The sequence below is a fragment of the Triturus cristatus genome, chromosome 2_2 (assembly GCF_964204655.1).
Source record: "Triturus cristatus chromosome 2_2, aTriCri1.1, whole genome shotgun sequence".
In the NCBI taxonomy this organism is placed as follows: Eukaryota; Metazoa; Chordata; class Amphibia; order Caudata; family Salamandridae; genus Triturus; species Triturus cristatus.
In genome coordinates this window covers 446,157,492-446,734,207 of record NC_140582.1, presented here as the reverse complement: position 1 = coordinate 446,734,207, position 576,716 = coordinate 446,157,492, and the positions used below count along the sequence as shown (strand labels likewise).

The 576,716-nt window shown below is 43.4% G+C and overlaps 1 protein-coding gene across 1 annotated transcript; it reads left to right on the top strand.

Moving 5' to 3' along the window:
- The first annotated feature begins 138,713 nt into the window (after positions 1-138,713).
- Positions 138,714-479,251, top strand: FAT4 (FAT atypical cadherin 4). Its single transcript, XM_085641543.1, has 17 exons — positions 138,714-144,819; positions 295,583-295,714; positions 304,280-304,541; positions 307,296-307,646; positions 317,587-318,509; positions 324,643-324,817; positions 407,306-407,486; positions 410,545-410,795; positions 420,534-424,883; positions 435,560-435,664; positions 444,338-444,645; positions 449,319-449,404; positions 454,371-454,550; positions 455,745-455,869; positions 458,578-458,795; positions 468,673-468,934; positions 476,181-479,251. The coding sequence occupies exons 1-17, from the start codon at positions 139,618-139,620 to the stop codon at positions 478,049-478,051; spliced, it is 14,982 nt and encodes a 4,993-aa protein (XP_085497669.1). The 5' UTR covers positions 138,714-139,617; the 3' UTR covers positions 478,052-479,251.
- The last annotated feature ends 97,465 nt before the right edge of the window (positions 479,252-576,716 follow it).

Here is a 576,716-nt window from a genome sequence, read left to right as displayed (position 1 = left end):
AGAAGAGGTCAAGAAAGGGAAGAAGTAGTAACATATCAAAGGTATATGATACAGATGTTGTTAAAAGGGAGACACTAGTGCACAGTGTGTGCTCAGGTGCCTAGTGCATGAAAAAGGACAACAACCAAAGTAGTGTCATTGTGTTCATGCGGGGTTTTCAAACAAGATGCTAGGATTCTGCCCAGCGCGGCTGAGAAACATAAACGTGGTCGTAACTCACTGGAAACCAATATTTCTTGAGTGCAGGTGGGAGTGTCATGGAGGACACAAGATTAACAGGTATCGTCGATTGTGCCCACTATGAGGGGTGGCGCGGTTCTGAATCCCTGTGCGGTGCCATGGCAACGTGAGGACCGATGGTATACAGTCATAATAGTGCAACCAGGGGGTCGAGAAAAGGCCTAGTATAATTACCATACCTCGTCTAAATGTAGTGGGGTGAGTAACTAGACAATGCCTGGGCGGTGCGTGGACCGATAGTCTGTCCTGACTTAGGCGTGACCGTGGGTAGGAGAGCTGCCACGGTATCATAATCGTGCTTTGTTCAAGTGTGGTGAAGCAGGCAGATAGGTTTGGTCTGGCAATAAATACAAAACAAGAAAAAAAAAACACAAATAACGAGATCACATGCCTACCCTCTCCTCATAGATGATGGGCTCCGTCAGCAAGTGCCGCGGAGTAAGGCTGTGAAAAAACAAAGTGAGAAAGAGGGCTACGATAAAAGATACCTGTTTCGAGGTCGAAGCTCGTGGGTCCCGAGCCGATGGAGAAGGTACTTACTTCACAAGTCGCCTTACGTCGCGGGGAAACCTACCCGTGCGGTTGCACTGCCGGTAACATTGATAATGAAACACCGGTCTGGTTATGTAGTGCTGCCGGGAAAGAAGCGGGCCCCGTGCAATGACGTCCTATCAAAGCGCCCGAAGGACGGGGCGTGAGGCAGTGGGCTGGGCTAATGGCTATCGCGGCCATCTTAGAGTGGTGTGCGGGCCACGTAGCACTATCGGGAAGGGGGCAGAAGGTAATATAACGGGAGGTCCACAAGGGGTATGGTGAGAGGTTAGACTTCATACCCTCTGAATCCTGATAATCAAGTGGAGTATATTTATAAAATAAAACCAACATTACAAAATAATGGTCATAGTTAATATATACTCCCTTTTAATAAAATACGGTGTGATTAAAAAGAGAGCAAACGATGTGAGTGTGTCTGGGTCCGAGGTTGAACTTGTTGTCCGGACACCGTCCCGAACTCTAATATATTAGAATACCCTTGCAGGGGATCTGTCCAATGTGTCATCAGCCTAGGGTCACCAGTTACGTGATGTTACAATAGCAATGTAGTAGGTGCTGAACCTGTAATTGCACATGTTTGATCAATGCTGAAATCACAGCATTTAAATCAAGGGAGACGAAGAGATGGTGATGCCGACTACCAAAGGTGGGCAAGTTGGTTTGGTGGTAATACGGACAACTTGGTACAGGGGGGGTTAGTATAGAGTTAAACACCTAGCTTATTATACAGGGGACTGCAAAAAAACTGCTAGTGAATATAACTTTTGTCTGAGGGTGCCTAGATAACTAGACCTCCCCTGGACCTGACGGTTCATATAGCTCATGACTCAGGTCTAGAGGTGGTTCTGGTGACTAGTGTCCCTGATACACAAGTGGTGATATATGCAGTTGACTGGTGGCGCTTGGTGAATGTAACTAGGGTGCTTGGTCCAAAGGTGGTTGCGCTCAGTGTGGAATGCTACTATCAAGCGATCTCGTGATATGCAGTTATCGGGATAATTCAACCCAGGGAATATCTTCATTGAGTCCCCCTTTATTGCTTCTCAATTTGAACACCCGTCGTTGTTCCTGCCTGAACAGTGTGGATGGTGACCAATGTGGATTAGATTTGATGATAGTCCATCGTAAGCTTTCGGGGGAATGATTCATTTCCAAGAAATGACTTTGTAATCTTGTTGCTGTGCGTTTGGACCGGATCGTGCTCTTATGTTCCCCAATTCGAGTTTTGACTGGTCTCATAGCCATGCCAATGTATCGTGACCCACAGGGGCAGGTGATCATGTAAACGCAATTTTTTGTGTTTCAGTTGGTGTGATGTAATTTCTTCCAGGGTCTTGAGAGTCCTAGATCAAGTTCCTTGGTAGTGCTTGTCAGTGGGCATACTGTGTACGAACCACATGGGTAATGACCAATTACCGGGGGAAGATTACATAGTGTTGGTTGCGTTTTAATAATGTCCTTGGGGCCTGTGTGCACTAACATGTCTCTTAGATTTTGTGTTCTCTTGAAGGCGAAGAGAGGTTTTGGTCCTGGTTGGAAGTCCCCCATCTCAAGGATCTTCCAGTGTTTCTTGATTATTCTCTGGATTTTATTCGAGTTCGGGGTGAAGGATGTCACACATGTTAGTATATCTGAGGTGTTTTTTTCTTTGATTTCTAGTAGAGCTCCTCTGTGATTATTCCTGGCTCTTTTGCGTGCCTGCTTCACGATTCTTTTTGGATACTCTCTCCTTATCAAGTTCTCTGTTAAGGTGTCTGCCTCTTTTTCGAATTCCATGATGGTATTGCAGTTACGGCGTAGGTGGAGGAATTGGCCAACCGGTAAGTTGTTTCTTAAAGACTTTGGGTGGTGACTTTGGAATAGGAGAAGACTGTTCCTATCTGTGGGCTTCTTGTAGTTGGTGGTCATCAGGCACCCTTCTTTTAGGAATATCAGAAGGTCAAGGAATGGTATTGATTCAGATGACAATGTGCCCACAAATTGTAGGTATGGATTTAAGGTATTAATCCACGTGAAGAATGTGCGGCATGTTTCTTCATCCCCTTTCCAGAAGATGAATATGTCATCGATGTACCTACGCCATAATAAGATGTTCTTGGTATACGGGTTGGTCTCTGTTAGGATGTACTCTTCTTCAAAGTTTGCCATGTATAGGCAGGCCAGACTCGGCGCAAAGGCGCTCCCCATGCTCGTGCCCTGTATTTGATGATAAAGGTTGCTCTCAAAGGCGAAATAGTTTTCTTTTAATGCTATCGTCGCACAATCACAGATGAAGGTGATTGGAGTAGCTGACGGCCATGGATCGATGTTGCGCAGGGCCTTGTCAAGGACCGCCAGTGTGGCATCTTGGGGAATGTTAGTATATAATGATTCCACGTCTAAGGTGACCAACAGAGTAATAGAATCAGGTGTGTCAAATCGTTCAATGAGGTTCAGCACCTCTGTGGTATCTCTCAGGTACATCTGAGTCTTCATCACTAGGGGGCGTAGGAACACATCACAGAATTTACTCAGGGGTTCTAAAAGGGAATCAATCCCGGACACAATGGGTCTGCCTGGTGGGGGGGTGATTCCCTTATGAATTTTTGGGAGGCAGTAGAAGTACGGTGTACGTGGCTTCTTGTTCAGAAGGAACAGGGCCTCTTCCTTGGTGATCCATCCCTCCGCCTCTGCTTCCGATGTCAGGTGTTGTATCATGGTAGAGAGGCGTGCGGTAGGGTCTTCATCAATGGGTTCGTAATACCTGATGTTGGATAGTTGTCGTGTACATTCGTCATCATAGACATTCTTATCTTCGATGGCAATAGCCCCTCCTTTGTCCGCGGGTTTTAGTATGATGGTTCCATCCTCTGTCAAATGTCTGAGGAGTGACCTTTCCTCTTTAGAAAGATTGTCAAACGGGAGGTCAGTGGTGATGTTGTTTACCTCCTTCAAGACGGCTTGTTCAAATGTCAGTACCTCGTTTAAGGTCATGGCTGAGGTGGGAGTGAATTTTGATTTGTTCTTAAGGCCTGACCCGCTAGGTGGGGCCTGAGGTTTGTCTTGGAAGAAAGCTCTTAGGCGTATTTTCCGGAAAAATTGATGGAGTTCTTGGTGCAAGATGAAGTCATCTCCCTTAGGTGTAGGAACAAATCCTAGACCTTTTTCCAACAGTCTGTTCTCACCTTCAGTTAAGGGCCTGGAGGATAGGTTAACCACTAAGGTCTTGTTATCTTGCAGCGTAGGATCATTGGTTCTGGGTCCTGCCAGTGGACGGTCTTGGTTGTTCCTCTTCTTTTGCCTCTTCCTCTGCCCCTCCCTCTGTTGAAAAAACATAAGCCATTAGCCCAGCCCACTGCCTCACGCCCCGTCCTTCGGGCGCTTTGATAGGACGTCATTGCACGGGGCCCGCTTCCTTCCCGGCAGCACTACATAACCAGACCGGTGTTTCATTATCAATGTTACGGCAGTGCAACCGCACGGGTAGGTTTCCCCGCGACGTAAGGCGACTTGTGAAGTAAGTACCTTCTCCATCGGCTCGGGACCCACGATCTTCGACCTCGAAACAGGTATCTTTTATCGTAGCCCTCTTTCTCACTTTGTTTTTTCACAGCCTTACTCCGCGGCACTTGCTGACGGAGCCCATCATCTATGAGGAGAGGGTAGGCATGTGATCTCGTTATTTGTGTTTTTTGTTTCTTGTTTTGTATTTATTGCCAGACCAACCCTATCTGCCTGCTTCACCACACTTAAACAAAGCACGATTATGATACCGTGGCAGCTCTCCTACCCACGGTCACGCCTAAGTCAGGACAGACTATCGGTCCACGCACCGCCCAGGCATTGTCTAGTTACTCACTGTGAGAAGTTGGCCTGGTATATGCTGTTCACTAGTTCTAGTGACCACCTTGTACCATGCCAAGCAACCCTTATGGTGTGGTTGTAAGTCAACCTTTTCGGACTAGCTGCCCTAGTGGTAGCGTAGGCTAAGCAGTCTTTGAGGCTAAACTCGTGAAGCGTGTTAAGCAAGCTGTTTTACCAATAGTAACCCCCTTTTATACCAATGAAAGGACACCACACAGATATATATTCAAAATATATATGTATTTATTTCTCAAAGTAACCCCTAGTCTCTTTATGAGCACAGGAGCACAAATCGTCAAACAAGATTATCACAGAATACACAGAAGTTGCACTTTATATGGATAGGCCCTGGTGGCCACTCGAACCATATACTAAAATAGTGGTATAAGTACCACGAACAGAAAAGGGAAAAGGCCTAGGGCCTCTAGAATCGCTGGGCCTACAAGGAGCTAACGTCAGTTAGTGACCAGGAGGTCCACGGGTGGCGTGTGCAGAGCAAATAGTCACACGCGGGCTCCCATAGGTTTCAATGGGTGCGTAAAAAGTACAAAGTTACTGCAAAAGGAATCTTCCGGATGACCTAGGAACTTAAGATTTGGAACACAGGCACTAGAGAGGTATTACTACACTTGGGCACAGGTGTGCCAGCTTTACCTCACCCACAGGAAGCGGGTGCATAGGACTCAAAGTGCGTCGGGTTTCTTCTATCTGTTCCGTTGAGCCTGGGACAAAGATGCTGCAGGCGGTCGGTCGGGAAGAGATGCAGTGGATCCAAGAGTGGATCGGAGATGTTGAAGACCTGTAAGCAGAGGGGACAGTGTTCACAGTCACTAGCCAGTGACCAGCGTGGCACCAGGTGGGTACCAGGCGATGTCGGGTGCAAACAGGTGATGAGGGGTAGCTTGTCTCCGCAGCCACGTGGTCCCTGAAGGTCGACGACGTCCAGGAGTCGGCTCACGAGCTGTCCCACGCAGGCTCTCGCTGTCGGCGGTGTCGGCGACTTGATCGAAGCAACCAAGCCTTGGCAAAAGCAATTGCAGGAGGATTCGGAAATCAGCTGTTGGTTCTGACCAGCAAGGTCAGAGGGATTGCTCCTTTGGTGTGGAGCAAGGGCCAGTCTGGAGCAACCAGACCAGCGGTGTTTGTCGTCGATTTCGTCGCCAAGATGGCCACTAGCCAGCGGGCCAGCAACCGGTTAGGCGCGTCGAGTGGCAAAATGCAGAAGGGCCCCACGCAGATCGTGGAGATGCTGGAGGGCTCACCTTTGGTGCAGATGCTGCTCGAGGGTTGGGCTTCTCAGGACCCAAAGCACAACTTGGAGGGAGCCTCGGTTGTTGCACTGGTCAGCTTGTCGTAGTCGTTCCAAGATGGCTGGCTCCACGTGTCTCGGTGCCTCCACGGGTCTCCTCTTTTCAGGGACTGTGGATCGGGCGGTGAGAGGTCTGGAGGTCCAGGTCTTGTCGGTCTCTGGGCTCGGGCTCCGGCGGGAGGCGGCGGCAAAGCAGACGTTGATTCGCTGGATGGTGCTTGCGTTAGCAAGGTGGTCACTCCCTGACCACAGGGGAGATTTTCTTCAGTCTTCTGTGCAGCAGAATGTCGAAGTTCCCGTCTTCTTCTTAGTTTCAAGTTGATTCCAGGATGTCTGAAGTCTTAGGACACAGCTCCTACCTTTATTCGGATTCTAGGGGCCGGACTACCTGCTAGGTCCCTCCCTATGGGTGGGACCAGGAAGGGGGGTGGTTACACCCCCAATCCTTTGTCCAGCTCGCCCCAGGCCCGGGACTGGTGTGCCCCAGGACCGGTTTGAACTGGCATATGCACCGAGGCTCCTTGTGAGCCACAGGCATGTCTGGTTTCTTTCAAGCCCTACCTGACCAATACACAAAATCCTGTCTGGGGTGGTGCATGCACCTCCCCTGGCAGGAAACCCTTTGTCCACACCTCCCAAGCTGGAAGGACTCCCAGCAGCAGGAGGGCAGACTTGTGTCTGTGGTGGCAGCATCCATTTTGTGGAGCTGAGGCTATGTCTGATTTTACCCGGGTTTCAGGCACTGTACATGTCGTGTCCCTCTAGAAGGGTGGAATGCTAACCCCGTCGCCAGAATTGGCGAGGGGTTAGTATTCCAATTCGTATGACACCTTACTCGACATGTTTTGATAAAGCCAAACCAAAGATAGCATTTAACCGCGAGGTTCATAATGCACTTAAGAGTATATGGTATGACGATATCTGGAAACAGTAGAAGGAAGTTGTTCCGACCACTGCAGACAGGCTCAGCTCATGCCAGAGCACCATCTCACATGGAACCAAGCACTCTGCCTTCAGGATTGTTAAGGCCTGCCATAGGAGTGACTTATAGGTTACCAGGTGTCCCATTTAAGGTTAGGTATAGGTATACTACACCTAAGTAAGAGGTGATTACACCAACTTACCCCAGCTGAGTGATCAGCCAGTTGTGTCAGATTGTTAGGCCAAGCCTGGGGTGGCATAATACATGCTGCAGCCCTTGGCAGGCCTTGGGTACACCAATGCCCTGGGTACCTAGTGTACACTGGTACAGGGGCTGACAGGGTGATCCAACCAATTGGGTATGTACCTAGGGTACATGGAGTCCATTTTACAGAGAGAGCAGATAGCCTGAGAGCCTGAATGGCAGGATCTCAGGCCTACTAAGTCGAAAAACCAGCTAGACACTAGGCAAAAATTTGGGGGTAACCATAGTCAGATATCCACCTTCCTACACAACCCCCCCCCAAACGAAGGGAGATAAGGCTGACCTTGACCAGGTAAGCCTATATTGCCCAAGTGGCCATATAAGGAGGAACCAGCACTGGCATGGTTACCCCCTGTCTCATGGTCCACTAAGCAATCCCTCACCCTAAGGGTATCAGAGGGTCTCCACCATAGGGAATCTCTACCTGTGGTGTGTCTTGGCAAAGTAAAAGGCTGGTGTTGAGATGGAGTACTGAAGTGAGTGTCCTCAAAGTGAGGCCTCAGCTTCCTCCAATCATCCTCCACCATGGATGCCTTTCTTTCTTTAACTGAGTTGCACTGTGCTCTCGGGGTCAGCCTCTGGCTACCTAAAGCTGGAGGCTGGGTCCCTTTTGTGGGCTTACTGGAGGGACGGGTCAGGTTTGGGGCCCTAAGGTCCCATGTTTGCCTGTGCCCAACAGAATCCCCCTGGGGGAGGTCCCTAACTACCTGTAAAGGAGATCCCTCAGGAATGTTTTTACCCATCACCTGACTAGGGCTACTAGCCAGGCAATCCTCATTCTTTTGATGGGGGGGTTCTTGTGGACAGGGGCCCTCTGGGGGTCCACTGGCCTCCCTGACCTCTGCAGCCCTGGGCTGACTGAGGCAGGGTAGAGAGAGGCAGGCTACCTGCACCAGACTGGATCCCACCTTGGAAGGGGCCACTGACATCAGAGGCTCTGCCAGGCCAGGCCTGGCTACCTCTGGGGCAGTTCCTTCACAAGGGGTGAGGTCAGATCCCTGAGGAGGCTGACCTTTTCCTAATGTCTGGGGAGAGGGAGACTTTTCTTCCTCCCCACTACTCTCAGTTTGTGTGGAGTGATCCATTGTTTCAGGCTTCACTACACCTATGTCAGTCTGAGTATAGGCTGAGACCATTACAGCCTTGCCAACCTTTTCAGGGGGGCACTCAGTTTGTGTTTGAGCTGTGACTGTCACAGCTCTGCCAGTCCCTACAGGGAAGTCTGTCTGTGCCTGGGCTGTGGCTACCACTGCCCTTCCAACCTTTTCAGGGAGGAAATCTATTTGGACAGGGGTTGTGAATGGCACAACCCCCCTACCCTTTTGTGAAAGGCCTACCATTTTAGAATGGGTGTCTTGTTCAACTCCAGCCCAAGCTGAGAGTTCTAAGTCATTCCCCAGTAAGCAGTCTACAGGCAAGGTTGGGGACACTGCTACCCTTTTAGGGCCAGTGACCCCTCCCCAGCTGAGACATACCTCTGCCATGGGATGACTGTTCTGTTTGCCATCAATGTTAGTCACCTGGTAGGAGAAACCGGGCAAAAGCTGCTCAGAGGGAACTAGCCAATGGGCCACCATTGTGATGCTAGCCCCAGTGTCTCTGTAGGCCTCAGCTTTTGTACCATTGATGTAGGGCTCCTGTCTGTACCTACCCAAAGTGTTGGGACAGGCAGTGAAGTTGGCAAACCCCATGCCACCATCACAGACAAGAGTGGTTGCTGTAGGGGAATTGGCTAAGCCAGGGTCCCCCTGTGTTCCCCAAGTAAACCCACCCAGATTTCTGGGGGCACTCCCACCACCTGGGGGATTACTGCTGACAGTAATAGGTGGTGTGACAGGAGTAATTGGAGGAACAGTTTTGTTTTTAGCCCTTGGGCAACCGCTGTCAGTTTTCCAATGCCCAGGAGTTTTACACTCATGGCAGTAGGGCTTTTTAGCTGTGGTAGAGGAGGGAGCTTGGGACCCACCACCCTGTGTGGAGTTTTGGGGCCCTGAGGAAGGTTTCTCTTTTTCTTTATCCCCACCCTTCTCTTGAGGCTTGGTGGTATCTTTCTTTTGGTCACCACCCTGGTTTTTAGGCCTGATCCTGGTCCTGACCCATTTATCTGCCCTCTTTCCCAATTCTTGGGGAGAGGTCAAATCTGAGTCTACCAGGTGTTGATGGAGAAGCTGGTTTTGACAATTACTTAAAATCTGCTCTCTCATCATCAAATTGTACAATCCTGTATAATCAGACACCTTACTTCCCAGCAACCAACCCTCCAAAGCCTTAGTGGCACATTCCACATATTCAGACCAGTCCTGAGTCTGTGTCTTCTGGGTGTCTCTGAACATTAACCTGTACTGTTCAGTGGTTAAGCCTAACCCATCAACTAGGACACTCTTCAGGACTCTGTAATTTCTGACATCCTCTTCTCTAACAGTGAGGAGTCTATCTCTGCCTCTCCCCTCAAAGGAGAGCCATAAGATTGCTGCCCACTGGTCTTCAGGAACCTGCTGCACTTTGCAGGCTCTCTCAAGAGCAGTCATCCATTTGTGGATGTCATCCCCACTTTTGTAGGGGGGCACAATCTTGGACAGGTTCCTATTGTCAAAGACCCTATCTTTGTCCCTAGGGACATTGCTGCCACCAGTGGGTATAGACCCACTCTCTCTATGCTGCCTAGCCTTGCTCAGTTTTTCTTCCATCAGGGCTACTTCTAGCTCCTGCTTCCTGATCCTCAGCTGGGCTTCCTGCATTCTGGCCTCATGTTCCCTCCTCTGAGGGGTGGTCAGTCTCCTTCTGGAGTGACCTTGAGAGCCTCTAGAGCCATGGGAAGCATTGGAGTCACCTGAGCGATTCCTTTGCCTTCCAAGCCCTGTGTTAAGTCCACTGGGGAGATCCAATGGGGTGAACCCACTGTCAGTCCCCAATAGCCTTAGTTTAGCTGGGCCAAGTATAACACTTGGCACTGGGCTAGTTCTCCCTTCATCCCCACTCACATCTGTATCCCCATCACTTTCTTCCTCTGTGGTAGGCATCCCATCTAAGGGGTGACTATTGAAAGGGGGTACCTCTGTGGCATCTTCAGAAGGGGGGCCTCCTGTTCCTGACCCTAAGGGGGCTAACTGGGAAGCTTTCCTGAGTTCTCTCTGATTCTCATCATTTTGTAAGAGTTCTCTGAGCTCAGCAGAGGTAGGGTTCTTGGGCTGTTTAAGGCCTCTAAGAGTTGCCAAATGCCTGAGCTCATTCTGGTTAAGGGTAGCAAAGCTGGATGTTGCCCTCTGGGGGTCACTCTCAACAGAGATGGGTACAGTGGACCCCTCTGCCCCGGCCATTGCTCTTAAGTGTGGGTGGATGTGTTGCAATCTACCTACACTTGTGTTTACCTACTAAACCTATCTAGTAGTTGTAGTCAGGGTGTGCTACTCCCTTTGCTCTACAACAACTAAGTTCAGTAGAACTTATGTATATCTAATCTTGTTTTATATGTACCTACAGGTAACTATGTGATCTTTCAATTGGTAACCAAGAGATTACAATGGTAAAACACAGCAAGCTCAAATCCCACCGCTGCCACCAATGTGAGAAGTTGGCCTGGTATATGCTGTTCACTAGTTCTAGTGACCACCTTGTACCATGCCAAGCAACCCTTATGGTGTGGTTGTAAGTCAACCTTTTCGGACTAGCTGCCCTAGTGGTAGCGTAGGCTAAGCAGTCTTTGAGGCTAAACTCGTGAAGCGTGTTAAGCAAGCTGTTTTACCAATAGTAACCCCCTTTTATACCAATGAAAGGACACCACACAGATATATATTCAAAATATATATGTATTTATTTCTCAAAGTAACCCCTAGTCTCTTTATGAGCACAGGAGCACAAATCGTCAAACAAGATTATCACAGAATACACAGAAGTTGCACTTTATATGGATAGGCCCTGGTGGCCACTCGAACCATATACTAAAATAGTGGTATAAGTACCACGAACAGAAAAGGGAAAAGGCCTAGGGCCTCTAGAATCGCTGGGCCTACAAGGAGCTAACGTCAGTTAGTGACCAGGAGGTCCACGGGTGGCGTGTGCAGAGCAAATAGTCACACGCGGGCTCCCATAGGTTTCAATGGGTGCGTAAAAAGTACAAAGTTACTGCAAAAGGAATCTTCCGGATGACCTAGGAACTTAAGATTTGGAACACAGGCACTAGAGATGTATTACTACACTTGGGCACAGGTGTGCCAGCTTTACCTCACCCACAGGAAGCGGGTGCATAGGACTCAAAGTGCGTCGGGTTTCTTCTATCTGTTCCGTTGAGCCTGGGACAAAGATGCTGCAGGCGGTCGGTCGGGAAGAGATGCAGTGGATCCAAGAGTGGATCGGAGATGTTGAAGACCTGTAAGCAGAGGGGACAGTGTTCACAGTCACTAGCCAGTGACCAGCGTGGCACCAGGTGGGTACCAGGCGATGTCGGGTGCAAACAGGTGATGAGGGGTAGCTTGTCTCCGCAGCCACGTGGTCCCTGAAGGTCGACGACGTCCAGGAGTCGGCTCACGAGCTGTCCCACGCAGGCTCTCGCTGTCGGCGGTGTCGGCGACTTGATCGAAGCAACCAAGCCTTGGCAAAAGCAATTGCAGGAGGATTCGGAAATCAGCTGTTGGTTCTGACCAGCAAGGTCAGAGGGATTGCTCCTTTGGTGTGGAGCAAGGGCCAGTCTGGAGCAACCAGACCAGCGGTGTTTGTCGTCGATTTCGTCGCCAAGATGGCCACTAGCCAGCGGGCCAGCAACCGGTTAGGCGCGTCGAGTGGCAAAATGCAGAAGGGCCCCACGCAGATCGTGGAGATGCTGGAGGGCTCACCTTTGGTGCAGATGCTGCTCGAGGGTTGGGCTTCTCAGGACCCAAAGCACAACTTGGAGGGAGCCTCGGTTGTTGCACTGGTCAGCTTGTCGTAGTCGTTCCAAGATGGCTGGCTCCACGTGTCTCGGTGCCTCCACGGGTCTCCTCTTTTCAGGGACTGTGGATCGGGCGGTGAGAGGTCTGGAGGTCCAGGTCTTGTTGGTCTCTGGGCTCGGGCTCCGGCGGGAGGCGGCGGCAAAGCAGACGTTGATTCGCTGGATGGTGCTTGCGTTAGCAAGGTGGTCACTCCCTGACCACAGGGGAGATTTTCTTCAGTCTTCTGTGCAGCAGAATGTCGAAGTTCCCGTCTTCTTCTTAGTTTCAAGTTGATTCCAGGATGTCTGAAGTCTTAGGACACAGCTCCTACCTTTATTCGGATTCTAGGGGCCGGACTACCTGCTAGGTCCCTCCCTATGGGTGGGACCAGGAAGGGGGGTGGTTACACCCCCAATCCTTTGTCCAGCTCGCCCCAGGCCCGGGACTGGTGTGCCCCAGGACCGGTTTGAACTGGCATATGCACCGAGGCTCCTTGTGAGCCACAGGCATGTCTGGTTTCTTTCAAGCCCTACCTGACCAATACACAAAATCCTGTCTGGGGTGGTGCATGCACCTCCCCTGGCAGGAAACCCTTTGTCCACACCTCCCAAGCTGGAAGGACTCCCAGCAGCAGGAGGGCAGACTTGTGTCTGTGGTGGCAGCATCCATTTTGTGGAGCTGAGGCTATGTCTGATTTTACCCGGGTTTCAGGCACTGTACATGTCGTGTCCCTCTAGAAGGGTGGAATGCTAACCCCGTCGCCAGAATTGGCGAGGGGTTAGTATTCCAATTCGTATGACACCTTACTCGACATGTTTTGATAAAGCCAAACCAAAGATAGCATTTAACCGCGAGGTTCATAATGCACTTAAGAGTATATGGTATGACGATATCTGGAAACAGTAGAAGGAAGTTGTTCCGACCACTGCAGACAGGCTCAGCTCATGCCAGAGCACCATCTCACATGGAACCAAGCACTCTGCCTTCAGGATTGTTAAGGCCTGCCATAGGAGTGACTTATAGGTTACCAGGTGTCCCATTTAAGGTTAGGTATAGGTATACTACACCTAAGTAAGAGGTGATTACACCAACTTACCCCAGCTGAGTGATCAGCCAGTTGTGTCAGATTGTTAGGCCAAGCCTGGGGTGGCATAATACATGCTGCAGCCCTTGGCAGGCCTTGGGTACACCAATGCCCTGGGTACCTAGTGTACACTGGTACAGGGGCTGACAGGGTGATCCAACCAATTGGGTATGTACCTAGGGTACATGGAGTCCATTTTACAGAGAGAGCAGATAGCCTGAGAGCCTGAATGGCAGGATCTCAGGCCTACTAAGTCGAAAAACCAGCTAGACACTAGGCAAAAATTTGGGGGTAACCATAGTCAGATATCCACCTTCCTACACTCACCCCACTACATTTAGACGAGGTATGGTAATTATACTAGGCCTTTTCTCGACCCCCTGGTTGCACTATTATGACTGTATACCATCGGTCCTCACGTTGCCATGGCACCGCACAGGGATTCAGAACCGCGCCACCCCTCATAGTGGGCACAATCGACGATACCTGTTAATCTTGTGTCCTCCATGACACTCCCACCTGCACTAAAGAAATATTGGTTTCCAGTGAGTTACGACCACGTTTATGTTTCTCAGTCGCGCTGGGCAGAATCCTAGCATCTTGTTTGAAAACCCCGCATGAACACAATGACACTACCTTGGTTGTTGTCCTTTTTCATGCACTAGGCACCTGAGCACACACTGTGCACTAGTGTCTCCCTTTTAACGACATCTGTATCATATACCTTTGATATGTTACTACTTCTTCCCTTTCTTGACCTCTTCTTCCCCCCTTCTCCCCCCCCTCTTCCCCCTTCCCCCCCAACCTTCCTTTCTCTCTCCCTGTTTCATGTCTCCTTTTAGGCTGTGAACAGGATTTACGTATAAGAACGGATTCTGGACACTAATTGTCAAGCATACCAGACCTAGGTAACAAATGGGATTACGGGCTGTCTTTTCCCGAACCCCATCTTCCAGCATTTACTTTTTGGTCCTGACGAAGCGCTCCCGGATCCAATAGGGACCGTCTTACAGCACGAAACATGTTGACCTTCCTTTAAATCACTTTTGTAAATACACTACACAGGTTGAGAGAAGTGGGACTTTTATTTGGTCTTGTTTCCCCTCGCAAAGCAGCACTACCGTGCATCTCCATACCCGAGAATTTTTTAGCTTGGACCAGGGACCTCTTGATTAAAATCTTTAAGGTCCCTGTTTCATTTTTAAAACCTGCACTCACTAGCACACACCTACCCACACGCCCTCACTCACAAATGCGGCAACTCCTTAAAAGAACTCCACCAGAGAGCCCCTAACCAAGGGCCCGTGAGGGACTGCAGCGCCACCCCCACGAGGAGCAACCTTGCCCAATGATGATGCTATACATCCGCGAGGGTGTCTGAGGGCACTTAGTACCACCACAAGGAGTACTCTCTCCTCACTCTGCACACTCACTCTACCCTTGGAGACATTCCCTACTATTTACAGCTCACCTGCTGGCTGTAACTCCCCTCTCATATTATAGGAACTGCAACCATCCGTTGGAACAATGTATGACTTTTAGGGGCATTGGTTCAGGACCTTTTTCTAACTGCTCCTAGTCCCTCCTCTTATTGATATTGTCATCTTGATGTAATCAAAACTGTAATACCTAGAGCATTTCCTTTAGAAATTACATATATGAGAGGGTCTTATTTGCATCAAAATTATGGTTAGAGCTCTAAAAACTAAAATGAGGACATATTTTCCGAGTTTTCAAATAGCGACAAAGAACTTTTAAAATATTTGTAATCTTTATGTTTTTTATCCAGTTGACCACTTGATTAAATGTTGCACCTAGGGGAGAGGATGTGGTGTTACTTCCAGAGCTGCAGACTTTGCAACTGGGGAACCAGGCTGGAGTTTCTGCTTCAGCTCAACATTCTGTGATTCTGGTCAAATCACTTACTCTCCCCATGTCTACAACCAAAATGAATTTGATCTTGTGTGATGTAACCAATGCTCATGTAAAGCACTCCAATACCTGACACGTCTGCACTACATAAAACTGCAAATACACAAAAAATAAGTGTTTTGCACACTTCTGTCATTGGGCTACATATGGGCTACATCTGGGTGATATTTGTGCTGCATTTGGGCTCTTTTTTCTCTGGTGGCCATCTTGGGAGATTTATTTGTTATGAAGTTTCCTAATTTCCTCATTTACTGCAGTCTCCTAAGTAGGAAATGCTTTCAGTTTTTTACTTTGAGTCAATCAAGAAGGTATTCAGATATCTCACACATTTGCCATAAATTCTGAATGTTAGCACTCTAGTTGCTCATTAGATCACTGTAGTAAAGCTACTGCTCACCACGGAAGTCTGCTGCTGGTATTAAAAGTGCATGTTTCAGTCTGCATATCAGAATTTTTTAATGAAATAGAAGAGCATTTGAGAAGTCAGTCAAAATGTGCCCTAATTTTTCTATCTTCAGCACTAATCATAATTTCAATGGCAAAAGGAACCCCCTCATTGTGTTCCTTTTTAAATTAAATGTTTTAAGTGTTACCAGTTTATTCCAATCAAGATGGCTTCAGGTGTGCCATACTTTTGTCATAAGACAGAAAGCGCTCTAGTTGTTCTTAAGAACACTCTGGGACATTCTGTCATTGGGCTATACTTGGGCTACATCTGGGTGATATTTGGGCTACATTTGGGCTATTTTGTCTGTGGTGGCCATCTTGGGAGATTTATTTGTTATGAAGTTTCCTAATTTCCTCATTTACTGCAGTCTCCTCAGTAGGAAATACTTTCCGTTTTTTATTTTGGTTCCATCAAGAAGGCATTCAGATGTGTCACACATTTGCCATAAATTCTGAATGTTAGCACTCTAGTTGCTCATTAGATCACTGTAGTAAAGCTACTGCTCACCAGGGAAGTCTGCTGCTGGTATTCAAAGTGCATGTTTCAGTCTGCATGTCAGAATTTTTTTTATGAAATAGAAGAGGATTTGAGAAGTCAAAATGTGCCATAATTTTTCTTTCTGCAGCACTAATCATAATTTCTATGGCAAAATGAACCCCCTCATTTTGTTCCTTTGTAAATTAAATGTTTTAAGTGTTACCACTTTATTCCAATCAAGATGGCTTCAGGTGTGCCATACTTTTGTCATACGTAAGACTGTTAGCGCTCTAGTTGTTCGTTAGAACACTCTGGGACATTCTGTCATTGGGCTATACTTGGGCTACATCTGGGTGATATTTGGGCTACATTTGGGCTCTTTTGTCTCTGGTGGCCATTTTGGTAGACTTATTTGTTATGAAGTTTCCTAATTTCCTCATTTACTACAGTCTCCTCAGTAGGAAATACTTTCAGTTTTTTACTTTGATTCCATCAAGAAGGCATTCAGATGTGTCACACATTTGCCATAAATTCAGAATGTTAGCACTCTAGTTGCTTATTAGATCACTGTAGTAAAGCTACTGCTCACCAGGGAAGTCTGCTGCTGGTATTGAAAGTGCATGTTTCAGTCTGCATGTCAGAATTTTTTAATGAAATAGAAGAGGATTTGAGTAGTCACTCAAAATGTGCCCTAATTTTTCTTTCTGCAGCACTAATCATACTTTCTATGGCAAAATGACCCCCTCATTTTGTTCCTTTTTTAAATTAAATGTTTTAAGAGTTACCACTTTATTTCCAATCAAGATGGCTTCAGGTGTGCAATACGTTTGTCATAAGTAGGACTGTTAGCGCTCTAGTTGTTCTTTAGAACACTCTGGGAAGCTGCAGTATATCACAGCAGAAGGCTTTTTCACATGGTAAAATCACCGTAGAACACACCACAATTCCTAAAATGAGTATGGTACCATCAACAAATGATTTATAATGTAACTAAAGTCTTAAAACCTTCTATTAACTGCGATGCTTTTAAATGAGGTGCTATCATGTATATTGGTCCCAAGATGGCTGCCAACACTTCTTGGATGAAGTACTGACAGCCAATCAGATCTCACGATGAGATGTGTGGTTAGGCTCCACCCAGATATATCTATCTTTTTAACTCTAATTTTCTGAGGAACTACTGAACTGATTTACACCATTTAAGCAAAAGGCTCGAATCTGAACTGAGGACTACCTCTTTGCCAAATTTGGTGTAATTCCGTTCAGCAGTTCGGGCTGTAGCTGCGTCAACAGGTCCTATGGGAAAATGCATTGGGAAAACGCGTTTTGGGACCCCCTTTCTTTCTCGGCCGCCACTTGACGAATCACCTTGAAATTTTCAGGATAGGAGCGGACCAGAGCTGGCCAAAAGTTTGGAAAATTTCGCGAAGATTCGTTAATCGGCGCCAACGTTATTCCAAATAGAATGTTGCGGCTTTCCTATGGAAAATAGGTCCTAACTATAACTACCTACTGGCGACTGCCAGTAGGTAATATATATATGTGTGTATATATAGATATATATATATATGTAGATACATATGTGTGTGTGTGTATATATATTTATATATATATATATGCTGAAAAAACAAATGTTACACTTCAGTTATAGTTATGAATAGTTTATTTAGATTTTGTATACAAATTCAAATTAAACTTCGCAAACATTAGAAATGCTACAGTTATAGTCGTTTCTTATTTTTATGATTTCTGCACTTATTTACTCACTTATTTCTATCTTATTTGCGTCAAACACACCTTAAACTACACAAGCATAACACATTCATAACATATAGTTATCTTTTATAATGATCATTTACGCACTGCTTTCATATTACTATGTCAAATTTGTAACTCACATTTATACTTCTGCACCAGCTTTCACTTAATATCACGTGCACTTCCGTACACGGTCTTGTCACCTCACTCGCTACACTACAATAACAGTAACTCACCCCTTCTCCATACACTACCTGTACCCTTGGATATTACCTAAGTTATATCATGTGAAATCATTACAGTAAATAAACACTTATGACATCAGAACTGATACTATTAGCCAGTACACAGTGTATGGTACTTGCACTGTGGTCTCTTTACATTTCCTGTAAAGAGACCACATCAGATCCCTATCTAGACAGCCATTTCTGAATCGCACCTCTCTTAATCCTAATTTGTAGGTCATTGATACGGTCTCGTGTCTTGTGCCTGAAGGATTGCAATCTAACCAATGTGGTTTATCTGATGTAACTCAAGGCACAAGGACTGTGGAGTCAACAGATGTGCAACACAACCTCTAGGGACAGGAAGTGGAGAGCAGGGAAGCAGCACATCCAACTAACTGTGGGAGACAAGCCCCTCAGCTGAAAAAGAAGAATATGTAATAGAGGAAGCACCAGTGTAGAGAGGCCTACTTGTGTCCTACATTCATGTCTTTAGAATTCTGTCAGAGGGTGTTTTAGCGTCCCAGGACCACGTAATTCCAGGAACCATGCATGAAGCCTACACTTCACGCGGTGGGCAGTCACCCTCATAGGTCTCAGCCCAAGAAAACAACCCACGTCTGCAAATTCACCACTGCTAAAACATAGGGGCATATTAACAAGCCAGGCGATAAAATTATCGCCGCTTTAGCGGCAGAAAACTGCAGCTAAAACGGCGATAATGGGCTTGATAATATGCTCTATGGAATTCCAATTGAAGCCCATGTTAGATGTGAAGGACATCTAACCTGGGCTTCAATTGGAATTCCATAGAGCATATTATCAAGCCCATTATCGGCGTTTTAGCGGCAGTTTTCTGCCGCTAAAGCGGCGATAATTTTATCGCCTGGCTTGATAATATGCCCCATAGTGACTCCTGCGATATGTATGGTGTACAGGTTTATAAGCACTGCGTGTATTTAGCACTGAGTTGATCGTGTCCATGTTCGACATTTTCAATAATTCATGGTTATACTGATGTAACTTAAAATAATGATGATTGATGCACAGAAACATCCCATGACGTAATTAACGTCTTGTCCAAACTGCTGCACGTGTCAACCAGCAAGTTTCAAATACAAACCTCTCCGTGAGTTCCCCGTAGGTTGCACGTCATTCCTTAATCGCTCTGCACCAGACATTCATAAAAGTGAGGGGGGAAAAGAACAGACTAGTGCCCGCTATGTTCACCTTGGGCTGATGGCGTTGTTATGATGTGAAAACAGGTCCTGCTGCTAGAATGAGCGGCCAGTTACCGGTCCATAGACTGTGCAAGTAATTTGGGTCTTCCAAAGGAAGCATGCTGAGCGGCATTAATAGGCGTCATTAATCTTCAGCCTCCTAGAATTGTTGCAATTACTTCTGAAACAAATGGAGCTTTATTGTTGGCTGTTGACTGAGGCAGTGCTTAGATAAGCTGTAAGACGAATCAAGCGAAGAGACGGACACTTCACAGGCGAGGAGAGCGGTTTCTACAAGATCACAGACATGGTTCTCTTTTTGTGACAATGTGCACGTGGTACTGATTTCACTGTCTGATGCTCTTTCATGCTTATCTATCTTAACTCCTGTTTTCATCGATTGTGCAAACCCTTTCACCGTTGTTGCAATCTGCTTCAGCCGTTTTACTCTGGAATAGTTGCTGGACAGTGAAGTAAGGACATCTCTGAACAGAACCTAACCCAAAGGGGAACTTGATGTCTTCAGCACCATCTACGGATTCATTTGCAGGATGGTTTTATTTGAGCGCATCAGGCAGGTTGTTTTTGTCCTTCAGTTGTGGAGCTCTGGAAACCCCTTTCAATGGCGGAGGGGCAGAATGGAATGCATCGGTGTGCCCAGTCTGAATGACTGATATATGACACCCAGGGTTGTCCTCGTAAATTTGAGAAGGTCTGGGGCAGGTGGTGGCCTAGGCCCCCCAAACAGACAAAGGTCATGGGAAGAATGCTTGCAATTTGTCTAAGCACTGGAAATCGCACGGGGTAGCGTTCCAGCCCATCGTTCTTTTGCCCACCATGCCACTTCATTTTGGACCCAGCCATATGCGAGTAAATCTCGACCTTGCTCCAATAGCAACAGGCCTGTCAAACTGCCAGGACAGGTACTCCCTGAACAGGAACACAAGTAACCCGAGACCGGTTTCAGTCGGGTGTTGCTTGGTTCCAGTGGCACAGTGAGCATGCGACCAATGCCTGGGCATACCCTTTCCACCACTTAGGGAGGTTTTCTAACATCTAAAATGAGTCTCTGCCTCAGAGTCTACTCACACTTGTAGCGTATTCTGATAATAGTCATTTGTGAGAGCAACTCAGCCAGTTTCAATGCCTGAATATGAGAATATATTTGAGATGACAGTTGTGTTTTTTATGCGTAGAAGACCTAAGTAAACTGAATGACTACCTGTTTTTACAGTGAAAGCTGGAACCCCGGAGCGGTGAAGTGGGAGTGTATCATTTCAAGAACTGGAGCCATCGCAATTTGAATCTATATAAGAAAAGCTAGTATGCAGATACAGGTGATTAAGACAATGGACACTGTTCAGTGTTTGGGAACAGTAAAATGTGTAAGAGACCAAAATCCTGATGCTCGTACAATTTTAGGGCGTGATTACAATTTTTGCGGTCCTGCAGCAGACAGTGCAATGTGCCGTCCGCTGTAGGACTAGTAAACCCGTAGTGGTTTCACCCACCAGATTAGGAGTTTATTCCTGTTCTGGTCTGCCAAGTAGTCTGGCGGCAGTCTTACAATGGCAATCGGGTAGGCTCTTAGAGCACCTTATACACCTTCTTGCACAGTGTGCCATACATTCCACACCATACAGGGGGCACATGATCCCCATGGGCCCTGAGGTAGCAGGGGGCCATATTGGGAACCCCTTAGTTGCCTCACCGCCACCCTTTGCATGACGGGCTTACCGTCATAAAAAGGGTGGTGGTGAGGCAACTCGAAATAAGCTTGCCGCTGCCACTCCAGCACTGCCAGCATATTTCTTCCTCTGACTGCTGTGTGAACACTGCGTGATCCTGGATCTCTGGAATTCGCAGCGGTCCTGTGGCAGTCCGACTGCCACAGTCGTAATACTGCAGGCGGTTATTACAGTGCAGCGATGGTGGGACCGCCACCACGGGTTCAGCAGTCCTATGGACCGCCAAACTCGTAATCAGGCCCTTAGTCTTAAAGCCATACAAGTGCATCAGAGACGATGTTGTTTTTGTGCACTAACCATGCCCAACATTCCATCTAATCTTGTGAAAGTCACAAGTGTTTCTGTGTGTCTCACAAAATTTGCAGGTGCGTATTGCAACAGTTGCTGGTGGTCCTTTGGGAGCTCTGTGAATTTTCCATAGGTGTATTGTGGACCTCCTGCAAATTGATAATGGAGTGAGCATAGACCTGGTGAAGGTGCGTGTGGGACATCAGATAAGCTAATGGCTGCGTCCACCTGAAGGCATGCTTCTGGGCAGCGTGACACATGTACATTTTCTGAAAGGGGACCTTGGGAACAATGATAACAAAGAAGGTTCACATATAGGTAGTTAGAGTTTGCAGAGATGTAATACAAGCATCAGTAGTTTTCTACCTTCCGAAAGAAGTGGAAGCAATGGCTTAGTTTTTACAAACCTGGGAAAAGTTGATGATGGCTTGGGTTTTACACACCGGAGAGAAATTGACTAGCAAATTTTGGATTTTGCGAATCTTTGTCCAGTTTTAAAAATCTCAAAAACAGATGAGACACTTATTTATAGAAGAAGATAGAAGACTTATTTCTGTGTTGTAGTGGTCTCATAAGCAATATATTTGTTGTGTATAGAGACTAAACTCGTGATCTGTCATGAACTTCAAAGACTTCAAATCTCTCATGTCATACACCACTTATTTTGACAGCAGATTAGTTGAGAGGTACACATATTTAGGATACATATTTGGCAGTAAATCTATTTACGCTTCGTAGGACTTTTCTGTTTTTTTAAAATGGTTCTCTTTGGCAGTTCTCTTCCCAACCTTTTGGTTTATTATCAGCTCTCTAGAGATTCACCAGACTGATCAAGCAGCCTTACTATGAGTAGGTCACACTCAGTTTATTAAAAAGATATGCTTTTCATGGCACATGACTGTGATCATTTCTGCTTTACATTTTTGGCCAACTCTAGGTTGATCAAATGGCCTATCAATTGCAGTACCTATGTTTTCTTATCAATTAGAAGAAATCAGAGGTTATAGGGCACAATTTATTTAAAATTTATGGGTGCAAAATGGTGGAATGATTTTGTGCGACATGGCTGTCATATTGAAATGTGACGTGGAAATACGTTGCATTCAGTGGTGACTGGTAATTTTAGGAAGGAGGGGGCGAATGGTACACACACACACACATACATACAAATACACACTCACTCACACCCATGCATTCAAACATGCGCGCACACACACATCGAATCACAACGCTTATTACCAAATATTCAAGCATACACGCATGCATGCACCAAACGTTCATTAAAAAGAAATCACACTTATCTGCTGCTCTGCCTCGGAGGTCCCAAGAGGGTTGAGACAACTGCCTTCCCTCATTGGCTGGCCTTAGATCAGGCAGTGAGGGAAGGCAGCATTCCCAATCCTCAGATGTCGTAGGAGGGTTGGGACTGCTGTCTTCCCTTATTGGCTGACCTAGGGTCAGACAATGAGGGAAGGCAGCATTTCCAACATTGTCACAGAGTGGGATGGGGTCAGTGAGACTGCTGACCCCACCCCACTCTGTGATGAAGTGTCACTGATTAACACTCAACTCTGGGCTCTTCAGTGCTTAAAACTGAATAACCCAGGTCCAAGCCAATGAGTGACGCTACCCCTCGTCACTGATGGTGAGGGACTCCAGGACATTTGCTGAGCTGAGGAGGGACATTGTCTGCCCAGTTCAGCTCAGGCAGCAAGGAGCCTGTGCATTTAGTGCATGTCTAGCTCCTGGCTGACTGACCTGAAAATGAAGTGTGTCTGTGAGGCTGACCTTTGTTCAGCCTGACAGACACTGTTTTTGAGGGGCACAAGGTGAGGGGCATGGTCCTCATCCCCAATCGGCCAGCAGTGGCAAGTTGCATTGGAAAATGTCAATTTGCAGGGTGTCACAGAGGAACTGATTAATTAATACAGAGAAGGCAGGTTACTATTTGTGGCCCCCTGAGATCGGCTATGAACACAGGGATGTTGGCCTGCAAAGGACAACATACCACCATCCTAGCAATTGCAGTACCAAATTGAGATTTTATTTAACAGCCTCTGTTCTTTTAAGGAACAGGGGCTGCTTTAAAAATATGTTTCTGGGAAGACATCAGGAGGTGCACTCAGCGGTCCCCTAGAACACTGCCCGCTCCCCACTCCGAGACAACCCAACACAAATCCCAAAAGTGAAGCTGTCCAGTGGGACCTGTTCCTGTTTGCAAATGATTTAACACCTCCTTTAAAGTATCTTTCTAATGTTTTACAACAGCAAATGGGGTCACAAACTTGAGATAAATCTCACTGTGATTGCAATTAGGAGAGGACGCCTCTTTTACACACCCTCTTAATTGTAATTGTGATTTGGAATGAGTTGCAAAACTCCTTTGGCGATTCTGAAAGGCTTTTCTTAAATTGCAAAAGGCATTAAATACATGGAAAACAACAATTTTGTAGGTGCAAATCATGTGATTCTGTGAATTTCAAAGTTAGTGATCACATATGGCGTCATACTTCATGCCTTACGTCTCTTATATTAAATATTAAGAGCTGGTGTCTTTGGAGGTGGAAGCACTCGTAGATATATTGTGGCTGAACTGTACACTGCAGCCTAAATCATGTAAACATTTTTTCCACTGCTCCAGATCTCATTCTGGAGTTAGATGCCAGTTTGAATGGCCGAATGAAATAATAGTCAAATTTGAATTGGTCTCTCATAGTCAGAGAAAAACATTTCATGTATATCAACAGTTTATAGCTGCTTGATTCATCCTTCACAAAAACCAAGCACAGTGCTTAGTATTGTTAAAGACAGGCAACTTGTGGGCAGTGTGTTGCATCATTTGCTTCGTGAGCATTGTCAACAGCACTGGAAAAGTTGACTACGTCTGGCATTTTTGCCCAGCTTGCCAGATTTTTGTGAGAACTTAAAAGTTCTTGGTACTCGCAAATAAGTGATTTTATATACATAATTGCTTGTTGGATAGGATTCACGTATATATTTTCCTCATTTATGATGGTTCCAAGTCGCAAAGGAAAAGTCTGTAAGGATGCGACTGCTATATTGATAGTAGTGCCTTTTTGGCCATCCCAAGCCTGGTTCCCACCATTTTGGAGATGCCAACATATCACATGGTTCACCTACATTGTATTAATTCATTCTGTTGCATTCCAGATGTTTACTCATTAACTTGCTCTTGTCGTGTTCTTGTGTCTTTGTCGAGGTAATGAGTTACTTAAGAATTCTCAGCATCAGAAACACATAAGAATGTTAGGATTTTCTATACGGATGTCTTGACTGGTGCATGGTAGGATGACTGCTCAAATTTAGCTGCTGTTTTTAATGTCTTGAATCTCCTGGCCTCTTTTGTGGATGATGATGATTGTTCCTTAAGCATATTTATTTGCTATTTCAACTGGTCATCTACCCATGGAGGTGTGTCTCATGGGTAGTCATTCTTTTTTGTTGTGAGTTTAAGAGGGGTATTAGGGTGTCACGCCGTTTTGGTCATATGTTTCTGGGTCTCTAGTACTGAAATCCACTGCTGGGAAATTTTCTGGGAGAGCACAATAATTATTTCCATTTCTTAAAAGTGTTTCTGTGTTTGGTCTCAAATCCCATGTCAGAGCATTAGCCATTGCAAGGATATTAATTTCTCCCTGGTGAATTTATATTATCTTTCTGCGAACTAAATTCTTATTCTTCATTATGCAATGTCTGAAAGAATATGAAACATAGAGTAGACCTCGAATGACTGTTTAGACTTTTACTTCCTCCAAAAAGCCATATAAGCCAGATTTGTATACCCACCTCATTCTGGTGGTTTCAAAGAGTGATGTACCATGTCTGTATTGATGCCTTTTGTCTGTGCATGAAGCTCGAGGGGCTGTTGTGTGTAAGGCACTTTGAATAGGCATGCAGAGGATGCCTTGCATGAAGCATGATGGTCAAATGACTATGGTCCTCATGGACCCTGGCCTCATTTAGATACGAGGTGTCCACAGGTTTAATGACTGTAGAGGCTCAGTTGTCTCTGTTGTATGAACCCCTTGACTTGAATCCACCACTGGGCCACTAGGTCACAGTGAAGGTCTGTCAACCAACCGTATTTAAAGTGTGGCGATAGTCATTTAGTTTCACTACCAAAGTCTGCCATTTAAAGCCATGGAAATTCAGGGAAAATAATATGGTCAGATAGAAAACCCAGGAGCATGGTTATTTTGTTTTACTGAAACACGTTACCCCAATGGGAGTCAAACAAACATGGTGCTTGCTTGGCATTCTTTGCTGCCTTCCTCTATGCCTACACTACAGATAACCAGGGCCGTTTGCCATGTAGGACTGAGACACACACATGTTTGCCATCCTTAGAGCTATGAGCATCTGCTTTGTCTTCTCCCACAATTAATCGCAGCATTTTTGTTTCCTGTGACTAGATACAAAAATGTCTCTGTTCCACTGATAGCTTGTGGTACCCAACCACTTTGTAAGTGATCAAACTGTTGGGGAACACAAATGTGATGGATAATGCTACCTTCAGCTTTTTATTTTGTGATATTAGCGCTGTAATTGCAAATCTTTCAGCAATGTTTGCTATAGTATATTGCATGTTGACTTTTAATTTGGATCCATGTGTATTTCTCGTTCACAATCTCATTTAAATTGATATTGAATATTGTTCTTAGCTACAAAACGATGTATTTATTGTTATAGCACGTTTCACTATTATATCCACCAGTGCTTTTGTCCGGGAACAATTTGGTGCATTAAATCAAACTCATATGTTCTCCGTGCTAGTAGAGAATAGGCATCCATTCCCTTATAAGTTGCTTGTGCATGGTAAATAGTTTAAAGATTCTTTAATCCATTTTATTATTGATGTGGAAACGTTTGAGTATCATGAGTGCTAATCGAACCTCTGCTTTCATTATCAAAGAAAGAGATAACATCCACTATCATTTTTGTCATATATCGAGACAGTACGTTTTTTGCAGTTTGTTTTGAAGCATTGAAAAAAGTAGTCATGACTCAGTCTAACAAATTATATTGTGGTTATCACATCTCTTATACGACATTCTCAACAAAAGAAATAAGAAATGTGGTATCTCTTTTTTTGAAAGTGTAACCATAACAATCATAGCAATCCCTTCAAATATGAAGGGGCATATTTACAAGGAGTTAACACCGCTGCAGGGTCACTTTTTGACACTGCTGCAGGTGTTTTTTTAGCGTCATATTTACACAGTGATGCTAGAACCTTTAGCGTCACTTTTCCTATGCTAATGTCTACTTTCTTCAGCACCAGTTCTGCTAACGGCATTATCTGAAACTGATATGCAACGTAGGTGTTCCCTCAAAAAAACCCTCTCAAAAATGACGTCGCCATATGTACAAGGATTTTCAGAAATGCAGCTACTATTGCAAAAATGCTGCTAAGTCCCATTAGCAGCAGTTTTTTACCGCTAAAGAAATACTGGTCTTAAAAATGATACTAGCACACTGGTAGAAAAGCAGAACAGGTCCAAAGCATATCGGAAAGCTCAACTACACCATGGATCTACTGCTATTGTAGCCAGGAGCACCAAAGAGACTACCACTGCCACCGAGGCAGTGCAGGAAAAGTGAGCGTACATGCTGAAAGAGGATAACCCTCATTGACCTTAGGGAGAAAGTAATTGGCCATTACAGGCTCAGGTGGGAGTCCGTTGTGTGCCTTCTGCACAAGAGTGCACCATGGCTGCAGCCAACTTCGCAGCACTGCACCAACATACCACTGCGAGCCAAGCAACTGGCTGTACTAAAACATGCTGGCATCTGGAACTTTTCAACCCACCACAGCCAGAGTGGCAGGAGTATCCCAGGCATCCTTCTCCAGGTTCCTCCCATTCATCCTGGATGTCATCATAAGCCACACACCTCAGTACCTCTACTTCCTCAACACAGCGCAGCAACAACAGGACAAAAAGTAAGACTTTTATGCCATTGCAGGATTCCCACATGTGTTGGGGCAATGGGTTGCACACGTGTTCAACTTGTGCCTCCTGTGGCTACACTCCATATCTACCGCAACAGGAAGCCCACCTATTCCATGAATATGCAGGCAACTATGTACCATCTGGGCCTTTTCATCAACGTCCTTGCCAAGTACCCAGGCAGTGCACATGACTCATTCACCTTCCGGCATTCTGCCATCAATGAGCGTTTTCAGAATGGCACCTATGGGAATGGCCTACTGGTTCATAAGTACATCTCAAGCATGACATGACATACCACAATGCGCTCAATCACATAGGAATACATTGGAATATAAGTCTTGGGTTGAATGAGACAGTGCATATGTAGTTGGTGTGGGCCTATATACTTGTGCCATGCTACATGGCCTATGCGCAACACAACCCTACAAGTGACACATGTTGTCATCGCCTTCGCCACTGTGGGCCACAGGTATAAGAGAACTGTGCTGATAGACTATAACTATTAATGATGCTCTGGTGGAGCAGTGTCCCAAATCACATCAATATGTCCATGCAAAGTGTCAGCATGACTTTGCATGGCCTCATTGTTATGCAGTAAAGCAAGCCATACCAAAGTGCAGCATTCATTAACTGTACATTAAGGATGTCTACCATGGGCCTAGCGGTGGCCTGTCTCATTCAACACCAATGATTTACTCACACATTTATACATAACCTAGGTTAAGGGACCCTGGGACAGTGTGCAAATAGTGTGCCTCCCAAGTGGAGATGAAATGAGGATACAGAATCACATGTCTTTTTGTCTTGTCCAATAACTATATGTCCAGCATTCCACACAAAACATAGAGGGAATAGTATCGATGGTGTGTCATTGGTGATGGAATGTGTCCCTCAAAGCATTACATCATGTGAGGACACTAAGCTCACACAAGTGCACTATGGTGCAAGGGGAGGCTGATGGTAGCACCAGTCACTGTCATGTGACGTTGCGAATGTGGACAAACTGTGGATATGTTGTTTGTCAACTGAAAGGCACAATCCCCAAAGACACTTTGGATGCCGGTTATCTCAGCCAGTTCACACCCATACATTCATACACTGATGGCTGCCCTTTACCCACTCACACTTGTAGAGTTTACTTGTCAGGCCAATGTTGTATGCTTACAGTAACCATGGGTGTACCTAGCATTCAGTTGAACATGATGCTTGCAACCTTGAATAAGCACTTGCTAATCATTACACAATTAGTGATTACAGATTATGTCACAGTCTCACAGCCTAGCATTGCCCTGCACTCCACCAAATCGTGTGTAGTTGGTGTGGTTGCCTCCCAGAATGGTCAATGGTCAACCTGGTCCTGACTCCTAGAGACACACAACACACAGGTAGTAAATATTAGAGCATTTATTTACAAGTGCAAGTGTTGAAGTTGCTCCCAGCAAAGGCTTATTAGATGACAACCCCAAAGGATGTTTAGAGCCAGTGGATGTCCAGACAGAGTCCTTGTGGGGAACATGGCATGGGACATATTGAGGAGAGGAGTGCTTCAGTCAGGAGGATGACCACAATGTCATTAGGGAAGATAGGCCACATAGACAGTCCAGAAATGGTCAAGGTGGACAGGGTGAAGTCAAAATGAGGACAGTGACAGCAGATATTCCTTGGCATGTTGATCAGCATAGGGCTAAGGTGAAACTGGCTGTGTGGCACAGATGCATGCTGCTACAGGCTTCTATGTTGGAAAGAGGTATCATCCACATCTTTCTCCTCTGATGTGTGCGGTGTCTCCCGTAAGGGTGATGTTTTGGATGTGGCAGCTGAGGGAGGCACATACAGATCAGGGGCGGAAGACCTGGTGCCCCTGCCTGTAGCAGCATTTGTGTGTGCCAACACATGAGACAGCACAGCAGCGAGGAGGATTTGCTGGTTTTGCAACGCAGCACCAACGTCACGGCAGAATGCCGCCATGGCAGCCATGTGGGAGTCCTGCTTCTGCTCCATTGTCTACAAGATTGTTCTGATTGCCTCCAACTCTTTGGCCACATCACTGGATCAACTTTGGCAAGGCAGTTGGGGATGCATCTGCCTCATGACACCAGAGATGTCAACGAGGGACTTCTGCAGGCCGCGGAAAGTAGGTGCCTCTGATGGTCTCAGTGTTGCCCCTAGTGGAACTGAGGCTCCCACGGACTCCCTCTATGGTGGCCACCAAGGTCTCCATCCCTGCCCGCACCTGATCTGCCAACTCCAGCTGGATTCCTACCACAGTCCATTGGAATGTAATCTCTGGGTCCTCGGAGTCCAGGAGTCTGGGTGGGGTAGCGGATAGTGCCTGTTGGTTGTTAGGTGGGATATGTGGAGACACATCAATTTATTTATTTGAAGGATTTCTATAGTGCGAACAAGACCCTTGCGGGTATCAGAGCGCTTTACATGTCAGAAGTAGGAAACAAGAATAGACATAGCAAATACAGTTATAGGTGATTCAGATATATGATACTCAAAAAGGTAAAAACTAGCAATTAAAATATGGAGCTCAATAACACAGAGCTAGTAATTAAAGTACAGTAATAAGTCAGTAAATTTACGGGAATTTAGCCATGAGAATCGCTTTCATTTCTTTTTTGAAGGAAGCAGTGGAAGGATTCAGTCTTGTTTCTGTGGGCAAAGCATTCCAGATCCTGGGAGCCATACCAGAGAAGGATCGGTTGTAGGTTTTTTTCTTGGCAAATCGTTGTGATTTCAGTAGAAGAGTCTTGTCAGTCATGAAGACTCTATTACCAGCAGAGAGCACCAGTTTCTGAGCTAGGTAGTGCGGAGAATTGTGGTGTAGGGCCTTGTGTGTCATGCATGTGATTTTCAGATGAATTCTAGCTTCAAACGGTAGCCAGTTGAGGGCTCTAAGGTCTGGAGAGACGTGAGAGGTTCTTTGTGAGCTCGTGATGAGTCTCACAGCTGAGGTGATAGCGGCTCTTAGTGGGGCTGTCGACGACCTTGGGAGACCGCATAGGGTTACAGCCCATATTCTACTCTTGGGATTACTAGGGCTTGAACTGTTTATTTGAAATCGTAAGCTGGCAGGAAGGGTTTTAGTTTTCGCAAGGTCTTCATGTGGAAGTTAGCTCTTTTTGTGGAAGTGCTGATATGCTTCTGCATCTTTAGGTTACTGTCCAGAGTCACACCTAACGATTTTGCTGATTCGACAATGAGAGGTTGTCCTTTGAGAGCTGTTAGGTGCTTCATCCAGTCCAGGATAGTGGACAATGCTGCTGACCCTACCCGTGTCCGGAGATGGTGTCCTAATGAAATCCAGGAGTTCTTGCAGGGGTGTCATAGTCGATGGTTGGTAGGTTCACTTATAAATAAAGGGACCCCCTCTAAAGGCGTATGAGGTATAGGAGCAAGAGGGGAAAACTGAGCAATCAATTGAAGAACAACTCCGCTTAGACCTATATTATTTTACATGAGAAAATATCTGTGCATGGATTAATAACTGCATATGATCCATACGTGATTTACACACATAAATATACCACTACATAGTTTTTTTCTTTTTTGTGTAAAATATTTTTTTATTATTATATTAATTAGTTTGCCGATAAGTACAATGATATAACTGTTATAAATCAGTCTTCATTATTTTGTAAAACAGTACAATTAATTTCATATTGTGAGAACAACATTCATTCAGAAAATTAGTTTTTTTATGCAAAAAGAATTGTTGTAATATGTACAAATAGCAACCCCCAACTCACGAAGACAAACAATACTCAAACAACATTCATAACTCTGACTCATTCACAATCACACAAAACACATATACTCAATGGGTACAAGGAGCATATAGATATAAAGACATCTCCAATGTTTGGTTCAGATGGCAGCAACCTAAATAGGTCTGGGCACACGTGGTCTACGCACGTTTCGGTGTAATGACACAACCATGGACCACCTTCATCAGGACCTCGCCCAACTAGGGTATAGTGTCTCCAAAATTATACAAGGTAGGGGTGTCTAGAGAGCAATGATAAAAATATATATATATTTTTCTTTTGTTATTCATAAATAGGGCTCCCGGTTTTATGGTATTTATTTTTTTGCCATTTCCGTCTGTATTTATCCATATTTATTTTTTGGGCATTTTTTCTGTATTTATCCATGTTTATTTTTGCCACAAGCAAAAGACGACGCTACAGCTAGTATTTTTCCACACTTATTTAAATTGACAATGCACACATGCGCTCGGTTGTTATTGGTCAACATTATACATTCATCTGAAGACTTTGCCATTTGAAGAATGTCCCAAATATACTTAAAAGTGCTATGACAAGCCATTTGTCTCAGAGCCTGGCAGTCTCTGTCATCCGCAGAGTGCCACATTTTCTTCCCCACTGAACACCATACTGCCCCACTGCGAGAAACTCACACTGCCTTCAGCTACAGCCCAATTGTGCCCCGCTATAAACACCTGGAAGCAATTCAATTCAAATTATGCACTAGACTACAGTAATATGCTGCCTGAAAAAAAAGTAACAACATACTGGAAAAAAGCAAACACTCATAGGGAATACAACTTAACGCTTTTACACTCATTATTCAGAAATCAATGAGTGTTTTTGCTTGAAAAAAACAAACAACATGAAAAGAAAAGTAGCGCTTCACTGGCAAACTCTGCATTTGCAATGCAATAGGTCTCGCATTTACGAGGGTTTCAGCTATTGACAATGCAAATTGCTAAAACGCATTCTCCTTGGGGTCGCGATGGTACAACTAATCAGGGGCAGGTACATCTGGCGTGCTCCCCCGCTCTCTCTCACTACAATTAACTTTTGTGGCCGCGGCGCTTGTGTTTCAGTGCTTGTGTTCACAAGACACTGGTGCAAGCTTAAAATGTATAGCGAGAAGCAACTCAAAATCTCTGCATGTTTCTTGTGAGAAAATGTTTACTCCTTTGTGTGAAAATTTTACATGACAGTGGGAACTCCATTTCCCACAGTTCGTGTAATTCTATGTAACCCTCTGAATCTTGCGATGCTCGGCTTGCATGTCAGAGTGCTCAGACATTTCTTATGGTTTGAGGGTGCATTTTAATTGCAGCTGCGGGCTAGAGCTGCTGCAGCAACCTAGACTACAGCCATGTCGAGATTTTAGTGCTGCAAATTAGAGGATCATGTCTCGGACAACAATCCGTTTGTAAGTCACATAATGCCTTGGCTGCCGTATATAGAAGACCTGCTCTTGATCGTGAGGGACGGAGTTGATATCTTGAAGCATATTTCTGTCATTTTAATGAACATGCATCTAAGTGAGCTAACTGTGATCTGTTTGTTGGCTGCTGGGAGCACACAGACACATAAAAGTGTTTAAGTTGGTAAACGTAAGTGAACTGCCAGCTGCAGTAATTGCTCAAACCTTTGCATAAAATAAAGATTTGAAGACAGTAAAGGGGTGAAAAACAGGTGTGTTATTTCATCGGCGCTCAGCATCTGATGTGTGCTGTAGGCTTCGCAGTCAGTGGAAGGAGGAAGGCAAGGAACGGAACTCCCTGTAGGAATACATGAATTCTAACCGAGGAGACATGAAACCGAATTGACTAACCTTTTCACGGCGCAGGTATTACATATGCATGGGGAATAATCATAAAGTATGCACTTGTGCAGAGTTACATTCACAAAGGTGCAATTTATGGATGTGTATTTGTGTGCATGCTGTACGACAAGTACAGTAGTTGTCCGACATTACTACACATTGATTTTTTTATTTTTTTTTAACACTAATAATGTTCCATTGCTGATAAATGCCAGTAACTGTACTGTCTCATAAAATATTGGTATTGGGCATCATCTAAAATCACGCAAGGTGCTCTCATATTCCTTATGTTGTTATCCGATTCTGAGGAGAAATATGCGACGGTTTCCTCCTGTTCACAGCAGGTTGAACATGTCAGTGAATGGTCTAGCGGTGGTCGGGCAATCGGCAGAGTGAAGAGGCAGGGGCTCTAAGGAGGGGCGAAAGAACAACAAAGCCTCATTAAAAAGAAAATGGTCTTTTAAAGACCTGTGAAGCACTCGGGTGCGGCTGTGTGCGCGCCGGGAAGCTGTCTCAGCCTGGGCTGACACCTCTTAACCGTCTAAGGAGGGGGAGACACCAGATGGTTGGGGGGGGGGTGATTCTATTGATGTAAATTTAGACCTCACTCGAGGGGCGGTGCGGAGCGGAGCTGGGGCATCAACAATAGAGTTTTGTGTTACTGGAGGCTGGTCTGCAGGAGCAGGTACTAGTATTTTACCGTTTTTATATATAAATACAGATAAAGGAAAACTTGTTTTCTGTCTGTATTTATATGTAAAAATCCGTTTAAACGGAAAACCGGGAGCCCTATTCATAAAACAACCCATGCATGAAGCAACAATTATTTGAACCAAAACTACAAGCGGTGTATCAGACCATCTTATAGTACGTGACTTTAGGAAAGAAAACCACCTAAAAAGTAGGCTTTGTGCAACCCAAAGCTTCCTAGAGTTTGGCCCATAATGCCAAAACGAAGAGTAGTGTTTATAGAAAAAGCTGTCCCCGAGAAAAATATCACAAAGTAAACAACTTTATTGTGCCAGAAGGACTGTGGTCATAGAGTGTAATAAGCACACAGAATTAAAATGCAGATTAGCAAAGTCACTAACTAATATGTCCTTTACTATTTGAGATTGGATAAAATATTCGTAATCTAAGTCGATCCAAATAGAACAGATTTGAGAACACTGATTCTTTTTCATCTAGGGCAAATACGAGTTCTGCAAAAGATACAACCATAGAAAGCATGTTTTATAAAAAGACTAAAATTGTCTCAATCCAATCCTTTATCACCATGAGGTACCGATAGTGATGCCTCGATAAGATCCTTTACCTATTGGCAAGGAATGAGATCTCTACAGGAGAGGGGCAATTTCTGTGCATCTATTCCATAAAAAGTCTGTAAACACATACAAAAAATGTCCAAAGTAAATAATTAGTATAGCAATCCTAAAGTAGTAATTCCTTCCCCAGCTATATTCTAAGGTATAACCAATATATGCCTACGATGGTTGGTAGGTTGTCATCATCCCCATCATCACTGATATCAGGGGCAGGATGCTGGCCAGGTGGTAAAGGTTCATCCTCTGTAATGAGATGGGGAAATTCTATTGGTTGATGCCTTCTACATGTTGAAATGGTTGAAGCAGTTGACAAACAAAGTGCATTACATTACATTTTCAGTTCCTCATTAATGCGTAGGACAGCTGATACGCAAGTGTATGGATTGCAAATAGCACTGCATATCCCTTTCAGATGACTGGATCCCTGCATTTTGACCACTACCACTGCATGCCCAATCGGAGTGGATGGGCCCTGTCATAGTAGTCAGATTCTAATCACTGCCATTCATGCAATTTCACCATAACTAGAGTTGGTCATATGCAGAAAGTCACACATCGTTTTCATCAGACCCATGCACTTGTATGTGTACATGCCCCCTCTGGCTGTTCCAAATTTTATCCTGACTGCTACACAGTGATGAGAGTCTGATCATACACTGACTCTCATGTGCCTATGACACCTACATTATGTGTGGCCATCTCCAATGAGCTGACATGGTAGGCTGTTATAGAGTGGCCTGTGTCAGGCAGCACCCCAGATGTTAGTGGTACCGGGAATGGTGATATGTACCAACCGATGGACATGTTCATATAGAAATGGCACGACACAGCATTGCAAGCACTTTAGCTGAAGCACCCTGCATCATTTAACAGACACTGGGAAACACCGTATTCACAAGGATACAATGCACCCCATGTGTTTCCCCTTCCACTGGCACCAAAATAATAACTGTCAAGCACCAAGACAGACACCCTTGTGCCATGGTGTAAGGGTACCTGCTTTAACTCATGGCTGTGCTTTATGCAGCGGCACAGGGGTGTGCAGAAGGTTGCACATATAAAAGTTCATATAGCCCATCCATGCATTGTAAAATGAAGCTGCTCCGCACTGCAAATATGTCAGCATCAACGCCCTGTGCCTTTTCACTTCAAATATGGCCATTGTTCCAGTGGTGTACATGACTTGCACTCACCCCCACACTCAGTCATATATATGTAGATGAGAGTTCAGGTGGTCCCTACCATGGCAGCTGACATATGTGTGTTCTAAGCCTGCATACCAGAAAAGCTGCGTACCATGTAGTTTGAGAGTATGGATGTGCGTCTTGAAATGCCCCTATGTGCAGGTACTACCCATGGCCCAAATATCCCCCACCCATCAGGTATGTTGACTCTCCTGTGAGATACCAATTGTATGCTAGGAATTTGGAGGTTAGGTGAATGTGCATTGGTCCCAGTGAGACAGAGGGACATCTTTCGTAGACATGTGGGGCAGTGCAGCACAAGGAACTTTATTGATGCACCAAGCTGTGTGACTATGAAAGTGCAAGCTTGCACTGTGCTTGCAAGGATACAATGCATCCCTGTGCTTTCCTTTCTGCTGGTGCACATTCTGCTGGCTCCCACCAATGCATTTACCTTTGAACCATGGTGCAGATGGGCTGCTTTCGTATATGTCTGCTGTTTGTGCACCAGCGCAGACAGTGAAAACTGTGTGGTATCTTGTAGAAACTGAACATTGCAACCCTTTCATTTTGAGATAGGTTAGCACAGCTAGAAGGCTTGCAAGGCTGTCCTACACCAACATATGATCAAAATTCCCATGAGCCTTCCATTGATGTCATTAGTAACCATAGATGAGCCGAGCACCTACTGTTTCTCCTGCAGAGAGTGTGGCAGAGAGCTGGGACATAGCTACCTGGACTGCATGACATGATGTAGTTCCCCACATTGGCTCTTTTTGAGACTTACCCTGATGCTGAAGTAGTTGGTCATAGTCAGCACTGTCCTGTCCCGCAACTCCAACCACTACTCCTCAGAGATGACTGCAAACACCTGCTCTCCTCCAAGGGATCCAGCTCCTTCTGGGGCATTGGACTACTCCCTTGGGTGTGCAATGCTGCCTATAGATTTGTTGCATTTCCTCCTCTTTCCCTGACTGGCTGGTCATCCTGGCTGGTAGTGGGGATGGTATGGTTGTTGTCCTGTAGGTGTGTTGACTTCTGACTGCTCCATAGATGCTTTCAGTTAAGTGTAACTCTCTTTTCTTCACTAGGTGGTGTTTTAGTGTGTTTTTCCAGGTAGGAGCACAAAAGTGACGCTGGGCTGGCTAGCGTGCATTTTCGCACCGCTAATTGGCCAAAAGTCACTTTTTGTACTGTAGCGTGATTTGTTCGTATGACTTGACGCTGACTTCAGAGGCAGTTTTTTCAGCTGCTAAATCTTCGTAACGCCATGTAGCATCACATTGTACATATGATGCTAACGTTGCGTTAGTAAGTGTCGTACCGCAGTGGTAAAATTGTGGGTGCTTTGCTTTGGCACCACTTTTGTAAATATACCCCTAACTTTTATGCAAACGGAGCATGACTAATTTCCTGGAAAAAATAACTATGTACATTTTAACCATAATAAATATCACATTATAAGTATTACTCTTGGGCAAATACCTCTGGAATTTGTGCCAGCATGAAGTTTACAATCAAGTTTAATTAATGAATATGAGAACTTGTGTGACAAAACCACCTTACAGAACAGCAAAAAGGTGTGGGCTGTTTGTATGATCAGCCCCACTCTTGGTGATCGGCAACTTTGGGGTGCATTCCTTATTCATCCTTATTATTATCGTCGTCTTTCAACAAGGCTGGGTCCAGGTTGGGACAATCAATAAGGTGCACATCAAAACATCCTATCACCTGACTGATGGTTTGACCCTTTCTGATACAGTCACTGTATCACTGATGGCATCACAAGACCTCAATTTTTATGTATTCCAAATTTGTACATATGTGGAAGCAAAATCGTACCCCAAAAATTAGACATATCAAAAATTGAGCAACCTGACATTTTTCCAAATGCGGTTCGCCCACAGATTGAATCGTGCATCAAGGTACCTCATCAAACATCAATTAGCAGAGTAAACGGTTCAAATATGGGGCCAAGTCAATAGTTGAGTTCTAGCTCAATGGAAAAGTTAATAGGGTTTTATTACAAAAATTCAAACTAAGCAGTACAGAGTGAATGCTTTGAAGGTTCTCAGATGCAAAGTTATACAGAGTATAGAAAACCCAATATTATTTTAAGTCTCAGATGAACAGCAAAATTAGAAGGATATTAGACAGCATCCCTAGTAGCATAGGAATGTTTTTCGGCCTCAGCCCCAAAATCGAGGGGCTCTTTTACTCAATTTTCTTGCATAACAAATTCGAAAAACTCTGAAATCATCATGGTGTTGCCAAAAGTATAATTTCTGTAGCAAATCAGAACACAAGAATAATACATATCATTACTTAACATTTAAACACCATCCCATTTCTAAAAAGCTAATTTGACTCCGTATATGTTAATGGCACCCGAGATTTTCTAACTAATATGAAACAACAAACAATAAAAACTTTCAACTAATAGTCTGGTGATCACAGCAGAAGGCTGCAGAAGAGACCTTGACAACTTTGCAAGTCATAGAGAACCGAGGCCGGATTTTTATACCGGGCATTGGGCATTTGCCCGCGAGACTGTAAGGGTATGAGGCCGATTTTGTAGCAGTTCAGCAGTTTTGAAAGCATGTGCTGCAGAGTGCCTCGTATATCCAGTAGTTTTCAGACAACAATAAGGGCCTGATTACAACTTTTGGTGGTGCGGGGGTGGGTGGTCTGCCATCCCCACGCTGCACACCACCAACAGTCACTGGCGCATGCCTGCCAGATTACAAGTAATTTTTTGGTCTGGTGGGCGAGTTGCGTGGCGGTTCCTGCGGCGGCGCCTTTTTTAAAATGCACCGTAATGAGGATGCCACACAGGCTGTTAAGTTCATGCCATGCAGGAACTGGGGAACATGCACACAGGGGCACATGTTGTGCCCCCCTGCATGCATCCCCAGGCTGAGGGGACACTAAGGGCCCCCTAGGGCCCCCTTTGTTTCAGCACTGCCAAACTTTTCATGGAAGAAAGACGTCCATGAAAACGCTGGCGGTCCTGAAACTTGTAATATGTATGATGGTGCGGCAGCGGCACCACCTGCATCTTACAATGGCCCTGGCCGCAGCGCCACCGCCAGGAAACAGGCGGTTACTTGGCAGAGTTCTGGTCCAGCCACCCAAATAGTAATAGGGCGTTTGGACCGCTGCTGTAGCAGTGGCTGGGCCACCACCACCACGAGACAGACTTGTAATAAGGCCCCAGTTGTCTCCAAAAAACTGCAGTATTGTTAAAAAGAATTCCAGTATTTGGGGCACATAATTGAGAAGGGAACGAGAAAGGTGTCACAAGAGAGAGTGGAAATGATTTTGACTATGAAGCCACCAAGAACTCAGAGAGAAGTCAGAATGTTCATGGGAATTATTGGCTGCAGTAGACAGTGGACACCAAACTTTCCCCTGGTGGTCAAGCCTTTACAGAGTCTGACACACAAAGATGTGCCTGATCTGCTACCATGAGACAATGATTGCTTGAAATCTTTCCTAGAGGTGAAATAAAGTCTCTGTCATGCCCCGGCACTAGGAATGCCAGATTACAAAAAGATGTTCACATTATTTTGCAGTGAGAGGAAGGGCTGCGCTCCCTCAGTATTACTCAGATACATGGAGATTCACAAAGACCTATGGCTTATTTTTTTACTACTCTTGGCCCTGTTGCTGCAGGATTGCCCGGCTGCCTTAAAGCGGTTTGCAGTTGTTCAATATTGAGACATGTGAGAGCATAGTGATGGGACATCCCCTTATAGTGATGGTTCCTCATTCAGTGGAGATATTACTCAACCAAACTAAAACACAGTATTTGATAAACAGTAGACTCACAAAATATGAACAGATACTTGCAGACGAGAATGTGATACTCAGGAGATGTCGCATGCTGAATCCATCTACCTTATTGCCCTCCCCTAAAAATGAAATTAATGGGGATGAAGGTGAGCAGGATTGTGTAGATGTTATGGACTTATGCATCAAGCAAGACCAGAAAAGGACGAACCTCTCGATGAACCCGATTATGTAATTTTTGTTGATGGCTCATGTTTAAGAAGCAAGGAAGAAACTCTCAGCATATGCAATTTGAACAATTGAAGAAGTGGTAGGAGCTTAATGGCTTCTAGTGTTACCTCTGCTTAAGTCCTTACGAGAGCATGTTGCCTTTCAGCACAAATGAGAGTGACTATATTTACAAGTTGCGAGTGTGGCTTTAGTGTGGTTCATGAGTTTGGACAGTTGTGGTCACAAAGAAGGTTTATCATATCTTCACGGTCCACCATTAGCCTTTGGGAATATATGAAAGAATTGCTGGAAGCTTTGTAGTTGCCCCAGGAAACTGGAGTAATAAGATGTACTGCTCACAGAACTGGCAATGATTATGATACAGTTGAAATCGATATGCACATGAAAGTTGCCCAATATTGTGCACTAGTGACTTTCACATTTAAAGGAGAATATACAAATGAATCTGATTAAGACATTGCTTTCTCTATGTTACTGTCAGTAGCTGACACTTGGGAAGAGATTAAAAGATAGCAAGAAGAGGCTTCAGAAGTAGAACAACATGGTTGGAGCATGGAATGGGCAGAACTCCGTAAACTCCACAAGCAGAGTAGAATTTTACGCCCAGGCCTACCTGAGGCTTCAGGAGTAATGAATTGGGTAAATGGAACTTTGAAGCCTCGATTAGCTAAAGTTTGTGCTTTCACTTCGTTGAAATGGCCATGTGCCTTACCACTGACAACTTTTTCAAGTACTACTGACAGGAGAATAGAATTATCACCTCATGAAATCCTCACCAGGTTGAAGCTGCCACTGCCAATCGACATCAGAAGCAGTGCCATGACCTTAGTCCCGGTGACTGGCTTTTGGTGAAGAAGCACGTGCGGAAGTCCTTTTTGGAGCCAAGGTGGAAATGCTCCTACCAAGTCATTCTGATCACAAACACTGCTGTCAAATATGGTGAGATACCTTATTGGGTGCATGTATCCCACATTCAGAGAGTATGGTGTTCACATGTTCTTTGAACCAATTTAGAGAGAACCGGTGACAGCCAATTCAGAAGAACAAGAAAGGGGTAAAGATCACCAAGTTCTCATGCTAGTGCAAGTTCCTGGAATATCTTACACTGGTATGGAAGTACACTCTAAAGAAACTGTTGGATTTTCACAAAAATAATGACCCAGATTAAGGAACGAGTGTGAGACAAGATCCGGAAATTTGAATGGCCAAGTGCATCAATTGTATGTATATTGCCTAAATCATCGAAGAAACAGTCTAGTGGTATACGGGACACAGACGAGGAGCAGCATACTTTAGGGAGATCCAAAAGAGCAAGAGTGCCTTGTTGAAGGTATTCAGCACCTGAGTGGACCTACTATACAAGAAATATGTCAAGTGGGTCAAAACAAAGCCCAGATGAATTGAGCTCCGAGTTGTTTAAGCCTCCATGATACCCCACACTGACATACAGTGTTGATTAAAACAAAAATATTTGAAGTAAATGTTGCAATTGAGAACTTGATGAACATTATTATTTGAACATGAGTCTGAAAACAGCTTCAATGGCAAATGATTAACTGTGTTAAAGTCAAAAAGTAAAAAATAATTGAAATAGTAACAAGAACTGATAAAAAAATAAATAAAAATAAATTTGAAGAATTCCCTAGGTCTTATAGGTCTTAGGTTAAAGTGGAAGAGTAGGACTAACACATTTAAAAGAAGACGGGGTAGATTTAGGGATGACTCATGAAGATTATTGTATATAATCTGAAGTAAATAACTACAAGTCAACTTTCAAAAGAAGAAAAAGTTTTGTGTTTTGCACAAGTAGGACTTGAGAAAGAAAATTGTGTCTTCTGGCAGCTATATTCTACTAAAAGGTCTGACTGTAGACAAACATGTGTTTCCTTACCAAAGCTAGATTTGGATCATTTTAGGTATCACTTTAATAGTTGTACTAATAGTTATTATAATACTTTTAGTTGGATTTGATTTTACACCAGAGATAGAGATGCCAGTGTCTACACCTGAAACTACAACATCTGTACGCACAATACACAAAACAAAATTGAAAGCTTCATTTGTAGGAACTAATGTTTATTCTAGATTAATTCAAGAACGCACCCAAGCTTTAGATGCCAAAGATTGCTACATTTACCTTCTTCTGCTGCAGATAAGGTGACGTATCACCACATCTTGCTGTCATATGCAATTACATGTAGCATACTGCTTAGCTTATTTTATAGACAGGAGTTCTTTGAATATTATTTTTCCAATTACGACATGATTCTTTCAAAAGATCAAGACACTGCATGGTATTTCTTTAGACCCTCCACTGTTATAGACACTGTTAAGGCATACAAAAACCATTTGACCTGTCTGATGAGACCATTGGAGAAAACATACATTTCAACATTAGAGTAAAAGGGAGCCCAGGTCTTTCATGGTAAAGACAAGGATGAACTTTAAAAGAATGTTTGGAAGAAGACGATGAATATAAATTGAAAATGGTATATCCAAAATTGAAATTAGACAGATAAAAAAGAGGAAAATTATGTGTTTATAAAACAAGAAATCAATTTAGAAAAAGATACAGTGGGATCAGTAGTTATGTACACTCATTTGAAAATTTGGGAGGACCTGTTAAATTTCTGACAGGGGAAAAGGCAGTTATTCCAGGAGTTTATTTTGTTCGTGGACAAGATGCTTATTTCCAGTTACCTGCTGATTGCCAGGGTATTTGCTACTTAACTTTATTGTTTCCTAAAATGTTCCCTGTAATAGTATAGATGCTTTAACCATGACACCATCTCATAGACATACACAAAATGTTTATGATGGGACACAGTTAGTAGTAGACATTTTTGGAGCAATCGTACCACCTGTAGGAGTAGTTTTAAATGATGAAATGATTAGAAAGCTGTTAAGAGTAGTGTATAAATTAACAAGTAGTGCATCTGGTGATTTGCTGGCTGTTTACACAGAATTAGTGTCTATTAGATCAATGGTTTTACAAAATTGATTAGCTTTAGACATTTTACCAGCAGAGAAAGACGTAGTTTGCAAGATGCTGAAAGCTCAGCATTGCTGTTCATACATACAAGATGGGAGTAAAAAGATAGAAGAATTTTCAAACAACATTTCTGACCTGACACCTGAACTAGAACCATTATAAACTGCTGATATAATTAGAAAAGTTTGGCAAAGGAGACTCTGTGGGTGATAACTGGTTTTCAGCAGCAGGAGGAGACATTTTTAGAGTTGTTTTTGAACGTGTACTTGAAGTTATTATAGGTGTTTGTTTGATAGTTTTAAAGGCTATATATAAATTATATACGTACTGTCTAAATTGAAGTAAAGAATAAAGAAAGACACAGAGAATTCAGGGGAGAGGATTAGAATTAGAGGAGAAAAAGAATAGGGAATACAAGAAACTGAGAGAACTTGGAAAACCTAAAACTGAAAAAGAAGGCTCAACAGAAAGTGAAAGCGTACTTTAACAACATCTTTTGCAAAGAGATTGTGATGGTTTTTCAACCATCAGATGGGGGGAACTGCTAACGCGAATTTAATTATTTACATAAAGCTTTATTAAAAGTACTATGTACAGAATTTATGTTTAAAAATGAAGCGTGTTTAATGCAAAATATTTGTGTTACGCAACCATACTTAAACCCTATAGCCTGTATCCTAGAAATATTAGAAATTCTAAAATTGACATGACTTACGAGGATGATTCATGGGAAAATGTTTTAGAAAACAAGAAAAATGTGCCGCAACATTCAAGGACACATGGTTAAAAGACGATTGTACTCTGGAGAGAAGATGAGAAGTAGACTTGTTCCCAGAAGCGTGCTGAAATCTTATTGGTTAACAAGGAGAAGAAAGAATATTAATGTTGCAACATAGAAAACAGATGTTTATGTTAGTGTGTATTCCTGGACTAGCTTCAGATTTTATTTACAGCAGATTCCTCCACTCTTTCGATACAGATCAGACCGATTAAGTTTTCACTCATCCTTTTCCTTAGACTGAGAGCAGCATCTCATCATTCTATTCTGTTATACTGACTCAGTGAGGTGAGAATCTGTACTGAGTTTTCTGGACATCTTTTAATGAGAAGTCTTAGGGCCATATTATCAAGGAACGGCGATAACATTATCGCCGCTTTAGCAGCAGGCTTTAGAGGCAGTTTCCTGCCGCTAAAGCGGCAATAATGTTATCGCCGTTCCTTGATAATATGGCCCTTAGTATTCTTTGATTTTCTATTATTTGAACTGAGGGATGATGAGGGAAGTAGGGAGGGAGTAGCTCCACTCGGTTACTAGCACACCCTGATAAGGAAGGGAGGGAGTAGCTTTGAACAGTTACTAGCCCACTCTGATGAGAGAGGGAATAGCTCTGCACAATTACTGCTACACTTGAGTGTACACATTTTCAAATATACAGCCATGAGTGAAATAAGAGATTAATCCAAAACAACACAGTCTGTCAGTATGTAGTACCCAGGACCAGTATTTCTCTGTAGTAGAGTAACTTGTCTCTACTTTTGCTCCTTCTCTTGTGTCACTCTCTCCCTCCCTGTTGTTTTTTCCACTCTCCAGAAACTTTTTCCTACACTTTTCTTCTCTTTGACTCTGCTTTTTCACAGTCAAGAAGCAGAGCACAATCATCAATTCTTCTGTTAAAAAATAAAAAGGTGTGACTTCTATACCAAACCTCTAAGCCTTACCTTCTGAAATATATTGTTCTTGTTAGTAAGCCAGAAGGAAATTTAAACTAAAAAATACAACGGAATCGCTGATACCTCAAATTTATTATAATATTGTGACCCCATTTAGAGTTTGGAGGGAACAGAACAACTTCCAGTTTCTAAACTAAATTCCATACACAGAGTAGTATCCTCCGGTTTAATTTTACCCACCATAGGGATATTATTGGGAAGGAAATAGAGCCACCTGATGAGGGAGTGAGTAGCTCCGCACAGTAACTAGCACACCCTGATGAGGGAGGGAGTAGCTCTGCACAGTAACTGGCACACCCTGATGAGGGAGGGAGGGAGGGAGTAGCCCTGCACAGTTACTAGCACACCCTGATGAGGGAGGGGGTGAGTAGCTCTGCACAGACACTAACACACCCTGATGAGGGAGGGAGTAGCTCCACTCAGTTACTAAAACACCCTTATGAGGACGGGAGAGAGTAGCTTCGAACAGTTACTAGCACACCCTAATGAGAGAGGGAATAGCTCGGCACAGTCACTGGCACACTCTGGTGAGGGAGAGAGGGATATATTCCCACAGTTACTAGCACACCCAGATAAGAGAGGGAATAGCTCTGCACGTTACTAGTACTCTCTGGTGAGGGAACGAGCGAGTAGCTCTTCACACGTAGTACAGCAGCAACTCCTCCGCTTAGGTGGAGGAGCGTCGCCCCACTGCTTAAACTGGAAGCTGAAAACAAAAAACAAATTGATGATACTGTTCTGTTATTATCATTTTGTTTTTTGTATTCAACTTGCATTTGAAGTGGCGGGGCAGGACTGGGCTCCCCGCATCACAGGGAGAGGAGTGGTGGCAGCACCTTAAGTGCGTATGATGGGTTGGCCGGCCGTCTTGGCCTGGCCAAACAGTCTTGCGCACTTTGCATGTTCTCCGCCCCGTCTGCATTCCAGCTTGGGTGGAGAACATGCACAGCCTGCCAGCCCCTGTCTGAGCACCAAACTACAGTCCTCAGACCAATCACAATGCTGCTGTAAGGCAGCGTTGTGATTGGTCAGGGGATTCTGGGAGGCTGTGTGCTTCACTTCCTGATTCCTGCTGCAGAGAGGACGGAGGAGAGGCGGCCGCCGGCGGTATTAAGGTAAGTGTTTTTTTTTAATCTATTCCCCCCTTCCTCTGCCCCACCCACCCACCACCCCTGTTGAGTAGCAGCCGCTACTGACTTAGTAGCACATCCTGATGAAGTAGGGAGGCAGGGAGTGAGTAGCTCTGCACACTTACTTGCAAAACCTGAGGGTTGGGGTCCTGATGAGGGAGAGAGAGAGGGACGGAGGGAGCAGCTCTAAATACTTAGTAGCACATCCTGATGAGGGAGGGAGGGAGGAGAAAGTAGTTCTACAGAGTTACTAGCAAATGCTGATAAGGGACGGAGGGAAGGAAGGCAGGAAGGGCAGCAACGAACAAATGAACACAATAGAATGAAAATGAAAAGCAAATGTTTAAACTGTAAATTAAATGACACGTCCTCATTTGCAATATGAGCGTCGATAGGTCTCCTACAACACTTTAGTTTCTCAGAAAAAGGTCAAAATATTAGACCAGAAAATGTGCAGATGATTTTAGAGGAGCCGGTTAGCAGATGATAGCAATAAAGGTTCTTATCCCTTCTGGTTAGGTCATTAAATGCCTTTCTCAGATCTTGTTGAGCATTGCATTTTTTATTTAGCTCTGTCTTGAGAGACGCACATATTTTATCGGATCTTTCAGTGATCCTGCCTACTTTTATGTGTTGGTCAATGGATTGATGAACTGCAGTTTCCTATCGAAAACACTGCAGGGCACACACGCTTGGATTTTGTTGGTGCCAGAGAAAACCTCGTAGGTTCAGCTTCGTTGCAAAATGATTTCCACCTCTGTTTGAACTCTGCTGAGATGACAGGAGTTTTGCAGAAGTTTTTTTGAAAATGTGATCATCAAAAACGAAGGAATGAACAACGGAACCTTTTTACAATAGCGTGGTGATAAATTAAATCTCGACGATGAAAGGTGAAATGCAGACTGACTCTCGTATAAATTCCAAATATATTTTGCTCGTTTTTGATGGCCAAGTGTCCTTTCTGACTCTGCTAGCCTGACAATGTTACTCTTATTTAGGCCCTAATTTCCAGTTTACACTGTAATACAAATTCAGGCAGAAACAAGAGTTTTCGCCATACTCAATAATGTTGTAATTGTGCATGAGTCTTTAGAGTGCGAGGTAAAATTAGTATACCGTAAAATGTACCTGTAATCATGAACCACTTGCAAGAAAATATAAAATTGGAATACCGAATTAATTTTGTACCTTTGACCTACTCATAATAACAGTATCTGGCGTTCAGGATATTACATTATTCTAAAGTAATGGCCATGTATTTACTGATATTCCTTAATGCATGCAGTAACAGGCTTCCTTTCTGTTAATACCACATTTATTTAGTGATGCCACAATTACTGTCTTAAATTTATGGACATTGATTTTAGTACTGTTGATCTTAGCACACAAAATAAACTTAAGTGCTAAAACGGTGCGGTAAAATTGGTTATAATTACGTATCACAACGAAAGGGGTGCGATCATTAAAATGTTTGCAGATTTATATAGCGCGAACTCAAACCCAAGGTATTGGAACGCTTTACATGAGCACCAGTTACGTTACAAAAGGACACATTCATTTTTGTGGGGGGGGGGGGGGGGGGGGGCAGGCACGGGGAGATTACGTGATTTGCCCAGAATCACAAGATGTCGAGTCCACCCGAGGCTCGAACCTTGGATTCTCAGCTCCAAAGTCGGCAGTCTAGCCTCAGATCACATACTCTCCTTTCTAAAAGCCTCGTCAATACCAAACAATATGTAAGCCCAAAGAGACTCAGGGTCTGAGTAGGAGTTTGTCGGATGGGTTACTCTGTCACAAACATACCTCTACCCAAACCTACCTTGTGTCAAGTGCAGTGTATCTTATGGTACTTGTAACGAGGTGGTTGGATATCTATCAAGTCTGTGATGGAATAACCCATCCGCCAATCTCTAAATCAGGCCCTCCATTAAGTAATATGCCCATAGAAATGCAGCAAGATTTCCCACAGACAAGTACAATGTATAACACATAGGGGCAGATTTACAAGCCCCTTGCGCCTCATTTACCCCGCCGTTGCGTCACTTTTGTGACGCAGCGGTGACGCAAATCCTGCGCCATGGTGCGGGGTACTTACATCGTGACGCATCTGTGATATGCGTCACGTTGTAAAGCCCTGAGCCAGAAGTAGGCGTTCCTGTGCAGGGGGGGGGCGTTCCGGCGCAGGAACGCCTCCTAAAAGTGGCTGAGTGAAATCTACAAGATTTCACTCAGTCACTTTTAGGGCCATGCTGCGTCAAAACCCTGTGCCTGCCTGAAGCAGGCGTAAGGATTGATGCAGCATTGTAAAGATAGGGCGCCCAGAGCATTGCTGGAGCTGCGTCGCGCGACGCAACTCCAGCAATGCGCCACTTTTAAGGCACAGATGCGTCACGCATCTGTGCCATTTTTGCCCCATGGTGCGCCGCATTATAAATGCGGCGCATCCATGGTGGCAGAGCTGTGGCGCCCAATAACTGGCGCATCCCTGCTGATATGCAGGGATGCGCCAGTTATTGTAAATATGCCCCTAAGATCCTAACAACGACTTTCCACCACTGGGCATGGCCTCTGCTTCAATAGCACTGGGCATGCTTTTCTGCTGCGGGAGTGACAGCAGAGTACCCAACATTAAAGACAGAGAAGTTGGAAAAGGCTACTGCATTCACCAGTGCTTTTACGGAAACCTCCTAATTCAACAAAGCTCCCAACGATGTGGGTTTGGCAGCAGAAGTAAGGAATGCATTGTATTTGAGATCCAACCCTAGCGATTCCCTCCTCCATCTCTCGCCATGTCTACCAGTGACCACATACAGAAGAATATGAGACCATTGGTGAACACAGGGAATGGGATAAGAGAGAAAACAAAGACCCTGCACACGACCTTTGTGAATCGTCACTTCCGCTGAGCACTGAGGTTTGCAAAGCATCATGCCTTGTCTAACAGCAATAAGAGATATCGTTAGTACCAGTCACAAATAGTCCTGCTTTAAATTGTAACAGTGAAAGATATATCTTAGTGATATTTCTGTGTAACTAACTCTCTTCACTTTGATGGAACGTATTATTCCTTAAACTAAATATACAAGAAATTAATATCTTCAATATCTGTTCTTCAGCAATCTCTCGACGAATTGGACAATTACCTCAAGCTTTGCCATTGTGTACTGTCCTGTGGAAGACAAGATATCGTTTCTAGTTGATGCATATGCCATCATATAGTAACTCACAATCATTATTACCCTGTAAATTCTTAACTTGGCAACTCCTAGACATATTATTAGATCTCTCAATACCTTTCACATCATTTTTAACGTATAGCATTTGGAACATAGGTATGTCAAAAAATCTTCCCTGATCTACCACACGATAACCTTTACATCAGAGTGATAACACTACAGTCTTCGAAGAGTTCAAGTTAAATGTTCAAATAGTTCAAAATTCGTTTTCGAAACGACTTGATTTTCTGAATATCTCTCTTTAGTCCCAATATCTTCAAAAACAACTCCAATAAGACGTAACAGTTCTGTACAATTGATAGAAATGCTAGATCCACACAGCAAAGTCCTGGCTCCAGCAACTTGATATCATGATTGTCTTACAAAGACGCCATAGGCCATGAGGATAATGAAACCTAGAAATCCAAGATGGACTCTGCATCGCCAAGCTATGGGGGAGAGCACGGCCTCCTGAGAAATGTAGTTCAGCATTTGAGCACTGTTACATAGTGCATTCTCCATGCATGGGAAGCCTCTTTCCAGGCAGTGCAGGCACTTTATAAGGACCACTTGATTTTCCTTCCCAGGTCTCAGAGTGAGCAGGTCTGGAGTATCATTCTTCTGCACTTGCTGACTCCTGAAATTGTCCTATACACAAGGGCCATAAGGCATCGTTGCTGATTGGCCAAGAGCAGGTAGCTCACTTGTATTGTCATTGACTTTCAAGAAGTTGGTTTCCATCCATTGAAGAATGGCCCACATGCACTCCCTTGGCTGTAGTAGACAGTGGAATCTACTGGTCCATCCTGATGATAATCTGTGTGTTAGTACTGCCATGCTGTGTTTCTTAACTTTTTTGTTGTTTTTAAGAGCTTACTCTACTGCTGCTACTATTTTTATTTTTAAGGTTGCTCACATTTCCCCCGTTGTACTCGCTGTTAAGGTTATTAATTCACTGCTGATGTTATACATTTGAAGTCATATACATTTCCATTTGCTTTAATGTACTCCTTTAGCTTTGTTTCCCTAGACTCCTCCTCTATCATACTTGACTCATTTTCTGCTATAGGCATCATCTTGGGAGTACGAGAAATAGACAGACCAGTTGTTACAGTCTTGTGCTAAGCCCCTACGTACCGTAAAACTGAATAAGCTATGCGGACGCTATTCGAATCTTTCAATTGCACTAGTGTAAAGGCTGCCATGCTGTATTTTTTAAATTTTGCCATGTTTTTGAGTGATTATGCTACTGCTACTACCATACATACCCATGCCTACAAAGCCCTAAACAACATTGGACCCAAATACCTCAACGAGAGACTCACCTTCCACGCACCCAAGAGAAACCTCCGTTCCGCCGACCTCCCACTGGCAGAGGTCCCCCGCATCCGCAGAAACAAGACCGGAGACTGGAGGAAGAGCCTTCTCATACATCGCAGCAAAGACCTGGAACGAGCTCCCGGTGAACATGAGATGCTCCCCTACCCTGCACACATTCAGGAAGGGCCTCAAGACCTGGCTCTTCAACTGAGCCGGAGCCGTCTTCTTTCCCCCCCAAGCACCTTGAGACCCTCATGGGTGAGTAGCGCGCTATATAAACCCCCTGATTGACTGATTGATTGATTGATTGATTGATATTAGTTATTTTTAAGATTGTTTGCATTGCACTTGTAATGTTATACATTTAAAATAGTTTACATTTCCATTGACTTTAACTTACCCCTTAGATTTGGTCACCAAGGTTCTTTCTCGCTCATACTCTGCTCATTTCTTGCTTTTGATGCCATTTTAGAAGTAAGAGAGGTCAGTGGACAAGTTGTTGGGGTCATGTGCGGAGCCCCTCACATCCATATCCCTGGTCCCGCTGCCATGCAGCAGGTGCGCCAAAGCCAATCCTGTCTGCACCTCCCCATGCCCTGCCACTCTGTCTGTCAGAAAAAAGAGGAACCTGTCAAAAAGAAACCCCATTCACCTGGTATGGAAAGAATTACCTATTCTTTCAATTACTCAGTCTTGGGCATCATTTTTTCAAGTTAAATGAAACCCTCACGATGCACTCACAAGCATGAGCTACATAAAAAACATCCTTTCTCTCATTGATGCCAGGTTATCGTTAATACACTCAGAGATTAACCAAACCAGAGTCTTCACCAAACAGCCCCTTTAATTTGTCTTAAAACTATGCTAATACATTTGTGGTCTGCCTTGTCACATAGATCTGTTTCTGCTCTTTGATTGAACACTGTCTGTGTTTGTCTGAGACTTGGCGCTCACCTCTCTGTATACCCTTGTTCAATTAATTGGTTTTGCCTGGTTATAACATTCTGCAATCAAATTATCTGCACAAACCAGATGGGCCATTATATTTCAAGACTTGCTACAGATGAAACCATTGCAATGTACATCTATTGAGCACTGTGACATATTAGCTGTACAATTATCCGTTTCAGGCTATCAGACAATTAGAGTTCTCACCTATCACCCACTTCAAGCTTCACAAAACTCTCTATATACAGTTTCTAACGAACTGAATGTCCTGGGCCTGATTCATACACTTTATAGTATGTTTTGTAGAACTACAAAAACATACTACAAAACGTACTACAAAATGTAAGTTGTACCTATACTTATGTATGCGGAGCTCTCTGCTTCTCCTGAGGAGACTCCAAATACATAAGCATAGATTTGAGTAGTACATGTGGGAGGGACACGGGGGGAGGGCTGAAAAAGGGGCAGAGGTACTTCTAGACGGGGGTAGAATTCAGGAAAAATAAGAGGGTTTTAGAGAGGGATGTCACTCAACCGCACAAGAGAAAGCCAATTGTTTTACTCTAGGGTGGAGACATGTAACTTACAGTTTTGGAGTAAGTTTACATTCTGTGTTTGTGAATACCAAAAGTAGAAAACTTATTGCAAAGTGTGAAGTTACTCAAAGGTGTAAGTTATCTCTGTGAATCAGATCCTATGTGTTTATTACATGAAGATGTTAGTTTCCGGGATAACTTCAATTTGTGGCTGGAGAATCCCACAGAATGTTCTTTTGCCTACATACAAAATCAAAAAATGTGTGATTTAAATCTATTGTACAAATTACCCACTTAGGAGGCAGGTCATTTATTTGACCCTATTTTTACTACTGATAGTAATGTAGCATTTAAAGACTCCATTCCTTTGTTGTGGTCTGACCATAAAGCTGTTCCTTTTTAGGTCTCGCCTACTCAACGTGCATGCGCTGCTTAGGAAAAAGACCTTTTGTAATTGACATAGCTTTGCAGGCAAAAACGTGCACGCGTTGCATTGTTTTCAATGGCAACGCGTGCACGTTTGGCGATTCCCTTGTGGGAGCGAGCTTTGGTGCCATGTTTGAGCAATTATCGCTCCTGGCACTGCTCGCTCCCGCAAGGGAAACGCTTTCACTTTGGCCGCCATTTTTTTTTTTAACTTTTCGCGCGAGGCGCGCGCTTGTGTTAAAATGCACGTGCTCATGATGGCGCTGTTGGCACTCTGCCACCGGTCTCCGGGAGCAAGATGAGTTCACAGTAGGTGTTTGTGGTCCGAGGTCAAAAGTTGCTGTTTTAGAGACTATACCAGGTGTGAGTCGCCGTTTAAAATCATCAGGGAATTAAAGATAGAAACAATGGCGACCTTGCGCTACCGTGTGCGATTTGGACCAGGGTTTGGCGTTAGGTGTTGGGCAGCCTCGTGGAGTATGCGGAATAATTAGTCTATTTTCACTGTGAGTCATGTGAAGCTGCTTTGTGTGTGCGCGTGCAGGCCACTGATGGCAATACAGCGCTTTAGACGTCAGTGTTAGCATAACCATTTGACCATTTGCACTGTCCCCTAGCAGTGCCCAGGGTGTATGCGCATTTGCGCTGTTGAATAGCATGAATGTAATGGTTGCTTAACATTACATGCCACGGTGGTTTTTGCATCCATGCCCTGCTTTCCCAATTACCAAAATAACGTGCTGGTCCTACAAGGTAAGTAGGCACACACCCTCCAATATATTTAACCTGTTAATGGAAATTTCAAAGCTGGACAGGCATGTTATCTTATGTACACCGATCTGCTCCTTCCCTGTCTCTGCCCGATGCTACAGAGAACTGTCTGGAACACTGGTCTGGATTTCAAAACGGGACTTTGTATTTGCATTTCTTCAGAGTTTATCTAAGTCTATTATTGACCCATTCTCATATGTTGAGGCTTCTCTTGCTAGAGGGCGCTGCATTGGTTAAATATGAGGCCTTGGGCGGGGCTGCTCGCTTCAGAAAACTGTCATTGTTAGTGGTACTGCATAGTGCCAATATCGGCAACAGTTGTCACAAAACACATAAGTACATAAATAAACCACACGACACTGTATTGTAAGTGGAGAAATATTGCTGCAGGTTTATTAGCATAACCAATATGCAAACATGGTGGGTTATCTTACGGGCGATCCCAGGGCAGGCCAGCCCCTATGCCGCCTGCCCGTCTGATAAGCCTAAAGTCACCATGGCAACACCGAATGGTGTATACCAAATATTGGGAGGGGCCACCCCTCCCATCCGTGGACCCCCAGTCCACTAGCTTCACACGCCTCCCCCGTGAGGGGTGGGCGGAGCATACATGGCAGCCCCTGGTTGCTCAGAGCCACAACCGCCTGTCGGCTAACGGGGCGCCGTCGTTCTTCCAGGGGACAACGCTAAAACATCCCTGGGTATCCTGGCTTCGCACCCCGCGGTGCTGCTGCATGATGTACCCCTTGGTATGTGCAGACCCTGGATCGCCCTGTAACTCCTCCTGCAACACAAAGTAACATGTTAGAAAAACCTGACCCCCCCTTTGTACCTCCGGACGCTGGGTAAGCGGAGGGGTGGGCAAGGCAAATGAGAGGGACAAGAGGGCGAGGAAGGGGCGGAGACAGTATAAATACCCCTGTCCCCTTCCTGCCCCCGCCGGAAGTAGCCATCTGCTGGGGTCTCCCCTGGCAGACCCAGGGACTAGACCTCTCACCCCAGTGCCTTCCTGTGGCACTAAGGCGGCCGCCCTTATGGGGGGGGCTGCTGCGCAACCCCCCCCCCCCGGGCAGCCTTACATAGTGCCAATATCGGCAACAGTTGTCACAAAACACATAAGTACATAAATAAACCACATGACACTGTATTGTAAGTGGAGAAATATAGCTGCAGGTTTATTAGCAAAACCAATATGTAAACATGGTGGGTTATCTAAAGGGCGATCCCAGGGCAGGCCAGCCCCTATGCCGCCTGCCCGTCTGATAAGCCTAAAGTCACCATGGCAACGCCGAATGGTGTATACCAAATATTGGGAGGGGCCACCCCTCCCATCCGTGGTCCCCCAGTCCACTAGCTTCACACGCCCCCCCGTGAGGGGTGGGCGGAGCATACATGGCAGCCCCTGGTTGCTCAGACCCACAACCGCCTGTCGGCTAACGGGGCGCCGTCGTTCTTCCAGGGGACAACGCTAAAACATCCCTGGGTATCCTGGCTTCGCACCCCGCGGTGCTGCTGCATGATGTATCCCTTGGTATGTGCAGACCCTGGATCGCCCTGTAACTCCTCCACAGCCTAGGGAGTGGCCACCGTCACTACCAGGGCCCCCCACCAAGGTAGGTCTTTTACTTACAACCTGCTGATTGTCGGGCTTCTCCCAGGTCCAGCCAAAACAGGTCTTAAACATTACAGGGCCGGAGGCCAGCATGCCCCATCAGGACAGGTGCCCCCCTCCTTTCTAAATTCCCCGTGGATTTTTGACTGAATTGACCTTAAACCTAAAATTAGGCGATGGTCCAATGTTGCCCTTGCTTGGCTGAAGAACAATACCTATGACAAGCCACTCCTGCCAGGAAGTGCCAATGCGGGTGGAGTTAACCGTTGACAAGCCCGCTCTACTTCCTCTTTCCTCAGTTATCTGAGTCTCGTACTAGTCGGAGTATGACCATCACCTTCTGACAGTCACCACCCTATGTGAAGCCTTGCCCTCCCAAACCTCTGCCAGCATACCAGGGAGCAGACAGGCCAGCGTGACCGGGGGGGGGGGGGGGAGACCAAAGCATAAATACCTCTCTATGTTGAGTACTGGGAAAGCCAATAGTTCTCCTGCTACTTTGTAGGCCAGATCTGTCTCCCAGGAGTTTCCCCCCAATCATATGGACCAAATCGCCCCCGTTGGAAGGCCACTTCCACAACCTGCATAGCTGCCAGCCAGTGCTGGAGGGCGGGAGAAGTTCCCCGGTACCGATACTCACACCAATGGTACCTGTTTCGTCTAACTCAATGACGGGCTACTAAGTGAGCAACCAGGCTCCGCCCTTGTATCCAGTGGTCAGACCCAAGCCCCTCCAAGTTCTGCTGCTTCACCTGCCTGTTAACACGAATCCCAGGGCAGACCACCGGCCTATAACATATGCTTGGCCATGCTTGAGCTAAAACACCTCTGAACAGCCTGACAACAGGCTAACCACCAGCATTGCATTCTGAATGTTCCTGACACTGCCAAGAAACCTGCGCATAACTCAAGCAACTGGCACCATGCCATAAAAGTATAAATTCAGCCTTCTATGAATGCAAAATGTGCTCTTGTGGCGATCCGTATTAGTGCTCCCTCCAAACCAGCAGTCCTAACCAGGCAACCGGCACCCTCTTGGCACTGGCACACTCCCGCCCCAGCTGCCCTAGAGTGCCTGATCGTGTGTAGCCACAACCTACGTTATATCACTGACGTTATATCGGGGTATGAAGACACTCAACTAACTCTACTGCTGAGTGCCCATTGCACCATTGCAAGTAAGTCTTTGCCTACTCAGTGTCTGGCTGCAAAGTTAGATGACATTGGCAGCCCGGTCCCGGGCGAACACAGCAGCTTTACAGTTTCTGGTGCTATAGACAGTACCCGTAGCTTGATGGAACAGAATGCAGTTCCCTTGCTCCTGTTGAGCACGAAACCCACAACAATTGCTCACCATGGTTCAAACCTTCCTGGTGCTCATCATTTCCTAGCAGAATGTTGACAAATCTATGTTCTGCAATGTGGCACTACCTCGCAGCCTGCACCATTCTGCCAGTGCCGAAAAGACCTTTGTCATGCTGCCTGGCCTAATCAATCTTGCCCTGTTCTAGAAGCGCCCGCTTCATTCCTAGAGCAAACAATTCGCCAGTAATCCCAAACTGGCCCTGATGCGAGACAAACCATGCCAAGGCACACAGGTGTGTATAATAACTAATAACAGGTCTAACAGCGTCAACAGGCATCCTCAGCTTACAATAGGAGTGACGGAGTAAGGGTTTCCAGTGAGAATAAAGATGACAGCTTTCCATCTGACCAACCGTGGTGGGAACCACTCCTGTATATTCTAGTACAAATGGTCCCGGTTCACTTGTCACTGCCTGATGTACGTGACCTAGGTACATGGTCCCCTTGCATGGCGGCATACCATTGAGACCAACATCCAATCCCCGATAAGTACCACTATCTGCCTACGCTACAATCTTGCCTGGCGTTCCTACATGCCCCGATATACCATGCGATGATTGCTCTCCTCCGTCACTTGACCCGACCACACCTAGAAGAACAAACAGAGCGAGAGGAAGCGGCCTGTGCCCTGCCCCAAGACTCTACGAAATCCTCCTACCAAATAATGTGGGAGCTCGCCACCAACCTCTGTCCAAGCCTGCCAGCCCCACAAGAATTTGGACCCCTATTGCTCCAAGAATTGGAGGGGGAGGAGGGGCAGTCCTGTCTGGAGATGTGTGAATGGAGGACATGCGTCCTAGAGTACCTATTGATTGGGTGCAAATATCAGTACCACGAGAACCTGATGTGTTTAATACAATAACCGTAGTAACAACTCAATCAGCACAGGGCTAGTTGCCCCCCGTCTTACAACCGTGTGTGACAAGCAGGGAGATTAAGGAAGGCTAACCCCAGTCAGACACAGAAAGACCCACCACGTGATTGTGCCCAAAAAACACCATCCGGCATCAAACCGACCCGCTGGAAAAACAACAAGAGCCTAACGCTCTACACCCGCGGAAGACCCAGGAAGTAACCAATCGTTTAACAATCGAGTAACTAACAACGGACATCCTTTCCGCATCTGAAGGGCTAGCCATTTCAGAAGTAACCTGGGACCCCAATGCCAGGCATCAGAGCAGGCCTCGGCACCTGTGGTGTGTGTAATCTTAGCCCACTTCCGTGTGAGCCAGGGCCCGCGATGCATACTTATTTCCTGATCGCTGAAGCACACGTAAACCACCCTAGCTGTACCTTGCCGCTAGGTCATCCTACCCTAAGGAGCCCCAATGAACGACCAGGTAACATTAACACTCACTCAACACAGGAGTAACCCTTTTTTTTAGCCTAGGTGCTGGATGCAAAGTGACACCTCCCCCTGCTCCCGACCATAGTGGTGAAGCGTCCCAGGAGTGCCCGGCTAATATAACAGACCCCGACAGACCAAGGGAGCCCTGCGCAGCTACAAGTGTTTGCCAGAGTACAACTGGTCTGCAGGGCTACCCAGCATGCTCAGGCACTGGCTATGGCATACCGACCGGCCACCAACACACCACGCATTTACTAGGTGTTCCAAGTCCACTCGGTCTCATTTGCCAATGAAACAAAGCATTGAAACCAAGCCCCTAAGACGGGTGCTGACCCAAGCTGATTAAACCTCCCGCCTCACCTGTGAGGACCGCACAGCCAATCCACTCCCGCTGTGCTGACCAGAGTACGCGGATGACAATCTCAGCAAGGCACCATGACCATTTATGTACGCACGCCCCATCACATTAATCTGGGATTGGCCGTAAATGACAGAAAAACAACACAAATATTCTAGTTGGATTCCCTGCCGACTGACAAAAAACGCACGCGGTTTGCCAGTGGACAAAGCATGCCTAAAGTAATTCCCAAACCACGAAGCATAACCGGGTGCAGGGTGTATCACCGTGGCTTTCTGTGGCAGGGGGGTGATATGTATGGTTCCCTCCCCCTGGAGTATTGACTACCCAATAGTGAAACTAATATAATATACGTCTCTGATGTTCCCTCATTGTCTTGTAAATACCTGAGACTACCCTTACGCGGATGTCATCCCATTCACCAAGCTCATTGCGAAAGGTAAACCATTTTAATGATGAGCCCACCTCTTTGCTGACACTGAACTATGTCAAAATTCCCCCAAGACGGGTGCTGACCCATGCAGATTATGCCTCTCGCCGTACCTGAGAGGACTGCACCGCCAAACTCAACCCGCTGTGCTGCCCAGAGGACACGGTTGACAATCTCTGCAATGTCACCCTGCACATTTATGAAACGCACACCCCCACGCATTAATCTGAGATAGTCCGCAAGATGACAGATATAACATCAACACCATATCTATAGTCGCGTTAAACCGCCGACTGCGAAGAGACACGCACGCGGCCGCCCGGGGGACACCACACACCTCAAATCATTCCAAAACCGCGAAACATAGCCGGGCAGGAGCATGTTGCACCCGCTACCCATGCTCATTATACGGAGAATCGGGAACACAAAATTAATGACTAGTGTTGCAAACCGAGTCGGTAACTGTGCTGAACACCCAAGGCCTCCCCCAGGGCAAAGCTGGTTCTCTTCCCAGGAAACGTGCTTTGCTTTGCAGGCCAAGGCACCTCGTGCGTGCTTGCACACCATGACCACACCCGAGTGATGCACCCGGTGTCCCCTCTTGTGTCGCTGCAACCATAAAACCTCATGTAAACCTGCCCCTGGTGACACCCTGAGTACCTGCACCCGGGTCCCCCTGTGCTTGAGGGAGCTATTCTGTGCCTAGGTGACGTGCCTCCCGACTGGTGATTTGCTGTTTCTGTCATTGCATGCCGATATATGATCCAACAAGAACATGCCCGGCACGTCAGGGTTGTAGGCTTTGTCAATGGTAGTTAGTTGCCTAAGATAATAAGCAGCAACTGAGCTAGTGAATAATATTGCAAACGTTCGCTTTAGAGCGCTGACTGTTGCTTAGGATGCAGACCCCTGCCTAATATTGCTGCACATACCAGAACATGATACCCCTAGCCATAAATTTAGCAGCCGGGCCGTTATGCCACACCCTCTCCCTGGCGGCATACCTAATTTGTATCAAGAGCAAACCTATTAAAGACAAGAGCCTTCAGAGTCCAGGGTCTATAGAATGATTGCCTCATATGCTATGGCAACTCTAACGAATTTCCCCCCAAACAGTGTGCCACCCAAGAGAAAATTACAGCACCGCCCTGCAGCACTAAACTCCTAGATATAGTTGGGCAATTACTCCCTTATCTTTAGCTTAGTAAGGCGGGGCAAATATAAATTGAAGCATGCATTAATGTGGCACCATTGTCACGTACTAGCCCTTAGACCCTAGCTTAGGCGCTGCCAACCCGTGAGCTGTGCTAATCACACAGATCGTATCCCCGTACCGGCTGGCCGTAATAACCGTATTAACCAAAGAAGGGACGACAACGGAGCACTTTAAATAATCGTGGATATTACCTAATGCCCTATCCATTCTTCAATCTCCAGCTGTACTCGTTCTCTTTCAGAGCGAAGGTCCACAGTTTCACCCTGACCTATAAACCTCACCCCATGAGACAATTGCTCGTGTTTGCAAGAGGCCCCCCACATGCCCGGGGCGGGGCTATACTTTTTTTAAAATTTTTTTATTTTAATTATATACTATATCAATCACCGCCCTTTGTCTCGAGCCCGCGCCTTTCAGGGCTATCAGCTGGGTTTGTAGGGCTGTTGCATAGTGCCGAGATGGAGCGCTAACATTTAAGTGAGGATAAGGCCCTTACCAGCTGTCTTGCGTATGTAACCTCTAGCTGGCAGATAGAAAGAGCGTATTTAACACGATGAGCACGTGCTGGCTCAGACCCAACCTACACCAGAGGTAACACAGGAGCCTTGCACCAGGTCTGTTGCTTTTGAGGTTGGTGTTTGAAGACGTCGCCATGCCTCCCGCTGCCATCTGGCCAGCTCCCCACTCCGAAAACGGCGGCTGACTTCACCGGATCGTGCTACCCCATCTCGACGTGTACTACATGACACCAAACATTCCTGCTTTATCATCAGTACTCTGTTGCTAAGCCGACGGTGGAGCCAACATTAACCCCGACTGTGCCCCCATGCCTGCCGCACCCGCCTATGGGAGCGGCCTCATAATGCCGGAAGCTCTTAATTGCATACTCACCCCTCATACGAGAGCGGCATCATTCCAGCGTGGCCCCATGACCGTATAAATGTCTGAAAACCAAAACTAACTGCCATTGCAGCGGCCCCCTATATGGGAGCGTCCTTAGTATACCTACAAGTTATATCGCTGCACCCGCCTGCAGGAGCGGCCTCATTTAGCTGGGCGCTAAACCGTTGAAATAAATCATTAACTCAAAGAAGTTGTAAGGCAAGTCAGTTTCAGAAACCCAAGGACTCGTAAGTACTCTGCCTCCCAGGGTACTTCCGCGCTGATAGCACCAACACATCAATAATCGCGACATGCCAGCATCCGTGCCGCCATTACCGCTACCCCCGCCTACAGGGGTGATGTTACCACGTGACGGTAAGCGTGCCTGACCCAATGGGGACTGAATACCATACCCCAGCGGCGAGACTTCTGTGCCGTGCGCTAAACCGTTGGAGTAATTCGTTATCTGAACGAAGTTGCAAGTGAAATCAGTTTCAACAAATAAAGTAATGCCTCCATTACAAAAGATTCGCTGTACACTGCCTCCTGCGGCACACAAGCGCCGATCGCACCCACACATCACTAGTCACTCAATGCAAGCATCAAAAGTTAGTTTGTTTCGACACCCACTCTTGTCTGCACTAAAATCGCCATAGCTTGCAATGCTACACCACATACAACACCATTGGCATCACGCTTTGCTCCCACAACGCGTCACCTTTCTCTCCGAAGCTCCTAATGAATGCGACACCCCGCACCTTTAATAACGTTAATGGCACCGACATTCCAAGTAAGACTGCCCACTGTCTTCGACCTGCACCCTCACACCTACCACGCAACCCACCGCCATTTACAACGACACGCGGCTTCAGCCTGCCGGATGGCATGCCCCAAGGGACCGAAAGGGGGTCATTTGAACTTGCGCAAACTGGCAGAGTGGCACCCATATTGCAGGGGGACTCACCGCGAAAAACCAAACAGGCACCCACAAACGCGACGATGCATGATGCACGGCGATGAATCCGACGCCAGAAAACCAAGGCGAGATGAGCCGGAGGTGAAGACACATGAGGAGATAGCAACATGAGCCAACTAAACTAAGCCAACACCGTAATTACATTACACATATAAGGACGGGGAGATTAAGTGATTTGCCCAGAATCACAGGATGTGGAGGCTCAAACCCCGGTTTCCACGAAGCAATGCCCGACTCCCAAGCTAGCACAGAGAGTTGAGAGTCTACATCGACTCTGAAGCCGGAATAACGCGGGCCGCGCGCGAGACGAAATGCCCCCAGCGCCATAGCGAGCCACCGCGCCGCCCGAGACTTTTGTGGCCCCGATAGCAGGGCATGCTCTTGCCCCCCCCTTACCAAACTCGCCCCGACAACAGAGATACTAACCCTCTCCGCGCCTGCCCCCCCCCGCCCGTGGTGCTCCGACCACAGGGCCCCGTCACCTGGTACTGCCCAGGGACAGGGCCGGGGCGAGAGGAAGGTCACCGGCAACTCACCCAGTAGAGGCACTAGCGGAGGGCGCATGACGATAACCAGTAACGACGAGACGATCGAGCAGCGACCTGCTCCAAGGCGAACGAGAGGGACAAGAGGGCGAGGAAGGGGTGGAGACAGTATAAATATCCCTGTCCCCTTCCCGCCGGAAGTAGCCATCTGCTTGGGTCTCCCCTGGCGGACCCAGGGACTAGACCTCTCACCCCTGTGCCTTCCTGTGGCACTAAGGCGGCCGCCCTTTTAGGGGGGGGGCTGCTACGCAACCCCCCCCCCCCCCCCCCGGGCAGCCTTACAGACCGCTCACTGGTTTTGTGGCAGGGAACCCTGAGTTTCGCCAGGTGTAGGAACTGTTGCTCTGCATACTGCAACCATGGCTTAATGCAAATTGACTGCTCCTAGGAGATTGTCCAGGCCGGTGACCTTTTAAATGGCTGCGAAATGACTCCCTAGATGCGGATTTTTTTTGTTTTACCAAGATGTAACGACTGACGTTGTTGGAAACGCTCAAAAAGCAATGGCTTTATCAAAGTGTAGATAAACTCGGCTTGTGCGTGATGCAGTTCTTTAGCAATTGCAATGTCTACAAACTGGGTCAACATGCAAAGAGTTCACCTTTCAAAAAGGTAGTACAGGCACCCATACTGTATCAGTGAACCACAATTTGCCTCGCACATTTTCTTTACAAAAAAAATTGAACTGTGGCTTGTAGTGCATTATACATCGGAAATGAGTCAGAACTTTTCACCACCTCGTTCCTTTCGGTGGATATGTGCGCACAGGTTGTGGGGCAAAAACGGCACTTTCACAACCATTCCACTTACACCTGACTCACCGGATGTTTTCATATTTAGGAGCTATTTATAAATATGTTTAAGTCATATCCGTGGCCTTAAGTGTAAGGATAGAACTCAAACAGGCGTTGGCAAAGCCGATGGCATGGAAAGACAGGCATTCACAAATGCAGTTTGGGTGTGTTGCAGGCACACATTTTGCTTGTTTAGCACATTAAACTAAGCTTTATTGGCTTTCCCAATGAAGTAGCAGAAATAGGATTGCTTTCTATAACGAATGCATGTATGAGATAAATAATTAAACGTCATAAACAGTATAACGATTCGTTATACTTCTCACACTTTAATTTCTCATGCATTCCAATAGAAGCTCTTTCAAATGGGCGGAATCCTACATCAAACATCCAATAGCAGGAGGTGAGAGAAATGCCCACATGGCCAAAACGCACTGTGTATTTTAAAGAATGTGTAGCAATAGGTCATGTACACCGCAGCGTTGTTAAGCCAGACCCAAAAATGAGGAGCAGCACATCCAGCACAGACGACCATTTGGCTGAGGGAAAATGACTGCTCTGAGCCACCGCACTGGAAGCCTACTTCACACCCATCTGGTGGTGACCACACCCACTCACTGCTCTGCGTTGTGCTTTCAGCATCTCGGCTCCTCTTCTTGGCTGGTGTCTATAAGGCAGGAATTGTGCCCGGTGGAGTCCATGGGGCTGCTCATCAGAGACTGTTGGGCATGCATCTGTCATCGACTGCCCTTCCAGATGCTGATTTGTATTCTCTCCAGAGCGCATTAGATTTTAGCTACCTGATGGTTCACTCACTGACCGGAGGATGTATTCATGTATGGCTTGTGTGAAACACACAAGGACAGTCCTGTAAGAATCACTTTAAGAACATACTTTAGAAATTGATTCAGTGAGCTCAATCATATTGAATAGTTTGGCATGCTGGAACTTTCCAATTAACCCCTTCAGTGCCATGCCCTTTCCCCGCCCTGTGCCGGCCGTTGCATTAGCGGGCGGGGTTCATGACGAGATAGTCTCGTCATGGGCACAGCGCAACCGCGCTCCATGACGAGACCATCTCGTCATGGGCACTGAAGCGGTTAAAGAAAAGCCCAGGGCTGCAATGGTAGTTCAATGATGTCATGCTTCCACTGCGTCTGTGAGGAGGCTTTCCAGAAAACCTACATTAAACCGCTAATGAATGATTTGCACAACCATTGGTATTGCTGATTGTGATTTGATGCTTTCGACAAACCGTTCTCATCCACTTGTACTAAGCAAAGCAAAAATTAGGCAGTTTTGAAAAGCACCACTCTAATGTTTAATGTAGATCTCCGTTTTTGGTGAACGCAGTGGAATATTTCATCACCGGAACTTGTTGCGATTAATAACCTGATGTGCAAGTTCCTTTTCTTCATATACTGCATTGGATTAGGTGTTTTATCTGAATAATTGGTGAAATGTCTGCATTGCTGCCTTTTGTGGTTTAATTGGTTGTAACAATCCCTGTTGAATGTGTGGCCAGTTGACTGAGACACGTTTATTGTTCTGCACTACTGAGGCCAATAGTTTAGAGTAAAGCTCTTTAATCTGCTTTGTTACTAACATTTGTAGAGTGCACATTCACCAAACAGTTTCTTGGCAGTAAAACTAAAGATTAGAAAAATAAAGCTTGGTGAAAAAGCCACGTTTTTAGCATAAGACTGAAATACATTAAGTTGGCTTCAACTCGGATTCCATTTAGGAGATTCCAGAACCACTGGGCTAGAACAGAGAGGCTGCCACTCCGACTCTGGCTTTAAAAAAAAATTAGGAACAGCCAACAGTTTACCAAGGGAGGATCATATGGTGCGACCGGTGATTTATCTAAGAGTTGGATGAAAGAAGGAGCTATTCCCTGAAGTTCAAGCTGAATCCTCTGGTTGCTGTGAAGCCAGTGGAAGCTTTGAGGTAGCAGACAAGCATGTGCGAATCTGGGAGTTTAAGATCACCCACGCTGCCCAATTTTGAAGCTCTTAAAGTTTCTTTAATAGAGTGGATGGTAGACAAGGTAACGAGTTGGTGCGGTCCAGTCTAGATCCAATTATCGTGGTGACAGCTGTTCTTTGTCCATCCTCTGTCACAAATGGAATCAGTTTCCTCAGGATTTTACGGTGGTAAAAAACCCACAAAGGAAGCTAGAGAGGAAATCTAAGTGGCCATGGATAGAGCACTATCAATTTTTACACCAAGGTAGATTGGCAATTTCTACTGACCAATGTGTATCAAGCAAACGGTCAGACTTTCCATTAATAATTAACTCTTCTGTTTTATCTGCGTGCACTTTGTCAATACTTTCCATTCAATTTCAAGCAAATAAAATTAACTGATTAAATGCCTAATGGGAAGGTGGTTTATTGTCTTAGTGCAATAAGATTTGTGAAGAGTCTCCATACATACACATCTTACTTGCCAGATGGTGTCAAAAAAGCTGCTGCTGGCCCTGGTCAAGATTCAGAATTGTGATATTATCTAACCGAGGCTGGCACTTCTGATGGTGTTTGGCAGGTGAAGAGTGAGGCCATCTGCTTTGCCTTGGGAGTCATTGGTCAGTATCTGTCGCTATTCTCTGTACTGGCCATACTAAACATGTCTGAGTGCACTACTGTGAGTAGAGGACTGCCAGTGTGTGGCAGTGATCAAAATGTGATGGAAGGAATGCTTGCACTAAGTCTAAACAATGCCAATCACTCTGTGGCATTTCAACACACATTTTGGTCACCATGCCACTTCAGTTTGGACCAAGACATATGCAAATCAGTCTTCACCATACTTCAGTAGGAACAGTCCAGCTTGAGCTGTCATACTAGGTCCTCCTTGTGCTAAAATCCAAGGCCAGTTTTGCCTTGATTGGGGGTTCTGTCTGGCCACAGTACACATCTGGATACAACAACCAATGCAGACATATAATCCATTTACTACTTGGGACTCTTAAGTGAGGATACACCGTTATTGGTTGTAGGCTTGGTGAAGTTCTTTGTTTAAGAGTGAAACAATTTGTCTGTTAAGATAGTCATACATTCTTTGAGCAAACGATTTAAGAAACTTAATTAAATAAAACTAATTCTTGAAGTAGTATTCTTGTATGATCAATTGGACTACTATGGACAAACTTGTAAGGAATGAGATTTCTGGTTTGTGCCTTTCCAGTTGATATTCATGTCTAGGCATACGTACCCATGGCCACTTAAGGCATTACATCAAACACAACAAGCATTGGCATAGCCAATAGGTCTCGCCTTTGGGACCTTCTAAGTGTTTAGCCATGCAACACTTGATGTTGTTGCTCCAAGGATATTGTGCTGGATAACTAAACACGTATAAGGTCCCAAAGGCGAGACCTATTGGCTTTGCAAATTCAACAGAGAATCAAACTGTTAGAAATAATGTTTCTGTTTGGCTAGGGTATGCACCTAAGCCAGACAGTACCCACCACTCTAGTCAGGGCAAGTAACTTACACACCAAAGGTAACCTGTGCTCATCCCCTTGGTAGCTTGGCACAGAGCAGTCAGGCTTATCCTAGAGGCAATGTGTAAAGGGTTTGCGCAACACATTAACTACACCACAAATGAGACTCCACACAATATTCTATAAAAATAGACTGTATTGTATATAACACAAGACCAAAATGACATAAACCAATAATTACTTTGCTAAACAGGCAATCGTCAAACATCACAATGAGTGCAATATGAGAAAACAAAGCTTATACATTGCAAGCATCATGAAAAAAACATTACTGTGTATATTATGCAGTCCCTGAAATAGTACTCGTTATCCTGCCAGTGAAAGGTGAAACAACATACATCAATATCAGAGCATGAAATGCAGTAGATTACAAGACCATAACACATGCAGTACCAGGGATCACCATAACGCATAGGCCATAGCCCATCCAAACTCATTTTATGTGTTATATGGTAAATAACCCCAAAGCGTAGGGCACAGAAAAAACTGCGCACCTATGACAGTTATTACTGTGATCTCTGGATTTCCCCATTGAGCAAGTTACTAGGGGGCCTCAGTTGAGGCCTCACCATGTACGGCCACCAAAATGGCAGTAAAGTGCACCCAAGATGTGTGTGGTCCCAAAAGGGGGGATGCCTCCAATGTAGACAGCGGTGCGGGGAGACCTCTTCCGGTGCATACTGAGATGAGGTGCAGCTGCCCACAACCAAGCGGCTGCTGAAGACAATGGCAGCCTTCTCTCAGAGCGGGAGTGATAGCTGGAACAGATGCACTTGGCGGAATCCATGGGAGAACAGCACACACACTGAGGACCCCACAGGAAGACCTCGCCTGGTCGTCAGCTCCATGCCAAAAGTATTGCTGCAGCAACCAGAAGGGTATGCAAAGTACGCTTCTGATGTTGCCGTCAGGATTGGGAATCCCACTTCGGGCTTCACACCAGTGGGCAGCTCCCCCATAAAGCAGTAAGTGAGGCATCAACTCCACTACGGTCCGGTACAGCTTTGTTGAGCCGTCAGGTGCCATCCGTGTTGTGACGTCAGCGGAGTTCTCGTGTTTCACTTGTGCCCCTCCTCTTGGGGTTTCCCTCACTGCTCTGACGGCTCTCTCTCACTGGAGAGGCATCAGAGAAAAACGGATGGCACATAGGAGGCCCCTACTTTCTGAAGGATTAGGTCCTCACGGGGCCACAGCACACACAATGCGCTTAAATCAAAAGGGCGTAAGAGTGCAGTGCTCAACACCCGCTGGCAGTAAGGATGATGTGGCCAGAGCAGGAACGGGCACTGTAGTCAAAACAGTACTGTAGTCAAAAGAGCACAGGTCCACAATTTCCATATAAACCGGTATGTTCACGGAAAGAAAGTAGACCTCTATGGAACAATACCCAGTTGGTATTAAAAGCCCTCACTCACCAACCTGGTTGGTGACATGCTTCATCACTGGGACGACCGAATGTCATCCCAGTGTGCTGCAACGCCAGGTTACTGCGGAGCGGGGTTTTTTGTGTGGGGAAAGTGAATTTAAAATCTCCAATTGAGTCAAAAAATAAAACTTTAATAATTTTGCTTAATTGGAAAAGAATAAAAGGGAGTGAGGGTCAAAAAAATAAAAGACCTGGTTCACTCCGCGGCGGTCAACATGTTTCTACCTCTATGAGTGTTAATCGGGCATTCTTCAGGACCAGAGTGGATGTGCGGAGCCCCGGTGGTGTGAACACTCTAAGGTCCACCCTACCGTGGGCTACTAATGTGAAAATCAAAAAAACTTGATAGTGAAAACTCCGCCAGTTAATGTTAATTGTTAAGGGGAGAGGAACGAGTTTACTTGAGAGGCCAATCCGTTAATTGCCTCATGGATCCCGGGAGGGGGGTGGGAGCAAATTGGCACACCGCCCTTGCTGCTCAGCACCAGTAGAAAACCTACACAGCCTCTTGCTGCCGGGTCCGGATGACCATCCCTTTTATTCTTTTCCAATTAAGCAAAATTATTAAAGTTTTATTATTTTTTGACTCAATTGGAGATTTTAAATTCACTTTCCCCACACAAAAAACCCCGCTCCGCAGTAACCTGGCGTTGCAGCACACTGGGATGACATTCGGTCGTCCCAGTGGAAGCCCAATGATGAAGCATGTCACCAACCAGGTTGGCGAGTGAGGGCTTTTAACACCAACTGGGTATTGTTCCATAGAGGTCTACTTTCTTTCCGTGAACATACCGGTTTATATGGAAATTGTGGACCTGTGCTCTTTTGACTACAGTACTGTTTTGACTACAGTGCCCTTTGTTTTGATTTACTGTACACTGGCTTTGTTGATTTTGGATAATCTACTGAGGGGACTAGCCGTGTAGATCCCTTCCTCTCTTGTTGATTTTTGACAGAGCAGGAACGGACCATCATGGCTCTTATTGTAGTTCATTCTGCTGCTGGACTCACAGAACACAAGAGACGCAAGGCAGTGGTGTGCTGATGAAACATTTGATGACCCTGAAGTTGCAACCAACAAGGGTGGCAAACCAACATGTCCTTGAAGATCATTGGGGGCACACAAGCAGGAATGCAGGAAACAGGCCAGCACACAGAACCAGGTCACAGACTGGCAGTCCCTCCTGAGGTTCTGTAGCGATCCGAACCCGTGTGTTCGGTATCGTAGTACTGACACGATTTTGGTACCAGTGAACCGTAAATGATCCATTTAGTATGTGGCAGTGTTTTCGCTGTGCTACGAGCGTGGATTCACTGAGAAATAGGGCATTCTGTTGTAAATTCATGGCATCCATTTTAGATACGGCATCCATTTTGTTTCTTGCCCTCACATAGTCAATGGACAAGCAATGACCCTGGCTGAATCACCTTGTTAAGGACACGTAAGCTTTAGTCCAAGGAAGCTGATGCTGCATGACTAGGCAGAAGCTACCTCCCTTGCCTGAGGCCAATCATGCTATACTGGTTCTTGTGTTCGTTGGCCTGATCACGATTAGGAGGCCGAAGACAGTAGCCATGCCCGTTTATGACCCACAAGCATCTCTTATCCTACTTATCTATCTTTCACACCTTGCTCTGCTCCTCTCCTTCTGGGCTTTTACTATGGGGAGGATACAATTTTTATGATGGGGTGGATCGGTCGAAGAATGGAGACTTGATCGAACACTGGAAACTTACGAATAATTATCGTTTGGTATATGTTTATTGTTTGTTTGGGATACCGGGCTGGGCATGAAAGATATTTTTGCAATGCTGCCTGAGGACACATTTGGTGTATTTAAGGAGCGACCCACTTTATACAATTTGAACAGTCTCCTAGATTCTGCCTTTGTGTGGTTCCTACGACTTCTGTGTCCCTGCAGTAAATAAACCTTGGTCTCTGACGCCACCATTGAGAAGCCCGTGTCTCTGTTTATTTGTGCACCAAGGCAGGAAGGAACTCAGGGGTCTTTTGGGTGTTGTTTCCCTGACACCTCTGGACTCTAAGAAAGTCCAGAACCTCAATTTGGCGCCCATTGTGGGGCGACGTCAACCGGTACCGGTCCAAAGCCTGAAGATTTCGAGGAGCTTCGTGTGAGATTCCGGAGGGGGGTACCCCGCTTCATCGATCCCTGTATGTCGTAAAAGTGGCCCGACGATCTCTTCCACGAGGGTTCCCGCTCCCAGACGGCTACAGAGGACCGCTGCCCTGACTGTCGCCCTGTCTTGGACCCGAGGTGCAGACCTTAGTACAGCGAGACGTAGACGGGTTCTCCTTGGTGACGTCTTCGCCATTTCAGTTAAGTATTAAGTGGGTCGCGCCCAGTTTGGTTGCTCTTAGTTGCTCTTGTAAGGATTTATCATTGGTTGCTCTTGTTCGGATAATCCTTTTTGTTCTCTGGGTATGTTTGTTGTGGATTTGTAGATTATCACTGGTTGCTCTTGTTAAGATAATCTTTGGTTTGGTATTGGTTCATTTGGTAGGCCTAAGTTCTTTGCGCATTTTGGTTAGAATTTGTCCTTAGTTTGAAATGGCTAGCCATAGTAATTGTTTCCTGTCCTGGTTAAGTTGCAACAGGGATTCCCGGTTGGAGGACTCGTGTCCGGTTCCTCCGATCGGAACTCCTACATATGAGCTCTATTGTAAACATGGTGTGAGTCCTATCACTTATAATGGAGTGTGGGTCCGTTACACCAGGAAAGATGGTGTCCTTAGTTGGCCACCACATGGTAGCTTTGAAACTAAAATTCTAGACAATCTAGAAGTGAAGTTGTTTAAAAAGAAAGCCCGGACGGCAATGTTCGATTCTTTTCGCTTTTGGCGTAAAGAAGCTAGACAGAGAGAAATTAGAAAAATGAAGAAGGAACAGAAAGAGAAAGGGTTGACTTTAATGCAGTCTGCTAGGCAGTTGCATGTCAACGAAACTGAAAAAGCAATAGAGGTAGCGAATAGAGAACATAATTTGGCGATTGACAAGTGCTACCCTGCCTTGCCATCGTGTCCTGCTAAGCCAATAGAGGACTGTGAAAAGGATCCCCTGTTGTCTTACCTATTGAGATCACCTCCACCATATGCACAGGGTATTACAGCACCACAGTTACCACCTGTTGTGCAACCGGCTGCTGGTCAGCCTGGAATAGTTGTTCCTTTTCCTTTGATTCAAGCTCCTATTCTTCCTGTGGTTAATGTTCCTCTGGCACCCCCTCTACCTGGGTTGCCTGTTCCGCCTTTGCCTGACGTTTCGCAAACTGCTTTACCTACTACTTCTACCCTTACAATTTCATCTGCTCCAGCTTCCTTGTCCCCGAACTCTGTAAACATTCTGACTCCGCTTTCTGTTCGTCGGAAAATAACTGACTCTGTAACTATTATCTTAACTCCTCTCTACAGGTCTTTAATTAAGACACCCGTTTCTGACTCTATACAGAGACGTAGTCAGCTTCCTGGTCTCCAGGAACGAGGAATATTAGATTCGACAGCTCTTAGGTGGATGTCGAAAGCTGTGAAGTATGATGCACGAAGAGTGTTGGATACATTTATGCAATGGAATAAACCAACTCAGTGTTATGTCTTTGACGTGATGTGTTCCCTTTTGCGTGAGGAATGGGATGATGATGACTTAGATTCCGTTCCCGCTGACTTGATACATATTCAGAGAAGGTTCGCTGCAGGAATGGTAATAGGTTCGGAAGTAAAGGAAGCGATAGAACTGATTTTAGCATACAGGTCTGATTCTCCTCTTCGAGCACCAAGGGACTCTGATGGTTCTCCGATTACTAGGAAGAAGCGAGGTCAGTATCCGATGAGGGAAGTTCCGCCGATATGGCGTGATGCAGTTCAAGCTGATGCGGCTAATAATATTTTAGCTGCTCCAGCACATTTCCATAGAGTGTGGATACACATCCCTTGGAAGCGGGCCGAAGTATTAGCAGTAAAACAGGCGTTGCCGGACCCGCGTAAGAATCCTGCTGGGTATTATAAAGAGTTAACCCAGACAGTTCAAGCGTGCGTCATGAATTTGGCAGACATCGAAATGCTATTTGGCAATGTAGTGCCACAGCCTATATGGGCCAAAATTCGCCATGAGAATCACCAGGTTGCCTTAGGAGGTGATTGGCCAGCTATTGTAGCGGCAGATGCACAACAAGTTGGTGATGCTAAACCTGAGCCTCTGATTGCTGCTTTGCCTGGCAGAATAATCAATTTGATGAAAACGCTGATGCCTGCGTTACGGGTCAACTGGGATAAATTATCAGCATGCAAGCAAAAGAAGGACGAAAGCGTCTCTGACTTCTTCACTAGATTTGAAGAGACCTTCGTAGACCACAGTGGGCAAGATATGAGTACCGAGGGAGGTCAGAGGTTGTTTGTCGACAAGTTTGTGTTTAATTTATTGCCTGAGCTTAGTAACAAGTTGAAGGATTCTGAGAGTGCATGGGCGGTGTCGACGACAGCACAGATACTTGCAACTGCTCAGTATTACGAAAATAGAGGAAAAGAAGAGAAGGAAAAGTCAGAAAAGAAGACAAAAGACTTGAAAACTAAAGTTCTTTTGCAACAGGTGTATCCGCCTCGCTCGAATCAGTCAGATTCGCAGCAACGACCCCAGTTTCAGCAACAGCCACAATTCCAGCAAGGGATGTCCCAAAGATTTGACTATGGTTTTCCCCGACAACAGTTAGCATGGAATCAGTGTGCCTATTGTAAAAAGGAGGGTCACTATAAGAATGAGTGTCCAGTTCTGCACTCACAAACTAGTGGTGTCCCAGCTCAGAGGGGTCGTGGTGGGTTTATGCAAGCTCTTAGAGGTAGAGGACGTGGTACTATGCCTCCACAGACTGATCGCCCATCTAATTATTTCGATCAGCGAAATGTACAATCTACACAATCAGGTAGATCTCCCCAGTACCATGTTGAGGATTATTATGAAGGTAGTGAAGAAGTTCAACAAAGTGAGTACTAGGACAGCCACAGGCAGAGAGAGGGAGTAGTATCAGTTCCAGTTGATCAGAGTGGACCTTATGTCGCAGTAGCTACATCAGGTGTGGTTGAACCATTTCTGTTGGATACTGGTGCGGCAAAAAGTTCAATTATGCACGCGAAACTCCCTGGCGCACCTTTGTCTGGCTCAACGAACATTTCAGTAGGTTTCTCAGGCGCCCCTGTTCACAACCCTGTTTCTGGTCCTTTGTCAATTACTGTTGGGCCATGTCAACTAGAAGCACCCCTTATTCTGACGACCGGTTGTAATGAGAATCTGCTTGGTCTAGATCTGTTGAAACGCCTGCATGCGACATTGTACTGTTCTCCTTCGGGAGTACAGCTCACGTTGGGTAAGAGAGTCATCTCTCCAATGTACTTGTCGATGGATAAGCTCCCACCGGAGCTGCGTTCTCTCCCTGATAATCTTTGGGCGACTGGTCCTAATGATGTAGGTCTTCTGGAAATTCCCCCTTATGTGGTGAGTCTGAAGGCAAATGTTAGATTCCCACGAATCCCACAGTATCGGATTTCAAATGAAGGTGAACGTGCGCTTTTACTGATCGTGCAATATTTGATACAGAAAGATGTGATAGAAGAAACTAGAGGAAATGTCTGCAATAGTCCTGTTCTGCCGATTTTGAAACGCACTGACCCTTCCAAACCTCCAATCTACAGATTTGTGATTGACCTCAGAGAGGTTAATAAAATAGTGGTTCCACAGTTTCCTGTGGTCTCAGAAATCACTACATTATTGACGTTGATTCCTGCCTCAGCTACATGGTTTACAGTGATCGACTTGAAGAATCCCTTTTTCAGCATTCCGATAGCCGAGGAAAGTAGGGATATTTTTGGTTTCTCCTTAGGTGGTCGTAGTTTCAGATTCAAGCGCGCTCCACAAGGTTATTGTGAAAGCCCTTCAATTTACAGCCAAGCATTTAAAAGTCAATTAGATGCTTTTGTACTTCCTCCTGGTGTTGCTCTGATCCAATATGTAGGTGATCTTTTAGTGGCTGCTGACGACAAGGAAACTTGCAAAACAGCTACAATTTCTTTGCTGCGTCATTTATCAGACTTACATCACAAGGTTTCACCTTCTAAACTACAATATTGTTGCCAAGAAGTGACCTACGTAGGTCATCTTTTGTCAAAGGAGGGAAGAAGGTTGACCCCAGAGAGAATCAAAGCAATTTCACAGATGGCTGTACCAAGCACACAGAGAGAAGTGCGTGCGTTTTTGGGTATTACGTCATGTTGCAGACAATGGATCCCAAATTTTTCTCTCATGGCAAAACCATTGGTGGCTCTGACTGGAAAAGGTGTTCCGAGTCCTTTGCCATGGTCTGATGAATGTCAACAGAGCTTCTCGGAATTGCGTGACGCGTTGTGCTCAGCTCCTGTGTTAGGTACTCCTGACTACAGTAAGCCGTTTACACTATATGTCCATGAAAGAGAGTGTTTTGACGCAACAATTTGGTGACAAACAGCGACCTTGTGCGTATTTCTCATCCACATTAGATCCGGTAGCCAGAGCGTTGCCAAGTTGTTTGAGAGCTACAGCAGCAGCTGCAGTGTCTATTCGACAGTCTGCTGGATTGGTCATGAACAACATGTTAGTAGTCATGGTTCCACATGCTGTGGATACACTCATGAATCGAACGAAAACTCAGCACCTCACCAGTGCTAGACTATCAGGCTGACACTTTTGGCAAGTCACATTCAGATCAAGCGATGCAGCATATTGAATCCAGCAACGCTGTTGCCGACTACTCAGGAGTCGAGTGATTCAGAGCCCCATGACTGTTGTTTTAGAACTGAGGAAGAGACAAAAGGTAGGATTGATTTAAAAGATACTCCGTTACTAGATCCAGATGGTACTTTGTATGTCGATGGATCGTGTTTCAAGCTACAGACTGGTGATGTGACGGCTGCGTATGCAGTTACGACTTTGAGTACGGTTGTCGAGACTGCAAGAGTGAGTTAGAATTCTGCCCAAGCTGCAGAATTAATTGCATTGACAAGAGCGTGTATTTTAGCTGAGGGAAAGAGAGTGAATGTGTTTACTGACAGCCAGTATGCCTTCGGCGTAGCACATAGTTTTGGTCGCTTGTGGAAAGAAAGAGGTTTTCTCACGTCCCATGGGACTAAGATCCAACACGGACGGATGTATGACATTACAACGCGTGTCATTACAACGCGTGCAGTTACATCGCATGCGTTACAACGCATGCGATGTTACAACGCTATGCCATTACAACGCAAGTCTTTACATCGAATTGCGCTAGATGGCGTGCTAACATTAGAAAAGTGTAATTTACTATTCCAACTCCAGTCCACTTAACAGTAGGGAAGGTGTTGGGATAGTAAACTACACTATTTGTAATGTTAGCGCGCAATCTAGCGCAAGTCGATGTAAAGACTTGCGTTGTAATGGCATTGCGTTGTAACATCGCATGCGGTGTAACGCATGCGATGTAAAAGCTGCGCGTGGTAAAAACCGCGTAGTAATGGCTGTTCCCCAACACGGACAGTTAGTCAATGACCTGTTGGAATCTCTGACCTTACCGAATGAAGTTGCGATTGTGAAATGCAGTGCACACCGGAAGATTACGGATGATGTTGGCCGTGGGAATGCGTTTGCTGATGAGGTCGCCAAAGAGACGGCCAAGGACATGATGAGCCGAATGTACGTTGCGACGTCTGCAAGATGGATTGCTGAATCAGGAATGTGTGAGAATGCGATTGAAAGTGTGAAGGCAATCCAGAATGAAGCAACTGAAAATGAGAAGAATGCATGGAAGGAGAAAACGGGTAAAATGGATTCGAGTGGATGTTGGATTGATTTGTCTGAGCATCAGCGTTGGATGCTACCTGATGCGTATGTACTTGTGGTAGTCACTATGGCGCATGGAGCGGCGCACATCAGTTCGAAAGGGATCTGTAAGATGTTAGCTCCAGTATGGAAGAACGATGGAATTACTAAGTGTGCGGAGAGAGTGGTGAAAATTGCATGGTATGCCTGATGCATAATCCTGGCAAGGGAACCCCAACCCCAGCTGGTCACTTTAGTCCCCCTTCTTGTCCCTTTGAAGTGATTCAGTTGGACTTTATCCACATGGACAGATGTAATAATCTCAAATATGTCCTAGTGGTAGTCTGTGCTTTTTCAAGATGGATTGAAGCGTATCCGTTAAAGGATAACACTGCTATGTCCACTGCCAAAATCCTCCTCAAAGAGTACTTCCCCAGGTATGGTATGCCACGGATTGTATGGTCGGACAATGGAAGTGAGTTCGTAGGGAAAGTTATGCAGAGTGTGTGTGCGGGTTTGGGAATTAAGCAAAAATTCCATAGTGCGAATCACCCACGGTCAGCAGGTTTGGTTGAGGGGTACAATGGTACCTCGAAGCTGAAACTTGCAAAAATCCAAGCTTCCACTGGTTTATCTTGGCCAGATGCACTGCCTTTGGCTTTATTGTCCACCAGAGCGACTGTACACTCTCGAGTAGGGCTTAGCCCATATGAGATTGTGTTTGGTCGCCCTGCTAATGTCTGGGGAGTCCCTAGGCCCAAGGAGTTCAAACAGATCGAACATCCAATGTTGATTGATTACCTTTTTGACCTGACTGCTAAATTGAGTCTTATTCACCAACAGGTATTTGAATCCTTGCCTAAGCTGCCAGAGAGTCCAGGTCACACATTAAAACCCGGTGATCTGGTTGTGGTGCGGAACTTTGGACGGACCCGGAACCTCCAGCCAAGATTCGTGGGTCCGTTTCCGGTGCTCCTGGCCACAAGAACTGCTGTACGCCTGGCTGGCAGGAAAAATTGGGTGCACGCTACCCATACGAAGCGTTTGCCTCTCCCACTCCCCTACGACAACTGGGTTAGACAGGGATTGGTGTATCCGAGACAGAACCTGTTCCTAGGCTTAACCCCTTCAGTGATGCAGAGTACATGACGGACAAACGATCTGAAACACAGAACTCTGATACTACACCAGGAACTGTTCCTTTGAACCCTGAACAGAGTGTTGTACAAAGTGAACATTTGCCACCTGTGGATTTGAACATTACTGCACCTGCAGATCAGCTGTTTCAAGATCAGACAAGACCCGGAAAGTACAGATATAACCTACGTTCTCATTCCATGAACCAATAACATTGCATAATCACCTTTCCATTTGAAAACTGTTTTGATCTTATCACATTGCATTCAGTCAGGAAGATTGCTCTATAATTTTTGTCCTTTTGTTTTTGTTGTTCTCTCGCCTTGCCATCTGGGTTGCCGTAGGGTCGTAACGTGTGCCTTGTTTTAACTTGCAGGGGGCCAGACACAAGGTCGGTCTCTTCTGTTTATTTTGGGAACTCCCAGGGTAAACAGAGGCAATTTTTCAACAGGTACAAACCATCCGTTGCGAACGGTTGTAGAAGATGGAGCTTCCTGAACTGCGACGAGCTAGCGTCTTAAATGCTCGTAAGACAAAACTGTATGAAATTTTGCATGGCAAATGTTTCATGATGCAATGCGCTCTGATCTTTCTGATTGTTTTAATAACTTTGGTAGGCGGAATCGTTTTTGGTATCCAATTGATTTTTGCGCCTGTCACATCTACAGTGCCTCCCCATGTTTCTGTTTCTCCGACTGTTGTTTCTCTTCATTCTTTTCACCCTTTTCCTGCACACGAGCAAGCTCGACGCTCTGAGTTTATAAATAACACTTTCATTCAGCTCTTGCACCAACACCAACTAGTAGTAAATACAACGAACTGCTGGGTGTGTGGTCTGATACCACATACCATGAACAAGGGTATCCCCTATCTGGTTCTGCCCTTTAGTTATAATGGATCATTTTGGGCATTTCAGACCATGTTCGCCTATGCTCTAGAGACCTATCCCCCGCGACCTCCGCGTTCCACTAGGTATAACTCTGCTAATAGAGCCTTGGTAAAGGGAATTACTGACATGGTTAGAGATGTCAATAACACTCCGTTTATTCCCAAGGATGAGTTACGAGTTTATATGGGTTGGAATGCTACGGAGTATGGCATTAGTTTGGGTGAGAACAAGCGTAAAAACTCGACTCCGATTTGGGTCGTACCCCACCAAGGTCAGGTCTGTTTACAAGGGAATGGGAGGAATCCGAGAGCTCGACTAGGGAAGAGTGACTGTACTGAAACGTACGTTTTTCCATCACAGTCTTCCCCTGCATTCTTAGCTGCTAAGGGTACCTATTTTGTCTGCAAAGACAGAGCATATACATGGCTGCCTGCTGACTTTTCAGGCTCATGTTATATTGCCCGACTATTACCTCCGACATACACTGCTTCACCGGATTATCACAAGACTAGAGTTGTGAGAGGTGTCTTCGACAAGGAAGATACAGCTGGCCAAGAAGCAGGAGACTTTTTCAAAGGTTTCCTCCCGTTCTGGGGGCCCATGGCCAATAGTAGGAACTTGCGTCAACTAACACGGGTAGTTGAATCCACTATTACTGAAACTGCTGGTGCGCTTAGTAACCTGACAGCTGAGCTTCAAGCGGATCGCCTCATGACGTTGCAGAACCGTATGGTCCTTGACGTATTACTTGCAGATCAAGGTGGAGTATGTAAGATGATCCAATCGAGTTGCTGTGTCTTTATCCCAAATAATGCGCCAACAGTATATGAGGCCATTTCTAAGTTACACAAGATCGCTGATTCTATTCATGTAGACAAAGGTGATTGGTCACTGATGGGATGGTTCTGGAATCTGTTATCTGCGTGGGGATGGAAGGTTCTGATAGTCATTGGTGTTGTGTTGGTATTTTTATTCTCATGCTGTCTCATCGTTCAGTGTGGTCCTGCCTTGGTGCACAAATAAACAGAGACACAGGCTTCTCGATGGTGGCGTCAGAGACCAAGGTTTATTTCCTGCAGGGACACAGAAGTCGTAGGAACCACACAAAGGCAGAATCTAGGAGACTGTTCAAATTGTATAAAGTGGGTCGCTCCTTAAATACACCAAATGTGTCCTCAGGCAGCATTGCAAAAATATCTTTCATGCCCAGCCCGGTATCCCAAACAAACAATAAACATATACCAAACGATAATTATTCATAAGTTTCCAGTGTTCGATCAAGTCTTCATGTCAGTTTTCCAATCTTCGACCGATCCTCCCCATCATAAAAATTGTATCCTCCCCATAGTAAAAGCCGAGCGTGGGGCGACGTCAACCGGTACCGGTCCAAAGCCTGAAGATTTCGAGGCCAACACAGCAAAGCAGTTAGTAAAAAGGGAGTCCTGCCTGGTAGCACAGCAGTTCCTTCTGGTAAGGTGCAGCATGTAGAGCCAGCACCGTCTAGTTATAAGTCCCATGCAGTGTCTAAAATTATGAAGTCAGCTCCCCTGTACTTATACTCAAAATGTCTTTTATCTACGGGGTACTTCACAAGAACCTTTTGGAGTGCACAACACCCCCTTTCAACTCAGCCCTGTCTCTGGATGTACAGTTAGGGGGTAAATCAGCCTTTGTGTGAGGGCAGGGCAAAGCCTATACAAATGTAAGTGTGCCCAGCCCAGGAAAACCATCAGAATGCAGATGAATACAGATGCAACCCTGTCACACTCAACCCTCCCTGTGTGATGGCTGTCTCAAAAGTGGGCACAAAGCATAGCTGTCAACCAGGCCCAGACATGGATTGGAGTCAGGCTGAGAAGCACAAGATTCATAAGCACAGAGAAATGAATACTTTCTGAAAGTGGCATTTCTAAAATCGGAATGTAAAATCCAACTACACCAAGAAGCAGGATTTATCACCACTATTTCAAACATTCCAAACATGGCAACACTACTCCTTGCTGATCAGGAATTACTACTTAAGTGCCTGTAAGGGAATTCCCAAGGCTAGCCTATGAGAGGAGTAGGCCTCACAGTAGTGAGAAACCAAATAGGCTGTTTGTCACTACCAGGACATGCCACACAATAATGGCACATATCCTATCATTTACCTACACAGCACCCTGCCCACAGGGCTATCGAGGGCTACCTCAGGGGTGACTTTATGTAGTAAATGGGGAGTTTCAGGCTTGGCAAATACAATTTTTATATTTAAATTAATTTATTGAGTGTTTTACCATGCTGTGACATATTACACTCAACTGCAATTTGTGTACAAACTCAATACAATTTTCATAAAGCATCAATAGAAAGAACAGTAAAACACAGTAATAGTACCTCAGTACATAGTATACATGTCAAATCTTAAAAGCTAGTCCCTCTAAAATGTTTAACCCAGCACGGCTGCGATGTCTATGGTCGCTGTGATTTCCACATCCACACATGCAAATATATGACACCTTTATTTCAACACATCAGGGTATTCTGCAAGATAAGCCTTCACAGGGCTCCAGATATCCTTTGGTCTAGAAGCTACAGGCAGATCTTCGGTATAAATGTTTAATTGCTCCTTACAATAAGCAATGTCCTTAAACCATGAGGCCACTGTAGGCGCAGCCTTCCCACCCCAGCATTTGTCCACCGTCCTTTTTGCCAGCAGCAAAGAAACACCAGCCAGCCTGCGATTACTTGCCTTTAGTGCTGTACAGACACCCAGCAAACAGACTTGCGGGGTACAAGCCACCGGATTCATTGGCATCTTTGTGATGTGTTGTGTAACACTGCCCCAGTATGTGACACATGGGCACACTCCCAGGCTAGGTGTCAAAAGTCTGCGCCCTCCACACCACACCTCACACACCGCGAGTCCTCCCACAACCCATAGATTTGCAACCGCGCAGGCTTATAGTACATTTGATGTAAAAATTTGAAATCGATAATCCGGACATTACAATTCGACGCCCCATCAGCGTGCAGCAAGCTGTCCAGTCCTTCCATGATAATGGTTCCTCCAGTTGCTTAACCCAATTGTCATACGCCTTAGGAGTGTCCATCTGATTCTCCACTAGAGAAACCATATATAGCCTAGTTATCAAGCCCCTTCTGTCTTTACTAGTCAGTAGAATCTGAAGGGCTTTCAACGTCTGCAGCTCATCAGGATATTCAGGATATTCAGCCCTAACTGCTGCACATAATCTCACATATGTGCTGTCTTGGCAGTAAAATCTTCTAGTTACAAAAAAGCCATCACAATACATATCCCCCAGCGTGGTTATTCCAGCGGCTCTCAAAAGATCTAACACCCTCTGCTCCTGGGTGACAGAGATGCCTGGGTGCGCATTTAAAGATAATACCGGTGCATACAGCTGTGCCCTTCCCGCTCTGCTCTGTAGCCCCATCCACGCACGAGTGGTGCAAGTCACTGTATTAATATTCACTGTAGAATTTACTGATTTAATGGCAGATCCTGATGTAACACAGCAGTGAGTGGAATTGGTTGGACATCATCCACCTCCACCACCAAGTTCAGCAAGACACTCTGGGGGAATTGCCAATAGTGGGCAAACTGAGCCTGTGCGCACAGGTAATACAACCTCAAATATGGTGCTTCAAAACCACCCCTCTCACATGGTTTCACCATGACACTCCAACTGCAACGCGGCTGCTTACCAACCCATGTCAAATCGATATGCATGACGGTAAGGCTTTAAAAATGATTTGTTTAACACAATTGGAATATTGACAAAGAAATACAAAAATTTGGGCAGAATATTCATCTTGATCACAGCGATACAATCCACCAAGGAGAGCGGCAACCGTATCCACCTGGCCACCCTTTCCATCAGTATCGCAAGTGCACAGCCATAGTTCATCTTAATCGCATCTGGGTCCCTTTGTACCCACACACCAAGATATTTAACAGCATCCTTAGCCCACTGCAAGGGAAATTCCAACTCATGCGCTATAATACTCCGTGTCAGGGGCAGTATGTCGACTTACTCCAATATATATTCAATCCCAAGAAGCCACTAAACGTAACATATTCCCTGAGCAATGGCTCAAGATGTAACTCTGGCTCTCTGGCATACAATAGCATATCATCGGCATACAATGATATAGCTAATGGTCTCTGCCTAAACCCCAGCGGTGCATACTTATGCTGCGGCCTAATTTTACACGCTAAAGGTTCGAGCACAAGGGAGAACAACATTGGTGACAGTGGGCAACCTTGCCTAGTACCCCTTTCGATCTGAATTGAATTAGACACCCAGCCAATAGCTTTGACTCTTGCCGACGGTTTGCGGTAAAGTAATCTGATCCATTGCACAAACTCAGGAGGGAGCCCTATCCTACCCAGCACCATGCAAATATATCCCCAATTAAAGTAGAAGGCTTTGGGGGCATCCAAGAATTCCGCCGCCACCTTTATCTCAGGATCCAAATAATGTAGCACAGCAAACAGCGTTTTGACATTATGCGCTGTGGATTGCTCCTGACAAAACCAAGACTGATCTGGCAACACTAAAGCTGGCACCAATGGATGGAGCCTCATCGCAATTATTTTTGCCAATATTTTAACATCAATATTCATTAAAGATAAGCTACAATACAATTCAAACTTTTTTGAGTCCTTATCGGGCTTAAACAACATCACAATCAGCACCTCACACAGAGTGGGAGGCAAGATGCCGCTATCATAAACCTCTGCATATACCTCTACCAGTACCCAGGCCAGTTGATCCATGTAAGGTTTATAAATTTCGTTGGGCAGGCCATCAGTGCCCGCCACCTTACCCGTAGGCAGTGTCTGAATACCTTCCTTAGAAAGTTGATCCTTCACCACCAGAAGGTATATCCCATATAGCACTCCTCTTAAATTTTCGTTTCGTTCAATGCACGTAGTCAGATTTGAATATTCAAGCGTAGTTATTTAATCATGTAATGTACAATTTCATGAACATTCATTGTATTCACACTTGATAGCTGGACGTATGGGTGGTTCGTGGTGTTGGGTTCACAGGGTTATTTGTCCCCAATGCATTTCGGGGCGTACCCTTCTTCAGGGGAACCTCCCTGTAAACAAAAATGCGGTCTCTTACTAACGTCAGAGCTAGAATGCGCAAACTAAAAAGTAAACGGGTCCATAGTGTGTTAAACGTGCACTGAGAAAACTAGTGCGTGTATGTGATTGTTCTCACATCAGATTCGCTAAGAAAGTAAAAGACGTGAAGTGACTAAATTTAAAGTTACATTATCAAAAACGTGAAACTTCGTTCAGTTGTTAGCACCGAAATAAAGTTCAATGAAATACACCAACGGTTTGTGCTGCCTTTCCTAATTGCGTTAGCGTGCTCAGATAACCCGAGTTAACGTGCGAGAAACCTTAAAGTAAAACTACAGTGCCAAATGATGAAAACGTCCGTAATAGATTAGTGGCCGGTTCTCAAAGTGCTCCCCAATGCGTATTTTAGCTGTGAAATGAAAGCCAAATTTTCGTCCGTGAAAAAAAATACACCCAAGTGTATAGTGCAATACTCGTTCGCGGTAGTGATCGTACTTCGTTTAGGCTATAGATAACGATTACAATGGATTTGAATGGTCTGACCTGATTACACCCGCCAAACAGCAAACTTCATCCCGCGTATCATGTTCAAACTTCGGAAGTGACGAATGTCTAACCCGGAAGTGCATAAAATAGCATTCATGTGCCCACATCATAAACATAAAAGATAGACTCTAAAGTTAAATCCTATGTTGCTGCCTACGAAATCAATGTAAATAAAGTATTGCCACCGGAAGATGGCATGATATGTAACTGCGATAAAGTTTCATTTGTTAAAAAAATGCGTGATATGTTATACACAAGAAAAACCATGAATCATTATTAACAGAAACAATATTTCATAATGTCTCTTCTGGTGTGCATGCCAGCACAGAAATACGAAGCAAAATTACTACATTAACCATGTGCTTAATTAAAGATAGCAATTAAATTCCGCACGGTCATTCAGACCTTTTGGATGTAATGAATCTAGTTTATAAATTCAAAATAGTTCTCTTTGTAGAAGGAATTTCCTGTTATCTCGCCCTTCTTGAGCTTGGACTTGCTCCAAAATTAGAAACCGGAGTTGACTGATATTGTGTTTGAGTTTGTTGAAATGTACTGCAACGGCCGATTTGGGATTATTTAGTCTTATGTTGCTCTTGTGTTCTGTCATGCGAGTCTTCATTTTTCGCTCAGTTTTTCCCACGTAGGTGAGTCCACACGGACACTTTAAGAGGTACACCACGAAGTTTGTGTCACAAGTCGCTGTAACATATAAGTTAATCGGAATACCCTGTGTCGGGTGTCTCAAGATAGTGCCTTTTATAATATTATTGCAGCTTCCGCAATTCAAACATGGAATAGTGCCCTTGTATTCATCTTTTGAAGTTTCCTTTTTTCGCTTTAACATTTGTTGTAGATTTGTGGTGCGTTGGTATGCGAATATTGGACTTTGATCAAAGATACCATTAAAGTCTGTTTCAGCTTGTAACATTGGCCAATACCTTCCTTAACATCGTCAACTGTAAGCGACTGGAGCAAATACTCCCTCTGACCTGATGATAGCCACCCCAGTGCAATATCCTCCAGATATCCAGCAAACTCGTCCGGCTCAGCCACAGGGTGTTGCCTATACAGATCCGTGTAATAATCAGCAAAGACCAACACTATCTCTGGCGTGATGTAACATGGTGTCGAATTTTGATCCAGAATTTCAATTATCTGGTCCTGCTCTTTCTGCCCGACTAACTTAGCTGCTAAGGTACGCCTTGCTCTTCCCCCTTCCCCATAGGCTCAGGCTTTCCAGCGTCGGGATCTGAAGTGCACCTCCTGATCAACTAATTCTACATATTCTGTATTAAATTCTCTTATTTTTGCTAGAAGCTCTGGCGCTGGTTTACCAGCATATTGTCGCTCAAAAGACAGCAGTTTCCCCTCAATGTTCTGCATCCTGTTACGCAGGGACCGCAAGACCCCGGCCTGTACCCTCATACATTCACCCTTATTGTGACTTTAAAAGCCTCCCATAGAGTCCCCAAATTTTCATCCGACCCAGCATGATGGCAGCACCGACAGTGGTGCGGAAAACCTGGCCAGTCAGGGCCTCAGGCTGTGAGCGCCATTGGAAAGGTGGCCTAACATATGTCGGCACAGCCAAAGCCAACGCCACCAGAGCATGATCAGATAACGTTTTCGGTAAATGCACCACACTCTCAACCCAGGAACCAACCTTGTCAGATGTCAACCAAAAGTCCAGTCTGGACCAGGAGTTGTGGACCGCAGTTGTGAAAGTACCATCTTTCATCCCTGGATTCCTCCCCCTCCAAGCGTCTATCAATCCCTCCGCATTCATGATCTCTTTAACAGTGCTCGCCGCTAGCTTGCCATGCCAGTCAGTAGCCGCCGATCTGTCCATCCCTGGGTCCAGATAGATATTAAAATCCCCCACCCCCATATAATTTGCGATAAACCCAGCGCACGCAGACACCTCCACACATCACTATAATAGGCAGGATCACCCACATTTGGCCCGTAACTATTAACCAAAGCAATCAATGACCCTCCCAGAGAGCCCTGCACGATGAGGAGCCTGCCTTGCTCATCACTCTCAGTGTGAAGTACCTTTTTTGACTAGAATCATAAATCCTCTGGAGTATGCCGAGGAGGACGAGACCACAACCGTATCCGCCCACCTTTTACACACATTTGATTCGGTGTATTTGGTCAAATGAGTCTCCTGCAACAAAGCAATTTTTATATCATGCCTATCTAGATATGCAAAACCTGCCTTATCTTCCTTGGATTGTTGAGGCCCCTTACATTCCACGTTATCATCTTGAGTACACAGCCCTTCAATGTCATACATAGCTTCGTCCTTTTACCTTAGCAGCTTAAATGCTTCTCCCAGCCGAACAGCCCAGAATTCAGACTTAAAAATAGGATGTACTGTGTTTACAACACGAACAAACCCCACCTCTCCACTCCCACCAACTTCAGCCTCCCCAACTGGCTGAAGCCATACCCTATGCAACAAACCCATATATACATTAGGGGTGAACCCAATTGGGGAGTTGCAGGCTCCAGGCACTTCCTCCCGATGATAAAGGGAAGTGGCCAAGCATGCACATAGTACCACAACCTGCACACACATTTGTGAGATTTACATCAAATCTCACCAGCATTGAAGACAGTTTGAGATCAAATCAGTTTAGTCTTAGACCTGAGTAGTTTGCCAGGTAGCCATTTGGCCCGGCATAGGCATCACACAGTCCCCATAATGCGTTTTGCTAAACGGATTACGAAGAGCCCCTACTTAACAATATAGATATATTCAAGTCAATGTTTCCAGTAATAACAGCATCCCACCACCTTTCTTACCAACCCATGCGTATGCAAAAAGTCACTCAACATCCGACATTGGAGCTTTTGAAGCCTTCCGGTTCTTTTGCCACGTTGTTATAAAGTCCATAGCACTCTTCCGGTTCATGAAAAGCTTCTTCTTGCCATCCACCGCCACTCTTAGGTGGGCCGGATATAACATTGCTTAGGGAATCATTTTGGCTTGCAGTTTCTTCTTTACTGGGAAAAATTCCCGCCTTGCTGCTTGGACTGTAGCCATGAAGTGCGGGTAGTACTCAATTGCATTTCCTTCATAGACAACTTTCTGTTTCTCTCTTGCCATGCAGAGTATCATGACCCTATTCCTATAGTTAAAAAGACAGGTGATCACAGGCCATGGCGGAGTCCCCAGAATCGGGCACGCCACTATCGATCTGTGCGCGCGCTCCACCAACATTACCTTAGAGAAGTTCTCTGGTCCAAATACCTTTGTGATCATTTTTTCAATGTAGACCTCAATTTTTCCTGTGTTGGTAGATTCAGGAAGCCCAAGAAAGCGGAGATATTACTACAAGATCTTGCTTCAAGATCTTCATTCTTTGCCTGAATTACTGCAAGAATTTCTCCATCTCTAGGCTTTTAGAGACAACTGACTGTAGAGTGTCTTCTGCTGTGGATATCTGCTGTTCCGCCTCACCTATTCATGCCCCTGCTAATCCAGCCTAGTAGCAAAATGGTTGATTCGCATGTTTAGGGCATCGATTGACTGCAAGTTGCTTTCCATTGCCCTTAATGTTGCCTTCAAAGCAGTAGGTGTTTGATCTGAGAAGTCCTGCTCCGAATCTGATGCATATATGTGTATCACTGGGTATACTGTTGCACAATGGTGATATAAGGGTTAAATTGATGTCAGAGAAAAATGAACCAAGAACACCAACTGTTTCATTAGATGCATATACGTGTATTACTCACAGAATATACAGATTTTTTACACAAAACTAAACGTAATGGTGCAAGTGTCCCAAGTGTTACATAAACCAGAAAATTAAGTGACAAAGGTGTAACAATATATACAAGGTTTCAGAGAGTTGCAGCAGCGAAAATGACCAGTTCTGAAATATTAGCAAATTTTCAGCAACTTTAAGCAATATTAAGTGCTGTATGGGTGGTTCGTTTTCATTAATGATGTCGACAACGTTAAGACCCTTTCTAGAATGCAGGGTCTCATCAGGACCTGTGATTATAGGGACATCTAGAAAAAAAAGGTGAAAAAATGTGTGATGAGCATATGGACCTTCTATCAGCACAGAGGTGGTAAAGGATATCAATGAAGTCAAAAAGAGTACCTGGATAATAAATTGCGCAGTGAGAGTAAGGGGCTGTGCCAACCGTGAGTGAAGAAGAAAGGAAGGTACTTACAGGGAGACCCAGCCGGGTTCTGATGAGGAACCAAAATGAGAGAAGAGAGGTATATGGGTTAAAAAAGGCCCAACGATCTTCTATCACACCACTGCAGTAGTCAGTGAGTGGGGACACTTACCCCTGTGAGTGGTGAACAGGCGATCACAATGGAGAGTAGTTTAACTAAGGATAAGAGAAAAAAGAACAAAGGGAAGAAAAAACAGGGATAGTCAGCGCTCACTTCTGTCAGTAAAGTCGTATTGTGATCTGCAATTGACCCATTAATGGGTGGTTAAGCTTACCGGAGCATAGGTATTGGTCCTTGTGGCAGTTGATGAGCCAGGGTGTGGTTACAAGTCCGCAGTAAGTCGGACAGTGCGACCCAATCCCTGGGGTAAAAGGATAAGCGTGGTTAGGACCAACAGAGTGGGGCCCTATCTCTGTGAAAAATGTGCGCACGTTATTGTGCTGCCTATATCTTACCTAAGGATTGTAGGGATTACGGGTGGAACGAACAAAGCGGTCCATCAGTCTGCTTATGTCTGCTGCCGATAGGAGAATGCCACAGAGTGGACGAACGCAGCGGTTGAAATAGAGAGCAGAGAGAGAAGAGAGCATGAGCCGTGCGCAGGCATTCGATCGATTGTCGCGACACGGAGTTCCGTGGAAAGCGAAGAAGGATAGAGAGCTAAGAAGTTGGCACAGTGTAGAGATATACGCGCAATTAATATTACTGGGCAGGGGTCCTCTTGACAGATATGTTTAAGGAACGTGTAACAATTAAAAAATATAAAAATACAGAAGTGGCTCTTACGATGTTTTACGTGCTATGCAAGTATGTGTTCACAGCATGTGTTGCCATTTTAAGCCACAAGATGTCAGAATAAAACCAAGGTCAGCATATGATATAGTACTATTCCATCTTTTACATAACACGGTGTTAGTTCTGCAGAGATTGGTGCAGTAGTGGATACATATACATATACATATTGTACAGAAGTCAAATATATGGGAGATAATTCTAATCTCATGTACATTTAAGCAATTGTGATCAGGAGAGGCCAAGGTGAAACAATTTGGTAGACAATTATTCCTTGACAATGTAGGCACATGGGCGTCTAAGGCAGCTATACAGAAGAATTGCGTGTAGTTAAGTACAAATGTATATGACAACTATGGCAGCTATATGCAGGAATTGCATATGTATAACAACCAAAATTACAAAGTAGGCAAGGTTGCACCTCTACTGCAGCATGGTCCAGCCAATATGGTGCCAAAGGAGAGTGTCTATGCCCAATGTGGTGATATATGAGTGCATATATGGATGGTCACAAGTAATACTGACCTAGGTCATGCCTCAAGGGGACTGATTGAGGTAGATAAAGTCAATTCAAGGTGGCAACGAAACCGCGCCATTCCTCTGCAGAATTCAGTCCTTGGTTGATAGAATCAATTTTGTTTATCCAGAGGCATTCACTTCTCTGTAGAATTTGTGTGATGTCACCACCTCTTTCAGGGATTTTTGCAGTCCAATCACTTGCCACCTGATCTCATCTGCTGTGTACTGTTTCTCAATGAAATGAGATACCAGAACCAACCGAGCGTCATATGCGACTGCGGTGCTGTCCGATGCGTGCTTTGACTGATTGTTGTGTTTGCCCAATATATGGTAGTCCGCAGGGACACCAAATGCAGTACAACACATTTTGTGTATTGCAATTAGAGAAGAACTCAAGGGCATGTGTACAGTCATTGTGTTTTAAGGTTTTGGTGTTCTCAGTGTAGGGGCAGGCTACGCAATTGACACATTTGTGATGGCCTTTAATCTCTGGTAGACCCCAGGTAGATTCAAGAGTATTCGACTATTTGGGACTCACCCCAATGGATTCTGTTTGTGCTCATCGACCTTTCTGCCAGCCCGAGTTCTGCTTTCACCACGCGCAGCCTCCTGTTTCTTTAGTGCTGAGCTGCCAAGATGTGCCGTGAGCCACCCGGCTCAGCGTCACGCATGTGCAGCCATTTTCCGATTGGAGAGTTCTTCTGCCAACCACTTTTATGCCAACCACGTAGCAGTCACGCAGTAGCTACGTTTTGCTGTTTGCTTATCGTCTTCTTAAGGAAAAGAATATCGTCGCTATCATCCACGTTTCTGTAAACTTGCCAAAAGAGTAAGCTGCCTCTGAAGTTGGACGACGGTGACTACTTTTATTAGAGGTGTTCAGTTCTGCTTTCTTTTGATGAATTAAATTATTCTTGCATTCAATTGTTATCCTCTGGTGTTGGTACATCCTTTAGTCGCGCCCATTTTTGTGTTTAACCTCTTCTTCCTACTATTGCGTAGAGAGTGTATATATGGTGTGTGTTTTGTGTGAGTTTATCCTTTTGCTCTTCTGCTTCCTGTTTCTTTTCCTCTTTGTTTCTGTTAAGGGGAAAGGTGTGTTGTATCCTGTTCTCCCCTCTTCTTTGTCCTTTCTTAGTGTCTTGTTCTCTGCTGCTCAGCCTGTCTCTGTGATGTCATCTAGAGTTCTATCTGTGTATGTTTAAGTGTACTTGTCAGTTATCTTGGAGGCTGAGCAGCAGGGGGGCTGCTCCCGGTGGGCCTTTTACTGGATTCTACTATCTTGATTATATGCTGTGTCTATTTATCCTATGACTTCATATCAACAATAAATCTACATTTGGAACACAGCAACCAAGGAGTCATCTTTATTTTATGGAATGTTACAATGATGCAACAAGCTGGTAGTCCCAACTGTTTGTATACCAGACCAGCATATCCCCATTGCCTCAGACTGGAGCAGTGGTTTTCATTTTGGGCTCACAAGGTCAAATCCATGCTATATTTTCAGGTTAACCATTGGGGATAAATGTATATCAATTAGATGGGGATTATTTAGATAGAGGTTATCTTGAAAACCTGAATGGTCCGGTCCTCATGTACCTTTGTTGGACCCACCTGGGGCCATAATAGATTCATATTTCAGGAGCATTGTCTCAGGCAGCACCCCGGCACACCCTCAATTGTGAGCGCTTGGTGAAGACCGATAAAGTATGCTCAGCTGTTGAAAAAAGATGTGCTCTCCTTTGCACAGTAGTAAACTCTGACAGGTCACCCTTGCGTTATGGGAAGCACATCAGTTAAAGGCAGAGCCATTGTTTGAAATGTGAGCTAAATCTTATCCCGCCAGTGGACCTGGCCACATTTTCATGAGGGGGCAAGGAGCAGTCTGTGCAGTGCCCACATTCAGGATAGATGCCTGGCTCCCTTATTTTTCCTTTCAAAGGCATTCCTTCATAGTGGGGCCCTTTTTGCAACAATTTGCAGTAAATATGTGGTGTAAAAGCCACCATTTGAATCCCTTTTTTGCAAAATGTTCTTGCGGTGGGATCCCCCACCCCCCTACCTTTTTCAGGTTGGGCATGCTCGCTCGTTGTACTAGGATACAATTTTTCGCATCACCACTTTCAAAATCCACCAGCCACCACTGGTAAACAGTCCACGAACTAGTTACCTCTCAAATCCCTTGCAGGCTGTTTCCTTGCCTCTGACCTTGTACAGAGCTCCGCTGTCTTTGTTTAGGTTTGCTGAACAAACACCACATACATACACATTAATATGGTATCAGAGTGCAGTAAGTAACTTCCGTCCAGAAGACATGGCCTGAGTTTCTCTTTTTTTGGCTATTATATCAATACTGATCATTTGTAGTAAGCCTTGAAAGAAGTGCTTGGTGAAGTGTACTATCACTATTTCACCCCCTTGCAGTGTGCTAATATTGTATTGATCTGTGCTAAAAATAGTTTCTACCGCTTATTGTGATGGTTATCTGAAGAAGTTGAATTAGTATGTGTTTCACCAGGATTTGTGTGGGTGTGTTTCACCACTGCTAAATTTGCACGATTGTCTCATCTGCAGTCTTTTGTAGCAGCGACGCTCTCCCTGTGATGGACTGCTGTGGCTCATGACATATATTTTTTTTGCAAGCAGGATAACATGTTGGAATTGTCTCTCATTGGCGGTCGTTAGGGGGCGCTTACATTCACATTTATTGTGGTCCGTTGTGTCGCCTGCAGACTTGGGGGCAGATTTACAATAACTGGCGCATCCCTGCATATCAGCAGGGATGCGCTAGTTATTGTGCGTCACGGCTCCGCCACCATGGATGCGCCGCATTTACAATGCGGCGCAACATGGGGCAAAAACGTCAGATGCGTGACGCATCTGTGCCCTGAATGCAGCGCATTGCTGGAGCTGCATCGCAAGCGCGACGCTGCTCCAGCGAGGCTCTGGGGTGCCCTATCTTCACAATGCTGCGTCAAGCCTTACGCCTGCTTCAAGCAGGCGCAGGGTTTTGACGCAGCATGGGCTCAAAAGTGACTGAGTGAAATCTTGTAGATTTCACTCAGCCACTTTTAGGAGGCGTTCCTGCGACGGAACGGCCCCCTTGCACAGGAAGGCCTACTTCTGGCTCAGGGCTTTACAACGTGACGAATCTCCCAGATGCGTCACGTTGTAAATACGCCGCAGCATGGCGCTGGTTTTGCGCCGCTGCTGCGTCACAAAAGTGACGCAACAGCGGCGTAAAAGAGGTGCAAGGGGCTTGTAAATCTGCCCCTTGGTTCGCATTCACCTTTTATATGTTTTGCCTCTTGGAAGTTTCCTTTACTTTCTACATATATGTATATGTTTTATTGTCTCGTTCTTTGTGTCTGCAGTTATAAATTGCATGTGGGGTATTTGTTGCTGAAGAGAATTAGTGGTATAGAGCTCAGCTGCCAGCAGTATTTCAAGTTTTGCTCGTTTTCCAATTACGTTTGTTGATCTGACCCAGGTGTTTGTGCTCGGATAGGATGTTCTTTACTCGGGTTCAATAATCGACTACAGTGGGTGGCGTGGATTCCCTAAGTCCTAGTGCCTTTTTGTGCTGGCAGTTTCTGTGTTTGTATCACAGACGGCGACAAGCATTAACATAGTTTGCTAAAACATTAACAAATGCCTTGAAAGATGGCATGGACGTGTGCGCCTCTGCCGAGGTCGTCTTTAATGCATTTTTTGAAGCATTAAAACAGTACTTTCGAAGATGTCCACAGCAGATTCACGCACATCTGTGCAGACAATCTTAGCTGGAGCTGAGCACAAGGTCTTGGCCCTAACTGCAAACAAGCATTTGCAAAGCCAATAGATTTCTCGGCCAAGACCAATTGGCTTTGCCAGTGGTTATATTTATTTGTACAATATTCTTACATTGAAAATGCATTTCTTTCATGTATATTCCAATAACATATTTACAGGATTTCAAGGCAACCTGATTCCCATCATTATGCATTTCCGTTTCAGGTTCTTTCTGCATCAGTTTTGCAGCTCTTTTAAAGGCTGCCCTCTACCCCAAGTCAGGACTTGAGGAGACGAGTCTCCCGAAGAAGGGACGTGATCCCTGCAGGGTGTTGGGCGCCGCAGAAGTGCTCCAGTGCAGACATGGCAGGGGAACCGGCCGTGTCAGCGCCTCCGGTCCCGTATTTCGGATGTGGAAGAGGCAATCTCCACTCTGAGGTCGCTGGAACTGGCAGAGACCTGCAGGCAAAGGTTGACGTTGCCAACTTGTTGTTCACAGACTATTACAACTTCCCACAATGGCTGCCTCTGATAGTCCTCGTAAGTGCGAGCCGAGTCCTGCAGGGCGCCGGGAGGGGGCAGGCTGGCTTTATGTGAGCTTTGGCAAAAGACACCGTTTGGAACTTTGTCTACTTTTGATTAAGAGGAACACTTTAATACTGTGTTTCTTCTTTCAAAACATCCCATCCAATGAGATTTACAGCTAAAGTTAACGCAATAGCTTAATGTTTAAAGTGCTCTACAAGCTTGAGAGTTAATTAATACACATTGTGCGTTTATTCTCTTTTACGTCGTTAGGGGCATATTATCAAGACAGGCGATAAAATTATCGATGCTTTAGCGGCAGAAAACTGCCGCAAAAATGGCGATAATGGGCTTGATAGTATGCTCTATGGAATTCCAATTGAAGCCCATGTTAGATGTGAAGGGCGCCAGTTTTATCTCTGCTTTTTTGGCTTTTAAAGCCAAAAAAGCAGAGATAAAGCCCTTATTGATATGCCCCATAGTTTGTGCAGACAGACATAGAAGGCAAATAGACATAAAATCTGAGGAGCAGGCATGCAGACTAACAGGCAAGCACAGTAGACAGAACTTTATGCAGATAGATGCACACAAGCACTTAGACAGGCACCTATACAGACGACTAAGCAGACATCCCTATGTATCCAGATAATTCCTAAAACCCCCTGCAGCCAAGCAAACGGCTAGCCAGCCAGACAAGCAAAGAGGGCAAGCGGGCAGAGATGCAGTCAGTTCTGCATGGTCAAAAACTTGTTGGGAGCTTGACCTTTTTTTTTGTTGGAAGCCTGAGCTAAACTGGAAATAAATATGCTTGCATGCTGTTGAATTTCAGTTGTAGACCCGTCTTGAGAATCGGCTGCAACCTCTATGCCCCGCTGAATCTATGGCTTTCCTCCCTGTTCTAGTGTTTGTTCTGCATAGGAGCATTTGGGTTTCACAGCGTTCTGATTGGATGAGTATCCTTCCACTACCGACTTTAGCCAAAAAAAATGTCCTTCAACTTTCAACATTTCATGTGTGTGCATGTATTTTATAGGTCTTCAACCCCCTGGGGCTTCAATTGGAATTCCATAGAGCATATTATCAAGCCCATTATCGCCGTTTTAGCAGCAGTTTTCTGCCGCCAGAGCGGCGATAATTTTATTGCCTGTCTTGATAATATGCCCCCCCCCGTTCTTAGTTTGGATCAGGCGAAACCTACACAGTCCCAAATGCGCATGCAGTAACAGGAAACATAGGGGCATATCAGCAAGGGCTGGAGATAATTATCGCTCAGCGCTCTTAGCGTGAGGATAATTATCGCTGGCCAACTCTGAATTTTATCGTGGACATAGCGTGCTATCAGCAACGCTTATCTCCAAAGCGATAAAATTCAGAGCGCAAGCTGCCAATTGTGAGATTATCGCTGGAAATACAGCGATAATCCCACAAGGTTTGGCGATAACTTGCTGATAGGGATAGACATACTTAGCCATGATATCCACCTTACATAGGATATCATGGCTAAGTCAGAAAAATACCAGACGTAAAAAAGCAGAGTTAACCGCGGTTAGCTCTGCTTTTTTTTATCGCTAACAGGGTTACCGATATCCTTGATAATAGGAGAAATGTCACTTAGCGACACTTCTCCTATTATTTTACTCCTTTGCATCTCATTCGAGATGCAAGGGGAAGCGTAGAGTAAAAGGGTGCTAACATACAAATTTGCGTGTTAGCACCCTGTTGCTGATAGGGCACTAGTTTTATCTCTGCTTTTTTGGCTTTTAAAGCCAAAAAAGCAGAGATAAAGCCCTTGTTGATATGCCCCATAGTATGTGCAGACAGACATACAAGGCAAATAGACATACAAACTGAGGAGCAGGCATGCAGACTAACAGGCAAGCACAGTAGACAGAACTTTATGCAGATAGATGCACACAAGCACGTAGACAGGCACCTATACAGACGACTAAGCAGACATCCCTATGTATCCAGATAATTCCTAAAACCCCCTGCAGCCAAGCAAACGGCTAGCCAGCCAGACAAGCAAAGAGGGCAAGCGGGCAGAGATGCAGTCAGTTCTGCATGGTCAAAAACTTGTTTGGAGCTTGACCTTTCTTTTTGTTGGAAGCCTGAGCTAAACTGGAAATAAATATGCTTGCATGCTGTTGAATTTCAGCTGTAGACTAGTCTTGAGAATCGGCTGCAACCTCTATGCCCCGCTGAATCTATGGCTTTCCTCCCTGTTCTAGTGTTTGTTCTGCATAGGAGCATTTCGGTCTCACAGCGTTCTGATTGGATGAGTATCCTTCCACTACCGACTTTAGGCAAAAATAATTTCCTTCAACTTTCAACATTTCATGTGTGTGCATGTATTTTATAGATCTTCAACCCCCTTCCCGTGTTTCCTACTAACATCCTAGCACTCTGCCCCCATGCACTGGCTGTCCATCATCTCCCATCCTTCCCTTTCCACTGCCCTTTTTAATGTTGTGTAATTATTTATATACTTATTGATTTTTAGGTCTCGCGAGCCAAAGGCTCGAAGAGACATTTTATATGTGGGATTTTCAAAGTGCTACCCACAGTCTTTTGGCTGGCCTAAACCTTGAGTGCACGATCATCACATGCACGTGCACAGCTGCTCCTCTGCTCACTGCATTCCCCCCTCCCTTCTCACCCAGCCCTTTGATGCTCTGCTCGATTACTTTCACTTTCACCGCTTTGACCCTTGCATTCCCCCCTCCCTTCCCACCCAGCCCTTTGATGCTCTGCTCGCATCTCCCTCCTCCCTGGGCGTGAAGGGAGACAGAGCCATCCTGCTTGATTAATGGCTTTGCATTCCCATGTGTTCCCGTAGTAAACATGTTATATTTTGATTTCCCTCTACCGTGACTCAGGGTTCTTTGGGCTCAAATGTCAGCATTTCTAGAATGTAAACCTCTTGTTGGCTGCGCTCTGGCAGCTCGGACTCTCGCACCTTTAAATTACATTACAGCGTAGCCCATGTGGAATCAGATTACGAAAGAGAGACTTGGCGCTGCCTGATGTCTGTGTAAATAGAAAGAAGAGATGAGTTTCTGTCCATTGATCATTTGCACGGAAATTAAAATACCCGTTTCTGCCGAATAGTTCAGAGTCTGCCTTGACACACCAGCTCTTCCGTCTTGTTTTTGTTATGCTCGTGCCTTTCCCCGTCCCTCGTTGCTAGTTTTAAAGATAAGAGGAATTTATATGCATCCTCGTTTGTTTTGACTGAACGAAGAGAATATATTCACCTTGAATAGAGCACTGTAACAGCAACCCGTCTGTGCTGAGGTACGACGCAACTCCCCCTTCGCAGCTACAATTCCGTTCTGCACAAAGGCTATGCAACTGCACAACCTGTGTATTTCACAGTGCTACTTCCCAGCCTGCACTGACTGCACTGAATCCGCACACGGCAGTGCAACCCCAGAGGAATGCTGAGCTCACACACACCACCAATTCGTCCCCTCCGCCTGTACTCAATGCCCATCATGGACTGTAGCGCTATATAAGGCTTTAATGCTCCTTAAGGGCCATTTCACCGCACAAAACCCGCCGAAAGGCAGTGCGGAGCTGTTCATGCCCTTAGGCGCATTTAACAATACATTAACTCTAGAGTAACGGCATATCGGGGCCTGTCAATACAGACACCAAGCGCACTGCTATAAAACACCCCATCTCAGGAGCTTCAAAACAGACACAGAGTACACAGTGAACTGCTAACAAAATACCTGTCAGGGTCTTTGCGAACCAGGATATTAACAACGTCGTCGAGAGACGGCATATCACGTCTTTCAAAACAAAACTACCCAGCAACCAACACCAAACACAGAGAAAAGACGTTGTGGACTTTCAACATCAGAGCGTCATGGCATGAATTTAAAAAAGAAAACAGACACTCGGAGCACAGTGTAAAGAAACTGCACCTTGCGAACTTAAATAAAACAGATGCCGGTGCGCAGAGTAAAGCAACAGAATGGCATCCTGTGCGAACTGCATCTCAGAGCTTTTAAAGTCTTGGGAGACACAGCACCACGAGTAAACAAATGCAGGGTAGTCTTACAACTTGTCTTCTAGTCCCACTTGGAGAATGACCATGGTTCAGGGAGACCGGGGCCTCTTTGCGTGACGTGGATTCATGGGTAATTGCACCCGCTCTTCACCCACCCTCTGCTCCCACCATCGCTTCACTTCAGCATACAGAACCTCAACCCACCTGCATGTGGTCTCACTACCCTTACCTTCAGCCTGCAGATTTACCTCAACTGTTCTCGTTTCCACCACTACCCTAACACAAGTACGGTGTACCCCAAACATCCTCGCATACAGCCCCACACCCACCGCACCCCAAACCTTCTCGCATATCCCCTTATGCACAGAACCTATCTCATCATATCCCTACACACGCACTTTATACCAAAACATCCTTGCACACTCCCACACACGCAGTGTACCCCAACCCTCCTTGCATACCCCTCACACAGAGTGCACTCCAAACCTACACTCATACCCCCACACACGCAGTGTATCCCAACCCACCTTGCATACCCCAGACACAGAGCGCACTCCTACCCTCCTTTCATACCCCCCACACTTGCAATGCAATAGGTCTCGCATTACTGAGCTATTGGTGTTGCATTATTATTAGCAATGCCAATAGCTCAAACTTTAATAATGCGAGACCTATTGCATTGCAAATGCTTGTTTATGAATGTCTGGGAGCTGCAATCTGCTTCCTAACTGCTCTCATCTTTAATTTTTAAAATTGCCGTGTACTGTTTTTTATTTGTTTTTTTCTTTTAATTTACAACTCTACAATGACCACCTGTATGCATATGTATGCCTTGATAGAATTAGACATGTGAGCCTTAGGGTGGTCTTCCCCCTATTCTTTTGCCTTCCTCCCCCATTTTTCGGATCTTGTTTTTGTTGGCCTTGGGACTCTGTTCATGTGCTTACTCCTCGAAAGATAGTAACACTATCTCATGCCCAATTGGCATATTTAATTTACTTATATGTCCCTGGCAAAATGGCACTATACGATATACCCAGGCCAGGGCCTGTAGATTAAATGCTACTTGTGGGCCTGCAGCACTAATTGTGCCACGCACTTAAGTAGTAGCCCTTTAAACATGTCTCAGGCCTGCCATTGCAGCCTGTGTCTGCAGTTTTAAATTGCCATTTTGACCTGGCAAAATAAGCCTCTTGGCATGCCCAAACCTTCCTATTTAATACATGTAGGTCACCCCTAGGGTAGGCCCTGGCCAGCACAGAGGACAGTGTACATTGTATTTAAAAAGTAATACATGTAATTTTAAATTTTTCATGTCCTGGTAGAGAAAAACTCTCACATTTGTTTTTCACTACTGCAAGGCCTACGTCTCCCATAGCATATCATTGGAGTTACCTTATTACATTCTATAAGTGTAATTACCAAATGGGAAAAAGTTCCCATTTGTGTTTGGTTTTACTCGAATAGGGATTTATATCCTAACTTATGGTGAAGTCAGATTTTCAATTGCAAGTTTGAAAATGCCACTTTTAGTGAGCTGACATTTTCCTGCTTTAGTCATTTAGTGCCTGTGGCCTGTCTCTGGTCACATGACTGGATGTAGCTGACAGTTGGGATTTGTGTATTTCTCCAAGACAGCCACACACAATAGAGAGCTTAGGTGTTCCTGGATGAATTAGATTGCATAAACTACCTGAGATATGATACCTGGTATTTGGAAAGAGTGAAGGAAAGAGTTCTACAGAACAATAATCCAAAGACATTTTGTGGTGAAAGACAGAGAGAGAAGGTTCAATACTGTGGCTCCAGATAAGAAACTGGAACACACGATCCAGAGATCACAGAAAAGCTCAAAAGGAATTGTCGGTTAGACACGTAAAAGTGAACATGTTGCTCAGCGGCAGCTAGTTTACCATGAAGTCCTTTCTATTTGCAATGTTTTCAGAAAGATGACAAATTCTAAATTAACGCACCATTGTGAAACTGTTCCTCCCCAGGAACTTGTGGGAAAGATAGGGGAATGTTTTAATAAACATGTTAACAGCCTTCTTCATTTCATGCAGCAGAAAGGAAACCCCTTTGAAATGACTGAGCCTGTGCGACTACACAACTTTGTGACCAAACAATATGTGGATAACGATATAAAGACATGTCCACTTGATGTTATCTAACAAGGATCGAAACTAAGTGCAGAACTGAAGCAGGAGAGATTTGTATTGAAAGAGGAAAAGCTGTTTGACATGATCACTAAAGCTAAATCTCCATGCTTTAAATGCCATAGTAAGAGTTTTGTCCAACCAGCCACAACAAAATAGGTTGCAAAAAAATTATTTTTGCATGCACATAGAGAGATGCACCTAACAAAAGAAAGGGTGAATTTATCAAGGACATTCTGTCGCATGATCTTCCAACAAACGCATTATTTGATGGAGATGTTGAAATCAAACCAGTGAAGCACAAACTCATACAAGAGCTCGAAAAAAAACTTTCACCTGAAGAATTTAATCTCGAAAAGGTGTTCTCATTGTAAACTGCTTTTGTTGAGGACTATATGTCACAATTGCGAATGGTCAAGATTTCATCCATGCAAATCTTCGGAGAGGTCATTCAGACTGTTCTACAGATATCAGTCAGCATGCACCTTGCAAGAACTGCACATTGTCTTTGGCAGTTATCCTGAACTATCCGTCAAAGAATGTGAGAGAATCAGACAAATGTCTACAAGTGGAACAATTGACCTTGTCTGTTTGAAAAATTTGACATTCACACCTGTTCAACTTGATAAATGATGTTTATCAACATCAAACACGATGAAATTGGAGATGTTAACTTGCCAATACATTGCTGATGCTTCAGTCAACACTGATTCTCCAATTATTGCAAGTGGAATGATTGTCAATGAGTAGTTGTTTCCTGCAGAGATATATATTCAAAAGGTACGGGCCATATTGTTCAAGAACTTAACAGCAAATTGGAGGAAGCTGACCTTCGTGTTGTGCCACATGTTGAGTGGGCTCTTTAAAATGGTTCCAATTGAATAATTGTACTGTCAAATGACACAGATGTTATTACTGTGCCACTTAGATTTGTTGCAATGTTCACAAGTCAAGGATTGTCAGAGTTATGAATATGTTATGAAACAAGCGAGAAAAGACATTTAATCAAGCTTCATATTCTGTACAAGAAACCTGATCGAGAGATGCCTAATGTTCTTATCATGACACATATTCCTAGGAGTGATGAAACTATGAGCAAAATTGGAACAAAACTTGGAGCTTTTACTTCTGAATCTGTGAAGTTTCTAAAAGGACTTGCTGAGACAGAAGAAGAATGTGACTTTAAATACATAGAAAAATACCTTGTGCATGTGTGGAAAACGAGTTCTAACTATCATTTGATGATCATCAGTACAGTGTGTTCAAGAGATCAGACCTGCTAACTGACCTTCCACTGACATCATATTCTGTGAGTGGACACATTTAAGGGCGCTCTACTTGATCAGAAGATGTGTAAATGTTTTGGATCATGCATATGTAGAGAAAATCAGTGTGAATTTGTCTGGGAAGATATTGATGGGGTTCTAAAACCTATGAAATCTCTAAAGCCTCGACCCACAGAATTTACAGGTACATGTACTTGCAAAACCTGTGCTACAAAAAGATGTCCTTGTCAATATGCTCTTCCCAAATGTTCAATACTCTGCAAAGGTACCACAAGCGATTGCCAAAACAAATAAATAAAGGGAACTATGAAAATGTGTCTAAAACAGGAGTGATGAGCATTATTTGTTTTCATATTCAGATCATAAAGATTGTTTGGTGTAAACATAAAAGAATTAAAACCTATTATTTAATTGTTTAATTTCTATATATGTTCTTCCTCTATTACAGGAGTCATTTCGGAAAATAGCAGAAGGGTTCCTCTGAGGAGATACTTTCTGTCTCTATAAGACTACTTGACCCCCAAAACCTATGTTTTGACACCAAAATGAAGTAAATAGCATTCATGGTTCCTGAAATATTACATCATCACTAAAATAAATCCCCCATTTTGAAAAACGTTGTCCAGAAAAATTTGGCCCAGATCCGCACTATCTACCCAAGCTAAATTACTTTTCTAATGATCCAAAAACCCAAATCAAAAATGGAAATCTTTGGAGAGCAATTTTTTTATGGAGGTGTATTAGGGAGCCGGGATTAATACTTGAGAAGGTAAACTTCAGTTGTTCTAACCTGGTGACCTACGCTCTATCGCAGTTGGCCTCAAAGTGTGACTTTCACCCAATCCAGCACAACCAGATATCCCGGGTTGGTGGTTTTGGCGCTATTTTCACTAAATTCTTCAAAAATTCATGTTTCCAGCTCTGCTGATTGGATTTTTGCCTTTTGGTCTTGTTGTATTAATTGCATTTTTCTCTATCTTTTCTAACTTAGTATAGGATCCGTTTTATGTGGTGTTTTTACTGTTTGAAGTGTTGCACAAATACTTTACAAATTGCCTCTAAGATAAGGCTGACTGATCTGTGCCAAGCTACCAGGGGGTAGAGCACAGGTTAATTTGGGGTTTGCTTGTGGCCTGCCCTGACAAGGATTGTGGTTGCTGTTTGTTCAGGGCACACACCCCAGTCAATTAACAACATATGGGGCATATGCATCAACATTAGCATTTGCGATTCCTTATTAGCGAAAAATAAGGAATCGCTAATAAGGAATAGCAAAAGGCTATGCATGTAGGAATCGCTATTCAAATAGCGATTCCTTAACATTCCTTATTACCGAATCGGTAATACCGAATCGGTAATAAGGAATACCTACCCATTCATTCCTATGGGCTTGGAGGCCCATAGGAATGAATGTAAAGCCATTCTGTATTAGCGATTCGGTATTACCGAATCGCTAATAGCTGGAGCACTTTCAAGGGTGCCAGGGTGTCAAAAGGACACCCTGTTGCACCCCTGAAAATGATATGTGCACATATGTTGCACACACACATGCTCTAAGGGCATGTGTGTGCGCAACATGACACTTTGAAAAATGCACAAAAGTGCATTTTTCAAAGTTTTTGCAAATTACCATGCAGTTCATCTTCATGGTAATTTGCTCCCCTTATTAGCGAAATCGCTAATTTTTTAACTTTGATGCATTGCATTTAAGGAATCTCACTTTGGGATTCCTTAAATGCAATCGCTATTTAAGGAATCGGTATTTAAGGAATCCCTATTTAAAGAATCGCTATTTAAGGATTCCTTAAATACCGATTTCTGCTTTTGGGTTGATGCATTGGGATTGGGTATTTTTTACTTAATACCGGGAGCTAATAAGGAATCGGTATTTTACCGACTGGTTTATGGCTTGATGCATAAGGGTGATAGTGTCTTACAGATGGCCTTCTCGGAATCACTTCATGAGCACGAATGTGTCTCAACTCACATGGATGTATGTTTCATGGCACATGTGTAGGCAATCATCTTGGGATGTCTCTTAAAATATTGCTTTTTGTAAAACTTGATAGGGTTTTTATTTTAAGTCCATTTATCAGCATCAGTGTCTTGCGGAACGGGCTACTAGAAATGGGTCATGACACAGTCTAACACCTCTAACTCAAGTTCAACTGTTTGTACTAGACAACGCCCTCATATAAACTTCTATATGGATGCTGATAGTATAGCTGGTCATATTGAATAAAGGATTTTTTCTTCATCAACACATTTCATTAGTTATTGGTATTATCTTTAATCATTCGCTTGCTGTGAGAAGTTGGCCTGGCATATGCTGTCCTCTAGTTATAGGGGACACCTTGTACTAGTTCAATTCGACTCTTATGGTGATAGGTTAAAGACAACCTTTAAAGAAAGCTATCCTAGTGGTAGCTGTGGAGAGCAGCCTTCAGGCTAAGTCTTAAAGGAGTGTTAAGCTTATTGTTTTACCATAGATAACCTCTGGAATAACCAAATGAAAGAGTAGTCCACACAGGTATATATATAAAATATATGTATTTATTCCTGGAATAACCCCACTAGTCTCTTTATGAGGCTAGAGGTGAAGATACAATTCAAACAAGCATTGATAGTTACAATAAATAGCACTGGAATCACAGGGCCCCAGGGGGGACCAAACCATATATCAAAAAAGTGGTATAAGAACCACAACAATTCTACAGACAATGCCTAGGGCATTTAGGGTCACTGGCCCCTTGTGAAACCACCCAAGGTAGTGTGGAAATATGGATTTTTCTGGTCAGTTATGTCCCCTATCTTGGACCCCAACGGTTCTATGTGCATGTCACAAGTACATGTATGTTCCCTCCAGTTCCAGTTATGAAGACGCAAATACATGTGCGTCCACCGTTAACATGTCCTCTGTCAGATCCGCCATGAATAGGCCGGATATTCCATTCCTAAGTATGAAAAGCCACCGGCTTTATATGGTTCACTTATGCCATTTTACAGTCCAGGCAAGTAGGCCCTGATTCTGTCATCAAGCTTTTCTTGCCTTCTGCCTCTGAAAGCTCCAGTCTGAGCCTGCATCTGTGACCATGAACTTTGTCTCATTCTCTGCGCGGCTCACGAAGCCTGACATCAGCCTATTCTCTGCCAAGAACTGTATTTCACCTTCGAGTTATCTGCTCCCCCCTCAGCCGATGCATTCCTGTCCAGTAGTTTAAGTAAACATTCTTCCAGCTACCGAGCAAAAGGCCCGGCTTCTCTGTCTTTATACAAGTAATTCATAGCCCTGTTACTATGGAAGATTCCTGCCTCCGCATTTAGTGTAGACACTTAGACGCTTGTACACGCACACACAGTCAGTATAGAATAGATTCTGTCCGAGAGTCCTTCTTTTTGGATAACATAGTTCTTTAAACATAGGATGTTAGATATGATTTGGGATTAGGTTGACTTGACCCCCCAGACTTTTCGTCTCCACATGTAGAGCTAAATGTCAAGTCCCCTTCACCCCCTAGTTGCACGTCAATCACACGTCATGCTGCTGCGCGCGCATCTATGCCAAGTATTATCTTATAGATCCACCTATATGTGACATCATAACCAATTACGTTCCTTTTTACTCCTTATTACACCCATTTTTGGTTACGCAGATAAATCGTCATTTTCCTTATCAATTGTTACGCCTACTGTATTCGCTTCATTGTAATGTATGTACTATAAAAGTCATTTCTTGTCAATAATGTATGTACTTCACTTCCTGAACCTCCGTGGTGATGGAACTTGGAGCAACCGATTATAATCGTTCATTGGAATAAAGCCCATTCAGAACCTCTAATACCACGGATTCTGCCTCTCATTTTACTGAGCTGTTTTATTATGTTTCCGTATCAAATTAAGTCCCGGTAAAGGAAAATTATTTACCACATGAATGGCGCCCGAACAGGGACACTTTCTCATCTCACGCGCCGGCGGTGAGTTGCAGGCCCGGTCTCCTGCCACAGCTGGACGGACAATAACGCGTACCAGCAGGATTTCCTGTATCTCCCTCCGGTCAAGCGGGGGCGACTGAGGCTGCGATCAACACCCAGACGAGGCGGTGAGAAGTGCGAAGTATCCCGACTAGAGCCTAGCTGAGAGAGCAAGATCCGAGGTATACAGAGGCCCACCAGTTTCCGAAGTCCCAAGTCGAGTCCAGTTTCCGACGAGTCGAGTCGAGTCCAGTCCGGTTCAAGTCCAGTTTCCGAGGCCTTCCGTTTCCGAAGCTACCCGGTGAGTACCATTGCTGGGGAGGCATTTCTGACGTGCACATAGGTTGTGCCGGTCAAGACGGATTTGGGTACACAAATCCGGTCTGCACTGTTTTAGCAGTGTATATGTACTGTTTAGCAGTATATCAAGTATTTCCGAAGTATCTAGTTATTGTCAAGAATTATGCTTGGTGATTAGTTATGCAGACGATCATCATTGTTGTTTCAGTTAAAGGTTTAATGTTTAATGTTTAATGTGTTTTAAAAACGTCCTGCATATTGTGGTATGAATGGTTGTTCATTATTGTGCTTTTGTATTAAGTGTGTTCAAGATTAAGTATCGGATCAGTTGCCAATATGCCGTTCTTTTCGAAACTAAGACAGATCACTACAAGAAAAGGGGTACTCGAAGAAGCCGTTCCTATTCCTCCTAGGGATACTCCAGGGCACTTCATGTATCATAAACATGGCTTAGATGCTATATTATTTCTTGATTTATGGGTAAACTACACCAAGGAATTACCAGAAAGTCAGAGGTGGCCCACAGCGGGAACCTGGGATGCAGAGTGCATCATGAAAGTAGAAGAAGAGTTATGGAAAAGGAAAGTCAGACAGTCACAGAAAGATGCCATTGAATTATGGCGTAAGGAATCACATAGACGAACAGAAAAAGCACGTAGACAGGAAGAGAAGAGTAAAGAGAATTCTAATAAAGTCCGAGAAAATCTATTAATTGAGGAGGGTATCCGAGTGAAATCAGAACAAGTAGATAGACAAAGGAATGCCCTTATGAATGGTATGTATCCCCTTCTGGCCGAAGGATTACCTAAGGCTACTCCAGAGATACCGAAAGACTTGCCACCCCCATTGTTCCCAATAAAGGTACATCCTAAGGGGCATCCTAGAACCGCAGAAGATGTTTTTCTTTCCTCATATTTAGATGACGCAGCTCCCGAGTATGCTAATTCCGCCCCACATAGACCGCCTATCAGGGAGGCTCAACGCCAAGATCCAGTACCCGTATCCCTACAGCAACAGATCGTGTCACAAGTTCCGGCAAGCACATCTGTTTCTACATCCGTTCCTACAGCTGCTTCTATAGCTGTGTCCACACCTATAGTTGCTGTGTCACGTTCAACAAATCCCTTCACACCCGACACCCCAGATGGGGCTACGGGAGGTGCTACCAATATTTTTTCTACGCCACCCAGAATAAATAAACTTACTTTTCAAGAGTCAGCTCATTCACGTACACCCAAACTCATAAATGCCCGTACGCTTAAGGAACTTCTGATAGATTGTAGATATGACCCTGTGCCCGGAAAAGAGGACGAAATGACCCTAGCATCATTACGTATCAGACGAGCCGCAGTGTACTTAGGGAAGTTACCAGGAATGACTGCGCATCTAGATAAAATATACCATTTTGTCCAAACAGGGCGAGATCCAGAATGTATTAACAGAGCTATGGAATACCAGAAAGTGGAGATACAGGGGGAACTGTTACGTTTCCTCATAAATTGTGTGATCAGAAATGAAGACCGACCGGGGGTAGACCCGGAAGCAATGCAAATTCTTACCAGATGGAGCCAGAATATATCAGAAGGTAGACATGATAAACAAAATTGTATAATAGCCATGTGCCGAAAGATCCGTAAAGAAATAGAACGCCTACACGAAGAAAGATTAGCGGTAGACGAGTTCGAGCAAAACGAGGAGGAAGGGTCAGGACTGCCCACAGGACAGTCAGACACTATAGCCTATGTAGGTAGAGGAAGATCTTGTAATAGTAACAGATGTCCTATTGACCCGATACGTCCGATATGTCCAGACAATAACAGGGGTTTCCCAACACCCATAGTCCATATAAGGTCTAACGAGCATTCGTTCCAAACCGCCGACAAACTACTCCGAGAACGTAGGGGTTATCATTTCCTCGATTCTATGGATGAACAAGATTTAGCTAGGGCAGCTGTCCATTGGGTGGACAGTCCCGGAAAATATAGTGATAATACAGTAGCACGCACGTTTTTGAATCTCACCCCAGATGAACAGAGGTTAGCTGGGATTTATATGATTCAACAACTCATTATACTATATCGGAGTCAACATTCAGATCCTGGTCCCTTACCTGACATATTGACTGAATTGCTTATGAATAAATGGAGAGGTTCAGGTACTAAATTAATTAAAGAAATTCTAGAATCAAGAAAGCAGTATATTCTTTTTGTATGTTCAGACCGTGTCTCATTACCCGTCAAGGAAAGAACCACGTATTACATGGATAGACAGAATCCCTTACGAGAAGTGCACCCAATAAAGGGCGAGGACAATGAGTTTAAACGCGTATTTGTATATACGCCCATATCGAAAATAGAATTGTTACAAATGAAGAAAGTGGTACCCAGTCATGACAAAGACCCAGCGGGTTTTCACCGAGAAATTAAAGACATGTTACTCATGGGAGAGTATACCTATCCCGACATTATGACAATACTGAAGGTTTTGATGCCTGCTGGCATTTATGAGAAACTCAAGGAAAAAGAGTGGGAGGTAGGAGACCAAAAGATAGAATGGTCAGTGTTAGAAGCGGAAGAAAAGGCCCGAACTGCAGGAGCAGGACTTGGGGATAAAACTAAAGCACTACCAGGTTTATTAGTACAGGTACTGCCACGTTTATTAACTACGAAAAAGGAAGATTGGGGTACAATTTCAGCCTGTAAACAGAAGCAAGATGAAGACACTAGTGATTACTATGCCCGATTTGAAAAATGTTTTGGTATAAATAGTGGCATAAAAGCAAGTAGCGAATCATACCCACATCTGTTCGTAACAAAATTAGTAGAAAATGCCCTGCCCCAAGTAAAGAATAGAGTATTAAAATTCGAGAGTACCTGGCAAGGTAACACTCCATCACAAATGTTACAAATGTTACAATACCATCACAATAGAATTAGAGAGGAACAAGAACATGAACACAGACGCATGAAAGACACGAAAATGAAAATGCTAGTTTCCCAGACAGTTCCAGCTGAAGGACATAAGAAGGGTATGACACATTCCGGTGATTCAGCAGGACCTGTGAAAGGGACATGCAATTATTGTAAAAAGCCAGGTCATTACGTACACGATTGTCCAGTTTTGAAACATAATATCAGCATAGGTAAAACACAAGAAAGACTACGGCCACCTAGACAGGATCAGAATGAACAAGGAGCTCCGCAGCATGCACAGTCCATGCCAGCCGCACAACAGCCAATACAGTTTGTGCCAGCTGCACCACCGTTGCCTGTTGCTGCCACACAGACAACAACACGACAAATGTACCAGACTGCACAGTATGAATATCCTGAGTATCAACGATACGCATGAACTAGCCTAGAGAGGGAAGTTGACTTACCCCTTATTGAAATCCCAGTAGATCAAGAAGGACCTTATATACATAGTGAATTATTAGGCCAAGACAGAAAATTTTTACTCGATACAGGGGCAAGTCGAACGACCATAAAACGTAGTGAAGTTCCAGGGGCACCCCTCTCAGGCTCACAGAATATTTCCCTTGGTTTTTCAGGAAAGCCTATTGTTAATGAAGTGTCACAGCCTCTCCCACTTACGATAGGACCTCTGACCCGAACTACCGATTTATTGCTTACTAAATCATGTCCAGAAAATCTATTAGGAATAAAAACGCTGAAAGCTCTAGGAGCCATAATATGTTGTTCTCCGGAAGGAGTAAGATTGTTTTTACGTGATTTTAAAGGTCATTATGTGTCTAGAGACATGGATCCCCGATTGCAGATTTTACCTACACATCTATGGGCACAAGGCCCTACTGATGTTGGATGCATGAATATTACACCATATCGAGTCACATTAAAGGCAGGAGTGGTACTACCACGAATGCGACAATACAAATTACCACCAGATGCTGTAGTGGCTTTACTACAAATCATTGACGAGCTCATTGCCCAAGGAGTGGTTGTGGAAACAGACTCCAATGTATGTAATTCACCGATAATTCCGATTCTTAAACGAACAGATCCAAAGGCCCCGCCAGTCTATAGATTGGTTATTGATCTGCGCGAGTTAAACAAATGCATTGTGCCACAATTCCCTGTGGTCCCAGATATCTCGTCATTACTGACAGCCATTGATTCCGAAGCGACATTCTTTACTGTAATCGATCTCAAGAATGCCTTTTTCAGCGTCCCAATAGATCCGGAAAGCCAATATTTGTTCGGATTTAGTTTAAATGGGCGTAGCTTTAAATTCTCACGCGCACCTCAAGGATTTACAGAAAGCCCCAGCATCTATAGCCAAGCACTGAAACGAGAACTTGACAGTATCCACATGCCAGTTAACACTGCTCTGCTTCAATACGTCGATGATCTGTTGATCACCGCGAGAAGTGAACCGGAATGTGAAAAAGCATCACTGACAGTTTTACAATTTCTAGCTGAAAAGGGGCACAAGGTGTCCCCTTCTAAGCTGCAATTCTGTGTCCAGCGAGTTATTTATCTTGGACACTCGCTGTCCAAGGAGGGAAGGCAGCTTACACCCGACCGCATTCAGTTAATAGCTAACATGCAAATACCCAAGACACAAAAGGAGGTGCGGGCTTTCATAGGCCTCACTTCATACTGTAGACAGTGGATCCCGCAATACGCATTTCTAGCAAAACCACTCATTCAGTTTACAACACAGGAGGCAGCCACATCGACTGTTCTCCCTTGGACCCAGGAACATACACAAGCTTTTGAAAGCCTAAAGAAAGCTTTATGTCAAGCACCCGTTTTAGCAACACCATGTTACAGAAAACAGTTTACACTCTTTGTTACAGAACGCGAAGGTACTGCCTTGTCAGTACTCACACAGGAACAAGCAGGAGCAAACAAACCATGTGCTTTTTTTTCTAGTACATTAGATCCAGTAGCTCAGGCTTTGCCTGCATGCCTAAAATCAGTGGCAGCGACAGCTTTAGCAATCAGACAAAGCGATGCCATAGTGTTAGGACATCCATTGACAGTTCAAGTACCACATGCAGTAGAGGTTCTTGTAAATAGAACGCAAACACAACACTTGACTATAGCGCGACTTACAGGGTACGATCTTACATTGTTTCAGCCACATATAGAAATCAGACGCTGTAACACATTGAATCCTGCCACACTTTTGCCAGTAACCGGAACAGACCCACTAGCCCATGACTGTATTGAAATTATCACTATCACGACGAAACCCAGACAAGACTTGACAGATGTTCCATTGTCAGATCCAGACCTGACATTGTATGTAGATGGTTCATGTATGAGAACAAATACAGGAGAATTAGTGGCTGCTTACGCAGTCACAACAGATACTGAAGTCATTGAAACTAATCGTATAAATACTTTGTCAGCTCAAGCCGCAGAGCTCATTGCTCTGACACAAGCCTGTATCCAAGCCACAAATAAAAAAGTCAACATATACACTGATTCACGTTATGCATTCGGAGTTGTACATGACTTCGGCGTGCTGTGGCGAGAGAGAGGTTATTTAACTTCCCACGGTGCCCACATTCAGCACGGACCCCTCATTCATGCCTTATTAGATGCAATACATCTACCGACTGCAATATCAATTATGAAATGTAAAGCTCATACGAAAATTACTGATATCATTTCTCAAGGCAATGATTTAGCTGACAGAACAGCTAAACAGACCGCTCAAACCCAAACATCCGACATGACAAAGACAATAGTCCCGATGCCGACACATTGTATGACAGTTAAAGATCCTACCCTTGATGTAATTGACATACAGACACATGCTACATCAGACGAAATAAGGAAATGGACTGAATTAGGAGGGATCCAAACGGACCAAGGATGGATGACGAAGGAAAAATCTGTGTGGTTCCTCCCTGATTCAATGGTCCAAGTCATTATTAACACGATCCATAGTCCAGCGCATCTAGGAGAGAAAGCTATGCTAGACAGCATTCAACATATTTGGTTCAACAAGCATTAACGAGCTGCAGCCAAACAAAAGGTCCGTACCTGTATGATCTGTTGCCAGTTCAACCCAGGAAAAAGTGTTCCCGTAGAACAAGGTGGATTTCATCCTCCTGATCACCCTTTTGAAGTGCTCCAGATGGATTATATCCAGATGGAACGATGTCGAGGATTCAAATATGTTCTCGTAGTTGTCTGCGCTCTGTCCCGTTGGACGGAGGCATACCCGGTTTCAGATTACACTGCCCCGACTACTGCCAAACAGTTGGTTCGAGAATTCTTCCCACGATACGGTTTACCACGTGTTGTCTACTCAGATAACGGCCAGCCGTTCTCATCCGAATTAATGAAACACGTTTCACTTCTGTTAGGATATCAGTGGAAATTCCACTGTGTCCGACACCCCGAGGCAGCAGGTCTCGTAGAAAGACATAATCAGATACTGAAAATCAGATTGTCCAAAATATGCAGAGAGAAAGGTGTCGACTGGATAGTAGCGTTACCAGTTGCACTCTTTTACATGAGAATGGTAGCACACTCTCGAACAGGGCTATCCCCGTATGAGGTGATCTTTGGCAGACCACCAAATATGTGGGGGACGCCTATACCACGCAAAATAACTGATGTTGACTGTAATATGCTGACAGATTACTTGGCTTCCTTGATGTCTGCACTACAATCTTGTCGTTCACAGGTAGCTGCAGCCTTTCCCGACAACACTGAGGTGAAACCCCATGACGTAGTTCCGGGTGATCTCGTATTTGTGAGAAATTTCGACCGAAAGACTCAGCTGGAGCCCAGGTGGAAGACACCCAAGTTGGTTCTGCTCACTACAAGGACAGCCGTGAAGATCGAGGGCCGCAAGGGCTGGATTCATTCAAGTCATATCAAGAAATTTCATGGACTATCCTCGGATATAGACATTGTGCCCTGCACTCCCTCACAGACTGATTCAAAACTTCCTTTGGTTGAAAAGACTAAAACCGAACTCTATAAAGTAAAATTGAAGCCTAGAACGTCAGACAATTTGATTGTTTAAGTCCTCTCCAAGGTGAAACGGTTGAATTTGTCTCTGACATGTATCCTCTAGACCTGAATCATGGACAGTCGCGGAAAATGTTGAAACGACAGGCGTATTGTAAATCACTGCGTAGCCATTGCATAGTGACATTAATAATCTTGTTTTCTTTAAGTCTTTTAATAATTACTGCAAGTATATTGTTGCACATATATTACCCTATTGCCAGAAATGTTTACAATGTTACTGCTGAACATTCTTTTAGTGACTTACCTCCGCATGAATTGTCTTATAGACTCGCGCTGCGCAATAACACTTTCATTAGTATGTTACATCATTCCCATCAGACTAGTAATGCCACCAATTGTTGGGTGTGTGGTCGGCTCCCTCCCTATCAGAATTATGAGGGAGTCTTGCCATTCTTTCCACACCCATTTACACATAATGGCTCCTGTGGAGCATGGTTTAGTTTAATCAATTCCATAGACTCAGACACAGCAGTTTACCAAGATCAGTGGGTATGGGGAAACCTGAACCTAGTTTTACTCAAGGTCTGCTACCCTGACAAGGAGGGTCGCCCCAAAAGAACAGGAACTGATCTAGAAAATGAAGTATATGGATTAGGTAATTTTACACCTAATCTCATGATTCTAAATGTCGTATCCGAAGTTGAACTAGTCTTACCCACCATGTCAGTATTCCCAGCGAAGGGTGAATTGTGTGTAAGAAAGGTTGGTTCCATACATATGGGCCATAGTAAATGCACTACTACAGTAGAATTCAGTGATCAAGGCAAATCTTCATTTAGAGCTTATCGCCACTCCTACTTTATATGTGGTCAGACTGCATATATGCGTCTACCTCTAGATTGGGATGGTACCTGCTACATTGCATTCCTTTTGCCACCTGTTTTCCTAGCTCCTCCTGATTATTATAGAAATATTCATTTAGTACACAACAGAGAGCGGAGAGATCTCCCAATTGTCGATTACACTGAAACAGCATGGGAAAAATACACAGATTTCAATAAAGGCATCTTTCCCTATATAGGTACTGTTACTAATAGTAAGCTGATACGTAGATTAACTAGAACCCTTGAAGCAGTAGTGAATGAAACTATTTCCGCCTTAGGCAATTTAACAGAAGAGCAGTCTGCTATGCGGATTGTTGTGCTTCAAAATCGTCTTGTCCTTGACGTCATCCTGGCTGATAGGGGCGGAGCTTGTAGGGTCATCGGATCAAGCTGCTGCGTATTCATACCAGAAAATTCGCCATCTGTATATAAAGCTATAACTCGCCTTCACAAGATTGTGAGCCAGATACACCAGAATCCAGGCACCTGGACTTGGTCCGGTTGGTTTTGGAGTGTGATATCAGCCTGGGGATGGAGAGTTCTATCCTTCCTAGGTATTGGCCTTCTCATACTATTCAGTTGCTGTCTATGTGTACAATGTGGACCAGCGATCTGTGGTCTGTGTGCCACATCGTGCATTCCACATCAAGATTTTCATTCAAGATCACGGAAGAAGAAAGAAGAACAAATGATGCTATATGAACAGATCAATGGATTAATGAAGATTGATATCTCTTGACGGGCAAGTAGGGGACAAGGAGGGAATGTGGAAATATGGATTTTTCTGGTCAGTTATGTCCCCTATCTTGGACCCCAACGGTTCTATGTGCATGTCACAAGTACATGTATGTTCCCTCCAGTTCCAGTTATGAAGACGCAAATACATGTGCGTCCACCGTTAACATGTCCTCTGTCAGATCCGCCATGAATAGGCCGGATATTCCATTCCTAAGTATGAAAAGCCACCGGCTTTATATGGTTCACTTATGCCATTTTACAGTCCAGGCAAGTAGGCCCTGATTCTGTCATCAAGCTTTTCTTGCCTTCTGCCTCTGAAAGCTCCAGTCTGAGCCTGCATCTGTGACCATGAACTTTGTCTCATTCTCTGCGCGGCTCACGAAGCCTGACATCAGCCTATTCTCTGCCAAGAACTGTATTTCACCTTCGAGTTATCTGCTCCCCCCTCAGCCGATGCATTCCTGTCCAGTAGTTTAAGTAAACATTCTTCCAGCTACCGAGCAAAAGGCCCGGCTTCTCTGTCTTTATACAAGTAATTCATAGCCCTGTTACTATGGAAGATTCCTGCCTCCGCATTTAGTGTAGACACTTAGACGCTTGTACACGCACACACAGTCAGTATAGAATAGATTCTGTCCGAGAGTCCTTCTTTTTGGATAACATAGTTCTTTAAACATAGGATGTTAGATATGATTTGGGATTAGGTTGACTTGACCCCCCAGACTTTTCGTCTCCACATGTAGAGCTAAATGTCAAGTCCCCTTCACCCCCTAGTTGCACGTCAATCACACGTCATGCTGCTGCGCGCGCATCTATGCCAAGTATTATCTTATAGATCCACCTATATGTGACATCATAACCAATTACGTTCCTTTTTACTCCTTATTACACCCATTTTTGGTTACGCAGATAAATCGTCATTTTCCTTATCAATTGTTACGCCTACTGTATTCGCTTCGTTGTAATGTATGTACTATAAAAGTCATTTCTTGTCAATAATGTATGTACTTCACTTCCTGAACCTCCGTGGTGATGGAACTTGGAGCAACCGATTATAATCGTTCATTGGAATAAAGCCCATTCAGAACCTCTAATACCACGGATTCTGCCTCTCATTTTACTGAGCTGTTTTATTATGTTTCCGTATCAAATTAAGTCCCGGTAAAGGAAAATTATTTACCACAGTAGTGAGGAAGGGGACCCACGGGAGACGCGAGCAGTGGCTAAAGCTACTGTCGGGATATCATTAAAGGCTATGGAGAATGTCGCGGTTGAATTTTACAAGTTTAAAAACACTTCTAGCAGGAGTTCAAGTTCAATACTTTAGAGTTAAGCTTTTGAAGGGCCCACACCCACAAGAGTACCGAGGTACCACTGTTACCTGCCCCAGGGAAGCCGGGTGCATAGGTCGTTTTCGATGTCGGGTCGCGGGCTGATTTTCAATGGCAAAACTTGAAGAACTGCTGCTAGCCAGAAGCGTCGTCTTTGTCGTGAAGAATGAAAATGTAGATCTTGTAGAGAAGGACCTGAAATCAGAGGGGACAGAATCTGGGCCATGGCACAGTGACCAGGGGGCTCAAGAGAAGGAACCCTTCAATGTTGGGTGCTTCCAGGTGGAAGAGGTATAGCTTGGATCGTCAGCGGGGTCCAGGAGGTGTCAAGGAAGGCCAGCTTCTGGAGGGCGACTGTCCCATAAAGGATGAGGGTCGCTGCTGTGTTAGTGTCTGGATTGGATCCACTAAGCCTTGGCAACCGCAACCCACACAAGAGACACAAAACTGCTTCTGGTGCAGACCCACAAGATTTGAGCGAGGTCTCCAGCAAGGAGACTGAAGAGCAGGCATGAAGCAACCAGGGGAACTCTTGGAATCAAAGATTGACCTACGCTAGGGCCCACAAGTCGAGAGACAAGGGACCGCAGGAGGCAGCAATTTGGCGTGCGTAAAGATGCACCCACGGGTCGCCGGAGCGGGCTAGGGTGTTGATCTTTGGCACAGATGATGCCGAGAGGTTGGTTCAATAATGGGCCAAAGGACAACTTCCCTACTTGTCGGGGTCGGGTGCTGTGCAAGAGGTGGCCGGTTTCCTGGGTTATTGGGGATCTCGGCACCCACGGGGTCCACGGTGCTGAGCTTTGCTGTGCACACTCACTGGCCTCTGGGATGCTTGTAAACCCACCTCAAGGTAGGAAAGAGTTGTTGATGTCCATAGGAGTAGCGAGGTTTCAACAGGGTCACTTGCAGTGTTTCAGGTGCCTGCCAAGCAGGGGGGTAACTCCTTTACCCCAAGGGGAAATTCTTCAGTCAGCTGTGCGGCAGCAAGTCGAAGTTCATGTCTGTGAAGTTCAAGAATAATCTGAGGCTCTGGGGACCCAGTATTCACCTTTATCCAAAGATTAGGGGAGTGTCCAGATCAGAGCACACCAATGAGAGGTCAGGCGGGAAAGGCTGGCTACACCCTCTCCCCTTTGTGTGTTTCCCACCAGGGCAGGGGACAGGATGCCCCTGAACTGGTTCCAGGCGGTGTATGCAGAATGTAGGCACCGGAGAAGCCTACGTGTAACTCTGAAAGGCATCCTATGGTGCACCCACCCAGTTCCAATCCACATAGTCTGTCTGGGGAGGTGGGAACACCTCCCTGCAACAGGATCCCTATAGTCCAGCTGCCGTGGCTGGAGTTCTGCCCAGCAACAGGCAGCCAGAGTTGTGTGGGTGGCGGGTAGCATCCATTTTGTACTACGTGTGCACTTTTAAATTGGTGTCTAAATTCTGCCGCTTTTCCCATATCGCCCCTCTAGCAGGGGGGAATCATGCTCTCAGTCCCATGGCTGGATTGGGGGTATGATTCCTACATGTTTGATACCAAACACGATATGGTTCTGTGTAGCCATTCTCAAGTTATCACGCTATCGCGATATACTTATAATGCGGTTAAGAGTATATGGTATGGCTACACTACAAACAACCCAGCAATGATTTTACGAAGGTTGCAGAGGGGCCCTACTCAGGTAGGGGTCCCCCCTCATACATATCTCAGCACCCTGCTTTGTAGGATTAGCAAGGCCTGCTTCAGGGGTGACCTATGAGGATATATGTGTTGTATTAAGTGGGATAAAGGATACCTATATCCCTGTAAGGAGTGCAAGCACCACCTTACCCAGACTACAGTAGTGGTCTGGTGGTGTCATTTGGTATGGCTGTCCCAGGGGTGGCACAATAAGTGCTGCAGCCCCTGGCAGGCCTCTGAGGGACCCATGCCCTAGGTACCTAGGGTACCATCTACAAGGGGCTGATAGGGTGTCCTCAGTATCCAATTGGAAGGTACCTAGGGTACTCACATCAGTTTAGAGAAGAAGCAGATAGGCTGGGGTCCTGGATAGCAGGGCCACAGCCTGGCTAGCGTCATAAAACAGTCAAAACATCAGCAAAAAGATGAGGGGCAACTATGCAGTCGATGCCACTCTCCTACACTTGCCAAAGCTCTACATGTGCAATAACATACAGCTGGGCTGGGCAAGCCAGTAAAGGTTCGACTCTGAGTAGACCTCAAATTCTGTTGTTGGCTTGGCAATTAACCACATGTAAATGTTAAACTAAACCCGCGATAAACTAAACATTTTAGACTTTTTGGTCCACTTTTATAGTCACAACAGTTGTGCACTAGACTAAAGTAAATTTTTGTCGCTAAAACAATTGTGAAAAATACTTGTAAACGTGTTTCCATTTCATGATCAAACTAAACTCCTTCCTGTTTTTAGAATGAAGAGGTTAGTATTTTTGGTGACACACCAAGGCCTAGGAGTCCTCCGGGTCCTGATTACGCACAGAGAAGTGATGCACTGTATACCTTGAAAGTGCACTAAATTACACTAACCCAATTGTAGTGTATTACAGGGCATGAGAAAAACTTCACATTATGATGTACAGAGCCTGTGAGTACAGTACACTATGTATTCAGACACAAAGAAAATAATACATTCTGAAGAAGTACAGACATTGAAAAGTAACCAAAATGTAGTTTACAGACTCTGATATTAAACTTACTTGTGGAGTAAACACAAAGATAATAGAGGATATCATGGAGGATTAGAAACCCCAGGCTTCCAAGCTTGTGGTGTGCTTATGTGAGACATTTCCAAATTTGACATATCATTATGTGTGCCATTTTCATGTCTTATGTGTGACATGTTGGGTGATAATTAATAGTAGTTACAGTGTCATAATTGCCCTTAAATTAATCTCACAATGACATAGTACAGGACTCCACTCTGGTCTCCAGATACCTCTAAATCTTTTCCATAGCAGCTTCTTCACTATGTCCATGCCCAAGACCTCTACATGGGCTCTTTAAGGTACCCTTAGTATGTGCAACCCCAAAGCCTCAGAGCAGGGCAGGACCTGGTGTGGAGTTCCCCAGGTCCTTAGATACTGTTCGACAGGTGCCCCACGCCTTGAGCCAGTCTTCTTTAGAAACAGTACTTTAAATTGACCTCAGACAGGATTCCAAGTCCCAGCATATAGCTTTTAATAGAGCCCATGTTATTTGTGGCAGGTCCAGTCAGGCTTGGCTATTTTTCTAACGATACTTGTTATGGGGCCTGTAAGTCTATTTAGCAATATCCCTATAGAGTAGAAATTTTAAATTACAGGCTGCATATTTCAAAATGCTGTTGGCTTAAATGCCATGGCTGGTTGAATATGTCTCACTTTATGGGGGTATTTGGCATCTATGCCAACACTTCCCGGTGACTCCCTTCCAAATCATAGCCCCTTTCCCATACCCGGTAACCCTGTACAGGCCGGCTTTCCTGTAATAAGCTGAGTAACTGTATCAGTGCTAATATAGAATAGATGCAGTGCTCTCATGTTTCCCAATTCTCTGCATGAGAACTGAACACAGCTTTTTGCTTTGCATTCTGGGCTTTGCCATCCTGCTTAGCCAATTAGAAAAAGAGCAACACAAATCCCACATTGTAATGAAAAATCCTGGCCTGAGAGAGACATTTGTGAGGGGACCTGGGGAGTTTGCGAGCTCTGCCACTGCTGTAAGCTCCATCGAAATCCAGTGATAGAAGAAAGAGGAGTCTGTTATGACTTACATTTTGCCGTACCTTTTCCTTAGCTCACCTTCCCTCCTGCTCAGCCAGGGTGAGTGCTGGAGTGCTTTGTGATGAGTGGAATGCTGAATGCTTGGTGTTATCCTAGAATGCATGGGTGCCTGATGATGTCTTGAGTGTCAGTTGGAGTGTGGAGGCTGAGCAGAAGGGAGGCTGCTCCTGATGGGGCTAATCTACTAAACTTCCTATCTTCCATATACTCATTTACTTACCTGAAACTTACCAACTTGACTTGTAACTAGATAATAATAAACCATCTTCTACAACCTACCATGGACTTTTTATGAATTATTACTATGACGACGATTTGAGGAATAATCTACATGTTGAGGAAGATAAACTGTGTATGAATCTACTGAAGAATCTGGAACTAAGGAATCTACTGAAGAATCTGGAACCAAGCAACCGGAAGTTTAAAGGAAAAGCAATGCCCTGGTCAGCCCCACCATTGTCCCTCAACACCTGAACTTGAGGCGTTTGACCTTCTTGATATCAATGAACTTTATGCAGTAATGCCAACCTGCCTGCTTGCCTAAGTGCCCTGATGTGCTGAAAAGATTTCTACAAGTGGTGAAGGTTGAATGCCCTGATGTGCTGAAAAGATATCTACAAGTGGAGAAGTGCTTGGAGTCTGTGCAAGTGTACTCAGAGCCTGCTTACTAAGCCACCAAGAGCAACCGGCAGCATTCATTTCTAAAGAAATGGACAGTGTCCCTGAGGATTCATCACATCACATAGGAGGTTTGGTTCTCATTCGGCGGCAGACCTACTTGCTTGGTGGAGTTGCGGGGCTCTGAAGGAAATACATAGTCACCTAGTTGACTGCTGGGAGGTTGCCAACCAGACTGCACATACTTCTACCCACTCCTTGCATTAAGGAATCAGGAAGTGGTTTTCGCAATGAGTCGGAAGCATGAGGGGGAGTAAAGCTCTGATGTTCGGCGAGCTTCATCTTTAACTGCAAGTTGACAAAATGATTGGGTAACTTTTACTCGCGATTCCCCAAAATTCATAAGGGAACATTAATGGTCTACAATACTTAGATGCTGACTCTGGAACTGGTTATGTAGAATGGTGAATATTCGTTCGGGTGAGAGGTCGCTCACCAGAGGAACTTGCAATGATTTTGTTTTAATGATGTTCTATTACGTTTTTTTGGTGGCCGTTATGCTGCAATGTTTATTTTATGCCATAAGCAGTTTCTGTTTATGTTGTTGTGTGCTAGTCTGATTATTTGGTGTGGATGTTCATTGTTTGCCCTATATGGTAGTGTATGGGGGTATGCTACTCTGTTTGGCCTGCTTACGTTTATGCTAAATGCGAGTTGAACTTACTCTTCCTCAATGATTATAGTCTTGTACTCTGGCTTGTGGACTAGTGTATTTCATAATTGTGTGTGTGTGGTGATGTCACATATTATGGCATTTAGTTGTAGGGTTGTGTGTGCCCTAGTGCAGAGTTGTAGTGTTGGGAGTACCCTAGTACAGAGTTGTAGGGCTGTGTGTACCCTAATGCAAAGTGGAGGGTTATGAGTACCCTAGTACAGAGTTGTAGGGCTGTGCACATGATTGTGCTGAGTTGTAGGGTTGTGAGTACCCTAATGATGAGTTGTAGGGTTGGACATACCCTAGTGCTGAGTTGTATGTTGTGTGTACCCTAGTGCCAAGTTGTGGGGTTGTGGGGTTGTGTGTACCCTAGTACAGAGTTGTAGGGTTATGCATACCCTAGTGCCGAGTTGTAGGGTTGGACATACCCTAGAACTGACTTGTGGGGTTGGACATACCCCAGTGATAAGTTGTAAGTTTGTGTTCTTTAGTACCATGTGTATGCTGGGAGAAGTGTGGCTCAATGGTTAGAGCGGCAGACCACGATGCAGAACACTGGTCTGGGACCAGGGTTCGATTCCCGTTGCGGCAGGGTCTCGGGCTATAAATTCCGCGGACCGGATATTCTCGCCTCAGTGCCTATTCTAATCATGGGTCCCACGCTGCAACTCTGGGCAATCGCTTGCTTAATCTCCACAACGGTCCCAACAGCGCTGGGATGCCTGGCTTCACCCTAGGGATGCCCAGGAGTGGACATTTCACAGGAAAAAAGCCAGAAAGGTTCCCTAGCGGTATGAGTACAGCGCCAGGAAACCCCGAACTGGGATAGCTGCGCGCTATATAAGTACAAGCACATTTACATTTACCCTAGTACTGAGTTGTGGGGTTGGCTGTACCCCAGTGCTGAGTTGGACTGCTTGAGTGCTGTGTTGCAGGTTTGTGTATTCAGTTACAGTGTGAAGTGCATTGCCTGAGATCCTTGTTGGGTCATAGGTTTAGTGTGTTTTATGTGGCTCCACGTTCTTTCTAGTCATGGTATGCTTGTATCTGTATGTTCCCTAAAGAAAGGAGATGGTGTGGGAGTTTAATGTATTTATTGGCTTAGGAAGTATTGCTTACTTTAGGAATATTCTATACATTCTTTTCGTGATTTTAATGCATTTATGCAATAGGAATGTTCTATCAATTGTTTGTGAATGTAATGTATTTAATAATTTAGCAATATAATTGTAGCTCTTATTTTCTTCTTTTAGGCTTATATACATATCTTCACTTTTTGCATTATTTCTGTCAATAGTTTTCCTAAAGAAAGGGGATGTGTTGTGACTTAAGTGTTTCCATGCCTTTTCCTTAGCTCACCTTCCCTACTGCTCAGCCAGGGTGGCTGCTGGAGCGCTTGATGACGATTGGAATGCTGAATGCTTGGTGTTGTCGTAGAATGCATGGGTGCCTGATGACGTGTTGAGTGTCAGTTGGAGTGTGGAAGCTGAGCAGCAGGGACGGCTGCTCCTGGGGCGGCTAATCTACTAAAATTCCTATTTTCCATATACTTATTCACTTATCTGAAACTTACCATCTTGACTTGTAACTAAATCATAATAAACCATCTCCTACAATCTACTCTACGGCTACCATGGACATTTTATACATTAGTATAGTGTCTCATTACACTAGAAGGCGGGATTTCAGGCTGACCTTTAGAAAGGGTGAAAATGTCATCTTTTGTTATACAATTAAATATTTATACTTTGAGTTGATCATCATGGCTATGAAGTTTAAGACATGTATTTTCCGAGGTGTTTTCCTATACCGTTAGTAATATAACAAAACTGGACAGTTTTAAGCAAAGATACCAAGAGGCCCCATATAATGGGCCTGATATATGAAAAGTGACGCATCACTGAGTGAAAACAGCGATGCGTTACTTTTCATTGCGCCCTCCTTGCGATACTAATGATGCGTCATATTTATAGTATGACGCATCATGTCGCAAGGAGTTACAGATACGTCCGTATTTCGGACGTATCTGTAGCCGCAAAAATGACGCATTGCTGGAGTGTGTAGGCATAAGATATTGACGCATTTGCGTCCTAGAAGTGGCACAGTGAAATCTCATAGATTTCACTGCATCACTTCTACGACCCTTCCTCGCCTCGGAACACCCCCCTGCATACATTATACCTGGCGCAGGTATAATGTGGCGCAGGGGTTTACAAAGTGATGCATCTACCTAGATGCGTCACTTTGTAAATATGGAGCAACGTCGCGCATTTTTTACAACGCTGGTGCGTCACAAAAAGTGACGCACCGGCGGCGCAAAAGGGACAAATGAGCCCATAAATAAGCCCCAATGTTTTAGGCAACTGCAATTGTAAGCTGGGACTTAGGACCTCATAAATATATGTGTTACAAATAAACTTCAACTCCCATAATACAAAGTGATGTTGACAGAAAGCTAGGTCTTTCTCCTAGTCACGTATGACATTTGACAACTTGATAGTAGTGTTACCCAAGTGAATGTGCCTTTCATTTTCTAAAAGAAAGCTAAACTACTTAAAGTGTTCCGAACTCAGGTCCCTGGCTTCCCAGCCCTAAGCAATGCAGTAAGCACACCCAGGAAGTCTGACATGGCTTTGTTTCCCGAACTGGGGTCTGTGGAGACTGCAGCAGAGAGCTTTCTCTCTTCCTCTTTTCTGTCTCTCAGTCTCTGGCTGCAGTCTCATTTTCTGTTTCTGCCCAGGGGCGTAACACAGGCCCCCCGCATCCCTCGCGGTGCGGGGGGGCCCCGAGCTGCAGGAGGCCCCCTCAGCAGAGTACTCGGACCTGAGCGCTCCGAATTAAATACGGAGCAGGGGCCCATCCATGTACATTGCAGGGGGGGCCCTTAAACTTTCGTTACGCCACTGTTTCTGCCTTGAGTGGAACTAGGCAGGCCTACTGACACGTGCTTGAGCCCACAAAGTCCTTGTCCAAGCCGCCCTGGATTGCACAGGCACATTGCATTTGTTTATCCATTTTTGGGTCTTCAATAATTCAGCCATGTTTTAATGCTCAAAAAGGAATGCTTTTTTGTAAAACCACATGTAATGGGGCTAATGGGCTTAGAGTTTTTGTAAGCAATATGGAGTTGATAAAGATATATTTCCTGTTGAGTGAAATTTAGCAGAGTTCCAGGCTTATGACAGTAAAATGTATGATACCCCGACTACATTAGCATCTTTCCAGACATGTTATGTAGTACGTTACTGTGATTAGTCTTTGCACTAAGGGCCAAGACCTACCTTGTAAAATATAGTTTGTGTTATAGAAAACACAGTGGCAAACCAAGTGCACAAAAGTAATCAGACTGGAGTAATTACATGAGAATATTTTAAGATTTAGAGAAGTTACAAAAATTAAATGCAATCTAAGTCCAAAAGAAAAGAAGCATTGACAAACCAATTACACGTACACAGAAGTAATCGGGCTGGATTAATTACATGTGAATATTTCAAGTCTTAGAGAAGTTACAAAAATGAAATGCAATCCAACTCCAAAAGAAAACATGCAATGGCAAACCAAGTACAGTTGCACAAAAGTAATCGGCTGGAATAATTAAATGGGATTATTATAAGACATTAGAGAAGTTACAAAAATGAAATTCTATCCAAGTTCAAAAGAAAACAAGCATTTGCAAAACACGTACACTTGCACAAAAGTAATCGGATTGGAGTACTTACATGGGATTATTTTAAGATTTAGGGCCTTATTATGCCTTTGGCAGTGCAGGAGTGGTACCACCCCACTCCCGCATCACCAAACCCAGGTACAAACCCCCTGCCAGATTAGACGTTTTCTCCTGTCTGGCGCGTGGTTCTTTGGCATTCCCAGGGCGGTGCGTATAAAATAGGCAAAACAATGGAAACATCAAAGGAAGTACCTGCACGGCATGGACTTGTGCAGTCCAAGCCGTGCAGTACTGGTGTGCATAAACACGGGTGGCATGTGCTGAGCCCCCCTGTGTCCATCCACATGGCAGGAGGCAGCAGGGCCCCCTTTGCTTCCTCACTGCCACACTTTTAATAGCAGTCGAACCGCCATGAAAAGTGTGGTGGGGAGGAAACTTGTAATATGCTTGGCAGAGTCGCAGCAGTCCCGCCAAGCATTTGCGACCCCCAATACCGTTGTGTCACCACCTCTGATCCTTGGCTGTTGCGGCAGTCCCAATGGCGCTCGACCACCCAGGTCGTGATGGGGTGGTCAGAAGACCGCCACCACTATGCCCCCATGAGTCTGGCAGTCCATGAACCCCCAGACTCGCAATAAAGCCCACATCAATCCACATACAAAAGAAAACAAGCATTGGCAAAGTCAGTAGGTCTAGCTTTAATGTGCTATTGTATGCAAATTATTTCTGCATTCCTGAGTTTGCATGCATTGTCACAGTAAAGTCATACCTGTAGGCTTTGATAATGCTGGTGTTTTGTTTTTGGTTATGTGGTCTGTTGTTGGTTCCATGTGATTATATCTGCAGTATTTCAGATAACAACTAAACAGGCATGCTGGTTTTTCACATTCTTTTGTAGAATGACACTTCCCTATACCTGTGTAGGCCTGTGCACAGACTCCCCCCCCCCCCACCCCAACCATAACTGGCTCCCTCCTTGGAGATTGGATGTTCTGGCAAGCAGTCATCAATCATTCGTTCGGTGTCTCCTAGTTGGAACCACTTCTAATAGTAGGCTGGGGGCCACATGTATAAAAGTGGCAATAGAAACCTAATGGTGACTGCTGGCCAGGCCTGCATCTGTCCTTATGTGCTTATCCCACACTGAAAACTATTAACCCTAACTGGATGTTCTTGTGTTTGGATGCAACATCTTGCTGTCTGTCTAAACAGCACTAATCCTGGCATGTTGGTCTCAGACACTGCGACCTGATTTGCAATCAACTGCCTTTTGTTCGCACACGCTCTTCATGTGACACATCTGATAGCTGGGTTACCCAAACTGATCCCCGGTGCTAGCTATTTTTAGTAGGAACCAACAACATTGCTATCATTAGTGCTTCTGCCAGTACTTAATTTGTAGAATGACAGTGTCTGCACAGAAGCTTGTGGCCGGCACTGGTGCACCGAATACCAAGCCTGCACAGTCTGAAATCTACCTGTTTAAACTTTATTTGACTACCAGGCACTCCCTGCTCTTTATCTCACTCTTGCAGGTTCCTGCTTTCTCTTGTTTGTGACAGTTTTCCAATCTTTCTCTTTCTCCTACTCCTTCTCCTTCATTCCCCTTTGTGTGTTTTTCCTCTTTTGGAAAAAAAAGTGCAGGTCCCCAGAAATGAGCATTGGTGGCCCCACCGGCAACTACCTGCTCCAATTAAGCACTGCTGATGACCAATATGAATCCATAAAAATGTGAGCAACGGATTTTAGTTACTGATGAAATTGCTTTTCTTTTGTGTCTGGCTTCTGACAATAATGTAAACAAAGTATGAAAGTCTGATTACCATGACCTATTTAGGAATAGATTATGCGTGTTCGACGTAGTAATTTATTTGCCTTTGTTAATTTTACTAAGCATTGCCTACAATGGACAGTAAAAAGATTAAACGTAGTTAATTTATAAATGTATCACTAAATACTTTTTGCCAATTGGCTGAGGTAAGATCATTCACCTCTCACTGCACAGTACTTACATATATATATTCACTATTACATACATTACATGTATATATATGAGTGGCAAGCTCATAGAAAAGGAGCACCCTGACCGCCAAGATGTGGTGGTGGGGTCCCAGGTTTTTAAAACATTTTTTTTAATTTTGCCATGAAATTATGGGCGGATCAGTGAATTCATGACAAAAATGGAAAAAAAGTATGGTCTCCCGGGCTTGTCTTTAATAAAGCCCCGGGTGGGCCAGGTCCTGGGGCCATGGCTGTTTAATCACATTAAAGGAGGGGGGGCATGTGGCCCCCCTCCATGAGTCACCAACTCCCTGGGGCTTATGATAAAATTATGGTCGGTACTGCATGGACCCCCGGGCCTCAGGGACCACCACCTCCTCGTGGATAAAAATAAAACTGTTTGGGGGGCGTGAGGACCCCCAAACAAAGCCCCAGAGACAACAACCTCCCCAGGGCTTATGTTAATTTAAAATGTAAAGGGGGCCTCATGGATGCCCCAGGTGGACCACCACTTCCCCAGGACTACAATTGCATGAAATAGGGGATCTGCGGACCCCTGGCCCCAGGGACTATTACCTCCCCAGGGCTACAATTAACATTAAAGAGGGGGGCCACTAGCCCCTTTTGACCTCCACTGTGCTTGGGGAGCCAATTTCCCACAGGAATACGCGCTGGGAGGAGAGACAGCAGAACGGATCCCAAGGGGGTGTGGCCATCCCTCCTGCGCTAAAAGCGCCTCTGGTATCCCACTGTGCAGGACAATACACTACCTGGACTTGGGGTCACTAGCCCCTTGCCTGGGGACACCATTTCCCACCAGGATATGTGCCAGGAGGTGCAACTGAAGAACGGCGCACAAGGGGGTGAGCCATCTATACAGCGCTAAAATCTCCTCTGCTATCCCACCTTGCGGGACAATACACTACCTGAATTTTGGATCAGTAGCTCCTTTTGACCTTGCCTGTGCCTGGGGATCCCATTTCCCACCAGGACACACGCCAGGATGTGCTACTGTAGAACGGAGCCCAAGGGGTCTGGGCCATCACCCCAGCGCTAAAAGCGCCTCTGCTATCCCACTGTGCATAATACCTTCTGTCTTCACAATAGTGCAGGTCTGCAAATGACCTGAGAGAAGCACTCCTGCAGGGGGCATCTGGGGAAGTTGATGAGAGAGGAGATGGGTGGCCTCACAAGATGGCAGGTGAAAACCAACAGGGAGGTATGTGAAGATGTCTTAAACAAACAAAGGATCCCTTGCTTCATATAGTTAAGAGATATTATTCCTTTTTAGTGGAGATTTACCTCTTTGTAGCCTTGTTTTCTTCTCTATAGGAGAATTAATATTATCACAGATTTATGGTTAAAGATGCACAAGGAACAATTACATTGCCAAAATGCACACAAGGTCACTGGAAACAGTTCCCCCTAGTCCATTACGCAGATGTGATGTAGAATACGCACTGTACATTTACCCAATGAGGTACTTCTTAGTAATTAACCAGAAGACAATACTCCAGTCAGGTAGATATTTTGTTGAAAACTATGTTCTCTTGTAGGACAAAGGGGTAGATGAGGTTCCGTTCTGTTGCAGTCACTCACACAGCTACTGACACTCCACCACAGACACTTACACACCCACTCACACACCCATTTTGCCACTCTCACATCCACTCACAGATCCATACAGCCACTAACATCCACTGACTGATCCATACACCAGTCACACACCCACTCACACACCTGCAACGCCACTTACACCCATAACACTACTCCCACACTTAATCATAGAGCAATACCACCACACACAGACCCACTAATTGCCTATACAGCCACTCACACACCTACTCTCAAAGGTCACAGGCTACAGTTAGCAGATACAATTTTAAAAACCTTAGAAATTCACTAGAAAAAACAAAGATTACAGAGCTTTATAGTTAGGATATAGAGTTTTAAAAAACCTTAAAAATTCACTGAAAAAACCAAAGGTTTCAGGGCCATTATAGTGAGGAAAAAGAATTTTAAAAATCCTTAGAAATTCTCTGACAAAAACAAAGGTTACAGGAACATTATAGTTAAGGTCAGATTCTACTCGTACAAAACCAGTGAAATTCAGCGCTTATAGTTCCTTGAACCAACTATAACTTACACCTCCACAATGCACAGCTTATGACTTCACATATTACATCACTCATGACCTAGTCAATGGCATCACTGATGATATCACTAGTGACATCTTAAATTACATCACTGATGACATCATCTACAGAACCACTCACACACCCACTCACACCCTATACAAACTCTCAAACACCCACTCACACACCCACATAACCACTCACATACCCATTCACAGACCCATATAAGTACTCACACAACCACTCACTCATCCATAGAACCACTCATACAACTATTCACTCACCCATATAGCCACTCACAATCACTCACCCATACAGCTACTTATACAACCAGTAACTCACCCATAGAGCCAGTCACATAGACACACACTTACCCATACAACTACTCAAACACTCACCTATATATGTATACAGCCATATACACCCCCATTCACTCACCTATACAGCCTCTCAACACAGTTACTCAGTCAGTCATACAAGCATTCACACACTCACTCAAACACCCACACAAGCACGTACATTCCCATTCACACAGCCATACAAGCAATTACACATTCATTCACTCACCCATATAGCCATTCACACAGACACTCACTCTCCAATACAGCCACTCACACACTAACTTACTTAACCAAACACCCACTCAAACAGCCACTCACCCATACACTCACGTACATGTCCAGTCACAGACTCATACACCCATTCAGACACCCACTCACTCATCCATAGAGCCACTCACACAGCCACTCACTCACCCTTACAGCCACTGACACACCAAGTCACTCACCAATGCAGTCACTCATACAGCCACTAAGTCTCCCACATGGAAACTCACACACCACTCACACACTCACACACTCATTAGTAGTATAGAAAGTGTACTAATTTAACTAGTGCTGTACCTTAGTATATTTATTTAGGAAGCATTCACAATGAATGATGACATCAGTATGTACTATTGTACTCTGTTATCCATGTGTCTCGCATTGGCAATGCAATTCTTAAGTCACATTGACAAAGCAACACAAGACCACCATGCATGGCCCTGCATTTCTTGGTAAATCCATAGAAATGCAAGGCTGCACAAATAACTGTCTTGTATTAATCTGCAAACCATATTATACATTCCTAACAAATTCAGGGTCTCATTTGCAAAGAATTGGCATAGGGCAGGACCCCAAGTACTTTTGCTGCGCTGCCCTATGCCAATTCGAATGGACAGGCCTACACCATATTTACAAGATACTGTGCATTCCTGTCCTTATAGCCAGTGCATGCGCACAATTTGCAGCCGAGTGCCATTGCAGGCACCCTTGCACCAAGTTGCAAGGGTGTCTGTGATGTTGGCCTGATTGCTTTTGTGCAGGATGGGGCACCTTCCTGCACAAGAACAATCACAAGAGGAGTTTTCCTCATAATATGAGTGTTTCAGGTAAACATTTCTCCTCATTATGCCTGTTCTGGGGAGGCGTCTTTTTTTGGCACTGCCCAGGGTGACGTGATGTTGTAAATCTGGGGCAGTATCAAAATCAATGGGTGTTGAGTGGGAACACCCACAGCAACACCCATGGAATGCCTCCGTGACGTAGAGTAAGGCAAGGCAGTGTTTTGTGCTGCCTTGCCTAACTCCACATCTATGAGGCAATGCCAAGCCACGCATGGTGCCTTTGCGTCACCTCATAGATATGATAGAGAAGCCTGCACCATCAGATCATCTTAAAAAGTGACGCTCTGGCGGTGCATGCCTCTTGTAATTGAGGGCATTAATATACATCTGTAACTCACTGCACTCTACACCACTCCACTGTATGCCATCCTATAGCATGCCACTTCAGGCTACGTCGCTTGACTGTATACCACTCCACTATACCCACTCTACTCTGTGCTATTCTACTCTATGCCACTCCAGTGTATGCCTGTACACCCCTCCACTCTATGCCACTACACTGTACCCTAGTCCACTCTACTTCACTCTCCTCTAAGCTGCTCCACTCTATGACTCTCCACTGTATGCCACTCCACACTATGCCATTCCACTCTATACTTTTCCACTGCATGCAACTACACTGTACAACATACCACTGTATTCTATTCCACTCTACCCACTCCACTCTACGCCACTCCACTGATGGTATTCCACTGTATGCCACTCTGCTATTCGCTACTCCACTCTACGCCACTCCACTCTATGCCACTCCACTGTAAACCACTCTACTCTGTGCTATTCTACTGTACATCACTCCACTGTATGGCACTCCACCACATGCCACTCAAATGTTCAATAATACATTGTACGCCAGTCCACTCTACACTATTTCACTGTAGGTAACTTGACTCAATGCCACTCAATGCTATGCCCTTTTACTATGCCCCACTACACGCTTTGCCACTCCAGTTCAAGCCACTTCACTGTGCGCCACTCTACTGCATGCTACTCCACTTTATGCAATTTCACTTTACGCTACTCCACTGTGTGCCAGCCCACTGTACACCACTCCACTCTAAACTGTTGTACTGCATGCCACTCCAATTTACGCTACCCCGCTCTGCGACACTCCACTGTTTGTTGTTCTACTCTAACCCACTTCCCTGTATGCCACTCCAAATCAGTCCACTCCATTATATGCCACTGCACTGCCACTTTGCTGTATGCTACTCCACTCTATGCTATTCCACTGTACACCAACATTCCACTGTTCAACATTCCACTCTGCGCTATGCCATTGTGTACCACTACATTCTATGCCATTCAACTCTATGCTATTCAACTGTATGCCATTCCACTGAATGCTACTCCAGTCTATGCCACTCCATTGTACACTATTCCACTGTATGCCACTCCACTGCACTCTGTACCACTCCACTCTATGCCACTCCACGCTACACCACTCCACTCTATGCCACCCTACTGTATATCACACCACTCTATATTGTTCTTCTCTATGCCACTTGAATCTATTCGACTTTATAGCATTCTACTCTACACCACTGCACGCTACGCTAATCCACTCTATGCCCCTCAACTGTACATCACTCTATGCCACACCACTACACTCTATTCTCCTCTATGCAACTCCACTGTACACCACTCCACTTTGTTATTCCACTTTACACCACTCCACTCTATGCCACACCAATATATGCTTCTCGACTCTATGCCACTCCAATCTATGCTATTCCACTCTAGGCTATTCTACTCTATGCCTCTTCACTTTACACCTTTCTACTGTACGCCACACCATTCTAAGCAGCCACACTGCATTCTATTCCACTCTTTTAAACTCCACTGTAGGGTATTCCACTCTACGCCAATCAATTCTTTGCTTTTCACTTTAAGCCACTCCTCTCTATGGCACTTTACTGTACGCCACTCTTCTCTATGTCACTCCACTTCTTCTTTGTCACTCCTCTCTATGCTGTTCCACTGTACACAACTCCACTCCATGCCACTCTAATGTGCATGACTCCACTCTACGCCACTTCACTGTACGCTATTCCACTCTACGCCACTTCACTTTACTCCACTCGACTCTACACCACTGCATCCCTTTGCACTCCACTCCATGCCACTCCACTCTATGCTATTCCACTCTATGCCTCTCCACTTTATATCACTTCACTCTAGGCTATTTCATTCCATTCAACTCCTCTCTATCTATTTATTTAGTTATTTATTCAGTGTTTTTATAGCATGAACATGGCCCAAATTGTGTAAGAGAGCGCTTCACAATTCAATAGCATTAAACTTACGACATACAGTTAGACAAGTCCTTTAAGCAAACTACCAAGCATATATATTTATTTTTCAGTGGAAATCATTTGTGCTTACAAATAATGCATGTTCTGATGATTACTAGAGATCAACCTGTATTACAATAGTATGTGTCCTAAATAGTACACCATGTGGCTTTTTAGAAATACATGTCCTTAGAATACCTTGAATCATTTAGTGCAGCGACTGTATGTGCCAAACAGAACTGGTTATAGAAAATAGGGCTAAATCTAGGAGAATGATCTGGGATGAGCCATCAGAAGGTTTCATTCCAATAAAATTGGAGGGTCTGTTATCCTGCATTTATCTAATCTACTGGAACAATAGATTGTGGAAGATCGAGCAATTTTCCGTTAGTCTCATATTATACCTTAGAAGTGTCCGGTCGGCTGTAGTTATGGGAGCAATTTGCTCATAAGAAAGGTCTTAGTTTCGTCTTTTAATACTGAAGTGGTCAGGATTCTTCTAATGTTTTGGGGAGCGAATTCCAAATTCTTCGTGCAGCTCTAGAGAATGTTCTATCATATATTCTCTTCTTACAGAAGAATGCGGCTTTCAGTAAAAGATTTCCGGTGCTCCAAGAGAGTCTGCTGCCTCCAGATATCGTAATTTTCTGGGCTAGGTATAATGGTGTTTATAGTGTATCGCTTTGTGTGTGATACGTACCATCTTTAGGTGGATTCTTGCTTCATATAGCAGCCAATTATGCGCTTTCAGATGTGGAGTGATGAGGTCAAATTTTCTAGATCCTGTTATGAGACTTGCGGCTTCATTGAGACAAGATTTATCGGAGCTGTTGAGCTCTTGGGCAGTCCTGATAAAGTTGTGCATCCGTACTCAATCCTCGAGATGATTAATGCCTGGACTGCCGTTTTAAGGTCTTATGTTTCGATGATCAGTTTCTGTTTTCTAAGATAGCTTAGATGGAAGCAGGCCTTTTTTGCCATCCTGTTGATGTGGGTTCACGTGTTTAGGTTTTTATCCAGAATAATACCTAGAGACTTGGTTGAGTCCACTAGAATCGGGTAACACTTTAGCGCAGTGATCATCTTGGTTCATTCCATTATTATCGTGGAGCTTTTAGGGGTGGGAAATCAGAAGGAATTCTTTTTTCTGCAAGTTTAGCTTAAGATGATTGTTAGTTAGCCAACAAACTGTTCTTATTAATGCATGGTTCATTGTGTTGATCTCTTACAGTGATGTAATCTAAATATACAACTGTGTGCCATCTGCATACATGTGGAAGGACATGTTTGCCTGCTGTAATATTTCAGTTAGTGGTTCGACATACAGATTGACTAGTGATGGGAATAGTGTTGATCCCTGTGGTACTCTAATTTGATTTGTGGGTGGTAAAGACAGTTTTTGATTCCCCAAGAACCTGTGTGATCTGCTCTCTAAGAAGGATTTCAACCATTCTAGGACTGTTCCCGATAATCCCATCCTTTTCTCAAGTCGGTCTAGAAATTTGACATGGTTTACAGTGTTGAATGCGGATGATAGGTCGAGAATACTAGAAGACAAGTTTTATTGCAGTCTAGAGCAAGTAGAGCGTCATCCACTATGTGCAGAATTGCTCTCTACTGTTTGCCACTCCACTCCATGCTATTGCACTCTACACCACTCGACAGAAAGCCGCTCTACTCCGCTCCACTCTACGGTATTCTACTCTATGGCACTCTACGTCGCTCTACTGTACGTCACTCCACTCTACACTATTCCACCCTATGCCACTCAATCTATACTATTTCACTTGATGTCACATTCTGCTCTACACTATTCCACTTTCTACCCCTCTTGACTCTAAGCTACTCAATCTATGCCACTCCACTCTATGCCACTCTACTTTACACCACTCTACTTTATGCCAAGCCAATGTACACCACCGCACTTTATACCACTCCTCTCCATGCCACTATACTGTGTGCTATTCCACTCTACACCACTCAACTGCATGTCACTCTACATCATGGCACTGCATACAATTCCACTCTATGCCACTTCACTCTATCAGTGCCATCCCACTCTATGCCACTCAACTCTACGACACTCCACTTTACGCTATTCAATCTATGCCCCTCCCTTATGCCGCTCCACTCGACGCCACTCCATACTACACTACTCCACTTTAAACAATTCCACTAACCGCCATTCACTCCATGCCCCTCCACTCTATGCTATTCCACTCTATGTTATTCCACTCTAATCCACTTCACTCTACACAACTCATCTCTATGCCATTCCACTCAACCTCACTTTATTCTATGCTATGCCACTCTGTACCTCTCCACTGTATGCCACTCCACTTTATGACATTCCACTCCACGTCACTATACTGTATGCCGCTCCAATCTGTGCTATTCTACTCTACGTCACTTCACTTTATGCCTCACTACTGTAACCCACTCTGTTCTATGCAATCCCGCTCTACACCACTCCACTCAACACAAAACAACCCTACGCCACTCTAGGAGACTCCTCTGTATGATATTTCACTCCACGCCACTCCACTGTAAGCCACTCCACACCATTCCACTCTATGCCACTCCACTGTACGTCACTCTACTATATGCTATTCCACTCTAGGCCACTTCATTCTTTTCCACCCTACTGTACGCCACTCTAAGATACTGCACTCTATGTTACTCCACTCTACTCTTGCCACTGCACTCTATGCTACTGCACTCTATGCCACCCGACTCTGCGCAACTCTACACCACTCCACTCTACGCTATTCCACTTTATATCACTCCACTTTATGCTACTCCACTCTACACCACTCAAGTCTATGCCACTAGAATCTACACCCCTCCATTTGCCACTCCACTCTACGATGTTCCACTCTATGCCCCTCCATGCTACACCATTCTACTGTATGCCACTCCACTCTACGCAACTCCACTCTATGTTATTTCACACTACGCCTGTTGACTCTATACACCCTACACCACTCTACTGTACACCACTCAACCCTATGCTGTTCCATTCTACACCACTCCACTCTACATTATTCCACTCAACACCACTCGACTCTACACTACTATACAACACTCCACTCTAAGGTATTACACTTTACACTACTCCACTCTATGCTGTTCCACTCCATGCCACTCCACTCTAACCTATTCCACTCTATGCCACTTAAATCTGCATCACTCCATTCTATGCCACTCCACTGTACATCCAGTCTATGCTGCCCAACTGTACAACACTCTACACCAGTCCACTATAAGCTATTCCACTCTATGCCACTCACCTTTGCATTATTCCACTCCACTCTACGCTGCTAAACTCTATGTCAAACCACACTACAGCACTCCACTCTATTGCACTCCACTGTATGCCACTGCACACTCCGCTACTCCACTCTATGCTACTCCACTCTATGTCACATCACTTTATGCCTCAATACTGCACGTCAATCCGCTGTATGCATTTCCACTCTACGCTACTCCACTACACACTATTCCACTCCACACAACTCTAGCAACCTCCATTGTATGATATTCCACTCTTTGTGACTCCACTGTACTCCACTCCACTCTATGCCATTCCACTCTAAGCCACTTCACTGTATGTCACTCCAATCTATGCTATTCCACTCTACACCACTTCACTCTATGCCACTCTACTGTACGCCACTCTATGTCACTCCTCTCTACAGTATTTCACTCTATGCTACACTACTCTGCTGTATGCCACTCCACTGTACGCCACTCCACTCCACTCAACTCTAAAGTACTCTGCACCACTCGTCTATGTTATGCCACTTCACACGTCTCCACATTGTGCCACTCCACTCTACACCACTTGAGTCTATGCCACTCGAATCTATGCTATTCGACTCACCACTCCATCGACACTCCACTCTACACTATTCAACTCTATGCCACCACTCAATGCCACTCCTCTCTACACCACTTGACTTTACGCCAGTCAACTCTACGCCACTCCACTGTACTGTATGTCCCTCCACTCTATGGTATTTCACTCAATGGTACTCTATTGTACACCTTTTTACTCAATGCCACTCCACTCTACGCTATTTCACTCTACGCCACTTGGCTCTACACGACTCTATGCTATTCCACTTTACACCACTCCACTCTATGCTATACTACACTATGCTATTCCGCTCTATGCCACTCCACTGTACACCACTCCACTTTACGCCACTCAAATCTGTGATATTCCACTCTACGCACTCCACTGTACACTACTCTAACTCAACTCTATGCCACTCTACTCTAAACCACTCCACTTTACACCACTCCACTCTATCCTATTCCATGTTATGCCACGTCCTTCTACGCCACTCCACTCCACGCTATTCCATTCTACCCCACTCTACTCTGTGCCACTTCACTCTGACACTACACTGTACAGTACGGCATTACACTGTACGACACTGTCCTCCACTGTTCTCTGTAACTCTCCACTAAACAACACCATACTCAACTCTACGATTTGACACACATTTTTATTGAAAAAAAACCCAATGAACTTCAATTAAATAAACATAAATAACTTTGCTTTAGTTAGAAATACTTTATTTATTCTTTCTATACAAACCAAACTTAAACTACAGAAACATTAGAAAGTCTAAAGTTATAGTTATACCATACATTTATAATGTACACACGACTTTCAACATAGTATAAATGTATTTATTCTTTCTATGCAAACCAAACTTAAACTACACAAACATTAGAAAACCTACAGTTAAATTTATACCATAAATTTATAATTTATGCACCACCGTCATTTTACTATAACTCATGCACCTCCATACAAAGTGTTGTCAACTCGCGAGCCATAGTACATATATACCCAGAGGAGGTCACCGCTGGGTATTTCTAGTTAGGACCACTTTCCATAGAAAACACATTATTTTTGTTTTCTTATAACTCTGTCGCCATTTGATGAATTTTCACAAAGCTTTACAAAAAAAAGTCTCATTCACCTGAAATCTTTCCTGGAAAGTTCAGGATGATCTGGCAAGAGGGAGCCAAGGAAAATGGTTGTCCTAAAACATGTTTTTTCCTCACATTTTTGCATAGGACAATTAGACACAACTACATCTAAAACGGCGGAATGGAATTACACCAAATTTGTCAGAAAGCACAATCTTTGCCCAGAAAGTGTGCTTTTTGTGATTTGGCATAATGCCTTTTAGTAGTTTTTGAGGAATTATTGTTAAAAAATATAATTATTTTATGCCATGGAAGATCCGCAAAGCCAACAGATCTAGAGACAAGATCTGAATGACTTCCAGCACATCAACAATGATGTGATGGCAGCCATTTTAGAACCCAGTGACTCAGTCACCTGTCCTACAAAAAAGTTTGTAAAAACATATAAGGTGGCAGGGTAGAGATACCCATTGGTAAATATTTTTTTATTTTATTTCACCGCAAATTTGCAGAGGATCTGCAGACAAATTGTAAATGTCTGTAAAAGGTGCAGACTCCTGTGCTTTATTATTTTTTTTTTTTTTAAATAACCCTCGGGGGGTGGCATGGAAGCTGCCCATAATGTTTTAATAGTTGAGGGAACATGTGGCCCCCTCCCTGAGCTTTTCCAGGCCCGATGGTTTTATCCAAAGGGCCAATTCATTTAAAAAAATGGAGGAAGGCACGCAGCCTCCCTCCCTCCCCCCATGGGACATTCCCAGGCTCCAGGGATTCAATCACTGGGGCTGAGTTAAAAATGAAAGGGAGGTGGCGTGTGGTCACACTCCCCGAGCTTCCTTGAAGCCTGTGGGACCCCAGCCACCAGGGCTGATAACCTTAATAGGTGAATGGGTATGTGTGTCTCTTTCCCCAAGCCATACTATGGACCTGGGGATCTCTTCCCTCGGTATACTGTGTTTTCCTTGCCTGCATGAGTACAGGCAGGTAAGTCTTCCATGCTCCTACCTGTGAGAGCAGAAAGCTGCTGCTGTCCGGTGGGAGCATAAAAACTTCTCCCTGCCCACACTCTTGCGGGCAGGGAAACAGATTTGCTCCCACCAGGTAGAAGCATAAAGTAATGCTGCTCCTGCCGGGTGGAGCAATGGCAGCTTCTGAAGCACCTAGGACTGCTGGGTCTTTGGGGCTCCCCCTGCAGCCCCAAATTTAAAAAATGCTGCAGGGTGCCCTGACTGGGCACCTGAGCACCCCAGATTTTATTCAAAGAAAAAAAGGGAAAACATGTTGTCAGATCCTGTGTTCCTTATGGGGCCCATTGCAAGGAGCCTTTGGAGCTGTTAGTCATTGAGCTCCCGCCACTGCCCAATCAAAAATGAATGCTGTGGGGTGCTCTGGGAACAGAAAAAAACAAGCATTGGCATAGCCAATAGGTCTCGCCTTTGGGACCTTATAAGTGTTTAGCCATGCAACAGTTGCATAACTAAATACTTATAAGCTCGCAAAAGCGAGACCTATTGGCTATGCCAAGCGGCCGTGCGGCTACGAAAGTGATCGCGATCGAACATCAAAGCGAAAGTAATCGCGGTAAAGCGCGGCGCGCGGGCCCGCGCACATGCACTGTAGCTCTAGGCTGGCCTGGTAGCACTTTTTGGAGCCCTCTCAATAAGTCTCGCCAGACCAGCGCATGCGCTGGGTCAGGCGAGACCTAAAAATGCACCAAGGATTTAAGTGGCTTGTGGGAAAGGAGATTGTGTGACCATGTATTATAAGAAATAAAATACCTCCTGCAATACACGATATGGTTATTGCATATCACCTTGGCGTACCATAACCTTATAAAGGGACTCTGCCTTTGTCTCATTAGTCTGTATTGTCATGGAACTCCTCGGTGCTTGCAATAAATATTCTTATTACATTCGGCAGTGGGTACTTTATCCCACATATAATGCTACTATGTAAAACCCTACTTGATATGCATGACCGTGAATTATCTACCATCTGCACTTGGATGTACAGCGGTCTTCAGTTAGGTTTTCACTAAATATGTAAATAGAACGATATAGGCAGCAAATCGCCAAAACTGTATTCATGCATGATGTCTAGATCGCCGTGGATGACTACTGTGGAAATGTTGCCAATTTGGACACTAGAGGGCACTGTTTAACCGTAGTCAGAATACTGCCGCATAATAAATCCGCTGAACTCTGATGGCTGGGGTGGTGGAAATTGTGTAGTAATAATGATCATTGACATTGACTTTCATTGATAGATTTTCAAGAAGTACCTTCGCGTTTGTAACAGCGCGCACAGTCTCACAGTGAAGCACACCGTAAGTGTGTCAGTATCATGCAGAAGCGAGGGTTTTGCAAACCCCACTTTTGGAGCACCCACGCCTTTTCCTGAGTTTTGCATTCATATGTACCTTTTTTTTCTTTAAAAAAAATGTCTTCACCCACAATTGGGATACAGCACTGCCACCAATCGCTGCGCTATGTCGCAGCAAGCCGGGGAGCTTCGGCAGCTTGCTCCGTAGAGCCCGTCCTCGAGGTGCAGCGCCAGTGACCCGCTCCTCGCAGATAGAAGCGGTATTCAGGCTGCAGCAAGGCGGCACGCTGAAAGAAATGCCTATTTAGCATGAAAGTGTAATCCCCTCACGTATGAAATTGGGTGCATATTTTCCCGTAGTTGCGGGGAAGGGGACGGGAAACCTAAAGAAGTAGGCTTAGAAAGAGCTCAGCCGGACGTCACCCCCTGCCCCGACAAGGAGCACAATTAAAACGAGAACGCGCAGACCCAGCGCCGCCCTGTCCCCCTCTCCCTTCCTCAGAAAGTTCATTTTCTGATTTAGATAGAGAAGGTACGTGTTCTGTTTATTCACAGACGAGGATTCTGAACAGTGGTTTTGCAAGGAGCTGAGCCTGCGGGGGATAAAGCGTCCGTACCCCCCCAGGAGGAACCGTCGGGGGGCAACGTCTCCTAAGTGGTACCTGAATCCCGGTGGCTCTGAAACAGTTAATGCAAGTCTTGGCCCTGAGTTTCCCAGACGTGCTTTCTTAATCCTTTTTTCCCTCCTGGTTATTATTATAGCAATCTAACGGTCCCCCTCCCTGGTGCTGACCAGCCGCCTCCCACCTCCCTTCCCCTTCGAGCGCAGCAGCCAGGGCAGTCTGCCGAGCAGAGGGGGGGGGGGGGGAGGAGGAGGGACGCCCCGCGCCAGAGGCCGGGCCCGGGCAGCGGCACCGAACGAGGCGGGGACACGGGGGGCTGCTCTGTGAGAGGGGAGGGGGTGCGCCGTGACAGACTTGTGGCGGGGCGGGGAGTGAGCGGGAGGCGTGTGTGGAGGGGCTGATGGAGAGCAGCCTGCAGCGAGCACGTCTGTGAGTGACCAAAAGTTTTGTTGCTCTGTGCTGGGGAAGCCGGGAGCAGGACAAGGAGCCGCAGCATCGCGCTGACACCGGAGGAGCGAGGGGAGCCGCTGCTCGCGCACACTGGCACAGCGCACAGCCAATGGGATTACAACTGTGACACAGGAGGGCTGCTGGCACCGGCTACCACGGCTGCCTGCTTTGCTTCTGCTACCTCGGCTTGTTTGGAGTAAAGAGGAGACTTGGATGTAATTTTTTGGGGTGTTTTCTGTTTTTTAATGTGGCTTCATCTTGGAGTGTTTGGGAACGTGCACTGGCTGGAAACACACAGTGGGAGCACAAAAGACTTGAAGGGACGGAAGGGGCTGAGATCCGCTATTCTGCCGCACCATCCGCGGCCGAGTCCAGGGGGAGAGCGGCGGGGGCCTCCGCGGAGCCCATGGCACTTGAAGTACTTTCCTGAGAGGGGCCAATCTGAGTGTCTGTTCGTGAGCTGAAACCATAACACATTGCGACTTCTTTGGGAGCTGAATACGGACTTTTCTCTCTTTTGTAGACCACCTGTTTGTTACGGAATCCATAAGCAAGGACAACTTCATTTTGTTCTTTTTAAACACTGGGTCGAAAATAAAGGAGTGTTTCTTTTTTGCGCGCACAGAGGGAAACAACTCACTCCCGAACTACAATCTCCACAGGAGAGTGGGCAGTCAGGAAACATGCCCCCCTACCCCCCTGGATGCCCGTGCTGATGCGGGTTGCTTTACCTCCCTCGGGCACTCTGCTGGTCGTGGACGGCGTTGGAGACTCACCTTGCCCATTGCTTGTAGGACAGTGTCATTGCATTGACTTCCAAAGGCACCATGCCCCTTTCTTCAGCTGACATTGGTGCTCCCCGCTGCTGGCAGATGTTCTCTCTACGGCTGTCCACCATCGTTTTGCTACTGTTGAGTCTCTGTTGTACTTTCCCTGGAGCTACCTCCTCCCACTCTGCCGGCCCCTCGCAACTCAGACAGGTCTTCCAGGTGTTGGAGGAGCAGCCCCCTGGCACCTATGTGGGCACCATCACGACCAAGCCTGGCTTCACCTACCGCCTGAGTGAAAGCCACCCCCTCTTCGCTCTGAACGCCACCACTGGCCGCATCCACACTACAGCAAGCATTGACCGTGAGAGCCTCTTGCCCAGTGATGTGATCAACCTGGTGGTGCTTTCTAGCCAGCCCACCTACCCCACAGAAGTGCGCATCCTAGTGCTGGACATCAATGACAATGCACCCGCCTTCCCAGAGCCCTCCATTGCTGTCTCCTTCAAAGAAGACGCGCAGGGAGGCCGCCAGGTGCTGCTGGATACAGCAACAGATGCTGATACTGGCTCCAATGGAGTCGACCACCGTTCTTACCGCATTGCAGCGGGAAATGAGCAGAATCGCTTCCGCCTTGCTATCACCCTCAACCCCAGTGGTCAGGGTGCCTTCCTTCACTTAGTATGTCAGGGCGGGCTGGACAGAGAGGTTGATGCTGTGTACCAGCTACTGCTGGAAGTTGGAGACCGCGGCAGCCCACGCCATGTGGGACAGCTGCAGGTCAATGTCACAGTGCAGGATGTGAATGATAACCCACCCCGGTTTGAGCTACCGCACTACAGTGTAGAAGTGGCAGAAGATGCAGCACCTGGCTCCAGTTTGCTACTCGTATCTGCTTCTGATCCGGATGAGGGCAGCAATGCAGATGTTCGCTACGAGCTTGCTGAAGAAGGAGGTGGTGGGGGTGGCCCTTTTGCCCTGGACCCAGTTTCTGGGGTACTTACATTGCGTGAGTCACTGGACTTTGAGGCTCAACGACAGTACTCGCTCTCCTTACGTGCTACAGATCGTGGATCGCCACCACTGACTGGCCGTGCGGAGGCCACAGTAACCCTCACTGATGTCAATGACAATGAGCCAGTGGTGCGTTTCCGTTATTTCCCAGCTTCAGCTCGCTCAGCTTCAGTCGATGAGAATGCACCAGCCGGAACAGTGGTAGCCTTGCTGACTGTCACTGATGGAGACTCATCCGCTGCTAATGGCAACATGTCAGTGGCCATTTTGGGGGGCAATGAGCAGCGTCACTTTGAGGTTCAATCAAGCAAAGTGCCTAATCTCAGTCTCATCAAGGTGGCAAGTGCACTAGACCGGGAACGCATTCCATCATATAACCTGACAGTCTGTGTTTCTGATGGTGGGCGGCCACAGCCTCGCTCCTCAGTGGCTAGCCTGGTCATCTTTGTGAATGATGTCAATGACCATCCGCCCATCTTCCAGTATGAGAAAGGGAAGAAGGATGGCCCGTATCGTGTGGAAGTTGCAGAAGACCTGGCAGTGGGCAGCTATGTTTATGGTGTGTCAGCCACAGATGACGACTCAGGACTGAATGCTCACCTGCGCTACTCTATTGTGACAGGCAATGTATTGGGTTGGTTTGGCATTAGTGAGGGCAGTGGTCTTGTGACAAGCATTGCACCTTTGGACCGGGAGACCACAGGTGAAGTAGCACTCAACATAAGTGCCCGCGATCAGGGTGCGCAACCCAAAGTGGCTTATGCTACGCTAGTGGTCACCATTGTCGATGTCAATGACCAGAATCCACAATTTGACCAGGGCACTGACATTCATGTCACCTTAACAGAAAATGCACCAGCGGGCACTGCATTGCTCACCTTGGCTGCTTCTGACAATGACTTGGGGGCCAATGGTACTGTACGTTTCTCATTTGACCCAGAAACGGACACAAAGGCACTGTCAGCTTTTCGATTGCACCCCGTGTCTGGGAGATTAAGTACTTCAGTTGAGTTGGATCGTGAAGATAGAGAACATTACCAGTTAGTTGTTCTTGCCACCGACCTGGGCTCACCACCTCTGTCATCAGTGGCGAGGGTCAATGTCAAACTCCTGGATGTCAATGACAATAGCCCAGTCTTTTACCCTATCCAGTATTTTGCCAACATTCAAGAGAACGAGCCTGCAGGTACCTCCGTGGTTACAGTGTCCGCCTCCGATCCTGATCTTGGCAAAAATGGCACAGTGTGGTACATCATCACAGCTGGAGACACGACCAAATTTCACATCAATGGCAAGAATGGAGTAATTTCCACCAGAGCAGCTCTAGACAGGGAAGAGAAGACCGCTTATCAGTTGCAGGTTGCTGCCACCGATGGTGGGAACCTCCAATCACAAAACAATGCCATAGTCACCATCACAGTGCTGGACACTCAAGACAACCCTCCATCCTTCAGCCAGACTTCCTACAGCTTTGTGATTTTTGAGAATGTTGCAATTGGTTATCCCGTTGGCACTGTCGTGGCCTCCTCCATGGACCTCAATACAAATATAACATACCTGATCACCACAGGGGACCAAAAAGGCATGTTTACCATCAACAGATTTACCGGCCAGATCACCACAGCAAACATCATAGATCGAGAGGAGCAGGCATTTTACCAGCTGAAAGTGGTAGCCAATGGTGGGGCTGTAACTGGAGACAGCCTGGTCAATATAACTGTGAAAGATTTGAATGACAATTCCCCTCACTTTCTCCATGCAGTGGAAAGTGTCAATGTTGTGGAGAACTGGAAGGCAGGGCACCCAGTATTCCAAGCCAAAGCTGTGGACCCCGATGAAGGTATCAATGGCCAGATACTATACAGCCTCAGGCAGAACCCCAAGGGACTCTTTTCCATCAATGAAAAAAATGGTTCCATAAGTTTAACAGGACTTCTTGACATAAATGCTGGCACATACCAAGTGGAAATTTTGGCTTCTGACATGGGGGTCCCCCAGCATTCATCAAGTTTTATATTAACTGTTTCTGTCCACGATGTTAATGATAACACGCCAGTGTTCGACCAACTCTCATACGAGGTCACCATTCTTGAATCTGAACCTGTGAATTCTAGATTTTTCAAAGTGCAAGCATCCGATAAGGATTCTGGGGCCAACGGGGAAATTACTTATACTATCATCTCAGGGAATGCTGGTGATGCTTTTGGCATATTCCCAGATGGTCTGCTTTATGTAAAAAGTGAGCTGGATCGTGAAGTTCAAGACAAGTATCTTTTGCAAATTGCTGCCTCAGACAGAGCAGTTGAGCCCCTGAGCGCTACTGTGAATGTTACAATCATTCTTGAAGATGTAAATGATAACAGACCTTTATTTAACAGCACAAATTATGTTTTATATTTTGAAGAAGAACAGAGTGGTGGATCCTCTGTTGGGAGAATAAGTGCCAAGGATAAAGATTTTGGACCCAACGGCGAGGTGATGTATGCATTCGAAACTATGCAGCCTGATTTTGAGCTAAACACAATGACTGGAGAGATTTTAAGTACTCACCAATTTGACAGGGAATCTCTTATGAGGCAGAGGGGTTCTGCAGTATTCAGCCTTTCAGTGACTGCAACTGATTTAGGACTGCCAAAGCCTCTGAAAGACCAGGCGGTTGTCCAGATTTACATCCGTGATATCAATGATAACCCCCCCAAATTTTCCAAAGACCTCTATCAAGCCAGCATATCAGAATTAGCAGTAAATATGACCCAGGTCCTAAGAGTTTCTTCTTCGGACGTAGATGAAGGTATGAATGGTTTGGTTCATTACTCTGTCATTAAAGGGAATGAGGAAAACCATTTCATGATCGATAGTGCCTCAGGTCAAGTCACCTTAATTGGCACACTGGACTACGAATCAACTGCCTCCCACTCCCTAATTATTCTGGCTGTAGATTCTGGAACAACTGCTCAAAGTTCAACATGCACATTAAGCATTGAGGTCTTAGATGAAAATGACAATACTCCATTCTTTCCCAAGTCTACATTGTTTGTTGATGCCCTGGAAAATATGCGTATTGGTGAACTTGTTTCCTCTGTCACGGCTACTGACTCAGACTCCGGTATCAATGCCGACATTCATTATAGTATTACTGGGACAAATAACCATGGGACATTTAGCATCAGCCCCAACACTGGAAGTATATTCCTTGCAAAAAAATTGGACTACGAAACACAATCTCTTTACAAGTTAAACATAACAGCAAAAGATAATGGCAGGCCCCCGCGTTCTTCTACTATGTCAGTGGTGATACAAATTAGGGATTTCAATGACAACCCACCCAGTTTCGCTCCTGGAGATATCTTTAAATCTATTGTGGAAAACATTCCCATTGGAAGCTCTCTCTTGTCAATCACAGCTCATGATCCTGACGCAGATATTAATGGGCAGCTAACATATGCCATTGTTCAACAAACGCCAAGAGGCAACCATTTTGGTATTGACGAAAACAGAGGAACAATATTCACAGTTGCCGAGATAGATCGCGAGTTCACAAATCTTTTTGAACTTACTGTAAAAGCCAGCGATCAAGCAGTTCCTTTAGAGTCAAGGAGACACGCTTTGAAAAATGTAACAATATTAGTCACAGATCTAAACGACAATGTTCCCACATTCATATCCCAGAATGCTCTTGCTGCAGATCCTTCCATTGTGATTGGTTCAATTCTTACAACAATAGTAGCGTTTGACCCTGACGAAGGGGCAAATGGTGAAGTGGAGTATGAAATCATAAATGGTGACACCGAAACCTTTATTGTGGATCGTTACAATGGAGACCTCCGAGTGGCATCAGCCATGGTGCCCTCCCATCTTACTTACAACCTTATCATTTCAGCAAGAGACATGGGACCCGAAAAAAGAGCTTCCACTACTGAACTGACAATCCTTCTCCAAGGGCTCGATGGGCCGATCTTTACACAGCCAAAATACATAACCATTGTAAGAGAAGGGGAGCCAGTTGGGACAAATGTCATTTCCATTGAAGCATCCAGTCCAAGAGGATCCCAGGCCATTGTGGAATACTACATAGTTTCAGTCCGGTGTGAAGACAAAACTGTAGGGCGTCTTTTCACAATTGGGCGCAACACTGGGGTTATCCAGACGGCGACGGTTCTTGATAGAGAACACGGAGCTCGCCTTTATCTGGTGGATGTGTATGCTATTGAAAAAGAAACCGTATTTCCAAGGACCCAAAGAGCAGAGGTAAGAGATTTTCAATTTTTTGAGTAGCCAACATCTGTGTGTAAAGTATTTCGCTTCACCGCCTGGTGTTAATTTCTTGTTGAGGTTACAAAGATATTATAAAGGGGTTGCTTCATTTACATTATTTTATTTGATCAGTTTTGTTTTCTTGATTGTCTTTGTTGCAAAATCTTGTCTTACTAGATCCTTTGTGAATGCGTGCAGACAGACAACAAATTCAGCATTTGGTTCCTGATTAAGATACTCTGTACTACTTTTACTTAAAGGAAAAATGTTACGTTAGTTTTGGCTTGTGCTTGCTGTCAGAAAACCCTAAGCCTCGTAAATACTGAACTGAATTCTTTGTTACAAGCATGCATTCTGGTACATTGTACATTGCCTGCTACATAATATACAGTTGCAATTCGAGTTTTAAAGAGCTGAATTTAGTTCATGATGCAAGATCTGTGTTGTGAGGAAAAAAGGTGCCTTTTGAGCACCGTTGAACTTTTGTGTCACTTTGCTGATTCTGGTGCCGGAAGTCCTGACATTTCCTCAGAGGCTGTCCCAACCTTAACCTTTTGTAGCTCACTATTTGTGCCTCTCCTTACTACCGCTGCCTCACTGATAAAAATCAGCAAGTCTCTGCAATCATCAGACTAACATATTGTCCTCGGTAAATACGTGCACTGCTCACCTTCGCACGTATGATAGCAGTGGTTGTCTTAAGCACCTGTACTATACAATGCAGACATGCACATAACATATATTTATTGCTTGCAGACAATGTCCGTGCACTAAAGTCATCTGACATAACATAAAAAGTCACGGCTTGCACTAAACCTGCCATCCCTTTCACGACTGCCAGAAAGTTTCTGTGATCCTTAAAAGTAACTTCAAATGTGTGCCTAAAAGAAACGTGTACTATGCACCAACCCTCAACCCTTCCTTTTTTGGGAACAGATTTGTTTGGCAGCAAGATTTAAAAAAACACAAAAAAACAAATAGGTCCAGATTCACAAAGGTAAACTTTGCCGTTTGGTCTAAACTTTGTAATAGGGCCAGTAGTCAGAAATGCAAGGATGGTGCCATTTCTGGCTAGCAGTCACATGAACGCGGCCATCCTATCTTTTTGACACGTAGCAGTGAATAGAACATGATGCATTGATGGGGTGGAGTACCACTCTCTGTAGAGCAGGCTGGTGGTACCTACATTGCCTCAGTCCTTCTTCCTTCCTGCAGGTATCCCAGTCCAAGCTGTGCAGCCCTGTATCTCCTTTCCTGTCTAGGAGTTTAGACGAAAGGCATCATTTGATTCCATGGCGCTGTTATGTTATTGTTGGCAGAACACCTGCTGCAAAGACACTCCTAGATCTGGCAGGAGAGCTCAGAATGTTTCTAGTTGTAGGGATCTTCCTGATGGTGACATAATGCTGTGTGTTCTTTCTTTCCATCTCATATCTGCCTTCTCTTTGGTATTCTCTTTCCATGTTCCTCTGGGAGTAAATTGAAAATATTTTGTAGCCGAGAATTTGAACTAGAACTCACTCAAAGTATCCAGGCCCATGTGTGTGTATCTCAAGAAATATTAGTTGTGCTTGTGGGCTTGGCTTGTTGTCTGTTTGCTGTGCTGATGTGGAAAGAAAGTCCAAATATTAATAAAGCTATGTAAAGCGAGAGGAAGTTGTTTAGACGCCGTAAAAGAGAGGTGTAAAGTCCTCCTCAGCTCACTGTGCACTCTGGTGTCAGTTGTTTCAGGGTGTGGGGTTTTCAGTAGTGTCACAACGGGTCCCGGGATAGAGGAACAATTAGAAATAGTGTAATTCCCAGTCTGCTGGATTGACTAGTTGGCAGTACTGCCCAGAGCCATACATGGCCCTAGTCTTTATTCACCTCTGCCTAGAGGTTGCTAGTGGTTGTGCTGCCTTTAAACTGTGATGTTCACTGCTGGTGAACGGGTATTGGCTGCTGAGCCCGCAGGGCTTCGCATTAGTTGCTCTCTTGCTTTCCTTCTGACCTGCACACCCTGAAGATGCCTTGCATGCAGGATGTCGGCCTCATTTCTGTCTTCTAATAGAACATCCTGGAAGCACCATTTAGGTTAACAAACATGCTGATGTTTGATGAGTAATGAGATCTAGTTCATAGGTTTTCCTACTGGTTTGAACAATAATCAGGCTGCTTCATCTGAATATGCCATTCCCAAAAGGAGCACAGCGATCTTATTTGGATAATCCCTGGCCTCATATTCTAACCCAATCCTGCATTCGGAACCCTTCTTCTCTAGGACACATACACAACCGACCGAGGGCTTGTTTCAGGGTCTGTGGGGGTTTGTGTTCCATCACAGGTACATGAACGTATTTATTGGTTTCGCCTCGCCTCTTGGTGAAAAACCTGAAGGCTGTTTTCATGTAGGTTATTTTCATGTCAATGCACGAATTCATGTTTTTCAGTTATAATTAAGTTGCGTTCAACTCCTGCAAAACTGCAATAATTGTAAAGTACTACTATTCATTTCCAGTGCAAGATAATGTCCCACTGAGCTATCTTCAGTGGCACATATCGATTCCAGAGTTTTTGTTATTTTTGTTATATTTCATTTGGTACCTCTCAGTGGGAAATAACACCAGTTATGGAACTGATTTGTACATTGGATGGACCCCCATTTCCTGGCCCCCTACACTTTCTATGGAGGTGGAAAAATGCAGGAGATTTTTTTATATTGAATATTTCAACATCATAGCTTCTGCAGACGAACAGGCAAATCTGTATTGCCCTTTCCCAGCTAAAACGTGTTGACCTCGCTCTATTCCCTTAAATAATATGCTGGTTTAGTCTTCTCCAGCCCCTAGAAAAAAAACTTTTCCTTTAAAACAAAGACCCATGTCCTGCGTACTCGGATCTAACAAATAAACCCCTTTTCCCGCCCCCATCTGATCCCCCATCAGATTTCGTTAGTTCCTCCATGCCGCCTGCCCCTGCTTGCCCTGCTGGGGTGTCCTCCCTAGCAGTTCGCCCTTGTGGGTCTGTGGCGACCTTAATAAAGTGTGGGAGGAGGGCTTTTACAGGAGAGAGTTGCTGCTAGAGCAGGCTGCTGCTTGCCCCACCTTCCTGAACAAGGCCTGCCTGGGCTTTGCACACAGATCTTGTGTAATGGCATTTCTTCACCAAAAAAGATGGAATGTTGCTCCAAGCCATGCATGTAACTGGCCCAAGTATTTCCATTATGTTTCTGCAATGCCCATTAGCGGATTTTACTGAAACCTTCAATTATTTTCATGTGTCTCAAAACATCTCCCACAGTTCTCTGCCTTATTCTCTTTCCTTCATTGGTCTGAAGAGTTGCACCAACTTCTTTCCACCTTAGAATGTTGAAGCCTTCAGGGGCCTTCTCACTGGCAGAATTATTGACTGACCAGACACCCAGGACTCATTCACAATAGCCCTCCTTACGAGTGACCTGGCGGAGGCTACTTTGTGTATCAGCCCGGTAAATAATGATACCCTGGAAAGCTGTTTTTTTGGGCTGTTAAATAACTTCTCTTACAACATAAATAACTCCTCTTGCAATTTGTTGCCAGCAAATGGGACATAATATGCACATTGGGTGATTTCTGTGCCAAAATACATGTTCTGGGGTTTGCTGTGATTTTTTACCTGTTTGATTTCAGAAGGTTTGAGCTGCTGAAATTTAATTCCGTTTTCAGACTTTATCATACACGGTAATTACCGGATGCAGTAGACTCCGGCAAAGATATATGACCATCATGCAAACTGGTGTTTTCGCAGGTTGCTTAATGTACTGGGCCACAAGTAATGAGAGCCAGCATGTTGTGATCATGTAATTGTGACCGAGGTGCACAAATAGTTGAATTTGCAATGGTAAAAGACAAATACTGATTCACAGATTTAAAGTTTAGCGGAAGGTTATGCATGCCAATCCACTAGCTGGGACAGAAAAGCATACCTTCCAGCAGACCTTGCTATATGAGTGTGGCTGTGTTAGGGTGCAGAAATGGAAGGGAAGGGTTGTGATAGTGTCACTGGTCATGAACACTGTCGTGCACATTCACACAGATATGAGTGTGTGGGTATTCACAAAGACTTTGTAAAGTGTTTCCAGCTCCATCTACTCGTGCAAAGGCAGTTTTAAGGGGGTTTACAGCTTAGAAATTAGAGTCGCATGCCCCTATATTGAACGAAGGAAGGAAACATATTTTGAGAATGCCCCTTTATGCTACACCTATATACGCTAAACTTTTTTATCTAGATAACACTCATTGAAGACTTTGGGTTTCATACACTTTCATGACTTCTCATGCTTCTTGTGAATTCCATAAGTAATGTAAAATATATGATGACATCTATGAGAATTTTCTGACTTTCCATGAAAGCCACGAAATTGGCACCCACTTTTAAAGGGTCAAGGATATTCCCATACAATATACAATATTGAGTTAAAAAATATCGTCTTCCAACAATGTTGAGCGATGGATACTGAGTGACAAAACATTGTCCTCCAACAATATTTAGTGCTGGATATCGACTAACGCTCTATCACCCTATTAAGTATATGTAGTTGATTGTAAATTTACTTTTCTTAACACCACGTCTATATACCTTGAAAACATAACTTCTGGACTCCAGGAATTTTGTTAGAAAATCAGGTGCTAGAACTTTCCATAGGGAAACTCTAATGTGATCAACTTTTCTTCCCAAGTACAACGTCTTAAGATCTAAACCCCATTCTACATATTAGGACTTAACACATTTTTGAAATTTTTCTTGTTATTCATCAACCAGGATACATTCGTTTAGCAATGTCAAACAACCTTGCCTTGTAGAAAACTCTTAATAGTTTAAGTTTCATTCCTGATATAGAAGATTCTTCGCTCAAAATCTTTAATAACGTCTGTGTTTCAAAATGGGTAAGGGACATAAAAATAGGAGAGGAACATATCAAACTTAACCAAAGAAATATATCTTTTGAAACCATTGTTTGAATGACACGCCAAATTCTGAACAGCATAATTCCTTTTTCCAGGCTGTTTATATACAAAGATTAAATGATTCCATACTGTTTTAGTGGGTGCAACAGATTTGCCAGGAATTTGACTAACATGGAGAAAATCAGCAGTAATATTTATATTGAAAGGCATTTCTTGACAATTTGCTTGTTATAAGTACTGCCACCAATGGAACAGTGGTTAAAGCCTGTAATAATGAAGAAGTGAGTGGAAGCACTGCTGCCAAGCACAGATAGGGTCCTGTTTATTTTACTACTGACTGTGGCTCGATACTTTCATCTGGTCCCCTACAATTAGTATGCATGTGATATCTTCACAAAGTGCATCATATATTCTCAAGAAAGAAACTCAGACGCCTTGCCACCTTAAAGGGAAATTGTCACTCCATTCTTTCCATTTACCATTGAATCATAAAGAACCTCTCAAATAACAGCATTGTCAGCCATTTGACACACATTCTGGTCTTGCTTTTAATAGTGGAAGAACAACCCTTTACCTGCTAGCGAAGACTGTTTAACAGCAGCTTATTATCAATACATTGTAATACTAAAGGTTGTTTGATGCAATTTTTAGGATGTACTAAATTTAGTTATCTTTCAGACATATATATGTGTCTCAATGTTGTAGCTGTCTCTTGAATAATTCTATGTACAGGGCTTGCTGTGCCACATTGTAGTTGGGATAGTGATATTTTGTGAAGATGTCTTTCTTCTCCCAAAGTTATGGGTAGTTGTGTGTAAACTAAATATATCCAGAAACTGTTTGAAAGTGTAGTCCCGGATCCAAACAGGTACTTTGTAGATGTTTTCGCAGTATTCTCTTAGTTATTCTAAACCCTGTCATGTCATGAATTGCCGCCACCAATCCTGGAGTTATAATAGCCAGGTCTTTTTATGGTCTGGCTTGATAGTACAGCTGTCACCAGACAATTATGTGAGCATCACTAGGGAGGGGCTTTGGCTCCATGCACAAGTTGAGAGCCAGAAGTACATGTCTTGATTGGGCAGAACTTATGTACTTCCATAAAAAATACTTGCTCTTCACACAGCTGTGCTCATTCTGTTTATTCATTCAACTGCCTAAGCTTGAACTTTCAGGGTCACACACATGACATTGGAATGCTTTAAAAATGTCTCAGATAACTAGCTAATTTAAGATGTTTTTCTTGGCAGCAGCACAGATGGGAGGAGGGCAGTCATTAACCTACATGGATTTTTAAGTCTGGCTTGACGGTGCAACAATCACCTGGCATTTTTATCCTGCACCAATATTTTTCTAAAGTTCTTTGCTTCCACACAAATTCATATTTATTCCAATGCTATTTACTCGTAATGCTTCACATTTCATAACAAAATTCATTTAAAGGCCATCCTATTGGCATTACCAATGCTTGTTTTTTTATGCAGCTTATACTCCATGCAGGTTATGCCCTTTACATCAGTGTATCTCTGCATTAATTCCAGCAGAGCCACCATATTTCCTCTGAGGTAATTCAGTACTAGACATTTGTATGTGTTTTCCCTCTCATCATAAGTTTTGCTTCCACACTATATTCCAGGCCCATCAGTTTTCAGGCAGTTCTAGCACTGTTGTTTCAGCCTTCATTTTTGTGACTTTTTATAGTTTAATTATAATCATGTCATTACACACATCCTTGTAAAACGTTCCATTTATAGTTTTTTTTAATCATCATAGTTCTCTATTTACAACGTAACCTTGTGTTTACGGTCATCTGAGCAAATAAATCAAATGAGGACCTTTAGCCCCTAATTATGTTCTACAATTTTAGAAGTATAAATAGAAAATTATCTTTGAGCTGGGCATTATGTATCTGGGAGATGGGAGCAAAATTATTTGGATAGCTTGATTTTCTTCTCAACACATTTAGCAATTTAATTGAAATATTTGACATTCTCAAAAGTATTGCATAATAACATACTTACATTCCTCACTCTCCCACCACAATCTAAGGTCTCCTCCAACAGAAGAAATGGCCTAACATTAAGTCATATTAATATTTTTCTATTTTTCTATATGTTTACACTTAGGAGAAGAACTATGCCTTGGGAATCTATTTCCTTGTACTCAATTGTTAACATAATTTCCACCTCTATATAACAGAATACTTTTGATTAGGCTGAACTTTTTAATGGCATAAACCTGATACTTTTATCAGCCATTGTTAGAGAAAGACAGTTTTAAGCAAATATTGCCACCCTTTAATCGCTCCCAAAAAGGAAAGTTATTTAGCTGAAGGCCGTATGCTGATCTTTCCAAAGAATACTCCTATAATCAAGGGAGGTATAAGAAGCGATTTTTTTAGAGAGGTCCAGCAACCATGCTCCTTAGTGAACAGTAAATTATCGAACGGGGTGCAGTTTCTAAATCAGGAGGAAGACTCATACCTGGATCCAGAGGAGTCACACAAATTGCAATACTAGAAACTTCATATACTTGGTCTGTTGCCCATGTCTTCTTTGCTATATAGGCAAGACCACCAGACCCATCAAAATACGCATCACTAAACATCACAGCAACATCTGCTGCCATCGCGACACAGCAAAGATGAGTTCCCACTTTTTGGAGGCCAGAGATACTCCAGATTACCTCAGATGGACCATTCTGGAGGCCAACAAACAGTGGAGCAGACAGACTCTATTTAAAAAAGAATGTATTTGTTGTGAAAACAATAAAATTTCTTTAAAAAAAAAAAAAAGAACAACATTGGGTTTACCGCCTGTGATCCCTACATAAGGACTTAATGACAAAATACAGTGGAACGAGTTAGACAGCCCCAAACCATGAAACCCACCCCTTCTTATGCCACCACATATGCAGGGAGGAATCAACATAACGCACCTCGCGCCACAGCTAACACACTTGAAATCAATCATGTTAGCCCGCTTGGCCATTCTGCAAACCCCTCCACTACAACTCATGATTTTAATTACCGACTGGACTCACCGGTCCCTCGTTACCTCAACCATACATCTCCTTTATAAGCACAACCACTGCCTCACTTCCAACAATACCCTCCCTCTAGACAGTTGCGATCCTCGGATAAACATCTCTTAAATATTCCTATGTATAGGAAAACAAGATTGGGTGGCAGAGCTTCCTCGGTGGCTACATCTAAATTGTGGAACTCGCTTACCCCTTTGATATCCAGTCTTCAACCTTTTGCCCTATTTTGAAAGGCCTTAAAGACATGGCTGTTCACTCTTAATGGGCAATGGTTAGTTTCTTCTCAGTTCCTCCTTCCGCAGACCAATCTGCTAACAGCTCCTTGACGCCATTGGCATTTGTTGCTCTTTACAAGTCTTCTTCATTCATTCACTCCTTACCTATAGGTTAGCAGAGGAGGGTAGGTTCATGGCTATTATACCGTGGAATCTACATGAGTTATTGATTACATTTCCTCTGTGTCTTAACTGCTTTCTTGGCTCTCCTGTGAGGCCATATGAATCAACCAATCGGTACATGGTTGTTGTACCAGTATCTTCACCCGCAGCAAGGCGTGGTCCTCTGCCTCACTCAACTTTTGAGTAAGTTCACCCCTCTTGTTATTTTCTCAGTGGTATAAATTGAATCATTTGGGTTTGTGTGTAACACTAAGGTCCTGATTATGAGTTTTTGCAGAGCAATGGCACGCGCCACCTGCCTTTCAGATTATTACTTTTTAGTAGTCTGGCAGTTGGACGGCATGGCGGTGCCTCTTTTAAAGGTCGCGTAGCCATTAAAAAAGCCACCGTAATGGGACCACACTCTAAGGTTCCTGCACGGCATGGGTTCAAAAGTCCATGCCGTGCAGGAAACTATTTGTATACACACAGGGGGGAATATGTTATTCCCCCCTCTGTGAATCCACATATGTTTGAGGCACAAGTGTCCCTATAGGGCCCCCTTTGTTTCCTCTCCACCAGGGTTTTCATGGCAGTAGAACTGCCATGAGAAGCCTAGCTGAGAGGAAACTCGTAATATGCTTGTGAGGACTGTGGCGGTCCCGCCAAGCATATTGCGGCCTCGGACCACTGCTCTTATGCCAGCGATTTCCTGGTGGAGTCGGAGGTCCCAGTGTAGTCCAACTTCCTGAGTCATAATCAGGCGGACCTCCGGTTTGGCAGTGGTTGGATCTGCCACCACTGCGCTGAAATGAGTCTGACAGTCCTCGGACCGCCAGAATCGTAATATGGCCCAAAGTAGTATTAGTGAACTGTCCACGTTACTCAAATACTGATACTTCCTTTTTATCCTCCTATGTCTGCTTTGCAATAGTTGTACAGTCTAAATAGAGTATTTTTATATGGGTGTGTCATGAATATGCGTGTCATGGTTTTTATGCCCCCGCTATTCATAAATAGCCCTCTGCAAACCCTTGCTGAATTGTTGGGCAGCTAGATGCAGACATTGTACATCAAATGTAATATTGATAGCTGATTGGAAACCTCTCTCTGGCTACAGTTCCTTTATGACTGTCTCCCTAATTTTCACTTACAGGTTGGACCCCCTTCCTGCACCACTGAAGGTGCAGTATTAACCTACTTGAGTGGAGGTCCTGCATTTTTTACTGGGCCACATTCCCTAGTAGGGTAGGTTTTCACTCAGTCCTGATGAAATGCCACTGACCCTCCAGGCATGAAACATCTTGACTTCACTTAACCCTCATTGAAGCTATCACAGTACATTATTATCTGCGTTAGCTCCCCTGTTTAAATTGTGTCAAGGGAACCAACACTCCATTAAAAACCCTTTGGGGTCTCTTAGACACTTTTAACCCACTTGCGCACCACCCTACATTTACATCCCCTCACTTGCACACATCATACGGCTTCAAGATGAAAATATCCCTGCCAAAGAAACCCCATTGAGGGGTCCGTCAGGCAATGCAGTGCCGGCCCGACGAGGAGCGCTGTATGATGAAGCATGACACCCTACCTGGTGAGTGAGGGCATTTTGATCTGATAACCCAGATCCCCTCCTCCCCGGGATCCTTTGGACCAGAACACCTGATCCACTTGCTAGGATCTCCCCCCTGATTTAAGAACTGTGCCCCATTTGGTAATTTACTAGTAAAGATACAGTCAGTATGTCTGCAACTGAGTTGAATCGCTCTGATATGCATTAGCTACATCTTGTAAAGAATAAGAACAAACATTTCCAGATTACCCATGTCTGTTAATCTTGATTTTATACTTTATTTTCTATTCAGTTTAATGCTATAAAACTGGACTCAGAATTGTCTGTAACGTTTAATGTGGTATCTTTGTGTTACCTTTAATACTCTGTGTCACTCTTCTCCCTATCTTCATATTGGATACATGTGGATTCTCAAAATGACAAGACCAACTCACCCAACTCTTAAAAACAGTTATCATCCTTCTTGACAGTCGTAGTAATAGCTGGCCCTCCCACTCTCCTGCTTTCCTAGACCTATGTCTCACGCCCAAACTATAATTGCCCTTTATTCAAAGTCTTGATTTGTGCACAGAAATGCAGCACATTAAAATTCCAAACAGGATATAGTGTTGTCTGTTTGTTTTTCAAGTAATTTTCCAAGCCATGTGGAAGCAGAACATTGCAATACCCGTGTCAACAGCTTTCATGGACTTGTAGTGGATAGTGAAGAAGAGACATGTGTTAAGATTTGCATTACTACTTAATCCTACTGTTAGAGTCCATTGATTGTGTAATGTTTTCATCGGTCATTTGAGCATATCTTTCAAGATCATGGGCTTTATTCTGTTCTCTGCACTATGTATGTCATGGCTCTTTTTGATGTATCGAGCTCCTTTGGAGATTTGCAAAGGTGTAGTCTGGCCTTCTTTCTGTACTCTTTGTAAGGAGTTTTATCTTGATCACAGTTCCAAAGCTGAAGCCTATTTTGTTGAGCACAAACAGTGTCACATAATTGGCGGAGTTGGTTGTGTCCTGTATCAGTTTAGTTATTTCTAATGAAGAGAATGTTTTTGTGGAGGGTGCATCATTTTTTATATAAATGCTCTCCTTGAACTGACATGACCCCTTTGTTCAAGTCTGCAATGGTGCATAATTCTGTGAGTGGGGATCCCTAAAGTGAAGTGTGGCAGTAGGATGCAGCATACCATCATTAATAAGAGCATAGGCATGAGCAGGCCAGCTTTTATTTTATACACATTTTACAAGCAGTTGCCCATTGCTTCTAGTAGATGGCAGTAGATACATGGGTCCACAGAAATTCCTCATCGCTGGCTGAACAATTGCATTGTCACTGGGTAAGTAATCTGGTCTTATGAAGTTGATGTTCAAATCTATTATCTTTTTAATTTCATTGTCTCCTCAATCGGATGTAAGACGTTACAACGCAAACTATTACAACGCATACTTTTACAACGCGGTTGTTATAACACAACTTCCATTACAATGCATGTTATTGCAACACAAGCCATTACAGTGCATGTACGATTACAAAGTAATTTACTTTTCTAACACTGACGGGTGCTTACCTCAGGGCAGATGCTGGTCAGTGAGGCATATGCATTGTAATTGCATGCGTTGTAATGGAACTTGCGTTGTATTGGCTGCGCTGTAAAGGCATTGTGTTGTAATGCCTGCGTTGTAATGGATGTTTCCCTCCTCGATCATGCTATTCTTTGTAGGCCTGTGTGTAATTTTTATTGTACAGGCATAATCTCATATAGATCCTGATTTTCATACTGAAGCCACACTTGTATAGAACAGGTAAAACACATGATTCTCATGTGCACTATACGTGGTAAAAACTATGCAAATTTGTCCTATCCCAATTCTCTTTCCAGTGACGAGAGAGAACGAAAGATTAACGCCACCGTTTTACAATCAAGACGTTTCCTGGACAAGACAGCAGTATTAAGATAGATGTGAATGTGGGATCAGCCAGAGTTGCTTGCTCCAATTTAAAAGGTCTTGTGGAGATGTTGTCTTCATGTCTTAGATCCATGTATGCTCATATGTGTTATGTGAATTTCTATTCCAAGTTTTAAAAAAGATTCTCAAAGGTCTGTAAAATGCTCTTGCATTTTGAGACATTGAATCTTGGAAGACTTCAACTTTGGAAGACAAATACATTATTTTATCCTCTCCAGTTCAACAGGTTTCTTTACCGGAAGTGTGCTATTATATTGCTCCCAATGGGCATTTCTGAAATTATATAAAACTCTTATGTCATTTTTTATTTTTTCTGGCAGTCCTCTTCCTTGTTAGGGGGGTCGTGTCAGTCTTCCACATAAGGATCTCTGTAATCTGTTGTGTATGTTAGCTTTGAGGCTACCTCATATGGAGTTCAGGGTAACTATAACATATTTGAAAATGCGCACAATAGGCAATTGGAAACATTTTTCCCGTTCTTAATTTACCTAAGGGTTAAAATTACTCCGGTGAACTGTGGCACTGAAACTGTAAACCAAGCTTAAGTTACTCAGCTCAAACCTCTCCTGAAATCAAAAGCAAATGTTTCTCTCAAGAAGCATACCGAAAGCAGTGTTTGGAAGCTAGAGTTTCAGGTTATTACGGGTTGCATCTCTATAGTTTATAAAATACATATTTTTCCAGCACAAACTGAAATGTATTTGCTGTGCTTCCTTGGAAATGGGTTATGAATTATCACCAGTTGCCAAGTTTGTTTTCTTTGCCAATTGTAATCTTGCTGCGAACACATCTACAACTATTTACATTTGGCATACCTCGGGTTGTTTTGTTTTCCTTAAAAAGTTGCAAATTACATCCTTCGGGCACAGTTGAGTTGATCAGATACTGCCATGTGCACACTGAGCACCAGCCTCTGAGTCATTAAGTGCTAGTCACCCTTGATGCAATTCCCTCAGTTAACCACCAGATGGGGACATTTTGTGAAAAAGTTACATTCATGTAAATTTACCAACTCATTTTTATGCTGCTGGTGTAATATCTCCAAGCCCTAAACCTACCGCAATCCACATCGGTTCAGTATTGTCACAAACTGGCTGGTGTCAATTCATGCTGAGGTGTAGCTATCCTTCAGGTGAACTGATTTAATCCCTCACTACTCCTGTTAAGAGAAATGTGCCGCCACTCCAGGAAATAATAAGTCTGAAGAGCCCCACAGTAACTTTGCCAAGTTGACAGCCTTATAAAGCACCTGCACTTTGATTAATGCACCTGGTCAATGTGGAACATTTGCTGTGGGGCAGCCATTTTGTTATTGTGAAATACAGTCAACGGAACCTAGCAATATTCAATAGAAAATGGACAACTGTGCACCCTGTGGTTTCCTTTCAGCATCCTTGTACGGTGCTGTGGTGCTTATTACAGAATGTTCTCGAAACCCTTCGTTAATAGTCTGGAAGATTTACAAGGCATTGTGCTAGTCCTGACTGGAGTTTCGCAAATACGTGTCAAGCAAGAGAACATTGAATTCAGGGAAGAGGCAAACTGAGACTTTCACTTTGTCCGCAAAATGTGTTGCCAAACCCAGAGTTGACTTTGTGGGAGAGTTTATAATTACATCATGCATTTGTGATGCAGAGTGGTAAGGACAAATGGGCCATTACTGGAGAATCCCTAGCCACAAAGAGACAATGTTATCCCGATGTGGCTTTCATGAAATCATGTCTACAGTGTGCTTTTCTTTAAGGATTCTGAGAACTCTTCCACTAGAAATATGAATTCGCACACATCATTATCTGTAGATAGAATGCCTTTTTCCAACCCGTTTTCGTTTGCTGTTTATGGTAGCAAAGTTAGGAAGTATTGTATGGGTGAGGTGGCTTGCTCTACAAGAACACATTTAGCCAATTCGTAGTTTATTTGTTCCAATTTGAATTTCTGCAAGAAAGTTTCCAAAAACATGTGTTTGTGCCCCTGTGCTTGCTATTGGAAACATCACTGCAGTTGATCAGAGAATCTTTAATAATCCTTCTACAATTTTTGCTCAGGTTTGCGGCACACGCTCCTGGGCAAAAGTACCCCTGATTTAGTAGGAATCCTTTTGTCGTTTGGTGTAAATCTGTACAGTAATTTAAAAAATGTTAACATTAGCATTATATATATTGCTAATGGTGTTTTGGTTCATGGACTTCATTTTGAATGAAAAGTCAAATGCGATTGGCTCAACACTGCCACATCACCCGTTTCATGGTTCGTGAAGTGGAACTGCCCATTCACAAACCCACAGCAATGCAATTTGCTGAGAAGCTTTTCCTCAGGTGTACGTGCCCAGGTTCCTAACCCAGCTCTAGAAGGTCACAAACCTAAAAACCTTGCAGGTAGGTAGATTGGCCCATCCCAACCTCTGAGGGATAAGGCGCCCTCCATAGTACTTGAAACGGCCATACCGCTCACAAAAATAATTAGGGTGCAAGAACTTTAACATGTTCACGAAATGTTATGAACATCTTCATTGCTTCTATCTCTCTGATGGCCATTACCAGGTTTGTGAACCGGCTATTTTACTTCAGAAACGTTTCTCTAATGCATACATACTTGGAGGTGTGCTTCCAAGGAGAGCACACCTCATTCTTATGCATAAGTAAAGCAGAACTCTCCCGAAAAAATATATATGACTTATTGAAAAGTTATTCTCCCTCCAATTTCTCACTACATAAAATAATACATCATTAAGGGCCATTTGTATCAAGGCGAATTGCGATCGCAAACGCTGAAATTCACAGAATTTCAGCTTTTGCGATCGCAATTTGGCCTAGTGCTATGTATGAAAGCACAACTGTCTCGCAAATTAAGGAATCGCAACATTTGCAATTCCTTATTTTGCAAATGTATTTAAGCAATCGCAAATTGCGATTCCTTAAATGGAATGTATGAAACACCCAAGTTGTGTGAATATGGCATAGGGAATAACAAATTACCACCAACTACAGGTTGGTGGTAATTTGCGATTTCTTTAAAAAATGCACATTTTTGCATTTTTCAAAGTGGCATGTGGCGCACACACATGCCCTTAGGGCATATATGTGCACCACATGTACACCCATGCTCATTTCAGGGGTGCAACAGGGTGTCCTTTTGACACCCTCGCACACTTGAAATTGCATTCTCAATTTGCGATTCTCTATTTGGGAATCGCAAATTGAGAATGTCTTCCCATTCATTCCTATGGGCCTTTAGTCCCATAGGAATGAATGGGGAGGTATTACTTAATTGTGAATTGCAATTTGCAATTCGCAATTAAGGAATATGTAGGATTCGCAAAATGTATTGCAAATCCTACATACATAGCGTTTTGCGATTCTCAAATAGCGATTCTCAAAATTTTGCTATTTGAGAATCGCAAAACCTAACATTGATACATATGGCCCGTAGTGCTGTGAAAAACAAAGGGGGTACTGATTTATTTGATGTTCTTGTGACTTATCAAAACACCATAATCCATTATGGCATTGTAGAAACATGAAGCCAGATGCCCGTACTTTCTGGTTGCAAATACTGGTCACAAGGTGTGAAAGGTATGTTTGCAACCAGGCTCTTTTTTTTGCAAACCTACCTAGGTCTAAATAGGTTAGTTCATAAAAAAAGGATTCTGAGTGGGTCTCAATCTAACCTACTTATTAATATATCTGAAGATAGGTCGAAAATTGCAGCTCACTCCACCTGGAGAAAATCACAGGTTTGATGGCCTACTAAGGTCCGCAGACTACCATGTTTGTAATTGACTTTCAATTACCTATGCTTTTAAAGCTCCCTGATTTCCTTAAAAGAAATTAGGCTTCTTTCAAAAAACATGTCTTTTTTTTAAACTGTTTCTTTGGGAGTTGGTAGTGGTCCCCTGGACCGCTGCCTACTCACCCAGAAAATGTTCCCGAAATTCACAAAGGGCAAAATGACCCACATTGACCCTTTTCCTTTTTGTGAATGGTTTACCACCTCCTTTGAGGAGTCAGTAACTTTTCAATGGTTTGTGACTGGAACTATGGTTGCAAACTATTGCTACATATGGTATGGAATCGCTATTTGAAAGGAATGCCAGAAGTTGCCCCTTCCAAATAGCAATTCATAAACCCTTTCTAAACACAACCACCAAATCACAAATACTTTCGCGATTCAGTAAATGGATTTACTACTTGGGTAAACACTTTAAGCAGTTGCGAATACACTAATTTAGAGAAAATACTGCTGCGGTGCTTACGTCTTTTTGTACACGTATATAGTGGCATGTCAACTGTTTGCTGCATGCACCCATAGCTTGCTCTGAAAAAAACGATTTTACGCTTTGTTCTCTAAATGTAGCACACATTTTTTTTAAATGACGTACTGTGTACATCCACCAGTATTTTCCTTGTCCCATTTACCTTCATTCCCTGAGTCTTTTGACTCAGAGAATGATTTCTTGTCTGATTTTTGACCTTTTTCACAAAAAATCAACCACATTCAGTTTTGTTGACTTTGTGTTAAAATCTTTCTTGCTGACCTTTAAGCATGCCCTCTCTGTTGGGGCATTCAGTCCCAACAAATGGAGCAGAAACGCGACATCTGGAACTCAAACACAATTGCACCCTTCCTTAAAAGGACTTTCTGAAGGGTTGCTTCTTTTAGGAGGGTGGTAAAGAGTGAGGTCATTCGTTCTGTGAGCTGGTGATACTTCCTCCCCTTGCCAGGCTTCCTGTAATTCTTAAATGACCCATAAACAAAGCGGAGAAGAACCCATGCGGTGCACTACCATTACGCCTGCCACATCTAACCTAAACAGCTTCATGTGTCCCTTCTTTCACAGTACTTGCACTGCACAAAAAAAAGTTTCTAAAGATGAAATATGCTAACTGTTAATAAAAGAACAAGAGCTGTTAATGGGAGACTGTAACCAACAGTAACCCTGACCGAAGACCTAGTCGTAGTGATGGATATGGGGGATATTCCAGACCCTCCATGTACACACAGCAAAAAGATTCTCATTCTTTGAGGAGGGAGTTTGCCGTTGAGTGATCTGTTCAAGAAAATGGTGCAGCTTATCAGCGGTGAGGAGTAAGAATGTGCATGAACCAGATAAATGCATTCTACCACTGAGCGAGAAATTTAGCACTAATGAATAAACATCTTTTCATTAACATTTGATGATCTCACAGCCGGTTCAGAACCTCCTACTTGAGTCCTCCCAAGACCAATTCCACAGCAACCACTACACCGAGACAGCCCTCTTCATGGCTACTGATGACATCCAAGCCCTACTCAGCCGAGGAGAGACTGTGGTTCTGATTCTCCTAGATTTGTTGTAGTAGACTATCTCTGATTTTTGGAGGAAGTGGGAAATCCTTCTTTGGTGTGGCATTCTCCACACTATCCAGATGTTTTACCAGAAGCTTCTCCACTGGCAGAAAACAATTCCAAACGAGGATTTGTCAATTGCTCCACCGTCAAAAGACTTTTCCAGGACCACATTTTCTAAATCAATCCAGACCAATCTGAAGCAAATTCATTGGGTCCGTGTGTTTAATGAAAAGAAATCAGGCACAGATGCTTTTAAATTGTGATAGGTCAACATATTTGATGATGTGAGAGGAATGGATGAGACAGTAAAGAAAGCTAGGTGTATTCAAAGTATGTAAATATCAGGGGCCTATGATGACCCTTGATGATTGACCAGCAACAGCGTCTTGCCCACCTGCTGGCGGTTGGGTGCAGGGCCTGGCTGCTGCCAGTCCCTGTAGCCAGCGCTATGATGCACATGGCCGAAGGCCATGCGTGGTGGCAGGTTGGCCATCCATGCGGCCACTTTGACCAACCGCATGCCGCCGCAAACTGCCAAAGGCCATGTTTGGCCTTGAGGTTGGCTGCCCATGGTGGTTGGGCACAAAGCCTTGTGCAGGCCAGGCCCTGTGTCCAACCCCACATTGTATGCATGGCATTGGGTAGGTAATGTTAGGTATGATAATAAAATATATATTTTACGTTTCATTAAAAAACTGAGAAATTCACTGAATTCTTTTAAAATAAAAAAAAACACTGAAACTTGTCATAGTAAACTGAAGTAACTGTAATTTCCGCGCCGGGACACTCCTCGGAGTAGCTGTTGCGCGTAATAAGAGTACTTAACATAACATAACTTTGACCCTTGCTATGCACTGCTTATTACCTCACATATTACATCCCTCATGACATATTCTATGACATCATTGATAACATCAAAGTGACACCTGAAATTACATCATTGATGAAAGCACTGTGAATGGTGGGGGCGCGGGGGTACTTCAGTTAACTATAAGTGGTGGATTGCAGTTTTTTAAAATTTAAAATTTAACATTTGAAATGACTTTTTCACCTAACTATAACATCAATTTAACCTTTGTTTCTTTTCAGTGATTACATATATATGTGTGTGTGTGTGTGCACATGTGTGTGCATGCGTGTGTGTGCTCATGCATGTGAGCGCCCATATATTTTGATTGGTAAGGAAGAAAGTTTTCCTGGCATGACCAAACTAAGCTAACATGAGGTAACCCTAATTAGGCAGATTTTCTGCCGTGGAAATCCTGCACATTTAGGGTTAGGTGCGCGTCAGAAATCCGAATTTGCCTTTGATCTTAGTGTGCTGCATCTGGGATTTCTGTAAATTCAGAAAAAGTTGTAACTCTGTGAAAATTATATCTGTAAATAAACTGCTAGTAAAGTTACTCTTTCTTAATGGAAATGAGGTACTCAGTGTTACACTGTTTCACTTAATTTAAATTAAAAATGGGGTGGAACTGCCCCTGAACTATTTAGATTCAAATTCTGAATATGAAACGAATGTTTCATGCCATAAAGTTTCTTTTGCAGTGAAATTTTGAAGGACAGATTACAAATGTGAACGCACTGCCAGTGCAATGGGAAATACAAACAGCATATTTGGGAATAAAGATATTTGGTTTTGCTCTGGCCAGTAGTAAGTGTGCACGAGTTCACAATTTACAAGAGCTGTTAATATCACAATTCTGCTGTGCACTGGCCTAGGATGGACGTTGGCTAACACGGCGCATAAAGAGATTGCTTTTATTCTTAGCTCAGCCACTGACAGATTTAGCACAGCGCTTGACCCTTCCCGTATTGTTGGAGAGAGCAGGAAGTGGGAGCGCACATTTTCTTTGTAGGGCAAGAGTGTGTTAGGTAGGAGGGAACCACAGGCGTCTGCCAAAATGCTTGGCGCAAGCTTAAGGAACACAGATGGACGGGGCTGATAAAGGTGCCTGTTATTGTTTTCTCCTCTCAGCACTTTGCTTCCAGACACATACTGTAAGGATTCAGTCATTTCACACAGAGCAGCCTGGGGAAGCAGTTTCAGGAGTGATCTGCTCTCTTTGCAAAGATGTAAGTCCCATCCAAGTTTGTTAGGTCTTCAACTCCGGGGGATGTGTGTGTATACGCACGCATGTGTGTGTGTGTATATATCTATATATATCTCTATCTCTATTTCTATCTCTATCTATATATATATATATATATATATATATATATATTCTCTCAACAATGGTAGCTCACTGCGAAACACACTCGAGCCTTCACGGGGTTACCAGCCTTTATTTACAACCAGGTACGGACGTGTCACAACAGCAGGTGAGTTATGCAGCTTCCCCCAGTTCCGACGCGTTTCGAGTTTCCTCTTCTTCATGGGTCATGGAGGAAGTATATGCATGCTGCGGGCCAACCCCCTAATGTCAAAAGTCCCGCCCTCAATAAGGCTTGGCTGGGGCTTGTGGGAGTTGAAGTGCCAAAATGTCCGCAGACTCTTACATTTTCCTCGCACTTATTTCTGCAATTTTAAGTCCTGGGTGGACCCCCGCTTGCTACCACGTCCTCAATCCTGCGTGTCGGCCCCACAATTGGAACGATGTATTCGTGCCTGTGGCTCCCTTCTGTTCCTGGGATGGTGCAGTTTCTGGCGGATGAGCGTCCGCCTCAATATTCTCTCAACAATGGTAGCTCACTGCGAAACGCACTCGAGCCTTCACGGGGTTACCAGCCTTTATTTACAACCAGGTACGGACGTGTCACAACAGCAGGTGAGTTATGCAGCTTCCCCCAGTTCAGACGCGTTTCGAGTTTCCTCTTCTTCATGGGTCATGGAGGAAGTATGTGCATGCTGCGGGCCAACCCCCTAATGTCAAAGTCCCGCCCTCAATAAGGCTTGGCTGGGGCTTGTGGGAGTTGAAGTGCCAAAATGTCCGCAGACTCTTACATTTTCCTCGCACTTATTTCTGCAATTTTAAGTCCTGGGTGGACCCCCGCTTGCTACCACGTCCTCAATCCTGCGTGTCGGCCCCACAATTGGAACGATGTATTCGTGCCTGTGGCTCCCTTCTGTTCCTGGGATGGTGCAGTTTCTGGCGGATGAGCGTCCGCCTCGCGAAACGCGTCTAACATCACCAGCTGACAATAAAGAGAATTAGCTGAACGACGCGGCGTCGACTCTCCTTTCGTAAGATTTGGTGCATATATATATATATATATATATATATATATATATATATATATATATATATATATATATATATATATATCTTGGGCTGGACAAACTTTGTATTGTCAACACTTTTAATATTGTCTTGTAAATGAGGGTAACGTCTGCTGTAGCAGATCTGTAATATTTAGGACCCTGCAAGAAACTATATGTTCTATGTGTGCCACGGAGTAAAATGACATGTTATCCAGTGGTGAAGGCACAGTCAGATGCTGACAGGCACATTCACTCTCTTCTGGAGAAGAGAGAGTGCAAGGACCGTTCCTTCTTCTTTTTAGTGCTCAGCCACAAAGGTCTCGCTTCCCTCCAAGGTCTCACACACACATGCGCGGAGGGACTGAAGGTGGTTAATCTAATGCTGGGGAATGGGGATGTAAACGCCGTTTGGAGAAAGGGACAAGTGAACTGGCTTGGGAGACATGGGCAACGAGATGAAGTAGACACTAGACTTGGGGAAAGAGAGCTGCAGGGATTTGGGAATATTATCATTATGTCCATATTTGCACTAATCTCAATTGAGGGTATTTGCACAGAAATCAAAGAAATGCAGCTACATGGGTGAAAATAGAGGTGTGCAAACCACTTGTGGCACGGGTATACATTGTTCATGGTACAGCCCTTGGAATTACCTCCCCCCACCCTACAAGGGACACATCCAGCCAGTAATTGGCACTCCGTTCTCCAGCATGTGCTTTTGCCGGGCAGTTTAGTTTTCTGTGCCCTACTTTTGCATGCACTCAATCGATGTCTTTGCTGCAGCACATGTACAATTTTCCCATAGTACAAACAATACCCCTCTAAACAGTGGCACAAAAGCTCTGTAAAGCAGAAAATGTTTCCAGGCATTTGCTATGACAGCAATGATAAATGTGTGTCTGTGAGGCATACCCTTTTTTTCTGCAATAATCTTCATTTTTCAAAATACAAAAACCTAAATCTTTAAGTATCTTTGCCCATCCGGTCTGTGGTCTGCATGTGTAACATTCAATATGACAATCACCGGCTCGATGCCACTAGCCATGAATGAATCCCACATGACTCAATTGAATAAAATAGAGTTCAGTAGTACTTCTGTGCAACCCTGACATAAACAAAGAAAGCTAAAGCGCAAGGTGTTAAATTCTTCTTGCCCAATATGGCGAGGCCAGCGTGTTCCGGCCAGTAGTTGCCAGCATGTGTGCGGGCCACTGTAAGCAGAAAGATGTCAGCGCTCTTTTTGCTGTGTACAAATCTGTCATAACATAGACCCTCTCTGCTGAGGGGGCATATGTTCACATTATGGAGACACATGCCCACCAGCCAGCACAGCCCTCTACTGTGGAGCGGCCCATGGCTCCGGCTATGGAAAGCGGAGAGGGTCAAACAGTGGAAACCTCCCCTTTGTGACCACTGCTGACGTTGATTAATTGGAACAGTCAGCATGGTTTTTTTCCATGAAAGAGCGTGGAGAAAAGGTTAATGATTAACTAGATTCTCATTTTTATCCCTCCCACTGGGCACGTATAATAAAAACTAAAGAATGCTGCGGCTTTAGAAATCCTTCTGGGGACTGTCCCGGCAGAAACCCTGGCCTCTTGAGGTTTATGTAGTCTCATATTTTGTAATATTTAGGGACCAATGGTGAAGTGTCACGTCAAATTGTGTTAGTTCACTGGGTCTTTTTTTCCTTGCAGCTGAAAAGATTCTGCGAACTTGTAATACACAAGTAAACCCTCCTTTCCCTCCTCCCACCGAAAGCACAGTAAATCAAAGTAATACCACATATGAAGAAAAATAATTAGACAGCGTCCTCAGAGAAGGTCATGGGTGACCATACATCAACTAGATTACCTTCAACAAATGCCTTTTTTTAATCTAAATGCCTGCATTAATCGGGGAGATGTTATTGACGTTTGCATCTGTAGAGAGACACATTTGTGTTAATTCGGCAGTGGGGGCCCGAAAATGATAGTGTGATATCGCAGTAACGGTAGAATTTGCGTTTTTTGACACCCCTGCGTTTCAGCTCAAATGTCTTTCAAAAGCTTTCTGAGAAAGTTCTGTGGAACAAACACAATGTTATACACCCCCACTAAAATGCTTAGAATGTATTTACTGTGTCAAAGAGAAAAGTCTTCACGAGGAAATTATTACAAACGTTATTCGCTCTTAATTAATTTTTCTTAAAGACGCCGTATCCAATGTATGGCCTCTAACAGCCGAGCAGGCTGTGTGGAGCAGCCCCCTGTGGCGAGATTGACTGGCATTGTGCGAATCCGCTGCGTGCTGTCATTATTTTCCTGACAACAGACATACTGAAAGGCCATTGGAAGGTATATCCAAGTAATTTGAACTGACAAAAGGAATAGCAGAGCTCTTGTGCTCTTGTGACAGTAGAGAAAGTAATGCAAACACGCAGAAACGCACTTTTCAGGAAGGCATTTTGTTTCTTGTGTTTAAAAGTCACAGGGCACGATTTACAAACATGTTACACTGTGTGTTGCATCACAACAGTCATGCAAACCAGTGCAAAATGTTTTTTCCTGTTATTTACTTTCCAGCCCAAAACAAAGTTCCCTAAAAGTAACGCAAAGTACTGCTTTGCATTACTCTGCGTCAAAAGGGCGTTCCATGGGTGGTACATGGACGTTCCCGTGCAACCACCCATGGTTTGTGGAGGAAAACCCTACATACTAATAATGGTAGGCAGGCTTTTGCATAAAAAAATAACGCCTCTTGAAAGGTTTCCATTTCTCCTTTCTTTTTAGGCTTTGCATGTGTGCTGCACTGCACAGCACAAGTGCAAAGTAGGAAGTGTTTTAAAAGCTGACTAGGCATAGTGTGACACTTCCGGTACAAAACCTATGGTAGACTCATGCACTCGCCCTTGCCCTGTGGCTCAAAGTTGTGCGTGCGGCGCTCTCCAGCAACATTCTGTGCCGGCGCTATGGAGAGGGGAGGAGAGTCTGCGAATATAGTGCTCTCCTGCTCTCTCCCTGTCACACAACTCAGAGCACACCTTTTTGCCTGTTGTGCTGGTTTGGGTGACACTTTCCTAAATCAGGCCCATAATGTGTTGTTGTACTTGCTAAGAAGGAAAATTGCATTTATTGAGTTCCTTTGTAGAGGGTACCGATCAAAAATGCAAAAGAAAAATGGGAAATGGGTACAGTGGTTTCTTAAACACAAACAACTTCTTTAACATTGTGTGTAATGCTAAATTTTAAGGGCATTCCAATAAGATTATTTTCCTAACTTCTCCTTGAGATATTTCTTTGCATGTCTGAGAGGATTGTAAAGTGTCTTTTTTTAAACTCAGTTGAGCGACATGCTTTTTCCCTGCTTCTTCTTCGGTAGTGCCACCATGGCCCGGAGAGCTGACATCCATTCAGCGATTGTAATGTGTTAGGGGTCTGCTGTACCATTCCTGTTGCTCTCGATTACGCTGTCAGTCACCGTATCTCTGGCTCAGAGAATGTCGCCTCCTTCTGGTCAAACGTCCTTACAGGGAACTGACTGGGAATCTAGATTTACTCGAGTGACCGCCCAGCTTCTGGGCTGAAGGCACAAACATTATGTGTTGTCTCAAACATAACACCTTGACCTCAGATATCTTAAGTCCCCAGATTCTCACCTAAAACCCATAGCCGTGCACCCCTGTTTGCGTCACACACCAATGCTACCCCCTTCCCTTGAAGTGGTACAAGCCAAGCTTGACCTCATCTGAATAGACCAGGGTCAACCCAGAAACCATTCTCAGCTAATGGCCTTCTCAGGGCTCCTTTGCATCAGAACAGCACTACTTTGTTGTTAGTTGCATAGAGTCTCGTCTGTCTGTCATTAATAATATCCGTTCCTAAAGTGCAGAAGTAAAGCCCAAAAGACAATTGTCACGTTGAAGTTCCCAGCTTGCATTCATTACACTCTTACGTTGCACGCTCGGAGACACCTAAAATGTGACTGCTGCTGCTGTACGTGCCCCCCTTGGAAGGGCGCGCTTTGCCCCCCTTGGAAGGGCGCGCTTCTTTTCTGCATTATAAAAACAAAAATGTGTGACTTTTCTAGGCTTCGATTTTTTTTTTATTACAAAATATATACAAACAGATCACATAGTGTATGAATTTTATGCTCAACATTCTAGTCCCAGAATTACCCGGTATTGAAAAAGATATTTCTTTGCATAATCCATTTCTTAACATGTTTGTTAAAAAATAATTACTCTCCAGGAAATTGTGCAAATCTTGAGGAGAATTTACCTATATGAGCTCCTTGGTAGGAGAAGATAAAACATTTTGGAAATCGTTTGTGCTCGGAAAGGGGTGTTTCTTTTGGACATGTAGATATTCCGTGTAATGGAACCTTTGCTACGCACCGGAGTGTCAGTATGCCCTCAATAATTACATCTGAGCCTCATCTGCCATTCCATGAATAAAAATTTATATTAAAAAAGTTATAAACGTAGTAATAATACATTATATTAATAATGATGCTAATTATAACACTAAACTCAGCAAAAAGAAAATCTCTGCAGCCACACCACCACCACCAACAACACACTGCTGTGCACCACAGACTCTAAGAATTAGTGTCTGTATGCAGTCAAATAATTGAAAGTCAAACTGCTGACAGGGCATCATTCTTCCCTAAATACACAATATTTATGATTTATTTCCAAAAGCCCAGTGAATCCTCAGAGGAAATGTGTATAGATCTGGAAATTTAGTATTTACAAAATAATGTTTCGCTGCTGAGCCCCCGTGATGGTACATTCTGAGTGTTGACTGTGTTAGGATCGGTGTTGTGTGTTTTTAAATGTATAATTGTAGGCCTCACAACATATATATTGTGTTTGGTGTTTCTACAAGTTGAAACAACTTACAAATTATTGGCTAATTGTTAGGTTTCAAGCCAACTTCATGGTAAAATGAATGTCATCCTGTTCTGTTGAGTCTTTAGAAGAAGTTTGATATTTTAAATGGATTATGTTAGTTAAAGAAGTCACAGCGCGTGCATCCTTATATGAAAGCGTTGACGGGTATTTGATTTAATGTAAAAGGAAAACACAGATTCAAAGTTTGTAGACTGATCTTTTCAATGATCCCAGCCACATTTCTGTTAATACCAGCCCCTGCACTCCGATGGCAAAAGCACAAGTCCCATTACAAAAATACTTTTGCCTCTAAATAGTTTTTATTCAAAAGTCAACATAAGTTGTCTTTGTGTGAAAATGTTTTATCTTTTGCAGCTTTGATGTGTCTCCTTTTCAAAGAGGCTTGAAGAAGATGTGTGTGTTTTTATTTAAAGCGAAGATATCTTGGTTTTCCCTCAACAAAAGAGCTGATGTGGGTGGCTGTAAATGGAGGACACGCCGAGTACTTCAAATAGTCACTCAATGCAGTTCATTCCTGGTGCTCCTCTTATAGAGAGAATCACGAAGTCCCCCCTTTGCCCTGGCATTCATCCCCTTGTGGATAATGTGCATTGAGATGTTATCCCATTTTATGGTGCAATTATTATGGTTCAGGTCAGGTTTTAGAGCTGCATCAATTGCGTCTAAGCCGCGTCACCACTTTCTAAGAGATTCTCTAAAAGGGAACACTGCTGCATTTGGCCGCAGCCTTTCAAGTACTCAAATTAGAGATTTCATGCACATTTAAGTAGGCACATTTGCCAGTTTTCTCTGCCCACTTGTGGCAGCTGGATACGGTCACACCATAATTCCATTCTCACATTTTTCTTCTCATTTGTGTCAAATAAATATAAACCTGTTCAGACGTTTCTGTGATTTGTTTATGATTTTATCACACCTGCAAATCAATTATTTTGTGAAATGTAAGAAGAATAGCAAAATTTTAAAACAAATCTCAAATTTTTAAAAGATGGATAGCAGCTTCTATTTAGTAAACCAATATTGCTTGGCAAAAGGTTTGGATGCAGAAAAAGACAGGGTAACTTCTATTAAACACAGCAGGAAATCGACCCATCCAGTGATACGTCATTGGATCTCTCGGAATGCAGGACCCTGCTGATTGGGTGCCATGATGCGTTTGTGGGAGGAGCTCTAACCAAGTTTGAGCAGCCAGGCAATGCACCAATAGCAACATAAACAACCAAGCAGAAACATGGAGCTGGAAAATGAGTTTTTGTGGGTGAGATAACACATTGACATCTAGAGTGTTATATAAAAATACACTAAGAGATTATGATAATGGCAGACTGATAATTTCACGGTTTTCATTAAAGGCATGGGCCCACAAGCCCAGTATAGTTAGGGCTATTGTTTGAAAAAGGACATCTCGGACAAAGTCACACTCATGATACGGGCCTGTGAAAAGATCCTATCATAACTTGCAGAACCAAATAAAGTGGAGTTACATTAAACGGTGTCCGTGGCTCACAGCAGCACCGACTGTCATGAAACACACCTCTTCCAGAGTACATAATAAAGCAAAAGTAAGGGTTTCTTGGATGGTCCCATGGGGGATGTGAGGGACTGGCCAAAGTGTTTTGCATGAACTAGACTTTAAGTTGGTCATATGTTGTAGGATATGGGGTGTCTAGGAACACATGAGATACTCTTGCATTTTACAGTTTGACTCTACTGGAAAGGTTGTTGATAATACATGTATGCATGACCTGTGAACCATCATTAAATGTTCCCGCTGGGATATTTTATAAGGATGTTTTCAGAATCAGGTCAGCATGACTGCATATCGTCTAATAACTTTATTGTGCACAATTTTATAAAAAATCGATATCGCCAGATGTTGTCCTCATAGACAGCTCTTCTGCCTCTCACATATGTCTAAAATGTAACATAAAACACTTATTGAACTGCCTTGTATTTTGTGAGACAATGGCTAACACTCCTGTGGTAGCAAATGACATTACTAATGAAAAAGCCTGAAAGATAAAAATATGAAAACAGAAAAGGACACGCCAACATTTATCAGTAACCAACCTTCACAAATGTTTATGTTACAAACACTATCAAAGGATTCAACCCTGGAAGTTGCAGAGATCACATGAAAAAACCAATGCAGAGCAGAATATGATTTAAACAACATTGGCAAAGTCAATAGGTCTCTCCTTTAGGTGAGCTACTAGCTTTGCCAATTGGGTGAGGGTGGACAAAACAAGGGTGGGTTAGAATGGATAACATGTTAATGGGCCAAGTTTTTCTTAAGTCGGTTTGGGGAAGGGAATAGAAAACAGAGAGGAATAAGAAATATGGACAGGGTGGGCTGGAGAGGAATAGGAAACACAAACAGGATGGGAGTTGAAGAAGCAACACAGATGGCAGTGGGAGAGGAAGAAGCAAAACGGACGAGGTGTGGGAGGGGAATTAGCAACATAGACAAGGGAGGGGGTGGGTGAAGAAGTAATATGGACATGGTTTAGGAGGGAAAAAAGTCGAAAATAAAATGGTAGTACCTAAATCATAGTGCCAGCAGCAGAAGGGCACAAATCCATATGACACAATCAGTACTTGGTCCCTGCTCCTACCAAAAGAAGAGAAAGTGAAGCCAGCTTGTGCAGCCCAATTAGAAGGCAGCAAATGAGAGAGACGATGAAGCCTACAAATAATAAGCAATAGGCGGGCTCGAAGCCCCTTGTTCAACACAATATCTTTCGCAAGAGAGAGCAAGTGCGCTAGCACATGAGTTGTCGTAAGCGAAACCTAAAAACAAAACTAATTCAAGTATGGAGACCAGACACAAATACACCTACCTCAATATACTTCAAAATGGTCGGTAGTAGATACAGTGTGTAATCTAAAATCTTTTGCAAAACAGGAAAAATCATTTTTTATGTAGGATTTTAACACTAAGGCTATTTGATGTAGAAGGGTATGCATTTTATTACATGCCTTCATTTTCATATGGTCTAGTTCATGGAAAGGGAGAGATTCACTTGTACCCCTTAGCATATCCCAGTATCACAATACTGAATTTACTTCAGGATAACTGTTCCTTCGATCAAGTGTGCAGATTGCAAACCCTAAATATGTGGTCTTTAATTTGCATCAACTACTGTGCTTTTGGCAAGAGAGAGAAGTGGGGCCTAATTTGTCTGGCATACTTTTTAGATGTAAATGTTTAAGATGGCACTGCAGGGATAGGCACTGGAACCCCAATGGCCCTCACCTTTCTTTCATTGGGGTCAAGTCCATTACTGGCCTCTCCATAAATGTGCCTAATGCTCTGCACCATGGCTAGATAGAGACTTCTAGTATGACTTCATAGAGGGGTGAATGAGACAACCACTCGGCAATGCAGGCACACACTGATGGTTTGTAAGCCTGTGCTCTGTTCCTAGACACGTTTTTGTTTTTTATGTGCCACAGGCCAATTTGTAATGACATACATATAACGACTTAAACTCTAGCAACCAGGTTTGTAAATACCTACTGTCTGTTATCACCACAAAGAGTGAGAGGGGCAACACCTGTCACACAACCTCTCTGCAAATGCATAAATCACATCAAATGCTACTTACAGACAAATCTTGATTGTCACACAGCCTTAGTTATTCATTGGTTCAAAATTTACTGAAAAGTGCACTTTAACCACATTTATGTGGCATGCTTCATCGTTGGTGTCCTCCTCCCCTCCTGGTAGGTGAATACCGCCAGTATGGACTCAAACTTGGTTTTAGGGAGTTCCTAATAAACATTTACTGGATAGATGCATGGAATCAGGTTACTAAAATTACCTTAAAGTAAACCCGAAATGCACTCTCTAATAGGTGTATACCCTGAGTAAAGTTAAAAAGAAAATAATGTGGGCAAAATGTTATGGCCGTGCTTCGTGCCTGTTTGGGTCAGTGACCTTCGGCAGGGCTGGATAGAGCCATATATAAGTACTTATAGACATTCCCCTAACTTGGGTTTAGATGTGCTTCGTGGCCATGATGTGGGAGCACTCTCTGAAGTCACGCTTTCGTCAAGAGAATGTAATGGCATATTCATATACGCTTCTCTCCTCAGACAAATTCAAATAACGACCATCAAGCATATCTAAAACCTAGTTAGAGTCGCGTCTATTACTGCTTCCTAGGGATAGAGGTGTTAGAGTATTGTGCGAAACTGGTTTCTGAATGCATGAATGTGAGTCCCCTCTAGGTAGGGATCTGCCCAGCCCTGGCGAATGTCATTGATGCAAATACTTGTGCATTACAGGCGATGGTAAATCGCTATACAGTGAGAAGCCAGAATTGGTGCTGACTTATGTTTTTAAGAAGACAAATTAAACATATAAGTCCTTATTTAGAATTTCGTGGATGGGATACTCCATTCCAAACATGGCACATACCCCGTCCCCCATATCGTAAGTGCATTATTGATTATGGTACTGGTATATATCGGTTATGCTTTGACGGAGTTTCTTAACCTCCAAACTCTAAATAAGGCCTCTAGTCATTTGGAAATGATCCCACAAATCATGTTTTTTTTAAAGGTAATATATTTTTTGCCATGAATGAAAAGTATTCTTTGTTTTTAAGTTCCTAGCTTGATTGTTTATTTTGTTCTGTAAAAGAAAAGCCATGTAAGGACTTGCCGACCCTGTGCTTCAGCATTCAAACTCATAATAAACTCATAAATAAAATTAATGTTGACAGTCATGCTCAGTTTGTTAATGTAAGCATATATACAACAGTAGCATTTTTAATCATTCACATTGTAACTACGATTGCTATGGTAAATAGCTATGACCCACCATGGGCTTTCTTATGCAGGCAAATAAAAGCCTTTTAATTCAATGACACAGCAAATGGTTTAATGCTGAAACTATCAGTCACCAGCAGTGCTTTAGAATGTGTGTGTACACGTATTACCAAGACACATTTTAACACACAATTCAATCTCCTAACTTACACAGTTTTACAAACACCATTTTCTTTAAAAGAAAATAGTAACAAAATTCTAGCAATTAAACTTGTACACTACACAGTCTGTTGGTTTTCTTTCTGGAGCATCTGCTGGAAAACGAGAAACTGTGAGGTTTACAGCAGTGCTGAGGATATAAGTGGTGATGTCCAAGATGGATTTAATAGGAGTTATAAGTCTGAGTGTCCGCTCCATGATAGGTTCTCATATCTGAAAGTGTAGGCAGCTCAGATATGAGAACCTACTATTAGCGGGCCCGGTCTCACATGAGATCCTGTTGCAATGCCTAGCCTCGATTGGAGTGGAGGGCTTGAGCTTAGTGGGGTTGCTTTTTGGACCATAGAGAACAGGCCATGTGGCTTAAGCCATTCTTTTTGGAGGTGAAGACTCTTAAATGTGGAGTACCTTAAGGCTCGTCCTTGAGGCCCACACTTTTTAATATGTACATGACCCGACTTGCATCTTTGATTGAATCTTTTACTATCCAAGTGGACTCTTACACAGATGAAGCCCAGCTCTGCTGACATATGAAGATAACGCGGCGGAAGCCAAGGAAAAAATTGCTACTTTCATTGTGATGATGATGGGGTGATGAAACAGAGATTTTGTTGTTTGGCTCTAGCCCCCTTCGCGGTTGGTCAGTTGCCTGGCCGAGCAGCTCCACACTACCTCCCACCCCCAAGAGGTAGCCAAAAACCTAGCGGTGCACTTCAACATTCACCTATCCTTTAAAGCTCAGATTTCAACAGTGGTTAAAACCTCTTGCTGGATACTCGGGATGTCAAGGACATTTCTTAATTTCCTTCCATGGAAAGCCTGGAAATCAGTAGTCCGCGCTTTGATCCTCTACAGATTGGATTGCGTCAATGTTATCTATCTGTGGATCCCGTACTACGTAATGCAGTGGCTGCAAACTGCAGAACACATCAATTCGCCTTTTGTTTAAACTCCCCAAACGTGCCTCAGTATCTCAGCATTGGCCACAGGTGAAAAAAAGGATCCTTTTTAAAGCCTTGACTTTCATGCTCCATGCCTTTTACAAGGCTGGTCCTAAATACCCGTCCAACAGGCGATATGAATGGCGTCCAAGAAGAACCTTACGCCTACAGTCTGCCCTGCTGTTAGTCATTCCTCACACTAAGTGTAAGAAGTTGGGTGGTTCTGCCTGCTCTGATTTTGCAGCTAAGCACTTGAACTAGCTTCACCTCCATCTCAGATATATTCCAGATATAACCGCATTTGAGAAGCAACTTAAAACTCATTTGTTCAAATTCTAGAATGGATGAGGTTTTCTTTTGCCCGTTTGCCTTAGTGCAGGGACACTCACGTAGTAGCTGTGCACTTTAGAAATGCTTTAATTCATTCATTTATACTGTAGATATAATTGATTGTGTTTGCTTATTTGTGTAGAAAGGTTTGAAGGCCTACTGAAGATTAGTGTCACTTCTGCTAGAGGGAGGTGGCTATCATGGCATCTTTGCGCATCTGTTGCTGTGCACGTCTTTCAACAGCACACATTTTTTTTCCTCTGCACCTGAACCCTTGAAACCTGTTGTCTCACGTAAAACCCTAAGCCTCCAGCTGATTGCTTCTCAGGTCTATGCTTGTATGGTTGCTTCAGGTGCTTGCTATGTGTGGAATTGGTGCTATTCTGACACAGCTAGTGTCACACGGATAATTTTTCTTTTTAAATTACCAGGACACAGTAGGGCTTGGAGCAGAAGCAATCATGTAGGGTAAAGTTTGGTGTATTTGCTACTAGGTTGTGGTATGTGTTTCTTCTGTGATCTTACGCGGTCTAATGCCCCATTCAATGAGGCTTTCACGTCAGGTCAGTCTTATTGATTATAACATGATTAGTATCAAAGGTTGAACCTCGGTTCTTGATATCAAAATAGTATAATGGGTGGAAAGAGACAATGAACCTACTTTTACCAAAACTTATTCCAGGATACCCTGTACAGAGTAAAGTTTCGGTCTGCACCCACAGATAACAGAAGGACAAATAAGTGGAGAGGAGAGGACTGTGTCAAATTTTCCCTCTCCCTAATGAAAGCAATATCTAAAGGGCTTAGTGATATTTCCTTCTGAAGTAGTGATAACAAGGCCAGACTCCTGATGTTATATAACCAGGTAATCCAAACGGTGCAAGCTTATTTGCCCACCACTAAACCACCCTGGAAGAGTGGCTTCTGCAGCAATTTCAATGGTGAATGCCGGCATAAAAAGCAAGGACTTTCATGGCCATACTAGCAATCAATCATTCTTTCTCCGAAGGTACAATCTTTACCAAGCTCAAGAAAGATCATAAGGAGTGCCAGAAGAAAACTACAAAACAACAGGAAGTAGGGTGCAGCGGAGCCTAACTCCAAGAGAATTTGAAAACTTGTATCTGGGGTATATCAAAAGCCTGCAAACCATATGCAACCTTGCTTATATACATAAATGCAAATTAATGGGTTAACCATTTTAAACCATTAAACATGGATGATAATAATGATCAAAAGCACATTGGCATGTACAAATCCTAAATCACCAGAAAAATATAATGAGTGTCACCCTGTCTGTCTCACTAGCAGAAGTAGAATGATCAATTCTGAGTCAAACCCAGAGTACAGCCTCAGGTCCAAATTGTGTACCGATTGACTTGTATTGCACCAAATTAAAAGTATGGGCATCATCCCTCGCTAAGATCTTCAGTTCCGTAATAACAGGTGATGGGCCCTGTTCATGGCATTCTGCTATATTCACCGCGTTGCATAAAGCTAAAAGCAACCAGACAATTATAGGCCTATATCCTTACTGGATTGGGCTGACAAAATAGTTGCCAAAGGTTTAAAGCCTGCTGGGATGGGTTGATTTGGAAACTATTGTTTCAATTAGGCCATGTGACTTTACATGATTTTTAGGAAACATGCTCTGTACAAAATGCCCACCTATACATGACTTTCATGGGCTTAAACCCCACATTTCACAGGTTAACAGGAGCCAATTGTGGTTCTTACTGAATCGCCATGGGTCTGAGGAACATGTGATAATTACTATCAATGCTCTCCATGCTCATACACAACTAGAGTGTGATTTGCCCCAACTGGAGAGCATACCAAGGGCTTTATTGTATCATCAGGTGTACAGCAGTTATGTGTGCTGGCTGCTAGCTCCATTACCTTTCAGCCTTTTTTTGAATGATGGTGAAGCATATTTGAGAAACTTACATTTTGATATGTTTAAGCTGGTCAGAACCAAAGTATCTATTCTTTTGTTTGCAAATAACACCATCTTACTTTCCATAACTGAACTGTCTATGTATAAATTAATCAGCTGTTTGGCAGCATATTGGAAGATAAAGCAATCGAATAATAATGTATCTAAAAGCTATTTCATGTTTGTAAAGAACATTTCTGTTCCAAGGAGACTGCTCGCTGTTAATGGTCAATTGTCCTTTGGCGGTATTAGTGAATTTGACTAGCTTGGTATTCATATTAACTCCAAGTGGAATTGTGTCAAGCAAAGAGAGAAGGCTAACCATTTAATTAGACAGTCTAGTGGTGCAGTCCTTGATTCAAGCCTATATAATGAAGGTAGTACCAGCAGCTACTTATGGAGGAGAACTTAGGGCGATGCCGATGTCAGAAAACTTTAAAAAAAATCAATTTTAATTTCTTAATATCCTTTCTGTGGCTGAGGCCTTCCTGTCCCTGCACCCCTTTTCCAATGGAGCTTGGCTTTAAAGTATTTTCTTAAGATCACTTGTGCAGCTGATACCATGCTGTCCCCTCATTCCTTTACTGATGGTTCTCGACTTTAAACCTATAGCTGATATTATTGCAGTCTGTTATATACTGTTACCCACAGATATGTGTCGGTCTCAGATCCAGATAAGAGCTAGCATTCTATAATGACACCTCTGCCAATCGGAGGAAGGCATATGTTAGATCCACTCATGGAATTGGAATTTGGTCACCTTGGCCAAACCCCTCCTTATCAAAGCCAACAGTGTCAAATGAATGAGTAGTATTGGTTTTACAGGAAAAGAAAAGTTGTTTATGATGTAGAAGTTGTCTCTTTGGCCTATAACTACTTGTTTCATAAGAGTGACCCTGATTTGGATCCTACTTGGTTTTAATGCAGCTTGAAGTAGGCACACACTGTATCTTAAATTTCGACTTTGAATTCTCCCTACTAAAGCCTACAGGGCAAATTGGGACGAACTAAAATACTGTGGTACCGTGGAGGGCTTTCTGACTATGGAGTGGGGGGCAGGGGACCCATTCTACATGTATGCCACATAGTACGCAGTGAACTGCACTGTATAGCAAATGGTTACTGCCAATATTTAAGCACTATGGCACTACGCAATTATCCATGCACTTGATCTTTGTTATAGGACTGATCTTGTGCCAATGTATCATCCACTGGCTCCATATATTTGCAGGACTGGTTGCTTACAGGCAGGTGAGAATGTGAGATTGTGTGTGGATTTTGAAAATGTGTTTTAAGGGATCATCCCTTTTCTGTGACAGCCGGAGCACTGATCTATATATGGAGTTTTATTTTTAATGCCAATTGGTATATTATTTTTATTGAAAATATTTTTGTATTAATGTGAATAATTTATATAGGCCATGTGCTGTTATACTCTTGACCCAGTTTCAGGTTTGATATTATTGTTATGGCTGTGCTGAGAACAATAAAGATACTTTTAGGTTGTTTTAGTTCATTGTGGAGCTAACTGCCAGCAGGGCCGGACTGGGCTGGGCCGGACAAAGCAGCCCTGGCAATTTTTACGGACGAGTCCCCCTGATGCCTTTGTTACCGAGGGGCTGATATAGCAGCACCACTGCAAAACCGTCCCCAGTAACAAAAAACAGCCCCACCCTTCCATCCTCTTGGGGAAACACCCAGTGCCCGCTACGGCCAGTCCAGCCCTGACTGCCAGAAAGAAGTCGTTCTGAACTTAATCATGTTGATTGCTTGTCCCAATATATATTTTCCACATATCTTCTTTTACCAGGTGGCTAAATGGCCTATTTGTAAACTTAGATATGCTGCACATTGCAAAATGCATAGAAAAAGTAATTCCCTTTATATCCACAGCTAAAGAATTCTTTATGGATGCCTGATTTCAGAGATTGTATCCATCACGGCTTCGACTGCTGTGAAACAAGTACCTTTTCTGACAACTTTGGGCTCCAAGGAACAAATGTATTAAAAATGCTATAAATGTCCATTCGACTTTGGACCTTCCTGACCATAGCTCACAATTGTGGCTTGAGATGGCCTCTAGAGCCACTTGCATGATGCATTAGTGATATAAGTGCATTACAAAGTATTGCCCCATGGGAGGCGGATATGTGGCATTTCAGTAGGTTGTATTTCTTTCTGGGCTTACATGGCATGGTATCCAGGGCCAAAGTTCAACTGGGGGCATGTGATCTGCATGAGATTAACGTTTGGGGATAGTAATGAATGTTTTAAAAAAAAAGAAATAATAATTAACTCGCTGCTGCAAAGTCTTTTTTTGTTATTAAATAATAATTATAACACTTAGTTGGTCATTAGGCGATTGAGCTTCATTCTCTCTTTCGCCCTAAACGCTTAGACCATGCATCTTTCGTTCGGATTAGCGACATTTTAATAAAGTCATTGAAAGTTCAACTGACTGAGTTTTCACCTTTTTTAACGTTTCTATGGGCACAGGAAGGCAACCTGTATTCGAGACTGGATGCAAATCTTTTAAATGCAAATCTTTGAAAAGTGTGTAATTTTGTGTATCAGACTTCCTTAATGGTTCTTGAAATAGTTAAACCCCCTCCTTTATAAACAACTGCCGAAGTGTTTTTGTTTTCTTTCGGTTTACTTGATGTGACAGCAATTGACTGAAACTGGGTCTTTTAAGACGACAAAAGACCGAGAAGATCTTTAAACTTTTTACTGCTGCACTCTCTTTTCCTTTTTTTTCTTCCCTTTTTTCAGACTGTCCAACAAAGAAAAGGCCTCCCCTCTTCCACTTGATTAGATAATATGTCTGAGGAAGACTTTGAGTGAAAAATGTCTTGCCCGAGTTTCTTTTTTTTCAGGAGCTTGAAAAAAAAAGTATGTCTAATCATTCACAACTAAATCATTCATGGTTTGCTCACATTGGGTGAATTAATGCATTTTGTATTGGCTTAGGACTTGAGTGAACATTTACAACACGTGAGAATGGAGGGAGGGAGGTGGGGTCATGTGGCCATCTTTTGGTTCACAAGTAGCTTGGGAGGCCGGTCGTTGACTTGATTTTCATGGGAAGCCTGACTCTAGGCTGCTCGCATATTCAGAGCCTGCCTACACAGCCCCCCGTATTGACAGCCGCGGCTTGGGGGAGGGCAGTCCGCTAGAGCTTTGTGCCATGGTTTGCTGAGAAAAGACAAGGGAGGACCCAAGACAAAGCTCTGAAAGAGAACAGTGGATCTTGTGTCCTGCAGTTGACTGACTTGTTAGTGCCCAGATAAAAGTGCAACTTTCTTCTCCCACCCCGCTGTTTCTCAGTCAGTCTTACGTAGAGATAGGTTGTGGTTTCAGATCAGCCTGGCACTTTAAAGAAGAAAAGCTGGATTCTCTACAGTGAAAGCATCAATGCATGGGGTGGGCGCATAAGACAAATGTGTAGACCAGACCAGACATAAATACCGCAGCGGTTCTGTGTTCTGATTGTCCCCAAACTGTTTGCCAAGCACAAGGGAGTATCACTTTATGTGAGGCGGTACTAGCCCAAAAAGAGTTTCTCAAGGCCGGCATAGAGGCCTGTCATATCCGTTCAGGTCTGGAGTTCCATTTGGTCTTAAATGTGCAGCCTGCAATTTAAAAAGGCTGTAGTAATAGAATGTAAGCCAGTAGGAAAAATAGTTAATAAATATTCATACAACACGTAGGTATCCTCAGACCTAAGATTTGTGGATGTATTGTGGACTACTAATATAGTGGGTACCCTCACCCACTTTGTTAGTGGCATGCGCCATCAATGGGTCACATCCTGGTACGCTAGATTCCCGGACTGGCAGTGTAGAAAATATTTATGATGAATAAGCTGCGACCAATGAATAGAGGAAATACCAATGAATGTCTCAATCAAATGTCTTAAGGTAGTGAGAACAGTTGTTATGACTGCATTGTTTCTAGAATAAAACACCTATGTTTATTTTTGCCACCTTGTCCTGAGCGTCGACTAATTATTAAAATTACTTTCCGGGTTTTCCAAATTGAAAACCCTTGTTTGTTCTAAGTAAAGTATAATATACATTTAAGTTAAACTATTTTGACAACCTCATATTGGAATATAGTATTTTAAATGTTTTGAAACGTGCATGTAAAAAAGATATTTGAACAAAAATGAAATTACAACTCTGATAAATCTTCAAGGTTCTAACAGAGTGTGATATCATTTGCAATGACATCTACATTAAGTGCATGGCGGTGTGAGCCACCATTCTGGGAGTGCCAGGGGATTTTCATACTGACCAATAGTAGCACAACCCAACATGCCAGAGGATAGCGTGCCAGTCTTCATGCAATTGTAAATATGTTACGGACAATATTACAATCCCCTAGTTTTTCCTATAATTTTTTTTTATTATTAAAAATTACCAGTTTCTTGCTGTTACCGTGGCCTCTCTGAAACTGCATTATTATCCACTGAATTTCAAGGCGAGAGTCAAATTTTATCAGAATGAAAACGATAGGGGGCTCTGATTATGTCTAAGATAAATGAAAGGTTATGCACTATAGGTAAATGCTTATTATTATTAGGCCTTGTGTTTCAAAGTCCTTGGGATTCTTAGCCTGTTTGCCCATGTATTCTGCAGTTCAGAAAGCCATCAAGACAGCTTCACTGCTGACCTCTTACCAAGGCAGCAGCCTCTCCGGCTGACTTTGCCCCGCTGACTGCTGTAATCCTCTGCCCTTCCTTTCCCACTTCTCATGGGTAGTGAGATAAACCCTAGATCTAGTTCTCCAAGATTCTTGCACCCATAACTAGAATGATGATTTTAATTTTCACATTTATTTATGTTGCGAGGGACATAGGTGTAACTCTTTTAACACGTTACCAAATGACATGAAAGAGCTCCTGGTGCTGTAGTCCTTTTTGAAATCACTATCCACTAGGTGGTCATCTGGCAGACATTTTACATGTCCGACTAGGATCAATAAAAACCATTTTATTTATCAAGCTGTGGCAATATTCTGTGGCAGATTCATTCATTCCAGACAGTCATACCTGATGTCCAAATGAGTTTTGGGACAATGATAAACCGCTGTGCAAGGTCTTCTGTCGATCACCTGTTACCTCCATACGTCTGTTTTGTGAATAAAATAGTCCGATCTCCTTACTTTGAAGTAACCAAAACGGGGTATGCAGCAATTTATGAGAACATCAAATAAATATATAAATAGACCATCCACGTGACTCATTCCAGGTGCTAGGACCTGGTACTCCCCTGCGATTCTGTTGCTGGTTTTGAGAGGAAAAGCTACAACCATCTCCCTCTTTGCAGAATGCTTGGTATTGTAACATATGTTTCTCTGTATAAGAGCTTTAAGTTTCCTCGTGGAAAATGTATCTACCAGCAGTCGCTAAATGCATGAACAGATCATGGTAAACCTTCCTTATGGCCATTAATGCCATTGATCATTCTTTCCCGAGTCAAATCTAAGTTGCAGAACCAGCTCCCCATCGGGGTCTCAACCTCTGTTGATAAATGGTTCCTGCAACTCCTGAAACAGGAACATTTCAGATTATCAGCTTGTAAAAGAGTTTTCTTGTTTACTGTGACAGTTTTTAAAAATGTGGACTGAGGGAGGCCTTCCTTCCAAGCTGATCCTCCCCCTGCAGTATTTCCGAAACATGTCGCATCTGCTTTCAGCATAGCTATCTGGTAATCCTGGATGGTATCTGAGGAGACATCTCCTATGCTTTCGGTCCTAGCCAGTGGTCTATTCGACTGACAACAGAAACAAAGGGCCAGATGTACTATCACATGGGTCATAAAAACTCATTGTGATTTGCGACCAGTTTTTTTGTGATCATCGTGGGGTTTTACAAAGGACACTATGTGCTAATAGGTCGGTTTGCAAAAATTCGAATTTAACTGAGTTGCGATCCACTCTAGTTCATTATTATTCATTAGGTAAGTTCAGAACCTGTAGTCCCCTCATTGCCTAAGAACTAGTGCTATACGACCATTGCCAGGGAGTCCCAGAACACAGAGTCCTCCAAGGTGTTCTATGTTTCATTTCCAAGTCAGAATCGGCGGTTGAGGAGATTCCCAGCTAGGTGTCAGGAGGAATGGGTTGGGCTCTGAGTGTGTCTTAACCAGGTACTCTGTGCGAATCACCTTGTGACAAAGGGGCATATGTATCAACATCACCATTTGCGATTCTCAAATAGCGATTTTTAAAGAATCGCTATTTGAGAATTGCAAAACGGGATGTATTTAAAAAATTGCAATATTTTTGCGATTTCTTAAAATTCCTTAATTGCGATTAGCAAATTGAAAAATCGCAATTAAGGAATACCTGCCCATTCATTTCTATGGGCCAGGAGACCCATAGGAATGAATGGGAAGTAATTCTCAAATAGCGATTCGCAATTTGCTAATCGCAATTTGAGAATAATTTCAAAGGTGCAAGGGTGTCATGATGACACCCTGATGCACCCCTGAAATGAGCATGTGTGTGCATATGGCGCACATACATGCCCTAAGGGCATGTATGAGCGCCACGTGGCACTTTGTAAAATTCAAAAAAGTGCATTTTGAAAGGAAATCGCAAATTACCACCAACTAGAAGTTGGTGGTAATTTGCGATTTCTTAAGGATAATTCGCACAACTTGGGTGCTTTTTACATATCATTTAAGAAATCGCAATTTGCGATTTCTTAAATGCTTACGCAAAATTAAGAAATCGCTAAATTAGCAATTCCTTAATTTTGCGATGGGATATTGGCTCATACATCCCGATTAGCGATTTTTTAATCGCAAACGCTGTAATTTTGCGAATCGCAGCGTTTGCGATTAAAAAATCGTTTGATACATATGCCCCTAAGTGTGTTACAGCAAAGTAGTGTATCTTGAAGCACAATCAGATCGTGCATGCCTGAATAATATAATATGCTGGTGGTGGTGTACTCTTCATACATCTATGAGATCCCACTCTTGCTGCTGTAACTGAAATGCCCTTGACGTTATAAGTATTGGTTAGGATGTTTGGGGCAGTGAGACCTATCTCGGTCTGCTAATGCTATACAAGTTAATTCAATGCCCGCTATCAACGGATAATGCATGCTGGATGGTGAGGGGACAGTGATTTCAAGAAAGCTGGTTAATCAGTATTGAAATCATAAAGGTTTACTAACACTACATCTTTCCCCTTTAATATGCCCACTATCACTACAAAAATGTGCCCGCTATCACTATAAACTGCCCCTCCGTGTTGAACACCTCAAACTGCTGTAAGAAGGTTGCCTGGATACCCTTTTGGGTGAGTAGTGCGCTTTACAAATCAATATAACATTACATTACAAGGGCACTCCAAGTAAAACCCATATTAGTACCCCTCAGGCAAAAGGAGAGTAGGTTGTAAAGTGGACTGTGCTACACCATCTTTTTGTAAGGCTATACCCTCTGCATGAGTAAGGTGTGTTTCCTGTAGCAGGGTGAACTGAACCTATGTCTTCAGATGTAGGCCTGGATTCTATACCTTTTGCTAGGGGAGTTCAGACCCCGCACATTCCAAGTGAGGATTCTAATCATAGGCGGTGTCGTAGACTGGGGCGTAGACATTATCCTGTGTGACATCCCCATCTTGTTTACCCAAGTACCCAAATTTCTGTCTCAGATCCAGCAACCCCCCCCCCCCCCCGCCCCCCAGGCATCCAACATTACAGCTGGTGGTAAAGAGAACGAAAAAAGAAAACAAACCATATATAAACAAACACCAACTGTGACCACCCAGGACAATTGTGGCTTGGCATTTTGTCTAAACTGTCTGATTCTTGATATAACTCAATGACCCTGCAGAACAGCGGCGGCTGGCTCAGGTAAGCACAGTGGGGTGGGCGCGGCGCGGGGTAAGTCGACAGATGACGAAATAGGTATTATTTATTTATTTATTTATTTATACCTATTCCGTCGTGTGTCGACTTCACCCCTCTCCCACCCTGCCCCACCTGCACACCGCCTACCGCACTTACCTGAGCCGGCCGCCGCTGCAGCAGAAGTTGACTCCCCACCACTCACCTGAGGCACCTGGGGGTGGGATAGTCATACCTACAAAGTGTCATAAAATCTGGCCCGGCCTAAGCAGGAATATGCGCACTCCTTCTTAGGGTCGAAACGTCGACGTTACCTGTCTAATTGGTCCATGCAATTCCACCATTTGAATTACTGAATAACATATACTGTGGTGTTATATGCTATCCGATTTTGGACCATTCTTGTTTAAAGTATAATTGTGTCATCTTGTATATATATATATGTTTTTCATGTCAATTTATGTTTGAATGTTATGCCACTAAGCACTATCAGTCACTAAGTGTTTCATGTTACATTTCAGTTATTGTTGGTCAGTCCTGTATTGTAGTAATATATTTTTTGATTTAAATATAGTGAAAAGAAAATCACTTTGCGTCTCTCAAATTGATTTATATGTGTGTGTTTATATAACTGTCTTTAAAGAAATATCGGAACAGTTATCAAACGCATGTAGTGATGTTTAAATTAAGTAGATTCCCAACAGAACCACTGTTTTTGCTTTATGTACTTACCCAGGTTCTGAGGGTTACTGGGTCACCCCATTATCTTTAATGGCTAAGCAGGAATATAGCAAAAACAATTTATGGCCTAGGGCAAAATTATCATGAGAGTGGTAAATTACACACCAGAGCAGGAGCGCAGGCTGGGCATGTAGCACGCACAACCTGTGCAGTCAAATAAGCTAATCTGCTGTATGTGGTGTAACTATGGGCATCAGGACATTGCTAACGGATGCTGAAGTGCTGTCTACGCTGGACTAAGTTCATCATCTGAGCTGGGATGAATTCCAGATCCATCATCTGCATGAGTCAGCGTTGCCTCTGCTGCCACCACTCCTCACCTTCCCTCCTGGGCCTTCTGTTGTGTGGGCCATACTCTGCCTCTTTTCACTTGGAGGGACTCCAAGTGTCTGCATTGTCCCTCCGCTGAGGAGCCTGGGAGTGCACAGCTGCCAGAGCAATATGTGTCCAGCCATTGCCATATCGTCTCCCATGTGGGGATGAATTTAGAAGGCCCATCCAGATGAATTCATAGCTTGGCATGAAACAGCAAGGCATAGACGATCTCAAGCTATCACAATGTCCTTTTTGCCGCCAGAAAGGATTCCCACTGGTGCTGCACCTTTTGTGTGTAGTCTGGAAAAATTGAGACCAGTGTGTTGTCTACTTTGCAGGGGCCCTTAGATTGTGCTTGTTTAAGTATATAATTCCGGTCTTGAAAATGTACTAGTCGAGCTAATGCAGGCCGAGGTGGGGCCCCAGGCATGGGAGGTTTTGGGGGCACCCTATGCGACTGCTCCAGAGAGTAGGAACTAGTGAGACCCTCAGGCGGGACCACCTCATGCAACCAATCCTATAGGTAAATAAGTATAGAAGACACCACAATATGTTCTGGCAAACCTGGTCTTCGATTTGTGTTTCCAGAATTTTTACGTTGCTCGTTAGGTACTCAAGTTCAGCTGTGTGGACTTGGGAGATTGGACCCAGGGTGCCCACGAATGCTTCCACAACCTGGAGGTGGTCAGCAATTTTGCAGAGATCATCTCGCAAAAGGCCCATGTCTACACCTATTTTGCTCTCAAGGTCATCCTCAGTGTAGCTTATGGATGCCAATATGGTAAGGAGCTTGTCTACTTATGGGGAAGGTGATCCACTCTGGGGCAGGGAAGATACCAGCTGACGTGTCATCTTTCTGTTACTGGGATCTCCCCTCGCTGAAGCCAGTATTCGGATTGAGGGGCACGGATGGCTGCTTGATCCTACCTTCTCTAATTATATGGATGAGAGCCCCCTTCACATGCACCCAGAGGCCCCCAAACCTCGTGTGACTGTGGCAATGATCCCTGGTTCAACAATGTAGAATGTGAGGTGAGTTATGGTACTTTCTTGCGTAGGTATGACAAACAATGTCTAAGGTATTTACTGACGCTTAGGCGTCCTCAATAAAAGGATTGTTCTGTACTACCAGGGCATAGAAGGGAGAATCAGAGTTCCGTGCCTCGCAGTGTATCTTTTGTCACATTTTCCCATCAACAGTGCGCCCAGGGGTCTCACCAGGTGGCAGCAAGTAGCTTTCAATTAGGCCGCAGCAATCTGTCCTCTCGCTACTGGACCACATTGTCCCCCGGGTCCCCATGGCGGCAGGCAGTCAGTGATCTGACAAATCCAGCTGGTTATACCCAGGGTGATTAGGCCACAATCATCAGGCCATTCTCGGTTGTAGCTTGTTGTGCCATTTGTCGAGCCCCCGCAACAGCAGGTAGCCCCCGGTCCGGGCAGTACAGGCAAGTTTCCAGCCAATGAGTCGTCGCTTTCCAGCCGATGAGTCGTCGCTCGGGTCCAGCACATTCACAGCCGTTCCTGCTGTGTGCTCCCAGGGCAGCCTGCACAGTCCTGGGCCTCCTCTCTGTCGGCCGTATCCCATGGCGCCCTTCACCCCAACACAGGGAAAGGTGCCCAGGAGAGATGTCAAGGTGAACCAGTGATCTCCGCCAACTCAGATGGGCTGCTTCACCCAAGGATTTTGCAGGATTGACCGAGGCTAAAAGGAACGCTCCGCTTGATGTGACTGTTCAGCATGTTGGCTAACTCCGCCCCATCAGAGAAAAAGTGTTGACATAGGATGCAAACAAGTTCACCCCCTCCCATTCTCTGGCAAACCTTTGTCAAACTTTCTCCCATCTCAGTTAACATGGGCCAGAGTTCAGCTGTCATTTTTGATGTCAAGCTCTCATTTGCCTGTCACATGTGCCATGCCATATAACAAGTGAGATGCTTTCTTGGCAAATCCAACCTCCCTTTTCTCTATAGGAAAGATCTTATTGAGAGAATTGCTGCACATCAGTTATAAAGTTGTAATTAACTTCACACAGAAGTGCATAATAACAAATTAACAAACTATAGACATTACAGAATCGTGAAGTCAGAATCATCAATGATGCAAGAAAAAGAGAACATGTGACACTTTTGCTAAAAGAATCCCTTTGGTTACCAGTTTCGCTAAGAGAATTGACTTCATAGTCATCTTGTTTAATGCTCAAAACCCAATAACACGCCCATTCTTGAAACTCTAGCTATCAAATAGCTTGACAGATGAGACATTCTTTCAGTTACCAAGGAGCAGAACTGTGCAATACACTTCACCTCGACTTTCAGAGTATCCTCAACTTCTTGCAGTTCTAGAAGAATCTGGAAATGGCCTTGAGTAAGAGGTGCCTTGACTGTTAAGTTAACAAGTCATCTGTTGACATTGTTTTTTAGCTCTTTAATCTAGTACTCTTCTTCACTTGTTTTTTAGCTCATCTCCTTTTTATCACATCCTGCTCTCTTGCCAAGCCTGGTGAGGAAGCGTAAAAGCTGATCTTGTCTTTTCACAACAATCACACTGAATTACGACAATGAGAATGAATATGTGCCTTGCACACGTGTAATAAAACGACACAGAAACTTAGACAAAGTTATGAGCCAGCACTGTAAAAGCTTGCTTGACCAGGTAGAAACATTAGGATTAATCAGTTAGTGAATTTAAGATGTTTATGTAACTGATTACCTTATATTATTAACAAGAAGCATTATGAAAGTTGATGATAACTTAGTATTGCTATTTGACTTCATTACAGTGTCCTAACAAACTCGACTTTGGTGCAATTTCTAATTGAAAAACAGTAGATACATTTTCAGTATAAGTGCTTAATAGTATAAAGATCATTTGTGTGCAGAAAGGATTTTATTTCAATAACTTTTAGAATTCATTTACCTGTTGCTAGTCTCCTGAAATAGTGGTAATAGGTCATCCTTGAAGGTAAACATTTCTGTGTAACAATTACTCAAAGCAGAACCTAATTAGGAGTTACTAAATGATGAAATCTTGAATGTAAACACGGTAAGATGTTTTTCTCTTTAAGCTGCATTATTTCATAGCCTTGTGCAGTGGAGTTTATACATTTGCAAATCTTGCTTTATTTGTTCTTGGTTCATGCGGCATTCCTTATGAAAACAAAGACAATTTTTCCCCCCTGTGTGTGAATGGTGGGAAGCTTCCTTTTCCTCCATATCCATAAAGAGTAACAAGCTGAACAAGCTCTTTGTCTATTAACCTGTGAGGATGGAAGGACATTTATTTCCAATGACTTATGTGGGAAACTATGTTGGAGAAACAATTTGTACCTGGAAAGACGAACCACGATGACATGACGTTCAGACCATTGTAGATAGACCATTGAAGTCATGATGACAAATAAGTCCTATAAAACTTACATCATACAGGAGGAGGAGAGGCGAGATGCTGTTTGTACCTTTGAGGAGAGCTTATGTTTAAGTTCAGTCTGCCCTTTAACATTTTTCTTTGCCTCCCACATGCCTGCCGAACTATTTTGATTATGCCCCTTTACTTTTTGTACATGCTGATGAGCTTGCCTGTCAGACAATTGGGAGCAATTTGGTGAGAAGCCAGACTTTAACTTTCCTGATTTATGCTTCATTCCCCTTTGCCCCTTACTCATGGACTTTGCCCCTTGGGGACTTTAACTTGACCCCTTTGCCAATGGTTAGAGAACCCTCCTGAACCAACTTCTCTTCTTGCTTTGTTTGTGGTAGCTGACTGAAAACCATCCTCTCATGGATTCCTTTATTTAGGGATATATTCTTTTAACTAAATGTGTGATTGTATATTTCAAACTGTTAGATTTATGACTGACCTTCTTAAAATGTTACTTATATGCATTGACTTTGGATCTTTAATGCAATATCCAAATTCTCTAAAGTTGTCTGAGTCTTATTGTGCCTATTGTTATTTTACAAAAACTGTGCTAAACGTCTAAATGTATAATAGAGACAGTCATAGATTATTTTCAGAACATCAGGTTCTTTTGCTTTTGTTCTGTATAGCCACTGCAGTGCTCTTAGTTTACATGATTCTTGTTAGACTAAACTTCTTCAGGAGGTTTGGTCTACCAATTGCCATACTGTATTTCTATAGCTTGGTCGATAGCGTGATATACTTATACCTGATTACCAATTTGTGAGTTGACTACCAATTAATGGCCCTTATTGGGTAGCTGACAGTTGAACATCCAGTTCCTCACCCCTCACTACGACAGGGAATGGTCCATCGGAGGACCATCGCCTCTGAGTGTAATATTGAGTCTGAGTGAAAATCCTAGTCCATGGGCCCAGTAGGAGTGTTGAGGTTAAGGTCATGAGAGTAAAAACTTCCTACGCTAACACTGACCAACTTCTAAGTGCTCAGGAAAGTCTATAGCAATAGTTACTGTTACATAAATCAAAGAAATGCATACATAATTAAATGCAATCATCCTAGGAAAGGTGTGCACTGGCAGTGTGGAAAATCACGAGAAAAACTTCATTGGAGGCTGAAAAAGTAGGTGCCTTGATGTCAGAACCCTGCAATGAAAATTAAATGAACATGTGACCAGCTCAAGGCACAGCAACCATTTAGTATCTAAGATAAATGAGAGCTGTGTAACACTTGTGCTTTTAAATGACTCCACTGCCTTGCAGAAAAGTGAAATCCAACTGAAAACCTGGCCAGATTCAGTCTTCTAAAGCTTAGGGGCTGTAGTTACTGAGCTTCCATTGAAAGAATGAATTGTGAATGAATTGAGAAAGCACGTTGGATTTCTAAATCAAAACGCTCTATCTGTTTATAACATGGCGGGAACACATATCCAAGTAAAATTTGGTAATCTTTACATTTCGTCCAGAGCAATGCAGAACACTTCTTTTTTGTAGGTTTCTTGTATCTGGAGGATGTGTGAGCATGAATAAGTATGTAACTAGAATGGGTAAAACATATTACAATTTTATGGATGTCAATTTGCAAAAATTGCAGGTGTTGAGGAAGTGACATCACGCACACTTGATCTTGGATGCATCAGCATAGAAACATATTCTCCCACCCTTGTTTCTCAACAATCTCCCACGTGCCAGTTAATGACGGCAGGAGGAAAAGCAGTGTAAATGACAGATAGTAAACAGTGTGATAGCAGCCATGTTTACTTTCTGCTTCTACTGCTTCCTTCCTCACCCCTGAGATCACGGATAGCAGATCAGTTCCAGGGGAGCATAAATACAAACTCAGTTTAGCAGCTGCAACCCCTAAGCAATGTCTATGGGGTGGACATTGTCTGAACTCATTGTCCTCAATTTCTGTGTTTCAGCGCATCCATCGTTTTGCACGTAGGCGACATTTGCAGTGGAAAATAATATTGCATTCTAGTCTAGCAGAAAATAGTCTGGAACTTATTTCACGATGAGCAGTTTGATTGGTTAATATTTACCTAATTGGCCAGTCAGCGTCCTTTTTAGGTCTCGCCCTACCCAGCGCATGCGCTGGTCTGGTGAGACTTATTGAGAGGGCTCCAAAAAGTGCTACCAGGCCAGCCTAGAGCTACAGTGCATGTGTGAGGTCGCGCGCGCCGCGCTTGACCGCGATTACTTTCACTTTCGCGGCCGCATGGCCGCTTGGCATAGCCAATAGGTCTCGCTTTTGGGACCTTATAAGTATTTAGTTATGCAACTGTTGCAAGGCTAAACACTTATAAGGTCCCAAAGGCGAGACCTATTGGCTATGCCAATGCTTGTTCTGTTTAATATCCTTATTACACCTTGGAGAACACATATTTAAGTTCAGGTTCTAACGCTTTTACATTTTGTCTGAATTAGAATGTTTACCAGAATTAACAAATGAGCGTTAATGCCGTGCTTAAATAACAGTATCGTTTCCACACTGCAACATACAGTCTGTCCATATTACATTATTTTGCAGTGCGACGCAATTATACGTGTAATGCAGTCTGTCAGCAAAGCAATCATCAAAGACATCAATCATAAAATGCCAACCCTTATTTTGCAAAACAAACCTTCATTTCTAAATGACGGCCACAACGTGCAACTGTTTTTTAGATGGTAGAAGTTTTTGACGAATATCTTATACACTGGATGGAATGCTGCCAAACACGAATTTAAGCAAATTTGAACACTGGTTTCACAAAAACTGTTTTCAAATTACAAAAAGCATACATCTCGTCCGCATAACATAAACAGGAAAGCAGATAAAATACTGTTGGCAAATGTGGAAGTTGGCGAAAAGCGCAAACGTCTGATTTGATAAGGATCAGAATAGTTTTCAAAAGCATAATCACCTCGGAGCGCGGCGCTCGGCGGCCACGCCTGTGATCTGAGGAATGCACAGTTCAAACTCGGAGCAGATTTGCAGAAGGAATTTGCTAATCCCAGTGCAGGGTAGCACCAGGCTGTCCCAATGGCCTGGAAAAATATTACATTACTGAGATTACAAAAGGAACAAATGCCTATGGGAAATAATTGTATTCATGGAAAGCTGACTTTAAAGACTTCACAGGTTGGCGGAAAATAAGAAATTCAATACAAATGGGTTCAGTGTGTTTTTTTAAGTGAGGTGAGTCCATAAATGATTATGGTGAAATGATGAAATTATGGAATGTATGTACATTTTCATGTAATGGACATTTATTGTGATATCCACAGACACTTGCAATCACACACACATTCTCTTTCATGTATTCCTTACCGTGCACCTTTTGTTTTTACTTCTGCTATACCTTACATAGAAATGGCCTTTGGCGGTAGGCTAAACTGGGCCTATTACCCTGTGACTACAACATACGCTTACAGGAACAGCCATGAGCCCTATTCACAGTTTTGCATTTGTGAAAACTGTTAAGCAAATGGTAATGTGCTTATGTGTACTCTCCATGTGCAAAATGTGTGCATAGAGGCTGGCACAGGTCCTCATTCACACAGGGTGCACACAGACCTCTGCTTAACTGCATATCATCTGCGCATTATCTTCCCTAGTTAAGTTCTCACCTTGCCAATGACCCTTCTCTGCATTGAAGGCCACTGTAGACCTTTGAGCATAAGCCCCTTTGTGTATTGTGCTGCTAGCACCCGATGTGCACAGTTATTTGCACAATCATTAGCTGAGATCTGGAAAAAGCATTCAGGGTTTAGTTTTTGTATCATTGCTAGAGGCTCTTGCTATGGATTCTGGTCATTGAATGCCACTGGCTGACTGTCCTATTTAAAACGCACTGACGTTTTTAGCTTCTATCCAACAGCTACACTTATGGCATTAATAGTCGTATTGTAGTCCGCAGGTATTTTCTTCTCCTGTACAACTGCTCAATTTATTTACAAGATCCTACAACAATGTGCCAAGCAAGCAATGCAATACAGATACATCTGACCACCATAAGACACGTCTTCACTGAGTAATCCACATATCTGTTGGTCAAATAGGGGTTACCCCTGCCAAAATAAACACCTTATCTTGCAGCTTAGATCAGTGAGCAGCAAGGGTGCATTACTGCCCAGGTTCACGGTTTTTCACTAAATATATGCAACTAAAGCACTTAATTAGTCCATCAGCTCGTAATCTAACTACTATTCTTATTTTTGCAGTTTTACGTAATGGAAACTTGTTCAAAGGCATTAGCGTACTTTACCTGAGCACCAGATTACATTGCACAAGGTCACACTTTTTTTGGCTTGGGGAGATTAGGTGATTTGCCCAGAATCACACGATGTTGAGCCAAAGCTGGAGCAGAATGTTCAGCCGAAACAAAACTGGAACCTGGTTCCCCAGATCCAAAGTCGGTCGATCTGGCCATTAGGTTGTTGTTCTGTAATGAACCCAGTCCTTACATCTTTGACCCAGCAGAAGGATATGTTAATTGATTTACTAACATTAGCAACACTTCCTTCAGTAGCCACGTTTTCACTTTCACTGTCCTCACCAGACCCCCTTCCTTCCTACTACTGCTTTGCTCTTAGTTACTAGAAGGAAGGATTGAAGTCTGAAGAGACCAAATGCCCTTGTGTTTTTAAATTTAGAATGGGCTGCCCATGTGGGCTTGTTCAGCTTTTTGTTGCCCAGATCTCCTAAATCCTTTGCTGCCTACCCTCTCATTCTTCTGATCCTATTTTCGCCTTCCTGAACCCCGCTCTTCCTTTCTCTACACCTAGCCCTCACATCTATCCCAGCAGTGACAGAAGGGGCTTTAGAAACACTTTGGGGTGTGAAAGCTGCTATTCCGCAGGTCTGTTTATCCCTGTCAGTTTTCATCTCTTTCTTACCTACCCTTTTCCTTTTTCCTCCTTCCCCAATGTGTTCCAAACATGTAGTCCATCTCTCTCGGTGTCTTCTTTGACATTTTTTTCCACTGTCTCCCGTCTATAAGTAAGCCCAAGACACCAGAGTCTGCACAAATAAGTTCTTGAGCACCATGATCCAAACAAACATTCCAATTCATCACTTCTTGTTCTTTTCTTCTCCTAGCCCTGTAGCCTCTCACGTTCTCCCTCTTTTGCCGTCATACATCGAGTGAAAAACCAGGGCAATAGAATAATATCTTGTTGCCTGTCACAAGCAGGTGGAACCTGACTGTAGCAACAAGCAACCAATGTACCATGAGACCAAGTCAGGGGCAATACACGCCCTTCCACCCTATTCATTGTGAAATATTCGAGAGATTGAAATTGCAGGCACGATTATAGGGTCTGCCTACCCTTGCGATTCCTCTCCAACCCTACACCTTCTAACGTCCTAAACGTCACGTGCAGTGCAACTTCCTACCTGCTCTTTATACTCCTGTCTCAGACCATCAGCATAAAGTTGGATACACCAGAAGAGTCTGTATGGATCCAGTGGAGATGGACGCCCAGAGAAGGTGAAATTAATGCATTTTACGTGGGATATTCTTATAGTATCAGGTGCATCTCAAACAACTAAACCGCATACATGCCAATGTGCCCGAATCAGACGGGAAACGCCTGATCTTTGAAGCCAAAAAAAGCTCAATTTAATCTGTCACCTACCTGACTTTGTCTCTGTTTCAATGAAAGTCAACGGAGGAAATATATTCTCCAGAGACATTTTTTTTGACTCTCCCACTTTCTTTTTCTAAAATGTTGGCATGTATGGAACAGGGACCCAAGAAAGCATGCACCTATTGCTTCATTGGGGCTGCATGGTTCCTTATGCCCCTCCGTTCATTAATCATTATAGTAAGCACGCAGAACATCTGCCTTGTTGTGTCACAGTCCCATGGCATACTCCTTCCAAGAAATACCAAGTTGTTTACTTGTTATGAATGCTTTGATTCCTTCAGTGTGCAACGTGGAAGTGCACACAGAGGAATTAGCATGTCATAGCAGGCATAAAACATTGCTTAATAATTAGGACCACTTCTGCAAAGAGCATCTTTGGACGTTCATCGTGCACTCTTGGCAGGATGATTGAGACATGTGCAACTTATCTGTGTAACCATAGATGGACATTGTTCGAGGAATTGATTTGCGGGGGGGATCCAACTCACACGATTCTGATTGGTCTGCTGGAGCAGAAGACAAATCCTTCCTTTAACATTGGGATAAGCTGCCTTCTGACAATGTAAACTGCATTCAGGAATTGCAGTGTGCTCCAGTGGTGGCTAGCACCATCACTTCCCGATCGCACAGTGATCTGAGTGTCCAAGTCCACACGGTGATGACAGCCATCGGGTTCCTACCTGGTGGTTCTTCATATTTTAATAAAATATGTTCTTCCTGGAAGCAAATCCCAATCCCTTTGGACCTTGTGCAGTTAGATTCTATTTATGCAGCTAGTGCAGTCGTTTTCGGCACTCACAGGTAGTTGCACTCGGCGGAACAAGCCTATTCTGCATTTCAAACTCTGCTCTGGCGTTTACACTGAACTTATTTTGTGCTCCATCCAAGAGCAATGCGGACAATGAGCGACATCATATTTCTTTGCGGACATTTTTTGGGTGCCTGTGGTAACAAAGTCTGTATTTCTCATCTGCTAGAGCGCTGTGCGCCACAAGCGTATCTGCAAAGAATATTAGGAGCCCTGGAAGGTGGAAGAGATATTTTGCACTTTTATTCAACATGACATATTCTGTGTTTTTCCACAATTCAAACAATGCAAGGCATAGGTTATTGTGGTATGGTTTATGGAAGGTAACCCACAAATGCCTTAAAAGCACTACGTTATCGTTTGGCATGGCAGTTTCTAATGTGTTTTCAATACACTTTGTTTGTGAAGGATTTCGCTTGCATTTACATGTAGGGAGCACAACATGATTGTGCTTCACGCAGCATGGAAATCTCATTTTTAGCTGCAGAACTGCTTCTATTGTTAATCTACCTAAGACATGCAAAGCCCTAGCTACCCCATGTAACCATGAATCCCCTCTCATTTTCTTTTTTCGCTTTAAACTAGTCTCCAAGGAGTGTCTTAAGATTCTCCTCCGGGGTCCCAGCGTCTTACTCCCCTCCCAACATGCTGTGAATGGGTTGAACCAACATACACATTGGCTTCATTATCAACTGGTGTCAGTTCAGGCTTTGCTCCAGACATCTCTGTTTTTTCCCATATGCTGAAGCCCTTCCCTGTAGCCCTGGTTAACTCTCACTCTGCTGTCAGGATTCTCTGTTGGTCATCTTCCAGTTATGCCATGTAAATACATTTTTGTATGCCACTTTAAGACCTAGGGCTTTCTCAATGGTTCATCTGCTTTGAACATTATTTGGAATAACATTCAAGGGTCTGTTAAATGCAGGGTGGCAGCATAATGTTGGTTATAAAAGACAGAGCTATGACGGCAGATTCACTAAAGTCAATTTTTCATTGGGTAGAGTTGAGAATGGGGCGCTGGCTTGTTGAACTCCATCACAACATTGCTGTGAAATATGGTGACACCTCGCTGCCAATGCAGTTTACTTGCATGCGCTGTAAACCATGCAGGGCACTGCCAATAACCCCCATTAGCATTTTAACCTATGCCATCTGAGGGAACAGTTGTTGAGTAAGCTGTCACCAGAGTAAGAGCAGTCTTTGGCGGCCCTTTTTCCTGGCCATGCTGGGTGTGGCCAGTGGGTTGGCCAGTTCAGACCCAAATAGGGTTTAAGAGTCCTGTTGGGTCAAAACATCCATGGGGCAGCGTAGGAAGTGAGACAGGCATGCAGACTACGTGGGGTAGGACAGCTTGTGATCCAGAGGATCACATCTTTGCTGCTGATCAGGTACAAAAGCACTAAATTGAACATATGGGCCTGTATTATGGATCAGGTGCACTGTTGATCTATGCACCATGGCACACCTTTAAAACAGGTGCTTGGGTGCAAACATGAATAGTGCACCATTTCAATGAATGCGCTGCCCTCGGGGCAGACACAAACTCGGAGCTGCCCTAGGGGCAGCACATTCAGTAAAATACAGAGCGGATGACTTAATCAGACTCTTTGTTTTTTTCCCTGTGCAGGCCACACCCACCTGCACGTTAGAGAGGGAATAGAGATCCCCCTGCCAGTGGGGGCAGTTAGTGACTGTACCCACTTACTGCGACACCCTCTATCTCTTCCAGAGGGTTGCCCTCAGGGGGCGCATTCCAGTGTGCCACCTTTTTTTGGTGCACTGTCAGTGCCATTGCTCCCACATCCACAATATTGCGTGCGTGCAGAGGCAAAGAGATTCCCTCGCTGGCATGAGGCCACACTCCCTTTCAATTGAGACTATGCTCTCATGAGCTAGAACTGAAGTTACATGTGCGCCAGCACTATCAGCATTACAAAAGGGGCTACACAGGCATCTGCAGCCCCTTCTGTAATGCTAAAGTGCCTTGGAGCGCACAAAGTGGGAGTACAGTCTAGTTGCGCCCCCAGCACACTTTGTGTAATATGGCCCATGGTCTCTCCACATCTTGCACCATTTAATCTCTTTCTCCTGTGTAAGATCATCACAGAAGAAGCTCTACCTCCAAGCAGAGGAATCTGTTGCATTGGTTCCCCCAAGTGCTAGTAGATGAGGAATCTCTAGGCCTTGCTTACTGAGCACACTTGCTGAACAACATTATACATTTTCACACCTTTGCAGACAGCTAGTCTTGCTGTGTTGTCTCAAATGCATGTCTTTAAATAAGACTCACAAGAGAATAGTCCACTATATTAATGGCAGATCCATAAAAAATAGATTTATATGTCCATGACTGTTCCTCTGACCCACATGGACCTCACATATTTTTATGCCTTAAAAAGGGGTGACGTAAACAGATATCTCCCCTTTAGGATAACGTGGGTTTCAAAATATTGAGAGACATTGGATGACTCCAGGGCGCTTCTGTTCCTACATGTTCCATATATGTGAGACTTAATGAAACTTGCTGTGTAGTTGATGTCTCGGTTTATATCATTCCCCTGCATGCATTAGAACCAAATGTGATGAGCATTCCCCACGCTTTTAGGGTTATCTTGGTTAATATTGATGCCAACAAATAGTGCACTTGCTCACCTTAACCCCTTCCATGCTGCGCAGATTCCGCCGCTGTGCTGACGGAATCTTGCGCGGGCGTGGTCATGACGGAACGGTTCCGTCATGAGCACAGCTCAACCGTGGCTCATGACGGAACCGTTCCGTCATGAGCACCGAAGGGGTTAAGGAGAAGCAATAAGGTCTAATGCCTTAGCTTCCATATTTAACAGATGTACGTATTTTCCATATGTGATATATCATCGTAAGCATTTTTTTCCAGAATGGACTTCCTACTTTGCTTTCCAGCAGCGACCTATTTATTAGATCCATCGAGTTGTAGCTCGACAGTTGACATTCTGCCAGTGCCTTATTGCCAAACATGTAATGAATCAGCGGCTGGACCCTACTGCCCACTAAGAGATGTTAATTCTCTTTTTTTTAAAGTTTAATAACATTCTCGTGGATGGGGATACCGGTTATCTGTTGAAGAATAAATCAGCAAGTCACTGCAATTTATAGCACTTGCTATTTGGACCGTAAGACAGAGCATCTCCACTGCTAATGAATTTCTCGGTGAAAGATTTTGATCTTCTGAATAGTTTGTTGTATCATGTTTTATGTCTTCCTTTCTAAAATTAAGCCAAATGGAGACCAATTCAAACAACCTTCACAATGATGTTTTATATGTCTCCGAACCTCTGTTAGTATCTCCGCCAAAGTGTCGGTAATGCCGATATAAATATCCAGAGCTCCAACACATCCGGCCAAAAGATTGTCAAAGTGAATTAAATCTGAGCCAGGGGGAATACGTAAAACCTTAGAATATTGAGGTCCAGTGAGGACGAAAGGGTCAGGGAGCCATTTTCATTAAAGTCCTTGAGACGTGTAGCGTACCTACCACTGATGAAAAATAGAGTTTAAATATTCTTAGGGAGAGGCCTAAGAAGGAGGGTCTTTAAGTATAGAGTAAGGTGTGCGCTGTGAGGGAAGATAGTCCGCCTCTTTTGATGCACGACTATTTTTCTTTTCGCACGCTGAGGTTAGTCAAGTCTGCACGTTCTTTGACCCATGCTAGCTAGGCAGAAAAAGAAGCCAATATATTTAATCTTAGTTTTGCTGTGATGCATATTCAGAAATGTAGAAGGCTTAACTGCCAAAACATGATAGCGGAAGGTTGCTTCACAATCTCTGACCACATTGAAGAAGGTTGACTTCACTTTGCTTGCAGGTTTCCATTGATAATATTAACTAGGTTTAACCATATTTAGTAGGTTTATGTTTTCTGAACCCGAAGGTGGCACTGTAAAACATTATGGTTAATTTCTCCATCAGGCACGGACGGTACAGGTAAGAGTGGTGGGGGGGGATGAGTCCACAGACGACAGGAAAGGGAAAATAAAATAAATAAATAAACAAAATCACTTGCCTTGGTCTCGTTGCATCGCCGACTCGGCGATGTGGCAAGCACAAGGTAAGTGTTTTTATGTATTTATTTTCCCTATCCCGTCATATGTTGACTTCCCCCCACCCCTCCCACCGCTCTTACCTGTACTGGCCGCGCCTTTTCTCCATTCTGTAGTGGCTGCTTAGTGACTTGAATTCATTGTGTGCCTTAAAATAGGCCTCTACCTTGTACAAATAGGGTATACATAGTTAGTGGCTGTGGTACTACACCATCTGTGGTTGTTTCTAAGGACATTGAGTGAGGTTAATGTGGCTTAGCGCTGGGGACAGGAGGCTGCCTTGGCATTGTAGTAGTCAAGGGTTGTAGAGAAAGCTTAAAGCTAGGCTATTTGATATAGAAGCGTTTTCTAGAGGCTGATATTGTGCTATTTTGGTGAAAACAATAAAAGTGGACTCCATAATTGGGGCAGCAGCCATTTTCCCACTGTGTAAACTGTGGTGTTAAGGCTGTAATCTGTGAGTTCAACCTACTGTGAAATATACATGTGAAGGACTTGAGGGAGGCTTCTACTAGATATTCCATTTAGTATGGGATGAGATTCAGAACAGTGTCCAGCATCATGCACCCTGAATTGGTCAAGTGGGCCCTCATCCAGCTGAGGACAGAGATGGGTACAAAGCATTGATCCAGCCCTATACAGTTAGACCGCTAGTGCTCCCATGTGAACAGGATGCTTACCAGCATTTGAATGTAAACAGTGAATAATGCAGGAGACAGTACTTGTTCATAATGTCTTGGAATTGTTCATCTGAGCTGCACAGCTGTTAAGAAATGCCTCATAAAAAAAGGAACATCCGCAGAACTCTGTCTTCTATCTTCAGTAGGAATACATGAACAAGAAAGAGATTGGCCTTTCCTTCCTCTGCACTGCAGGTTAGTTTCTGGGTGTTGAGAGAGCAGTTGGTAATATATTTTTCCATGATCTCAAAAGGTTGAGGTGTCAGACTTGTCAGACTCTGGATCAAGAGAGATTTTTCTAAGGAGAGGTATCCTTTTTGCTCACTTGTGCTAGTTCTGTTCCAATGTGCTGATGTCTGAGTATACTCCTTAACCAACCAGACAAGTACTCCTAGGAAAAACTCAGGAGAGATAATAGGCAGTAGCCCATAATCTGGAAACAAGTGAGCACATACTCCCCCTTGGTAATTATTGATATTCTTTAACCAGAGAAAATTCCAAATAATATTTGTTTTACTTCTTTTATTCTTCACATTTATATCCTACTTCATAGATAATAATCATACTTCAGAAGTTTACGGAAATAATTGTATTTCGACATTCAACAGCCGACACGTTTCGCCTTCTGACGGTCATTTGGACCAGGGCTTTCTCAAGGCTTTTATAATCAAAATAGCAGGTTTTCTCATATTTCGTAGTATTTAATATGTTTCATCAAGAGAATCAGGAGAAACAAAGATATTTACAAGTCGTATGGCAGTAAATCCTGGGATAATCCAAGCCAAGTCGAAAAATGTGCAGCACGTATCTAAATCATAATTGGTTCAGTAAAATTGAAACATATTTTCAAAAGGAAAATGGCAGCTCAAGTATTTGCACCATCAGTACATGTTCTCACTCATGCACAATAGGAGTGAGGTATGAAGACCGGGGGTTTCATAGCAAGTTGTCTGGATATGATACCAGAACTCTGGTGTGCTGATGTAATTCTGAGTTAAACCCTGAGAGTCCTCTGAGTATCAAGGAATTACCAGGAGAACTTGTATTTTGAGGTCTGATTCTCTCACTGATTCCTCATTCTCCCCTGCAGTTTCCATCAGAGGTTTCGGCTGAACCTCTGCACAAAGCATGGCAGATCCCTGATAACAGGAAAAAAGGTCTGGAGTTGGATGTGTTTCCTACAATGGTGGGAAGCACGTTGTGTTCTTTAAATACCCCTCACACACCAAAAGGGTCCTTGGTGTCATGCTTCATCATAGGAGGCTTTGCGTCCCTCTACGGAACGCGGCGTGCTACTAACCGGCGGATACGCGGGAGCACTGATGTAATCACTATGTGTGGTGTGCGAGGGTAGTGAGTGGTAGGGTCAGGAGTGAATGGTAAGTGAGTGTTAAAAAATACCTGGCATGTGAGGACTAAAAATAATTTTAATATACCTCGGTGCTGATATTATTAAAAATAGTGTGGTGGAGGTTTGGTGTATTTAATGTACATAGCCTCCTGTGTTTGTAGCCTACTGTGGTCAATGGTGCTAAAACAAGGTAATACCTTAAATGTAAATTTGCTATAATGAAGCCAGTGGTATCATGAGCCTGCAAGAATGGAGGAGACCACAGTAGGCACATTTCGCTAGATTCTACACATAATATTACTTATGTATAGACAGTATTAGACTGTCACATGTGAGTAGGGTAGGGATCTGTGCACCCGTCATGAAGAAGAAGCTTGAGGCTTCGAAGCGTGTCTACAAACACAGGAGGTTATGTACATTAAATACACCAAACCTCCACCACACTATTTTTAATAATATCAGCACAGAGGTATATTAAAATTCTTTTTAGTCCTCACATGCCAGGTATTTTTTAACACTCACTTACCATTCACTCCTGCCCTACCACTCACTACCCTCGTACACCACACATAGTGATTACATCAGTGCTCCCGCGTATCTTCCGGTTAGTAGCACGCCACGTTCCGTAGAGGGACACAAAGACCCCTATGATGAAGCATGACACCAAGGGCCCTTTTGGTGTGTGAGGGTTATTTAAAGAACACAATGTGCTTCCCACCATTGTAGGACACACATCCAACTCCAGACCTTTTTTCCTGTTTTCGCCTATCTCATATGGGTGGATTCTATTTGTTTATTAACTATAGCTGGGGAGATTGAATCCACTCCTTGTGTCCACGTGGACACATTCCCTCTACACTCCCTCCTTTGATATCTATGAGATCCCTGGTAACTCCCAGGGCTTCATATTTGCCTATGGGTTTGGGAACAGGGTTGCTAGGTCAATTGGAAATTTCAGGCTTGTCGTAGTAAGGGCTTCGGTAAAGAGAGGGATATTTGTCAATAAAACTTATCAAATATAATATTTTTATTTCACAAAGAATTTCTATAACAAAATGAAGTCCTTGGCTATTGTCTATCGGGACAAAAAATAAAATTAGCAATATTTAGAGGTAAAACTTGGTGAACGATAAACATGTCATTGAACACTTGCACTTTCCATGACTTTAGTATCTCTTATTGTTAAAGACTGGTAATACTGAAATATTTTTTTAAATACTTTTGTGGCTTTTTTAAAGTGAATAAATGCTGTCAAACTCACATTTTTTCGTCGAGTTTTACTAAATGAAATAGGGTTAATTACAATGTATTGACCTTTCATTAGTGTATTTTGGGCATCTTCCCTTTTCAATAACCTATAGTGACCCATTGACTGCTTAATAACATAGCAAAGCTTAACATACCCTATTTCACACAAAAGATCTAGTCAATTTTAGTGGCATATGTTCCCTTCTGCGGTGGGCCTGTTTTCATATGACTTCACATGGTTACCTACTTGCTGGTGGCGTGTGTGTGGCTTTCATGTTTGCTACTGTAGAGGCAGGGTGTGTGTGTAAAGGTGGGTCAACGACCACCCACTGCTGGATGGCATCTTCCTGGGCTGGGGTTACAGGGAGGCACGGCTCTTATCTGGGCATGTGTTCACCTTTAAAAAAATAAAATCTGTCATTACTGCTGCCTAATGAACATCATGGCATGTTTATTGACTTCATCTTTATTTGCACAAGCCTTTTTATTAAGAGTCATAAAGCACATATCCTCCAAGCAGCCAATGCCTGCTCGCCCCCCAGCTTTGAATTCTCTGTCTCGCTTTGCCAGGCGCCTGTAAAGCGATATAGGTTGTCTCTCAGGATTTATGACAGCGAGGTATAGAAATGTTCAGCTTGTTAAAGTCATAAAACAGCATTAGCAGCGCTGCCATTTAGCGGTTCACTGCGCTGTTCCTCATCTGAGAATGTATCTATTGCAGGGACTGAGGTCCCACTGTTCTTACGTCTGAACACATGGGACCATTTTACTGGCACTGTCTGCACCAAGGCTGTCTGGGCATCCTTTTGTAGCAACTCAATCTGGTATTAGTTTAGCAGACCTGTAAGTAGCAGTTTCAAGCTTGTCAAGGCACCACATACAACTGTAAAGTACATCTTTATGCGAGACACAGTTTTAGAACTCTTTTTCACTTTTTCTTATATTAGATGTTACTAATCAACGAGTCAATAAAGCACATTTGTTTTTATTAATTTATTCGTTTTAATTGTAGAGTTCATGGTACTATGTTAAGTAGGTGAATGCGCCAGAACCCATTAGTGAAAGATAACATATGTATGCCCCAGAAATAAAGCTTTAAAGGCAGAGAATGCAGTAGGGAAGATAAAATCTGAGTAATTAAAGAAAAGGGGCAGCTCTGACTCTGTCCCTAAGGCCTGCAGACTATGCTTATCTCTAATATCTGGGGGCAAGGAGTTCTATATCTGCAGGCCCCCTACCGAAAATCTGTGGCCTTCTTCCATCAGAGTTTAGTTTTTGGAATGTGAAAAAGATCCAAGCTGCTTGACCATAAATTGCAAGAAAGAATATGTTGAGTGATTTTGTACCGAATACAGGTTGGTGGTAGCCCCTCGATGTACCTGAAAACAAGGTATGTCAGTTTGAACATTATGGATTTTTAAAATTTTATTTTTTAAAGAAAATATACAATGCGAGTAACTTAAGGAAAATGCAATTCTGGGAGCACTGTGACTGCCATTTTGGAAGAGTATACCTCACAATACAGAATACACACCAAAGGGAGTTCCAGAATTCCACTGCTACTGGCATTGCTAGCGCTTGCTTCACAGTCATGCAAGCAATGCCAAGCCAAAGCCGGCAGCGGCAGCCTGCAAACGGGGCGACATGGTAGGCAGATATCTTTGGTGTGTCCAACTAGGAGCCACGACAAAAGGGAGAAGAGAGGGGTGAAAAGAGCACCATTGTGTGGCTGTGAGAGGGAAAGAGTTGGTGCCGGGATGAGTGGAACGAAAGACCTAGAGCTTGAGATGGAGGGGCAGCTAGAGCATGCAGTGGTAAGCGACCCAACGAGAGATAGAATTGGGGAGAGGGCAAACATACCTGGAGAAAAGAGGAAGGCCTCTGCACTCACATTGAGGGCCAAAATTCAAAGGCCACAATGCATGCAAATGGAAAAATAATTCCCTGACATCAGCAGTGGAAGGATACTATTCATCCCATCAAAACCATGGTGAACCAGGAATACTCTTGGGAGAGGACAAAGCCAAGAACAGGGAGGAAAGCCACTGAACGCGGAGTAGGGAAATACAATGAACATGAAAGCCGTCTAGGTATGAGCAAGATGCAGACACAAATCTGACTTGAGTATATAATAAAGTATTGGTTACGAATCTGTGTGGAACAAAGAGGAAAAACTGTCCATAGCGAGATGACCAAAATGCTTTTCAAATACCTAAAATGCGTAGTTTCCTTGCAGGTACCTCTTATGAAACGTATGCAATTTATTCTATATAGAAATAGTAAATCAGCACTGTCCTGCAGAAAAAATGCCACATAATAAATAATGAATTCCCTTCTCAGCATGGGACTAGTGGGTTGCTGGTCTCTCAAAACCACATAGCTGTATACCGACACAATTTGTTACAGGACGATTTATCACGTGGCTAGGGCTATGTATATATCCCCCTTCTTATTCAAAAGTGGCTCTAAGCTGTCCTACAACATAGGGGTCACATAACTTAAAAGAGTTGAATATATTTGTATTGTATTGCATTGTAATTGCATTTGTATAGTGCTTACTACCCCTGATGAGGCGTCGAAGCGCTTTTCGGCGAGTAGCACGCTACTCCGGGACCCATAGAGGATTAGTGTTGAATTAGTATAGTGAAACATGCAAGTAAATTTTAGTGGTGGATATGTTAGCCGGTTATTTGGATTCGGAAGGATAGCAGAAGGAGAGAAGAGGAAAAAAAGGTTTGTATTTATATAGCGCTTCTTACCCCTGAATTTGATAACCCCATCATACAAACACAAACGTCTAGTTCAGAAGTGACAGTTTTGAATGGCCGAAGAGATAGCGTGTAGCGGAATCCTGGGGATTGAATGCCATTAAAGACAAAAGGGATCCATATTTGAATATTTTGTCACAAGGGCTTGGTAGAATTTTCTGTTCCCCTCTGTACCGCACCAACAGTTCTGCATGTTGCACACACAGATAGAGTGGCAGCCTCACCCACCAATCAGTCGTTGTGAGCAGACTACCTTGGCTTACTACGTTTTTAATGGATTAAGGAAATACACTCACAATGGTGGTCTGAAACCACCCTCATCGCCGCCAATGAGAATATTGTCATGATCATGTGCAGAGCGACACAGTGGCACTCATTCTGTTCGACCTCTCCACCACCTTCGACAGGTCTCATACCCCATTCTCATCCAACACCTCCACAACCCTGGAATAAGGGGTAAGGTATAGGTAAATAAACGTGCCATTAAAAATAGCAACTGTATCTTTGCCAGGGTGTTGCATTAGCAGGAGATATAGATTGTGCAATATTATTGTAGGTCGATACACAGTCAGACACACACTGTCAGCCAGCCTGACACCCATATCCCAATGGATCTCAGTCAGCCCTACTCTCTTCAACATATACTTGATCAGCCCACAGGAATGATGAAATCTCATGGAATCAACGTTGCCTCCTACATAGACAACACCCCATTCATCCTTTCCCTCTACGATGACATGCCCCACACCTGGACCGCCTTTGAAGCCTGAATGTTCAAAATCATTAACTGGATGAAGGCAAGTTTCTTAAGCTCAACCCTGACAAAACAGAAGTGGGACTTTTCACAAAGGACACTGCTTTGTGAACTCCAGCGTGGCGGCCAGCCAAACTTGGTCAAGCACCCAACCTGCCAATCAAGCCAGGAATCTCATAATAGTGGTGGACACATAACTCTTGAAGACCAGCCAAGTAAACTCTGTGGCATCATCCGGCTTTCAAACGCTCAAAACTCCTCAATAAGATCTTTAAGTGACTCCCCTCATGGGCAACAGTCAGCCGGGCCCTGATAACAAGCAGACTTGATTACGGTAATGCTTTCTTTGTGAGTATCTCACTCACCTTACCAAACGCCTCCAGATAATTCAAAACACAGCAGCCAGACTCACACTCCCAACTCCCCCCTGCACGTACATCCCCAACCACTTCAAAAAGCTTCGCTGGCTCCCTATTCACAAATGCGCTCTTTAGCCTTCTCGCTCACACTTACAAGGCATGTCGCACCCTTGGCCCCTTCTACATGAACATCCACGGCTGCTTCCACACACCGTCTAGAGCACTCCTCTTGGCCAGCCTCCTGCTAGCCCACACCCCCAACATCCGTAGAGGCAGAGTTGGACTTTCTGATACCTGTCTCCTAAAGCCTGAAACGACCTTCCCCTGTACATCAGAGCGGCTAGCTCTGTCCTTGAGTTTCACAAGGAATTCTAAATGTGGCTATGCAGCTAGGCCCCAGCCACGACTTGGCATGACTACTGATGCTAGGATGTACGCCCCCAGGTGACAGGTGCACTCTACAAACGATCTTAACTTAACATAATATAACATGGGGATGTAATCTGTGGGCCTGATCCACAAAGGGCCTCCGCACGCGTTGGGGGTGATGAGAATTGTAATTGCGGAGATTACCCCCCTCTGGCGAGTGCTCAGACTCCCCCACTACTGCGGGGCCTCTGCCACGAGTGCAATGACCCTTTGATAATCAGGTCTTCAGTCTACATTTACTGATGTGGGGGCTTCTGTTGCAGGAAAGAGCAGGGCTACTTGGACCCTTCTTACCACTGCCAAAATAACCCTTATGGCATAAAACAAAAAGATATACCTTCGCAATATTTCATGTGTTTTGTTGCACGACAATTATATTGCATCCTCTAGACTGACTTAATCACAAAATGATTTGGTAACTATGGGTAAGTACATATGCCATTAAAAATAGTACATTTACTTTATTCTTGCCAGGGCGTTGCGGTGGCAGAGGATTTAGATCATGCAAAAATATTGTGGGTTGATATTATCCAAGCCTGAAATGGTGCCACTCAAATGGAAATAAAAAGTGCCTAGACCCCACCCCAACCCTATTTGTGCTCTACATTCTGCACCTGGCTGTGGCAATCGATATATGAGGCTCACATTTCCTGATGGAAACATGTGCTGGACTGATTTTTGTGGGTCAGCCCCATGCAATTCACAGAGCACCATCTTTAAAAGACATGGGCCCTTAATAGCGTTTGTGCGTCTTGAAATACTGAGGGGTCATTGCAGACACTTTTCTATTAAAGGGGCATTTATGCAGTCCTAAGATTCTACAGTTTGTATAGACGTTTCTCAAAATTGTATAGTTTTTGAAATTTTATTCCACTTATATCTGAACAAGCATTGGCAACGTCAATACATCTGGCGTTGGCTGCTAACATTTTGGCTTTGTCAATGTTTATTATGTTTTATAAAACCTTATTGATGGGGGCAGCTGCTAGGCCCTCACCAATATTAAAAAACACATTGGCTAAAACCAAAAATATGTGTTGCCCTTAAACTGCACACATTGCATAGTAGTTCTTGGCAATCAGGGGAACTACTTTGTGTGTGGACCTGCTCTTTGTGAAAGAGCAGGATGCCCTCGCTCAGAGGAAGCTATCCAATAGCTGAAAGTGGAGTGTCCTACTGGCCTATGTTGTATGCTGTAGTGGGAGAGAGTGAGAGAAAAAAAGCGCGGGGCCGTTTATGAAGGAGTATTGTTCATTTGGTGAACTGCTGCACAATGTAGGCTTTCTGTAAAGATGGAAGGTACATCTCAGAACGTTTCCTGTTCTGGGCTGACGATGATCAGAATGTGCGGTGGCGGTTTACGTGCCTTGCCGAGGTTTGTCCTGTTGTTTAAATCTAACCCTCATCAAATAATAGTGCCAGCACTGACCGTGACGCTGATTTTGTAGTGTAACTGTTTTTGCCCTCGTGCTGAGCGCCAAACTCGGGGTCAGGAAATCCTGTGTAGAGAATGTCGCCCACAGGCAGATGAAAGCTGTGAAGTTCATTTCATCGGGCGAGGATTTGCCATGTCACAGCTGCATTCCGCGATGGCCCCAATAATATCTTAAAAGTAGAAGCCCTGCGCATTTGATCGTGTTTTGTCTTCTGTCAGTAGCACAAGAATTCCCCAACGTAAGCTCAACAGCGCCGGGGTGTGGAGTTAATAAAAGCCACCCCGCCAGTGAGGCTCCCTTTGAAGGATGTGAAAGGGAAGCGACGCAGCTGTGGCTGTGAGCGCCTCCCAGCCAATCACGGTGGTCCCAGTGCAACAGGCTAATACAAAAAGACAAGCAGGGGAGGCGAACCAGTATCCATTCTGTCTCACTCTCTTTACCTCTCGGAAAGCCTACTTTAGATCAGATGTGTTGAACATCACAAACACAACACAGGCTTTTCATATAAAGTGAGCTCTAAGTTAAGAGACAGTCTCTGCCACAGTGCTGGTCTTAAGTTGTTGAAGTGCTAGAGCTGCGGCACTTTACCACTTCAAACTGTGGTAGATGGTTCCTTGTCACAGGAGCATTCAAAGTATGTGCTGCCATTGGCTGGATAAGTAGGAATACTTGTAGAGGTATCTAAAGTAAACAACAGTACATAACACAATAAAAATACATAAAGCACCACAACAACATAACAACACACACAAAGGGCATATCACAAAAAAGGCAAAACAGAGTACAACACAGTTACTTCAGTGCAACACAACAAGATCACATTGCGATAATGCAGCACAACACAAAACAGTAAAAAAGACAACAGCATGCATTACCATCGCCACAATATACCACACTGCAAATGTGTAAACATCTTTCTACAAATTACCACCGCCAGGAACCTGTTTTCATATTACGGTGGGAAAAAGTGTTTTGAGCGAGCACTGGCTTAACCTGTCACCTAGAGTTAAAATACAGTGGCGTAACAAAAGCCCCCACAGTCCCCGCGGTGCGGGGGGCCCGAAGCTCCAGGGTCCACCTCCCTGGCCTGAGAGCTCCGTACTGGGCCCCGAGTGTGTGTGTGTGGATGTACTTTGCAGGGGGGGGGCACTGGTAAAATAGTGCCAGTCAAAATGTGATTCGGCCCCATGCGTATTTGCTTCAGTCTAGGAAGTGCACAGACACCGTGCAGACAAAACATGAAACCAGGCATACTATGGCGATGGCTTTTTACGTAGTTTTATCTGCACTATCGTCATGTCAAGTAATTCGAGAAGAAGATGATCTAAAGTGTTTGATGCAACGTGTTAGTTTTTTATCTTGTACAGTAGCTCGGGTTTCTTCAGGAGAAATGGAGCAGTTACTATATGAGCATGTACCTTTTTTTTTGTTTGCTTTTTTTTTGTTTCCCAGTGGGAGCCCTCTTTTTGGTATATATGATTTATTACTAAAATATGTATTTTTCCGAACCAAAAGTGCAGTATTGTGTCTTTCGATCTTCCTCTCAGACCCGCTTCTGATCTGTATTGGACATTAAGATGATGTTTCCAGATAGTCAAAAATGCCACAGCAGCTTCATAATGTGCAATACTTGAAGGGGGAGAAAATATGAATATTTCAAATTCCACTAGTTGGACAATAGATTTTTTACGAGATAAAATTGTAAGTTAATGTGCTGATGTGATTTTAAAATGAACAACGTAAGCAGAACGTGGTTACTGTCGGTTGCAATGTATGTGTACAAGTAAGTGTCAATAAAAAAAATAGTTTCAGAAACACTCAATCAATTAATTGATGAATTGCCTTTTGTTGAATAGCATAGGTGAATTGTCAGCTGGGGATTATATGCTACTTTTCTCGACGTTTACTATTACGTATACATTTTCCAGAGATTTACACATGTTGAAAGTTACTGTCAGTTACTTAGATGAATAAATGTGGTTGCAGGTACTGATGACAAGATTCATCACAACATTTTTCACCTGTTTCCATATAAATGTACCAGGTACATCTGACTGTCTGGGTTTCAGAATGCACAATGAAAATCGAAGCGCCCATCGAGCTCATCAAGGCTACGAAGCACTATGGGCCAGATGTAGCAAGACAAATTGCGATCGCAAATGCTGAAATTCGCAATTCAGATGTGTGCAATGTAGGAAGGCAAATACCTACTCGCAAGCATTTAGAGAATCGCAATCTGCGATTCCCTAAATGCTATGCTAGTAGGCATCGCAAATTGCGATATTGCCTTAAGGAATCGCAAATTACCACCAACTTCAAGTTGGTGGTAATTTACGATTTCCTTTAAAAAAAGCCTTTTTTTGTTTTTTTCAAAGTGCCATGTGGCACACATACATGCTGCGCCACATGTGCACACATGCACATTTCAGGGGTGCAACAGGGTGTCCTTTTGGAACCCTTGCATCCTTGAAATTGCGCACGCAATTTGCGAGTACCTGTTGGGTACTCGCAAATTGCGTGCGCAATTCCCATTCATTCCTAAGGGCCTAGAGGCCCATAGGAATGAATGGAAAGGTATTCCTTGATTACGAATTGCAATTTGCAATTAAGGAATAGTAAGGAATCACAATTATTATTGCGATTTCTACATACATTCCATTTTGCGAGCCCTTAATAGCCATTCGCTAAAAATCGCTATTAAGGACTCGCAAAACTGATTTTACCTACATCTGGCCCTTAGTACATTGTACATATATGGGGTTGCTGCTTACATGACTACTCAGAAAGCTCGGTAGGCCGCACGAGGGTTATGGAAAGCAGTGCAATAGGCTGTCCATAACTGGCCGGCACACTTTTTTCTCCCTTCCCCTCGCAGCAGGCACACAGACAGAGGACTATTCATGGAGACCCCCACGGTCCCCGACATGGCGTGGAGCCCTTCATGCGAGTTATCACTCAGTGACCACTTGAGTGGACAGACCGCAGGCCCCTTCAGGCACGCGGACAATGCTTCAGCACGGCCTCCGCGGCAGGGCGCGCCCTTTCACCATCACCCTCAGTGACTGTGGAGCCTGCTTCTGAAAACAATCACAAATCCACCGCCGGTCAGCAGCTTTCAGGTACTGAAAACAGACCGTCATCGGATATGGTGATAAGTTAGTTGTCCTGTCGCCAGACAAGACTGCTGAGGCACCAGAGACTGGCTGCTTGCCCCCTACAGGTTTCACAATGAGACACACTTTGTCTTTATTTCCAGTGGCAACAATTCATTTCAACTACCGTGTACTTCGAAAATGAAATTCCTTCCTTCATTAAAGCCAACTTTACATTGCAACCAAGTTTTAGTGTTTAAAAGCTTCAGATAAATGACACCAGTCAGAAATGAATGTATGCTTGTAAACATTATTCGAAATCAACCAGTCATATTACCAAAGACAGATCAAAATGGAATTATGCTGCGTTGTACTTTTAATTTTTACAATCTGAAATAGCAGTCTGCAGCATCAATATGCAAATGGGCATCTGTAAACTCTACTCTTAGGCCTGCAAAATACAACTCGCTTGAACCCTGTGACCTGATCTCGGAGCAGATGTGAGAGCCTGCTCTGTAAAAAGAGGCCCAGAGAGCACCGGGATATTACCCTGTAGCTGCTGCTTGACAATCTTTTAGCTACTATGCACATTCTATACACCCATAGATTTTACATGTATGTGACATGGGCAAGAAATATATTGATATGAAGCACGTCAGAAAGTGTGCTCTTACTACAGTTCATCATGATCTTTGGGTAATATACATTTAACAGCATGTGACATTTAGCTGAACATTAATCAATTAGACCATATCAACACTGGCGGAACTTTTTTGTATCATAAACTTAAGATCAGTATAAACTTTTTTTTCCTATAAAGGTGTTAGGCATTCATTTGTAAAGGACTGACCCGGATGTAATAAGTGTCAATGCAAAACATGAAGACAATAACGAGGCAATGGGTTAGCTGATCAGTTGCATTTCAATCTGTATGTTATTACACAGCATAGGGATGCTTATTGGTTGAGAGTTTGCCCATATTACTTTTTGTAGAGTGTAGTAGGGGTCGGCAACTTTTAAATACTGCTTGTGCCTAGCCTCATGCAGGACAAGGGTAGATTGCATAGGCCGACCCCATATGCTCAAACATGGACCATTTCTGTTGGAAGAAACTCCAAAGCAGTATTTTTCAGTGAGAAGGCCAGAAACCCTGAGATACACCTGAGGCGGGATCTCAGAAGTAGGGAAGCGGGGACCTCTTTCACCACAGGACTTGGCATTGGCATGCTTTTTTCCCCCAGGACCACTTGTAACTTGCACTGCTTCCCAGCTGTTTTCTTGTTACAAATGGCTGTGTTCATCCTTTGTAACTTTTGTCCGTGCTGACTTATTTTTGTTAAAATAACATTAATGCTGCACATAAGAGAGAGAGTAAAAATCTTGTGTAAATAATCCACCTCAACAGTGCTTAATTTGAGCCGGTGGTTTCCAGTACTCAGCATCGGCGCTTAATCATCAACAACGGAGCTTTTCATGAGCACTAGTTAAGGACACATTCATTTATGGTAGGCACTGGGAGATTAAATGATTTGTCCAGAATCACAGGATGTTGAGCAGACGCCGAGACTCAAACCTGGTTCCCCAGCTCTGAAGTTGGCATCTCTGGCCAATACCCCACATCCACTCACCACTTTCATGGTTAGTAGTTGGTTCTGTTTTAGGCATCGCTAACAGGAGAAGCGGGCTGGTGCAAGCTTCCCCCTGACGAGATTCCCGGCACTTATGTTTTTACAAATTAACCACAGTGTGGTGAAGGAAGCCCAGGCGAATCTCTCTGATTGTTGCCTTGCTTGACATGCCCTGTTTACCTGTGAAAAGTCAGACAGTGCTTCACACTCCCTTCTATGTTACAACACCGTGCCATACATAGGTATTTAAAGTCCATGTGGTCCCTGTTTGCTTGGCTGTCAGTGTCGGATGTTAAAATATTTTATTGTTAGTAAAGGGACAAGAAAGCAGCTTGGCCCTGCATTCATTAGCACACAGCTAATTGAGACCGGGAATGTTGGAACATGATCTGGGGGCGAGTTTACGCAAAGTCCTTGGGGTCTCCCAGGATGGCATGTTCAGTGCTGGTGTTCACAGGAGTTTACTGCCGTCTCTAATGAGAAACTAAATATTTTCTTCCAGATTTGCATCTGGGTCCTGCAAGTGTGACAAACAAAGCATAAGCTGTCGAACGCTGATAGTATATACATCCTGCGGATAGGGTTGCCTCTGGGCTTTAGAGCTGGCCGAGGCCTTCCTCCTGGGGGTAGTCGTTCGCTGCGGGGTTCGCAGTTGAAGGGGTGTGATTGGCCTCAAGAGTGCTTCTGGACACTGCAGGCTGGTCTGTGTGCCTTATTAGAGTGAGCGAGCTACCAGCCCCCTACTGCTTTATAATAACACGCACCGCTGGACTATCCGCGTTATATTAAAGATGATCCATCTAACAAAGAAGTCCCAGGTCTCTTTCAGGCATTGTTCATCTAAGTGAGTAAAAAAAAAAAATCTCTTAATTATATCTTTAATTTGCAAGACGGGTCAGAGGAGGAGGTGCCGTGAATTTTATGAACATTTTAATGGTCTTGATGCTCGTGGTGCATAATGAAACATACCCATCCGCAGACAGGTTCAGTATTGTGCATATTTAATCAATTGAAGACTCGTACAATCCAAACTAGGATACATATTACTTGACGAATGGCTACATTATACCAGTGTTTCTAATATATATTATTAGCTATGTGCTGAAATTTTTTTTTTTATTAAAAAATATTTTTTTCTTGATCTGGGAATAAAGCTCATTGTGAAGGTGGTAGTAATTTTTATGTCTTATTAAGTCCTTGTATGGAGGTAGCGATAACTGTCATAACTTAAAAAGTTATGTAGAAGTGATCACGTTTATATCTTTATGTTCTCACATGCTATTGATGACAACCATTCTTGGCGATGATATAATTTATAACTGAGTCCTTATGCCGTGGTGAGTACTCCTTGTACATTGTAGATTTGTCCACGGCCCCTATATAGAGAGGGCGGCTATTTTGAGTACCTTGGGGAAGTTTAAATATAGAGTCTGAAAGAAATCAAAAGAACAGATAATCGGAATATACCAATATTTTATCAAGGAATGAGTGAGAATTAAACAGTATTGAGCTCTTAAGGTGATTGCAGTGTAAACTGAAAGACCCCGCAGTTAGTACACCCCATCATTTTGCCTACCACGGATTTGCTGAAGCGTGGTGACAGCACGTTCATGGACAATGTTTGAGTCAGGTCACATTTGGGGGAACCAGAACCCTCAACCTCTGAAATCCATATGAAATATTGCCGAGTTGGTGTGAGGTTAGGGAAGCGTTTGACTTGGGATACACTGCGATATCAAGGATCCAATCCTCTTTACATAAAATACATCTTCAGTATGGTCTATTTTACTCAGGCAGTTTTATTAAATCATAACATGTTATTTAGTATACTTTTGGGTGGAGCTGTATGGGTAAACAATAAAAGGGTATATGTGCCTAACATGGACCTTGGGTCAAACTGAATGCATGTGATGAGAAAGAAAGGAATTGCTAATGTCAGCAATATTTATTGCAAACATCAGGCAGCAAGGGGATCCTGTATCCATCTTGGAATGCATTGTCAAAGCGTGTGGGCCAGGGGTTCCCAGAACGTGACTTTTAACAGCTACGATCAGTAACCTTTCTTAGAAAAGCTGTAGATTCCAACAAGATTATAGCTGGGAACCAGGGCCGTTTCTAGTTGTTTTGCCGCCCTAGGCGAGAATTGAAAAATGCCGCCCCTTCCTTTTTTCTTCTAATTTGCTACATTTTTTTGCAGTTTGATTTCAAATTTTAAAAAATTACCCATTTTGCCGCCCTAGGCGGCCGCCTAGTCTTGCCTAATGGTAGAAACGGCCCTGCTGGGAACCTGTGTATATGCAACAGTATCCTCAAACTGGAAATTGTGCTACCGTACCTCAGGAAAAGTAACCGCTTACCACTTTACTTGAAAACAGGACACATCTCACAGGTGATGAGCAAGGAACGTTTGCAATGAAAATTCGTTTTCTGTAGCTCTTTAATTGAACATAAGATGTGTACTACTATATTTCACCTGGACGTTGAGTTTGTATATCATTCACATAAAATAGTGTTTTCTTTGAATGACATCTTTTGTAACTTCAAAGGGTTATGAATCAAGGAATCTGGGAAACATATTTTCAGCCAAGTCATTGTATCAAGAGTCATTGGCTCAATGGAATGGACATTCATAGCAACATCCAACATAAAAAACTGTCAGGAGGCCACTGCGGCTTGCACCAACCATTACCCCTGCCAACGCTGCAAATGACAGTACCAACACAACTACTAACCATCACACTTCTACAAATGTGACAATTCAGACTATTCCAGGCTCCCAAAGCTAGAAGGATGCTTTGGGATGCAGGAATTCTTTAAATGCACAGACAGCACTACCATGTAGCAGACTTTCAAAAGTGCTAGTTTTAATATTTAAGTGAAGGCACCGGAAACTACCTGCTCAAATTAAGCACTAGACTGTGGTGACTCCTGACATTCCATTGTTATTATTAATCATGGCCGTGGAGGCATTGGCAACAGTTAGTGCCAGTAGGGCAAAGATAGACAGGCTGCTCTAGAAGGTCAGTGTGAATTTGTTTGTGCCACCGTGGGCAGTTTTTGTAGCCAATGCAGGTTGCTTTATCATTGGCCAGTGTATTGTTATTGAAAAAACTGAAGCAGAGGAGCAGAGCAGTTGCCAGAACTATAGCTCCAGGGAAGCCTGCGAGTGACACACACTCACTCAGACACACATACACGCACACACACACACTTTCTTTCTCACACTCCCATTCCATACACATACTATGAGTTGGACAAGCTCATTTATTTGCTTTTACATGCACTATTTCCACTGATTTATCCCAAAATTCCTATAGCGCATAATCCTGATATCCCTGTAAACATGCCAAACAAACATATCTACCTCTTAGGTCTGGCTTGAATTGCATTTGTTGGATGACACATGACTCAAATTACATAAAATACACATATAATGGGCTATGGCTCTTCCAAATAATAATACTAATAATAATACTGATATTTGTAAAGCGCGAACAGCTACCTCACGAGGAGGTGTCCCGGCGCTATAGACTGCTGGGGAACCCGTCCTGGCTATCCCTGTGAGATGGTCCCTTTCTGGGTATCTCCAAGGTGAAACCAGGCATCCCCAGCATCTGTGGGGGGCCGTTGTAGAGATGAGGCAAGCTTAATGCCCAGAGTTGCCGAGTGTGTTCATGGTTAGAGTAGGTACCGAGGCGAGAATTATCGAGTCCGTTTTGACCCTGGTCCACAACCCTGCCGCGTCGGGAATTGAACCCTGGTCCCTGGCCAATTCTCTGCTTACGGGTCTGCCGCCTCTAACCAGTGAGCCACACCTCTCTACAAATAGAGTATTATACTATCACCTCTTACTAATGGCAATTTCATGTGATTCCTCGTTCCCTAAGGGCTTCCCTCGGAATTCAGAAGGAACTATTTTACATCTGAAACGTACACTCAGTCATCACGCTGCTTGTCACATTCACTTCTTTATATCCTATATGCAATCTAAAGATAAAGCAGTCACCTTTGCTACTTTTGCCCTGCATTGGCAAAGCCAATAGAACAAGTTTAACAGTATTTGTGGATGTAACACATGTTAACGGCATTTGTAAAGTTAGGCCTATTGCCTTTGCCAGTGGCTGTTTCACAATGATACTGACGTAACATGCTTTAATATGTACCACGAGCCACACACCCTCTCCAAAGCGTTCCACCCAGAAACAAGAAAAACAGTGTGTCGAGAAAGTCTTGAATTACAGTTTGAGAATCTGTTCTACATGTATTGTTGTTGCCCAGGACAGGCTTATGCTGCTGTTGCTGCCTGGTTGCAAGGCTGACCAGCAGAATTAGATATCAGTGCAATAAGCACGCCCACTGTTTGCCACATTATTAATGGCGATGAATAATACTGCACTGCATTCTGAAATAATGTTTCATAGACAGCGATTGCAACTGCGTCATACTGTATAGACATAATGTTTGCTTCAGTCTGAGACAAAACCCGAAAAAGAAGGCAGGGTAGTAAGAAATGCATCTCCACACATCCTTCAGCCCACGTGACAAACGTCGCAGGTAAATGACATTTACCATAATTGTCACGTGCCCAAAGTGAGTTGAAATGGAAATACCCATTTGTTTGTCAATGGGGGTGAGGGGGTGGTTACACTGGCTCATACCCGATGTATATGAAGGAGTAAATGAAATGGCTTCTGTGCAGCAGCACTGAGGCCATGCAGTGGGAGAGAGACGTCACCGAGAGCTCGCGCCACAAAGAGTTGATGTGACTGGACGCGTGACGCTTGGAATTGGTCCACTTTTTTTTTTTGTTTTATTATCAAGAACTTATGTGGCTCATTTCCGAAGGGAGTATGAAAGTATACACAGAAGCGGCCTACCCCAGTGTGCAAGTTGCAGGAGGTGATTTGCGCATTTTCTGTGGCACTGGCAGGGGTGTGAATGAACATTAGTAAAAGACAGATCAGAATGTTTATTTAAAGTAACAGAAAACATATTCAAACAAAAATGTTTTTTCACTTTAAATGTTAGCGGTCCTGTTTTTCCTCCACATTTGTTACACAGAAACGGATAGTTCTCTAGTCTGTTGCAGACTCTGATAACTGTTCGCGCCCCCTCTGGTCTCCCAGCTCCTTATTTGTATAAAAGTATAAATTAGTGCGCATATCATGAATGCGATTATGACTCTCTCCCTGAGCAGTTTTTGTTGTTGTTAGGAAGAGCTGACCAAAGCAGCAAGAAAATCGCATTCTGGGTTAGAGTGAGGAGCAGGGGCCAATAACAATAGACGAATTGTTAAGCTGTGTAAGCACAAATATTCAAGTTTTTCAAGTTCTATTTAAACATCTGTCTTATCATTCTATCTAAAATAAAGCTTTCTGCCTCAATCGTAGAAGAAATCAAATATGCCGTACTGTGTATATTTGGAGCAGTTATCAACCTGATAGGATTCTGTAAATAGTTGTGGTTACATCTTAAGAATTCTAAACTTGTGTAAGTGTAAGGCAATATTCCCCAATCACACACCGATGGAAATGTGTATTTTTGTAACCACCAGAGACATGCTTAGCTAAAAGTATTCCAGCATGTGTCTCTTACTGCACGTGCATCTGTAAGTGCACACTGTAGGTGTCTTTGTTCAGGGCTGTGGGCCTTTCTAGTAAAGAAAATCCAATATTGGCGACAATTACAAAAAGCGTGCGGACACACGTGCAGCTATCATTCGTGCAGCAGGAGCAGTGGCACCTGGCTTAGCAATGTGGGTTGCCTTTTGCACCCCGGCTATGATTGTCTTTTCCTGTTGTAAGGTAGGCTGCCGGGCCGTTTCCCACTCTTGCATCTGGGCCCATGACGCGCGTACAACGCCACTGCAGGAAGTGACACTGGGAACACATCAATTTAAAAGTCTTCACTGTCACTCAGGAATTCCTGTCTAGACTTTAGTGACAATCTGCCGCCTCCAACTTTAAGAAGTCACTACCATTCTATTGCGTCACAATAGGTTGTTTTACACACTGAGTTGCTGGTCTCTATTTAGTAGTGATTTAGATGGGCAGGTAACCTCAGGCACTGAGTACCTGTAATTCTTTAACTTGTACTGAAGAGCAGCAAAACTTCTCAGCAGGGGTGCAATACTGGCACTACTCAGTAGCAAACAGGTGTTTGGAACTATGGGGTATTGATTAGCTACACTTGTATGTTCATTTCTATAATTTTAGGCCTTTAATATTTGGCCCATAATATTCTCAACGGCAGGATTTTATGTAGCAATCAGCGCTGACTGGTCCGGTTCCTCAGACTTCCTTTGTGGTCACTCTTTCAGAGTTCTAAGTTCATTCTGCAGGCCTCAGTCCGTGACTCGGTCTCTCGTCCTCTCACAGCTCTCAAGTGCTGGGGAGACCTACATGCTTTTGTCGCAGTCCACAAGGGTGTGGGACGGACCAGTGCATGGGCCCTTCTCCTGCGTTGGCAGATCTTCAACTTTCAGTGCCTCAGCTGCAGCATCGATCTGAGCTTGATGAGTTGAAGATCTCAGCGCGGTGGCTCCAGCAGCAGCTCGTGTCTTCAGCAGTTATGGCCTCCCTAGACCAGTTGCAGGTGTAATGCTGGTATGTCAGGTGCAGCCTACAGGCTATTTTGATCTTGTGCACGTTTTCAGCGGTTGCAGCCTCAGGGCTTCCACTTCAATATTGACAGAGCATTCCAACTCCAATGGCACAGTGCCAGTCTCTCAGCATTGGCGCACTGCTGACCACACCCAATGCTCAATATTTGCAGAAGTGTGATTCATGACCTTGATTGTTCAGAGAGACTGGGGTATCTCTTCCAGTCCTGGGTCATTCTTGGCTTCGCTTCCCTCTAGTTGCTCACTCACTTGCTGGTTATTTCCCAAACCAGGAACATGCTGGGCTTTTCATCCTGGGCAGTCTCTCCTTCTGCAGGGCCAGGAAATGTACTTCCCTCTTTCAGCAAACAGACACGCTTCTAGGCTTTAGGCAGTGCCACAGCTTCTCAGAAAATGCAGACTTCAGTTATATCCATACATTTGAGAGGCTCGCTGTCATTAAGACACGTGACCTGGTCACAAAACGGAAAACTTCCTTCTGCGATCAAGAAAAGATTTACATTGAAAAAAGTGGGGTGGTTTGGCTCTTATTTTCTAGAAAAGGATGCATATCCACTGTGTAAGGTTTCAAAACTGGTTTGGGATGGTTCTTTTTCAAATGTCATTTTCTGGTTGTTAATCGGATGCAGCCTTTGCAGTAGATGATGAATCTCACTAAAGGGGTATCGAAAACGAGGGCAGGATGAAGTCTGAGATCTCTTCTGCTGTCTTTCGTCCTCCCTGAAACAGTAATAAGGGGTAGACAAAAGGAAAGACCCTACCTAAAAACGTTATCACTTTGAACAACAAAAACATCAGTCCCATCCCTCCCCTCTACCATTTACCAATTGGCATCACTCAGAAAGAACTAACCAGAAGCCTTTGATAAATAGAGTTTCCAAGAAGTTTAAGCAGAGTCCGGTCTCCATCCTCCCTCACTTTAGTGTCTGGGTCACCAGCCTCCAGCCACAGGAATGTGGCTCCCTGGGGAATCTGTACCAGCATTCAATCTTGTCAGTTCTTATCTAGGAGCCATTTAAAATGGATCCTTTTGGTTCCAGTACTGAGACTCTCACTGCAAACAGTCCTATTACCATACATGTGCTTCCCACTCGCTGCACATACCTGCATATGACACTCACACATGCATGCACTCACAAACTCATACACAGAATGTAGGTGCGAGTATCTGGGATTCACAGAACAATGGAACTTTATATTGGAGAGTTCAGTAGAGTACCCTCCCCCGCACGGGTGTGGGCCGGTTTTGGCCCCATGGGGCCGTTTTTGTTACAGGGCCATTTATGCAGAATAGCTGCAAAATCGGGCCTGTAACAAAATCGTCCAAAAACCGGCCCTGGCAAAGCGCTCGGCGGCACCCCCAAGCCCGGGAAGGGGAGGTGGGGGGGGGGGGGGGGGCGCGGGCCGGCCGAGCACTTTGCCAGGGCCGGTTTTGGTTCATAGTCCAACCCTGATCCCTGAGACAGAAAAAAGGTCACAACCATTTGGTACGCCATCACCATTATTTTGAGTGATTTACCCAGGGAATGGAAAGTAGACCTATGCCCACTATGATGGCATGCTTTGTGTACCCCTCCAAGTCTCAGAACAGGCTCTCACATTATCAGGGTCAGGCATAGTCTACTGCCTGCCCTTTAAGTCAGAATACAATTATGATAGGACCAACAGATACATGGTTAACTGGACCACAGCCTGCCTTGTCATTTAGAAACTTTAGCTTTTTCGAATTTCTGTTTTTCCCTAATTTCCTTCTCTTCCTTGGAGGCCAGTCTGGCTTATTCTTTATTTAACTAAATCTACCGCTTGTGTCATTTTGCAGACTATTGTCCAGTTGTTGCATGCAAATGCTAGTAACCCTTAGGGATGGATGAATAATTCCGCTCCGCCGGTTAAGTTCTCACAGTTTGCCCATTCCAAGTACTGCTTGGAACAAGGACTTCCGGAAAAACTTCACCTACCACTGCATGGCAGAGTGTTTTCTCATGTGCGGTTCACCAACATTAGTTTGCAACCCCCTAGTTCAATTTTTGGGGCGCTAGAACGCATCCCAGTGATATTTCCCAACAGGGCCGGTCAAGGCAGATCACAACCATTTGCATTGAGAAAGCTGCCGCTCGAGTAGAAGAAGCCGTGCCCCCTAGCATACTGCGCGGTATCATTCGCACTGATTTTACATTGCGGAACAAGCTTTCAGTGCTAAAAATCAGCAGAGACAGTGTAAGGTGACAAATCCCACTGGCTTGCAGAACTCTGTGGTATCTTGTTGAGTTTTTATGTAAGTCAGCGGATTTCCACTGAGTAAAACTCATCAAATTCCGCCCACCTCTAGTAACAATAAACCTGAACCATGTACCTAAGGGATTAAGGCTGTAAAGCATTTTTTAATGGTGCAATACAGACTCTATAGGACTGGGATGACAAACCAGTATCTTGAAGAGCTTTAGAATCACTGAAGAGTTTGTATGCTAGGTTGATAAGCCACATCCACAAACCCTCATTCCCTGTCTTTTCCCCACTGTCTCATCCTATCTCCCTTCCTTCCTTCCTCACTCTGTCATGTCCGGTCAACACCATCACAGATTCCGCAGTCAGCTCCACTTCTTTTTATCTTCTTTTATCCATGTTATTGCGTCATTACACTTTGCTCCCCTCCCCTCATTTTCTCACCTCATATGCCTTCTCTCACTTTCCTTTTCTACCTTTTTTCATTTATTCACTTCTTCTCACTTACCTAAAATATTCTCTCTACCATTTGTACATAATTGAGGAGGAAAAGGTATGTAAGGAAACCAGTTGTGGAGAAACTTTCTCCATTAACCTGTTCCTCATTTAAAAAAACACAAATAAATGTAATTAATATCAAATCAATTGTGGTGAATGTCCTACATTTGAAAAGTCCTCACTACCATACAACACATCTGTCTGGTTTGTAAAGACATCTTGGGACATTCTGAAGGCTTCCCTGGGAATGCATTCCACCCATTACTTACCATTGACTTTGCGGTTTGGAACTCACATCTGTTTGCTTTCTATGTTATGGGTTTATTTGCTTTAGGCTGTCTAGCATGTCTTTGTCTGTCCCGTGGGGCATAGCCTGTTCACCATCGCTCCTTGTATTCTTCTACGAGTGTTCACTTTCTGTAACAGATCTTTAAATTTTGTTCTTGTCTTGTCACATTTGCTGTGCTTTCATAGACAGAGGTTAAATGTCAGGCTCTGTCCTCCAAGGGGAGTTTGGTGTTTTATTTTCTTTCTTGTACTTCAAAGTAAGAGGATTTATGAGACAATCCTACTGGGTACTGATGTGAGAGGAACAGCTGTAGGATGTTATTTTTTGTAACACACAACAACATTTAAATGTCTGTAAATAAACTGTGCAAAATCTACACAGCTCCACTCCACATCACACCACTCTATTTCACTTTTCGCCTCTCCATTATACGCCACTCTATGCCACTGTACTCCACTCCACTCTGTGACACGACACTCCACTCTTCTCTACTTCATTCTACTCCACAAAACTCTATGCCCCTACACTCTATGACACAACACAACTGCCACTCCACTCCATACATTCCATACCACTCAACTCCACTCTATTCCATGACACTCTACACCATTCCACTCTACACCAATCCACTCTACACCACTCTATTCTACACCACTCCACTCTACTGCACTCCACACCATGCCGCTCTACTCTACTGCACTCCACGCCATGCCACTCCACTCTACGCCATCCTAATCGGCAACACTCTACGACATTTCACTCTACAATTCCACTCTATGCCACTCTGCTCTCCACCGCTCCACTCCACCTTACTCCACTCAACGCCACTCCACTCTATAACACTTTACTCCACACTCTGCCGCTTCATTTTTTGCCCCTCCATTTTACATCACTCCACTCTATGACACTCCGCGCCACCCCACTCCACTCCACGTCACTCTACTCTATGCCATCCACTCTAAGCCCCTCCCACTCTATACCCTCCTACTCTATAACACAACACTACAACATGATACTCTACGACACTCTACTCCACTCTATACCACGCAACTCCACTCTATGCCACTCAGATCCACTCCACTCTATTCCACTCCACTCTATGATACAACACACTACTCCACTTCACTCCACTGTGCAACACTCTACTCCTCTCTGTTCCACTCCACTCTTTGCCACGCTATGGCACTCTATGCCACTTCACTCTTGCCCACCCTGCTCCACTCCACGACACTCCACTCTATGACACTTCACTCCACTCTACTCCACAAAACTCTACTCCAAGATACTTCCCTCTATGACACTCTACTCCATTCCACTCTATGCCACTCCATTCTCTGAAACTCTACTCTGCTCCACTCCACACTACTCCACACTCATTCACAACACTCCACTCCACTCTTCTATACGACATACTATGACACTCCACTCTACGATACTCCGCAACACTCCACTCCACTCTGTACCACTCTAGGCTACTCCACTCCATGCCGCTCTCCTCTATGCCACAAACTCCTAGCGATTCTGAACAGCAGCCAAGCTGGTGCACAATGTGGCAAAATCACATTGGCAAAGTCAATAGTTCTTGCAGAGGGGAGACCTTTTGGCTTTGCCAGTGCTTGTTTTTATCCAGAACCACATAGATTACTTGTTTCTGTTGTGCAAGGGAAATGCCCCATACTCCTTTTCTCTTCCTCCCTGTTGGCTGTATTTTTTCTCTCTTCCTGTCTTCGTTACTTTTCCAATTCTCTTCCTCGACCATGCTTTTTTGCTTTTTCCTTGACCTGTACTGCTGTTTCTATCCTAGTGCCCCTACCCCTAGCTGTACCCTAGTCCTTGTATCTCTGTTCATACCATATATTTCCTGCCTCTTGCCTATACCCTTAGAATCTTACCCTGCACCTACACATCTACCACTAAAATTTCCTATGCACTGCTATGTCTATCCATATATTTACTCTTGTACCTCTACCCCTCCCTGCACCTCTCTAATTCCAGCCCAACGTACAGCCATGTTATTCTGGCTCTACCTACTCTCTAGCAGATCTCCCTACCTTTTTGATAGTACCTCTAAAAATACCCATTATGTTTTATCCAAATTATACCCTTTTACTGTTACCTTTCGAGTACCACATTAGCCCTACCGCTACTTATATCATTGTACTCCAAGACCTACCTATAATCTAGCACTTGTACGGTAAGTATACTATAATATGTTTATCCTTACTTATTACCTAATATTTCTTCCCTTAACTATGCCATTATACTTCGATTTCTCCCTATACCTTACTATTCTTACACCTACCTATACTCTTTTTGTGCCCTTATTTGCTGGAACCTGGTGCTTCAATCCCTCCTTCTATGCTATGCTCTTCCCCTACCTATGCCCTGGTGCCTCTAGCCCCGACTGTACCTTCCATTGTACCTCTGCTCCTACCAATACCATAGTATCTTTATCCCTATTTACACCTCTGTGTTGATTTATTCTTTTATCCCAGTATACTTGCCTCTACTTTACCCTAAAACTCCTTGCCCAGTGCGTCTTCCACTCTGTGCCTTAGAGCCTGCTATTACATAAATCCTTATATTGCTTCTCTGTCCCCTTTCCATTAATCCTGCCACATTTTTTCCTTACCTGTTTTACCATGCCATGTTTCTACATCCTTGTCCTCTTTGCTTGGCATTTCTTTGTAAATCTCTTCGTTGTGTTTTTTAAATTAGAATGCACTTACTTTGGCAATTTACAGAAATGAAGTTTCATCAGTCAGGGTTATCCTGGCTTGTTTTCTTCATCTTGAATTTTCTCCAAAAGGAGGTGTAGCCTTCTTTTCCTTGAGCTCCCTTCTGACTCTTGTTGTCTTTCTTTTCCCCTTATCATTCTATCTTCCTCACCCCTCCTCATCTTTTCCTTTCATAACTTGATCTGTTTTCGGATGCCACAATTCTCTATCATCACACCATGTGTCATCTTCCTTGCCTGTGGCATCTCCTTTGCATATTTTCTCTCTTCCATTTTCTTGCTCACACATATTTTCCTTTCCATTCCTTTCCCTTACATTTCTTCATCGCTTTAACCTCACTCACCTTTCCCTTACCTATTTTGTTCAAACCACCATCTTTCTCAGCCTTTCTCGTCGACCTTAACCTCTCCTCATCTGAATGTTTTCTTACCTGACTTAATTCTCCCCCAACTCTAGTATTCGACCTCCCACCTACAACAATCCCCCCGCCTCTCTCTAAATGATGAAAGCCCTCTCTGTCTGAGTAACAGTGAATTATCAACTCCTTGAAAATCCATGTGCAGGCCATAGTCAGGCCAGGGCCCAGGGGAGGAATGCCCCTTTTAAGGGGCTACACAGTGTCTTCCCAGAAGAATCACCATCATCTTGGACCAACTTGACATCATAAACCCACCTTGTGGACAAGAACAAGTAATATGAGGTCACAGCCTAGTACACGTAGTACTTTGCTCAACATGTTTAGGCCATTAAACAGAGCCTGGAAGTTTCACCCAGCCATATGACTAAGCTTGGAATAAACTTTAGATTGTTTGCATGAATGGAATGCGTGGCTTTTGTCTTAAAAATCGTCCACATGTAATGCATAATCATATGAAACGAATTAATGCAAGCCGCAAAATGATGTTTTATCTCAGTCCGTCAACAAGAATTTGGTTTAAACAAGTACAGTTATTTTCCATTGATATGGCAAATGGCTCTGTAGAATATTGTGTAACTAAGGAACGTTTTGTACACTGAACCACATATTTCATAGCATTTTGATTTAATTTTAATTTTGTGGCTTTCTGAACTACTGAACATAAGTATTGTGGGACTTAACAATGTTCCTATGTAATGGGCTAAAACAATCATCTCTGATGCTTTCGCCTCATAGCACAGTGAGTTTTACCTTAATTGAGAGTGGCCCCATGGAGGAATGTCACTAGGCCAGTCTGTAACATTGCTGGTCCACATTAGCACAATATAAGGATCGTTTGCTGGTTAAACTGTTATATGTTCTTTACCGGATCAGAAGCATTATTGTACGTCAACCAAGAAGATGTCTTAAAATTACATGGTTCTATAACAATATATACATTAAATGTAATGTATATGTATCCCAAATGCATGTAAGTCTAATACAATTATTTGGAGCAACACTACAGTTGAAATTAAAAAGAGCTTTTTCATATCTCCAGCCCACGAGACCTGGTCAACTGTGACTTACTGGGTGTAGTGCAGATCGCCTCAGTGTTTTTGAAGAGGAATTGATCAAAAGGGGCTTCTCTTAAGGCTGGCTGGAGATAATGGGGTGGTACACCCACCTAGCAATGGGCACAGCAGAATAGGAGTCTTTATTTTCCACAAATAAACAAAGTACTGACCCATGGACATTATGTGACTAACATCTTCTTTGACTGGAGATCATTGAAACGCTTTCATACAGCTTGAATATCTTAGAGGACAGGAGATGCTTGTGCATATATATATATATATATATATATATATATATATATATATATATATATATATATATATATATATATATATATATATATATATATATATATATACAAAACAACAAGGTGCCTGCTGAGAAAGAGCCCAAATCAGGTGAGATTTGCTGAAATATATTTAATGGAGGTTGCTGTACATGTAGAGAAAGCCGTGGTGGCACACTGAATAAAAGTCCTGCTCCTCGACGCGTTTCGTGCTCATGCACTTAACCATGGGCTGCGGGCTAAAAGTTCGGTAAGACAGCATCACGTTGTTTGAAGCACTAATGTAGTGTAAGTCCCCGCCTCAGTGGGCGTCTTACCGAACGCAGGTCTGTGGCGCTTACTGGAGGTACCTGGTGGGCTAGTTGGCCCCCAGGGGCCCTCAGGATTGAAGGGGAATTAATTCCCCAACTTAAAACGTGTCACAGGGCGTCTTTGCACACATGTGACCTCAGGCCCCGTCCCCTCCCTTCACCACTGTGCAAACGCGCCCCATGGTGCATTTTAAGTTGGGGGATTAAGTCCCCTTCAATCGTGAGGGTCCCTGGGGTCCAACTAGCCCACCAGGTACCTCCAGTAAGCGCCACAGAGCTGCGTTGCAGAGAGGTGTAAAAAGGGGCATGGCCTGGACCTCCTCTCTGCAACACAGGTCTCTAGTGCTTACTGGAGGTACCTGGTGGGCTAGTTGGCCCCCAGTGGCCCTCAGGACTGAAAGGGAATGAATTCCCCAACTTAAAATGTGCCACAGGGCGTGTTTGCACACATGTCACTTCAGGCCCCGCCCCCTTCCTTCACCACTGTGCAAACGTACCCCGTGGCGCGTTTTAAGATGAGGGTTTAAGTCCCCTAGAATCCTGAGGGCCCCTGGGGTCCAGCTAGCCCACCAGGTACCTCCAGTAGGCGCCACAGAGCTGCATTGCAGAGAGGTGTAAAAAGGGTCATGACCTGGACCACCTCTCTGCAACACAGCCCTGTGGCGCTAACTGGAGGTACCTGGTGGGCTAGTTGGTCCCCAGGGACCCTCAGGATTGAAGAGGAGTTAAGTTCCCACCTTAAAACACGCCACATGGCCTGTTTGCACATATGTCATCTCAGGCCCCGCCCCCTCCCTTCACCACTGTGCACACGCGCCCTGTGGCACGTTTTAAGTTGGGGGATTAAGCACCCTTGAATCCTAAGGGTCCCTGTGGTCTAACTAGCCCACCAGGTACCTCCAGTTAGCGCCACAGAGCTGCGTTGCAGAGAGGTGTAAAAAGGGCCGTGGCCTGGACCACCTCTCTGCAACGCAACCCTGTGGCGCTTACTGGAGGTTCCTGGTGGGCTAGTTGGCCCCCAGTTCCCCCACTGTCCTGCCGGCTCCCCGCCTCCTGCGGGAGCCGGCACTGCTTTTCCACACGGGAAGCTGCTAAGATGCAGCTCCCCGTGTGGAAAAGCAATGTGGTTTGGTTTTTGGAAGAGAGAGCGAGGTCCCTGCTCTCTCTTCCAAAAACCAAACCAGAGTTTGCTATGACAGGGCGGGAGCCGCGAGGCTCCCGCCCTGTCATAGCACACTGCAGTGTCCCGCGGGTGGGCACCCCGGGACACTGCTGGAGCCGGCCCTGGAGAGGGGCCACGCAGCCCCCCTCCACACATCTACACAGCCCCGGGGGGTGGTGGTCCCCGGGGCATGGGGGTCCGTTACGGACCCCCGAATTTCAATACTTAGTGCCCCGGGGAGGTGGAAGTCCCTGGGGCATGTGGGGGGGCAAGCCCCCCCCACACAGGTGTTTTAAAAAAAAAAAGTCCCAGGGGTTGCGGTCCCTGGGGCAGCGGGGGGCCGTGTGCCCCCCGCTAATTAATAAATAAAAGCCCCGGGGGTGGCGGTCTCCGGGGCTTGGGGGGGCCATGTACCCCCAGAAATATTCATGCAATGGCGGTCTCCGGGGCAGTGTGGGGGGATTGGGCCCCCCCACACATTTTTTCGCAAGACCCCGGGACCTGGCCCACCCGGGAGCTTTAATTAAACGAAGCGCGGGAGCCCGCGCTTCGTTTAAAAAAAAAATTCGTCCGGATCCGTGGATCCTCCGCGCATCCCATGATTTAAAAAAAAAAAAATGTGGGGTCCGTGTAGGACCCCCTGAGCAGACCTAGGGGGTCAGGGTGTTTCTACCCTGCCCCCGTTTTCTGTTTTGCGCATTTATTTTTCTGTTTTCTTGTGCCTCGGTTACCGAGGCACAAGATGCCTGCCAACACTTCCTGGTTTGGAGTGTTGACAGCCAATTACAATGTAGCTCGTGTTCGGGAGGGTGTGCGGATCCAACGTAGCCATAGATATCACTATCTTTATTTCTTCATTTCTCAAAAACTACTGATCGGATTTGCACCATGTTTTAAAAGGACGCTTTCTGAACCAAGCAGTTCCTTTTTGCCAAATTTGGTGTAATTCCGTTCAGCAGTTTTTGCTATAACCGTGTCTAAACTTTCCTATGGGAAATTGATTTTTTGACCTCTATTTTTAAATTTTCTCAGGAACTACTGAACGGATTTACACCATTTAAAAAAAAGATCTCTTTCTGAGCCAAGGGCTACCTTTTTTGCAAAATTTGGTGTAATTCCGTTCAGCAGTTCGGGCTGTAGCCTGTTCCAAAATGTCCTATGGGAAATAACATGGAGAGAACACGTTTTGGGACCCCCCTTTTTTCTTGGCCCCCGCTTGACAAATCACCCCCAAACTTTCAGGATAGGAGCTGACCGGAGCGCCTCACCAGTTTTGAAATTTTCGCGAAGATTCGTCATCCGGCGCCAAAGTTATTGAGAAAAGAATGTTACAAATTTCCTATGGATAGGTCCTAACTATAACTACCTACTGGCGACCGCCAGTAGGATATATATATATATATATATATATATATATATATATATATATATATATATATATATATATATATATATATATATATATATATTACTTACTCAGCCAAAATACACACTTCTGCTCCATAGGGACCTCCCTAGACGGGAACATCCACTCTCCTTCCTAATGGCTGTAGTCACAGACTCAGAGAGAGAGCTGTGTTGAAGGAGAGCAAGAGAGCTGTAGCTGGAGTAAGGGGGGAGAAATAGGGAGGAAGATATTAAGATGGAGATAAAGATGGGCCAGGGTGGGAGAACGAAATAGAGACTGAGAGGGGTGATAAAGAAAGAGAAATAGAGAGAAACAAAGTAGAGAAAAAGAAAGAGGGGTGCCCAATGACAGACAGAGAGATAGATAGGGGTCAGATAGAAAGAGGAGACAGGGTGAGAGAGAGAGAGAAAGAGATGGAGACAGACAGGGAGAAAGAGAGAGAGAGAGACAAGTCTTGCATGGTATATCTGAATGGCCCTTCTGTGTGAAATGGGTAAGTGGATAGAATCTCTCTGTGCTTGTGGTGGCAGTAAAGCACGCCCAAGCACACTGATTGTTTTGATATGGGGCTGATGCACTCCAATGCTCCCCAGCATCGTCGCCGGTACCTTTACTGTCAGGAGTGTGCAGCAGGTAGGGAAACTTCACTGCCAATGTTGGAGTCTACTTACTCTCCGGGCTTTGCCGGTAATGCATCTCCCCACCAGCAACAGCGTCCTCAATCGGACCCCTGACTGGTGTTTCCTCTGTTTTTTCAGTAACTCTGGACGTCTTTGTCATGGGATTTAGTGATTGGTGGAGGCTGGAGGGTGCAATCAATTTGCATAAGGCACATTTGATGGAAAGTGGTTGAGTAATCTAAGAGGGTACTGTCTGTTGCAGTATTTAGGGATACTTGAAGATGGTGTTCCAGGACTCACTGCCACCATTCGTAAATGGCGGCAGGGCACAACTGATGGCCACATACTTTTAGAGAGGGCAGCTTCTTTCTGCTGTTTAGTATTGTTTGCGAAAATTGGGATTTGGGAAAATTGTTTTTTGTATGCGTTGTAAAACCTGTATAGGTGGCACTGTTACCCATATTAATATTTTAAACAAGATTTGAACGGTGATTCAGATTCAAAATCTTTACCTAAACGGCCATCCCTCCTTCCGTGCTCACACATCAGCTCATCCCAGGGCTCATTCGCAAGTCATTTAAAGTCAATGGCGGAAGCTCCACACATGGTTCCAGGCGCCCTGCAGTTCGGTGTGCAGCGCACAGGTACAGCCCACCACTCACGCCATTTTCTAGTAATTGACCATTTCTGCTCTGGGATTAATCGTCACAGCATTTCAAGGCAACGTCCTATCCGTCTAACTCTCTGTTGATGCTGTTTAATTTCGAATAGGCTGGTTATTTTCTGAAAAAGCCCATAGTGAGGCCAATCTTAACTATTCTTTCAGAAGGGCCTGCTTGTTTATTTGCAGGAGTAATGAGGCAGTGGCCATGCATTTTCACGACAGACATAAAGCTGCACATTTATTTTACCTATTTAAACAGGAAAAGCGCCTGTCAGCCCCTGGCCTGTAGCCAGTGGGCCTCTGGGACACAACGCACACACACCTAAGAAAACAAGCGACCTGATCGCAATCATTATACAAATTACAGCAACAAATTACAATGACATGTCCACCTTCTGTTTAACATTCTCGCAAATGATAATATATGTGCGTTTTTGTATGTGGGAACCTCTGTTGGGTTCAGGTGGGGCGCTCACAGACCTCGATTTATTTGTGGGCTTTGGACCTGCAAACACCAGGCCCTTTGACTAGGCTTCCATCTAAAAAATCCATTTTTTGTATACCGAATATTTGGTTAACGTTTTAAGGATCACCGTTGTAAGCAGAGAATGATGTGTTGAACGATGTATTGTGGGTATAATGTGTCAAAAATGTGAAACAGATTCCAAGTTCATGCTACTTTCAGAAGCATTGTGGTGTAATTACTGCAGCAGGGCCAGCGGCCTGTTCCAGAGAAGGCTTTAGCTGAATTCTTGCACAGAAGTAGAAATCATGGTATTAGATGTGACAAAAAATAATCGGGTGATATACTGCGAAGCATTGGGCGGCGTAAATCATGGCCCTACACTGAGCTATAAGGTTTGAAGGCACTAAGTGCATATTTATTCTCTCTGAGAGTAAAATTAACAAACGGAATCCGAATTATATGTCAAATATTGTGGAGCATACTCAGGGGCGTAGGAAGGGGGGTGCAGTGGGTGCGGGCCGCCCCGGGTATCATCACTGACGGGGGGGGGTGACAAAATGGCAAATGTATGTGGTTTAAACTTATATTTTTGCCATTTTGTCAAGCTGGGGTGACTAGAAATTTTCCTCACTGGGTACCACCTGACCTTGGTACACCACTGTGCGTACTGCACTTCTTGATTTTACTCACTGCAACAGAGTTTTTAATTTCTTATATTACACCGCCATCACTCTGTCTAAGACCAAGGAGAGGAAGAGATCCATGTGGCTTTACAGATCAGAAAGGAGGCATTAAGTGAAGAGAAAAAACACAGTTGTCTTTGCCCAGTCCTGCATCACTAACAATCGCCATCAATAGGCATTCAAGAATGGGGCTTTATTGGATGACATCTGCTGGGGTTTTGTGATCTATTGTGACATCACTCGCTTGATGGCTCCTTTAAATCCCTTTCACTGCTGGATGCTGTGGTGGGTGAATGACACAGCAATAGACCAATGAATGAAAAGGGCTGCCTGAAAGCCCCTAATGCTAAGTTTTATTTATTTACATTTTTAATAAAACCAGACGGTGTTGGCTACCATCAAAACGTAAAATAAACTTCAAGGGCCAAACATGCTTTCATTTTTATTGTGGGCTGATTTGAAACATGGTGGCATATTTCTGCGAAAGGATGCTTTTTCAGGGGCAAAACACAAAAACATGTTTAGGGAATTAAAATATCCAGTAGTGTTTTTTGTCTGTGCATATGCAATTTTTAATATTTGAGTGAAAAATGTCTACATTTTACTTGTTGAAATGTCAACTGTAGTAGTAGAAGAAAAAACAGTGGAATGGATTTACATACACTAATAAAAATAACCCATTCCATGCACAATGTGTGTATCCTGCAGCCTTCCATAAAGGCAATTTGCCGGGATATCTATTCTAAAGTTTCATTTCTATAACTGCATTATAAAAAGTATCCAATAATAACGGTATTAAAATCCTGCCTCACTTAATGACAGGTGGACTTTGGGGTGAAACATAACGTTATGCTCCCTCGCATCCAGGGGCAGTTAGGGAAAAACAAAGCACACACTGTGTCACCCAGAGAACAGACCCGCTGCCCTCAAAAAACTACTGTATATTGCAGTGTGGTCTGGCGCGCGGAGACCTGCCAGAAGCGTCATCATAACGATGTGTGCACATACATTTCTTCTCAACAGTAATATTGTTTTGTAGGCGTCTGATTGATAGTTCAGGGGGGACAGAGTGTGGCGATTGCAGGGCTGCTTTCTGTCATTTTCATTTTGAGTGACTATGTTTTTTTGTGACAGATTCGGTGATTGGTTTCTAAAATCCAAGCCTTTTCTTTTTCTCAGCAAAGGGCAAATCATCCAAAAATGTGGTGTTGTGTGAGCACTGAAATAAATGCAGATGGGCAAAAAAAAGGCATGCTGGAGAGAGATATAAGGCAATACTTTGATTACAAGCCCCTCGTGCTCTTAATGTACGAATTAGTGTAGCTAGCTCAAGATGGCGGAAATCACTTACAATCTAGACGCACATACTTTATATAGATCTCCAGGGCTGGCGGTGTGTAATGTAATATGCTAATTGCGCAGTTCAGTTGACACAGCCTTTTCAAACAAAAGGACATATGCCGCGCTTTGACGCCTCGTTAGAGGTAGTAAGCGCTATATAAATGCAATTACTATACAATATAGGTACATAAGTGTGCAGGGACCTACTAGGCGGCATTGGGCCAGGGCAGGGATGTATTTAACCCGCTGTTGCTCGGACTCCATAGGGGAAGTTAATCCCTTCACAGCTGGGTCCTGTCTGGGCACTAGAGGGGCTTGGAGGTTCTTACCTCTTTAATGGCTCTGGTTAATTGCTCAAGGACAGGCGGCCTATCACTTACATAAATAAACAACAGATTGCCACAGAGAGCTACACTCACAAACTGGCAGGCACGTTCCCACCGCCGGGTGTGTCAACTGTGCCCCATGAAGTTTGCGACTTTATTGTGTTTTTTGTTTACGTTTTCTCCTTGCAGAGCACAAAAGGCTAGGAAATGATGGCCGTGGAAATATTTGTTCTGCACTATTCTTCGGACGTGTTGTGACTCCTTGGGTTTTCCTTGTTTCATTGTGCGTTTTTTGCAAACATTTCATGGGCACACAATACATGTTATGATGTAACAGCCGATTTAGTATATTTAGAACAGAAAAGCTCAGTAGGATATCATTAGGGTAAAAAGTTTGTTAGTAACAATGCAGAATACCAAAATCGTTGAAAAAATAAAAATCTTTTTTGCTTAAAGAAGGATTCAAACCATTAAATACATTATAAAGATCACTTCCCTTGTTGTAAAAAGTAACAAGCAATCTAAAGGATTGAGATGCATTGGTGCTCAAGGCAACACCATTCTCTGTTATTTCTCAGTGGGGTGGAAATATAATAGTGAAATTGGATTTAGTTTCTAGCACTTTCTCATTTAATATTAGATAAAATTGGTATGCATGTGTGAACAATCCTTAATTTGACTTACTGCTTTTGTGCTAGATATGTACATATCAATTTTCCTGGATAAGGGAGACAGATTACACAACCTTCTCACTTACCCCAATAGAGCATTTTAGATAAATTGTATTTACGACTGTGGGGGTACTCATACAAATACAGTGTATCATATCAAGGTACCAAGTAGGCAAGCGGCCACCATTTTGGAAGGGCTATTTTCATTCTAGCATGGGTTATTCTGTGTTCTGCTGAGGTGTATCTAGGTATGTCTAGTGGCCACTGAGAGTTACATTCATTTACAGAAGCCCGTGCTCTTCAGACACGGAGGCAGATTTTTGAAGTGCTTGGCCCATAGGTTGAAAATGCACTGGACTCATCATTTAGAACACAGCCTATCTTCCTGGCCTTTAGGGAACCCCCAACTCTGCACTTCTCAGGCACAAGGCAAATAATAAGATACAATGGGCTACGGTCTTGGAGACAACGATCTTGTGGGTACGTCATTCTCCACCTTGATATCCCAAATCTCTTTCTACTACATGATCTCCAAAATAACCCTTCTAGACCCCTCCCTCCTCCATCCCTCCTTGGCTCACTCCAAACCTGATTTTACTACTGTGACTACCAAATTAACCCTTTCTAGACTCCTCCCTCATGTATCCCTCCTTTGACTCATCCCAAACCTCATTTTACTGATATGATCTCCCTAATCCATTTCTAGAGACTCTTCTCTCCTCCACTTATCCTTTTACTCATCCAAACCTCATCTTACTACCCTTTCTAGACTCTTTCCTCTTCTATCCCTCCATTATCATATTCAATCCAACTAATAGTCTTGCATGTCTACCTCTCAAATGAACTCATATTTCCCTATACTAATCCACCATTAATCCTTTTTGGTTCTGGAGTAGCGTGCTACTCGCCGAAAAGCAACTGTGATGCCCCGTCAGGGATAGTAAGCGCTATATAAATACAATTAAAATTACATTGTCTGGCTTGTATTGATGTACACATAAGGGGCGTACTGTGGTCACTAAACATTCCTAGCTGGTCTGTGAATCTGTTATTTTGTTTGCCAGCACTTTTAAAATAAGAGTTACAATTAGGAAGACACTGCATGGATCCTTTGCATAAGTCTCTCCTCTGTCTTATGAGTGTTGTATCTGTCTCTCATAGCAACACAAACACTGCTGCTGTCAAAAACACCACCTCTGGGCCTTCTCCCAAAGTCAAGGTGAGTGGAAGGGACATACCCTGGTGCTGCTCTTTAACGTCAGTGCCCAAAACCCTAGCGAGGTACTAGGAAGCCTCAATAAGTATCCGTGCATCTGCAGTACGTGGATGGTAGCAACCTGCCTTTTAGCAAACAAGCTAAGTGACAATCAGTGCTTTCATACATAAATTCAATAGGACAAACCTATCCTCCTTCCTGCAGGAAAAAACAATTTCAAATCAAAACTGTTTAAACGTGTCACTGTTGCGAACATCACCATGTCCACTGAGAGGATGCAGGCCGCACTCCAAGTGTATCCTGTGTAAACCCTCATGCACGCTTGTCCTATCCCAAATATCCCCATACATACCAAGAACTCTATTGCTTACTCACTCACTCTCACCATAGTATCGCAACAAGCACTTGTCTGTAATGGATGCTTTATGAAGGACAGTCAGTACAGTAGCACTCACTAGACAGGGCACTTTGTAACCACCCAGTATAGCACATTTGTGTTATATATCTGGGATTCACTGTGCTCACAGCAAACATCACACAATGTCATTCAACAGCACGCTAGCAGAGTAGGGATTTTTCGTGTAGGTGGATATCACTATGCTCAGCACACAGCATGCGATCAAATCACACACTAACTTACACCTAAATACATGAGCTATAAGAACTAACATGCTTCCAGTTGAGTCCAGATATGGCAGTAGCCTGCTATCACTGTATTAAAAAGCACCCTCATTTATCCATTTACTGGCCAATACGCATGTCTACTGACCTAGATGGTAGATAAGCGAATTGGTAAAGCTTCTCTGTGTCCTTCTATCAGACATCAAAGTCATACTACCACAAATCAGTGAACACTATTCAGTGGTTTTACTGAGAAACATGTGCATTGGGAAAGGAATGTACCTGGCCCAGCAATTGGAAGAGAAACCCAGTGTGTTACTGACCCGAAGACTGTACCCAGCCACGGTAAACCGTACCCACTGTCCACTGCGGTCAATAACCGCGTGGCACGACTGCGCCTCGCTGCTGAATGCCTGGTCATACTGGGAGGCCTCCCACTGCACCACCTCACTGACTGCCTGATCAACCTGGGAGGCTTCAACAGAACCTTGCAGTTGTATGCCAGATCGGCCCAGGAGGCCAGAACTGTGCCTCACCACTGGATGCCCGATTGGCCCGAGAGGCTACAACTGCACCACACCATTGAACGTCTGATCCACCCGGATGATAATACATTCTATGGCGCGGTGCAGTTGTAGCCTCCTAGGCTGATCAGGCGTCCAATGGTGAGGCGCAGTTCTTTCCCTAGGTTTAAGACTTGATACTTGAAGGAGACTAAGGGTATGATCGAGTGACCAAGTTAGGCTCTCAGCCTCCCAAGAGGAATGGCTTCGATAATATCCAGCTGCGCATGATTTTTGTCTCTGCCTCCAATATTGTAGATTATAGTGCTTAGAAGTAACATGGGTGGGGAGAGCTCATTAGATCAGGAGGCAAAATCATTAGTTGAAGAATGTCACCAAGGATTCAACACAGTACTTATCCTTGGATTGTATGGTCTCTGCTGGGCATTGAAGTTAATGTGTCTGCTGGAGTTCTGAGCTTTACCTCCCACCCTACCTCCCTGAGACACCTTGGACTGCTCACCCTTGCTGCCACGTGAGACAAGTGGGGAAGGGTTGGCCAAGTTTGCAGTCTCATAGTAGGATAGGCCATCAGTGGCAAACAAACCTATCCACCACAGTGGCCTCTGTTTCCCTATTGTCCGCCTAACTAGGCCTGACAGTAATGTGTCTAAATGACTTTTTTGTTAGACTGGAAGTAATTGTTACCTTTTTCATGAATCGAACATGCTGAACGAGCACCACATACAAGAACAATGCAGATGCAATTGCTGATGTTATATCAGATTAAAAATATCACGTAATAAGGGTACATTGGGCACACTAGATACACATTCAGAGAAAGCTATTTTTTAATTGTTTTAAACAAAATCTAAATTTTGCAGTGTGTTGGTTAATTGTTATCAGCATTTTATAATACTTGTCACCATTAGTATAACCAAGAAGAGCTCCCGCTTCCATGAATTCAGCTTTTGAAATTAACTTTGACGGATGTTTTGTCTCCTTGAGACTCGAAGTGGAAACAATGGAATGGCCCGAGTGGGCCTGGTCTTAGTGAGCTCAGCATCCGAGACAGTCCCATGGTGCATTGCTGCCTAGTTGTATCTAATTGCCAATTAGGGGCTTTAGAGGAAGGGCCTTCTGTAGCACAAGTCTAGCACCAGGAGATGCAAATGAGATGTGTCGGGGTAAGGCAAACACATTGTTTCCACAGACTTGAGGGTAAAGGGCTTTTACCTCCTGTTGTCTGTTAATGTCTTTACTCCGCTTCCTACTTTTGGGAATACCAGGTCCCACAGAGCACCGCAGCATGTGTGGCATGAAGGAAGCCTCCAGGTGCATTGCAGAAGCAGCAGAACCATTTTATCAATAATATACTCTGGGCAAATGTTATGAATATGGCATTGTGTGTTTTTTTTTACTGTGCTGCGTCGTTTAATGACCTATTATACTTCAATCTTGAGAGCATACACTTTTACAGAGCACATCTGTTTAGAAAAACGCTGCAGCCAATTTCTAGCCCTAGTAAAAAAAAAAGGAGGGGTTTAATTTAGGCAAAACAAGTATGTTATTTCACAACCTGCTTGAATATGGTCCTGTGGGCTTGAAGGCTGCGATTGTAATGGTGATTCTTATTTGTTGCGAGTTTCACATTGTTTTCGGTTTTATTTCAGTCGGGAGTCTCCATTTTCATAGTGTAAGCATTCAAACAAGGATGCAAATTGTGATAAAATACTACAGAGTTTGCGGAATTTAACCCTATTAAAGATCTGGGGATTATGCAGATCCCCACTTTATTTTGCAGTGATCATTTACCATAGAGGGGGAAATGATACACCATGTGATTTAAGGTGAAGACTGTAAGGTGCTGAACTTCTAGTCTTTTCACACTTTCGTGAAAATATTAGGGTGTCATGGTCTCATCATTGTTTTTAGTTCGAGTGAGAGCCTTACTTGGACGTGTCGAAGTGAGTGATTGTTGTGCGCTTCAGAGCCGCCTGTAGGTTTCGAGGTGCATGCAGGACTCTGAATGGTGTTGGGGAGGTGTGGACTTTAGATGATCCTCAGACGTGCAGTCCCTACAATCAGACTAATTAAAGTGTAGCAACTAAAAACAGAAGACTACATTCCTAATCATGAAGCAACTTAGATAAGCCAAATGAGTTAATTCCCATGATTCGCTTGTAATGGCTGCTCCATGGACTTCCATCCGCCAAAATGTCTGGGTTAACAGCAGCCCACTGAAATTATGCAGCAGGAGATGACCAAATTATGCGTCAGGGTTGATTAAAGTATGCAGCACAAAAACAAATCATGCCACTCAATGCAGCACATTTCGTAGGAGTACTACTGCATAATTTTGTCACTTTTCCACATATTAACACTGTCTGGTCAAACGTTTCTAATCATTAGTACCAGTTCGACATCCAAATACAGTAATAAGCAACTGAAAGATGGTCAGTCAACCTTTGTACAGGACTTTTCACTGCACAGCAGCAGTTTCCATAATTGTCGTAAATATTGATCATTTTGAGCTTGAAACAATAGTTTGTTGGATTCTGTAGCTTATGCAGCAGATGATGGGCTATTTGTGTTAATGCGGCAAATCCATACCTATGCGGAAAACGCCATGGTAACAGAGTGCATCATTCCAGGATATATGAAATGACATCAGACACTCTTTGACTCATAATGACACCGTAACGTTGACACCTTGTTTTGTAAACTTTTTTTGTGAACCATTATCGTGCCATCACCCATGGTCATGACCATGTAAGAATTTCCTAGTGTGTTGTTGCAGTATTGACAATTCTTACCCTTTCAAAAAGGCCCCGAATAGCACCTGGAAAGGTATGATTGAGACGGTCAACATAAAATCTGAGTATCAACATAAAATCATAATCGGCCTGAACAGTTTGGTTTGTGAGTTTAGTTGAATAATCAATTTAAATGGGACTAAACCTGGCATGCAATTGAAATGTTCCTTGTGTGTTTTAATTAAAGAACAGAAAAAACAATGTGTATATGATTTAAATTCAATTGCATCAAGAAGCCTGAGCTACTCAGAAGGCATTAACTGTGTATCACACCAGATGATCCAACTGGTGGCATTCCGGAATGCCATCAAATTGATTTTAATAACTGTATCCTTTCTGAAAAGATGCAGCTGCCTTGAGACAGATAACAAGCAACCAGCGCATTTGGCTGCCTTATTTTAGGAGTTTTGACAGCTGTATTCTTGAACACATTTTTCCAAGCTATTATTACATCTTTTTTCCCAAGGAGCGGTTATGACCATACCCAAGCCAGATGCAGATATTAAAATGATATGAGCAAGTGATAGGAATGTTTGTGATCCATTCACCACCCTTTGCTTAAATCCCAAAGAAAGCAAAGTTAGTGAGGCCAGCAAGGATTCCATCTGTCAGATATGACAGGATTCTCATGCCTGGAAAGCTACTTCAGCTGTCCGCGCCATTTCATTTTGCAAACTTTGATGTCCTAACTAAAAAGCAAAACCAGAAATCCCTCATTCCCCTCCGTGGTCACCCTTACAGATATTTTGTTCAAGTTTCCGAGCTCCCCTGAGCTCGGAAATAACCCTGGAAGATGGCTATAATCCATCAACAGAAGGCTTCCATGATGTGGCCGCAGGCTGCCTCATATAACGACTTGCCCCACTGACTATATCCTATTGTACCTCACCAGCTTTTTATTCTGTGGGTGGCCGAATGGTCCAATCTAATACGACTTGTAAGATGCACATGTCTATCATATATTTCTACTGCCCTCATCCGCTGTATTTAGTACAATATCCATCATTAACATCTGTTGCTTTGCGCCCACTGCTTGTCCACCTCACTTTCAGATCAGATGCCCAACACTGCCATTGCTTTTGGCTTTCCTGCAGATGCCTCCAAGTCTCCATACAGCATCCCCACTAGCAACAGATTGCTATCTTCTTAACATACCAAACATTGATTTTACTGTAGAGAGTCATGGCTCTATCCATGAGCCATAGTGATTAATAGGGATGTCCTTGAACAATTTAGTACCCTGCCCTAAGTACCATCCGAACCCAATGCATTGGACTGGATCACATAGCAGAGCCTAATGGTGGATTCTGAATAGTGTTTACTCACAGGTTTTTTATGAATTGTCTTCTTCACCAAAGACGAGGAACTGAAAAAGATATCCGGGGATGCTGGCTAGGGATGTCAGGGGTTGTGTGATTTCATTTTGGGTCCGTTTTGGGATGCCTTTTAGTATTTTGTTCTTTTGTGCTCTTTTAATGTGGATGCTCATTTTATCCAAACACAGTCTATACAGATCACTCTTTTGGAGTTTGTTTGATTTGACTTGGATTTTTGTTGATTTACATGAATTGCTTGAAGAGCACTGCTTGCGCAACGCATAACTAAGCGCTGGGTGGTTTTTGTTCCTCAGTTATTATATGCAAAACAATATCAGATGTAGAAATGCTTGGTTAATTGACACAAGCAGTTTATTTTTACGTGAGAGTGACCCAACATGAGTTACAAATGTACATTTGTGGCACTCCAGAGAAGATAATTAGAGAGAATCATGTAGAGCCCGGCATGTGGACCATCTAGTTCTGCCAGCTCATTTCACAAGTCTCCCGCCCTCCCATTGAAAGTCTTAATGGAGTCTGAATATTGCTCTTTTGCATTTGTCTCTCTGCAGATTGTTTTCCTGGAGTCAGTATCAAGCGCAAAGTATTTATAGACAGAGAATTTGGCACCACAACATATTGAAACTTCTTCCTTGCTGATGTCAAGAAGTGGGAACAAACCCAAAAACAAGGCTATTCCGCTGTCGCGGGAGGTTCGAGGAATGTAAACATCTCATGGAAAGGCACACTTCTCTGTGGAACTGCCGTTCCTTGAAATACTTTATAGAGTATATGGTCATTATTTCATGGTATAATCATAATTAACTCATATAAATGGGTTTATTTTCATTTTAGTGACTGAAAACAAGGTTAGCCTTGATTAGGACTGCAGCCAAACAGTTTGTGTATTGCAGTAGGATTGCAGCCAGCTCTTTTTCTACTTCGCACTTTGCTATGTTTTCTTTGTAGCAAGATAAACCTTCATCACAATATCATGATATTCAACCACAACCAAGTCTACAATCTTTTTAGTACAACTAACATCTAAAACAAGGAGTATTTTATATTGATTGGCAACAAATAACAGTATTTTAGGACTTTAATGAATTGTTTTGTTTCCTCAGTAATGTTTCTTCCAGCTAAAAGATACTTGTGTTTGTCTCTTGCGCCTTCCCCAATTTCTACATGCTATATCCTCTTCAATGCCTTTTCGCATGCATATTCTTCATCACTCAAGTGAACAGTTTTAGTGGAAAGGCAATACTCATGCTTCGTCTGTCTGATCATGAGATCATCTATGATGACTTGATCAGTCAAAGTGATAGGTTTTTATTATTTTTCCTACTTCAACTACTTATTCCAAGTATGCTCCTAAAAAGGATCTATTCAGGTAACAGCAGATATATTAGATCAAGAAAAGTAGTTGCAGAAAATTGACTATGTATACGCGATTGATCCTTCCTATCGGAGTAATAGGAGAGTTGCTCCATATTGGTTCTTGCTTGGTTATTAAGGTCGGCGTGTCCAAAGATCATTAAACCATTTGATGGTAAACGCTCTTGAATATCTCTTGGGAGAATCGAATGTTGAGATACCGAACATAATATGCAAGACATCTGGTTCAGTATTAATCAACATCCCCTCTGCTCTAGATATATTGATTCGATAATCTGAAGCCCCAGAAAGCAAAAGAATAAGATGAGCAATTATCAAAATTTGATTTTGTTTTCAATAACTAGGAGTTAAATGTAGGAGAATATATCTGCAGTTACGCAGGTGCAGGTTTTAAGAGTTGTAAGTAGTTGAAAATGTTCAGGCTAGTTTAACTGGGCAATCTTCCTTTCAGAATATTTCCATTATCTTATAGGTTTTTTGGCCTTGTTACAACTTCTCTCTAATTTGGGTTTCCATATAGGGTATCAGAGGATCAGAGAACAGATCCTCATTCAGTAATCAGACTGTCCTCCATGCCAGCGTTCAAAAGAGGGCTCACAGCCGTCTTTCGCAGTAAGCTGCTTTCTTACCAGGCCCCTCCACAATCTGACGTCGAATGAAGTCGATCACGATCCCCACAGCCACCACTTGTTTGGGCCTGGAGTCACAGACTTTGATTAACCACTAATGAGACCGCATATTATAGGTAACCGCATTAATAATAGAAAGGATGAACAAATACACAGTCAGCATAATCGTATCAATAAATAAGTAAAAAAATATTGTTTTCTGAAAACACCATTGGATTTATTTCTATAATGCATTCACAAACCCAGTTATTCGCATAATCACAGGGTTTGCACAAAATGGGTTTAGGTACCCCTTCTAAATCAAAATTATGAAGGGATCGGAAAAGGGATGTTCCTTCCTAATTGCAATTCAGGATGGTATTTCAGTGGCTTGCAACTTAAATTGTGGTCACAAACCAATGGCCAACTATACAAACCCAAAAGAGGGTAATAATACATCACAAAGAAAGGAAAAGGGATCCCCTTGGAACCCTTTCCCCTTTGAGAATGAAGTCTGGCAATCTTGATGGGGCAAGCCTGCTCCCCCAATGTCCTCCCAATCTGGAAACCTTTTTTTAAAGCAACACCTGTCAATTTAAGGAATACTTGCTGCATTAAAAAGGTTTCCCTTTCAGGAATAAGACACAGGGGTGATGGTCTACTGTTCCTTGCAGGCCATATCCCTTTGTGTGTCATCAAATACAGGGAGCCACAAATAGCAACCCGCCTAAGTAATTTTCTTTAAGCTAGTCGTTCTGCTACCCCTTGTCGATAGCAATTTTGCGACGTAATTATTAGCAAATAGGTCACATCACAAAATAAGAGAAAATTGTAAAAAGTTGGTGCTTGATTTGTGACCACTTTTGATGATATGTCTATTCGTACATCTGGCCCTTGGCTCTACAATTTAATGATATTATAAGAGTAGCCCAGTGTACAGGGGTTCCGTTTTTTGACACATTTTCAAAAGAACAGAAAAAAGAAGGAATGAAAGAAATAGGGAAGAGAGGGAAAGAAAGAAAGAAACAGGGTGAATGAAGGAAAGGAGAGATGGAAATAAAAGAAGTCAGCGTGAATCTAATAAAGAAAGAAAGAACGTCAGGAGAAGAAAGAAATAATGGAACAAATGGCTGAAGGATACAACAGTGAAGAAGTAGAGAAAAATAAATGTGATAAAACAGGGAATTGCTGTTACTAAATTGGGAATTGTGTAAGTGAACTTTGGCACTCCTTCTCTGTTCTGTTTTCTCTCGTGGTATTCTCAACAAGTAAAGAACACACTGAGGATCACTAAAATATTTATTTAACATAGCAGTAACCCTAAGGTGGTATATCACATGAATAGGTCACTGTTAGGGTGAATGAATAAGTAATGGCCGTCACTTTTGCAGCGTATATTATGTCAGAGCTAAAGTAACCACTCAAGTTCACCGAAGGGCTAAGAAGCTCCATTGCTGGGCAATGTGGCTCACTTGCCACCAGTGTATTTTATTGTCAAAGGGGATATAAACACCGACACGATATTCACCCGGAGCCTCCCGCTCGGAGTACAGTGCCGCCCTCCTGGCCAGCCTGAGTGAATCAGTGTGTAATGGCTGCGGGTGGGTGAATGAATGTAGAATGGCTGCGGACGGGCTAACACTTCTAGGCGCGTTTATGAGTCACGGCATCTCCTTCTGAAAGGGGACACCGACTATATCTGTGGATACTCATAGAAGCAGCACCGAAAATAGACCTGGTTACGTAGTATCTCCATGTCGTGTTTTACTCTTTCAATTAGACCTGTCCGTTCAGTCTATAACACTTTGCGTACTCCTTCTTTTGCCATATTCTTGCTGGGTTAAAAGCAGAACTACAAGCCCCAGAATGCAGTGCGTTGTTGACTAAGAGTCATGACTGTCTGAATGGGTTACACACGCCAGCGACCACGCCGGTCCCTCAGACCACACATAACATTCCATGTGCATTAAAGTATTAACTTTAAGAGGCGACGTGTAAGTGTTGGTACGATAAAGGGTCACACACTGTACCGGCGAAAACAGGCGCGTGAAAGAAAGCGCACTGACATCAAAATCCGTGCTGCCCAGTTCACAGATTGTGCTGCGGCGAGCGAAAGGAGAGGACCGGGGCTATCTTTCTCTTCAGGGCTCCAGAGGAAACAGGGTAGACTGGGCTGCTGTCCCAGTTTCGGGTTAGGGGCCATTCGGGCTCCGGTGTTATCTCTTCCAGTTGTCTGAGAGTCTGACTTGTTGCGCGTCGAGTGAGGTGCAGTTGACTGTGAGTGTAAGCAGCCGTCGGTCTCCGCGGTGATGTCTTTTTTTTTTTTTGCGGAATTGATTGTCGCAGTTCTCCAGCAAGGGTTTGCAACACCAGCGCTTCCTGGCCGGTGTCTTTCATGTCATGATCAGGTTTAAAGTCCAAACTCACGAAGAGGGCCCTGCATTACTGATAGCGTCTATTATTCCGGAAGTGATTCATTCAGCCTACACTCATTCCGCTGAGTGGAAACTCAAGATTTCAGAAGGATGCTGCGTCCTACCTTGGTGCAGGGCTGGGCTGTGGCGGGGCCTGTTTGTAGCTGGGCGGGGAGGCAGAGGTGGAGCGAGGGTGGCACAGGGGATGGCCCACCTTCGCCCTTGTTGAGTTTAAAGACAGCCATGGCTGGGATACACGGGTCACTCACACCAATGGGATTCGGTGCCCTAAGGATAGCGACATCCCCTGCTGCGAGGGCGAAACCTCCATCGTCAGAGTTAAACCTTTGCAATTTTTAGTGTCCGATTAGAGTCTTTAATATTGAGATATGGAGCAAGCTCCTTAGCAGACCCTTCTTGGCAGAGCTCCCACTTTCATCACAATGACACGGAAGCCTTCCACTGGGGTTTCGGAAGGCAGGGGGTTTGGTCTGCAGAGATAAGCTCTCTCTCTGCACATTGTGAAAGTTAGTGTTTTGGTAGTGAGCACGTTCTTGCCAATTTCCTTTGAACCAAATTTTCTGTTAAATTCTACTGTAATGTACTTTTTAAGGATTCACATTTGTGGGTCTGGCGATGGTCAAGACCTTTTTATTTTACTAAATCTATATTTATAATACACTTACTGGGGCTTTCAGTCAGCTCTCTTCATCCATTGGTCTATTCACATTTTCTGTCTGCCCAATACAGCATGGAACCAAGGATCAGCCCACTTCTGCCATTGGCTAACTTCGCTGTGTGTGACGACATTCTGCTCGTTCACAAGGAGCACATTCACACACAAAGTAGTTCCCTTCAGTGCCATGGGCTAATATGGCAAAATGTGCTTTTTGTGACCACATAAATACTTTGCTTTAACACAGATTTTTAAAAAGATTTGCAAGGGCCGGCAGCTTCCCCAACAATAAAGTTTTGAAAAAAAATCACAAAACAAGCATTTACAAAGCCAAAACGCTTAAGCCAACACCAAATTATTTGCTTTTGTGAGTGCTTGTTCCCTTTAAAGGATGTTTTACAAAGAAATTGGAATAGGTTTTGGAAGAAAACATTGTATATGGGGCAGTTATTCCCTATTCAATTAGTTTCCATTGCACTCATTAGTGGGAAATAGAGTTCATTTTTGAAGGACAGTTTGTGAAAACCTGCAGTCGCACAGTGTTGGAATTATTCACTTCTCATTAGACCACAAAAGGCTCGATATACAGATATCCAGTGTCCTCACAAGACATACTAGCGCAAGTCAGATTTGCACCAACAACACATCTTTTTCGATTAAAGAATCATTTTTGCTTGATGCATCTCGAGATGTGCCTTTAAAAATGGACACTTGTGTGACGTTTGTGCGTTTTCATACATTAACTCTAGCCTGTATGCTCAGCCGCAAAGGAAGCACATAACTTGTTCACAAAGGGACACGCACCCCTTGCATAAGCCCACCACCAGCTTTCAATTAGGGCAAATCTAACTTAGTGCAAGTGAGTGCACACAGCAGACATTGATCACTCCTGACAAATGTGTGCCCTGTAAACCCAAGCTGAAGAGGGGGAGCAGCACATGTTCCCATCTTTGGTAGTTTGATCTACGTCAGAGGCCTGTGGTCCACAAGCTGCAGAAAAGCTCATTCAATATGGAAGAGAGGGGTCAGTCCTGTAGCCTGAAAATAGCATTGGGGAGGTGGGAGGGGGGCTACAGTGGTCCTTTGGTGGCCCTTGAATGTTTCTGCATCTCTGTGTAGGCCAAGAGCAGCATCTGTTCTCTTTTCAATTAATTACTACATACAAAGCATATCATCCTCAAATATGCATGCATATTTCCAAACTGCAATGTTGAAGTCTAAATGAACACGTTCCACGTGGTAACTTACAAATTCAGAGTCTTCTCTCCAGCAATTTATTAACAGTTTTTATGCCATGCAATCAAGACACATACACAAACTATGGGGCCGATTCACAGAACTAATCTGAGATAAAATCCTAAACGTACTACTTTTGGTATTCACAGAAGGCATTTAGTAGTAGAAAAGTTAGGACTCCTAACTTTACTACTACTAAATGCCTTTTGTGAATACCGAAAGTCGTAAAGTTAGGATTTTGTCTCAGTTTAGTAGTAGTAAAGTTAGGACTCCTTCTTTACTACTACTAAATGCCTTTTGTGAATACCGAAAGTCGTAAAGTTAGGATTTTGTCTCAGTTTAGTAGTAGTAAAGTTAGGACTCCTAACTTTACTACTACTAAATGCCTTCTGTGAATACCAAAAGTAGTACGTTTAGGATTTTATCTCAGATTAGTTATGTAAATCGGCCCCTAAATTCTCAAAGCAGCTGTTTTCTGCAATCTGACTGTATTTAGATTTTTCATATATTAGAATTTATTGAGGTTCTGTGACAAAGTTTAAGGTTTCACCTTCAGATACATAAGAGTATTTGCTAATACATTTAACTTATGGTTGCATGTGCAAAAATACTATTTGCAAAACGTTTTCATAACCTTTTGCAACAAATCTTTAATGTAAAGATTAGAGCTCTTTACTCAAAGGTCATACAAAAAATCTCTTGTCAGGGCAGTCACAGGACGACCTGCCTAATGACTATTTATTAGACAGATTGCTGGTTCTGGCCTCCTGTAGTTGGTTGCATACTCTGGGATGGTGGCCTCCAAGACCCAAAAGGGAAACATTTTTTTTAAAGCAGCCCATGTACCTTATAAATTCCTATTTTGGGACATTTTCGGGAAGCAGACAGCACTCTCTTGGAGAAAGAGGAACATTGCCTGCTTCTCCTCCCCAACCCCCTCCATTGCCAAAGGGGAAGCTGTCCAACAAAGACAGATTCCTGCTTGCAAATGGGTTACCACCTACTTTAATGAGCTGGTATATTTCCATTGGTTGGGGAATGAATGCAGTTGTGACCACCAAACATTACATGCCATTCTGAATGTCAGTTAGGAGAAGACACCCTTTTGTGATTCTTGAAAGGTTGGTAAACTAATTTTCACTATAGAAATAGTTAGCTATTCACAAACTGGGGTTTGAACATGGCAAAAAGCCATTTTGCGGTCACAGTCCCTGTGATTTTGTGAATCGCTGGGTTTGCCACCACAAAATGGATTTGCTCATCTGCTCCCTTGCAATTTGTGATGTTTCCTGCAAAGAAAAAAAACATGTTTTGGGCTTCTGCCTGTGCCATTGAAGATCTCAATAGTAAGGAACTTTTTAGTCAAAATGCTTTTCAGTATTTTAACGTGTATTAGCACTGTTACTTACTTGAGTGCAGAGGCTCCAATTCTTTTTATGGTTAGTGTAATTTCAGACATATCTCTTTCCTGGCAGTGTGGTGTGGCAGACACTTCACTCAGCCATCATTCTACAATTCACAAGATAACCGATTCATTCTGTTCTTCATTCATTCGGTGAGCAGACATGGTGCTCTGGTCAGTACGTGAAAACCAATTAAACAACTGGAATGCTCAGACAGCGTTCATTGCGAACATTAATATGTCTCGCATAATAACACATTTTTATAGGTTTTATTGTGGTAAATTCCAGGAACTCACTTGACCGTGAGACACTCACAACGGCTTGTTTACGGCTGCAGGGCGGCCTTTAATGGTACCCAATGGCCAAAGCACCGCTTGTAAAGTTTCAATAGCAGGAAGTTTCCTCGGCTTGGCAGCCAAAGTGAGATTTTGTTTCCATGATTGTAACCCAGGCTCTTCCTGCATGCTGTGCAGCTCACACTGAAGATGGAGCAATGCTGGAGATACTTTTACACGCAGAGACCTTTTGGACATCTGCCAAAGCAGAATCTTCTCATTATAAGTAGAAGCCAGGTCTGGTGGTTTAGTGGACTAATGTGGCCACTGTAGGGGCCTGTGTTTGACCTCATGGCCACATGTTCAAATCCTGATGGTGTCCACTCAGACTTTCATCCTTCTGAGGTCGATAAAATGAGTACCATTAAGTTAGGTAACAATAAATGTCTGTATTCAGAGCCAAGATACCCTTCATGGTGAATGTGTGCTTTATAAATACATGTTATGTTTATGTTAAAATAACCAAGGGCCAGCTGTACAAAAATTGGATTCTTCAAGAAGTGGTCACAAATTGTGCACCAACTTTTTGCGAATCCAATAGGATTTTCTAAACCAACAGGTTGATTTGCAAAATCACAATTCAGTGTGGGTTTCAAGCTGGCCTGACTCATCACTATTTATAGGGTAGGTTGCAAATTGCGGCATACTCCAATTGGTGGTCGACAAGGTGTTTGCGATGTGGCCTCTGGGGTCAGCAGACCACGATGCCTATGATCTCTTCCAATTTGTAAATGGATTGCTACCTCTTTTGATGAGTTGGTAACCTTTCAATGATTTGTGACTGAAATTACAATTATAAACCATTGACACATAGCAATCTGAATTACAATTTAGAAGGGACGCCCTAAACACAGCCCTACCAAATAGCAATTCGGAATGCATTTCTAAAAATATTTTGTGATTATGTAAGTATTTAACGAATCACAAACTGGATTTAGTACATACTAATAACCCATTTAGCAGTCACAAACCATGTGATTTAGTGAAGCACAGGTTTTGCGACTGATAAATTGCTATGCACATCTGGTCCAAAGTGATGTAAAACGTGATCACAAAGATTTAGCATAAAGAATGGTTCAAGCTGCAGACTTTACATATCTTATGGCACTCATATTATATTTTTATGTATATGTCAAATTAGTGGTTCATTAATGTAATTCCATATCACCTCATTGTACACAACAAAAAAGGTTTGTACATTGAAATTCAATGTGTATCTGCTATATCTGTATAGTTTGGACTATTTTACTTATAAACTAACTGCTCTTATATAAAGTGTTTGGTCATCTGCTATGTCTGGTCTATGTCATGTAAAATTGCTAATAGACAAACACATAAAGAAGTAAATAAATAAATAAAATATTATTTGAGTTATGCATTTTGGTTGTGCTAGCACCTTCAGGCAATGAATCAGTGTTCATAAAAGCCATACTATATCAGTTCTTCATGCAGTACAAAAAGGATGATGGATGGCATTCTGAACATTGTCAGACACTTACCCCCAGTCACAGATCTGGGTTAAATCCATTGTTTTTTGCTCACCACACCACACCACCCAGTTCAGACCCAGCCATATGTAATTCAGTCTTGACCCTGCTCCCCATGTGAACAGTCCAGCCCGAACTGCCAGGTCAGGTCCTACTTAGTCCAGAAAACAAGGATCCCGGGACCGGTTTCTGGTCATCACCCCTAATCAGCCAGGCTGGCTGGAATCCAGTGGCATAGCAATCACGGGACCCACGCCTGGGCATACCCTTCCAACTTAGGGTGACAATAGCAACACAAAAAGATGATAGACAGAATTCTGAACTTTGTCAAACATTCCCTGCAATCTTAGATTTGGGTTAAATCCATAATTTCTTTGCTTACCATGCCACACCGGTTCGGGCCCAGCCATTTGCAAATCAGTCTTTGCCCTGCTCCCAAACGTGGGTCCTGTGCTCGCTATGCCATTGGATTCAAGCTAGCCTGGCTGATGAGGGGTGATACCCAGAAACCGGTCCCAGAATGCTTAATTCGGGTCCAGGTAGGACCTAGCCTGGCAGCTCGGGCTGGACTGGTCCCATGGGAGCAGTGTCAAGGCTGATTTGCATATGGCTGGGTCCAAACTGGAAGAGTATGTTGAGCAACAAAATGGTGGGTTTAGGGCTAGATCTCTGTAACGGGGGGTGAATGTTTGACAAGGTTCAGCATTCGTCCATCATCTTTTTGGGTTGCATCAGTTATTTATGCTCATGAACAATGTCCAATTTTTGGGCTTGGTTGCAAGTGACATGCTATATTGCCATCCCTTTGGAAACACCTTTTTGCTCAGGGATCTCATTTATATGTGGTGTGATGTTTATCACACCCAATAATTACAAGGTTTGAAAAGTCTCCACCCTCCATTAAATTGGAAAAGGTAAAACTTGTTGGAATTTGACAGGGGAAAGAGACTCTGTATTTACTGAGACATATACGTATTTTGATGTAAGAAGTACCAAAATCCACATGTAATTCTCCAAACATCAAAATAGGCGATAATGATCACAGTCAATAAACGTTTAACGCCTCGTTATAGGATTTTATCGCGTACAAGAATTAACATATACAGCATGAGCCTCTCCTATTTATACCCATTTCGTGCTAAAGTAGATTTAGATGGCAACCTGTTTACTGCTTTTTCTTTTACTGTAAACACAGATTTGTAGGTTTATGGTGAAACTTAATTGCGTGGTGACCTATTACCACTAGCAGAGTGCTGGTGGTAACCCATGCAGACGAATCAGTAAAATGTGCAGTTATGAGGTCATTGCCCAAAACTCCTCTTATGTTTAGTTGCAGCGCTACCTCAAGAGTAAATATTCACTATCAACTCTACGTTATACTTGCATCTGATTTGATACAATAGGCAAAATAACCATTTTGTGAGTCGGAAATACAGGAGACGATAAATAGGGAAGATAATCTTCATTTCTATGCTTTTATTGTTTATCACACTTCTCCGGTGTCACACAAAAATATGGGAGAGACAAAGAAGAAGCTTCTTTGGATGGAAAATTGTTTTATAGTGCCAGTGCCCACCTTGATCTTCTCTAGGTATATTAACACCATGAAAGTCCAAATCTATTTAACTTATTTCGAGTGGTCTATCAGGACAGTTCTTATGTACACCTTTGGACATGAATAAATCAAAAAGGCAAAGGAAAAGGTTTCCAGAATGTTGTTATGACACATGCTTTACAGATGACACTAATCAAAAAGGCATGTGCAACAAAATCGTGAAGAGTTTAAACAAAGGCTGGAGGCCTCTGGTCCAAGATCACCGCTTTGGGACATGATTGTGCACATCTGGTAAGAGAGTTCTTCCACGAACTCCTAGGGGTAGCAAACAACATGTGCTTAACTGGAAAATGCTGTGTACTTTCCGTCTATTCTACCAAATCTGTCCTGGGAAGGGTCTACAGCAGAGTGGTGGTATAAGGGTACCCACAGTTCCCGTAGAACACTAGTGCAGTACATGCACATACCAAAGCTTGCCCAAAATATATATTCTTGAAATAAGGAGGAGGATTTTGGGGCGTGGATGTCAGTGCTTATACCTTATTCACTTTAGAGACCTGGTGGTGCCTCCGTGGGGTTTGCCACTAACGTATAGCTTGAGTCTCCAGGCATGATTGTCACAGTGGTCCTCAACTGGATTCTCCTCAACATTTAAACGTTGCAATTCAAACACGAAGGCTCTGTCAGATGGTATCGTTGTACTTCATCCGGGCTTATGAGAAATTTCCAGCTGCAGGCAAATCAGGCTGATCCCACAGATATGGCCGCAGTTGCGCCAACCCCCTCAGTGCTATCACTTCAGAGTGTAACTGTGACTGGCAAAGGACCCGTGAGGTAAATTTACGGCTTGTTCACCAATAGAAATTTCAGAACTTGAGCTCTCTGCAAACAGGGTATTTAAGGCAATGTTGTTCCTGTTTTTCCCCCTAAAAAGCACTTCTTTTAAAAAGTTGGGTGATATTCACAAAAACATTTTTAATGATGAATTTATATGAAATAATAGGTGCTAGTATGTGCAACTAATTATGTCTGCCTTTGGTCCATTTGACTGCGTTCATAATTTATGCAAGAAAAGTGTTTGCCGTTTTTGTCTCTAAGAATAGAATTATGTCTTTCCAAAAAAATATAAACGTTTTTCAATGACATTTACTATGTTACAATGCATCTCATTTATTGAATTGCATTTTTTCATATGTGTACGTTGAAAGGCATGTGGGTACATAATTTCATAAGGTTTCCACATTCAGTATCAATCCCCTTTGAGCCTAATTAGTACCCACCCCTATTTTCTGATTTCATCAGGTGAAAATGAGCCCACTCCGACAGTATAATTTGACAGTGGATTTTGGGGTGCTAGGGACACTTGTAGGGGGATGCATTCTCAAATGGCACCCTTCTGCAATGCTGTCCCTTTTTTTCTCCATATGCAGCCTGTCCACATATGATGAAAAATGGAGCAGTGGCTTGAAATCATTCCTCTATATTTCCTTGCCCTCAACAGCCTCCTCACAAAGCTTGGAGTTGACGCCTGTGCTGGAGACTTCATTTTTAAGTCGAGCCTGGGTATCGCATGCACTGCTCTGCGAGGCATGCTGTATTCAAGTTTGGACTTGAAGCTCCGCCCACTCTCCACCCATATTTTTCATTGGCTTGTATCATTGTCCTTTGTAAATGCTGGCTTCTGATTCGTTAATAGGCGTGTTAGTCCCTCCGTAGTACCGCCGTGTCTTCATTTGTAACCTCCGATGAGGACTGGCCCTTTTACTTCTTTTGTTACACAATATATCTTAGTCTATAAGCACTATTTTCTTTAATGAGTTTCTCCCACTGCATGCACGACCTGCTTTCCTGCAATATTCAGCACACCATGCGCACTTTCACTTTCCCAGCGCCCGGGACAATGGCGACCACTTCTTTAAAAGAAATAGGTCTCGCATTTACAAGAGTTTGACCTATTGGCATTGTAAATGACAATGCCTTTAATTTATGTGTTCATTATCAAAACAGATAAATAAAAGGCATTGTCATTTACAATGGCAATAACTAGTTTAAACTCTTGCAAATGCGAGACCTGTTGCATTGCAAATGCTTTTTTTAAATGCTCTGGCCCACTGTGCTAGGCACAAATCACTACCAATGGCCAGTTTATGTAAAACGACGCCGGGAGTTCATGGAGAGCAGAAACATATTTTATTTGACAACTTTGACCTTTTTCATTCAGATTTTTAACCCCCCCCCCCCCTCTATTTGCAATATTTGCAGTAGTGCATAAGTCCCACAAATTTTAGTAGGATACACTGTTTACCACTCTTCTGTGCCCTAAGTTAAACAGTTTTTTGGTCTTGAAGTCTTAAAAGAATGGCACACAATGCTCACATTTAAACGAGTAAGTTACACTGCAAGCAGCCACATGTGACCTGCAGCTAACCTCTGACCCACCCCTTCAATAACCTTGAAGATTTGAGCTATCGGCTTTGGCATCTTACAATTAGTCACTTTTCATTCTTTACCCTGCCACGTTTTGTGTAAGTTATTTACTTCAATCCTTTGAAGGGCTATATTTGAACAATTAGATGAAATATCTCATTTCACTGAAAATAATTGTTGGACCCAGTTTATTTGCTTTATGACTGCCATATAATTAGTGACACTACACAAAACATTCGGAAAATGAAAAGCATGTGCCTCCAACGTATGGAGCACACACACGGCGGCCAGCAAGCTGGATTACTTTGCAAAAGAATAATATTTGAGCCTTTCAAGTACCAAAATATCCTGGGAGGATTCTAAATTATTGCCACCTGCATAGTTCCTAATGGTTTGTTAGTAGATGTAACTGATATAATTGCTCTACTGTATATCACCCTTAAAAAGATGCTGCAGCTGCAAGTTTTCCTTCATGCAATATCACATTTGTTTATTTCTCGCCTCACTGCCTACTCTGCTAAGAGCAATTCACCCAGATTGTTTTTAACTATGAAAGTCATTCCTTTCATTGCTTGTGAAGGTAAACTATTCGCTCACTTCGTTTTCAGACTTGTTTCTTTTTGTATGTGCTGCCTTGTCTTTTAGTTGAGCACTTGCTGTACACAGCGATGCTACGAGGTGAGAATAAGTGTTGTTAACAGATACCTTTTATGAAGTTCGAGAAGATTATTTTCATGCCGTTCCCTGAGAAGGGAAATAGATTCTGTGTTGCCTTGTTTGGTTTGTATGGGAGTCACTTCACTGCAGGGGACAGTTCCCTCAATATGGTTCATTGATTGAACTGTACTGAAAAAGAGGACAGAATATGTCTCTAAAGCTAAACTTTTATGTAGTGCACTTCGATCATCCTGCTTTTGGTTCAACTTTAAAGATAATAAGTATGCAACCAATTTAAGAAGGAAATAATTATTGATGACAAAAGAAAGATACATTGGAAGTTCAATCTCTTCAAGAAGGGGCTAGGAGAGGACTTTGGGCATCCTTATTTGTACATAAAGGAGCACAGAAGGAAGCAAAACACATTAAAGGTACCATTTATGTATCTAGCCCCTGCACGATGCTTGAAAATCGCATAGCTGAGGTGGTGTAAATACAGCTAAAAGGGGAAACAGTGGTTTATCTTTATGTCAGCTAAGATGGTGGAGCAAAAGCAAGAATTGTCATTCATCAACAGGTATAACAAAGAACCAAGCTAAGTATGAAGGGTTTTGTTCTCAGTTCCCAGGTCATGTAAAGAGTTTTGGGTAGTTTTCATACTACAGAGCCATACAGTGCTTGGTTTGAGCCTACTCAGAACCACACACTCCATAATAATCTTTAAGACGTCTAGTTTAAAATGCCCTTGTCTCACCTAGTCACTCAGCCAAGCCAGTGTCTTAATCCACAAGACCCTAGTGTGAGTATATAGGGGTTACCTTGCTAACTGTAATAGTTCCTAAGGCAGGGACAAGTCATTGAATTGTACATGCATGGACTTCATTATGAATAGATGCCTGTGATATACTGTACTGTATGGAAGGATGAAAGGGTATGAATGTCAGCATGGTTGTCAGAACTATGAAATGTAATCTGGATGATAATTTTTGGTTGATATTTAAATTATTGTTGTATTATGCATGGAACTTTATATAGGAACATTTTTTGATAAATAAATGCAGAAATGTGCATAATTCTGGTTCTTTGGTTATTTCAATCGATGCCCTAAAACTATACAGATGGTATTAACCTTTGTTGAAAATAAAGTTGCCTAAGAATTTTTTTGTACAATTTAATCCGGAAGACCTTACATTGTTTGCATGAGGCAGCTTTGTGGCACTGAATCAAATGCTTTGTGAAGCCACAAACGCTTTATAAGGTTTTCGAAGAGTCTGCTGGAAAGTGGGGTTTGGAAACTAGAAATTGGTTGAAACACTAGTTCTTTTGGCCTTAGCGATGTGCCAGGTACCGTCCTGATGAATAGCACAGGACCAGTTTTTACGTTAGTGGAATTTGATACAAACTTAGTACAGCTGTTGAGACAGATCCAACAGATGAATAGACAATTTAAATGTTAACCTGGTGGTTTTAGCATAGGGATTGTCTATGTCTGGTCTGCAATGGGGGCAGGGGGTGGCAGGAATGGAGAGTGGGTCTATGTCCTTGGTAGAGGTTAAGCAGTGCCAATAAACTTTACCTTTCTGTGTGAAGAGTCAACTTTCGGTAACATTTGCACTTATGAATAGCGCACAAAAACATTTGCCAGAAACGACCAGTATAAAATGACAATGTGTCCTTGTTGGTAAATGCAAATTTCAGTTCAAGAAGAAGGGATGAATTCCTGGCACTAGTGCAAAACTTGCTTGGCAAGAGTACAACATTTCAAGCCCTTGTGCAAATTACATGATCGGGCCTGAGTCGTTTGATAGAGAGCTTGTGGCAGACATTGTGCTGGATCCTTTTCAACGCACTACTCCTTGGAAAATTGATTGAACTTGAAGTTTGCTCATCTTCTTTTCTTAAAATAAATCACTCTTGATTCCAGCTACCAGCTTCCCTGGTAGCTCATTTTTGCCTTAGCTCGGTGTTGCTCCTTCATTCACTGTTATGCTACCTGCAAATTTATAGCATATTTCGATCATATGTATGATCTCATAGTGCTATCAGAAACTTGAAGACCTTTGAGCATGTTGCGTGGATTTATTATTGACCTAAGTCAGCACTGTCTCATGTCCTTGTGTTTGGTCACTGGAATGTTTGATGTGTTGTTAGAGATGGTGTACTATGTCCATCGGATCATGAGCAATAGGACTATGGCATATAATTCATACAACACGTTGACAATATTGGTCTTTGTCTGTCCTAAATCTCTAGTACTGTTGCACAGCATCTTTTGCCTGCTATATAATTAGAGAGCTGGGCTACACAAATGGATTGGGATATTTACCATTGTCTTCTGATGCTTCTTGGGGACGTGATATCACTCGTTTGCGGAACTGATGAAGTTGTTACAGTCCTCGAAGAAGAGGGAGAATAAATGGTAGCGGTAACCCATTGAAGATCGGAACAAAAGTGTTCTATGGGAGAACAGAAAACCAGGAACCGAAACAGGATCAGGAATAGACGGCTGGTTCACAAGCTCAGGCACTGCCAGTAAATTAGTTGTGGATTCTGCTGATAATCCAGGCCGAGCAGATGCCATACCTTCCCTTTTTCTGGGGTACATAATAAGGCCGGCAGTGGGAGAGCCGGGAACGGATAGTATGAGAAGTGCCTGTAGATGAATCAGGTGTGCCTAGAAGATGCGCCAGCACTGCGGCCAGAGGTGTCCGCGAGTGACATAAGAAGTCATAAGAACAGACTTCACTGGTTGGTCGTGGGCATTTCCAGGGGATCTGAGTTTTTGAGTGTCACTGGCACAACGTCAAGCACATTGATGCCTTCTTCCCTTAATGATTTTGCATGTGTCTAAAATACATTGATCAATAGCTCCTTCTCAAGTAAATCTGAAGCAAAAACAAGTCAAGAGGTCCTATCAGTGGGGTACTTTCTGTTGTATCTCGCACCTTCCTTACCTAATTTGTGTCCAATTTTATGTCGTGGAGTTTACACCATCATGTTTGTGTATTTGTTCGAAAGAGTGAGCAAATGTGTTTTGAGTTCGGCAACAGGATCAAATCTGCCACTTTATTTTTCTAATTTTGTGCCAGTTAACAAGTTTCTCATGCAGGCCAAAACGCATTCTATTGCCATAGTTACTGTAGGTATGGTTCTCGATTTATCCCGTCGTTCTTTAGAAAATCTTGGAGCCAGCAGAAAACCCCCTGGCCCAAATAACTTTTGCAAGTTTTTCCTCTGCAAGGAGGTTAGATATGAGTGCACCCATTCCATTCCGTAAACACCCAACGATTAAACCAAATTATTATGATATATTTTCCTTCTCAATTAAGAAGAATGCAGGTCCAGTAATTTGTTTATGAAATGTTCCATAATGTATTTAAACAATGAATTGTATAGTTTGGAAATGCTCTGAGCAGAAAATATTTTCTGTTGTCTTGGAATTCAATCCATGAGTTTTCTCTGCATGGTCTGCATTATTTTCATAAAATAGCAAAGCTTTTATGGAGCAGCCTATTACAATTTCAAATCAAATTAGCTAGTATAACCTCTGCATTGCAGCTTGGACCTAAACGTGTGGTCAAATATCTCGCAGCAATAACATTTTCTGCTGAATGAATTCCACATGTGCTGGCATCACGGAGTATACATGAAACTGTGTTCTTCGCTGGTGCTGTTCACATGCGTTCGCTTTACTCTTGCCAACATGTTCTTCTAATCAGATTTTGCCATTGGACGAAAATAGTCTTGGCTTGAAACTCTGAATTTAAAAAGACACAACACGGGCATTTCTAAGGTAGAGGTGCATTGTGCACGTGCTCCTCGCGTGTCTGAGATTGGACAGTAAATTGAATCCATTGTTACCGAAAGGATGTTTGGGGACTGGTCACATATTCATGTTGTTGCATGTTATTTCTAGCTGCTGGATTCAATGTGTTTCATGCAGTTACAGCAGACGAAAGCCCAAAGCACAGTTCTGAAATGTAAGGAGAGCATCCTTGTATTTGAGAGATTAGGTCTTGTGCTACAGTGCTCTGAACCAGAGGTCTTCAAACTTTTTTGCTGTGAGCTCCCCTAAGCAAAATCTTTTTAAGTCAGCCCCCTCCAATTCTTTATGGCAGTACTTGGGAAAGTGGAAGGGTCAGGATTGACTGCAGGAAGCAGGTTTATAATTTCAGGGGTGCTTTTTCTGTAGCTCACAATCCACAGTAAATGTGAGTCTTATAAAAGAGCAAATATATTAAGCAAAAATACTATCACCTAGAATTTAGGTGCTGGAAGCCCCTCACACTCCTGGCACCTGTTGCACTAATGGTTGCCGCTGCCCTGAGTAGCAGACTGTGTTCTCTGCCTCTTTCTCCCCTTCCCCACCATGTCCCCAATCTTGAAACAGATTATCTGTCTCTTTCACAATAAAATGATCCTTCACATGTTGCCCACCTCTTTGCAGTAAGAGTGCCCTCACCCTAATCCCAACAAGGAAAATGAGCCTCCAATCCTCTTATAAATTAAGGGAGTCATAAGTGGTATGTGGTGGCCTTCTCAAACTCTTGGCCCCAGTGCCATTGCACCTGCTTCAGTAATGAGAGCAACTGCCCGGTGGAGAGGGAATTCTCCTCTGCTCTTTGTTGAAGACATTGGCCGCCATCTTGCCCCATTCTCCACTCTGCCATCTCTCTGAGGCCTAAGCTAAGATGTCTCCCCTGCTTCCGTTTTCCCCGGGCTGTTGGTCTACGGTCCAAAGCAACACTGGCACATCAGTCGTGCACTGGGTCCTAACATAAGCAAAATAGGATATTAAGATCATACTAATTTGGGTTTAGAAGGAGCTTCTACCCATTCCACTGGCCATCCCTCCTAGTCCTGAGCCCTAAAGCATGCTGTCTGCTTCCTTGCATAAAAAAGGGGGTGGGGGACACACATTTCACCCCTGTTGCTTTGGACCTCTACCCTGCACAGTAAGGGCCACTTGGGCCATATGCTAACAGCAAAATAGGGTTCCCATCTTTGTGCTAGTATAACAGCCATAATTAGGGTTCAGTGGTGCCTCATAGCATTGCTCCAGTGTCACTGCACCTGCCGCACTGATGCCAGTGATGGCCATTTAAAAAAATCTCCACCTTCCTCAGGGGATTTCCCTGAGAAAGCTGTGTCTGCCCATTTTTAAATGAAACAATTAGCCCCCACATAGCACCCTCTCCTCTGGTTCATATCTTTGATACTATCCATGGACAGAGAACTGAAAGCTTTCTCACCAGGGTGCTTGCTAGCTGAAAGAAAGGTGAATGAATGTGTGCAATTGGTTAATCGTCAAATGGAAAGGCTGCTGATTACTGAGTACAGGCTTTCCTTCTTGGAGCCACTAGAAGCTTCATGGTGAAAAAGATGTATTCTTTTTGAGAAGTGATCTAGGGGTGTTAAGTTTTGGAAAGTGTCCCCTTAATGGGCTTATAAAATGTTTGCACTTTGTACAGTGTATTACCTATTACTAAAAGATCTTCTTTTAAAGCAATTGTTTTATCTTAAAAACTAAATTCTTTTGATCAGCCTACCTTATACTCGAGAGCACTAGAATTATGCAATTTTGTGGCTGCAGAATTTGCCACATGATTATGGATTTGCTACATAATCCACCGTCTGCTGTATTTTCAGCAGATTTTAGCAAAAAAAATGTGTGTCTAGCTCAAATGAATAAAAAGATGCTAAAAATGCAACAATACATATTGCCAGTAAGTGAAAAGCCCATCACAAAGTTTGACTGGTCAGTTTTCTGTTGCTTATTGCTGTATTTGGGTGTTAAACGGGTACTAATGAGGAGAAACCCTTGCCCAGACAGTGTAAGCATGAGTAAAACTGACAAAATAATTAAGTAATACCATTCCAAAAAGAGCCACATTAAGTGTTATGTTTTCCCTTGATTTTTATAAATAATTTAGTCAGACATGCCACATAATTTAGTCCTGCTGTGCCATATAATTCTAGTGGCCATTCTGAGACTAAGTGCAGTACAATTTTTAAACAATGGCTTCCATAGTCACAGTGCTTTGTGTTATAGGCTAGAACTTCATAGCCTTATAAATGCACAAGCCACTGTTATGCGCTGTGCCAATCAGGATTCAATTATGTGACAGTCTGGTCATACAATTAGGCATCTGCAGTGATCACATTAACCAACTGAGGTTTCACAGCATAAAAGCAAGTGTCCCTAAATAATTAGTTTATTTACATTTATTTTCCATTTACAATATGCGCATTATTTTATATGCAGATGGCTAAAGGAGAATACAAATATTTACAGAACATTTTGCTCTTTTTAGCCACTTAGCTATGTCTTTGACCCCGTCCCCAGGGTGCCACGAAGCACGGTTGCCATACAGTTTTATGCACCTCAACGACTTGATTTCGATAGATATAGCTTAGAAACGCAAAAAAACAGAAAGTCGCGCTTCTAAGCCATTTCATTTACAAATAGTTATAAAGATATTTGCGCCCCCCTGGGAACACAGCCACAGAACCCCAGTGGGGTACGCCCCACATTCTGCTTTAAACAGAGTAACTTCACCCTGCAGAACCATACAGAAACTAACAGAAAACAAAAATTTTAAAAAAACAATACATTGAAGTATTTCGTTTTAATAGTTTCTTTAGAATGTTTTGCAGATCGGGTTTGGTAAGAGATTTCGGAACACATTTGAATCTCACGAATGGTGGTGTAGTGTCCACTCCTGTGGGCAGCCTTTTTTTTTTTTTTTTTTACTAAACTGGTTTATGCCTACCAGAAGGACAACTATTACAGAGGGCAGTGAAGTGAGTGACTTTTTAATGTTTTTTATATCCATGGTGTAAAAAGGTTTTTATTATTATCTTCTGACATTCACAGTTCACAATTTTACTAACAAGGACTTTTCGTGTTTTCAGCATTAAATTATTTTTTTCTAATGTCCTGTCTTGTTGATGATGTGAATTATGTCATTGTTCTATTATCAAGAAGAGTCACTCCTTTTGAATTCATCGTCAAAAGTTGTCATCTTTCAATATATTTATGATGGAAGAAGTGGTTCGTATATAGCACCAATGAATTTTGAAATCCCACAATTTTAAATTTGGAATATGGCAGAAAAATAGCAAAGACAATGAAAAAAGTATAGTTTCAGCATATCAAGGAACAATGGCTAACACAAATCCAGGGCCGGCTCTAGGGTGGTGAGACCGGTGCAGCGGCACCTGGCGATGACTTCGGGGGGCGCCCTGTTTAGAAATAACAAGGGTTGAAATGCACCTGATGCAATGTCCTTGTCCTTTTCGTGCTTTTCAGGCAACAATAAAAATGTCACGATAACTCTGCTGATTAACGTTCCAGCTGGGGAGAGATCAAAGTTCTGTCTAGTGGCAGTTTCTACTCATACTAAAGCAGTGCATAGGGTTAATATGCCTGCTGCATAGAAGTGTCGCACGCAAACCACTGAACTATATTTCATGAGGCTGGCTCAGTAGGTTATTGCTTTTGTCACTTAGATCCTTTTGCTACTCTCACTTCATAAGTTACAACCCTAATATAACACAGGGAACTTTGAACTGTTATCAAATAGCTGCATGCACACTGCATGGTATAGGTTACTGACCTGACAAATACTTATTTTTTTCCGAGTCATTCATTATCTTAATATTGCTAAAAAGGTTCATTTGATTAGAAGTAAATTCTTATTAGTAAAGCCAACAACTGTGGTATGTTTTAAATCCTGAGTTGGTACTTCTCCAGACCATAAAATCTCTTAAATTATACTACCTACTAGCACCGATGACATGTGAATCCTACACCTTATAATTCTCATTTTCTTATGTGACATTTCCGATGAACTTAATTACACACTTATGATTCATTGGCTCTGTGTAATGTGTGTCATGTAACGTGTTCTGAAACCCTACGCTAATATGAGTAGTGCTATAAAACAAATATAATGCATGTGTGAAAGAAGCTATGGAGAGATGAGGGGTACTGGTGAGGTGTGGTAGTATGGGAATTCGTGGAAATTTAGGTTTTTGAGGGGGGCACCAACAAAGATTGTTGCACTGGGCACCAACAGTGCTAAACCCGATTGCACATCCGGCTGCATTGGTGCGCTAGAATACATGCACCTGCATAGCTGCACCTGTGAAAGTAAATCAGTTGCAACCTATCATAATATAGATTTTAAGGAAAATGTTCAAGACCTATTTTAAAAAATCTTAAGGCCTGATTACGAATTTGGTGAACCGACTGCCCAAAAACCCCATCCACCAGTAGCCCACAGCGCTGGTGGTGTTTAAACCCCTGTATTAGTAGTTGTAGTTGACCGCGGGCCCACAGAGTGGGTCTGCAGCGGTCTTGCAGATGTGGGCAATAGTTTTCGGTATCTACCGATGCCTGTGTGTACAATTCAACTGCATATGTCGGATGTACACATATGCATGATACATGTAGAAAAATACCACCTACCCACTGCCGTAGTCCGGCCCATATGTGGCCAGTGCAGCAGTGGGTATATAGTATGTAAAGGACTCCCCTGTAGATCGCCGCAACAGGTCGTATTCTTTGGGGTGAAGATGCTGCTGTGAAGGAGGGACCTGGAGAAAGGGATCCTCTTCGAAATCTGCCTGGAAGAACAGGAGAGGGGTAAGTGCACCACAAGTCCTTTATTACCACTTACTCAAAGCTGGCAGTCGGACGGCCGTGGTCAGCTCGTCGGAAAGCCATCTGGTAATATGGACAGTGGTGGAGCTCCTCAGTACCGCCCTATGGCAGCTGCCTTTCCCCGACCGCGACCCAAGCGTTCGGTGGTGTGCTGACGATGTCAGCGGTTCAGCCGTGGTTTTTGAAAATTCAACCCTCCCATCTCGTAATATGCCGGTCAGACCGCCGAGCTTGCCATGGTCGGACCGCCATCAACGGTATGGCGGTTCACGGACCGCCAAACTCATAATAAGGCCCTAAATTTTTATTTAAAAAAGAAGACTAACAATTATTCATGATGTTAGGAGATTGACCTCTTGCTCGATTCCTTTAATACCACAGACCCTAATTATTTCAATGAGCAATTGCCATTAACCAGTTCTGTACATTTTAGTCTCAAAAACTAAAGATATTTAGAGCCCATTCATTTCAACCATGGGTGGTGAGATCCAATGAATACCTGTGTCGGGCACACGACCCCTTTCTAGTTATGCATAATGGGTAGAGGGTGGTAGCAGAGTACCCTACTTGCCATTCTATTGCTCTCATCCCTGGCTTTCCAAAACTGTAAAATACTTGGAGAACTGGGGTGTGTTATCCTTTGATGCACACTATACATATGTCAGCCTTGGGACTAAGGACTCTGCTAAACAGTTCCCTCATGCCTTGTTAGCCTTTTTAGTTTTTAGAAAATGACTTGATTCATAAGTGTTTAGAATCTATTGAAATTTAGAAACAGAATACTTTAACTCTTTAACTTTTAAAATGTAGACTTGTGGGCTATACCTAACTGCATTTAAAAGAGGCACGAGTCACATTAACAAATCATCTATTGCCATATTACAGTCACCTATTTCTCAATAAACACCCATTACGGTTGTTAAAAGCCCCTTTATCTCACAAGGTACAAAGCATTAGGATCCAGTTCACTTCCATTTTCCTAAATGTGATTTCTCTTGCCACTTCTTTAGCAAGCTGCGGTGTGACGTGGACGGGTTTTCTAACAATGTATTCTATTAGTAATACCCTTATGTGCATCTTGAAACACATTGAATTTAGTCAATTGTAAAGTCAGATTTTTGTATTGCTTAATAATTTGAGGTCACTAGTGAAAACCATTGCTATGCCTTGTAACTGATTGGTAGTGTACTTACTATTTGAAAGATAAAAGCTCAAATAGAGGAAAAGCAGGTTCTCTCATGTCAATGCAGTTCAATGGTATTATTCCAAGCTATTTTTGAGTTTAAAATGCACCCTCGCAACAAAAATTGAGAGACAAGAAAACCTCTTTACCGTGAGAGGAAAAATATGACACTATGTATATGTTAGAGATTGACATTTCCATTTGAGATCATTGCTAGAGGTAAAATTAAAATTTTAAGAAAGTAAAAACAATCTTTTCGCAGTGCTGGCAGTGTTCATCATGGATACTAATATGATGTGTTCAGTCTGGATTCAGGCTCACCATTCCTTCTACTTTTCTCATGAACTATCCTCACCCATCATCCACATGATTTATGCGCTTTTCTGCCTTTGGTTACTTTTAATTGTTGGAATCATAAACTGACATAATATGCACATACAACATGCATTGAATTTTGTTTATGTAGATGCATTTGTTTTTTGTGCAATCTGCAATTGAGCAGTTGACAATGAATGCCAGCGGGAAGGCTTGAGAAGAGACAAAAACAAGTTCGCTGTAGAAATGCTTGCACACTACAATAAAGAATTCCTGAAATAATTCCGAAAGAGTTGGGCGGTTTAGAGAATCCTATGCTCTTAAGTTAGAAATAAGGACATGGGCGCCATGTCATATGTCGTTCTTGAAATTGGGATTGTGATGGGTGCAGGTGTTTATTGAAAGCAACAAATGCTTTCCAGGACAGCTGGTCCTTTTCACCACATCATAAATCACGTTTACCAAACTTAAGTTGCAACTCATAGTTATGGAATTCTCTAATTAACCACAATTACATCTGTGCTCCAGTCTAACAGTAAACACATTTTTGCTCTTAAAGGTGGATTTTCAATCCCTTTTGTTCCTTTTTGCGAGTGGAAGTAATTTTCCTCTCCACTTTTTAACACCAGGATAGATGATCAAGCAATCAACACTTGTTACTATATAATTAGGATGCTGATGTTGGGAAGTATCATTTATATCTTGACCAGAAATTATAAAATATTTTCGAGAAGCAGGAATCCTCCCTCCCCTCCCCTAAGCCAATCACAACACTGCAATGGCAGCATTGTGATTGGTGCAGACGGCGCCGAGTCATGCACCTGTAGGGAGGCCATTTTCTCTATGTAGGCTGCATGCAGAGTGCGCGTGACTGGTTTGGTCGGCCCCAGAGGGCCAACCAAACAGTCAGGGCCCACAGCATTGGGCAAGCCACTCTTTGCCTTTATAGCTTTAGGGCCTACTCCGCACATAAGGGAGGTCCTGGCCCTTCCATGTGATGGGTGTGCCGCAACTGGTGTGGTGCACACCACTGGGCCCTTTTTGCATAATATGCTCCTTTAAGACTATACATCTATATTCCCACCAGTTTTCTTTTGATATAAGTACCACAAAAGGCGAAAAATTTTCAATCCTTCCAAATCATTGAAAAGTAACACCAATAAAGGTGTAATAATTCTTAATGGCATTATTTCCATGTTGGTTATCATCCCAATTTAACACCTCGAATCCTACCATACTGTAACATCATGGAAATACAATAATTCCAGGATATCATTTAGTATTTTTTATACTGTGGTGGGTGAATTTAAAAAATGTGTTACTCTAGATTGGAATGGCACAAAACCTCATTAAAAAGACATAATATATAGTGTACACCAGTATATCATCATTCTAAACATTATGCATGCAGAGGATACTCTGATACACATTAAGGGGGAAGGGAGGATGTATGCAACATCTTTAAATGTCTTGATCACAATTATCATCTGAAGAGAGAAAAGTGCTTGTACTTCTACTGTGTCATGCACTTCTACTGTCCTAGACTGATGGAAGAAGCCATTTTCCCTGAGAAAAAGTCCAGAAACATGGGCATCATGTTTGACAGGTGGCAGTTTTACACACTTGTGATCAACACAATGGACAAAGGCATGCACCACCAACTATATATCAATAGGCGGGTGCATCTATCAAGATAATTCTGACGATCAGGTGCATCAATCTTCTTAAAACTGAATTCCTGTCATTAATGGCCCTTGCTCTGTGGGGAAAAAATGCATACAACATTCCAAGGCTTCACTGGCTGTAAAATGAGCAAAATATATCATTTAAAATTGTATGTATTGTTCAAAAAGCATTCTGAGGAATCCATCCAAATGGTTTCAAATGCTGGTTCATTGCTAGATCCATGTCCACAGTTTCCATTCTTTCATAAATTGGACTTGCAAAAAGGTCCACACGAAGCCATGATGTCTTCAGGAAGAGCTCACCCATAGTCCATTCTTTAATGTCTTTGATTACTAGCTTAATGAAATAGGACTCCCACACATTTCACACAAAGGGATGAAGCCTGACTGCCCACAGCAACAGCCCAGTCACATGTTGAAATGCTTTCAGGCACTGAATTTCAACCCATGACAATAAACACGTATCCATCCTGCAAACAGGAAGTAGCACCTATGCATTGAGCAAGACTTCCCTACATGGTCTTGATATTCCATCAGACCATCAACGCCTGACTGAAGAGCAGGCTGAATCATCCACGAGGGTCTACACTAATGTTTAAAAAGCCTAAAATATAGAAGTACAAATAATAACTACATTCTTTCGTTTTTGTTTTCTGTTCTGAGAATTAACAGCAATGCAATCATAAGAGACAAATGTAGAGATCTATGAATGCAACATATTAAAAACTTGTGTTAATTGAGGTATTAAAATTGAATATACAAATCTGTGTCACATAAAGATTACGTTTATTTCACCCTCCCTCATGACTGACCAAACATCTCTAATTTTTTTTAATGAACAAATGTTCACTTTAAAATCTAAACGTTCTATCCCTGATCGGAAAAGTGTTCAGCCTTTCCAGGTTGTTTTCCAGGCTGTTTACATGTCTTACAATTGAATTTATTTCCTATGTATTCGCTTTGAAAGTGAGCTGTAGATGGTGCCAACATTGTGTAGTATGCTGTCATGTGTGGGACATGTCATTTGATGGACGAATGTCTCTTTCTTTTACTCGTGCAGTAGTAGACTGTTTATCTCTGACGTTTAAGACCAGCAGCCCTCACTTTTGAGAGACTGAACCTTGCACGATTATATATCTCAGTAAGCTTGGACCAACATTTCAGACTTAGATATGTAGATATCCCTTAGTGATGACTAACCATAAAAGAAAGCATTGACTTGTGTGCAAGGGTGCGCGATTCTCAGAATTTTAAATAACAAAAAGTTATTTCACTGTGCACAGTGTAGCCTTTTTAGCAAGGGACACAAGACTCTCCTGGCAGCACTGGGACTACACACCATCACTTTATCACATTAAGTGACCAAGTCACAGAATTTCAACAATGTACGTGATCCTTGCACTTTATAAAAAGGATTTATATAGAATATAAGAGGGGATTTCTAAATCATGCTTTAAAGGGATTTAAAATCACTTTCAATATTGATTAGGGCTTCTGATGAAACTTCTGGTATGGCGAAACATGTATTAAAAAGTAGACTTCTGCAGGCTGCTATGGCCTTGGGTGACATGACAACCTAACTGACAATAGCTGCTTATACACTTGAACTTGGCTCAGGGGCTTTAATATAAGTAATCCTTATTTAAATTGAAAGAATGCCTTGGCATGTTGTAACTGTACCATGTCGGAGGATGCATGATCCTGAAGTGAGCCTTAAGCATGCAAATTTCCTGAACCTCTTGAATTCCTGTAGTGAAATATTGCATTTCGCCTTAAGCTTGTTTTCAGAAAACCATTTCTTTTTAGATGCGTATCAAATAAAATTACTGGCTGTCTATAGGACAGAAACGAAAAGTGCCCACGTGATTTTGGGAACATTCTGAATTTGTCATTCCAGATGTCAGCAATTGCATGGAATGCAATCTAATTGTTACTCCTCAACTGCACTCGACACTCAGAGCACGACCACTTATTGTCTGGGAAAGAAACTTTTCTCTTTTATTTTGTTTCTAATTTGTTTTGTCAAATATCTTTCTGCCTATCTTACACCTTGAGAGCAAGATTGAGAGATATACCATCATTTTTGTTTTTGAAAGAATAAAACAACATCCAGGCGTGTATCACATTTTTACAATTATTCTCGTCTGTCGCAATTTATCTTGATTAAGTTCTGTTGTTTCCCAGAAAGTCAGATTGCCATGTTCACGTCCCTGCTTCGTGTGCGTGGAATGACTCATGCACAATTGACGGCGCTGCAGGCCACGACTGTGGCTTCCTCTGGTTTCCAAGTAACAGGTTATCATATACTTTAACCTGGTCTTTAATTCCTCGGTTATATTTGAGACTGCTCCTTTCTAAAATGGGCAGTAAATTATGTAGAACTTAAACAATGACTTAAACAGTATTGATTTCAGGAAAAACTGAAATGGCAGCCTGCGATGACTCGTCTTTGCTAAAAATACATATACGTACAAACAACATGGCGAGCTGGCCCGAGCGCGCTCTGCCCGGGCCTTTATTATGTCACCGCACACTTAGTGAGCTTTCAAACGCGTTCAGGCTTCAAAATGGCGCACACCACGTCTTGTCCACACTTTTTGGCATTCTGTTGGCTCCGGTCCAGGCTGGACAAGGGCGTCAGATGAGCCGTTCACCAGTAGGGAACGCGCGGGAGTCCCGGGAACACATGTGCTCGACTGCTAGAAGATGTCTGCGGTTTAAGATTAATAGAGGTAATCGCCTCCATTGGGGGAATGCAGTCCGCTTTGGCTGCACTGTGGCACATGTAGCAGGGGAGCGCCTGGGATAATTTGTAGCTGCAACATAGCTGTGACTAGCGGCGTTTGTTGTCTTTTACTAAAATGAAGCCGAAGAGGTGATTGGATTTGTGGGTCTGACCTTTTGTGCCCCAGGGTACTTAACACAATATCATGACAGATTTGTGTGTGAAGTGACTTGACAGCACATCTAAACATGCGAATCAGTTATTTTTAATCAGGTGAGCCTGTTTTTGGAGTACAGAGCCCACATTGAGATGAAAGGTCAGGAAGCACACACAGGGTATGGAAAGAATTGATGCCTGGCTTGTCTACTGTGCTTGTTTCATTTAGAGTTGGAAAGTAAAGTAGGCTAGGCAGAGTTTTTCTCCTCCTGATGTGAACATTTCTTAACAGGGCCTTATGGCCTGAGACCACTTGCTCTGTTGCAAAAGTCTTAACCTTGCATGATGCATTGCCACTGCAAGGTCAACTCTGCTTTCAATTGAGATCATCAGTGGCGGCCATTTTACAGAAAGTGTAACAGCGGCGCCTCATGCCGACTGGGCATGTTTTCAGACAGTAGAAAAAAGGTCAACTTTTGCAGAGCAATTTGTGCCATTTTTATTAATGGAAGTATGTGCAAACATGAGCATTGTCCTCTTCCATGTATAAAGAAGGCCCTCACCATGGGCAGACCCGTATGCTGATTGGTTCATCAATCTTGAATTTGTGTGTATTAATAGCATTGCGATATACAATTGCGATATACAAGAATATACTCATGGCTCCAGGCACTACGCTGACTTTAATAAGTTTAGTACATGCTGCTGTTTTTTTGGCACCAAGTTGAGTCTGTTGAGGCAGAGGGCCCATTTTGTTGTTAATAAATGTTGCTTTGACCCTTTGGTCCCACATCATGGAAGAGAATGGTAAACAAAATGATTATGTGGTACATAAGATGACATCACAAAAGTGGTAAGCCCTGCTAATGAGAAGTAGCACAGTGCAACATGAGTCCAGGGAGAAACATTTTAACATTTTGTACATTAGACCCTCACTACATGTCAGACAACGTAGAATTACCTCAAATGCTCTGCCTGATTTCAAGTGGGTAATTTTCTTTTTTTACACTCAGTTTTTCTCAGTGTGGGAGACCCAGACCTGTTTTTGTTGTATGGTATAACTGCACAGTAAAATCGCATGAGGCTTTGGATGCAGCAGAAGCCAAAACTAATGCCCCATTTTTTTCTGATATGCAGAAGTATATCATGTTCCCTTCTGCCAAAAACACCTCCTCTTCCCAATTTGCTGTGATAGCTTGCTGTTAAGGTAAAGCATCTTGCTAAGTTTCTCAGTCGGTATGTTTTAAACAAGCATGTACAAAGCCACTAACTAGGTCTTGCCCTTTTGATATATTGGCTTTGCCAATACTTTTTGCAATGTTGTGCAGCAACAGCAAAAAGAAAAGAAATAAACTGGTGGTGGCCATGTTATTCCATATGCATGTTTGGTGACATATACACATGCATACAACACCACACACGAAAGCCATTGAATGAGAAGCAAGCAAATGGGAATGGCAAGAAAGCTAACCAATCAGAAGCAATGGGCTGGATCTAACATCACTGTTAGTTTTTGGTGTGGTACATAAGAGGCATTTGGACAAATATGTCTGCAATATGACGAACAGGGAGAGAAAACTATTCATCCTGGGTATTTTGATGAATCATTTTCGATTCTCAGATTTGACTCAAAGAGGCCTATAAACAAATTGCATTTTTAGTACATTTAGTAGTGCTACAATAGCGCAGCTAATGTATTACAAAATGCTATTTACATGTGTGCTTGCAGAGCTCAATATCTCCTTTCCTGTCTTTTCTGTGTGGAGATGTCTCCTTTGACTTTGGAGATCTCCACACATATAAGTATACATTTTAGTAGTACATGTGGGAGGGGCAGAGTTGAGTGGCTGGAAAATGGGGAATACTTATGACTAAATGGGTGGGGATAAGGGAGGAATTAGGAATGATTTAGGAAGGTACAGGGAGGGGATTAGTAAGGAAATTACTCTCCCACAAATGAGTAAGCCCACTGCGATTGACAAACAGAACTTTTATAGTTACTACAGATAACAAACATTGACAAAGTCAATATGTCATGCCTATGCGAAATCTATTGGCTTTGTCAATGTTTTAAAGACAGTTGCACACCAGCATGAGCTGCTGTGCACCATGGCGTAAAGTCAAGAAAAAAGCACTAAGATTTGGCCAGCACTCACCACGTCATAGCGCTTTGTTTTTTAAACCATGTTGCGCTACTGTGCAGCATGTCTAAAAAAGCACAAGGAGGGGCAAGCCACAAGAGGGAGGTGCAGGGGAGAAGGGAGGGTGCAGCAACAACAGGCAGCAGGAGAGGGAGGCAACATGAGGGGGGCTGGAGTGAGGGAGGGGTTGTGAGCACCAACAAAGGGAGGAGGGAAAAGCAACACAAGTGTGCGGGAGGAAGGAGCAGAAATAATAGACAGAGGGAGGAGGGATGAAAATAGGGAAAGAAAAACTACCTCAACCACTCAACAGGAACAGAAGAGCACTAATTAAGTTGAGTATGTGCTTGGTCCATGCTCCACATAAAGGAAAGGAAGTGACTCTTAGCATTCACTGGTCAGCAAAGAAGACTAACAATGAAGCCAATGAATGGTAAGCGATGGGAGGGCTCTAAGCCCATTATTGCTAACAATATGTCATTCAAGTGAGAGCACATGCACTTTAACAGGCTCGATCTACAAAGGACACAAAACAGTTCTAAATGTACAGCAGCCAATAGGTTGAGTGAATACAGCACCAGCCACTAATACTGCAACTCTCTCCATAGAAAATGATGGAGGAGGGAATGTGAAATTAAACCCCATAGAAAGTAATGTTAATGTAAATTAAATTATTAAGATATATATATAATGCAGAACATCCAGTGCAATGCCAGGGCAGACCGCAAAGTGGGTAGAGGTGGTGGAATAACGGTGGTGGGGAGAGAGTCATGGGTTTTTACCCGAGATGAGTCCCAGGCTATTGGTGATGGTGAGGTATTGAATTTTTCCATCGTCTTATCGCCCCACTTTGCACTGTGTGGTACACTGGTGTACAGACCCCCCGGGCCCACGAGAGCCTTTCTGAAAGTCTCGGATGAGGTAATTGTCCCCAGGGCTTTGCGGTTCTCGAAATGTTTTCTTCTCGGTGATTTTAATATCCATTGGGATCGAGGGGAGGCAAGTGATACGAGGGATTTGCGGGACTCGCTTAACCTGGCTCAACTCACCCAATGGACTAGCTCTCCGTCTCATAGTGGGGGGCATATTTTAGACCTGATTTGCTCCAACTTTCCGCTAAGTGTCAAAGAACCCCTTCAAACATCCTGGTCGGATCATTATTTGATCTAATTCATGGACCATTCAGATGCCACACTTTACTAAGGGACATCTCCAAAGTAGACCTTCTCCAAGAATTGACCCTTCGGCTCTCAACAGGGTGCTGTTTGACACACGCCCCTCTGTTGCCACAAATCTGGAGGGAGCTCTAGAGAGCTTTTGTAATTGGATCTCTCAGGCAGTTGATTACTTATCTCCGCCTCTCACTAATAAGCAAGCTAGAAATGCCCCTTCAAAGCCCTGGTATTCTAGCAAGCTTAAAGAGCTAAACCAGCTCTGTAAAAAACTAGAACATAGCTGAGACTGGCCTACTGCTCCTTGGCCAAAACAGTGCATAGGAAGGCTTGGAGAGATTAATATGCTTCAATTAGGGAGGCTAAAAGTAGCTACTACACGGAACGAATTGCTATGTCCAAAAACAATTCAAGCAAAATGTTCTCTATCGTGCAGAGATTTCTGACCCCTGAAGCTGAGTGCAGTGTCTTACCAGCTTCTGTGGCATGGTGCGAAAGGCTGTCCTGCTTTTTCATTGACGAGATTCAGCTGATTCAAGACAACTTCAGGACTAGCTCACCTGGGCTGGCAATGGCTTCCTGTAGGAATTTTACAGGGCCCAATTTTCATGTGTTCCCCCTGATGGGGTTCTCTTCAGTTTTCTCAATAAAAAAGAAATATACATGTATATTCGTTCACTTGTGCATAATCATATATTGTCGCGTCATAACAGTACTTGTTACTGATACAGATTTCTGTCATGAAGTTATTTGCCAGGTAGTTAAAAGCTGTAACATTAGCACTACATTTCGAGTAAGAAGGCCCCTCTATAACAACCCCCAGTCCATCCATAAACCTCAGCAGATGTGCCTTGTATATAAGTAAGTTGACACATATCCGGACAAGTCACGCCCTCTGTATTACAATAGAATCAATAGATCATGCAATGACAAGGTTACCCCACTCCTTCCGGGACAATGCCCTGCTCCAGCTGGGATTTGGAATCCTGACGTATGGCCTCAATGTATGACCGGTAGCGGCCCCATATTGCCTTGGGACGGGACGTACTAGGCATCACACTTGCGTATACTTCGCTATTTACATTGCAATAGGCCAGCCTGTGTAGCCAATTCTGGACAGTTGGAACAGATTTGCGCCCCCAGTGGAAAGCCACCTCTCGCTTCGCTAGCAGGAGAACCAGAGATGCGAAACGTCTGATCTTCTTAGGGAAGTTGACTGTATAACCCAGTAGGGACACTTCTGGAGTGGGAGTCAGAGGAAGAGTGATCATTTGCCCTAGCGTGTGGTGTATGCGTTCCCAGTAGTGTTGCAGTTTCGGGCATGTCCTGGTGAGGTGTGCGAAGTCGGCTTGAGGTGCGGAGCACTTACGGCAGTTGTGTGGTTTGGACGGGTCTATCTTGTGTGCCAATGCGGGAGTGAAATATATACAGCACAGGAATTTGAAATGTAGGGGCTTGTGTCTACTATTTAGTGAAACGTCCTGCGTGACTGTACAGCATTTGGCCAATTGCTCATCTGTGATTGTCATTCCCAGGTCGGCTTCCCAAGCGCTGCGGACTTTGATGTCATTTATGGGTTTCAGTGCAGTACATGCCTTATATAGCTTTGAAATTAAGTGTACATTATCTGTGTTTTCTATAATCATCGTGAGAGGGGGGAACGTAGCCGGCTCAACTGGGAAGGTCGGCAAGGTGGAACGTAAGGCGGAGCTATTCGGCCCAGGACGAATCTGTCCATAATGCTCCCAGATTGGAAACGGGTGTCCTTTGATAATGAAAAGATGTGGCCCCCGGGTATAAATCGCCTATCCGTGAAAGCTCGAATTTCGTCAGAGTACGCTGTACCAATCGCTCACCCGTGATTGGAATCCAACTCGGGTTAATAATGGGTAGATGCCGAAGAGTACAGCGTATCTGCACCCGTGATCCGGTTTAGTTTATTCCATGCCCAGCTTGTGGAGGATACCGTTTGGATGTCTTGTGGGTCTCTGGGGACGCCTGTAGGTAGGACAGTCGAGAGCCGTTCTGGAAGAATGGTGTCTGCTTCCGGCCTCAAATATGGAATCCGGGTGTCCGGGTGATACCAGGAGTAAGCTAAGCTACATTGGGCCACTAGATAGTATAGCTGGAAATCAGGGACATTATATCCCCCTCTCTCATATGGCAACGTGAAAGGTTAGTATAAGGTTAATGGTGAGGGTGAGGCTTGGAACGAGGGGCATGAATTGGGGTGGGAAAAGAAATTCAAACCAGTGTCAATTGCAATGCAGATGGGCGTTTTTTAACTATTGGGATTTAAGAAACTGGATTTGAAATGTATATTATTCAAATGACATGTTCAGAACTAGTCACATATTAGATTTGCCTGTGATTCTATGTTTCTGTGGGGTGTGGAGACTGGGGATCAAATGTAGTGGAAAAAACTGTACATGTTTTGAGGGCCATACCTCAACAAATCTTCCTAATGCACATTGCTACCAAGAGATAAGTGAAAGTGAGAAACGTTCGAAAGGTTTCTCTGTTGAGGGGAAGTGGGGTGGGGTGGACCCATGGGTCACAGACTGCAGTGCAGCACAAGACACTCCGTATGCTTTAGGGCTGAAGCCGACCACGGTGATGGGGCCATGCAGTTTATCTGGATCCCTGTTTAACAAAATGAGACAAGCATTAAAACGTTTTTATTTTTCAATCTTTCAAATGATTCATCTTTACAATTAAGTTGATGTCTGTTTTAATCTTAGAAGATGCCTTGGCGGTGACATAGTGCTGTAGCATCATCACTGTTCCTTTGGAAGCCTTACGTAACCTGCAAAGCACATTATTCATCAGCCATAGCTGCTTTACACCTTCTAGTCAGACAGTGTGTTTTACTTTTCTTGGCTACCGAATCCCTATTGTTTCATATAGTTTGCACATTAAACAAATATTTACTCCGCGACATTGAAGGCTCAATGGGGAACATACAGTTAGCTCTTGCTGTTTAACCTCACAGCATCCTTGGACTCTGCCAGGTCTCTGACCCACACAACTCAGAGGGAGCCATGCATCTGCAAGCCTTCAGCAGATTTGATTTATTTATTTTAAATCCCTAGCACATGTACCAGTGACTGTGGGATGGAGCACATTCAAGCAGAGTCCCCAAACGTTTTCGCAGCTTGCAGACAGTCTGACTTCAACTGCAAATCTAATCCGAAGCCGCGTCCTCAGGGATGCGAACTCTGCGCGATGGACTGCAAGATTGTGCCTTGGCTTTTACACAGCAGTCAGTTCTGGACCGGGCCCAAGTGTTTTTGTGTCAGAGCAGTTACACTGGCCAGCTCTGGTGTGAAACACAACCTACTGCTCCCAACACCATCATTTCCCCGGTCGAGGTATCGATACACGAATGCAGTAGCCTGACACAAAATGGCGGGTCGCCATGCAAATTGTGGTGAAGGGCCCCTGAGATACTCACTGCTTGTGGTCCAGCTACCCAACTGCCAGCACTGGGAAAGGCCATCTCAAAGGTGCACAATGTCCTTGAACTGAGTGAAGGCCCTGCTGAAGGGTGGGGGGCCCCCAGCACAGCAGAGGGCCTAGCCGGCACCCAAGTGCAAGCATGTTGACACAATATTGTGAGGACTCCAAGCCCCCACACAGGGCTCTCATTTCCAGACAATGCTCTGTTGTCTGCTGGACTCAGCACATGCAGGGTTTAAAAAGCTCGCATAGTTATTTGCTTCGAAGATTAAATTACCAACCATTCTGGCATTTTTATGTAAAATGTGCTTTATTATGGCTTCTTCATAGCTAAGGTATGAGTCATTTGCAAACTCTAATAGACTCTGGCTCTGCTGCAGGATGAAGTGTTCTGGATGAAACTTTTAATCCAGACTGCAGGCAGAGGGACTCCCGACGGACCTGTAAAAAAGAGAGCGAGACCGAGGAAAGGAAGAAATTAAAGCGCCCTCCCTTCACGGCACTAAAGACCTTATTATCAGGATGAAATAGAGCTGACGTGAAAGCACCAGCAAATGTGATAATTTTTTAAAGAAGCACTTTGTTTAACCCTTCGATGTCAGAAAAGAAAAAACAAATGCCAGTGTTTCTGTCTGTATGAGTGCATGGAGAACCGTGAAAAATCTGATGTCAGGGCAGTAATACGAGCCGCAAGTGATCTGCAGACAGAAAACCTCTGTGCTACTGACTACCAATAAGATGAGATTGAAATATCCCTCTACAGAAAAAACCCATGCGACTAAAAGGACTGAAGTAGATACAATGAGGGTGTGCACAACACCACTTCAGCTAAATGCATGCCTTGATGGAATGAAACTGACATTATATTGGAACATTGGCATGTTGGGAACTCCATTGAAAACAATATAGTTCTTCGAGCTTCTAATGGCCGGTAGAAGCCCGGAGATTCAACATTCCAATGTTTAACAAAGGTTTTACGGAGCCTGAGGGGATTTCAAACCCCCTCGGGCACGTGAGGCCTTTGTTTTTCAAATTAGAATATTCTGCCCTTAGAGGCCTCCATAGTGGGATCTACCGGCCATTAAAGGCCCGCTCCCTTGTTAAAGGCCCGAGCCATTAATGCTAGAGCGGGCCTTTAATTGCCGGTTGAGCCCGCTACGGTGGGCTCTAAGGCTATAATAAAACGTTTCTGTATGGGACTGCGGACTACCTTATGATGTCAGTATAAGGAAATCCACAGTAACTCCCCTGATTTGGAATATTTTAACCAGAGACTCCACTTGTTGAAAGCAGGTCGAGATAAAGGGAGAAATAGATAGGAAAATGGGGAATTACTAAATCACTAACAGAGTTACATACGTACATGCAAAGCTAAAAACTTTTCATTATGTCATAATTAAATATTTAGCAATAGCAATCGTCAATCAAAATGAATGAACTTCATGCTATTGATTTGGGACGAAAAGCAAAATCTGTTTGATAGTTGGGCATGTTAGATCACTACATTTCAAGCATCTTTGTTGCCCCAGGCAAAGGTCAATGTACCAACTTAGAGATGTGATTGCATCAATACATGTGATCTAGCTCTTACAAATCACAGTGTGTGGTGGGACTCAGAAAAGGCCCATGTCTAAAGTGTCTGGGTTTATTTACTAAAGGGACAGAGAAAGCTACAAAAGAGAGCTGAATGACTTTGGCAGAGTTGTATATTAGCTCCAGCTCTACGTCAGGTCTGGTGGTTCAGTCCACTAATGCGTCCCCTACAGGGGCCTCTTTTCAACGTCATGGTCACAGGTTCAAATTCCAGCAGGTCCACTCAGCCTTTCACCCATCTCAGTTCAACAAAATGAGTACCATTGAGTTGGGTAACAATAAAGATCTGTAATTCAGTGCCAAGATGCATATGGGCGAACGTGTGCTTTACAAATAACACAGCACAAACTATGAAAACAGGAAGGGGTGTGCCATTTACACACTTAATTGTGTAAATGTACTGGTATTTAAAATATAGTGTATCCGTTGGTCAAAGTGTAGGTACATCTGCAAAAGAGTGCAGACCTCTTTGCTGGAATAGCAGAAGGTGCTCCAGATCAGATGATTTTAGCTTTAATTTGAGTCTTTTTTGTATTTCATGCAGTGTTTGCCGGCTTCTGATTGAAGTCGGCTCTTCAGGAGAGAGATGATTGAGCGCAGTCCTTGTTCAGAGGAAGAGCGCAGCATCTCTTGAACAGGAGTAGTGCCAGGAAAGGAGTAGACTGGCACTACAGAGACAGTCAATAAGGATGCTAACACCATTTCCTTACCAGCTTCAAAATGTAAGGCTTACTGCCTGTGAAAATACTGAACTGATTGTCACAAGCTTACTTCTAATATGGATTAAGTAGGCTTCACTCACTGATTTCCATCATAAATTCCTCATAAAGTTGAAATGCGCCCTTGCCTGGCTTTAAATGGGGTAAAAAGAGGACACCTTCCTGTTGCTCCTACAGCTAGTTGTTGACACACCCCTCTAAAGCGCTAAGTTTAAATGATGGTTGCTATTGAAAGTATAACATTTTTGAAAAAAGTCTGAGGGGCCTATTTATGAAAAGTCATGCAGTGCAGCGCAGCAAGTCACCGTGTTGCGCTGCACTGCGTAATAGGGAAAGATCAGGAATGCACCGTATTTAAGGCAATATGGGTCATTCTTGCCTTTTCCTCTGCGCTGTCATCCTTGTGGCAGCCTAGTGCCAATGCAGGCACCCTTGCACCATAGTACAAGGGTGCCTGTGTTACATGCAGGATTATGTTTGTGCAGGCAGGGACACCTTTCTCCACAAAAACAATCTAGAGAGGCATATTCCTCTATCTATGTGTACTGCAGAATGCAGCACACATAGAAAGAGGAAGTATCAAGGAGAAATAAAGATCTTTCTCCTTGTTACTCCTCTCCTGGGAAGGCTTATCTTTTTAGGGCATTCTAAGGATTACCTGGGAATGCGTCAGAAACCATGGGAGTTGCGTAGGAACACCTGCGCAATGCCCATAGAACGTATTCCCAGGGCAGAGGAAGGCAATGCAGCAATTCGCGCTGCGTTGCCTTACTCCAGATTTATGGAGCCACTCAGTGGCCTTGTGTGGCTACTTAAATCTGATTTAAGGGTTGCATCACTTTTGCACCACATAAACCAGCCCGTAAATAGGCCCCTCAGTGTTTAATAAGCTACTTTAAATTAATGTTCCGCATTTATTTGTGCTCCTCCTGCCTTTACTAAGTTAATTTTTACAGCTTCTTGGCCTAAGTGAGGAAACGGTCACACCCTTATTAAAACACATCTCTATTTAAAAAATATGAAATGCATTACAAAGAGCAAAAAGAAACTCAAAATAGATAAACCTGATTCATTTTTAGGCTGAGCCTATTCAACAGCGCATGCGCTGGCTATTGCGAGGAATATTGTGGCTTACCATGAACAGAGAGGGCATTCGAGCCCACCCATTCCTTACCATTGGCTGACTTTCCTTGTCACACTTACTTGCCTGCTTCTTATTCGTACCTCAGATTGTCAAGGGTGTGTTTGTCCCTCCCGTGGTGCATTGCCTCTTTACCATCGCTTTGTTTGCTTGGAACCTCTGCTTTCATTAATTGTTTTTCAAGCACTACTTTTTTTCTTTTGTCATGAAACTCCATGAGAGCGCATGTGTTTTTGAGCTTCTTGTACTTCTCTCCCCGTGTTGCTGAATGTCTTCCACTCCTCTCCCTGTTTCACTCGTCTTTGTGCTTCTCCCCATTGTCTCACCTCACCCGTGATGCTTAAGCGTCCATCCTCCCACCGTCCTCCATTTTGCTTTGACCCGTTCCTTTTGTACTCCCAGTGCGCTCACTTTAAAAAACAAAAAAAAATGCTTTTGCACATTTTTATTTTCCTTTTACTTACTGATCCAACTTGGATCGGTAACTAAAAAGAAAAAAATGCATCTTTATCAGTTTGTAAGCGCAGTTATGTGTGGTGCGGGCACATACAAAATGACGCAGGCGGCCGGTCAAAGGCCAAAAACATTCTGAAAGCAAGTAGATCGCAATCTGTAGACCTATTGGCTTTACCAATGCTTGTTTTCATTGGTGTTTGTCTAGATGTTTCCTTGGGAAAATAAACTCTTAATGATCTCCTTTTTCATGGAATAAAAAAGCCCCGGTCCCGCCAATACATCTTCTCCCCGCGAACTGTTAGGTGGTGCTCCGTCTCCGTCAAGGTATAATTCGCTTTACATTTGTTACTGTTAAAACATGTGTGGTTAATTTACGCTGCAGGGCTCGGCGAAAGATTTTAAGACTTTTTGACATATTGGCTGCTCTGCAGTCCCATTGAAATCGCATGCCTAACCTCTACTTCATGCATGTCACTTTCTGCCAAATACAATACTGGTATGGCCTTCAGGCTCTGAGCAGGCCCAATAACTACTCAAGGTAGGCCTCATCTGTGGAAGTTGTCCCCTTCAACACGCAAAACTGTTTTTCACACATGCCGTTGCGGATGTTTGTGGATGGGGTGTTTGGGGACTAAACATTATGAACATTCTTATTTACTAGAGAAATAACTGGGCAATTAAGACTCACAAAGTATTACCGGGGGCAAAAAGCAACCTGGCATACATGACCTTTCTGCCAGGTGTCAGGTGAGCTGTAATACCTGTGAGCTGAATAGTTGGTAATAAGGTGCACAATTGAGATTTGCACCCATTTTGCACATACCTCAAGCATGCTTTCTTGTACGGGTAGTTAGTTATATTAGGACATGATGATAAGTGGAAAACAAAGGAGCAAGTGCAGTGTGTGTTCATTTCTTTGTGGGCACAACAGCTGCCGGTGTAAGTGAACCAGTTAATGTTTTCATTTGTGCTTTTGTGCATATTATCAGTGTGCTATAGGTAAAGGTTAGTTTAAGGTTATCCCTTAAGAAGGTAATTGTGTTAATTAACATAACGCTAAAACAAAAAATGTTCAAAGGTTGTTGACCTTTCTATAGTAAACAAGCATTTGCAACACAATAGGTCTCGCATTTGCGAGAGTTTTAGCTATTGGCATTGTAAATGATAATGCCTTTTATATAGCTGTTTTGATAATTAACACATAAATAAAAGGCATTGTCATTTACAATGCCAATAGCTCAAACTCTTGGAAATGCGAGACTTATTTCATTTCAGAGAAGCGGCCGCCATTGTCCTGGGCAGCTTGGAAAGTGAAAGCGCACATGGTGCTGCTGAATTGTGCAGGAAAGCATATTGTGCCTGCAGAAGGAGAAACTCATTAAAGAAAATAGTGCTTACAAACTAAGTAAGACATACAGAGTAACAGAAGTAAAAGGGCCAGTCCTAATGGGAGGTTACAAATGAAGACAAGGCGGAACTAAGGAGGGACTAACACGCCTATTAATGAATCAGAAGCCAGCATTTACAACGGCACAAGCCAATAAAAAATATGGGCAAAGAGTGGGCGGAGCTTCAAGTCCATACTTGCCCAGTCTCGACAATGCAACTGGTGTGAGCCTTTTGTGTTTCACCTATAGAATGATTCTGACAATTCCCAGAACCAGGCAAGACAAAGGGACATAAACAGTCTGGTTCATTCAGTTGAATTGATATTATGACCATGCTATATCTTTGCTGTGATGCCCTCTTGGTTTAACTGGTGCAATCAGATGCTAGTGACCCTTCTGATGTCCGTTTTCGGACCTTTCAAAATAATGTAAAAAGGGTCGCCATTGTCACCTGGTGCTAAACTGCAGTCTGCAAAGATATATTAGTTACATGAAAAAGGGCTCTGGATAGGCTTTAGTGCTTATTGTATTTTGTGTGACTTCACGGAGTATAAGCCCTGTGGTCTCCACCGACTGCTCCCCATATTGCCCCGTTGACAGGCACTTTTAATTTTGATGACCAGATTCCAGAGCTCTGGGCATTTTACATATTCTAGTTTGAGATGCAAGTCGGTCACTTCCATTTCTGTGTCTTTTAAGTGGCGCCCAGTTCACTGCATGGGCAATGATGACCCTCACTGGGGGAGCGGAGATGGAGAGAATATAGGTTAAGCTTTAAAAAGAAGCATTAGGACTTCCAAGCTAACCAAGCCTCTCTGTTTTGCGGACCGGCCTTACCCAATGCATATCAGAAGGATATCCAAGTCTGGTAGGTAGCAGCAGTATCAGATTTATTTTTGGAGGTCTCTAAAAAGTTCCTATATTGCCTGCCAGGCAGAGCAGTATCTTTGATAAGAATGAGGTAAGATTTTCATCTAGGAAGAGTGTTCCAAAGGCTTCTACAATGTACACGATGTAAAAAATTTCGCTTCTCATGCTTCAGGCACTTAGAAATATAATTGTATTTTTTTTTTATAGTTTGCCCGTTGTTCTCAAAGTAAGGACTTGAGTATATTGTAGTGATAAATGCCATTAGTTGTCTGAATTTTTTTAACCTGATGAGTACAGGTATGAATGTTTAACTCAAGCTTTAACCTAGTGTCTGTTTTTTGTGAATATTCCAACTTGAACATGATGCTCATGGGATTTTCTGCTTGTCGGACAGTAATTGCTCTTCCATCACCTTGTCCTTGCAGCCCTAGAGGGATTCCCAGTTGGTCCTTGTCAGTAACCTTTCCTTACTGTGAGTAGGGAACCATAGAACATCACAAACTTACAGGTCCCCCTGCAAAATAAGGTGAGGGTCTCATATGTTTCTCTCACCTAGCAGGTGTGACAATGGTGGGCTGCCCTCTGCAGGGTGGCGGTGTCTCTCTCTACACTGTAAGAGCTCTGGGTGTGGGGGAAGAGAACAAGAGCAATCCCAGGAAATGGCCGTCACAGCAGCATCCTTCAGGTTCTTGTTTAACTTCCATGGTGCATGCGTACCTTCTTCACTGTAGCACTCTGGGAGCATTAGCCACTACAAGATCCCCAAAAAGACCTGTAAAAAGTCGGGAATCGTGGTACTGCCATCGAAATCCCCGTTAGAACATGATTTCAATAAAGAATTGCTTCAGGAAGCTACACACAGCACCAACAGTTTGGAACCCTGTATCCCAAGAAAGTAATAGACTAATGCCACAGCTCTTAGAACAAAATGGGAAATGCAACTCAAGTCACATACTTCCCAAGACACGCACAAGGGCAACAGTGTTTGAAACAAATTGTCCAATTTGATGACAAAAGGTTGCAAATGTAATAAGTTCTTGAAATAACATCGCTAGATATCGTTTTAAAATAAATGAAAGATTTGAGATCATAGAATCGATATGTTTTTGATTATCCATCCTCTAAAGACAGCATAGTCTTTCAAGATGGCCACTTCACCAAATTGTTAACTCTACACTACCTACCTTCATGTCCCAGAGAGATAAAGCCTTAGCAATGTGACTGCAAACATCGACGGGCGATGAGAGAGAGGATGGTCTGGGCTTAAGTTCAGAGAAATACATTTTTCTCTGTCTCACCACCGACTCCACCCCGGGCTGCCATACAGGACCCCTGTGGGGAAGGTAGGTGGGCTGGTTGAGCCTGAGAGAGGTGTGTAACAGCATGACTACCCTTTTATGGGGTGAGATCCCAGAAGGTTTTTCAGGGCATTCACTTTAGTGACAGTGAGTGTATAATTAGCAGAACTATTGCCTTGTCAGGCATTTTTAGTATAGATTATTTTCTCTGTAGACTGTGCAAATATTACAGTGCTAGAACGATATGTGTTTGCATCACATAAAAGCCACAATTGAGAAGTTTCTGTAAGTAATTGTAGACGGAAATTTCTTAGTGGGACTTCCAAACTTGTAGTAGGAACTTGTTTAGGGGGATTTACAAAGATAAAAAGAAACCTGTCCATTTAATAAGAAAGTGTTTTATTTGCAAAAGTGACTCGTTGGGAAGTGATAATGTTTAGGAATTTGCGCATGAAATGTAATTAGAACTCAATATCTTCTCAAGGCTGATGATAATGTTCAGAAATGCATCTATATCATTACACTTGGGTAAAACATAGGGCTAGACACAGAGGTTTTGGATTGCTGGCCAGTTTGCAGTGTATATTCAAATTTAGACAACCTATCTTTTAATTTCCATGTATTGTTCGCTGATGTAGAGATTTGGACATAATTAGTATGCATGAGGGCAGAGTCAAATGAAATTTGACATGGTGTCTGCTATACTCTTTTTAGTGGCTGAAAGCAAATACACACTAATGAGAAGGCACAGTTGGTCAGATCTTCTTAGTCTTAGAGGAAAGTGGACTTCAAACCTTGGATGGGAGCAAACAATCCTCTCTATCACTTTAATAGTTCTCTGGCTGAGCCATGCAATTACACCCCCAACTTTATTTCTAATTTCTCTTTTGTTGTTTATTTCCTCAAATTTGGCACCTGTCTTAACTTGGCTTCATAGTTTGTTTACGGTTATGAAGTCAATCTGATTGTCTTTGTGTTGCTGGAGTCAGTCACTAAATTGACTCTAACTGGGGTTTTGCTCCAATAAGTGATTTCGAGCCATCAGAGTTGAGCTTAGGAGGAAAGTCCAAACTACAGTCAACATACTCAGCTTTTCACTGATCACAAACCATAAAATTCGCTTAATCAGAGTGTTTGTGAACAGTAAAAAAAAAATTCTAATGTACTAAAACCATGTATTGATTCAGAAAAGTGTTTGTAAAGCACTAAACTGATTTAGAAATCAGCCAAATTTTTATTTGGAAGGGGCCTGTTGTGGGCATCCCATCCTAGCAGCAATTTGGACCCTGATGTATCAGTGGTTTGCAATGGTAATTCTGGTTGCAAATCACTGTTCAGTTGCAGACTCGCAGGTTGGGGTGGTAACTTATTCACAAAGGGCAGGGGGTCTCCCTTGGACCCCTTAACATTTTGGAATCATGGTGGCACCTTCAGGGTAGTAGTCCAGGGGGCTACCGCCTACTTTCACTGAAGATCTTCATTATGGAAAACAATAACAGAGATGGTGCTGTGCTGTGCCTTGCAAGACACCATCCTGGTGACTGCAGCACATCACAGGAGGTTGCAAATTACAACCTGGCTAATGAGTATTAATTAGGCAGGATGTTCTTTGATCCCCTGTCATGTGGTATTTTGCGAACTGATCTTTTAGTACGTCGGTCTGTTTGCAAAATCAGATTGCATTTGCAAAAATTCAATACATCGTTTGCAACCTCTTTTTCTGCAAATGTACTCTTGTACATTTGCCCTTGGGACCATGTCTAATGAAACAATTCTTATGCAGGTGAAACAGTGGCAAGTGTTCGGACAATTAATGGAGAAGACATACTTGCCTTCAGATTATTATCAATGGCTTTATTGTAAATGTTAATAGGTATGGATCTCTATGTCTTTATTAACTGAAAAACAAATATAAATTTACATCATATTGGCAGTTCTGCAGTAGTGTTTATGCATGTGCATTTGCGCCTGGGCGTATGTGTCCATGAATTTGTCGTGGAAATGTTCTTAGTACTTATCTAATTAGATATAGGATTTAAAATCTCAGCAGGTTTACTTACACTGCTTGATCCAAGATGAATTTCAAATGATGTTTTTCCTGTCTGAGGACATTGGCGATGTCCTTCTTGAAGTAACTGCGGTATTTCCACTGAACTGGCTTCTCGCTCTGTGGCTGTTGCCATATTGAGGTCAGACTCTGGGCGGCTTCTAAAAGACACAATCTGGTCTTTTCTACACCTCATCGGCCATGCAGCCGTATACCTATATCCTGGTATAAAAGGGGGTGGTGATGGACGGAGCATCAGAACCAATCAAACACTCACACCCAGTCAACAGATCTGGGTTTGATCCATCACCGTTCTTTAGCCCACTCTGCCACCCCAGTTCTGACATGGCCATATGCAAATCAGTCTAACCCTGTGCCTCATGGGAACAGTCCAGCCCGAACTGCCAAGCCATGCCTTCCCTGGACCGGAAACAAGCTTCCTAGGACCGGTTTCTGGCATTTCAGCCGTCTTCAGCCAGGCTTGCTTGAATCCAGTGGCAAAGTGAGCAAGGGACTCACGTCTGAGCATACCCTGCCAACTTATGGCGAACAAAGCGGTATAAAAGGGGGTGGTGATGGACGGAGCATCAGAACCAATCAAACACTCACACCCAGTCAACAGATCTGGGTTTGATCCATCACCGTTCTTTAGCCCACTCTGCCACCCCAGTTCTGACATGGCCATATGCAAATCAGTCTAACCCTGTGCCTCATGGGAACAGTCCAGCCCGAACTGCCAAGCCATGCCTTCCCTGGACCGGAAACAAGCTTCCTAGGACCGGTTTCTGGCATTTCAGCCGTCTTCAGCCAGGCTTGCTTGAATCCAGTGGCAAAGTGAGCAAGGGACTCACGTCTGAGCATACCCTGCCAACTTATGGCGAACAAAGCGGTATAAAAGGGGGTGGTGATGGACGGAGCATCAGAACCAATCAAACACTCACACCCAGTCAACAGATCTGGGTTTGATCCATCACCGTTCTTTAGCCCACTCTGCCACCCCAGTTCTGACATGGCCATATGCAAATCAGTCTAACCCTGTGCCTCATGGGAACAGTCCAGCCCGAACTGCCAAGCCATGCCTTCCCTGGACCGGAAACAAGCTTCCTAGGACCGGTTTCTGGCATTTCAGCCGTCTTCAGCCAGGCTTGCTTGAATCCAGTGGCAAAGTGAGCAAGGGACTCACGTCTGAGCATACCCTGCCAACTTATGGCGAACAAAGCGGTATAAAAGGGGGTGGTGATGGACGGAGCATCAGAACCAATCAAACACTCACACCCAGTCAACAGATCTGGGTTTGATCCATCACCGTTCTTTAGCCCACTCTGCCACCCCAGTTCTGACATGGCCATATGCAAATCAGTCTAACCCTGTGCCTCATGGGAACAGTCCAGCCCGAACTGCCAAGCCATGCCTTCCCTGGACCGGAAACAAGCTTCCTAGGACCGGTTTCTGGCATTTCAGCCGTCTTCAGCCAGGCTTGCTTGAATCCAGTGGCAAAGTGAGCAAGGGACTCACGTCTGAGCATACCCTGCCAACTTATGGCGAACAAAGCGGTATAAAAGGGGGTGGTGATGGACGGAGCATCAGAACCAATCAAACACTCACACCCAGTCAACAGATCTGGGTTTGATCCATCACCGTTCTTTAGCCCACTCTGCCACCCCAGTTCTGACATGGCCATATGCAAATCAGTCTAACCCTGTGCCTCATGGGAACAGTCCAGCCCGAACTGCCAAGCCATGCCTTCCCTGGACCGGAAACAAGCTTCCTAGGACCGGTTTCTGGCATTTCAGCCGTCTTCAGCCAGGCTTGCTTGAATCCAGTGGCAAAGTGAGCAAGGGACTCACGTCTGAGCATACCCTGCCAACTTATGGCGAACAAAGCGGTATAAAAGGGGGTGGTGATGGACGGAGCATCAGAACCAATCAAACACTCACACCCAGTCAACAGATCTGGGTTTGATCCATCACCGTTCTTTAGCCCACTCTGCCACCCCAGTTCTGACATGGCCATATGCAAATCAGTCTAACCCTGTGCCTCATGGGAACAGTCCAGCCCGAACTGCCAAGCCATGCCTTCCCTGGACCGGAAACAAGCTTCCTAGGACCGGTTTCTGGCATTTCAGCCGTCTTCAGCCAGGCTTGCTTGAATCCAGTGGCAAAGTGAGCAAGGGACTCACGTCTGAGCATACCCTGCCAACTTATGGCGAACAAAGCGGTATAAAAGGGGGTGGTGATGGACGGAGCATCAGAACCAATCAAACACTCACACCCAGTCAACAGATCTGGGTTTGATCCATCACCGTTCTTTAGCCCACTCTGCCACCCCAGTTCTGACATGGCCATATGCAAATCAGTCTAACCCTGTGCCTCATGGGAACAGTCCAGCCCGAACTGCCAAGCCATGCCTTCCCTGGACCGGAAACAAGCTTCCTAGGACCGGTTTCTGGCATTTCAGCCGTCTTCAGCCAGGCTTGCTTGAATCCAGTGGCAAAGTGAGCAAGGGACTCACGTCTGAGCATACCCTGCCAACTTATGGCGAACAAAGCGGTATAAAAGGGGGTGGTGATGGACGGAGCATCAGAACCAATCAAACACTCACACCCAGTCAACAGATCTGGGTTTGATCCATCACCGTTCTTTAGCCCACTCTGCCACCCCAGTTCTGACATGGCCATATGCAAATCAGTCTAACCCTGTGCCTCATGGGAACAGTCCAGCCCGAACTGCCAAGCCATGCCTTCCCTGGACCGGAAACAAGCTTCCTAGGACCGGTTTCTGGCATTTCAGCCGTCTTCAGCCAGGCTTGCTTGAATCCAGTGGCAAAGTGAGCAAGGGACTCACGTCTGAGCATACCCTGCCAACTTATGGCGAACAAAGCGGTATAAAAGGGGGTGGTGATGGACGGAGCATCAGAACCAATCAAACACTCACACCCAGTCAACAGATCTGGGTTTGATCCATCACCGTTCTTTAGCCCACTCTGCCACCCCAGTTCTGACATGGCCATATGCAAATCAGTCTAACCCTGTGCCTCATGGGAACAGTCCAGCCCGAACTGCCAAGCCATGCCTTCCCTGGACCGGAAACAAGCTTCCTAGGACCGGTTTCTGGCATTTCAGCCGTCTTCAGCCAGGCTTGCTTGAATCCAGTGGCAAAGTGAGCAAGGGACTCACGTCTGAGCATACCCTGCCAACTTATGGCGAACAAAGCGGTATAAAAGGGGGTGGTGATGGACGGAGCATCAGAACCAATCAAACACTCACACCCAGTCAACAGATCTGGGTTTGATCCATCACCGTTCTTTAGCCCACTCTGCCACCCCAGTTCTGACATGGCCATATGCAAATCAGTCTAACCCTGTGCCTCATGGGAACAGTCCAGCCCGAACTGCCAAGCCATGCCTTCCCTGGACCGGAAACAAGCTTCCTAGGCTTTGTTCGCCATAAGTTGGCAGGGTATGCTCAGACGTGAGTCCCTTGCTCACTTTGCCACTGGATTCAAGCAAGCCTGGCTGAAGACGGCTGAAATGCCAGAAACCGGTCCTAGGAAGCTTGTTTCCGGTCCAGGGAAGGCATGGCTTGGCAGTTCGGGCTGGACTGTTCCCATGAGGCACAGGGTCAGACTGATTTGCATATGGCCATGTCTGAACTGGGGTGGCAGAGTGGGCTAAAGAACGGTGATGGATCAAACCCAGATCTGTTGACTGGGTGTGAGTGTTTGATTGGTTTTGATGCTCCGTCCATCACCACCCCCTTTTGTACCGCTTTGTTCGCCATAAGTTGGCAGGGTATGCTCAGACGTGAGTCCCTTGCTCACTTTGCCACTGGATTCAAGCAAGCCTGGCTGAAGACGGCTGAAATGCCAGAAACCGGTCCTAGGAAGCTTGTTTCCGGTCCAGGGAAGGCATGGCTTGGCAGTTCGGGCTGGACTGTTCCCATGAGGCACAGGGTCAGACTGATTTGCATATGGCCATGTCTGAACTGGGGTGGCAGAGTGGGCTAAAGAACGGTGATGGATCAAACCCAGATCTGTTGACTGGGTGTGAGTGTTTGATTGGTTTTGATGCTCCGTCCATCACCACCCCCTTTTGTACCGCTTTGTTCGCCATAAGTTGGCAGGGTATGCTCAGACGTGAGTCCCTTGCTCACTTTGCCACTGGATTCAAGCAAGCCTGGCTGAAGACGGCTGAAATGCCAGAAACCGGTCCTAGGAAGCTTGTTTCCGGTCCAGGGAAGGCATGGCTTGGCAGTTCGGGCTGGACTGTTCCCATGAGGCACAGGGTCAGACTGATTTGCATATGGCCATGTCTGAACTGGGGTGGCAGAGTGGGCTAAAGAACGGTGATGGATCAAACCCAGATCTGTTGACTGGGTGTGAGTGTTTGATTGGTTTTGATGCTCCGTCCATCACCACCCCCTTTTGTACCGCTTTGTTCGCCATAAGTTGGCAGGGTATGCTCAGACGTGAGTCCCTTGCTCACTTTGCCACTGGATTCAAGCAAGCCTGGCTGAAGACGGCTGAAATGCCAGAAACCGGTCCTAGGAAGCTTGTTTCCGGTCCAGGGAAGGCATGGCTTGGCAGTTCGGGCTGGACTGTTCCCATGAGGCACAGGGTCAGACTGATTTGCATATGGCCATGTCTGAACTGGGGTGGCAGAGTGGGCTCAAGAACGGTGATGGATCAAACCCAGATCTGTTGACTGGGTGTGAGTGTTTGATTGGTTTTGATGCTCCGTCCATCACCACCCCCTTTTGTACCGCTTTGTTCGCCATAAGTTGGCAGGGTATGCTCAGACGTGAGTCCCTTGCTCACTTTGCCACTGGATTCAAGCAAGCCTGGCTGAAGACGGCTGAAATGCCAGAAACCGGTCCTAGGAAGCTTGTTTCCGGTCCAGGGAAGGCATGGCTTGGCAGTTCGGGCTGGACTGTTCCCATGAGGCACAGGGTCAGACTGATTTGCATATGGCCATGTCTGAACTGGGGTGGCAGAGTGGGCTAAAGAACGGTGATGGATCAAACCCAGATCTGTTGACTGGGTGTGAGTGTTTGATTGGTTTTGATGCTCCGTCCATCACCACCCCCTTTTGTACCGCTTTGTTCGCCATAAGTTGGCAGGGTATGCTCAGACGTGAGTCCCTTGCTCACTTTGCCACTGGATTCAAGCAAGCCTGGCTGAAGACGGCTGAAATGCCAGAAACCGGTCCTAGGAAGCTTGTTTCCGGTCCAGGGAAGGCATGGCTTGGCAGTTCGGGCTGGACTGTTCCCATGAGGCACAGGGTCAGACTGATTTGCATATGGCCATGTCTGAACTGGGGTGGCAGAGTGGGCTAAAGAACGGTGATGGATCAAACCCAGATCTGTTGACTGGGTGTGAGTGTTTGATTGGTTTTGATGCTCCGTCCATCACCACCCCCTTTTGTACCGCTTTGTTCGCCATAAGTTGGCAGGGTATGCTCAGACGTGAGTCCCTTGCTCACTTTGCCACTGGATTCAAGCAAGCCTGGCTGAAGACGGCTGAAATGCCAGAAACCGGTCCTAGGAAGCTTGTTTCCGGTCCAGGGAAGGCATGGCTTGGCAGTTCGGGCTGGACTGTTCCCATGAGGCACAGGGTCAGACTGATTTGCATATGGCCATGTCTGAACTGGGGTGGCAGAGTGGGCTAAAGAACGGTGATGGATCAAACCCAGATCTGTTGACTGGGTGTGAGTGTTTGATTGGTTTTGATGCTCCGTCCATCACCACCCCCTTTTGTACCGCTTTGTTCGCCATAAGTTGGCAGGGTATGCTCAGACGTGAGTCCCTTGCTCACTTTGCCACTGGATTCAAGCAAGCCTGGCTGAAGACGGCTGAAATGCCAGAAACCGGTCCTAGGAAGCTTGTTTCCGGTCCAGGGAAGGCATGGCTTGGCAGTTCGGGCTGGACTGTTCCCATGAGGCACAGGGTCAGACTGATTTGCATATGGCCATGTCTGAACTGGGGTGGCAGAGTGGGCTAAAGAACGGTGATGGATCAAACCCAGATCTGTTGACTGGGTGTGAGTGTTTGATTGGTTTTGATGCTCCGTCCATCACCACCCCCTTTTGTACCGCTGTATACCTATATCCTGGCAGATCTGTCTCGGATATGACCTGGCCAGGCAGAGCATATGCTTCAAATCAAGAACGCCCTGGTTAGCACTGTAGTAGGAGCCATAGAAGCCCAATCAATGTGCATCCATCAGCCTCCCTATCACTTCCTGTTTATCATCCACCCATCTGGCTTCCCAACTGGCTGGTAATGACAGAGCTGCCCCAGATAAGCCACTTCCTTGCTGGTGGTCTTCAAATCCTGGTGATGACTTCATTGCCTCAGCCTTACAGAATGTTTTGACTTCCCAAGGAGACGTAAAGCAGCTGCAGTGATCCCCTTATTTCCCTTCGCGAAGGCTAGCATCTACAACCCAAAGAACAAAGAAAATAGCAAGCCGCTAAAGGTTTCGTTTTAGCATTAGCGTGTCCGTGACCTAAACAATCCAAGTTGGAAGGGACACTCCACAAACTTGCCTGGCTAATATCTTTCAAACACTGTCATCAATATTTGCAAACTGTTTAAACACAATATGTAGAAGGAATGTTTTCTTTAGCACTTAATACATGGTGGAACTGAAGGAGGGGGTGGTGCCTGTTGAGTGAAGCCTTCTATTTGCTTCGGGGGGTGGGGGAATATGGGAACGTTGTGATGGGGCCATAACAGAATCTGGAGGATGAAGTAGGCAGTTAATTGTGGCAAGAGTACTTGCAAATTAGTTGGGTTGTTACAGAGACTTGTGAATTGCCTCTGCCTGTACACGTTCTCATAGCATCGGAGGCTTTGAATACCTGCGCCCTCCGTCCCTCCCACCTCGCTACCCCCCACTTCTGGCAGCTTTTAGGTAAGTTAGACCAGGTGTTCGAAGTTCAGTCATTCATAGGTCTAAGTGTTACTCACACAGACACTAGCTATGATCTAGGACTGGCATCGAGCTGCACTTTCACTTTGTCCAAGAGTCACTCTGAAGGACATGCATTCCCATAGCACATTCTTCTCTGACGTGGTGTCTCCACTTGAGCTTTCTGCTGATGCTGACTGTAGCCTATAAGCGAACAAGACTCACAAGCAACTCTTTTGATGATAATGCAGTTTGTTCTTCCCCTTTAGGTGGAAATCACACTTCAGGATGTCAACGATAACCCACCGGTCTTCCCAACAGATCTGCTCGACCTGACAGTGGAGGAGAATATTGGCGATGGGTCTAAAATAATGCAGATAACGGCGATGGATGCTGACGAGGTAGGCCATGGGTTCCATTCCTGAAATATTGCTCTCTCTTTCATAAGGCAATCACACACTTAACTATGAACTGCAAAGCCTTTAATGAGAATGTCGACATTATGCCAAGAGAATGTAATACAAGCACCCTTTCTTGTTGCCATGCCACCATTTTGATTATGTTCAGGCATCTCTCAGTTAATTATTTCAGGCTGTTATCAAATGCCTTTTTCAGTTTCTTCCTCTCATTGTTGTGTCTCTTCTTGTTTGTCTGTGGCTTCGGTCTGCTTTATTCAGGTCGCGTATGCCTTCTTGCAAAACTATTTTGTTGCCTCCTATGGAGCTTTACAATCACACCAATGTTCAACGCTGAAGAGTTATTAAAAGTACAACATTTATTTGTTACGGTGAAAGCTCTGGAAGCTCAGGTCTACAGCTTCTCCATGCAGGCATTTGAATGATGAGAAATCAGAAGCATTGTGCCAGTTGTGGAGGCCTTTTCACCTGAAGGATGAAAATAAGACTAGACAACCAATTAAAGTGCTAACAAGTTGTGGCAGGGATTAAGCCTCTACTCATGTGAGCAGAGTTGCTAAAATTTGTATGGAAGGCAGGCAAGATTTTTAGCAAAAAATTTATAACAGTGAAGATCACCACATGAGAAATGTAGAAAAACATACATTACCAGCTCAGTGAGTTAAGTGCTTGCTACTGATGTCTCCAGCTCATGAGTTTGGATCCTTGGAAGACGAACTCACCCTCCCATCCTTCCAGTATGAGTGAATTGAACTCCATTAAATTGGGTATTAGTAGCATATCTTAGGGCTGGATGTACAAAGTGATTTTACGGTCGCAAAGGTCAAATTCAACCATTGTGCCTGCAAAATGGTGTTTTTAAATGTGCAAGACCCAAATTGGCATTCAGTAACATGTTACTGAACCACTTTTTGTGTTTCAGACTAAATACAGAATCGTGATTTGGAAAGGGTTATAAAGGGTATCCCTTCCAAATACAGGTTCCTTTAACTTATGTAGTAATGTTTTGCAACCAAAATTCTACTTTACCACTAAATCCAAATTGGTAGTAACTATTTGTAAACGGGAAGGGGTCACCAAGTGACCTCTTCACCATTGTGAATGATTAGAAAAACATTTTTTAGGGGCAGGCAGTGGTCAATGGGAATTGTTTGCAAAATTGTTCATTTTCTTTTTTAAACACATCTCGTTTACTTTTAGGAAAACGGGCTGCATTTAAAAGCAATCATAAATATGGTGGTCTGCTGACCCCTGTAGGCCACCATGCCTGTGACTCTAAACAGTCATAGTGGGTCTAATTTTGGGACCTACCTAATGGATATTAATGAGGTAGGTCGAATTGTGACCCACTACAAATCCTGAAAGCAGACCTGCTGGGTTGTAGGTAGTTATCATCTTTTGTAGGCATCCCAGTCCTGAAAACAGACCTTCTGGATTGTGGGTGGTTATTATCATTTGCAGGTATATTTCCAGAAAGCAGACCTTCTGAACCGTGTGTGGGTATCATCCTTTGCAGGTATCCCTATCCTGAAAGCAGACCTGCTGGGTTGTGGGTGGTTATCTTTTTTAGGTATCTCTGTCCTGAAAGCAGACCTGGGCCCGCAAACATGAGGCTGTCAATACAGCTAAAGATCACCAAAGGACAGACCTAAAAAACACCATGTTACCTGTACGAGTGAAAAAGCATGTTTTGTGAAATACAAACTTCAATTTGCAGTCTGCAGTCCTGGTATTTTCACACTTACTTGCTACTGAAGTGTGACAGAGGATCCAATAACAAATACAGAGTTCCACAGCAAAAGTGTGCCCTTGGATGCATCCCTTGACATGTACATTTACAACTAGTGGTGTTTAATTTAATGATATTGTGATAGCCTTCTTTAGAATTCCAGATAAACAAGAGAAGATAAAAGAGTGGAGAAAATTCTCACCGACACAACCCTACATGAAACATATGCCCTTTTAATGCACGGTCACTTATGCATCAGCATAAAGTGGACACAAGTGTGTTCCAGTGATCAGACCGACTTCTGAGAGGGCCCAGCTCCAAGCAACTCTTTCCTCTCTGTGAATATTTCCTGTTGTTGATCTCTGGTCCTCATGGCACATTTCTATTCATTTTTGCCTGTTAGGTTCCGGGCATGCATGAAAAAATTGAATCTTGGCAATAATTTGTACGTTGAAAGACTACGGCTTGAAAAATTGCCTTAGAAGCAGAGTGAAAACCGTGACCAGATGTGTTACGGCTACTCATATTGCTTCTGAAGAACTTTTTTCAGCCATAAGTGTAGACAGAACATTTCCAGGTATTAGAACATTTGCTTAATAGGATTTCAATGTTATGGTTGCTTTCCATTTCACCTAATTTACGACACTGCACGCATTTATCCAATGTGATACACAATGCCAATGCTTTTATAGCTGGATCTTATAATGGAAAGAATTAAATATCTGGTTAAATGGAACAAATAATAAAGAATGTGGTTAGCTCAGAAATCTTAAATTCCTCCTGAATTATTTTCTTAAGCTGTGTTGCGTGCCTAGATACACCTGTGTCTACAACACCTCTCGTGGTGGAAGCTTGGAAGCTTTAGTCACGGATGTTTAAGACTGAAGACCTCTTAGCAGTAGCCCATGTTAGAACCGTTGCTAGTGTATGGGAAAGCTTGGGTTATTTCTAAGTGATCCTACCCGTCCTAGTGGTGAAACAAATTTTGTGGCACCTCGTGATCCTGTCCTGATTCCACCCCACCGAGACTGTGCGTGTCACTTGGTCTGCTAACTGTGATCTCCTGTGCCCTCTTTGTGGCCGATGGTATCCATCCCAAATAAATTTTGCTTTATTTTGCTTTAACAACAATTCTACACCATGTAGACACGTATGGCTTATATCACCAATCAAACCTACTTTTTTTGGAAACAGTTCCTGATGTTGAATAGCTGTAAGTGGGTTCTAGCATTGTGTTAAGAATGTGGCTCAAAGAGAAAATAAAATGAATCGCACAAGTACCAAAATGGAAAAGGAAGGATGAGTTGTCAAAAATGTTGATACTACATTTAGAAAATCACCATTTCACTCCACTCAGTGGGTTTGTGAGCTTGGGTGCTGGATAGGTCGTTGCTCTCATATACGTAGATTGGTGGTTACTGTGTTTACAGCCTACTGGGAGCGCTGTCACCAGACATGTGGTCTTGCATGACTTTCTCCCCTGTACATATAACCGAAGTTAGAGCCCTGTATACAGTGCAGTGTTATCGCTTTGATAACACAATAAGAAATGACGAGCAGGTGCACCTTTCGCCTTCTCAATATAATTTGCTTAGTGAATAAAGTGATTAGTACCATGAGTCGCAGGTGCATTTGTATCCCGTAAGTTGCTTGACAAAATGCTTTTCTATGTACATGCAGCAATAAAGCCTCCAATCTTTCCTTACACCAGATATTCTTGTTTACTTCTCCAGTTTCCTTTCTCCTCCCTAGCCTCAGTGCTCCTCCTTATACAAAATATAATGATATCCAGCCTCCCGACGAATGAGACCTTCCCAAGCAGTGGCCTGGACTTGCTACAACCCACTATGCCTATGAAGATTCTCCTGAGCCCTGAAGATAGGAAAGGTTACTTCCCTGTAGAAAAAAACTGACTGACGATCATTCCATCCTGACCAGTTACCACCTATTCCACTCCTTTCATTCCTAGCAAAACTCTATGTGTGGCGGGAAGGCTGAGTACTTTGACCAGTTGAACAACCTTATTAGGGGAATACCAATCAGGCTTTAGGAAAGGATGTGGCACTGCACTATAGGTAGTTCATGATACACTCTGCATTCCTAGCAAAGGTAAACTTGCCTACACTTACTCCTTTGCTGCTTGGTGGCCTTTGATGCAATAGATCACCAGACTCTTCTTCTTAGCACAGAATCATGCTTTGGTATTACAGAAAATGTTCTCAAATCTTTCAACTTATCTGTACAGGACCAGGTGCAAGAGATGAGGTTCAAAGACTCACATGCCCCTCTGGTTCTGCACTGTATGGGGATCAGCAAGGGTCTGCCCTTTCTCACCCAATGCTGAACCTTTGGAAAGCTGATTAGAGACCTGAACCTAACCATCTACCTGTAAGCTGATTATACTAAGCTATGCCTCAGTGTGACAAAATATTAGGATAGACTGTGATTGGAGATCCTTGCAGACTTTGAATCAGTTTTTCTCTTGGAGTGACCCAAAAATCTGCAACTCCCTCCCTGACCTGAGCTGTGTCCTCTGCATGGTCATCTTGTGCAGAAACATGAATTGATGATCTTTCGGAAATCTGCACACACAGGGGCTGACTTCATATTTATGCGCGGACGTTGGGGTATCAAAAGAATCAGCAAATAATGTCACATGTTAAATTGTTCTCCGTATGCTTCCACAAGAACAGTCCTGTCACATCTACCACGTGCCATTTTCCCTCTTGAGTGTTTATGGTGTATCTGTTAGCACCGGAATCTACTTTACTTGGTGTTTCCTCCTATTACAATATCCCTTTTTAATGAATAAGGCTTCCTGCTAATATGTTTCCCCTCGCCCCACCTTCTTCACCCTTTCCCCATAAGCTGATGTCTGTTACTGCCATCTCTCTCATGACTTCCAGCCTGCCTGAATCGTGCGCTTCTTTCTGACCTTTACTTTGGTTCCATATGGCCATACTTCAAAATTCTTTCATTCTCGCATACGCTCCTTACTTTATTACCCGGCTCATCATTTCGTCTTCCAAGTCCATCTTCATTCCTGTTCCCATCATCATAATTGCCCCCAGGAATGGATGACTTAACTGCAGTGCTTAATTTGCGCTGGTGGTTTCCGGTGCTCGGCACCGCCACTTAATAGTAAACAACGGCTGTTATGGCAGTCTGCCACATGAGGTGCTGTTTCCTACGTTCAAATAGGACAACAACAGTTATTTAATAATTTAATATGCATTAAAGTGAGAACTACCTGCTGTCTGACGCATTCCTATAGCTTTTAGTGGCCTGGAATAACCTGTACTTTAACACTTTTAAGAGTAAGATGGCTAATTGTTGTGCTGGTACAGTCATTAGCTGCTCTGGCAGGGGAATGGGCAACGCAAGCTGCTTTGGACTCCTGACGAGGGCCCTGGCACTTCGTTTTGTTACAAATTAAGCACTTCTTAACTGCAAGTTCTCCCATCTTTCTGCTTGTGATCTTGCCTTACCTCTTCTAGATCACACAACCTCACATAGACTGGTGGCTGTACAGACTGATGCTTTGTTGCCTCTGCTGTGCATCCCAGTCTCCCACTGCCCACACCTCCACTCAGACTAAAAGATGGTGTTCACCGGACCCCTTCAAATGCTGGTGGCACCGTTACTGGCTAAACATCTTATATCTCTAAAAAGTATTTTGTGGAAACTCTTTTCTCCTCACATTGTATTGTAATAGGTTACCTGTATTAATGCTTTAGAATTTCCTGTGTTGAATTCAGGATTATAATGCTTTAAAGGACTGTAAAATTGTTACTGACCATTTAAATCCATTTACATTTCTACACTGTATAATACATCTCTTGTTGCACGTGCTTTTCACTGCTTAGTTTTTTATTTAAAAGTTTTGGTCATAAATATATGAATAAATAGTATCACTGGCATTGATTACCGACAGTGATGGAAGTTTTAATCTCTCGATCGCTCACTCACCATCCTATCAAATGCCAAGAGAGTAGAGGCATGTTGGAAAAGGAATACGCAACAGACACAACCAAACAGAGATTTCATCTTCATGTGTCTGGCCTGTTTGGTGCTTCATAATTCTCTAAGGTGGGGTCATTGCAACTTGGGTGCGGATTTGCTGTGCTAATTGCACACCTACAATTTGTGACACCAAAGAAGGTGTGTTAGCACACTAATTGCATGTTTTGCCCCACGCCATGTTATGCAAATCTGAAATCTGCTCTATTTGTCAGCACGAGTCTGGTGCCAGTCAACGCTAACCAATAACTGCAGGGTGTCATTGAGGCGAATAATTCATGATCCCAATAAGGGTGCTGGTAAATTTGGCCCTAAATGGGATCTACGGGCTGGCCGTGCCATCGACTGGACTTCTCCACATATGTCCACACATGTGGAACTCAGCTGTAGGTTGCCAAACAATCATTTTTCTTTCCAGCTTGAAAAGTTGCCTGTGTATTTTAAAAAACAGTTTATAGTCCCTGAGTGGCATTAAAAAGCCATCGGAATACTGGAAGAGTGTGAGTAATGGAAGCGGGGTGCGCTGCGCTGTAAAATATTTACCACATGCAGTGCTGGAGTTTATGTATGTTCAGTTCACAGTTTAAGGAGGGCACCAACCCCTAAATCATGCCCTTTGTTTATAGCACTGCAGTGTGGTCTGAACGCTGCTTCTGGGCGATTAAACTCAGCCTTTTCGGGAGGGAAGAAAACATATAATCCTGTATTAAAATTCAGTCACACTTGAGGGGCATTTGCTTTTCAGTACTTTGTTATTTGCTCTTCCTGGATTTTCTTTTAATGTGGATTTAGCAAGAACACGAAGGATGAATGTATATTTTTAAAATATATATATAGATATAAACGTATGTAAATAAATATTATTTCTGGGATTCCTCTACAGCATCAATTTACATTAAAAGGGTTGTTTTTGCAGGCCTTTGTAGAATCTTTCTACGGAATAACTCTCCGAAGGATTGGTTTATTTTTCTAAAGAATATCATCATATGTAGCGTTTCTTTGACATCATTTCTAGTAAGAGGAAAAACACATACATATATCAAAATCCTTCTTCCTATCGCTGATTTATAATATGTCAGGAATTTAAGTGGGTAAGAGGTGATGATTGTAGGAGAATATGAGGACAATCATAGGCTCTCCATTACCTACACTTGCTACTTATTTACATGATAAATAGTGGCCTCAAAGGCCTTCTCTCATTCAGCAACCCACACTGATGCACGCAGAAAAGTTTCGAATAAGAGGGAATTATCAGTAAGAATAGATAATGCATTTACTTGCAATCTGTACATTTATATTGGATTATGTAGCGACCAAAGTTGAATATATTGTTTAATATATGGATGGTTTTTGTTATGAATTTAAAAGTCAAAGCTACTACTACATCTAAGAAAATTGATTTTTCATTGGTCCTTCAAATACACAAAAGGTTGTAGTGTATTTTGTAATATTCAGATGTGAGTGGTTTCTTTCCCATTCTCCTTCTGTCTCTTCTTTCGTGTACTCAATTCGTTTTTATATCTCCTTGCTTTAACATCTCTCACACTCCTCCACTAACTGCTCAACACTATCACCTCTCATCAGGTTTTCCTTCTCAGTTCTCATTGCTTTTGTTTTCCCGTGGGCCCTCTGGACTCTTACTTCCTTTGTGGGGCTCCTTTCGATATCTCTTTTGGACTTCAGGAAGTAGGATGTGGTCTTTGCTTCTGCACAAATTGCAATATTTACTTAAAATGCGATCAAATGAGCGAAGTCAGTGGCTAGTGAGTTGCATCAATTCTACAAAACTTTAACCGGTGTTGCAAGAGCAAAATGGGAAGACAAAAGCTGGACAACTATTCATCGGTGCTGTCAGTTTGAAGCCTTACCAGTAGGCCCATTATCAGCCTATTTTTTTGATTTCAAAGGATTTTTTTTTTATAAACAGATACATTAGCATTTCTGTTACGAGGTTAGCCAAACGCAGTTTGTATTGCAGTGATTACATGCACTTTGAAATATCTGTTTAGCTAATCCCCTCTACATTGACTTGCTGGGAAATTAGGCAAAGGATGATAGAAAGAAGGAAGCAGGAAAGAAAGGGGTGAAAGGAGGATACAAGAGAGGTTCTGGTGGGGTGTCGGCTTTGTCACATGGCTATTATCAGCCTATTGATGTCTCCCGCTGGTGTTATTGAAAGAGGGGGTAGATGTCAACATCCACTTAACAGATGAACATCCCCCACACTGTAAGTACTTGCACGGCCTAGCTCTTGAGTATCATTTCAGGACCGGAGAGTCAGCTTAAAGAAACACGGAAGGCTAAATTTAAGACATGATTTATGATTTTTAAATAAAGACCGAAATTTCCAAATCTTTTTACGACCATCCCATACCTTATGGAACAGTTTATTCTGTCACAGTCTAGTATTTCATGTCCTGAACAGAGGGCACAAACAATGCAAGCTTTCTTCATTACTTACACCCTATAAAGTAAACTTTGATTTATATGGATCCTGAAATGAATGAGTATTTCTTTCATTGTTACGTGCACAGTCAGCAAAATCTTTTCTTTGTTTCTTTGTGTTTAGTTTTGCTTCTATATTTTTATTTTATTGGCAATTAAAACCAGCCAGCACTTCAACACGATTCGAATTGTGTCTGGTCAATAAAATCATGGTTAGCCTGAGGACACGGAATATATGCGAAGTTTGAAAGGAAGGGCTGAAAATGTTTACAGGAGGTGCTCAATTCGGAATGTTCCTGTTGCACAGTTGACTTATCTAAGGTTTAATAAATGCTTATCGTTTTGTTTTTATGTAGGGTGCCAATGCGCTTGTCACTTACACCATTATAAGCGGTGCAGATGAGAGTTTCCGCATTGACCCAGAGTCAGGCGATCTGATAGCCACTAAGAGACTGGACAGAGAGCGGAGATCCAAGTACTCGCTGCTGGTCCGGGCGGACGACGGCCTACAGTCCTCCGACATGAGGATAAACATCACCATCAGCGATGTCAACGATCACATTCCCAAATTCTCCAGAGCAGTCTATTCATTCGACGTCCCAGAGGATACTATTCCAGGTAAGAGGTAGCTCCAGAATTGCTTTTATGTTATCATTTTGGGTCACTGTTTCCAAGATGTATTAGATGGCAAGGCCCGTAGCAATATGTCTTCTGGGGCCTGAATCACATTTCTCAAACGTTTATTGTTTTGAGGGGGCTGTTTTGAAGTAATGTCATTTGGTTACATAGAGGAGCATTTTCAAACTGCCCAGTCCTACATTTTAGAACTTTACAATGATCAATAGGTATTTAGTTTCTTTTCAACATAAACGACCTCTACGGTTTTCAAAGCCATGTTTACCTCATTCAGGGAAGAATTGTGAGAAGCAGCATCGAAGGATACTGCAAAGAAGTTTGAAGTCATTGGTGTGGGGCACTATCATTAAATGTCATCCACGGTCTCTTTAAAGAGATGCATCAGTGCCACTGCTTCTGTGCCAATGCAGGTCAGCTCTTGATCAAATAACATTCTGGGCACTGTGCTGTGGTGATCATTCAAACCGCTTCTGAACGAAGGTCTGGGGATGTATTATGGGAATTGTCCCAAGTGGTCTGTGCATCCACTCTCTGTGCTCCAAGGCTCTTTGGTTTTACAGAAAGGTCCGCAGATGCTTCCATGGACAGTTTGCACTCATGCTATATGTGTGATCGCAAGGGAGTGATCTCTCATTTGTACAGGGGCATGGTCCCATGCATATCAGGGAAGACTTTGCTTTGCACCCAGGCTATTTTATAGATGCAGATGCAAAGACAAATAAGCCATTGGGAGTCACACTGACTGTGCGCCCCATAGAGTTGGTGCACAGTCAGTGCACCCTCCGAGAATGCCCTTACTGAGGAGGACACAGGAACCACAGGCACTTCGCTCCCAGCATGCAAAAACATTCATGGACTGCAGCTGCCTGTGGGGGTCCCCACCCCCCTTTTATCCCATAGGTCAGGTCAGCTGCCTCAGTAAAAGGCAGATCAGTAGCTTTAAACAGCCAGTCCAACTTTCACTAATACGTTGTTCCAGTGCAGGTGCAGATTCGCACCTGCACTGGGAACAACACATTGACTTCGCTGTGATACGCCGGACGTGTTCCGGTCTTCTCCAAGGGCACATAATTAGGGTTTTGCCATGGTGCAGACCGGGGCAGTGCATTGTAATTATAAAATTGCCCCAGGCTTGCTAAGGTACAGTAACAGGTCGGACTTTAGGTGTTGTTTGCAAATAGTTTGTCACCTTTCCCTTTCCAATTTTCAGTCCTCCCTCACGGATGTCACCCTCCTCCTTGGCGTTATCATCTAGTCTATCAACAGTATGGCTTGTGGCTATATGTTAAAGCAACCTAGAGTTCTCTTTGTGGGAAATGATGTTAAATATCTCTTCAACAGCCGTCTGCCTGTTGAAGTTAGCCTTAACTGATGGGGTGTGAAATGCACTCCCTTTATTAGGGCTGTTTTGAGTGTATTTGACACCATACTGAAAATAATTGTTCGTTGAATTGTGTGTTATATGCATATTAGAGCAATGAGATGCCCAGGTTTTCTATCCAGACCTCGTCTCCAAAATAAACAGTACAGAGGAACAACAACCTCAGATTCATGAAGCTGGCGATGCACTAGTCTCAGAAAGTATTCCATCCCGTTGGACATGCACCAAGCTTTCAGGTTTTAAAAGACATCTCAAGACTTGGCTCTTTTAATGGTTGCTTCCTAACTGGTCTGCCATCCAAGCACCAAGATGCCCCCTTGGGAGCGAGTCGCAGCGCTATATCAAGCTTATGTAACAACAAGAAACACTAGACCACACCATGCATCAAAGACTTGTTTGGTATCCATGGTCCACAAAGTGTTGACAAACCTAGATTCTGTTCTGTTTAGGTGTAAGCAACACAGAACAGAATATCGGATAGGCATTTGCGCGTTCTTCCAACGTAGTGCAAGTTTAGACAAAAAATTCCACACACTGCAAACAATAATGAGATAACTATCGAGAACATGTTTTATATTTCAATTTACTATAAATATAGACACTGTCTCAGAACTTGATATTGGACCATAACTATTCATGTAAAACAATGCCCATTTGTGGACATCACTCATAATATTATGCATTCGGCTGCAACATCACTACCTCTTAAGGCTAAAGACATTCCATTGCAATAGAGGGCACATTTAATGCCACGGTTTAAATGATTGGTGACAGTCACATTCCAGCTTAGATTTAATTAATGCTAGATATATTTAACTGAAATGTGAAATGTATTAATTATTTATTGTGAGAATGTTCCCCTAAATCAAGAAGCATTTTGACTGTTTGCCACGACCTCATGGTGGGGAAAAAGTGTATAACCAGCAAGAACAAACCGGTAAAACTGGAAATTCCTTTCCATGGTGGACAGGGATTAACGTGAAATGTGTTGCAAGTAGAATGATTGTTTCTAAGTCAATGTTGCTGTTCATTTTGATCTAGAATGCGTTTTACAGCAGCATGCTATTGAGCCATTAGTGTTGTGAGAACAAAGAAAAAAAGAAATAAAAACAAGTATGCACAAGCCCAAAGGAGGCCTCTAGTGTTTATCGCTCACAGTTATACATATGTACTTTGATCTCTGGGCATGTCTTTCAAGTATCAAAATGACTTCTTATTTTTAGATCCTTCACTGCCATCTAGAAAATGGTTATCAGATGTTTTGCTTGAGCTCAAGCACAACCTCCAAATTTATTTTTTTAATTTGGGAAATGCCACCCATTTTTCTGACTGTGTTTTTTCTCTCTGCACCTCAGGTTCTATAGTAGCCGCCATCTTGGCCACTGATGATGATTCAGGCGTCAATGGTGAAATTACATATGCTGTGAGTGAAGATGATGAAGATGGCATGTTCTTCCTGAACCCAGTGACAGGAGTGTTCAATGTGACCCGGCTTCTGGATTACGAGGTTCAGCAGTATTATATACTCACTGTTCGTGCTGAAGATGGAGGAGGGCAGGCCACGTCTGTCAAAGTTTATTTTAACATCCTCGACGTCAATGACAATGCTCCAATCTTTGCCATGTCGTCGTACAGCACATCCTTGATGGAGAATCTTCCTTTGGGATCAACCATTCTCATTTTTAATGTCACCGATGCTGATGATGGTGAGTGTATTTATAACTTTAACTTTTATCATTGTGCTTTGTTATTCACAATTGTATGTTTTATCTTGATGCCTGAATACGGTGTGGATGACATTTTAAACTTATGAGACGGACCAAAACATTAGTTAAACAAATAGTAATACGGATTATGAGGCATCGTTCCTACTGGAATTGTTAGGGTACCGACGAGAATCCTTCATGATGAACATAATTCATGAGAACTTCTTTCTTCTAAGATACGTAAATGAGGAGAAGGGGTCAAACGTAGTCCATTCTATCCCATCACACATATTTGCTTCTATATTTATTCCAGAACAATGTTTTCTGCTCTGGTGCTAGTTGTGTCAGGTTGCTTAACTGAGCAGATTAATTTTGCATTTATTTTTACTTTTCACATAGGATGTTCCATACGGGGTTCCCACGTAACATGCTATTTGGAACCCTCCTATAACTTTGTACTCTTATAAATTGTCCTCCATTTGTGCAAAATTTGATAAAATCAGATGTAATCTACTGGAATTTTGTGGTAGGGATTGAGGTGTAGGCTTGCCTGAGTGGCTAAACATATTAGGAAAACAAACTAGACTGGTAAATTATGCATTTATATGGTACAGGCCTCCTTACTGTACCACGATAAAGAGGTAGACACAACAGCCACCCTCAAATTGTGCCACCTTGATTTATTTTCATTGTATGGTCAATAAGAACCTCTGACCCAGCTCAAGAATTGTACCTCATCATTCCTGCTTCATGTCAGAGGTTATGGAGGCACAGCGATGGGCGATTAAAAATGACAAGTCCACACTGTTTTTCTTCCACCGTCCATCACCATACAATGACTGATCCCAGCAACTTTTCTTTTAATTTCCTCAAGCACAGCAGAATTGGTTGACATTCACACCATCACTTACCTTAGGCTGTCTTGTTGTAGATTCAGAATTACCACTGGGGTACCTGTATCTACAGTCAGTTCTGAGAAGGGAAAGTCTATAGCAAGATGCTTGTGTTCTGTAACACAGGATCAGAAAAACGTCCTTATCTCAAAGGACATGTGTGGTGGGAGCTGGAGGACTGCTTCTTGACTTCTTCCCAGCTATGATTGTGAGTCCAGAGCTGACCAATGGCTTGAGGGAATGACAGGTGGAGAATAATGATTCTGTGTTGCAAATTACTACTTCCATTGAAGCAGGTGGCCTAGATTTTTGTTGTTTTTGACATCATGCAAACCAATACATTCATTCACAGCGTTAAGGAACTGGCAAGCAGAGACAGAGTAACAAATTGATGAGGCAAGTGTGTTGGGACACCAGCTCTAGAATGCAAATGGCTGATTAAAAGGCAGTTTTCCAGGGACACTCTGGACGTGGCTTTAGATGTGCACCCTAGATTGACAACTTAATGTCAGCTCTAGTAAAAGATTGGAAGTTTGGAAAGGAATGTGAAAGATAACAGACGCATGGAATAAAGGCTATTCAGTGAATGCAGGCAGAAGATCCCAGATAAGACATGAATAAACCACACAAAATATATGAGATCAAGAACTGGGTATTTAAGCCAACTTGGAATGGTGGCTAATTTACGCCTCAAGCGTTGCCTCTCTCCTTTGATCCAGTTCTTTACTATCCACCCAACTTCCAAAAGCTTCTTTGTTTCCCGAGCTTCTAGTGTTTTTTTCATGATTTACGAAGAATGAAAAATCCATACCTGGACCTTTTAACGTATGTGCTATACCTTCCATGCCGCTAAAGCAAACAAAAACAAATCACACGGATGATGGCAAAGGGCGCCGTTCTAGATTGAAATCTATTTGCAATTGCATATTTTACTTTGTTAAGTTTCATTTTTGGCAAATTGAGCATAGAAAAAGCGATATATTTTTTCATCTGATTTGTTTAAACAAAATATTAGATCCAGATTATCACTGCTCAGTGAGTGATCGGAATATTAAGTAGTGTGCATCCAGCCCAAGAAAGCACATGCTTCAATTTGCTCGAAAAGTGTTGATAAGTTGTATAACTATCCTTATCGTTTACATTTCCTTTAGCCTATATAAACTTGAATCCTTAAATATTTGGCCTGGGAGCTTTGTCTGCGTGTGGCAGCCTCCCGACGTTTGAGTGAGGCCTGCAAGCTTTATTGAGCGCAGGGACTGAAATCTGACAGGGAAAGGCTGTTGCAGCTTCTGCGCTTCCTCGTGGGCGCAGGGGTTTCACATCCTGCCGCACATTCCGTATTATCATGTTTGAGTGACACAGAGTGAGACATGTTGCATGAGTCTATCCTGTCACAGATTTTCCCGTCAGCCTTATGCTGTCTGCTTGCACTTAACGGCCCTTCAAACATCCCTAATTAATGGCAGTTGTGCAGGTTTTGCTGAATTATTTGCACATTTTTTTGGTACTGGCGCACAGTGTAGGGCTTCAGGCTGCGGTTATGGGTCCTGCCGACACACACATCAACGTTGTCTCCGAACTAAAGCTTCCAATGTGCGGATGGCAGATTTTTTCAAGGACTAAAATATGTTTTTTTATACTTGTGCGCTTTAAATTGGCTTCCATTTGTCACTTTAATTGCTCGGTAGTTAATGCACTTTGCTGCCGAGCAAGAAGCCCAGGTTTAAACACCATATCTTTCCTGTCATATCTGTCAAACTACATCTCATTTATACATCACAATTTATCACTCAGTCTATCCCCGGGAGCGGGATGTGTAACTGATCACTGGATCGTGTATAAATAATTCATTGTAAAGTAACTGGGCCATTCGAGCGAGTGAAATGTGCCGCAAACATCTGGAAACGCATGGCGAGCAACTGAGCATGAAAACTTGATACCCCTACAGCAGTGCTCGCCACTTTCCTAATTCCTGGCTATGTATTATCATCATGTGTAATATGCAACTTAAATCTGATACCCTGACTCTGTTTGCAACATGGAATCGCCTCAGATGGTTACTGAGTTGATGGCCCTATAGGACTGCTTCCCGTTGAGAAGCAGGCATCCGCTGAAGGCGCCGCTCAAGAGTTGTGTAAGCAGCGGAACCCTATGAGCTGCCAGAGTCCGCTCAAGGCATACTTCATTTGGTACATATTAAACTTCCATTCTCAGAAGGCCCTCACGCTGAGCATGCATGACGCAACTTGCTCTGGACAACTGGAGGACGTATGTGGCCCAGTAGGGAGCGACACAGTTGTTGGTCAAAAATTAGCCACTCTTTGCCAGGAAATATGTATAGGCCCAGACAGCTTCCAAAAGCGTCGAGTGGGTTCCTTTCAAAGGAGTGTGTGTGGGGCCCCACAAAAAGTGTTTTGGCAAATTACCACCGAGCACATCAATCTAAGTTTTGTCTCGCCTACATTTTGTAACTTTGTCACAAGATATTTCTTTGTTTTCGAGCGTAGAGCTAAAATTACGTTGGACTGCAGGCTTATTAATGAACGTATTCACTTATTTTCTAATGGGCAACATTTTTCAAAATGGCCACTTGGAAGTTCTAAACGTCATTTGGGCCTAGGGGTTTATCCCATCTCCTGTAGTGGCAGCATGCTTGTGCCATCGTGAAACGCTAGATCATCCCTGACGCTTGTGCATCCCTGAATTTTCCACAGCAAGACATGGATATATCCTAATGCAAAGTTGTCTAATGTAGGTCCACGAGGACTGGAGCCATTTAATAATTTCTGGACATCCAGATACATTTACACACACTGTATGTAAATAAGCATTGATGTCAAAGGGTGGTCAACCCATTAATCTGACATGTATCCAGCCCCTCTGAGCATGTGTTGTACCAATCTACACTTATGCTTCCAGAGCAGACTGTTCTCTCAGAAGAACTCAGTCAGTTATTTGTGGGCTGAACTACTGAATTTGCATTCAAGAATGCAAATTAAATGAAAAAAGTTCACTACTAATCTGATATTTCTGAACCTATGGTCTGTCAAATATAGATGTGCAAAACCGTAATAAATCAGTGGAAATTCAATGGATTGACAATGTCTGGAGACAGTTTCTAGCAAAAGGCCTGATTACAGCAGACCTGCACAAACTAGGTGCAAATTGCACCATTGCTAATTTACGTTAGCCTAGGCTCCGCTAATAAGCTGGTCTGTAGTTTGCACTCGATTCCGATTTCAATGCATTAGAATGGGAAATAACATGCCAATAGCCCATTAACTCCACATTTCCATGGACTGAACTAGTGCATGTGCACTACTTGCTTCCACACTATGAGACAGGTTTTATCTGCTGCAAATTTCAGGAGGAACTATCCTTGTTGGGTGCAATTTGTGTTTGACTTACAATCTTGTTTGGGATGCAAACTACATCTAAAGACTTGATTCCAACTGTCGGATAATTCTGTTTTTGTACTAAGTTCCTGTTGCTCCCAAAATGGGATTCCAATTTGGTCTGTACCTGCCCTTGTGCTAATTGCACATGTCCTACTTGCCCGTGTGCAAATTGGGATATCCAGGTGAGAATCGTGTTGGCAAATGATGTGAAGCACAAAATTACTCATTGTAGAATGCATTTCTGGGTCCACGCACTGCTGAAAGTGCTAATCCGAATTGCAGGCACTTTACTGACAAGATTCTTCCCAGGTGCACAACACTTGTACTTTATTGTGCAAAATACAACAGAGCCAACTTGGTGGGACATTTCATGGCAAGCATAGTGTTGATGACTTGCAGATAAAAAACAGATTTCTTACGCCATTAATCTTGCTCAAGCAGTGACACTGGTTAAACTAATGAGATGTGTTGAGAAAATGTCTGACAGGCCTAGTCCATCTATGTGGAAAGCAGATGAAACCAAGCCAATGGAATGGGATAAAAACCTTCAAGTAGGAAACACCAACAACCGTGTTGTTTGCAGCCCTCATGAATGAGAAGGGTGCTCAGCACGCGTTAGAACTAAGAGGTTCATATCTATGTAGTAAAAAAATTGTAATTGTATTTGTCCGTTGCAAATTTTTAGGTGACTATGTCCAAAATCTATGATATATATTTTAAGATACTTGAAATTAACACTGTTGATCATGATTCATTCGGCTTTCTCTGAAAGTACATCGCTCAATAATGTAAATGTTGAGGCTGCCTACATCAAAAAGAAACTTGTTGGCAAGTGGAGGCTATTTGGGATCGGAAGCCGAGGTTTCATTGAAAGAGAAACGTCGCCTAATCTGATCCCTGTGTTTTGCACACTACATCCCATACATGTGTATTATTTCAGTCTGGAGGGCTCTTATCTTGGAGGTTTCCTGTGCCTGACCTCAAACACTCAGCTTCTATTGTTATTGTTGGGAGAGGTTTGATGATAACGTTCTGCTTGTTTCTGCGAGCTGAAGCTCAAAAGAGGAAATTGTTTTTTCAATGAAGTTATTCGCATACAGGGCAGTCTGGTGGGTTTGTGGCCTTCACCCCATAGATGACTGTGGTTGCTCTTGAGATATTCTGTGGTAGTGATTGAATACTTTACACTTTGCACAATGGTGCGCAGTGTCATCAGACATCTTTGTATCTGATAAAGACCCGCCATCTGCGTAACAATAGTTTTGGTTATGAGCAACATCATTTAATTTATTTTAAGAACAACAACGTGAGACCTTGAAAATGCTCTACGAGACCCGCAAACATACTTTTCTTTTTCTCAGGTCCTTTCAGGCTGTATCAAAAAAGTCTATCTCTATTTGAGTATGTTTAGTATACTGTGGAAATATCACTCTAATGTATTTCAGTCTCTGATTGGCAAGGCACTCAAATATTAAAAACCGCGCATTTTGTTCACAATATATCCTTGAGCATGGTCAAAATACTCTGCATGTGTATAACTCATGCCAAACACACTAAGATCTATGGACAACATATGCGCCATGGGGGCAAGCAAGGGGCTGGGACCAGTACGAAAATAGGCATATTCCTTAGTCACAAAATAAGGTGACTTCTTCCGTGCTCTTAAATTTCTCATGTCCCCTGTGCAGAGAAGAAGGTGCAATGAGCACAAAGGGACACATATGTTGTATGTTTTCAGTGTGCACCCCCGTACGCCACGTGGAGCATGAGTTAAACTGTTCTTCCTAAATTTACCTAAAAGTGGTTCCTAATCTGTGCATCGCAGTTCCCCAGAGCGCCACCAAAACTAGCCAGGGGTGCAGGAATAGATGTGCACCAGGGGCCGAATTATGCATTGTGATTGTTTGCGCCCGGCACACCCTTTAAATGGTGCGCCGGGCGCAAACAATTACAATGCACCCTCTTATTATGTATGCGCTGCCCCCAGGGCAGCCGCAAACTCACACAGTCCTAGGGGCAGCACATTCATGTGAAAACACAGAGCAGATGCTCTGTGTTTTCACAGTGCAGGCGGCACCTGCCTTCACTTTTACAGGGTAATAGAGATCCCCTTGCCGGTCCGCCTGCAAGGTGATGTCTTGGGGGGTCCATGGGACCCCATTTACCCCCTGCAGAGGGCTGCTCTCAGGAGGTGCACTGTCACACTGTCAGTGCACCTCCTGAGGGCTTCTTTGACTCTGCGCCAGCGTCTGTAATATGGCGCGGGTGCATAGTCAAAGGAATTCCCTTATTTGCATAGGGCATGCCCCTATGCAAATGAGGGAACACCCTCTGAAAGTAGCGCTGGCACTTTAAGTGCCCCTATGCAAATGAGGGAACACCCTCTGAAGGTAGCGCTGACACTGTAAGTGCACCAGCGCTATCGGTATTATAGAAGGGGACGCACAAGCACTCTTTGTAATACGGCCCCAGTTGTTAAATGTGAACAGACAGCTAAACAACGTTCCCCTGCAGCACTAAATTAGGTTGCGAAGCTTAGGGAGGTGTAAATGTGAACACCATTAAAGTGCACTGAAACAATCTGAATATGCCCGCATATCTTTCATATGCACATTGAGTGTGGAGCACACTGAAGAGACGGTTCTGCCAAGAGTTGCAGTGGAAGACAACTTATACATTGAAACCTGAACTGAGTTTCATGTTCCACCAGAGCTTACAACATGATGGCAATGTTGTGATTTCAAACTTCTCAGTACATTTTCTTAGCTGTGCGCACATATTTTAAAGTCTCATACAGTTATGTCACTGGATTTGGTTGTGTCAATTGCCTTTGCGGTGAGAATTTACAGTAGATTTATTCGAGAGTTCATAACAGTCGTGGTTGGTGCAGGTAATAGTGGTGTGGTGGGCAGGGGGGTAAAGTGAACAGACGACGACGAGGCAAAATAAAATGTAGAAAAAGAAAAACACTTACCTTGCGCTCGCGTCATTGCATAGTCGGCGATGTGGCTAGCACAAGATAAGTGTTTTTCTTTTTTTTCCATTTTATTTTCCCTAGTCATCATCTGTCAACTTCACCCCTCCACGCCCTGCCCCGCCCCTCCTCTCGTACCTGCACCAGCCATGGCTGGTGCATATTATCATCTTGATTGTAGTGCTTTAACTGGTGGCCCCCAACTATTGTTGAGGCGTGACAGCCGAATTACCTCTTGTTTGAAATGTGGTTGACATGATACAATCCAAGATACACAACTTGCGGAACAATGCCACTCAATTGGGAAACAGAGTAGCCCAAGGCTCATTGTCTAAAGACTCAGAATGGAGAAAAAAAACATAAATGTGAATACATAAAAAACTGAAAGCAAGGAAGTTTGGCGCTCCTGACACAACTGTGCACCTGAGACGTTTTGCCTTTTCCATTTTAAAATGTCAACCCAAGTGCCTGCTCTGTAATGCCGTTGGGTGAAGATACAGCAAACAAATGATGGACGGAATGCAGACAATGCAAACATTCTCCCCCAGTCAAAAGATCTGGGTTAAATCCATCGTTCTTTTGGCCACTTCGCCACCCCAGTTTGGACCCAGCCACATGAAAATCAATCTTGACCCTGTTCCTCATGCGAACAGTCCAGACCGAACTGCCAGGTCAGGTCCTCCCTGGTCCGGAAACAAGCACCTGGGACCGGTTTAGGGGTATTGCCCCTCATCAGCCAGGCTAGCTTGAATCCAGTGGTACAGTGAGCAAGGGACCCACGTCTGGGCATACCCATCCCACTTAGGGCGAAAAGTGTTACAGCAAACAAATGATGGACGGAATGCTGACAAGGGTAAACATACTAACAACTGAGTAGTCCATACTGGCATGGGAGCTGAAAATAACCCCAATCATTGAAGACAGGAATAGCTCGCACATGTTAAAATCCATGAGGTACATGTGGTAATTGGTGGTGTTCAGCACAAAAGATCCCAGTTGTCTGGGGCTCAAAGAGTCCAAAACAGCTGCGGGTGCGGTAAGTGCAATCAATCGAGCAATGTCAAGGATGGTGGTGGCAGAGACCACTGCCAGAAGCGCCCTCAATTATTTACAAAGTTGGTGGTGTGATGACAGAAGTTGGTTTGATGGCAGAGGCTGGTATGATGACAGAGGTGGGAACGATGACAGAAGTGGAACCAGAGCAGTGACTGAGGTGACGCACCTGCCACCACAGAGGGCGCGGGCAGCTGAGCCTGCCACAGGATACAGAGAGCCCCAGTACAGAGGGCATGATGCCAGTGGTGCATTGCAGTTATGCAGGGAGAGGAGCTCTGCGGGAGGGGATTTCAGGGGTATCGCAGTCAAATATTATTGCTGTTCTTTTGCAATATTGTCAGCCAAATATATATGTTTTGTTAATCGACGTCGCTTTCAGAATAAAGCAATATTCCAACGGGATAAGCAATGTTCTTGGTGGTGGAATTTCCCAGAGGCCCACAATCTCATTAGCAGCAGGAGAAATCGGTGTTTCATTATCCTAAAGTCTCCTGAACCTACACTAATACGTATGCAGCTATGCTTGATTTTGGCCCTTTATAAAACCAGGCCAAAGTTTTTTTAGTGGTAATAACCATCATTTTCAAGCTGTTTTTTTTTTGTTTTGAAAATTTCCACTGTTACTACAAGCTCCGCCAGCAGTAACTTGTAATAACTCGTTCTTAAAACAATATTTGTTTGCCTCTGTAAAGGGTGGCATGTCACAAATGGCAATCATTGCCATGCCAAGACTAATATTTGTAAGTTTGTTTTGTTTGTATTTGTAAGTTTGTTTTATTGTATCACTCATGCCAGGAGAAAGAATACCACCCTGTGATACACCAGCAGTAATGAGGCGGTTTTGTGACAGTGTGTAGTCAGTACCGTGGCTGTGTCAGTTTAAAAGCGTTGTGAGTTTTTGGTGGGTGAGACTGGAGCCGAACCAAATTGCTTATGCATATCCTTGTTTGCTACCTATGCGCATTGTTCAGCACATGTATAGGTATAATAGCACCTGCATATAGAGCATCATATAGGCCCCCCTCTGAATCTACAAAGGCATCAGAATATAAACGTCACCCTCCACAGTGTCCTATTAGATACCGCCGAGATACCTGTCAAATACAAATTATTGCTCGGTTCCTTCCTTAAGTACGAATTTCTGAGCGATTTATAATTAAATGTATGTAGCTGATGTACATCTGCTGTACTTCCCCACTTGTAGAGAGCACTTATTCTGCGTTTGCCATGCCAGACACACCATCCGCGACTGTAAATTAATACCTGCTTTGAGAGAAACCATTTAAGGAATAGGATATCGTTCCATTACTCTTGGGGCATTGAAAGTGTTGAGCTTCACTTGTTCAGGCTATTTATTTGATTAACACAAATGTGATGCATTAAATTAAGTAAGAGACACCATTGGTAGCGCATGCCAGCTTGAATTGGCAATTAGTTACATTAATTATTTTTTGTTGTTGCTTAAATTGATTCCTTTTTTATGCACGAACGGTGCCATTGCCTGTACAAACGTTTTACATTTCGTCTTTGCGAAGTGGGATTTTCTGAAATTAAATGAAATTTGAATCTTCTTAATAAAGATGAAATATCCATGATTGTTGTTTTTGTCTGTTTTTCAGGATTAAACTCTGAATTGACGTACAGTATTGCATCTGGTGATAGCCTTGGGCATTTTGCTGTCAATAAAAATGGAATCCTGAGCATCAAGCAGCCTTTGGATCGTGAAAGCCAGTCTTTTTACAATCTTGTTGTCCAGGTAAATGATATGGCACCTCCTCCCGCTTCTAGATACACCAGCTCAGTGCAGGTGTCCATCATCCTGCTGGACGTGAACGATAACGCGCCCAGCTTCATCTCGCCGAAGGTGACCTACATCCAAGAAAATACACCCATCGACACCATTGTGTTCAAAGCTCAAGCGACTGATGCGGACAGTGGCCCAAACAGCTACATTGAGTATACGCTGCTAAGCCCACTGGAAAACACGTTCAGCATTGGGACCATCGACGGCGAAGTCAGGCTTACTGGTGAACTTGACAGGGAGAAGGTTTCTAACTATACGTTGACGATGTTTGCCACGGACAAAGGTGAGCCATCACTTTCCTCATCCACCGATGTAATGGTCATAGTCCTTGACATCAACGATAACAGCCCTTTGTTTGCGCAAAGCCTATATAATGTGGAAATAAGTGAAAATACCCTAACTGGAACTGATCTGATTCAGGTGCTTGCCTGGGATGCGGATGAAGGTACAAATGGACAGGTTCGATATGGCATTATCAAGGGCAATGGCAACAGTGAGTTTCGTATTGACTCGGTTACGGGAGTCATATCTATAGCCAAGCCTTTGGATCGAGAGATGAGACCAACGTATTTATTGACCGTCCAATCAACAGATCGCGGAAGCAGCCCTCGGACTGATACAGCTACCGTGAGCATTGCTCTAACAGATGTCAATGATGTCATTCCTACATTTGAGTTGTCTCCATATTCCGTGAATGTACCCGAAAATATAAGGACACTGCCAAAGGTCATACTTCAGGTAAGGACAAGGAGAATTATTCACAAGATCCTCCTTTGACTACTTGTATTAAGCATGTTTTAACAATACAACTCCTCAGCGTACTCTAATGTGCATGTGAGCAATGTCATCACATGCCATGGCATTAAAAAACAAAAAGGTACACTATCTGCATGTTACTTTTTAGTAATTCTCTTATTTATGTACTTATTTACATGTAGCGCGAAATGCCCTATTTTGCTGTTTCAGATCATTTTGTGACTGTATATTTACAGAAGTACAAACGCAAATTTGGAATATGAAAATAAACTATGAGCTGAAGGAATGACTCGTTGACCATCATTACACTGCAGGCTGTACACGGGTCCACTGACAAGTAGGGCATCCTCAAAGTAATCCCTCTCTGCTTGCCGACCGCTTTCCAGCCCACCTGGACATTTGCGGTAGGCAGTCTTTTGGACTGTTTGGCTTGATATGTTGCATCAGCTGCTGGAGGCATGTGGGTTCCACGTACCTTGAAAAGGGACCTATGTGGTTTCCTCCCCACATGTTGTAGTGATCCCTTGGGACCCTAAAAGGGAGGTCTGGGGAAGACCCCAATATGGATCCCAGTCAGCCCTCCATAAGAATAGACCAGGAAAGGCCATATCTAATCCTGGACAATGTTTGTCCTGTGAACACATAATGCTGATTCTGTTTAGTATACTTTGGTTACATTGGGCGTGCATCAGGGGTGTAATGCAGATCCCTGATGCCCCTGCAGGGGTGTTCACAAGCCTTCAAGCCTCCCCCAAGCCTTAAGAGGGGGCCTCATTCAGCTCAAGGCAAATCTGTGAGATATGCAAGGCTCAGGGGCCCTTCATCATACTCTGCAGGGCCCCCCCCATCATTTTAACTTATGCCACTGATATGTTCACATTCGTAATGGGATGCCCCTCTGTTAATAATGTGCTGTATCCCATCCACCGATTGGTGGTGACAGGTGGAGGCTGCCTCCAGCTGGGTGATCCCACCAGGCATACTGTATTCACGAGTGACATGTAGCCCGATGGTAGACAATGCTCCCATCAAGTGGTACAGTCTACGCATTATTTTAATGAGGGCCATGATTTTCTCAGACGCACTCCTTGTTAATATAGGTTCTTCTAAAGCGAGTGTAGCAAATTGTCCTTCTGGCCAATCCATTTTAACCATGTCTCTGCCAAGAGCAGTAACTAGTTGCTCTGCTTGGTCTCCTTGCTGTCCCACAGCTTTCAGCGTCCTTATTGAGTTATAAGTTCATTGTAGTTCAGTTTCTGTGATGTTCATCGCTGTTACACGTCATGCATTTTTCTACTTACTGGATTATGCTTTCTGACCCTGGCCACAGAGAGGGAGATTCTGGGAAGGGATTCCTGCCATGATCTCTCACCTTGAAGGCTCGCTAACAAGGACAAGATTTTTTTGGAACCCCTGTCATCTGGTTCCTGCACATTGAGGGCAGGCAGCCTTAAGAACTGGTTAAAACAACGAATATTTGGTTGGTTTGCAAGTGAGGAATGTCAGGTCTGTAAAGCACAGACTGCATACATGTTCATCTCCATGCACCTAGGAGAGTTTTGCATAAATTCAGTGACGGCGGAAATGGTGCAATTGGGAAGTGACCAAAGGGTTTCCTGGTTATCTGAACGCCCCCCTACCCCCGCCCCATCATGTGCTGCCCTGCTTAGAAGAGGCAGTGGATATGGTAGTTCAGATGCCATGCTCAGCTATTTCTTGGCAGGCCTGACAGATGGCGCCCCTCAGCGGCAATCATGAAAGTGTTTCCTAAAAAGTGAACACCATCCTCCCAGATGCAGGCTTGACTGATTTTGTAAATTGCTATGGTGCTCGAATTATGTTTTGAAGAAACCTTGGTAAATGTTGAAATAAGATGCATAATACATGATCTGAAACTAATAACAGTTTAAACAACAAAAGAAGACACATATGGACTCTAGTCTAATGCAAGCAAAAGGTGTGTGTGTCTGGGGGGGTGCTATCACTGATGTGCCGCTGTTCCTCAGGGCATGAACTTTTTAACAGAACAAATGGGTCAATGGAAGCTCCCAATGAATGCTGATTAACAATTTGATGCCTGAATTCAAAGTCAAGTGATCTAATAAAACTGCAAAACCATTCATATGGTGGTTCAATAAAGATTAATTGAAATTGATTCTAAAGTAGTTCAGCCAACAGGTGTTTCACAATCGACTGATCGCTTTATCGCGGATGTGAGATACTGAGATGGACCCAGATAAGCAAAAAGCAAACAGGTAATGCTGAGTTTCAATATTCAACGTCCCAATAATCAAAACCGTTGACAATTTCCATGAAAGATGTTGACGTTCCTCAGCTTGTTTGCACAAAAGCAAAAAGAAATACGAACTGAAAACATGAAACGTTTTTTAACTTTATGGAATCATTTGACTTTGGATTGATGAATTCATATTTATTTTTAACACACATACTCAGAAATGAGTCTGAAGTTTGTAAAGTAGCGACTCACAGGGGAATGATTCACCGTAGACTACATCATACGCAACCTCAGGCTGATCCGCAACCCTGTGTGATGCTCCCAGCTGGCATTGGAGCCAGAAACATGGGCGACACTGGGACATGATTCAGAAACAAGGCAATACCCATCTTTGAAAACAGCTACAACGGGGCTATCGACTGTTAAGCAAAAACAGGGTCATTAACCTAGTGTTGGAAGATAAATCACAATGAAAAACCCAACACACAATCTTCGGTGATGGAATGTGTGGTTGCTCCTGGCACTGTGAATCCAAAAATGTCCTTTATCACGGCAATATTATAGTCACCATCAGGGTAAGCACTAACACACCTGGATGAAAACTTTGATTTTCTCTTATCTTACAACCAAAGACAAGGATGCAAATTCAGCTATGGACTTCATTGGAAACTTAAATTAACTTAGATTCAGCTAGCTAGTCGGTGGACCAAACATTGGACTTCAGCTTGGTTTAGATCTGGGTGGTAACAGCAAATTCTCAATTTTCTTGAGGAAATACAAAATGGAAATTAGAATCCTGCAGGGAAATATCTTCCAAAATGGCCATTATATGCTAGAGGACATTCGATCTGTGAATTTTCCTCCATATTTAACACATACTGATTTTACAATCTAAGAATATTCCAATCACTTCCAACTTAAAATAAGAACTCATGTGTTTATAGAGATCATTAAAGTTGCAAAGTTAAAAGTGCAACACCAGAAAGTGGTTCAGCTGGACAGAACTGAAAAAGATGGCTGCCGTTTGGAATGCTGATGGTTCAAATCGCTAACTGAAGCAGACATAATACACTTAATTGGTTATTGCATAAACATTTCATGAGACAAAATATATACATCACGAAAGACATAAATGAAGCACCAAATTAAATGAGGCATGGACACCACTGACCAAGATATGCCTAGTGCAACAGTTGTAAGTCTCACCTGTCTGCCTCTCATCCACATTGCAAAGACAATGTGATATTTTGAGACCAAAATAACAGAAATCTGGGAAGTTGTTTCACATAGCCATGATCCTTTGTCATACCGCTACCTCACGCTATGCCTTCCCCTGCTGGGGTCTATGCTTTCTAACCCAGAAGTACAAAGCATCAACTTTGCATTGGCACCCTGCCCTGCAGCCTGCCCAAAGCTATATCACACGCATGATAAATGTGCCTGTTTCAAAGTAAATTCTCCCATTATCACGCCTATCTTGCAGAAAAAGCAGCCAAGACCAGTGAGCCACATCAGACAAATGTCTAATTTTCCTTGGCCAACCAAACTTTTGGAGAATTGTGTGACGTGCCAATTGCAAGAATAAGTGGTGCACAGCCGCATTTTACAGTGCCTACAGAGAGGTTTCAGAGCTATGAGGAAAACAGAAACTATGCTTGTGAATATCATGAAATTCCTCATCCTCACCACCCTAAATGAAAGCAAGCAAGGTACACTGATGCTCCTAGATCTTTTAGCCTCCATATGTATCATGGTCCTGAATTCCTTGTGGAAGAGATCCCATGATTGGGCCGGAGTGTATAGCACAGCCATTAGAATTGATTCACTCTTTCCATCTCATACAGTGTCAGTCTGTGCACATTGAACCTGTGGAATTGTCATTATGTAGAGTTGTACATGGTGTCCTACTGGTTCTGAACTATCACCCCTACTGTTCGAAATGTGCATGCTCCAGTCACCATACTTATTAGAGATCTATGAAAATATATGGTGATGATCACCAGATTCACAGTCACCTGGATAAGGGATCAGGGAACGTGTCAAACATCACAGTGTCTAGCCCTCATATAATTCTGGTTAAAAGAAATCTACCTCATGGCTGAGTAGCCTCAAAACAGATCTTGACACTGAAAGGTCACCAAAAGCTCTCTTTCATCCGGTCAAAAAAATTAAATTGAGTAGCCCCCTAACCACATTGCAAAGAGCAATACAGCTGGATATTGTGATTATCTACGATTTATAGTATCGTCAAGAGTGCCAATTTAGAACTATCTATGCCGATGCAAATTCCCCCACTCCTCTGCACTGACCATCAAATGAGAGTGACTAACATTTCTGTGACGGTAGCCTGCATCTACAGACAGCAAACGCTTGAGAATCCAACTGCCAGATTGTGCCTTAACGTTTAGAAGACAAATCCAATGAAACCAACCTTGAATTCATTGTATGGCCACAATGGAGCAGAGGATCAAATCTTAAACTACACTCTGTGCACTGTCCGCAGGGCCTGTTGGAATTTATAATCTGGCTATTTGCAAAATACGCTCCACTTAGATTCTTGCCAGGAATATTAGCTATACATACATATGACCCATGGGTCTCTATGCTGCCGGTCTTTGGATGCAGAGGACTCCAGACTTTGGAATTCCTTTAACGTAATATGAAAGCAGACCACAATCAGCTGCATTTCATAAAACCCATGAAAACTGAAATTTGTAGGCTGATTTTTAAACTGAAATCTTGTGATGTCAGGGACAGAGCAGTGAAGGGGAATGTCGGCTTGGGGCTCACACTTACCATCCAGTGGGCTCAAACTACCCTTGAACCTTTGAATTTAACCTTGGACACCAAACATTACTGTCGCCTCAAGGGTGTAGCATGACTAATTTAAGACTACATCACAGCATGCACCACCACCTTCCTTACCATACCTCAGGGGGCCTTAGCAGAGTCAATAACCTGTGCTTTATTAGTATGATTAAAGATTAAATTGTTTCTAAAGTTGAGTTGTGTGAAGGCCGTCTCTGATGCAGCATGGCCCACACACAGTCACCCGTGTGTGCAGCCCACTCACCAGCCACTTCTATGAATGGGCTCGACCGCGTATGGGAGGAGTGGTAGGGCAAGAGGTTAGCATTGCAGATGACTATCTGTGAGCAGGACTGAGAAAGAGGAATAAGAATAGGAATATCCATGATAAGCAGAACTATTAATACAGGAACAACTTAAATTTATTACGTGACATAGTTGGCATGTCCAGGTATCAGACTAAAAGGCTTTGTTTTTGGTGCCAATACATTTTGGCCCAATGGCAGTCAAAATGGCACACATGAATATTGATCCAGTGTGAGTATTGAAACCAGAGTCCAGCCACATTGTACCTTGGTAGGTGATGGCATCCCAGTCCACCCCGGGTGCACCTTAATTGTGGAGCAAACGTGACCACTCTGTCTTAATACCTGTATCAATGGGCTCAACCTCCACTGGTGTCATTGTCCCTTTCAAAGAGGTCAACTGCAGTGACTTGCAAATACCCTGGCAGAATGAGTTACTTAGATGTTGTGAGGGGTTCTTGGGTCCTTATTGGTGAGATGAGAGGACATGCCTTCTGTTTGGATCTCTTTCCCTGTCAAGCACACTGTAAAAAAAAACGTTTTCTGAGAGAGAATAGGTGGGGCCGTGAAGTTAATGAGGGACGCTTCAATTAAGCAATGATACAACAGCAAACAACAGTTTAATGTAATATCCTCAGATTGGCTTTATTATGAGAGTGAGCAGTTCCTACATATTCCCATAGACTTATTGATATGTGCATCTGTTCATCTACTTGTAAGTGAAGTTGTTTAGGTAACTGCTCACATTATTCTTACAAAATTCCAGGTGATGGCAAGGGATGATGACCAAGGTGTAAACAACAAGTTGTCCTACTCCCTCATTGCTGGAAACGAAGATGGCACCTTTTCTCTGTCAGACAGTGGAGAGCTCAGCTTGGTGCAGAGTCTGGACCGGGAGACCAAGGAGGAATATGTCTTGCTGATAACAGCTGCCGATGCAGGTGCGTCAGGTGTTCTTACAAGTTGAGATCATATATTTGGTGTGCCCTTTTCAATGTAAATTGAGCACATTTTTAAGAATTATTTCACTATCCTGTGTTTTAAATTTGTTATCACATTCTCATTATAATAAGAGCTGGATTCCAGTTTTGCTTACCGTGTACATACAACAGAACACACGAATAGGACTACCTCTTCCAATGGATGCCACTGTGTTGGTGCTAAGCTACTGAAGTGAAAGTGCACTGCTGATGGCTCTGTTACCCACAGTATGACTGTGGGCGAAGCTTGCAGAGCTGAGACATTTGCTGTACTTGTTTTGAGTGTGGGGAAAACCTTGACTTGCTGATCCATTTAAATACATGTTCTTTGCATGTGAGGGAAGCGTGCACTATTCACGCTTGCACTATATGTTCTGTGTGTTTGAGGGGTGCTTCCACTCCAGCATCCTGCGATGTGTGTGTTGCATCTGTGCAATGGAAGCCTGTATTGTTTCTTCTTTCTTTTTTCTGTAACTGTGTGCTATGTGTATGGTAAGTGTGCTCAACTGGTGCATGAAATTGACAAGCTGATATTTTGGGGCGAATTAAATGCATATCGGAAAATGGAGAGCTGATTTTGGGGTCCTCTGTCTACTAATAGGACTAGCTGGTATTCCAAGGTAACATGAAAGTATTCCAGAAAATGATGAGCAAATATATGCTCAAGAGAGTTTACTCAAGGTGAAAAGCTGATATTCGAACACAACATGAACATGTTCGGAAATTGACGAGCTGATGCATGGAACAGCATTAATACACTTTCAGAGTACCCCAAGGTGATATTTGGTCACACAATGGTTATATTTATTTACTAACACTAAAAGAGTGTTATTTTCCTGGCAAATTTGGTTAATTTGCTAAACGTGACAAGTTGACATTTTAAGATCGTGCAAGTTCATTGCCAAACCGTTGTATGTTGATGTTAAAAGTAACAATTCCTGCCTTATTATTTGCTTAACTTGCAGCATTATTTTATGTACTTGGCACTTTTTTCCAATCTATGGGATATCTGTGCTATTTAAGACCTGATGTAGCATAGTCTTCAGAACTTCGTTTCCTCAACCTAACTCTTTCAAATAGATTGGCTGTCAAATGATATGGTTGGTAATCGGAAGCGGGGGCAAAATGTGCAAATAAAGTGAAGGGACTGAAATGATTTATTCAGTCTCTAAAATGATAGTTGATCATTGCAAACTATAAATGCAGATTATTCAAACTCACTTTAAAACAAGTGGCTTTTTCACAATTATCTTTGTAGCCTTGTGATATAATATGCACTGTATGACCTAATTTTTGTAAAAGAATTAGCTGTGGTGAAAAACACCGCCCTCCAAAAACACCCCTAGGGATGGCCATATTTGCTCATCAGGCCATTGATTATTGAAATTATTATCCTTTCAGTGCTGCCTGTAAAACAAACAGAGCTGGAAAATGCATCACTTTCCATTTTGCATGTGTGTTCTCTCCATACCCTCCTATAGGGGTACTAAGCGATCCGCTAATTACCTTCACACAGTTCTTTAGGTCGATCCTGGGCAGAGTTGAGCCTGGGCAGTGCATGCGCTGCTCTGCAAGGCATGCTGTTCCTCGATATGGGCTTTAAGCACCGCCCATCTTTTCTTTTGGCTTCCTCTTACTGTTGTTTGTAAATGGTCACTTGTGATTGGTCAATAGGCTTAGTAGTCCTTCCTTTTGGACTATCGTATCCTCCCATGAGGACTGCCCCTGTTACATGTGCTTTTACACTTCAAGCTTTTTCCCCAAATTTCAAGCACACTCTTTTTTAGATTGGCCTGCCTCTGCTCATGTTCCTGCCATGAAAACTTTGTGGCCGATTCATTTTTCTGCGCCCGCTATGCCGCTATTAATCTCCCAGCGCCACTTCCCACACCACCTCACCCCTCCCACAACTGTGCATGCCCGCCCCCAACACCTGTCTGAGGTCCGACCATGTTCGCAATGATTGTTTTGGCTGGGCTGTCCTTCAACTCTGTCCCCTCCAACTCTGCATCGTTTACCTCTTCCTATTTCACATATACTCCCATTTCACTAGACCTTACACCTGCACCCTTTGAATTTGTGTCCTTTCACTCTTGCCTGCTTTTATCTGTGACATCCTTTCACATGCACCTACCTTTCTCATGAGACCTTCACGTCCCAGTGCTTTGACTGTACACACTTTTACCAGGTGTCCTATTTCACTTGTACTCTGCCCACCTTTGCCAACTTTCTGCCTGACTACCCTTCAGCTGTCCCCTTGTTGCACCTCACAGGGACTGACGACGTGATTCACCCACACTCTACTGCAATTTGTAGACCTTGATGTCATTATTTACTTGCGTTCGTCTGTCTCGTTCTGTGGTTCCATCCATGTCTGCCTCTCTCTTTCTGTTCATGTCTCGATTTATATACTGACTCCCTGTCACATCCTTAGATTTACCTATGCCTCTCCTCTCTCTGTTCCCCCCACTTCGCCCCTCTCTCTGTTCCCTCCATATCTGTCCCTCGTTCGCACCACCGGCCTCCTCCTCTGCCATGCTTTTGCTTACCCCTCGCCCGGTGCTCCCACTCACTCAGCATGCCTCACAGAGACATCCACGCACAATGGCTGAAAGAAGCCTGCCCTGCAAGGGCGCTTCACGCGGGAGAGCACGTACTCTTACTGGAAACACTGGGTTTCTGAGTCAGAGAGAGACTGAGGCGTGCTGATGACTATGAGGCACAAAGGGGAATGAGGAACATTTTCCATCAATTCAAGAGAAGAGTTCTTGCTGCGGTGCCGACAAGAGAAGAGTTCTTGCTGCGGTGCCGACAAGAGAAGAGTTCTTGCTGCGGTGCCGGCAAGAGAAGAGTTCTTGCTGCGGTGCCGGCAAGAGAAGAGTTCTTGCTGCGGTGCACAAGCATTCTCCTCGTTCCCTGAGCTGACTCTTCTACTTTACCGCATTACAGTAGTACTGTCTCCAGTAAAACGATTACCTTTAAACCTACCTGTCTACTTCTCAATTTCTCAATGAGCACTCGCTCCCCACTCAGAGAAGAACAAGCACTCGCAATGCAATAGGTATCCCATTATTGAAAGTTTCATATATTGGCGTTACAAATGGTAATGTTTGCTCTATTTTCCTTTTGGTCAAAAAATATCCCAAGAGTAGCATAAGTAATTAAAGAAATTCCATGAAGCAAGGAAAGGGTGCCGTACTGCACCCTTAATGCAATATCATTTGCAATGCTAGAAGCTCAAACTTTCACTAATGCGAGACCTATTGCATTGCAAATGCTTGGTTTTAAGAATTTTTAGACGTTGTATATAAGGTCAAACAAGTCCCCAGGGGGCATCAGATCACATTGCATTTTACTGTTTATATAAGGGTGCAGTACCCTCTGCCACACATTATAAAGGCATTGCAAGTCCCTGATGAGTTGCTTTCCTATATACAGGAATGAGGCTGAAAGCTAAGTTCCTGTATAAGGTCATGGAACTTCGAATTGACTTAAAATATTGTTTTTCTATATGACCGATGGTAGGTTATAACTTATAATGAGGCTCTTTGGAATGATGAGATTTTCGGCAGCTGCGTTTTCCACATAATTATGGATTTAGTCATGTAAACCCCCATCTTCCTTATAATTACAGATTGTAGCATAAAAACTGTTTGTAGCTCAAGCAGATCAAAAAGTACCAAAAATCCAACAACACATGTTTAAGAGCAGTGAAAGGCCGTTCACAAAGGTTGCCCAGTAACCTTTCTAATCTTTCTATTTTGGTGTTAAATTGTAACTAATGAGGCAAAACATTTGCCCAGGCAGTGCTCACATGTGATAATAACAAAATAATGCAGTAATGATATCACAAAAGGAGCTGCATATTTTTCCTTTATGTTGCCGCATAATTTAACTAACACTGCTTCATAATTTGGACCTTCCTAGCCACATATTTTCAGTGGCCCTGCTTAGGATATATGGCTGCACAATTAGCCTCCCCCAAAAGCCTTGCCATCGTGGTCCTTCACATGAACGGATGTAGTTGCAAATATATAGAAAAAATGTAGTGAGAAATTAAATAAAAAAACAATATACAACTACTAATATGTTGCAAAATCTTATCATATGTAGTTTGACATAAGTAACTTTCAGAAATCCTCATAATGTATATTACCATTCTGACAAAGTCATGCTTTCCTGTAATAAATTTTAACTGCAAAAAATGAACAAGCTGCCATAAGTGGCTGTTGACCAGCTACGTCATTTTCTTATTGCAGATGATAAGTGATGTCACAACTATACTGTGATAAAAATTGAGATAGTTTTTAGGTCTCGCCTGGCGTTAGCTGAGCGCAAGCGCTGCTCTCACCATGCTAGGGCTTCTTGGAATCAATATGATTCCAGAAGCTCTCTTTCTACTCCGCCCGTGTTTTGCATTGGTGCGCGTCATTTTGCATCACCAATTATGCAAAACCGAGTGTTATGATTATCCAGAAAGCTTTTTAGTCCCTCCTGGTTACCACCCTGTCCACTTTTGGCCCCGCCCACCGGGACTGGATCTTTTACTTGCGATGGGAGACAGTGTCTCTTAATTAGCCGCTAAGCACTTTTTTCTTTTCTTTGTGAGCCACTCTCACTGCAGGCGCAGCGTGTTTTTTTTATTAACGGAGGATTGCGCTTTAATGCTCATTGCTGTGCGTGCCCTACATGAACGGATATTTGTTTGTCGTCTAGTGTGCAGTACTGGGCTGTACAGAGCCCCCATTGCTGTGCGTGCACTACATGAACGGATATTATAGGCTCTTGCTCTACAAGGTCTGCTGGCTGTTTTTTAGCAAATTCATTCAGCGCAAACTGAACTCAAGAGTAGTAGAGACCTTTACAAGACACCCAGTTACATTACACAAGAGCACATTCACACAGGAACACATTGCCTTTTAGAAGGCACAGGAGATTAACTAATTTGCCCAGAATCACACATTTGTAAGCCAATGCCGTGACTCGAACAACACCAGCTTCCGCACGCGATCATCATGCGTGATGAATCAATTAATTGCATGCAGGGCCGGACTGGGAACCAAAACCGACCCTGGCAAAGTGCTCAGCGGCCCCACTCCCCCCTCCCACGGGGGGTTGGTGGTTCCACCGAGCTCTTAGCCAGCACCACCACCACATCCACCACCATGTCCACCACCATGTCCACCACCACCACGTCCACCACCACCATGTCCACCACCACCACGTCCACCACCACCACCACCATGTCCACCACCACCACGTCCACCACCACCACCACATCCACCACCACCACATCCACCACCAACATGTCCACCACCACCACGTCCACCACCACCACGTCCAGCACCACCACCACATCCACCACCATCACGTCCACCACCATGTCCACCACCACCACGTCCACCACCACGTCCACAACCACCATGTCCACCACCACGTCCATCACCACCACCACTACCACCTCATCCACCACCCCCACCACCACCATGTCCACCTCCATGTCCACCACAACATCCACCACCACCACCACATCCACCACCACCACCATGTCCTCCACGTCCACCACCACCACGTCCATCACCACCATGTCCACCATCACTTCCACCACCTCCACCACCACCATGTCCAGCACCACCACCATCATGTCCACCACGTCCACCACCATGTCCACCATCACATCCACCACCACCACGTCCACCACCACCACGTCCACCACCACCATGTCCACCACTACATCCACCACCACCACGACCACCATCACCACCACCACCACGTACACTACCACCATGTCCACCACGTCCAGCACCACCACCATGTCCACGACCACCACATCCACCACCACCAAGTCCACCACCACCACCATGTCCACCACCATGTCCACCACCACCAGCACCACCACCAAGTCCACCACGTCCACCATCACCACATCCACCACCATGTCCACCACCACCACATCCACCACCACCACCACGTCCACACCACCATGTCCACCACCACAATGTCCACCACCAACACTGCGTCCACCACCACCTCATCCACCACCACCACGTCCACCACCACCACGTCCACCACCACCATGTCCACCACCACATCCACCACCACCATCACCATGTCCACCTCCACCATGTCCACCACATCCACCACCATGTCCACCACCATGTCCACCACCACCACCACATCCACCACCACATCCACCACCACCACATCCACCACCACTGCATCCACCACCACGTCCACCACCACCACATCCACCACCACCACCATGTCCAGCACCACCACCACCACATCCACCACCACCACGTCCACCACCACCACCACCACGTCCACCACCACCACGCCAACCAACACCACCACGTCCACTACCACCACATCCACCACCAACACGTCCACCACCACCACGTCCACCACCTCCATATCCAGCACCACCACCACATCCACCACCATTACATCCACCACCATGTCCACCACCACCATGTCCACCACCACGTCCACAACCACCATGTCTACCACCATGTCCACCACCACCACGTCCACCAACGTGAGGAAATATGAATTTTATGATCAATTATGTCCCCTATCTTAGACCCCAACGGCTCCATGTACATGCTACAAGTACATGTATGTTCCCTCCAGTTCCAGCTATGAAGACGCAAATACATGTGCGTCCAACGTTAACATGTCCTCTTTCATATCTGCCATGAATGGGCCGGATATTCCATTCCTAAGTATGATTGGCCACCGACTTTATATGGTACACTTTTCACGTTTTACAGTTCAGGCGAGTAGGCCCTGAATTCTGCCATCGAGCTTTTTCTTGCTTCTGCCTCTGAATGCTCCAGCCTGGACCTGCATCTGTATCCATGAACTTTGTCTTACTCCCTGCGCGGCTAACGGTGCCTGACGCGGCCTGTTGCCTGCCAAAAACTGTATTCAGCCTTCAAGTTATCTGCTCCGTTCCTCAAGAAATGCATTCCTGTCTAAGTAGCTTAGGTAAACATCCCTCTAGCTGCAGAGCAAAGGGCCCGGCCTTACTATCTCTGTGCAAGTAATTCATGACTCTCGTTACCATGGTAGGCCCATGCCCCCCTCGCATCTCATGTAGACACCTAGACGCTTGTACACGCACTAACAGTCAGTATAGAATAGGATTTGTCCGCGAAGACCTTTTCTTCCAGATAATATAGTTCCTTAAACACAAGATATTAGATATGATTTAGGACTAGGTTGTCCTGACACCCCAGACTTCTGTCTCCACATGTAGGGCTAAATGTCAAGTTCCCTTCACCCTCTAGTTACACGTCAATCACACGTCATGCGGCTGCGCGCGCATCTCTGCCATGTATTTTCTGCTGACTTTACAGGATTCTCTTATGGATCCACCCATTTGTGTCACCATCATAATGACGTTTCTAGTATACGCCTATTATTACGCCTATTTTCATTACGTATGTGTATTCTTATCTGTATTATCAAGCTGTTACGCCTCCTGCATCTGTCTTAATGTAATGCATTTCTTATATATATTATTACTTGTCAATAATCTATTGCCTATCCCTTCCTGAACCTTCGTGGTGATGGAATATGATTGCCTGGTTCGAACCATAATTCCTTTGTAAGGAATAAAGTCCTTTTCAGAACCTCTAATACCACGGATTCTGCCTCTTATTTTGACTGAGTTATTCTTACTAGACTTTACCGCATAAAAAATAGTACAGGTAATTTAAATATTTACCACATAATTGGCGCCCGAACAGGGACACCTCTCACACCCCACGCGCCGGAGGTGCGTTGCAGACCCGGTCTCCTGCCACAGCCGGACGGACAATTACGCGTACCCGCAGGACTTCCTGTATCTCCCTCAGGCCAACGGGGGCGACTGAGGCTGCGATCAACACCCAGACGAGGCGGTGAGGAGTGCGGAGAATCCCGACCAGAGCCTAGCTTAGAGAGCAAGATCCGAGGTATACAGAGGCCCACCAGATTCCGAAGTTCCGAAGTACCTAAGTCACGAGTCGAGTCCAGTCCAGTTTGGTCTAGTCCAGTCCAGACTTCCGAGGCCTTCCGTTCCGTGCTTCCCGGTGAGTACCGTTGCTGGGGACGCATCTAGACGTGCACATTAGTTTGTGCCGGTCAAGACAGTTCTGGGTACACAGACCTGGTCTGCACTGTTTTAGCAGTGTATCTGTACTGTTTAGCAGTACATACAGTATATTTATGTATTATGCAGTCAACTAGTTTTATTCTAATTATTATTGTTCGTTCTAAAATGTTTCGATATGTTTTAAATGTCGTGGTATGAGTGATTGTTCGATCTTCATTATTGTGTTTATTGTAATTATTGTGTTCAAAAACCGAGTAAGAATTAAGTAACAAAGTTCAAGATGCCGTTATTTTCAAAATTAAGACAGATAAAAACTAGAAAAGGGATACTCGAGAAAGCTGTTCCTATCCCACCTAGGGACACTCCAGGGTACTTTATGTACCATAAACATGGCCTAGATGCCGTATTATATCTTGATCTATGGGTAGACTACACCAAGGATTTAGCAGAGAGTCAGAGATGGCCCGCTGCCGGAACATGGGATGCAGATTGCATCATGAGAATAGAAGAAACATTATGGAAAAAGAAAGCCAGACAGTCACAGAAAGATGCCATTGAACTATGGCGTAAAGAATCACATAGGCGCGCAGAGAAAGCGCTCAGAAAGGAAGAGAAAAGTAGGGAAGATTCAGAAAAAGCCCGAGAAAACATATTAATTGACGAAGGTACCCGAGTAAAATCAGAACAAGTAGACAGACAACGAAACACTCTTATGAATGGTATGTATCCTCTTCTGGCCGAGGGTTTGCCTAAGGCCACTAAGGAGGTACAAAAAGATCTGCCACCTCCGTTACTCCCGATTAAAGTACATCCCAAGACCGCAAAAGACATTTTCCTTTCTTCCTATTTAGACGATGCAGCCCCCGAATATGCAAATGGTGTGCAGCCGCGCACACCACCCGTTAACGACACTCAACTCCAAAATCAGCTGCCCTCAACTCCGCAACAACAAACTCCTCCTCACATTCTAACAGTTTCATCTGTTTCTACCACTCTTCCTACATCTACCATCTCTACCTTACATTCAACGAATCCTTTCGCGCCTAGCACCTCAGAAGGTGCAACAGGAGGTGCGACAGCGATTTTTTCCACGCCACCGCAAGGAAATAAATTGTCCTTTAGAGATTTAGCATATCAACATACACCTCAAACAGTAAGATCCGGTATGTTTAAGGAACATCTTGTGGATTGTAGATATGATCCAGTGCCCGGTAAAAATGACAGAATGCTGCTGTCATCACTACGTATACGACGAGCGTCCACATATTTAATGACACTACCAGGAATGGTTGCTCATCTGGACAATATATATCACTTTGTCCAATCAGGGCAAGGCCCTGAAAGTATTGACAAAGCCATGGAATACCAGAAAGTAGATATACAGAAACTGCTGTTAAGTTTCCTCATAAACTGCTTGATCAGAAACAGAGATAGGCCTGAGGTAGATCAGGATGAAATGCAAGTGCTTACCAGATGGGGTCAGAATATATCAGAAGGGAAACATGATAAACAGAAGTGTATAGTAGCTATGTGCCGAAAGATCAGAAAAGAAATAGAACGAATACATGAAAACAGATTAGAGGCAGACAAAACTGAATCAGAGGGAGAGGAGGAGGAAGAATCAGAAATGCCCACGGGACAATTAGAAACGATAGCTTATGTAGGTAGGGGAAGATCTTGTAACAATACCAGACACTTCAATGATCCAATGCGTCCGATACGTCCAGAATGTAGCAGACATTTTCAAGCCCCTATGTTAAATGCAAGGTCCCCTGAACACCTATTCCAGACTGCTGATAAATTACTCCGAGACCGAAGGGGGTATCATATGCTCGATTCTATGGATGAACAAGAATTAGCCAGGTCAGCCGTACAATGGGCTGACAGTTCTGAAAAATATAGTGATGATGCGCTAGCACACACGTTTCTGAATCTTACCCCAGACGAACAGCGTTTAGCTGGTATATACATGATACAACACCTCCTTATATTGTATAGAAGCCAACACTCCGATCCTGGTCCCCTACCTGATATACTGATAGAATTACTCACGAATAAATGGAGAGGTTCAGGTACTGATTTAATTAAAGAAATTCTAGAATATCGACATCGGTACATTGTCTTCGTATGCCCAGAACATGTTTCAGTTCCCACCGTGGAAAGAAAAACGTATCACATAGATAGACAGAACCCCTTACGCGAAGTACACCCAGTCAGAAATGATGACAACACGTTTAGACGCGTGTTTGTGTACACGCCCATAACCAAAATAGAACTATTGGAAATTAAAAAATGAGTGCCCAGCCATGACAAAGATCCAGCAGGTTTTCACCGTGAACTAAAGGACATGTTACTCATGGGTGATTATACCTATCCTGACATTATGAAAATATTGAAAGTATTATTGCCTGCCGGTATTTATGAGAAACTCAAGGAAAAAGAATGGGAGGTGGGAGACCAAAAGATTGATTGGACCGCATTAGAAAACGAAGAAAATAACCGAACTGCAGGCGTAGGGCTTGGGGACAAAACAAAAGCATTGCCAGGTCTATTAGTACAAGTATTGCCACGTTTATTAACTACGAAAAAGGAAGATTGGGGAGCAATCTCAGCCTGTAAACAGAAACCCGAGGAAGACACCAGTGATTTTTATTCCCGATTTGAAAAATGTTTTGGTATTAATAGCGGCCTGAAAGCAAATAGTGAGTCATATCCACACCTTTTTGTAACAAAACTAGTCGAGAATTCCCTGCCGCAGGTTAAAAACAGAGTATTGAAAGTTGAGAGCACTTGGCAAGCTAACACTCCTTCACAAATGTTACAAATGTTACAATATCACCAGAATAGAATTAGAGAAGAACAAGAACACGAACAAAGACGCATGAAAGACACGAAAATGAAAATGCTTGTCGCTCAGTCAGTTCCAGCTGACGGTCATAAAAAGGGTACGGCCAGTAATTCAGCGGTTCCCGTTAAAGGGACATGCAACTATTGTAAACAGCCAGGTCATTATATAAACGATTGTGCAGTTCTGAAACTTAATATCTCCACGGGTAGAACCAAGGAGAGACCACGTCCGCCTAGACAGGATCAGATCCAACAACAAGTACCTCAGAATATACAGCCTATGCAAGCTGCACAACAGACCGTACCACAACAACAACAACAGCCACAGCCTATTGCTGCAACACAGAACACGACACAGCAGATGTACCAGTATGCACAAAATGACTATCCAGAGTATCAGCGCTACACATGAAATAGCCTAGAGAGGGAAGTTGGCTTACCCCTTATTGAGGTCCCTGTAGATCAAGAGGGTCCTTATGTACAGAGTCAAGTATTAGGGAAAGACAGAAAGTTTCTACTCGATACAGGGGCAAGCAGAACAACTATAAGTCATGATGAAGTTCCAGGGGCACCCCTCTCAGGCTCACAAAATATTTCCCTTGGTTTTTCAGGAAAGCCCACTATTAACGAAGTATCGCAACCACTTGCATTTAAAGTCGGTCCATTGACACGGACTACAGATCTATTGCTTACGAAATCATGCCCCGAAAACTTGTTAGGTATAAAAACATTGAAAGCTCTAGGAGCTATAATATGCTGTTCTCCGGACGGAGTACGACTATTTTTGCGTGACTTTAAAGGTCACTACGTGTCTAGAGACATGGATCACCGGTTACAGAATCTACCTGCACATTTATGGGCACAAGGCCCCACTGATGTAGGTTGTATGCACATTACACCATATCGAGTCACACTCAAAACAGGAGTGGTACTACCACGAATGCGACAATACAAGTTACCGCCAGATGCTGTAGTGGCTTTACTGCAAATCATTGACGAGCTCATTGCACAAGGAGTGGTTGTAGAAACCGACTCCAATATATGTAATTCTCCGGTTATTCCGATTCTTAAACGAACTGATCCAAAAGCACCCCCAGTATATCGATTAGTTATTGATCTGCGAGAATTAAACAAATGCATTGTACCACAATACCCCGTGGTCCCGGATATTTCTTCATTACTGACAGCTATTGATTCAGAAGCAACGTTCTTTACTGTAATTGACCTCAAGAACGCCTTCTTCAGCGTCCCAATCGATCCGGAAAGCCAATATTTGTTCGGATTCAGTTTAAATGGACGAAGTTTTAAATTCGCACGCGCACCTCAAGGATTTACAGAAAGTCCTAGCATCTACAGCCAAGCACCGAAAAGACAACTCGACAGTATCCACATGCCTGCTAACACTGCACTGCTTCAGTATGTCGATGATCTGCTGATCACCGCCCGAAGCGAACCCGAATGTGAAAAAGCATCACTGACGGTTTTACATTTCTTAGCCGACAAGGGGCACAAGGTGTCCCCTTCAAAGCTGCAATTTTGTGCCCAGCAAGTTGTGTACCTAGGGCACTTGCTGTCCAAATGGGGGAGACAGCTCACACCTGATCGCATCCAGTTAATTGTAAACATGCCACCACCCAAGACACAAAAGGAGGTACGGGCCTTCATAGGCCTCACTTCGTATTGCAGGCAGTGGATCCCCCAATATGCATTTTTAGCTAAACCACTCATTCAGTTGACAACACAGGAGGCAGCGACATCGACTGTCCTCCCTTGGACTCCAGAACATACACAAGCTTTTGAAGACTTAAAGAAAGCTTTATGCCAAGCACCTGTTTTAGCGACACCATGTTACAGTAAGCCTTTTACACTCTTTGTTACAGAACGTGAAGGTACTGCTTTGTCAGTACTCACTCAGGAACAAGCAGAATCACACAAGCCATGTGCTTACTTTTCTAGCACATTAGATCCCGTAGCTCAGGCTCTTCCTGCGTGTCTGAAATCAGTTGCAGCGACAGCTCTAGCGATTAGACAAAGTTATTCTATAGTATTAGGACATCAATTGACAGTACAGGTACCACACGCAGTAGAGGTTCTCTTGAACCGGACACAGACACAACACTTGACTATAGCACGACTGACTGGTTACGAATTGACATTGTTTCAGCCACACATAGAAATCAGACGTTGTAGTACATTAAATCCTGCCACACTTTTGCCATTAAGTGGAACAGACCCACTGACACATGATTGTATTGAAGTCATTACTATTACGACGAAACCCAGACAAGATTTGACAGATGTCCCATTACCAGATCCAGACCTGACACTTTATGTAGATGGTTCATGTATGAGAACAAGTACAGGAAAGTTAGTGGCCGCCTATGCAGTCACGACAGACACCGAAGTCATTGAAACAAATTGTATCGACACATTATCAGCTCAAGCAGCAGAGCTTATCGCTCTGACACAAGCCTGTATTCAAGCCAAAAATAAGAAAGTCAACATATACACAGATTCACGTTATGCATTCGGAGTCGTTCACGACTTTGGAGTCCTTTGGCGAGAGAGAGGTTATTTAACTTCTCACGGTGCCAACATTCAACACGGTCCCCTCATTCAAGCTCTATTAGATGCAATACATCTACCTACTTCAATATCTATCATGAAGTGCAAAGCCCATACGAAAGTGACTGACATTATTTCTCAGGGTAACGACCTAGCTGACAGAACAGCTAAACAGACTGCTCAGAATCAGACTCATATAACTGACACGACAAAGACAATAGTTCCGACGCCGACGCACTGCATGACAGTTAAGGATCCCGCCCTTGATGTAATTGACATACAGACACATGCTACACCAGAGGAAATAAAGAAATGGGCTGAACTAGGAGGGATCCAGACAGATCAGGGATGGATGACGAAGGGAAAATCTATATGGTTTCTCCCCGACTCAATGGTTCAAGTTATCATTAACACAATACATAGTCCAGCACATCTAGGAGAAAAAGCCATGTTAGACAGTATTCAACACATTTGGTTCAACAAACACTTACGAGCTGCAGCCAAACAGAAAGTCCGAACCTGTATGATTTGTTGTCAGTTCAACCCAGGTAAAGGCGTACCTGTAGAGCAGGGTGGATTTCAACCTCCCGATCACCCTTTTGAAGTCCTCCAGATGGATTATATCCAGATGGAACAATGTCGAGGATTCAAATATGTCCTCGTAGTTGTATGCGCTCTTTCCCGTTGGACAGAGGCGTATCCCGTCTCAGATTACACTGCCCCGACTACTGCCAAACAATTAGTTCATGAATTCTTCCCACGATATGGCTTGCCCCGTATCGTGTACTCAGATAATGGCCAGCCGTTCTCATCCGAGTTAATGAAGCACATTTCACTCTTGTTAGGCTATCAATGGAAATTCCACTGTGTCCGACATCCCGAGGCAGCAGGTCTCGTGGAACGTCATAATCAGACCCTGAAAATACGACTTGCAAAAATCTGTAGAGAGAAAGGTGTCGACTGGATAGTAGCCTTACCGGTTGCACTATTTTACATGAGAATGGTAGCACATTCTCGCACAGGGCTATCCCCGTACGAGGTGGTCTTCGGTAGGCCGCCAAATATGTGGGGGACGCCTATACCTCGTAAAATAACTGATGTTGATTGTAATATGCTGACAGATTACCTTGCTTCCTTGATGTCTGCACTACAATCTTGCCGTTCACAGGTAGCTGCAGCTTTCCCCGATAACACTGAGGTGAAGCCCCATGACGTGGTTCCTGGAGACCTAGTGCTTGTACGAAACTTCGACAGGAGGAGTCCGTTGGAGCCTCGCTGGCAACAACCAAAACTCGTTTTACTGACCACGAGGACAGCCGTGAAGATAGAGGGCCGCAAAGGGTGGTTGCACTCGAGTCATATCAAGAAATTTCATGGACTACCATCGGATTTAAACGTCCAGCCCTGCATTCCCTCACCGACTGACTCAAAACTCCCCTTGGTTGAAAAGACAGAAAAAGAGAACTATAAACTGAAACTAAGGTCTAGCAAGTCAGACAATTCGATTGTTTAAGTCCTCTCCAAGGTGAATCGGTTGAATTAAGTCTTTGACATGTATCCTCTAGACCGAATGAGAGAGAAAAATAGACAGAAACAGCTCAAGAAACATGCATACTGTAAATCACTTCATAGTCACTGTATAGTGACATTGTTGATTATGTTTTTTCTAAGTCTTATTATTATTACTGCAAGTATACTGTTACACATGTATTATCCTATTTTCAAGCGTGCTTACAATGTTACTGCCGAACATTCTTTTAGTGAACTACCTCCACATGAGTTGTCCTATAGATTTGCGCTGCGCAACAACACATTTATTAGTATGTTACATCATTCCCATCAGACCAGCAATGCTACAAATTGTTGGATATGTGGCCGACTCCCTCCCTATCAGAAATACAAGGGAGTTCTGCCTCTCTTTCCATATCCATTCACACACAATGGTTCCTGTGGAGCATGGTTTAGTTTGATTAATTCCTTAGATTGAAACACTGTAGTATACCCGAGCAACTGGGTATGGGGAAACCTGAACTTAGTTTTGCTTAAAGCCTGTTATCCTAACAAGGAGGGACTTCCCAAAAGAACAGGAACTGATCTAGAAAATGAAGTATATGGATTAGGTAATTTTACACTTAACCTCATGATTCTAAATGTTGAATCTGACGCTACACTAGTCTTGCCTGCTATGTCCGTATTACCAGTCAAAGGTGAATTCTGTGTAAGAAAGAATGGTTCAGTACACCTGGGTCATAGTAAATGTACTACTGTGATCGAATTCAGTGATAAAGGCAAGTCTACATTTAGAGCTTCCCGTCACTCCTACTTCATCTGTGGTCACACCGCATATATACGCCTACCCCTAGACTGGGATGGTACCTGTTACATTGCATTCCTTCTGCCACCTGTTTTCCTAGCCCCTCCTGATTATCATAGAAATACCAATCTAGTACACCATAGACCCCAGAGAGATATCCCGATTGTTGACTACACCGAAACAGCATGGGAACAATATACAGACTTCAATAAAGGTCTCTTCCCTTACATAGGTGTTGTCTCAAACAGTAAACTAATACGTAGATTAACAAGAACACTTGAAGCAGTAGTGAATGAAACTACCTCTGCCCTAGGCAACTTAACAGAGGAGCAGTCTGCGATGCGGATTGTTGTTCTCCAAAATCGTCTTGTCCTTGACGTCATCCTAGCAGATAGGGGCGGAGCTTGTAGGGTCATCGGATCAAGTTGCTGTGTTTTCATCCCAGAAAACGCGCCATCCGTATATAAAGCCATAACTCGTCTTCACAAGATTGCAAACCAGATACATCAGAATGCAGGCACCTGGACATGGTCGGGTTGGTTCTGGAGCGTGTTGTCAGCCTGGGGATGGAAAGTCCTATCCTTCCTAGGTATTGGCCTTCTCATAGTATTCAGTTGCTGCCTATGTCTACAATGTGGACCAGCGATTTGTGGCCTGTGTGCCACATCGTGTAATCCACGTTCAAGTTTTCATTCAAGAGCCCGGAAGAAGAAAGAAGAACAAATGATGTTACATGAACAGATTGATGGATTCCTGAAGATCGATATTTCATGAGGGTCCATAGGGGACAAGGAGGGAATGAGGAAATATGAATTTTATGATCAATTATGTCCCCTATCTTAGACCCCAACGGCTCCATGTACATGCTACAAGTACATGTATGTTCCCTCCAGTTCCAGCTATGAAGACGCAAATACATGTGCGTCCAACGTTAACATGTCCTCTTTCATATCTGCCATGAATGGGCCGGATATTCCATTCCTAAGTATGATTGGCCACCGACTTTATATGGTACACTTTTCACGTTTTACAGTTCAGGCGAGTAGGCCCTGAATTCTGCCATCGAGCTTTTTCTTGCTTCTGCCTCTGAATGCTCCAGCCTGGACCTGCATCTGTATCCATGAACTTTGTCTTACTCCCTGCGCGGCTAACGGTGCCTGACGCGGCCTGTTGCCTGCCAAAAACTGTATTCAGCCTTCAAGTTATCTGCTCCGTTCCTCAAGAAATGCATTCCTGTCTAAGTAGCTTAGGTAAACATCCCTCTAGCTGCAGAGCAAAGGGCCCGGCCTTACTATCTCTGTGCAAGTAATTCATGACTCTCGTTACCATGGTAGGCCCATGCCCCCCTCGCATCTCATGTAGACACCTAGACGCTTGTACACGCACTAACAGTCAGTATAGAATAGGATTTGTCCGCGAAGACCTTTTCTTCCAGATAATATAGTTCCTTAAACACAAGATATTAGAAATGATTTAGGACTAGGTTGTCCTGACACCCCAGACTTCTGTCTCCACATGTAGGGCTAAATGTCAAGTTCCCTTCACCCTCTAGTTACACGTCAATCACACGTCATGCGGCTGCGCGCGCATCTCTGCCATGTATTTTCTGCTGACTTTACAGGATTCTCTTATGGATCCACCCATTTGTGTCACCATCATAATGACGTTTCTAGTATACGCCTATTATTACGCCTATTTTCATTACGTATGTGTATTCTTATCTGTATTATCAAGCTGTTACGCCTCCTGCATCTGTCTTAATGTAATGCATTTCTTATATATATTATTACTTGTCAATAATCTATTGCCTATCCCTTCCTGAACCTTCGTGGTGATGGAATATGATTGCCTGGTTCGAACCATAATTCCTTTGTAAGGAATAAAGTCCTTTTCAGAACCTCTAATACCACGGATTCTGCCTCTTATTTTGACTGAGTTATTCTTACTAGACTTTACCGCATAAAAAATAGTACAGGTAATTTAAATATTTACCACAAACGTCCACCACCACCACCACTACCACCTCATCCACCACCACAACGTCCACCTCCATTTCCACCACAACGTCCAGCACCATGTCCACCACCACCACATCCACCACCACCATGTCCTCCATGACCACCACCACGTCCACCACCACCATGTCCACCATCACTTCCACCACCTCCACCATGTCCAGCACCACCACCACCACGTCCACCACCACCATCATGTCCACCACGTCCACCACCATGTCCACCACCACCACATCCACCACCACCACGTCCACCACCACCACATCCACCACCATGTCCACCACCACGTCCACCACCACCACATCCACCACCACCACCATGTCCACCACTACATCCACCACCACCATGTCCACCATCACCACCACGTCCACTACCACCATGTCCACCACGTCCACCACCACCACGTCCAGCACCACCACCATGTCCACCACCACCACATCCACCACCACCAAGTCCACCACCACCACCATGTCCACCACCATGTCCACCACCATCAGCACCACCACCAAGTCCACTACGTCCACCACCACCACATCCACCACCACCACCAACACGTCCACACCACCACCACCATGTCCACCACCACAATGTCCACCACCAACACTGCGTCCGCCAGCAAAACGTCCACGACCACCACATCCACCAACATCACGTCCACCACCACCATGTCCACCACCACATCTACCACCACCATCACCATGTCCACCTCCACCATGTCCACCACATCCACCACCATGTCCACCACCAGGTCCAACACCGTGTCCACCACCACCACCACATCCACCACCACATCCACCACCACCACATCCACCACCACTGCATCCACCACCACCACCATGTCCACCACCACCACATCCACCACCACCAACACGTCCAGCACCACCACCACCAAATCCACCACCACCACGTCCACCACCACCACCACGTCCACCACCACCACGTCAACCACCACCACCACGTCCACCACCACCACATCCACCACCAACACATCCACTACCACCACGTCCACCACCACCACATCCAGCACCACCACCACATCCACCACCATCATGTCCATCACCATGTCCACCACCACCATGTCCACCACCACGTCCACAACCACCATGTCCACCACCACGTCCACCACCACCACGTCCACCACCACCATCACTACCACCTCATCCACCACCACCACGTCCACCTCCATGTCCACCACAACGTCCAGCACCATGTCCACCACCACCACATCCACCACCACCATGTCCTCCACGACCACCACCACGTCCACCACCACCATGTCCACCATCACTTCCACCACCTCCACCATGTCCAGCACCACCACCACCACGTCCACCACCACCATCATGTCCACCACGTCCACCACCATGTCCACCACCACCACATCCACCACCACCACGTCCACCACCACCACGTCCACCACCACCACATCCACCACCATGTCCACCACGTCCACCACCACCACATCCACCACCACCACCATGTCCACCACTACATCTACCACCACCATGTCCACCATCACCACCACATCCACTACCACCATGTCCACCACGTCCACCACCACCACGTCCAGCACCACCACCATGTCCACCACCACCACATCCACCACCACCAAGTCCACCACCACCACCATGTCCACCACCATGTCCACCACCATCAGCACCACCACCAAGTCCACTACGTCCACCACCACCACATCCACCACCACGTCCACCACCACCACATCCACCACCACCACATCCACACCACCACCACCAAGTCCACCACCACAATGTCCACCACCAACACTGCGTCCGCCACCACCACGTCCACCACCACCACATCCACCACCATCACGTCCACCACCACCATGTCCACCACCACATCCACCACCACCATCACCATGTCCACCTCCACCATGTCCACCACATCCACCACCACCACCGTGTCCACCACCAGGTCCAACACCGTGTCCACCACCACCACCACGTCCACCACCACATCCACCACCACCACGTCAGCCACCACGGCATCCACCACCACCACCACCATGTCCACCACGTCCACCACCACCACCACGTCCAGCACCACCACCACCACATCCACCACCACCACGTCCACCACCACCACTTCATCCACCATCACTACCAGCACCACCACCACGTCCACCACCACCACATCCACCACCACCATGTCCACCGCCACCACATTCTCCACCACGTCCAGCACCACCGTGACCACCACCACATGCACCACCACCACGTCCACCACCATGTCTACCACCACCACCACGACCACCACCACCACCACCACGTCCACCACCACCACGTCCAACACCACCACCATATCCACCACCACATCCACCACCACGTCCACCATCACCACCAGCACCACCACCACATCCACCATGTCCACCACCACCACATCCACCACCACATCCACCACCACCACATCCACCACCACATCCACCACCACCATGACCACCACCACCATGTCCACCACCACATTCACCACCACCACCATGTCCACCACCACCACATCCACCATCTCCACGTCCACCACCACATCCACCACCACATCCACCACTAGCACGTCCACTGCCACCACCATGTCCACCACCACCACGTCCACCACCACTACGTCCACCACCATCACCACTTCCACCACATCCACCACCACGTCCACACCACCACCACCAAGTGCACCACCCCAGTGTCCACCACCAACACTGCGTCCGCCACCACCACGTCCACCACCACCACATCCACCACCATCACGTCCACCACCACCATGTCCACCACCACATCCACCACCACCATCACCATGTCCACCTCCACCATGTCCACCACATCCACCACCACCACCAGGTCCAACACCGTGTCCACCACCACGTCCACCACCACATCCACCACCACCACGTCCGCCACCACGGCATCCACCACCACCACCACCATGTCCACCACGTCCACCACCACCACCACGTCCAGCACCACCACCACCACATCCACCACCACCACGTCCACCACCACCACTTCATCCACCATCAATACCAGCACCACCACCACGTCCACCACCACCACATCCACCACCACCATGTCCACCGCCACCACATTCACCACCACGTCCAGCACCACCGTGACCACCACCACCACATCCACCACCACGTCCACCAGCACCATGTCCACCACCACCACATCCACCACCGCCACCATGTCCACCACCACATCCACCACCACGTCCAACACCACCACCACCACATCCACCACCACGTCCACCACCACCACGTCCACCACCACCATGTCCACCACCACCACCACTTTCACCACGTCCACCACCACCACGTCCACCACCACATCCACCACCGCGTCCACCATCACGTCCACCACCACCACGTCCACCACCACCATGTCCACCACCACCACATCCACCACCACCACCACCGTGTCTACCACCATGTCCACCACCACATGCACCACCACCACGTCCACCACCATGTCTACCACCACCACCACCACCACCACCACCACCATGTCCACCACAACCACGTCCAACACCACCACCATGTCCACCACCACATCCACCACCACGTCCACCATCACCACCAGCACCACTACCACATCCACCATGTCCACCACCACCACATCCACTACCACCACATCCACCACCACCACGTCCACCACCACGTCCACCACCACCATGACCACCACCACCATGTCCACCACCACATTCACCACCACCACCATGTCCACCACCACCACATCCACCACCTCCACGTCCACCACCACATCCACCACCACATCCACCACTAGCACGTCCACCGCCACCACCATGTCCACCACCACCACGTCCACCACCACCACGTCCACCACCATCACCACTTCCACCACATCCACCACCACCACATCCACCACCATGTCCACCACCACCACCACGTCCACCACCACCACCACGTCCACCACCACCACCACATCCTCCACCACCACCCGTAACAGGTAAATTGTCACTGGATGGCAGGGGTAATAGGAGTGTCAACCCCGGCTGTACATGGGACATTTAAGGATCCTTGGGTGCGAGAAGATGGGAATAGGGGCCAGAACTTCATTAAGTTAAAGCCATTTGCTTTGCTATACAATACCATTAGCAAAGCAAATGGCTTTAACTTAATCAAAGGCAAGACCTATTGCATTTTCAATGCTTGTTTATACAGGTAATGTAGGTGCCCATGTATTGTATATAATACAGTATGAACAACATGCATGCAAAGCAAAAATGAATGTGTCCTTATGTAACGCAACTGGTGCTCGTGTGAAGCGCTCTGATATCCAATACCTTCGGCTCAAGTTCGCGCTATATAAAACTCCATAATTTATTTATTTGTTTAAGACAAATGTGGATAATTGTGCTAGCAGTGCTCCATCTTGCACAACAGAAATGATATGCGGCTTACAGAGTGTGCTTGCAACTTCAAGAACACAAAAGTGACATTAGATAAAAGTCACCAAAGTTGCGTTTTTCTAAAAGCAAAACTTCACTTTAAAGGTATTTGCTGGAAGACGTTTATGAGGACAGAGAAGAAAGATACATTCGGGTCAGATAACAAAGGATGTCAGATAGCGATGGAACAGCGGGTTGAGCAGTCAATTGAGAACTGGTCAGGTGTATGGCCTGAAATGAAAAGGGCAGGTTTTGAACTTGGCGTGATTTATGATACAACTGTGTCTTTACTGGACACCTCTGCTCTTGTCATAAGTAAATGCCTTGTTTGTACTTTATTTTGGGGCCATGTGTTTAAGCTAAAGTTGGGTCTTGTTATCATGCCTATGATAGGACAAAATAAGAATGGACCCATGTAGCAATGACATCAGGAGAGACACTGTCAGAGTTGAAGACTCTACGCGTATCGGTTATTGGTCGTTAGCAGCAGGGCACAAGTCCTAAAAAACAGAAGTAGGGGTACTGACCAAGTCAGGTAGTATGCAAGTGACATCATGACGCATGCTATCAAAGGACATGACGTCACGACGCGTGACACTCCACGTGGCATCACAGGAAGTGACCTCATTGTAAGTGCTGCGCTGATATGTGTATGTTATATCATATGCCAACTGAAAATGCAATAAAATATTTTTTTTAAAGTTGTCTCCTGCAAAGTATATCATGTAACATGCAGATCACAGATTTGTATTATATGTAGGTAGGTAAGTGGATTACTGCTATGAACACAGAGATCCTTTTGTTTCTTGCAGTTAATAAATTGTAATCCTTCTAGTAGACAACAGTAAGCTATGAAGTGTATTTGACTCCTACACCTTGTAACTGTCTCATGGAGGACAACTTAAACATTAATTTACACACTTGCATGATTTATTTGGAATAGATAATGTGTATATTATATAAAGTGCTCTAATACTCTGTATTGGGATGAGTAGCGCTATAAAAGAAATACAATAGTGCTATTTAAATTGTTATTTGTGGAAATACTGAGACAGACCAACCCATCAGACAGTCTTACAGTGTATGCACTTATGTACAACAAAGTAAAAAGCATGCATCTCTTAAGTACCTGTGAAGAGATAAGCTGTGTGCTTTTGATTCCTCGCAGGTGCATTTGCCTTTGTGAGGTTCCAGGGTGCCTCCAGTTCTATACGCGATCAAAAGGAGGACTGTTGACCACTTAACTTCTGTCTTTATCGTTGCCCAGCCTGAGGTGGGATAAAAAGCTCCCTTGCTGCCTGCATGTTGCTGCTGGGAATCTAAAGCACACAACGTGCAGGAGCTGATGAACGTGTCCCGGTGTTTCAAGATTACACTGGGACGAGTTCAACAGATTTCTGTGGGGCCCAACTTCTTAGCAGGGGGGACGGCGTCGACCCTGTAAAAAGAGTGGGTGGACGCTGTGTATCCGCGTGTACCCCTGAAACGTGCCTTGGTTACCAGTTGCTAGTGTACATCACCTTTACATGCACTGTAACCCGTATACATCAGGCTGATGACAGCACCTTACTTTGGACACCCGGTACTGGGAGGATGCAATTCTCTTACCGGGCAGCTCCTATTTGTAACAGTCCATTTTCGAGAGACCAAAAATCATTTACAGTTTGAAAACAAGACTTCAACCCTCAAGCTTGTGTAATGCCGTTTAGCCCCAGTAACTGCAGCCCCTGCACAGCAGCAAGGGTGTCATGGGCCCTGGTGCAAGCAAGGAAAAGGGCCCCTTTGACTGTTGTTGGGGTAGTACAGTAGAGCACTTTGAGGGTTGAATGGGCCTCGCTCCATCCGCGCCCCTATCCCAGCACCAAGCAGGGCCGGCTCTAGGGCGGTGCGATCGGTGCCACCGCACCGGGCGCTGACTTGGGATGGGGGCACCATGTTCATCTTTCAAAAGCACCTGATGCTGTGTACATTGACTCAGAAGATTCCAGACATCAATAAAAATGACAACTCCGGTGATTAATGTTCTTCCTGGAGAAAGACCCAGAGCTCTGTCCAGTAGACCTTTTGAATCATCATAGTGCAGAGGGTAATGTGCCTGCTGCATGTAAATTGCAAGGAAAATATTAGAGCTATATATTTTTTGCCCAGTCTTTCATTGTACTAATTTTGCAAAAGGGATTCATTTGGGGAGAAATCAATTCTTATTATTAAAGAAACTCCCTAACAATAGTGTTACATTTTAAATTCTGAATTTGTGATTTTCCAGTCAAGTACTCTTAAACCACGGGTACTCATAGTACGGCCCGCGGGCCACCAGTGGCCCGGCAAGCCTTCCTTGGCGGCCCGCGGACCTTGCAGACATTGTACCTGTGCTTTTTCTTTTTTTTTAAAGTGTCCGCAAACACCGCCGGTTGCAGCAGCGCGAAGCTATGGGGGCCAGGCAATTCTTTTAAAGACCATTCACTTGTTAATGAGGCTTTGTTATATTTCACCTCTTCTAAGCGCCCCTGCATCTCCCCTCTGAATGAGTGGAGATGCAGGGGCGCTAAGAAGAGGTGAAATACAACAAAGCCTCATTAACAAGTGAATGGTCTTTTAAAGACCTGTGAAGTACTTGGGTGCAGCTGTGTGTGTGCCCAGGAAGCAGTCTCAGCCCGGGGTGACACACGCGGGTGAGGTGACAGAGGGTGATGAGGACAGCAGGGTGAGAGCGCAGCGGGTGAGGTGACTGAGGGAGACAGACAGAGGGAGACAGATGGGGACAGAGAGAGGGAGATGGAGGGAGGGAGACAGAGGGAGGGAGACAGAGACAGACAGAGGGAGACAGAGAGAGAGAGAGAGAGGGAGACAGAGAGAGAGAGAGAGAGGGAGACAGAGCGAGAGGGAGACAGAGAGAGAGGGAGGGAGACAGAGAGAGGGAGGGAGACAGGGGGAGGGAGGGAGACAGGGAGGGAGGTGGAGGGAGGGAGGCGGAGGGTGGGAGACACGGAGGGAGGGAGACACGGAGGGAGGGAGACACGGAGGGAGGGAGGTAGGGAGACTGGGAGGGAGGGAGGGAGACAGACAGAGGGAGGGAGACAGAGGGAGACGGAGGGAGACAAACCGAGGGAGACGGAGGGAGACAGACCGAGGGAGACAGAGAAAGACGGAGGGAGACCGAGTGATGGAGACCGAGGGAGACAGAGACAGACGGAGGGAGACAGACAGAGACAGACAGGGGGATGGAGATAGAGGGAGGGCGAGAGAGGGAGGGAGACAGAGAGAGAGAGGGAGACAGAGAGAGAGAGGGATACAGAGAGAGAGGGAGACAAGCAGAGTGAGTGAGACAGAGGGAGACAGACAGAGAGAGGGAGGGAGAGAGGGAGAGAGAGAGTGATAAAAAGTGGGAGGGAGACAGAGAGAGGGAGGGAGAGATAGAGAGAGGGAGGAGGGTGACAGACAGAGGGAGGGAGCCAGAGGGAGAGAGACAAAGGGAGGGAGATAGAGGGAGACAGAGAGAGGGAGAAAGACAGAGAGAGGGAGGCAGACAGAGGGAGGGAGACAGACAGAGGGAGACGGAGACAGAGGGTGGGAGACAGAGGGAGGGAGACAGGGAGAGGGAGGGAGACAGAGGGAGACAGAGACAGAGGGAGGGAGACAGAGGGAGACAGAGGAATACAGAGAGAGAGGGAGACAGAGACAGAGGGAGACAAAGAGAGAGGGAGACAGAGGGAGACAGGGAGACTGAGACAGAGGGTGACAGAGACAGAGGGAGACAGAGACAGACAGAGAGCGAGGGAGAGAGAGAGAGGGAGGGAGACAGAGAGAAAGAGAGAGAGGGAGACAGGGAGAAAGAGAGGGAGGGAGACAGAGAGAAAGAGAGAGAGGGAGACAGACAGAGAGGGAGGGAGAGAGAGAGGGAGACAGAGAGAGAGGGAGACAGAGAGAGAGAGGGAGGGAGACAGAGAGAAAGAGAGAGAGGTAGACAAGCAGAGTGAGTGAGACAGAGAGAGGGAGGGAGAGAGGGAGAGAGAGAGTGATAGAGAGAGGGAGGGAGACGGAGGGAGAGAGGGAGGGAGGGAGAGATAGAGAGAGGGAGGGAGAGCTAGAGAGAGGGAGGGAGACAGAGCTAGAGAGAGAGAGAGCATAGGTTTTTTTTTGCTCTAGCCCCGCCTCCCTCCCCCACTGCCCCCGCCCCCTCCGGTGCGGCCTGCGGCCATAAACCACACTGTAAATTTGGCCCCCAGAGAAAGTTTGTGAGTACCCATGTCTTAAACTATACTGCCTGCTAGTAAGGATGACATGTGACTCCTACTCCTTGTAGGCCTCTGTCTTACGTAACCTTTCCTATATACTGATTTGCAGAGCAATGCGTGTGTGATGTAAAGGGTACTGACATCTTAAAATGGTATGAGTGGCGCTATTAAACTAAATGAATCTAAGAGAGAGTGGTTACGGAGACTTGGGGGGCATTGCCAAATGGTGGTAGTGAGGGAATCCGTGGTGGAGGGGGTCATTGGGGGGGGGGGGCGTCAACAAACATTGTCGCACAGGGCGCCACCAGTGCTAAAGCCGGCCCTGGCACCAAGAGAACATTTGTCGTATTCGTTAAGTGTGGTGATTCTGCCCAGTATAACATAACGTAACGTAATATCCCTTACCATAACGAGGAGCTTGTGTGCGCTACGCACTGAACTTTAAGCGCGAGATCCCTTGAAAGAAAGCGCGTGCCTTCTGAACCTTGCCTGCACGGCGCTCTTCCACTAAATGAAAACAGACGCTTGAGACTCGAGTGTGCTGACCACTTGACGGAAGTCTGCCAGGCACGAGTTTGCAAATCACTGGAGAAAACGTCTGATCCTCGTGACCGCTAGGTGGCACTCTTCCACCAACCTTTTATGTATGTGACCCATAATTGTGATAAATGTATGACAGGTCCTTTGTGTAGAGGAAAAAACCAGCACACTACGGCAGCACGGAAAACAGCTTATGTGTTTTAGATGCGTTTGAAGAAGCTGTAGTTTCGCGTTTTACAGGTTTCCAACCTGCAGTGATTATAGATACTAGTTTAAATATTCAGATGTATATATCACCCTTATGCGACAGGGTACAGACTCAATTAGGCAAGTCTAAAGGCAAGGTTGATTGTGTCACTTGACTTTGAATTTGAAATTCATTTCTGATAATCTGCCGTGTTCTATGCAAGATGTCGGGACCCTGCTTCGGGAAAGCACGTGAAATGCAAAGCAGTTTCCAATTATGGTGCGTGGGATCTCACACGGGTCTGCAAGCTCGCATACACATCGATGTAACGTCAGAGGTATCTGGATATCTTTCCGTACTTTGTTTAGTGTTCAATTTAGGCAAGTACATGTCAATGGACCACCTTTCGAAAAGTGTTCAAAACCTGATTAAATGCCCAACCCCCTGAATGGCCTGCTCAGTGGTACTGCACTACGCCATCCCTTAGAACAACTTTAAGCATGATTTCGCAAATAAAACAATAAATGTCACAATATTAAAGAACAATTCATAAATAGGAAAACTATAGTAAAACAAGTGTTTTAAATCATACTGGGTAATTGGTAAAAAAAAAAGCTTGCTCGGTGCTCAAGTGCTTCACACGTGGAGCACGTATATAGTGTGTAAAGAAAATTGGCAAATCACATCACAAAGTTAATAGTCTTAAGGTCGTACTCCTTTAAACTAGGCAGTTGCAACTCAGGCTAGTGTAATATGTACAGTTCATATGTTGATTGTTGACGGTGATTCAGCCCATAGTGATAATGTGATCATTGGGGCTTTAAGTGGGATGGAAAAATGGGGGGGTCTCTCAAAGGGGCGTGGCCAAAGTAATTAAGGGCGTGGCTTAAAACACATAAGCTAAAAATCTGTTCTTAGCATAGTGTGCTGCCCGACTGGTATTTTGCTGTTTCTGTCATTGCATATAGATATATGCTACAACAAGTAATATCATACCTACAACAAGTCAGGACTAGTGGCTTTGTCAATGGTTGTTAGTTGCATAAGATAAATAAGCAGCAACTATGGCTTTCATGTAATATTGAAAAGGCTTCCACTGAAAGCCCTGGTGACACCACGAAAATGTTTCTACTCCTGAGTTTCAAAAAGAGAAGGGGAATCCAGAGAGAAAATTACTCTCTTTAAAGGATTTCCCTTCCTCTATAACGCTCGGAAAAACTGACCGCCTGTTCCAGGGCACAAAACAGAGCCCAATAGAGACCCGTTTCGAGGCCCCCTTTAAAAAACTGCTTGTGCTCAGACCCGGTGAGACCCGGCCCACTTAAAGCCCTGGTGATCATTATTAGGAAAAAGGGATACAGTAGAAGCTCTTGGGGGTCAGAGGATCAGGTACCTGAAGAATCTCATTATAGAAACTTGTCCCAATATCAAGAAAACAGCCCAGCCAAAAACAAACGAAAAATAATATTGTGGTGCGAGGAATTCACAAGATTACGTGCAGAAAAATGTAACAAAAAAGGATCTCAAGGGATCCAGAAATGTTCTACTTGGTCAGTGCCTAATTTGAGCTGGTGACTGCCAGTGCTCGACACCTGCACTTAATTCTCAAAACGTACACTTTTGATAGTCTACCACAGGGTGGCGCTGTTTGCCTAGTTTTAAGATGGGTACAAAAAAGGAATGTTTCATCATTTAATATACATAAATATTAATAATACCTGCTGCCCAGACCATTCATAGGAGTGTGATGGTTAGCTGTTTTTTGGGTACTGGCATTGCCAGCACTGGCAGAGGCAATGGGTGGTTCAAGCTGCCGTGACCTCCTAAGAAGGTCCTTGGCACTTGCTTTTTTACAAAATAATCCCGTTACTGGGTCATGCTAGTATGGCGCTTGGTGTCCTATTAAAACCGAACATAGGTACTGTGTAAAAAAGGGGGCTGAAAGTGGAAGCTGGCATTCAGGATAGCTAGTTTTTTAGACCTAAAGCGCACTGTGCAAGCATGTCACGGTTAACTGCTAGGAAATACAAGGCTGGTAAAAAATTACCATTCCCTTATGTTACACCCAGTCTGGTTACGTAAAACCTCAAGGGCGTGGCAGACTCGGCAGGCAAACATCACTGTCCGAAGGGCGCAAGAATTGCCCAGTCTGAATTAAATAACTTTTTTTTTACTACAGTATTCCTGGTTATGCATTATTTGGTGTCGTGACTTTATTGTTTTGTTTTCAAAATCTTGTTAACTTGTTCTAAGGAACTGCTGTACCATTAGAAATGATTGCCCTCGGTTCGTTAGTGAATGATAGGGTTGCCCTTTGTTTTTGCACAGCACTTTTCCACCTCAAGCAATGCCAGGGAAAACCAGCCTCAGTTCAACAGTCCCTCCCCACATACCAGACACTAGCAGCCGGTAAGAAGTCCTCTCCCATTAAAACTAAGAGCCCAAACACTGCCAGCTGGCAAGCACTACATTGGCATGAAAACAGGGGTGATTCTAAGGAAGTCACTCTAAGGTTTGAGCAGTTGAGCAACTGGTACCCAGGTTTCAGATGCCGCCTCTACATTTTTTTAATTTAGGCTCCAGCGTTTCGTGTATCTGATGGATGAGTTCAGTTGAGTGGATGTTTTATGTTAGAATGTCAACTACAGAAGTATTGTGTTACAAGAATATTGTATCAAAAATATTAGCTACTAAAATATCAGGTGCAGGCGTTTCCGGTAAGAGTGGTGAGGCGGGGTGGGGGGCGTTAGTCAACATACGACGGAATTAGGGAAAATAAAGGAAAAAATAAAACCCCTTACCTTGCGCTCGTCGCATAGCTGATGCTCAAGGTAAGTGGTTTTATTTCTTTTTTATTTTATTTTCCCTAATCCGTCATCTGTCGACTCCCCCCTCTGCCCGCCAACCACTCTTATCTGAACCAGCCACGCGACATAAAATATTGTGAAGGTAAGTACATATTGGTAAATCTAGATGTACTGTTCTTAACACCATAGGCTATGTACCTTGAACATATATATATATATATATACATATATTGTAAAGGTATGCAGAAGTGGAATTAAGTATAGTAAGCCTATTCATAACTATATGTAGATTTCATGCAGGATATTTTGGTCTTCACTATTTTTGCAATAATATTTTTGATATTCCGGTCCCATGCCTGGGTGAAAGAAGAGACTTTTGTAGCGAGCACAATGTGAAAAAGAAATACTTATTATCTTGATCGCATTGTGTTGCATATCCACAGCTCCTTATCACAGTAACTCGGTCGCGGCTCTTCTAAAATGTCAGGACTGAGTTCATCTTTCATTGTCTTTAACATTATAGAGCTCGATACATAACATACCTTAGTTATATTTTGTTGAAAAGTAATTTTAGAGCTCAAGTACACCCAGCAGAGTTTCATAGCGCTAGGCGGTGAAAAATCAACAATATTGAACATGCACACCAAGCCGGCAATGGACTACATAGACAAGAAGAGGAACGTTTTAAGATCTTTCTGAAAGACATGGCGTAATATAAGAAATACATAAATGTCCGATTCAAATAAAATAAGTTCAATGTGTACATGCCGCCTTCAGAATCAGAATCAGGGGGATTTTACGAAAATTGCATATTTTAACAAATTTCCCTCTTTTTAGGGTAAGAAATGGAGGCATGGGTGTTGCCATTGTCCTGGTCTGGGCAGGCCACTGGAAATTTGGGAAACATTTTCAAAGGCATATCTTTATGATTGTTCTCTAACATTGGAAATGTTTTTCCCCATCCCGTTTGCACCTAAGAGTACAAAAGAACGATTGGTGAAAGAGAATAGGTGGGACATGAAAATCCCCAAACACACACAGCTTCCAGGGAAGGTGGAGGAAGGGGTTTCTCGACAGGAAATTGATTTTTCCATTGGCATAAAGTCAAAAGATTAGGAGCCTTTGCACTCCATAAAAGAACGTGAAGATGGTAATTATCCGCCAGAGGACGATCGGCGCGTTTATTATGATGTAGAATTTTTTTGTGTTCCATAAAAGGCGTAAATGTACTCAGAATTTCGAAATGAATTTACTAAGTGCAAATGTGTGGCTTTTTAAAATATGTTTGGAACTCAGACCCATCGTGTTTGTCTGCAGACCTTTAAAAGTACCTCATCTTCCAATTCCTTTACCTATTCCCCACCACCCCTTCACTTGCCTTCCCACCCCAGCCTTCCCTTTATCTGGCCATGTCCACAGCCCACAGCCCACCTTCAAACACAGGCTGCATGAAATTAAATGGTAGGGTCTTACTGTGAAAAGGGCAAACCACTGGAGCCCTCGTGTCATCCATCCTTGGAGCAGGGGATATGTGGAAAACAGGTGCAGACTTCCAGTTTCACATGTGAGGCTGCTGTCCAAGGCACATCCTTGTGAAGGACAGGCCCTAGCTTTCATGTTTACCACCCACGAGTTTCGTTGACAGCCTGACAAAGTTTAGAGACCAAATGGAATCTGTCAGTGTAGATACCAGGATACTCGAGCTGCCCGTAAAAGCAATATTTTATGAGGGGAACCTTTTTGGCACTAATTCATGATGAAAACCACTCTTTATTGGGCAGAATTTGATGAGGTTTTATGTATGGAGAGTGCCTTTTATAACTCTTATAACTGTTGCCTGCAGACAATGTCTGCCAGCAGTAAGGACTTATATTTATTGTCAGAAATTGATAGAAATTACATTTTTAGAAATTATATTTATAACGGAGGATTTTTTCCTTGAAGTGTGGCCCACTGGAGGACAAAGGGTAAGGAGTTGGCGAGAGAATCCTTATCCAATTAATTTCAAGCTGGAGTGAGCTTGCCTGTTGTGATTGGTTGCATAGATGCTACGCCTTGGTTACAAACCTGCTCTTGTAATCATAATTGGAAGAGCGCGTGGGCGCAGCTTCAGTTTCGGAGTAATCGGTAGCACATGAATCTGTGAGCCACGTGTCAAATGTGCAGGTTGAGGCAACGCTTAGGCACGGCCTTGTCAAGATGAGTGTAAGGGATACAGATTTCCTCAATTTTTATGCGTAACATATTGGCCAGTCTATAATTATCTGAGTGTTGATTGGATTATGTTTTAGGACAGGCTTTTGAATAGACCTGAGACTTTTTGTAGTGGGGTGGAAAGATCTGATATGTCAGGGATATCCTTCCACCACCTGTTGTAGTCTGGGGGATTATGTATGATAGAACAGGAGTTTAGGAATTGGTAACATTTCAGGCAGGAGCTGCAGCCACCTGTTTCACAGACAGTGCAGTCAAATGGAGGTCTTTAAATGAAAGGGGGAAATTAAAAAAGTAGTTTTGACGATAATAATCTGGTGCCTTTGGTCTATTTTGTAGCATTTCTTCGCTGTTGAGCAAATGCATCTTTATCAACTATTATATCATATTGATATCACTCCCACAAGTGCTGTGTGAGTTGCAGTTGTGATGGCTTCTGATGCCCTTAATATTTGTAAGCTTAAGAATAAATATTATGCATTATGACGTCACAAGCGAGCCGCCTCCAATTGGTGATGTCAAAAGAGAGTCCCTAAAAGTTTAGGAAAGGCCCTTATAAAGGCTTACTAGCCGCAAATGATACAGCATCAGGGCTCCCCTATCATATTAGGAAGGGACTGCACCTTGACTCTGTATGCTGTTGTTTCTGATGGATTCACAAGACGCCAACCAGTGGCGTAGAGCAAAGTGATGAGCCCCACCCCCCTCGTAGAAAGTGATGAGGGACTCCAGAGTCTCCTATATCTCACAGATATACATTTACCCTAAAGCTATAGGGTCTCTTTGATAGGCTTGGAGTCCCATTGCACTGCAGCGGCAGCAGGGGCCTTTGTTATGCCTCTAGGGAAAACTGCACGAATGGTCAGACTTGCTACCATTGATGTGTTCCTCCAGCTTAGCAGGACTCCCAGCATAATGACGCAACCACTTGGATGAAAACTGTGCTTTATGAAACTATCACCTGAACAAAACCATATACAAATCGGAAATGCATATTCAAAGAGCCTACAAAAGATACTGCTTTCCACCAGTGCTTGAAATGGAAAAATAGAAGTGCAGGTACCCTGAACCAGAGTACCTGCTTGTTTCTGAGAAGTGCCGGTGCTTTCCAATTAAATGTATTACGTCACTAACGGGAAATGCAAGTACTCTCCCGGTCAAAAAAAAAAAAGCGCTGGTATTCAGTACCGGACAGTACCGTCCCATTTAAAGTACTGGACTTTCCATCCTTTTAAGCGGGCCCGAATGTATATTGAACAATATGGCCCTCATGCCTCTCCATGTGCAGAAAAACAAGTTCATAACCCCCTCCCACCTTTCACATCTTGAAGAGGGAGGGCTCAGCCTCAGCTGGTTGCCGCGTGCACAAGCGCCAGGGCTTCCGAGTGCCGCGTGCACACCGTGGGAATACCGTGCCACAACGTGATTTAGAAGTGAAGCCGGACAGGCGGGATGATGAAGCGATTCATAACGTGATGTGCGCGGATCACAGGCGCTTCCGCGAGGCCCAGAGTTTCACACGTGCCAGGAGAGCAGCGGGCGGCCATTTGAGAAGCTCCGGCCCGGTCTGTTTTTATCACGTAAATCACAGCGTTCATCGCTCTACTGTTCTTCGTGGCAGAGCCCATGCCAGCATAGATTTCTTTTCGGTTATTTTTCTCCCATCTGGTTGAACCCTCCGAGAGCTGGGTATATATTAAACACTGGCAACGTGACAGCAATGAGGGCGCCAGCTTTTATCATAAACCCCGTTAACTCTTTGAACATTTCTCTGGCTACAATGTTAGCATTCCATCAGTCACCTCTCTTTTATTTATTGGCAGCATGGAAATATAGTCACGCATCTGGAAACCGGTGCACTGCAAGGGTCTCTGGTTTCAACAACCTCCACCCGTTGCATGTAGCATTTGCTGGGCTCCATGACGTTTCTGCAAACTAACAGCCAACTTACATGTGCCTGCACAGAGACTCTTAAAAAATAAGTAGCTATTATTTCCAAACCTGTTGAAACAAAACCATTTACAAACGAGTAAGTTCTTTGACGCAACCGTGCTGTTGGTGGTTGTTAAATCGAAATCAGTGATTAATGGCGGTACTTTGCCTAGAAGAGACTGGCTGTACTGCAGGGAATTGTCGTACTGTGGAAGGCGGATAGTACTGAGGGAGCGTCAGCCAAGATCTTTGCTTCCATGTAATTCGCATTACCTTGGCCATAACCTTTCACTGACACTGCTCTGTTGCAAACTGAAGGACTTTTCTAAAGTGCCATTTTTTGTGGGGTTATTGCTGGACCTGGACTGCTTGCTTTGGGCCACTGGAACTTTTACCCCAACACTGAGGGTTTGATGCCGGTGGAATTCGTGATTTTTAGATGTTTTCGTTTAATTGGGAACAGCATCAAAAACCTGTCAAAAATCAATGTCTTCTAAAGAAGACGTAGTGTGTGTTACGCGTGTCATATGGCCTCTCACTTTTTTTTTGTTGTTGTAGAGTTTTATATAGCGCGAACTTGACCAGAATCCAATCAGGTATCAGAGCGCTTTACATAGCACCAGTTACGTTACATGAGGACATACATTCATTGTTTGTTAAGCACGGGGAGATTAAGTGATTTGCCCAGAATCACAGGATGTTCAGCGTCATTATAGAGACTCGAACCCAGTTCCCCTGGTCCGTTAGGCCAACTACTCATAATAGTACCATTTACTAGTGAATGTATGGTGCAATTACTTAACAGTTATTCAATTAAAAATAAAACAAAATTGGTCCAAAATGCATTAATTGTACTGGTGCTGGAAAATGTGGTGCTTACCTTTGCAAGAGATGCCCTATGAAAATGTTGTTTTTATACTGGTCATTTAGCACAAACTTCATTGCATTATTCCATTAATGCAAATATTGGCTTCAAATTACCGATACTAGTGCAGAAATGAGTAGCATTGGCACATTATGTGTAAAGCGATCCCAATATCACTGCCCCAAATCATTGTTTTTTTTCTGTCTATCTGGGAATTCTCAGGATAACTGTTGTCTGAACTTGTATCAGTGTTTTAGAATATGTGGTATGATCATATTCAAACAAATAAAGTGGCTACTCATTTGTAAAATTTTTGTCCCCAATCACCAGGTACCCAGAAATAACATGAGTTACCATTCTATTATAATATCATTAACATCCTAGATAGATAGCAACTAAGGATCGTAGAGTTTCGCGGATGAGATATGCCACAAAAACGTGACAGATATCCCATCCACTATATTGCAAGTGCCTCAGGCTATAATGCCCTTGTAAAGTGGTGGACGGGACATCTGGTACATTGGTGACAGAGTATCCAGGCCGCTGAACTCTAAATAAGCTCCTAAGACTTCATCTTTTCACCTTCTTGCCCAGTTCTGGGCCTTATTACGATGTCGGCTGGAGTTGCCTCCGACCAACACCGTCATGGTGTGGAAACCGACCGACTGTAGGTTGGCGGTTTCTAACACTGTATCACGCAAACTCCCATTTTTCTATGGCAGCTTGTGTGGCAGGCTGAAACCGCCCACAGAACAAGCTCCCATAGAGAAACAGGAGTTTGTGTGAATCCCTGCACTGTGTGGCAGATGCCACACAGTGCAGAGATTTTCAGGGGGGCACCATTGGTGCTCCAAGGCCCACAACCGGAGGCCGCAGATGGAAGGGGGCCCTGCTAGGGGCCCCCGAAGTCGCTTTCTAACAGGCTTTCCATTTTGGAAAGCCCGACATGGAAAACCTTTTGCAAACCTACATCATATTCCCAATGGCGGAACTGCCGTCTGTTAAGGATTATGTGAGGCTTCCGACTGGCTGATGGGCTCCTTGAGCCTGTCGGAAGCCAGTCGGTTTGACCAGCCGGTTTACTCTCCGACTGCCGACATCATAAATCAGCGGTCAGACCATAAACCTACGATATCGGTCGGAAAGCCTCCGACGAGTGGTCGGAGGCTTACCGACCGACATCCTAATGAGGCCCAAAGTGTCATTCTAGGACCCAAATAGAGCTAAGGAGGTGATAGCCACATGAGGAATGGTAGCATGCACTACTTCAGTGTTCACCGTAACATTAATGTTAACTATACTGTCTTTGCAGATGGCAGGGATAATGCAAGGGCAGCCAGATATAACTATTATTTATGATTCAATATACAGGGTATAAGCAAACACAAAGAGTTGGCAACCCCATCACGGCCATCCTTGAAAGAGACAAATTAGCAGATAGGTGTGTTGTTGGGTGACTTACCACTTCATGTATTTTTATTTGATACATGCTTCCCGAGGGTCAATGTTTGCAAAGTCTATTGATGAAAGTCTCCCCTACCCATAACTCGAGGACCACACCCATTAACATCTGAGATACCAGAGGCAGATGTCACCCTTCCCAGCACCATGATGTCCTGCCCTTTGTGGATGGTTGTGCTATGTGGCTTTAAAATTGTTTCGGCAAAATTTGTTAAAATCAGAAAGTTCACCTACCATCGCAGAGTGTGATGTTTACCACTGTGGCGGATATGGAGTCCAAGATTCACACTCACATTTTTTGTGTCCAGATTTAACCCCTTCGCCGTGGCAGGAATTCCGCCGCGGCGCTGGGGGGGTTTGGGGGCAGGTGCGGTGGCGCTGTGCTCGTGACGGAACCACTCCGTCACGAGCCACGGTTGAGCTGTGCTCATGACGCAGTGGTTCCGTCACGTCTCCGCCCACTGCGTTAATCGCCCGCACAGGCGGGGAATTAGCGCCGCGTGGGCGGAGCGGCCGCCAACTGCCGCAGCATGACGGAACCACTCCGTCATGAGCACACGGCACCCGTGGCTCATGATGGAGTGGTTCCGTCATGAGCACGGAAAGGGTTAAAAGTGATATTGTCTAGTGCTGAAGAGTTTGGAACACTGACTTGTTTTTCTTAAGGGACACAGGATTTTTCCCATGATCGGGATATTGGCTCCTTGATTCACCTCATGAACAACCATCAAGAAAATAGGTTCTAAGACCAACTTACATTTTTATAATATTCACCTGGCTGCTAGCTGTTGCTCGGGGATTTTCAGTTTGTTATATTTTGCATCTTCTTCTGGATTAGCCTGTTAAAGAGTCTAGAAAGACTAGAAGGGAACACCTGCCCAGAACTGCATCTAGCTTACTCAAGTCACTGTCGGAAGGCTCACTATAACAAATGTTTTGAAAGAAGGGTTAGAAAGGTAGTGGGAGTCAAATGTGGAGGTTACAACTGTCCCCTCAACAAATTTTTGGTGTTGATCGTTATTTGAGAATCTTTGTCCCTTGCCATGACAGCTAGTATTCTTCCTGTTTTGTCATTAAATTTGAAGGAAGAGGTGCAATTAGTCAGTGCTCAGACACGTTTTCTTCAAATTGATTACCTTTATTTGAGCCAATGACGTAAGACAACATGATGCCCCACCCCTGCAGAATATGATGTGGGGCCACTAATCCTCCCATATTTCACAAATATTAATTGGTCTTGGGCTTGGTCTGCCGTTACGTTCTTTTTGTTAAAACGATGTATGTGTGCATTACTTGGTAAGCATGCTCTGATATGAAAATTATTTCATCTGACAGGAAAACTGCATTCCTCTTAAGCGTGAAAAGTGTAGGGGCCTTATTTAGAGTTTGTCAGATAGGATACTCCATCCTGTGCTCTCTATTCCGAGTGCATTCTAGCCTATGGCACTTGCAATATAGCGGATGGGATAACCGTCATGTTTTGACAAAGAGTTCCATCTTCCCAAACTCTAAATAAGGCACTAAATAAGTTTTGTAGGTAACGACTTGTAAGAGGCGAGGCAGCCTATGGCACTTGTAATATAGCACATGGGATATCTGTCACAGCTTGATGGAGTATCCCATCTGCCAAAACCTAAATAAGGCCCTGAAGAAGATTAGCAGGCATCGAGCTGGAAATAGCAAGGCGGCCTATGGCACTTGTTATATAGCGGATGGAATATCCTCCCTTTTTGATGGAGTGTTCCATCTGCCAAACTCTAAATAAGGTCTTAATTAAGTTTAGCAGGTAGCAAGATGGAAGTAATCAGGCTTCGTATGTTCTTCTCAATATCCACCAAAATGTGTTCAGGGTCCAAGGTTTCTGGGTAAGAGAACTGGGTGTTTGAATTCTCTAAATCTCAAAAGTGTTTCCAGTCTTGCCCTTTCAAATATAAAAAACCTGTTGCTTTAGCTTCCGTACCAGTGGTGCCTGTGCAGAAAGGGCAGCAAAGCAAATGCAAGTGACTTCTCCTGTCATTCATAGAAAACATTTCTACGACGTTGCAGCAGATAATGCCGCCAGAAACATTGGGCCTGCTTGGGCATATATGCCAACGTTTAAAAATACTGGACCGGGCAGAGTATTGCACCGAACACACAACAGAAATGCATTTTGAAAGACAAAAGTAAAGATGTAAAATACATTAACAGTAGAAAAATGGAGGAATGTGGCAGGGTGAAGACTTTGTTTACCTTAAATATACTTTTTACTTGGGGGCAGAGCTTAGCCGGACCTCAAGATGGGCACTCCTAGGTAGGCTTTACCGGCCGAACCACTAATCCAGCATAATCCTGGGCAGGGGAGACCCTCCACCTACTCCTGACATTGTGGCAGGTGCAGCAATCCCAGCAGCACCACATACCTGGATTTGTGACTATTCAGCACATATTAGGCATCCATGATGGCTGGAAGCCTGCTGGGGCCTAACAACATGTGACGTGGCACAGGCATGAGACTGCAGAGGTCGCGTCCGGGGAGGCCCTACCTGGGACGGTGAGGGCTTGAGTGAACAAGAGGCTCACTGCTCCCCCGCCTGGCTATTTGGGCTCAGTGTGCTGTCTGGCACCTGCTGAAGTCCTGCGGGTGGGCCGGGCTCGTTCCGGGAGTGCGGACGTGGTGGAGAGGGCCGGAGGTGTCCCGTCCTGAGCTAGGGGTGCCAGCTCTGGCCCTATACACTGCTTTCAAATGGCACAAACTGTGAGTACTGGGAGTGGGGGATCACGGCACCGCTGGGGCAGACTTTCAAATATCCTTCACATCCCTCCTATGCTGGGTTGCCTAGCACCTTCACTGACCTGCTAATTAAATCAGCGGGCGGCGCGGACGGTGTCCGCTTCATTTTCTGACAGTGTCCATATCTCCACAACCCTGGCTAAATGGGGGAGGCCCTCCTTGCTATACTGCTCACTCGTAAATCTTCATTTGTGGTGTTCTACAGTCTAGTTCTACTTTGCTGCGGCCCATGGCCCATGTGTCCTTAGCTGGGGCCCCTCACAGTCCCCTGAGCCTGCTCGTGCCCCCCAGTGGGGAAAATATTTTGGGGTGAGACGTGGCTCTATATCAGGACCAACTGTTCCTCAGCCTGAATACACCACATACCCCTACTGTCTTATTACAGTGCAGATGGAGATATAGGCTAACACTGCCTCATCCGTCTTGCGGGGCACAACGTGCATGTTGTACAGGAACCACTGCTTTCTCTAGCTGCGACTCACACACTTCCCTAAAGCCCATAGCAGGTAAACCCCATCAGTTTATGAACCCACTTATGCTCTCATCTGCAACACTACACAGCAGCCCTTTCACTGCACTGCTGGCCCCTGGGACCTCCTGCTTCAAACCTGGGCCCTGGGAACCCTGAGTCTGCTCATGCCCCTCAGTGCGGGGAAGACCCAGTGAGAGGCAGGCTCACCGCAGGAACAGGCATAGCCAACCAGTGAACAAAAGTGCAATAATCCTACAGATCCAACATACCAGTTTCAAAGACGCATGTTTATTTGTCTTTGATGCTGAATTGGCACCTGTACCACGTGTCCCATTTGGCTTCTTGCGAGGTTGAGAACATGAGCAAAAATGGCGCCTGCTAATCGAAACACACTTTTGATGGCTAGCACCACACAAGACAGGCAAAACAGGAGCCGAACCCGGAGGTCCCTTCGGAGCTCTCTGGGATTGGGGGGGTGGGGACAGGGGAGGGGCAGCAGGAGCTAGACCTCAAGGAGCTGCTGATCGATGTCAAAACTAGTCTCAGGGCCATCAACACGAAATTGGATACCCTCATGAATCTCCTAGACCACATGAAGCAGCGGGTGGATAAACGCGAAACCAGATTGGATCATCTAGAGAACGGAGTATCCGATGCAGAAGATGCTAAAGTAGAATCCAAGGACAAATGGACAAAATTTGCAGAATGTAAATGGACAAAATTCTTGCATTAGTTAAGGCCATAATGAAGACCTTGAAGCAAGATCAAGGTGCAATAAACTCAGAATCATGGGGACCTCAGAGACTACAGCAATTAACAAGATGGAGGATTATGTAGAATCCCTGCCTCACACGCTTTTAGGAGAGGCCTTATCCCCGGTCTTCATCGTTGAAAGAGCACACCGTTACCTGGGACGGCGACCCATCCCGGGTGTAGCTGCACACCCCATTATTGTTCGCCTCTTAGACTATAGGGACAGAGATATGATTTTTTGTCTTGCTCGACAGCGGCAATCCATACAACATCAGGGAAATGCTCTGTTTCTACCTGGATTTCACTCTGTCAGTTCAAGCCACCCGGCTTAAGTTTTAACCTACAAAAAGACAACTTCAACAGACCAACATCCCTTACGCGAAATCGCACATTTCTCATGAAGGCAAACCACACTTCTTCACGGATGCTAAATCGGCCCTCAAATTCGCCAAACACATCACCTCATGGCAACGCTTCCCTAGAGCATAACCATGTAATTCCGAAGGTAACTCTCTCAATGACAATGGCTAAAGAATGGTATTCAGCTATATGCCAGGACAAAGTTTCTCTACATTGTTCTAACTGATGCAGTGGCTCACCCCTACATTCATTTCCTACTCTGCTCAACGTAGGGTTCAGCTTACACCTGAAGATCATCCCGTCATGCCACCGAATTTACCGACAAGATGGGCTCACTGTGCAAGCTATTGGGAACTAGTATCCCCTTCGGCCACCGTACCATACTTTAGCAGGGGTGTCAATCTAACTTTTCTCCTCCTCCAGGGATGATTCCTGGCTCACCGGTTGTATTCATGTTGGGGCATTGGGGTGGGGGCGGTCTTCTTCTTTCTCAACCAAGTTTGGGGGTTAGAGTGGGTGGTGGGTGGGGATGTTCAGACATGGGGGACAAAAGCAACAAACATGCTGTGCACATTATCTGATCACACCCCAGTGTTGCTGGAGTTCACGGTCCCGCGAGCCCCCCGTGAGCCTTCTCTTGGTGCCTGCCTTCAGGGGCGCTGCAAGATGCAGTATTCCGGGAAGAGGTCAAAGCATCGATAGTTTAATATTTTGCTCAAAACGTGGGCTAAAACAAAAAAAACGTTTTTTGCATAAATCTACGTGTACCGTGCAGAGCAGTATTTTATAATGGAACGTCCCCTTTATGTAGGATTCTTGAATATAATAACAAAATCAGAATCAGTGCTCTGTGGTTGGCATCTCAAACCAAAGGAAACACTGGAGCTCCCGTGCTTGAAAATTCACACCATCTAAATTGCCATCCTCACAAATGCTTCCTTGGATAGTTTCAGGCACTTCAATAATGGCCTCATTCAAAGCAAGTGCTCTATAAAGACAGCAGCCACTGACTCTAAATTGGTATAAACATCCATAATATGGAATTGCAAGTGGGTTAGCAAGCAGACTTCTTATTAAGGAAAAAACCTAATCCCCTTCAGAGGAAAACTGCATACCGGAGCAAGAAAAATAGACTCGATTTCGGAGTAGTTTACATTTCAAGACACAATTATCTAAAGCTGTAGTGTAATCAGCAGAGCGATTGAAAAACTGTTTTGTAATTCCAGAGCTCAAGCGCTGCCATGCAGGCAGCCTAAGTACCCGGATGAGAACAGCAAAACATGGCCGACCATATGGTACGCGCTCCTTATCGCAGGGGGTCATTTTCTGCAGTTGCAGGGGATGTCGCGAAAGGATTAGGCAGTATTATAAAGTAACCACAAAAATAATAAAACAATCAAGTACTAACGGCCGAACCCATCCAGCCTACTTTGCCTACTTTGCCTCCGGAATCTGGACTCCCTGGTTTTGTGGATTTAAATGATTTAAAAAAAAAAAAATAACAATTACAGTCTAATGTATCAAATGTGTATAATTATCCCTTGTGTCCCTCAGGCGCACACATTCTGACGCCATTTCCGAGCGTAGAAGTTGCTTTTCGACCTCTGCTGAGGCTCATTTATCAAAGCCAGCAACACTCAAAATTAAGCACGTGATAACTATTTTTCACTGGAGTGGCAGGGCCAATTTGCTGCATTCACTATCCCACCCCATGAGGTAAATCACACCCGGTGGGATTGAGCGCATTTGACACCCATTGCAAATTGTAATGAACAACTTCCTGCCGAAAACATGGAGGCCCATTAAAATCTGATGTTAGCCGCTGCCATCAGCACCCTTGCTCCGGAACACAAGTTGTGCTTGGGAGTCTTGTCACATCCAACTGGTTTGCACAGAATCTCATCCTGCTGAAATGAAAGCCTGGGAATGTTTTGCCTCTGAGCTGACAAAGCAGGCTGGCTGGAACAGTTTAAACCCCTCTATCCGGACATATGTATATCAGCTGGGAAAGCTCACTTAACTAATAGGATTGGAAACTTAACCAATCAATACTTCTGGAGAGTTTGAGGTCATCACAGAGTGAAGAGCCTCAGCTGACCCTAGCAACTGTGAAGAAAAAAATGCATTTGGAATACTAATACCAGTAATTAATGAAGACAATCTCCTGACTCACACAGGAAGCTTTTCGAGGACCGGTCTGCTGGGTTTTTTGTAGAGCTGTGCAAAGTGACATGGTTTTTCTTACACACAATTAGTGTAGTTAATGTGTGGAATACAGATATTTTGCATATATTAAGAAGTTTATATCTTTGCATTACAAGCAAGATGTCACAGGTTTTATATTGCAATTTTCAGATTTGTACTGCTAATATGCATCAAAATATACCCTTGCGTACCTTGTCTCCGCTACTGTCTTCTGCACTATCTTGTGCATCAAAAAGATATGCAAAGTGTGTTGTACATTGAACATGTTCTCGCATACAAACATTGTGTGAGGTAGAAGTTATGTGTGTCAGATCCAAACCAATCGTGACTTTGGGACACCACATGGATATCATTTTAAATAGGCATTTGTTTTTCAAACTAAAAGCCCCCCATTCACCTATTGCTGCCTCTTAAGGTAGGGTGAAAGTAATGCACACTGGCTGTGCCTAATTACATATTGTTTAGATAAAGGTGTTACTGAGAGTTACACAGAGTCCGAATGTGTCCAGGATAAATAAGCAAAGCAAATTTCTAGGAAAAATAAGTCCCAGTGCCTCAATCTGGGTATATGAAGCGCACTGGTCTTAACTTCGAAAATGAACTTTATATGGGTATCCTGTCAAGCAAGTACAGCCTTTTTAGGACTTTAAGGCCTTTTTACAAAGATGTCCAATTGATAAGCCTGTTTCTTTTCCGTAGGCTATAGCAGCCAGAGTCATATTTCCAACCAAGGCAGCAGGCACATGGATCCCTGATATACTGTGCTTCTGGGGCTGTCACTAGGGAGGGACAGTTCCTCTTCTGCATTAGGGGGTCAGTCAACTAACTGTCAGTATTTATTAAAGCAAAAACACTTGACTCTTTCTTGAGCTCATTCTGCCATCAGTTTGTGTGATATAAAACGTTCATGTTAAACCTACTCAAATTTGGTATAGAACCCTGAAATTTGTAATCACCCTGGAGCAGGGTACCGTTTAAAGCCCGCTGTCCAGCCATATGTATATCAGCTGGGAAAACTCATTCCACTAATTGGATTGGAAACCTATCCAGTTAACAATTCTGAAGAGTTTGAGGTCATCACAAGGTGAAAAACCTCATCTAACCCTAGCAACTGTGAAGAAAAAAATGAATTTGGAATATTAATATCAGTAATTAATGAAGACAATCTCCTGATGCACACAGGAAGACATTTCGACGACCAGTCCTTTTTTTTTTTTTTTTTTTTTAAACACACTTTATTAAGTTTTTCCATGAGAAGGAACAATGAGTTACATTTGCATGAATCACATTAAGTATATATAGGGCAGAGGAGACAATGCAGGCATCTTGTGCAAACCTGTAAATAATGTAGTATATTCGTCAATACATTCCTAAAATGCCTCAGGATGGCCTGAAGTCCTCCAACCATGTACATTGCTATGTATTACATACCCATCCTTCAAGATACTTTACCCACGGGGAGCGGTGCCCGCCCAACAATCCCCCAACTCCCAATCCCACCCTGAACCCACCCACCATACCAAACCATGCCACAAAAATTCAGTCTGAGAGCCGTAGAGCATTCCCCTGTGGGGGGGGGGGGGGAAAGAAGATGGGAAGGAAACCACACCCGAAGCGTGCGGTAGGGGAAGGAAGGCAGCCAGACAGTGCAGCAAGAGGGGAGAACTAGATAAATGAAATCAAGTGGAGTACGGGGGAGAGGCGCAGATCACCACCCACGGGAAGTGGCTACAATCATTCGGGATACGTCATCACCCAGTGCCAGGGGACAGGTTCTAGCAATCACCAATCTTATCCGCTGACATGCACCCCGGCTCATACAGGGGGACTCTGGGGAGCGGCCCCTGCAGCCCCCTCCACCTTCCCCACTTCACTCCTAAACAGCTCAGTCAGGTGTGCCCATTCTAGGAATACAGGACGCTTGCGCAGCCCCCGACTCTCCTCGCGGTGCAGGGCCTCTCGCTCCGCCACCGACCATCTCAACACCTCCTCTCCCCAGGCCTCTACCCGCGGCGGGGCACGAGACTTCCAACGCTGTGTTATCAGGCGCTTTGCCAGCATTAATGTCAGTTTGGCAAAACGACGCAACAGTTTCGCTTTAAGGGGGAGCGATTTCGACGACCAGTCTACTGTTTTTTTTGTAGAGCTGTGCAAAGTCACATAGGTTTTCTTACACTAAATATCTGTAGTTGATGTGAGGAATATGGATATTTCGCATACATTAAGAAGTTCATATTTTTGCATGACAATCGGGATTTTGCAGGTTTTGTATTGCAATATTTGGATTTTTACTGTTATTTTGCATCAAATTGTAACCCCTGCTATTGTCTTCTACCTATCTGTCACATCAAAAAGAAATGCCAAGCTTGTAAATTGAGCATATTCACATATACAAACATTGGGTGAGGTGGAAGTTATATGACATATGGTGTTGCAGAAAAAAAGGTTTGGGTGAGGGAAAAACGACACAAATATCTGTTGAAATACAACACTTGGTGAAGAAAATGATTCAAACGAACAGAGGTTTCAAACGACGTCATCAAGAAAAAAAAGTATGAAGCTCTACAGTCCGACAAATGCGCCACAAAAAAATACTCAACTTTGTAGGCTTACTAGAGTAAACTAATGTTACAGTTTGTATGCAAGATTACCTTTATTTTCGTTAAAACTAAGTTCAGCCCTTATGTTAGGGTGCAGAAAAACCGTAAAATATTTATTTTTATTTTGCCATGTGTAGCAAAAACCCCAAATAAGATGGATTGCACCCTTATGGCACTCTATCGGATTATCAAACCGTGAAAATGGATTTACACTATGTAAAACTTCCACTAATGCGACTGAAAAGTTTTCCGTCTCTAAATTAGTTCACGGCGCACGGCTCATAACACTCAAAGCTTTTAGTAGGAATAACATTGTGTCTGAATCATAATTCTCATTTTGTACAAAGTTTTAACTGCTTGATTTCAAACTTTATAAAAGTTTTATTATTTTAAGTTTTTTGTTAATTTTTTTGTGTTTGTTGATAGATTTTATTATTCGATCTGTCAATAAAGATGATGATGAAACACAGCCCTAGTTTGTAACCATTTACTTTACACAAATACATTTTAAACCTTTTTAATTGAGAGAAAGTCCCTCTGTGGATGAATTCCCACTGTAAGGTCTGAATGACTCCTCTCATAACATGATCCATCTACTAGTTTTTTAAAAGCATTATGAAGATCAAAACGAGAATGCCATCAGGCAAAATAAATTTAAAGGTGTCAGCTAGAATCAACTGGCAAGCTAAAAGTTAAATTTATGTTTAGTTGCTTATTTCTCCAAAAAATAAAAAGGAAGTGATATTGAAGTTGTTCCACCTTGTAATCACACAGGTGAGGGAAGACCCATACACGCTGGCACTCACTCTGTCCTACTCCTGCAATCTACTCCCATTGTCACACACCCCTATAGTAGCCCCCTCATCATCGCCTTCATCATTATGTGCTGTGCTCCAACCATCCCCCTTGCTTCCTCTCATGTATTCCTCTCCAATGTTTAGCACTCCATAGTATTATAGTGGCAAAGCTTGTAACAGAGTTTTTGTATCAACCTCTCTTGATAATCACTAACCATTGTGAGACACTCGTGATTCAATTGACTTAGGTCATCAATTTTACAACCTTCCCGATCATCATACCACCCCGCGTTTAAGCACAATTTTGTGATCGCCACTATCACATTATGAAGTGAGTGATACTGATCCACCCACCAATTTTCCCAATGACAAAGTTGAACAATTCCATCTAAGTGCTTACAGCTGCAGTTGTTATGAGTCACGGAAAGTTTTTTCTGTCTTGAGCAGCAGAGACATGAAAAATGTAGCACCGGGTTTGTAATTTCCATAGTTGTGCTATCGGCTTTGTTGCCCAGGGCGACTCTTTCTCACTTTTGTTGATAACAAGAAAAAAGATGTTTTCAACCTCAACCTTCCTCATAACTACCCTCCGTATCATCACTCACTTAAATGACCCTGAGGTTTGCTGAAAAAGTATGACTTGTATTTACTTTTTGCTTTCCGACTTCACATCTTTCTTCTTGATCATCCAGTGACTTCTCAGGGTCGTTTACAGATTCTTCGCTTGAATCCATCTCCGTACCATCATTAGAGTCCTCAGGTTCTGGCTCCTGGTCAATGCCCTTGTCATCTTCACTCAGATCACGTCTTTGTTCACCATCTGTAGCATCTGAGGTTTTCTGCAGCAGTTTAGTGGCGTCCGCTGCTGACTCTTCATCAGCGCTGGTCTTAGGGTTTTTGTTCAGCAGAGCCGCAGAAACCTCTGCAGCGTTATCCATAGGTGGTGGTGGTGCACGATTCTCCTTATTATTGTCTACTTCTACATTGGCTTCTGCCACGTTTGCGACTTCCTTCAGCATCGCTGTTATAGTTTCTCCTAGGGGCCCCACTTCTATGCTGTGCAAGACATTCTTAAAGTTGTCTTAAAGCCGAAGTTTTTTTCCTCAGAAAAGCAGGAATTTCTTAAACCTGCGGTCTTGAGTCTGTTTGCTTATATCCTCTGTGAACATACTTGTGCCCACGGTATGCTTGTAGACTCGTACTTCACCCTATGCCCACTTCTGGCAAACCAACCCGCATGCCTGATCATTTTATAGGCTTTGATTTCATTACAGTATCATTTTATAAGCATTGAGTTAAAATCGGATGTTATCATTTCATACACTTTTGATGTCCTTACATTATCATTTTATAAGCCTTGATCCCCAACTTATCATTATCTTATAAAACTTTAAAAGACGCAGAGCTTATCAAAACATTATAAGGACTGATTAAAAACATATATGGACAGATTCCAATATAGCCGAGTGGACCAAAGAGGCGTGGCCACCTATCACAACTAATTAGCTCCACACACTCCCTAATATACTCACATTTCTATGCATAGCACACTTTGAAATGCCTTAAATGCACGATTCTAAATGTTGAGACTTCCGACAAAACAATCCCCTTACTTTGTTCTCATTCCATTGCAGCAGTAAATTACCACCTGCTCTCCATATTTTCACAATAAAATTAATAAAAGCAGTCTTATTTTCTCTCTTATTTAACATTGGATGTTCACACATATGTGCCTGTCTGACATGTCATTCAACAAAGATTTCCAATTGATGAGTCTGTTTCTTTTCCTGGGGCTATGGGCAGTGCTTAATTCCAGCAGCCAGACTCATATTTCCAACCAGAGCAGCAGGCACATGGCTCCCTAATATCCTATGTTTCTGGTGCTGTTCAATAGGGAGGGACATCTCCTTTTCTGCATTTAGTGGTCTGTCAACTAACTGTCAGTATTTATTAAAGCAAAAATACTTGGCACTTTCTTGACTTGATTCTGCCATGAGTGTGTGTGGTATAAAACTTTCATGTTATACAGTACTCAAATTTGGTATAAAACCATGAATTTTGTAATTGCCCTGCAGAAGGATAACATAGTGATGTTCTTGTGGGGCCGGGCAGGTACTATTTGACATAAACATTCCCCTTGATCCATCACATCTCCTGTAGTTCCTTGTCCATTCGATTGATCTTTGCACGACGTCAGAAAACAAAAATCGAAATAATGCTATACCTAGCATTGGAAATCTACATTTACTTACCGTCAATGGGAGCTCTGAGTTCTTAGGGATACAAAACATGTTTTTTTCCTTTATTCCTGATGATGAATGAATTGCTGAAATGCATATACATTTTATTTCACCTGACTGGTTTGCAAATCATAATGAAAAGCATCATTCAACTTGTTTTGCTCATACGTGAGCCATATGTTTGTGTGTTTTTGAGTACAGCCCCTTTTTGCCAGCTGTGTTGCATTTCATGGCTCACTTGCAGAATGGGGCATTGTGAACCGTTTTTTTTTGTGATGGACGTAAAGCAGAAGAAAGTAATTTTGTTCTTTACAAATTGACATGTTGTGCAATTTACGAGTCCAATTTCAATTTGTCACTTTGTAAAGCGAAAGCACATTTTTCTGTTCTACATACTTTAGGATAATGTGTGGGTCTGAGGCGGAAATGTGGTATCACACTTAGCATTATTGTCCGGGGTCAACTAGTCGTTCTTGGACCATGTGGAAGCGCATTAGGGATGTTTAGAGTGCTAGACGATGCTACGAATATGTACTGTCAACGCGGAGCAGAAGTCATCCTACAGCTCAACCTTCACACTGATGGCAGAATGTACAATTTATATGCAAACTATTATCGTTAGTATTTGTTCTGGTTAATCTGGTTTTAATGCCTTTGCTGTGATGTCAGCATCTGATGATTTGATTATAATTTACTGGTCGTGACGTCAGTGAGCAAGTAGAAGTCATGGAGACAACTGCATCCATGGGAGGTTAATTCTCTACCCTCAGGGAAAGTGAAAGCACATTAAATCACACGCAGCTGCACTTTGCTAAAACAAAAGAAAACCTTTCTCAGTGCGGCAACATTTTACCCAAATCCAAGACACAAATTTGGTACCTGGAAAGAAGAATGTCCATTCTTATTTAGGTATTAAATTGAATAATGTACCCCTTACAAGTAGATTCTGTTCTTTATTTGTATGCAGCACTTCATACTGCACTTCTGCCATTTTCAATAACTGTATAATATATATATATGTGAACAAGGCCGCATGTCTGGAGGCCAAAACGCGTCATTTGGACAAATGATGTTATAGTAAACTATTATACCTGAATCTTTGCTTACGGAGTCTGTACCCTGGTGTTGCGCCTTTCCGGCTGTTTTCGCTTTGGGATTTTGTTGTGGATATATATATATATATATATATAGAAACAAAGTCCAGAACTCCCCAGTAAGACAAAGGGAGCTACAAACAGGTAAGGACCTCTTCACCACGCACAATGCTGACGTCCAAAAGTAAAGACAGCAAACGATTCCAAATTTTTCAATTCTGACGTTTTATTTCATTGTCAGACAAGTGTCCGCCTCAGACGCGTTTGAGATATATATATATATATCTCAAACATGCATACTTCATGTCTTGGTGCTTTTATTGAACAAAAGTGCATGGTATTAAAACCTGTTTTTCACAGGGGACCATGGAGTATGGAAAAATATTTCAGGGTTGACTGTGAAATACGGATTTCATTATCATAATAACAGCCCCTGCCCATGCTGAAGAGCTTTACCGTTGTCATGGCTCCTAGAAATATGTGCCATAGAGGACCAAATTATGCATCAAGGGAATCTAAATTACTTGCAAAAATGAAAATATGTGGCACATTCTCTCCAATATTATTTTCATCCATTCGAGATAGAAACATTATTTTTGATGAAGTCTGCACATTTTTCAAATCATATGGCAAACGTAGTAAATCAACAACGTATCAGTAAATGCTCCAGCCAGAGAATCATCTAAATCCACACACCCTCACCATTGCCCACTGTATTATTAACAATTTATTCAAGACCTAAACATTCTAATTTCAATCAGTGCCTAATGTTAGCTGTACTTAGAAAATAACAGCTTTTTCAAGCTAACTACCACAAAATGAATATATAGTCTGGAATACATAAATTAAACTCTTTAATATGGTCCAATATTGTCATCAAGGGGTTCTGGTGACATCACAAACTGTGAGGCTAAAGGTCTATCTATCTATCTATCTATCTATCTATCTATCTATCTATCTATCTATCTATCTATCTATCTATCTATCTATCTATCTATCTATCTATCTATCTATCTATCTATCTATCTATCTATCTATCTATCTATCTATCTATCTATCTATCTATCTATCTATCTATCCGTCTGTCCGTCTGTCTGTCTGTCTGTCTGTCTGTCTGTCTGTCTGTCTGTCTGTCCCCGGCCACCGTCAGGGTCCAGCCAAGTCAATGAATGGGAGGGAGGCATGCGGCCCCCTCCGGGACCGAGTTTGACCCCGGGAACTGACACCCCTCTGGGATGTTAATAAAGGGGGGGGGGATGCATGATGGCCCTGAGGACGCCATCCCCCAACTATGTCACAGGGTGTCCACACCTTGGAAATAGCAATTACTCTGCCTGCGCTGGTGCTGGCAGGGAAACTCTGTTTGCTCTATCTTGGTGGGAGCAATTTCAAAGCTCCCGCCAAGAGAGAGCAGTCTCTAACTCTGCTCCCAGCAGGTGGCAGCAGGAAAAAATTGCCTTGTGGCCAATCCTCTACCTCACACTGCCGAAGGCCATGTGCAGCGTGGGGTTGGCTGCATACGGGGGTTTAGCCACAGGGCCTGTCTGCAGGCCAGGCTTTGTGGCTAACCCCCCACTGCGCATGGCCAGAGGCTGTGTGCAGCGTGGGGTTGGCCGCATACGGGGGTTTGCAGCAGGGGCTGGTCGCAGGACTCCGGCCGTGCATGGCGGGGGGTTGGATCAATGTAAGGTAATTAAATATTACTTTGCTTTAAAAAAAAACTAGACATTCACAGAAAAAAACAAAGGTTAAAGTACTTGTGCCCTAAGGTAACTATAACTCACGCCCTTGCCATGCACTGCTAATTACCCCATATATTACATCACTCATGACATCCTTTATGACATCATTGATAATTTCACCGTGCATGGCACACAAACTAGTTACCTTACGGCACGAGTTATAGTTACTTCAGAGAACTATAACTGGGGAATTTCAGTGGTTTTTAGAGGTTTTAACGTTACGTTGGTACTGAAAATTTCACCTAACTGTAAAACTACTTTAACCTTTTTCTTTTTTCAGTAAAAAAAAAAAAAAAAAAATATATATATATATATATATATATATATATATATATATATATATATATATATATATATATATTACCTACTGGCGGTCGCCAGTAGGTAGTTATAGTTAGGACCACGTTTCCATAGGAAAACCTCAACATTCTATTTTGAATAACTTTGGCGCCGGTCGACGAATCCTCGCGAATTTCTCAAAATAGGTGGGGCGCTACGCTCCGCTCCTACCCTGAAAGTCTCGGGGGGATCCGTCAAGCGGGGGCTGAGATAAAAGGGGGGTCCCAAAACGCGTTTTTCCCATGCATTTTTCCATAGGACCTTTAGAACGAGCTACAGCCCGAACGGCTGAACAGAATTACTCAAAATTTTGCAGAGAGGTAGTCCCTAGGTCAAGAAGGTGCCTTTTGTAGGTTTGGTGTAAATCTGTTCAGTAGATTCTGAGAAAATAGCCTTTAAATCAATATATATATCTGAGCCCGCTTACGGTACGCTTACCGTACGCTTACGGTAAGCGTACGGTGGCGTGCGCGAGCGCGATTCTGATTGGCTCTTAGATCTTAGTAAACATTCGAATCGGCCGAAACCAGGAAGCGGCGGCCGCCATTTTGTGTATTTCACTCTGAAAAAAAAGAGTGAAAACAAGGAAAGGGGGCAATGAGGAGAGTTACAGACCCCCTAACAATTGTAAGGGGGTCAAAGAAGGACAGAAAAGTACAAAAAAAACATTTATTGATTTTAAAAAAAATCACGGGGTACGCGTACGGTAAGCTTACGGTAAGCGTACGGTAAAAAAAATAAAAATAAATAAATGAAAAGCAGATTTAAGAGTTTAGAAATTAGGGAGCTCTAAAAAGAGCTGTTGTGTTTATGAAGTCATTTTTTTAGTGGTACCTACAAGTAAGTACCGATGCAGAGTCTAAGGTTCAAGAGGAAGACTCTGTTCCCTTCATCATTGAAGTGCACACCATCTCCTCTATAAATGTCTTGCATGTCATAACGCAAGTTGTTGTGGTAAATGGCACCCATACCATAGTCACGGAGGAAAGCAGAAACAGATTTGTTGACGTGCTTTCTTGCTTTGTCAATCTGTGGACAGAAATGATTGGACCAGTTCCATTTTTGCCTTTGGCATATGTTGGAAAACACAAAGGCAGTTTTAGGGAAAAGTGTAAACAGTTGTGCAAAGGTGTCCTTCACAAGCATTTCCAGACCTACCCCAGTCAAAGTGCCTAGGTCATTGCCACCACAGTGCACTATTATGAGGTCAGGGTGTTGGATTTGAATGAAGGATTTCACCAATGGCATCAATTGGTGCCACTTTAACCCTCTCTGACCAATCCATTTAATGTCTACATTTGGCAAAGCAAGGTCTCTCACCATATCTGTTTTCTCTGCAAACTTTTCACTCCAGAAGACATAGCTGTGCCCTACAATCCACACTGTGAACATCTTCAAAGGAGAACTGGATGCACTCAGGAGGTGTCTTTCAGTAGAATGGCAATATGAAAAGAAAGACAGTTTGGAAATGGAGGCATACATATTTTTTTAAAACAAAAAGAACTGATTGGCTGTTTCATACCATTCCAGAATAAAAACTAGGCTGTATGTGAAAATTAATAGAAGCATGTTTTGTATTGGTACAAAAAAATGTGTAACCAAAGAACAGTACTATGGATTTGCTGTTAGGTTTGAAAAGTCAAGCACTCTTGCTCTGTGGAATTGAAACATTGTGTGTCGAACTTCTGACCTAACTGAACACAGCAGTGTTCCATGAGCTGTTGCTATGGTAGCAGGCAGAAGTCAAGTTGGGGGAAGGGTACTAGGCAGAAGTCAAGTTGGGGGAAGGGTACTTTTGGAAAAGGGTTCGTTTTCAACCAATAGAAATGTGTGAATACATGTGAAAAAAAGGGGGAAGCACTGAGATTTGAAAATTACATGTATATGTGTGGAAAAATAGAGGTAAAGTTTGCCATTATCTGGTTCTGCTGAGAGGAGAGAGGTGAACACAACAGAGATCCTGGCTCTGATAATCTGCTGTTTGAGTGTCACATTTCTTTCACAACTAACTAATTTTAAAGGTGAGTTTACAGTTTGAGAGGGGATGTATGTGGTAACTTAAGAAATGAATAATAGAAATGGGAATTGTTTTTGTTGTAGTTACACATGGTGGTTTCATAATGTGTCAGTGTGTAAAAGTGATTTACACTTGCCCCGAAAAAAAAAAAGAGCAGTAAGTGTGCTTTCAAATTGGCAAAGAAATTTCGTTTTGGGACTAATGTGAAAACATGACTCTGTGTGCATAGAAGAATTATAGGCAGAGATTTATTGCGTCTTGCTCTGGTGATTTCACAGTTGGATTAGATGGAAAGGGGGAGCGAATTATTGGGGGAAGAAGCAGAGGCTTAGCACACACCCATGTCCTTGCCGTGTATAGTCATGCACAGTATTTACAAGCCAGTGGGGTTTTCAGGTTTAAGTCTGTAATGCAAATACATTCAGCATCACTAAGGCTGGTTGCCCTTGCTGGAGTGTAGGCAGTCACAGAGAATGCACATGGTGGTGGTCTGAAAAAAAAACAGCTTGGACACGTGCAATTAAATAAATCAAAAATAGTGGTTTCATAATGTGTCAGTCTGTAAAAGTGATTTCAAATTGTAAAAAGAGATTTTCACTTGGCCCGAAAAAAAAAGAGCAGTAAGTGTGCATTCAAATTGGCAAAGAAATTTCGTTTTGGCACTAATGTGAAAACATGACTCTGTGTGCATAGAAGAATTATAGGCAGAGATTTATTGCGTCTTGCTCTGGTGATTTCACAGTTGCATTAGATGGAAAGGGGGAGCGAATTATTGGGGGAAGAAGCAGAGGCTTAGCACACACCCATGTCCTTGCCGTGTATAGTCATGCAAAGTATTTACAAGCCAGTGGGGTTTTCAGGTTTAAGTCTGTAATGCAAATACATTCAGCATCACTAAGGCTGGTTGCCCTTGGTGGAGTGTAGGCAGTCACAGAGAATGCACATGGTGGTGGTCTGAAAAAAAAACAGCTTGGACACGTGCAATTAAATAAATCAAAAATAGTGGTTTCATAATGTGTCAGTCTGTAAAAGTGATTTCAAATTGTAAAAAGAGATTTTCACTTGGCCCGAAAAAAAAAAGAGCAGTAAGTGTGCTTTCAAATTGGCAAAGAAATTTCGTTTTGGGACTAATGTGAAAACATGACTCTGTGTGCATAGAAGAATTATAGGCAGAGATTTATTGCGTCTTGCTCTGGTGATTTCACAGTTGCATTAGATGGAAAGGGGGAGCGAATTATTGGGGCAAGAAGCAGAGGCTTAGCACACACCCATGTCCTTGCCGTGTATAGTCATGCACAGTATTTACAAGCCAGTGGGGTTTTCAGGTTTAAGTCTGTAATGCAAATACATTCAGCATCACTATGGCTGGTTGCCCTTGGTGGAGTGTAGGCAGTCACAGAGAATGCACATGGTGGTGGTCTGAAAAAAAAACAGCTTGGACACGTGCAATTAAATAAATCAAAAATAGTGGTTTCATAATGTGTCAGTCTGTAAAAGTGATTTCAAATTGTAAAAAGAGATTTTCACTTGGCCCGAAAAAAAAAGAGCAGTAAGTGTGCATTCAAATTGGCAAAGAAATTTCGTTTTGGCACTAATGTGAAAACATGACTCTGTGTGCATAGAAGAATTATAGGCAGAGATTTATTGCGTCTTGCTCTGGTGATTTCACAGTTGCATTAGATGGAAAGGGGGAGCGAATTATTGGGGGAAGAAGCAGAGGCTTAGCACACACCCATGTCCTTGCCGTGTATAGTCATGCACAGTATTTACAAGCCAGTGGGGTTTTCAGGTTTAAGTCTGTAATGCAAATACATTCAGCATCACTAAGGCTGGTTGCCCTTGGTGGAGTGTAGGCAGTCACAGAGAATGCACATGGTGGTGGTCTGAAAAAAAAACAGCTTGGACACGTGCAATTAAATAAATCAAAAATAGTGGTTTCATAATGTGTCAGTCTGTAAAAGTGATTTCAAATTGTAAAAAGAGATTTTCACTTGGCCCGAAAAAAAAAAGAGCAGTAAGTGTGCTTTGAAATTTGCAAAGAAATTTCGTTTTGGCACTAATGTGAAAACATGACTCTGTGTGCATAGAAGAATTATAGGCAGAGATTTATTGCGTCTTGCTCTGGTGATTTCACAGTTGCATTAGATGGAAAGGGGGAGCGAATTTTTGGTGCAGAAGCAGACTCTTAGCACACACCCAGCTGCTTACCATGTGGAATCATGCACAGTATTCACAAGCGAGTGGGGTTTGAGGTTGCAATATATTCTGAAAACAGCAAAAATAAGGCAAAAATATTTTTGGTAAAAAATGTAAATATGTGTACTGTATTATAAAATGGTTTAAAAATATTAATACTTTTTTCTTTATTTTCAGATCGATATAGAAAATTTTCGGAAACTACAACCATTTTAAAAACTATTTTTTAAAAAAACAAATGAATAAATATTTTTTTGAGTGAGTATGGTAAGTCAATAATAATAATTGTAGTCTCTCAAGGACCTTGTAATGAGATAAATGATTTTTAGTGTTTTTTTTAAAAAATAAAAAAAAAGGTACGCTTACCGTACGCGTACGGTAAAAAAAAAATAAAAAAAAGTTTTTAAAAACATGTAAAAAAAAGATGAAAGATAAGGTTGGCTCTTAAAAGAACCGTTGTGTTCATGCAGGGACAGAGGAAAGGAAGCATGGGAAAATCATTCAAAGCTACAAATGTGCTGATCTATTTTGTTGTTCACTAGGGAAACACTGGTCTCCCTATGACAAATTAGACCTTTACAAAATGTGCAATGAATATCAACCTTCCGAAATCGAAGGTTCATTTCCAGAGGGCCAGCAAAAGGAGATTCTCCCCCCACAGATGAAGGGCTCACCTGACCTGCAGAAGAAGGAGTAAGCTCTGCAGATGATGGTCCAGGCTGAGCTGCTGTGGATGTACTGGCTCGTCTTTCTGAAGAGTTACCTCCAAAAAGATGACCATGTGTCCTTCTGTGTACATCCTGGAGGTGTCTCTTCATGGTGTGATTCCCAAAGGAATACTTCCTGTCAGGATTACCTCTAGAAAGTACACGCTTACACAGCCTGCAAGTAACTAAGGGTGCATTCACCTTTTGCTGGCCTTCTGGAAAAGTAAAATAATCCCAAACATAAGAAGGCTTTACTTTCCTCGCTCTCTGCCTCAAGACAGTGCTGCTGGTGCTAGCCTCACTCTCAGAAGGGCTCTGCTGTTCTGCCATCGTATCCCAAAGACAAACCAGCTCCTTCTCCTAAGGGATCACAAGCAGAAATGAGGGGAATGGGTGTGGTGTAGGAGAGTTCTAGAACTGAAAGTACTTTCAACCAATCAAAAGTTGTGTTTCATGATCACATGACCTACCGTACGCTTACGGTACGCTTACGGTGCGCTTACGGCAAAAGTACGCATGCGCGTAAAAAAGACACGCGCTTCCGCGCATGCGCATAACAGTCACTCCCCGGCACTTCCGCGTAACGTGCGCGTGTGGCGTAAGCGCGCACGCGTCCCACGCGCAGTACGCGCGGCTACACAAAGTACGTAACTATACGCAAGCAGCGTAGATAGATTACCGACGTTGCGTAAACCGTACGCTTACCGTGAGCTTACGGTACGCGTACTATAAAAAAAAAAAAAAAAAAAAAAAAATCTGGAAAAAATTTTTACGTTTATTTTAAAAAATATATATAAAAAAAATATTTAAGGATTTTAAAAATTTAAGCATAGTCTTTATAAAAGGTAAGAAAATTAAATTAAAAATATGTTTGAAAAAAATGAAGAATAAAAAAAAAAAATAGCATTTAAAAAACCTTGCAAATTCACTGAAAAAACCATGGGTTTCACACACGTTATAGTTAGGAATTAGCATTTAAAAAACCTTGCAAATTCACTGAAAAAACCATGGGTTTCACACACGTTATAGTTAGGAATTAGCATTTAAAAAACCTTAGAAATTCACTGAAAAAACCATAGGTTTCACACACGTTATAGTTAGGAATTAGCATTTAAAAAACCTTAGAAATTCAGTGAAAAAACCATAGGTTTCACACATGTTATAGTTAGCTGGACATTTTACTCGTAAAAAACCAATGAAATTGCCCCGTTATAGTTAGTTCAGCTAACTATAACTCGCGCGCCCGCAATGCACTGCTGATGACGTCACATATTACATCACTCATGACATGGTCAGTGACATCACTCATGACATCACTGATGACATCTCAAATGACATCACTGATGACATCATCCAGTGAATGTGTGTTTTTCTGAAAATTAAATATGTTTTATATATGTATATCTCAAGGTCGATGGAAGAATAAATGGGTATATAAGTGTCTAAATGGATGATTTGTTTTTGAAAAATTGATTGTGTAACTGACTGATTAAGTGTATCTCTCACTTTGTGTATAAGTGGCTGCATGGGTTGGTGAGTAGCTACATGGGTGTCTATATAGGTTATTAGTTGTTTTTTTGAGTATCAGTCTGAGTGTCTGTATGGTTCGGTGGGGGGTATTACGTAGTGCATAGGTGCATGAATGAGTGACTCACTGTTTGTATGTGTTGAAGACAGCATGTGTGCAGGACTGTATGGGTGGATGAGTGTGTGTATGGGTGTGTTAGTGAGTGAAAGACTGTCTCAATAGTGTCTTCAGGAGTAACTACATATGTTTTAAACTAGTATATGTGACTATTGGTGTATATATGTGAGTATATGTGAGAGGGAGAGATTGAAAGAGTTCCTGTATGAATAAGTATGTGTTTCTATAAGTGATTGTTTAAAAGACTAAGTATGTGTAAGTTTCCGTAGAAGTAAGTGTGGTGGTGTGTGTATAACTGTATATGCAGGTGAATGTATGTTTGATTCTTTATTAGCATGAGTGACTATGTGTGTGAGTAACTCTATGGATGAGTGGCATTATGTAACAGGATGTATAGGTGTATGAGTACATATGATGAGTGAGTACATGTATGAGTGACTGTATAGGACTGTTGGTGAATGAGTGGATGTGTATGTGGATCTTAGAATTACTGAAGAGGTTGTTGTAACTGGTATTGGTATGTCCATTGTTTTGAAATTTTTAGTCTCTATTTTTGAATGTGTGTATCAAAGCTTATATTAAGGTGAGAGGAGGTCTGCCACTCTATCACAAGGATGATGTCATCAGTGATGTCATCAGTGATGTCATTTCAGATGTCATCAGTGATGTCATGAGTGATGTCACTGACCATGTCATGAGTGATGTAATATGTGACGTCATCAGCAGTGCATTGCGGGCGCGCGAGTTATAGTTAGCTGAACTAACTATAACGGGGCAATTTCATTGGTTTTTTACGAGTAAAATGTCCAGCTAACTATAACATGTGTGAAACCTATGGTTTTTTCACTGAATTTCTAAGGTTTTTTAAATGCTAATTCCTAACTATAACGTGTGTGAAACCTATGGTTTTTTCAGTGAATATATATTACCTACTGGCGATAGCCAGTAGGTAGTTATAGTTAGGACCACGTTTCCATAGGAAAACCTCAACATTCTATTTTGAATAACTTTGGCGCCGGTCGACGAATCCTCGCAAATTTTTCAAAATAGGTGGGGCGCTACGCTCCGCTCCTACCCTGAAAGTCTCGGGGGGATCCGTCAAGCGGGGGCTGAGATAAAAGGGGGGTCCCAAAACGCGTTTTTCCCATGCATTTTTCCATAGGACCTTTAGAACGAGCTACAGCCCGAACGGCTGAACAGAATTACTCAAAATTTGGCAGAGAGGTAGTCCCTAGGTCAAGGAAGTGCCTTTTGTAGGTTTGGTGTAAATCTGTTCAGTAGATTCTGAGAAAATAGCCTTTAAATCAATATATATATCTGAGCCAGCTTACGGTACGCTTACCGTACGCTTACGGTAAGCGTACGGTGGCGTGCGCGAGCGCGATTCTGATTGGCTCTTAGATCTTAGTAAACATTCGAATCGGCCGAAACCAGGAAGCGGCGGCCGCCATTTTGTCTCTCGCACTGAGAGTGATTTTTAAAATATCAAGCCCAAAAACATGTAAAGGGGCTGTTTTGACAACTCCCTTCCACATAGTCATGTTGAGGGAGTCCCCAAACATCCCCCAAGTGCAAAAACGGTTTTATTTTTTTTTCGGCAATTTCGCGGGGTACGCTTACCGTACGCTTACCGTAAGCGTACGGTAAAACAATAAAAATAAAAAAAACACTATCCACACTTACCCCACCCCCTGTGCTTTTGGTGGCCGAAGGCCACCAAAAGCACAGGGCTTATGTTAAGGGCAAAAAACACTATCCACACTTACCCCACCCCCTGTGCTTTTGGTGGCCGAAGGCCACCAAATGTACAGGGCTTATTATAAGGGAAAAAAACTTAGCATTTAAAAAACCGTACTAATTCACTGAAAAAACCATAGGTTTCACACACGTTATAGTTAGGAATTAGCATTTAAAAAACCTTGCAAATTCACTGAAAAAACCATAGGTTTCACACATGTTATAGTTAGCGGAAATTTTACTGATAAAAAACCAGTGAAATTCCCCCGTTATAGTTAGCGCAGGCAACTATAACTCACGCGACTGCAATCTTCTGCTGATGACATATGTGTCTTTATGAAAAAAAAATATTTGTAATATATGTATAGCTAAAAATGTATGGAAGAAGACATGGGCAAATAAGTGTCTAAATACAGTATTAGCATCAGCAGAGGATTGCAGTCGCGTGAGTTATAGTTGCCTGCGCTAACTATAACGGGGGAATTTCACTGGTTTTTTATCAGTAAAATTTCCGCTAACTATAACATGTGTGAAACCTATGGTTTTTTCAGTGAATATATATATATATATCAAAACCAAGTTCCCCTCCAAAGGAAAAGAACGAGCCACACCAGTCCAACAAGTCAAAAACGTGCTTTATTCAGCATTCCAGGCATGACGTGTTTCGTCTAATTACTTTTTCAAATGCCCAAAAGATTCAGAAATGCTTGAAATGTCCACCTTTTAAAATCAGCTGGCCTCGCTACGATTGGGTGAAGCCTTCTGGCAGGTACTAGGGAGCGTCGTGAAAACTTGGCACTCCAAGTTTCCAAAAAGGCAGTCATACATTGTAGGTACTCCCCCAAGTGGGCGATGACTGCCTCCTCTCACCTTGCACCCAGATCTTTGTGGAAACGAGCGGGTGACTTGGAACATTCACCCCCCCGCAGGGCACAGCTCGATCCCCAGAGCATCACCTCAGTGTGAGACGCTCCCTCGTGCATTCACGGTCCAAACAAATGGCAGGTCACAGCTGCGAGATGCGGTGGTTCGGCGGTCTCCCCAGTTCATGAGGTAAGCCCAAAGAATTGCCACTGCTGCCGCCGAACTGCTTGTGGGGTGGGGGCTCCAGTGTGCTGTGGCCACGCACACACAATATCAAAACCAAGTTCCCCTCCAAAGGAAAAGAACGAGCCACAAAAGTCCAACAAGTCAAAAACGCGCTTTATTCAGCATTCCAGGCATGACGCGTTTCGTCTAATGACTTTTTCAAATGCCCAAAAGATTCAGAAATGCTTGAAATGTCCACCTTTTAAAATCAGCTGGCCTCGCTACGATTGGGTGAAGCCTTCTGGCAGGTACTAGGGAGCGTCGTGAAAACTTGGCACTCCAAGTTTCCAAAAAGGCAGTCATACATTGTAGGTACTCCCCCAAGTGGGCGATGACTGCCTCCTCTCACCTTGCACCCAGATCTTTGTGGAAACAGGCGGGTGACTTGGAACATTCACCCCCCTGCAGGGCACAGCTCGATCCCCAGAGCATCACCTCAGTGGGAGGCTGCACCATTCCCGTTGAATGCAGGGAAGGCTACGCGGTACAGGAACCATGCCGCCACCGCGAAAAGCACAACAGATGTAGTTTAATAAGTAAGCATGACATTTGGGGGCCCACTGAAGGGTGAAAAATTGCTTTTACTACAGATGACTGCACGGAGCCCACTGGGGGCGATACTGAACTCCAATTAGGACATCGTGTCCCAGCATGCATCGTACTAAACGAAGGTATTACCTGTGATCCCCTACGGGTCTTAGCATGCTCTTTATAAGACTGATTGGAGCCGTCTGCGCAGTCATCCAAGCTGTCTATGAAGAAGAGGCTTCCCGCCTCGAAACGCGTCGACAAAGGAGAACTTTAACCCCATGTGGAAGATGCTGGCTTTCTATCTTAATAAAACCCTCTGGTTTTAACAACTGCTGTCAAGTGCGCCTCTAAAACCCTCGGGACTTTGGAAAACAATATATATATATATATATATATATATATATATATATATATATATATATACCACACAGAATCAGCTCGCTGTGTCGACAGGCAGGGGATCCTGCCGAAACCCGTTACAGCCCTAATATTTACCCAATAAAAGCATATTTTGAAACTGAATTGACGTAGTCGGAGTCTGGCTGGATGACTGTCTGTGCCGGAAAACTTGGAGACTACATATATATATATATATATATTCCATTCAAACCCGCTCTCCTCCGATCATCAAAGCAGGCATGGCAACACAGAATTTAGGAGAAGTGTTTATTTAGGCGAAAACACTCATAGGGCGACGCGTTCCGGTGGTCACAGCCACCTTGATGATATATGTATAAGGCACTTGGCATGAACCAAATATGCAAATGTGCAGAGTGTAATACTTTTTACAATTTCTGATTGAGGAGAGGGGCACCATGACCCACTTGGACTTGCTTTTGCCTCTTGTGATACTGACCCTCAACAATAAATTTAGCTGCCTCATTTTCACTCACTCAGCAAGATCATCTGCACTGCTTCCCGATGTCACTGCACTTAGAGGTCAAATGTTCAAACCTTTATACATGACCTGCGGTTTACAAACAAATAACCCGCATTAAAAACACAGTCTTCTAACCCAAAGAAAATGTCATTTGCATCAAGTATTTATTTGCAGAAACAATGTGCAGAATATCCATATTCACAATACTGCGCGGCTAAACAACTGATTTCAGTTGCATTATTTTTTTTTTGTGCAAAATGCCCACCTCACCCATGGAGGCTGGGTTAAAGCAGAAATGCTGCCATCTAAAAGTGTTTAGAACAATCATAAAACTCTTGCAGCCACTCTGTAACAATCACACCTGTTTTCTCTTTCAGGAGGCCAAAGGGAACCGATTCCTAATGTTTGAGTGGGTTCATGTGGGAAACGTTCCGTTTGCACCTTCAGACACTGGCCTCCTCTCTGTTCCCCCCCCCCCCCCCACACCCCTCCCTATAATGCAGGGCTTCCAGTCTGAAGGGGGTGGGGTCTAGTTAAGGAATGTTTGACCAACAGATTTTACTGGGACAAAAATGTTATGTCTGCTGAATCGTTTTCAGTGTCCCAAGATAATTATGTGTTTAATTTACTGGTCGCTGTATAAAACACGTAATCTTACTTCGGTTTGATCTCTAATAACGTTTTCTGTCTCTGTGCGTTTGATCCTCTCCGAGGTTTTATTTTATGTTTCGTGTAGGTTGCTGTTCCTTTTTCTATCTTCAAGTTTATGACCAATTCCTGACTGATTTAATTTCCTTGTATTTAATGTTGATTTTATGCCTTCTATTCAGGCTCAGTTGTGCTGTATTTTTTTTAGACACAATTCTTTTGTACTGTCCTGAGATGTGCCTCTTATGATGAACAATGTACAATTCTTTACTGAAGAATGAATCGACTCTGTCCACGCTTTGCTGTTTGTGCGTCTGTCCTGTGTTAACTTACCCGCTTGCGCTGGTGTGACTTGCACATCTGATGGAAAGATCCAGGTATTTTTAGTTGAGTGATCAGACCCCGCTTAAGCCGCTGGTCGTCGTTCCCAGGGGCCCCTCATTATTTCGTGATATCCTCGGTCTCAGCTCGCTCCTAAATTGTTCTGTAATCAGTTTTCCTACCCTGGGCGCATGCTTACGAGGCACTTAGGGCAGAACATATGTTAGATCAGACATTGTCTTGTGCTGGGGGATTACAGTGTTCAGCAAAGCTTAGGGGTCCATGTGTTCCAGAATTAAACGGGACAAAGATAGCAGGTGTCACTTCGCAAATGCCCCACAGTAATTCACAATATATATATTGGCAATTAACTTTTTCCATTCAACTTTAAATATAGGCTGGTGTTGTGTTTGATAGACTGTATAGAAAGATGTATGTGCCGTGTATCCCCTACATAACAGATTTAATTCAATTTGCTTTTGGGTTCAGCCAGTGCCCGTAACACCACTCAAATAAAAGCACTAACAATGTGGTGCACATATAGATACACTATAACTTTAGACTTTATTCCAGTGGATTGTGCCAGAGCCATGGAGCTGAAACACTTCACGCTTCGCTGCGACTATCCCGGAACTTCCACTGTCTGTCTTGAGCAGCCCCACTGTAAAATGGAACTGTATGGACCATGACTGTGATAATTTAGATGACCCTTGAGGAACTCACTTTTTCTTTTTCGGTCACCAACTCTTCAAAGTCACACTGCAATAGGGGTACTGTGACAGTGTCATCTGGGCGGTCACCAGTAGTAATTTGCTTCACTCTGTATCCCTAGACCTCTTCGTTTGAACATGGATGTCAACTGCAATCTGCTAGCAAAGGGAAAATATAGGAGGAAAGGCCAATAAGTCTTTCCTTAGGCACCTATTGGCGTTGCCAATGATTTTTGGCAGATGCTGTGCAGCATGGCCTTAAGGAAAAAAGCAAACAAAGGTGCAATTATGCAGCTGTTGCTTCCTGTGACAGTCCCTCCCCCAAAAACAAATAATAGGAAAGTGAGAATGGGGGCAATGGAGGAAGTGATGTAGGGAAGCAGTGGGGAGTGGGCAGAGGAAGGGAGGCGCAGTGCATAAGGAAGAGCAGCACAGGGGCAAGGGGAGAGGCAGATGAGCAACAAGGAGCACAGAAGCACGGGGGAGGCAGGGAGATTTGCTGGGAGAAGCACACAAGAGAGAGTTAGAAGTATCAGGGAGATATCAACAGAAATCACGAGTGTGTGTATTTGATGGGGATGGATGGAAGCACACAAGGGAGAGAGCTGGAAAACACATGAACTCTAATGGAGTGGTTAGCAAAATGAACAAAAATAGTTCCCTGAATTTGAACATTGAAAAGCTAGAAGCCAGCAAATCAGAGAGATGGTAAAGAAGCTATACTCCAGGGGAGAGGAGGTCTTTTCCAATGGATCTTTTGCAACCAAGTAGCTCCTGCTGTGTGATAGATTTGGGCAAATTTACCTATGCATCACTCCATCTCTCCTCGTATACGCAACCTACACTGCCCCCCATTCATAAAAGGGTGCCATTTAAGGCTATGATCTTAACTTACAGAGCTGAAAGGACAGAAGGCTTAGGGCCTCATTACGAGTCTGGCGATCCACAGAACGCCAGACTCGGGGGGTGTGCAGTGGTGGCGGTTTTCCGACCGCTCTATTATGACAAGGGCAATTGGGCCACCCTGGGGTCGCTGCAACTACCAGGATTCAAAGATGGCCTGTGGTGGCGTGGCAGTCTTGAGGCCAGAATATGCTTGAAGTGACCGCTGCGGTCCCTCCAAGCATATTACAAATGTCCTCTCACCCACAGTTTTCATGACGGTGAGCCCACCATAAAAAACCTGTTGCGAGAGGAAACAAAGGTGCCTCAGGGCCATCGGGTGCATGCAGGGGACACAAATTTTGCCCCCCTGTGTGCATGCACCCCAGTACCTGCAGGGCATGGACTACACCAGTCCATGCCGTTCAGGGACTGAGTTTGACAGTCGCATTGCGGTGCTTATTTCATAGGTCCCACTGTGGGAACGGCAAAGGAACACCCGCCAGACAGGAGAGAACTCATAATTTGACGGGCGGTTCAACAATGGGTTTGGCGGTGTGGGAGCGGAGCGGTCCCGCTCTCGCACCGCCAAACTCATAAGGAGGTCCTTAGACTATCTGCCGAAGCTATTCCACTTGTATTCTTCAGGCAGAGACATAAGGTTACTGGGGCCAAGCTTTTGACTATCCTCTAAGGATATCATGCCAGAAGCCGCAAACGTTCCTTTGCTTTTCTAGCTGCCAAATATTAGAATTTACGTCCTATCACAATGTGTGCTCAGCTCCCTCTGTAGCTATTTTTCGCAAAAACCTGAAAACCTGGTTCCTTCATTGAGACTAGCTTTCCTGATACTCAGACTTTGCAATGTGTCCAGGGTCAAGTTAGGGTAGCTGTTGCATGCAATACATCCCTCATTTGTTTATTTATACATACTTTATCTACTATACAATGACAGGCTCATATCTCAGTGTGGGCAGAGGTGTATTTATAGTTTGCTGCAGATAGCATAGATAGTCAGTGCACCTGCATACCACTGCCTTGACCCTTAAAGTGAAAAGTTTGTATCTGTACCATTTTTCCCAGATTCCAGATGGAAAGTTTGAAAAGGGAGAAAGCAACTGGGACACCGTCAAATTATATCTAACCCATTCATCCTTTCATGTTCATAGAATATCAAGAAACGTGACTTACTGATGGGTGCATTTAGCAAGTAGGATTTTAGAAAAATCTCCAAGCTCAGAAGAGAGACAGTCTATCTTCTGCACGTGCTTCTGTGCACCGACTTTAATTCTCTCAAGTAGATGCATAACCTGGCTAAAGGCTTCGAGAGACTATCAGGCAGAACTCTGATAGAGTTCACCAGAAGAAAGTTCTTACCTGGGACACAAAAGGTTAATGTGGAGCAACCAATACTTCTCTTTTCTACAAAATCCAAGCCTCCAACCACGACCTTGGATCGATTGCTTTAGGCAGATTTAATTTATCAGTGGCTCGATTAATACTGATTTTAATTTCAATGCTGTCAAATGTAATGCTGTCAAGTCTTTGTGAATTAACTAGCCTGAAATGTGCTTATTTTATGTCATAAATAGTTTTTATTATGCTGGTTATTTAAGTGGTCCTCTCATCCTCTCTGAAGATTAATGTTATTATGATGGAAGAGGGCTCATGTTAAATTTAACAAGCTATTGTTCTCTTTTGTGTGGTGGCCACCATAACTTGATTTTGGTTGCAGAACTGGCACACTGCCCATCTTTGCCTCTGCTTGCTCCCCTCTGGCAGAATACATTGTTACACAATGTGTGTATGGTTCACATGCCAGCTGAAGGCCACATCATTTTCCTTTGATGTAAGATGCCTCTGCTCTTCAGAGCGGTTGGTTTCGTAGATGTTCAAAAAGCAATCAAAGGTGGAGATTTCATAGACAAACTGGAAGATTTTCGATGTATGAATTCCGAGAAACTGTTTTGAGGCAGATAAGGAATGCCTTTTACCACTGTGCAGCACAATCTGAATAGATGCAATTTATACTGTTCAAGGCATAGCAACACTCTATGAAGGAATTCAGGGCAACACTGTGCGGGAGCTCAAGGATTCACCAAGAGGGTTCTATCTTAAAATACATTCACTCACAAATCTCGCCGCAGAGAATACTTGTGGCTCTACAGAGACTGACAGACCTTTTCCACTGTAGGCAAATTAGAGCTTTCCAAATCAATTGAAAACATCCATTGCATTTAGAATTTACGATCAGTCAATGATGAGAGGTTAGTGAAAGTTTCAAAACTTTTATTTATTGTAAGGTTAGAATATCTAACCTCTTTATTTAGATTAGTGCATTTGCAGAAGTATAAAATAGAATTGGTTAAGAGTCAGCATTAGAAAAAAAGACACAGTGTTCTATAAAGAAACCCGTGAACTAACTAAAGGACCTATTCTAAAATAGAACCCATAAAGAGTTCCTCTAGAGAAGAGCGAATAGAAAATTAACTTCCGAGTTCCCTACAGCTGCAGTAACAACTGGAAATGAGAGGGTGATCATTGCAGTAGCATTGTCCACCAAAACTCCAATTGCAGTCTCAGTAGAGAAATAGTTAAAGAAATCCACTTTCCATAAAGAAGAGTTTCAGTTAAAGGAGAGATCCAGCTGCTGGACCACTGGAACGGAAATAGAAGTCAGAGAAATCAGAGAATCTCTGCCTAACTACCTAGGAATACTTATTAATGTACATTCTTATTTTCGTAACGTTTCAGTAGGCGTCCTCTGTCGATATCCAATAAGTGTAGTTCCCAAGGTGGTGTCGTCGTTCACACGATGCTCCTTCTTCCAATTCCCACAGTCTGTACCCTGGATGCCATTAGCCGATTCAATGTATTCTATACTTGTTCCATGAGGGAAGGTTCTCATGAGAACCCTCTTACCTATGCTAAAGGATGCTCTATGAGCTTGAGGCATGAACAACAACTAGTCTGTAATATGAAAGCATCTATCAATGTTATTTTGAAACATCATTCATAAAGTCTCAAAGTCATTATTTAACATAAACTCTTTTAGTAAGCTTATTGTATTTTAACACTTTATCTAACATGGTGTGAGGAACATGATGTAATAATCAGCACATTTCTGAAGATGTCACTAATCCAAAGCAGTTTTTCCAAATATCTCTTTCATGTAACTGTGAGCAAGAGTCAAGTGAGGTTTATGGGCCTTGTTAATATACACGTTAAGAAATAGTTGCTTAGTGCAAACATTTTCTCTGAAACACACATTAATATGCATGTATTTAGGTAATGTATTTTCAAAGTTTATTTTACTGAGGTTCGAAACATTATGCATTTTTTTCCATTAATCATTTCCTAACATAAACGCTTCTACAACGTATAAAGCATTTAAGTGCATTTCTAGACAGGTAAGTATGTCAGTTTTGTAAATTAGTGTTCATTTCTTCCAAATACCACCTGTGCTTAATGTATCTGTTGGTGTGCTTATTTATTGCTTTTTTTCAATGGCAGTTGTACTGTGCATGACCATGGGAGCTCCCATCTGCATATACTCTCCTCCTGGGAGCATACTGGAAATACTGACAGATGCTGGCATTTTCATCTGGAAGGTCTTAAGCAGAGTTGCTCACCCCCACTTAAACTCAAACCAGGTTGTGACATACCAAAATATGGCTACATCCTTAAAGATGCTCTATCACATCATTGGTCGAACATGAACACCCAGGGAGGCAGCTTGTTACAGAGTTTGTAGGTCCTACCATCTGATGGTAACCTCCTTTTGGAGTTTATCTGCAATTGGACAGTGACAATTTAAATATGTTTTAAGAGTTTTGTAAGGCAATATATAAATAACTTAGACTTGTGTCCTGCATAGCATCAGCTTATAGAGGTACCTGAGAATACCACTGAGTCAACACAGACAGGTATAGCTAACGTGAGTGCAGCAGGTGCAGTGGCACCCGGAACCATGAGGGTGAAGTGCTCGTTGCGCCCTATTTCTGACTGTTTTACCACCCAGCACTGTGCCACAGTATAATGTTTGTGTACTGGGACTCACGGTGCCATTATCACGCCACTAAGGCACTTTATATAATCTTCAAGGTCGGAGGTTAAATAAGTGCTTAATCATCACGACCTCGGGTTGTAGCTGTTGAGACCCATTTTCCGGCGGTTTGTCTTTCAAGGCGGTGTTTTTCAGTGTTTACGTCTCGCCGCCAGTCATGTTCACGCACACCTCAGGTATCAGTGCAGACAAATGGCCGCAGGTCGACCAACAAAATAAACAGGAAACTCGAGAGGGAACCCTTAAGCGGGGTTCATGTTTCACCTTAGAGGGGGAAGCTTTAGCTGTGCGGTGACTGATCTCGGAGGGCTGTTCAAGGACACACTGTCCGAAACCAACACATGCAAACCGGCTGCTACTTGAAACCAACAAACTTCAAGCAAGTGGGGAACGCACCGATTCATTTAGAATTGTGTTTACCAACAACAGTCCACTGGAAAACAAGCATTTGCACTTTCTCCCGTTTGCCTTCTCTTTCTTGTAGCAAAGGTTAATTCCTTTATTTGAATAATATTTACCTCTCGAACTCGTAAGTGATATATATTGCATAAGTTAGGCGGTACAGTCAATTCAGTTGATACAATCATGAGGCTTACTGCTATACCAAGTTAGTATAAGTGTACTGGGATAGCAACAGTAGCGTTTTACAGCTGTGTCTATGCTAATTTGTGCCCATGACGTGTAAGCTATGTAACCCATCTTTAACCAAGATGTTGATATTTCTACTAAACAATGCAAATGACCGGTCTTTATAAGTGCATTTCTGAAATCGGGACAGGTAGAGCATTTGCTTTGCAAGTCTACACAGTGATCTGCGATTTCGCCCATCGGATCCTGCAGGCAGTACCGCTCACTCCGTCTCTTTACTCCAGAGTCCAGTCCTTCTTCCTGGTGGCCACCGCAGCTCACCAAGCAAGCGCTAAAGCAGGGGATCCCAGTTTTGTTGTTCCGCAAGGACCAGGCCCTTGCCAGGTCTTTAAGATATGTACTTGAAATACATTTCCATACATAAAATTATAGGTTGATTATTTACATAGTCGGTGGTATTCTTGAAATCTAGCAGTGGATCGTGGTTTGTGGACCTATGCTGGACTCCCTTCCACCTAAGATACCAGCACACGCCTGCTTGTTGTTGCTTCTATGAAAGTGGTGTTTGTGGGACGAGTGCTGACTGGCTCATTGGATGTGGCCTTCCTTCATTAGCATCTCTCTCTCCCCCACAAGAATGACCTTTCTCACACATTAACACAGATACAGTGCTGTCTTGCACAACCAAACAAACACACAAAACCCGTTAAACACACACAGCACAGTGTGACACACATTTGCAGCACCTAAGTCTCTCATTCAAGCAGGACCCATCTCATCCATACAGCGCCACGTCTCTCAAATGTACGCTGCACCGTATCTCCTTCCTTGCTACAGGATACATCACAGTCCTCTGACAATTGCACAACATTGCTCCTCTTCATTTCTTGCAACGTTCTCTTGGTTCCTGTCTCTATTTTGGCTTTAGCATCATCTTTTCAACAGGCCACGCTACGTAACACCCCACTCCTCAAATCTGTCAAAATGGTGGATCCCCAGAAGTGAGCAAGGAGGCAAGGGTGAAGGGAAAGCACTGGAACAGGATCAAGCTGTGAGGCTCACACAGTGTGATTCACACATAGGACTGTCCTTGGTTTTCCCTCTCTGTCCACAATGGGTGACGACGAAAGAAGGTGTGGTTGATGCATTGTTTCAGGAGCCTGGGACATTAAGGCGCCGCAGATCAACAGTTCCGGAGCCCATTCAGAGTTGAAACCTTCTGTAGGGACTGTAAAAAGTACATTACTTAACATTTGCACAGTGTGTTTTTATTCCGCGCTTATGACGGTGTGGGCAGCGTAATGCTATTCAACTCTATTTTCTTCTGAATAAGCATTGCTGACATCCTGATATGTGCTTTTCAGCCTGGTGCATTCTTCTGATTGGCCAGACAGGCAGGCAACCTTCTCTCTGCCCACTTCCTGAACAGAAGCAATTAAAACAAATGTTTGTCCTGTTGTATAAAGGCAAGAGGCACGTTTCACAAGTAAAATACTGTGATCATATATTTCAGATTACATATCAATAGCCAATGGATAATTTGACTTCCTTTATATGGAGGCCCTCTGTCCCGATCAATGACTATCTTTTCCCCAAGTGGAACTGAATGGCCTTTCATTGTGGAGGAGTCAGACGCATGGCCATCTCTTCCACTGTCCCTCAGCTGCCCCGTTGCTACCGCGCCTGTCCGGTTAGGGAAGAACATCCCTATATACTATGCCCATAGCAAAGAGCAGCAAAGTACAAACTTGTGAAGTGCAGTTCTGCCTTTTGCATTTGTGAACGGATACCAAAGAGTAGACACTTTTGGAAACTAGTTCCACAACTATAGAAACCCATGCGGGCTGATTCACAACAGCACCTTTCAGTATTGGAAGTAGTACTTCAGGAGTACTCTTTACCATACTCATATGCGTTTGTGAATCAACCCCTAAACATCCATCTTCCTATTCGTTTGAGGGTAAACAGGGCACAGTTCTTTCTGTTTGTACTAACAATATGAATATTTCCTGAATTTTACCACATGACGCCCTTTTCAGATGTTTTAGGGCCAGCTCACAGATGCATGTAAAGCTATGTAAAAGAGTACTACAGGAATGCTACTTTGTGTATTCCAAAATGCCTTAGTGAATTCGCCCCATGGGATTGTCACTGTAATCTACAGCCACAAGTTTCCCACCATGCCAAAGTGTAGGATCCATTGTAGAGTCCAAATACAAGTTTTTACTAAAGATTTCTTAAATACTGCTTACATGTCAACAAGGTTCTTCCATGTCTGTATCATAAGCTATACAAGTCCCACACTTTTTTGGTGTATTTGTGATGACTCATTCGTACTTGTAAAATGCTAGTCTCCTCTGGTAATATAAGCATAGTTTAAAAAACACCTCTTTTAAGGACACCAGTAATATTGTTCACTGGTTTGCAACTAGAATCAAATATTGCTAACAGGTAATGCTTCCCTTAGCTTTGGTCATTGTGGGACACATGAAACCTGTGACCTCAGGTGATATCCAATCAACCTGATGTAACAATATATACACCGTGCATCTCAGAGAGTCAGGAGTGGAACATTAGACGCATATGCCCGCTACATGCCCTTTTTTACTCACATTGGGCCAGTCTCTACATTAAATATTAACTCAAGGAACACTCATTTTGGTATTTTGATATTATTCAGCAAAAGGCTAAAGTAAAAGCCAGAACCTAAATCAACAGTGGATGCTACTATTTTTATAAAAGGAATACATAGGTAAATATGAACTATTTTAAATAACTTATCAAAAGACACATGCTATCCAAGGTTAAAAAAAAGTATATTCAGATATGTATTTATGGATTTAATGATATGTTTAAATATGGTTTATTTGCAGGCCCCCCATTATGTTCTTAGTTTAGATCTATATTTTCCCAACCTAATAAAAGGTTGCTCTACCTACATGGACCAAAGAGTTCGGCATCCACTGGAGAACTGACGATAGCGCAGCTTTTTAGCATAAATCTGTGCCACCTTGTGTTCTCCTTTCATTACATGGTGAGGAGCTGACAATATCTTGTTGAGCCCCAAGCACAAAATTAGGAGACAGAGGAAGCTCTTCTAACCCCATCAGTGTGTGAATTTTTTCAATCACACACTCACATCGAATTGCATGGTGACACAACAACCTTTCTAAAAACAAATTATATATTTCTAATAGGTTTAACTGCTTCTGTGGCTACATTTAACTGTGATGTGTTGAGCTACCTAAGAATCTCTTATGCCCATAAATTCATGGTGCACATTTTAGTGTGTCTAGTCAGGGGGAAGTCAAGAGTTCCTTTTCAAACTACTGATCAGTGGCGTGTTTTGGGGAACAGGCAAACAGTTTGAGAGGTTTTCAGTGCAAACACCAAGTGACTATCCCAATTCATAGGACAGAACTAAAATGGCTGCTCTTACCTAGTGCATCGTGATTCATCTCCCCTTTCTTTATCTATTGTGTGTGATAAATGCGTCCTCTTCCAGGTTTTTCACTTGGAAATGAGTTTAAAATGCAGAATTGTTATATCATTCCACATTTTGACTTTTCTTCCAGGCCTTTTACCCTGATAAATTTCAACAGGTTTGGCTTGCCAACATTTCTCAGGGGAAAACAGCAGGCGTGCCGCCATTATTCACAGCTCCTGGTTCAATCCCTGCACAAACGCCATTTGCCGAGGCGTATGCATTGAACTTATTATTTGGAATCAGGTCTTTAGATGCACATGAGCACTGCAGTTGCTGTTGTGGTGATCTCTATACATCAATCATGATGAAAATTACAAAAACCGGGCATCGTGTTGCTTTATTATAGGTAGGAATCCACCCTTCCACTTCCTTTTGCTCTAAACCTCATGGTCTAAGCCTAATGTGTTGAAAAGGGCGAACTATCTACCTCTCCTATCACTCATTAACTTTATGCTTGCTTTTGACCATGTGTAATGTTTTTGGCTAGGTCCACTGTATGCAAATACCAGAAAAATACAAACATGCGTGTGGAAGAACTTGTCTGTACATAGTTTTAGAGGAATACCTTTGTGTGACACAATCCTGCCTGCTGCCAGGTGCAGTTGGGACTTGGGCTAATGGGCATATCTCCTTGCTTCCTGTAATAGTTGTTATACTATTTGGTGATGCTCCCATTGGACCTGTCCCAGACCGCTCAGGGTACAGGCCACCAGAAATAAAAAAATAAATAAGTGGAGTGGAGAGAGGACACAGCATGTGCTACTGAGATAGACATATATAAGAAGAAATGTAGGTTCTTACGGGACAGTGGCAGCTCCTCTGCCAAGGCAGGAAGAGTGTCGCCCAACTGCATTTTTTGCGGTGGAAATAGGAAAAATACTATGTTTATTTTCCCTTTGTAATGCAGCTTAAGACTCGTCTGGGCTTTGGTTGCACCTCATGAGTACCAGTTTATAACCCAAATGCAGCAATAAGCAACAGAAATGTAACCAGTCAACCTTTGCAAAAGGCTTTCCATTGCGTGGAAAACGTGTTGCTTCGTTGTTATTAACTTTTGAACAATTTGCGCTAGAAACAAAATTTTTGTTTGTTGAAATCTACAGATTATGCAGCAAATGATGAGATGTGTGGCAAATGTGTCAGATCTATAATTATGTGGAAAAGAGCAGTGGCCGCACAATCACATAATTCCAGTGGCCCTGCTTATGTGTGTTATGCTGTTGAGTGATTTTGCGGTTTTCCTACTGGAGACATTACTGTCTGTGGTTCAAGAAAGCCCCCATCCGTTGAGCCAAAAGCGCAAATGCGCATATCGATGACGTCTCATTTTTGTTGTGCGCTGGTATTAGAGCGTGCCGTTTGCTAGCTGACATCAACCTCAGTAATAACTTCTGAGGTGAATCTGTTCCATGCACTTGTTTATGAGAGGGAATAGGTGTGGACAAGTTATTAGAGATACATTTCCTTATTAAACAAGCATTTGCAATGCAATAGGTCTCGCATTTACGCGAGTTTAAGTTATTGGCATTGTAAATGACAATGCCTTTTATTTATCTTTTAAAAACGAAAACAAAAATAAAAGGCATTGTTATTTGCAATGTGAATAGCTCAAACTTGCGTAAATGCGAGACCTATTGCATTGTAAATGCTTGTTGTTACTTGCAATTCATAAGTTTCAAATCCTAATATAGCACAGTGAGCTATGAATTCTTATTCTCGTCAAAGAGTTGCATGCAAACTGCATGGTATAGGTTAGAATATTTAGTTTTTTTCAACACTCTTTCATTCTCTTAATGTTGCCAAAAAGGGTTAATTTGGGTAGAAAGGCCTTCTGGTATGTTTTAAATCCTGAGTTTGTGCTTCTCCAGACAAAACTCTTTTAAAATATACTGCCTATCAGTATATACGACACGCGTTTCCTACACCTTGTAAACCTCATTGTCTTATGTAACATTTCACTGATTTACACAGGTAGGGTTCATTGTCTCTATATAATGTGCATGTGATGTAAAGTGCACTGGTATGAGTAGCTCTATAAAACAAATGAAATACATCTGGCAGAGGGGCTATGGAGAGATGAGGGGCAATGTCGAAGGGTAGTAATGAGAGAATCCGTGGAGAAGGAGGTCTGGGGGGGCAATAAGGATGGATTGTCGCATCGGGCGCCGCCAGCGTGTGTGGGTGCTCACATGGCACAGCAGTGCAAATGATGCATCGATTTACTTACCTCTAAAAAGGTCTGCTGGTGCACCGCAGAATGGTGCAGGAGTGGGCTCCCACACAACCTTTGTAAGTCTGGACCCACATATCTGTTGCTGGGCTGCGTTGGCCCGTGATCTGTCACAGTTTATACCTTAGCCCCTGTGTTTTTCAAAGTCAAGTGTTAAAGTTGAGGAAGTACAAAACTTCAATAATAGACACTGCAAACTCTAGGGTTGCATTTTTTACGAAAAGGTAAACTCTCCTTATTGCAAGGTGTAGAAGTGTCAGGCCGCTGATTTCATGCTATTCAGATACCATATTTCACTCCGGAGAAATAGTTTTTGTGGCTGATGCTCTGCATTTACAGGTTGAAATATAACATGTGGTTGCCCTAGCCCAATGAAAGTGAGCTAGGCACAGCTGTACAATATCAATCTCACAGACAAAAATGTGTCAGGAATGTGTTAATATTATACATCTTCAAAATGCACTCAAAGCAATAGACTTTTGCCTATTGTACAGGATCCAAGGCACAATTGTTATGCGTTTTTGCAGCTAGTAAGCAGCAAGCAATTTTCGGGCGGCCATTTTGGTATTGGTCCATTAGTCGGGCACAGGAAAGTAAGGGTCCTGCAGTGCACTGAATTTAGCTCAGTGGCACATGTTGAAGGCATCTACTTTTGGTTTATGGTTACATCATAAACTAGTACCATCATCGCGAAAAAACGTTTCTGCATCTGAAGTCATAAATCTGGGAACAGAGCCTGACCATAAAATACCACAGCTTTTACCACAAACGCGGCCTCCGGGCTCTCTCCAGTGGACACGGTCTCACAGTCACCAGGTCACTGCGTTTCCACAGACAGATGACTTCACGTGTAAATTATGCCTTTGCTTACAGTTCCCACTAACTGCACAGATGTCAGATTTTAGTAATATCGTTTTTTTCACCTTTGTGGGGAAGAAATTAAAGAGGGGTCACTGAGAAAGTGATCTGAACATGTGGAAAGGCAACAAAGAAGCAGCTTGTGCACTGCGTTTATTTGAGGTCATAGTTGAAAATTGTTAAATGTCAAACATTGGCATTCAGATTATTTGCAGTTTTATTCTCTTTGGGTAGTGAATGCAGAAGGTCCAAGTGTGAGACTTCCGTTCCATATGTGTAACCAACCTCTTGCTTTCTAGTGCATTTTTTTTACAGTCTAGGACAGTGGTCTTTCAAACGTTTTAATGCTGTGCCCCCCGTGAAAAAAGAAAAAATTGGGGCCCCACTCAAAATTTATCACAATTATTCTATTAAATTGTCAATGTTTGTATATGTCTAACAATGCAGTTAATTTATTTACTGTTTTAACAATATAATCAAATACATGATTCCCAAACATACTGTTCTGGTCAGACAGACCTTACTAACATGTAAAAGTGTTAGAAATGGGGGTGGAGGGTTTGAAGAATATTTGGTGTCCCTTCCCTTTTGACACCTTCTCCCAGCCAGGATATAAATGACAGAAGACGTTAGCAATGGCCCATTACAGATGGCTTACTGCTGCTCAAACCCCCCTCCCCCCCCCCCCCCCCAACAACAACACGGACAACAAAGCACTGTTATCAGCATAGTACTTCTTTTGGCCAGAGTCCCCTGGGGTCACTTGAGGCCCCCCTGAGGGGGGGGGGGGGGGGTTAGGCGCCACCAGTTGGAAGACCCTTGGTCTAGAGCATGTTTGGTGCACCAAGTCTGAGAAAGAATTGATTGGCCAGTACATGAAGACAACCCTCATTTGAACAAAAACGTAAAGAAGTAGGCAGGAAGAAAACTCATGTGGATAATTTTCTGTGCAAGGTCGACATGGTCATACCTCTAAAGTTTAAATGGAAACCGGCCATGGCATTGAGAGATGTCTGCCACAAGCAGCCAATTTACCTCACCACAGCTTCTAAATCCACTTGCTTTTGCTGAGCATTGTTGCCTGTAACGTTTACAGCTTTAGGCACACATTTATGAATATACATTTAAGTGATCAGAGGGAGAATTTCCATTGTATTTCAGGCCAAAGTTAATCAGCTTGGGGCCAGAGATTTAGGGAGCAAAGAAAAAATTATATTTTCCCATTTTGGCACCGCCTCACCTAGAAACAGGGTCCTTTTGCCTATGAGAAAGTTCAGACTGTCTAATTGTGAAAGACCTTTTGTGAGCTTGCTAAAAACTTACAGTGGGCTTACAGCCCACCCATTGTTACCATAAGTTGGTTTTATTGTCGCTCTCTTTGGCTCGGTTCTTATTCAGTGGCGCACCTTCCTCTTCTTTTGTTCGTCTCATACCTGCAGCATAGCTTCTTTACTATCTTGTTGATTAGCCAACTCATATCCTTCCACTACTTACTTTTGGGGAAATACTTTTTTTTTTCTTTTTGGTTAAGCACTCCACAAGGGTGTCTGTTTTTTCCATCTCTCTCTCATGAGCTTCCTCCCCCGTACTCTGTGTTGCTCTTTCCTTCATGCAATGCTTTCTTTCTCTAATTTGCTTTTGCTCTGCCAAACTCCACCGCCTTTGCACTCCAGGTTGCTCTTTTCCTAGTTTACTTAATAATGCAGACGGATGCTTCAAAGGATTTTTTTTTTTTACTTTAGCCATATTGCACAGCATAACAAATGCTATGTTGCCAGGCTAAAAAACATTTATAAAACAAGAAAAAGGAAGTGTGGGGGGGGGGCATATAACTCTTTAGAACCTGGGCTATCAGTACAAAAGAAGAAAAGGAGCGATCTAGCGGGACAAATCTGCCAAGCACCTTCTGTCTTCAATAACCCCTCAATTGTTATTGCACGTATTTAGCATTTTTTCATACACTATTTAGATACTTATATTTAGATGTCACGTTCTGAAGACCTCATAAACTCAAAATCTCAGATGTACATGAAGAATATACTTAAAAACACATTTATTTTACACAATTATTGCTAGAACTGACATGCACTACATCTTGTTCCAGGATGGATCTCTGGCCGACCGGCTTGCAGAATCAGGGACCCAGTAACCCCGCAAGTGAAATGTCAGTATAGTTAAGGCTGGTGTCTTAGTTAAAATAATTTAGTATATGGTGGCTTTAAGGGCTTACACTTTATTGTATTTTCTTGAGGATGCCAAGGCTTGTTAGGCTGAAACGCGTCAACCACACATTATAAGAAGTCCACCCTGAAGATTTAAAAGGGCTATTTATTTATGGACCGCCATTTTAATCCTGTCAGATGTTTCATAGATGAACAAACCCGATGGTCTCAGCTATAGTGGACCATCTCTAGATGGACCACATTGGGAAATCACAGCTGTCTTGAGCTACAACTAAGTATTATGTACAAGGATGCTGTAGTTCTCTTTTTAAAAATGTTGAGACTTTTTCGATACGTGATGGCGTAAAATGCATTTCTATCCTACATGTACATCAGAGATTTCAAGTTTATGAAGTCTTCAGAATGTGGTATCTATATATAACTATCTAAATGTTGCATGAACAAATGCTAAACATGAACAATAACAATTGAGAGGTTATTGTAGATAGAAAGTGCTTGGCAGCTTTGTCCCGTTAGAACTCTCTTTTTTCTCTTTAGGCTAAAAACCATTGGCAAAGCCAGTAAGGCACAGAAGCAAGACCTATTGGTTTTGCCATTGTTTTTTCCATATTTTATTTTAATTTTGTTTCTAGAGTACTGGGTGAAATTAGAACACTGAGCATTCAGAAGGCACTTGGTGAGGTCCTGTGGTTTTCTGTAATGAAAAGTTGTTCTAAAACTGCATGGTTTTGTTTGGCCTGGTCCCTGTCCCAAATAAAATGGCACAATGTTTTACGGCTCTGGAACACCGAAAGGTGATAGAAAGGAGTTACACTGGCATGCCCCAGGCATTTGTTCTCCCCTTTGGATGAGCAGACCATTCAGCTTCGCCCGAACCATTCTTCCTCTCATATATGTAATGAGGTCTCAAATGCCAAAGCTGCTTAAATACTTCCCAGTGCATGTAATCTAGCACTTACAATGCAATACAAAATTGGATAACTCTCATTGTCTTATGTGACTATTAAGGAAAGCCGCAGTAAAAAGTGTAAAAAAAAAAACTAAACATATGGCCTTTAAGTCACTTTTTGCATATGGATTGCAGACACATAGCCTTGGGAATCAGGCCACTGGTAGGCTGGCTGAAGGGAGAAGACATTAGACGAAAGACCGTTAAGGTAAAGCCATGCAGAATACTGATTCTGAGACACATTCAACGAACAAGCATTTGCAATGGACTAGGTCTCCCGTTTGCGAGAGTTTAAGTTATTGTATTTGTAAATGACAATGCCTTTTATTTATATGTTTTGATAATTAACACATAAATAAAAGGCGTTGTCATTTACAATGCCTATAGATCTTCAAAGAAGCGGCCGCCATTGTCTCCGTATGCTTAGAAAGTGAAAGCACGTATGGTGCACTGAATGTTGCAGGAAAGCATATCTTGCTTGCAGTAGGAGAAACTATTTAAAGAAAATAGTGCTTACAGACTAAAAAAGACTCACCATGTAACAACTGAAGTAAACGGGCCAGTCCTCATGGGAGGTTACGAAGATGACAAGGCGGTACTAAGGAGGGACTAACAAGCCTATTAATGAATCAGAAGCTGGCATTTACGAAGGACAATGACACAAGTCAATGACATGTATGGGCAGAGAGGGGGTGGGGCTTCTATTCCATATTGCAATACAGTATGGCTCGCAGAGCAGCGCATGCGCTACCCAGGCTCGACCTAAAAACAGAATGCAATGATGGGAACATTAAACAAACTGGAGGGAAGCTCGTAAACAAGCTGTTTGGTTTGCAAAGTTAGTCCGAATAAATTCTCTCCAGAAAAAAATCTTTGGAGATCATTCTGGTATTTGCTAATCCAGGTTAAACAGCAATTCTGTTTTTTTCTATTATAATTCATTGCACTCTTGTGCATTTCATTCTGTTAATGTTGTTGCAGATATTGTCATTGGAATTCATTGTGAATGTTAACTTGAATTTTTGAATTTTTATTTTTAACGGTGAAAAATGTCGCAACTGTAAATATTTGTGACTGGACTTTGAAATGGCAGAACCGTTATCTATGAACAGCACTAAAAGCAGCAGCACAAAGTTTTAATATTAACTGTTTGTTGCGCAGACCTGAGTGCAATGACTGTCCTTCGTCAGTGACCATGGGTGGTGAAAGTTGTCGAGGTGAATTCTGCTTCCAAAATGAATTCAAAAGATGAATTTTACAGCACAGTTGTCCAAATATAGTGACTTAAAATGTGTAGTTCGTAGTAAAAGTTTGGAAGAGAAACTTGTGAAGTATTCATAGAGTGGAAGGTCTGGCAAAGTAACGTGGATTAATAAATCTTCATGAAGCAAATGGAAATGTGTTCACTGATCACTGTGGGTTGCTTTGGGATTGCATGGGCCGAGTTGAATCACCTTCAGGCCATCCCATCCTGAAGACAGCTCCTCAGCATGCAACTAAGTTTCGCTTTTACTCCTGCATCAGGACCAGCTCTCCTTGCAGTTATAAGAACGTGCTTTTATAAAGTGTTTTGTGGCACAATTCTGCCACATCTTCAAGCTATAAATTGCAAATTTTACTATTACTCAATTTAATGGTGCTCAGCATATCAATGTGGATGGGATCGAAAGGTAGATCCACCTTGCAGGGACATGCTCTAGTGAAGTTTGTATCACCACAGGTTATTTACATACAGCACGCGTGTTAACTCACTGAGACTTCCCACTGGTTTGCAGAGAGACTATATGGATTTTACAACATGTTACTTTTCCGTGCCACTAAACTTAATTTAAATGAAATCTGTGCCTAATAACTCAGACTGTAAAATGGCTCCGTCCAATAACAGGGCAATTTATCCTCAATTTATTTTTAGAACATGAATAAAAATGCTTAATCACCTGTGAAATATAACAACTAGAAAGTTTTCTTTTCATTAACTGTCGAGAGAGTGATTCAATTGAACATGGTTGGAAAGCTCCCCTCTGATGACAAGTGTGATAAATACCATTGCAGGTTTTTCTAGTTTCACTTAATTCCAGAGTAATAAACACTCAGTAACTAGTATTTCCCCAATCATGAACACTCGCGCCTTCTATTTTTGCCTCCAAGTGTTTGGCAGGATGGCAATAACAAAAGGACCATATGAAAACAGCCGCATTCTTTGAACACCCGTTGCTGGAAGGACTGTGCATTTATTAGAAAACGAATTAGTGTTTAGTAGAAAAACATCTGGAGCATTAAATGATATCGTGATAACATTACAATGGATTCGTGTTTCTAAAGAACTAATCACATCCCCACTTTATAAAGTCCACAAGGGTGCTCATAAAATAATAGAGTTATTACAGTGTTTACTGTGCCTTGTCACGGAGGGAGCATGCCACAGCATGCCGATGCCACATTCAGTGCTGCTGCAGAGCCAGAGCACTGGGGTACATCCGGGCTTTAAGAGGACATTTCATTACATTGGCATTGAAGTGGGCAGGACTATTGAGGGATGTGGCTGTGTTGCATGTAAATTATTGACAAAAAACACACTTCTTCTGACAAAACACATCAATTTTCAATTTCCTAAACAAAATTTGTAGTGGGGTGCTTCCATGAATTTTTACCATTTTCACCCCAAATCATGACCCTTTCCTTCAAGTCCCTATAAGTCATCAAACTGTACTAAGCAACACCTAATTCTCATTTAGTTCTTTGGTACAAATCTTTATAGCACCTTTTGTTATGAATCTATATAGGTAATTGTAAAGGGTTACATTATGTCATTTACATTTCGGATACAAAGTGACCAAAACTTTTGATACTATTGCAGGTCTTCCATCTCTCACCGGAACAGGGACTGTTACAGTCCATGTTGATGATGTCAATGACAACGTTCCCGCGTTCGCCTTCCTCAGATACCATGCAACCATTCCAGAGGATGCCCCGACAGGAACTGACGTGCTGCTCGTCAACTCCTCCGACGCTGACACCGGCCTTAATGGCGTCATTAGGTAAATGTTTTCTTCTGTACCAGCTGCTGTGGAGCTACTCGTTTCTGGTTAAATGCCCTCAATTTTATTCCCCCTCTGCTGATGCCATGTGACTGACAGTCCATTGTCCATTAATGGGAAGCATGGGCGGGCTCCTTACAGAAGAAGAAATTCCTGTTGACAATTGCCACGTTCAAAGCCCATAGTAATGAAGATGATAAATAGCATTGGCACCCAAAACATTCCCTACTGTGAGCTGATTGGTTAAGCTGATTTGCGTTAAAAAAAAAAAGATGAAAAACATAGGCTTCCATTCTGGTGTAACAGAAGGGATGATAGCGCAGGATTGACAACCCTTTTTCTGTCAGCAGTTGTGTCTTACTTCCAGAGTAGGCAAGAGGTAAGGCTGATTTTCCAGGAGTTGGTTAAATTTACTCTCAGGAAAAGATTTGTAAATTGGACCCACATAGACTACAATCGCAACTCCTAACCTACACGGTTGATGTCCGACAAGTCATGTAATTCATCCCTTGCATGTCTTGCCTTACTTCACTGTTTTTGATGTCCCAGAAAGAATTTGCACTCATAAACGAAATGAAAAGTCAAATTGTGATAAAATGCTTCGTGTAGAAAATATAGTGCAATATTTACACAAAAACTCCTTGTCGATTGCAATGAAAACCTGGCAATTTGGCACAATGCCCTGAAAGGCTTCCAAACTTAACATTTATTAAAACAAGTAACAATGAAGCATTTAGTGCCGTGACATCTTATTCCAAGAAACTGTCTCCATGAAGGCTCATTAAGATTATAAAAGGAGAGCTTTCAAAGCCCAGGTTGGTGAGGCCATTGCTACTGGAAATAAACAGCCAGTCCCATTAGATTTCATTGCAACAGCGTGTGGGGAAGGCTGTTAAAAGTACATCACATGGTTTCTGCCATGGCAGACACTTTTTACCATGGAGAATGATAATTAAAGTGAAACATCTCTTTGATCTTCATCATATCTTTTCCAACATATATCAGCTGTTTTTTCTCATAACAGATGGATTGTGTTTCTTTTGGATACATTCTGCTCAACCATAAAACTTAACAAGTGGGTCTTTCTGCCTTGGGGCAATCAGTGTGCCTTGCAGCGTGCTATTGGCTACCCAAAAGAGAAAGGACAACAGTGAATGAAATTAAAGTCCATCCAGATGGCAAAATAGTTAACATTTTGGAAAGTGGGAAATCAAAAAAACAGCTGAAAGGACAAAAAAAGTGAGAGAATAAGGATAATTACACTTTTGTGGTACAGGTTGAACTTGCTTAAGCAATAGGCAAGCAAGGACATCGCTGCCTTAACATGAGTATTTTATATCTGATTTCATAATAAAATATACAGTGGAATGTGCAATTTGCTGATTACTGATTTATATTGACTCTGGTTTCACCACCAAACCTTAGAGCCAAAAAGAAACAAACTTGTACATGATGTGCAAACCCTGAACAACTTAAGTGCATTATAGGAGAAAAGGAGTGTTCTGCTTACAGCGGGAATAGCAGAAGTTTGTAAATAATTCTGTTTTTAATTATGCTTTTAATTTCACATTATTTCACATTATTGTCTTCCTCCAATGATCCAAATGATACATTTTTGTTCTAAATCTCTGCAAACTAAAATTTGAAAACTAAAAATGGAAAATATACGTGAATTAGATTTTTTTTCTTAGGGAGGGACAGGTGGAGGTTATAAATCCTTGCATCTCTAGAAAGAGATATGGAGTTTCTTATTGAGGCCTTTGGATGTGGTGCAGAGGTATGTTTTGCAAACAGTAAAGCACAAGGCACCTTTAGAGAGTTTTTTTTGTAAGCAGTGTCACCAACCGAGAAGAGCCCTTTTGTGTTTCATGCACTCTGCACACCGTAACCGTATTGTACATATTCATGCAGTTCTAGGTACACTGGAGTGGAGACCCAGTCTGCTGACCACTGTTGGAGACTCACATGGATTACACTCCAACCCCTAACTGAAAATTAACAATCTTGCATAGAAGTCATACTCACATGATGGTTCAGGGGAAATGGGCTAACAAACCCAACATTGCAGATGACCTGAAATTAATTAATATACTTGGACTTGTTTTTAAGGCAAATGACATCGATACGGGCAGTCATGAGGAGACCGTAGTCAATACATCCGAGGCCAAACATTATTGTTATATGACAAACAGCACACCAGAAATGGGGAGCTAAGAACATTTTTAGTCTTGCCTCATTTATAACGTCAAAACGTTGAATGATGCACCAGGAGCACACTCCCTCGCCTTCTTTGTAAGTGTATGACCTCAAATCAGTCCATGTTAGACTAACAAGTACTGGTTGAGGTTACTCTCATCGACTCTGGTTAGCTCACATTTTGCGGTGTCAAATGCAAAACCATTTAAGCTTCTGCCTTGGTGAACCTAACAGTAAAACTGGATTTTTTTAAAATTTTGATTCCTTGTTATACTGCTTAATAATTTTAGGAGCCTCTTGTGTTAAGGGTGCTATCAATGAATTCATCTGGTTTTGGTTTAAGTAAATATTGATGTAGTATGAGGTAGAGTGTGGATAGAGCAAATACCCTGGATTATTGAGGATTGAAGTTGCATGCATTCAATAACCAAGTGAACAATTTTAACTAGGTTGTGACATGTTTCTAAATCACTTGTATTTACTGTGCTTCTTTGGACAGAAGCAAATCTTATGCAACATGTTTACTGATTTTAAGTTGATGTTAAAGATTTGTTAGTGAGCGCACAGGATGGCTCGATTCTCATGCTTTGTTAGTGTATGATGTATGTTAAATGTTGTGTTATTCTTCACTGTGCTCTGAGCCTTTTTTCAGAGAACGGAGACCAAGTCTGCCGAGTTGTGTTGCACTGTAAAATAAATAATGGATTCAATCGTCAAAAATGTAAATATTCAGTTCTTAGCAGAACAGTCATGAATGGAAAGATTCCTCAGTACTGTAATACTTTTTTGTTTAAGTGCAGAAAGTGTCTTTTTGTCATGGAAACCTAAGTGGTGTGTTGTTTCTTTCTTTTTCTTTAAACAGCTACAGCCTCATTGGGGGGAATCTGCAATTCACCATCAACCCTTCCACCGGGCAGATCATCAGCAGCGCACTTCTGGATAGAGAGGCCAGGGAGAATTACACACTCATGGTTGTGGCCACAGATGGAGGATCTCCACATGCTATGTCCAGTTCGACCAGCGTTCTTGTTTCAGTGACTGATGTGAACGATAATCCTCCCAGGTTCCACCATGATCCATATGTCACTCACATCCCATCACCAACACCTGCAGGTAATAATCTCTGCTGTGTTCTATGTTATTGTGCACATGCCTTGGATAATTAAAAATTACATGTGGTTCAAACACATGGTACAGCTTTCACAAGGTTCACTATTCCAACAGATACTCACAAAATAGCTCCTTTTTCAGAATACACAAAATAGTTATTACTCAAAAAATCTACTATTCAAAATAGCTACTATCCAAAATAGCTAAAACAGTTTAAACTACTTACTTATAACAAGGCGGGGAGAGGACCTTTGTTACTTCCTTTTACCTCCACCAGCACAATTCACATTACTGCCTTCAACACATTTTGGGTAGAGTAAATGAGAGTAAATTCCCTGCATGCCTAAATTAACAACTCACAATAAACGTGTTATAAAAAATTATTGTGTAAATTAAGTAACTTACAAAAAAAGTTAATAATATAAAAATGACTATTTTTCACAAATACAGTCATGCCTTCTACTGCTCCACTTTACATCACACCATAATATGAATTACTAAAATTAAATTAATGCATTTAATAATGTAATTTAAGAGCAAGTAATACAATGAAATGTGTTACAGTAAAACGTGAAAGAGCGATCTGTGACCGTGTGTATAATAACTTACCTTTGATATTCTGCGACACATAGAATTGATTGTATACTTCTTGCCCGAGCCACCATTAGAAGAACTTTGTCCTGTTTGCTGCCTGTCCTTCCCTGAGTGTCTCTTAATTAGATACTCATTACGTCTGTATGTCTTAGTTCAGCATATCTTTTTGGCAGAGCATGTGGTGCACTCAGTATAATATCGACCTTAGGGATAAATGCTTTCTTTCTTGAATTCAAGTCATTTTCTTATGAAAAACAGACCCTGTTGCTTTTAAGTAGGGATGATTTAAAGCTAGGGATAACATTTTTTGGAAGTCTGACTTTGAGGATTCATGTGAATTTAAGCTCCATTGTTTCCCCTGAAAACTTTGAATGCTGTATTTTTATTCTAGCACCAACCATTAGTGTGGCTTGATAATAAACCCCTGTAGCTGACTCGGATACATCTGACAGCTCCCAGCTTTTGCTGGAGGATTCAGAAGGTGGAAGTAATTGATTTTAGTGGAGAAGTCTTGGATGGGATTTGGTACTATAGTGGGGAGCTCAAGGTGGCTAGGGATTATGTAACTCTATATATGACAACTTGGCAAAGGGTAACTAAAGGTGGGGGTGTTGGGTGTTGTTGTTTGTTAGTTGCTAGCGGAAGTGGTGAAATGGCAGGTTTTAATATGTTATGCACTCGGTCTGTATGAGTTTGAAAGATGTGCACATCTTTAACCTGTTTTACTCTGTACTGCTGTGCATAGATCATTGTCTGTTTCTGATGTGTTATGTCCTGGTCGTGTGTTGCTCTTTACTACCATTGTGCATAGATCATTTCTGTTTCTGAAGTACTAAGTCCTGGTAGCCAATGGGCTTTGTTTCTTGTTATATGAACACAATAAAATGTTGTTTAAAATAAATGGGAGAGAGGAGTGACTTGAAAACAACGAGATTTAACCCCCACTGTTGACTTATATACTACACCAACTTAAAAACTTTTTAAATCCATACCACTGTTTAAACTGTCACACTAAGGACCCGGGGCCTGATCTATCAAAGAGTTTTTCACATTCTGTGTCTGTTGGAAAATAATTTAGTATATATGGCCCCTGATGTACTAAACAACGGGTCACAAATTGCACACCCACATTTTGTGACCAGTCGTTAATTTTTCAATATGCCCTTTGTACAAATAGGACGCATTGCAAAACCTCCAATAACAAGGGTTGGAGAATGACCTGCCTAATGTATATCACTTTGACAAGTTGCTATTTGAGGCCACCTGCGATTGGCTACAAGCACCGGGTTGGTGGCTGTAAAGGAACAGCAGAGCTCTATCCCTGTTTGCATTCCCAAAATGATTGTTTAAAGCATTCTGTGTTCATTAAAGGGGCCAGTGTGACTTCAAAAAATAAAGGCTTCCTTTTGGGAACACATCGAGGGTAAGCAGGAAGTCAGTGGTCTTCTAGACCACTGTCTGCTCCCACCAGTGTCACCTGACATGATGTCCAATGGGCACAGCTTTTACTTTGAATCTCTGTTAAAACCTCCAGTGAAGAATGGGTAATGTGCAATGGCTTGTAACTGCCGTTGAGGTCCAGACAATTGCTACATACACTACCAAATTGCAGTTTGGAATGAACGACCCTCTCGCCCCCTTCCTAATTGCAATTTGGATGTGGGTCAGTAAACCCATTTTGCAAGCTGTAAATACTTTGTTGATTCGCAAAATGGGTTTAATATATTCTTAAAAGTCGTTTTTCAGTTGCAAACCATGTGATTTTGCGGAAAGCAGGATTTTTGTGATTGCAACATGGCTTTGTACATCTTACATTAGGCCATAATTGTGAAGAAGCAAGTAAATATAAAATGACAGTACATATTAGTGATTCTCTATTATGTGATAAAGAGACCGTAATAATCTTACCATAGATTTTTCCATGAGGAAAAGTGGGAGGTTGCAAAGTCCTATGTCATTGTGATGAAGGTGTATATGTTGTGAAAGCCCAGCCCCAGAGGGCAGCAGAGCACATTACACAGGGAAAGTGTTACCTTCTGGTAAGGAAGCATTGATGTACAGAGGGCAAGAGGAAGATACATGCATAATTATTCATAAGAGGGGGAAGAAAGTGAAAGGGAAAGGAGTGCTGAACTCGCGAAGGGCTTTCGGGAATAAGAGAGGAGTACAGGGATGTTTTTAGTCCTTTCCTGTGTACAGAAGTGTGGCGGATTGATTTGAAGATGATGATTGCTTGGACAGGTAGATTGTAAAGATTTCTTAAGGTGGAGTGTAATGTGGTAGTATGTCCGATGGCCAATGATGATGCTGAGAATGCGTGGAAATGTCCATCAAGACTGTAAATGTGCAGCTGATGAATAGGTGTTGAGTTCAGTGTGTGAGAAGAAGAGTGCTTGCACTCTGGATTGGAAGGTGTGGGTTGGGTAGTATGAAGCGCGGCAGGTACTAAAGGGCCTTTTCTTTCTTCTTCAAATGCCTTTTTGATGAAAGTTGGGCCCCACAAAAATGTACGGTCTGCCCACCAAAATCTGTTAGTCGTCCTAAGAGCATGTATATACATCCAGAGCTGGAGGTTGTCCCTTCTCCGATCTGGCACGTAAATTGTGGAATTCGCGTCCTGATTATCTTAGGAATATATTGACAGAGATCCTGTTTCAAGCCCAGCTAAAACACAATTATTGTGAATGTCGCCCCTGTCTTCCTCTTAGACAGTTTAACTAGTCTTTCTGCTTGCTTATACCTGCAAATAGCGCTGGAACGGTCCTGCTGGAGCCATGTAATTCATTCATTAACGTAAGGGTTCAGGATCTTGGCAGTAGTGGAAAGGGAAGGGGAGAAGCCAGAGTGGAGAGTAATGTCCAGAGGCCAGCCACTATCATTTAATTAGGCAAGCTCTAGCTGGTATATGGATATTTTGTGGAAGTAAATTATCACTGCGTCTCTTTGAAACATCCAGGGCTGTGTTACATAAAGTGCCCCGGGGGTGCAACAGGTTTGGGCCCACTTTGTACACCCCAGGGGAACTTTGGTATTACAGAAGCGAATGCAGACACTTGTTCAGCCCACTCTTTAATACCAATAGTGCTGGCACATATAAAGCGCCAGCGCTCTTCATGGGGTGTTCCCTCATTTGCCGTATTACCGACATGGGCGCAGAGGCAAAGAATTCCTCAGAAGGCAACTGACAGTGCACCATTTAAAAGGTGGTGCACTGTCTGTGTGCCTCCTGAGAGCAGCCCTCTGCAGGTGGTACAGAGGGTGCTATGGACTCCCCAGACATCTCCTTGCAGGCAGGTGCAGTCACTGAATGCACCTGCCTGCAAGGGGATCTCTAATCCCCTTTAAAAGTTCAGGCGGGGTGCGGCCTGCACTGTGAAACACGTAGCGGCTGTAAAGCAGCCTCTCCGTATTTCATGTGTATGTGCTGCCCCTGTGGGCAGCGCATTCATGGTAATAGGGCGCATTTTCATTGTTTGCGCCAAGCAAACAATCTTAAATGTGCCCCTGGCACAAACAATGAAAATGCGCCTACACCATAATACTCCCCCCAGAGTATAAAAACATAAAACTCAAAAGTTCTCCCAAATTTTGAAATCTTCATGTCGGGTGTGGTGAAGTAAAAAAGATTCACATATCTTACTTTCTAAAACCTACACATCCAGTGCAACAACTGTTGATTATTGTATTCATACTGTCTTTGATGCATGTTATTCTTTATGGAGAGAAGAATAAAATAAGTAACCAGAATTATGATAGTAATTTATGGCATATTTTTATTATATTCAATTAAAGCAGTAGTGAGATTAGTGAGTAAATAGATCAAATATATCTATCTGAGATAACATATTTTTCTACCTTTTAGTTACATTGCATTTAATGAAATGTTCAACATTTTTAAACGTGATTTGTAATAGATGTTGATAGAATATATTGTTGCAGTTTTGTTATGTTTTCTGAGCAGAATATTGAGGCAAAGATAGCCTTTATCTCACTGATTTGTTAACTAGATTTAGATTTTAAAAATGTGCTTGTTAGAGCGTAATTATACTCAAGGTAATTTACACAAGCTCAGTTTAGTTTACACTAGAACCTTTTTCAATACTTCTACAAACATCAGACACCTTCACTGATTTGGTTTTATCCCTGTAAAACATGCAAGTTATTGCTGCATAGCAAAGGAAGAACTGGATCCTGGGGATTAAAATCAGCCTTCATAATGTATAGAATTCACAAATATTTCCAAGAGTATGCTTGCAAAGCCGTGACAGCCACAGGTTTCCATGGATACTCCTGGAAAATCTTTGGTATTACTAATTTGTTCAGCTATTGAGACATTGAGACTTTTCCACTTGTGTGATGCTTACTAGAGTACAACTGCAAATACAAAATCTACTTGAACAGTCTTATTGCATTTTTTAAGATGTCTTTTTCATTTTTCACCATGGTAAAACCCCTTCCCTGAAACCCCCAAGATGTTGTGGAGTTCCTTTCCCATAAAGAATCTAGAACTGGATTTAATCATGCCCTTGACAGGAGAAAAACTCTTACTATTATCAGTGAAAATTAAGTTTATGATGAAAGAGTGTCCAACTCAGTTCTTGACTTTCAAGACGAAGAGTACTTTAATGCACACTAGACATAAACACTACACAGGTATGCACATTATCCAATCTTAAAGCTTGATTTAGAGTTTGGTGTATTAAGGTCCTTCAAAGCAACTGAGTAATTCCTCAGTTGCCCTGAAGAACATTCCATCCGTCGCAGTAAAAAATGTCCTCAATCCCCACGGATATCTCTCTACATTTACTTTTATGAAGGTTCCTGTCAATCAAATATTTAGAGGATGGTACTGGCAGCCACAGTCAGACGCAAACTCCCAAAGTGAGATTTTGCCTTTGAGAAACAAATACTAATGACCCCCACATCCGGAGTGTGTTCTGCCAAGTTGTTGGGTCTTTATTCATTTGTTTCCTGTCGCTCACTACTAGGTTTCTCCTGGTGCTGACAGATAAGAAAAAAAGCATTATACCATCCTCCCCAAATAGAGTGAACAGTTTAATGTCCTTCCTTGGACAGCCCCTACTTCGTTGAGCCATTGGGGGATGTATTCTATCAATGGAGTCATACTTATGATTCGCCCATCTCTAAATAAGACAGACAGACAAAGTGTTTAGCTGGCAGGGTACCCTGCTGCTTTTGCAATGGAGTATCCTGTCCTCCAAACTCTAAATCAGGCCATAAGTGTCCTGTCACTATAATAGGTTGGCATCTCCCCTTTTATTGGCTCCTGGTCCCCTCTTTTGGTACTGGTGGATCCCTCTCTTTTGCATGTGCAGAGCATAGTGAGATTACACTCAGGTGTAGATTGCACAAAAACTCTTTCAATAACACTCTGTCTTCTCTTTCAATAACACTCTGTCTTTAGTCACAGTTTCTCACCCAACAAGTCTTTGAGTCCGTGGACTGGGTCACTGTATCAGGGGACACTCTGGTATTTCCATACTCAAACATTCCCCGTCTTCTGATGCTGTGTGTGAGCCTCTTTCATGGTACTGTCTGCGGCTCCTCCGGGGTGTCGATAGTCGTACAGGAAGGCTGGTTCACGGCTAGTATGGCAGTGTTTGGCGCAGCTCTGCCAGGGCTGTTCAAACCTACACTCCCAGATCAGTGAGGCCGTGTACATGCAGGGTTCTTGCAGCAGGCAAAGAATCAGGCAGGCATTTCAGGTGGATGGACCACGGCACAGGTCATGCCATGGCCTTAGGTTGAATGATGGCTCTGATCATGCCACCATTTTGGATCAGTGACTTTCTGACACACCACAGTTGCACATTTTGGGTGTAGCAGCTGAGGCAATGCAGTGCCATGCCTTGACCACTTGGAAAAAGCGGCTCAGGTCACTTCACGATGCCTGACGGGAATCACAGGGGGATAGTCTGGAGCCAGCTGACACCAGAGCATGCATATCACTCGCCATAGTCCACTGCTTCTTTAGACCGAAACCACTGGGGTGCAGCAGCACCTCACTCCTCCTTGACTGTCACTCCCGTTGTATGGTTGGCATGCTCCTTTGTTCTCTCTGCAGGCAAGCAGGCCTTTAGGTGCTTCAGGACAGGCGTTCAGTTCTTCCAGCAAGGGGTAAATTCAGGTGATGTCCCCTCACCTCTAGGAAGGTATCAGCCAGGTAGGCACTAGTCCTAGTTGCACAGAAGGCCACTTTATACTCTGTGGATCATTTACTTACTTGACCATAGAGAAATTGGAACCGGAGCAACAAGTGGGGCAGCAGATTCCACTTTATACAGCCAAAGCTGACAGGAGATATGGATCCAATGTCTGTATTTTCAGAAGTGGTTTGGGGTGGTTCTCCTTTCCAGTGTCCTCCCTGGGGTGCTCTTCAGAGACAGCCTTTGTGTACAGTGATGGTTCTCACAACAGGGTACTCTCCAGCCTGAAGCACCCACAAAAGAGGTACAAAGAGGTGTGAGGTATCTGTACCTGTCTGCCATAAGCCAACTGAATGAGTGTTACCAAGGAAACACAACATGCTGGGCCTCCCCTAGGGGGTGCCCTTAACCTTGCACAACAGAGTCTGCAGTCCCATCCTTCTCCTATACCATCTAATAAATAGTAGGAAGACTAAAAAGCAGCTCCTTCCTCAGCATGAAGGCTATTTGAATTTCTAAATTAGACTTGTCGTCCCTCCCCTTCTTTCACTGGACTCCCTCCTGCTTCATGAATGCCAGAAATACACTTTCACTGTCTTGGGAAAAAACTCACCTCCATCTTGTGCTGCAAGTCAGGCCTCTATTACCCTAGTTCACTACTACACGTACCAAGCTGGCAATACACAAACATGGAATGTTAGTGCTAGGATCTAGGTCAGTGCATAGCAGTGGAACTTTACATGAGTGTGCCAGTAGGCCTCCACTCCAGTGATACAGGTAAAAAGGGATGGTCCCAACTGCTGATTTGCAAAACATGGTACCATGCAACCACTACTTCCTGTACTAAACCCATTACAGGGACAGACGCCCACTGTTGGTTCAGAGAGGACACCATTGTGAGCGCCTATCGGTCCGAAGAGAGGTCCAGGACCTCATTTGTGTCAAGAAACAGGTGTAGGCTTCTGCACACTCACTAGTTTAGTGTGATGCTAGGGCTAAAAGAAGAAAGCAGAATACCAGATATATGCAGTCCAGCACTCAGGGCAGGTGACCACAACTGTACACAATGCAGTCAACATTCCCATCCCAAGATGGAGTAAATCGATAAATGAGTGCAGGTTCACCTATTGCGAAATTGTTCTCTCTGTACTAAGTTATTTTTTTCCCCATCTTCCGAGCGAGTGGAAGTCTGATTGTCTCACATCTAAATAACACTACTGCACCTTTCACACTGTGTTACAATTACATGTGTACCAGTATAGTATAGTCTGAAAAACAGGCCGTAATATGCAATGATTTGGAACCAGGGAGAAGTATGTTTGACATTATTTGTATTGCTGATTAGCAGTTAATGGTAAATCATAACCTAACTGGAAGTTATAGACACATAGGGCCACATGTATCATTATTTCAAACAGCGATTACCTAATGCTGATTCTCTACGAATCACAATAAAGTAATTGCTATTTGAATGTATGAAACTCCATGATTTTCATTTAGCAGTTCCTTGGAGGTCCCGATTCGACCTACCTCATGAAGTAGGCCGCTATTTGTGACCCATTAGGAATTGCTAAAATCACAGGGATGGTGGCCTGCTGGGGTCAGCAGACCACCATGCCCATATTTGCTTTTAAATAAAGCAATATTTTTTTTTTTAATGCAGCTTGTTTTCCATAAAGGAAAACGGGTTGCCTTTAAAAAAGAAAAATGAAAGGTTTTCGTGGGACCACTGCCTGCTCTGAAATAATGCTTGTACTACCATTCTCTAAGGGAAGGGGTCTGGACCCCTTCCTATTTGCAAATGGGTTACCACATACTTGGAGTAACATTTCAGTAGCAAAATATTCTTTCATACTGCTGCGATTCGGTATTAGGAAGAGACCCCCTAAACATGCCCCTTCCTAATACGGAATCGCAAACCCTACTATTTTACATTGGAAAAGCCTTTTTTTGTGGTCGTAAACGAGCTGATGCTGCAAATAGGCCTGTTTGCGAATGCAAAATAGCTTCATACAGGTAGCCCATAATATTTTCCAGCTTAATGAAGCTGAGCTGTTTAAATGTCTAAATCGAATACGTCCAAGTTAGGGATTAGTAGCAGCTATATAGTGGCTGACTGTGAGATAAAGACATGCTAGAAAATATTTTTTAAACTGTTGCATTTGCATCTAACATATTATTATATAAAGGCATGACTGGGTGTAATACATGTGAGGTCTTTAAGTTTTTCACATGAGCTAAGCAGGCAGTGACTCAACTCCTGACTTTGCACAGACACAAAATGTATTTGAAAAGAACAGGAAGAATTTTCAGTTTGATGAAGACTTATTTAATCTTTAGGTTAGCACTCAAGGAAGTGCAATAGCGTATAGAAAAGATGTAGTAATATGTCTACATCCACAAATATCACAAAGGTCAGCACCTGGTCAGTGCAGCTACTAAGTATCACTCTCGAAGAGCAAGCGCTAACTGGGATACATCTTGCTTTACTCCCCATTTGCCTAACATGAAATGAGTTCCCTCTTTGTGGCATTGTGACCCAGGCCCTTTTAAGGGGTATTGTGGATGTAAATCAGACACCAAGGCCTGCTGTAGTATGAAGACACCTTACAGTGTTTTCATGGCAGACAGCATTGAGATGCAAAGCGAATAGCACAGTCCCGTTTGAAGAATAGTCACAAGCTGGACCACTAGCAGCCCCTTAGCTCAGGCCATTTGACCTGTAGGACATTTGTGCTTCTTCCCATAGGCAGACAGAACACTTGATGGCAGTCCATTGTTGTGCTGTAAGAGCCTTGCATGTGCCCTTTTGTAGACCTTTTGATGCTGATATTTACCTAAATAGTTGTGTCAATGCACAGTCATCAATCTAGGTAATATTGTGAAGTTTTTTAATTAGTTGTTGAGATTCATAAAACAATGTTACCATTCTAGGAAACAAAACATACAACTAACTCTGTTCCCCCTTTCTTTTCTGCAGATTCCTTTGTGTTTGCTGTAACGGTGTCTGATGCAGATTCTGGAACAAATGCCGAGCTGCATTTTACCCTCAAAGACAGACACTCAGAAAAATTCCACATTGATCCACAAAGAGGTGCAATAATGGCTGCCGAATCAATCTCAGGAACCTCTGAAATTACGTTTGGTGTTCATGTAAGAGACAGCGGGCAGAATCCCAAGACAGACAGCACAACCGTGACTGTAAGGTTTGCTGACAGGTCGCTGTTCCCTCGTGTTCATATTGCTCAGCAAACATTCATGTACCCTGAAAATCAACCAGTCGGCACTGTTGTTACCACGGTCTCTGGGTCTGCATCTAGAGGGCATTCCGTGTCTTTCTTCATCGCTAGCGGAAACCATGGCAACACCTTCCATATTGACCAGCACACAGGCCAGATCTCCATCGTACAGCCTCTCGACTTCGAGAGTACACCAAAGTTTGTCCTCTGGATTGAAGCCAGAGACATGGAGTTTCCTCCTTTTTCTTCATATGGAAAATTGGAAGTTTCTGTTGTAGATGCCAATGACAACAGCCCAGAATTCAATAAAGATCCTTTAATTGTGGAAATAATGGAAAACCTTTCCCCACGTAAAATAGCAGCAGTCTCTGCGGTGGACAAAGACAGTGGGCCCAATGGCCAACTAGACTACTCAATCATTGATGGCAATAAGGAGCACTTTTTCAGTATAAATCGGGGCAGCGGAGAACTAAGAAGTACCAGACCTCTTGACAGGGAAAAAATTGCACAATACACACTTACTGTTAGGGCGTCAGACAAAGGATCCCCTTCATTGAGTAGTACATCCAAGGTGCTAGTTAATGTTCTTGATGACAATGACAATGCCCCTCGGTTCTCACAAATCTTTACAGCCACGGTACCTGAAAATGCACCACTGGGTTATACAGTTACACGAGTCACTACATCAGATGAAGATGCCGGGGTAAATGCTGTAAGTAGATACTCCATTGCAGACTCAAGCCTGCCATTTACCATTAATCCTACCACTGGTGATATTACAGTCAACAGGCCTCTAAATAGGGAAGATACTGAGCGCTACATTATCCGGGTTTCTGCACATGATTCAGGGTGGACAGTAAGCACAGACGTCACCATATTCATAACAGATATCAACGATAATGCACCACGATTTAGAAGACCTTCCTATTACTTAGAGTACCCTGAACTTACAGAGGTTGGATCAAAGGTGACACATGTTGCTGCCTCTGATCCCGATGATGGACTGAATGGCCAAGTGTATTACTTCATGAAATCCCAGTCTGAGTTCTTCCGCATAAACGCCACCACTGGAGAGATTTTCAACAAGCAGCGCTTAAAGTATCAGAACCCCAGTGGATCAAGCAACATTAATATAAACAGGCACAGCTTTGTGGTGACAGCTTCAGACCGAGGAAGCCCCCCTCTAATGAGCGAAACTACAGTGTCGATCAACATAGTGGACAGCAATGACAATGCTCCAAAGTTTCTTACCAAAGAATATTTCACACCAGTGACAAAAAATGCAAAAGTGGGTACAAAACTAATTAAAGTGACTGCCGTCGATGACAAAGACTTTGGGCATAATTCTGAGGTGGAATACTATATTGAAGGTCAGAACCTTACAGATAAGTTTGCCCTTGACAGCCAGACAGGATGGATTTCTGTGGTAGCACCTCTGACTATGGATTTGAATAAACATTTCTTGCTTAAAGTAACAGCAAAGGATAAAGGTAATCCTCCTCTCTCATCTGAAACAGTTGTTCAAATAGTTGTAACAGAGGAAAATTTGCATACACCCGAGTTCTCTCAGAGTCATGTAAGTGTGACTGTTCCTGAGAGCTTTACTGTGGGAACGGTACTCAGGACGATGTCAGCAAGGGACAGGGATGCGGCTATGAATGGAATTGTCAAGTATAATATTTCCTCTGGAAACGATGCAGGCCTCTTCACTATCAATGCAACCACAGGAGCACTCATTCTTGCCAAACACCTTGACTATGAGATCAGTCAGAAGCATGACTTGACTCTTAGTGCTGCTGATGGGGGGTGGGTAGCTAGAACAAGCTACTGCATTGTCACTGTGCATGTGATTGATGTTAATGACAACGCACCGATATTTGACCCGGAAGAGTATTCTCCTAGTGTTTTGGAAAATGCTCCTAGTGGCACAACTGTTATTAAACTCAATGCAACCGATGCAGATTCAGGTCCCAATGCAGTAATTGCTTACGCCATCCAATCCTCTGATAGTGACCTCTTTGTTATTGATCCGAACACTGGAGTGATCACGACTCAAGGCTTCTTAGATTATGAAACAAAACAGAGTTATCATCTAACCACAAAGGCTTTCAATGTTCCAGATGAAGAACGTTGCAGTTTTGCCACGGTCAATATCCACCTGAGGGGAACGAATGAGTATGTGCCACGCTTTGTGTCAAAGCTTTATTACTTTGAAGTGTCTGAAGCAGCCTCCAAAGGCACAGTTGTGGGAGAAATATTTGCAAGTGACCGGGATATGGGAATTGATGGAGAAGTCCACTACCTGATCTTTGGTAGTAGCAGAAGGAAAGGTTTCCGGATTGACAAGAAGAGTGGACAGATCTATGTTTCCGGTCCCTTAGATAGGGAAAAAGAAGAAAGAATTTCTTTGAAGGTTCTTGCAAAAAATGTTGGTAGCATCCGCGGAGCGGACATAGATGAAGTAACTGTAAACATCACTGTACTAGATGCCAATGATCCACCCCACTTTAGCACCGAGCTCTACAATGTACAGATCAGTGAAGGGGTGCCTCCTGGCACCCATGTTACCTTTGTAAGTGCCTTTGATTCTGACTCAGTGCCCAGCTGGAGCAGGTTCTCCTATTTTATTGGCTCTGGGAATGACAAGGGTGCCTTTGCCATTAATACCCAAACTGGTCAGATAACTGTGACTGCAGAACTGGATCGAGAAACTGTCCCTGTATATAATATGACTGTCTTGGCTATTGATTCAGGAACGCCATCAGCCACTGGAAGTACCAATCTGTTGGTGACGTTAGAAGATATTAATGACAATGGGCCAACCCTATCCACCACCCAAGGAGAAGTGATGGAAAACACTCGTGCAGGAACACTTGTGATGTCACTTCAGTCATCTGATTCAGATCTTCCCCCAAACCAAGGGCCATTTACTTATTACTTACTCAGCACAGGCCCTTCTACAAATTACTTCAGTCTAAGTCCTGCCGGTGTGCTGTCCACAACCAGAGAAATTGACAGAGAGCAAATTAGTAACTTCTACTTATCAGTGGTTACCAGAGACTCAGGCATTCCCCAGATGTCTTCAACAGGAACGGTTCATGTGAAGGTTCTAGATCAGAATGATAACCCATCAGAACCGAGATCAGTCGAAATATTTGTCCACTATTTCGGCAATATATTTCCGGGGGGAATATTGGGCAGTGTTAAGCCTCAGGATCCAGATGTGCTGGACAGTTTCCGATGCTCTCTCACCTCAGGTATTACAAGCCTCTTCAGTATTCCGGGTGGGACTTGCGATCTGAATTCCCAAGCAAGGTCCACTGATGGAACATTTGACTTAACAGTGCTTAGCAATGATGGTTTGCACAATGCTGTAACTAGCAGCGTTCGAGTTTTCTTTGCCGGATTCAACAATGCCACCATCGACAATAGTATCCTTCTGCGTCTCAATGTGCAGACCGTCAGGGACTTTTTGACTAATCACTATCTCAGTTTTCTGCGCATCGCAAGTTCACAGCTTACTGGGCTGGGCACGGCTGTGCAGCTCCATGGAGTTTATGAGATTAGCAACCGAACTTTTGTCCTGGCTGCTATCAAAAGAAACAACAATCAGTATGTTAATCCCAGTGGAGTCGCCACCTTCTTTGAAAGCATCAGGGAAATAATTCTGAGACAAAGCGGTGTATGGATAGAATCTGTGGATCACGACACGTGTGCTCAGAATCCATGTCAAAATGGCGGAAGTTGTGTTAAAAAGCTTGCTGTTGGTCCTGGTTTAAAAAGCCATGAGAGCATCCCGGTCATCATTGTGTCGAATGAGCCTCTCCAGCCATTTATGTGTAAGTGCTTGCCCGGATACGACGGTAGCCTGTGCGAGATAGACATTGATGAATGCCTGCCATCGCCTTGCCACAATGGCGGGACGTGCCACAACCTGGTGGGAGGATTCTCATGCAGCTGCAATGATGGCTTCACTGGAATAGCCTGTGAAAGGGATGTCAATGAATGCCTCGCCAGCCCCTGTAAAAATGGAGCCATCTGCCAGAACTTTCCAGGAGGTTACAACTGTGTCTGCAAAACTGGATACACAGGTACGGTCTCTCCCTTTTGCATGAACTGTAAGTCCACTGAATTTTAGATAATATTATATAAAGTGCTTTTGTAAAATCTGTCAATCAGTGTTCAGAATAATTTGTTGTAACAGAGGTAAGTAACAGAGACTTAACTTGTCCACTTAAGAAAAATTTTCGAGAAAGCTTTATATAAACGAACATGCTTTAAATGAGTATTCCCTGAAGCTAGCATGGAAACTTAAAAACACTGTGGAACTGGTCTGATAAAACAAAAGTGTTTTCAAAATTAAAGACAGTCTATTTTAACAGGATTGATTAAACATAAAATAAAAACATCAATATCATCTTTTAAAGTAAAATATATCAGTAGAAGAAAATCAGTCGAATAAGTTATTTCAGAAACGGTTGGGTGATCGATTTTAGAATACATTTTAAAAATAAAACTAGCAATGTCAAAATCTTGCGCTTATTCTCTGGCAATAAAACGTATCAGGACAAAAACAAGGCATGAGTTGACAATCCATAGCCTTGAAAATAAAATTGTATCCCCTACTGTTTCTCTTTTCACAGTCCTCATCCCTCCGTGGTTTCTTTCTTGACTCTTTCCATTGTATTCCTTGCTGTGCTGTGAGAGAGAGTACATGGATTATTAGGAGAATGTTTTCACATGTCTTTAGTTGTTGTTTACAGTTGAGCTGTTTTCCTTCCTTCTCAATCTCTACTGTCAAAATAATAAAGAATCGGTAAAATACGGACATTTTTCAGTGAGCCTTGAACTGGATCAGTTGAACTTAGATATATGTCAAGTGATTACTCTTGTGAGCCAATGTACCTGTGCTTAGGGGTTAATTGAAAGAAACAATTTTTTAGCGCTATTTTCGCACAAAGTATGTTTGCACTGAATGTGCAGGAGAGAGGGTTTAGAGAGAAGTTCTGGGCGCATATTTCGGGACAGCCCAATAAGGTCTTTTTTGTCAGCTACATTGCTCGGCCCTGGTGTTAGAAACCTAGAGTGAAACTTTTTGGGACTTGTTTGCTGGCATGTGTCCATACTCGCACCGCAGGTTTGCACATTACATATCATTTTACTCTCACTGGTACAGCAATTTTTCTTTTCCATGGTTTCGCATAGAACCTCTTTTTTTCACTTTCACCTTTATTTTTTACTTGCTATCTACTTTACTTTTTAGCATCTATAATTTCCTGTACCTTCAATGTTATGAGCCTGTTGCCTTTAATTTCACTTAGGACAGTCTCCTCGGCGCACTTGCAAGCTTCTATGCAAGAACTGTAACTATACCCCTTCTTCCCCTATTCCAAAGGGGGAGGGGCACGCGAACTCCTCCATATCAAGCACCAGCAGGACGGAACCATCTCTTAGGTCCATACCATTGGTGTGTGATAAATGGTATGTGTGCTGCACTCTCTGACATTCCAATTATTTGTTGCCTGGATCTTCTTCCCAATTTACTGCACAGTGGAGTGATTTCTTTTACATAATCTCAAAACATTCCCCAAAATGTTCTTAAAATAATGGTTTAAACCTTGGCTATGTCAAATGTGTGTATAATAAAGAGACGCTTCACATCTTGGGTAGAAAGAAACATTGGCGAGGAGATGGGGACGATGGTGGGACCATAAAGGGGGAGAGGTTCTCACGGGTGTGTTTTGTAGCGACATTATTTTAACTTACACTTCCCTTTAATTTTTGTTTCTATTGGCCCTGATGTCTCTGCTCCTTATAGGAGGGGCTGGGCAGTGTTGACCTTTACTCGCCCACCAGTTAAAAATCCACAATGATCTTTACGTTGGAGGTTACCATCTCAGGTCCTGCAGCGTTAGTGAGGCTGTCTTTTCTACCACAATCCTTTAGTTAATCTGCATTTCTGACAATATGCAAGACGTCTATTTCTCTCAAATTCATGTGTCCTTATCTTGTCTATGATAGCTTTATCTGAAGCAGTACATTATGTTCCACAGCAGCTCCTGGTTCCATCCATCGTTGTTGATTTCCAAGTGTTTGCGTTAACGACCTGTCTTATGTCGTGAATCATCTTTTTCAAGTTGTTACTTCCCACGGTTGTCATCAGTGCTTTGGACTTCACAAACTGTCCTCTGGTTAGTGTACTTTACTGACCAATACCACCCTACATGTTACCTCCTTCACTTCCCTTCACTGTGTCGGGAAATGCCCATGTATATTTGGAGAAGCTTTGACTCAATTAACAGTTCGGCCTGTGGTTGATGTTGATTTCATTGCGGCTCCCTCTTGTTCCATGAACTCGGTCTGTCCTTTAGCTTCAATTAGCGTAGTCTGTGTATGTTGACCATGTTGGAATTGGTTTTGTTTTGACTTCTCTTCCTCAAGCCAATGCAGTGTTCTTGAAACAATGTTGATATTACTGGTTATTTTCCAAGTTTTCAGTCTTTTCGTCGCTCTCCTATTTTGCTGTAGTTTGCCAAGTCTCATCTCAGGGATTGACTTCTGCTAAACCTGGGGACAGCACTGGATACAAGGCATGTTGACTGGCATATTATTGAGCAGAGTGTATCACTGCAACACATTATTAGTATGGGAATGCTTTTACTAGGAGAGTAACTTTCAGTAGTGCAACTATTGTAGTGGCACAGGGGCCCTAGGATGTGAGCAGACTATTAATATACTCTGAGTACACCTCTAAATATAGGATGTGTGGGTGAGCAAATGAAGTGACCAGTCTTGTTTTTCACATGTACAATGGTGGGCATAAGAGTGGTATTGACAGACTTCATGTTTTTCACTGTGTTCTATTTCTCAGAGAGTTGCTTCTAGGGAAGATCAAGAGACAAATGCTCCGCCCAGAAAATCCCGTTCCCCAATTTGCATTCTATTTGTTATTGGAAGTCTCCCATCTTTTTATAGATATACTTGGATATGCATTTTCTTTACTTAGAAAGCATTAAGGTAGATTTGAGAGACAAATGTACCCTTTGTAAAGATCTATGTATAAACAGAAGTTCACAATTTGTATGCCTTTATGGAGAAACGTTGACCTTACTAAGCCCACCCATTTTGAGGACGATGAGAGAACTGAGGCACGGCAAAAAATATGATGTGTAGGCTAGACTTTCCTGTTTTCAGTTTCTATTTCTTGCCAAACCCAATGGCGCTGTTTCAGGGTTTTTGATTTTTTTTCCTTAAATGTAAAAATCAGTGGTAGTCAGTGTTTACTCTTTTTTGCTCTGTAAAAAACTCGTTTTTTCCGTGCTTCTAAAGAAATTAGCTCAGAGAACTGAGGCACAGCAAATAATGTATGTTTAGGTTAGGCTTCCCGTTTTGGGCTTCTATTTCTTGTGTATCCCAGTGTGGTTGTTTCAGTGTTTTTTTGTTGTTGTTTTAATTGTAATAATCAATGGTTGTCATTATTTACACTTATTTGCTCCATAAAAAAGTAGTGTTTTGCCTGTGATTATATAGAAATGTGCTTTTATTTCCTTGCCTCTCTGGTTTATTCCTATTTTAAGATCTGCTTTTTTCTGTACTGCTCCTAACTCCCTTCTTGATACCCTTTCCGTGAATTGGTTCTTTCATGTAATCTTTCATTATTTCTCTCACCCCCATTACTGTCTCATTTCCCAGCTCTCTGATTCCTCTTTGCAGCTGCCCAGTCCCACAGTATGTGAAGGATGCACATGGATGCCTGGAGATATGTTGCCCCTCATTAAGATCATTAAGATTTGATTACAGTAGATAAAAGTTTAATGGTGGTCATATAACACATCTACCCTGTAATTCAGACAAATGGCAAAGATCTGCTGAATAAGAATTTTCTAATTAGGACATGAGATATATATTGTGGGATGCTCGGTACGCCATTACTGGAAGCCAGTGTCACATGTGTCAGATGTCATGAGTGGACTCGGCTGAAAAATGTATTCTCACTACGTGATTTGGGCCCATTCTTGCTCTATCTTTGTCATATGCAGAAGCCTCCTAACTTCTTGATCTACAACATGCCTTGAAGGTTTTGCCTGTCCATTTCACACCGTGAATGAAAGTTGTGTTTATTTGTAAGCCAACATGCTGACCTCTAAGACTTGATTTTTACCATGAGTGTTGTCATTTATTTATTTGAAGGCAGTGAGAGGACTGTGCTCCTGCCAGGCATGTGTGAGTGTTGCAAAAGGCACTTTAACTTTGTGCTATGTGCACCCTGCACTGTTCTAGTGTAATTCCTGTATTGGGGCAAATAACATGCACAGCTCAACGTGATGTCATTAAATGTAGTTGTAGTGTTTTTTGTGGGTAAGGCTGCCGAGTGTTGTCTTTGTCATCACCATTAGTTTGAAGCTTCAAATCGAGGTGCAGTGAGTAGAAATGAATGTTGAACTTATTGATTCAGGAAATGCATCATGAACGTGTTCTACATTGGTGCACAGGCTCAACACAGATCCATGCACTTGCTTTTGCAGAAATTATGTTTTTGCTGAAATTGTGCAGCCCGAAGCACAAAATAAGAAGCACTGAAATGGTTGCCATGTCATATTTCCAAGCTTTACAATGTACAGCATGACACACTGGACTGAACCCCTGCTCTGAGTTTGTTGCGAACCAGTTAGCCACTGTACAGCAACATGGAGTGAACAGTGAGCCAAAGCCATGTAAATTGAATGGTGCTTAAAAAACATGAGTGTAGGTAGGTCTTCTGAGTCCAGGCACCTTGAAGAGGACCAACAGGTCATATTATGTATACCATGGCCTGAGTGAGTTAAAGCAGGATGCATATATCACAGAGACGTGCTTGGATGTAGAGGAATATTGCAGGGGAATATGGTGTTTTCCAGCTTCTAAAGAATGGCAAATATTGTCTTCGGAAGTATTTTATCAGTTATAATCTGTTTTAACCGAAAACCATTAACCCTAGTTATGCACCAAGTATCAACTCATATGGCCAATTAAAGTTTCTAACATACGACTAACACATTCATGGTCCATATATAGCAGTTTACCCACTAGATCACATCTCCACAATGAGGAGTATCTCAAACACCAAAAACATCTTCTACATAGAACACTATGGTGTGTAGGGTCGGGTTGAAATTAGGTAGCAGAAACATGACGTTATAGGACACACAATTAGAATTCTGCAAAATGCATTATATAGATTCCGTTTTCATTATATGTTTTTTTCAAATGTTTCACAATTTGAAACACAGGAAGATAACGTGTTGTGGCCAGAATCCATGATTATTTGGTCATTTGTTTAAGCCAAGACTGCAATCTTGGTTTCTGGATTATAAAGTCAGCTTCTGCACCAGTAGATAATATATCACTCAAAACACCTTTCTGATCTGTATTTATACTCAATGTGGGTTCCTGTGCTTTAGGGCTTGGAAAACAGTTCCCTTCATCTGGTTGGGGAAGATTTGATTGGAGAATCCAGAACCCTGCTAGTGCACATTGTGTGCATTCTGTGTTTTGTATTCTCAACCCTACTTGGGCTTCTTATTTTGATTGTGATCCTACAGTTTTACCCTGCAAGTGTATGTGATTTTATCACACACCAACTGCTCATGACCACCATGCTGAATGATCGTAGTAAATCCAGTAGTCCATGGATTTGTGAAGCAGATTTCCACAGGCTTCATATAAGAATAACCCAGGGTAGAAACCTTTAACCCTTGGCATGCCCGCTGGCACCCAGTGCTTAATTTGAGCCGGTGGGTCCCATTGGGGGCCACCAGCACTCATTTTTGGGGACCAGCACTTATTTTTCATCTTCAAAGATTTCCCAAAAGCAAGAGAGGGAATACACACAACATAGATAGGAGGAGGAAGAGAAATACAGAAAAAACTTCACAAAAGGAGAAAGTTGGAGCCTGCAAGATTGAGATAAAGGGTCTAGGTGTGCCTGGTAGTGGATTAAAGAGGCCTGGGGAAGGTTCAAGACTACGCAGCCTTGGTATTCGGCATGCTGACTAGCCGTGGGCCTCTGATCAGAGTTTTGGGCATCGGCACTCATTATGTTTCAAATTAAGCACTGCTGACACACCTCGCAGTGTCTTTGCTCTTAAGTGCCACATCAGTCTTAAAGCTGTTGGTAGTGCCCTGTTTATGTTATGTAGATAGGCTCCTTGAAATGAGCCACAACCGTAGCCACGCATAAAAAGGTATTGGGGGGGGGGCAGGGGGTGGACAATGAGTCAACCCTATGACCTCATTTGGGGTTAAAACATACAAGATTTTACTTGTGTGTGTGAATGTTTATGATTTGTATACCACAAATCTAGCTGCAAAGCAACAGAACACTGCTACTAGACAATCACGATTTGAGTGGTCTTTGGGATCACAAAGGTAAGAAAGGAGGTAGAGGAGAAAAGAACAGATGTGGTGGAGTGAGATTTACAGTAATAATTGGGAAAGGAAGGCGAAAGGGAAGAGGATGTGACTTTAATACCTGAGAGAGGAAATTCACTACCGCTGGAGTATAACAGTGCATGGAGGTGTTGCTTGAAGAGAAGTGTCTTGAACTTCTCTTAGTATTGGGGAAGGAATGGACTCTTCCAGTTGTGGCACAGAATGGCTCTATAGGTCATCAGAGAATTGCAGGAAAAGGCACAGCGTCATGTCTGCTACGTACTGCACTTTCTGATCTCAGTCTGATGGTGATACTACTGCAGGAGTGGAGATGGGAGTTCCACCCAAGAGACTGATCCTAGGTGTGGCAGAATGCTTGAGCTGACCACCTTGAGGGTGATGCAGCAGGTTTAGAGCCCGCTGATCTAGAACTTTTGCAGGCTTTGCCATTTTGGTGAATCATTCATGCAGGTCTCTATAGCACGTTGAGGTCAGGCAGCAAAGCTGGTTTCTTTCATAGAAAACAAAGGAAAAATTCTTGGTTCACTTACTGTCATCATTTTTACGCAAACTATAATTAAACGGTGTCTGAATAGAACTTGTCATGCTAAATTTAACTGCAAAAGGGTGCTCTATTTTTCCTTGAATACCTTTTCACTGTCTGTCAGAGGAATACTGGGGGAAGCTCTGTCCAAGGAGATGAGTAATAGTGTATTAAATAGAAAGTAGTTCATGCTTGTTCAATCTCTTGCCCCAGACGCATTGAATTTCCTTGCGGTCCTGGAGTGGAAATATTCAGGCTCTTAATTGAATGTGTTTTTTCGCCGCAGTGCAGTGTACTTTACTTTATGCCTGTGGGGAGCATGCGAGTTTTCTGCCTGTTGGTCTCTTTACTATTGTAAATTTGGACTACAGAAGTCATAGATCTTTCTAATGGCTTTCCTTAAAACTGAATGAGGATGAGAGTTCTGCTGATTGATTGTGTTTTTCCAGCTGCATTTCTACTTCATTTTGGAGTAAAGATAGTTCAGCTGGTTCTGATGGATAGGATTTTAAAGATGGATGACCTTCCTTCACCAACATTAGCGTGAGCTGCTCTTGTATTTCTTCTGGACGATCAGGTTTGGAAAATGGTCATTTTCGGAAGGGAATATACCCAGTGACTTACCTGGTTAACCGATCCTACCAGTGAACCCAGTGCATTCCCTATTCCATGCTTTAAGTCCATAAACAAGTGTTAGGCCCTGGAAAGTAGACATTTTCTACAGTTTAACAATAGAAAAGGACATCTCCGTTCTCGAAGTACATATACCGGGCTGGTCTACAGATAACATTTTGTGCTCCACATTTTCAGCGGTTTAAGCAAAAATTATATTGCGGCACTGCGCGTGCATTTCAAAAATACCCTTTTTTCCAGCCTTGTGTTGTATTTTGCCAGCACCACTAGGTGGAGCACTGTGTTTGATTTGGGTGTAAAAATATGTTATAGCAACCAACTTTAGAGCAGTGTGTGATTGTCATCTGCTGAATTCTGAAGAGGAAGTATCTTTAACTGTGTCACTAAGGTCCTGGAGTGGCTGGATCCAGGCTCGAATTTAAGAATAACAATTATCTAGATGAGTTCTATTTGCATTTTTTGTATTTTATGTGGATATTCTGGAGATCTGCTCAGGACCCTGCTCTCACAGCCTGCATTGGGCACTCCTGCATCTTCTTCCTTCCTGCTATTACTTGCTGCACGTCTATGAATGGTTTTATGCAATGCTTTACAAAGAAGGAATCACAATAGACTGAAGGAACGATGACTGCATAATGCTTATTCACAGGTTCCACAAACGCCTAAACATGTATATATGGAGCAATAAAAACAAAACCTAACTATAACATCATGGATCCTTTTTACCACTTCATAACTTTTACTCACGGCCGGATTTAGGGTAGTGCGACTAGTACAGCCTAACCTGGCACTGACCTGGCGGCAAAGAGAAGTGCTGTGTTTATAATATACTATGGGTATTAAAATATTGAAGTTTTCAGGTAGCAATAAAAATGTCAAGATAACTCAGATGAATAATGTTCCTGCTGGAGAGAGATCAGAATTTTCTCTAGTGGCAGTTTTGACCCATCATAAAGTAGTGTATAGGGTTAATGTGCCTGCTGCAAAGAACGTGTACCATGCAGATCACATATTTGAGTGTAAGTGAACTATGAGTAGACCTATAAAAAATTAAATGTATATTAGAGAGGGTCTGGTGAGATGAGAGACACTGTTGGAGGGTGGTAGTGAAGGAATTCGTGGAGAAGGAGGTCATGTGAGGAAAGGCGACATAAATAGATTGTCACACTGGGCCGCCTGCTCTAAAGTCAGCCCTAAATTTGGCAGTTTGACACTTCTCACCCTTTACTTAGTGTTGTAGGATTACGGGTTGTAGAAGCACCCTACAGCAGAAAGAAAATAATGACGGGTACTGAAATGAATAAGCACAGCCAGTGAGTGGCACTGGGGTAATGTAGGGTTTACTGTGGGTGAACACTGAGAAATGTAGGTGCACAGGCGCTGGTTAGGTCTGTACACAAACAGGTTCTATGCTTTCAGATCAATGCACTTGCGGCAAGTGTGCAAGCCACATCTGCACACATTACCTTGGACACTGCTGTGCCTACTGGTGTGGGGGCAGATGCTGAATCCACTGCTCACCACGGCCACATGCTCCATTTTTTCTGGTCCTTCTCTACCCGCTGATACCCTGTGTGCAGTCACTGCGCGCTGAGGGTCTCTGCCAGTCCTTAAACATAATAGACCCAAATATATTGTACTGCATAGCTGTGAATTTGTACCAGGAAGAGTGGACCTGCAACTGGCCCAGACTCTTGGAATGTGCCACATCACCCATGCTCTGCTCAGGTTTAGTTTGCAGGGAGACATGCACTTTGATTCTGATGGATCCTGTGGGAACCTGCCTTTGAGCTTAAAGCCTATAAGGGGAAGCATGAAAGGACTCATTACGTCCCTAACTGTGTTCACAAGCCCCGCTAAACAACTATTACATTAGATTAAAGCAAACCCTAGATTTTCATGTGCGTGGTTTCCCTGGTACAAATCTATAACCCTGACTGCACCAGGGAAACTATGACCCGCACTTGAGGTTAAGTATCCGGGGGTGCGTGATGATCAGGGTATGCAAACTGTGAACCACTTCCTGCATAATGTACATTCTGGAAACTTCTTTTTTATAATTTTTTTATTTTATTTGTATAAGTTTTTATACATACATACATTTGTTATCCGGGTTTGCCGCCGTTGGTCTAACATGGTATAAAAATAGTATAGAGTACATTCCGGTCGTGTCCCCCATTGCTGGCTATATTTTTATGAAGAAGTAGGTCTAAGGTAGGAAAATACAGGACAGATTGGAAACTTCTTGAGGGGTAAAACTCCCCTGCACGTGCCCCGAAATAGAGGCAAGGTTCATGACAATCAGGTCATTCATTATTTGTATGTGCCTGCACCTTTGACAAACACACACCACGAGCTATCTGTGTAAACTCTTCATGTTTGGCTATTGAAATCCTTACCAGTGCTTTGATCATGCCATTTTTATAGACAGGACAATTTAAGTTAACAATAGTATTCGAAAGATGGCGTCCCTATGAAAGGATCGCCAAGACATTAACAAGATTGTTTTTATTTAGTATTTTTCCTGTTTTAAACCAAACATCCAATTGCTAAAATGGCAGGTATATGTTAAAAGACTGAAGTCTTTTAAATCTCAAATAATTACATATTTTGACAGAAATTACTAATAGCATTACTATTAACTTTTAATTGACTGATTAAAAAAGAGGATAATTGTTCTTGTTTCATTTTTTCAATAATGATGAAACGTACTATCTGTGGCATGGTTTGCTTGAATCAGTTGTCTAAGATTATCTATCTATCTATCTATCTATCTATCTATCTATCTATCTATCTATCTATCTATCTATCTATCTATCTATCTATCTATCTATCTATCTATCTATCTATCTATCTATCTATCTATCTATCTATCTATCTATCTATCTATCTATCTATCTATCTATCAGTCTATCTTTGTTTGAGTAGTTGTCACTCTCTTTGTGTTTCTGTCCATCTCTCTCTGTTTCTATTTCTCTAAATTTCTTGATATTTGTCTCAATATGTATACCGTTCACTCTCATTGTCTGTTGGTCTGTCTCCTATTGTCTTTCTCTTTATCTATGAAGCTGAAATTCACACGTTTTCTGGGAATACTTGACTCAGTGTAACCATAACAACAGCTTCTGGTTTTATTACACCTGTCCATAAATATCCCTCGCTCTTCCTTCTGCCCTGCAGGTAAAATGTGCGAGTCTGCCATCAACTATTGTGAAAGCAACCCCTGCTTCAACGGAGGGTCCTGCCAGAGTGGCATGGACGGGTACTATTGCCACTGCCCGTTTGGTGAGTGTATGCTACTGACCGCGTATTATTGGGGGAGGGCAAAAAAAAAAAACAGGACATGGCCTGGAGCATTCTACAAATGTATTGCCTTACACTTCGAATGATGTTACCTGTTTGTCTTAATGTCTTAAATACTTTGATATGGACAAACATGGGAAAAGTGCTGTGAAATGTCCACGTTGTCCATCCCAGTAGACTGACATTGTTTGTTGTGTGCTTAAGACTGCATTTTAATTCCACTATTTGGGGTGGGATTGATGGCCTCCGAGGGTGTTCCTAATGGGTCTCCCAGTGGTGGGGCCAGAGATACTATCCCTTCTGAACCTGTCCCTAGCAACAGGGAAAGTTCCACACAAATGTAAGGAAGCCATGGTAATCCCACTGCTAAAAAAAGCAGGGGCGGACCCTAAGAATCTGAAAAAGTTTCGACCGATCTCCAGGCTTCCATACCTGGCTAAGGTGCTTGAGCAACATGTGCTTAGAGGGCTTTCAACCTTCCTGGAAGAGCAGCAGCTGCTACATGCTAAGCAAGTGGGATTTAGAGCCCACAACAGCACTGAGTTGGTGATGCTCTCAGTACTGGATGAGCTAAGGCTAACAGCTGATAAGAAGCGCCCCTCAGTGCTGATCCTATTGGACCTCTTCGCCGCATTTGACACGGTGAACCATGCACAATTGGTGGCCTGCGTCCGTCGCTTGGGAGTCACTGGGACAGTCCCCCAATGGATTGTCTCCTTCCTGGAAGATCGGTCCTAAAAAGTCCAAATAGGGGAATGTACATCTAGGCGCGGCACCCTTCCTTCGGGGATTCCACAGGGCTCTGCGTTGTCCCCCCTGCTTGTTAATATCTATCTCCAGCCTCTGATAGGAGCATTCGCTAAACTGGACTGTCAGGTTTACAACTATGCCGATGACACCCAGCTAATCATTCGCATTGATAATTCCCCCCAGGCACAGCTTAAGGTACAGAACATCCTTCGGTTTACCATAAACTGGATGACCTTGAATTCACTCAAAGTAAACCCGGACAAGACGGAGGTCCTTGCTGTTGCCACAGGGGCCAACCCCTGGTCTATCTTCTTCTGGCCACAAGAGCTCGGAACCACTCCGATACCAGTGCCAGCTGTGAAGAGCCTGGGTATTAGGTTAGATTCCATGCTAATGATGGATAAACAGGTAGCTGTGGTGGTGGGAAGTTGCGTGGGATTGATGAGGCAACTACAGAAACTTGTACCCTTGCTGTCTTTTGCGACTATGCGTACTGTGGTGGTGGCCTTAATCCTGTCACGCTTGGATTACGGCAATGCAGTATACATAGGACTCCCCGATAAACTTCTGGGGAACTCCAGGAGGTTCTAAATGACGCAGCATGACTGATTCTCAAATTGCCAAGAAGATCTCACGCCGCTCCCTTGCTACAGCAGCTACACTGGCTCCCTATTAAGCAGAGGAACAGATTCAAGGGCCTGTGCATTGCACATAAAGCTAAGTATGGAGCGGCACCCAGCTACATTAAAGACCGTCTGATGCCTTAAGTGCCTGGTCGCTCTCTCCGCTCTTCAGAAGCACATCTGTTGGCTTGCCCACGTTTTAATAGAACAACTCTAGGGGGACGTGCCTTCTCGGTCATGATTCCCCAGTTTTGGAATAAGCTGCCAGAGAGTCTGCATGGTGAGGTGACTCTCCTTCCATTCAGGAAGAAACTTAAGACTATCTTTTTCACTGAGGCGTTTGGATAAGCTTACCCCAAGCTCTGTTCTGTTTGCAAGCATTATGGCACTCCTGGGTTCATGGTCTGTAGCGCTTGAGACCGTTGGTGATTTGGTGCTTTACAAATATAAACTAACATAACATAACATCAATGTCACAACCTAAGTGAGACCATGTGGTGGGTTCTGTGTTAAATCTATAAAGTAGGGTCCATTCACCCTGCGAGAATGAGATCTCTCAACTCTTGGCTAGAGGAGGTATTCTGTAGTTGTTGATGGTGTTAACTCTTCAATAGCTATGCTTGCATGCAGTGACATAAGGGATAATAATAATAACAATCATAATGATCTGGTTTTATACCATATCATACAGCACCATAGCGATTTCTAAGAACAGTAATTATCAGTTGTTACTATGAGAATGGGATGCTCATGGAATTTCTGATGCTGAGGGATACAAGTAGGCCGTTTTATACAATACCGAACAAATTGAGGTTTTCTCTGGTGGCTTTGGAATACAAACCTAGCCAAACCCCCTACGCACGCACTTCTGCAAACTTTACACACCAAAGGGCACAGTTGTAGATTAGTGCCCTGGATCTATAAAGGAATATTAGAACATACTGCCATCTCCCTACAACACATCAGGGAACTCTGGGACAGGGCCAGACTGGACGTACCGGGCACTGGGTATTTCCCTGGGAGGCTGGAAGGGTGGGGGCTGGGTTTGCAGCAGTGCTGCAACATCATTGCCCCCCAGTAATAAAAGCAGCAAGCAAGCAAGCATTTCCATCCTCCTATTGCCAGGGCTGCTTTGGGTTCCCAGTCGGGCGCCATCTGGGAGGCTATCTCAAAGCTAGCCGCAAAGGATAAAGAATGGCAGAAGGTCTTAGAATACTCCATAAGATCTCCAGAAACATCTGTTTCAAATTTCTACAATTCAACATTCTACCCAGAGCCTATCTCAAAGTCCAGAAGATTGGCAGCTGTATACAGAAGCCGAGTCGGACAGCAGTAGGTGTCATCACTCCCCGCAGACTTTCAACATTTCATGTTTGCTTCTCCAAGGCTTAGTGCATTTTGGAAAATAGTGCAGACCACGCTTTCAGAAGTAATTGACTGGGAAATCTAAGAAGATTGCTACTATAGAAGCCTGCTTGATTGACCTGTCCCCTAGATCCTCTAAGACTTCGGTCACAACAAAATACACAGATCTCTTACTTTTACTAGCCAAGCATAGTATATAACACACTGAAAGTCTGCGCAACCTCCCAGCATATGTGCATTGAAGGCACCCTATTCTGGGCAGAGCCTGAGATTAGGGCACTGGGTAGAGAAGAGATGCAACATTTCTATGGGATGAGTTGGTAATGGACTTGAAAGATCACAGAGATGCAGATAACAAGCCCCCTTGACTCTCCATCTCAAGCCTTCGATGAATTCACCAACTGGTTTGGCAACTCTATACAGACAGATAGTCCTGTACAACCTAACTGGCCTTGGCACTGCTGTCCCCTTCTCTATTTCCCAGTACCCTCCCCATTGATACTGTGCCAACAGCATCTGGATGGAGTACATTTCTGTGAACTTCATAAAAATTGTAGCGCAGGACCCTCAAGGAATGGTGGTTGGGATTGGGGTAGCTTGGTTTACTGTATACTTCTACACATGATCCTGCAGATCTGTTTGACGAACGTGTGTTCCAACACAGGCTTGTTCTACTTGTATGTGACCTCAGAATCAACACGTGTCATGCATCTGTAAAGTAACCCTGTTATATGTCTGTCCAGATTGCTTGCATCAAAAATCACAATCAAAATGTTTTGAAAATAAAAGGTGCTAAAGGTCGTGCCTTTTGTATCATACTAGAGTTTCTTCCATCATCATGTTTTACCACAATGTGGCATGCTAGAGGGTTTGGGGGCTTCACATTCTAGCTGCCATAATAGTCGGTAGAATAGGGCTCCCTAAGCTGGTGAAAAACAAAGTACACATGAATTGTTAAATAAGAGCACAGATTAAAGTGGACGTAATTAATTAGCATATACATATATTTATATATATATTCACTGAACAAAACAAATGTTATAGGGGCGTTATAGCTAGGAAATACAATTTTTAAAAAACTTAAAATTCTCAGAAAAAAACAAATGTTGCGAAGACGTTATAGTTAGGTTCAGATTCTACACACACAAAACCATAGAAATTCAGCAGTTATACTTATAGGTATCTCGAGTAGCTATAAGTCGTGCCCTAGGGTAACTATAACTTGCACTCCTCCATGCACAGTTTTCTCATCAATAATTTTACTGCAAATGTTGCAGTGATATTATCAATGATGTCATAGAAGATGCCATGAGTGATGTAATATGTGGGGTAATTTGCAGTGCATGGCGTGGGGGTGAGTTATAAGTTACCTTACATAGCGGTTAGATACCAGCTCCTCAAAGGGAATGGCATCCATTTACAAAGCAGAGGCTGTCCATGAGGGACAGTTTCTGTTCTGTGAATGTAGGCTGTGGGCATAAGTTGGAGCACTCATAAGTCCTGGTAATGGCTGAATGGTTCTTCCAATGACCTCACCTTGCCAGTTTTATTTTTTGATTGCATTGTAACATCGTACCAGGTAGAGCGGCTGCAACACAGAAATAGATTGCATTCTGCAAATGTGAGAATCTTTATCTGCTGTCCTTTTCAGACCTTCATTCCCCCACTTGCTGCATTTTCCTCAGGATCGGCAAACATAATTCTACCTCATTAATATTAATGTGGCAGGATTTAATGAAACCTGTGACTGCTTTGCAGCTCAAGATCAGGCATTAGCCCTTAAACAGGAACATCCTGAAGAGGATAAATAAATGTCCTCAGAAAACATCCATAACACTGTTATTTGTACATCCGTACAGAAATGTGTTTCTAACCGTTGGTGTAGGTGAAACAGAAAAACTCATCTTCTCTTTATTGCTTATATTTAAAATTAGTTATTTCTTTTAAGACAACATATTTCCAAGCTACCTTTTGTCATTGTTATTTTATACATGTATTCATCCATATTACCGCCCAACAATTTTCAGACCTCCTGTCCTATTCTCTTTCCCAATCATTTCATCTATCTATCTATCTATCTATCTATCTATCTATCTATCTATCTATCTATCTATCTATCTATCTATCTATCTATCTATCTATCTATCTATCTATCTATCTATCTATCTATCTATCTATCTATCTATCTATCTATCTATCTATCTATCTATCTATCTATCATCCATCCATCCATGGCTGTATGATAGAGCAACATATGCCTCAACAACGCATGCCTAAACAACGCATTCTCAACCACTATTGCGTCTTTGCCACGCATGCCTTTAACACGCATGCCTTTAAAAGGAATTTAGTGGAAAAGGCATGATTGGTAAAGGCATGCATGGTAAAGATCACACCCCAGGCCCCTTGCCCGGAGCCCCAAAAACCATCCCCTAGCACTGCAATACCCCCATTCCAGCCCTAAACACAACCCCAACCTCCCGCACTCAGTCCTAAAAACCGGCTACAGCCCTGCAATGCACTTAGCTGCCCCAGTCCTAAAAACAACCCTAACCCCTACCCTCCACACTAAAATCCACCCCCAGCTAAAAAAAGCTACAAAAATGGATATGACAATAACATGCAGTACAAGGCGACGAGGGCAGCAAGCATTCGTCCTACGGAAAAACATGTTCATCTTGGCAGAAGATAGGTGCACCCTAAGCAAAATAAAGAATTGGAAGAGTTTGAACCTTGCATTTCTAGTGACAGCAGCGAGGTAGGCCAGTACTCAGTACCATTCTTTGTCGGCGAAGACCTGCCCAATTTCAGTTTCTCACCTATCCCAAAGGCAGGGTGGGCTCGAGTCTGCTCTTTAATAGCCTTAGTCAGTCAACCGATAAGTCTCCGACCATTGTCCATGGTGTGAACGTACAGTACAATGTTTCTGTGGACTCGATGTTCCAGCTGGTGTGCAAAACGCGAGCCAGTGTGTGTTGTATATGGAATTGTCCCCGATGCATGGTAAAATAGTCCACTAGCTCATCAAAGGACAACTGATTGCTGTCCTGAAAATGGTCGCCCACAGTTGTTATTTCCTCAGACTACCAGCGTTGTAGCTCTGTGGATGTCAGGGGCACAGCTTTGTGCGTAGCCCCAAAGGGGATTGGCTGGAGCGTAGGAAAGACTTGGAGCTGTAATACGGAGACTCCTATGGAAGCATGTGCCTTCTGGAGTTGACACCCAGCAAGCCATCGGCTCACCCACTGTGCTGTGCCACTAAGTAATAAGGGAGAACCTAGACCTCCTTAATCAGTAGGCAGTCTCCAGTGCAACTCTAGATGGTTCTTCCGCCATATGAGGTTTCCCAGTAGGGAGTCAAATGACCGAAAAAATTTGACTGGTAGCCAAAGGGAGAGATTGGCAAAATTCTGTGGTATCTGTGGAAGCATGAACATTTTGGAGCAAGCAATTCTGCCAATCACCGAATGCCGGAGGCTCTTCCAGAGTATGACCTGATTTTGAATCATAACCACCATTCTAGTGACATTGCGCTCAAGGAGGCCTCCCCTTCATGATGGTAGATCCGAACACCGAGGTATTGGAATGTGTGGGGCTGCTAGGAGAGTATCCCCACCAATGTCCGGTTTGGACTGTGGGTTTTAATTGTTTCTTGATGATATGTATGTGTATTTCAATCAAAAATAGGGAAGTAGAAGGAGCTGTGATCCATTCAGCTTCCAGCTAGTTAGTTGCAATCAAAGGGAATGGATCACTTGTAGCTGGCACCAGGGTTCGGGTGGTTGTTTCCGATATTTGGTAAAAAACCCTCATTCACGTAAGGCAGTTCTTCGTGGGCGGTATATCTTGATTCTCCGCCTTGATATCTAAATACGTGACAGCATCATCATAGGGTTTTTCCCATGCTTCCTCCAACCCGGAGGGAACCACTGGATGTTCCAGTAGTGATCAGGGAAAAAAATTAAAAATAAAAAGGAGGTGAGAAGTGCTCAAGTGTAGTGATTGGTTATGTTAAAAAATTCCTCAAGCTACCTATATTCACAAATTGTTATTCTATTAGGTGCAGGGAAAAAGATAAAAAACAGCTAGTTGCAGAGTAGACATGTAATGAATCCGCTGCAGTTTTAGTCTGAGTGGTCGGTCGACATGTTTCAGCCCCTAGTATGCCCAGAAGGGTCGGGGGGCTTTCTTCAGGACCTCAGGTGAAAACAAAGTGAGATTGGTATATTATCCAATACTAGGTGGAAGTTCCAATACTATTCGAATGAACTTCATCAAGGATAGTACCTTCGGGGCTCCAAATTAGAACTCCGTCAGTCAGCGATATTACGCGATTCCGGTGCAGCCACGACTTGTGCTGACACGACTTGTATGTGTATTCATATATATGAGTTACTGTTTGTGCTTTAGGATTATAAGTATAGACCTGTCCTTTGTCCCATGCATGTGTAAGTCGCTCACTATAATCTCACTGCCTTACACATATACATTTCTCATGCCGCATTCCCATGCACACCTTTAGAAGCGAGAAAAAACTTTACATGTTTTAATTCAGTGAAAGACTGTTTAAAATCCAGGGCCATATTTACAAATGTATATTTGGCCGTAAATGTATGTTTACAATCAACTGTAACTTTGTGATTCCTGTGAAAAAATCACAAAGGCATTCCTGGCAGACATAAATCCCTTCACCGGGTCAGAGATTTCTGCCACGAATGTGAAGATATGCACAGCTGTAAATTTCGCTCAAGGGGTGCGAAGTGGGGGCTCAAATGCATGGTTTGCCTTGGTAGTTGGGCAGTGACCACAGACATGTATGTCTGTTGGCATTCTCAATCTCCTCTCCTTCCCCTTTTCACCCTGGAAAAGATAACACATTTACTCTACCAAAGGACTTGAGTCTAGTGGTTGGAATGGAAACGGACAAACCCGGGATCTGGTAGGGGTATAGGGGCAGTGCTGTTTCCAAGAGGAAAAATATGTTCTCCACTTTTGCCCTGGGGATCCTGTTGCGCCTGTCTGGACTTCTTCTCAAGTGAGAGCCCTGCAAACCAGGAGTACAATCTCCACCTGCACGTTGCCTACTTTTTTGTGAGAGGGAGGACAGTCCTTTGGTGGAAGGAACTCTGAAGGACACCCAAGACCAGCCATGGACTTGGATGCCTAACAACACAATGGCTGCACTTGTCACAGGCTCGCTAAAAGAAAGGAATCTGGGGATTTGGGTTCATTTATGAACATTGGCAGCAGGTACAATTCAGGATTCTCTTAGTCATGTTAAAAAATGTTAGGTGTATTTTTGGGATTCAGTCTTCTAACATTCACCTGTGTTAATTTGCTAATTATTATCACTATCATTGCAGGTCAATGTTTATACTCTAGGTTCATGTATAATAAAGATTTTTACTATGCCAATGAAGTATTTACGGACAGATATTTTTTCTGTCCCCTTCTTAACAAGTCACCCTTCCCGGGTATCTACACACAGGTCCAAGGGTTAAGAGAAATGTACCCAGGAGCCAAAGTCTTTTAAGCTCACGCCAGCTTCTCTGTCTGTCTCTCCTACTCTCTGCTGGTTAATGGTAAAACACCTGAACGTAGCACCAAACAATCATGAATGACAGTAAATAAATAAATGACTTTAATTGACAAATAGAAGTCACAGCTATTGTCTTTTTGGTCCTAAGAGTGAAGCTTCGTAGTGGAGATGCAGTCCCCTCTACATGATCTGTGGGTGACACGTGACCTTTCACAACTTTAGGCTTAGATGGAAGGGCATTATGAGGATTCTGATATTGTGTTCATTGAATTATTTGTTTATCTTCTAGTGATTAATGTTATAAGTTTTTTACATCACATGCATTATTACCTTTGGCATGACTTTATCGCAATAATAATCTCTGTTTCTCCTGCGTAGGTGTCTTTGGAAAGCATTGTGAATTGAACAGTTATGGGTTTGAAGAAATGTCCTACATGGAGTTCCCCAGCCTAGACCCCAACAACAACTACATTTACATCAAGTTTTCCACCATCAAAAGCAACGCCCTTCTACTCTACAACTACGACAACCAGACGGGGGACCAGTCTGAGTTCCTGGCCCTGGAAATTGTAGAAGAACGCTTGAGGTTCTCCTACAACCTTGGCAGTGGAACCTACAAACTGACCACCATGAAGAAGGTGTCCGATGGGCAGTTCCACACTGTCATTGCTCGCAGAGCTGGAATGGTAAGGGATGTTTCAGAGGTACAAAGTTTGACTCCGTCATCTTTTGTTTGCATAGAGACTGTGCACATGGAAAATCCATTAGGTCCAGTGTACTTCATTACCATTTTCAGAAAAGCTGACGCATATGTAAACTGTATCTCTCATGACCAGACATTCTCACCACACTTCTTCCCCATTAATGACTGCCTGCATTTGTATTTAGTGTTGCGACCAGAAACTAGCCCTTCCTGGTAATTGTTATCAAATGATGGATGTGTGTTTATCAACTCAACATTATCTCTCTCTTCACTCCCCGCTTTGAAAAAGAAATAATATTGCTCTTGAAAAGGAACACACCTCACAGGCTCTTCGCGGTTCTCTGTGGAGGAATCTCGCTCCTAAACCAAGGCCAGGGCCTAAGCCGTGTTCATGTACAGTCTTGCTGGTCAAAGCCTATTCAGTGTCGTTGAGATATAGAACAAGTTAGATGCATTTTATTTATGACCATATAATAGATTGAAATCTGTCATTGATTGTTAAACACTTTTCATAGATGCGTCTTTGAGCACCAACCTCCTTTTCAGAGATATACATCATCCTATGATATCACTGTAATATTTTATCTTGGACCTTCTAAAGCTCAAACTAGGGTTATGTTCCATTGAGAACGTGTATATTCACAGCTTCTGCTTTCTTTCTGGGCAAATCTCAGTGAGAAGAGCTGCTGAGGGTCTGTGAGATGCCTAAACTTTCTTGCACTTTTTTTCATTTATATTATACCTTACATAGGGAATTAGCCATTTTCTTAGGGTGCACTATCACTGTAATATTAAGGGCCCCACAATTCAGAACGTCTGAATGTGTGTGCCAATTTAAATCAATTATAGATCTAGAATATGGAAAAAGGGCACATTATACACTAACCTTTACTTATTTGTAGTTTTGAAAGATCAGGAATGTAAGGTTTCTTAAGTGCTGTAAATAGTCACAAAGAGTTACATATGAGTAAGTTACACACTGAGGGACTGTGGTGGTGGTAGACGACCTTTGGACAGTGCTTCAAGGAGGCATGCACTACAAGACAAACATTTAGGTATCTACATATTCAAATATACAGATATATTTACATTATGTGTGTGAGGTGTCAGGGGAGGGGCTTTCTGGTGTCTCAGTTACCTAAACATGCCACCAAGTTATTTTAACATTCAGTTCTTTGCCATGCTCCTCTATGACCAAAATAAAATAGAGTTGGAGGGATGGAAAGAAACATTGAAAAGAGTAACAGAGATTGATTTAGCAGTCTGACGCCTGAATCAATGTGGTAGTTCATGTTATGGATATTATACAGATCTCACCTGAAGTAAGTGCACGTGCGCAGCACATTTGTTTTTACACTTGCTCGTGAGGTATGGTGGAGTAGGGTGTCTCCTTTGACAGCTCTAATATTATTTGAAGTTTTCACAGACATTTCCTTGCAGGGTTTGGTAGGACTAGAGAAAATGAGAACATTGGAATGTTAAGCTCTCCATTGAAAACAATCTAGCGCTCAGGGCTTTTAATGGCCGGTAGAAGCCCGGAGCATCAACATTCCAATGTTTGTTCACAGCTCTTGCAGTGAACAAAGGTCTCACGGAGTCCGAGAGGGTTTCAACCCCCTTGGACTCTGTGAGGCCTTTATTTTACAAATTAGAACAGTCACCCTCTAGGTAGCCTTAGAGCCCTCTGTTGTGCACCATGCTGGCCATTAAAGGCCCGCTTCCTTGTTAAAGGCCCATGCCTTTGGCTGGGGCCTTTAACGCTGTAGCGGGCCTTTAATGGCCAGCAGAGCCCGCTACGTCGGGCTCTAAGGCTACAGTTGATTGTTGCAGGGCATTCGGTGTTTGTGCTGGCTGGTTGTGTCACTAATGTAAATAAGAAGAGCTGTGATATTTCAAATGCTAACCCATGGTTTGATTGAAACCTAATTTAGAAATGTGAGTGCTAGTCGAGGTGGAGTGGAGTACCTACTCTTTGATGGCAAGATAATTGGAAATAGCTTTCCGGTGCACATCTTTTGTCTTATGACATCTTTTATCAACCCTGCCTGCACCCTTGGTCCCAGAGAATGTTGTGTCATCACTGCTGCCTCAGGCTCAGTCCTTCACCTTGAGTTCTGACAAATATTGTTACACCTTCAGAAATATTCCTTGATACTGGACCCAAAACGGGCCTGTTGCCTGTCTAGACTCAGGTAGCCATTGCTTTCTGCACACGCTACCCCTAAACAATACTCTCAACCTCTTTCCATGGCTTCATTAGACATCATTCAGAAAATATGGTGAAAGAAAGTTATAGTTCACCTATAATTTGCAAAATAACAGTATTTATGTGGCCGGAAAAAAAAAGGTATTGCGGGTGTCATGGCAACAATAGCAGCATATTAACGCAAGACAGCAGCAAATGTGTTTGTCAGCATACTATTCAAACTTAGTTTTTCCACTTCATGAACAAATGCTTCCAGCTTGGTGTTTTCTCTTATTTGGTAAGCGTGTGAGCGTAGGCACGTACTAAGTTAAATCCGCATACCCGCTATTCAGACCTAGGTGTAATACCCCCCATGATCCAGTGAAATATGGAAAGCAGGACAAGCAAGGGCTTTATCATTTCAATGTATAATTAATTCATCGAGTATTAACTCTAGGCTTAACATTCCCATCAGCTATTTACCAACACAAGGCGTGAGTAGAAGTCCCCCTCATCTGTGCTATTTATTGCAAGAAAGGTTTTTCCTATATGTCGAAAAAAATGGCAGCCTCCCCCACCTGTCATTTCCTACAGTGCAGCGGGACTTCGCCGGAAACTGGTAAAATCATTAAGTTGTCAGGCTTGAGATATTGCAGAGTGACAGCGTAGAAAATCACATAACTGCAAGAAGGTAACTTTAGAGAGGGTGGAATTAGCAGCAGGAACCTCTGACTAACGTCAGTGTAGAGGGCGTAAGAACTCGAGTCCAACTAAAATACAGGCTCAAATGTCCTTCCCTGCACCGGGGAAGGGTTTGCGCGCCCTGCTGTGAAAATATAGAAAAGAAAGTGTGGGTGATATGTGCATAGTGACGAGTTGCCGTGTGTGGCGAAGGGAGTGAAGGTACTCGCAGGGAACTCAGTGCATAAAGTGACGGCGCTTTGCAGAATACATGGTCGATGAATTTTAGGTCCATGCCCCATATTATTATTATTGGGGAGAGGATGTGGCGTAACGGCCAGAGCTTGCGGCTTAGGAGCTGGGGAACTAGGTTCGAGTCTCGGCGTCTGCTCGACATCCAGTGATTCTGGGCAATTCCCTTAATCTCCCCGTGCCTACCAGACATGAATGTGTCTTTGTGTAACGTAACTGGCGTAATGGCCAGAGCTTGCGGCTTTGGAGCTGGGCAACTAGGTTCGAGTCTCGGCGTCTGCTCAACATCCTGTGATTCTGGGCAACTCACTTAATCTCCCCGTGCCTACCAAACATGAATGTGGCTTTGTGTAACGTAACTGGTGCGCATGTAAAGCGCTCCGATGCCTTCGGGTCGAGTTCGCGCTTTATAAAACTGGTGATTCTGCGTAGAGAAGAAGGAAGGAGTGGGTCGCTGAGGGCAAACGAAGTGGCACTCAAGTAGAATTGTTGCTGTTAAAATAATTTCACATGCACAGTTAAGTGATGCGAAAAGGCTTTGCAGGACCAGCAGCTGGCCTGGCTGATACAACGTGTCAGCGTTGGTTGCGTAATTGGAAATGAATTGTGTGGACTGCTGAAGAATTTCAGCAGGCCCGCCTATTAGTGGTGATTGCGGTCTGCGTAGGGAAGATAAATGTCGATTTATGACACCAAGGTGGCACACTGGGAGTTAATAGTGTGTGTGCTACTCCATCAGAGGTAACCAGACGTAAACACAGCCCTAGCCGTTTTACAAATTGTACAAAAAATAACATTTGATGTTCATTATCAGAATTCACCCTCACATTTTGTTTCTAGAACCCTGGGAACTCGTCATATATTGATAGATTTGCCTAAATGTATTTGTTTTTGCACAGCTGTGCCTCGAGACAAATGAGTCTGCAGTTTATTTTTTCTATACATGCACTTGGTGGGGAATTTATTTTTGTAAACCGGCTGAAGGAGTGCACGAAAATAACTCTACGTATGGAAGTATTCTGTAATGTGCTGCACGTAGCGATCATGCATCGACTGCCTTTCTGCATATTTGAAAAATAAACTTTTCTAAGTGGCCTTACTTTACATCACATTCGAATAGGTCTGAATCCTAGAGATCTCGTTTGCCATCTTTCTGCTCTTCAAAGGAGAACAATATATCATATATTGCAAAGAAGTTCTAAAACTACTTCTGTCAGAAAAGTACTATCTGGTGCCGGACAGCATGCATTGAATGAACACATTTTCACTAGTGAAAATGTAATAGTGCTTCAGCAATTGCACTTGGCAAGCAGTTCAAAATGTAATTTTAAATCTATGCAAATCTCCTTTTTGCGCTAATATTCAGGTGAAATACCATTTTACACTGGCTGGTAAGTGCCGAGGTCCCCACTCAACAGTGCAAGATTTCCTTGTCACCTGTGCATCCCTATTTCGTGATGATTCATGGTGACAGAATGTGAAATGATGATGTACTGTGATGGATATTTTCATGAATACCCTTGATTTGCTCTCTGCAGGCTGCTTCCCTCACAGTGGACACATGCACCGAGGATCAGGATCCGGGCTTCTGTGCTGTTAGTAACGTGGCCGCTTCCACTGACTGGTGAGGACGAGAAACCGCTCGTTTAAAGTTGGCCAGGCGGGAGGGGATGTCATCCAGTGGCTACTTTATTGGCTGTGGAACCTTAGACCTCAAAGTTCTAATCACAACTCCCCCCTTTGGCCGAATTCTGTAAGGCCGAGCTGGTGTCATAGCAAAGGTGCCATGGGCTCTAATGGAAGTTAGGAAGCTCAGCCCCTATCCTCAGGGTAGGTAGTAAAAGACAGCCATAGTAAGATGGTAGTAGGCCCCCTGTGTTCTTATTCTAGTATTGTGTTTAATATAAATAATTATGTATTTGCATATACAAACAAGCATTGCCAAAGCAATAGGTTTGGCCTTGACAAGCCGGCATTTTTGTTTAATGCAAACATATACAATAGTCATTAAAAGTAACAAGTATTGGCAATGCCAATAGGTCTTGCTGTATAAATGAAAGTGCCTTCCCAGTCAATGGTGAGTTTAAGCACACTATCTCATCATAAGTGAACTCTGTGACTGATCTTTGCACTCATTCATAAATTGCAACCATTCATTCACCCACTGAGTTATTCTTGAATTCACCCACTCATTTAGCCACAGTATGAATGAATGAATGTGAACTTTATTCGGATATACATTATATCCATAAAAGTACAATTAAAACAAAACACATTATGAAAAATAGGGTTAATATAACCATATAAAATAGCGGAATTATATCGAGTGCATAGTATTACGAGTGCGTACCGCCAATTTTAAAAAGGATCCAACTCTAAAACATAATTCATCATTATTGATAGCAAGCACCATATCATAAGCAATCTTATAGTTCGAAACACATTGTGACTTAAAGTACGGGATCAAAAAATGTTTTGTGGGGAAGGAATAGAAAGAACAGAAAAATAAAAAATGTAGCATTGATTGTTTCGAGCTATTATTACATGGGCAGACAGAGGATTCAAGGTTAGCAGTATAGCCAGTAGGAAAAGACAACAAATATTTCATTGTATCTGTTCTCAGCCTGAAGAATAAGCCCCTTTCCCAACGACCAACAGGATTTAAGAGATATTTAGGCAAATCTGGGGTTACAGACTCAACTTGCATATATCTAACAACTGAGGTCTTATTATATTCAGTTGCTAGTCTAGTTTTTTTAAAAGATGCATAAAGTGAGCTTTCTATAATTTTAATATTAGCAGGGCTATAATCTGAGGGATTTAGGAACAAATGTTCCATATTCAAATTAGTCAAACTTTTATGTACTCCTGCCAGCCACGGTATATCCAACCCTCTGTCGCAATTCATGCAATCCATGATTATCTCTCTGGTCAATTGAGCAGCCTTATTCTTCCAAATTCTTAACCAGAACAATGTCGGGCGAGCCTTTATAAAATCTTCTATATACGGCAGATGTAATTCGCTATGGCTAGCATATGTGGAAGAAAAGAAAGGGGCTCCCAGAGTTTTACGACAAAATCTATTTTCTTCGCACTGAATAGGTGTGCAGGTGGAATGCCCCCATACCTCTGCACCATATGTAGCAGTTGGTACACATTGTAATCTGTAAATTTTAATAATAGAAGGAACTACCCCTATATTTTTTGGCTTTGGTAGCCTCAAGATTGTATTAATAGAATTGGTAAATTTCCTTTTACAGTGAGCAATATGATCATTCCATAAACCATTTGGTGCAAATACCAGGCCTAAATAAGGAAAAGTGCATGTGCTAATCAATTGGTTAGAGTTTAAAACAATAGTAAAATTGGAGTGTTTCTTGGACCCACATGACATTAAAAATGATTTTTTAAAATTAGTACATAGGCCCAAATTTGCCATGAAATTCACAAAACCGTGAACCAAGGCGCGCCACAGTAAAACACACACACAAACTCAAAAAGCGTATGCAAGTTTAATTAAAAGAAAAATGTAAGTATAAACATGGTGGACAAATACGCACAATAAAAAATAAAAGTATACATAATAGCGGCCATTCAACTTCTAATGGTATTGTACACAGTAGATCTTTTGTTCAAAGTTTCAACATGGATACCACATTTAGAAGCAATCAATATGTTAGCCATCTTGAATAGGGAAAACAATGACACACTATGAATAACACCATTCAAAGATGGATGCTTAGAATCATCGCACCTGGCAGCCATTGTGAAATGGTATTCTACCTAGTTTATCATTGTTGTACTGACTCAAGATGGCCAACATAATGCTTCGAAATTCGGCAGACGTTTTGAACGGTGATTCACTATGGATGCCACCATTCAACATTGTCAGCTAAGTTTTGACGCTGTGGCTTCCCGGGGTGTGGTAACTGCACATGAAATATACAGGCTGTGGCAGCTTGAACTATCAGGGGAGGTGAAGTACACTCTAAAAAAATAAAATAAAAAAGAGGCAAAAGAAAGCAATAAAAGGGGACCAATAAAAAAAGAAAATGGAAAACTAACAGACTAGCCTACCAACTCTGGCAGTAAAGCACTCATTTTCAGATGGGGCTGCCCATGTTATCACTAAAAATGCTGTCACTTCCGGGGCAGGAGAGTCAAAGGCTGAATTGGGCTGATCCATTGCTCCATGCTGTTCGCTGCCATAGGCAGAAGCAGACTGCGAATGACAATTTAACAGACCACTGGCAGAACAGAGTTGATCTAAAGTCCCTCTATTTATGTGCATGCGTGTATATATGTATTTTTAGGGTATTTATTCGTTTTTGAGAGCCTAGAAGACAATTAAACCTGTCTGTCCTTCCTTAAAGGGTCCAGTAAGGATTATCATAGAGTAGAACTAGTTCACCAGGGATTGTCAAAGAAGTTAACACACACCAAAATCCTTAACTACTAATGTAATATGTGAGATTCCATTAAACACAATACCTATTTATAGGCTTTTGAATTCAGAAGATCAACAATCCACATTTAAAGGCCTATAGGCTTAACATATGCTTTTAATAATCAATGATTTAGGCCTGTTACCTTTTTGTAACATTTCATAATAAATAGATTAGACATATGGCATTCCATAAAAATTGTACCAACTTCACATCATAACCACCTCAGGCATGCCCCTATGAGCATAAGCATTCCCACTAGCCACTCATCAATTATATATACATACAAAATTACAGTTGGCAAAACAGTGTGCACCCCCCCCCCCCCTCATATGGGAACCTCACAAGTATGCTAACAGTGCGTGCAAAGGTTTTGCCCCCAGGGTTTGTTGGAAGGGGTAGCAAACACCAAAACCCTTACCAATGATGGTAGATGGTTAGAGTGCATCTAACAAAATACCTGTCTATTAGCTTTAACACAGTGTAATAACAATTCACACTTTAAGGTCTACTGGTTTTAACACAGGCTTTTCACAATAAGTGTCGGGTCGACTGGCTTTGTCGTAACTTTCCAGAATAGGCAGATCAGGTCTATGGCATCTGATATATTATTTCCAAATTAATCAAGCAGGCCTGTAGCATTTACCATTGGCTACTCACCTTTGAGTCAAAGCTTTCCCACAAGGCAACCATCAGGCATATTGCAAACAGAACCAGGTGGCAATACAATATGCAATCTCACCTAAGAGGGTTTAGAGCGGATTATCACAGGGAAAATCTCCCCTTAATGTTTGTCAGAGGCTGTTAATCATTATTAAACCCTTGCCTACAATGGTAATCTATCAGAGTTCATTAGCAAAATACCTTTCTTCAGACTTTAACCTAGTGCAATAACACGCCACCCTTAAATGCCTATATACTGTAGCATATGCTTTTCATAGTCATTGCATGAGGCCTACTGCCTTTATCATAACTTTTCATATTAAATAAATCACTGTCTGTCATCATAAATAATTCAGTCATGCTCTATTGAGCATGCACATTGCTATAAGAAAATAGTAGCACTCTTTTTTAGTGTAATCACACAACCTCTGATCAGTCAAATGTTGTACTCAACATAATCAACACGTGGATGCAGTCAAAGCCCCTCTCTCTGTAGTGCTTCTTAAACATCTTTTTCTGTTGATCACATAAGATCCAGCTATAGAGTGCAGCTATCGTCAGACCCAAAAACTTAACAATGCTGAAATCCAAAGGACATATGCATGCATATGTTTGCAAAAGCAGAAGTGTGTGAAAAATGGCCCACCGCCATAATCAGCACACCAGCCCTGCCACTTAAGTGGACTACCATTTAGGGGGATGTGTACATGTGCAGTAGCAAAATGCCATCTCTCATTGCACAAGAGGCCGAATGGCTGAAATGGAATGACCCATTATCCCATGGTCATTGCTACAGGGGGGAGGGGTAAACGTGAATGACACTTAAAAAACCCAAATGATAAAGAGGGCTGACTAAAGGACCATGTATGTATTGGCAATGTTTTGTGAACACAGAAGACTGGAGAGACAGACTTGAAAATACCATGCAACAATGCAGATGCCACAGAAATGAAGACCCTCCATATCATATATTAGCTTTAGTCCTGTCCAGAGAATGTAATTATAAAATCAACTTTATCGCAATGGTTTGGAGAGTAGATCTATCCACTGTCTTTTACAAAATGGCAGACATTAAATACAGACACCCTCTATACACGGTAGCTCCTGGTCTGCACTGCATTTTCCAGACACCCATTGTCTATGTATCAAAAGCTGGTAAATTGTCCCCTGAACCTTCCCCATCAAACCATCTAAGTTGTAACATTTGATCTTTTATGCTGCACTTCCTATCATACTTCCACTGACTCCTTTTAGCCCCTAGTGCTAACATTGTGCTAATTTGATTCCATTCAGAGATTCAATTCTTAACAGTGCACATTACAAACATGAATACACATCTAACTTTAAGGGGTTAGACTAAGCTGTGGTAGCAATTTGCTGAAGGAATGGATGTTTTCCGGGTGGTTCGCATGGGACCTGTTCTTTCTTGATTGATACTCATAGCCCGGCCCCCTTTCATGCTCTTTCTTTCTTCTGTTGTAGGATTCTGGATGTGCAGCCTAACCGAGTCACGGTGGGAGGCATTCGATCCCTGGAACCAATACTTCAAAAAAGAGGACAAGTGGAAAGTCATGACTTTGTTGGGTGCATTATGGAGTTTGCAGTGAACGGGCGCCCTCTGGAACCGAGTCAGGCTTTGGCAGCTCAAGGAATCCTAGATCGGTATGTGTGCACAGCATATGAAACATGAAAAATGACAATGCTAACACTCATGATTTTAGAGCTCACTCCTTTCTCACTTATATATATTTTTATAATGACAGTTCTTTCATCTTTAATACCAGAAAGACCGTCTTATCACCTATAATTGATTAATAAGTTACTTATTATTTCAGCACATCTGGAAGTTCGTACATGTGGCACAGCAGTCATTGTGACTCTGATAATTTAGACCAGTCGTTGAAACAGCGATCCAAGTAAATTTCATAAATCTGTGTAGCATTGCTTTTTGACCATTAGCAAGAAGTCTTCCACAAAATATTATCAGCCTACCATCACTTATTTGGAGAGTTTAGCATCAGTCTAGACATGTTGCCACAAGCAACGTCAGACCACTTCATGGTAAGAGGGTCGACCTTAGGGTCCCCTCCAACTCAGGGCCTGAGTCACACAGGTAAGCTTACATTTTTGTGTAAGTTTATGATTGTTTGCTATTCACAAAGCTAATTTCCGAGTAGTTTCTTTATGACTGGAGAGTTTCCACACATAAAGAGATAGAACAACCTGTCTGCTTTCTGTTCTTGTCACTTACTTCTGGTGCCTGAGACCAGGACAAGCAGGGCAGTTCAAATGCTACCACCCACACAACCACTAATTGATGTCCTTGACTGACTAGCTTTTCTGTGTTATTAAAATAAGGTCTGACAGACAGCACACCATTTTCGCCCTCTTCCTTGGGACTGTAAGGAGACGGATACATGGAACGCACATACTAGTAAAATAGCTGATCCTTGTATCAAGATTGCTGGGGAGAAGTCCACTTAAGACCAGATGTAACCCATAGTGTCTTGAAAGAGTCCCAATTCTGTGAGCATCAGAGGGTGCAAAACATGTTGACTGTTCATATGAAGAACATACATCTTGAAATAAAGGAAGAAAAATAATAAATTAACCTTCGACCCAGTGCTTGCTTGCTGGGAATAATTTTTGTTGTAGTGCTGACCAATGTTTTTATTACCGTATAAGAATTTATTTGGCTGTCGTGTCTGAAGGTCTATATCAGCATAGTGTAATTGCACGTTATTTTAAAGTATATACATTTAAGTTCAATTAACTGCGTAAAAAGAATGAAAATACTCACTTTTCAATTCACGCCAATTTTTTAAATGTATTTATAACCTTTGTCTTTTGTTTTAGTTGTCCCAGATTGGAAGGAGCCTGCACTACTAACCCGTGTCAGCATGAGGGTACCTGCTTAGATTACTGGTCATGGCAGCAGTGTAACTGCAAAGACGGATTTGCTGGAAAACATTGTGAAAAATGTAAGTCAAACTAATAAAAAATTTGCATGAAATTAGAAGGTCTGGAAAAGCAAGTATTCCCTGCATCCAATAATTCACGTTTGTTTGTGATGCATTTAGCCCTTAAATCAATGTGTAGAATGTGCAAAATTAAGAGGTGTATCTGTTGCTTTTAAATCGGAGCCTCGTGACTCTACGCCACTCCACTCATATTCCACTCCACTCTCCTCTACACCACTCTACTCCATGTCACACCACTAACTTTCTTTTATTCAAGGAGGCATACCTAGCAACTGTGGTCCTTAACATACTTGTCTTGGTTCCTGAAAAACTTTAGAACAGTCTGAAACCTATATACGGTAGCTTTAACTCTATGAATTGCATACATTTTTGTTAGTTTGTAACTTTAGGTTATGAATAGATGTATTAAACATCTTCACCCAACCAGTGCTCTGCCAGGTAATTTGGGCTCTAAAAGTTAAACCTGCTTAAACAATAGTGTCAGAAATTGAGTTATTGATATTTATTGAGAGGGGTGGCACCTTTCAACTTAATATACACAATCGCATTAAGCCAAAAAACAGTTCTTAGAGAATCTCAGCTCAATTCCTGGTAGCTATGACACAAACAGTAGACAATGCCCTAGAGAATTATATGTTCCATTCAAGCACTACCAACAATTTTTGAGTCAAGAAAAAAGCCCAATAAAATTCCCAAACCTCTTTAGAAAAACAGAGAAATTTATTTAAAAAAATGTAATAAACAAAAAGACAGCCTGATCATCAAAATTGGATAAAGACAAAGGCACATACGTGAAAATGTTTGGGTCAAAGTCTGGGAAAGGCAAATCTTCTGAGGAGGTGATGGAGAAGTGCCAGTCTTGTGCACCAGCTAGTGATTTGAGAATTTTCCCTTCCGAATTCTGGCTATTTTCTCGCCTAACTTTTTTTTCTGCAGTATCTCCTCACCTTACTGTGCAATTACCCAGGAGCCTCTGTTTCAAAATGGCAGACATTCTGTCACCAGGCAGGCCATTATTCAGCTCCATAGCCACTCCCCTACTTAGTCGAGCTGTCCCCCCACTTGATATAGTATCAATTTATCAATACCTAGAAGTAGGTTTTCCTACTATGGCAAATGCACTTTTCCTTTCCATGTGATAATGCAGTGCCTCTGCTGCAGCCTAGCCAGATCACTCTGCTGGTCCTGAAAGCCATACGTTTTTGTCATCTATGTTGGTGGTGTAAATACACACAGCAGCCCACATATTACATTTAAATACCATACCACTGGTGTATTTCCTGGGCCATCTTCTATCATTTTAAAGGGAAAGTTAAACAAAAACTATTGAGTGAAATCGATTTTACCAATACCATTTTAGTGCCAGAGCCCACACACTTTAACAGTAAATGCCAATGAGACAGAGCTTAAAATCCTAATACCAGCAATAATATGGTCCAGAAAATGGTCAAATATCTTGGATGACCATGCAGAAAAGACAAATTTGCTACACACAGTGTGTGGAATTTAGGAATGAAATTAGTAAAGCATGCTTTGATGGAATAAAATAGCTGAAGAAAGGCAAACGATGCATAACATGTTCCACATTGTTCCTCTGGAGAGTGAGCACTTAATTCACTCCACATACTATTTTACTATTTTGCTGGGGCTTTCTGAAATAGTACGACACAGCGTGAAATGTTCTACCAGTGCTATTTTTCGAAATTACTACATTCAATAGCATATATGTATAGTGTGCCGTGCAGACATTATAAAGAGAAGAAAGATCTATAGAGATGTAACTTTATATGTGAGTGCTATTTTTCGAAATTACTACATTCAATAGCATAAAGGTGCTCTTCTTTAATGCACCACTTCTATGAATATTTGTGAAGTTTTCTATTGCAAAATGCTGATCCTGTAGAACTCTTAAATATACTTGGGGAATAGAAATACATTAGAGGTACACATTCCATAATCACCAAATACATGTATTTTGGATAAACCATATTAATTACTGGCCCTGCAAGGTTTTCATTATAAGAGTAGTATTTCAAATATATCAGGCACACTATGGAAAGTTACAGAGTAAACAATCGCGTTTTCGCTGATTGCATAGGTCATATTTGTGTAATGTGTTTAATGTGTTTTTGCCTTCTTTTGAAGTGATTGACCTTTTCTGGCCATTGGTGGTGTGTGTTTTGAGTGGAAAGTAATGTACATGAACGATTAAAGTAACTTGTTTTCCTTCTAAAGAAAACTCAACATATGCTATGATAAGATTTGATTTGACATTAGCATAACAATGTTTCACTGTTATCAAACATGATCTTTGGTAAAATACATAAACTGGCTGTATATTTCTAATTTGTACAGAGGTCCTATTTTGCACAAAACTACTTATTTTAAAAGTGTGCTATTTTGTTCTGTTTCCATGCTTGCTATTTTACATCTGCGAGATGCAGTTGTTTGGCTACAAAATTATGTCTACAAAGGCAAACTTCAAGCAATTATATTTGCTGTGGCAAAACACAATGGACTGGCTCAATAAGTCACTGAGTAAAATAGCACTCCCTAGTGGAAGATGGTGGTAAATACCTCATGGGTGATATATAGCACCACCTGGTGAATTTTTGTGATCCTGCCCCTGCAAATCAATCGCTATTGTAGCTTCAACCAGGTATGTTCTTTGTAACTGTCACCCACCACTCTCTGCCCTCTTTTTCCAGACATTACAGCTGACACAGCGCTGTCCCTCGAAGGGAAAGGCCGCCTCGACTACTCCATCAGTCAGAACAAGAAGCGTGAATATTTGCTGAGGCAGAGTTTTCCGGGTGCCCTTCCAGAGCCCATCAGCGAAAACCTCTTAGAAGTGAAGTTCAGGACCAGGAGCGAGAACGGCCTGTTAATCCACATCCAGGAAGGCAGCAATTACACCACTGTGAAGGTGAGATTAAAGCGCGGCCCGCCTCGCTTTGAAGGAACCCCCTGCAGCACAGGGTCTAAGCCGCTTCTTTCATTGCCCTGGTTCTTTTCATCATAACATGTTTGAGTGGTGCTTGGCAGGGCCCCCGCTGCCTTCATCCGTTTAACTGCTCCCTAATCACTTGCGTCAGTACAGTGGCGTGGCACAGGTGCGCAGCCGTGTTCTTCCTAGGTTGTGGATGCTGCGATTATAATGGAAGACACATTAAACTAGTGGGAAAACATTCTGCCATGCTTGAAATCAGTAGAGCTCTCCATGGGGAATACTGACTGCATCTTCCATTCCCACAGATTCAGACCCCTTCCTTGAAAGCATTTGTGGTTGCCTATAGTCTATACTTTAATTGTATAGACTCAACAACGCTGTAGCAATATTACTAGTAGATTCAGTACTTGGCCAATGAATGCAGTTTAATCTTTCTGCTCAGTAGGTCACAAATCGACTGTTGTCGTTGGCTATTGTGCTGTGAGCATAAAACTGTGAACCCCCTGTTACATATTTTAAGACATATTAGACATGTAAGCAGATGACGGTGAAATGACTATCCTCTGGTCTGTAAGTACATGTTCTCTGCACTAAGGCCAGCACAGTGCACGTCCTATAAAGGCTTCTCCTGATGAAAGTTTAAATGTACTGCTTTCCTAGCATATGGCACTTGAATTGATACCGTCTCACTTTACCATCTTTAGAGAACAAGCTCCTACACGGTGGACCTATCCTTGGAGACCTCTGGGTGTGGTGGCTTACTCAAATCCTTAAATGAGCACAGAAGCCTTGCTGGCCCTCCATCTTAGTAGAGAAGTCGCTTGGCACATGCTCCAGGCTTTCTTATTTTCTTGGATTTGGCCCAATTTTTTTCATTATCCTTAAGAATCTCCTTATTCTAAAACTCCAGTGGTTTCAGTTTCTCCCTCAACACTGCCAGTCACCTGCTTTCTATTAAAGCATCAGATAAAGCAATTGCCTCGCTTTCTGGGTGGAGGGATCGGTGCATCTCGTGTTTATGTGTCTGGATGAGATGAAAAGAGAAAAGAATAAACCGGGTTTATAGCTGCCTTGTGATGCCTGTTTTAGAATTGAAACTCATGGACACTGACCTCTACCGGTGAAGATGTGGATTGCCAGAACCGATGAGTTCATGTTCACTGAACTATACTTTTATGACTGTTTTGTCCTTAAAGTTAGTACAAGAATAATTATTGTCGACTTACCTGTATAGATATGTTAATATTGGCAACAGTATGCAATTACAAAACGCTGGCATCAATTACAATATTTTATTTTATTTTATTAAAGCTAACACATAAGAGTTGTTCCATTAGAGTACCTTTATACCACATAGTACCAACCACACTCCTGGGTGTTCCAAAGTTATAAGGACAGTCTGATGTATTGTCTGTTTCAAGTTGCTTCGCATTTCAATACATTTCAGCACCGTGCACCTTTACTGGTTGTCATTTGCATTTTAATACTGGCCTTCGTTGTCCAGTTTTACACAGAACACGTATGCACAGAGTGCATTTGCTTTGACCCGGCGTTTCTATTTCACCTCTTTAAATGGGTTAGTTTGAAACACATAGTTATACTTGATACAAGAAATACTTGCAAATGTGAATGTTGTTGCTTATGTCATGGTCCAAGGTACACGTGGTGGAGCTGTGAGATGTCAGCCTTCCAGTTCGACATCAGGTGCATGGCTGCACTGATCCCCTGATGTCCCATGTTGTTTTGTTGGTATGATTGCACCGTGACAAGCATTGTAACTTAAAATGCTTATTTCCTTCTGAGTGACCCAGAATAATGGGGTCCATATCAATGCATAAATTAAATACATTTCATTCTGGGGCAGCCAGTGGAAAGATTTTTGTGACTGTGGGGAGGTCCTTGACATTGTTTACCCCCTGCCATGACAACAGGGTCACACTTCAGGATTTTGATACCAAGCCTGGTCCTGGGAGGCACCTAGTACTTCCTTGTCTCTCAATGATTATGTCATTTAGCACCAGAATGTTTTGTTTGGTTTTCGTCTAAACAGCGCACATACACTGTTAGCAAAATATATTGTTCATACAAAAAAGTTTCAAAACAGGCTTAGAGCCCGCACATTGCTTACCAATACGTACTATGTGCATGGCTGGGTACGGGCTCCCCGCCCTAACACCCCGCCCTCCTCAACGCTATCTATGGTTGCTTGTCCCTCCTTCGCAGCTCCATCCTGTTGTTCCCCCACACTCTCCTCCTGCTTTCCGTTACTGCTGCCTCCCTCCTGCCACTCAGGCTGGTGTTTCTTCCCCCCCACCTGCTGTCCGTTGTTTCTGTTGCTGTCCTCATACTACCCGCCCCAGCATTTTTTTTAGACACGCGCTGCTGTTCAACATCATTTAAAGGGAAACAAAAGTGCTATGATGCAGTCAACGCTGGCCTCGTCATATTGCTTTTTGTCTTTACTTTAAGCCATGTTGGACAGTAGCTCATGATGCTGTGCAATATGTCTAAAGAAACATTGACAAAGCCAATATATCTCAAATAGGTGGAACCCATTGGCTTTGCCAATGCTTATTTATGAATCACTTTGTTAAAGGGTAATCTTCACTCTGCAAGTGTTATCACTGAAAGCCATTGGGTTTGAGTGTAAGACTAGCTTTGGCTAACACAAACACAATTGAAGAGCGTATGAATGAATTACATTTTATTGATCGTTAAAACCTTATAAATAGATAGAATTTACATGAAAGCATTAGAAGTATTTATGCAAATCACTTCCGCGTGTTGAGGTCATTTTAATTTAGACAGCCATGATGAGCTAGTCATTGAAGAGAGAACCCTGTGAAGGCAGCATTTTTGATGAATGTTTCTTTAGTTATTTTTGACTTGCTTAGGATAAACCTCAATACACTTTTCCGTTGTGGCTTTCAGCATGTTGAACAGCATGCATGTGCTGTAGACAGCCTATATTCTTGTATAAAATGCAGCATATAGCAATATCTTTAAAATATCTCCTGATTACATTTGCATATTTGGGTTAAACATGAAAGAATGGGACCACCATGCAACATTCACTGACAGCAAGAGACTTTTTGAGGGGAAAGGCCGTTTACCCCGCATTTTTAACTCTGCATGGCTTTACCCTGCATTTTTTACTCCGCAATAACGTTTACAACGCAGCGCTTTACACCGCAAAACTGTTAGAACGTATTCACCCAAAGTAACGCCCCCACTGGAGTTAGAATAGTAATTGCGTTGGAATGGGGATTGCGTTGTAACAAATTGCGTTGTAAAGCCCTGCTTTGCTAAAAGATTTTGCGGAGCAAAAACTGCAGGGTACAAGCATGCAGGGTATATGCATGCGGGGTAATGCCATATAACCCTTCTTGAGGCATGGGCATGGGAAAAGTGGGCACTGGTCCAGGGCCCCAGCCTTTCAGTGACCCCCTGATAGAGGCAGCTCTGTTATACAGACAGTCCTGTCCTGATGGTCTTGAATGATTCTTAAACATAGATTGGCTTAGCTACCGTTTCCCTTTAATGTATTTAAAATACCAGTAATGTGCGGAGGTTCAATACAAACAGTTTGCAGAGAAATGTTGTTTTCGTTTTTCACTACCCTGCAACATCCATACAAAGTTTCTTTTAGGTTGAAACAGGACCTCACCTATGAGAAATGGGAGCAGGTCACAGAGATTACTGGCAATGACACCAGTGAGCTGCTGCTGTGCTTCAGTATTGAAAACACTGTCACTACCCCTGAATATTAGATGGGAACGAACAGAATTTGGACCAGTGTGCCTGTGCACTGCCAGTGACCTGGCCAGAGAGGGCATGAAAGAACTGTATTTGGATGAGGAATGGAACGCTGTTCAGAACAAAATACGTTTGCCTCGGGGTCCCCAAAGTCCATGCATTTGGGGCCCTGTAATAGTGCTCCGTTGCACTACTAATGTAGTTCTGAATCACTGCCAGCATTTGGAGCACTCTGTTTACACAACAGTGTTTTTTCACCTTTTCTTTAGAATAGGGATCGACTGTGTCATTAGTTAATGTGCTGCAGTGATGTTTATTACACTCCAGTACGTCATGTCAGCAGCCAATCACAATCAATTTGAAAGAGAGCACTTAGCTCTGTTTTATATAAAATAGCCAGAGTATTTCACGCGTATTGTACGTGCCTCAGATTAACCCTCTTGAAGTCTGCCACAAGCCTAGCTGCTGCAACACCTTTGCATTGGGCCTGGAGTCTTCCCACTAGGACTTCCCGGTCGGTTGTGCTTCCACTCTTTACAGGACTAGCTATCGATTGAGAATCGTTAAAGTTTTGATCCCCACTTGGGCTGCATCGAGTGTGATTTTCGTAGCAGTCCAAGGTTCCATAAAACTAGTGATAGCAAAATTATTGTTCAGTTGGAGGACATTGTCAATAGTAAACTCCTTCTTTTGATCTGTTAGTGTAGAAACACCTCGATTGAATGGAGTGAAATTTTGAGAGTGCAAATCGATCAGATGCATAAAAGTACAAGATGAGGATTTTTTCTCTGTTGATGGATTCCAGGCAAGCCAGGTGCTCATCTTGGTAAGGTTTTCAGTACCTGATACACAGAGGTACCTCCATCCATCCATGGAGTCAGTGAGTATGTGCTCTCTTCAAGAGTGTTGCATCATCATAAATTCACACTTCCAGGTACTTAACTGTGTCAAATAAACAAAATAATAGTAAAGTCGCCTTTCTAATTAATAGAATTAGCAAGCATTGGTTGCAAAGCCAATAGGTCTCATCTTTAGGGTCAATTGGCTTTGCCAATGCTTTTTGCCATTTCTGTGCAGCATCAACAAAAAGCAAGATGTTCTTTGACATGCTGCACAGCATCAGCAAAAAAAACCACAAACACAATAATGCAGCCCATGTTGCTGGTCACGGCATTCTGTAGGCTCATACGTGTGTCAACACTCATGCATCTATCTACAAAATGAAGCAGACTCTATTTTTCTTTTTTTGTTGACGATCTAAGATGTCAGATGCAACTTTAATTGGCAAATAAAAAAAGAAATGCTAAGTGAAGTGCTCAGAAGTGCTTTCTATGTAAAGGATTGCTTGAGAGCAAACAGCAGATGCCAGATTCTACTGTATAAAGTGCACCAAAACAAAACTGAAATGTAGACAAGAGGTGGATGAGGGTAACAATGGAGGAGCTGGTGGGGGAAGGTATGAGGGGGTTGAAGTAATCAAGTAAAAATAGAGCCGGGTGGGAAATGAAGAACTATGCAGCAGATGAGGGAGCGGGAGCAAAGAGAGGGTGTGGGGAGAAGCAGATGACAGAGAGAGCAGAACATTAGGAAGTGAACAACACTGAGGCTGGGGGTCGGGTGAGAAACATGAGAGAGCAGCGCATGAGGGAGCAGTGAGTGTAGAGTGTAGAGGGAGGGGAGCAGCACCCAAGGGATAGACTGGAAAGCACATGCACTTATGAAGTGCTGAAAGAAAAAGAAAAAAGTTGTTTCTCAAACATGAGCAGTGGAAAGATGCAAACATTGAATCAATAGGATGGTAAGGAGGATATGCTCCAAGACTGAGACAAATAGAAGAAGGGAAAAGAAGCTACTAATATGATATGAGAGAGATAATAAAGCCAACCAAGGGGTGAGCTTTAAGGCCAATGTACATTTTTTTGTAAGTCTACAGTAGGTCTTTCACAACCTGACAGCTCTCACTGTCTGGTGAGCAAGACCTAAAAAGTCTTTACTCAGATGCAAAATCGGCAAGTATAGTGTGACTTCAGTTTTCACAATTGCAGGGGTAACAACAGTTATGCAAGTGTTCATGGGATGGGTCAACTGAATAATTTGTATGTTTGTGAATATTCACCAAAATTTGCTGTTAGCAAGAAATTAATTCACATTTATTCTTTCAAGGACAGGAGTTAGTGTGTTGAAAAAGGAGAACGAGCACATCCAAAATTGGCAGAAATGAGTGGGAAGAGGGTTCGCAATTGAGAAACATAGTTTCACATTTCAGAAATAATCAAGTTCAATGTGCAAATGCACTTTTATCAATGTATGTTACATTTCTGCCTGCAGTGCTGTGAACTTGATTACAAGTTTGCATACAGTGGCAACTGGCACGGATCGGGGATGGCGTTGGATGAAGAAAAAAATAATACACTTACCTCTTCACGCCCACGTCTCTCCTCCACTTCTCTTTGCAACGCATCCCGGAATGGAAGCAGGAAGCACACAAGCTCCCCTAAGCCAATCACGGTGCTGCTGTCACCAGCATGACATCAGTATCGTGATTGATCTGAGCACTGTGGTTCAACGCTCAGACAGGCATTGGGAACCTCTGCATGTTCTCCTCCCAGGCTATTCAATACAGCCAGGTAGAGAACATGATAAGTGCGCATGACTGTTTTGTCAGCACAAGATAGCCGGCAAACCCTCATGCGCACTTGGAAAGTTCTCCAACTATTCCTCCCCTGCTCTGTGAGCAGCCCAGTCCCACCCCATCCTGCAAAACTGCCTCAGCGGGGAAAAATAAAATAATAACATTTTGTTATTACTATTTTATTTTCCCTTTTTTGCACTGCTAAAAGGCAGTGGGGCAATGCTCCTCAACCTTTGCAGAGGTGCCGCCGCTGTCTGCCTGCAGGAATACTAAAACATTTGAGTACCACATGAACTTTGTGACTGTCAAAGAATTCCAAGATTGCTCCTCGGAAAATTGCTCCTTATAGAGGATTAGTACCACAAGAACACAGCTTCATCTTTCTCAGTACTAAATGGCCTCTCCAAGATTTCTGTGAACAGTGCACTATTCTCAATTTCAGTCCTTTTGGAAGTTAAAAGGCCATTAAGTATCAGCTAATGCCTACACGGCAGCTATTTGTGCTCTTGCGCTACTTTAATTAGATGGCTTTGAATTAAAGTTGGCCTGGTCCCTGTTCTTTCTCCTTGACATGTTATGATAGAATCCAGTGTGCTCACGTCAACTTTTCCATGCGTGAGTCACCACCTGCAAAGAACACCGAGAAAAGCCCCATCCCTTCTCTGCATGAGGTGGGGAAAATAAATGCAGGCACTTACTCTTTCACCATACCGCACTTTAGGAGCTTTAGAATTATCATCACTATAGTTCCAAGAAGAAGCGCTCCTTCCTGTCATGTAAACAGGGTCCTATTCATTGCTACATTAGGGTGCAACCAACTCTCTGAGTGGATGCACAAAAAACAACAAGCTTTGGCAAAGTCAATCTTCTGGAATCGGCTGCCAGCCTTTTAGCTTTGTCAATGCTTGTTTTGTTTTGCCATAGTGTTATAGAAACAATTATTGTGGGAGCATCTGGGCTTTGCCAATATTTTAAAAAATTTGAAAACAGCTAAAAGTTTTTGGGGGGTCACAAAAAACAGACATTGTCATAGTAGTACCTGGTACTAAAGGTACTAAAGAGAACTACTTTGTGTGTAGATGTGAAAGGGCAGAATGCCATCACCTACAGTGAAGTTAGCCAATGGCTTAAGTGGGCTGCCCCCATCGACCTTTGAAGTATGCTGTAGAAGCCTGAAGAATAATGTGAATGACACAACAACAGAGCAAAGTATGAAGGGAGCTGAGTGGAAGGTCCTATAAATAATGATTATCATTTATATAATTTTACTGAAACTAAACTATCGTTTCTAACACAAATCATTAGTAAACAAGGGAGACAAGTACATTTCTGAAACCTAACTCATGTGCTTTGATTCAACAGGCGACCAAATCAACCAGGAACAAACATTTAATGATGTGAGGCACATAGCATACTGGAACCGATTAGGGTATTATATTTTATCCATTAGTGGTTTTCCCTCAAGCACTCTTCTTCTGCTCAAATCCGACCTTTCTTACATCAAATGATATTTGTGTTGCTTCTCATATGAGGCGTAGCAATCCAGTATTCACAAGATTGGTTGTTATTCTCTTGAACTTTCTCCCAAAAACATTTACAGATTGAAAAATTGGCAAATCAAATTATCTGTTTGATAAAAGCCTGTTTTTAAACAGTACCTCCTTCAAAATATCCCTGCCATTGCACAAGATGCTATTGCAATCAAACTAGGTGACAATTATCTTGTTGAAATTCAACTCTATGGGGATTAAGCAATTTTGCCTGCAAGTGGCACATAGCTTTCTTCAGTAGGCACTTTCACCCACTCATATCTGTCCTATAAATGGCAAAAAGAACGAGCCTGAATTTACGCACACGTCACTTCTGACGATGCCTGCCGGCACGCGAAAGGATGATTGCCTCCCATACACTGCGTGAGGACTACTAGTTCCCGCAGACATCCGATCAGTGTGCATGGCAGACCCTCCTGAATCTATTACATCTCCATCGCCTGTCCCTTCCTGCACCAAGGCCTCTCACCCCCCCCCCCCCCATGTGCCTGTTTATACATGCTATTTGCTCACGACTCTTGATGGATGCCCCTCTGGGCTGTTCTTTCCCCCTTCTCACATATGTCTTGACTGCTCACATCTTCCGTGCAGTCTCATGAGCTTGTTTGTTATGTTATGATATTTTTGATTGGTATAACTGTGTCTATTATTGCCATTTTCATCATGGGCTTATTTGTGTCGCTGGTTATATTAGTCAACAAAAGGCTTTTTCATGGTCCGCATGTTGCGGCAATTCTCTGTCTGCTGCAGTGTCTGTAGGTGAGTGCTTGCAATGTTCAACACTCCATCCATCATCCCCTTTGGTTTTCCTTTGTTTGCCCTAAGTTGGCAGGGTATGCCCAGACATGGGTCCCTTGCTCACTTTGCCACTGGATTCAAGCTAGCCTGGCTGATGACGGCTGATTAGCCAGAAACCGGTCCCAGGATGCTTGTTTCCGGTCCAGGAAAGACATGGCATGGCAGTTCGGGCTGGACTGTTCCCATGAGGCACAGGGTCAGACTGATTTGCATATGGCAATTTCTGAACTGGGGTGGCGGAGTGAGCTAAAGAATGATGATGGGTTAAACCCAGATCAGTTGACTGGGGATGAGTGCTTGCAATGTTCAACACTCCGTCCATCATCCCCTTTGGTTTTGCAGTGTCTGTAGCGGCTGTTTCACTTTATGCATAAAGTCTAATAAACACACTTAAAAAAATTAATTGCAAAAAGAACCATAAACTAGATTAAAGGATGCTACGACGTGTAAAAGAATACAAAATACACTCATACAATACACCTCCTTTGTAAAAAGTTACACAATGAAGTCAAGTGGCAAAGTCAGGGTTATAGCTCGCATCTCAGGGCTCCACTGAAACATTGAAATGCAAAAGCAGAAAGATTCCTTCTCGATGTGATGAATATTTGATTAATGTGTCCAAATTTGGATTAAAAAGACAGTATGCATCAATTTTTCTTTCCATGTCGCACCAAGAGGGCAATGTTTCCAAAAGATCTCAGATTTATACTTGACCGTGCCGTTTTGCACCTATATTTGTGACATTGTGCAGTTTCCTAAAACCACTTATATAATAAATGGTTAGTTCACCATTGATATGTATTTATGTGGTGGCCTGCATCTGATGTCAACTCTAATACAGGATCAGTTGTGAAGCAGTATGTACCATACGAAAGTGCAAGTTACATGTAATTATAAATTATTTATGTAACAGTTTTTCACATTTTACTGACATCCACATGTGAAACTGCAATTGAGAAAAAATCATTTTTGAAAACTAAATAAAATACAATTATTTTTTCAAGTTGTGTTCTTTAGCTAAGATAAATTGTATTTTTTATATGAATCAATTAATTTACGGATACATTATGTATCAAGCAATTTAATGCATTCTTCCTTGCATGTATGCTTTTCACAGATACGGAATGGCAAAGTGCACTACACATCAGATGCTGGAGTAGCAGGGAAAGTGGAGAGGAACATCCCTGAGGTGCATGCCGCAGATGGGCAGTGGCATTCCCTGCTGATGGAAAAGAATGGATCTTCTACAATCTTGTCTGTGGACCGGATCCATAGGAAAGAAGTGCACCACGTCACTCAAGACTTTGGTGGATTGAATGTCCTTACTGTCTCTCTTGGAGGTGTTCCACCAGACCAGGCTCCACAAGGTGCACACACAGGTAACGTGCAAGCATGCAACATGGTTTTTCTAATGCCTACAAAAATATCAGATGCAAAAAGAACTATTGATTGACAGAATGCAGAACAATGTCATACATTCACCCCAGTACAGAGATCTGGGCCTAAATGCATCTTTTTTTGCTCATCATGCCATTCCAGTTTGGACCCAGCCATATGCAAATCGGTCTTGACCCTGTGCCCAATGGGAACAGTCCAGCCCGAACTGCCAGGCCAGGTCCTCCCAGGACTGGAAACAAGCATCCTAGGACCGGTTATGGGGTTTCACCCCTCTTCAGCCAGGATAGCTTGATTCCAGTGTCATGAAGAGCACGGGACTCACGTCTGAGCATACCCGTCCCACTCGGGGTGACAAATGCAAAAAGAACTATTGATGGACAGAATGCAGAACAATGTCATACATTCACCCCAGTACAGAGATCTGGGCCTAAATCCATCATTTTTTTGCTCATCATGCCAATCCAGTTTGGACCCAGCCATATGCAAATCAGTCTTGACCCTGTGCCCAATTGGAACAGTCCAGCCCGAACTGCCAGGCCAGGTCCTCCCTGGACTGGAAACAAGCATCCTCGGACCGGTTTCGGGGTTTCACACCTCTTCAGCCAGGATAGCTTGATTCCAGTGGCATGAAGAGCACGGGACTCATGTCTGAGCATACCCGTCCCACTCGGGGTGACAAATGCAAAAAGAACTATTGTTGGACAAAAATATCAGAGCATGAATCACTATGCCAAGTCAGGGTAAGGAATTGTGTGCATTTTGTGGCATTTTTAGGTTTTGCTTGCGCAGCGCTTGCGCTGTGCTTGCAAAGTCTTTTGTATTTAAAAAAAAACAAATCTTAAATGGGGCTTAGAACCCACCCAAGACTTACCTGAACTTACCACTGGTTCATTCCAATGCCGCAGGAATTTACTTGCTTCTGTAAGTGATGGCATTGGCCAGCATGTCATCTGCTTTCACTTCCTGCTCTGCTTTTGCTGTCCATGCCCTGGCGTAGAGCTTGTACCAAGTACACCTTCTGTTCACTTGCCACCGGCTACTGGCCACTGGCTACTCACTCTGCAGGTTCTTTTTTTTCATTACAAATGAACACTCCATACGAGTGCAGCCACATGCCATTACAGATGCATGCCTTTGCCAGCGCTTTACATATCTGGCCCACTCAATGCCACAGGCCAATTAGATCGGCCTGCTGATGGAACTGAAAGTGCTGTAGCCAATCTAATCAGTCTGAGGCTCTATCCTTCAGTGGGGGAGGGGTTTTGCATGCAGCGTGTGCCCTCTCCCTTAATGATCAGATTCTCCCATACTTCAATACCTTTCCCTCATTCCTCCATCAAGCTCCCACATCTAATTGGAGTTTTTGAGGAGATACAGGAGTTACTTTTAAATCCATCCATTTGATATGCAGTGAAAGCCTGCATACTCTAAGCCGAGCTGTTTGTTGGGAAAGGCGGTGACATAGAGGCGGGTAAAGAATCATGTAATGGTAGTGACAGACATTGAAGGATAGGCAGACAAGGTGCGTCTGTTTTCACATGGGCATGTATATGAATGTATAAAACTTTAGAAATATTTGTTTGTTATTGGCCTATGCATGTTGTTGCACAACATGACTTCACTAGGCGCTTACCCTACAACTCATGCCATGCAGGAAGCGCTGCATAAACTATGTAGTTGCAGAAAGGTAGCACTCACATGTGAGGCTATCTTGGGGGTTACCAAAATCTTCGACGGCTGCTGATTCCAGCCCGAAGCACAGTAGTAGTGAGTCTTGTGGCCTGATACTGCAGAGCTGGGGATGGAGAGGAAGTGTGTTTGTTGTCATGGCCCATGGGCATTGGTACATGCTTTATTTGTCTGCAAGCATAAAACCTTTTTTCTTTTTACATTTATCACAACCTTGGTGTTTATTTCCTTTTGCTGGGCTGGACTGAACAACAATAAAGTTCAGTTGAACATAAATGGAAAAAAACAATTGGAGCATCGTGCCCGTCCGTATCTTGACCAGCTCTCATTCCCTCTTTTTGCACACTCACGCACAATAATGCTTTCAAAAGTGCTTTCAAACAGCCATTGGTGTGCGAGATCCGTTCCGTTACTCTTTTCTGCCCAGAGACAGTAAATCATGTGTCCTGCTGTCTGGCCTGACCAGATGATGACCCTAGTCCAGGCCTCACACTGTTCAGCAAAAAATGTTGGAAACCAAGGTAGACTACGTTCACTCTACAATAATTGCCAAGATTAGCGGAAAACATAACAACAGGGACTTTTACAAATGAGATGCCAGCAATCCATTGGTCAAATTTCTGTCCACCAGTTTTGGAATTCTGATGGCAGTGCGAGTAATTTGCAAATTAGTTGATTGTATTTCATTTGCGAATGCATGCAATTTCGCTTGCCGTCGCTGGATGCCAGTCAGATTCACCCACTCAGTGCGCTTCTGTGTTTTCACTTTGAGGGAAATTGGTTTACTCTGGTAAAAATGATTATTGGTCTTTTAAAAAAAACAATGCAGTTCACCTGATTGTTTCGATGGCAGCTCTCACCAAAATATCACAAATATATAGACGCTGGCTGAGGATGACAAGATCCATTCCGAGGCATTTTATATTTGAACTTGCAGGAAACGCTTTTCAACGTGTTCGCACTCTGCTGACTACTGCAAATTAATGGCTTGGCTTTCTTCAGGGCTGGCATGGATACGCTGGAAACCATGAGTGGCGGGGAGTGACTGACACACCTTGACTTCAGATAAACCAATGTGGTTCAGTACAGTCATTACCTTCAGCTGCCACGCGGTGAAATACAATAAGATAAAGTTTGTGTCCTAGAGTGGTCTGTGGGCAGTATCCGGGTCTCTGAATATTTCTGTAGTGTGTTAGGATAGTGCATGGTTCATGCCGTTGGATGAAGGGTGTTGTGTGTGTGTCTAGGGGATGCTTCAGGCATGTTTATGGGCTTGGCAAAGTTGTCAAACTATATTTATTGCATCTGAAGGACAGATATGGGTTTCTGTAATGATGAACAGCTGATGGGTGTATCTGGAAGGAATTGTGTGCCTTCCTGTGTTGCGATTTGTTGTTGGCTTTGGGAGTCTAGCAGAACAGTTGGGATCTACAGGTACATCTCTTGTGAGGATTTAGGACTATTTTATAAGGTAATTTGGTGGTATTGAGGGGTTTTCTTACTGTGTTTAGGCCATTATGGGGTTGTCTGCGATGCCAAATTGGGATATCTGGTCGCCCCAGACCTGGACAATATCACAAGCTCACGCTGACCGAGATGGAGTGTGGGCCAGTTACAGGGGCTAAGTTAGGCCCGCTGAAAAGAGTACCTTAAATCCTGGTTGGGAAGTGTTGCAAAGATCCGGATGAACCGCGCAGCTGAAGCGATGAGTCAGTTCTGAGATGTGGTGAGGTGCAGTGTGAGGTCCTGGTGCATCTTCGCAGAGTGTCCCATCAACAGCACTTGCTATGAGAAGTCTGGCATCGGGATGCGGTGAGCAGCTGGTGATGCATCAGTTCCGAGGAGCTGTGATGCTGCGAAGTGGAGTCAGACGTCATCATCAAGGCTGCCATTGATGAGGGGTGTGCATGCGCCATGGCACCTGGGTGATGCGTAGGTTCCAAGGACTAAGGTGGGCGATGCGAGTCTTTGCACCGGGTCCGGTACACACAGAAGCATCGATGAATTGATTCTGCTCAAGGATGCGCTGCTCAACTGTGGAGATATGTCGGTTCTGCTTAGGATTGCATCCCTCAGCTGAGAAGATGTGTTGGTTCCACTGGCAAGCACCTAAGGCCCACTTCCAAGGGTCCATTACTGGGGTGGTTGGAAACCTGTTATGTCCCTGAGGCTTCAGATCAGGATGCCAGCTAACTAGCCCTTGGAGTCACGCTAGGTTATGGTTTCAAGCGAGTCCTTACCCAGGCAAGAGAGCAGCAGGCAATAGGTGAGTACAGAAAATGAGGAGTCCTGTAGAGTTCAGTCCAGCAGAGTGGGAGTCCTTTAGCAGCACAGCAGCCCTTTGTCCTAGCAGAGTATCCACAGGTCCAGAAGGGTACTGAAGTGGTGGTGTCTGAGGTCCTTCTTTTGTACCCAGTTGTGCCTTTAAAGTGGGAAGAAGTTTCTACTGGTATGCCTTTTAAGTGCACGGATGCCCTGCCTTCCCTACTGTGGCTCCAGACTAACTACAGGGCTATGCAGCCCTTTGTGTGGAGACAGGACACAGCCTAGTCAGGTGTAATTGAGGCTGGGCCCTTCTCCTCCCTTCCGTCATGCTATTTATGGTCCACTCAGTCTCACCTAAATTCCCAATGTGTGTGGCTGTCTAGGAGGAATGCACAAGGCCCAACTGCCAGCTACACCCAGTCATATGCAGGCACAAAATGGTTAAGGCAAAACAAATGCCAACTTTCTAAAAGTGACATTTTCAGACTTTTAAATGCAATTTCACCATCAGTTAGGATTTTATATTGTGATTCCAGAGACACTAAACTTAAAGGGGTTATCTCTTCCCATTTAGAAATTACATTTGTAAATTGTAATAAGGCAACGCCAATGTTATCCTATCACAGAGATAGGCCTTGCAGTAGTGAATAACAAATGTTAGAGTTTTTCACTGCCAGGACTTGTAAAACATAAAAGTACATGCCCTTCTTTTTAAATACATTGCACCCTGCCCTGTGGGCTGTCCAGGGCCTACCCTAGAGTTGACTTATATCTATTAAAAGAGAAGGAATGGGCCTGGCAAAATGTTTATTTTGTAAGCTTTAAAATGGCATTTTAAATTACACACACTGGCTCTGCAGTGGCAGACCTGAGACATTTTTAAAGGTCTACTTAAGTGGGTGGCACAATCGGTGCTGCAGGCCCACCAATAGCATTTAATTTACAGGCCCTGAGCACTTGTAGTCCTCTGGAATAGGGACTTATAAATAATTTAAATTTGCCAATTGCTTATGAGGCAAAATTACCATGTTGAGAGAAAAGAGCCCATGAACTTTACCACTGGTTAGCAGTCTAAAGTGCCCAGAGTCGTAAGACCGGCAAAAACGAGGTCAGAACAAATGGAGGAGGAAGGGAAAAAGTTTGCGGGAAGACCTGACAGTTTTAACATCACTGTTTTTAGTGACTTAGACTGTGCTCAACCAGGCCCTGTGACTCAGCTTTTTAATATTGAACTGATATTTCTGGTATATTTCAGATAGACTCAGGCAGTGGGCTGGTTTAAAAAACAAAATTCTAAGTATTAACTTTTTAACTCTAATGGAAGCAACAAAAACATTTGCCATGCCCCTTTGGCTTTTTTGTCATACTCAAGGTGATACTTGTAAAAACATGTCCTTATACTTTCTCCAGTATTTTTTAAATTGCAATTTAAATTGAAAATACACATTTAATTTTAAGTAGTATGTCTGACTGAAGCACTAAGAATAATTAGGTAACACTTCAACTATTTAGTAAATTATCCAGAGTTGTAAAGAGGGTTGCTTTTAAAAGATGATTCCATTTACATTTCCTTGCTATTTCGTTTTTCAGAAGTTGGCTGAATATGTTGACTCAAAGGCTCCATTCAATTGGCTCGTGCAAGCCTCACAAACATTGATAATATAAAGTGTAATTATTTAATGGGAGGTGTGCCGCCTTTAACCGGTTTCAGAATTTGATTTTACCTGCATTTACAAACTCATTGTGGATCACAGTTGTATTTGAGCAATTTCTATTATAGACCTTCAAACTTAAGACAAACTTTCACACGTTGAATTGTGACAATTCTTTTCATCTAGGGCCTCATGTAGGTAGCCCAATACCGGTCGGTAACGGCCGATTTTCGGTAAATATACCGTTACCGACCGGTATTTAGGCTTTTGATATGTAGGGGGATCATTTCTGTATTCGGTATTTTACCGATTCGGTAAAATTACCGATTCGGTAAATACCGAATACAGAAATGAGATGTAGGGGAGTGTGTGGTGGGTGTGGGGATTCGTTATTTACCACCAACTGAAAGTTGGTGGTAAATGACGAATGTCTCAGTTAAGGCATTATTTGGCCCTTAGATGTGTGCAATGTGGCAGACACACATGCCCTCAGGGCATGTATGTGTGCCACATGTGCACACATGCAGGTATCAGGGGTGCAACAGGGTGTCAATGTGACACCCTGCCACCCTTGATTGAGCTCCCCCCATTACCGATTCGGTATTTACCGATTCGGTAATGGTAACTGGCTTCCCATTGATTCCTATGGGCCTCCTGGCCCATAGGAATCAATGAGATACAGGTTACCATTACCGAATCGGTAAATACCGATTCTAAAATACCGACACTTACCGAATCGGTATTTTTTTACCTACATTACATTTACCGATTCATAAATACAGAATCGGTAAAATTCGGTATTTAAGAATCTGTAAATGTAATGTACCTACATATGGCCTCAAATGTTAAAAGTGCTAGCTAAAGTGAAGAACAGAATTTTTTTTCCTTGAGAGGACACCCCTTTCCTGACTCATTAGGCGCAATATGAAAGTTTGCAAGTTTAGGGCAATGAGCTTGACACTGAACCTACTTTCTTGTGCCAGTGGCAGAATTGAGCTCTCATGGTTTTATGCAGAAGATATTAGATTCTGCTTCTCATTTTCTAGATTTGTGTCGATTGCAGTTCTTAGGTATGGTAGTATGAAATGTATAGGTAGACAACCATTAGAATGTTACTGCACACCGGTTAGTTTTCCAACCTCTGTGTTTTTCCCAAGGCACTCTCAACCAAGGACAGCACACTTTGGGTAACCTATAAATGTTTTTGTCTCAACATGTTTCAGCCTCCCTTCAATAGGATGCAGCTCCCTTCCACGGGATGTACTGGCCTTATTATCAAAAGTGCATAATGTTGCATACTCACAAAAAGCCTAGTCATAATAAATTGTATAAAAGTGTTTATTTTACCTATGGATTTTAAATAATTTATGGCACAAACTCAAAGAATATATTTTCCCTGCCTTATGCGTCCCCAGCCATCTGTCTAATGGCATAGTGCCCCACAAATTTTATAACATATGTCATTGTTGTCCAAGATAGTTTATGAAGAAACTCATGTAAGTTAAACTTTGTATAGGCTTTAATTTAGTGAGCACGAATTGTGTCTGTATTCAGCCATTAATGAAAAATTAACAGAATTACTTAAAGTACTGAAATCATTCTTGTTTTTTTTTTTTTTTAGGTTTTGATGGATGCATTGCTTATGTGAAGTACAACAGAGAAAATCTTCCTTTCAGTGGAAAGCACAGCCTGGTTACAATTTCGAAAACGGACCCCTCCATTAAGATTGGGTGCAGAGGGCCCAATATTTGTGTCAGTAATCCATGCTGGGGAGATCTCATGTGCATCAACCAGTGGCATACGTACAAATGTGTCCCACCAGGAGAATGTGCCTCGAGCCCCTGCCTGAATGGTGGTAACTGTGAACCCGGTGTGCACTCTGAGTTTTCATGTAGCTGTCCCGAGTCCTTCACTGGGAAAAGATGTGAAATAGTGATAGCCTGCCTTGGAATTGTGTGTCAGCAGGGTAACATGTGCAAGGCCACAAACAGCGGAGGCCATGTCTGCATCCCAGACCCACACACTGAGGAACTAGCTTTGCCCATCTGGGCTGTGCCGACCATTGTTGGCAGTTGTGCTACTCTCCTTGCATTGTTAGTTCTTAGTCTGGTCCTCTGCAACCAGTGTAAAGGGAAGAGAAAATCAACAGTGGCAAAAGAAGAGAAAAAGCCCAAAGAAAAAAAGAAAAAAGGGAGCGAGAATGACGCTTTTGATGATCCTGACAACATTCCACCATACGGAGATGATATGACAATCAGAAAACAGCCTGAAGGGAACCCCAAGCCAGACATAATTGAAAGAGAAAACCCCTACTTAATCTATGATGAGACTGACCTACAACATAATTCCGAAGTAGTGCCAAGTGCACCTCTTGCAGCTCCAGAACCAGAGATAGAGCACTATGACATTGAAAATGCAAGTAGCATTGCCCCTTCTGATGCGGACATTATACAGCACTACAAGCAATTCCGCAGCCACACACCTAAATTCTCAATTCAGAGACACAGTCCGCTTGGTTTTGCCCGGCAGTCCCCCATGCCACTTGGTGCAAGCAGCTTAACGTATCAACCTCCATACAGCCAGGGGATAAGGACATCTTCCTTCACCCATTCGACATGCCCACCTCCCAATTCTCTGTCTCGCCAAAGCCCTGCACCGTTCTCGAAGACCTCTACGTTCTACAGAAACAGTCCAGCAAGAGAATTGCATCTGTCTAGAAGGGAAGGCAGCCCTTTGGATATGCATAGTGATGCCTGCCAGCCTGGTATATTTAACTATGCCACACGGCTTGGCAGGAGAAGCAAAAGCCCTCAAACAATGGCGGGCAATACCTCTAGGCCCGGCAGTCGTCTGAAGCAGCCAATAGGGCAAATTCCTTTGGAGACAGGGCCTCCTGTGGGACTTTCCATAGAAGAAGTTGAGCGACTTAATACCCCTCGTCCTCGAAATCCAAGCATCTGTAGTGCTGACCATGGCAGATCGTCATCAGAAGAGGACTGCAGGAGGCCCCTGTCAAGAATAAGAAATCCAGCTGATGGTATTCCAGCTCCGGAGTCATCATCCGATAGCGACTCCCATGAGTCGTTCACTTGTTCAGAGATGGAATATGATAGGGATAAACCTGTTGTCTACACCTCAAGGATGCCCAAGCTATCTCAAGTTAATGAATCTGATGCAGATGATGAAGACAATTATGGTGCTCGGATGAAGCACCGAAGGTACCACAGCCGCAGAGGTGATGGCGGTCCTGCAGGCTCAAATACAGCAACAGCTACTCTTGTTGCTGAGAACACATTGCCCATGAAACTTGCCCATCAAGCTGGCAATTTCAACTGGGACAATCTACTGAACTGGGACCCAGGTTTTGGGCATTATGTAGATGTTTTTAAAGATTTGGCCTCTCTCCCGGAAAAAGCAGCAGCAAACGAAGAAAGCAAATGCGGGACAAGTAAGCCCGCTTCACGAGATGGGGAGGCAGAACAATATGTATAGACATTATGCAATGGCATTGTGGAGCCGCGAAGCCATGGAACAGTCAAGCCATTGTATGGTTGTATGTAATTAATGAAGGTCCGCATCTTAACAACAGGCCAGTTTGAACTGTTGGTTGGGAGAGACAATTTCAAATAATAGCCATTATGCTGCTGGAACTGACATAAAACAATTCTTTAATTTAATTATGCTTGTACAAACATATCTTTCCTGCATGTGGTGCATTTCTGACCCAGACATTCATCATGCAGCTTCAAAATGGTTTCCGGAAAGCAACTAGATGGTTTATAATTGATTTTGTATTCATGTTTCCTCCCAAAAAGAGTTTCAAAAAGGGTTCCAGAAAAGGAGTTTGGTATATTTTTGATATAATATTTTCCATAACAAATGCATTTAACAGCATTTTTTGTAAGACGCGTACGACCCTGTGGCCCAGAAGGACTGCAGTATTCCAGTTTCTGAAGCATTCCTTTCATAGAGCTGCAAAGCTATTTGCTTGTGTGTTTTTTCTTTCCTGTGTTTTTTTTATTAAGCTTGACTGTGAGCTGTTAATGGTACTGAGACACACTTCAAGCATTAGGTGCCAGAAGCAGCTCAAGTGGATCAGCACTTTAGGATGTGTCTGACAATATTTGTGAAAGCTTCTGAGTTGCTCTGAAATACTATGTCTTCCCGCCTCTGTTCTTCCGGTAAGTACGACCTGATTGGCAAGTGTGAGAAAATGGCCGCTGGAAAGACTTTGATGTACTGTAGCATTCGGCCCATTTCCTTCTCAGAAACCTTTAATGGATTATTTATTGTGCAAGCAGCTCCCAACTCTGGCATTTTGAGAGCTGAAGCTCCTGGTCGAAAGTTGTTTACAGACCGATTCGTTATGTTTCCTAAATGCCCCAAAAATGCAAAACTTTCACACAGTAAAAATTCCTGGTAGTCAACATTTGTCAAGACGCTCTGAAATTTTATACTATGTAAAAAATGTTCAAAATGTTGTGTTTTTTTTTTTACCTATGCCCTGTTTTTGATATTATTTTCCTACGCTGAAGTTTCTTACCTTCAAGGTAAGGTGAATTAAGTGGTTGTGTTTTTTACGTGTTACTTGTGTAACATCCATATTTTTCACATTTTGATACAACTGTAACATACTCGTATGCTTTGTACTTGTAAATGCCAATAATAGAATTAAAGTATTTATTTAAAATATGTGCTGTGTTCTTCCAAATGTACTTTTTTATCAGTATGCTAACGTTTGTGCCCAAACGCATACTCTAACATCAGTGCGTAAAATGCATACTTGCTGTTTTAGTGCTTGTCAGGAAGTCAGGGACACACAGCCAATATCTCTGGTGCTATTTTATTTTAAAAAATTTCCTTTCACTGTCTGTCAAAACACTGAGCGTCCTCCTAAGATTCATTAACCCTAATAAAGTTTAAATTTCCCCTAAAAAATTGAGAATTACAGCAGCAGTCAATGTTATCTGCACAGGATTCATCAGAATTTTTACCACAATTTTTCACATGTTAAATGTCTTAATTTTAACCTACCAAAATGTGCCAGAGTGAAAATTGCAGGCTGTGTGGTAATTACTTGATTTCTCAAAATGTCCCTCCTTATTAAACCCCTAGGGGTGTTTGCATCAGAATTTCCCCCACCTTATAATAAGGGCCTTGATAGATAGGAGCAGCGGTGTATTTTGCGGCCTTATGTTCGTAATAACCTTAAATTGCATTACACACTTTTGTGCTAGTTGTAGCCCGCATGATACTAAACTATCGGAAACAGATTTCATACAGAAATAAGTTGATGTCTTTCCGAGGACCCCAAATGTTCTTTAGATGGCACTGGGCAAATAGAGACAGAGGTAGAACTAAGTAGAGAGAAGAAAGTATCAGATATAGATATAGACAGAGGTGAGATAGAGAGAGATAAAGTTTACTGGGCAATTGCTCACTTTACCCATGTCTTCTTCAAACATCTCTGGATAGGAGCTGCACCCTAGCTGAACTCGTCTCAATCAGAATGAAGAACTCCAAGCATAGGCTAATTATGACCAAGAACAGGGTCAGAAATCCCAAACCAGAGTTCATTTGGTGGCTGCAGAAATATTGGAAAGCGAAGCCAGGACAGATCAGTCATCAAAGTGACCTACATATTATCGACACTAAGGAACTTTTCTTCATATAGTGGCCTAAACATGAACTGTAAGAGTGACAAATCCACCCAATTCAATCTTTATTTCGGTTTAGTTTAAACCATAAAAGATACACACTAACAAGTAACACACCATAATGATAAAATAAAAACATACAAAAGAATTGTGCCTTCCGAAGGTACCGCTTTAGACCATTTTCATAAAAGAAAGGAAAAAAGAAAAAGTTCACAATTTAAATACAGAATTCTAAAAACAGAAGAGAATAAAAGAAACCGATCATCTATTTGACAATTTAAAAATATCATAAATAGATTTTAAAAAATGCTAGACATAGTTACGTTTATAAAAGGCATTTGAGGAGTATGTGAATCAAATAACCAAGGACTGCAGGTGACTGTCTATACATCTTTTAAAATGCAACTTCCTGGTAGGAATCTAATCAAAAAGTGCAAATGCTTTAAGTGCAACAAATATAACTAACAGGACATTCCTCATAGTCTATCATTGATTTATAAAGTGCAAGTGCAAGGCTAATTGACAACATAATTCCAAATACACATGTACATAAGGTCACTAAAATTTCAAGCCTACCTTTACTCTTATTATACCCACATCAAACAATTGTATTTAGCGTCAGTAGATGACGCTAAATACAATTGTTTGAGAAGTGTCAGTTTTCAGTATTCTTTCTTCCTCAAGATAGGACCTAATGCCCATATTTTGGCAAATGGGTGTGATCCATTTCTTCCTAGGTTTAGCATAAGCAGGACAAAAGAATAATATGTGTAGGTCATTTTCTCGAGTATCAAATTGGCATAATACACAGCACTCACTATTATTTTCCCCTTGTTTACGGACCCATTTCGATGTGTTTGAGTTGGTTTGCAGAACACCATATCGACATTTCATATATAGTGATTTTGCTAACTATGGCTGCACCTCACCCAGAAATGGCTCAAAATCCACCCACAGTATGATTGGGTTGAAAAGTTGGAAGAATGAGCAAACAATTTGCATTCCGTCTGGGGAAATGCCAGAGCTGGCACTAAAGGCAGTACATATCAGCTTGCAGAACCACAAATCCTTATGTAAAAATGTTGCAATACCTTTGAACCTACCAGAGCTTTGACAACAGTTGGAAGCATATTTATGCTAATAAAGATTGTATAGCATTGTGTTGTATGGTTTTGTATTCATCATATGAAATTTAGCAACCCCCTGGCTATGCACTGCAGATTGTACTGCAGCCTGTGAAACACACGTGGTCACCAAAAGAACATTTTTATCTTCAACGATTTCAGCTACACAATTAAGACAGCTGTGTTGATGTAAACCTAGTCTGATTTTGGGTGCAGGAGTTTAAATGCTTTCTCTATATTTACAATCTGCATACATTTCCCATGTGGATCTATCATTTAAAATATGTACTGCACAAAACATTGCCCAAATCGACCAATACAACAGTGGCACAACAGTACTATCACAGTAAAGGGGCAGAGAGTATGGGTCTCCAAATTCTATGGTAGTGGAAATGCCATAAGACTGAGCGAATATCATCTGACATAAATATTGTGGCTTAAGTATAGTTTACATAAATAGTTAATTCCAATGGGGTGCTGTTTTAGTAAACGGTATTCAGGACTCAATATTTATGTCAGATTTTATTCTGAAAACTATATTCTGGTACCATACTGTGCATTTGGTTTTAGAGAGCTTAGATGCAATGACTCGGCTGCCTTATTTAGAATTGCCTTCCTTTTCACCAAATATCCCCTTCCCCCCACCAAAATGGATCCTGCGTTCAGGAGTATTTTGCGCGGAAGTGGAGCTTGGTCTGACATGCCATTGCTGCTTGTTGAAACCATTGAAGATATGTTATTTCTAAAGATAGGCAGCCAAAGAAGGGTGTGTGCATGTATGTATAACACATCTAATGTCTCAAATGCGCATGGAAGTTTCTTCTAGTATGTAGGTGGGCTTTCAGGACTTTTTCTGTCTGGGACCATCAAGTTTTGCATGGTGGTCTTGGACAGAATGTGCAAGGGAGGGATTGCTTCGGAGGGGTCAGTTTAAATTGGTTGGGTGCTCCCATGTCATTTCCAATATTGGTTGATCTGCCACCAGGGAGTTATCGATGTCATAGCGAGCTGTAGTTCCACCATTGGAAATTTCTGTCTTCTCATGCAATCTTAACAAGAGTGTGTAGGGACCAAGAGAAGGGCAGATGAGGTATCTGACTTTTTTTTGGCAGATGTCCCATTCCTACCCTCTTTAAACTGATGCTCCAAATGTGAGGCAACAAGTGCACATCTTTCTTCAGATTTATGTATGGGCGGTTTGTACAACGTCATGACATTTCCCCCCAGTGCTCCGTTAATTAAACTAGTTTTGGCAAAGCTAATAAGTCTAACTTTTTATTATTGAAAGTTATTGGTACTTGATACCTTTTCCTATCATCATTAAGGGCAAATTTGATATACACTTGCACTTTCAAGGCTAATTGTTTTATACTCTTCTTTCTAGGACTGTAGAGTGTTGTTTGTGCTTACAGGAACCCCCGTAAAATGTTATAAAATGTCTGCAGCGCATTAATTCCTTGAGGGTTTCACAAAAGTTAGCTACTTACCCCAAAACTATATAAGCCAACTCCTACTGTGGGCTCCCTGAAGAGGCAATACAAAATGACATTATGATTAAAAAAAAACCTCCCGTACAGTTTGTAGTCCAGCCAGTTTTACTTTTGGAGGTCCAACTGGCATGGAAATCATCACTTTGTTGCTGTAAAACCATATAAGGCAAGTCTTCTGCAGCAGATGGCGACACTTTTCCTCACTTCCTACATGCAGAATACACTGAGCAATTATTTCCCTTATCGTGGAATCTTTTCCAAATATGTTCCTTCCTAACAATAAATATACACATTAAACAAACACAGTGAGTGGTATTATTTCCTCTTATAAGCAAAGTGGAGTTAAGAGTAACAAAAGGTTTAAAACCTGTAGAAGGAGGGTTGTCCAGAATGAAAGTTGCACTCTTTCTATGCATAATGTCAGCACAGGTATTTATATTCATTACCGGCTATAAGTTGTTTTTCCGCTGATGTTTTCTTGAGCTTAGAAAGTGCACCCAGATCACACTGACTGCAAAATGTCTCTAAAGGTGGGATAGGACCAAGCAACTTTAGCGTGTTCCATTTCTAAGTTCCTCATGACAAAAAAGGGAGTGCTGTATAGAGTACATAGAGAATTGATAAGTGACCAGGGCTGGTATCTGCCCGACAGCCATTTTCCCAGAGTTGAGCAAACATCACTGAAGACTGCACTGTCTGCTCTGTACTGTAGCTGTGTAGCGCACTGTAGCTGTGTGTCTGCTTGCTGCCTAAAATCCTGTCTTGACTGCTTAGAGAGGGAAGGAGTGGGTCTGACCCTGCAGAAGGACAGGCTTTTTCTGGCCTGAATAACATCCAGGGAATGTAACTGCCTGGGAGAGCACAGCCATTAAAGATCCGTGATGCAGAGCCTTCCAATCTCTCTTAGTGTTTCTCAATGAGAATCGCAAAAGACTATGGGAAAGATTTGATCTTGGCAGTAAAAGTCCCACCATTGTTTTATCGCCGGATTCACCGCCCACCAACATTTTGGTCCGTCCGCCCATCCGATGCAGATGTTGGCGGGTCCATTGAGAAAAGACCGCCATAGTCCCACCACCTCTGCCAGGGATCTTCGTCCACATTGATGGTGCCATAGGCATAAGTAGCTGGTGGCGGGACTCCAGCCAAGAGTCCTACCAAGCTGATTACAATGTGCCTTTCCACCGAGGCAACTGTGGTGGGAATCCCTCCTACTTTGAGTTGGCGCAATCAAAGGAAATGAGGGACTAAATGACCACTTTTCCTGGTTCCTTTCCATCTTGCACCCCATGGTCCAGGTCCCTCCTTTGCTTCTCCGACTCCACCATGACACCAAAATACTTTGTTGTTGCCAAGATCTAATGTAAGCTACTTGAACAATTGTCCTACTATATATCCTGTGTTGAGAATTGCTTTACCCTTGTGTATTTCTGCATTGCTTTTACATGCAATATTTTTCTGAGGTGTAATGCAGTAGTGTTCATTTTCCTACTCATCAAGGTAAATTTAACATACCTGCAGTGAGTTTTCAAATGTTTTTTGATGTTGTGGTTCTTGGGGGTGTTGTGTTAGTGGTGCCGTGGGTGGGCATTCAATAGTATGTGTATGTTGCGTGAAGACATGCAATATGCAACACAAAGGTACATAACACATTGCCTACATATGTTTTTCATGCAAACATGACACATATGTGTATTGACACATGAATAAGTTGAACTTACTAGTCTTCACTTCACCAGGAACTCTCTCTATCAGCAGACTGCTAGGACACCACCAGCACAACAGTAACATTTAAATCGGCTTGGCGCAAACCCGCTGGCCTGATGGCGACGGAGTACTGTTAGCCAACAGAGAAGACTGCCACGGTCTACTGTCTGAATACAGTGGGCGGATTGCTGTTAGGTTGGCGGAGTACTTGAAAACGCCACCACCGCGTGGCGACAGTAGTCCTGCTAAGATCTAAATCAGGCCCTAGGTTGTACATTGGCCTGATATGTGCTCAATCCTCAGGGTTTGTGGCTGCTGCTTCCAGCCTTGTGCATAAGCCTGGTGAGGTCTGGATCTGTCTTGCTCTTTATCAGTCCATGGTAGGATGCATCTACCCAGACATGTATATCTGCCTGGACTGGGTTGGGCTGCAACTGTCTGCCATGTGCACCAGTCCAAAGTGTGCTGGACATGCCTTGCCGTGTGCATTGGCCCAGGTTAAGCTGCAACTGTCTGCCTGTGTATACAGGCCTGGAGTGAACTGCAACTACCTAGTCATGTGCATTGACCCTGTTCAGGCCACAGCTGCTTTGACCAGGTACCAGCACAGCAGCACCACAGCCGCCTGCCAAACAGCATCAGACTGTCCAGGGTGGCTGTTCTGAGTAAAGATGTGAGCCGTGCCTGACTTTCCTGTTGCTCTCTGCTGAGACAACACGTGGTTACTGTGGGCCCCCCGTCTGTGACCAGTCCGAGCTACTACGAAAACTCAGAGGTGACATGGTTTAAAGAACATTTTTCTACCCACTACAATAACAGGGTAACAATGAACTGCATTTGACTAGTGTGGAAATATAACCTGAACCTGAGCCTTATTCATGTCTCTACCAAATATTGCTGTTAGAGAATCGTAGATAGGATCACCCAGGCAGGAGAAAGCAGCGAGAGGTGGGATAGTAATAATAATAATCCATATTTGTAAAGCACAAATATACCACCCCTTAAGGTTTCAAGGTGCTGGGGGCTGTCGGGGAGATATGGTGCGCTATTGCCCAGAGTAACAGGATGCTGAGCTGAGCTGCCGCTGGGGATCAAACTGTGATCCTCACTGTCAGGAGTCAGCCGCTCTGGCTGCTGCGCCACACCTCTGGGGTGTAGTGCCTCCAAGGGTGTCCTGAGCTGAAGCATCTCCCTGTGTTCTCAATTGAATTTTGTAGTATTGAGTATTGCTGTGAAATTAAATATATGCTTTCTTTTTCAAAAAGACAACTCTGGGCGCGAGATTAAATTTACATGTTTGTTGGTTGATTGTTGAGATCTGAGCTCATGCTTCCCACACTGGCTCCCTGAAAAGTCTGAGAATGTTCACACTCACTACATTGAGAGTCAACCATGAAAAAGGCTGTGCCTTTGCTAGTCTAGAGCCACAGTAGGGAGGACTCCAAGTAGCAAACAATCTCAACCACTACTGTAGGGGCTAGTAATCCCAGTCTGCCCTGTACTTCCCCACTAAACAGGACCTGAGAAGCAATCAAATAAGTCTTGCTGATCTTCTGAAAGGCCTGCTGCTGCTGATACATAGCACAGGAGTCACATAGTTAGAGCAGTCTTGGAACTCAATGCAGCAGCAGTAGAAGCCCCATGAGGAGGAGGAGGTTACTCATTAGTTCGAGCTCTGCCTTCCCCATCCGAGCAATTGAACATTGTATTTGCTGTTGCTATCAGATTAACTATCAAAAAGGGTAAAGCAGTAGAAAATATTTTCTCCATCAAGGAGATCGGTGAAAGTGGTGGATACTATCTTTTCTTTATACAAGAGTTTCATTACTATGAATTCTCTTATTTATATTCACAGACAATATACAAGGAGACGCCAGATAAACCAAACCTGCATGAAATTCAAGTTGATGTTACTCTGCCCACTGGTTAAGCACAAACAGAAATAGTCAAACAAAAACTGGTATAATAAGAATACTGTTAACTTGTTAAACGAATCAATGTAAATTGTGACTGTTTAACACAAAAAACACATTTATTTATTAAATGTATTTCTTTTACTGATGACAACACGTGACCTGAAAATGCTACAGCACACTTCATTTTGTTGCAATTATCTGGGCGTTTGATATGCATTAATACGACGAAGAACTATGTATCAGTGGCCTAAAGTATGAACAATTATTTACTCTGCAGTAATCCTGAGTCACATGCCATATTTAAAATATACATAAGTGTATTAATAGTTATCTACATTTAAAGGAAGGTAACCAACATTACAATAGACATTGCTGCTATTAGCAATATTGGTAAAGTCTTTTGTGTGTCATTCAAGATTACTCAAAGATCGGCGCATTGGCAGGGCTCCAAATGCTACATTTGTTGCTATTCTAAGAAAAATACAGCCAGGGATTAGATTTTGTAGATGCTATGCTGGTGCAAGCTTGATGCCCACTTACCAACTAGAGTAAGAAATCTGGATGGACTTCAAACCATGAACCACCGGAGAACCACCATAAAAATAAACATTACTGTGGCAATAGAAACAGTCAATAAACAAAATAATTGCAGAGTTATAATGGTGTATTAGAAGTTTCTTCCACGAAAAACATGGAACTAGTCTCTGTTCTCCAACACACCCCTTCTTGCCTCTAGCTAAGTTATCTTAGCACCAAAGGAGTGTGTACAAATTTCTAAGGTGGCCTCCCACCCATATATCTAGGTGGAACAACAAAAGTGTTGTTATGTATGAAGATGGTTGTTGACTATCTCTGTGCTTAGTAGTTTTGGCATCCTAGCAGGCTGATAAGGCTAGGCTGGCCCCGAGGTTACCTGCCTGTAGCCTTCACAAAGGATGCTGATATCTTCTATTTGCTCGATCTCAGTCTCTTAGGAAGGTAAAGATTCCACTCAGCCTTGTACTTGTCTGCACCCATATTAAATACAATTTTCTAATTAAAAGGAAAGGCCTCACATACGCAACAAATAATATTTTAATCACGTTCACCTTCACTTATTTCTATAAAACCTAGAAGCCATGTAAATACATATTTGTGGACTGATACACTATCAGACTATAATAAACCAAAAGCTACACATTGTACTTGTGAAAACACCAATAAATGCAATGTAGGCTTATAAATGAGAAATGCGCACTCAAAATAAATGCATAAATGAAATAGGAAGATTACATCAGTTGTCCTATATATCCATTTTACACCTCAACTCTCAGTTCTGCAGAATCAGACCGACTTGAATTGGGCTACAATAGCCTGTGTATTTTCTGTGGTCCTACTAGGTATGATTTTAGAGCATGTGAATTTTGTAGCCACTGGGAAATCTGATTTATATCAGCCCTTTGACCCTGCAGTCACTTTATACCTCATATGTCTGATCTCAGAGAAGGCAGACCTTGGCATGGGCACTTGCAATACTACCTCGGGCACTTTAATCTTCCTTTACCTTGAATCTATTGCATAAAGAGCAGACTGAAGTCTGTCTAAATCACATCCAGCAAAAGAGGAAGCTCTTCCTTCACAAGCCATAGACCCAATACATAAAAATACAAAACATTCTGCCAAGCAATGACAAGCAAAGAATGGTGTGTTATCTAGGATAGCAACAGTCTCTGGTTATGAGAAGAATATAAACGTCAGTTGAAATTTTAACCCCTTCACTTGCTTAATACACAATAGATCTCCCTGCAGATTGGCAATTTGCTCACTCCACTCACCACTCTAAACTCCTCAATTTCAGGCAGGTTTTATAGTACAATGTTACAGCAATCACACTATAGTTTTCCCAACATGGTCATCTGCAAGACACAAAAACTAAGTAACAGTTCTATGAGTGTTGTTTTTTTACCCAAATTACAGGAATTGGTTAGATACAGAGCACTTATTCAAAAGAGAGTTTTCCTGCGTAAATGTAATGGCAAATAGGAGTTGAGGGATCTAGTTGTAAGCTACACAAGGTATCTATGTTGTTTGTTACAATGATTTCCATCTAAAAAATATTTTAAATATTAGTTCACAGACATTTTCTTTTTTTCATTTCCCAAAATGAATTTCTCACTTACGATCTGGATACAGCTTTTGCCTGCCACAAATGAGCATACTGTTTCTTTTCTTTACCAACTTGGTGAGATGGAGAGAATGAATGCAGACAAAAATCTCCCATGCAAGAAAATGTCTGATTTCCATCTGGGGGTTATATTGTAAGCTTTAGATTTTCCCATGAACAACTTTCACATTCCCATATTCAGATAAACTCTAGACAAAGTCTAAAGGTGGAAGAGTACATTCCTAGAGAATCCAAAACTCTTTCATTCTTCCATTGCTTACTCTTTTTTCCTTTTCCCTAATTTTCAAATTATCTATTGAATTGAATGTCTAGATAGAAATTAAAGTTTTACTGCACAATAAAGAATTAACCCAACCCAATTTTCACAAAACCAATTAGCTACTCTATAGTAGCTTGCCTTTTCATATATAGACTTAGATAAGAGCTTAACTATGCCACAAATGGTGTTGTTCGCAATTAAAACAATTCTAAACACTTAGGAGATGAAGAATTCAAGGACAAGAAGAGGGTAGATATTAAAATAGTAAAAGTGCATCAACTAAATTACACTTCGTGTCAGCTAGAATATAGAAGCACATATGACATGTGTCAAACAAATGCCCAAGGCGGATTTCAGAGGCACACACAGCTTGCCTGCCATCCGGCGTATTTTCACTCCATCTGCTCCCAATCCCGGAAACAATGCGGGCCAACGCGTTTCAAAGCTTGGCGCTTCTTCTTCGGGGCCAGAAATCACAAGCGGCACAAAACTCGTTGCATGAGTGAAAACACAATTTATTCACTCTGTGGCCCTCTAGTGGGCGTTACCACATGGGACATAGGCATTATGGGATGCGTAGTCCTAGCAGCGAGATTACATCTCCCCTGAGTGGGTGTGCGGCATGTGAACAGTAAATCAATTATAATCCTTAAGTAGGAACCAGTCTTGGGGGCAAATGTTCGTTTGAGTAGCTCGCTGTACTGCAAGTCGGCTCGACATAGTTCCAGCCAGCAGTCTCACATCCGTGATAGCGTGATGGTGCTCTCCATCGTGGCAGGGCAGCCACGCAGTTAATGTGTCAAACAAATGCCCAAGGTGGATTTCAGAGGCACACACAGCTTGCCTGCCATCCGGCGTATTTTCACTCCATCTGCTCCCAATCCCGGAAACAATGCGGGCCAACGCGTTTCAAAGCTTGGCGCTTCTTCTTTGGGGCCAGAAATCACAAGCGGCACAAAACTCGTAGACACCGGCTACGATCTTTAAGCCCCCCTCTGTCTTCATTCCACAAATGCCATACGATGCGATTGACGCATTCTCCGATGCGGTTTTGCAGGACCTCCTCCAATTGAGAACTAAAGTTGCCAGTAGAACAGACCGAGGAAACAACCTCACTGAAGAACAAAGGTCCATATTGAAAGATCTATCAAAGGATGAACAAATAGTATGTAAACCCTCCGACAAAGGAGGCAATATCGTATTATTAACGAGAGATCAATACTGTCGTGAAGCCTACCGCCAATTGAATGATGTGAAACTTTATGAAGCAACCAACATCGAGCAGTACAATCTAAGTATTTCACACTATCATAATCTACTAGAGAAATGGCGCAACAGAGGCATGTTGGGAACTAACGAATTTCTTTTTTTGCGCAACTTGGATCCTACAATACCAACCTTTTACCAATTGCCAAAAATCCATAAAAACACTAATGATCCGCCTGGGAGGCCCATTGTCTCCTCGAAAGGAAGCCTAACCGAGAATATGTCTGTGTACATTGATTCTTTTCTTTTTCCATTGGTTTTGCAGCTTAAATCATATATCAAGGACACGACGGACTTTATTTTGCAGACTAATAAGATCAAGTGGGAACCTACCTACCAATTAATTGCCTTGGATATCACCAGCCTGTACACATGCATTGAACACAGTCAAGGGCTAGAGGCGGTAGCCCATTTCTTAGCAAAAAGGCCATTGAAATTTTCGGAGCACAACATCATGCTTATGGAATTTATCCAATTCTGCCTGTCCAACAACATTTTTTTGTTCCAAGAACAACTTTATAGACAGCTATCCGGGACTGCCATGGGGACCTGCTTCGCCCCCAGCTATGCGAATCTCTTCGTAGGCTGGTGGGAGGAGCAGGTCGCCCTCAGCAATCAGATGAGTAAATGGACCAACTTTGTGATAGCATGGTACAGGTACATAGACGACCTTTTTCTAGTATGGGGAGGGTCGCCAGAAGAGGCTCAGATCTTTATATCCGACCTTAACAATAATCAATTAAATCTTAGGTTCACATATGAGATGAGTTCCCTAACAGTGAATTATTTGGACCTTAAGGTGTTTGTTGGGGACGGCGTTCTTGAGACTGAGCTATACAGGAAGCCCACTGCGGGTAATTCTATTTTGCACGCCCACAGTAATCATCCATCCAAACTTATTCATAGTATCCCGTACGGCGAGCTTCTCCGCCTGAAACGCAATTGCTCAAGAGAAGCCGATTTCGAAAAAGCAGCAATTCAGAGTATAAAAAGATTCCAGGTTAGGGGCTACAATCATGAAGAATTGGTCTCTACACTCAATAAAGTGAGAAGAATACCCAGAAAAGAATTATTGACATATAAAAAATCAGTCAACAGAAATACAGTTGATCATGATGGCAAATTCCGTTTAATAACCACTTTCTCGGATGATGCCAATAAATTGAGGAGGATATTTAGAAAAAGCTGGCATATCCTCCAAACTGACACAGTCATCGGTAAGGACATTCCGAAAGTTCCAATGATCACTTTCCGGAGATCTAGATCACTCCGTGATAAATTGGTACAGAGTCATCTATCACCACTGTCACAACCTACAGGCACACTTAAGGCTCTGCATGGATTCTTCCCCTGTGGGAAGTGCAGAGCTTGTAAGAACTGTAGAAGAGTTTTCACATATAATATCCCAGGGGTCAGGCAACCAAGACACATAGATAAATTTATCACTTGCTCTACCACCCATGTAGTATATTGTCTCATTTGCCCATGTGGGCTCAAATACATCGGCAGTACAATCAACAGCGTTAAAATGCGCATCTTAGAACACCAGCGCGCAATCAATAAGAATGACACCAATTACCCTGTAGCTAGGCATTTCGCCATCAATCACCACAGCAATAGGGAGCTTTTACAGTACTTCGGTCTGGATCATGTACCCGCTAATATCAGGGGTGGTGATAGGGTCCAAAGATTGCGTAGATTAGAGTCCCGCTACATTATAGACCTATATACGAAGGCCCCACACGGTCTTAATAGTGGGGAAGAATTGAATGTACACCTGGGTAGATGAACACACTACAGATCACTTTTGGTGGTGTCATTCTGGTTTTATGAATGTAGTTGACAACATGCTTAGAATGAATATGAACAAAGCCGAAACCTAGAATGCATATATGTGTGTGGTTGTCGAGCCATTCCATGGCCAGTTAAAGTATTGGATACCCTTGTAATTTCATAGTATTTGTGAAACTGTAGTACTATGAATCTTGAAAATTCGTTAAATTCCCTACATGTGCTGTTTCCATTTGTATACATTTTAACAAAACCCTTCTTTTAGGGTTATACTTTTTTCACTTCTCTACTAGTTGTCTTTCTCGCACCATTTTTCTTTTCTTTTCTTCTCTCTCTCCTTTTTTCTGTCCACCCTCCGTCCTTCTATTGTCATAGAAAGTACTAGGATATTGACTTCTTTAAATAATATGGAGCCATAGCCAATACATGACGTTATACCGATTTCCATATATGGACATCATCAATGTTATATTTTTTACATGATGAACCGCTGATCACAATTCATCTAATTGTATATCAGTAGCAATACTTAATGAACTATCTTTAATATGATTATTGCATTTGTAATGGTTCCTTGAGGGATAAGAGACATACACCTTATGGACATCCTTTCTGTGAATATATCACTCCAAGATGGCCGCCCCACGAGCAATGGGATAGCGTGGGACCATTGCCATCTTCTGTTTCTGTTGTTGTTTTTTGAATCTGTTCACGCTGTCGCGCAATACATGACGTAATGTGTATTTAATGTTGGCGCGAGGTCTCGCTAATGAGACACTGATGAAGATTCATTCGAAACGCGTCTGTCTTGCTATTTGATGTTTCTGCCGAAATAAAGAAAAATCGATACGGAACCCCTCCAGTGAGTGCTTAACTCTGTTTGAGAAAAACGGGAGTTTTGGGAGCTGCAAATATATATATATATATATATATATATATATATATATATATATATATATATATATATATATATATATATATATATGTATACATTCTCTACTGGCGGTCGCCATTAGATAGTTATAGTTAGGACCGTGTTTCCATAGGAAATCTCAAAATTCTATTTTGTATAACTTTGGCACCGGTTGACGGATCCTCGCGAAATTTTCAAAACTAATGGGGCGCTCCGCTCAGCTCCTACCCTGAAAGTCTCGGGGGGATTCGTCAAGCGGGGGCCGAGAAAAAAGGGGAGTCCCAAAACGCGTTTTCCCCATGCATTTTCCCATAGGACCTTTAGTCGAAGGTACAGCCCGAACGGCTGAACAGAATTACTTGAAATTTGGCAAAGAGGTAGTCCTCAGGTCATGGATGTGCCTTTTGCATATATGGAGTCAATCTGTTCAGTAGTTCCTGAGAAAATTGTAATTAAAAGCACATAAATATCTATAGCCGCGCACCGTCCGTGCACCGTACACGCACGGTGCGCGCACCGTAACGTGCGCAAGCGTAATTCTGATTGGTGGTTACATGTCAGTCAACGTTCGAATCGGTCGAAATCAGGAAGTGTCGGCCGCCATTTTTTTGTTTTGAATGCGAGAGTGAAAAAGGAAGGTGGCGAACGTGAAAAGGGGGCAGGGTAGAGAGTTCCTGACCCCCTAGCCTATGTCAGGGGGTCCCTGAAGGACCCCGAAAACAGAAAAAAACATTTTAATTTTTATTAAAAAAAATCACGGGGTGCGCGCACGGTGAGCGCACTGTGCGCGCACGGTGACAAACCATAAAAAAAACTTAGCATTTAAAAAACCGTACAAATTCACGGAAAAAACCATAGGTTTCACACACGTTATACTTAGGAATTAGCATTTAAAAAACCTTGCAAATTCACTTAAAAAACCATAGGTTTCACACATGTTATAGTTAGGTGGACATTTCACTCGTAAAAAACCAATGAAATTCCCCCGTTATAGTTAGTTGAGATAACTATAACTCGCGCGACCGCCACTCTATCACAAGGATGATGTCATCAGTGATGTCATGAGTGATGCCACTGACCATGTCATGAGTGATGTAATATGAGACGTCATGAGCAGAGGATTGCGGGCGCACGAGTTATAGTTATCTCAACTAACTATAACGGGGGAATTTCATTGGTTTTTTACGAGTGAAATGTCCACCTAACTATAACATGTGTGAAACCTATGGTTTTATAAGTGAATATATATATATATATATATATATATATATATATATATATATATATATATATATATATATATATATATATATATATATATATATATATATATATATATATATCCAGACTATGAGTAACTCCTTCCGGTCAGCTCGGGACCCATGAAGAGTGGCGCGCGCACCGGTGGAGAAAACCGGTTTGTAAACAATACGTTAATCCTCAATAAGTGCGCTCTCAGAAACACCAACTCCGTGTAGAATATAAATACCGCTGTTTATTCACAACGCGTTTCGCTTTAGACAAGCTTGATCACGTATATATATATATATATATATATACAGTATTTTGTTTTTCATTAATTGTTGATGTTATGAAGCGATATCTATGAAGTAATTGTTACTTTATTTAAATACATTTCTAAATATATCTCTTGGTGGTACTATTACCTGGCACAACCTTCTAAAATGGCATTTTCAAAATCGCAATGAAAAATCTGAATTTGCCATTAAATAGGATTTATCATCACAATTGAATAGATACCAAACATGACATAGCTATCTGCTCCCTGCTTTGAAAATTACAGCTTCTTAAATGTAATAACGAGTCCCCAATCTTATCCTGTGGGAGGGGAAGACCTCACAGTAGTGAAAAGGAAATTTAGAAGTTGTTTATTACCAGGAAATGTAAAACTCAAATATACATGTCCAGCCTTTTAATTGAACAGCACCCTGCCCGATGGGCACCAAAGCAACATGGCAGTTTAACACTGCATTCAGGTTGCATTAGCAGGCCTGGGGCATGTTTTAACGTGCTACTTTAGTGGGTGGCACAATAAGTGCTGCAGGCCCACTAGTAGCGTTTAAATTACAGACCCTGGGTATAGGGTATACTTAAATGTACATTAAATATGCCAATTAGGTGTATGCAAATCAAACCATGTTTAGGGAGATGAGCACAAACATTTTAGCACTGAATCCTACTTGAATACACCCCACTCATACAGGAAACCAAATCTAGCATTTGAGCCTTCTCCTACATCGCTCCTAAAGTGTGCTTCGACCTGCTGCTACACATCAGAACTTCTTCCTTCTAGAATTCTGCAAGAAGCCGGAGACCTGGCTTTCCGAGTAGTCCCACTAGTCCCTAGGTTTGACTAGCCTTACACATACTCCTACCTCTCGGATGATAGGGCGCTCTGCATAATCTGCATAACACAACATTAGTAAATTTAACTTGCTAATTTATCATGTCGTTATGCAGGAAAACTGAGTCAGTCTGACCAAGATTCAAACTTGTGACCTGCAGCTCACAGGAGATGTCTGTGGCAAGCTTTGAACTCAGTAGCCACCATGCCAGCTCTTAAAACACACTAAACTTAATGATCAACACAGGTGACTGTAAGACTATCAGCCAGATGTACAGATCTTTGGGTTTGCTGTTACATAATAGCGAATTTTGGTGATTCGCTATTTGGAAATCACAAACAGCTGTGTACATATGTGTGTTTCACACATTTAGCGATTCCCAGTGGGTTGCAAATTGACCTACCTCATTAATGTTCATGAAGTAGGTCTCGGTTTGTGACCCATTTGGAATCACTAAAATCACGGGGATGGTGGCCTGCTGGGGTCAGCAGACCACCATGTTTGTTATTGCTTTTAAATAAAGCAATGTTTTTTCTGTTTTTTTAAATGCAGTCCTGTTTCCTTAAAGAAAAATGGGATGCATTTCAAAAAGAAAAATGCTAAGTTTTCTTTTTATTTTAGAAGAGTAGGCAGTGGTCCGTGGGACCATTGGCTGCTCTTAAAACATGTTTTTACAAACATTCACAAAGAGGAAGGGGTCCCTTGGGAGCTCCTTCCTGTTTGTGGATGGGTTACCTCCTACTTGAAGAGGGTGATAAAATGTGAATGTTTTGTAACTGCATTTCGGGCACAAAACATTCACACATTCAACTGCAAGTCTCTATTAGGAGGGATGCCCTTAAAACACCTCTTCCTAATACCAAATCGCTAACCCATTTTGGGATTAGGTAATAGGTTACTGATTGCAAAATAGGGCTTTGTACATATAAAAATGCTTTTTGCTGTCGCTAACGGCCAATGCTGCAAATTGGGCCATTTGCAACCTAAACAAGCATTTGCAATGCAATAGGTCTCGCATTTATACGAGTTTGAGCTATTGACATTGCAAATAACAATGCCTTTTATTTTTGTTTTCGTTATTAAAACATAAATATGAAAACAAAACTAAAAGCCATTGTCATTGACAATGCCAATACCTCAAACACACGTAAATGCGAGACCTATTGCACTGCAAATGCTTGTTTATTTTGAGCGTAAAAGTCATGCTGATCAAGAGAAAGCATCAGTAGCTGCAGCCGCGGCAGCGTTTGCAGCGCATGGGAAGCACGATAGGAATACCAAGCCCGTTGGAACCGATGCAGTGATAGCCTTCTCACTCCCATGTATAAAAGTGACGCTTAAAGGACTTGGTCTGAGCTTGGTGTGACGCTTTATTATGCTAACAGGGAGGTGATGGATGTATTAGAATTCCCAGCCTTAAAACAGGTAAGGGTTAATGCATTTTACTGATTGCTTGTCTCATAAGTCTATTTGAAAAAACTGTCTTTGGTCTGTTCTTGCTGGCATATGTTATTTTGTCTAGGATTGAACCTGTGCTACCTCTGCTGTATCTATAGATCAGAGTGTTACGGGACTCAAAGGGTTTCAGTACTTGCACATGTATGCATGTTGCTTTGCTTTGATAAGCGTGAAACTATCGGCGAACGGCATGAAGTGGAGCAGGTATAGGGCTATTCGTCTGCGTTACCTGGGAGGTGAAGTCAGGGCTGCTACGATATTGTGACCTGCTAGGATTCAGCACAGATGTGCAATTTAAAGACTTTCACTTCCAGAAATCACTGAGGGGCACGTTATGCATAGCGTACTTTGGTGCCGAAGGTGCTTAAACTGGGGGCACATCTTTGGTGTTCTCATAGGGATTATTATTCAGCAGGCATACGAGGAGGAGGTTAAGCCTGAACACAGAGTTGCTCGCGCTAATGGAGGACGAATAAATGCGAGATTCTCATCCAAAAACCTCGTTTAGGACAATTTCCTCCAGTACCTCACTTCACCGGAGCATTTCACCACCTCGTAGAATTGCAATTCTAGACCGCAGCTGTCCATTGAGGCTATGCAGCACTATATTAAACTTGGCTGTTTCCTTGTCCTGCATTTTGGGAGACGTGTAATTCCACTCTGAAATCCATGCAGCATTTTCCCAGCATTGTCCTGCAGAAAACGCGTCTGCTTCCTGACGTTTATAAAATGCTTAATGCATATTCCAGAAAACTGTACACATGTAATATTCCTTTAAATACGTTTTAAAAGTTGGTTGTTACGTCCCATCCTGCAAGTATTGTGGTCAAGGGGGAGCTGTGACATTTATGGGCCAGTTTTAGTTTTATGCAGGTGCTCGTTCAGTTCCCAAGCCTGCCTTCCGATTGCGCACATTAACAAACAGCATTAAGAATTAAGTGACTTTGAAGTAAATAGAAAATGAGGCCTATTGCATTTTAAATAACATACACAAGCTTTGGCAAAGTGACGCGGCCGCGAAAGTGAAAGTGATCGCAATCGCGATTACGATCGCGTGCTGAGGAAAGACACATGGCGCTGCGCGCTGCGCGCGTGCACGTTCACGTGCACTGAAGCTTTAGGCCACGGCAGCACTTTGAAAAGCCTGTATACAAAATGTCTCGGCCAGATCAGCGCAAGCGCTGAATCAGGCGAGACCTAAAAACTATGTGCATCTGGTCCTGATTTTATGAAAGATCTAAAAAATAAAAAGTGAAAAACTGAATTTGAATCACATTTATTAGACTACGTGAAGGCTTCACAAATGTATTACTGAAGTGGCTGAGGCACCATCATGTAATAGAAATGTTCCTGTCAAAGGAAGTCATAGTACGCAAGCTTCAGTGTCACTCCAGAGTGTTGAGCTACTCATGTCCCCGAGATAGATGTTGAACCCATGTCGTCTTTGAGCCTTTTAATTTGTCTTCACAATTACTACAAGTTTACAAGTAGCAAATATTCTAGCTTGTTCTTTACGAGTAAACTTGTATAGTACACCTAATAAAGGTGACTTCACCTAAGTGCCACATTTTATTCAACATTTTTTCTCTCTGTTTTGTATGTTCAGAGATGTCTAATAACACTCACAAAGAATGTTCCCAAGGGTAACAGAAGGGAATTAAAATAAATCAATATTACAAGTGCCTTCCACAAACTAACAGTGTGCTTACTATTTTAGTTTATTTATTTTAAAAGCTCACATTTCACTAGAACTGTGATATCCATGACATTAAATAGCAATCACATAAGTTGATACATACTTTATACTCACCTATTAGTTATTATCCATCATCGTTTTAAAGAGCCCTTAAAACTGTAAACAGATGATAGCAAACATTAACAGTTTGTGAGTTAAATAAAAGTTGCATAGCTGCCTTGACTCTGTATACCTGCGTATGAGAAAAATAGATCTCATTTGTTAGTTCCATAAAATTCCTAATGAAGGTAATACAAATGATAGATGTGTTATGTTCAGCTTTCTGTTATAGCACAGAATATAAATCTGGTATCCTGTTTGAAGGAGTATTGATAGCAAATGTTAGACATGCAATTTAAAAATTAAGGAAGAAACATCTCAGTCAGACCCATTTAGTGTGCCACAGGGAAGACAGGGACAGTTGTGCTCCAAATGTGGTGGTTGAGGTTGTTTGCCATTTATGTCCTGGGACAGTCCTGCTATGGATTTGCAAACTACACCCTTCCTGCAAGGCAGCAAGAGTATGCAGGCAAAGGCTTATGAGGGAAGTAGTGTGGGGTCAAGAGCTCAGAACTCAATGTCAATAGACACAATAATGTTTTTTCCAGCCCAGTGCTTCTCTTTGGTTGTAAAAGAAAGTACTTTAATCACACATCATGGCTTAATGGAACATAGGACAATTTGGGCAATAAAATACAGATTTGTAATCGCTTTTGTGATCTCTCTTGAAGTGTTACACACTTCGGTATCCTGTTCTTACTGACAGAGTCTCCTAGCAGCTATGATCCCTACTGAATAATGTGGGACAAGCCACTGGTTAGGCAGAAGTGTAGTATTCTCAAATCACCCCCAAGATATATATGTGTTTAACTGCTCTTATCGAGGACACCACAAGCAGTGGGTCGCTCGGTGTAGGGTTACAGACCCATTCACCAAGCAGGAAACATTCCTGTCTCAACAGATGTCCCTCGTAGTTCAGACTACCTAGAATTTTACGCCATCATTGGAGAAGTTCAGTCTTTGGATCTGCAAAATTGGCAGGAAAATCCATCTGCATTCCCATGATTCATTCTGGCTTTGTCTTTGTGTTCCACTGTGAAATCTAAGCCTTGTACTGATATAGACTATCTCAGCAACTTGTGCCTCTAAGTCTCTATTGCCATCATCCACTTGAATGACTAGTGGTCGGTCTAGCCCGCAAACATGGGACAAAACAAGAACTATAGGAACCACCCCAGGGCCCACACTATTACCTCACTTTCTATTTCAATGGCCATCCTGCTCTGTTCCCATGAAAACAGACTGCAATTGATAATGGCTATTGGATGCTCTATGCCTTTGTTGTTAAGTTTAGCCAGTAATGCTTCATCTTCTTTCTCTGAGGCATCAGTATTACAATCAAGGGCTGACCATAGAGATGTACCTTCAACATAGGTGAATGACATACTGCTGCCTTCAGGTCCGCATAGGCCTACCGACACAGTCCGAATCACTTTCTTAGGTGATGATTTGGCTGTTATGGCTGTCAAGGGCATAACTGTGATTCCATAGCTGGCCATAAAGTTCCTATACCATCCTGAAAGTCCTAAGAATTCTCCCATTTGAGTCTGGATGGTGGGCACCTCCCACAGTCTGGATCTTAGCATCCAATGGATAGCTCTTCCTGTTGCCTACCTTATGACAAAAGTAGACAACAGATTCGATTAATTTTATTATTAACCGTTCGATTATTTAAAACCATTACAGTAAAAAGCTAAAAATAGAACCCAACCCCCTTTGCCCACCCACCCATTCCACCCCCCTCCCCAGACCTAGTGTGAGATTTAAATTTCCCATTTCCGACAGTCAATCTAGTGGTGCATGGTCCTTTCTGCTTTCAATCCGGAAGCCTAATATTGATGCGGCAGTGTTCCAGTCAAAGTACTTGGAGTGGCGGGCAAGCTCTTCTTTGCCCACGGATGTTACGAAAGCACCTTGTTGGCGCATTAATCTGACTCTGATTTTCAAGTGCTTGAGGAAAATCATTTATGCACTAGCATCTAGAGCTTGTCCAATCTGATAAATTAATTTTGCCGCTTTTGCAAGGTGGTGTATTGTTATTTCCGAGAAGCACCAGTCCGATGCCTCCTTGCATGTTCTGATGCCAAGATCTCTTAAAATGGGACGAAGCAGCCTCTGTCGTTCGCTGGTAAATTTGGGACAGCAACATAATAAATGGAGCCAAGATTCCCGTTGGTAGTTGCATAGGCGGCATGAGATGGCTCCGTCTGCTCGTGCCCATGCTGAATTGAAGTCCATAGTTCTAAGGGCCGTTAGCCTCATGAAAAGGATTTTCTTGTGTGCCTTGGCCCCAAGGGCTTCCCTTAGGTATGGTTGGGCTTTCCCCAAGGTGTAAGATCCGTCCAATGCCTTACTGTAGGTGTTATGTCGGAGTGCGGTTGGTAAAGTAAAGTGGCACTTGGTACAGTTTTTCCTGTGTATCTTCACCAACACCTGTTCTACATATCTCAGGTGATTCTCCTATGTATTGCTAAATATAGCAGTGTTATCCAGGTAGGCCACATTAAACTATCCCAGCCCTCAGAAAACAAAACTCGGTAGGCACCAAAAGTGACAGGAACATTCTTTAGTCCAAAAGGCATGATTTTAACTGGTACGATCTCTCTGATGTATTGACTACAGTCTTCTTCTTGGTACTATATGCTAATGTGAACTGCTAGCAGCAACTAGTCAGTTCAAAGGTTTTCAAGAAGTGAGCTTCACCCTGCTGCTTAAGAAGGTCATCCACTCTGGGAGTTAGGTGTACATCCAACCTGGTCAGCTAATAAAGGACGCGGTAGTCCACATAAACATGCAGTCTGTGTATCCTTGCGTCGATACCACCCACTACAGGAGTAGTTCAAGGACTGCAGAAAAGTTCCCAAGTCAAACACATTGGGAGCCTCTGCTTTGATGGATTCCTGGACTTCGTCTGACATCCTGTAAACCTTACTCTTCATTGGCATGCAACTACCTGTATCTATGTTGTGTATATAGACATGTGTCAACCCGGGAGTCAGTTAAAAGAGATGGAAAATCCATCCCAGAATCTCTCTACATGTTCTTCATGCTCATAGGTTAGTTCAGGGGCAAATTCCATCCCTACCACAGATCCATCTTTTCATCACTGTGCAATAGGTCACAAAGTGGTTCACTTTCTTCCTCAGCTTCCCCTGTCATTATCAATCAGTCACTCAATTAATCCATCGTTATTCGTTCTCATCAAGTAGATTATAAAAGATAAACACATTACAAAAAAATCTTATGATTTAAAAATAATAAATATATGCAAGACTATTTAAAATACATAAAACATTAAAAGCATACCACAGTAAAAAGCCTCACTTAGAATTCAACACCATCGGGAAGTACAATATTTTGTTAGACTGCTGGTGAGGGAAACAATAAAAGCCAGAATTTAGAGTGCAAATAATGAGCCACATTGCAACAGTTAAAATAACATACTTTTCCTCGGTGCAAAAGTGCATTTCAAAGGGCATCCAAATGAATAACGTATCATAATCGTTCAATAAACAGCATAACAACTGTTAAAAAAACGTACTCTTTCTCTGTGCTAAAATGCATTATAAAAAAGGAACCTATCCCATAACATGTGTCATAATCATTAAGTTCCTGTAAAATGAGCAAGGCAGCTTTACATTTAGAAAACGTATACCTATGCAACAGAGGTAATAAGAATGTTCTAGTATTGGGTAGGTAGTAACTACAAAAATAGATGAAGTGCAGAAGAGACTGAGGCGATTTCTCATCGCATGGGCAGATGCATGTATCAGAAAAAGAGTATTGCCCTAGCGGGAAACATGACAGCCAACAAATCGTACTCAGTCTAAATTTAGTCAGCATTGTTTGTTCTTATACATTCTGTGCAAAAGGTAAATATGGTGCAGTCCCTTCTGCATCTGAATTACACAAAAGTCTCTCACAGCTAGTTTTACCACCTCCACCGCCTCCCTAGAGGCCTGCCTATGCTTTACAAAACAATCCTGAATCCAAGTTTTACCCTTTTTTTGTTATGACATCAGCATTCTCGAACATATATGCACAACCCAGAGACAAAGAGGTGTCTCTGATGCACTTTAACCGCTGGATTATCATTCCATAGTCACAGGAGAGGCAATCTCTTATAACTGACCGATTAAGCTCAGCTTCACTATTTGCCATATTGAGCACCAAAGATTCAGTCAATAATGAGATCGTGAACATAGTCCAACCGTAATTCCTGGTACAGGCAGAAGTGTGGAGTCAAGGGGGGAACCCACAACAAGTGACAGCAAAACCTATTCTCCTCCACCTGAATCTCCCCAGCATCTCTTTAGACCCAGATTCCCATTCCAAATGTTACTATTGGTATACACTTCCTTCTATCATTTTCCAGAACAGGAGGAACCGGTTTTGTTCAAATACATGCAGCAAAGGAAAAAGTAATGGCAACAGCATGAGAGAAACAAACTATCCTGCGTCTAAGACAGGGAGACCAAGGGTAAGCATCATCAAAATCCAAGCTGAGGTATGGAAAGGAACTAACCCTGTCCAATTTCCTTCCTCCTATGCTCAGAGTGTGGGTTTTAATGTTTCTAGGGCCACACATTATTATTAAAGTATTTGTGAAATGTGTCTCTAAATCAAGCCCCTTCATAAAGGTCACAAAACTTGAAATTAAAATCTTTAGGCCATTGGCTGGCTTGGCGAGAAGTACTGTGTCGTCCCCATATAATATAGCGGGCATGGTCTTTTCCCCAACACATGGCATATCTGCCCCAGCAGATACCAATACTCTTTCCAAATCTTTAATATAAAGGAAAAAAAGTATGGGGGCGAGTACACATCCCTGGCATGCTCCTCATTTAACTTTGAATTGTGGTGTACACTCGCCGGAATTTCCAAATCTAACAGAAGCTGAGAGATCCTGGTGAAGGAGTATTAGGAAAGAGACCAAGCCCTCCTCGAGGCCCAGGGACACAAGGGCAGGCCATAATTTGGACCTGCTAATTCAATCAAGAGCACTCAACGGGAAACATCCTTTACCACTCAACCATTACAACGCGGTATGGTTACATCGTGGTTTTAACAACGCAAGTCGTTACACCGACTTGCACTGGAGGGCGCTGTAGGCTAAGGAATAGTGTGAATTACTAATCCAACACCTTCCCTACTGTACGTAGACTGGAGTTGGAATAGTAATTCACACTATTCCTATGTCCAGCGCCCTCCAACGCAAGTCGATGTAACGACTTGCGTTGTTAAAACCGCGATGTAACATACCGCGTTGTAATGGTACGCGTTGTTACGTCATACATCCGCACTCAACAGGCCCACAAATGGAATATGAATATGGGCACCCATTGCAATTTTGTATTTATCTACGATAAGATGTAGATTGAGGTGCTGTTCAGTTGTCCCAGGACCCTTCCTAAAAGCATATTGTAGTTGGGAGAGGGCAATATTCTCATTTGCCCAAGAAAGAAGATGATCAGGGATTACTCTGCCAATTATCTTAGGTGTGGAATCGAGCAAGGATATCGGGCAGTAACACCTGGGATCATGAGCATTACCCCTTTTAAAAATAGGAACAACAATTGACGTGTGCCAGGATGGCAGGGCCCTCACCGGCAATCTGAATTAAAAACACTGGTTAGCACAGGAGGCCAGAACCCAGGATCTTCTTTAAAAAACAGAAAGAGGGATTCCGTTCGGGCCCAGAGCCTTCTTGCAAGGGCTGTTGTGAATGACTTTAACAACTTCATCAACACAAAAAGAAAGGTTACCACAAAATAAAGAGTCGCACTGTTCCTCTTCGAGTAACACATCATCATTAGTAGAATAAATACCAGAGAGATGATCTCTCCAGGCCTTGCCAGTAATATGAACAGTAACTTTATATAGGGATGGCACAGGGGATAAGCCAGCTCGCACCGCCTTTCAAAACGCCTGAGGATCTTTTTCCTGTCAAGCAACAACATTAGCCTCCTATTTGTCATCCTTAATGGCTACCTTCCTCTTTTTTAATGCCAAAGCATACGCCTTTCTAAAGGCTGCAATTGTACTCTGGGACTTGCTTTAGGGTGCTGCACAAACTATTATTGGCAACCCTGCAATCTTTGTCAAACCAAGATTTATCATGAGGGGGACCTTACCCACTGGTCCAGTCAGTATATCTTTAATATGTGATAAAAGTTCGATAATGCTATCTAGTACAGTTAAAGAACCTTGTGATTCCAGAGTACAAGAATTCACCAGGTCCATACTGCAGCTAATCATCTGATTCATAACCAATTTCATGTCAGCAGAACACCAGTCCAACCTGCGCCCGTGTCTTTGGTAACTAACACCTGGTTACTCACTGTGACTTCCCGTTGATGCTCAAGGGGGACCACAATCTGCACTACTAACGGGTTATGATCACTAAATGCTAATACACGGACCTCGACCACCGTAATCAAAGGAGACAAACTTTGCGAGCTGAAGATGTAATACACACAGGTCCCATTGCCCTTCCCAGTCATAGTCAGGATTACCGATGAACAGGAGTCACTGACCCCATTTTTAAGTCATGATCCACCATAGCATTTAGATCACCTTAACCTTGGAAGAGGGTGAAAGATTGCTTGTGTCAATAGAGGTAGGAGGCCTAATTTGGCATTAAAGTTACCTGCCAACAGGAGGTTGAAGGGTCTGCAAGCCTTTACGTCTTCCTCTTCTATGGATCCAATTAAAGAGAACAGGCCCTGAAAGTTTGAATTACCCTTGATGCAGAAATCATCATTATAAAAATTCACCATGTACACCCTAAGTTTACTACTCCCCCAGCAGAGCTTGAAGACCTGCACCACATACATATCAGACACAATAGGTAAAGTTGCACAGCCAATATTGACCTTAAACTAGACCGCAAGACCCCCTTTGATAGTGGCCAAGAATATAATCGCCTTGGGAAACTCCAGAAGCCCTGACTACAGTGCCACAGTTACTCTCTCGATCAGGATCACAATCATTATCTTCCGGCCCCTGTCAAGGCCACAAATCTGTTTTGGACGGGCAGTGGCCTATTCTGGTGCGATCTGTTGTAATGTTAGGGGCACGTGGCTTGGGGCTCATTATACCTAAATGTAGCCGGGGCCAAATGCCTATAAAAAACCCAAAGGCAGAATCCCAATCAAACTAGATTTGACCAAACCAGCTCAAGCTTGCACCAGAAATTCGCCTGCCACAAGAGGGTCCCATTAAAGATAATGGGGTAACCCAGTAACCCTCAGAACCTGGGCATTTGTGATAAAGGCAAAAAATGGTTCTGTTGGGAATTGGTAAGCTTAGTTACACATGCAATAAATGCTAAATCTCATTCAGTAAACATTCATTCATGGAGCAAAAAGGGGGGAGTATACACACATGAACAAAAGGATTCAGAAATTAAATTAATTTTTACTTTATAATCAGTGTCCGGAAATTTTTCAAAAAGCTGTGCATTTACAGGTCTGACCAACCATAATACAAATACAACATAGAACATTCAGTGCTTACATAGACTCATTAACATAAAATCACATTTGCCATATACACAAATAACAGAAATAAATGATACAGATAGAGTCCACAAATCAAGAGCATTGACCACAATTGGACATGATTTCCCAATTCTGATTGTGGAAGTGCGTGGACGATTTGGACAGAGCACGTCGACGTTTCGACCCTATATAATAGTGCTGGGTTGTGTGCATCTAGTACGGGTCTTCTTCAGGACAAAAAGTAGGGCTGGCTGCCTGTAAGTACAAATAATTTTACATAAGGGACATGTGTGTAACTAAGCTTACCAATTCCCAACAGAACCATTTTTTGCCTTTATCACAAATGCCCAGGTTCTGAGGGTTACTGGGTTACCCCATTATCTTTAATGGATATCTAGTGCAGGTTCCTACCTGTGAGGGTTCTTTCAAATCATTCATTGACTTTTCTGAAAATATAAATCACATAGTATGTCAGATAAAGAAACATTGTCCTACAGTGAGGACTATATCAATAAACTAATTCAAGAACAAGCAGAGTTTGATTATTTAGGTACTGGTCTAACTCCTATAGACACTACCCTAAATGATAAGTTGTCACGCTTAGAGAGATTAGAAAAGAAACTGATACGCACAAGACTACATGGCCATGTACTAACTAAGTACTTACAAGCAAATATAATCCCAAAGGGACTTCAAGTCCGAAACGAGCCAGCAATCTTCATTGATCTACCAAAATTCCGCGAAGGATTTAGTTTTGTGGCTAACAACTGCTCTCGACACTGGATGGTCTTGGGGGTGGAAACAGCCCGTGAATATGCGAAGAAACTGATTCAAGAGATATCGGATCTAAGAAAAGAGATCTTAGAAGACAGGGGGTTGAAGAACGCAAAGGAGGCCTTAGAGAAAGCAGATAAAGCAACAGCTGAATTTAACACCATAACTTTGAACCGAAAACTGGAAAAACTTGCCAAAGATATTAAGGCGTATGACAAAAAGATCACATACCCGTATATCAGTGATGACTATTATACCCAAGACTCTCAGGGGTACTACACGAATCGGAATAGACAGTATTCACGGAGATTTGCGACCTTCTCCAATTCCTCTTTCGGAAGTGGGTCAGAGAACGAATCGGAGAGAGCAAGCACTAGCTCAGACCCACGCACACTTTCAGACGGAACCACTTTCCAACCCCACGAATCAGCCTTCCAGCAAGTTCCAACGCATCAATCAAGGACACGCTATCACGATAACTTTGAACCATCTACTTCGTCTTTTTTAGGCGAGCCCACTTGGATCAATCGAGACCAGAACTGGGGGAGACCGACCAGATGGAACCAAGGACGCGGCAACAGACGTGGGAACTCCAGAGTACGGTTTCAAACACAGCCACAACAGAATCACGGAGAGATTCGGACCAGACGTCAAACTTACCGTTGGTAATTAGTAATCCTAATAATGAACTGTCTATAGCCTTGGAAGCATCCACTACAGAACAAGGAACAACAAATGCCATTACAAATATCAAAGACCCCATATTGAATATCTCAAATTACACCTTGAATAAGGCGGAACACGATATCCTGTCGAGAGGGTTGTCCTTTGTACCTACCTCAATACCCAATTCCTTTAATATCAAATTGGAATTGCAACAATTCTTCAGAAAGATCCGTCTAAAATACTTCTTTGTGAAAAATGAAAATTACAACAAAAAACAGACAGCAACAGACTTCCGCCCAATATCAACCTTCACGCCGGCTTCTCACTTGATGAATGAAAGAATCATAGCCTTCGAGAAAATAGTGATGAGTGAAGTCATGGAACTGTTAAACAACTTTAAATATATCAAACACAACATCACCAAAGAAGAAAGACTAGCCCTGCACACACTGAATAGCAATAAATCTATTGTTATTAAGACTGCCGATAAGGGTGGAGCGGTGGTAGTACAAAATACAGAAGACTACATACTGGAAATCAATCAACAACTTGGTTGTACTATGAGTTACACCCGGATTCCTGGTGATCCCACTAAGGAAATTGCGAAACTAATTAGAGATCTTACTAACCGTGGCATTGAACAAGGCTTCCTGTCAGAGCCAGAGAGTAAGTTCCTAAATAAAACAAATCCTAGGATTCCCACGATTTACACCATCCCGAAGGTTCATAAAAACTTACAAAAACCCCCCGGCAGACCTATTGTGTCGGGTTGTGGCTCAGTGTTGGAACCACTGAACCAATATCTTGACAGTTTTTTGCAACCATTTTTTGTGGAGACCAGATCATATGTCAGAGACACAATGCACACTATTATATTGTTTGAAGACCAACCTTTTGATGGGACCACACAGTTATTTGTCACACTTGACGTGTGTTCACTATACACAAGCATACCACAGAATGAGGCCATTGATGTCATCAGGAACATACTAGAAACCCGCCCTACACCTCACTGGATTCCAACTGACTTCCTTGTACAGTTACTGCATATTGCTATGGAGAAAAATTACTTCATCTTCCAAAATGAGTTCTTTTACCAATGCAGAGGAGTAGCCATGGGAGCCGGGTTCGCGCCGAGCTTGGCGAACCTGTACATGGACCACTTCGAAGACAAACACATTTATTCTGATGAAAACCCCTATATCGATAATATCACTGCCTGGAAACGATATATCGATGATATCATGATGTTATGGTGAGGCTCAGTTGACCAACTATTGGAATTTCTATCATGGCTTAATGCGCGCAACACAAATATCCAATTCACCATGACGTACAGTGATCAATCGATCCCCTTTTTGGACCTTACATTTGAAGCGGAGGATGGCAGAATTGTTATGAATCTATATAAAAAACCAACGGATCGAAACACCCTGCTCCAGTACAATTCTCATCACCCTAGAAATCTAAGGGATAACTTACCTTATGGACAATTTTTGCGATTACGTCGCAACTGCACCAGAAGGAAAGACTTCTTTAAAGAAACTGACATTCTGCTTGCTAAACTAAGGGAAAGGGGATACCCCAAAGGACTTCTCAATAGAGCCAGAAAAAGAGCCTGGTATAGGCCACAGGAAACTTTACTTGAAGTAAAACCCAAGGGCCATACAATGGATAAATTGGTATGCGTAACGACTTTTAATACCAGAAGCAACGAAATAAAAAAAGTCATCAAAAAATATTGGAACCTTGTTGGTTCAGAAATTGGTATTACCGACACTCCGATGTTTGCCTTCAAACGTGCAAAAAACATTAAGGACTGTGTAGTTTCTTCATTTCTAGAATCTCCGCATACACCAGATATTAGATCGCAACTTGGCCTACCATCAATTAAGGGACACTACAAATGTAGTCACTGTAAGGCATGCGAATGTACCACACCTGGAGCCACCTTCAGTCACCGTGGGAAAACATATACACTTAATCAATTCTCTAATTGCAATAGTCAAAATGTTATCTATGCCATCAGATGCCCGTGCCAGCTAATCTATGTAGGCCAGACGACCCAAAAAGTAAAAAACAGGATCCTGCAGCACCAGAGCAGAATCAAATGTAAGACCTTGGGGGCCCCCATGGTAGAACACTATATGAACGCAGGACACACTCATAATCATCTAGAGTGGTGGGTAATAGAAAAAATCACCTTACACCAAAGGGGTGGGAACACTGCCATTTCCCTTAATTATAAGGAATGTCGTTGGATCCATACCCTTGATTCTGTAAATCATGGCCTCAATGAACACGAGGAGACATATGTGCAAATGAGTAAGTTATAATATGTCTTAATTGTGTAAATGCATTAACATCATTATCTCTATTTATGAGTCTATGGATGTAGGACACACTCCCCATTAATGGATATTCCATCAGAAAGATGTATTCAACGTGTACTCATTTACGAGTATTTTGCATGTATAATATGCTACATATGATTGCTCTGAATGTGATGAATTGCGCCGTATGTTTAGACAGTAATATACGTGTCAGTTTTAATTTATAACACATAATTCTATGAGAATACAAACCTCATTAAGGTTATGGTATATAGAAAACACTGTTTTAAATCCATCTTCATGTAGCGTAAATATATTTTGCGGAAAAAACATGTTCTCTTGAAGGATATAACTCCTTAGATTGTTTGAAAACTGATTCAGAAAACTGTCGATCTTTCTAATATGGTGTTCGAATATTGCTGCTTGTCCACATTCCACTAAGTATTTGTTACACATGACTTGTCTTTGAAATTATGTAATTGATTTATTCCACTTGTACGAGGAGTTCATTCCGTAACTGATATTTAATAGGCAACTAAATACTGCCTCGATGAATTATATCGTGAATGGATACAAGAAAAGACACATAGGAGCTCATTTACACCATACGTCACAACCAGTACGAATTCCATTAGTTGGCCCATTAAGATCCGTATCGCTACCGCATTTCAACACGGTGGTCGGCTAAATGTGATACACTTTTCACAGATATAGGATCTATGGGATATAACATTCCGTGTTCTCACTTATGAGTATTGTTTGCGACCGGATGAATACATAAGATAACGCGCCAGGAACCTGTGACCGGGTTACTTTTAGAATCCGCTCCGTGTTTTGTCCACGAGCAGCTGACTGCCTGCACGTAGACACCAATTGGGATAACGTCATATAGCCGGCTTCTCCCTCGCCTCGCTGTCATTAGCTGCAGAGCGTGAGACGGATACAGACGTCCTTGCGGAGACTACCATGTAAGTTTCAAAACCATTGGCCCCTCGCCCAGCCGCGTTACATGATTTCTTTTTAGACGTACAAGCACTTTGCTGCGAAATGTCAAAAACAATGTCCCCAGTTATAAGACTACGCGGATTTATTTAAAAACCATAGTATTTGTAAATTGGTACCGTCATTGAGAAACACTTGTGAAGTTGCCAATTTAAATACCACGCATATAGGACCCTTTCGTTCCACAGCTCAAAAGCTCTAAGTCGGGTCTATTACGGAGTTGGCTTTACGAGTGCCACCCGGTAGTAATGACTTTCTATTCTGCACACTTTTGGCTATACGGTAGAAGAATATTTTCACATGGGCGCATAATACGCATCTGCTTTTGCTGTGTACAACACATTAGTCTACTGTGTAACTGGTTAAAATCAATCTAGGCGTTCCATTATGGCGCTAATCTCTGCCCTCTTATTTACAGTAAGTGGCGATCGTTTTGACGGCACCACCATTTTCCAGTTGAATCTTTCACTGTGAAGGTACGTGACCTGTTAACTATACTGCGTTACATGTCGTCGTGTACAATAGGGATTTCTAGAGCCTATTTCTGTTATTTATTGATTACAGAATCCCTGATTAATTCAGATGACGGCTGAGAACTCTAATGAGAGACAAGGAAATTAAAATCCCATATTACCCTGACTCCAGGTGAGCGTCTGAGACACTGAGGGATACCTTCATTGTTCCTTCATTCTTTATACACACATGTCCCTTATGTAAAATTATTTGTACTTACAGGCAGCCAGCCCTACTTTTTGTCCTGAAGAAGACCCGTACTAGATGCACACAACCCAGCACTATTATATAGGGTCGAAACGTCGACGTGCTCTGTCCAAATCGTCCACGCACTTCCACAATCAGAATTGGGAAATCATGTCCAATTGTGGTCAATGCTCTTGATTTGTGGACTCTATCTGTATCATTTATTTCTGTTATTTGTGTATATGGCAAATGTGATTTTATGTTAATGAGTCTATGTAAGCACTGAATGTTCTATGTTGTATTTGTATTATGGTTGGTCAGACCTGTAAATGCACAGCTTTTTGAAAAATTTCCAGACACTGATTATAAAGTAAAAATTAATTTAATTTCTGAATCCTTTTGTTCATGTGTGTATACTCCCCCCTTTTTGCTCCATGAATGAATGTTTACTGAATGAGATTTAGCATTTATTGCATGTGTAACTAAGCTTACCAATTCCCAACAGAACCATTTTTTGCCTTTATCACAAGAGGGTCCCAAGCATCCAATGCCCCCCACCTGCCGTGCCAAGAGAATCTTGTGAGAAGTTGGCCTGGTGTATGCTGACCACTAATTAAAGTGGGCACCTTGTACCAGTCCAAACAACCCTTATTGATGATTAGGTTACAAACAACCTTTATTGAAAGCTATCCTAGTGGTAGCTTTGGAGAGCAGCCTTCAGGCTAAGTCTCGAAGGAATGTAAAGCAGCTTGTTTTACCATATCATAACCTCCTGAATGACCAAATGAAAGGAGAACCACACAAGAGATATATAAAATATATGTATTTATTACTAAACAGTCTCTACTAACCTCTTTATGAGATTGGAACACAAAGCACACAATATTAAATCACTAGAACGACAGTAAATAGCACAATACACAGCGGGCTCCAGAGGGAGGCCGAACCATATACTAAGAAAGTGGTATAACAACCCCGACTTGACTAGGCACAGTGCCTAGAGCATGTAGAATTGCTGGTACCCCAAGGACCCACCCAAAGTAGTGACACAGGGGACCCACGGAGGACGGGTGCAGTGTGTAAACACAGGCATGAGCTCTGTACAATCCTATGGGAAAGTCGCTGTTGGAATTTTAAAGATTAAGGACACTTTGGAGAGGACTTTAGGCAAACCCTTTCAAACATAGAAGGTTCTAAGGCCAGCACCCTTGAGAGTACTGAGATACCGGTGTTACCTATCCCAGAGGAGTCTGGTGCATAGGGGTCAAGTGATGTCGGGAACCTTCGTCGTTTTCAATGGCGTGATGCAAAAACGTGTTGCTGCTGGGAAGATGAAAAGTGTCCAGTGGAATCTAAGCCTGGATCCGAGGTGAGAAGAACCTGAAAGCAGAGGGGACAGAGTCTGGGTCACTTCACAGTGACCAGGAGCACAATAGACTAATGCCCACCGATGTCAGGTGCTTCAGGTGAGAAAATGCGATGCTTGACTCTGCAGCCACGGGGACCAGGAGACGTCGATGACGACCAAAGTCTGGAGGTGAGCTGACCCATGAAGGATGTCAAGTGCTGGGGGGTCAGTGTCCGGATTGAACACCAATATGCCTTGGCAACTGCAACCCACGCGGGCAGAGGAAATAATCTTCGGTGAGGACCAGCAAGGTCCTGGAGACTCTCCAAGCTATGGAGAGTCAGGGCACATCCGGAGCAACCAGGGAAGCCCACGGAAAGTCAAAGTTACCTTCACAGGGACCCACAGGCCAACGGACCAGGGCTCGCGAAAGGACCTCAAGCTGAATCACGAAATACCAGCCCACGGAACACTCGTGGACTGTAGGCCAGAAATCTTTGGTGGAATTACTGCTCAGGTCAGGACTACAAGTAGCCCAAAGCACAGCCTCAGGGATCGCCGAAAAGCATATACTGCTGCAAAAGTATAAGGTGAACAGGTGTTCCAGTTGCAAGGTCGCCACGAGGGGTACTGGTCTCAGAATTGCTGAGAGAGCAGATCGACGTCAGAGACCTCGGGCACCCACCTCATGTGTTGCAGAAATCTTCAGAGTCCTCAGGAGCTCGGGAGATGCAAACCGGTCAGATGCATTAAAGGTGCCTGCCTTGCAGGGGAGTAACTTCTTTACTCCAAGGGAGATTCTCCAGTCATCCAGCATAGTGTAGATCGTCAAAGCACTTGGTTTCTGTAGCAGATTTTAGTCCAGGTAAAATCTAAAGTCCTGTAGTCAGGGGTTCCTACTTTATACCCAAGGAAGGGGTGGGACAAACTCTGGGGACCCACCAATGGGAGGGTCAGGACAGAGGGGTGGCTACACCCATGTCCCTTGTCCAGTTTTGCGCCAGAGCAGGAGCAAATGGCTCCTGCAACCGGTTTGAGGTGGACTATGCACAGGGACACCAAATGTGCCCCCAGTGCAGACTTCAAAGCACTCTCAGAGTGCACCCACCCAGCCCCAATACACTAAAGCCTGTCTGGGGGGTGGTCAAAATTCCCTGTGTCAGGAAACCTATTGTCAAGTCTTCCCCTGCTCGAACTTGGCTCAGCAGCAGGAGGGTAGACTCGTGTTTGTGGCTGGCAGCATCCATTTTGTGATGCCCAGGTCGAGAAGGCTGGTACCGGATAGCCCGGTGAGTCACATATGTCCCTCTAGAAGGGTGGAATCATACCTCCCCCGCCAGTTACTGGCAGGGAGGTATGATTCCAAGTTGTTTGACACCAAACACAACATGTTCCTAAGCAGCCGTTTTAAAGTTAGCATTTACCGCGAGGTTATAATGCACTTAAATATATATGGTTGGCTGCATCACAAACAACCCCGCAAAATAGGTTCCGAAGGCTGCACAGGGGCTCTGCTCATGCAGGTGCAGCCTCTCACATAAAACCCAGCACCCTGCCTTCAAGATTGATAAGGCCTGCCATAGGGGTGACTGATAGGTTTATATTTTATATGTGCAGTGATTTAGAATAGATATAGTGAACCTATATCTAAGTGAGGGGTGCATGCACCACGTTACACAGGCTGTTGTAGCAGACCTGTGGTGTCATTTATAATGGTCTCTCAGGGGTGGCACAGTACATGCTACAGCCCCTGGGAGGCCTCTGGGTACCTAGGCTCTGGGTTCATATAGACTTATAAGGGTACCCCAGAATCCAATCTGGAGTTTACCTAACGTACATGCATTCAATTTAGAGGAGAAAGCAGCTAGACTGGGGTCCTGGATAGCTGGATCCCAGTCAGACAAAGTCGAAAACAGTGATACATCAGCAAAAAGTGGGGGTAACTATTAGAAGCAGATCCAACTCTCCTACAAATCTCATTACATAGGTCCTATTGTTCACACACATTGGAATTCAGCCAGTGGATTACTCTATTCATTAAGGCCCTTGTAGGTTTGGGTTGGTCAACAGGCAGGCTGGGTACATTAGCTTGCACAATGACATACAGATGTGAGGCAGGAGGTAGATTTATCACAGGGAGGGATCCAGGCATCAAACTGCAATCGTCGTCCTTTTTAACGGGGAAGACTAAAGAAGCCTAATCACCAATCATCTGTGGCAGTAAGGGCAGGGCAATTCCTGTATCTTTAACCAGAAGTTCAATGTTGACATCAGGACCACTGCCCCCACTATTACAGACTGAATATTGCACTAGTGGTATTACAGAGCCAGACAGAGGATTAGTTTTAGTGGTTGAAATAGTCTGTAATTTCTGGAGATGAGTCTCCTCTATATTGTCCAGTTTGGCCTTAATTGTTTTAAGCCGATCGTAGAGCAGGCGTAGTTTTACATCCAGTAGTTCATTTAAGCGTACACTCATACTGTACCAGGTATCAACAATTGCTAAAGGCACATTTGTGTGATCATCTGTTCCATGTGCAGCTGGTTTGGCAATGTGGTTTGACGGCTTGGATTTTAAAGTCTTTTTCCTGCATTTTGCCATTGGCGCTGGATCTGGTTCTCGACTAGGACTGTGTCTGGGTAGCAAGGATTTTACACATTCCCAATATTTAAACCCAATACCTCACCCTCATTTAGTGGGTCAACATGAGCAGCCCTCTTGTCACAGTTGCACACGCTAGGGCCTATCCCTTGCAGATAAATTCGACCACATGGTCAATTGCACCATAGAGGCAGAGAAATCATCACTACATTGGGAAGTGGTGCAAGCTGTCATGGGTAATGGCTGTAAATCCAAATCATCAGCTGTTAATGAAAGCCGACGTTCTGCTAATTTGATCTCATTAGACACCAAGTCCAATGCCCTTGTCGGAAAACTATCAATTGTGGTATGTGGGTGCTGTCATGGCTGTTGTAAAGTTGTAGAGTTCCAGGGTACAACCTTCCTTTTGCCCATAATCGCCACAGAGCAGGCTCAAGACACATGAATATCCAAAAGGTAATAATAGCAAGACTCACAGTACATTTATAGATGACATACCACCAGATGACAAAGGACAGTGGAACAATGAGCCAAGAGATTGGGCCCAGTGAAGTCTCTGTCAGTCTATGACAGTCTAAGATTGGCCGGTCTTGGCCTGGTCTTCACCAAGGTGCACGTCCAAACATGTCCTGCGCAGTGGGAAACCATGGGCACTTTTCAGTGTGTGGCCTGCCCCTCCTTCCACCTAAGAGTAAGCTGGGGACGTAGTCCCACCCCAGCAAGGCTGCAAAGAGATCACTGGTGATGCAACAGGTGCAGGCAGGGCAGCACAGACAGCCTGTCCAGATTTATGTCCTGTGCTGAAGTTTTTCAGTGCGTGTCCGACCCCTATTTCCATCTCGTAGTATGCTGGGGGACATTGTACCACCGCAGCAGGGCTGCAAAGAGATCACTGGTCATGCTGTAGGTGCGGGCAGGGCAGCACAGACAGACCATTCAGGTTCATATCCTAAGCTATTCAAATTCTCTGGCACTTTTCAGAAAGGGGCCGGCCCCTCCTTCCACCTCGAAGTAGCTGGGGCACATAGTCCCACCCCAGCAGGACCACAAGGAGATCACATTGATGCGGTAGGTGCGGGAAGGGAAGCACAGCCAGCCCATTCAGGTGATTGTCAGGATGCTTACTGTGAGATCCCTCCAGAGGTATGGCTAAAGCTGGTTCACGTGGAAAGCTGTCTTTGGCTTCTGTGTGGCACCTGTGTCCACCAATTAGATCAGATACATTCTGTACTTCCTAGTACAGCCCACACCAATAATACTCTAAAGCTCTTGGGCAAATTGGTTTCAGCACCAACACCTCCTGAGCCTCCAGGTATCCTGTCAGCATCACTTTCTGGTCATGCCATTCCTTCATTAGCTCTTGGCTCCCATGAAGAATTTTCTTTGCCTGATTCATGTACTGTGCCTTCACATTCCTGAGGCCTATTAAAAAAGCCACAATATACTTTTGAGATAACTCTGACGTTCCTTCCCAACTGACCCTAACTAGAATGAGTGGGTCACTGTTGGACCAGGTCCTTTCTGCTGGGTCGCCCCCAAACATTGTGCCTTCCTCCTCCCTTTTGTTTTGCTGAATTCGGTTTTGGTGGCTTTAGGACTCTGGGCACTTTACCACTGCTAACTAATGCTAAAGTGCATGTGTTAACTACTTAAAATATGGTAACATTGGCTTATCCACAATTGGCATATTTAATTTAATTATAAGTCCCTAGTAACGTGCACTATATGTGCCCAGAGCCTGGAAATAAAATGCTACAAGTGGGTCTGCAGCACTGATTGTGCCACCAACTTCAGTATCCCTTTAAACATGTCTCAGGCCTACCATTGGAAAGCCTGTGTGTGCAGTTCAAAACTGTCATATCGACCTGACAAGTTAGTCATCCAACCTTGCTTTTTAATACATATACATCACCACTAAAATAGGTCCTGGACTGGCCCAAGGGCAGGGTGCAGTGTATTTAAAAAGTTAGACATATACTTTTATGTTTTACATGTCCTGGTAGTGAAAAACTCTTACATTTCTTTTTACTATTGCAAGGCCTATCACTCCTATTGGTTAACACTGGGATTACCTTATTTCATTTTATAAGTGTAATATCCAGTTTAAAAAAGATAGACATTTCAAGTTGCGTGCCTCTGGACTCACAATTTAAAATCACAGCTTATGGTAATGTGGGATTTTAAGTTGGAATTCTGAAAGTTGGCATTTTCTTACTTTAACCATTATGTGCCTTCTACCTGTCTCTGAGTACACGTCTGGAGTGGGGGACAGCTGGGGTTTGTGCATTTCCTCCAGACAGCCATACACAAAGGAAACATAGGTGTGACTGATGGGCCCTCAACATCCTGATGGGTCATCCTGGGCAGGATCGGAGGGAAGAGCTCACACATACACCTGGATGGGCTGTGTCCTGTCCCCACACAAAGGACTGCTTAACCCCCTGTGGTGAGTCTTGAGTCAGGGCAGGAAGGGCAGGGGCTATGTGCACTTCAAAGACCTCTCTTTGAAGTCTCCCCACTTCAAAGAAACATTTGGGTATAAGCATGAACCTCAGACACCACCAATTCAGTGCACTTCTGGACCTGAAAATACTCTGCCAGGAAGAAAGACTGCAGTGCTGCTGAAAGGACTGTCACTCTTCTGGACTCTGCTGGACTTTGCTGGACTCCTGCTTTGCTGTGCCTGCCTTGCTTTCTGCCGTCCTTGCCTAGTAGTAAGAAGGACTGGACCTGCATCTCTACACCCGAGAACCAAAGTGACTCCAAGGGCTTGCTGGCTTGCCTCCTGTTCTTCAGTCTCAGGGACATCAAAGACTTCTAACAACTCTGCTACAGCAATTGGACTCTGCCAACTGTCAGTCTTGCCTTGCCAAGTGGTGCTGGTCCAGTTGGAAGTGGGTTTTCTCTGCGGTTTCCATCAAAATTCATGCACTGCCACCATTGCGTCAGTCAGAACCAACGCCTCTCCACTTGTTGCTGACACTTCGCTGCTGCTGCTGAGGACAAGGGTATTGCATCACTGGCTGCACGGCTCGACGACAACGCGTCGCCTACATCTGAAGAAGCCGCAAACAACGCATCTCGATTTGCACGGCTTGGAACTGATGCATCGCCTACATACAGAGGGATCGACAATGATGCATCACCTTCTCTGCTGCATGCATCAGGCCCCGGAAATAAAGCAACAGGGTTCTTTTTCAGCAGAACAAGGTTGATCACTGTGGTTGGCCTGAACTGTCTGACCCCCTCCCTGCAGAGCTTGTCAAACATCGTAGGCACATCATGTCTCCTATATGGACCAAAATCATTAACTCCTCCCTTTCGAGCGGCTCCATGTCGACCCCACTCAAACATGGACAAGTCGCCCCTCATCAAAAAAACAGACTCCGACTTGAACGAACTCAACAACTACAGACCCATAACTAATCCCCCTCTCCTTGCCAAGACCATTGAAAAATGTGTGCTTGCACAACTCAGCAACCACATCGAAAAATACAACTTGCACAACACTTTGCAACCTGGGTTCAGAAAAGGCTGCAGTACAAATACTGCAATACTAAACATCATAGACGACATGCACAGATCTCTAGAGGATGGCCTGGGCAGCCTCCTAGTCCTCCTGGACCTCAAGCATGACATCCTCCTAAACACCCTCTTGCAGAGTGTAGGCATCAAAGGAACAGCCCTTTAAATGATTTGCCTCTTTCCTGAACCAATGCTCTCAACTGATCAAGTTAAACAAATAGACCTCAAAAGCAGTGCTTGTCACACAAGGATTCCTGCAACAGTCAATCCTGTCTCCTGCCCAATTCAGCCATTATATAGAACCCCTTGCAACGTTACTGAAACAAGCCGAAACTGCCTATCATCCATCTCTATGCAGATGACACTCAACTCTGCATGAAAATCTAGTCAATCAAATGCACCCAGCACACAAATAGCACTCTCTCCACTTTTCAATCCTGGCTGACCATCAACCATTTTAGGCTCAACCCCAACACAACTCAACTCTTCATCCAACCCAAAGATAAATAATTTCCCGTAGATATCTGACTTGATAACCTCACTGCATTAAACTGCAATCTATCCATATCCTAATCTATCAAATCACAGGGAATTACACTTGACAGACACCTGAGTATGACAGAGCATATTAATGCGTCTGCTAAAAGTGCCTTCTACATGCTGAAACACCATAAAAAATTCAAACCATTTATCCCCATCAATGACCTAAAGACTGTAGTGCAATCCCTAGTCCTCCCCAAGCTAGACTACGGCAACGCAACAATTGCATGAGCCCCAAAAACACACCTAGCCCCTCTGAATGCCATACTCCACATAGTGGCTAGACTGCTATTGGAGGGGAGAGACCTTCAATCACACCACTCCCACTCTAAAGAAATTCTACTGGCTACCAATTGAGGCAAGATCCATATTCAAAACTGTGTGTAAAACTCATAAAGCTCTTTACACAGAAAAACCATCCTACCTCGTAAATAAATGATCAAAACCTGGCCAAAGGAGACCTCTTCGAAGCTCTTACAGTCTACTCTTGATTAAACCCAAATTCAAGAAAGAGAAATCTCGCACCCGCTCCTTCGCAGGGAACGCCCCTAGAATCTGGAACTCGCTGCCTCAAGATTTACATGACAAACATTAATTCCATTAGTTCAAGAAGAAACTGAAACTTCTTCTCTTCAACATATTTTTAAACCGACACCCTTAAACCACCCAGCTGGTTCGTTGGCTAACACCTCAGAACTTCTAAATAAATCTGAGCAGCACTACCTCAGGGAATTCTGTGCCTCTACTCTCCTCACCTTCACAACAGTCTCCCTTAGCTACCTCAGTATCTATTTTGCCTATCTATGCTACTGTCTGTTGAAAATGTCCTTTAAAATCTATAATGCACTTTATATATATATATATATATATATATATATATATATGTATTACCTACTGGCGACCGCCAGTAGGTAGTTATAGTTAGGACCCCTTTTCCATAGGAAATCCGCAACATTCTATTTTGAATAACTTTGGCGCCGGTTGACGAATCCTCGCGAATTTCTCAAAATAGGTGGGGCGCTACGCTCCGCTCCTACCCTGAAAGTCTCGGGGGGATTCGTCAAGCGGGGGCTGAGATAAAAGGGGGGTCCCAAAACGCGTTTTTCCCATGCATTTTTCCATAGGACCTTTAGAACGAGCTACAGCCCGAACGGCTGAACAGAATTACTCAAAATTTGGCAGAGAGGTAGTCCCTAGGTCAAGGAAGTGCCTTTTGTAGGTTTGGTGTAAATCTGTTCAGTAGATTCTGAGAAAATAGCCTTTAAATCAATATATATATCTGAGCCCGCTTACGGTACGCTTACCGTACGCTTACGGTAAGCGTACGGTGGCGTGCGCGAGCGCGATTCTGATTGGCTCTTAGATCTTAGTAAACATTCGAATCGGTCGAAACCAGGAAGCGGCGGCCGCCATTTTGTGTATTTCACTCTGAAAAAAAAGAGTGAAAACAAGGAAAGGGGGCAATGAGGAGAGTTACAGACCCCCTAACATTTGTAAGGGGGTCAAAGAAGGACAGAAAAGTACAAAAAAAACATTTATTGATTTTTAAAAAAATCACGGGGTACGCGTACGGTAAGCTTACGGTAAGCGTACGGTAAAAAAAAATAAAAAAAAATAAATGAAAAGCAGATTTAAGAGTTTAGATATTAGGGAGCTCTAAAAAGAGCTGTTGTGTTTATGAAGTCATTTTTTTAGTGGTACCTACAAGTAAGTACCGATGCAGAGTCTAAGGTTCAAGAGGAAGACTCTGTTCCCTTCATCATTGAAGTGCACACCATCTCCTCTATAAATGTCTTGCATGTCATAACGCAAGTTGTTGTGGTAAATGGCACCCATACCATAGTCACGGAGGAAAGCAGAAACAGATTTGTTGACGTGCTTTCTTGCTTTGTCAATCTGTGGACAGAAATGATTGGACCAGTTCCATTTTTGCCTTTGGCATATGTTGGAAAACACAAAGGCAGTTTTAGGGAAAAGTGTAAACAGTTGTGCAAAGGTGTCCTTCATAAGCATTTCCAGACCTACCCCAGTCAAAGTGCCTAGGTCATTGCCACCACAGTGCACTATTATGAGGTCAGGGTGTTGGATTTGAATGAAGGATTTCACCAATGGCATCAATTGGTGCCACTTTAACCCTCTCTGATCAATCCATTTAATGTCTACATTTGGCAAAGCAAGGTCTCTCACCATACCTGTTTTCTCTGCAAACTTTTCACTCCAGAAGACATAGCTGTGCCCTACAATCCACACTGTGAACATCTTCAAAGGAGAACTGGATGCACTCAGGAGGTGTCTTTCAGTAGAATGGCAATATGAAAAGAAAGACAGTTTGGAAATGGAGGCATACATATTTTTTTCAAAACAAAAAGAACTGATTGGCTGTTTCATACCATTCTAGAATAAAAACTAGGCTGTATGTGTAAATTAATAGAAGCATGTTTTGTATTGGTAAAAAAAAATGTGTAACCAAAGAACAGTACTATGGATTTGCTGTTAGGTTTGAAAAGTCAAGCACTCTTGCTCTGTGGAATTGAAACATTGTTTGGCGAACTTCTGACCTAACTCAACACAGCAGTGTTCCATGAGCTGTTGCTATGGTAGCAGGCAGAAGTCAAGTTGGGGGAAGGGTACTAGGCAGAAGTCAAGTTGGGGGAAGGGTACTTTTGGAAAAGGGTTGGTTTTCAACCAATAGAAATGTGTGATTACATTTGAAAAAAAGGGGGAAGCACTGAGATTTGAAACTTACAAGTATATGTGTGGAAAAATAGAGGGAAAGTTTGCCATTATCTGGTTCTGCTGAGAGGAGAGAGGTGAACACAACAGAGATCCTGGCTCTGATAATCTGCTGTTTGAGTGTCACATTTCTTTCACAACTAACTAATTTTAAAGGTGAGTTTACAGTTTGAGAGGGGATGTATGTGGTAACTTAAGAAATGAATAATAGAAATGGAAATTGTTTTTGTTGTAGTTACACATGGTGGTTTCATAATGTGTCAGTCTGTAAAAGTGATTTTGACTTGCCCCGAAAAAAAAAAGAGCAGTAAGTGTGCTTTCAAATTGGCAAAGAAATTTCGTTTTGGGACTAATGTGAAAACATGACTCTGTGTGGAAATAGGAATTACAGGCAGAGATTTATTGCGTATTGCTCTGGTGATTTCACAGTTACATTAGATGGAAAGGGGGAGCGAATTTTTGGGGGAAGAAGCAGAGTCTTAGCACACACCCATGTGCTTGCCATGTATAGTCATGCACAGTATTTACAAGCGAGTGGGGTTTTCAGGTTTCAGTCTGTAATGCAAATACATTCAGCATCACTAAGGCTGGTTGCCCTTGCTGGAGTGTAGGCAGTCACCGAGAATACACATGGTGGTGGTCTGAAAAAACAGTTTGGACATGTGCATTTAAAAAAATGAAAAAAAGTGGTTTCATAATGTGTCAGTCTGTAAAAGTGATTTTCACTTGTAAAAAGTGATTTTCACTTGCCCCGAAAAAAAAAAGAGCAGTAAGTGTGCTTTCAAATTGGCAAAGAAATTTCGTTTTGGGACTAATGTGAAAACATGACTCTGTGTGCAGAGAGGAATTATAGGCAGAGATTTATTGCGTCTTGCTCTGGTGATTTCACAGTTGCATTAGATGGAAAGGGGGAGCGAATTTTTGGGGGAAGAAGCAGAGTCTTAGCACACACCCATGTGCTTGCCATGTATAGTCATGCACAGTATTTACAAGCGAGTGGGGTTTTCAGGTTTCAGTCTGTAATGCAAATACATTCAGCATCACTAAGGCTGGTTGCCCTTGCTGGAGTGTAGGCAGTCACCGAGAATACACATGGTGGTGGTCTGAAAAAACAGTTTGGACATGTGCATTTAAATAAATCAAAAAAAGTGGTTTCATAATGTGTCAGTCTGTAAAAGTGATTTTCACTTGCGCGGAAAAAAAAAAGAGCAGTAAGTGTGCTTTCAAATTGGCAAAGAAATTTCGTTTTGGGACTAATGTGAAAACATGACTCTGTGTGCAGAGAGGAATTATAGGCAGAGATTTATTGCATCTTGCTCTGGTGATTTCACAGTTGCATTAGATGGAAAGGGGGAGCGAATTTTTGGGGGAAGAAGCAGAGTCTTAGCACACACCCATGTGCTTGCCATGTATAGTCATGCACAGTATTTACAAGCGGGTGGGGTTTTCAGGTTTCAGTCTGTAATGCAAATACATTCAGCATCACTAAGGCTGGTTGCCCTTGCTGGAGTGTAGGCAGTCACCGAGAATACACATGGTGGTGGTCTGAAAAAACAGTTTGGACATGTGCATTTAAATAAATCAAAAAAAGTGGTTTCATAATGTGTCAGTCTGTAAAAGTGATTTTCACTTGTAAAAAGTGAGTTTCACTTGCCCCGAAAAAAAAAAGAGCAGTAAGTGTACTTTCAAATTGGCAAAGAAATTTAGTTTTGGGACTAATGTGAAAACATGACTCTGTGTGCAGAGAGGAATTATAGGCAGAGATTTATTGCGTATTGCTCTGGTGATTTCACAGTTACATTAGATGGAAAGGGGGAGCGAATTTTTGGGGGAAGAAGCAGAGTCTTAGCACACACCCATGTGCTTGCCATGTATAGTCATGCACAGTATTTACAAGCGAGTGGGGTTTTCAGGTTTCAGTCTGTAATGCAATACATTCAGCATCACTAAGGCTGGTTGCCCTTGCTGGAGTGTAGGCAGTCACCGAGAATACACATGGTGGTGGTCTGAAAAAACAGTTTGGACATGTGCATTTAAATAAATCAAAAAAAGTGGTTTCATAATGTGTCAGTCTGTAAAAGTGATTTTCACTTGTAAAAAGTGATTTTCACTTGCCCCGAAAAAAAAAAGAGCAGTAAGTGTGCTTTCAAATTGGCAAAGAAATTTCGTTTTGGGACTAATGTGAAAACATGACTCTGTGTGCAGAGAGGAATTATAGGCAGAGATTTATTGCGTCTTGCTCTGGTGATTTCACAGTTGCATTAGATGGAAAGGGGGAGTGAATTTTTGGGGGAAGAAGCAGAGTCTTAGCACACACCCATGTGCTTGCCATGTATAGTCATGCACAGTATTTACAAGCGAGTGGGGTTTTCAGGTTTCAGTCTGTAATGCAAATACATTCAGCATCACTAAGGCTGGTTGCCCTTGCTGGAGTGTAGCACTCTGGACATGGGCTTTTTAAAAAATCTGAAAAGTGGTTTCATAATGTGACAGTTTGTAAAAGTGATTTTCACTTGCCCAAAAAAAAGAGCAGTTTGTGTGCATTCAAATTGGCAAAGAAATTTCGTTTTGTGACTATTGTGAAAAGAAATGTAGTAATATATTTAAATACAATAAAGGATTTTTTTTTTAGTTTTTTTCAGGTATTGCTGAAGAGCAGTGAACAAAATTTAAGATGCCTACAAAATCCAGAGTTCAAAAAACGCTAAAAAAAAAACTATATTTGAAGACAACTGGAGGACCAAAGTTAGTAGAAGATGCTCATGTTGGGAAAAAGAAAAAATCTTCTGGTAAGCAGAAAAAACAATTTCTTAAAAATATATTCAAAACAAAGAAAAATGTACAAAATGTCTGTACTGGAAAGAATGTTACAAAAGGAAGAGAACAGGAAAAAATTGAGAATTTAGTTAATGCAAATATACCTTCTGCAACTGAAAAGATTTACATAAACAGAAAAACAGCGTTTAAAGAGATACGTAGAAAAATGTTTCAGAGAAGAGTTATGTCCAATTTGATAAAGGATGTGAAGAAATATAAGCAAAAGGCAAAATATTACAAGAGAAAAAAAGAAATTGAAGCCATTGCAGCAAAGGCATTAGAATTAAAAAGGAAACTATACATATTAATTTTGAATAGGATGCGTACATTAGACAAAATGGTTAATGTACTGAAATCACATAGCAAAAGGAAAAGAGTAGTGAACAGAACAAACTTTTGTAAAGTGTTTTTAGGAAAGTGGATGCATAGTTCAAGTAGTGAACCTTTTTTTAATGAAGAGAGCTATTTTCAAAGTAATAGTTTGCTGCATGCAGTTGACACCAGAGGTCGTTCATACGAAGTAACAAATGGTTGCATAATGGAGAAGGAGATAATGGTTCCAAGAGATGAGGTACAAGTGATGGCAGATGAGGCAATGGGGAGACGTCCTAAAGCCCCAGTGTACACTTGGAATTGTAGTAGTATTTGCACTGTGCGTCAGGAATCTATTGACAAATTTCGAGAGTTTCTAAGAGAATATAGTAAAAAAAGTGTAAAACAGAAGATTAAGGTGCTTCAAAGTCTGGATCCATGCAGAGTGAGAGAGACTACTGGTTTGCAGGGTCATTCTCTGGCTTGTCTATCTAGAAAAGTGTGCAATAGTGTTTTCCATCATTTTAGGATGCTGGCTGTTCATCATACTGGAATGAGAAAGTTTGTGAGACGGTTGTATTTTGCCAAAAGTCCAGCAATAAAGTTAAATGAATTGAATAGGGCTCTGTTCCGAGGAACGGTATCAGATGTAGAGAAGGTTGTTGATGAAATTCAGTTTTGTTACTTTGGTCCTGAACAAAACAGTGCAGAGAAGGACACAGTAAATGAGGAAGAAGTGGAAGAGAATGTAGAACCTTCTGTAAGTAAGACATTTAATGATCACATAACAAAATTTGCAATAGTCTCTAATGAAAGACCAAATGTTACTTGTATTTGTTGCCGCAGAACTCATTATAGAAAACAAACTAGGAATGTTGATCTCTACAGAAAGAGTGAAAATGAAGATAATTATAAGTGGAAGGATTTTGCCACATATATATTTCTAGAAAATTGTTTTGAATTGGGTGAAGATCAGCGTATTTGTAAATACTGTTACAACAAGTTAGAGGAAAATAGAATGCCGACCAGAGCTGTACATAATAATTTAGAATTGGATGCTATTCCTGCTGAACTTTCTGAATTAAATACATATGAGTCTATACTCATTCAATGTGTTCATCCGTTCCAGACCATAGTACGTATGGAGCCCAAAACGGGTAAATTACCTCCTTCAGATTTACTGAGAGGTTTAAAAGGTAGAGTGGTGTATTTGCCCTTGGATTTGAAAAAAAATATGGAAACTATTGATGCGGATACTTTGGAAACTGAACCATTAATTATTCTGGTTAATGGTGTACCTACAAAGAATAAGAAGATTTGGCAGGAGCTGGTAGATGTGCGGAAATTACAAAGAGCAAATTTGTATTTGAAAAAAAATAACAAATGGTATGAATCAATTTATATAGAAGAAGAAGAAGAAGAAGAAGATTTTCAAGAAGACACAGAAACACCAACTGGACAAATTGAAAAAGTGGACAAGTCAAAGGAAGAAGAAATTTATGAACATTTTAGCATACATCCTCTTCATTCGAAAGAAGTTATGGGAGACAATATTGATCTCTTTCAGATGAAGAAAGCAAAAGGAACTCCTGTGAGTGTATGGGAGGAGAGCTTGGAAGCTCGATGTTTTCCTCAGCTGTTTCCTAAAGAAAAAGGAGGACGATACGATGAACGTCCAGAACAGATTCCAGCTTCAGAGTATCGGACTACAAGACTATATGCTGAAGATCCCAGATTTCGACAAAGTATTCCTTATTTGTTCCATCTTTTATTTGAAAGCGACTTGTCTGCACTGTCTTATGCAGTAAATCACATTTTAAAAAGTGGAGTACATTTACAAAATGTGTCTGCTAAGGATTTTATGGAGAAAGTGCAGCACCGAGATGATCATTTGGAAACACAACTGATCAATCTGATGGCTTGTCAGCGTGGGACAAATGAATATTGGTACCGACGCCATGGTGAACTAAAATGCATGTTACAGAATTTAGGAACAACAACATGGTTCCTTACCCTAAGCTGTGCCGAGTACGCTTGGGATGATTTACTGGATTTTCTACGAGAGGCCAATTCAAACATTAAAAACATCGAATACAAGACAGCAGGAGAACTGTGCTCATTGGATCCGGTTAATGTTTGCAGATATTTCAATCATAGATTTGAGGCTATGATGTCATTCATCTGCAATAAAAAAAATCCACCCCTTGGAGAAGTAGTGGATTTCTTTTGGAGAAAAGAGTACCAGGCAAGAGGTGCTCCTCATATTCATATGCTGTTGTGGATCAAGGATGCCCCAAAGTTTGGAACAGATGCTGATGAAGCAGTGTTATCTTACATTCAAGAATATGCAACATGTGCTATACCAAAAAGCACAGAAGAGAACAAGTTAAAGGAGCAAGTTTTACGTTTCCAAAGTCATCGGTGTGGAAAATACTGTCGACGGAAATACAAGAGCAAAGAAAAATACTACACTAAATGTCGATTTGGATTTCCTAGACCTGTTCTTTCAAATGGAAGAGTAAACAGTTTTATGTCAGCTGTGAGACATACTATCACAAGAAAATCACCTAAGAATACCTACAACCTTAAAAGAAAAGAAGAATCAAAAAATATAAATGACTACAACCCAGTCATTTTATCCATGTGGAATGCTAACATGGATATACAGTATGTAGCTGACAATTCCATTGCTGTTGCACGATATGTAACGTCTTACATTACGAAATCAGAAAAAACAGAATTGAAGGAAATGTGGGAAGAGATTTCTCACGAGAAGACTGTCAGTAAGAAGCTGTACAGTTTCAGTTTGAAGATGTTATCGCATCGAGAAATTGGATCCTACGAATGTTCAGATAGGTTATCTTCTGCAAGTCTCTACTCGAAGTCAAGAAGAATAATTTGGGCAAGTTTAGGCCTTGCAGCAATGAGAAATCGGGTACTGAAATCTGTAGGAGAAATTGAATATTTGGTCGAGAATGACCCAGAAAGTACAGATATATTGAAAACAAACATGTTGGACACATATTATCCCAAGAGAAGTCAACATCTGGAGAACATGTGTCTCTATGAAGTGCTGGAGAACTACATTTATTCAAGGAAAGCCGCAGAAGACATCAATAATGGAAAATATAAAGTCGTTGGTGAAGAAGGATGTTTGGTGAAGCAAACAAAAGGAAGTTTGATAAATCACCGGAAGCTGAGTTGCGACACTACTGACAAGAAAGAATTTTACTACTTGGCTCTTTTACAGTTGTTTAAACCATGGCGTACAGAGGATGAACTACTGGGAGAATTTCAAAGCTATGAAGATTCATTTAATGCTTGCAAAGACAGCATACAATGCAATACATTCACAACTTATCTGCAAATGTTAAATGAAGAAATTGAACAGGAAACTACAATTGCAGCAGAAATAGCTAGAGACAGTTGTCAGGACAGCCAAAGTTCAGGAACACACAGTCAAGATCCCCTAGGACAACCAATCATTGAAAATGAAGCATCAATAGCCATGAATGAAGTGGAAACGGCTATGAATCAAGCTCAAGAAGAATTTATAGACTTAGAAAATTTGGAAAGACAACTGAATCAAGAGCAGCAACAAATTTATGAAGAGATCAAAAACAAAATTGATCATGGATTTCTACATGTAAAAAAAGAGTGCTCATGCACATCATTTCATCCAATCAGGATGTATGTAAGCGGACAAGCTGGAACTGGAAAAAGTTTCCTAATAAAAGTCATCAGAAGCTACCTACAGCAAAAAACGGATTCTACTTTGTCTTGTGTGGTTACTGCTCCAACTGGGTTAGCAGCATATAACATAAAAGGAATCACCTTACATCGTTTGCTAATGTTACCAGTGGAGCATGAGAACAAAATACAATTCAACAAGCTAACTGGAGAAGCATCCTTGGAAGTTTCAAGAGTATTGAAGAAGATGCAAGTTCTCATTATTGATGAGGTGAGCATGGTATCAAACCTAATGCTTGCCTTTGTGCATTTAAGAATGCAGCAAATTTTGAAGACAGACTATGACATGTTATTTGGTGGAAAACACGTCATAGTTTTTGGAGATCTTTTGCAACTTACTCCAGTTAAAGGACAACCAGTGTTTAATACTGTGACACATGAAGACACGAAGAAGTCATTGGGAAGCATCGGAAATACAAATATTTGGTCCTTCTTTGAGTACAAGGAACTTACTACTAATATGAGGCAAGCAAACGATGAAGAATATGGAAGTATTCTGAAAGATATCAGGATTGGACTACTGACAGAAGTTGGCAAAAAAGCATTACAGAGTCGGCTGCTACATAATTTATTTCCAAAGGAAGAAATAGTTGCAGAGAAGATATACAAGAACATTGCAGAAAACAAAAGTGTCATCTGCTTAATGCCAACTCTACGTGAATGCTCAATATTCAATGAGGAGCTTTTGAAATAGGAAAAGGAAGAGATCAGGAAATTGGAAGCAGTGGACAAAATTGAGGATGGAAGAATTACTGTCACAGTAACAGGCAAACTGAAAAATAAATTGGACTCACTAGAGAAGAACATCTCCAAAACAGCTGGATTAGAAAAAAATCTATATGTTTGCATGAACTGTAGAGTGTTTTTAAGGAGAAATTTGGATGTTGAGAAAGGTTTAGTTAATGGAGCGATGGGAAGAGTTGTGGGTTTTATTAATTACCAGAAAAAAGAAGGAGTTGAATGTTTAAAAATAAAATTTGATCAGATAGATGAAGTTAAAGATATTTGTCGTTGTACAGTTCGTTTTATGCTTGTGAAAGACTTATATGTATGTAAGAAGCAGTTTCCGTTTTCTCTAGCATATGCTGTAACTATTCACAAGTCTCAAGGATTGACTGTAGATTGTGCATTTGTGAACATTGGTTCAACTGTGTTCAAAGAAGGTATGGCATATGTTGCTTTGTCACGAGTCAAAACATTATCAGGTTTATTCATGATAGACTTTGATGAGTCAAAAGTTAGTGCTGATACAAACTGTGTAAAAGAGTATAATAGATTAAGAAGAAGCTATGCTCCTCATTTAGGTCAGTATCCTGTGTTGGAGAAACGTGTAGTTTCTCGTAAAAGAAAAAATGAGAATATCTGTAGTGAAGATGTAGAGAAGAGGAAAAAAAAGAGGAGTGATGTAATTGCAAGCAAAAAGAAAAAGGAAAATGAAGAACAGGTTGTAGGATGTCATTTTGAAAATAGCTCTGGTGTCATCTGCTACGCAAATGTAGTGCTGAATGTTGCATTTTATCTGGAAAGTTTGCAAGAGCAGATAATAGTAAATCAGGGAAAAAGATTCTGTTCAGAGCTGAGTCTCCTTTTTCAAAAGCTGAGTAAAGATAAAACTCAAATAGAAAGTGCTACTGACATTAGAAAACTTTTAGATGTATGTTCAGGACGAACACAGTTTTCTCAAAATGAACAGCAAGATGCACATGAATTTTTGATGTATTTTCTTCAGGTAGTGGAAGAAGAAGGAGTTCCCATTGACATTTTTTTTGGTCTCTCTTATAAATGGGAACATAGTTGTGATAATTGTTATAATATATGTGGCTCTATTGTTGATAATGAAAGGTTTATTTATTTGACATTGCCAGAGAGTAAAACAGTCACTTTTGCAAAATTAGTTAAAGATGCTAATCATAGCATGAAATGTGGTGAGTGTAATTCTGACATGTTTTCAACATTAATTTTAAAGGAATACGGACAGTATGTAATTTTAATGATGCAACGATGTAGAGCTGATGGTTCAAAATTGGATACTTTAATAAAGAAGTTTACAGGACAGCAATTATCAATTTCAGGAAAAACTTTTTTAACTGTTGCAATAATTTTCCATGATGGACCTAGTGTTACTTCTGGACATTACACAGTTTATCTTAAATGTGAAAAAGGCTGGACACTGTGTAATGATTCCCAATTGATTTTCAAACAACGTTTGCCTTTTGATTTAGCAAATTCCTATCTAATCTTCCTGAAACCTAAATTTTAGAGAGACTTGGCAAGATCTGGACAAAACAATTTTACCATTTTACTGGATTACCATTGCAATTTTGTAAAAAAAACATTTTTTAAATTATCATTTGGCCTAATGGAAAGATAACCAATTGTAATGTGGACTTTTTTAATTTTTAAGGAAACTTTGAAAAACCAATAATTTAGAGATTATCGGTAACTTCTGCACATTTTAAATTTTGGAATGTTATTGGACTGCCATTGGAAATTTTTTCAAAAATGTTTTAAAAAATTACTATTTGGCCATGTGGAAAAGTAACCAATTCTATTGTGGACTTAATAAATTATTCAAAAAAATTTCGTGAACCAAAATGTTACAGAGAATCGGTGAGATCTGGACAAATTAAACTTTAGAATTTTATTGGATTACCGTTGGAAATTTATTCCAAAAAAAAATTTAAAATTACTATTTGGTCTAAAGGAAATGAAATCAGATGTATTTTGGAGTTATTTGAGATATAATATTGTGATTATACTTCTGAAACAAACATATCAGACGGTATTTTAAAGAAATAACTATTGGTATTAGATGATATTTTTTTACAATATTATGCATTTCTATAATGTTAAGTTTAAGTAAAAAAAGAATCAGGGCATTTTTAATACAATCTTTGTGATTGGTATTTTTTTTTGCCCGCTGTAAAATGATGAATGCAATTGCTTTCACAATTTATAGTGAAATGCAATATATTCTGAAAACAGCAAAAATAAAGCAAAAATATTTTTGGGAAAAAAATGTAAATATGTGTACTGTATTATAAAATGTTTTTAAAATATTAATACTTTTTTCTTTTTTTCCAGATAGATATAGAAAATTTTCGAAAACTACAAACATTTTTAAAACTATTTTTTAAAAAAACAAATGAATAAATATTTTTTCAGTGAGTATGGTAAGTCAATAATAATAATTGTAGTCTCTCAAGGACAATGTAATGTGATAAATGATTTTTAGTGTTTTTAAAAAAAAAAAAAAAAAAGTACGCGCACCGTACGCGTACGGTAAAAAAAAAATAAAAAAAAGTTTTTAAAAACATATGTAAAAAAAAGATGAAAGATAAGGTTGGCTCTTAAAAGAACCGTTGTGTTCATGCAGGGACAGAGGAAAGGAAGCATGGGAAAATTATTCAAAGCGACAAATGTGCTGATCTATTTTGTTGTTCACTAGGGAAACACTGGTCTCCCTATGGCAAATTAGATCTTTACAAAATGTGCAATGAATATCAACCTTCCGAAATCGAGGGTTCATTTCCAGAGGGCCAGCAAAAGGAGATTCTCCCCCCACAGATGAAGGGCTCACCTGACCTGCAGAAGAAGGAGTCAGCCCTGCAGATGATGGTTCAGGCTGAGCTACTGTGGATGTACTGGCTTGTCTTTCTGAAGAGTTACCTCCAAAAAGATGACCATGTGTCCTTCTGTGTACATCCTGGAGGTGTCTCTTCATGGTGTGATTCCCAAAGGAATACTTCCTGTTAGGATTACCTCTAGAAAGTACACGCTTACACAGCTTACAAGTCACTAAGGGTGCATTTACCTTTTGCTGGCCTTCAGGAAAAGTAAAATAATCCCATACATAAGAGGGCTTTTGTTTCCTCGATCTCTGCCTCAAGACAGTGCTGCTAGTGCTAGCCTCACTCTCAGAAGAGCTCTGCTGTTCTGCCATCGTATCCCAAAGACAAACCAGCTCCTTCTCCCAAGGGATCACAAGCAGAAATGAGGGGAATGGGTGTGGTGTAGGAGAGTTCTAGAACTGAAAGTAGTTTCAACCAATCAAAAGTTGTGTTTCATTATCACATGACCTACCGTACGCTTACGGTACGCTTACGGTACGCTTACGGCAAAACTGCGCATGCGCGTAAAAAAGACACGCGCTTGCGCGCATGCGCTTAACAGTCACTCCCCGACACTTCCGCGTAACGTGCGCGTGTAGCGTACACGCGTACGCGTCCCACGCGGAGGACGCGCGGCTACGCAAATTGCGTAACTATACGCAAACAGCGTAGAAAAATTACGGGCGTTGCGTAAACCGTACGCTTACCGTAAGCTTACGGTACGCGTACTAAAAAAAAAAATAAAAAAAAAGGAAAAAATGTATTGCTAATAAATTTTACATGTTTATTTTATAAAATATATTAAAAAAAACATATTATAGAATTTTAAAAATGTAATCATAGTCTTTATAAAAGGTAAGATAATTAAATTAAAAATATGTTAGAAAAAAAAAAAAAAAAAAATTAGCATTTAAAAAACCTTGCAAATTCACTGAAAAAACCATGGGTTTCACACACGTTATAGTTAGGAATTAGCATTTAAAAAACCTTAGAAATTCAGTGAAAAAACCATAGGTTTCACACACGTTATAGTTAGGAATTAGCATTTAAAAAACCTTAGAAATTCAGTGAAAAAACCATAGGTTTCACACATGTTATAGTTAGCTGGACATTTTACTCGTAAAAAACCAATGAAATTGCCCCGTTATAGTTAGTTCAGCTAACTATAACTCGCGCGCCCGCAATGCACTGCTGATGACGTCACATATTACATCACTCATGACATGGTCAGTGACATCACTCATGACATCACTGATGACATCTCAAATGACATCACTGATGAAATCACTGATGACATCATCCTTGTGATAGAGTGGTAGACCTCCTCTCACCCTAATATAACCTTTGACACACACATTCAAAAATAGAGACTAAAATTTTCAAAACAATGGACATACCAATACCAGTTACAACAACCTCTTCAGTAATTCTAAGATCCACATACACATCCACTCATTCACCAACAGTCCAATACAGTCACTCATACATGTACTCACTCATCATATGTACTCATACACCTATACATCCTGTTACACAATGCCACTCATGCATAGAGTTACTCACACACATAGTCACTCGTGCTAATAAAGAATCAAACATACATTTACTTGCATATACAGTTATACACACACCACCATACTTACTTCTACGGAAACTTACACATACTTAGTCTTTTAAACAATCACTTATAGAAACACATACTTATTCATACAGGAACTCTTCCAATCTCTCACCCTTGCATATACTCACATATATACACCAATAGTCACATATACTAGTTTAAAACATATGTAGTTACTCATAAAGACACTATTGAGACAGTCATTCACTCACTAACACACCCATACACACACTCATCCACCCATGCAGTCCTGCACACATGGTCTGTTCAACACATACAAACAGTGAGTCACTCATTCATGCACCTATGCACTACGTAATACCCCCCACCGAACCATGCAGACACTCAGACTGATACTCAAAAAACCAACTAATAACCTATATAGACACCCATGTAGCTACTCACCAACCCATGCAGCCACTTATACACAAAGTGAGAGACTGATACAGATATATACATATTTAAACATTACTCACTAAGCCATGTATTCACTAAGATACACTTAATCAGTCAGTTAAACAATCAATTTTTCAAAAACAAATCATCCATTTAGACACTTATATACCCATTTATTCTTCCATCGACCTTGAGATATACATATATAAAACATATTTAATTTTCAGAAAAACACACATTCACTGGATGATGTAATCAGTGAGGTCATCAGTGATGTCATTTGAGATGTCATCAGTGATGTCATGAGTGATGTCACTGACCATGTCATGAGTGATGTAATATGTGACGTCATCAGCAGTGCATTGCGGGCGCGCGAGTTATAGTTAGCTGAACTAACTATAACGGGGCAATTTCATTGGTTTTTTACGAGTAAAATGTCCAGCTAACTATAACATGTGTGAAACCTATGGTTTTTTCACTGAATTTCTAAGGTTTTTTAAATGCTAATTCCTAACTATAACGTGTGTGAAACCTATGGTTTTTTCACTGAATATATATATATATATATATACTGTATCTACCTCAAAAGCTGTCCAATATGCTCCACAGCATTTGCACATCAGCAGCTGTATGGGTTTCATTTGGAATAAGCATAGATACATAGTGATTATATGTAAATGAAATATATGATAGACATCTGGATATAAAGATGATACAGTATTGAGGAAGACAATATAAGTGTATATGGTGCTTTACTGAGTTAGCATGGCATCAAGTGCAACGATTCCATGTGGAGTAAATAAAAATGCGTAATAATGGTATATAGGATGACATTTGAGGTAGATACAGTATATTCTGTATCTACCTCAAATACCTAAGTAAAGCGCGATATACACTTATACTATCTCGTCCTCAATACTGTATCATCTTTATATCCTGATGTGTATCATATATTTTATTTAAATATAGTCACTATGTAACTATGCTTACTCAAAATGTAACTCGTACAGTTGATGATGTGCAAATGCTGTGAAGCGCTCTGATACCTTCAGGTCAAGTTCACGCTATACAAAACTCGATAAATAAATAGATGATATCCCACCGGACCCAGTGTTCAGACTTTTGCTACACACAGATTCCTACTACCATACATGTGCTGCACACTCACTGCATATACACTCACTCAACGCTCACATAGAATGTCAGCACAAGCCTCCGGATTCACATAACAGTGGAACTTTAAATGACAAGGTTCTGCAGACTACCCTCTTTCTAACACAAAGAAAAGGTTCTGATCACATGCGGCCACCCCCATTTTATGTGAGTCATCCAGGACATGGCCGTTAGTCCTGTACCCACTATGAAGGCTGCTATTTGAGCACCTTCAGGTCACAGAACAGGTTATAAACTTCACATTACCCAACAGAGACCTGAGTATCAGCACACATGCCATGGACTGATGACAGTGCCAAATAAAAAGTCAGGATGCAATAAAGACGCTGGGCACTCAGGCGCGGGTACATACTCAATTCACTATGCTTGGGACTTCACCATCTCAACAGTATTGTATCATAGATTATTCTTCTATTAGTATCAGTCTCCTAAAATTTATATGGTGCATTTTATCATAGTAAAAAATGAGCATCATCGTGAACCGAAGGTGTGATTTCATGAAAATTTAGACAGTCATGACTGCATTTATTTTCAGGATGTATAATCTAATAAGAATCTGTTATAGCACAAGAGGGATTTGCAAATTTATTCCATGATCCAACAAGAGGTTTGTTTGTAGACGGTACCTGAATTGGCTAGTGGCATACCACTTTACCTGATTAAAGCTGGTTGGGTACGCGCTTACCTTGGTATTCCAGATGAAAAAACCATGCTACCAATTTTTAGGCCCATAAAATCCGGCTGGTAAAATAGCATACAGATCTGATTGAGCAGCCCTGCCCTCTTCACAAACCTCTTCTATGGAACCAGGGTGTGGGGGCATGAAACAATTACCCCTGTCTAGCACCAGCCTTTTTGCCGATGAACACTCTCCCTTCCCACACCCACACAAGCCCCCTGCTCCTATTTACCATCTGCTCTTAGCAGATTTAGACATAGTAATTTGGTTCCGCATTTTAATACCTATTCTGGCAACAGAAATTTTATAATAGTTTGATTTTCTTATGGGAATACAGTCTGGAAACCTTAATTTAAATAATGTCCTTCACACACAGTTAAACCCATGTCAATTGTAATTGGTGTCAGTGAATTCGCATTTAGCAAATAACACCAAAATCCAATTTGTTGCCAGTTAGACATGACATGCTTGACGTGGTTTCCCCAAAAAATGTTTACCTTCACTCCCTTACTTTGCTGAACTCGTTTTTGTTGGCATTAGGACTCTGCACCTTTACTTTTGCCTGCCCATGATGCTGTCCCTCTAGACAGTTTGAAGCCAAGAACATGGGAAGGGTAAGAAATGGCCAGAACCAGATTTGGGGTTAGGGCTAGGAATTCTCCCATACAAAGGCTGACACCAGGTGCAAATATGGGACCTTCAGTACCTCTCATCAGAACACTCCTGGACGTGTGGAAGGTTAAGAAAAAGGTCTGCTGTGCTGCCCTGCTGTTTTCAGGACTGTCTTGCTGTCTGAAGAAGAAAGATTGGACCTGGTTGCCTTAATCCCAGACTACCCAAAGTTACTCCAAGGCTCGGTTGGCTGACCTCCTGTGTGAACTATAGGAACACAATAGGCTTCCAGCGACCTCCCAACAACTGCCCAGCACCAGCTGTACCTACCTGGACCTGCCTGACAAATGCAGCTGGCCTCAGCTAGAGTGAGTCCTGATCCCCAAGGCGTGCACCTCTGATCCTAGACCCTTGGCTGGCATCTGTGAGACCTCCTCCTGAAGAAAAAGGTGAAAATCCCAAAGGTTGGGCTCTTCGTAACCACAATTGGACCTGTTTGCTTCAAGAATCTGCCGCCCGTGACAACCACCAACACAAACCTGCAGCAGGTCCTGCTCTTCATGCCAACAGCACCGTCCGTGACTCCAGTAATGCAAGAGCTGCTCTTCATGATGCAGCAAAGACAGCCATGGCAACTGCCAATGGGAAGCTCAAGCAATGACCGACTCTTCACGCTACAGTGACTACCATCCAGGTGCTCAACCTGCTCTTTGGGCCAGAAGTCTCCTCCTTCCATTCCCCTCTAATGTGAGCAGAATTCTTCATGCCGAACATAAGAAGATAACTCTTCAACGGGACAAACCTTGTCCCAGTATCTGACCCGCCTGAACTTGTGACTTTCCCCGGTTTAGCATGATCCCCATCAAAATGCAAAGGGCCCGATTCACAGAACTAACTTAAGACAAAATCCTAAACTTACTACCATTTTCGTATTCACAGAAGGCACTTACTCATTTTGGTATTCACAGAAGACACTTACTCACTTCGGTATTCACAGAAGTTAGGAGTCCTAACTTTAGGACTCCTAAATGCCTTCTGTGAATACCGAAAGTCTTAAAGTTAGGATTTTTCTCAGTTTAGGAGTCCTAAAGTTAGGACTCCTAACTTTACTACTACTAAACTGAGAAAAATCCTAATTTTAAGACTTTCGGTATTCACAGAAGGCATTTAGGAGTCCTAAAGTTAGGACTCCTAACTTCTGTGAATACCGAAATGAGTAAGTGTCTTCTGTGAATACCAAAATGAGTAAGTGCCTTCTGTGAATACCAAAATGGTAGTAAGTTTAGGATTTTGTCTTAAGTTAGTTCTGTGAATCGGGCCCTTTGCATTTTGATGGGGATCATGCTAAACCGGGGAAAGTCACAAGTTCAGGCGGGTCAGATACAGGGACAAGGTTTGTCCCGTTGAAGAGTTATCTTCTTATGTTCGGCATGAAGAATTCTGCTCACATTAGAGGGGAATGGAAGGAGGAGACTTCTGGCCCAAAGAGCAGGTTGAGCACCTAAAAGAAAACTTTTAGATGTATGTTCAGGACGAACACAGTTTTCTCAAAATGAACAGCAAGATGCACATGAATTTTTGATGTATTTTCTTCAGGTAGTGGAAGAAGAAGGAGTTCCCATTGACATTTTTTTTGGTCTCTCTTATAAATGGGAACATAGTTGTGATAATTGTTATAATATATGTGGCTCTATTGTTGATAATGAAAGGTTTATTTATTTGACATTGCCAGAGAGTAAAACAGTCACTTTTGCAAAATTAGTTAAAGATGCTAATCATAGCATGAAATGTGGTGAGTGTAATTCTGACATGTTTTCAACATTAATTTTAAAGGAATACGGACAGTATGTAATTTTAATGATGCAACGATGTAGAGCTGATGGTTCAAAATTGGATACTTTAATACAGAAGTTTACAGGACAGCAATTATCAATTTCAGGAAAAACTTTTTTAACTGTTGCAATAATTTTCCATGATGGACCTAGTGTTACTTCTGGACATTACACAGTTTATCTTAAATGTGAAAAAGGCTGGACACTGTGTAATGATTCCCAATTGATTTTCAAACAACGTTTGCCTTTTGATTTAGCAAATTCCTATCTAATCTTCCTGAAACCTAAATTTTAGAGAGACTTGGCAAGATCTGGACAAAACAATTTTACCATTTTACTGGATTACCATTGCAATTTTGTAAAAAAAACATTTTTTAAATTATCATTTGGCCTAATGGAAAGATAACCAATTGTAATGTGGACTTTTTTAATTTTTAAGGAAACTTTGAAAAACCAATAATTTAGAGATTATCGGTAACTTCTGCACATTTTAAATTTTGGAATGTTATTGGACTGCCATTGGAAATTTTTTCAAAAATGTTTTAAAAAATTACTATTTGGCCATGTGGAAAAGTAACCAATTCTATTGTGGACTTAATAAATTATTCAAAAAATTTTCGTGAACCAAAATGTTACAGAGAATCGGTGAGATCTGGACAAATTAAACTTTAGAATTTTATTGGATTACCGTTGGAAATTTATTCCAAAAAAAAATTTAAAATTACTATTTGGTCTAAAGGAAATGAAATCAGATGTATTTTGGAGTTATTTGAGATATAATATTGTGATTATACTTCTGAAACAAACATATCAGACGGTATTTTAAAGAAATAACTATTGGTATTAGATGATATTTTTTTACAATATTATGCATTTCTATAATGTTAAGTTTAAGTAAAAAAAGAATCAGGGCATTTTTAATACAATCTTTGTGATTGGTATTTTTTTTTGCCCGCTGTAAAATGATGAATGCAATTGCTTTCACAATTTATAGTGAAATGCAATATATTCTGAAAACAGCAAAAATAAGGCAAAAATATTTTTGGGAAAAAAATGTAAATATGTGTACTGTATTATAAAATGTTTTTAAAATATTAATACTTTTTTCTTTTTTTCCAGATAGATATAGAAAATTTTCGAAAACTACAAACATTTTTAAAACTATTTTTAAAAAAAACAAATGAATAAATATTTTTTCAGTGAGTATGGTAAGTCAATAATAATAATTGTAGTCTCTCAAGGACAATGTAATGTGATAAATGATTTTTAGTGTTTTTAAAAAAAAAAAAAAAAAAAGTACGCGCACCGTACGCGTACGGTAAAAAAAAAATAAAAAAAAGTTTTTAAAAACATATGTAAAAAAAAGATGAAAGATAAGGTTGGCTCTTAAAAGAACCGTTGTGTTCATGCAGGGACAGAGGAAAGGAAGCATGGGAAAATTATTCAAAGCGACAAATGTGCTGATCTATTTTGTTGTTCACTAGGGAAACACTGGTCTCCCTATGGCAAATTAGATCTTTACAAAATGTGCAATGAATATCAACCTTCCGAAATCGAGGGTTCATTTCCAGAGGGCCAGCAAAAGGAGATTCTCCCCCCACAGATGAAGGGCTCACCTGACCTGCAGAAGAAGGAGTCAGCCCTGCAGATGATGGTTCAGGCTGAGCTACTGTGGATGTACTGGCTTGTCTTTCTGAAGAGTTACCTCCAAAAAGATGACCATGTGTCCTTCTGTGTACATCCTGGAGGTGTCTCTTCATGGTGTGATTCCCAAAGGAATACTTCCTGTTAGGATTACCTCTAGAAAGTACACGCTTACACAGCTTACAAGTCACTAAGGGTGCATTTACCTTTTGCTGGCCTTCAGGAAAAGTAAAATAATCCCATACATAAGAGGGCTTTTGTTTCCTCGATCTCTGCCTCAAGACAGTGCTGCTAGTGCTAGCCTCACTCTCAGAAGAGCTCTGCTGTTCTGCCATCGTATCCCAAAGACAAACCAGCTCCTTCTCCCAAGGGATCACAAGCAGAAATGAGGGGAATGGGTGTGGTGTAGGAGAGTTCTAGAACTGAAAGTAGTTTCAACCAATCAAAAGTTGTGTTTCATGATCACATGACCTACCGTACGCTTACGGTACGCTTACGGTACGCTTACGGCAAAAGTGCGCATGCGCGTAAAAAAGACACGCGCTTGCGCGCATGCGCTTAACAGTCACTCCCCGACACTTCCGCGTAACGTGCGCGTGTAGCGTACACGCGTACGCGTCCCACGCGGAGGACGCGCGGCTACGCAAATTGCGTAACTATACGCAAACAGCGTAGAAAAATTACGGGCGTTGCGTAAACCGTAAGCTTACGGTACGCGTACTAAAAAAAAAAAGGAAAAAATGTATTGCTAATAAATTTTACATGTTTATTTTATAAAATATATTTAAAAAACATATTATAGAATTTTAAAAATTTAATCATAGTCTTTATAAAAGGTAAGATAATTAAATTAAAAATATGTTAGAAAAAAAAAAAAAAAAAAAAAATTAGCATTTAAAAAACCTTGCAAATTCACTGAAAAAACCATGGGTTTCACACACGTTATAGTTAGGAATTAGCATTTAAAAAACCTTAGAAATTCAGTGAAAAAACCATAGGTTTCACACACGTTATAGTTAGGAATTAGCATTTAAAAAACCTTAGAAATTCAGTGAAAAAACCATAGGTTTCACACATGTTATAGTTAGCTGGACATTTTACTCGTAAAAAACCAATGAAATTGCCCCGTTATAGTTAGTTCAGCTAACTATAACTCGCGCGCCCGCAATGCACTGCTGATGACGTCACATATTACATCACTCATGACATGGTCAGTGACATCACTCATGACATCACTGATGACATCTCAAATGACATCACTGATGAAATCACTGATGACATCATCCTTGTGATAGAGTGGTAGACCTCCTCTCACCCTAATATAACCTTTGACACACACATTCAAAAATAGAGACTAAAATTTTCAAAACAATGGACATACCAATACCAGTTACAACAACCTCTTCAGTAATTCTAAGATCCACATACACATCCACTCATTCACCAACAGTCCAATACAGTCACTCATACATGTACTCACTCATCATATGTACTCATACACCTATACATCCTGTTATACAATGCCACTCATGCATAGAGTTACTCACACACATAGTCACTCGTGCTAATAAAGAATCAAACATACATTTACTTGCATATACAGTTATACACACACCACCATACTTACTTCTACGGAAACTTACACATACTTAGTCTTTTAAACAATCACTTATAGAAACACATACTTATTCATACAGGAACTCTTCCAATCTCTCACCCTTGCATATACTCACATATATACACCAATAGTCACATATACTAGTTTAAAACATATGTAGTTACTCATAAAGACACTATTGAGACAGTCATTCACTCACTAACACACCCATACACACACTCATCCACCCATGCAGTCCTGCACACATGGTCTGTTCAACACATACAAACAGTGAGTCACTCATTCATGCACCTATGCACTACGTAATACCCCCCACCGAACCATGCAGACACTCAGACTGATACTCAAAAAACACAACTAATAACCTATATAGACACCCATGTAGCTACTCACCAACCCATGCAGCCACTTATACACAAAGTGAGAGACTGATACAGATATATACATATTTAAACATTACTCACTAAGCCATGTATTCACTAAGATACACTTAATCAGTCAGTTAAACAATCAATTTTTCAAAAACAAATCATCCATTTAGACACTTATATACCCATTTATTCTTCCATCGACCTTGAGATATACATATATAAAACATATTTAATTTTCAGAAAAACACACATTCACTGGATGATGTAATCAGTGAGGTCATCAGTGATGTCATTTGAGATGTCATCAGTGATGTCATGAGTGATGTCACTGACCATGTCATGAGTGATGTAATATGTGACGTCATCAGCAGTGCATTGCGGGCGCGCGAGTTATAGTTTGCTGAACTAACTATAACGGGGCAATTTCATTGGTTTTTTACGAGTAAAATGTCCAGCTAACTATAACATGTGTGAAACCTATGGTTTTTTCACTGAATTTCTAAGGTTTTTTAAATGCTAATTCCTAACTATAACGTGTGTGAAACCTATGGTTTTTTCACTGAATATATATATATATATATATATACTGTATCTACCTCAAAAGCTGTCCAATATGCTCCACAGCATTTGCACATCAGCAGCTGTATGGGTTTCATTTGGAATAAGCATAGATACATAGTGATTATATGTAAATGAAATATATGATAGACATCTGGATATAAAGATGATACAGTATTGAGGAAGACAATATAAGTGTATATGGTGCTTTACCGAGTTAGCATGGCATCAAGTGCAACGGTTCCATGTGGAGTAAATAAAAATGCGTAATAATGGTATATAGGATGACATTTGAGGTAGATACAGTATATTCTGTATCTACCTCAAATACCTAAGTAAAGCGCGATATACACTTATACTATCTCGTCCTCAATACTGTATCATCTTTATATCCTGATGTGTATCATATATTTTATTTAAATATAGTCACTATGTAACTATGCTTACTCAAAATGTAACTCGTACAGTTGATGATGTGCAAATGCTGTGAAGCGCTCTGATACCTTCAGGTCAAGTTCACGCTATACAAAACTCGATAAATAAATAGATGATATCCCACCGGACCCAGTGTTCAGACTTTTGCTACACACAGATTCCTACTACCATACATGTGCTGCACACTCACTGCATATACACTCACTCAACGCTCACATAGAATGTCAGCACAAGCCTCCGGATTCACATAACAGTGGAACTTTAAATGACAAGGTTCTGCAGACTACCCTCTTTCTAACACAAAGAAAAGGTTCTGATCACATGCGGCCACCCCCATTTTATGTGAGTCATCCAGGACATGGCCGTTAGTCCTGTACCCACTATGAAGGCTGCTATTTGAGCACCTTCAGGTCACAGAACAGGTTATAAACTTCACATTACCCAACAGAGACCTGGGTATCAGCACACATGCCATGGACTGATGACAGTGCCAAATAAAAAGTCAGGATGCAATAAAGACGCTGGGCACTCAGGCGCGGGTACATACTCAATTCACTATGCTTGGGACTTCACCATCTCAACAGTATTGTATCATAGATTATTCTTCTATTAGTATCAGTCTCCTAAAATTTATATGGTGCATTTTATCATAGTAAAAAATGAGCATCATCGTGAACCGAAGGTGTGATTTCATGAAAATTTAGACAGTCATGACTGCATTTATTTTCAGGATGTATAATCTAATAAGAATCTGTTATAGCACAAGAGGGATTTGCAAATTTATTCCATGATCCAACAAGAGGTTTGTTTGTAGACGGTACCTGAATTGGCTAGTGGCATACCACTTTACCTGATTAAAGCTGGTTGGGTACGCGCTTACCTTGGTATTCCAGATGAAAAAACCATGCTACCAATTTTTAGGCCCATAAAATCCGGCTGGTAAAATAGCATACAGATCTGATTGAGCAGCCCTGCCCTCTTCACAAACCTCTTCTATGGAACCAGGGTGTGGGGGCATGAAACAATTACCCCTGTCTAGCACCAGCCTTTTTGCCGATGAACACTCTCCCTTCCCACACCCACACAAGCCCCCTGCTCCTATTTACCATCTGCTCTTAGCAGATTTAGACATAGTAATTTGGTTCCGCATTTTAATACCTATTCTGGCAACAGAAATTTTATAATAGTTTGATTTTCTTATGGGAATACAGTCTGGAAACCTTAATTTAAATAATGTCCTTCACACACAGTTAAACCCATGTCAATTGTAATTGGTGTCAGTGAATTCGCATTTAGCAAATAACACCAAAATCCAATTTGTTGCCAGTTAGACATGACATGCTTGACGTGGTTTCCCCAAAAAAGGTTTACCTTCACTCCCTTACTTTGCTGAACTCGTTTTTGTTGGCATTAGGACTCTGCACCTTTACTTTTGCCTGCCCATGATGCTGTCCCTCTAGACAGTTTGAAGCCAAGAACATGGGAAGGGTAAGAAATGGCCAGAACCAGATTTGGGGTTAGGGCTAGGAATTCTCCCATACAAAGGCTGACACCAGGTGCAAATATGGGACCTTCAGTACCTCTCATCAGAACACTCCTGGACGTGTGGAAGGTTAAGAAAAAGGTCTGCTGTGCTGCCCTGCTGTTTTCAGGACTGTCTTGCTGTCTGAAGAAGAAAGATTGGACCTGGTTGCCTTAATCCCAGACTACCCAAAGTTACTCCAAGGCTCGGTTGGCTGACCTCCTGTGTGAACTATAGGAACACAATAGGCTTCCAGCGACCTCCCAACAACTGCCCAGCACCAGCTGTACCTACCTGGACCTGCCTGACAAATGCAGCTGGCCTCAGCTAGAGTGAGTCCTGATCCCCAAGGCGTGCACCTCTGATCCTAGACCCTTGGCTGGCATCTGTGAGACCTCCTCCTGAAGAAAAAGGTGAAAATCCCAAAGGTTGGGCTCTTCGTAACCACAATTGGACCTGTTTGCTTCAAGAATCTGCCGCCCGTGACAACCACCAACACAAACCTGCAGCAGGTCCTGCTCTTCATGCCAACAGCACCGTCCGTGACTCCAGTAATGCAAGAGCTGCTCTTCATGATGCAGCAAAGACAGCCATGGCAACTGCCAATAGGAAGCTCAAGCAATGACCGACTCTTCACGCTACAGTGACTACCATCCAGGTGCTCAACCTGCTCTTTGGGCCAGAAGTCTCCTCCTTCCATTCCCCTCTAATGTGAGCAGAATTCTTCATGCCGAACATAAGAAGATAACTCTTCAACGGGACAAACCTTGTCCCTGTATCTGACCCGCCTGAACTTGTGACTTTCCCCGGTTTAGCATGATCCCCATCAAAATGCAAAGGGCCCGATTCACAGAACTAACTTAAGACAAAATCCTAAACTTACTACCATTTTCGTATTCACAGAAGGCACTTACTCATTTTGGTATTCACAGAAGACACTTACTCACTTCGGTATTCACAGAAGTTAGGAGTCCTAACTTTAGGACTCCTAAATGCCTTCTGTGAATACCGAAAGTCTTAAAGTTAGGATTTTTCTCAGTTTAGGAGTCCTAAAGTTAGGACTCCTAACTTTACTACTACTAAACTGAGAAAAATCCTAATTTTAAGACTTTCGGTATTCACAGAAGGCATTTAGGAGTCCTAAAGTTAGGACTCCTAACTTCTGTGAATACCGAAATGAGTAAGTGTCTTCTGTGAATACCAAAATGAGTAAGTGCCTTCTGTGAATACCAAAATGGTAGTAAGTTTAGGATTTTGTCTTAAGTTAGTTCTGTGAATCGGGCCCCAAGGTTTTAGCCTTGGGCATATATATTTGCTTTACAACATCAACTCTCTGTTTACTGTTGCTGGTAAGTAACCTTAAAATACCCTTGTAAATCAATATTGCTTTGATAACTTGTTTGCTGAAGTGATCCGACGATGTGAGCCTAAAATTAAAACTAGCTATGAATAGGTTTTCTCAATGGGCTTGTTTTATAGGAACCCCATTTTTCTTATATATACAGCTGTCTGGAAAACCATCATTGTCCCAGTTTTCAATATCATTATTTAATTTGAATTTCCTATTACTTTCTTTCCAAATACACTTTTTCTTGCTAGTTGTCGTGTGATAACTGTTATACTCGCTCTGCGTTTTGGCAAATGTGTAGTTTTTTCTACCTTACCGAGGAAAAACAAAACTTATCTCACAAAATCAAAGACAGCTGCTCTTTTCTCACCTGTTAGCTAGGCCCACTGCTGTGATATGATGCTGTGGCCTCCGTTTCTGTGAAAGAAATTCTCACTGAGAGTATTATTAACGAGTCACTTTCCTGTCCTTCTCTAAGCCAAAAAAGACTGTCAGCAAAAATCATTTGAGATGTGAGGCCTGTAACCAAGTTCTAACTAGTCAAGCAAAATTCAGAAAATAATTGCATGAAATGAGACACCAAATATAAAACCTTAATTCTGTTTTGCTAGTATGAATAACTCTAGGTTATATCATAAGTTTTACAAAGATCAAACTATCTTCTTTTCGGCCTTCTCTCTTCTTGACTAAGTGTTGTGGCTTACATTCTGCTCGATGTTTAACTCTGCAGCTTCTCTTCTTTGTAATATTTCCCTCGATGCAGACCACCCATACCATAATATTTCCTTGTTCTGGATTCCTTTCACTCTCCTGCTCTGTTCGTCCTCTGCTGCCTCTGATTTTCAAATGTATCTAGGGTTTTACTGCTGTATATCCCGTCTCTTATCCAGCTTGACATACCTTTTTGGATCAGCCCTGCTCTCTCTCTCTCTCTCTCTCTCGTGCTTTACATATTCTTCCCTTGACGCCTGAACTGTGGACGTCCCGTGGACTCTTTTCAGCTCCTCTACCACGCTGTGCACTGCTTAAAGACAACTTAAGGCCCATCTCTTGTATGAAGGATCTCCCAGCCGCTCGGTCATAATAAGAACCTTCTCCTCTTTCATATGGTATCATCTGCAATCTTGATTTATTGACAGAATAAGTACAGAAATACACAAACAAATAGATAAACACACGAACCATGCCCTGTATAGTAGCACATATAACAAACACAGGACTCACAGATATCAATGAAAAACACATATTTTTAAAAGCAAGGGAAGTAACTGCAAAAGCATTAGAGAGCCAATATTCGAACAATAGACTGAACCAGATAAAAGGCTTCTAGAATGACAACACCTGTTGTTTTGTAATCACTCCGACGAAGTGCACAATATCCGTACACACGTGGTGTAAAAAACCTTTAAAAATAACTAACTTAAAAGGAAAGCACAGCAGGCACTCCCACCATAATTCAAAATGCATAAGCAATGATTGAGGCTGACTGTAATAAACCCAGGCTATTACCAGCTGAGAGAAGGGCTCTACCACCTGGAACCGTGAGGACATCTGGCAAACAGCCTTCACTGCTTAGAATAAGGAAGAAGGCACACAGAGAAGGAAATTAGAAAAAGGAAACATTGATAGCTTCCCTGCAGGGTACGTAGCCAAAGAAATTCCCTAGCAAAGGCCTTAACGAAAGCATGCAGATCATGAGAAAACACAAAAACATACCCAAAAAGGAGGCATAAATGCCATGTCAGCAGAGATAGATAGCATTGTGTATGTGAACTCAGATATTATGCTTAAACAATATGGACAGACCCACTATGTGTACGTATTACAATCACTGTTTGTAGTATGGACATGGACCCATTAGGTGTTATTAAAAGACCCCTAACACACCAACCTAGTTGGTGTCATGCTTCATCACTGGGGTCCCAACCGGGCGGCCGAGTGCCCCCCGGTTGTGCTACGATGCCTGATTACAGCGGAGCTGGTGTTGTGCACATATGTGATGTGAGGTAAATTACTAAAGTAAAAAATATCTCTGAGAATCCTTGCCTCAAATTTTAATATTGGCGGCTCAGGATATGGTTAAAAAACAATATGTGTAGTGCAACTATTTAGGAATTATTAACGTTAGTTGACTATGTGTGGCGGTCTACATGTTTCAGCCCGTATAACAAGTAAAAGGGCTTTCGTCAGGACCAGGTGAGTGATTAGTGAGTGGCAAAGGTGAAGGATGCCACGTGAAAACCTGTGGGGTACCTACACACGCGCTAAGAGAGACACTCTAGGTGAGACTAGAGAGCGCGAGTATATACGCTAACCTTGTTATGTTTACATGTTTTTAAATTTCGTTTTAACAGTAGGAAAGTACTTTTAATTATTTCTAAAGCACTTTGAACTGTTTTTAAATCATGATCCTTGTAAAGCTCCTGCGTAATTTGCACATGCTCAATACTGATGTAACATCGCAAGCTTACCGTTCGTGTGCCCGCCCCGGTCCACCCCGGCTGTGTGCCGTTTGTTGTGGAGGGGGTGGCAGAACGATACAGGGCACATCACTTCCGGGTTGGGCGGCAGAGGCGGGGCTTCCGCCGGACTGCCTTTAAGGTCCCACTGTGTTCGCAACCGCGTAGAGACACTGTAGGTGAGACTAGAGAGCGCGAGTATATACGCTAACCTTGTTATGTTTACATGTTTTTAAATTTCGTTTTAACAGTAGGAAAGTACTTTTAATTATTTCTAAAGCACTTTGAACTGTTTTTAAATCGTGATCCTTGTAAAGCTCTTGCGTAATTTGCACATGCTCAATACTGCTGTAACATCGCAAGCTTACCGTTCGTGTGCCCGCCCCGGTCCACCCCGGCTGTGTGCCGTTTGTTGTGGAGGGCATGGCAGAACGATACAGGGCACATCACTTCCGGGCTGGGCGGCAGAGGCGGGGCTTCCGCCGGACTGCCTTTAAGATACCAATGTGTTTGCGACCGCGCAGCGGACGCGCGCAGCGGGCGCGCCGCTGGCGCGCCGAAGGCGCGCCTAAGGCTAGCCCGTCTGCGCCCGTCCGCGCCCGATCCGGCCCTAGGGCCAGATACCCTGACTCATTGACACCTACCACGAGGATACAATACTCCAAACATACTTTACTGACTCTACGACCTAGGGTCAACATCACTTGCAGACATACCACTAATGTGGAAGATTTGGAACCCGTTTGCACACATTGCAAAGAGAATCTGCCACATAGAATGCCCTCACATATAAAAACTACTACGCAACTTGCTCTTTTAAACTGTAGGTCGCTAACTAAACATAAATATGAGATAGGCGACCTCATTACAGATAGATGTATTGATGTCCTATTCCTGACTGAGACTTGGCTCAATGAACATGCTATACCTGCCATTAAAGATGCTGTTCCCAAGCATTATCGAATAGCCAGACAAGATAGAGACGGACAAAGAGGAGGAGGGATAGCTATTATGTATAAGGATAACATATCCTGTGAAATCAAACCAGCAGGCCTAGAAAATTGCGAAGCACTCTTCTTCACCCTATCTATCGAAGTAGGTAACACCTTGACGGGGTTCCTCATATACCGCCCCCCGGGCCAATCAAATCAGTTTGTGACCAGTCTGGAAGAAAAGATAGTACAACCAGCACTGAGGTATAACAAATTGATAGTTTTGGGAGACCTAAACTTACATTTTGATGATACAGAGAGCAAAGATATAAACAACATCTGCAAAGATATGTTAACTTTGAATTTAACTCAGAAAGTAGAATCTCATACACACCAAGGTGGTCACATATTAGATCCTATTTTTACTAATTCAAAGGAAATTGAAATAGGAGCACCCTGGCCGGTACCATGGTCTGATCACTTTTTGGTCCCGTTTACGATGCCAGTACATGGTAAAAAAAACGCTAACCGTGAAAGAGACTGTTACCTCTAGAAAATGGAAAAATTTTGACCCCTCATCCTTCGAACATGAACTTAATATGACGATACCTGTACTAGACACTGACTTAGATCTAGCAAATGATCAGTTTGAGACATGGATCTCAGGTGCTCTAGATAAAATGGCTCCTTGGAGCACCAGAACACCTCAAAGAATAAAAGCCACCGCACCGTGGTTCAACGAAGAACTCCGCACGGCAAAAAGAGGATGCAAAAGGGCAGAACGAATTTGGAGAAAAACATATTGCACTGTGTTAGACCTGTCAGCCCTTTGGCAGTTCCCTCCTCCTTTTATTATTTTTGTCCCTTGCCCCCTTCTCATTTTTTCTGTCTACCAAACTTTTTAGGTGCTAATGTAGAGGCTCTGGGCGCTTCACCCTCACTACCTGAGGGGGAGGCGCAAGGTGCTCCGCTGAGGAAAACTAGATGAGGGAAGGGAGATATACAAAATGGTGGCTCCAACTGTCACCTCAGCATTTGGACCATGACTACCATGGGAGGTTCTGGAACCTTCTGGGCTTTTCTGGCAAGTCAGGCCCAAGGTGATAAATAGAGGGGACAGGTGGGCGGCCATTTTAGAAGCGTGCGAGTAGCCAGATAGTGAGGAGTAAGGCACCTGAGTGGGGAGGTGGCTGCACTAGGTCAGGTATAGACAGGTCTGTGGGTCTGCGAGATTTTCCTAACCAGTGATACCACCCTCCACCTTCTGACCGGCCCCTGACGTCTGCCACGGGTTGGGAGAACATTGTACCCTGGGGGAATCTCAAGGAGGCAATAACCCTGAAGGAGGACTGAGGGAAGAATCGCTACCTGGGACCCCCTTTCTCTCATCCCTACTAGGTCGGAGCTGGGGGCGCAGCCTGAAATTAGCGCTTTCCCCTTGATCCCCGTCTGTGGGGGAGATCGGTACCCCGCAGTTGAGAAGGGGTCCATTTACATCTTGGCTCGAGACGAAGAATTCCTGGCCCTCTAAAGTTCAACCCCCCCCCCCCCTTGGTTACGAGGCGTTACCTGGAGTCATCGCCACCCCCCCGGGATCGGGAGGTGACCAGGTGTCCCCCGGAGGTGGCCAGTTGTTTCTGCAGAGCCTTGAGGGGGCTTGATGACCGGTGAGGGGGCATTGCCGCTGCCAGCCTGAGGAGATTTGGGCAGTGGAGTCGAGCTCCGGTCTAGAGGCTGCCGTCCCTGGATCACGTGAGTGGGGCTGACGCCGTAGCGCCGCCCCACTGTTGTCGTATCTCAGCGCAGGCCGCGCCCCCGCAAGTGGCGCGACGACGGAGGGCTGCGGGCGCGCTTCCTGCAGAGTGAGTGGAACCGTGGCCGGAGCAAGTGCGCTGGGGAGAGACCCAACAACGGAGAAGTACACACCACAAGGGAGTCTTGAGTGAGGGGGTAGAGGGCTGGGTTAATTTCGCCTTTTCACCGATCCCTGCCACTCGCGTGTGAAGCCCCGCCTGCTCTGTGGGGACGCCACATCAGACTTCGCCGGACTGCCGTCAGGAGAACACCAAGGAGTACTCAGTAAGCGGGGCAAAAATAGACCGGGAGGGAGAGTTTGATGCAGTCTTGAGCCCAGCACGACGCTGTGTTTACTCTAGTAATTGTCAGGCAACTGGTGAGACAGGTGGGTTTAGCGCTAGAGCCAATAGACTCCTTCTCAGTGACTGAGGGAGTTGCAAAAGTGATGGAATAATGGAAATATAACCTTTAGAGTTATTTACTTAAGTCACAACAGCAGTGAATCTATACCAAGGAAGCCTCTAAGTGTAAGGTATTGATATGATGTGAATTTGGAAATATAACCTTTAGAGTTATTTACTTAAGTCACAACAGCAGTGAATCTATACCAAGGAAGCCTCTAAATGTAAGGTACTGATATGATGTGAATTTGGAAATATAACCTTTAGAGTTATTTACTTAAGTCACAACAGCAGAGAATCTATGCCAGGGGAGTATCGAAATGTAAAGTGATGTAAATATGTGATTTTGGAATATGGCAACTAGAGGTAACCATCTAATTCATAACAGCAGGGTATCCGTTTCAAGAAAGCATCTATATGTACAGTGAGGATAATATATGGTTTTCCGGAAGTATATTACTTAGGGTAACCGCCTGATCAAAGAGCCTTGTGCAGACTAGGTGGCCAGTTAATTGACCCATTGAAATGTTGTAAAAACTCGTGGATGTAAAGGTAAACTAAAAAGAAAAGTATTGTTGATTAATGTGATGAAATGTTATAGGAAAACTGTTCCCAAGTAACCCTGATTTAGAGAACAAGATAAAGACTTCAATCAATCCTCAAAAACTTGAACAGTGTAATGTCCTTTCTTTTGGGTGGTGCTGCGCAAGATTGGGAGCTGGGTAGGATGCAAGCATGAAAGGCCAAGTGGAGATGTTAGCCTGTTGACCTGAGCCAAGCTACCCATAGGACATAGGTCCAACAGATTGGTGCTCAGCGGTGGGATCCTTATTCAGTGCTTGCATCCGCTTAGTAGCAATTCTGCGCGCATCGCCACCTACACTGGATTGTTTTGGCTGGAGTTTTCTCCAGATTGTTTTCTAATTGGAGGATTTTTGAAATTGTCCTGTGTATATTCCCTTTCTTGAGTAAAGTTCTTGTTAACTGTGTTGGGGTCCCATCTGGCAGGATGGAATTCGAATTGGGTAGGCTGGAGGAGTATACAGTGGCCCAATTGAAGGAGTTCTGCCAGGAACGGGGGGTATTCTTGAAGCAGGGGGCGAAGAAGACAGAGCTCCAGGCAAGCTTAAGAGCCTGGGTTATGGCCCACCCTAGCGGGAAACGGGAGGAAGAACCAGGACTAGATCTCCTAGAAGAACCGGAAGTCCTTCTTCCCCCTGGGAGCGGTAATATGGACGTTGGGTCCAGGGCCCCATCAAGAGTGGGAAGTAGCGCCTCAGGGGGGAGCCTGTCCTCTGCTGACCTAGTTGATTGGAGGGAAGAGAGACAGCTTAGAATGGATCTGGCCCGGTTGGAAAAGGAGAGGGAGGAGAGGAGGTTCCTCCATGAGCTTCACTTAAAAGAGTTAGAGCTCCAAGCCCTTCAACTTGGAACCCCCAGCAGTCCTAATGGTGGCAGCATACCGAGAGAAGTCCCGAGAGAGTCCAGGCCCTACCTGCCCAAAGATGTGGTTGCTAGCTATGGTATAGGGGATGATATTGTAAAATGGCTGGCTGCCTATGAGGTCTCTCTAAGAGCCCATGGGGTCCCCGAAGCCCAGTGGGGGGGTGGCCTGTATAGGTATATGCCTCCGGTGGGGAGGGATGCCTTGTTAGCGCTAGAACAGCCAGACCAGACCCGGTACCCCGTTATGAAGGTAGCCCTAGTGAGGAAATTTGGCTGACCCCTGAAAAATTCAGGCAGAGGTTCCGGGGCAGTCAGAAGTTGTCCACTCAGAATTGGGTGGACTTCTTGGACTATGCCAGGAAGGCCTTAGAGTGCTGGGTGCAGGGTAGTGAAGTCAAGGACTATGAGGGACTGTACAATTTAATCTTAAAGGAGCATCTCCTCGAGAAAAGTTTTCCAGAGCTGCGTCAGCACCTAGTAGACAGCAAGCTCACTAATCCCAGGAAGCTTGCAGAGGAGGCAGATATCTGGGCAAGTACCCGGGTATCCTCAAAAGGGACTGGAGGGAATTTCCAAGGGGCTGGACAGGGCGCCCCCCAGAAGAAAGGGGGGGGAAGACAAAAAGAGGGAGTTCTCTAAAGGCCCCCAAAAGAGTTCACCAGGGAAGGGAGTAGGATTCCCTCCTAAGGTTGGTCCCCACAAACCCCCTTATCCTGACCGTGGTCAGCAGCCTAGGGTTGTCCGATGTTACGAGTGTGGTGAGGTTGGGCACTATAAGGGGGATGCCAAGTGTCCCAAGAGACCACACCCTCCCATTGGAGGAAAGACCCCTGGGGTGGCGAGTGTAGTGCTCGGGGAGGAGTTGCCCCTAGATAAGGGAGGTGAGTGGGCAGGGCTAACCTTAGTGTCCTTAGGGGATTGTGAGATGGTTCCTAAGACCCAGATGCCCTCGAATACTACTAAGTACAGGCAATGGGTCACCATCAATGCCCAGAGGGTGGAGGCTCTGAGGGACACAGGAGCCAGCATGACTAGGGTAAGGAGTCAGCTGGGTTCCCCGGAGCAGGTGGTCCCCAATGTAGTCCACCCGGTTGTGATGGCTGACAACCGAGAGGGTCACTATCCGGTGGCCCAGGTTCCCTTTGAGTGGGGAGGTGTGGCGGGTCCTCTACGAGTTGCGATCAGCCCTGCCATGCCGGTCGACTGCCTGTTGGGAAACGACCTTGAACACTCGGCGTGGAAGGAGGTTGAGTTCAGGGCCCACATGGAGATGTTGGGGACCCCTGAGTGGACGTGTGCCCACACTCGGTCCGTGACCACCCGAAGAGGGGATTCACAGAGGTTGGAGCCTGGGACAAAGGCCCAACCAGCTGCCGGAAAGGGTAGACGGGGACGGGGAAAGCCTGCCCCGGCATCTGACCCTCCAAAGGTGGATGGGGCAACTGAGGTGGTCCCGGAGTCTACGGAGGGGGATGTAACGTCCCTGGAGGGCTTGCCTACCCCTGCAGACTGGCAGGTGGAGGGAGGACCTACTAGGGAAGAGTTTTGTCGGGCCCAGAAGGAGTGCCCTACCCTTGAGGGTTTACGGCGGCAGGCCGAAGCCCAGGCAGCGGGTAACGATTCAGGGAACTTCCACATATATTGGGAAGATGGACTCCTGTATAGCGAACCCAAGGCTCCGGTGCATGGTTCATCCCGGGCCTTGGTAGTTCCCCAGCGTTACCGAGCCTTCCTATTAGGACTGGCTCACGAAATACCCTTGGCAGGACACTTGGGACAAGACAAGACCTTTGCTCGACTTGTTCCTCATTTTTACTGGCCTCAGATGAGGATTACGTCCGATACTTTTTGTAGGACGTGTGTAACCTGCCAAGCTAGTGGGAAAACAGGGGTGAAGCTGAAGGCTCCCCTGGAACCACTGCCTGTCGTTGGTACCCCCTTTGAAAGGGTGGGCATCGACATTGTCGGGCCATTGGATCCACCAACGTCGGCCGGTCACAGGTTTATCCTGGTTCTGGTGGATCATGCCACAAGGTACCCAGAGGCTATCCCTTTGAGGACCATTACTGCACCTGCGGTGGCACGGGCCCTTATGGGAATTTTTACCCGGATGGGATTCCCCAAGGAAGTGGTGTCGGACAGAGGTACCAACTTCATGTCGGCATACATGCGGGCTATGTGGAAGGAGTGTGGAGTTACTTACCGGTTCTCCACTCCTTATCACCCCCAGACTAATGGTCTGGTGGAAAGGTTTAACAAAACCTTAAAGGGCATGATCCGGAGTCTGCCCGAGAGCCTGCGGAGGAACTGGGACGTCCTCCTACCTTGTTTGCTGTTCTCGTACAGGGAGGTACCACAGAAGGGAGTGGGCTTCAGCCCCTTCGAGCTGTTGTACGGGCATCCCGTGCGTTGACCCCTCAGCCTGGTGAAGGATGGATGGGAAAAGACTCCCAGAAAACTTCCACCAGATGTGGTGAGCTACATGCTGGCCTTTCGTAGCCAAATGGCTAGGTTGTGGAAGCAAGCTTCGGAAAACCTAGAAGCCAGCCAAACGGTCATGAAGGAATGGTATGACCGAAATGCTCACCCGGTGGAGCTGGAGCCTGGCCAGAAGGTGTGGGTGATGGAACCTGGAGAGCTTAGCGCCCTCCAGGATCGCTGGTCAGGTCCCTTTGAGGTGGTTGAGAAGAAGGGCAAGGTTACCTACGTGGTAGATCTTAAGACCCCCAGGCAGCCCCATCGGGTGCTCCATGTCAACCGCCTCAAGCCTCACCAAGAGAGACCCGAGGTCACGTTAATGATGGTGACTGATGGGTCAGAGGAAGAGGAAAGTGAACCTCTTCCCGATCTGTTTGCGTCCCAAGAGAAGGATGGGTCGGTGGAGGGAGTGATCCTTTCACCGTCACTAACTCCTGAACAACGGAAGGACTGTCGCCAGATACTGGAGCAGTTTGCTTCCTTGTTCTCCCTTATTCCGGGAAGGACTCATCTATGTACCCATGATGTGGACACAGGGGACAGCCCACCTGTGAAGTCCAAGTCCTACCGACTGTCGGATAAGGTGAAGGCTAGCATCCATGAGGAAGTTACCAAGATGCTAGAGCTAGGAGTAATTGAGCCTTCAAGTAATCCCTGGTCCAGTCCGGTGGTACTGGTACCCAAAGCTGCCCCACCGGGCACTACCCCAGAGCTCCGGTTCTGTGTGGATTATAGGGGACTGAATTCGGTGACAAAGACAAATGCTCATCCTATCCCGAGGGCGGATGAGCTCATTGACCGGTTGGGAGCTGCCCAATATCTCAGTACCTTTGACCTCACATCCGGGTACTGGCAGATTTCCTTGACGGATGGAGCGAAGGAAAGGTCAGCCTTCTCCACACCCGAGGGTCACTACCAGTTCTGTGTGATGCCCTTTGGGCTCAAGAACGCCCCTGCTACGTTCCAGCGATTGGTGAACCAGGTCCTCTCTGGTATGGAAGCCTTTTCAGTTGCGTACCTGGATGACATTGCTGTATTCAGCCGCAGCTGGGAGGACCATCTGAGTCACCTTCAGGCCGTTCTTCAGGCTTTGCGGCAGGCAGGTCTGACGATCAAAGCCAGTAAGTGCCAGATCGGGCAGTGGTCGGTAGTGTACCTCGGTCACTTGGTGAGTCGGGGTAAGGTGCAACCCCTCCAGGCCAAGATCGAAACCATCATGGCCTGGGAGCCCCCCAAGACACAGACGGAGGTCCGGGCCTTCTTGGGCCTCACTGGTTACTACCGACGCTTTGTCAAGGGATACGGTACCATTGTGGCCCCCTTGACTGAGCTCACTTCCAAAAAGCACCCTCGACGGGTGATCTGGACCGAGGGATGTCAACACGCTTTTGACACCTTGAAAAAGGCCATGTGTGCGGCACCTGTTCTCAGGGCCCCTGACTTTGCAAAGGAGTTCATTGTCCAGACAGACGCGTCGGAGCACGGTATTGGGGCAGTGCTGTCGCAACTCAATGACGAGGGTCTAGACCAACCGGTGGTTTTCCTATCTAGGAGACTACTCCCCCGGGAACAGAGGTGGAGTGCAATTGAGAGGGAGGCTTTTGCGGTGGTGTGGGCTCTGAAGAAGCTGCGGCCATACCTGTTTGGCTCGCACTTCCTGGTTCAGACCGACCACCGGCCCCTCAGGCGGCTGATGCAAATGAGGGGCGAGAATCCCAAGTTGTTGAGGTGGTCCATTTCCCTACAGGGGATGGACTTTAGGGTGGAACATCGCCCAGGAGTGGACCACGCCAATGCTGACGGTCTCTCCAGGTATTTCCGCCTTAGTGAAGAGGACTCCCAAGGGGTTGGGTAGCTCTCCCCACTTTCAGCTGGGGGGGACGCGTGTTAGACCTGTCAGCCCTTTGGCAGTTCCCTCCTCCTTTTATTATTTTTGTCCCTTGCCCCCTTCTCATTTTTTCTGTCTACCAAACTTTTTAGGTGCTAATGTAGAGGCTCTGGGCGCTTCACCCTCACTACCTGAGGGGGAGGCGCAAGGTGCTCCGCTGAGGAAAACTAGATGAGGGAAGGGAGATATACAAAATGGTGGCTCCAACTGTCACCTCAGCATTTGGACCATGACTACCATGGGAGGTTCCGGAACCTTCTGGGCTTTTCTGGCAAGTCAGGCCCAAGGTGATAAATAGAGGGGACAGGTGGGCGGCCATTTTAGAAGCGTGCGAGTAGCCAGATAGTGAGGAGTAAGGCACCTGAGTGGGGAGGTGGCTGCACTAGGTCAGGTATAGACAGGTCTGTGGGTCTGCGAGATTTTCCTAACCAGTGATACCACCCTCCACCTTCTGACCGGCCCCTGACGTCTGCCACGGGTTGGGAGAACATTGTACCCTGGGGGAATCTCAAGGAGGCAATAACCCTGAAGGAGGACTGAGGGAAGAATCGCTACCTGGGACCCCCTTTCTCTCATCCCTACTAGATCGGAGCTGGGGGCGCAGCCTGAAATTAGCGCTTTCCCCTTGATCCCCGTCTGTGGGGGAGATCGGTACCCCGCAGTTGAGAAGGGGTCCATTTACATCTTGGCTCGAGACGAAGAATTCCTGGCCCTCTAAAGATCAACCCCCCCCCCTTGGTTACGAGGCGTTACCTGGAGTCATCGCCACCCCCCCCGGGATCGGGAGGTGACCAGGTGTCCCCCGGAGGTGGCCAGTTGTTTCTGCAGAGCCTTGAGGGGGCTTGATGACCGGTGAGGGGGCATTGCCGCTGCCAGCCTGAGGAGATTTGGGCAGTGGAGTCGAGCTCCGGTCTAGAGGCTGCCGTCCCTGGATCACGTGAGTGGGGCTGACGCCGTAGCGCCGCCCCACTGTTGTCGTATCTCAGCGCAGGCCGCGCCCCCGCAAGTGGCGCGACGACGGAGGGCTGCGGGCGCGCTTCCTGCAGAGTGAGTGGAACCGTGGCCGGAGCAAGTGCGCTGGGGAGAGACCCAACAACGGAGAAGTACACACCACAAGGGAGTCTTGAGTGAGGGGGTAGAGGGCTGGGTTAATTTCGCCTTTTCACCGATCCCTGCCACTCGCGTGTGAAGCCCCGCCTGCTCTGTGGGGACGCCACATCAGACTTCGCCGGACTGCCGTCAGGAGAACACCAAGGAGTACTCAGTAAGCGGGGCAAAAATAGACCGGGAGGGAGAGTTTGATGCAGTCTTGAGCCCAGCACGACGCTGTGTTTACTCTAGTAATTGTCAGGCAACTGGTGAGACTGGTGGGTTTAGCGCTAGAGCCAATAGACTCCTTCTCAGTGACTGAGGGAGTTGCAAAAGTGATGGAATAATGGAAATATAACCTTTAGAGTTATTTACTTAAGTCACAACAACAGTGAATCTATACCAAGGAAGCCTCTAAGTGTAAGGTATTGATATGATGTGAATTTGGAAATATAACCTTTAGAGTTATTTACTTAAGTCACAACCGCAGTGAATCTATACCAAGGAAGCCTCTAATTGTAAGGTACTGATATGATGTGAATTTGGAAATATAACCTTTAGAGTTATTTACTTAAGTCACAACAGCAGAGAATCTATGCCAAGGGAGTATCGCAATGTAAAGTGATGTAAATATGTGATTTTGGAATATAGCAACTAGAGGTCACCATCTAATTCATAACAGCAGGGTATCCGTTTCAAGAAAGCATCTATATGTACAGTGAGGATAATATATGGTTTTCCGGAAGTATATTACTTAGGGTAACCGCCTGATCAAAGAGCCTTGTGCAGACTAGGTGGCCAGTTAATTGACCCATTGAAATGTTGTAAAAACTCGTGGATGTAAAGGTAAACTAAAAAGAAAAGTATTGTTGATTAATGTGATGAAATGTTATAGGAAAACTGTTCCCAAGTAACCCTGATTTAGAGAACAAGATAAAGACTTCAATCAATCCTCAAAAACTTGAACAGTGTAATGTCCTTTCTTTTGGGTGGTGCTGCGCAAGATTGGGAGCTGGGTAGGATGCAAGCATGAAAGGCCAAGTGGAGATGTTAGCCTGTTGACCTGAGCCAAGCTACCCATAGGACATAGGTCCAACAGATTGGTGCTCAGCGGTGGGATCCTTATTCAGTGCTTGCATCCGCTTAGTAGCAGTTCTGCGCGCATCGCCACCTACACTGGATTGTTTTGGCTGGAGTTTTCTCCAGATTGTTTTCTAATTGGAGGATTTTTGAAATTGTCCTGTGTATATTCCCTTTCTTGAGTAAAGTTCTTGTTAACTGTGTTGGGGTCCAATCTGGCAGGATGGAATTCGAATTGGGTAGGCTGGAGGAGTATACAGTGGCCCAATTGAAGGAGTTCTGCCAGGAACGGGGGGTATTCTTTAAGCAGGGGGCGAAGAAGACAGAGCTCCAGGCAAGCTTAAGAGCCTGGGTTATGGCCCACCCTAGCGGGAAACGGGAGGAAGAACCAGGACTAGATCTCCTAGAAGAACCGGAAGTCCTTCTTCCCCCTGGGAGCGGTAATATGGACGTTGGGTCCAGGGCCCCATCAAGAGTGGGAAGTAGCGCCTCAGGGGGGAGCCTGTCCTCTGCTGACCTAGTTGATTGGAGGGAAGAGAGACAGCTTAGAATGGATCTGGCCCGGTTGGAAAAGGAGAGGGAGGAGAGGAGGTTCCTCCATGAGCTTCACTTAAAAGAGTTAGAGCTCCAAGCCCTTCAACTTGGAACCCCCAGCAGTCCTAATGGTGGCAGCATACCGAGAGAAGTCCCGAGAGAGTCCAGGCCCTACCTGCCCAAAGATGTGGTTGCTAGCTATGGTATAGGGGATGATATTGTAAAATGGCTGGCTGCCTATGAGGTCTCTCTAAGAGCCCATGGGGTCCCGAAGCCCAGTGGGGGGGTGGCCTGTATAGGTATATGCCTCCGGTGGGGAGGGATGCCTTGTTAGCGCTAGAACAGCCAGACCAGACCCGGTACCCCGTTATGAAGGTAGCCCTAGTGAGGAAATTTGGCTGACCCCTGAAAAATTCAGGCAGAGGTTCCGGGGCAGTCAGAAGTTGTCCACTCAGAATTGGGTGGACTTCTTGGACTATGCCAGGAAGGCCTTAGAGGGCTGGGTGCAGGGTAGTGAAGTCAAGGACTATGAGGGACTGTACAATTTAATCTTAAAGGAGCATCTCCTCGAGAAAAGTTTTCCAGAGCTGCGTCAGCACCTAGTAGACAGCAAGCTCACTAATCCCAGGAAGCTTGCAGAGGAGGCAGATATCTGGGCAAGTACCCGGGTATCCTCAAAAGGGACTGGAGGGAATTTCCAAGGGGCTGGACAGGGCGCCCCCCAGAAGAAAGGGGGGGAAGACAAAAAGAGGGAGTTCTCTAAAGGCCCCCAAAAGAGTTCACCAGGGAAGGGAGTAGGATTCCCTCCTAAGGTTGGTCCCCACAAACCCCCTTATCCTGACCGTGGTCAGCAGCCTAGGGTTGTCCGATGTTATGAGTGTGGTGAGGTTGGGCACTATAAGGGGGATGCCAAGTGTCCCAAGAGACCACACCCTCCCATTGGAGGAAAGACCCCTGGGGTGGCGAGTGTAGTGCTCGGGGAGGAGTTGCCCCTAGATAAGGGAGGTGAGTGGGCAGGGCTAACCTTAGTGTCCTTAGGGGATTGTGAGATGGTTCCTAAGACCCAGATGCCCTCGAATACTACTAAGTACAGGCAATGGGTCACCATTAATGCCCAGAGGGTGGAGGCTCTGAGGGACACAGGAGCCAGCATGACTATGGTAAGGAGTCAGCTGGTGTCCCCGGAGCAGGTGGTCCCCAATGTAGTCCACCCGGTTGTGATGGCTGACAACCGAGAGGGTCACTATCCGGTGGCCCAGGTTCCCTTTGAGTGGGGAGGTGTGGCGGGTCCTCTACGAGTTGCGATCAGCCCTGCCATGCCGGTCGACTGCCTGTTGGGAAACGACCTTGAACACTCGGCGTGGAAGGAGGTTGAGTTCAGGGCCCACATGGAGATGTTGGGGACCCCTGAGTGGACGTGTGCCCACACTCGGTCCGTGACCACCCGAAGAGGGGATTCACAGAGGTTGGAGCCTGGGACAAAGGCCCAACCAGCTGCCGGAAAGGGTAGACGGGGACGGGGAAAGCCTGCCCCGGCATCTGACCCTCCAAAGGTGGATGGGGCAACTGAGGTGGTCCCGGAGTCTACGGAGGGGGATGTAACGTCCCTGGAGGGCTTGCCTACCCCTGCAGACTGGCAGGTGGAGGGAGGACCTACTAGGGAAGAGTTTTGTCGGGCCCAGAAGGAGTGCCCTACCCTTGAGGGTTTACGGCGGCAAGCCGAAGCCCAGGCAGCGGGTAACGATTCGGGGAACTTCCACATATATTGGGAAGATGGACTCCTGTATAGCGAACCCAAGGCTCCGGTGCATGGTTCATCCCGGGCCTTGGTAGTTCCCCAGCGTTACCGAGCCTTCCTATTAGGACTGGCTCATGAAATACCCTTGGCAGGACACTTGGGATAAGACAAGACCTTTGCTCGACTTGTTCCTCATTTTTACTGGCCTCAGATGAGGATTACGTCCGATACTTTTTGTAGGACGTGTGTAACCTGCCAAGCTAGTGGGAAAACAGGGGTGAAGCTGAAGGCTCCCCTGGAACCACTGCCTGTCGTTGGTACCCCCTTTGAAAGGGTGGGCATCGACATTGTCGGGCCATTGGATCCACCAACGTCGGCCGGTCACAGGTTTATCCTGGTTCTGGTGGATCATGCCACAAGGTACCCAGAGGCTATCCCTTTGAGGACCATTACTGCACCTGCGGTGGCACGGGCCCTTATGGGAATTTTTACCCGGATGTGATTCCCCAAGGAAGTGGTGTCGGACAGAGGTACCAACTTCATGTCGGCATACATGCGGGCTATGTGGAAGGAGTGTGGAGTTACTTACCGGTTCTCCACCCCTTATCACCCCCAGACTAATGGTCTGGTGGAAAGGTTTAACAAAACCTTAAAGGGCATGATCCGGAGTCTGCCCGAGAGCCTGCGGAGGAAATGGGACGTCCTCCTACCTTGTTTGCTGTTCTCGTACAGGGAGGTACCACAGAAGGGAGTGGGCTTCAGCCCCTTCGAGCTGTTGTACGGGCATCCCGTGCGTGGACCCCTCAGCCTGGTGAAGGATGGATGGGAAAAGACTCCCAGAAAACTTCCACCAGATGTGGTGAGCTACATGCTGGCCTTTCGTAGCCAAATGGCTAGGTTGTGGAAGCAAGCTTCGGAAAACCTAGAAGCCAGCCAAACGGTCATGAAGGAATGGTATGACCGAAATGCTCACCCGGTGGAGCTGGAGCCTGGCCAGAAGGTGTGGGTGATGGAACCTGGAGAGCTTAGCGCCCTCCAGGATCGCTGGTCAGGTCCCTTTGAGGTGGTTGAGAAGAAGGGCAAGGTTACCTACGTGGTAGATCTTAAGACCCCCAGGCAGCCCCATCGGGTGCTCCATGTCAACCGCCTCAAGCCTCACCAAGAGAGACCCGAGGTCACGTTAATGATGGTGACTGATGGGTCAGAGGAAGAGGAAAGTTGACCTCTTCCCGATCTGTTTGCGTCCCAAGAGAAGGATGGGTCGGTGGAGGGAGTGATCCTTTCACCGTCACTAACTCCTGAACAACGGAAGGACTGTCGCCAGATACTGGAGCAGTTTGCTTCCTTGTTCTCCCTTATTCCGGGAAGGACTCATCTGTGTACCCATGATGTGGACACAGGGGACAGCCCACCTGTGAAGTCCAAGTCCTACCGACTGTCGGATAAGGTGAAGGCTAGCATCCATGAGGAAGTTACCAAGATGCTAGAGCTAGGAGTAATTGAGCCTTCAAGTAGTCCCTGGTCCAGTCCGGTGGTACTGGTACCCAAAGCTGCCCCACCGGGCACTACCCCAGAGCTCCGGTTCTGTGTGGATTATAGGGGACTGAATTCGGTGACAAAGACAGATGCTCATCCTATCCCGAGGGCGGATGAGCTCATTGACCGGTTGGGAGCTGCCCAATATCTCAGTACCTTTGACCTCACATCCGGGTACTGGCAGATTTCCTTGACGGATGGAGCGAAGGAAAGGTCAGCCTTCTCCACACCCGAGGGTCACTACCAGTTCTGTGTGATGCCCTTTGGGCTCAAGAACGCCCCTGCTACGTTCCAGCGATTGGTGAACCAGGTCCTCTCTGGTATGGAAGCCTTTTCAGTTGCGTACCTGGATGACATTGCTGTCTTCAGCCGCAGCTGGGAGGACCATCTGGAGTCACCTTCAGGCCGTTCTTCAGGCTTTGCGGCAGGCAGGTCTGACGATCAAAGCCAGTAAGTGCCAGATCGGGCAGGGGTCGGTAGTGTACCTCGGTCACTTGGTGGGTCGGGGTAAGGTGCAACCCCTCCAGGCCAAGATCGAAACCATTATGGCCTGGGAGCCCCCCAAGACACAGACGGAGGTCCGGGCCTTCTTGGGCCTCACTGGTTACTACCGACGCTTTGTCAAGGGATACGGTACCATTGTGGCCCCCTTGACTGAGCTCACTTCCAAAAAGCACCCTCGACGGGTGATCTGGACCGAGGGATGTCAACACGCTTTTGACACCTTGAAAAAGGCCATGTGTCCGGCACCTGTTCTCAGGGCCCCTGACTTTGCAAAGGAGTTCATTGTCCAGACAGACGCGTCGGAGCACGGTATTGGGGCAGTGCTGTCGCAACTCAATGACGAGGGTCTAGACCAACCGGTGGTTTTCCTATCTAGGAGACTACTCCCCCGGGAACAGAGGTGGAGTGCAATTGAGAGGGAGGCTTTTGCGGTGGTGTGGGCTCTGAAGAAGCTGCGGCCATACCTGTTTGGCTCGCACTTCCTGGTTCAGACCGACCACCGGCCCCTCAGGAGGCTGATGCAAATGAGGGGCGAGAATCCCAAGTTGTTGAGGTGGTCCATTTCCCTACAGGGGATGGACTTTAGGGTGGAACATCGCCCAGGAGTGGACCACGCCAATGCTGACGGTCTCTCCAGGTATTTCCGCCTTAGTGAAGAGGACTCCCAAGGGGTTGGGTAGCTCTCCCCACTTTCAGCTGGGGGGGACGCGTGTTAGACCTGTCAGCCCTTTGGCAGTTCCCTCCTCCTTTTATTATTTTTGTCCCTTGCCCCCTTCTCATTTTTTCTGTCTACCAAACTTTTTAGGTGCTAATGTAGAGGCTCTGGGCGCTTCACCCTCACTACCTGAGGGGGAGGCGCAAGGTGCTCCGCTAAGGAAAACTAGATGAGGGAAGGGAGATATACAAAATGGTGGCTCCAACTGTCACCTCAGCATTTGGACCATGACTACCATGGGAGGTTCCGGAACCTTCTGGGCTTTTCTGGCAAGTCAGGCCCAAGGTGATAAATAGAGGGGACAGGTGGGCGGCCATTTTAGAAGCGTGCGAGTAGCCAGATAGTGAGGAGTAAGGCACCTGAGTGGGTAGGTGGCTGCACTAGGTCAGGTATAGACAGGTCTGTGGGTCTGCGAGATTTTCCTAACCAGTGATACCACCCTCCACCTTCTGACCGGCCCCTGACGTCTGCCACGGGTTGGGAGAACATTGTACCCTGGGGGAATCTCAAGGAGGCAATAACCCTGAAGGAGGACTGAGGGAAGAATCGCTACCTGGGACCCCCTTTCTCTCATCCCTACTAGGTCGGAGCTGGGGGCGCAGCCTGAAATTAGCGCTTTCCCCTTGATCCCCGTCTGTGGGGGAGATCGGTACCCCGCAGTTGAGAAGGGGTCCATTTACATCTTGGCTCAAGACGAAGAATTCCTGGCCCTCTAAAGTTCAACCCCCCCCCCCCTTGGTTACGAGGCGTTACCTGGAGTCATTGCCACCCCCCCCCGGGATCGGGAGGTGACCAGGTGTCCCCCGGAGGTGGCCAGTTGTTTCTGCAGAGCCTTGAGGGGGCTTGATGACTGGTGAGGGGGCATTGCCGCTGCCAGCCTGAGGAGATTTGGGCAGTGGAGTCGAGCTCCGGTCTAGAGGCTGCCGTCCCTGGATCACGTGAGTGGGGCTGACGCCGTAGCGCCGCCCCACTGTTGTCGTATCTCAGCGCAGGCCGCGCCCCCGCAAGTGGCGCGACGACGGAGGGCTGCGGGCGCGCTTCCTGCAGAGTGAGTGGAACGGTGGCCGGAGCAAGTGCGCTGGGGAGCGACCCAACAACGGAGAAGTACACACCACAAGGGAGTCTTGAGTGAGGGGGTAGAGGGCTGGGTTAATTTCGCCTTTTCACCGATCCCTGCCACTCGCGTGTGAAGCCCCGCCTGCTCTGTGGGGACGCCACATCAGACTTCGGCGGACTGCCGTCAGGAGAACACCAAGGAGTACTCAGTAAGCGGGGCAAAAATAGACCGGGAGGGAGAGTTTGATGCAGTCTTGAGCCCAGCACGACGCTGTGTTTACTCTAGTAATTGTCAGGCAACTGGTGAGACTGGTGGGTTTAGCGCTAGAGCCAATAGACTCCTTCTCAGTGACTGAGGGAGTTGCAAAAGTGATGGAATAATGGAAATATAACCTTTAGAGTTATTTACTTAAGTCACAACAGCAGTGAATCTATACCAAGGAAGCCTCTAAGTGTAAGGTATTAATATGATGTGAATTTGGAAATATAACCTTTAGAGTTATTTACTTAAGTCACAACAGCAGTGAATCTATACCAAGGAAGCCTCTAAATGTAAGGTACTGATATGATGTGAATTTGGAAATATAACCTTTAGAGTTATTTACTTAAGTCACAACAGCAGAGAATCTATGCCAAGGGAGTATTGCAATGTAAAGTGATGTAAATATGTGATTTTGGAATATAGCAACTAGAGGTCACCATCTAATTCATAACAGCAGGGTATCCGTTTCAAGAAAGCATCTATATGTACAGTGAGGATAATATATGGTTTTCCGGAAGTATATTACTTAGGGTAACCGCCTGATCAAAGAGCCTTGTGCAGACTAGGTGGCCAGTTAATTGACCCATTGAAATGTTGTAAAAACTCGTGGATGTAAAGGTAAACTAAAAAGAAAAGTATTGTTGATTAATGTGATGAAATGTTATAGGAAAACTGTTCCCAAGTAACCCTGATTTAGAGAACAAGATAAAGACTTCAATCAATCCTCAAAAACTTGAACAGTGTAATGTCCTTTCTTTTGGGTGGTGCTGCGCAAGATTGGGAGCTGGGTAGGATGCAAGCATGAAAGGCCAAGTGGAGATGTTAGCCTGTTGACCTGAGCCAAGCTACCCATAGGACATAGGTCCAACACACTACATCCAAAGATAAATACAATAAGGAATTAAAGGCCTATCACGCTCTAATAAAAAAACTAGGCGTGATTTCTACACAGACAAAATCGATAGTGCTGGAAATTCCCATAAGGAATTATTCACGATATTAAAATCCCTCAAAAACAAGGAGGGGGAAGAAGCTATAACATCCTCCAAAGAGATCTGATACAAAATAGCAGGCTATTTTGCTGACAAAGTCTCCAGGATATATGAGTCTTTCCCAACTGAAGCTCAACTGGGAGGTAATCAGCCCCCCAGTAGCCAGGAAGAATTTAGGGGAATGATACTAAATAAATTCACAACCCCTGAGAAGGAGGAACTGATAACTATGATTAAGGGAATAAAATCAGGATCCCCTTGCGACCCTGCAAGGCCTGAGAGAATAATGATGGGTATCAACACGATCATACCATTGATCTCTGAACTCATCCACTGCTCACTAAAGACTGGGACAGTCCCCTCTAGTTGGAAAAGGGCCATTGTAAAACCGCTGAGGAAGAAACCCTCTCTGGATTTCTCCGTATTGGAGAACCTGCGTCCTATTTCATTACTACCACTGAATGCAAAGTTAGCAGAAAAAATTGTAAATAAGCACCTAGTAGATCACATGGATGCGAATGCGATCCTTCACCCTTTGCAATCAGGTTTTAGGAAAGCACATTCCACAGAATCAGCTTTACTGATGGCTACCGAGACCCTGAGGAAATTTGCGGATGAGGGGATGACAGCTGCGCTCATCCTGTTGGATTTGAGCGCAGCTTTCGATACTGTCTTCTATCCCTTACTCTTACAGAGACTAGAAAGGTGTGGCATACAGAAATGTGCACTTCAGTGGCTGATCTCCTTCCTAGCCCAACAAAGTTTTCAAGTAGCACAACTATCACATATATCAGGCAGCCAGCCTCTGAAACAGGGAGTCCCTCAGGGTTCCACCTTAAGCCCTACCCTGTTCAACATATATGTAGGACCATTAGCCGAATGTGTTCAAAAACATGAGGTATCGATTGTATCATACGCCGACGATACCCAACTAATAGTGCTACTATCTCAAAATAGTGATCAGGCTGCCATCCGGTTTTCTGAATGTCTGGAGGAGGTGGCACTCTGGATGAATAATCACTGCCTCAAACTGAACAGTAACAAAACAGAGGTTTTAGTAGTTGGCAAATCACCTAATATCTGGTCCTCGGCGTGGTGGCCACAATCATTAGGACAGGCCCCCCTCCCTAAAGATGAAGTGAAAAACCTTGGTATTTGGGTCGACGCCAAACTATGATTCGACAGCCAAATATGTAAAGTTGCTGGAAAATGCTATGGAGCAATGAAAACATTGAGGAAAGTGGTTGACCTTCTCCCCATAAAAGCCAGGAAAACGGTGGTTCATGCTGTAATTACTTCCCAATTAGACTACGGCAATGTACTGTATCTGGGAGCCTCAAAAAAAGGACTCGCGAAACTACAGAGAATACAAAATGCAGCCGCCCGCCTAGTACTCAGCCTCCCTAGGAGAACTAATACGAGGAAAGCTCTAACCACCCTACACTGGCTGCCCATCGAAAAAAGAATTCTGTTCAAGGCCATGTGCTATGTACACCGCATTTTGACAGGTAAGAGCCCCCTCTACCTTAAGTCTTTGGTGTCAAGATACACCCCTGCTCGAGATCTACGGTCTAAGGAATTGGCCTTACTGAATATCCCGAGAATCTTTAGAGCCAGAATGGGAGCTCGCTCCTTTAGATATCTAGCGGCAAAATTATGAAACACGCTACCAATAACTATGAGAACCGAGCCTAGCGAACTCGTTTTCCGTAGACAGCTAAAGACATGGCTATTTCTGAATAACAACGTATAAGCGCTCTGTCAAGTCTCTTTCTGAGCTTCTCATCTCGATGTCTCAGCGCGGGGACACACCGTTAGGTATAACCATGCGCTTTATAAATGAATAAATAAATAAATAAATAAGGTGTGTGGTGTAAGTGTCGGCGTACTTGCTGACACTTGAAAAATAACTGACACTTGAAAAATAACAATAATTATAGGTATTTGGCAGGTTATCGAGGCTCGGGGGGGGGGGGTTCTCATCCGAAGTCCCAATTTGGTCTCGTGAGTGTCCCGCTGCAAACCTGAATCGTCCCCCGTAGTCCCGGCTGGTGACTCAGATATTATCCCAAATAGTACTTTTAAAAAGGCATAGTAAGAACACTCAATCCCCATCAGGCACATTTTGCTGCTTTTCTGAATGGATCCAAAATATGAAAGACTTCTACGACACAAGTGCATGTGGCTTCATCGCAGAAGCTATTGTGAACAAAAAAATCTCCATCAAGACGGGTGTGACACTCCCTTGACATACAAAATGCTCACTCTATTGCTGGCAGCAGAGTACACATCCAGAGAAGATGGACCATGTAGAGAGAGCCATTGGGGCCCTCAAGCAATGATTTATGTGCTGAATCCAGGAAGATGTAGGGTTCATCTTCAACCGAATGATAGCGGGCGACCATTATAAATATGCATCTTGGTCCACAGTGTGATGACTCCCAGCTATAGGTGACCATTGACCATGTTGACGAAAGTGCCAACTTTTGAGACAAGATAAAGTGAGGCAATAGTCAAGCCGTACCATTCAGGAAGCACCTGTGACCTGAGTCAAAATTGGCCCAAGGACGGGGCCCTTACACATTAACAGATAATGTGGGGCTATTGTAACCGCACAGTTATCTGAAGCTTTCTGGCTACTGCTATTGTGCTTCTCTGGGGAACCTACAGTGTCAATCACAGTCACTGGGTCCCTCACAGACACAGGAGGAATACTAGAGTAATTTGGACGAACACAATAGTTTTGCAAGAATAACACCAGGAAGTGGCACAGCAAGTCTGTGGGCCATTGTGAGTTGAAAGAGGGGCGGGACTTAAACCTGCATGAGACTACCATGAACAATAGTGCTGGAGGCTGGGTTTATGGAGACACCAAAGGACATATCATGAAAGGGGATAAGAATTAATTGTCCCATGTGCAGCTGTGACGGTCTGTGTTTCTTGCTGTCAAGGGGATGTCTATGGTATATGATAGAATGCTGCCAGATTGAGGTGAAAATGGTGAGCTGACATATGTTAGTCATTGAAAGGAGTTATTTAGTGGCTTTGACAATAGCACACAGTATCTACAACATTGTACCCATATCGTTCCTTCTTTGTGTGCGAACCCCCATCAACTTCCCTGTAATCGTTTTTTGAATTACTGCTCTCTCCACCTTCTAATGAAAAAAATCCTGTGTTTGAATTGATGCGGGGTAATTGTGAAATATGTTCAGTGAAAACAAACATGCCAATATATTGTTTTATAATTTGTCACAAGCATGTATTATACGTTGTTTAGTATAATCTATTTAAAAATGTATGGGGAACTGAGATGCATTTTTTCCTATGTTGTAATGAATAATAGCAGTGGTATAAAAATATATTGCCCTAAATGCCTCCTTATCAGCTAATGGACATGAATTTTTGGGAAGGTTAAAGTGAAAAAGCTAAAAAGCTAGCTCTCCTTTATTTGCTTAATAGTAGCTGTAATTCTGCTCAGTGTTCTTTCGACGGTGCGGGACCAGGCGGTATGCCACCACTGCGCTCCTGCACCACCAAACGTCACTGCTGCCTGCCCACCTGATTACAAGTTTAAAGACGCCTGGGGGCCAGGCGGCGTGGCGGTCCCACGGCAGTGCCTTAGAAAACAGGCACGGCAATGGGACCGCACAACAAGGTTCCTGCAATGCATGGACTCGAAAGTCCATGCCGTGTAGGAAATGGGGCACAAGCACACGGGGGCATATGATGTGCCCACCTGCATGCATCCTCATGTGGAGGAGGCACAGGGGGCCCTGTATCACTTTGTTTCCTCTTCAACACACTGTTCAAGGAGTAGGAACCTCCATGGCACCGCCGACGGACAGGAAAATCATAATATACTTGGCGGGACCAAGCATATTGCGGCCTCAAGACCACCGTGCCATCACCAGGGAATGGTGGTTCCCTGGCAGCGTTGACAGTTCCAGAGTGATCCGACTGCCCAACTCGTATTGGGGAAGTCAGACCGCTGATGCGGCGTGGATGGACCGCCACCGCCGTGCCAACATGAGTCTGGTGGTCCTCGAACGACAGACTCGTAATTAGGCCCATAGTGTCTGCTATCTCTGGCAGTAGCTATTGTGATGTCACAGCTCACTTGCACTAATTTCATACAGTAGATTAACTGAGTGATTTTTGTATTACAGGTGACTAGTGCTGGTGTGGAAACGTTTTTCTTTGATAAATTCAGTTCAACCCATAACTTACAATAGCCATCTCCATCTCCGCACTGAAATCGTCTTCTTTCCAATGGATCATTGCCACCATTTTAGAATGGGGCAAATTCAAGGTGATGATGGACAGAGTGCTGAAACCTTTCAGACACTCACCCCCAGTCACAGATCTGGGTTGAATCCATCTTCCTTCTTTAGCTCACTTCGCCATCCCAGTTCAGACCCAGCTATATGCAAATCAGTTTTGACCCTGTGTCTCATGGGAACAGTCCAGTCTGAACTGCCAAGCCAGGGCTTCCCTGCACCAGAAAAAAGCATCCTGGGACCGGTTTCAGGGTAACACCCCTCATCAGCCAGGGTAGCTTGAAAACGGTGGCACAGTGAGCAAGGGATCCATGTCTGGGTATACCCTGCCAACTTAGGGCGAACAAGGAAAACACAAGGTTATGAAGGTCGGAGCGCTGAAACTTTCCAGACACTCACCCCCAGTCACAGATCTGGGTTGAATCCATCATCGTTCTTTAGCTCAATTCGCTACACCAGTTCAGACCCTGCTTTATGCAAATCAGTCTTGACCCTGTAGCTGATGGGAACAGTTCAACCTGAACTGCCAAGCCATGTTTTCCCTGGACCGGAAACAAGCTTCCTGGGACTAGTTTCTGGGTAACACCCCTCATCAGTCAGGCTAGCTTGAATCCAGTGGCAAAGTGAGCAAGGGACCCACGTCTGGGCATGCCCTGACAACCTGGGGCGAACACGGCAAACACAAGGTGATGATGGGCGGAACACTGTATCTTTTGAGACACTCATCCCCAGTCACAGATCTGGGTTGAATGAATCCTCATTCTTTAGCTCACTTCGCCACCCGAGGTCAGACCTAGCTATATGCAAATCAGTCTTGACCTTGTGCCTCATGGGAAACAGTCCAGCCCGCACTGCCAAGCCAGGTCTTCCTTGGACTGGAACAAGCATCCTAGGACAGGTTTCAGGGTAACACCCCTCATCAGCCAGGCTATCTTGAATCCAGTGGCAAAGTGAGCGAGGGACCCACGTCTGGGCATACCCTGCCAACTTGGGGTGAACACGGCAAATGGTGATGATGGACAGAGCCCTGTAACTTTTGAGACACTCACCCCCAGTTACAGATCTGGGTTGAATGAATCATCGTTCTTTAGCTCACTTCGCCACCACAGTTCAGACCCAGCTATATGCAAATCAGTCTTGACCCTGTGCCTCATGGGAAACAGTCCAGTGTGCACTGCCAAGCCAGGTCTTCCTTGGACTGGAAACAAGCATCCTAGGACAAGTTTCAGGGTAACACTCCTCATCAGCCAGGCTAGCTTGAATCCAGTGGCAAAGTGAGCAAGGGGCCCACGTCTGGGCATACCCGGCCAAATTAGGGCAAACAAATCAAACACAAGGTGATGATGGACGGAGCACTGAAACATTTGAGACACTCACCACCAGTCACAGATCTGGGTTGAATCCATCATCCTTCTTTAGCTCACTTTGACAGCCCAGTTCAGACCCAGCTATATGCAAATCAGTCTTGACCCTGTGCCTCATTGGAACAGGCCAGCCTGAACTGCCAAGCCAGGTCTTCCCTGTACCAGAAACAAGCATCCTGGAACCGGTTTCAGGGTAAAACCCCTCACCAGCCAGGCTAGCTTGAATCCAGTGACAAAGAGAGAGAGGGACCCACGTCTGGGCAAAGCTTGCCAACGGGAGTGGCAAAGTGAGCTAAAGAACAATGATGAATTAAACCCAGATCTAATAGTGACTGGGTTGAGTAAGTCTGAAAAGTTTCAGTGCACTGTCCAGCATCTCTTTGTGTTTGCTTTATTCACCCTAAGTTGGCAGGGTATGCCCAGACATGGGTCCCTTGCTCACTTTGCCACTGAGCCAAACTTGTTTGCGCCAACATAAACTTCTCTTTATTATCCTTCTTCTCCATGTCCAACTTATCACTGCAGTGGTTAGCATATCTCAAGATTTCATTGAGTGACTTGCTCTGCCAACAGATCATGCTTTGAGTAGTATGGGTATAGATCTCTGGTTTCAGTCCTAAAACAAACTGTGACACAAAAATCCCCATTGCCTTTTCTTCAGGTTCTTCTCGTCCACTGTGTTGCTGAAACACCTGTAACAATCGTTCATAATACTCATGCACTGTTTCTGTCGGCTCTTGGGTAGTTCTTTAATTTTAATCCAATCCAAATTTCTCAGTGGCACTCTCCCTTTCAGGAGAGTAATCACTGCCTCTTATTTTCCCATCACTTTAGGAGATGGTGCATTTTTCTTAGTCTTCTACAACCATTTCAGTTCTAGTTTTTCAGTCATACTCCTTTGCCAATGCATTTAACTAACTCCATAATATTCAAACGCATTCCCAAAACTCCCATGTTTTCAAATGCAGGATCATCCAATTGGACCCTATAACTTCTCTGCAGATGGAAAGTTTTAGCAAGATCAATCATGTACTTCTGAGCCAATTCTGTCAATTTGTTATGCACTGAAGCTGCTCTTTGCGTAATCTCCTTACGCACGTAGATTGATTCCTCTTTTGGTATTGCTCAATATGTTCAAATTCTAAACATCCCCTTATTATTTCTTTTAATTCCAACTCCAATTAAATAACATTTAAAGGCTTTTCCCTCTCCATGTCTGGCCTCTCCTGTACCTCTGTGCTTTCTGTCTTCCTAATTCTTCCTGTTTGTTCTAAACAAGCTGGCATATAACCCTCTTCAGTACCATTTATGTCACGAGGACTAATGTCCCTCCATCTGTCATTGCTTGTATTGTCTGTGGGGGTCTCCGCATGACAATCTGAGAATTTTGTGAAGTCGGAACAAACCCTGTGCTAGGTATACCTCCAGTTGCTTGATGACCCTCTGTCCTTAAATCCACATGGGGTGGAGTGTTTGGAATGACTCTGGGCAATTTTGGGGCGTTTACAGGCATTATTTGGGCTGTGGTATGTACTCCAGTCACATTAGCCACAGTCAGAACTGCAATCTGTGGTTGAGCCTTAGTGTGGGCGGAGCTGGCGTAGTGCCTCTACGCGTAGCTCCACGGAGTAGGCAAATCTACGAAAACTGCGCTGGCGGACCGGAGTTACCCGCCCACAGTTAGTCGAGCCACAACAGGTGGGATAATTTGGAGTATCTGTACGGGTCTTTCAATCTGCGCTAAATCTGGATCTACAGGAGCAGTTGCCTCTATGGCACTCGTTTCAGCACTTGACTTGCTGTGATCAGTAGGAGTTGTGTATGGTGGAGGTCTTGAAGGTAGCTTCTGCTCTAGAATCTAAACCCCTGAATCAGTATCCATCTGATCCCCATCTTTCTTCTGGTGATCGTTCTCACTTCCCTTCTTAGCTGCTTCTAAAGTAATAGCTGGAAATAATCTTTTTCCCTCTATGATAGCCTTTCTCCACCTATGCTGTTCTTCATCCCATCGAGCATCTGCATAATTCCGCAATGCTTGTTTTGTCCTTCTCTGATATTTTTCCCTCTCCTTCTATCCTTCTCCCCTGAAACCTTTTCCCATACACTCAGAGCTTCATATTGAGTGGGTCTCAGTGGTGGCTTCATCTCGTACAACATTTCTTTCAAACTATCAAGAATTCTGGTATTAAATGCCTCATATCTAGGAAAGCTCTATGCACCTTCTTTTTCAGTGATTCTGCTCCATTGTCGAAGAAAAGAACAAGTATGGAACCTATGCTCAGTTGTCATGAACTGTGCAGGGATACCATCGGGAGGTGACTTTCACCTTTCTGTATCGGAATAGAAACATCCCCTCTTACTAAACTCTTAAATTCTTTAAAACATAAAATGTTTGCAATGTTACAAGAGACAAGGAAAATTTCAACTAAATGTTATCGTTTTGTTTGGTATACATAAAATTTAAATAAGCCAATCCAGTTCAGATGACCAGTTTTCAATTTTTTTTGGCAAATCCAGAAAAGTTATTCATTTTCTTGTAATCCAATCCAAGCGCGACTCCCTGATGTCACCAACCAATCCCAACAAAAAGCAAAAAAACCGACCAATCTCAGCACAAATCAATGACATATTGTCTCAATCCTTGCAGCAGTTCTCCCTCCTTAAAATCTCTCTCTCTACTAAAGAAATGACAGTAATACAATCACTCAAGAGTATTTTCCACAACCGCAAGTGAAATCTTGACTAGTGTGAAATCACTCAAATCAATGCAGCTTCGCGCTTTTGTGCAATTAGGTTGCACTAACACCGATTATTGTTAATCAATTATAACAATGCTTAGTTTCTCTTTGCCAATGGTAAGTGTAATGGTACCTCACACATAGCACCTTGTACAACACATTGCCCTATTAATGCTCACTCCTTCAAACACAACCGTCTTCTAGTGCTCGTCGTCAGATCTTCAAGTTCTGGATATTGGATTCAGGAATCTAGAATCTTATTCTAACTTGGGATATCTTATACAACTCCATTCAGAGTGTGACCATATCTCTACTACCATAGACTGCTGTCACGGAAACGTTTAAAAAAAATAAATAAAATCAGTTCAACCTGTAATGTACAATAGAAGTCTCCAGCTCCACACCAAAATCTTCTTATCTGCAATGGATCTTTGCCACCATTTTAGAATGGAGCATCAATCGCAAACATCTCAATAAACATCACCAATTTAGTCATTTAGGGGCATATCAACAACAACCGGCGATAATTATCGCTAAGCGCACTTAGCGCTAGGATAATTATCGCCGGCTAACGTTGATTTTTATCGCTGAAATAGCGTGCTATTAGCAACGCTTATCTCAATAGCGATAAAAATCCTCACGCTAAGTGGCTAACATAAGATTATCGCTGGAAACCCAGCGATAATCTCACGTTAGATTGTTGATAGGGACAGACAAACTTAGCCATGATATCCTCCTTCCATAGGATATCATGGCTAAGTCAGAAAAATACCAGATGTAAAAAAGCAGCGTTAACCGAGGTTAGCGCTGCTTTTTTAGTCTCTAACAGGGTTAGCGATATTCTTGATAATAGGAGAAATGTCGCTTAGCGACATTTCTCCTATTATTTTACTCTGGAACGCCTCCTTTGCATCTCATTAGAGATGCAAGGGGAAGCGT

Bases quoted from the DNA above. Each gene is read 5' to 3' on its own strand.
- FAT4 (XM_085641543.1), top strand. From the start codon at position 139,618: ATGCCCCTTTCTTCAGCTGACATTGGTGCTCCCCGCTGCTGGCAGATG. The intron at 410,796-420,533 runs GTAATAATCTCT...TCTTTTCTGCAG, and splicing joins CCCATCACCAACACCTGCAG to ATTCCTTTGTGTTTGCTGTA. The intron at 468,935-476,180 runs GTAACGTGCAAG...TTTTTTTTTTAG, and splicing joins TCCACAAGGTGCACACACAG to GTTTTGATGGATGCATTGCT.